Raw genomic sequence first — 536,191 nt, 5'->3', positions numbered from 1 at the left:
CCTGAAAAAATTTCCCGAAGTCCAATAGATGGCGCTTCTTTGGTGTTCCACTAAAATGAAAATAATTTTTAAATTTCAAACAATAATAATTATAATGCGCAAACACCTTTCATTCCTCATAAGGCGTAGACGAGGCCTTTTTAACCCTATTATCTTTTTTTGGAGACTGAATGGGAAGTTCAATCTCTAATAATAATGCTTTACTCCTCACCCTTTTCTGTTGCACAGTCTCTATCATTGCTCTCAGGGCTTTTGCCCCTCGATTAATGTTGCCCTTCAAGTCCTTAGTTCCAGCCATTACTATCATCTCCTCCACATTCTGTTTTCTCGTCATTGCTAAAGTTACCCTGTCCAATGTTCCACCAGGAATGCACTCTTCGTACACGTTATTCTGCACACCCTAAATCATGGAATCACCATAAATTATGTCTCTCATAGCTTCATGGCTACTCGCACTAGCATCCTTCTCTCTATTTTTCCCATACTCTCTCTCTCTCTCTCTCTCTGATTATTCTCGCACATGCATTCCTTCTTATTAACACGTTTTCCCTTCCTTTCACAATTTCATTTCTTCTGATTATCATGCATTCACTTTCTTCCACACTTTCACGGCATCCTCTCATTATCTCTCTTTCTAATGTTCTTTCATTCTCTCGACTTCTGTCCCTTCCAATCTCTCTCTTCCTTGATCTCACATTCACCTGACTCTCTCTCTCTCCGATCCCCATTCTTGTTCTTGTCACATCAACTAAATCATTCTTTAGAGTCCTAATATTTCTATTCATTGTTCTCAATTCAGCTCTCATACATTCCGCTTCCTTTCTGACTACATCCATTTCTCTTTCGAGGGATTATAATTGAGACATTGTAGAGCCAAAAATAAAAGGTAAGCCATTTTCACAGGACTGTAGATTAGCAGCAACATGAGTTTGACATTTAGCACTATCAGTATCAGACGAATGGACTGGAGCAACGTTCTGCTCCAGCCTAGTCAGTAGAACTGAGGCTAGAACTGATTGGCTGTTGAGTGCGGAGGCTTTTTTTCTCTTTACAAGCATTGGATTCCTTCAAAACGCCTTTTAGTGGCATCTCTATCTGAGGTTTCTGTTTAACTAACCAATCATTACTTCAACTAGGAATAGACGCTTCAGATACACCTATATAATTTACGGAAGAGCAACTGTTATCACATGAAAAACAAACAGGTAATAACTAACAGGCTGTCCAAATTATATCAGAGTACCGTACTTTGATGCATTCTATCAAACGATATACCATCTGTTGTCATAATCTGTGATGGAGGTAAATCAATTACCGTATCGTCTCCGAATCGCTGTTCTTCCACCATTATAGAACACTGAACATTGGAAAATGATGTCTAAGTCACACCACTATTTACATATGAATAAGGAAGTGAAAATTGAGTTACCGGAGAGTTAGGTGATGAAAACTGCGTTCTTCCTTCTCTTGTGATCAGCATTGTCCCCCTCATTAATATCCTGGAGCACTTCTGTTGTGATCAGGTCTATGGGTCTTACTTCACCTCTTTCTTTATACATTTACTAATTAAGTCGAGACAAAATCTCTTCCTAGGCCTTCTTCTTTTACGTCTTCCTAATTTTATGTGTTTATAAGCAAATAAACAATAATCCGAGGCACTCGGCATTTTTTCTTCACATCCATTAAAATGTTATGGAACGTTGAATTCATATTAATTTCTCACTATACAATTTCAGTACTTGTCTTCTTAATTTCTGCTTTGATGTATAAAATGTGCTTCTCAACTGAATTGATTTTTGGTTGTTAACTCGCATTAAACGAAAACAAAATGGTTTGATACGGAACGTGGCTGGGTTTTCCCTTCCAGAAACTCGGAATTTTCATCTCGCATATTAAGTAAACCGGCCTAAGAATACACGCAATTTACTAACATAACATGTAGGTTTCGTCCTCCTCCTTTCCTGTATTAGACCTTAGTGGCCCGTTTTCGTATTAGTCATGGCCTATTACGATTTTAAACCACGACTGCTTCGAGGATAAGGTGGTTAGCCCTATGCCTCCCGGTGTGTTATATGTCGCTAGATGCGTGCGTTCACAGGGCCAGTTTGCCTGTTCTGGGGGACGAAAAATCCGAGTTTCAGGATGAAAACCCCCCCACATCCGTATGAGACCGACTAACTCACCTTTAGTTGAAAGAGATTATATTGTATTGTAATTTTCCAAGTAATTTTGTAGTCTAGTGTATATTATTTTTTTAGAAAGGTAAATTGGCAATAGATCTGTAGTTTTGTATGCCATTTTTTACCCCGTTTATGAAGTGCAGTATTTAATTTGCTGGGGTTAATACTCTTATCAAGTATTGCATTGAATAATTTCAAAACTACAGGATGTAGTTAGTCAAAATATGTTATAAAGTTGGTTAACCTGATGTTGTCTATCCCTGGAATAGTTTTAGGGTGTAGTTGAGAGAAGCAACTTCATTTCAAGTTTGGAGACAGATGGACAGAATATAGTTTACTGATGAATTTGATGAGTTGATTTTTTATTGGGTGTGATTCGGCTGATATCTCTCTCTCGAGTAATGTTGTTTACAAAGTTTTGATTGAAAGACTCTGCTACGTGTTGTGATTCTTGGACGAAATTGTTGGCGATGACGTCTTGTGGGGAGGTTTTACGTTTTCTTTTAAGCAATTCGTTGAGTGTCCACCAGGACACTCAACGAATTGCTTAAAATTGCCACTGTCTGCAGAAAATTTCTGGAAGTAGTCATTTCTTTTGAGGAAGTGTATTTTGGCAATTAGTTGATTTCTTTTATGTTTATAAAATGTTTGTAATTGGGTGTCATTAAGTGATTTTTTTAAATATCTTCCAGAGATCATTCTTTAAAGAAATACTGTTTAGTATTTCGCTGTTTATTGAGGGATTTCCGTCTGTTTACTTTCTTTTTTAAACACGTTTTGTTAACTTTTTGTATATTTTAATAAAACGGAAAATAAAGTTTTCATATAAAATTATTTGATCATCCAAACTAAATGAACTGTTCCAATCTGTGTTTTTTATGCGGTTGTTTATGAAATTTTTTATTATGATGGTCGAGTCTGTTTTGCAATGTAGTGTTCAGTTTGCTAGTGTTTATGGAGTTGGCATTTATTCTGTGGAAAGTGGTAATATTATGTAATGATCCACTATTTGTTATTGTTATTAATGATGATGTATATGTGTTTGTAGGCGCTCTTATGTTGATATGATCGATGCATTATTTTGTAAGTATATTTCTAATATTCTTCTCTTTGCTAGAGAACGTGCAGTCATGTTAATGTTAAACTGACAGAGTATATCTAAGTAGGCATTCGTGGCGTAGAGGTAGGATCTAGTGTGTAGATATTTAGAATAAGATGGGCTGCTGTACGAGTGGTGATACCAGGGCTGTCGCCAGATTACATGGCGCCCTGAGAAAAACAATTAAATATCTTCCCTGATGGATTATAAGACAAACATATAAGAAAATCTCCAATTGCTATTTTGTTTTTATTACAAGAGAAACATTGATACAAAACGATTGCACAATAATATTAATTAAATTAAATGTTTGCAATACGGGGATATCGTACAATAAAACTATTTATAAACTCTTCTAAATTTAAATTATAATAATCTATGTCTGCCTCTGTCGATATAGTTGCTAGACCAACCAATCTTTCTTGGGTCATTGCTGTTCGCAAATAATTTTTAATCAGTTTAAGCTTGGGAAAACGGCTTTCCGCACTTGCTACGCTAACAGGAATTGTTAGCGTACCGACGGCGCCTACCGCAATATGGCTGAACGAGCGCCCTTATTAAGCTGTGCCGTGAGGCAGGCTGCCTCTATGCTACACCCTGTACTGGATGATACCGTTTATCTGGGTTTCTAGTTCTTGGAGAAATTTGTAAGGGTTTATGTCCGGAGGTCTATAGTGCGTTAATCATGTATTTGTATTTTGTTTTTCTGTTAGACATGCCGAAACACACTAACAGTGTTTCGGCATGTTTAAAGTTGGTTGGAATTTCGGCAACATTCCAACTTTCCTTAACGAAAGCCATATTGCTACCCCCTGCACCACCTCTTCTGTGTTTTCTACAGCAGGTGTAGCGGTGAAAATTGGTGATAATATAAGCATGCGCCTCTGTATCGTTCAAAAATACAAGATTTCTGTTAGTATTAGTCAGCGTGTTATTAAGCAACGGTATGAGGTTGAGCCAGTGTTTATACTTACGTTGATGTGTAAAATGGCGAGTTCAGGGCTTGGATGTAGATTGTCTTCACAAGAAATAATAATAATAACAATGTTATTACTGAACCAGAATAAACTTTGTTAATAAAACAGGATTTAAAAAAAGAAAAGATTACTAGTCAACCGCTTTCTCTCCTAAAGTCTGAACTTAGCTCGCGATTTTTAGTTTCAGGCTATTTTATATTCAAGATATTCAGATATAGTCTCACTAATGTAAAAATCTTCCGATAGAGGGCACTAGAAACTTGTTTCTAGAATTTAGATGAAACGTTCGATCTATAGTTGAGAGTCAGCAAAAATAAGTTATTAGACAGAATGCGTTATTAGAACATAGTAGAGAATATGTTATTAGAGCACAGTAGAAAAAAAAATGAGAGATTAAATTGTAGCAAAAATTAAATAACTATTTGGAATGCTACAGGAAATAACAAATACAGTCTGCTCCTTCTATATAACAACCAGCGATAGTGGTTTTAGAACATGTAGAAAAAAAGATATTTATTCACTTTTAAAGCTGCAATCGATATCAATACTTATCAATCTAAATTTGAACTTTAAAATACAAAGAGCTGGACAATATTTTAATGACAGTAATCATGATAACAAGCCAATTATTTTATCCCATAATTCGTGTGTGTGTGTGTGTGTGTGTGTGTGTGTGTGTGTGTGTGTGTGTGTGTGTGTGTTGATTTGATACTATTTTTATTTATTGGTTTATATGAAAAACCTTTACACCTGTACTTTATTTTTCCTATATTTATATTTTCCTATATATATGAAAAAATTTCTACTTCTTCCTAATCATATTTAAAAAAAAATTAATTCCGATATAGTAATTGCACAAACTGTATTTTGCAAATGATGACCATTTACTACTACTAATAATAATAATACTACTACTAATAATAATAATCACACATACTTTCTTGTTTTTTTTAAATAATGTTTTTTAGTCTATAATATGTTGTTCACAGTTGATCACTCTTTAAGAAAATATGTATATTTCCCATATCTAAATAAATAAACGTTTCCATTTCGAAAATTTTATGGGTATTAGAAGTTGCACTATTCTAATAATTGCACTCTTCTAATGTATTCTAAAGCTTTTACGCAAAAGGAAATGACCGACATCCGCATTATCATTTCCTTTCAGACACCGGGAAAAATGCTACGGTATATAATAGCTATAACTACCACACTGGGCTTTTTCTTCTTTTTTTATTTTTTTAATATATTGGTACAGAACGTATTAAATGCAGTTCTGTGTTTATATGTTTGCATTGTTGGTTTAGTCTAATATTTTAATAAGAAGTCGAATGGCATGTTCAAATTAATATACTTGGTGTAAGCTTTATTTATTTATTTTATAAAGGATATTTAAAAATAGAATTTGTATATTTCACTTTGATAATATGACTTACATCGATACAGTTTACCATCGTATACATCCGTTCAAAAAAAAAAAAAAAAAAAGTATCTGTGATTGCATAAAGAATAACCGAGGTTTCTTCAAATGTCATTCAATGGCTTTAATCTATGGTTTTAAAATATTTTATAAGAGCTTTCGTTAAAAAAAAAATAATAATAAATAAAAATCGTGGAGACAAATCCAGCCAACAGAGAGATTATTGTGCTTGTAGTATTTCGTTTCTCTCTTAAAAACAATCTAACTCTTAATCCACTATCCCAAACAACTAAGGCTATAGGATTAGTGGATGTCCGTTAGATTTATTCCCTTCTGCCTAGTATGAGAACGGCTAATTAACCTTTATTTGAAAAAATCATTTGAGTTCTTTACCACTCATCTTTTGTGCGTGGAAATGTCGAAATAATGTGGAAATAAACGTGGAAATGCTAATTTTCTTTCTTTTTATTTTATTTTATTTTTTTATTTTAAAGTGTTTTGTTCAGCCCTGAATTAAACTGTTAAATAACTGAACCTTCATTATTGTTGTTGCTTTTGTATGAAGTAACTCAGAGTGTGAAGCTAATCAGGGACGCGCCAGTAGTATCCGGCGCCTGTGTGCAAAACTTTAGTTGGCGCACCTATCCCCTCCCCCTCTAATAAAAAAAAATCACTTTAAAAAAACGTTTTTTTTTTAAGTATTTCCTCCTCTTTGGCGCCTTTACTATCCTGGCGCCTGTGTGCGTCGCACACATTGCACACATTCCACCTCGTCCCACATATACTCAATTGGTTGCGATGCAGTGAATGAGAAGATCAATGAAACATAAGAAAGTCATTCCCGTGCTTCTGTAAGCTTGCTTGAACGATGTATATTTGGGAAATGGTGAACGCATGCTAACTTATTCGTTACCAAATATGGATCAGTTGTGAGCGTGGTCAGCAATAATGCTCAAGTAATGGATCCATTGTGACATGGGTACTTATGATTTTCTTTCTTCCCCCCCCCCTTTTGTTTGAAGAGTCGAACTTGGTGACGTCATCTGTTACTATATCTCATTCATGATGGGGGCCGGTGCATTGTTGCTTCCGATATGTTTATTTCTATCGAACTTCCTTTTGACTGATTGTTGTGGTCCGTCTCTTGGACTGCACGATGCCTGTAATCGTTCCTTGACCTCTCACATGAATAGGCTATTTCCGGACACCGGACTGTCGGTGAATTATTTCCAGCACAGTGTGAATACTTGGTTGCGAACTTGCAGGCAATTCTTTCACCAGTACATCTGGAAAGGATTTTCACACCCTGAAGTCCCTCTCTAAGTCGAGCTACTGGCCAGTTATTGTTGAAGTGCCACACTTCAACAATAACTGGCCACACACACACACGCGTGCACGCACGCACGCACACACACACGGTATAGCTAATAAATTGGGCATTCGCAATTTTCAGTTGGCAATTACGTATAATTCTTGTGACAATCGTACTTAATCACAACAGGAGGAACTGATTTGTTACCCTGTACGTTGTGAGTCATCGTTTATCCTATTATTATACAGGGGAAACGGTGATTTATCAACATCATGAATTTTATGTCCATTAGGTATTGTTGTGCTAATGCATCTGACAAATATTAAAGAAACTCTTTATTTTTAAACTGGCTTTGAATTATTTACACCCATCGCCCTACTATACAAAGAAAATGAAAGAGAAGGTTAAGCCGCGAAATATTCCCCATTTATTTCTATAATCGGATTCTAGGCACATTGGGGGGGGGAGAATCTGGAGAGATTATGATTAAGACAGTTTTGGGTTTTTCTGATCTTCATATGAAACGCGTTTAATAAAGCAAAGCTATCCTATGACAAAATACAACAAAATACAACGGCAAATACCCAATTACACGTCTCAAATATCTTAGCACACAAAAAGGTTTTAGGGAAAAAAAAAAAGAATTAAGTAAATAAAATATGTTTTTAAGAGAAAAGTATCGACCAAATATTAACAAAACATCAGGGAAAACTTGATTCATCGATTTATCAATTTGCCTGGGATGTCTGCACAGTTGTTGACACAATATCATTTTGCGCAATCGGTAGTGACAACGTCTTTCGGGTCGAAGGACTTAAGACCGAATCTCGTCTGGATGCGAGGAATATATGTAAGATTTTTCATAGGGAGGTGGCTTATTTTGACTTGTGAAAATCCATATTTACACCCCCAAAACAGACAACCTAGAAATCATACGCACTTTAGAGATGGGCTTAACCACCTTATTGGTTTATAAAATGGCAAGTTACTTACTTACTTCGTCGTAACATACCATGAGCCTAATACGCAACGGAAAATGAGATAAGATTAGGAATATTGAAGGAGATGGAGCACGAGACCGACAATCTCTTACTGATATCACAGATATATTGTAGCTATACTGTATATCTAGCTAGTAGTAATTTACTTTTTTTTTTTTTAATCGTATCATAACAATCACCCATAAACTTTGGAACATTCAAAGACAATAAAAAATTAAAGAAAATCTTTGTAAAATTATATAATAATAATAAATATTTACTTTTTTAAGGATAAAAAAACTAAAACATAAATAAATAACATTAATTTGCGATATTTCTTTGTTTTTAAACAACTAACAATTTTGCAAGCGCAAATACACGGAGTCGAAGGTTTAATAGTGAAGATTCGTCGAAATAACGTAAAGGATCATCTTGAAAAAGATACTGTGGGTGGAACCTAACTCCTTCGTTCTTGATTTTCTGAGGAAAGAACTTTTTGAACCCTTGATCATTTGAAAGTTTTGGCTTGCTTGCTATTATAGGGTGAGTCTTATCTAAAACTGGAGAAGTCCTCTGTAAGGTATATTGACGAAGTTTCACACTCTGTGAAGTTTTATTTTCTGTTTGGGCAACCTGGACAAGCTCTTCATGATTGAGTGGGTGGCTATACTTACGTACATTAATGTTCTCAGTGGTATGTTCTGAGACTGTACGTGTTCCATATATGATGAGTTCAAAATATTCAAGGATTCCAGGGTCTCCACTCAATCTTGTGTCATTAATCCTCAGAAGCCACCTACCGTGTGGATTTTCTCCCCAAAAATGAACGCTGGTAAACCTCCACATTACAAATCCATCGGTACCGTTATCCGTAAGACGTTTAGTTAACAGCTGTGATTTCGTTCCTGATGGCGATACCAGATATATTTCCAGATATTTACGACTGGGATGCTGCAAGCTTATTATGCTCACAACATGTTCCAAGCAATTTACACGTTTCGATGGCTTCATTCGATTCTTGTCAATCACAGTTGCTCGTACCACTTCACTTCCGGCTTTTATCGGTCTGGAAGGAATAAATAATAAATTAAAGCATTAATCCCGTGAATATAAAACAAATACTGCCTAAAAATGTTCCGACAATTGATAGAAAATCAAAAATTCATTAACAAGATATATTCTATAAGAATTTCTACTTTTTTTCTTTTTTTTTTTTCAGTCAAAATGCGTCTTATTTCAGTGTAAATGAAAATGCTGGATTTACAAAATGCCTTGACTTTTAGCCTCATCCTATAAAAACAAAACTCCTGTTTCATCCCCCCCCCTTGATATTCACTTTAAGAAGTGAAACAACAGATATGATTTGCATTTAAAGATAAAAAATGGGTGATATATAGAATATCGAAAGGCGATGTTCCTAATCCTAACTAGTATTTATTTTACATCCTCACGCGTGTTCTACTTTAGAATCTCTGAGTTGAGAAAGGTAAAAACCTTAGTTCCATCTGGGAAGAAACCTTTAATTACTTATCACGAGGCTACGTAGGCAACTAATTTTATTTTAAAAAGTTCAAAATTTTTTTTTATCCTCGTTGGATAATTGGTATTATTCAGCAGTTGTCCAATGATTTCAAAATATGGTAATATGCATATTATGTAATAACTGAAGTTATAGAAAAATAAATTGTGGAGATTTCAAATGTGTAGTTATGTGTTTCCTTCTTCTTGTTGTTATTTTATTTTATTTTTAATTTGAGATTTGAAAGAAAAATCCACTAACGCCTTTTATTGTCCAAAGGAAGTAGGCGAAGCCGATTAGTCGTAACATTTTTTTTTTTTTTTGAAGCACTGTTATCTGTATATTGATAGGGGTATTAAGAAGGGAGAATCTAGAGCCCCTTTTTCCCAAGTACAATATCATTTAACGATGAAAGTTCCAATGATAGATAAATGGAAATATTAACTTTTATTAGTAGTATATTTGCTCGAAGAATTCTGTTTAGCAGTTGCATAATTCGCTATATCACGATAAAGATTTCTCATCAAGAACGCAGTGCACACATAGTACTACAAATTTATAATCTAAGGGAATTTCGATCAGAAATGCGCGTGTGTGTGGTCACCAGGAAGTGTGTTACTGATAAGCTTTGATGCATATCAAATATTTTTTACATCGCAAATTTGTTAAGATGTAAGGGATGGAATCTATGTAAGAGAAAACAGATTAATCGTTGATATTGACATCTCTTTATCGTACCTTCAAGTTACTTTCATAACACGACAAGGTTATGATCTTTAGTCTACACTACATAAAAAAAAAAACTAAAGTATTTCGTAAGCTGGTCTACAGATAAGGCTAAAAAACGACAAAAAATGTGTCGATTGAACTGTCCTTTTAAAGAATTACAATAATAATAAACGCTTTCTTAAACTAGTCACAAAATTGATAATTTGCTTATGTAATACCTGAGGCTTACCTGGATGTATCGATCTCTGAAACTCGAAACATTATCTGTGGATCGACTAATGTCCAGTTTTGTGCTAGTGCGACCATTAGACTAGCATCGATCACTCCAAAGCCAATTTTAATATGAAAATGTCTCCCAGCTCCATTTATTGACCACCCTTCTTCGTTACTGTTCGAAATACGGGCGGCGTTTACTACAATGTGTTGAACGTCTCTCCAAGTTAGGTGTGGACTGTAAGAACACAGTTGTCATGAACACAATTGTAATGTGGAATTGAAAGGGTTAGAAATGAAAAATTGCAATTTTATGAACATAAAGAGAATTTTTAGACACAGAACATATTTACGTTTGTTAAAATCTCGCCTACTCCCTATAAGGGAATAAAAAGCGTTTTATTATTATTATTATTTATTTTTGAAATCTATGCATAATTTAAAATAGCAGTGCAGTCGATTCTGAATAAATTTTGTCAAAGGAATCGATTTAATCCCGGAAATGTTTAATATTTAAGATAATTCTTAAAATGTTAAATTGCTGTGTTTCTAATATGAAATTTAAAAAAAAAAAAATCAAAATTTTCTAAGAAAAAGTCTCGACTTCGTGAAATGGTTCTAAATATTAAGTTCCTTCTGTCTTCGTTTTCCCAAAACTACCAAGAGTGCGATATGTAATGAAGTATCGACTATAAATTACTATATATATTTCGCAAAGCGTATGAAGCAGCGATTTTCAACTTGTGTGTCGCGAGGTCTTCAGGTGTGCCGCGAGATTTGTGAAAACAAATTAATTGAAAGAAATAATGTTCTAATTTGTGCATTTATTTATTAGTGTTTAGTCTTCCATCCGCACCTGAAGCTCCCTTATTTATATATTACGAAACTTACGGTTGGTGAATCGGTTTAAAATTGTGTATTAATTAGCTTTAATCTTTCGATAAGTATGTTCACAAATAACTGCATTTAATTCTTTTATTTTTAAGGTAACTGGTAAGAGTTCTTTTATTTTTATTTTTTTTTTTTCATTTCGTTAATTTTATTCAATAGTATTCCTTTCTTCTTCTTCATGTAGCTTCCTCAGTGAGAGGGTGCAGCACCATGTCCTTCCAGTTCTCTCTGTTGGCGGCTTTCCTTTTTGTTTCTGCATAGCCATGTGATCCTGTCCATGATCTTATATCTTCAAGCCCTGTCCTTCGTTTTTTGCCTCTTGATCCTTTTCCCATAAATTTTCCTTCTAAAACTGTTAGTATCCTCTGTCTTGCTGAACCTCTCAGTATGTGTCCTGCCAATCTCATCTTTCTGTGGATTATTTCCTGTAATAAAAATCTCTGTGTTCTCATTCTCTGTAGGACATCTGTATTTGTCAGATGTGCTGTCCATGGGATTTTCAGATCTCTCCTATAGCACCACATTTAGGCCATCATCTGTTGCCTTACTCTCTTCTTGAATATCCAGGTCTCACTTCCATATGTGAAAATTGGCCCAAACTAATGTTCTGATCATTCTTTTCTTTGTCTCGATACTCACAGAATGTCTGAGCAGATCTTTATTTTTCCAGAATGCACCTTTAACTATGGCTGCTCTTATTTTTATTTCTTTATTTTGCTTTCCATCTGCAGTAAAGGAGGTGCCTAAATATTTGTATTCTGTTGTATGTTCAATTTTCACATTGTTTATGAATATTTCTAGCTCGGATCTGCTATCTTTTGAGATTTTCATAAATTGTCTTTTTTGCATTTATATCTAATTCAAATTCTTTACCTTCTTTAATTAGTAGCTGCAATAATTTGATTAATTTGTTTCTGTTTTCTGCTATTAGAATGGTATCATCAGCATATCTAAGATTGTTGTATTTTATACCATTGATACTAATTCCTGTTTGGGCACAGGCAGCATGTAAAGTTGGAGTTTGAACTAATCCCATATCTATTACTCTAATCATTTTATTTTTCTCAGTAAGTTAGGCGATGTCTGACAAAACATAATTTTTGGCAGCCAAATTCTTTTCTTAGAAGATGGTGCTTCATGCGCAATTTCATAAATTACTTCAACTTCCTGATATTGAGAATAACGTGTAGTTAAGGAAAGATGCTCAGGTTGCACTTATTCTTAACTACACCTTTAAAGTGCTACGGCTTAGAGTGAAGTAAAAAAAAATACTTTATTATTTTTAATATCAGAAAAATGCAATAATAAAATATCAATATTGAAATAAAAAATTCCTAATAGCATCATCCTAAAATGTTTGGGAATACACTGATGAATCAGTACTTCCCAAATCCTGGGTGGGTCTTGTAATTGTAGCGCAAAATCAAAATAGTCGAACTTCATTTAGGAAACAGCTTGAAAGAAGCATGGCCAAAAAAGGGTTAACTGAGAAACCCATACAGCAGAGTTACACGATCTAACTCCTGAGAGATCTATAAAATATTGGATGTCTAGATTGCATGATACAAAAGGCGTAGTCCAGATAGATTAATCAATATATCCAGGCTTTATAGATTAACCACGAAGAAGCTCTTTGTATGAGGTGATATGGTAATGCCACAAAGATATATAGTGAAGACACAGTCGAGTAGTTTGCTATTAATTAGTGCTAAAACTGAAGTGCTTTTATATTATTTATTGTATATAATATTATCAAATGCTATGCAGGTTTAAGAGGAATAGGAGGCTTTTTCTAAAGATAGTTATGATATTGTTTAATTTGCGTTAGAGAGGTAAAGACGTTGATTAATAGTCCGGATAAATATGCATGAGTAGCAGCTACACTAAACAATTTAAGCAAAGTTTTTCCTGACTTTCGCATTATGTGTATTACTACAGCAGTTGTCCAATACACGAGCTAGAGTAACATAAACATTAACATTTCTGGCTAGATGGGTGAAGCAAAATTGCTTTTCATATTCCCTTGTAATGAAAGAACTTCGAATGAAGTGTTTGAGGGCAGTGAAGTTAGTTATGTTCAGCTGAACTTAAGATAGACTTTGGTGTTTTATATTTGTTGATTACTTCTTCATTATATTCCGAGGCTTCCTTGATTAACGGGTTTGGATGGTTACTTGTCTTGGTAAAGAACTTCTCAGCTAGATTTATGAGAAAGGAAGAGATATAAGGGATATTAACTTCTCTATGGATCTGGGTGTTTCCTATGAACCAAGGGGCATCCAGAATCATCCTCAGGCACTTATTCTGTAATCTCTGAAGTTTTAGAATGTTTGAATTTGCGGTGTGGCTCCATGCTGGGGATGCGTAAGTGATAACTGGTCGAATTACCATTTTGTAAATTGTTAATTTTGTTTGCGTGTCCAGTTTACTTTGTCTGTTGATCATAGGGTAGAGCTGTGCTAAGACGGATATCTTTGAGGTAATGTAACTAATATGTTGGCTGAATAGGAGTTTACTATCAAGAATCACTCCAAGATATTTAACTTCAGTCTGCCATGGAATCTTTACTCCCAATAAATAAATATCATCCATGGTATGGATTTTCTTTCTAGTAAACAATATAGCTGAGTTTTTCTGGGGGTTAACTTGGATCCTCCAGTCTGCATTCCACTTTTCTAAAGTGTGTATGCTAGTTTGTATTCTTTTAGTTGCCAGTTTTGGGCTCAGTGATCTTGCCATCAGTGCAGTATCATCTGCATATAATGCAGTGAATGTTGTTCTTGGGTTTAGAGGGATGTCTGCTACATAGATTGAAAACAGGAGAGGTGCCAAAAGAGATCCCTGAGGTACGCCTGCCGAGATCCTGCGTCTGGTCGAAACCGTTTCGCCGACCCTGACCTCCATATATCTGTCTTTCAGGTAAGAATGTATTATTTTTATTAACTGGACTGGAAAGTTAAATTTTATTAGTTTGTAGAGAAGGACTTGATGCCATACTTTGTCAAACGCCTTCTCTGCGTCGATGAAGATGGCAGCTGTATCGAGTTTCCAGTTGAAACCTTTAGTAATGATTTTTACCAGCCGGTGCACTTGTTGAGCTGTACTATGGGCCTTACGGAAGCCGAACTGTTCATTAGGCAAAATTCCTAACTTATCTGTTTCTGCTTGGAATCTTGAGAGGATCACTTTCTCTGTCACCTTTCCGAGGCTGGACAATAGGCTTATGGGTCTGTAGCTTTCGGGAAGGTGAGCATTTTTTCCTGGCTTCTTCAGTGGCATGATTGTGGCTGTTTTCCATGTAGTAGGGAAATGCTGGAATCTAAAGATGGCATTTGTAATGTTGACGAGATGGACTATGGCCTTTCTTGGAAGCAGTTTTACTATTCTGTTAGTTATGCCATCCGGTCCTGGAGCTTTTTTATTGTTTAGACGGGAGATGATATTTATCTTTCTGCCGGATGGATAGGAGTGATATGTTCGGAGTTAACAGTGTTCTGTCTTAAGGTTGTCCTAACATGACAATGAATCTTGTACATAAGGTTGATATTTAGATTTGTATAAGATGGATTGCACTGAGATTCTAGGTTATCTACTAGTGCTTCGGCTTTCTCTTCATCTTTGTGAACTGTTCCTTTCTTGGTCTGTATAGGGGGAATGAGTTGCTTTTTGGTGCGGATTGCTCTTAAGAATTTCCATACAGAATGATCTTCAGTATTGATGTTAGCCAATTTGGTTTCCCATTGATGGTTTCTGTGTTTTTGAAGAGCTTCTCGGACCTGCCTGTTTAGATTGTTCAATACTGTTTTATCTTGTGGGGCTCTGGTATTGTGGTATCTCTTCCTGGCTATATTTTTTGCTCTGATTAGATCCACGATTTCTTCAGGGACACGGTTGGTTAGGTGGAAGACGGTGGATTGTCTGACTGATTCTATTACTTTCTGAATTTGTATGGTTAAATTATTTATTGCTGTATTAATTACTGATATTGGGCACCGGACCAATATGATCGGGAAAAACCTTGGCTAACTTGTCCTATGGTATGAATGTGTGCAGAGGAGAGAATTGATCTGATACCAATTTTGATACCAATTCAAATTCCAATTTGAATTGGTATCTTAAATTTTTAAAGATGACAATGTCCAGCACATCCGAGCCACCCGAAGGGCTGAAGTGGGTGGGCTCGGTAGGGCCGGCCACAACAACAGAGTTGAGCATTTCATAGTTGAAAAGTGTGTGGCCTTTGGTGTTAGTTGATGAGCTGTACCAAGCTGTGTGTTTTGAGTCGAAATCCTCTGCTATTATTATGGAGTCATTTGGACCAAGTATGGAGTCCAGATCTGTTATCAGCAGAGGAATGCTTGGAGGGTTATAAGCAGCATAGATCTCGAGACTCCCAGCATTGAAGGTATGTATCTCCAGAGTTTTAACCATAGTTTTAATAAATAATATAATTTAGGCAGATTAAGGGTGCCTACATCTTCTAAGAAAAAGAATCTGGCTGCAAAAATTCATCATTATTGTTTTATGCAAAAAAAGTCTGTTTACTTTTAAAACGTATTGGTTTCATTTTTTGGTTATTTATTCCCATGAGTAAAATGCTTAATCATAAGACCTAATGGGCTTAAATTTCCAACAAAGATCCATGCTATAGTGAGAAGGGAACACGTTCGAAGAAGAGCGGAGATCTTATCTACTCGACCAACTAGGCTAACGACAAAATATCTGCTATTATTTTATTGAAACGATACAGAAAAAAAAATAAAATAAAATAAAATAAAATAAAATAAATATATAAAAAAAAGTTGTCTTTTCTACTATTTTTAATTTTTCTTCAGAAAAATGAAGTTAAAAATGTACCAAACTTCGTATGGGACTCAAGAGGATGAAAATTTGGTGGCTTCGGCATGTAGAAAGAATGAAAGATCATGGAAGTGGTGTGAGGATGGTCTTAAATTCTCTTAAGTTGCTTTTACTTTCTGTTGACTTTTTTTATGTTTATTTTGCGCGCGCGCGCACACACACACACACAGCAGCATGAATAGATTAATTCGTTGTCATAATCATATACAAAAGATAAACATAAGTTTGTAGTATTAGATTACACGATTATGCTACGTACGTCAATCATTTTATTACTGTGCTAACTATGATTGTTCGATAATACTTGAAGTACAACTTAAACATCTTCATACTTAAAAAGTCTAAAAAACTGAGAAACTTAAGCTGAATATTACATAACTGTCATTTCATTATCTTCACAAAGAAACTGTATCCAGTGGCTATGGAAGCATTTCAATGTCATGAAGATTTGTGTCTTATTACCATTACAAAGATATACTCAAAGCACAGGCTTTTCTAACCTTGACTTTTTTCCCCGGCTACTTGAATACGCCATATAGGCATATTTGTGAAGAGGCGTATTTCATGCGACAGCAACTTTACATCCTGGACATAAATAGACTAATTTCGTTGCCATAATCATATGTAAAGAGCTAGGTAAACATAAGCTTGTGTTATTATATTATGCGATGTCCTTGAAGATCGTAGTGCATATTACTGATTTGATTACTGTGTTACAACAGCAAATGTGTGCTGAAAGCAGAAGGAATAAAAAGCTGTGCACTGGACCATGCAGACGATCTTGCACAAATTAAAAAGAAATTTAAAAAAAATCCGTAGTCTTAGCAGGTCATCGATGCGTGTACGTTTCTTGTTTACTACGCGAGTATGTGGCAGGAGACAAAGCCGTTATTCTAGAGAGAGTTACCAAGGTTATGCTTCCGAGTATAAATGTCACTGATCGAATGGCTTCTGTAGAAAGTGTCGTCTGGGATAGTAATTATCAAATAACCAGACACAAGTGAGTAATTGCGAATGTTGGGTGAGTGGGTGGGCATTTTTAAGCACTGTACTTCTAATTTTAAATGTAAATGAAAATGCCAAACTATTACTTTTAGGACTTACTGCGGCAAAGTAAAGAAAATAAATTATCTGTTGAAATTCAAGTAAACAGTCTCTTCTTCCACTTACTTGGCTTGTAATACGAGCGCTATCACACCGGCGGCCATCGGTGCTGCTGCTGATGTTCCTTGAAATGATTCGCTACATTTACCATTCGCTTCGGGAACCACCTGCACAGAAAACAAAAATCATTTTCGAAGCATTATTCTTACTTAAGAAATTCTATACGTTCATTATGCATAAATAACAGAAGGTTTATTCGTTAAAGAATTAAAAATCCTTTTTCCTAGATTTAAAAAAAATATTAGAAGCACTTAAATATATCACGCAATACATATAAATGCAATTAAATGAAACATAAGCAGGTTCTATATTGAACGTTTCATACGTTTGGTAATTCAATGCTACAAAAGCGACATCTTTATTTATTAGGTAAATATCAACAATATTATCGTCATAGAGCGAATATGAATTGCAAAGGGCGCACATAATTTTTTTTTCAAGCAAAAATCATTAAATATATTGCACAATACATATTTCAGGATTATAGAAATGTTAAAAATAAGATTAAAATTTCATTTACATTTGCTTGTATCCGTTTTTAAGGATGTTATTATTATTATTATCATCATCATCATCATCATCATCATCATCATTATTATTATAAGAGCACCTTCATAGAATCCGAAGACTCATCGCGGGAAACCCAACCTATCATACCTTGAACACATAGCAGACCAAGCGCTCACGACTGACTCTGGCAACCCATTCCACTCATTCACAACTCTCCAAGCAAAAGATCTAGTCCTCACATCACGATTAACTTCCAGGGATGTCCCCTTGTTCTGGTCCCTCTAGTGCTGAAACATTTTCCCTGCATCAATCCTATAAAACCCTTTAAGCAAACTTAAATGTTTCTATCATATCCCCTCTTTTTCTCCTATCAACCAACTTCTGCAATCCACACACCCTCAAACTATCCTCATAGGGAACATTCCACAGGCCACTCACCAACTTAGTCACTTGCCTCTGAAACCTCTCCACTGCTTCCTCATCCCCAAGAAACCCAGGGGACCAGACTTGAGCACAGTAATCCAGATGTGGACGTATCAAAGCCTTATAAAGAGGAATAACAACTTCCTTATCTCTACTTGTTAATGTGTTCTTCAATAGCCAAGTAATCTTATGTGCCAGCTTAGCAATATGTCCTCTAAACTTTAACTCTCTGTCTACCACCACCCCTAAATCTCTAGCTTCATCTATTTCCTGGAGTATAGTGCCGTTATTTGATACACGGCTTGTAATCTATTTATCCTAAAGCGAATAACTTTACGTTTCTCCACATTAAAACTTTTGCCCATACTGACAACCTATTTAAATCATCCTACAAGCTCTCCACATCGCCTTGATTAACTATTACTCTATCTAATTTCGCATCATCAGCAAACAACTGAATATTTCCCTTCAAGTCATTTCCTATATCATTTATGCACAAATTAAACAGCAATGGTTCCAGAACTGAACCTTGCAGCACACCACTAGTCACCTGTTTTCGCCTGGAATATGTCCCTTCACATACCACTTTTTGATATCTGTCCAGTAGCCACCCTCTTATCCACGTAACCAGTGTCATGTCCATCCCCATTTATTCTAATTTGCGTAGCAATGTTCCATGTGGTATTCTGTCAAATGAATTTGCAAAATCCAGCAGAATCATCGTGTAGCCATTTCCTTTATCCAACTCAGCTGTTACGCTCTTATAAAAAGTTAGTAAATTACTAAGGCATGACCGACCTTTCACAAAGCCACGTTGACCCTCATACAGTATCATATTTTTATCTACTCATTTTAAATGATCTTTTTATCCAATTTTTCTAGTACTTTCACCACCACGCCTGAGATACTGATGTTCTATAATTTGCTACTTGTAGTCTTAGAACCTCCCTTTTGCAAAGGAATCATTTTGCACCCTTGGGGAAAAAAAAAAAAAAAAACTCAGCAGAGCGCGGTTTCGACCCACGGACCTCTGGGTTAAGGTTCCAGTACGCTTTCACTGCGTTACTCTGCTTTGTATCTAACACTCATTAGCAGACCATACGGTGCATGCAATACATAAACATCTAAAACCATATGAACGGTTATCAAGGAGTTCATGGAAGGGATTTTTTTCTCTTCTTTCAAATGATATGAAATAAACTGACACCGCTCAACACAACGCTTAATAAACATCAGGAAACGGATTTTTTTTTTTTTCTATATGACTATTTCTTCCAATGAAATCTCACGTATGATTAACGATTTTCATTCGAAAAGATGAAGACAGCTACAACAAATAATATTCGAAAGAAAACAGCAAAACGAATTCCCAATAATAAATAAATAAAATAAACAAATAATTTAAAATAAAATAAATGAAGCAAAAAACAAATAAGTAAATAATAAAATCAAAATATATAAATACAGTTACTTAATATAACATTCAAGGTCAAGTCGATCGTTACCCATGAGAGAGAGTGTTGCTTATAAATTAGTTTACTATTAACGGAAAACTGGTAAGTTGATTATTATCATTTTCATGTTATTTCTAGCGCAATATTTTCCCGGCTTCAAACACCGTACAGGATATCATTAGAAGGCGCTACTGTTGTTTACAGTCTGTCATTAACAGCTGCGAGATTCTTCTGTTATTGTGACATCAGACTTCTCGTATCTGAAGGAAGTACTTGAAAGAATCATTTAGCTAGTCATAATACCGCTGTGTTGCAATCAAGCTAATGTTTAGTCTCTGTCCGTTGACTTTATCATTTAAATATGAAAGATTGCCTTTGAAGAATGAAATAACATCGGTGCTAGCATTGTTTTTTAATGATGCAGCAAAAGTACGAAATATCGCGATTAAGGGGAGATTTAGTTATCGTACCAAAAAAAAAAAAAACCTGTAATTGAAAGTAATTAGGAAGAATTTCTAAAGTTTTATTAAAGTATAGTTTCTGCATTAAAAAACAAGACAAAAAAAAAGCAGCACACGTTTTCTTATTTGTGTATGAATGGATGCAGTTATATGGTGAATAATGCCAAATTTAACTAATTGGCAACGAACATATCTGGTTTTATTTTATTTTATGTATTTATGTATTTTATTTTCCGCTAAAAAAATCCACTAATACATTTTACTTCCTTTATAGGGAAGTAGGCTAGGCCATTTTAGCCCTATAAAATAAAATAAAATACATAAATAAATAAATAAAATTATTTCATTTATTTTCAGCTGCAGCTATTTTTAATTAAATTACAGTTGAATAGTCTAAGCATTCCAGAATGATTAACTATATTTTACATTCGTTTTAGGTGACAAATTACATTTTCCCCAGGGGGCCAAATAGGATACGTGATTTGCGCAATCACATTTTGCAAATCGTATTTATTAAGGAAATGCGTATTAAATACATCATTATATGAAACTTTCCTCCTTGCTAATAATCCAATATATCATTATCCAATTTCCACACCAAAAAAAAAATCTGGCGACCCTATTCAAACTGTTTGTACTATTCGTAACGTAACGATCTAACGTACGAGTGCCGGCCGAATAGATACGATAATATCTTTATACGGGAGAAATCTGTTTATATTTTATTCTTTGGAGGAGGTAGGACAGGGAAGCTGTCTACAGAAATATATACTGTAAACATCACAAAGAGTAAATTAAATTTAATATAAAATATTTACTCACATAATTATTTAAAGAAAATAGTGTATTTTTCCAGAAGTCATTAAAAAAACGAAGTAGGAACATATGGAAATAAAAAATAAACATCTTCATTTGGTTTTGTAGTAGATACAGGGATCTTCCGCTTTCCTCTATAGCAGCGCTTCCCAAACTGTGGGCCACGGTCCCCTTGAGGGCCGTAGGTTTTGTTGGGGCGGGGGGCGTGAAATAATGAAAAGAAATTTAAAATGTTTTAAGACTAAGTAGATTTTTTTATCTTTAAAGAAACGTATTTAATTTTTATTGTTTATTATTTCTTTTTTGTTGTTTTTTATATTTTATTGGAAAAAAAAATCACACATTGGTGTTGGTTCATAAATTTTGCTTGCTGCGTATTTCGGTGCTTAATGAATATTATTAAATCTATGCTTATTCGTATAAGTTTCATTTCGAAGCAGAAATCTAAGAATTGCAGTTTCAAATATTTCACCTGATATTCGTGTAGCAGTATTGAAACACATCCATCACATTAAATTGTTATTAAACCTCTTTTATGTTTTTAATTCTTTCTTTATTATTAATCGTTTTACGTTTCATGTGCTTGTACTGCAAATGTACAATAACAAGATATCTATCTATATAAAAATATGAGATAATGTGCAATGTCAAATATGTATGTAAGATGCTAAACATGTAATATCTGCATTTGATTTTTGCAATATTCGCTGTGTATATTTTGTATTGAATATAAATACAATAAATATTATAATAATATATGTCTATATTACGATTTTTTTTTTCGAGGGGGGCCGTGAAATATTTGAATTTTTCCAAAGGGTGCTCTGACATCCAGAAGTTTGGGAAGCACTGCTCTACAGTCTTAGGTATATAAAAGAGCGTAATTACCATCGAACGCATTTCAGAGAAATATAGTTATATATATATATATATATATATATATATATATTTTTTTTTTTTTTTTTTATAACGCAAAGACATCAAAGATCATACTGCGCCAGAACACAGGTCACAGCAGCACATATGATAATTGGTTAGTAGGGCAATCACAAACATCCATTCCCTTGGCGGGATTCGAACCCGCAGCCTCTTGAGTGGAGAGCGGACGCCCTAACCACTCAATCAACCAGATCAGCTGAAAGATAGTTGAGGTCTTAGTGGGCCAAAATAAAATATCCAAGGAGCTCAAAGAAAATGTTCAGTCATAAAGGGAAAAAGTAAAAGCTTGAAACAGGACCCTCTCCTAAATTATACTCTACTCATGATGATGGTAACTATACTTAGGTACTGGCCACTGACAATTGCGAAATGGTGATATTAGATGAAAAAAAAAAAAGGGTTCATACCGAAGCGTTAACAATTTACGTGTTCGTACTTCTTCAGAGAGAAAAAAAAAACGATTATTTTATATGCTACTAAGCTAAAATCAACAGCATAAGCATGCATAATTTTAATTATCGTTCCTGTTAATTAAAAAATAATGTTTGGATATCTGTTTTTTTTTTTTTCGCCACCAGGATACATAACTAAACAAATAGTTCAAAAACTATTTGTTTGGTTATGTATCCTCATAACACTCATCATCGTACATTATTCACGATTGAGTGAATACCGTGTGATTTCTCAAGACAAACATTGTTCCGATACGTAAGCGAGGAAAAATAAGAAACACAACTTAAGTGTGCTATTTAATATCGTGATGATTGTTATTATCATCATTTTAAGTACTTTAAATACAAGCTATCATTATGTGTTAAAACTATCCCCCGTTTTATGACAAAGCGAATTATCGTACAACGAAGGAATATATTAATAGTTTTCTTGAATAAGTTGGGGTTGCATTTATTTAGAAAAACAGCATGGGGAAAGCTGTTTCGAAGAACAGAGAGGGAGAAAAAATGAAGAAAGAACAAGATGAGAAGTTGGCTCGATATGTTTGGAGTTGGACGCTGTACGGATGTCGACTAGTGGCTGCTTTTGTATTTACTTGTTTAGAGGAAAACATGGTAGAAAGTGTAGTGGCCAGTTTGATGAAACAACGTCCATGAAAATACCTATATAAAAAAAAAAAAGTCATAATGAAGAAAGAGAGCTCCTATGAGAAACGGACTACAGGAATTCTCTGAGGAGGTTTCTTAGATTGCATCACTCCAAATTTGAGAACGATATTCTTAAGTTTGGACGGATTTCGGATTTATAAAGTGTTAAGAGTCGAGCAAGAGAAATGTTGTGTTTTGAACGAAAATGAATGCTAAGTTTTTTTGCAGGCTAAGGAGGCTGTGGATGTTGTCATATATTTGTGCAAGGATAAGCTAAATGACAAACTGATCCCGGCTGGAAATTTGAATATTATCAAAAAAAAAAAAAAAAAAAGCGAGAAGCAGTATCATTCTGATAGGTAATAAGACAGGACTGTATTTTAATAAAATTGAAATTCACTAGACTATCTTCTCTCCCAGCTTAGCAATGGAAGATTTCGAAGGCTGAATGAAAAAGAAGAATGGAGATTACTGCCATCAGCAAAACTAGGGATAGGATTTGAAGTTAGAAGACCATTGATATATGTTAACATACATCCCACCCATACGCTTCCTCCTATACTGGAGGAAGAACATGGACAGAGCCCTGGGGTAAAGAAATCTGATGAGAGGAAACCAATCATCACAACACTCAACGAACAACCAGAGGTAAATGGCAACCCATGTAATAGTTTAACGACTTATTTTTTAGGAAACATTATTTTGTATGGGTGTATGATGTTTATGCGATAACTTATATATACGAGTATTTAAAACAATCCACTGACATAAGTATAGGCTGAAATATTTCACAGAAAAACAGTTCTTTACCACTTTGATTTTACTGCGTTTATCCTCCGTGCTATCATTACTAGGTGGCGTATGAGAACCTCCAATATAGGTCGCCGCCAGAACTGCAGCACAGGGTTCGGTGTAATAAGTGCTCCAACCAGTTTCTGTAACAGCTCCAAATGTGATTGTATATATGCTAGATGCGTAGCCATCCAAGTTGCAATTGTCATATTTGTTGCCTCCATTTCCTGCTGCCCACACGTAGATAACCCCTTTACCTCCGCGACCCTGGAAGGTTAAATAGGTATTATCATAAATATCTACTACTGTATTAAAATATAAGATAAATATATTCGAATAAAGAGTTTTATCTAAAAATTTATCAACAAAATTTCGTCTATGAATATAAAAACGTACGAATGAAGAGAAAAGAAATATATGAGCTGAACTGCATGCATTCAACAATGGAAAACTGTTTTGTGTAATGCGGATGACTAGGGAACACACACACACACACACACACACACATAAAATCATACTTTTCACACTTTTAAAAAATGATTTTTTTTTGTAGTATTTCTTATGATGTCCATGATGCTTACTTTAGGTGGTAAATGAATTTTATTATTGCCCGGTGTGAGACTACAGCCCTCCTTATTGGAAGCTTGAAGCGGCTTGATAAAGGTTCATGTTTGGTCTCTAGAGCATGATTTTTGGATTTTGGTTTAACCTTTAGTGGGTAAGATGCAAAAAAAAAAAAAATATATAGGATTCTCATTATCACCGGAACTTGCCTTCCTCATAAATAATTTCTACTTTATATACAGTACTATGATTTCGTTTATTGTCATTTGTAACATAGATTTGTATCAGATGTCTGTGTAGCTTTATGGCAACGTTTCTGATACTGTAATGCTAGAAGAACCACTTGAAAAGTTCTTCAAGTATCCGACTAGAGGAACTTTTTTAAACTCTTTTAACAGGTGGTTCCTAAGTTAGTTAATTTCTTCACAAGCAAGTCTATTTTTTTTTTTCCCTCCTGAAAATTTAACACTGCATATTAGAAAAATCGACAGTAGAACTCACAATACACAAGTCCAAACAACCCAAACATTCGTGTTTGGGTTTTCAGATTTAGAATCACGAGACCACAGTTATCTGTTATGCTCTTTGTCCCCATGTGTTGTAAATTTCTGTAACCATAGGCTCAGTTATCGTATTCGGCTAGGGGTGAGGATCGGTTCTACCTATTTTTAAAAGCTCTGCCTACACCCATTGAGAAATAAAAAGGCAGTAGGCAACTTATTCAATTTTTGTTTAATTATATATCGTTTAGAATCATTGACTAATTCTGTATCAAAAATTATGATTTTTAAACCAAAAGTGAGAACTCTTGAGAAATTTTAGTAGAAATTCCACATATCAATTTGAATAAAATCCGTTCGTTCAGGTCAAAGTCGTATACGAATTGGGACAGAAAAAGAAACCTAACAGCTGTTATGATGCGAAAAACATCGACCGAAATCACTATTTGATGATTCCAGAAAATCTTTAAATATCCCTTTATTGTTATTATTTTGTTCATCCTATTTACACGAATTGGTCTGATTTGGCCAGTAGTAACTTTTTTTTTTATTTTAAAAACGTTTGATAGTTTCTAATATGCTTCGAAAAGTTTCTTTATTTACTAGTAATATTTTATGATATATCTATGATGTTTATTTAAGTCGGCAAACAAAGTAGAACAAAAAAAAAAAAAACGAATATTAAACTGAGGAGAAAATTCAATGGATATTTGGGAACGCAAATCAGAATAAAGTGAAATTTTTTTTTTCTAAATAAAAAATAAATTTACCTCGGTAATACCTTTAATGAATGCGTGTTCTGCTAATCTTCCTGGTCCAGCTACATGTTGCCCATCGTCCACAGGACCCCAAGAGGCACTGTAAATATCTACGATATTTAAAGCGTGGGTCAATGCCATTGCTTCCTGAACATCAGTGACTGGACCGTCTAATATTCGAGTACCTGCGATAAAAATCAGAAAGAGATATCAATCGGAAATTAACTAAGATTTATAGATAAATAAGAGAACAAAAATACCTTCCAGAAATGGAACAATGAATATTATTAAAAACAGAATTTTTTAAGCGTTCTAGCGCCTGAGGCAAAAATTACCTAGAAAGATAATTTTGAATATCACCGGTCTCAACATTTCAGACTGCTCGTATTTAATTTATAAAATAGTACCTAAAGGCATTCCAGAAGAGTGACGATCCCCTTAATAAACTGGTTTTTCATTATAATTATGCTGTGGCAGTTATGGCCAGGAATATATTAGAGCTACTAATTAGGTGTATGTTTCGGGATAAGTTTGTCTGTTTTTCCACCGAGGTTCTCAGAGAAAGATTTCCATTAAGACCAGCCAATTAGTATTAGTCGAAAAGGCTTAGGAAAATCTTACCTGTCCTGGCTGGAATCTAACTGCACCGTTGATACATTGAGAAAAAAAATCATTGCAGTTCACACTAACTTTTAAAAAAACCAAAACGTATCAAAATCTGATTTAGAAAACACCACGTGCAAAAAAAAAAAAAAAAAAAAAAAAAAAACCTTCCTGCTGCGTAAGACGAGATGGTCCCTGTGACTTATTTTTCTCTTTTGTCAAGAATTATTTTTACTGTTGCACGCTTTTATAAAACATTTTTATAGTAAAATATTTTTGCTATAGTATTTTTCACTGCAATTTCTAGATGGGAAAATTGTAAAGCTATTAAAAATACAATTTTAAAAAACTACAAAACTCCATAGAACTTACACTTTGCTGTACTGGTGGGGAAAAAAGGAAATAAAATTAGAAAAAGATGAAAAAAGAAAAAAAATATTTTTAAATCATCATAGATAATAAATATGTGGAGGAAGGCGAATGATTCTCAGTTCTATAAATTTCAGGGACTAAAAAAAAAAATTAAAAATTGAAAAATTATGGATAATTTTATTTATAATTTTCTAAAATTTATAATTTTAGAAAATTATTTTTCTAAAATAATTTTAACGTTTTTAAATTATCTTAATGTTATCTACATTTCGTCTATTACTATATTTTATTATTTTCATTCAAAGTTTATTTCCCATTTTAGAAATATTAACATAAAAATCGTAATAAATGAAATCATCGCGGACTCAAGTGGAGCACATCTGTTTAAATTACATGCGTCTTGACAGCTTTAACTATTTCGTATGCTTTCTTTTTTGTTCTGAATACTTACTGCGTAATAGCGAAGTTGTTGGCGTTTGCAAATTTCTGACTGACCATTGAAATAGATGGCTCTTTGATGGCGTTTTTCATTACGAAAACGAATTTGTTTTTAAATTCGAACGAACGACCATTACATTGAAGCATAGTGCTGGTCCAAGTGTTGGACGTTTTTGTTATTTAAATATAAGCTGCGAAGGTTCAAATTAATGAAAACAGTTACTATTATTTACTGTATTAATTTTATGATTGCGTATACAACAAGGATATCAAACTATACATAGTAAAAATTCTCAAATATGTCATATAAAATCAGCATGATTTTTGACAGCTAATTTAACCATGTGACGCTATGGCCTATATACTTATTTAAACATACACCGTATTTCCTATTCTCTGTTTGTATTGACTGATTTCATATATATTTGTAAAATACAAAACACGAACTATCAAAACAACAAAATGATTACACGATATCACTGTACAACTACGCGATCAACAGATGCTTCCAGAAACTTAAAATTTTCTATAAATTGGCAATCACTAGGTCTCCCGTGGTATGCATTCGAATAACTACACATGCAACTACCAAGGACTGCGGAAGTAATAAGACCACACAGTATTACTCATCTCTTGAGCAATACGGCTGTAGTTAAATTCTAGAAATGCATTGTTGCAACCTTCAGCTTCAAATCCTAGTAATACTTATTCAAATAGTTTTGATCGCTGACATTGAACCTGATCTTAATAGGATAAGGTGATCAGGTTTATGTTCACTAGCTGCTATGTTTACTTAATGCAGGTGTTGTTCTCAATGAAGGTGAAACTTACGTTGCCAAGAGAGACAAGTATGGAGATGATTGCAGGCTATCATAAAAACGTTGCCTTCTGTAATAGCATTCTTGTATAGTGAAGGACAACAACTATACTAACATCATTTTGTTTTGCCTAATTTGCTGTAAGAAGATTTTTAATTAAAATTCTGACTAGTGTTTCAAAAGTTATAGAATGTTTATTGCATTCGACCTTTTCTCCTGGTGAAATCAAAATTAAAACTATTCGACAAATTTTAATCTTCTTTTTAGCCTTTTTCATAAAAATTTTTGGATATATGTCGAAGGACTTCCAATGTCATTTTCCAACCACCTCAAGTAGATCCTTTCATCTGTTCTCCAGTCTTTCTTCTACTCGTAAGTATAGCAGCTTGCAGAGTATACTTGAAATGAAGTTTGCGGATGCATATGTGGGAGTTCAGTGCACAAGTTCTTTACCTTCGCTATATGCCCCTGCTTCGTAAGTTTCCTTCACTAATTCAACTGTGAAAGATAAACAAACAAACAAAAGAATACTAGAAGTCACTGCAGTTATAAAAAATCTCCCATAAAAAATAAAATAAAATATATTTTTATATAAAAATATTAAAAAAAAATAACACTATAAATCCCAAAATGCAAAAATAACACCAACATTTCGTAATAAACACCACTTACAAGAATCAGAACCTGACCTGTTCTTCTTAACTGAATCCTAACTGCCATCCTCCACGACTACAGCCCATTTCAGCTTTTCCATACACGTAATGACTGATGGCTTCCGTAGGAAAGGCGAAACATGTGCTATTGTCAGATTAGACATCTCTTACCAAAGGTTATTAGTTTAAACCTGGAATCCCAGCTATATGATCCGCTAGCTCATGATTTCCTTGCTTCGCTTTATTGTTCACTATTGTCCTAATGCTGACTATCTTGATTATACATGTATATATCAGCAGCAGCAGGAGAAGGATAATTCGCCAGTTCATGAAACGAAATGAACAGCGTCCAAGGTTCATTTCGTTTCATGAACCGTGGACACGATCCTGGAAACGAAACATGACAGTATCCACCTTCACGCTTTGATAAGAAGGGCAGTGGTGTTTCACTAGGCGATGAAAGTCATCTACCACCATAGAGGTCTAGTTGGAATTTCCTCCATCTAGGGAAGATATGCTTACGAGTATAAGGAGGCAAAACTAGCCTCGCCAGAGTTTCTTTTTGTAGAAACAAGCCAGACCACAGGAAGGTAAAATTGACTTGACTGGGAGAGGCTATATATTACTCATCGGGAAAAAAAAAAAAAAGTTTCGTAAGGACTAATACCAAATTTTCTTAAAATCCATCCAATCAGAAACTATATATAACTTGCGTACGAACAGACCCAACAATAATAGTTACGTATGTATTTGCAAAAAATATTGCTGCTAAGACCATCAAACTTAGAATTAAAAAAAAAGGAAAAAAACGTAACCCAATTGAAGATCTTCTTGTTACTTGAATTCATATTTCTTTCCCAAGCAAATGTCACGTGAGTTAACCATTTACCACAGAGACATCTTTAGCTGAAATATTTTGAAATATATGTAGATAAATATAAGTATATATGAATAATTCAGTGAAAAATGAACCCAATTTAATCGAAATATGGATAAATAGAAACATTATTTTATTTTACTGAGTGTATGTGCCTGCGTGTGCGAGCACCTGTGAGTAAGCACAATAAATTCCTAAGATCTTCTAGGAATTGAGGAATATTGAGGTATACGATTGGTGTATTCCTCAATACTGAATAAGTGTTGACTTATACGAGATATATGTACTTTACATTAACAGGCAAATTAGATCATAGTATAACTATAAAATGGCACGAAAGGAAATGTAGTGATACTCTAAATTGTAAATGTAGCTTAATCAAAAAAAAAAACAAAAACCGTCAAGTATTTGGGCCTCCATATCGATAGCAATTTGAAGTGGAATTCCCAAACCACTTTCTTAACAAATAAGTTTAGGTTCATAATTAACAGAATATCCTATGTAAGAAAAATTTGTAAATGCAGCATTCTTAAGATGTTTATACTATTCCTGGGTAAATTCTTCACTGCAATATGGCATTACCTGTTGGGGAGGAGACTATTGTAACAATCTGCTTCCATTAATAAGAATACAAAACAGAAGAATTAGAGCCATAACCAGTGGTGAGCTATGGAAATCGCACCGTTGAGCTTTAAAAAAAATAAATAAAAAAAAAGCCGTATTTCACACACAATTTCATAGAAAAACATTTTTTAACTATAAAATATAATAAGAATGGAATCTTTTATAAACTTTTATAAAACATTTGATTGGCTACCAGAAGGGAGAAGGGTAAAAATAGCTCATGCGCTTATTTTATTTTCAAACTATGAACCCATTCGAAATATATTATATTCTACTTGCATATATATGAAAAAACTTTCTATTAACCATAATACAAGTTGAATAGTATAATATGTATAATTTGTATACCTGATGTGTATAATAAAAACTTAAACTGTTAATAAAAAAACTGTTAAATTGTTATTCAATATTTATAGCTTGGTGATACAACAGAAAGAATTAACACTCGTATTATGTACCAGCAATATTTCAATTAATTTGGGAAGGTATTAATTAAGTTAAAAAAAATCCATTTTAGGTGAATTTTTCTATGCTATTTTTTAGAGACATTTCTCAAATTACATAAACACCTCTTGGAGATCAGATTTTCGTCCCTTAAGTAGGAATGCAAGTATTCCTGGACTCTGACTGGACGGTCTTTATTGAAATTCGGAATTTGAAATTCATACGTAAAATTTTGTCGAGCAATCTCAGATTTTATGCCAATGGGACCATTTGGAGGGTAGAAACGTTTCGAAATCATATATATATATATATATATATATATATATATATATATATATATATATATAAAATTTCTCTCTGGTTCAATTTTGGTTTCAAATCATTTTTATTGGCAAAATGATTCGTACTGATATTTAATAAACTTTCCAAAGCTTTTTCTTTTTTTTTTTTGTTTTAATCGAACGATTTATAGTGTCAGAATTGCACAATACAAAATTATGTCTGCATTATGTTAGACAGTGTTAAAATAAATGCATTGTTTATTTGAAATGTATCGCTATTCAACGAAGCTCTGAATACCATATATTTGCTACAAGCGTCAGGAAGAGTTCTATCAATTCGACGAAAATATCGATAATTCGAATTTGTTCTGAAAATTTTGAAATGTACATATGCAAACAATTATAAGAGCTTGGTAATTACCATATACATTTATTAATTTCTAAAAGTGATTCAAGAATGACAATTCATGCTTTGAGTCTTATGAAGCCGCCGAACTTGAACGATTACGAAAATAAAAAATAAAAAATAAAAAATTCTGAAAGCATATTAATGTAACATGCTAATTATTTTATTATTTTATTTGTTCACAAACACCCGAAAAATAACATGTAACGTAATTCCTGAATGTGCTCTTAATAATGTTCCCTAGATTTTCTTTATCGGGTACAATTGTATCATTTTATTTTCTTATCAGTCACGTGAAAAACGATTGTCTGATAATGTAGTGAAGGTAGATCTAACATCATTGTTTAGCTGATTATCGAACTTAAAATGAGATCCGCCGATTCTTACGTAGGTGCGTTCTACAGAATGGCCAGCACTTCCAAGAACACCTTAGATCAGATATCTTCCAAACTGTAAGCCGCGACTTTGTCATAAGCACGTGCAGAGTGCTGTCTACATAAACGACACACTATTTGTGTTCAGTGCAACGTCAGCGATGTATGTGTAAATGTACAAGTTAAGAATGCCGCGATATTGGTAGTTCTACCTTGAAAACCAAGCCCCTCCATTACAATAAATGTTTATATTTTTAAATGTACCATAAAAGCAGAAATTGGATTTATCATACACTTATCTTCTTCTCATCTTTTTCTTACGTGTTAGGCTCACTGATCTGTCCTAGCTAAGTCATTTGATCTCATATATCTATTCTGGTCTCATTTCGCCATTGATTGAACTTCAACATCTTCCTTGATCTGGCTCACACTGATGAGACCTCAATAAATGTTGAAAACGATTTGGATAGTGGCCTTCCCCATAATGTTATATTAAGGCAATAAATATGTCTACATAACAAGTAGACTAGTCATGAAGATATTTTATGCAAACTTTGTTTGCTTACACTTTGACAAAGGATTAAAACATGAATTTAATTTCTTGTCAAGTATAATATAATTCTTATCTGTATAGTTTACTGTGTCTATAGATTGCGCATATTTCTATAGCCCGTTTTTATATGTTTCGGGATAAAAAATTTCCTTCCATCTCCGTTTGAAATAGCAGGCTACCTCATCTTCGTTGAAAAGATGAGGTAGCCTTCATGATAAAGGTTCATTGCGTCCTAGACGGAAGAACCTTTATATTCTTACTCCGGACTTTCCAACCAAAGGCATAGTTGATACCAAATGATCAACGGCAGCTCATTATATTGACAAATTATTAGATTTTTAGATTGTAATAACTGTATTATATTAAATTTTAGTCATAAAATAACATAAAACATATCTATTTGTAAAAATTTACACAAATAAAATACTTATTACGTTAATTATTTGTGACGATTATTGATAAATAAAACCGGATGCGCCACTATATAGTTTCAATTACTTGTACAATATTTGAAAATCACTGTCAAAAACAGTGGTTTTCAAATATTGTACAAGTAATTATTATCATTGTCTGTCCTTAAGACTGGTCAGATTTTGATAAAATTTGGCATTAAGATAAAATGACATTGTGATCATTGATTTACGGATACGCTCGTATAATAACATTTAATTTTTAACCATTCTGCATAGTTCAAGTAGCAAAATCCAATGTAAAATTCAAAGATAAGATGGTTTGACAAATTTTATCTTAATGCCAAATTTTATCAAAATCTGGCCAGGCTTAAGGACAGAACAATGATAATGAGCGTTCATGTATGATTGTTGAATGTATCTCAAAGCTCAAAGCACACAAGGAATTGATCTGAGATAAGCATAAAGGAATTTCGCTTCTGACTTCGGATCTTATTTCTAATCGACTCACACACACATTCCAGCTTTGATCACCAAGGCTTGGTGCTGTGGACTTAAAATAAAACCCGTTAAATAAAAATTCGTAGAAAAAAAAAAAAAACTTTAAATGTTCTAAATTTCACCGACATTTACTCGATCAGAATGACGCTGACGTGTGCAGACGAACAGACCGAATAAAGCAACCTTGTGACAAACGTACATAAAAAAAGGATCTAAGAAAAGAACAAATGAATAATATCTAACAATAATATTTAAATATAGCATAATAAAATTAACTGGATATAGTTAATTACGTCATCTTTATTAACTAATAAATAATTATGGTTTTAGTTAGAGTTCGAATCACGTAATGAATGATTTCAAAAAAATGCAAATTTATTTTCGGGTGTTGATTGTATTAAACATGCAGAATTTAATTTGTCCACTACTTAATACATTTTTTCTTTTCTTTTTTGTCTCCCACTCTTATTTAAGAAACAAGACACGACTCTTTGATCACATTATTTGGTCATTCGCCTCTGGTGGTTTCGCCATTGTAATGTCGAGTAGGAGGTTTGTAGATGTCTGCTGTGGAATGAAGCGAGTTCAATTTCCTTTTAAGGATCGCAAACAGTGGTTTATTGACTTCGAAGTAATTTCCTCGTGTAATTCATTTATTTTATAATTTGTACGTTGCTGTTTTATGTGATCTTTTAATTGGCTGCACTCTTTTTGTAGCTAAGGATATTTATTGATAAATAAATGAGACGCAATTGGCAGTTACATTTTACTCATTTAAGCAGGTGCCTGCATATGCGTGCTTTCCACTTAATGAGGACGAATTCATAATGGGAAAGTTCTGTGACGTTATCCTATATCTGTCTGCGCAATCTAGAAAGCTCGCTTAATGCAATGTCAGGTGCAATAAATAATATGAGATTATTCACGCCAGGGGCGTAGTCCGGATTTATTTTTGGATATCGGATTTTTTATTTTTTATTTTTTTGTATGTGTGTGCGCGAGCGCACGTGTAATACTAGCATATTATATTTTCTACTGCGAAAAAAAAAAAAAATAAAATAAATTATAAAATTTACAAAATATATACGTATGCGAATTCCATCCACGAAACATTACAAACAATCAATAACGCTAATCCTCGCCCAGGATCCGAAAAGTATAAATTAATACAGTATACATTAGAAAAAAAAATTTTTCTATTCTATTTTTTCTTTTCAGAAAACAAGAATTTTCTATTAATGGTAGATTATTCGTTCAGTAGCTGCATCTATGTCATTCTTCACTTCTATCATGTTATCCCACTCTGAAAACTGCTTTCCCCACTTTTATTTTCACTCTCTTCACACCTGGTTCCACCTCTGATAATTCATATGATAAACAATCAGTGAGACAACCTTTGACACTAATCTAATAACCACTGAAAGTTGCTGTTCGCTAGAAACTTAACGCATTGAAGAAATTCCTTTAACGGGCAAAATTTAGCAGTGCATAAGAACGTGCTTAGCACTTCGAAAGCAGCTATGGAAAGTAAATGGTGTCTCACGAACCATAGAAACTACATACTTTGTTGTAATAAGACTCCTTTTATAAGTTATCTGGATTTTGAATACGACTACAAGTAAGATGCAGTTTCTAATTCCAGAGTACAGAACGAGGTCTAAATTCAACATTTCATAGAAATAAAATCTAATACTCGTATGTGTGTGCGCGCGCTCGAGTTTTTTTTTAAGTACAAAAATGATCAGAGAGAATCATAAAAAAGAGTTTTTAAATAGAATTTTTGCATAGTGGCACCATTCCTGGAAATAACAATTAAACTTCGAACTGTTTTTGAGGAGAGTTGGCAAGCAAAATAACATGCGCGTTTGTAATTGCATCATATCTATTTGTCTTTCCGTCTGTCTACGACTCTACATGAAGCGGGTGAACCTTAATATTTAAGGCTTTGAGGGAGGAAAATGTCCAAATTACTTCCGCTGGCGTACTATGATAAATGGTAAATAAAACGAAAACGTTACTTTCTTAATTCGAAATAATTATGTGATCATAGAACAATTACGTTTAATGGGATCACATCAAAATCGTTTTATACAGGATTGAATGATGCGAACATAATAAACAAAATTCACGAATATTATTGTAAAAGTATCTGTTCTCCTTCCAATGGCGTCAGTATCTGCATTCTTTTTTTAAACCACTCAGATCATTTATATTTAACCTCTATGTTTCACATACTATTATCTAGAACTATGTTAAGCTGTAACAACAGGGATACATGTTCTTTATTCGAACAGAGAAATAAATTACCTCCAACTTTTGCCTCGTAAGCTACTCCAACACCGCAGAAACTGTTGTTGGCCACTGCTGCTATAACACCGGCACAGTAAGTTCCGTGGCTGCAATTAAAAAATCGTAAAACTGATATTAACATGAAACAAATAACAGCCTACCTAAAATAAGATAAATATATATAATTACAGAACAAGATGATGACTTCGTGTAGAAATCTGTTTTCTTAATCAGAAAATAGGACTTCTTTGAAGTCCTTGTAATCTTGTCCTCTTGCTTTTCTTGTTAGTATTCTACACTGGGAGTCTCTTTTCTCTCCCGATGTTGCCTCAATACTTGCCACATTTTTGTGGACAATGCAGCAGAAGACTGCCAAGCTAGTCGGTTAAATTATTATTACGTTTTGTGGTATTTTTTCTTCATTATTATGTATATAAACTATTACACTTTTTTTTCTTTTTTTTTTTTTATAAAATAAAAAAAGATAAGAGCCTTATGCCCTATATAGAAGATAACTACCGTTCAAGAACCTTCAAGGAAGCAGCTACAGTCGCCCGCACAACTGAAAACCTAAACAAGAATCAAGGTCTAACCTTACCAGAAATTTGGAAAGCTTTAATTAGATCATTAAACATCAAAGAAATGAACTTTCATGACAATTACATCATGAGTCATAACAAATAAATCACGTTCCCGAGACACGCGCATTGTCTCGCGCAATACTAATTTTTGTATGAATTAGAACCATCAGTTATAACCTAGTCTGTTACCTTCATATAGTTTACTAATTTTGTATTCCCTGAAGATGCCGATAGAAAAATTGGCGAAACACGTAGGACGATAAATTAAAAGCCACTTGACTAACATGATAACAAAAGTGTAATAGTTTATTATTACGTTTGTTCTCCATGAATAGGCACCTCATGAATATCACCGCAGGAAAAGCAACACATTTGAATCAAGTCGACACAGAGTAAGTGAAAAACGTGTCTGAGAATACGCATGCATACGTCTTAACAATCATTAGGAGAACAAAATTGGAAAGCCGAGGCTAATATAGAAGGCAGTAGTTCAGGTGGAATTAATTGGAGATATTAGAGACCAGTAAAATGGGAAAGAATGTATATATATAAACAAATGATTATTTATGCTATGCTACTGGAAGAAGTGATGATATAAATACAGAAACGTAGCAGTAATTGTTATTAGAAATCACATAATAAATAGAAGTTTGTAATAGAGGCTTTATATTTCTGATTTATAGATTTTAAGCATGCATTTGATTCCATAGATAGGAATACATTCATTAAACTCCTCCATGAAAGCAAATAAACTGAAATCAGTGCTAAATAATATACACCAAACATAAACATAAAATAAATATTCGATGCGTGTTTATGTAGCAAATGCAATTATCAAATTAATGTGAAACAAACAAAGACCACGATAATTGAAAGCGATGCCTAAAATTGAAATTTAAAAAAAAAAAATAATAATAATTAGTTACTAGATTAAGTGATTAAATTCAGTTATTCAAGAGAATGAATGTAGTAGCTCAAGGTGAAATTTTGTAATTCTGTGATCATCCTAACATTGTTACGTGGGAATAGAAAACCAGATTCTAACAAAGAGATACTTGAAGAAAATAAATGACACAGACCCCAATTCACATAGGAAGCTGTCAAAGATCTTAATCTCAAATACGAAAAAATAATTACGGAAGAACCAAAATGACGGAGCTTAATCAGTTTGGCCATATGATGAGGATGAACTAACTCAAAAAAGCTAATGTCAGAATAGATGAGGGACACGAAGAAGAAAAGTTGTGAAAGATCACAACAATGAGACAATAATCAACTAACTACAGAGAATTAGACAAGAGTAAATGGAGGAACTTTTTCTTATGGAAAACATAACCATAGGAGCATAGTAAACAATTATGATGATCTGCTGTTCTATTTGATTTTCATTTTCAATTTAAAGTTTAGTTTTAAAATAAACTTCATTTATTTATAGGTGTTGTCACCTGCGAAAGCTCACAGTTTAAAAATAGGCTGAGGAATTTTAGGATGAGAGGACTGTTGCTAAATTATAACCTGAAATTCCAGTTTTTGTCTAAATCTAAGGTTTCATACAGATCTCGTATGTAAGACTATAAAAAAAATTCTTTTAGTTTATTAGTGTGTTTTTGTTAATAAAGTATGAGTGAAATGTACACACTAAGTTTCTATTTTGCAGCTGTGAATACATGTTCACCTATTTTTATTGTATATTATGCAGCTGTGAATACATGTTCACCTATTTTTATCGTATATTATGCATTGGGCTTGTAAGTAGCATCCGTGTCATGCTAGAGACGATCAGAGTTGCAGAATTATGACCATGGTAACCGTGAAAAGTTTAAAAACACGAGCGTGCTTTATTCTGTATACTATTTTGAAAAGTCTTGATTTTCAGAACAGAATATACTTTCAAAGGCTTGTGAAAGAATATTCTATTCTGAAAATGTTATGTAGGAAAATATGCAGTAATTTAAAGTGGAATTTCTGATTATTTCCCTACATAACATAACATAATAAAGAAAACATCTGAAGGTTTTAGAGAGTTTAAAGTTTATAGTGTACGCATATTTATAGTGTAAATAAATATGCGTACATAAAAAAAAATCGAATCCTCACGCTCTTTCTAACTATACTCTTACTTAATTTCCATGGATGACGCCTATTCCCCCCTGCACCAGTCATGAACTGAAAAATGTCCTCTATCAATCCTATGAAACTCTTTTAGTAACGTATGTATCTATCATATCTCCCATTTCCACCTACCAACCGATTTCTGTAACCCACAAATCTCCAATCTTTCCTTATAGTGAGAGTCCTGTAGACGTTCCACCACCTTGCTCACTCTCTTCTGGATGCGGTCAACCGCTTCAGCATCTCCAAGAAAGTCAGATGACTAGAGCTGTGCACATTAGTTGAAGACCTTATCAAGGCCTTACAAAGAGTTATAATAACTTCCTTATTTCTGTTTGATCGAGGTTCGTCGTGCTGCCTACTTCGCATCGCACAACAAGCTACTCTAGCTTAATGTGATGAGTATAAGGATATATTTTTTTTTTAAATCTAAAACATCGCTAATGTAACGATATATTGTAAACATGCATATACTTATACGCATACGTCATTATGCCATTCTTTCATGTTTCTAAAAAAATCAAAATAATGGAATTTCTCTTTAAAATCGCGGGCCCCCTTCAAGATATACTTTCGGACCATCATCTAGCCTTCTGGTCTAGAGTTGTCCATACTCAGGTTTTGGCCGGTCGCATTAAAATTAACTTTTCTACTCCTAATTAATCCAGTGCTACTGTCCACTAATTAAGTTTTATTAATGCGCAATGCATAATTCTATATTATAAACACCATTAATATAGCGTATTTAAGATTTATGTGTATTAAAACTAAGATTGGCGTGGTTGCAACCAAGACTATAAGAAGAAATCCTGCAATCACTGTGGAAGACAGGCTAACTCACCTTCGGTTGAAAAGTCGTTAATGAAATGTACATGGTATTCTTTATAGTATAAAGATTCGAACTTTGGTTCTTCCATGAAGAGCAATATCGCGTCTTTCTCGAAACGGCTAAGGAAGCGCAAAAAATAACAGCAAAAAATATAAAATAATACTGTCATTTGCTAGGCATGTTACACCATAGGAAACGAGTCAACTTCCAAAGAAGTAAACTATTAATTTTTACATCTATTTTAAGAGCAATTTATCTGTTATTTTTTGGCTTAGAAGCTTATATATAAATAAATGCAAGAATAATTTGTATTCATGTAAAGTAACCATCTTGGTGAATTGGCACATTTCTTTGGAATACAGTATACACGATAAATACAGTATACACGAGGTATTATTGTTTTATAACCGAACTTCAACAATTGTGGAAAATTTTTTAAGGTGAGAAGGTGCGTTACAAGCTTCCTTGTCGGAAACTTGTCGGAAACTAACAAATTCTAAAAAGAATATGTTAGTGAAGTTCACGATAAAAAGCATTCGACACAGTTTTTATAATCAAAATGCAGCAGTTCGGCAGTACAGTATTTCTCAAATTGGGCGTGTTCGCACCTTTAGGGAATGACTGTTATTATTTCAAGTGTATTGTGTGAATACCACCCGCAAAAGGTTGATAACCTATGGCACACTTAAGAACCACGAATAGGATAAGAATTACATAATCGGGAATTTCCCTCTTGAGCCTAAAAACTTTTCAAGAATCTTCGGGCCTCGCAAGTGGTTCATGAAAATGTAATCAGTTTTGGTTTAGTTGAGCATTTGCTCGAGGAATGAGTAAAGAGTTTTTTTGGTGGGGACACACACACATATATATATATATATATATATATATATATATATGTTATATATATATATATATATATATATATATATATATATATATATATATATATATATATGTTAAACCTACGTCTAAGCAGAAAAGCTAAAATGCATGTCTGAACTGAAATGATGAGACTTTAGTAGTTACTGGTAACATTCATGAGAATGCTTTCTAGAAAAAAAAATTACTTACTAAATTGTACTGTAACATTTAATTTTAACTGACAAACTAATGATGTACAATTGTACATATTCAACGTTTCAGTAGTTCAGGCTATTATTATCTAGATACTTTAAGAACATATACACTCAACGAAGAACGTAAATGACACTGCCCCAAGAAGTCGTGCTTGATGTTAGAATAAGAACCGCTTTTTTTTCTTTACATTAGAAGCTGCTAAAGCAATGAGGCAAAATTTATTTAAAAGTAAACCATCATTTCTGTTGCAACTAAAAGGATTTTGTAGGGTTGTAGATGATCTACAACCAGTAGATTGTAGATAATCATCACATCACTCCTAGATTGCCATCACCCCATTGAAAACGAATAATGACAATCTAGTCCACCTTTAGTGCATTCAAAATACAACTCTCTTTTTTTTTACAACAACAACAAAAAAGACTTTAGTTCGTTAACCTGTGCCTAGCGTTGATAATGCTCAGCTTATAGTCAAGATAGAATTCTTTACTCATACTGACACTTACCTCTAGCCTTTTCTGGGACAAACATGTTACTTCTATAGCATCGGGATTCCAAAAAATTTGGCATTCTTTCGCACACAAGACTTTACTTTTCATCCGCTTTCATCTTATTCAGATGCCACCTGTGTCAAAAAGAACTTTAAAAAACCTCTGCCTTTGCTGGAAATACTATTCTCGCTTTTGGATGGTGCGCCAAACACCTCTAAAAAATGTTGATGCTGTCCACAAAAGGGGAATTCGCATAATTGATGCGACTTATGTGCATCTCCAGCCACTGTCTCACGGATGGTCAGTTTTCTCATTGTCTCCTCTACCGATATAGAGGAGACATTCACCTCTTCACCTCTACCTTATTATGTCCGCATTTCTGCTAAATCTACAATAACTATAACCTCCAGCTCTTCAAAAAAGAATATCAACAAGTTACTTTTCTCTTCACCCCTTCCTACACACGGCATTTATTGCTATAGGCTTGCGGCCTCTCGTGTTTGGGGATGGGGGGGGGGGAGGGCATTCGGTGGAGAAACACAACCCGTACTGAACAATCGTTATTGCTTTAACAACCCATTCTTCTTTTTTTTTTTTCTTTCTTAAGCAACACAAAAATAACAACAGAAAACGAGCATTCTTCAAGTGAGTATTTGTTCGTCCAAATGTTTATATAATATAACGCAAACGTAAAAATCCTCGAGAAAAAAAAAACACTAACATAAGTATATGCTTCAATTGAATTTAAAGTGTGTGTCAGCTCTCGCGAGCGGTATTAAGTTACAGCAGTAGCAAACATTGCGAATGATAGTTTGGAATGTAAAGCTTTTTATTTATTTATTTTTTATTTTTTTGCGGGAGAGTGAACATGGTTAATGTGAACACCGTGTGTAGTCGGCATACATCCAACTTGTAACTCAGTTTTTTTACTATATGCGCTCCATCATTTCCGGTGTAACTGCAGCTACAGCGTCTGTGATTTTATCTTAACTCTTGCAGTAGTCACACCAATTACGTAACCTCATGGGGGAACAAAATCTAAAAGCAAAGTTTAGACTACGAGATAGCCAAGAAAGTGGCCACCTGGCAGTCTTGAATTCTTCACACGATCGCTTATTTAAGAAATGGATATTCAAAATTTTGTCGCAGTGTTGCTAAAATGAAGAGATGCTCATATAGCTGGAAAATTATAACAGGAGGCCTCAGAGCAAAATCCTTTAACTTTTTTTTTAATGTACACCACGAGTTTAAATGCTCCTAATATCTAGAGACATCTTCAGAGGAATAAATGAAAGTAGCACATCTTCAGTTAATATAAAAATAAACATAGGCTAGTAAAAAAAAAAATCATCATTATATTAATATTCTGAGTAACAATTTTTGCTTTTAAATTTATTTATTTCATGTGCCATTTAAATGCCCATATGAAATTTATAATTTTAAAAATGTTAATAAATCTTTTGAGTTTATGTAAGCTTTGCTTCCTGGAATTCGTGTGCTAGAAAAAGAGAGAGAGAAAGACAAATACCCTTACCTGTTTTCATCAAGTCCAGTATCATCTTGCATTTCAACAAAGTCATAGCTGAGACGTGCATCCTAATAGAAGAGGAAAGACGGCTCGTTAAAATTTGATCTGAATGAAATGATAGACAAAAATCTTAAAATGCAAAGAAATGTCAGTGTTTTATAATTCAGACGTTAAGTGAAGAATTACAGAACTATGAACCCGAGTCTCCTACTATTTCATACAAGTTCGCAGTTCTCTGTGTCATCATTCATACGGCCATTACTTTTAGATTTTTCATACACAGAGAGAAAATAATAAGCGGAATCAATTTCCGCCAGTCAAGTATTTTTTTTAAGCAGAAGTTAATGAATGCATAAATGAGCTTTAAAAATATTTTCCCCACACACACACACACACACACACACGAATTTTCATTTTCCTATTAAAAAATAAAAAGAGTAATTTATTCCAATATGTTTTCATTCTTTTCAATAGTTTTTTGCGAGTTTTATATGACTCTATGTAATGTAATGTACTTCAATGTAATGTGTTTTAAAAATAAAACACATCACATTGAAGAATTCTTAACTCTTTTTAAAGCATTTATTAAATCCTGACACTTTTTTAAAAATAATTTATTCATTTTCACTGAATATCTCATTATGCTTATAATTATATCCTTATAACTGGGTGTATTTGAATATTGTAAAGTATCATTTTAAATTAATTTTATGTCTGAAAAAAAAAAAAGAAACTTACTGCATTCTAATATAATCATACAAAGGAAGGAAGAATTTCAAGTCACAGACCTAGAAACGTTAAGCAATAGCTTGTAAAGGAAATATTGTAGTGCATTTAGGCCGAATTTAAAAGAAATCTTCCTTAAAAGTACTTCCTTGTTACTAAAATACCTTTTCCGGCATGTAGACATTCAATGAAAGGTTCATATTTTAGTCGTAAGTGTCTTTCCCAACTTTTAATATTAAAAACATGATTTTTACCCACGTGTATGGTGGCATCAAAACGTCTTTGATCACTGATATCATGCTCTAGATAGGAACAGGATAAATGTGTGTGTGTGTGTGTGTGTGTGTGTGCAGGAAAACAGACATCTGATATCTTTTTAAGGAAAAGGGAAAAAAGTCAAATCAGAATAAAATGTGACATGGGAGAGTAAAAGGTTCGAAAATCGAAGTTATTTTATTAAGGAACAGTTACATCATGACTACAATGAAATATATAATACGTTTGGAAAGATATGTGTCATTATTTTTTCAAATGAAAGCTGAGGTACCATTCTTAGGTAGTGTTAGACCTCTTTTTTTTTTTATTTTCGAAGCTCCATTTTTTTTCTCAGAAAAACAAACAGAAATTGTACTAAGAACACACAACTGAAAGACAAAGTCTCAATAACGTAATGCTAGCATGGAATATTGCTTATGCGGAATAATTACTTGTCATAAAAGCTAAACGCAATTCATCAGTATGATCAAAATATTTCTGGCAAAGAAAATACTAGAACTGTTCGGCATTTGCAGCCAATATTTCGTCATTCATTCTGTTACCAACAGAAACCTGAAAAGGATATTAGTTTCGGCAAATATCTAAGCAACAGAAACAATATTTAGCATGAATAATAGCAAACTACTAACTACACTGACTCAACTTCCCTTCAGATCTCGAAAAGCGCCAAAACTTTGCTATCTCGACAAGAAAAAAAAAAAAAATAAATAATAAAAAATAGAGGTTGATAACTGATTTTCATTTAAAAGTATCTCACGCAAGATGCTAAGAACTTACGTAATTTTTTCCAATATCTGGATTGTTGCTGTGCACACCATCGTCAAGTACAGAAACACGAATATTATATCCGGTAAATCCCATTCTCCATGCAGGAAGTATGTTGATGTCTTTGTGAGGCGAAAAACCTGTTTGGCCATGATTATGCTTGGAAGACAAAAACGAAATAGTAATACATAAGATAAAGTTTAGTACTAGTAGCAGTTTTATTTTTAAATATTTATTTGGTATTATCTTATTTATTTACATACAATTGTATATAAATAAATATACATTTGTATATTTATTTATATATTTCTTTATTTATTCATGCAGTTTTATATATTTTTAACAATTTTATAAATAAATTTCATTATTATAAGTTGAAGTGATGACTGAATTTAAAAAAAAAATACCCATAAATTTTAAAATAAAAGTATTCAATTTTGCAGTCGTCATTTATTTATCATAAAAATAGAATAGTTAAAATGTATGTTAAAACATTATTAAAAGCATTACCAGATACCATTGGTCTTCATATTGAGGATCATTGAAATGAACTTCAGTTAGGTCAGTTGAAGTAATTCCTTTAGTAGCTAGCATCACGTGATCGTTTTTGGCAGACGAACTTCTTTCAAAATATAAACTTTCTGCATGTTTATGACGTTCTACACTTTTTAAAGGTAATATTCTTCTTCGTTCCCGATAATGAGGGCGCTGTCGAGACACCCAAAGAACCTGCAAATACTTTTTGAGCTATTTTATTTTATATAATTATGCTAAAATATGAAAATATGCTGTATTAACAAATAAAGTATTTAAACTTAAGCAGAAACGTCGCTTGAGAGGGAAAAAAAAAACCTCATCATTTAAACTTCATCTGAACCAGGTTATTATCCAGAAGATAATAACAATCTTCTGGATTCTCTGAACTCCGCGAGAATTTATTTTACTGTTCGTTTAGGAATCGGTAATTATGCCACAGAACTAAATTTAGTTTTACAATCACTATATAAAAATTCATACTATTATATTATCAACATATTTAATATTTTATATACATTTTAAAAACGGATACAGTATATTTGATATTTTATGTCAACAATTCATGAAGCTATATCCAGTCAGAAACTGTCAAATAAACGTACAGTAGGTAAGATCTCAATAAATACGAAAGTGTGCGGTAGTTGAAATGTGGAATTGTATACACAAATATTTATGTCAAAATAGTAAGTTGGAATACTTCCTGAAATAGTTATGTTATTGAGAGAGATAAATTATTTTTCTTTTTCTGTTATTAACTAATGCAATATAGAACTGATATTTAGAAAATATCAATATAGATAGAAATGTATTTATGCTTATAAACATATTTATTCAAATAATATTCATCATTTTTTTGGACATCCACATTATATACAAATAATATTCATTATTCCACTATTAAGTATACCAAATAATTATACTTGAATTGTACGTTAAAAATGTTCAATCCTAGACGAATCTTATCTCAAAATGAGTTTAACTATTTACTAACGTTCTTAACTTTCTACCCAGGAAAGGCCGCCGCTTTAGATTATTTTTTCAAGTCTACACAAAGTAAAAGTAAAGAAACATTTACACTCTTTGATGTGTAAGTACAAGGAAGCCTAAACGCGATTTTATTCTTTCATTTGTAATATAGATTTGTTTTCTTCTGAATGCTAAGAAGATAGACAAAAAAGCAATGGAAAGTAATTTATTATGGAAACATTTGTGTTTGTGCAACATTTCTTCCTCGTATGTTTTTCAAATCTGGGTCCCCCCCCCTCTCCTAAAGACTCCCATCTTTCACTACCTCACCCAGTAATGCCTAAATTGAGCTGTTTCCTAAAAAGTATTATTAGATTGCTGGTTATATAAAATCGCTTACAGCAAATGAACACGCCGTTTGTATATTCTGATGAAAAATAGGTGGATAACTGATGAACGTCTAGTATGGAAAAATATGAATGACAAAAAAATATTCATATGGCAACTAGCAATCCACTGAATTTTACTGGCCTCCAAAATCGTCAAAAGAGTAGCAAATACTTAAACTTCTTTATCATGTGCTCGTGTAATTTGGTTGAAGAAAAAAGTATTGTAACTTGAAAAAAACCTTCGGTTGAAGACCATAAACGTATTACTTTAAAATCTTGAAGTATAATTTCATGATGATAATATTGAAGTAATAACTTGTGATAACATATGTATTTATCTATAATTGGGATAAATGCAGGGGAATAAAAAACGACCACTATCATTTGAAGACAAACTCAATTTGAAGAATAGCAAGGTTATAAGGTGGATAAAAACTACTTAGAGGTAGCGAAAAGAGATGTGGAAGACTGAAGTAAGACTCTAGTCAAAATGAGAAGGTAATAGAGGAAAAGGACACAGAAAGCATTACAGAAAATAGCTGGAATAAGGCTCACCAGAAGAAAAATAAAAATAATTTTGCTGAGTACTGCACACTGTTCTAATAGATTTTTTGATATCCATGTATTACATAACAGGTAATAATAGAGATCTATTTATATTTGTTTAAGGTCCCTAGTTTACGCCATAATACATGATAGAGGCATACTGTACTTTGATGCGGTTTTTATCATATTTTTCTAGGTAAGATTGATAACCAAGTTATCTTTCAAGCTTGTGTTAAGCCTTATCTGAGACTAATACTAACTAGGCTAGTGATAATATATATCTATTGACTATCAAAATGAGTCCTGAAAAGTAAAGGAGCGGAAGGAGACAGAAATATATTTACAGAACAAAAGTTTCAGTGCTTACAGACTAATTGAACAAAATGACACAAAAAAGTTTTTGTCAAAAGCCTAACGCAATAGGAACAATCTGCAATTATTATTATTATTATGATACTTCTGTATAATAACAATAATAATAAGCTTCTTTTTGATGTAACATATTTTAATTTTCATTAAGTTATTATGGGGATTTTAGCAATTAGATGAGACCTTTTCAAAACTGATTGATTCTCAATACACCTCAATACGGTGAAATTCTCAATATAGTGAGAATCAAAATCAAATGAGTCCTTGGTCAGTATCGTGTAGCAGTATTCACGAAGCAGTGGTATAATTAAAAATATTGGACTCCTCTCAAAACCCATATTTCAGTTTTGGTGCAATATAGGAGACAGAAAAAAAAAGTTGCGAAAATTATGTTTTCCTTTTCAGCTTTGTTCTTAAAGACTTATTTAATTTTTTAAAATCACGATTTTTATTAAATTTTATTTCATTCTCATATCGAATGTCCATAATCAGAGAACCTAAAGATATTACGAATCAAGGCAACTTCTCAATAGAGCATGCACTTCTGAAATTTTAACCTCAGATCTCCAGCAAAAATTAGTTTTGAGAATAACATCAGCACTTAATTTCTATGTGTAGTAAATATTTCTCCCTCTTGCATTCTCCAATGAGACCGCTATACCTCCATACTAATGCAGGTGCCTAAAAGGCTTTAACGTTGAATGCGTCATCGCATACTGGATTAGAATAATGATGTCATTGTCTGCAAAACGCAGACATGCATAGAAACTGGATATTAGTATATGGATTGACATGAGTCATACCATAACTACAGATCCTATATGGAAACGCAGACACAAGTGTGTATGTGATAGTGAGGTCTCGCTTTTTTAACATGTCTCACTTTTTTTTTCACTTGAAAACATGAAAAACCAGTGACATCTCAAGTTCTAAAAATTCTGTTGCCCCCCCCCCTCCCCCAAACACCCACACACTTAAATGATAGACAGTTCCATGGGAAATGAAGAATGACGAATTTTATTGTAAGATATGCAGATAAGAGTAACTTATTTATTGTACAAGTAGATGTGCTTGCATCTTCTAGCATTTAAACAAAACTAAAATTTCACGAGAAACGTGAAAAGTTAAAATAAAAGCAAAACTAATTTCATTTAAATTGTGATTGCAAAATAGCATTAAAAAGCTGTTTTAATTTGACCTCTGACAACCATATCTTACTTGCACTTAACTTTATCTATATATTTACTGTTGTATAGTCATCATCATCATCATCATCATCATCATCATCAAATTCCTGCCATGTACCCTCAAGGGGTGTACAGGATATGACAGTACTACATGAAAAAATTACATCATTACTAACTTCCTATCTACAATTTTCCTCCAAATCAGTCTGTTACTTGTCAAGACTCCGACATTATCAGATCTTATATTTCTATCGTCTAAGGCACTTTGTACCGTATCAACCCACCTATATCTTGGTCTTCCTCTGGGTCGTTTTCCTGCCAACCTGGCAGAGAACACTTGTTTTGCTAATCTTTCCTCTCCCATTCTATTTAAGTGACCATACCATCTGAGATTAGCTCTGCTAACGCATTCCTGGATGCTGACAATGTCAAGTTCTTTCCTAATATCCTCATTTTTAATATGATATTGCCATTGATGCCATCTGTTCACGCCTCTAATCTTTCTCAGGACTCTCATATCTGCGGTCTCTAGTCTTTGGTCAAGTGTTTTACTTCTGACCCAGCTCTCAGATCCATAAGTTAAAATTGGTTTGAACACAGTCTTGTATACAGCTAATTTAGTGTTCCGACTAATTTCTTTCTTATTCCATATGAATTTATTCAATTGACTTCCCACGATACCAGCTTTGCTGATTCTGTTGTCTATTTCTATATTTAGTTTACCATCTTCAGTAAAAATTGTGCCTAAGTAGCTGAAATGTTTTACTTGTTCCACAGGTTCTCCATTCACAACACAGTTGACATTTTCAATGATTCTGCCTATTTTCATTGTCTTTGTCTTTTTATTGCTGACCTTCATACCATATCTATTACAACAGCTATTCAATTTAGTCAGAGAATCTTGCAGACTTGTAGCGGATTTATTTAGAAGTATAACATCATCCGCATAAAGCAAAGAGCTGACATTAACATCTCCAATTTTGATATCAGGTTTAATACCACATTCCTTCATAATGTGATCCATATAGATAATGAATAACAGAGGGGATAATGTACATCCTTGTCTCACACCAGATTTAACATTAAACCATCTTCCTGTACTTCCTTCAATTCTAACTGCTGACTCACAACTCAAATAAAGACTAAGTATTGCTTGATATAATGTCCCATTGACACCATATAACTGCAGCGTATTGAATAGCTTCTCTCTTGGCACCTTGTCATATGCCTTTTCCAAATCGACAAAAGTTAAATACAGATCTTTGTTATATTCCCATGCTTTCTCGACTATTTGTCGTAAAGTGAAGATCTGATCCTGACAGCCTCTATTTGGCCTGAATCCAGCTTGTTCTTCACCAAGCTTTTCTTCCACAATTCTTCTCAACCGTTTCTCAAGTATACTTGCATAGATATTGCCAGGAACACTCAGTAGGGAAATACCTCTGTAATTCTCACATTCAGTTTTATTTCCCTTTTTATATATGGGTACTATGAGAGCTCTACTCCAATCATCGGGAATTCGTCCCTCTGTCCAGGCTTTCTGAACTATGCAGTGCCGCCACTGCAAGACTTTTATACCACCATACTTCAGCATTTCTGGTCGAATATCATCTACTTCTGCTGCCTTTCCACATTTCAAGCCTTTGATGGCTTTTTCTACTTCAAGTATGGATATGTATTCCTGACTGCATGCCTGGTCAGTGTTTTTTATCACTGTGCTGTCATCACTGCTTGTTTCATTTAGCAGTTTTTCAAAGTAATTACTCCATACTTCAAGGATATCTTTTTCTCCTGTTTTCATTTCACCTTTATCATCTCTAATTCCTTTTACAGCACTCTTTCCTCCATTCCTAAGCTTCTTCAACAACCTCCAGAATATTTTGCCACCTTCTTGATATTTATTTTCTATATTCTTGCCAAAGTCCTCCCATGACTTTTGTTTAGCTAGTTTTACACAGTGTTTAGCTTTCTTACATTTGTCTCTGTATTCTGTAAGAGTAAAAGCTGACTTATTTGCCAGGAACTTTTGATATGCTTTCTTCTTTTCCTTCACTGCCTCTTTAACTTCCTGTGTCCACCACGGAGTTCTGATTTTTTTATCCTTGCACACAACCTCACCACATGCCTCTCTGGTAGAATCAATCAATGTTTCCTTCAGAGTTTGCCACTGAATCTCCAAGGTTTGATTCCTGTTCTCAAACTCTTTCATTTTCTTTTCAATAATATTTCTGTATTTTAGTCTACAGTTCACATCTGAGAGCTGCTCAACTTTTATTCGCTTTAAAACTTTCTTACATGTTATTCTCTTCAATATGAAATTCAATTTTATCCTGCTCAAGACTAAATAGTGATCACTTCCAATTTCAAATCCTCTGTACACTCTGGTGTCCTGCACCAGGGAGAAAACATCACTATCAACAATAACATAGTCAATGAGACTTTTCTTATTCCTAGCCTCTTCTCTCCATGTGAATTTGTGCACATTTTTATGTTGGAACATGGTGTTAGTAATAACCAGTCCATGTCCTGAGCAGAAATCCAACAGATATTTGCCATTATTATTAGCTTTGCTCTTTTCTCCAAATTTTCCCAAAATATTTTTGTATGTCTCACAATCATTTCCTACTCTACTATTTAGATCCCCAACAAGGACCAACTTTTCCTTTTTCATTGTGTCAGTTGCTTTTTCTAAAGCCTCAAAAAATTCCTCCACTTCTACCTTAGTAGAACCTTCTGTGGGACCATAGGCACAAATAAGTCTCATTGTCCAGTTCCCCATTCTCATATTTGCCCACATTACTCTACTTGAGACTGACTGCCATTCAAGAAGATTAGCCTCGTATTTTGTGTTGAATACTATGGCTACTCCTTCTTTTCCTTGATTGTCATTGCCTGAATATAACATTTTGTATTTATTGCTCAGAAAGATCTCACCAGTTTTGGTCTTTTTTGTTTCAGTCACCCCTATTATGTCGATCTGGTACTTATCTAATTCCTCAGCTAGTTCCATATCTTTGCCATTCAGGCTTCTTACGTTGATAGTACCGATCTTTAACTCTGGTGATGTTGAGTTGGGGTTTGTTTTCAGATTTGTTCCAGTAGCTGACTTTTCGCTGTTCGCCCTGGTTCCCTGGCGAAAACAACGGGGGCCTTGTTTAACCGGGCGACGCCCCAGCCGGCATGAAATTTTGTCATGTTGTACCATCATTTTTTATTTTGGTTTAACCAATAAGAATACAATTTGGTCGGCTAAATCCCAAATTGCCAGCCCATCCTCGTTCGTTCAGTATCAAAGTAGATACCCAACAGGGTGCACCACGAGAAGGTGAGGATTGGACATTAGGTCAGAAGCCCTGGTCGGTTCTCCGCATTCCTTTAAAGGCTATGTGGAGGTCTCCTCTCAGTTATACAGCTTTGACCCTTAAGCTATGGACTGTGTTGTATAGTCCATAGCAAATATGTTTACAAAGCATATTTTTAATTTAAAAAGGTAATAAATCATGCTCTGGCAAGTGAAGTAGTTATAGTAGCTAGTAAAGCACTTTTTACATTATCAGGTTGACATTAGAGTTACAGTTTGCGTAAACAACATATAATTCAAAAACAGTGCCGTAACGAGGGCTTGGAGAAAGAGGCGCCCGCCACGGGCGCAACTAGGTTTGGGGCGCAAAACGTAAAAAATGTAAAAATAAAAATAAATAAATAAATAGATATAAAAGTCCGCTATTTTATGTTGTATTTTTAAATTTTGACAATACGCCGCTTTAGACACACAAATTCTGCAACACACTGCAACTTATTTTGATGGGGTTAATAGTAGGTATTTAACATATTGCATTTAGTAAAATTTAACTTGTTACATTTAAATTTTTCAAAATTTTTGTCATTTTTGGGTTAGGCAGGCGCAAGTTAAACACTTGCCACAGGCACTTCATACCCTCGTTACTGTACTGGTCAAAAAGTGTTTGCCGCTGGTAAGCTGTATTAATCTAAATTGGAATCAGCAAAATTTTGTTAATGTTTCTGTTTCTTTCCGATATTTTTTAAACCTTATCCATATTTATTAGAAGAAATGTAACTCATATGTGCTATAAGAGATTTTAAGTTTTTTTTTTTTTTTTTTTCCGGTATATATCTATCATTTCTAGTTTCGACTTTTTCTCATTTACAAATATAAAAATATGCGTAATTTAGACATAATATTTCATTAAATTTATTGTTTTAACTTTTATTATATATTAATTAATATTAACCAGACTATACGCTATTAAAAAAACTGAATTATTTATTTTATTTATTATTTAATAATAACAATAATGAGATATTACACTGACATATGTAAAGTTATCTAAATATGTGTCCGTTTAAGAAAATTGAAAATATTTTACCCCACGTGTGTGCACTTGTTATTATAATAATACTTGTATCTGTTTGAACTAAAGTGCCCACAATTCTTTGAATTATTATGCCAGTGCATGTGCAACTATTCGAATGGACATGAATATTTAAAATAGTAATGTATGAAAATTTAAAAAATCTACAGTGTGTGTGTGTGTGTGTGTGTGTGTGTGTGTGTGTGTGTGTGTGTGTGTGTGTGTGTGTGTGTGTGTGTGTGTGTGTGTGTGTAAAAAATAAAAAACAACAACAACAAAAGAATGAGTTTCCAAGGAGCAATATTCATATAAAATATAATCCAGTGGACAAAATGAAACATAATAGTAATAAATTCAAATTTCAGGAAAATTAATTCTTGGAAACAATAAATGCGATGTCATTATTCTGACGGAGTGAGTGGGTGTAAGAGAGTGATCATTCCCCTCTTTGACTTTTTTATAATGTTAATTAATAAGTTTGCGCCTGAAATATCTTCAGGACTGAGGCAAGGTGGTACATCTGTTGGCAACTCGTAGCAAAGGTGGACCAAGCTCTCATCACTCCTTGTCTTAATATCTCCGCAAGGAGATGTGCTTTGCGTTATGGGAAGATGCTAAGACAAGGAGTGATGAGAGCTTGGTCCACCTTTGCTACGAGTTGCCAACAGATGTACCACCTTGCCTCAGAATAAACTTTCAAAAACTTGGACATGTTTCATTACAAGTCTACCCTCTCTTCCAATTACTGCGTTTCTGTGCTTTTCTTGCTCTTTCTCTGACAAATCAATGTCCTATAATGGGGTCTCCATACTTAGGCAATATTTCATTGCAGTCGTATTACCGAGAGCTTTATCCAATGGAACCACTATAAAGATGCAAACTTTGTGCAACTTTTTATTTTTATTTTTTTTGCTGATTTCCGCATTTCAAATTTGATGTTTGTATTAATTAGATATTGCAAAAACTTCTCATTTTAAAGTAATCAAATTTAATATATAAACATTTATATTTATATGGCAAGCGATGTGTTCAATTTAATCAACTACTTTAAAAACTGTGATATCAACTCGCCCAAGCCTTTTTGAAGAATAATTCTATTTCTGTGACTTACTACCCCCACCATAATGTACATCACATCATGAGGATTTTATATGCACTATAAAAGTAACGAACATGACTAATTTAATGTTTTGAATGAAAATAGACGTTTTATTTTATCTGATATTCTCAAGAACTAAACTTCAATACTTTCTATTGAAATACACTTTAATTTGAATTTTAACTGGATAATCATTATTCTCTATTACTGGACTGTTGCCAACAAATTTGTTTTTCTCAAGTTCAGCACGATCGGATTCTCTACCCACATGAGTCATTGAAGGAATGAATATGTAATACATCATATATACAGAAATATGATCACCTGATAGAAGTTTCTATTTCAATAAGAGAAAGAGAGATACATGTACCTAGCACATTCATTCAATGATCACAGTAATCTTAATACAGAATATTAATAATACATCGTGTGTGTGTGTGTGTGTGTGTGTGTGTGTGTGTGTGTGTGTGTGTGTGTGTGTGTGTGTGTGTACACGTTGTCCAAGTTAAAATTTACATGCATTTTTAATTATTTTCATCGACAAAAGTTCCAGAATAGAACAAAAATGTCCAGAATTGTAAATTCTTTATATTTTTGGTTACTTTATTCAGTCTTTTTGTAATTAAATATGAACATTACCCGTTTATCCTCGCGTAGCTTTCCTTCGCATTCTTCAACAGTTCGAAAACAACGATGACACATTTTTCTATGAATTAACAGGTAATAATCTTCCCCAGAGAATATCTAAATGAAGAAAAGTAAAAGAAAACTGTTCAGTTATGAATGAATAATACATGTATTTTTATTGGCATTAGTACTGTACTGATAAAAGTCATCCAAACACAACCAAAAGCAATAGCAAATTACAAAAATACAATTATGATCCTTTCCCCCCCCCCACACACACAGAAATAAAATATTATAGATGAATTTGAAAGTAACAGACTTAACCACACGTACACTGCAATTACTTATCGTCATAGCTACAAGTATCCATCAGAAATGTTGAACTAAATTAGCCAGTGTTCTTTTTTTAGCAATTCAAGTGTTGCTAAAATAAGATCATGCTTCGCTACTAGCAGTACAAGAAATTTCCATTTGGGATTTGAAAACAAACAAAACAACAAAATGTTAACACTTTTTTGTTGGCTTTTATTAAACGAACTCAGAAAGAAAAAAAAAAGAAGAAAAAAAAAAGAAAAAAAATCATGATTCCACCCTGATCAGGATAAAACATACTTATAAATTGATCGCTGAATACCTCAACAATGTCTTCTGCAGCAGTTACCATTCCACTACTTTCATCACTTAACTTCATCTTTCTATGATCATTCTTCCTTCTAATTGCCACACATCTTAAAAACTCTCTAGGGTTTTTCTTAGCCTGATTTGCCAATTTCTGATCATATTCTAGTTTTGTTTTTCTTATTAACTACACTCTCTTGGCTTGTTCTTTATATTCTTTATGTGACTGATTACCATTATTCATCTTGTACTCCCCCCAAAGTACTTTCTTTTTCCAGATTTCATGTTTAAGCTTCACATTCATCCATTTTACACCTACCTTATTCAGCCTTTTGGCCTTCGGAATACATCCGTACATTGATGCTGTTATGTATTTCTTTGTAAGTTCCCATGCAGCATTTATTTCCTTACCGCTCAACTCCTCGTTCCAAGTTATAGCTCGAAGTTGTCTCCTAAGCTTATGATAATCACCAGCCTTATAATTCCACATATATCCTTTCCTTGTAAAAGCCTGCATACGACTAGCCACAACACAGGTGATTAGTTCAACTGGAGGAAAATGTGAAACCCCCTCTAACAATTACATCCTCTGATGAAATAATCAGATCTAAAACTCTTGATCCTCGCGTGCCTTCCTTTACGTGCTGCCTGAGATAGTTATCTCTCAGAAATTTACTTTCCTTATTCCCAAATGCTATCTCTTCATTCCAATCTATACCGCCATAATTAAAATCACCCATAATAATTACCCTTCCTTTGTTCACTAATCCCAGTTGTTTATGCATTTCTTCATCACCACCTTCCACATTCCCAGGCCTATAAGCAACATCCAACTAAATATGTCTTCCTCTTAACCTCACAATTGCTGTAAGTGTTGCTAGTTGTGAGAGGAGTTTTTCTAAATTAAAATTGATTAAGAATTACCTACATTACTATGAAATATACTTCGCCAATGTCATCGACGATTTTGCTAACAGAAAAACAAGAAAAATAATATTTTAGAATGTTGAAATTAAAGTTTTACTTCAAAAATAAACATAGTGCTTTAATTTATTTCCCTATACGTCGTTTTGACTTTTTGTAGTATTTTTTGGTGGGTATTGAGAGGGGAGGCAAACTCAGGGATCGCCCCGGACAAAAGGTGGGTGGGGGAGAATCAGCAACAGCGCAGTGTCCACTATAGCATTTAGAATAGGCTACTTGATAAACAATTAGGAAAAGTAAAACCAATGTAATTTGCAAGGAAAAAATACAAAATCATTAATAGTAAAGAACATATCAAAGAGAAATGTATGAATATTAATTTTTAAATATTTCATTTTTTTTTTTAAATTTTTTCCCTTTAAGGAAATTTATAAATATTATTTTGTTCTATTTGTTGAGATCATACATTCCAGGTGTGAAATATTCCATAAAAAAATAAAATATAATATGTATAATAGAAAACATAATGAGATAAAACCTAGTTTCAATATTTTTGTTTTATTTTATTATATTATTCTGTTGGTGACGTTTTTGGCTTTCATTTGGATATAATAAATAATAGTAATAATAGCTGTGCAGGAATCTGATTACAGGCATATCCGATATCAACTTTTACGTTAATTTCTAGACTACACGATCAGTTCATAAAGAATATTTTATTTACTCAAATAATAATTCGGAAATAATTTATTCATAAGGTATTAATTCATCCTTACATTTGTTGGAACGTTTTAGTTTTTTAACCATCCATTAATGTCTCTTTGGGGCTTCCCATTTATCAACAACTTTAGCAGAAGATATGTTTGGCTGGTGAGTTGGAAGACTGCCAAGTTATGTAGTAGTTCTGTTCAAGGGCATTTTATTCACTAGGAAAAATAGAGCAACTAGCCTAACATGTCAAAAGCAGAACAAAATCATCATATAGAAGTTACGAAGCAGTATCTTATTCTCATGTTTGTTCGTAATGGATAACAATTGATTTGATCCTCCTGTGAAGAGTGTTTGAGAGATATCTGGCATACAATTTTAAGAATACACGTACTCTTCTTGCTCATGACTCATACAATTTTGGAATTTTTTTCTTTCTTTTTTCACATTTGAAAAAAGTATACACTAATACTCTTTTGAAGTAAAATTCATAGAATAACAAAATGAAAAAGTCAAAATTTAAAAACATTCCGACGAGAAATTTTACACATTTTTCGCATTTATTTTATTACTGTTGAGAATATACACGAAAGTTTTCGCCCTTAAATATATCAAAAACTGAAGCATTTTTTCTATAGAATACTTTTAAAACATTTTTATCTATAAAACAAAACTGTTTTCTCTATAAAAATACGCCAAGCTTATAATAGAAGTATTTTTTAATTATATTTTAGAGAAAAGTAGTTTATTCTTTAATCATCTCTCTTCCGGAAAAAAAAAAAAATTATTGTTATTATTATAATCCAAGTCTCTTGACGGAGCTTTCTTTTTTGCCATCATGCTATCCTCGACTACTTGTATTCTTTTTTTTTTCTTCAAAAAAGAAGATAAAACAGTTCTTTGCACCGTTTATTTTATTTTTTCAAGATTCGAGACTGACTGACAGAATGTGTATCGTTAATTTCTCTAGCTTCTAGCGTCTATCGTTAATTTCTGTAGCTTCTCTGAAAGCTTATAAAATATTATTTTTAATTCAGTTTATTTAAAAATTTAAATTATATTTTACAGATCTTAAAACGTGATGAAAGTCACTCGGAAAATTTAATAGCCACAGTATCGTTTCATGTTTTTATGTTTTCAGAAGAAGCGCTTTGGTTTGCACAACTACCAATGCTAATTCCCTTATAGACTGAAGTGTGTTAAAGAGTCATTTTAAAATCATTCGCTTAAAAAATAACATTTTAAAATCGTTAAAACATATTTTAAAATAAGATAACTCAAACAAGAAAACATAATTCTTTCGAAAAAAATTAAAGGAAGCAATTTACAATTTAACTAGGATAATGAACGAAACGATTTGTGATAAAATATAGAAATCGAATAAAGACTACTTATTTTCAAACGTCATCTATTGAGGTTATTTATTTCTACGATTTAATTGATTTTCTTTTTGAGGACTTTTCAATCTGTTTTATTAACGTCTTACTTTGTATGCATTAGATTCATCAGAATTTGCATTAGTCAGGAGATTTCCGTAGTTATTTATTTATTTTATAACAATACACTCTATAGTATTTAGTACTATAAGTAACTTGAAGGATTAAAATAATTCGGAAATCCTGTTCAAGAGATCAAACAACGAACTTTTTTAAGCCACTTTAAAAGCAGGATGATGGTCTTACATCGGCGAGGAAAAATCAAAAAATCATCCATCACATAAGACATTCACAATCCATATCCCTGTGGGATTTGAACCCACAGCCTGTTGAAGAGATGAGAACCAAGTCACTGAGCAAACCAGGCTGCGTTTAAATGGATTTTAAATCTATCAATCCCATCTGATCTTTTATAAATGGATAAATCCGTCTCTTCTTCCTTTATGTTAGAACTAAAGGCTTGCTACAGTTAAGTAAACTTGTCTTTCATACACCTACTTTCTGCTTGATAGAGCAGTTAATCCTATCTCCATAGCTTGCTGTGTCTGTGTATTTTTATGGCCTGTTTGGTGGTTTTGTAGGATAAGTTCGAGATTCTCGTAGTAGCACTCACCTTTGTATGAACATTTTTGCAAAAACTTGACGTTGCATCTCTTATCTTGCTATACGATATGTAAAGCAAATATACAAGTCAGCTTATACTCGGAGTGGCGAATCTCACGACAACGCGTATCAGTTTGGCCCTGGTCATGATTACTTAGTAAGCGATTCACCTGTTCGATTTTTTTTTCTCCAGCACTGAGTTAGTTGATCACGGATTATGCGTGCAGTATTGTTTATGACTGTGGTGTTGGTTTGTGAATGAAATTATCGAATTTAACACATTTAGGATTTTATATGTATTGTAAATAAAGTATGAATTTGGATAATTCATGGGTTTATGTTGTCCTCACCCAAGATTGGCTTAAGTTTCTTGATGAAAAGCCGACAATAACAGTAAATTCCACAAGGAGAAGAACCAGAAAAATATATTTTGCGAAGGAATTTAAGTTTTTTTTTTTTTTTTTTTTTTTTTTTTTTGAGAAAGAGATTCAAAGTCAGCACTAAGTGCGAATTAAATAGTATACGTTTCAGGCATCAAATTAAACACGCATCCATTTATAATATTTTAATAATAATAATAAAGGCTTAATGACTTTCTTTTCTTCCAAAATACCAGGAAACTAAGCATGATACTTGAAGATAGTTTCTAATATAGTTGGCGATAACATTTAGAAGAGACAGAGTAAACGGCACAATATCTACAATCTAAACATACTGAAATCAAATATTAAATCCATTTCTTCTCTTCCTCATAATTTTTGCTGATGCTTAATTTTCTGAATCATACTGAGCACATATAGTGAAAATGTTGAGCTTATTGCTGTTTGCATTTAGTATCTACCAAGTACTAAAGGTGTCTGATTTTACGAATAGTAGCATTCCACTACATTCTTAATTGACATTACTTTCTGAACTTCGGCTTATTTCTGTGATAAAGTGCCCATAACTTCAAAACCAACTCTGTTAGCTGTCAGGTACTACTGATATCATATCTACTGTCACAGTTACTGATATATGTATCATATGTTAACCTCTCTCTCTCTCTCTCTCTCTCTCTGAATAGTTAATTCAGATTTTAATAATTTTATAGTTCTTAACAGCCTTTACTTTACAATTTGAATAGCTTCAATACATATTCTTCAAACATATTCAAGGTTTTTTTTAATATTTTCGTCGTGGTTCCATTATTGAGAAAGATAGTAGCTTACGGAACATTCTTGAAGTTTATTTTACTGTTTTTAAATCTTTTAGTCTGCATGTTTATCAGCTAGTATTCATATGACCTGATTACTTATTGCTATTGGAAAAAATTTCAATATTAAAATAGAGATTCTATTTTCCGAATCTTTCATTTATCCTTTCTAATAAATATCCCTTCTTCTTCGTTTTCCTTTCTTGTATCATGTAAACAGTAGCATTTATCTCTTTATTGATTTGTTTTATAACAAAAATAACAGAGTTTAATTCGTCATTATGCCAGAGGGAGTGAAGAGAGTCTTCGAGAGAGAGAAGATAGAATTGTTATTAACTATCCAAACTGTTCACTAAGCGTGAACGATTTCCAAGAAGTTTTTTGGAGGAGCGAGAATTCTTGAAAGTCCAATAAAATAACAAACTGTCGTGACAGCAGTACTCTACCAGAGCTCTCTCTCTCTCTCTCTCTCTCTCTCTCTCTCTCTCACTCTCTCTCTCTCTTCTTCTTCTTCTTCTTCTTCTTCTTCATTGGAGATCGGTTCAAGTTATGTTTAAAGTAGTTTGGCTATATATAAGAATTTTGTCTTTAAAGTCTGTATTAGTTCTCTCTAACTGTGAACGAGTAATTTCTTGTCGATAAAACTTAGCATTTCTTTCCACAAGATTGTTCTCCTTCTTCTATTTACATCTAAACACGATTCATTTACTTCTATGTTGGGTTACGTATCTCCTATAATCACAGAAGCAACTCGAAACGATTATATGCAACGTTTGACATGCTGCAATCTTAATGACTGACGCCTACGATCGGAAGTCGTACAGACAGGAGAAAAGTGCGTTTTATTTGTCTCAACGACTTCCGATTTTTCAACAGGAATCATTTTTTACTTTTATTTTAAGAAGAAATAAACCATAATGGTTTTCTTTTTTCTGTTTTTTTTTAAACATTTTTTTAACTTTCAAAGTGTATGTTGATCCATTATATAGTAACGGGACCTGACGACTTTTTGAATATATATGTAGCACATGGTTGTCATCAAAGAAGAAACGTTAATGGGTGTTATTAGCCTTGAAGATTAAACACTGTGTGTGTGTGTGTGTGTGTGTGTGTGTGTGTGTGTGTTTAATCTTCTGAGGGTCATTACCAGGTCTTGGCCACAAGTCAGACTGTCTGGATGTGACAACAGAACAAAAAATACTCGCATTTCGAGTGGTGTATTTTAGTTGTGGTTTCGAGTAGCTATTTTTGAGATTATTTTGGTTTGGCTTTAATTTTTATTTATTTATTTTCAAGAAAGGATTATTCTTAACGTTTTGGCACTCTTGGGGGAGGGGAGGATCTGAAAAATGTAATATTGTGACACGGGAGGGGAGGGGGGGGGATATGCCAAAATTGACGTTTACAAAGTCGGGAATTTGTTCCGAAAATTTTGCATTTTTGAGATTAGAATGATTTAAAAGAATGCTAAAATATTCAGAAACTGCTGACTACAAACAGAATGGAATTATCGATTTATTTCATAATTTCAAAATAATGAAATAATGTTTTAAGGATCAACTCACACCATGATTATTTACTCACTCAGGGAAAGGTCCAGACTGCGGGATCGATGTGAAAGAATGCTAGATTTGAATCCTTTGTTCCGCTGTGAATAAAAGATTCAGTTTCCTTTTCAATTACTCGTACACTTTTTTTTTTTTTACTTATATATATTTCCCCAATACTATACTAACATTCTTTGGTCAATATCGAATGATTTTACTCCCGAACACAAAAATCCGCTCAGAACGTTGTTCACTGCTAAAAGTGCAATCAGAAAGAGAGAAGCTGATGTGTTTACTCTTCGACAGTTACTACAACGAGCACTGGCAACTAAAGACGCGTTTTTGACAATATGTATGATGATCTTGAAAGCGCATGTTGAAATATTGAAAGTTTGAACATGATGTGTAATTCTTGCGCATTGTTCTGTTTTTGATTTTCTCTCTCAGATGTTCTTTTAGTCAATTCAGAATGCGATGAGTATTTATAAGGCCCTTTTCCAGTGAAAACGAGTTAATGGTCAGCTGATGAGTTTTTCCTACCAGAAATTTCGGATCCACTCCTCCTTCCCTCTTGTAAAATGGACTAGTCTTCTTATTTGAAAGATATAACATACTGTCTTATGGCCTTTGATTTTCGACTTAATTCTGAATTCCAACATAGATAAAATTATTTAGATGAACAAACGAACAAAAAGAGATTTTTTTTTACTATAATTTAGGCAAAACGTCGATTTTTTGAGTTTTTCACTCATTAAATCACCATAAAAATAAAAAATCCTGTCCTTGGTCAGGATTTTTTACGTAGATCAAAATATCCTAATTTTTGAAGATGTGGTTTGACTTGGTTTGAATTTCGTCTGAAGAAAACACTTAGGCTATTCATGTCTGGTTTGGGTGTGTGTGTGTTCTTTTGACAGGTGAAAGTGTTTTCCGAAAATCTCGAAAGGTTTTTCGATGGAATACGAACAGAGATCTTTTCAGTCGAAGGGCAATGCATCAAAAATATTCGAAAAATTCCATTTTTTTTAGAAAAAAAAATTGATAAATAGTACTATAGTCAACCCTCTCAAAGTGTCGGATTGATTCAATTTTTATACTCGGCTCAAATGTTGATCCAAGCATCAAAATTTAGCACAATGCAGCTCCTCTCTCTTGTGTTTATTAAGTTTTTGTCCTTGGAATATTGCATTACATTTTGCTTTTATCAATAACAAATAATAACAACCAGAAATATATAATAATTACAATACAAATTCTGGAATAACTTATTAATTGTCCTTACCTTTCGGACATACTGAAGTCCTGTTTTAGAAGCCAGAGATCGTGCTTCATCTTCTCCATCAGGAACGTTTACAACGAGGTAATGTGATGATGATCGTCCATTCAAAACATTGTCGTCATGAGAATTTTGAAATACAGAATGAGAAGCCGATTCCAGATAATCACTTTCTGAAATTTGTTGGAAATCATGAAGATTAGACTCTTGAGAACCATCTTTGTACTCCTCAAAAACACCTTTGTTGCTGCAATCAAGAGTATTGTATTTATTTTGAACGTTTTCATTATTGACATCATCCCGAAAGTTCCTATTACGATTTCTAACTTGATTTAAAAGCTCAACAACTTCTTTGGTAATTTTGTCATTCCTGTAACGATTTGGTGAAATATTAGCGTCATTATCCATCATTAATCTCCAGTTATCACGGACATCGTTTCTGTCTAATTTAATTCTAGTATAAAAATCGCTAACATACTTATTGCAATTTTCTTCTTCATCACCTAAATGGTCTTTATCTAAGGTCATCACACGATGGCGTGTTCTGTGCATTTTGCCATTTTTTTTATTACACAGTTTTGATACCTTGCCAGTATTGGAATTACCGGTCGATGACTTCTTTTGCAGTTTCAGAAGAAAATGTATTATACTGTCGTGCAAAATATGGGAATTAAGTAGATATTTTTTTCTTTCGTTATCTATTTTTTTATCTTTTGTTAACACTGACAATATTGCTTTGAGTAACATTTTTTTCCTTAACTGCATGATGTAATTTTTTAATTTTCCGTATTTTGGAAAATGACGTTCCTGTTGATCTGAATAATTTATCCATGAGAAATTCAGTAAAAATGCAATAAACAACACAATAGGAATTCTCATTTCACCTTCCACTTCTTCCTAATAATGTAAAAAATTAATAACTGTAAAATGAATATGTAAAATATAATTTTGTGTATGAAATTACAATTGCCTTACTTCAATTGAAAAGTGCTAAATATCGGAAAACATTATACAGAGAGGAGAATATTTGTGATGTACTGTATATAAAATAATATTATTAAGATTATTATTAACTGAATCTACTTACAGCTAAACACTGTTTTACTATATGATTTTTAGTTCTGGGTAGAATTTCTTTGTCAATAATTGAACAACAAAGTCTGTTCGTTGTATAAATCTGTGGATAGATTTTTCAAAGCAACTTGATATTGTTAGGTTTTTAGTGTCTCTGCAGCTGTTGTTATTACTGTTTAGAATTAGAAGAAACCAAAGCTGTGAAGACTAGTATATTATGTCTATAGTTTTTCTACAGGAAGCCTATCGCAAGTAGATAGGCTTCCTGTACCGACCATACAGACTTGTGAATCTTGTAGGACTCCACTGGGTAACCGTCCTCCTCAGAGACTTGGCTGCTCTATACACTACCGTTTGATATCGATTAGAAAATCAATTTCTTATCCAATCAATTAACTGATTTTCTAATCCTGTTTGCCATAACTTATACACCAATTTATTATGTGGTAGACTGTCAAATGCCTTTTCAAGATCCAGAATATCACCATATATGAATCATCCCTCTAGAACTGGTGTCACCTTATTATAAAATGTAAGTAAATTAGTAAAACAAGACCTCTCTTTAATAAGTCCATGTTGACCTCTATACAGAATCTTTTCCTTATCTATCCAATCTTGTATTCTACTCCTAACTAGTCTCTCCAAAACCTTAACAACTATTCAAAAAATGCGAACAGGTTTGAAATATCTGTTTCAAAAGCAATGACAAAAATAATGATAAAAACAATGAAATAATAATGATTAATTGGTTATAGTTAAAATTTTGGAATCGCAGTCGATTAACCACACGTTTTGTAACATGAAAAACCTACTAACTTTGTGTTAGATTGGTTAACTATTTTCATTTGAAAAACCTTTATAAAGGTTTCCCTTCGTCCTAGAGGGGATTTGACCCTAGGTCTTTTCCAAGAGCAAACTTCGCATTGTCCTCGCGACTGCCCTATGGAGGTGCTATAACGAGGTACTGTTCTTAAAGAATACAAAGAATACACATAACAACAACATCCAATGATCTATGACATGACATAGATGCGAATGTCATTGGCATACCGAACATCAAGCTATTGATAACCTATGAAATACTTCTGGAACCACAAAACTTATTTTTTGTAATCACTTTTTTTAATCCTAAAACATCCTCCTACATATTTTAATTCATAAAATAATTTTATAAATATAATATAATTGGACTGCATTTTCTTTTTTTTTTTTTGGAGTTAAGAATACCAATATAAACTTCCAACAGAAGGGCCGTTGACCTTTATTCCTTTGGTTGTCCAAAGAAACATTAATTTTTATCTTGTTGGCTGATCGCCCACGAGTTGCTATCAGACATTATTACATTATTTACCATATTATATCCCACATGTTTTTTTTTTTTTTTTTTGGTGCTAAACCTCCAACTCTTTGTAACTTATTCGAAAAATAAAATTAATGAAATCTTTCCGAATCCATTAAACTCTGAAAATATCATTTATTCTGAATTTGGATAAAAGAAAAAACAAGTCAGATCACGTCAGCTGAAAAAACAAACGAACAAAACTAACAGATATTCCTTGTATGGTATATCACCACTGATGCTGTACATGTTCATTATGTACGAGTACATTAACGGAATCTATTTGCACAGATGTCAGTTGAACGTGTTTAAATACGCGCATTTAAACAACGCAATGCTTATCCATTTTCTCTGAATTAAAAAAAAAAAAAAAAGAAAAAGGCAGGCAATTTTAATTCGAAGAAATTCTATGAATAAATAGTTTAGAAATTTTTTTTGTTGTTGGAATACTCTATACAGAATGTTCACTACCGAAAGAAAATTATATGTTGGCTGCTAAACATTTAACGAAGTACTTCATTTAACGAAATCGTCTACTGGTACTTAATTATCACTGATAAAATATTCGCTTGGCAATTCCTGTGTATCATAAAAGTATTTTAAAAGCTATAAAATATGTAGGTAGCATATTGCATCAGATTAAATTCCACGATATTGTGTAAATATGCAGTGGATGATCAAAGGGATTGCGGCCACACATACAAATGATAAGAAAAAATAATAATGATGATTTACGTTTTAAATGTTATTACCCTGTTTAAATGAATGGAATTATTTTTAACGTTTTACCCACGAACTTTCCAAACATAAGTGGCTATATGATTAATCGATTTCAGGTATTTCTTCATTTTTAAATATGCTATGAAGTTGACACAGAAGAAGAGTAAATCAATGGAATGTTAGATTACGTGCATTTTTTAATATGGCTAAATTGAATGTCTCCAGCAACCAAAAATTGCGTAATTACCTCTTTACCGAAAACAGTAATTATGCAACATCTGTTTATATTACATTATTTTTATTTTGCAATTTAAATCTATTTAAAAATATACATTTTTTTTCACTATGGGTGATGTGTTTTATCGTATTTGAAGATATTTTTACTGTAATTCTCGAATACAGGTTAGAATTATCATGTTAGAATTATTACAGTGATTGGGTTTGATTTAAAAAAGAAAAGAAAAGATTTCGTTGGTTTTTGTTGGGTTGCCGTGCAGCTATTAGGAATAAAAGATGATTTCCAGTAAATACTTAGTAACGGATCCATTATAACTTTGAGTTGGTGATGGTTTATTATGACGTATGGACCATCGTTCCTAAAATTGTCTTCCCTTTCTCAAGTAATTCCTAAGGCCACTCGTATAAATAATTACTGCTTATTCCTTTCTGGAAGCAAAGATCTTTTCTCCTAAATCTGTTAACTAACGTATCACAGAATTAAGACTCGTATCCCAGAATGAGACTTCCGACTTCGCCGGAGGTCTGATGATGATGATAATGATAATAATAGTAAATTTATTATGCAAAGGTTAGCTATTTATGCTATATATTAAATAATCAACTTGTCAGTAATGATCAGTCTCAAATTATCAAACATAATAATAATAATAAAATATTTCAATAGTTTCAAGATAAACAGAATAGCATTGGTACAATCCAATATTTTTAAAAGTAAGGTCGCAGTTAAATTTATAAGTTTTAAGCCATATTGTTCATAAATATTTATATTACTTTTTTAGCTTAAAAACTAATAAAAAACATAAAACGCCTTTTTTTTTTTGTTACAGCCAATCGTTATTCTTTTTGTGCAAATATCTATTTCCTGTGAGTCCACAGTAGGAAACACAAAAATCAGTCGATTTCTAAATTAGACTTGTCCAGACCAGAGCAGTCTTGACCAAATATTTACGTTTGCTCGCAGTTATAGCAATAATAAATAATAATTATATTAAGCTTTTCATAATCAACAAATGTGCATATTTGCAATCATTATTTTTCTAATTTACATTTATCTGTTAATTAAATAATGATTGGGAATTATATAATGTATTAGTGATTCAATACAATTGCTTTTTAGTCATATTTTAATAGGGGGAATTTATAATGAAAAATGTATGAATAAAGCTTACCCATCATTGATCACAGTATAGAATGTACAGACAATGCCCATCATTTATTAACTTCTGGCTTTTTAAGTTACATCCTTCCTGTTTTATTTTATTTTATTTCATTTTTGTCAGGAAGTTGTGTTATCTGCTTCCTGTTCAGCTCCACAGCAGCTACTCATATATAAGAAAAGGCGCAGTTAATAGACAATTTCGGAAAATTCTACCATTCCAATTTTACGAAATCGAAATCGTAATCACTGCTGATAGGAACGCAATTCGATGTAATTAAAGCATGCTTTGTCCATCTCCTAACACCATTTATTTTATTTGCCACACAAATTTTACGTATTCGTGATTTTTCATCCTGCCAACTTCACTCTTTTAACCTCAGAAAGTAATCAAGAACACATGCCAATTCCCAGTAACCAGTTCTTAAAACTAAATGTCAAGGCAATCTGATATTGGTATTAATACTCTTACTGCATGTCACTGTTTACTGTTATTCAGAAGATATCTCTTTCCGCTGGACCTTATGTAAGGTTTTGTGTTCACATAAAGAAATCTCTCAAGAGAAACTTCTACATATCACAGAAATTTCTCCCTCTGAACTTCTCCTGAATATCAAGAAAATATTATTCGCTGTTTAAATTCATCTTTTTTGTTTCTTCTTTATTACTCGTATTGTTTCATTTTAAGGGATTTTTTTTGTCCTATTTTTGTTATATATTTTTTTGTTATTCTCGAATTATTCACTATCGCTATTTCGTTTTTTATTTATCATGTTCTTTTCCTAGCGTATAGTGAGTGAATGGAATAACCTGTCAGTGGACATTGCGAATGAATCATCGGTGAATGTTTTTAACGAGAGATATAATAGGTATCGAGGATTTACATCTTCCACGGCCCTCCCTTGATGAGTATCCGACTACCTGGGTGCCTGGGTTAATATAATCCAAGAGCTTTTTCCCTACTGCAGTGAGTATTCCTTATGATCATCGTCTGGATCATAGGGAATATATGCTAGTAAACAATATTAAAAATTAAATATATTTACTGCTTATATTTTTACAAAACTAATTATAAAGAAATTTTTTCTTGTTTATCAAAATCTTCAAAAATTTTATCCCATTATAAATTTCTGTCTTTATCACATACCTCAGTGATCCAATTGGTCCAATCTGGTTAAAGATTGGACCAATTGGACCCCTTGTATGATGAAGTGATTAATAAAATGGTTTTTGTCGTTTCGACTTACGGCAGAAGTAAGTAAGGCTTACGAAGCCAGTGTATTAGGTCTGTAAATTGCGAGTGTCCCTCTAACTGGTTTGCCTGTTTTTTTTTTCGGGATGAAAAATTCGCGTTCTAGGGAGGAAAACTCTACCCCCCACCATGACATCAGCTAATGCAACTTCAGCTGATTTATACTATGAGAGAGAGAGAGAGAGAGAGAGAGAGAGAGAGAGAGAGAGAGAGAGAGAGAGAGAGAGAGTATTAATTACTCTATCATAACCAAAATTAGGTTTGTAAGATGACAAGTCACTTGGACACAGCCATTAGAACCTATCAATAAAACAAAAGACTGGTTAAGTCTTAACACTCGACTATTAAGTAATAATGGTTTTGGCTATGTATATGGTAAATTCAAGTATCTAAGAATTTGATGATAAAGCTTTCGGTTACTACTATTATTACTACTACTACTACTACTAATAATAATAAAAGATTGCTTATTAACAAAATATCAGAAATGTTTAAGATGGTTCTTTATTTTCTCCTCACTTTCTCTTTCTGTTTTTAGATGTTGAGAATTGCTATTTTTCCGAATTTTCACATCACTCCATTATCATAAATTCTTTCTGATAATCAAGCCCTCGAAAGTTTCAAAAATAAAATATAATAATAATAATAATGTTATGTTTTGGTCTTAGTTGATAAAGCATATAATTATAATAATACATTCTTTTAATATAATTTTTTTATTTTTTTTATACCTTATTCATGTTTTTAAAGAACACTTAATTGATCATCGAATAAAAACACTAGAAAACATATAACTTGGTTCATCAGCGTGTTCAGATATCGCTATTCTACATTTAGTTTTTCTAACGTTTCTGTTTCTGTTTTAATTTTACCAAAAAAAAAAAAACCTACTTAAATAAAGAGCCAATAGGCTTCGTTTCGGCGATATAACATTATTTAAATTATTAAGGGGATATTAAATCCCACATTGTTTCAAAATCGAATAAGAAACTCAAAGATCGGAATCAAAGAGTTTCATGCCGAATATAGTAAACTATAATAGTATCGGGGGATACTAGTGTAAGCCAAAGCACGTAGTACAAACTAGGGCAACTCGTAGCAAAGGTGGTTAAAGCTACGATCACTATTCTTAGTATTTCCCATAATGTAAAAACACATCTCCTAGGAGATGTATGATGTTATACATTATGGTGGGAGGTCACTACCCAGACCGGTTTCGACCTGAAACAATGTGGGATTTAATATCCCCTTAATTTAAATAATAAAAAAACAAACTTATGCAAAGTTTAAGAAGTACATGCGTGAAATGAAATGTATCTGATCTTTTCCTACTTTTACTGATATGTAAAGATGCGTTTCTGTGCAAGTATTTATATATCTTTTATTTGCTATTATATATTTTGTTTTAATTGATTTTAGCATTCTATTACAAATGAAAATTACTTTTGCTTAATTCTCGTTGTTATTATATTTTCAGAAAGTCTAGCTTTTTGCAGACTGAAATACGCTTGTCGGATCGCGTGATTCCAGTGCATATCCGTTCGAATACCGAATCACGAACGAGTGGAGGACCAAATTGACGAAACTAGTCCTCTTGTTTATATTTTCTCAAGTGGCAGTTTGTGGTTGGTTTCCAACAATAGGTGGAATAAAACTGCTTTGAAGATAGTGGCAAGTTTCAGCCTGCGATCTATTTTTCCTTAGTCTGAGATTAGAAAAAGGAAAAAAGTAGAAATTTGTGTAAAAATCGAAATATGAAATAAAATATTTGCATTTGGTGAGATTTATTTATTATACATTCAACGTTCTGCATTAAATGTAGAACACTTGAAATGTGGTTGGAAGTATTGATTTCAAATCATACGAACATTTATAATGCGATTTAAACTAGCGGTAAGATTAGCCAGTTTTATATGGGACTTTCTATCCGGACACTCGTGGTTTAATCCCAATATAAAAGAGACGAAGTGAAAGAAAAAAAAAAAAAAAACACAACAACAACAACAAAAAAAAAGTTCGGATTTACTGACATATGCTGAACACAAAACTTGCGCTACAAGGTTTACTTCTAACACCTTTTAACTTCTTGGAAACTAACCTATATAACAGCCCGTACATATAAGGGGGAAATAAATATTCGCAGTTGACATTTCTTCCTATTGTGTTCACTTTAATTCTTTCAGCGATAAAGGAGAATTCCTTAAATAGGCATTTCTACCCTACCCATGAATCATTCTTGATTCACTCTTGATTGAGAGAGAGAGAGAGAGAGGTGTACGGGCTTATTATTGTTGCTTAGTTCTATTCTGAACGTTTAAGGATTACATATTAAATCCTAAATGCGTCGTTAGAACAGGCAGTTACTGAATTTCTGCGGTAGGTTGTCTCTATTGCCAAAACTTACACACCCACTTCTACCGTCTATCTATCCGTTTAATGAAAATGATTTATTGAAATTCTTGCTTAATAAACTCGTTTTGCAAGTTAACCTTATAATGTGGTTAACTATGATTATCGGTTACTTTATCTAGTAAGTGATAATCATATTTTTAAAAATTCCGAATAGCATTTGGTGGAACAGAATACACTTTTTTATATATTTTGAAATGAATCAGTAATGCTTCCATCATGATGAAGTTATGAATAAAAATAAGGGTAAGCCTTTAATGATATAGTAGACCTTGCTTTAAAATCGTTCGCTTTGCAAACCCCGCTTAACAGAAATAAGGTATCTGAAATGCGTATACGCTACTTGGAATGAAGTCAACGTATACCACAGTGTGAGGAACAAACAGCCATGCCGCTCAACTTTATGATGTAGGACATCTTTTCGCTGCATTGATTACAGCAATCCTACGGAGCAAACCTTCCTTAAGCATAAGATAGCGATCAATGGGAATTTAAGACAATGCTTTCTGTAGGCATTTAATGAGGCCTGGACTGTTGTGGGACGGACGTCTCTTGAACTTATCCGATGCTCCAGTTCATTTCACAGGTATTCAATAGGATTGAGATCAAGGCTCTGTGAAGGCCAGTCAAGTGTGGTGACGTTCATGTCCACAAACTATGCAGCTCAGCAACAGCCTTATGACACAGTGAATTGTCTTGCTGAAAGTGACAATACTCAGTTTTGTAGAAACGCCACAAAGTAGGGGAAGCATTGCATTATCCAGAAAGTTCAGATACCTCTCAAAGTTCAATGTTCGTGGTCAGGGCCGCGCTAAGCTGTACGTCGCTCGCCTGCAAAGCTGAAATGGGCGCTCCCAAACAAATAGCAATTTATTTATTTATTTTTATTTTTGTCATAATCATGTGGAAAGAATTTACAAGAATTTTTTGTAAATTTGTACCTTTTTCTAACTGTAAATTTGCAGCAATTATATTGACTTACCTAATTATTACTTAATTCGTTTACAAAAATTTAAAGAAAGAATGAAACTTCATATTACCACTTCGAAACGACGCCCACCTTGTAGTGGCGCCCGCCTCTTGCAGGCCCGCTTCCGTCGGCCCTGTTCGTGGCACAACGTTAAGTCCGAGACCAAACCAGGAAAAACAAGACCATACCATCCTAGCGTCACCTCCGAATTTCATGGCTGGGATTACGTACTTTGGTAAGACATTCAGCGAGCATTTTTCCCACACCCACACCCGTCCATCTGTTGAGGGTGTCGGTTGATTCATCACTCCATGACACAGCTTTCCAAGCTTTCATGTCCCACTGTACATGCTCTTTGCACTACTGAAGACGACACTGCATGTTAGTTCGGGTAATGTGGGGCTTGCATATTGAGGTCCTACCATGGAAACCCGTGTTGTGAGGCTTGGTTTTGAATGTTTTTGTGCAGATTCGTTTTCCAGTCGATTCCTGGAATTCCGCATTCAACGTGTCGGTAGACAAATGACGGTTTGTAAATATTATCCTTCGTAGCAGTCTATGGTCACATTCAGTGAGTGTGGTTGGTCGTCCACTGCGGGTGGCACTTGCAGTTGACTCCCTGTGCTTCCATCAGTATGGTGTCACTGACTGTTGACCTGGAATGGTCCAATCCGCCAACGATTTATCGAACAGATAGGCCTGCAACATGGCATCCTATTACACGCCTCTTTCACGCTCTGTCAGTTCCCTTCTCGCAGATATTTCAGCCGGACACAGTCGCTTTGGCGTGGTTAGCATACCCAGCCTCCAACCGCGACCAAAAGGTCGCAGGTTCAAATTCTGCCTTGGGCATGAATCGTTGTAATTGTCTTTAGGTAGGAGATGAATTTTATCGCTTGGTGTGAGTCCACCTCCCCGCTTATTGAAGTCCTGAAGTGGCTTGAAAAAGTTCCATGTTTGGTATTCTAGAACAGGGTTTCCGGACTATGTAAAAATAAATAAAAAAAAATTACAATATATATATATATATAATTGATACATGGCAAAAAAAAATCTTAGCCTACCCACGGTACAAAATATACTATAGGTTTATAATAGCCTTTCGTAGGTGGGAACCATATATATATATATAAAGGCGCACTGACTTGGCAGCATCATATCACTCCAATTTAAACCGGTTAGAAACACGTGACTCGTTACATTGCGCGATACATCTTGTCCATGAGGGTGTCCGTTTATGGAAAGAAGTAAACTTCTTTCCAACCAGTGTACTTCAACAGCAAGGTGTCACTTGACTAAGAACCAGCGTACGTTTTAACTACTATGAATAATTTCTAGTGGCGTAATCATCATGGTTGATTTTTATCGAATAACTGAATTTTGCGTCACAAAATACTATATACATATTTGCCTTAAAGAAAGAAAGAAAGAGGGGGGAGGGTAATGTGAATCCGAGAATACAAAATCCATAAAGAAGTGAAAAATATGAAATTTTTAGGCCTTCACGAACTTGCCTCAAAATTTTAGTTGTCTCATTCCACGATAAGAACCATATTAGAAGAATAAAGAAAAATTTTATATTATGTTCAAGTTATGGTTCAAATTGTATTTCCAAGAATATAACCCTAATTCACGACACGGCACCTATGAGAAATTCGGGTTCGATTCGCCCTGGCTGACTTAATGAACCAATTATTTCGTAAAATCAGGGATCTACTGTAACACATTTTGAAAAGTATAAATGAAATGTGGCACTGCTAATATTCAATGGGTTTAATGGAAGGGAAAGAAATTCGGAAAAATGTGAATTTTTGTGAAGAAGAGAGAGAATATGTATATTAGACATGCGGAATGTATCAAAGAAGGTAAAACAGCTTCTTAGCAAAAAGAAGAAGAAGAAAAAGATTTGTTACATTAATAATGTCGTATCATAACATGTTAGAAATAAATCATTAGAAATCGAAAATTTTGGTTGCAAATGAAATTTAAGAAACAAAAAGGTGCGAATTTACATAATGAAAGAATGATAGTTTCTATTGCGGCAATTCCTGACAGAGGCTGAAACTGTCTCGAACAGACAGTAGTATTGCAATGTAGAACGGGAAAATAAATAAATAAAAGAATAAACTTCAAGACAATCCTCAAATAAACAAATTAATAATTGATTAATGATTTAATCAATGTGATTATTCAACTGATAATCAATATGATAAATTAAGTGGTTTATTAGGTCATCACAACTTAGATAAAAATGATGTCGGTTGAAGTAGGTAAACTGTAATTTCATGCTTTTGTAAACTGGTTATATAGCTTCATGCTAGCGTGGAAGAGCTGATAAAAGAGAATTATTAAAAATTAATCGTAAAAAATGATTTCTAATAATTAATATCTTTTATAATTTATAATTTTATAATTAATCATTAATTGTAATAATACGGCATCGTAATAATTAATTATTATGATGCCATAAAATATGATAATGCCAAATATGATGCCGTAACCATTATATTTTGAATGCTAAACTACTTTCAAAGGCATTCGATACAAATAAATCTATATTAGTAACATTAACTGTTTAAACAGAACAAGATTTCACACAAGTGGCATATTTTACGCACAAAGACAAAAATAAAAAATAAATAAATAAAATAATAATAAATATATAAATAATAAATAAATTACTTGTAGCTCAGAAAAGAACAGTACGCAATTAACAAATTTTTGCAAAATGATCTTATTGCTAGAACTTAGCTATAAAATCGGAACGATAACTACATTAAATACACGTTCATTTATTAAATCGTATGCATACTAATGGCTCGTAAAAAGTTAAGCAAGTTTGATTGCAGTTAGTAGCTGCAAGGGCTCGTAAAAAGTTAAGCGAGTTTGATTGCAGTTAGTAGCTGCAAGGGGTACAATCGTTTGATGCTATTGGTACACTCTCCCTTGATGAGTCTTTGGACTCCCTGGAGGTGTCACATAATAATAATAATAATAATAATAATAATAATAATAATAATAATAATATTCTGTAACCGGTGTGATATTCATCTACAGTTTTACCCAACATTATTTGACCTACTCTTATAGCAGTCCAAAAATAGTAGTCCATACAGCATGGAAAATTATTACATAAGTTGGAGCAAATGGGAATGAATATGAGGTTGGTGACATCGATGCGTGTGTGTGTTGTGTGTGTGTGTGTGTGTGTGTGTGTGTGTGTGTGTGTGTGTGTGTGTGTGTGTGTGTGTGTGTGTTTTGGGGGAAGGGGGTCTCGGAGCTCTGTACTAGGACCACTAGTCTTTAATTTGTACGCGAATGATATAGCGGAATATTTCAAGCGGGGGTTATTCAGTTGTTTGTTGATGATGCAAAGCTGGGGAGGCCAATTGTTGTAAAGGTGATATAGATATCTTGCAGGTTGATTTAAATAAATTGGCAGTGTGGACAATGTACTTTGGGATGAAAGGATTAGTAATCTAGTACCATCTTAATGATGGTACTAGATTACAGGAAATTGATGAGCTAGGGATTTGGGTATGACGATGGATAGGAATTTGAAATTCAGACATATTGAAACAATTGGCAAAATAGCTCAGAGGATTACTTGGTTGTTGAAGAACATTGACCAGTAAAGATAGAAAGGTTATTATCCCTCTGCAGAAGGCTATGATTCGGTCCACATCTTGACTGCTCTGCACAAATTTTGTCACCTGCGTTTCTAGGGGGACTTGGAGGTGGTGGGGAGGATTCAGAAACGATTGACCAAGTTGGTGACAGGTCTGTGGAAAGTTCCCTATGAGAAAAGACTAAGGTGTGTAGGTTGCAGAGTTTAGCTGACAGGCAGAGAAGAGGAGATATGATAGAAACTTATAAGTTACTAAAGGGATTCTATAAGATCGACACAGAAGAAAATTTTCAATATGTGGGGAATATGGAGAAACACAAGGTTACATTTGGAACTTTTCTAAGAGTATGGTTAGTAAAGGTATGCGAACTAGGTTCTTTGCTTGGAGAGTAGTGAATGAGCGGAACAGATTGCCAGAGATAGTTGTGAGCATTCCAACAGTGAATAGGTTTAAGGAGTTGTAAGATAGGTATTGTGGTAATGATGTCATTTGACTGCATGGATGGAGTACTCATATCAATAATATTGATTTTGTTTTTAAATTTTAAAGCTTATAAAAGACATTAAAAGCATACAAAGACGTCAAGATTTGGATACAAGTCACGTCAAAATGACGATTAATTAACACTAAAATAATTTAATTTATTTTATTTATTTTTAATTAAAAAAATTAATTTGTTTAAAAAATTAAAATAAAAATTTAAAATAAAAATTTAAAATAAAAATTAAAATAAAAATTTAAACTTTTTAAGATTTAAAATAATAATAATTGCTACTTCAAATACTACAAATAAATCTAGACAGAATGCAAGGTAAATATCTTATTTAAATTGCATAAATATTAACAATGTGTTTTTACATATTTTTTCACTTACATATTTACAATGATCCATTTAAATTTATAATGATTCACCTTTTATTAAATCGATTATAATATTGACTTGTTTCTTTAGGTGAAATTTCTGATTTCTTCCTCGAAGCTTTGCTATCTGAGGAAGATAATAGATGGCGGTGGTTTCGTGCTTTTGTTTCTATTGTTTCTATTCTTTTGTTTCTATACTTGGAAGCTTATATATATATATATGCTTTTCCCATTTAATAATAATAATAATAATAGTGACCCCATATGACCTACAAAAAACAACATTACTTGGAACAGTCCATATTTTACGACGCTACCTGACGGACTATTCTTAGATTCTTGGGTAGAATTCGAATTGTTCTGAATCACCAGTCAAATTTTTATTTATATGATATCCTGTTTTTACTGTGTATCAATTATGTGAATAAAATAATAATAATAACAGTAATTAATAGTTAATACATACCAAGAGAATTGAAATGGAGGACAGGAAAAGGAAAACATGTCAAATCGGTATTTCTATCAATAAATGTAAAAAACCTACATGGAACTTACAGCTTTCGCCCATCAGTTTAAAACAGAAAGCATGTGGCTTAGTGTTGGCTTGAGTTCCATACTTACACATTGCCATAAGGTCTATATCTTAGATTGGCTGTCTTTAGTAAATATATTTTACTAATTAATAAATAATAGACAGATTGCAGTTGGACAACTTTCAGAGTTATAATTTTCAAATCTGACACACACACACACACACACACACACACACACACACACACACACACACACACACACACACACACACACACACACATATATATATATACAGTATGTCAGCTTAATTTACATTTCTAGTCCCGAGTTGGAACACCTTTGGCCTGAATGACAACAACTACCCTTCGAAGCATACCTTCAACCAATTTCTGATACGTTGCAACAGGAATATTCTTCTATTCCTTGCACAAAGCTGTGCGAGAAATAGAATTCGGAATCTGGAGCGAATTCGTCGTTCTAACTCGTCCAAAGATGTTCTAGACACTGAGCCTGTCAGTCCAACATTTCAACGTTGTTTTGTGGAATTTGATCTCGTACATGCAGTGCAGTGCAATATGGGATGGAGTACTGTTGCTGACACATGCAAGGGTCACTGCCAAAGTACTTCCACAGCATTGGAAGCAAGAAATTGTTCAGGATGTTGAGGTAGCCTTCAGACCTCATGGTTTTTGGGCACGTCCATCAATGAACAAAGCCACATTCAACTGAAACACCCCATACCATTACCAAGCCTTCACTAAACTTGACAGTTAGAATGATGCAGTCCTGCCAGAACCGGTCCACAAAAATCTCTAGATCCATCAGAATGAAAGATTTGGAAGCTTGATTCGTCGCTCTATAGAAAACCCCTTTTCCAGTCATCTACAGTCCAGGAACAGTGAACAAGCCACACATCACTGGTGTGATGTGTGGCTTGTTCACAACAGCCCTGCATGTTAACCTAAGGTATGGAACTCTCTGCAGACAGTTCTAGGGTTGACAGTATCCTGCAACATTTTCCAGGTTGATTGTGAGGTCTGCCATTGATGGCATGCGGGATGTTCGAACATTCCGAGAAGAGCACGTCGATCTCGGTCAGTGAGTGTATGTGGCCTCTCAGGGCGTTTTCCTGCTGTGGTAGTACTATCAACTTTGCATCAAAGAATGACATAAGCAACTGTGGATTTTGATATACTGAGACAGGTAGCAATGTCATGGACAGAAAGACCACTGATGTGACTCCTAATTACCATCCAACGCTGGAAGTCTGTAAGTTCAGTTGTACATAGCATCTTGATATCGAGTACAGACGCCAAACATGCAGCAAATTCCATCTTTTATTACCAGACTTGTGCAGACACTTCTTGAATATTGCATTGGTAGGATCCGAAATTTGCTTGCACTTAAGGTGTCCAAAATTTTCTTTCAACATGATTTATTGATTGAGCCTCTATTGCTCAGTGGATAGAAGAAGCCCTTCAGTTGGAAACACCCAGGTTCGAAACCCGTCTAGGACGTGAAGAACCTTTATAAGGACTTCTAAACTGGAGGTAAGTTATTATTATTATTATTATTATTATTATTATTATTATTATTATTATTATTATTATTATTATTATTATTATATACGGGTATATCCATGGTGTCAGAAGACTCAATGTGGCAGATCCTATATTGATACAATAGCCATTATTCATACACATCGACTTAAACTCATTCAGAGATGAAGCATTCAGAGAAGTTGTCACTTCTGACAACGCATTTCACCCATTCACTACACTCCAACTAAAAAAAAATCTGTTCCTAACACCCTTGTTAACCACTCTTACACAATTTCCAGGGGGTGGCCACTTGCTTTCTCTCCTCCTGCACTGTACTGAAAAAGGCATTAGTGTCAATCTTGTAAAATCCCTTTAATAACATATATGCTTCTATCCTATTTCCTCTCTTACATTTATCAGCCAGTTTCTGGAGTCTGTAGACCTTCAATCTATTCTCATCTGAAGCATTCCACACACCTGCTACAATCTTTCACTCGCCTCTCAATCCTCTCCATCACTTCATCATCAAGGAATCCAGCGACCAGATCTGTCTGCAGTAGTCCAGATGTGACCTTATTAATGCCTTATAAAGTGGAACAATTACTTCCCTATCGATGGTTGTCAGTGTGATTTTCAACAACTATATAATTTAATATGCTACTGTGGCCACCTTATGGCCTCTACACTTCAATTCTCTGTCCACAATAATCCTAAATTCATAATAACATATTAATAATGGAATCACTTACGTTAATTTAAATGTCTTTATTTGTAAACTTTTCGGGTAAATTTCATAGCCATTGTCAATACAATTATAGGAAAACACAGACAAAAAAAAAAGAGAACAATAATTCTATTGACATCACGTGATATTATGTGCACTATTCGCTGCAGGAACAAGAGCCCTATTTGCATTAATAGATATACAAAATAAATTCTTCTTCGTCTTCGTCATCCGTCAGATGACGGGTTGAGTCCCCTAAGAACAAATCTTTGCCATCTGGTTCTATCTCTAGCCATTTATGTTCATCTCTCTGAAGCTTGATAATTGTGACCTTTTCTTCAAAGAACTGTAATCAAGTTCTTTTGGTCTGCCTCTTCAAGTTGATCGTCTTCCTCCAATGATTTCATTGAACAGTATATTTGGTAATCTTTGAAAGGACATTCTTTGGAGGTGTCCAGACCATCTTAATTGTTGTTTAAGAATTACAGCTATGATATCTTCTCTACAGTTAAATTCGCGTTTGTCTTGCTCATTTGTTTTGACAATTTGTTGATGGTACAGAAGAGACCCTCGTGTTTCCACCAGGGGTTCTTCTGCACCATTATTACTAGAGCTATGCAGGCTCTAGTAGTAACTGCTAGTGTTATTATCATTAGTAATGGTGGTAGTATTAATAGAATTTGGGCATCTCTATGGAAGCCCTAAGATTCATCGTAGAGGTCCAAGCTATTATCCAATTAGCGTGACCAATTTCTATTATACCTCTCTTTTAACTCCTTCCACATCTTGCAATAAATTTCTATTAATGTAAAAACACAGCTGGATCAAATGTGTATATCTCCCCCCCCCACACACACACTAACTTAGCCACTACATTGAACCGTTAACCATTATCCATTGTCGTCCATATCAGTCTATTAAATCATCCTGCAGGATCTTACCTTTATCTTCCAGGGATTATCATGAAGAATTTCTTTGGAAACTTCCTGTATTTCCTTCCAGAAGAATACACCCAGTTGCCGCATAATACACAGACATCATAGCCTTTGTTGACTTAAAGATATCCTTTCATAATCTCCTATAATCATCCTTCTTCTTCCTATATAGCAAAGTAACTCTGGGATATTCTTCATTTTGCTTTTTCATAATCTGTAATTTTGTCCTCTTTATCATGCTGGTTGCCCTTCATATTTTAGCTTCCTATTGAAACTGTGATTTTGATGAAGTCCTTTCGCTGCAAAAAATCTGGATTCGAATCCTATTTAGGAAGTAAAACACTTTAAGGATTTTCAACTGAAAGTGAGTTAATCGGTTTCTTATGGAGTAGGGATTTTTCTTGTGGACTAAGTTTTATATTCCATAACCAGACAAATTGGCATCGCGCACATGCACATCGAAATGGAACGCACTCAATTTACACACAGAGAAATATACACTGTACTTAGACAAAAGACTAACCACCTTAGCCTAATGTTATGAGTTTACAAAAGACAATCTAGGCAGTATTGAGCAATACTGACAATATTGGGCAGTATTACCTGCCCAGTATTAGTAGCAATAATAAATATTATTACTACTATTTTACTACTATTATTAATAATAATAATTATTATTATTACTACTAATACTAATATTAATACTGATATTGTTAATACTAACTACATTTCTCTTTATATTCTCTTCATAACATTTTTTGGCTTTTTTTTTTTTTTTGCAGCTTCAACTTAATGATAACTCATCCATTTAGCTCCTGTCTTATTTATCTTCACATTCTTGGATATACATCTGACACTACTTTCCTCAAACGTCCTTCAATTGTACGGAACCATTGGCATCAAAACCGTTGCAAACCGATTTCTAAGTTTGTCATAATCGCTCTGAAGTTCCACACATATATACTGTTCTTAACTGAAAAATCTCCATGTTTAGCTATTTCAAAGGTCAAATTTGCGTGATCAAACTTCCAAATTGAGAAAAAGTGGCTGCCTTGGTTGACAGATCCTCTAATGCGTTCACCCAAAAGAAACATGCTCAAACCATGAGTTTGCGCACGCATGCTTCTTTAGGGAATTATTTCTTAAGAGCCACATAAACCCATTTCCTTTTGTCATTCCCTTTTATGTTCTTAATAATTGAAATCTTCCATAATAATTACTTGCCTTGTGCATACGGAACTAATTTGACATTGCATAGCATCTTTTAATCTATTTTTTAAATGTGAATCTCGCTGGCGAAAGGTTGTAAATCTTTAGTTTATTAATTAGTATTAATACGTGGGTAGACTAAGGGGGTAGATAAGGATTATGCTTAATTCTATATCTTATACTACAATAATGTGGTGGTTTACTAGTGGTGGTGATCGGCGATAGATGACGTTGGTGTAGCCAGTTGGTTGATTGAGTTGGTGGAGACAGAGCTGTATAGCAGGTGCCCTCCCTCAATGAGTCTTTAGACTCCCTGGAGATGTCAAATAATAATAATAATAATAATAATAATAATAATAATAATAATAATAATATACGTAAACGTAATATTAGAATAACGCTCATCTTATACTACAATAATACCATATCTACTTTACCTCCCAGAATCTGGTTTATCGTTCCTCAAACCAGATGCAGAAAAACACATGCATTTAACATACAAAATACAATGACCTCGTTGCCGTAATTGATTCTACAGTAATTTCAAACATCATCAACCATGACATGAATTAATGCTTTAGTTCTTTCAGCCGTATATTAATTCAAATATTTTCTGCTTTTTTGATGACAAAATCGGCTTAATTTAAGAAGATGGAAAGATAACTTAGGACATCACATTATCTGCCATGACCCAAGCCTTTCTTAGGTGCTGAAAGATCTCAAAATCGTCTCAAGTTAATTAAAACAAAAATAGTAAAGTTTGATAGTTACTTCTGCAATGGAATAATCGGAGGAAACCGTATTAGATACATCCAGCAATACTGCATCCTATATTCTTATGTAAGTAATGAGAGTATACAATGGTGACACAGGAAAAGAGAAAACATTGTTCAGGGTTCTGAGCTTGGTAAAGACCTGACCTATCAGAATCACTTTTAGCAGCATAGAATTCCTCAGAGAGCAAAATTGCATGTCTTAATAATACTTGCAATTCTTCATCACTTTAAAATTTAAGAAAACAGAAACACGAATCACAAAAAAAAAAAAAAAAAAATCAACTAACAATGTTAGATTTCGGATCTTTCCCCATCTCAGGTAATCACCTGAGTTGCCTTTAATTAAGTGAGGAATGAATTTCATCTCTTGGTGCGTCCCAGCACAGCGCTATTTCAAGCATTTTTTCAAGCCAACACAGTGGCTTGAAAAAGTTCTCTGTTTGTTCGCTAGAGCTGATTATGTAAGAAATCTGAATAAAAATATACAAATAAAATAAATCCCTATCACACCCACAGTAGTAATGTACTGTAGATTTACAACCTTTTGTGGGTGTCAGTCAACAAGGTTATGACCATTCTCGAGCTAAAAAATTATTCCCCTGAGTTTTTGAGTTACAAAATCGTTATAAAGGTTATTGACATCATACACCGGATTTAAAACCTAGGTCTTTCCAGACAAAGTTGTAAAGTTGTCGATAGTTAGTGAGGCTTCCTCCAGTAATTAGTTAGATGGGCGTACACCAAGTAATGAAATTTATCTACCACCTAAAGGCAATCACACACATCCATATTGATACTTGGATTCGAACCCACAGCTATTTGGAGATCGAATAGACCATCCATTCTGCCAACAAGCAGGCAAATATTACCAGTTTGAAATGGAACAGCTGTAATACTGCATTTCATATTGTTTTGCGATAATTTGTGCGTGTGTCTGTGTGTCAAGTTTTAAGTGTTGCGGGTTTTATTTTTATAATACTGAACTTTGCTGTCCTAATGGTATCCGTCGTGCTATCATATCTGTAGCGATAAATATTAAAATTTTCATTACTTGCTAGTTTTAATGCTTGATAGTCAATCACTTAATGAAGCTAGTCATTAAAGGAACTGAAAGAGAAATAATACGTTTTCTACGCCAGGACGGTATTTTGCATCGATTATGTGAAATAGAGTGAATCACGCAGTTGAATAATACATCGACTGTTACTAAATAGATAACAAAGCATAACAGTTAGGGAAAAGCGAAGCATAAACACCAAACTTTAATAGCTAAGCAAAACATAAATCAACAGTTTTTCGAAATTGGCGGCCTCTAGAAATTAGCAGTCCTAAGTGGATGCTTAGCTGACCTATGTCTAAAACACCGGCTTTGATCCCACAAGACCAAGCCCACATTCATTTATATTAAGTTACCTAAACGAAGCAGAATCATTTTACGTGTAAAATATACAAGCAAACTTGAATTTCTTTCCGTTTCTGGCTTATTCAGGGTTACGAAAATTATTTATTTATAGATATATAACGAAATATTTCTTTATGGAAACTTCGTTTCTATGCATATATTTTAATCATGCATTTAAAAATACATGAAACTGGTATTTTAGCTATACACAGTCTGTTTCATATATTTTTTGACAGGTCAAAAAAAAAAGGAAAGAAAAGCATGATATTTTGCTTCACTTTATGCTAAGATTTGAATCTTTGTTAAAAAAAAAAAGTTTCAGTATTCTCTGACGTCACTGGTACACACTTCCGCTGTGTCGGATGGGGAGGGTAATAAGACTTCAGCAGCTGCCGGTGTGTTGTTTGATGTGAGTGCTGCATTGATTGTGTATAAATTGAGGAGGTGAGGGGGGGGATTTAGAATACAGATGTATGACTAATGAAAGAATTTACAACCTGTAATATAGCAACTGGTAAAATATGGCTGGACAAACGTTGAACGATAGACTAACAGCAGCAAGATATGCTTTGGTTGGGCAAAGCTTGGCACGCGTTGTTTGTAAGGCAACGACAGAAGAAGCGATCGGGCCAAAAAAGAAGCACTTGGATTGTAAGTAGGCTTAACTACAAACCCCGATAAAATAATTTTATTATATAGGATTAAGGTTATCCCGTCTTGAAGACTGTAGTAAAACCGAGCGACTACCTACAAATAAATTTTACAGCCGTATGTAGTTTGAATACTGGTCGGTGAATACCATGCTTATATCGGCTCCGCATACGAGCTCTCGCCGGAAAGAAAAACGAGAGCAGGACCTAGATACACACACACACAGTTAATGTCTAGTATTATTAAGTTTTAGGAGGAAAAAAAAATAAAGAATATAACAGAAAGTATACCTACTTTTACTATATTCTCATTTCTGTTTAAATGAATCTGCAGTGCTGACCCATCTCTTGTCAATGAATTAAATAATTATTTCTTGTTTATGTCGGTTGGTTTCAAAATAAATAAATAAATATATGATCACACTTATGCCATGCACCCCTTTTTTTTCTCTCCCAGTTCAAAACGAATGAAATAAAATTGCTATGAACGGTTTTACCTATGCGGCTTATTTTAACTCCCCTACTGTTATTTTGTCTCATCCATAGCGGCTGTAAGAAATGAAGTGGAAAATTTCAACTACAGGCATAATTACAGGCGTCATCAGTGTTGTGTTAAATCCACTTTAACCTTTAAGTGTGTGAGGATTAGATCCCTTCCCTTGTAAAAAAAAAAAAAAAAAAAAAAAAAAAGTTCTGTGCTGTTAATATTTTGATGCTTTAGCCTATAGAGTTAGTTCATGTGTGTGCTATATAACAGCAGATAGATTTGAACATCTAATCACAGTAGAATAATAATTAAAGACAGTCCCCTTAATTATTGATCTTAGTTTTATCTTGATTATCTACTTCATGCTTGACTAAAGTAGATAATCAAGTAGGTAACCACAAATCCTTGTGGTTACATTCTGAGGAGATTGCTTCAGTAATAAAACTAAAATTACTCTTGTAGCATACTCTGCTGAAACTCTAATAAGGATTAGCCAAAAGAAGTTTAACTTTTTTCATTCCTACAGCCATTAGTGAAAGTGGGTTAGTCATTTCTCCTATTTGTTAGGTTTGTCGTTATTTCAGATACCTTGTATGAATCTACAGTATCTGGAGTCTTTTGTGATATAAATATATATCTAATAATAGATATTTACTATGGAGATATCACGAATCTTGTATAAAGATCTTTTTATAAGAAATTTTAAAATGAAGGCGTAAGCTGGTCTTTTACAGACGTGGAAGGGCTTATCTTCCTGAAAATGTTTTTTTCAACCTGAAATTTAAACCATTTAAACATTCAACCTTTTCAGATATTTTTTGCAGGTTGAATGTTTAAATGGTTTAAATTTTTAATTATTATTTTTATGGCTCCCACATGAAAGATTGCAAACTTATATGGGATTTTTTTTTTTTTTTAATTTTTGTAATTTCAAAACAGATAAACCTGCCAAAAGAACACAGTTCACAGACATAAAATACACTGGCCTCATAGTCTTAGTTGCTTTGGCTGTAATTTCAAGTAACTAACCTGGTCTGAGATGTTGATGATGTCCATAGATAGATGCATACAATCATTATCTTTGTTTCATTTTGGTATACTTACTCAATTTATATGAACTTTTTAAAGTGAAATGGATATTGTTTGTATGTATGGCACTTTAAACGTATATGGATTCTTGGTAAACATTTCTATGTAACCTTATGTCAAATTTTGTATCTGCAATTTCAAAAGGAATAATCACTCTCAGGATTCATTTGCATCGGAGGTACTTTTATTGAAATGCAAGCATTGAAAAAACTCGAGATTGAAATGAGCTGATTTGGACTAACATAGTAAGACGGTCTAAGCTGTGTAGTTGTAGAAATCGTCTAGTTTTCAGTCATTTATGTATGTGAATAACATGTAGAAGCTTATATTAGTTAGAATAATGTCTTAGAGAGTGACATAAGTCATATCAAGTAAAAAAAAAATGGGAAAAAAAAGTTGCAAACAAGCTGAAAAGTAGAGAAATAACTAAAGTGATTGATCATTTTAATTTCAGGATAAAACAACATATGGATTGTGAAATGTCTTGACTTTCAGATGGTTTTTGAAATGTCAGATGTGAAGACACATGAATAGTCTTCATCTGAATGCAGATGTGAAGACATCTTGGAGACTTCATGTAAAATAAAAATCACATTTTTATCTGTTCTTTTTTGAGAGTGACAAGGAATGACAGGTTTTTACTGCCGTTTTTTTTTATAAATTACATGCATTCTATTCTTGAGAGACACTTGTGACATTAAATTAAGAAGATGGAATACACACAATTGATCATTCATCAATTCAGTCGTTCATTCATTGATCAATTCCTTACATCCTCGTATTAAGTTTACCATGGAAATTGAAAAAGAGTAGTCATCCTCCTCATCCACTCACTTTCAGGTATTCTGACAACAACAGGTTACAGAAAACCCACTTTTACTGGATAATACATTTTCAAACAATCTGCCCATCATCCTTATCAAAAAACAGGAATCATAAAATGTTTAATTCGAGCTAGAACTAATTGCTCAACTCCCCATGAATTGCAGAAAGAACTTTTGACTATCAAACATCACATGAAATTAAATGGCTTCTCCGGAAGAAAACTACACATCTGTTCGATTCCTACAATCCAATCCAGAACAACAAAGAATCAATACAGAGTTCCAATTCCATATATTTTTGGGATTTCAGAACCAGTTTCAAGAATTCTGAAGAAATATGATTTAACAGCCACTTATATCTCTATTAACAAAATATCCACCTATTTCCCTCTCTTCTAAAGATAAACGCTCAACTATGTCTCTGCTTGGTTCCTTGTAACTGCAATCTGTTGTATTTTGGACAAACTGGATGCTCTATAGAAAAAAGAATATAAGAACTATTATACATTCTTAACAACAAATCCGATGCAAGTCTGGATTGGTGCAGCACGGGATAGAGACAAGCCACAACATTCTCTGGTCCAAGACTCGCCTTCTACACAGATGTTGCTATAAATTCGAATGCCTATTCAAAGAGAGTACTGAGGCCTTATTTCAGTGCCCTAATTTGAATCGAAATGACTATATATCCTTGTCAAAAATATGGGAAAGTTTAATCCAGATAACACACTAAAATTATTTTTTATTTTTTAATTGAGACCTTTAATTCTTACATTAGTCTAATGTTATCTGTAATTGAATTTATAAATTAAGATTGTTATATGAAACTGTGAATTAATACCTATAATTTATTCATCACCCTGATGAAATTTACCTGTCTTTAATGCTTAGCAATGTAATATCACGCGGGCTCATTCTGCTTTTGAATGATCAATTGTTTGTATTCCACCTTGTAAAATCTTTTCCTATCAAGCCACTGAAGATAGTGGATGAGGATAGACTGAAATATCTGGCAAACATTAAAATATTCTTGTGTTAACGTGTTTATTCTTAAATTACATGCATATGCACTTCATCGGCTAAGAGTATATACAGTTCATGTAGGGGGGGGTAAGAGGAAATTACTATTGGTGGTGGATGGTGTTGTATATTGATTGTAGTAGGTGTAATTGAAGGATTAAGTAGGAGAGACTGAATTGTGCTTAATGGAGTAGTGTGTTCTCCCATGAGGAGTCCTTGGAGACTTCACATAATAATAAAAATCACATTTTTACTTGTTCTTTTTTGAGATGACAAGGAATGTTTAGGAGTATATTGTTAGCATGGTGCATGATGGTTTAAATTTTTATTATTTTTATGTGGCTACCACATGAAAGATTGCAAACTTATAGTGGGATTTTTTTTTATTTTTGTAATTCTTTATTCATACCAGACATGGAACTTTTTCAAGCCACTGCAGTCATCCAATAAGTAGGGACAGTGGTCTTGCACTGTGTGATGGAATTAATTTCCTGCAATTGCAAACATCCATGTCCATGGCAAAGTTTGAACAACAGCTTGATGGTTGGAGAGTGGATATACTAACTACTCAGCCAACCATGCTGGCAGTTTCATGTTGGTGAGGGAAGTTCTACAGTATTTCAAGCAATTCAAATTTTTTTGAATTGCTTGAAATACTTTTTTTTTTGCTTCCTCCTTTCTGATGTTGATTTTTGTGCCTTTTTGATTAAGAGGTAATAAGAGTACTCGAAAGAAATTTTTAGATATTACATATAATTTCAGTGAATTTCTTAATCGCACTTGCACTATACTTATGTGCTTGATATTCTCATGTGCATGATTTTTTTTTTTTGCACATGCTGTGAGAATGTGACTATCACATCCATAAAATATTAGCAGAATTTACTACTAATAAAACAGTATCTTTTCTGATTGTGGTTAACTCTAATGAAAATTGACTGGTAAAAAAAAAAAGGTTGAAAGATAAACAATGCAGACTTCACAAATTCAAAGCTTTTTTCTCCTTGAAAAAAAAAAAATCAGTATATATTTTGACAGGGAGGGAATTGAGTAGTTGAGTTGTTGTTAAAGGGAGTGAACTTGGAGAGGGATACTTAGCCAAGTCTGTGTTGCATAATTTACCAGCTCGTGTTGTACATGAAGCGGCTAAAGAATTGTTAGTACCCTTGACCATTTTGTTTAATTTGAGTCTTGGGTCTGGGTTAGTCCCGAGGGGGTGGAAAGAGGGGAAAATAGTTCCACTGCCTAAAGAAGGTTCCAAGACTGCTGTTGTAAATTACCGACCGATTAGCATATCAGGAATCGTTGTTAAGGTCTTGGAGAAATTAGTCAAGAAAAGAATACAGGATTGGATAGATGAAAATGGAATATTGTATGGAGGACAACATGGTTTTGTGAAGGGTAGATCATGCCTCAGTAATTTGCTCACGTTTTATAACACAGTGATGGCTGAACTGGATAAGGGTAATGGGTTTACAGTGATTCTACTGGACCTTGCCAAGGCCTTTGACAGGATACCACATGGAACTCTAATCAGTAAACTGGAGCAGATGGGAATGGATATAGGGTTGGTGAGATGGATAGGAGGGTGGTTGAAGGAGAGATACCAGAGAGTGGTTTATTCAGGAGTTGAGTCCAAAAGACGGCTTGTGACTAGTGGTGTGTGTGTGCTGCAGGGCTCTGTTCTTGGACCACTACTTTTCAATTTGTTGATCAATGATATAGGAAAGGATCTGAGAGGAAGTGTTCACTTGTTTGCTGATGATGCAAAGTTGGGTAGAGCAATTGTGAGTGCGCAGGATGTCAAAATTTTACAGGATGATTTGGATAGTTTGGAGGACTGGGCTAGGGAAAATGGATGTCAATTTAATGTGGCAAAGTGTGAGGTTATGCATTTTGGGGCAAAAAGAATAGCAGCAGTATATCACATTGGTGGAACTGTACTCTGGGAAATTGAGGCCAGGGATTTGGGAGTGTTGGTGGATAGGGAGTTGAAGTTTAGGGGGGGGGGACACATTGCAAAAGTGGCTAAATCAGCTCATCAAATCACTTGGCTTCTGAAAAATACTTTAACAAGCGGAGACAAACAAGTTATTGTTCCTGTATCGAGCCTTGATAAGACCCCATCTAGACTACTGTGCCTAGATATGGGTGACAGGGTTTCTTTTTGATGGGGGGAGGTGGAGAGGATCCAGAGACGAGTGACCAAGATGATAGCAGGTCTGTGGAATGAACCTTATGAGAACAGGTTGAAGATTTGTGGGTTGCAAAAATTGGTTGATAGGCAGAAAAGGGGTGATATGATTGAGACATTCAAATTACTGAAGGGTTTCTATAAGATTAATCCAGAAGATATTTTTGAGAATAGGACTGGTGGTGGGAGGACTAGGGACCATACATGGAAGCTGGGCAAGAATGTGGTTAGCAGGGGGTGTTAGAGCTAGGTTTTTTACTTGGAGAGTGGTGAATGAGTGGAATAAGCTGCCAGAGTCTGTTGTGGGTGCTACGACCGTGAATGAGTTCAAGGCGAGGTATGATAGATACTGTGTGAATGTCGAATAGTTGTTCTTGACATGATGTTAGGGCCTCCCTCGATGAGTCTGTCGACTCCTTGGAGTTGCCCGGAATAATAATAATAATTTTTATTTTGAGGTATTTCAGTATATTAAAGGGTTTCATATTATAATTGAGTGTATGTATAATATTCTAATTTCATTTCATCAACTACATATTCCAAAAAGCCTGTATAAAGGTTCTTTCACATCCTCTTTATAAGAGGATGTGAAAGAACCTTTATACAGGCTTTTTTTTGGTGGAAAGCAAGTTAGCTTGTCTCATATAGAGGTAGTGGCTAGGTTTTTCATCCTGAAAAACAGGCAGACCAGCCAGAGAAACATATAATTTATAGACATAAGAAACTTGCCTCATAGCATGGGCTGCTTCAGCCATAATTTCAGCCACCCAATCTCAAGCAACCTACCCAAAGAACATGTAAACTCTGTACCTTAATAGTTTTTCTTGCAGTTGTAACTTTAACCAGTCCATTTTTGATTGTTCTGGTTTTTTTGATTTGAAAGTCCATATAAGGATTCTTCCTCGTCACGACGAGAATTGAACCCAGGTCTTTTCCAATCAAAGGGCGCAATGTTCCATTCTTCTTCCAATTGCCCTATGTTGGCTACTTTTTTTTTTTTGGAATTTAATGTGAATATTATCCACAATTTTTTATCTACAAATAGTTAAAAATTTTAAATCATATTAATGGTTTTTAAATATAAAATATTGTCATGCTGCATTTCCAGTCTGAGATGTTCAAATTTTATAGAAACTCCTTTGATCCTTCTATTAATGTCATTTAATCATTGTTGGATGACCTCTTCCAGTGTGTTGTTGACTAAATAATTGTTCACTGTTATATCACTAGTTTCACAGATAGTGATCTTCACTTGTATAACATTTGAATATGATATTGACAGCTGCTAATTAAACTTCTAAATTCTTACATGACACCCAATTTATCATTTAAGATTCTTCAAAGTATGGTCATTAATATCTACTTATAATTGAAAAAGTAAATTTTTCAAAATTATAATTTTCAGTATATTAAACTTCTGATGATAATTAACACCAGACCTCCATAGTCAAGACTCATCACAGGAAGCAAACACTGTTACACACAAAGCCCTTCAAAACATGCTTTAAACTCATTCAATGTATCTGCATTCACCACAATCTCAGGCAAAGCATTCCACTGATCAACCACTCTCCACATGCATCCCAAAGGCCAGTTATGACCTTAGAACATACCTGGATATCTTGGAGATAGGGATGATTGATGATTTTAGTATATAATACTGAGTTTAAAATGGTGCCAACAATTGAATGTGATTTAAAAAAAAAAATATAGCAGATAAGGATCAATAAGTGTGCATGTAAATATGTGATATAATGGCACAAATAAATGAAAAGAATTAAGAGACAAAGAATCAGAACTATGAATTATGACAAAAAGTAAAAACTAAAAAACAAGTAATATATGTGAAAAGCAGCAGTATGAATGTGTGATGGCCATTTTGAAGAAATGGTCATCAGTTAGAAGGTGAAACCTCATTAAAACAAAGCCCATATAAAGCCTCTCATTTGAGAATCATCTGTGATCATTTGAGAATCAAATGATCACAGAATTGAGTTCAATTCTCATCATAAGAGAAACTTATGGGCTTTGAGTTTTGATCCTCTGTCAGATGATTTCACTGATGAAATAGCTGGCATTCTCACAGTGCTGGTTTTTCAATGTTTTTATTTCTTACTTTTCCATAATTCATAACTTTTGATTCTTTCTTTTAATTCATGTCATTTATTTATCATTACTGCCATTTCATATTTCCTTGCACACTTATTGATCCTTATCTACCACGTTTTTTCGAGTTATGTATTTTTGGCACAATTTTTATATATCTAGGTATGTTCAAATTTCTACTCTTTGTAATACATTTAAGATTTTCATTTAATTTTCACTTCTTCAGCATATCCTCTTTTCAGCTGTATGTTTTCTGTATTGCATTAGTGACTTTATATTAAGTTTTTTTTTTTTTATCAGTGTTTATTTAACACAGTTGACAGTGGATTGCATAAGTTTATAGAAATGAAGATGCATTTGTTACATTTATAAAGTCACCTCAGATTATATACAAGAGAGCAGAAATTAAAATGCCTATAAAAATAATAATGCAGAAACTACATTGAGAAAGTGATTGGATTGAGTTGTTGAAAGAGGGCTAATTAATTGGAAAGCTCCTTTGGATAGCATTGTGCATTCTTAGGAGATTTTGATGCATCATTCAAAATGTGAGAAAAGTATTCTAAGGACAGATGGATTTGGAATTTATAGTATTAGGAGTTGTGCAGGCAAAACACGGCATTTTTGAATAAAAGAGAATGCCTAGTTATTGGTGTCCTCTTTGATATGATTGGCTAGGAGATCTGGTATGAAATGAAAGTGAGATCCATATTAGCAATCATTAATTAACTGGTGGAGACTTCTCCAGATGGAGAAGAAGTTGGTTGTTAATGACTTTCTTGATATTTTTGAAAGATTTAAGTTTTATTTATTTTGGAAGTTTATTTTCCACTTGGTTAGACTATAATAAATTTAGTTTTAATCCTTTATCCAAGTGTAAGCAAACAAAGTTTGTGCCTGAAGTATTTTCAGGACTGAGGCAACTCGTAGCAAAGGTGGACCAAGCTCTCATCACTCCCTGTCTCAGTATCTCCCATAATGCAAAGCACATCTCCTTGCAGAAATGTATAATGCTATGCATTAAGGGAAGGGCCACTACCCAAACCAGTTTCCATCTTTATTGAGGTCTCGTCAGTGGGAGCCAGACCCAGAAGTGATACTAAGGCAGAAGCAATGGAGAGGTCATATTTACTTATACAAGTTGCCAAAAGGTGTACCACCTTATTATTAAATTACTCTGGATTTAGAGAAAGATGTTGGAAGTTTATTTTCCACTTGGTTAGACTATAATAAATTTAGTTTAATCCTTTATCCAAATATTAACAAACAAAGTTTGCACCTGAAGTATCTTCAGGACTGAGGCAACTCGTAGTAATGGTGAACCAAGCTTTCATCACTCCTTGTCTAACCAAGTGGAAAATAAACCTCCAACATCTTTCTCTAAATCCAGAGTAATTTAATAATAAGGTGGTACACCTTTTGGCAACTCGTATAAGTAAATATGACCTCTCCATTGCTTCTGCCTTAGTATCACCGGGGAAGGATAATACGAATACCCTTGGAGGGTAATGGATGGCAATGCTGTAGCCAATGAAGTTCTAACTGAGGCTCGGCTATTGCTGTTACCCTCTTGCCATGATCAGAGCTTTAATAGCTCAATAACACCTTATCCCTACACTGTCCTCTACAGATAACGAGGAAGATGAAAAGCATTCTTGCTTTGCCCCTTTAAGCCAGTCCTTATAAGGACTTAGTATCACCACTTCTGGGTCTGGCTCTCACTGATGAGACCTCAATAAAGGTGGAAACCGGTTTGGGTAGTGGCCCTTCCTTTAATGCATAGCATTATACGTCTGCAAGGAGATGTGCTTTGCATTATGGGAGATACTGAGACAAGGAGTGATGAGAGAGCTTGGTCCACCTTTACTACAAGTTGCCTCAGTCCTGAAGATATTTCAGGTTCAAACTTTGTTTGCTTACACTTGGATAAAGGATTAAACTAAATTTATTTATTTTGTATGAGGGTTTCCCCCTTTCCTCCCTCTTTACTTAGGAATGGGTTGAGCCCTCCTAATGTGGGGTTAAATATTTTATGACTGTAGATTCGTGTGTGTTTATGGGGCTGGTTTGCCTGTTTTGAGGGATGAAAAACCAGAGTTTCTGGTTGAAAAAAACCCTCTACCTCCATATGAGACCAGCTAACTCACTTTTAGTCGAAAGAGACCAGAAAAAGGTTCTCATATCATGTATGGGAAATCAAACCCAGGTCTTTCTGACCATAGGGATTCATCTATACCGATTGAGCTATGGAGGTTCTAGGATTTAGGTGAAGCTAAGACATCTTTTGGTGGTTGAAAATTTGATGGCTTTTTGTGTGTGTGTGTGGCAGAGGGAGAAACAGTGGGAAAATTAGGTAATGACTTGTTTCTGTATTGTTGGTGAGTACCAGAGGTATGGCTGTTTATATAGGTGATAGAGGATATGTGCAGGGAGCAAGTGTTTTGCATTTGATGCTTTCAAAGCCAGACTTGGATTTTTATTTTTATTTTTTTGAACTGGGATTTTTGACTTGAGCTATTTTTACAGGCTGAATTTTTATCTTGGATAGCCTAGCATACTTGTTGGAGAACCAAAAGTTGAATAGTTCTTGGTTTTGTGTGGAGTAGGGAATGAAAGCTCTTGTTCCACAAGGATTATTTCAGTTTCGGAAGGAAGTGTTTAGTTTGAGAGAGAGAGAGAAAGTAGAAACCATAATCAGACCATAGAAGAAATATGCAGAAATTCCATAGCGCATCGCTCTAGAATTTCTAGCACTGTTGTGCCAGAGGACATGAGGCTGGGATTGGCTGGCATACAGTAAGTCTATGGAAAAGGAAACATGGACAAGTTTACTTGTGGTTGAAGTTGACAGGAAAAGAGAGAGAGATAACATTTGTATATAGAAGGAGAATTGGTTAAGAAAGGCACATGGTGTTATATCTGGTATTCTAGTTGGTAGGTGAACCATTGGTCAGGTCTCATTCTCTAGTAATAGATAATAATTCACCCTCTTTTCTAGCTGCATCTGTAAAAGTTAAAGAAGGACGCTAGTTTCAGTTATGAACGTTGAATTCTACAAGGAAGATATCCTTCTCCCCTAGGATGTTGGTCTCATATGTAATTCATCTACTGCCTACATACATTCAGATGCACATTCAAATCCAGTCTTGGTGGGATGATATCCACTTGACTGACCATGTTGACATACATCAGAAAATTACTGGACAAACTATTCTGATGAAATAGCTAATCTAAAAATACTTTTTGAGAGTCGTTTGAAACCTTAATTAGGAAATTAACACAAAATGAATTTTTAGAAATATACAGATTTAATGTATTTTAATTTGAGAATAAGTTATTATTATAATAACTTATAATAATAAGTTATTATTATAAGTTATTATTATAAGTTAGTAAGTGGTTATTACCAAATTAATGAGGAAGAGATTTTTCATAAAGTGGAGCAACGAAGACAGGAGGATAGCAAGAGGCTATTCTTGAAAGCCATATAAGAAAGGTGTGAGTAGGATTTTTGCATAGGGAAATTTGGATGATTGGAATGTATATTTACTGATAGTGTGAATGCTAAGATGATGAATGCGTTTAAGGCACAATTTGAGGCTTTATAGATGACGGTGAGATCTCCCACAATGAATCTTGATTTCATGGATGTCTGAACATTGTTATTTTTTTTTTATTTTTGTAGATCTTTTGCATTGCACCAATGAGCCTAATGTGTCCATACCTGAACTAGCAAATTTGTTAATAGAAAGGACTCAGCATTCTTCATGGGTTGTTGTGTTTAAAACTCTGATAACTATACACCATCTAATGTGTTATGGAAGTGAGGTAAGATATAGTGATTTTCCTTTTGTTATAGTATTTATGAATTGTTTTCATATGAAGTATTATACTTAAAATATTAACTTTATAGTTAAATTTTCATAATAAAATAATATCTACAGATTAAAAACTTAGTAATATTCATGGGGAAGATACCAGAAAATTAGAAAAATGCTACTCTTATACTGTTATTTAAAAAAGGGGACAAAGAAGTAAAGAACTATAGACTAATTCTCTCTACTCTGTACAAAATTCTCACAAAAGTAATAACAAATAGGTTAACACCTCTTCTAGACTCAAATCTACCAGTAGAACAAGCAGGATTCTGTAAAGGCTTTAACCACAATTGATCATATTCATGCAGTAAAACAAATAATCAGAAAAAGCAGAATAAATCCAATTGCCTCTCTGTTTAGCCTTCATTGATTATGAAAAAAAGCATTTAATTCCATCAAAACTAACGCAATAATCAAAGCACTCCAGAATCAGGGAGTTCCTAGAGAATATATAGACCTCCTTCAGGCAATATACCTCACTGCAACAGCAACAATTCAACTTCGCATGAGTAGCAATAAAATATCAATGGAGAAAGGTGTCCGACAAGGGGAGACTATCACCCAAAATCTTTACAGCAGTCCTTCAAGAAATATTTAAGTATATAAACTGGACAAACCTTGGTATAAAAATTAATAACAGAAACTTAACACACCTAAGATATTCAGATGATATCATAATTTTTGCAAATACTCCAAAAGACCTTAATATAATGATAGAAGACCTGTATCATGAAAGCAGAAAAGTTGGTCTAAAGATAAACAGAGAAAAAAATAAAATCATGTTTAATCATTTTGTAACACCAAAAAGAGTCTCTTCATATACATACTTAGGTCATCTCATTGATCTAAGCTGTGGACTCCAAAAGGAAATAAATAAGAGAGTTCAACTTGCCTGGAAATTTGAAAAGCATTTTTCAAAACAATGATGTCCCACTCTGTTTAAAAAGGGAGACATTTAACCAATGTATACTTCCAGTCATCTGAATTGGTTGTGAAACAAAAGCACTGGCAAATAAATTAACAAAAACTCAAAGAAAAATGGAGAGGTTGATGCTAGGCATCACATTAAAAGATAAGAAGCGAAACAACCTGGATAAGAAGCCAGTCTCGCATCACTGACATAATTTTTCACCACAAGCGGCTAAAATGGAAATGGGCCAGACATCTATCCAGAAGAGAAGATGAACGATGGAACCATACTAACGAATTGGATTCCTAAAGAAGGGAAACGAGGATGTCCTAAAAGAAGGTGGAATGATGAATTGTCAAATTTTGTTGGGGAAAATTGGTCAACCATTGCCAAGAACAGAGAAAGGTGGAAAGAACTGGAGGAGCCTTTATGGCAACTTGTTAATCTTTTTTTAAATTTTTTTTACCATGCATTATAGTAAAGATACTCATTGAAAATTGTTCGTTTTAACTGTTTTTTGGAAAATATCAAAACATGTCTATTTCTAAATGAGTAGATGATGAAATAGAGCTTCTGTAGCTTTGGTTTTGATGCTGACCTTTTGTTTGAAAAGACTTAGGTTTTGAATCCATCTTGTCCAGTGGTATGGTTTTCTTCCCAGATACCTAAATTTTTCATTCTATAATATTATGCAGAGAGGATTTAACCACCCTGTTAGACCATTAGTTTTCACAAAGCCAGTTACTTGGTTGTGACAGGCTGTTGAACCTAACATGCAAAAATAAAATGGGAATGTTTTTATTGAAAAATTTATGAACCCAAGCAGCTATATAAGTTTGTCAAATTATGAGCATCCATGTCTTACATGGGATTTGAGCCATTTGATAGTGTTTGTGGTATACTGGCAGTGCCATTTTTTAACTGAGCTCCTGAGGCAAGTCTAAACATATAGTCTTATTTAATATTTGTGAAAATAATTAATGCTTGCTGTACAGCATTAGGAGAGTTGCCTAAAACTTAAAGAAGTAAGAACGTATATTTTTATTAGGCACATTCATGAGTGTGCAGTACCTATTAGCTTCATTTTGCATTCTATGTGAAACAGCTTAAGAACAGAAACTGAATTTTAATGAAACCTACTAATTTATAATTCCACAGGATCAAGAAATAAGTTGCCAAGCTGGGTGACAAGTCTGTGGAATGCTTTATATTGAGGATAGATTGAAGGTGTGTGGGTTGCAGTTTAGTTGACAAGCAGAAGAGATGGGGGAACATGATAGAACCTTGCATTTTGAAAGAGGTTTTATGAGATCAACACAAAAAAAAATTAATACATGACAGAGAAAGAGAACTAGAGGTCATCCTTGGAAGTTGTGTAAGAGTGTGGTTAGTAAGGCTGCTCATACTAGATTTTTTTGCACAGAGTGGTAAATGAGTAGAATGGATCACCAGAATTATTTGTGACTGCCCTGAAAGTGAATGAGTTTAAGGAGAAGTTTAATAGATATTGTGTATAAAGATTAGTGTGGGTCTCCTATGATAGGTCTTTGACTGCACAGAGATATCTCAAATAATAATAAAGCATGCTAGTTCTTTGCTTGTTACTCGTGTTTGTATCTTCTTTTATAATAATCTGACAAATTTTGTTTATCTTGTCAGATTTAACAGCTAGTTTTTTTCTCATCTACAATAATTAGATGGTGTGAAATTGAAAGAAACCATTCTAACATTCATCTTTTTAATAAAATAAAATAAAATTTACTTGTTGATAAACCTAATGTTTTAATTTTTCTAAACTGTAATCCTTCAAATTTACACATTGTCAATCTTCTTTGTTAATGATTTTTTTTATATAACCAGTTGGCATAATTTCATTTTTAAGTTGTTTGAGAAATTTTAACATAAAAGGATAGTAAATACTTAAGTTACTGGGTTTTAACTGTTTCTGTAAATAGTAATGATCAATAGAAAAAAAACCAAGGTTTGATTTTAAATCAAGTTTGGTCATCATTCTGGTTTTGTGGCCACATATTTATTAGAGAACTGTTTTTTAAAATGCTAAACGAGTACTAAAAATAACCCGACAAGTTTCGTTAGTCGTAAGACTAACATCTACAAGGGTAAAGAGAACTAACAGTTTAAAGCACAAACTATAAGAAATTACGAAAAAACAAGTTCATTTGTTGGTATTATGAACATCAAAAAAGTTTGTTAAAAAAATCGAATAACAGATCTAATGAACTGGATACAACCGTTAATGCATGTTAGTTGGAGACAATGCTATTTGTTATCGCGTTCTGTGGTTCACGCTCACTCTGTCCGAGGTCTGAAGTGGATAAATTTTTAATAAATGATGATCAAACCTTGGTTTTTGTTGCATTGCGTAGGAATTTTAATCATATTTGCTGCCTCTTTTGAATTTTCTTGTGAAACAATTCTTATCAATATAGGACATGTTTGTTCTATCCCAGAGTACATCATGACAGGTAGAAGCTGTGTGATATGCTAAGCCAGATTTATGTTCTCTCTTCTTTTGTATGTCCTTTTTGATGTTCACTCATGTGGATTTACTCCGATCTCCCTGTCTGGCCTACGTAGCAGATGCCACAGGAAAAATGAATATTATAAACCCCTGGTTTTTTTAATTGGGTGATGTGGAGGTTTTGGAGGATGAATAGATCTTGATATTTTTTCAAGTGGCAGGAAAGTCACTTTTATGTTGTACCTTCAGACCTTGGACAGAGTGAGCATGAACCCCAGAATGCGATTCATTGTCTCCAACTAACATGCATTAACAGTTGCATAGATCTGTTATTCCAAACCAAAGGAAACATTTAGATCAATCCAAAGTAGTTATTAATCTTTCCTCAAGAGTTCTAACAAGAGACGAAACAAATCTTATGAAAGGCTTTAATTTTGCTGTAACGCCTCGACAATTCCGAAAATCGATATCATATCCCAGATTGAAAAAGGAATAAGAAATGTATCAGGAGATATAACAGACCTGATTTGCATTCAAAGTACAGTACTACTATTAAATTGCAAATTACCACCAAAAAACCTACAAAAAAATAGAATTCGCAGCCCTGAATAAACTCAAATCAGATAAAAATAGTCATAATAAAAGCAGACAAAGGCAAAGCAAAAGTGATTTTGAACTCAGAAGATTATAACAACAAAATGAAAAGCCTCCTTGAAGATTCCTACACAGCATTAGACAGAGACTCCACTTGGCGAACTCGCAACAAAACTGATGAACTAATCAAGAATATATCAAACTGGTCTGAGGAACTAAGTGATTGAATTTACAATCAATCACTAGTGCCTAGGATATATGGAGTTCCCAAAATTCATAAAAAAAGATATACCACTAAGACCGATAGTAGACAGAAGGGAGTCTCCAACCTCAAATCTGGCAAAACACCTTACAAACTTGATTTTACTACATGTAGGAAAAACATCATTCATTAAGAACAGCACAGACTTCATAGAAAAAGTAAAAGATATATACTAGATCCTTCAGACATATTAGCGAGTTTAGATGTTGTCAATCTTTTCACAAAGATTCCAAGAAATGAAACAGTAAACATCCTGGAGAATCTTTTTCCACTGGATATTGTACAGCTCTATAAACATTGCATAAAAAAACACGTTCTTCCTTTACCAAGACAGACTCTGGGAACAAAAAGGACTAGCAATGGGTTCACCCCTCTCGCCAATTCTAGCGAACATGGAAAATTTTGAAAATAATGCTTTGCAAAACTGGCACATAAAACCAAAAATATTGCTCACTATGTGAATGATATCATCATCATCTGGCCAGGAACAGCACTAGAATTGACTACATTTTAAATACTACCTTAATAACTTACATCCAAAGGTAAAATTCACTCTGAAACTTGAAGAAAATAAAAAACTCTTTCTTAGATATCTTTATCAAAATAAATGAAAGAAAAAACAGGTTATCATTCTCCATCTATAGAAAACCAACAAACACAGGAAGATTTCTTCATATCACCACCACCACCCCAAGCAAAAAATAGACCTAATAAAAACCTTAAGGGATAAAGCATACAACATCCCCCAGTACAGAAGAAAAGCGGAAAGAAGAAATATAATATTTAACACAGATCCTACAACTGAATGGTTACACAACTAAGAAAATTCTCAACACAGCACCTACAAAAAACTTAAACAAGACTTCAAGAATGCAGTCACCCTTATATCAAGAATTCAACAGATGAATTCGCCAACTTACTCTACAGGTACAACATAAAAGTGACTTTCCTGCCACTTGAAAAATATCAAGATCTTTACATCATCCAATGAAAAAACCAGGGGTTTATAATATTCATTGTTGCTGTGGCATCTGCTACGTAGGCCAGACAGGGAGATGGGGGAAATTCGCATGAGCGAACATCAAAAGGACATACAAAAGAAGAGAGAACAAAAATCTGGCTTAGCATATCGCACAGTTTCTACTGGTCATGATGTACTCTGGGATAGAACAAAATGTCCTATATTGATGAGAATTATTTCACAAGAAAATTCAAAGAGGCAGCAAATATGATTAAAATTCCTATGCAATGCAACAAAAAAAAAACCAAGGTTTGATTTTAAATCAAGTTTGGTCATCGTTTATTAAAAATTTACCCACTTTAGACCTTGGATAGAGTGACCGTGAACCACAGAACGTGCCAACAAATAACATTGTCTCCAACTAACATGCATTAACGGCTGTATCCAGTTTGTTAGATCTGTTATCAATTTTTTTAACGAACTTTTTTGATGTTCATAATACCAACAAATGAACTTATTTTTTCATAATTTCTTATAGTTTGTGCTTTAAACTGTTCGTGGGGTGCTTAAGGGTCAAAGCTGTATAACTGAGAGGAGACCTCCACATAGCCTTTAAAGGAATGCGGAGAACCTACCAGGGCTTCTGACCTAATGTCCAATCCTCACCTTCTCGTGGTGCACCCTGTTGGGTATCTACTTTGATACTGAACGAACGAGGATGGGCTGACAATTTGGGATTTAGCCGACCAAATTGTATTCTTATTGGTTAAACCAAAATAAAAAAATTATGGTACAACATGACAAAATTTCATGCCGGCTGGGGCGTCGCCCGGTTAAACAAGGCCCCCGTTGTTTTCGCCAGGGAACCAGGGCGAACAGCGAAAAGTCAGCTACTGGAACAAATCTGAAAACAAACCCCAACTCAACATCACCAGAGTTAAAGATCGGTACTATCAACATAAGAAGCCTGAATGGCAAAGAAATGGAGCTAGCTGAGGAATTAGATAAGTACCAGATCGACATAATAGGGGTGACTGAAACAAAAAAGACCAAAACTGGTGAGATCTTTCTGAGCAATAAATACAAAATGTTATATTCAGGCAATGACAATCAAGGAAAAGAAGGAGTAGCCATAGTATTCAACACAAAATACGAGGCTGATCTTCTTGAATGGCAGTCAGTCTCAAGTAGAGTAATGTGGGCAAATATGAGAATGGGGAACTGGACAATGAGACTTATTTGTGCCTATGGTCCCACAGAAGGTTCTACTAAGGTAGAAGTGGAGGAATTTTTTGAGGCTTTAGAAAAAGCAACTGACACAATGAAAAAGGAAAAGTTGGTCCTTGTTGGGGATCTAAATAGTAGAGTAGGAAATGATTGTGAGACATACAAAAATATTTTGGGAAAATTTGGAGAAAAGAGCAAAGCTAATAATAATGGCAAATATCTGTTGGATTTCTGCTCAGGACATGCACGGGTTATTACTAACACCATGTTTCAACATAAAAATGTGCACAAATTCACATGGAGAGAAGAGGCTAGGAATAAGAAAAGTCTCATTGACTATGTTATTGTTGATAGTGATATTTTCTCCCTGGTGCAGGACACCAGAGTGTACAGAGGATTTGAAATTGGAAGTGATCACTATTTAGTCTTGAGCAGGATAAAATTGAATTTCATATTGAAAAGAATAACATGTAAGAAAGTTTTAAAGCGAATAAAAGTTGAGCAGCTCTCAGATGTGAACTGTAGACTAAAATACAGAAATATTATTGAAAAGAAAATGAAAGAGTTTGAGAACAGGAATCAAACCTTGGAGATTCAGTGGCAAACTCTGAAGGAAACATTAATTGATTCTGCCAGAGAGGCATGTGGTGAGGTTGTGTGCAAGGATAAAAAAATCAGAACTCCCTGGTGGACACAGGAAGTTAAAGAGGCAGTGAAGGAAAAGAAGAAAGCATATCAAAAGTTCCTGGCAAATAAGTCAGCTTTTACTCTTACAGAATACAGAGACAAATGTAAGAAAGCTAAACAATGTGTAAAACTAGCTAAACAAAAGTCATGGGAGGACTTTGGCAAGAATATAGAAAATAAATATCAAGAAGGTGGCAAAATATTCTGGAGGTTGTTGAAGAAGCTTAGGAATGGAGGAAAGAGTGCTGTAAAAGGAATTAGAGATGATAAAGGTGAAATGAAAACAGGAGAAAAAGATATCCTTGAAGTATGGAGTAATTACTTTGAAAAACTGCTAAATGAAACAAGCAGTGATGATAGCACAGTGATAAAAAAAACACTGACCAGGCATGCAGTGAGGAATACATATCCATACTTGAAGTAGAAAAAGCCATCAAAGGCTTGAAATGTGGAAAGGCAGCAGGAGTAGATGATATTCGACCAGAAATGCTGAAGTATGGTGGTATAAGAGTCTTACAGTGGCTGCACTGCATAGTTCAGAAAGCCTGGACAGAGGGACGAATTCCCGATGATTGGAGTAGAGCTCTCATAGTACCCATATATAAAAAGGGAAATAAAACTGAATGTGAGAATTACAGAGGTATTTCCCTACTGAGTGTTCCTGGCAAGATCTATGCAAGTATTCTTGAGAAACGGTTGAGAAGAATTGTGGAAGAAAAGCTTGGTGAAGAACAAGCTGGATTCAGGCCAAATAGAGGCTGTCAGGATCAGATCTTCACTTTACGACAAATAGTCGAGAAAGCATGGGAATATAACAAAGATCTGTATTTAAGTTTTGTCGATTTGGAAAAGGCATATGACAAGGTGCCAAGAGAGAAGCTATTCAAAATGCTGCAGTTATATGGTGTCAATGGGGCATTATATCAAGCAATACTTAGTCTTTATTTGAGTTGTGAGTCAGCAGTTAGAATTGAAGGAAGTACAGGAAGATGGTTTAATGTTAAATCTGGTGTGAGACAAGGATGTACATTATCCCCTCTGTTATTCATTATCTATATGGATCACATTATGAAGGAATGTGGTATTAAACCTGATATCAAAATTGGAGATGTTAATGTCAGCTCTTTGCTTTATGCGGATGATGTTATACTTCTAAATAAATCCGCTACAAGTCTGCAAGATTCTCTGACTAAATTGAATAGCTGTTGTAATAGATATGGTATGAATGTCAGCAATAAAAAGACAAAGACAATGAAAATAGGCAGAATCATTGAAAATGTTAACTGTGTTGTGAATGGAGAACCTGTGGAACAAGTAAAACATTTCAGTTACTTAGGCACAATTTTTACTGAAGATGGTAAACTAAATATAGAAATAGACAACAGAATCAGCAAAGCTGGTATCGTGGGAAGTCAATTGAATAAATTCATATGGAATAAGAAAGAAATTAGTCGGAACACTAAATTAGCTGTATACAAGACTGTGTTCAAACCAGTTTTAACTTATGGATCTGAGAGCTGGGTCAGAAGTAAAACACTTGACCAAAGACTAGAGACAGCAGATATGAGAGTCCTGAGAAAGATTAGAGGCGTGAACAGATGGCATTAATGGCAATATCATATTAAAAATGAGGATATTAGGAAAGAACTTGACATTGTCAGCATCCAGGAATGCGTTAGCAGAGCTAATCTCAGATGGTATGGTCACTTAAATAGAATGGGCGAATAAAGATTAGCAAAACAAGTGTTCTCTGCCAGGTTGGCAGGAAAACGACCCAGAGGAAGACCAAGATATAGGTGGATTGATACGGTACAAAGTACCTTAGACGATAGAAATATAAGATCTGATAATGTTGGAGTTTTGACAAGTAACAGACTGATTTGGAGGAAAATTGTAGATAGGAAGTTAGTAATGATGTAATTTTTTCATGTAGTACTGTCATATCCTGTACACCCCTTGAGGGTATATGGCAGGAATTTGATGATGATGATGAACTGTTAGTTCTCTTTACCTCTGAAGATGTTAGTCTTATGACTAACGAAACTTGTCAGGTTATTTTTAGTACTTGTTTAGTATTTAAAAAAAAAAAACAAGTTTTTTTTTAGTATTTAAAAAAAAGGTCTCTAATAAACATGTGGTCACAAAATCAGAATATTTCTATTGAACTTCTTAACCACAGAAACCTATGCATGAGTGATGAACAATTTCTGACAGGTAAGTTTTGCTAACATATTCACACTATCATCAAATACCTGATACCAGGGTGGTCTGAAAAGTTATTGGCCTCGACCATAGATGGCAACACTATTTTCAAGATTTTTTTTTCTAAGTTAGTACATCTGTCATAAGTACCCATGTGAAATTGCAAGTCATTCTATCAAGTAGTTTGTTTTATACAGCTGGCTGACTCAAAAGTGTTTGTCTGAATCCCTTGAAAATTGAGTATCGTGTGGTTACCTTATTCTTTGTAAAATAAGGTTTAACGTCAAAAGAAATTCATTCAAAGTTCATAAAAGTTTATGTGCACTCTTCTCCTTCATTTTCAACAATTAAGAAATGGGCTGCCGAGTTTAAACATGGCCATACCAGCCTTGGAGATGATCCACATGTCCAAAAAGTAAACAAATCATTGATCAAGTGCACGATATGGTATTGGATGACCGGTGAGTCAAAGTGCGTGATATTGCTGAGACTATAGACATTTCAAAAGAACGTGTAGGGTATATTTTGCGTGAAGAATTGCAAATGAAAAAGCTTTGCACAAGATCAGTGGCGTGCTAACTCACAGCAGATCAAAAACACACTCGCATGAAAATCTCTGAACAGTGCTTGGAGCATTTTAACAAGAATAAAACTGATTTTGTGTGTCGATTTATTATTATGGATGAGATTTGGATTCACCATTACACACCAGAATCCAAACAGCAGTCAAAAGTGGATAGAAGCCAGTTTCAGCGCCAAAGAAAAAGTCGGTTCTATCAGCAGGAAAGGTCACGATATCGGCATTTTGTGATGCCGTTTATTAATTATCTTGAAAAGGGTAAAACAATAACCGGGGAATATCATTCGGATCTTTTAACCAGACTAGACGAAAAAAATTCGTTAAGAAAGACCCGGTTTGCAGAAGAAAAAAAAAATCATCTTTCATGAGGACAATGCATTTGCCCATAAAGGTGTTTTGGCAATAGGAAAATTAAGGGATCTGCCCTATGAATTGTCAGAACATCCACCCTATTTCCCCAGATATGGTTCCCTCTGACTTCTGTCACTTCCCAAAACTAAAACTCTTCCTCACTGATCACCATTTTTCTTCGAATCAAGAGGAGATTGCAACTGTAGAGGGGGTATTTTGCAGATCTTGCTGAGAACCACTACAGGAACGTGATAATGGCACTGGAGCATTGCTGGAATAAATGTATTGGTCTTAAGGGAGATTATGTTGAAAAATAAAAATAATTTTGCAATTATAAATTCATTTTTTTTTTCATTGTTAGGCCGAGAACTTTTCAGACCACCCTCAAGGAGTGAACAGGATACTATGACAGTCCTACATTAATCTACCAGCAGTTTCACTTTTAATTAGTCTGTTACTTGTCAGTACTTAATCTTCTAGGACACCTGACTGCATTAATCCCTAGATCTTAATATTATTATTATTAATAGAGACCTCCAGAGAGAGTCAGGGACTTATTGAAGGAGGAGGCCACATAAACTTTTATGAAATTCATCCACACTACTTGCACACAACAATGTCCAATTGCGATCCATTCTATGAGAGAGAAATCTAGGTCTAACCCTTTCTTGATGGCATTTATTCACAACTTCAAAGAATGCCCTCTCATCTTTTTCCCACCCTCCATAAAATGAAAAATTCCATCTACTGAAATCCTGTATGATCCTTTCAGAAGTTTGTAAGTCTTAATCATATCACCCCATTTTCTTCTGTTTTGCTAGTGTCTGCAGACTATAAATTCGCTCTCTCTCTCTCTACTGTATCATAATTGCCATTGAAAGCAGACCAGACCTGTTCACAGTAGTTCAAGCTCTGTAAAGAGGTAGAATGACTTCCTTATCTTTACATGTCAAAGTTTGTTTTAGAATTGCAGTTATCTCTGAATTGTATTTGCAATCTTTGCTATATGGATCTTGAATCCAACTTTCTATCTATTGAAACTCCAAGATCCCTAGCTGATAGATTAGTTTCTTTTAGCATAATCCTACCATAATATGACATTGGATATCTAATCGCACTGAAATGCATTACTTTTCTAACGAACTGACAGCAATTTTTATATGACCAAAATTCCAGCCTATTTAAATCATTCTACAAGTACTAAGAGAAAAGAAACAGCTGTATGTCACCTGTCAAATCATTTCCAATGTCATTGTCAGGTTGAATAACAGTGACCAAGGGCTGGTCATTGTGATACACCACTGGTTATCTTAAATCTTGCAGACTTGCATCCCCCTGTATACCACTTTTTTTGATATGTCACTCAGCCATTCTCTTATCCACACTAATATTTTATAATACAATAGTATATTCTCCAATTTATGTAACAGTCTTTTATGCTGTATTCTGTGAAAAGTCTTAGCAAAATCCAAAAGTTTCATGGTGCATCTATTCTCTTTGTCTAACTCAATGGTAACATTATTATAGATTGTGAAGAAGTTATTCAAACATCACTTCCTTAGTAAAGCCATTTCTGAATGCGAGTCCTTACCAACTTTTCCAAAATCTTCACCACCACTCCAGAGATACCGATAGGTCAAATAGTTGAATACATCAGTCTTTGCACGACCCTTGTGCAATGGGATTACCATACATTCTTTCCACTCCAGTAGAAAGAATTTCCTGTTCTGAAACTCAAATTATATGGCCTGATCAAAGGAATACCCAGCTCAGCTGAAGATTCTTTTAGCATCTGTACTGATAGCCCATCAGTCCCTATTGATTTCTTATTCCATGACCCAGAAATAGAGCCTGTGTAGCTCAGTGGATGTGGCGTTTGCACACCACAGCACTTGGCCGCACGAAGGAAGATTTGGTTTTGAGTCTAGTCGGCGACTAGAGGAAATTTTTCTAAGCCTTTTTTTGACTGGTTCCCGAGTTAATCGATCTCTGGCATGGGCAGGCGGGTTTTTCCTCCCAGAAACTCGGGTTTTTCGTCCTGTAAACTCAAGAAAATCGACTAGAACCCACATTATTTCAGACATTAAATATATTGTGTTAGGGTTAGGGACCACGAGATGACGGCACATTTGAGCCGTCTCTCTTCACTGCGTACTGCTTAATTAGTGATAGCCTTGGGCTATCTCTCTCTCTCATTGGGTACCAGTGGAGATTGAACTGCCCACTCGGTCTCCAAAAGTTAGATAGGGCTAAATGGCCTTGCCTACTCCCGTATACGGGAATAAAAAGGCGTTAGCTGATTTTTTTTTTTTTTTTTTTTTGACCCAGAAATGGGCACTCATTAGTTGAACAACCTTTCCTGCATTGGTCACCCTCACACCATATTCATTCTTTCTTTTACTTGCACCATAACAACAGCATTCCTTTTTGTTGTTTTAGCCTTGCAGAGCCAGTTTCTTTTCATTCCCAGTTTTAGCTTTCTCTACAACAGTTGACTCTTCTGGCCTGCTCCTTGTAATTTTCATAATTGACATCATCCTTATGCACACACATTCCTTCCACATCATCCTTTTCTTATGAATCTCTTACTTAAAATGATTATACATTCATTTCACTCCTATGCCATTTATTCTTCAAACTCTAGAGATCCATTCTGATATTGCATCATTTAGGTAGGTTTTTTAAATGCTTCCCACACACACTATATTCTTCTCATCCAACAACTGATACCCATGGCCCAGAATACTGCATACTCCTCAGTTAGTCATCTTCTGCTTTGTAGTTCAGCAGTTAACCATTTCTGAATGAAACATTCATAAACTTATTCACTTCCCAAGTGAATACCTCATGATCACTGTTACTAACTGGAGGCAGAATAGTTAAGTTTTTAACAAATCCCCTCTGACACTATAGTCAAATCTAATACTCTTTGAGCTCGAGTTCCTTCTGTCACATGTTACGAGAGGAAGTTGTCTCACAACAGCTCAATAAATTCAGTTTTATTCATCTCATGACATTTTACTGCTACTCAGTCAATTTGCTCTCCTAATACTTCTCAGAACTCTCATATCTGTTGTATCTAGTCTCTGATCCAACTTTTTTTATACCCAACTCAGATCAATAAGTTAAAAACGGTTCCTAAATATCTGAAGTATCTTGTTTTATAGATTCTCCATTGAGAATGCAGTTGAAGTTTTCCATTTTTCTGCCAGTATTCATAGTTTTGGTTTTATTGCTGATTTTCATACCAAATTAGTTAAAGCTAGAGACTGAGACTTGTACTGCATGCATTTTAGGAGCATAACATATGCATAAAGTAAAGAGGCAAGTTTGATCTCGGATTTTGTTATCAAGTTTAATATCACATTTTTCATAATCTCCATATAGATAATGAATAAGAAATGGAAATAGTGTGCACATTTGATTTTATAGCAAACCAGCTTCCTATACTTCTATTCTAACTGCTGAACTTGCAGCTTAAATATTAGCTGTGTATTGCTCTTATAATGTTTAATTTATACCATATAATTGTTTTGAAAAGCATTCTTCTTTATGCCTTGTTTTATGCTTTTTTTTTTTTTTCTTCTAGATCTATAAAACTGAAGTACAAATGCTAGTGATGTTCATGTGATTTCTCACAAAGATCTGTCCTAGCATTTTGTACATTGTAAAAAAACAAAGCTAGATCAGATTCTGAAAATCTGATCTGATTCTGACATTCCCTAAGAGTGTATAGGTTAAAGTGATGGTTTAAACCCATTCTTTGTTTAATGGAATGAAAACATCAAAATTAAATCAACGCAGGTTTAATAGTTGTAATATTTCTTCTGTTACAGATATCTGGGATACATCATAAAAACTATAATAACATATACAAATAATAAGTGGAAGATACTACATTAGAAGCCTGAAGTCCTAAAGAGAAGCACCTTCTATAGATGTTGGTAGCCAGCGCCGGTTGTTGGATGGGAGGTCTAAGAATCTTTGTCCTAAATCTTGAAGTTTCATACAATCATATTTATTTAGATTGGTTTTGCAGCAGATTTGCTGCAAAAAAATGTAGCAAATTGGAAAGCTGCTTATCTGAACAGATTTTTCTTCATTTGATTGAAGGTGTCTAGAATATAGTTGGCTATATTCTAGACACTTATATTCTAGAGCAAGGTGTTTAGAATTTAGTTGACTAGCCTGACTGACTATTTTTATGGCAGCAGATATTGTGTTTTTTCAAGACAGATGTTAGCAGATCTCCCAGGTTAACCATAATATAAGTTGCAAGAACAAGGGACCCTGTACGCACCTAAACAGAGAGCATAGGTAATACATAAGGACAATCAGCTTCCTATGTGCTTTGAAAGCAGAACAATTTTAAGGTGCTTTAGATATAAAGAATAGTAATAGCATTACTATAATATGCATGTTGAGAGGAATGTGAAGTGGTGGGAGGCACATTTTTGTTACTTTTAGCAGTGTAGCCATTGGATGGGAAGGTATGGCAAATGAAGGAAAATTCAGCTGTGAGGGAAAACTAGTTTGAATAATGGAATAGAAGTTGGAGGCTCTATGAAGGGCTTTTAGGATTCTATATTGTTACGTTAAAGTTTGTATGTAATATACATGTAGGATTGACATGGGCTATTCTTTTGTGAACTAGATTTTGGGGTGTTTAACTGTTAATGTAGAGAAGGAAAGAGTAATGTGTATGAGTTATGGCCAAAGGGAGAACACATCTATGTATTGTATTTTAACCAGATAGGTTTGAGAGCAGCAGCAGCATCAAGAGCAGGTATTTTAAGATGCTCCTTTTGAAAAACATGCTGTATTTGAATGAAGTAACCAGTATGGATGGCAGAGTTGAACATATCAATGATGTTGGGGTGGGGGGTGGGGGTGGAGAACACTTAAGTAAAGTGAAGGCCTCAGAAAGGAGGATATTTGTAAATAAAGAAGTTATGTCAAAACTAACCACAATTTAGTTTTAAGTAGGACTGATATCGCTGTTAATTATGACCCCACCCCTTTTTTTTATCTTACCATATTTTTCAGACCATAAGAAGCACCTTTTTATGTAGAGAAATTGATTTAGAATTGGGATGTGTCTTATAGTCTGAAGGTAGTGATACCTGATGAGTCTTGGATTCCCACGTTTTTGATGCAAGTCAAACACGTGTCTCGCTGCATATGTGGGAATCCCCGATTTTTATACGAAAACTTTACTGGCATTAATAGTAGGCGAGCATATGTGGTTTTGAATGGTTCATTTGGATTATTTTTATAATTCGTTGAATTTTTTATTGTCATAAAATTATAAACATAAGTGTAAAACAAAAGACATTTTGTATAATGTGAGTTATAAATTGATTGTGATAAATTATGCAAAACAACATGGAAACAGAGCAGCAGCAGAATTTTATGGAAATTTAATGAAATTTAAGGTTTGTGAATATTTTTATAACATATTTTTTCTAAAAATTGTCTCATAAATTTGGGGTGCATCTTATCGTCTGAAAAATATGGTACTTAAAATTAAGTGATGATCCAGTTGAAGGTTTATTCACTTGACTATAAATTAAATTAAAGATGCCAAGAAATTCTTGTTTAATCCTTTATCTAAGTATAAGCAAAGAAAAGGGGTTTGGTGGTTCTATTCCATTTCCCACTGCATAATAACCCGTCTAATGAGGTTATCATGCAGCAGTTTTAATCCTTTATCCAGCCTAAACAAACAAAGTTTGCATGTGAGGTATCTTCATGACTAGACTACTTGTATATAGAGACTAATCACTTCATTAATTGCTTAATGCAAAGCATACTTCCTTTCAGGTGTGTACAATGCTATGCATTATGGTAAGGGCTACTACCCAGACTAGTTTCGATTTTTATTGAAATCTCATCAGTGGGAGACAAACTCAGAAGAGATACCATGGTTGAATTAATTGACTCCAACTGATGAGACCTCAATAAAAGTTGAAACTGGTCTAGGTAGTGGTCCTTACCATAATGAATAACATTATATACACCTGAAAGGATGTGTCCTTTCATTATGCAATTAATGTGAAGTCATTAGCCTCTGTATACAGGTAGCCTAGTCTTGAAGATACTTCACGTGCAAACTTTGTTTGTTTAGACTGGATAAAGGATTAAAAGTTTCCATGATAACCTGTCATTAGACAGGTTATTATGCAGGGGGAAATGGGATAGAACCACCAAACCCCTCCCCCCCCCCAAACTGGTAGGTTCAAGAAGCGAACAAAGCAAAAGCCCTGGCTACGTGGTTTGAAGACATGGAGGTGGAAGAACTAAAGAGACCAGCCCATGGCCCAGACCTCAACCCTAGTGAATATCTTTTGAGATGAGCTGAAGCATATTTGCGTTGCATGCTAGACCTACTCGCCCACCAAACACTCGTCAGCTGTTTGCCATACTACAGGAGGAAACGAAACAATTTCCGACAGCCCCAAAGGGTTATGGCTGGAGGCCTGACCTCATATTGACAGCAATGCTGTAATGATGGAAATACAAACAGTTACTGTCTGGACTCTTTTGGCAACATAGTTGAAAGTTTATTTTTCACTTGGTCAGACTATAATAAATTTAGTTTAATCCTTTATCCAAGTGTGAGCAAACAAAGTTTGCGCCTGAAAATATCTTCAGGACTGGAGTAAGGTGGTACAACACCGGGAAACTCGTTGCAAAGGTGGAGCAAGCTAACATCACTCCTATCTCAGTATTTCCCATAATGCAAAACCCATCTCCTTGCGGATATGTCTAATGTTATGCATAGGGCCACTACCCAGACTAGTTTCGACCTTTATTGAGGTCTCATCAGTGGGAGCCAGGCCCAAGCGGAGATACCGGGCAGAAGCATTAGCAAGGTTATCTCTACATATAGGAGTTGCCAAACGGTGTGTCACCTTTTTAATAAATTACTCTGGATTTAGAGAAAGATGTTGAAAGTTTATTTTTCACTTGGTTAGACTATAATAAATTTAGTTTAATCCTTTATCCAAGTGTGAGCAAACAAAGTTTGCACCTGAAAGTATCTTCAGGACTGGGGTAAGGTGGTACAACACCAGATAACTCGTTGCAAAGGTGGAGCAAGCTAACATCACTCCTATCTCAGTATCTCCCATAATGCAAAACCCATATCCTTGCGGATATGTCTAATGTTATGCATTAAGGGAAGAGACCTCAATAAAGGTCGAAAGTAGTCTGGGTAGTGGACCTTCCCTTAATGCATAACATTAGACATATATGCAAGGAGATGGGGTTTACATTATGGGAGATACTGAGATAGGAGTGGTGTTAGCTTGCTCCACCTTTGCAATGAGTTGCCCGGTGTTGTACCACCTTACCCCAGTCCTAAAGATACTTTCAGGTGCAAACTTTGTTTGCTCACACTTGGATAAAGGATTAAACTAAATTTATTATAGTCTGACCAAGTGAAAAATAAACTTTCAACATCTTTCTCTAAATCCAGAGTAATTTATTAAAAAGGTGGCACACCATTTGGCAACTACTATAGGTAGAGATGACCTTGCTAATGCTTCTGCCTGGTATCACCACTTGTGCCTAGCTCACACTGAAGAGACCTCAATAAAGGTTGAAAGTAGTCTGGGTAGTGGCCCTTCCCTTAATGCATAACATAGTTGCCTGGTGTTGTACCACCTTACTCCAGTTCTGAAGATACTTTCAGGCACAAACTTTGTTTGTTCACACTTGGATAAAGGATTAAACTAAATTTATTATTGGCAACATAGTGTACAGACAATATCACTAACAAAAACACATCTTAGATATTTCTTGTATGGACATCTTGTAATTTCATAAAGGAACAGCCAAAGCTTCTAGAAGAAATTCAGTCATCTAAAAATATGACAAAGATAAGGGTGAATGTTCCTGGACTATCTGCTCAACAAAGGTTTGTGTAATTTGATAATGTGAGACTAACACTGCAATAAATATGTAATCAAGTAAAACTGTTATAGCTAGTTAGCAGGAAACAAGTACAAGATGATCATTTTAACTGGTTTGACAGTTGATTCATGTCAGTTTGCCTGAATGTTCCATTTTTATCAATCTAGTCATCCTGCAGTAGAAGTAAAGAAATTTTTAGTTATTAGAGAGGTCAGCTGACATAAAATGTATCTTGTTGGAGACCTAAACAGAGTGGGAATGAATCCCAGAAATATAGATGCGTTCTGGAAAATTTTGAAAAAGAGTAAATCTAATAATCATGGTAATTATCTGTCAGGTTTCTATTCAGGTTCAGGACATAAATTAGTGATTACTAACACTGTTCAAACATATACATTATGTTGACAAAAGTATTTGGAAACCTTGTATGCCATGCACATTTTAGATCCTACCACATGCAAATATTCAGGTAGTGTCTGCATAAGTCTGGTAATTAATAAAGGTTTGATGTGCCGCAAAACATGATGTACATGATGTTAGGATACCACGTTCAGCTGAACTGACAGACTTCCAACATGTCATTGTAGTTGGGTATCCTTTCTTCTGTCTGTGACATTGTTACCCATCTCTGTATACCGAAATCCACCATTACTTATGTCATTCGTAGATGGAAAGTTGGTGATTCTACACCATGAAAGACTGACACTCACTGACCATGATCAATGAGCTCTGTCTCTGAATGTTTGAGTATCCTTCATGTCATCAGTGGCAGACCTCGCATCAAATGGAAAATGCTGTAGGGACATCGGTCGGCAGCACTAGAACTGTCTTCAGAGAGTTGCATGCCTTAAGTTACGATGACAGAACTGCTGCAAACAAGCCACAGAGGGCCATTCTAATGCCAAACAACGTTTGGACTGACATCTGACATCTTTCGCACTCTTTCTGGGCAGTAGATGATTGGAAAAGGGTTCTGTGGAGTGACAAATCACGCTTCCAAATGTTTTACTCTGTTTGGATCTGGAGATTACCTAGGGAACAGTTCCATCAGGACTGCATTATTCTAAACTGTCAAGTTTGGAGGCTTGGTAATAGTATGGCATTGTTTCATTTGGATGTGGCATGGTCCATTGTGGATGTATCAAAAATCTTGATGTCTGATGGCTACCTGGACAATTTCATGCTTCCAATGCTGTGGATGTACTTCAGCAGTGATCCTTGCATGTTTCAGCACACCAATGCTCCATGCTATATTGCATTGGGTGTCCAAGATAAGTTTCCACAAAAAAACTTGAAGTGTTGGACTGACTGGCTGGCTTAGAGTCCATGCCTCAACCCCATTGAACATGTTTGGTACAAATAGGAACACTGAATTTCCTCTAGACATCAGCAATGGTGGTAGCTTTGTACGAGGAAGGGAAAAATATTCTTGTTGCACCATATCAGAAATTGGTTGAAAGTATGCCCTGAAGGGTAGTTGCTGTCATTCAGGCCAAAGGTGGTCCCACTTTCTACTAGAAATGTAATTAAAACACTTTTTACCACAACTAGGTGTCCAAATACATTTTTGTCAGTATAGTGTACATGTTCATAAATTCAAGTGGAGAGAACATAAAATAAATTAAGAAAAGTTTTATCGACCTTGTTGTTATCACATCAACCTCCATGAAGCCAGTTGACTCATTGCGGGCGGAACATATTGAAAGAATGAAAACAGTTTACTAAAACAAGTTTTAAATTACAAACCATTAGGAAAAAGAAAACCAGGACATCCTCTAAAGAGATTCAACGATGACTTTTAAGGCCAGTAAAGGCCACTCTAGGCCTAAATCTTTGAAAAGCCTGATGATGACTTATCAGATTGAACCTTAAACTCTGTAACATTTTCAGATCATATCAAGGACCATTCTAGTAATAAAAATTAATGTAAGAAAAATCGTTTTCTAAAAAAAAAAATGTTTCTTTGCTATTATTATTTTATTTTTTCCCTTCTTTAAATGGTTTGGCTTAGTGGTTAGCATATCTGCTCTTCAGAAGAGGCTGTGGGTTTGCATCCCACCATGGGCATGGATGTTTGATTGTCCTAACTCTGCATGGAAAGGTGATCTGCAACCCTACCACTTTTAGCAGATATATAACAAAGATCTGTATTTAAGTTTTGTAGATCTGGAAAAGACATATCATACATTTTTTCTGAGAGAAAAAAAGTTCAAAAATTTACTACCAGAGCATTAACACCAAATGCATGGAATTTGTATTAGGATTTATAATGCAACTCAGCAGGTGGCAGGAGAGTTTAAAATGATTGATGCAGGATTCTTCCCTTTCATTCTAGTTATTAATACTGTCTACAGTAATGGCACTAATCTTGCCCCAATGTGCTTTACCCATGAAGCTGTACCATCTAAACAATTATAAAGCTGTTGCTGCACCCCATGAATTTCATCACCTGAGCAAATGTCACTGAGGTCCACCTATCTCTATGTTCTCTGTGATGAATGATAGTCATTTTGAAGAAACAGATCATTGGGAGTTAGACCTGGCAGAGGTGGCAAACCAATCGGTTCGTATCAAGTGAATGATGTTGCTACTGCTGTTATAGAGCAGGCCACGAACAACAGTATTGGTTCCTGCAGTGCATGTGCTATATCAAGACACATGGTTGTGTCTTACATAACTGTCTAGAAAATTCTACAGAAGATTCTGCATTTGTCCATTCAAGATAACCCTGACACAGGAGTTGCACCTGAAAGGCTACTGACAATTTTCCTTAAATGGAATTGGTTACTGCATGGCTGTGGATGATTTTGTGGGAAGATGAAGCTTAATTTCCTGAACAGAGCTGTGAATACTCATAATTGCTAGGTATGGGCTATGCAAAACCTGCATGAAATCCAACAAATTCTTCTGCATTCGCTCAAAGTTCCTGCTTTGTTTATCATTGGACCATTCTTCTTTGAGAACATTTGCCAGTTGGATCCTGCAACCTCGGTTACTACTGAGAGGTATCACAATATGATAAACAATTTTGTTGTGCCACAGCAGTTCCCAAGCATGGATTCAGTTATTTTCATGGAAGATAGTTCCTTTACACATAAGTTGATCTGTACAGGAGCTTCTTTGAGAACATTTAATGTTTAACAGCTGTGGGGGCATATATATCATGAGCATATCTAGCTTTACTTTGGTCTTTAGCCCTGCTGAATCTAGGGCTCATTGCTTGAAGTCTTTCATGAAGTCTTTCATGCTTGGGGGGGGGGATATTTTGTGTGGCAAGATAATTTCTATCTATAAAACACAAAGGTATGGATGTGGGCTCACTACTTTCTCCTTACCATAGCTAATTTTTCCAAAAATATAATTTCATGTTTTTTATTTATTTATTTTTATTTAATTTCAAGAAAAATGTCCTTTTTATTAATTCGATTCAGTTTTCCATTCATGATTTTGATTTGATAATCATAAGCTGCTGGTCATTTTAAATTTCAGTTGCATGTAGTATTTGGTATATTGACATGTTGATTTGTCACTGTTATCAGACACAGTCATTGATGTTAAGTAGTTGTAGTTATAAGATCAAATATTTTGCTCTTGTAACATTACTTTTCAGTTATCCTTTATATACAATATGCAAACTACTAAATGACTTTGATCAGTCAGCTTTTTTATATATATAAACTTTTATTAGTTTTAATAAAATTTGCTGGATGTTGAATATGTAACATTTCAAAAATAAAGTTACTGACAAAAAAAATATTTTTTTTCTCTCCCTCAGAAATTTATTCAGTGCTTGGCAACATCAAGTTGTGCACTTAATCTTAACAACTTTGTTGACAAAAGTGGTTCCCAAGGTAAAGTAGCATCAGGCTTATTGCTGTAATAAAATTGGTTAATATTTAAATGTATGCTACATTCAGCATCTCATAACATATATGACCAGATAAATTATATATGATGGAATTATTTTTTTCTTTATTCTTTGCTTCTTGCTATGGTTATTTGGTCATCTGCAAACAAAAGGGTATTAAGCATTGTTTGCAATCTGGTTTAAATGGGGATTTATATTTTTCTTCCATTTCTTTACTATTTCATTTACGCTGCTTGGAAAGAAGTCAACGGACCCCCCCCCCCCCCCATGGGCAACGTGTATCATGCCATGTAACAAGTCACGTGTTTATAGCCAGTATAAATTGGAGGAATATGATGTGCCCAAGTCGGTCAACTTTGTCTGAGGGAAATGACTGTGAGAAGGAATTGACAGTTTGAAAGAGGCATTGTGATAGGATGCCATGTTGCAGGCCTGTCTCTTTGGCACTTGTCAAACATGACTAAGGTGCTATGAAGGATAATATGTAAAAACCATAGTTTGTCAGCTGACACATTGGATGCAGACTTTGGGCATTGACCAGAACATGAATCTGCACAAAAACATTCAGAATGGAGACTCATAACATGGGTTTCCATGGTAGGACTGCAACATGCAAGCCCCACATTACTTGAACCAACATCCAGTGTTGTCTCCAGTGGTGCAAAGAGCATGTACAGTAGGATACAGATGCCTTGGAAAGCTGTGTTATTGAGCAATAAATCAAGCTGTAGCTGGATGGATGTGGGTCTGGCAGATGCCTGATGAACCAGAGTGCGTAGCACCAACTATGAAATTCAGAGGTAGCGGTGTGATGGTATGGTCCTGCTTTTTCTGGTTTGGCCTTGACCTCTGTTTGTGGTGCTACAGACATTGAATTCTGAGAAGTATCTTAACATTCTGGACAATGCTTTTTATTTTGTGTCATTTCTGGAACTGACCATTACAGTCTGCCGCACTACAGTCCAGGACCTCATTACATGCCTATATGAAAAAGGGCCCAAAATTCCCATTGATGCTATCGTACACTTTTGGAAAATATGCCTTTTAGGATTGTTGTAGTCATTGCATTGAAAGGATTTCTTACATCTTTTTGATGTGGATGATATTGCTGTTTGTTAATGCACTGTGGTATTTGTTGACTTCTTTCCAAGCAATATATAGTTTTTTATTGTAGTAATGTTGCAACAACAAAAAACAAAAAAAAATCTAGTTTAGTGATATCAGTTAAAATACTAATATATCACATATCATGTACATTAACTATTTTTATGGCAATTTTACACATAAACAGTGTTTGTGTAACTGGTGGCAACTTGAAGAGTGCTAGATTGGTGGAAGAAAGAGTTATAGGTTCAATTTAAGTCCTCGCCAAGAACTTTTTTCTAGGACTCTTTTTTTTTTCTTCAACTAGTTCCCATGATAAATGATCTTTAGCATAGGCAATATAAATTTTCTCTTGGATACTCCAGTTTTTAACCCTGTAATGCAAAAAAAATCGCATAAAATTACTGCTATTTCAGAAATTACTATCTCTTAGTGTTAAGTACATATGATGGAAGAAATGGTCTGCCATAATTTCGTCACTCGTATGTCTACAAATCATCTGTAAGACAAATGCAGTTACTGGTAAGACTAAGGGTAGAGGACAAGGCTGAATACTGATTTCTAGATAAATTATGACTAAGAGTTCTGCCTATATCCACTGAGGAATGAAAGGACAGCAGAGGACTTATTGCATTTCATAAAAGGTTCTAAAATATTCATTTGTACCTTGTATGAATCAGGTAAATAACAATAAACAAACTTATTAGAACTGAAAACTTAGTTTGGAATCCATGAGTAAAACTAAATGAGGAAGTAAGGCTGTTTCCAAAGAAAGAGGCAGAGAGGATGAAAAGATGTTGACTGAAGTTGGGATATGCATGGGTGTTATTCATCGCTCTTTATGGTTTTATAGGTTCAGTGAAAAGTTACAGAATTCTGGATGACAGTTCAGTTAAAAGGCAAAATGAGAACCAGATGTCTTTTTCTGCAAATCAAGAATGATTCACAGAAAAAGGGTAGATGTGTCTGTTCAAGGAATTCTCTGTTACCTTTTGAATTAAAGTGAACACAATAGGAAGAAAAGCAAAAGAAAAAGGTACTGTGGCTTGGAAGCTTGAAAAGCTGTTACGAGCAATGAATCACACTACATCCTCCACCAAGCAGATGGGTGTGGGTGTAGTGGATGCCTGGTCAACATCTTGCCAAAGTTTATGATCCCAACTATGAAATTGGAGGTTATGGTGAGATGGTATGGTCTTGTTTTTTGTAGTTGTCTTTGGTCATGGATCTCTGTTGTGGTGCCAAACATTCTGGACAATGCAATGTTTCCTACTTAGTGGCCTTTCTACAGAACTGACCATTATCTTTTAGCAAGACTGGGCACCGTGTCATAAGATGGGTGCTGTAACTGATTGGTTTATGGATATGAATGTCGCCACACTTGACTGGCCTCCACTGTTTCCTGATCTCAACCATATTCAACAACTGTGGAAGGAACTGGAGTGTCTGATGAGGTCCTGGTATGTCTGTCCCCACAACAGTCTAGGACCTCATTACATGTCTGTAAGAAAAAGGATTCAAAATTCCCATTGATTGCAATCGTATGCTTGTGGAAAGTATGCCCGTAGATTGCTGCAGTTGTCACAGCAAAAGGTGCTACATTTTAAGGTGGGTGCCATCACTGTTCCTCACACTATGGTGTCAGTTGACTTCTTTTCAAGTAGTGTATATAGATAATATTAAAAAGAGTGCTGACATTAAGCATCCTTGATGGACTCCTCTGTTTATTGATATCCATTGTGCAAACTTTTTATTGATTTTTACAGCTATTTGGCTGTTTTGATGTTAGTTATTGCTGCACATAATGATTTGGAATGTTTAATTTCTTGAGTATCATCTACATATGTTTTTATGTTGAATCCACAATGCGTTTCTTTTGAGATTTTTTAGTTTAAAAGCTATCAATACATGATTGTTCTTTCAACAAACCATTTTGTTCTTCACAAAGTGTATCTTCTATATATATGATTTGAGTTTTCGAAGTTAATGTTCATGCATATAATTTAGCCATTCTTTAGAAGACTTATTTCTCTATAGTTGCACTATTTGCCTTTTTTTTTTATATATATATTGGAATGATAACGGCCTTATTATAGCTCTCTGGTAAGAGTTGGATTTGTTAGTCCGCTTTGACATTGTTTCCCTGTTTACCAACATTCCATTATCTGACACTGTTAATTTACTATATGATATTACAATCCTGATATTGCAAAGATTTTTGAATTTGTTATACAATCAGGATATTTCAGCTGGAAAAATCAAGATCTATAGACAAGTTGAAGGTGCTGCCATGGGTAGCCCTCTGTCTCCATCTTTGGTAAACTATTTTTTGAACCATCTGGAAAATACCTTGTTCTCATCCATTCATCCCCCAACCCTCTCATTGGTTTCATTATGTTGATGATGTCTTTACTATTTGGCCTCATTCTGAAAATGAACTTGCCGCTTTCCTACAGTAGATCAATAGCCTTCACCCACACATTCAGTCCACCATGGAAAAAGAAAAGGCTGGTAGGTGTCCACGCACAGCCTCCAGTAATTTGTCAACCAGTGTTTATCGAAAACCCACCTTTACTGGCAGATACATTCATCAAAGTCTACTCTGACACCTTTCAAAAAATTGGTGTTATCAAGTCCTTAATTAATAGAGCATATAAGGTGTGCTTCTCTACCTTAAGCTTACAACAAGAACTTCTCACTATCAAAACATTAATGGAATTTAGTGGTTACAACCCTAATCAAATCCAGCAGATAATTGACTCCCATGTATCTACACCTTAGGATTCTTCAACAGACTGCAGGATTCCAATCTCTTATATTTCTTGCATCTCAGAACCAATTGGTAGAATTTTGAAGAAGTATCATTTCATTCCCATATATTTTCTGATCAACAAAATTTCTCATCTGTTGCCATCTACAGAAGACAAACTGGCACCTCTGGCATTAACCAGATACCATGTGAATATAATCTAACATGAATTCAAAAACATAATAATGGAATAACTTGCATAAAATATTATTTAATAGTATAATTTTTGTCTGTGTATCGTAGACATCTTCAGTACATTTATAAAGCTAATTGAACAATAACTGACAATTCCAAAGCATGCTACCTAAGTTGCTAATGTAAGATAACTAAAACGAAATGTACTGAAGATGTCTGCAATACACAAGTGAAAATTATACTATTAAATAACATTTTATGCGAGTTATTCCGTTGTTATATTTTTGACATATGTCTGCTCATGGTATTTCCTTATTAAAACATAATCTAACATATTTTGGACAAACAGGCTGCTCTTTGGAAAAAAAAAAAATTAATGAACATCAGTAATATATCGAATACATGAAACCTCAAAAGTCTGGTCTTGCACAACATAGTATTGACATTAAACACGGTATCCAGTGGGATGAAGCTCGTCTTCTCTATGGAAGCAGTTTTAAATATGAACGCCTTTTCAAAGAAAGTTGCGGAGCCCATTTACATTGGCCAAATCTGAATTGGAATGAAATGATTGTCTCTCTCTCCCAAAAGTTTGGGAGATTCTTATCTTATGTAAACATCAAAAATAGTTTTTAATAGTATTATTTATTAATTTATAGCACGAGGCAACAGTTTTTAATTGGTAAACTACTGACTGCTGTTTGTGATCAGCTTTCTGGTATTTTCTTTGTTGCCATATTGTTAAATAAATAAATTTTAAAGATTGGTTTGACAAACAGGATGCCTACATATTTAATAAGTTCTATATTTATTCCATCTTCTCCAGTGGATTTTCCTGATTTACCTTGATGTATTGCTGGTTGGATCGCTTGTAATATTATTTCTTCCACTGTATCTTTCATAATGAAACTAAATCTAATATAAGCAACATAGTGATAAGTTCAGTGTGAGAGGATATGAAAGGGTTGTTGAAAGAAATGAGAGTGGAGAGGGAGAAAGTGAAAATCTATCATATCTAGATAAATATATTATCTAGATATAATAGAAATGAATTTAGAAGGGTTATAATGGCAAATGATTCAATGCATAGGCTGTGTAGAAGGAATGGATGCCAGGTTTTGGATATGTGTGGAGTGAGTTTCAGGAAAGAATGTATAAGGGGAATGACCTACACTTGAATGTGTTTGGTATCAGGAGTCTTGAAAATATTATTAATTAGTATGAGACCTAACAGAGTCAGGGAAACTAAATTATATGGTGAGAATCTGTGTGTAAGAGTGACAATATTATGTAACTGTTCAATGATGGGAATGGGGATTATCATGGAAATGATTGAGGAGAGAACAATTTTGTGTCTGTCTGGTTTGGACTTATCAAGCACGTGCAAAGATTATTATTGAAACTGCTATACCATGGAGTCAAAAGATTCATCGTGGGAGACCCCCACTCTATCCATTAACCACCTTCACCTCTGGCAATCCATTCCACTCATTTACCACTCTCCAAGTAAGGAACCTAGTTCACATATTCTTATTAACCACACTCTTAGACAATTTCTAAGTGTGACTTCTTGTTTTTCCCTATTCCCCATGTATTGAAAATTTTCTTCTGTGTCAATCTTATAGAATCCCTTTAAGAGAGAGGGGATATGATAGAAACTAAACTCTGCAACCTGTCAGCTAAACTCTGCAACCTATACACCCTCAATTTCTCCTCATAGGGAACATTCCACAGACCTGTCACTAGCTTGGTTACTTGTTTCTGAATCTTCTCTACCAACTCCTGATCCCAAGATATGTAGGTGTTCAAATCTGGTACAGTAGTCAACATGTGGCCAAATAGCATTATTTGAGAGAATGTGCAAGGGAATTGGCAGTGCCTCTGACAAGGCTCTTTAAGTCTCAACTCTGGTAGAGATCCAAGGGAGTATTATTACTGGTATCTCCATGGAGTCAGTAGACTCATCGCGGAAGACCCAAGCTAGCAAAACAACATCTGTCATATCGCTTCTCGAATTCATTTACAGATGAAGAGCTCACAACTAAGTTAGGCAATGAATTCCACTCATTCACCACCCTCCAGGCAAAACGCCTTGTTCTCACACCCTTGTTAACCACACTCTTCTTTAATTTCCAGGGATGACCTCTTGTTCTTCCATCACTCTCACACAGCTGAAACATTTCCCCTGCATCAATCCTATAAAAACCTTTCAGTAATTGAAATGTTTCTATATCATATCCCCTCTTCTTCACCTATCAACCAACCTCTGCAGTTCACAAGCTCTCAATCTATCAATGTAGGAAGCAATTTTTACATCGCTCACCAACTTAGTCACTCTTCTCTGAACCCTCTCCACAGCCTCCTCATCTCCATGGAATCCAGGTGACCAGACCTGAGCACAGTAATCCAAATATGAAAGTATCAACGCTTTATAAAGGGGAATAATAACCTCTTTATCTCTGGATGTCAGTGTGTTCCTCAACAACCAAGTAATCCTATGTGCAATCTTGGACACCTTAGCAATGTGTCCCCCTGAACTTCATCTCCCTATCTACCAACACCCCTAAGTCCCTAGCCTCATCAATCTCTTGGAGTACTGTTCCATCAATGTATTACACAGCTGGTAATCTTTCAATCCCAAAATGCATGACTTTACACTTTTCCACATTGAACTGACATCGATTACCTTTTGCCCATTCTACCAGCTTATTTAAATCATCCTGCAAACTTTCAACATCGGCTTGATTTTTTATTGTGCTACCCAACTTTGCATCATCAGTAAACAACTGAATATTTCCCTTTAAGCCATTTCCTATATCATTTATATATAAATTAAACAACAATGGCCCAAGCACAGAGCCCAGAGGCACACCACTGGTCACCTCCCTCATCCTGGACTCGGCTTCTCCATATACCACCTTCTGGTATCTCTCCCTGAGCCATTCTCCTATCCATATCACCAATTTAGTATCCATTCCCATCTGCTCCAATTTGCGTAACAGTGTTCCATGCAGTATCCTGTCAAAAGCCTTAGCAAAATCCAGAAGTACCACTGTGTAGCCAGTTCCTTTGTCCAACTCAGATGTCATTCTATTATGAAAAGTTAATAGATTGCTAAGGCAGGATCTACCTTTTAACAAAACCATGTTGGACTCTATAGAGTATCATATCCTGATCCACCCATTCTTGAATTTTGTCTTTAACCAACTTTTCCAATACTTTTACCACTACTCCTGAGATGGTGATTGGTCTGTAATTAACTACTGCAGTTTTAGAGCCACCCTTATGCAAAGGAACCACTTTGCCTTATTTCCACTCCCTAGGGACCATACCAGAGTTCAAACTTAAGTTAAATATCCAAGTAAGAGGGGTTGACAATTTCTTTGCACATTCACACAACACCCGAGCTGATATTCCATCTAAACCTACAGCAGTGTTTGCATTTAAATTTTGCAATATATTAAATACCTCTGATTTCTTAGCTTCAATTCTCACATTAGTTATTGCTACAGGTACAGAGATATCCTCACTTGGGTGATAGACTTTTGAAAAGTGATCACTCAGTAACTCAACTATTAATCTGATTTTGTCACCTCAATACCATCAGCACCCACTAAAGTTATCCTTCCGAAGTCATTCTTCCTTTTACTTGCCACATAGCAGAGGAACTCTTTGGGATTACCCTTGATCTCATTGGCTAAGGTCTCTCATAATCTGATTTAGCTTTTCTTACTATGCTGGTAACCTTCCTAGCTAGACTTGTACTGCTCATGGATGTACTGATTGCATTTCTCCTTGTACATTCTCCATAACATTTTATTTTTTTGCAGATCAAGCTTGATATTACTGGTCATCCATCTAATGCCTACCTTGTTTGTCTTCCTGACCATGGGGACACGATCTGATATTGCTTTCCTCAGATACCTGCTGATTTTATTCCATGCACTGCTAACATCTTTCCCCTGCAACATGTTCTGCCATGGGATGACTGTAAGCTCACTCATGCACTTATTCGCCGGTCATGCAATACCATATCGTGCACTTGACCAATAATATTGGGTATCCATTTTTTTGATGTTCTTCATGTGGATGATCTTCAAAGGCTGGTATGGCCACGTTTAAACTCGATAACCCAGTTCTTAATTGTCGAAAACGATGGAGAAGAGTACCCAAAAACTTTTACGAATGAATTTCTTTTGGCGTTAAACCTTCTTTTACAAAGAATTTTATAACTGCAAGATGCTCAATTTTATCCATTTCAAGGGATACAGACAACACTCTTGCTTCAGACAGTTGTATAAAACAAACTGTTTGATAGAATGACTTGCAATTTCATTTGGATGTTTATGACAGATGTACCAACCTAGAAAAAAAAAAATCATGCCGATATTATTGCAATCTATGGTTGAGGCCGAGAATGTTTCAGACCACCCTCGTAAATGGTATGATATCAGAATGGGTCTCTAGATGTTCGAAGAATAAATGGGGTAGGAGTGAAATGGATGTGTAATCTTATTAAGAAATTCTTCTGGAGTGGAAAGAATGTATGGTAATGCCATTGCACAAGGGTCGTTCAAAGACTGATATATCCAACTATTGACCTATCAGTATCTCTGGAGAGTTGATGAAGATTTTGGTAGAGTTGGTAAGGCCTCACATTCAGAAATGGATTTGACAGAGAATCTCCAGAGAAGCAATGAACAGCATGGGTATACTAAAGAAAAATGATGTTTGAACAACTTGCTCACATTCTATAATACTGTTACCATAGAGTTAGACAAGGGGAATGGATATACCATAATACTTTTTTGGATTTTGCTAAGGTTTTTTTTACAGAAAACAGCATGAAAGGCTATTGCATAAATTGGAGAATATAGGATTAAATTATAAAATATTATCTTGGATAGGAGGATGGCTGAATGACATATCAAAAAAAAAAAAAAGTGGTATGTGGGGGATGTGTGTCTGTAAGATTTAAGGCAACGATTGGTGTACCACAAGGATATCAGTCCTTGGTCATTGTTATTCATTCTGTACATTACTGACATTGGAAACTATTTGACAGTGGCATACAGCTGTTTGCTGATGATGCAAAGATAGGCAAGGTGATCAGGAATGCGGTTGATATGCAGTACTTGCAGAATGATTTGAATAGGCTGGAATTGTAGTTATATGAAATTGGCTGTAAGTTCAATGTTAGTTAATGTGAAGTGATGCATTTTAGATATCCAATGTCATATTATGGAGGGATTATGCTAGAAGAAACTAATTGACTAAGGATACTTCAGTTTTAATAGATAAGAAGTTGAAGGTCAAGAGCCATATTGCAAATAAAACTTAGAGGATAACTGCATTCTGAAATGATCTTTCACATGTAAAGATAAGGAAGTCATAATGAAGGTTTATTTTTTTGATTCTGAGAATTTTTTAGTAATAATATTTTTGGTTTACAGATCAAGTGTTGATCAAGTTTATTAATCAATTTGTTTTTATTTCTAGTCAGTTTTTTGCAGTTATTCTTGTCAGTTTTATAGTTACACATAATGGTGAGATTGTTTCAGCCTATATGTAAGTGCCCTGAGGATGCCAACAGTTAAAGTTTGGTGAAACTAGTTGGTTAAGTTATAAAATTGATCAACACTTGATCTGTAAACCAAAAATGTTATTACTAATAAAGAAGTCATTTTGCCTCTTTACAAGGCTTTGATAAGATCTCACTTGGACTATTGTGCATAAGTCTGGTTTCCTGGTGATTCTGATATGGTGGAGAGAGAGTGTCAATAATTATATCAGAATTGTGGAATACTGATTAGGAAGACAGATTGGGAATTCATAGTCTGCAAACAGAAGAAACTGTGGTGATATGATTGAGACTTACAAACTTCTGAAAGGATCATACAGGATTTCAATAGATAGAATTTTTCATTCTATGGAGGGTGGGAAAGGATTAGAGGACATCCTTAGAAGTTGAGAATGAAGGTTTCTACAAGTGAATGTGACATAGGTTTTTCTCTGAGTGGTGTGGGATTTAAAAACAAGTTTGACAGCTGGTGTGAGTAGTATATGGCCTCCCTTGATGAGTGCCTGACATCCTGGAGGTCTTTCTTAATAAAATAATGCCACCTTGCCATAAGAAACCCTTGTTAGGCTTCTGCCTAACCAATGGTTCTTTGATTATTTCAAGTTTAATTTAACTTTTCTGTAACTTCCTCCATGTTTCTTAGAATTTTTATATTTGGTGTTTTTGCTTTAATATTTTTCCAATTTTGCTATTTATTTATTCGTATGGAGTTTCCTCCCTTTTTCTCCCCCGTCCCTATTGGGGCGAGTTGAGCCCCCCCTCATGGGGGTTAAGTATTTATTTTATGGCTGTAGATCCGTGTGTTCACGGGGCTGGTTTGCCTGCTTACGGGATGAAAAACGCGAGATAAACTGGCAAAAAAAAGCCCTACTGCCCACGCCCAAGACCGACTAACTTAGCTATGGCTGAGGAAGATCCTCAAATTCCTCACGTCTTCGATGGGAATCGAACCTGAGACACTCCTTCTCCAGTCATCTGGTTGCGAAGCGCAAAGCCACTAGGCTAACCATGCAGACAATTTTGCTATGAAGTGATCTTATGTTGCTTCACCATTTGTTCTTATGTTTGTACTAATGGAATGTTCTCTATCCTTGTATTGACATCTCCCATTATTAAGTCATTTGTGTTTATTTTATTTTTTTTAATCTGAATAGAAGGCATTGGTACCTTCCTCTGGGACATAGACATCAGTAACAGTCGTGAGGCCACGAATTATTTGTAATCTTAGTTGTAGAATTCTCTTTTTCCAGAGTATTTATAATGAATTTTTTAATTGATTTATGAATAAAAATCATTACCCCTGCTTTTTGTACTTTCTTCCTTTTTTGATTACTGTAGATACAATGTTATCTGTTTCGTCTGAACTTTTCTATTTTTGTTTTTCTACATTTATGTTATTACTATTAATTTAATATTTCTTTATATAAATTAAGTGGATTAAATCCAACATCATTTTAAAGCCGAATACAGAAACTATAAAAGTTTCGTGCGAAATTGACCAGAGAGCTTGCAGGAATACACTACTGCCATACTACGAGTTGCCCTAGCTGAACCAAATAGGAAAAGCACAAATGCTAAAAGTGCCCATATATTGCCTTCTATTGGTCCATTTTGATAGGTTTCACTAGTCTGACAGCTGTTTCAAACTCATTGGTTTTTGTCAGAGGCTAGGCAGAAATCTAAGATTGCAAAAACTCTCAGTACTAGGGAACTTGCTTTCAGACTAGGGAAACCTATCAAAATGGACCAATAGAAGGCAATATATGGGCGCTTTTAGCATTCATGCTTTTCCTATTAGGTTTGGTTAGGGCAACTTATAGTATGGTGGCGGTGTATTCCACAAGCTGTCTGGTCAATTTTTGCCCAAAACTTTTATAGTTTCTGTATTCGGCTTTGAAATGATGTTGGATTTAATATCCACTTAATTTATATAATTTTGCATTGCTGAAATGAAGCCTTGGGCTCTTTATTTTAGTTAATATTTCTTCGTTTTGGCTAGATCTTTGTATTTGTGATGAATACTTCTGGCATTTGAAGTAACAACATTCCAGATATTCTTGTTTATTTTCATTCTTTTTCTTTCCTTGTCCTGCTCATATCCATTAACCTGTCAGTCATTTTCCAGAGTGACAGTTTGGTTTCTTCTATCCTGAGACTTTGGGAGTAAGAAGAAAAAAATCAGCTGAGTTGGTTACCAGGAATCCTCGACTGATTTTGGTGGTGGTGGGATTATTACCTTAGAGCGCATATGGGCAACCCACGGGCCGGATCCAGCCCTCTACTTCTTTTGATCCGGCCCTAATCTATTTCAGCGAAGTTTGTCTGATTCATTGTGGGAGAAAACATGGTGTGTTCTACTAACTCGCATTAAGCTGACGTCATATGACTTACGCAAAACATACTAAGTTTTCTCCAACCAGGGTCTCTTTCTCACTTTGACTAGTGGCGTGTGTGAATGTGTTACAGTGTGTCAGTCCGGTACTTGCGTTGGTGTTGTGTTTTGTTCAGTGCCTGCATTGGTGTTATGCTCTGTTTGGTTCCTGTGTTGATGTTGTGTTCTATTCTGTGCCTGCGGTGTAGAAGACAGTTTTGTTTGACAGTTCTGAATATCACTTATAAATTTGGGACAATGTCAGGGGTTATTGCAAAAAAAAAAAGAAAAGTAAATGCAGAGAATCGTCAATTTCAAGACAACTGGACGGAGGATTATTATTTTATTCTGAATAAAGGTTTGCCTGTATCTTTGCTGTGTAACGAATCCATATCTGTCAACAAAGAATACAACTTGAGGAGACGCTTTACTTTGAGACATGCGGATCACCCAAAAATTGATGGACAACTATGAAAAGATGAAATACAGAAGTTGAAGAAGAACTTGGATACGCAGAAGCAAATGTTCAACAAGCAAAGAATGCAGCACCACAACATTGTCAAAGCCAGCTTTGTGGTAAGCGAAAAAATCGCTAAGTCATTTGGTGAAGGAGAATTTATCAAAGAATGTCTGCTGGATGTTGCAAGTATAATATGTCCTGAAAAGAAAAAAAAGACTTCGAGAATATTCATTTGTCGAGACGTACTGTTGTCCGACGGATAGAAAGTATGGCTGATGATATCACACCGATGCCTCCGATACAGCACAACTAGCAATATTTATTCGAGGAGTCGATGCGGATTTCAACATCACAGAAGAATTATTGGCGCTTCGGCCATTAAAAGGAACAACTACCGGTGAAGATATATTTGAACCAGTCAACACAGTCTTCGAGAGATTTGGGCTTAAATGGAGTTCCTATCTGGCATATGCACTGATGGAGCCCCTGCAATGGTTGGTGCACAGAAGGGATTTATTGGAATAGTTCATGAAAGAGCAATAGAACTACAGATCCATCTGGAAAATTTATCAAATTTTCACTGCATTATCCACCAACAAAATCTGTGTGCAAAATCGATTAAATTTACAAATGTTATGGAAGTTGTAGTAGCCAGTATTAACTTTATTAAGTCACGTGCACTTAATCGCCGCCAATTTAAGGAGTTTGGCAGACCTATTTTCTGATTATGAAGATATGTCTTATTATTGTGAAGTGAGGTGGTTGAGTAAAGGTAAAATGTTAAAACAATTTTGTGATCTGATACAAGACATTGCAGATTTTGTGGACATAAAAGGAAACACTGTTAACCAAGTGAAAGGTGATGAGTGGGTGTGTGATTTAGCATTCCTTGTAGATGTCACCGGATACCTAAATGAACTGAATCTTAAATTACAAAAACAAGGACAGTTGGTTCATGAACTGCATGGACATGTCAAAGCTTTTTTGTAATAAACTAAGATTGTTGGAAAGTCAGATAAGAGCTAAAAATTGTTATCATTTTCCTACTCTAGCAACTCATAAAAATATAATTGTTATGGAGATGAACCGAAGGCACTAATAGAGCAATTTGATACAAAGTTTGCCGACTTCAAAAACACATTTGCTATATTTGCTCGTCCAATGGATGCTGATGTAAATAATGTGCCAGAAAACTTACAGATGGAAGATTCAGGCAGATTTAGTGCTAAAATCACAATTTAACAACATTGCTTTGGCAGATTTTTATAAATTTTATTTGGTGGAAGAAAAATATACAAATTTACACACCTTTTCAAGAAAAATTATTTGTCTTTTCGGCAGCACGTATGTGTGAACAGTTTTTTTCAAGGATGAAATGCAATAAATCAAAAATTCAGACAAGAATAATGGACGAAAGCCTCTAAAATTCTATGTGATTATCCTTAAGTAATATTAACATCAATATTGATAGTCTTGTAGTTGAAGTACAAGGCCAATCTTCACATTAAATTGTTATGTCGTTCGTTATATTATAAAATTTATGTAGAGCTTTATACAAAAGCATTATATTATAAATAAATGAAATATGAAGTAGCAACTTGTTTTAATTCATTTAATATTAATTTATTTTATTTAATAATTTGGTCCGGCCCTTGACTTGGAGACAGAATGATAATTTGGCCCCCGAACTAGGAAAGGTTGCCCCATACCTGCCTTAGAGCCTCCAGACTTGAACTCCAAAGAGAATACATCAGAAACTTAAAATGTGGAAAGGTAGATGATCAGAGCTCCATCCTTTCAAGGATGGAGCTCTGATTGTATCAAATTACATATTTAAAAATTAACTGCATACAAGGATTATAAAGAAAATTACTTATCAAGTGGTTTGAGAAAAGAAAGATTTATGCAAGTCTGATTTTCCCTTTCATTTTTGTTTCCGACCATAGGTGACTTTGTAGGCATTGCCCACAAAGTATTCCTGGTGAGATTTTTACAGGGTAGTTCCATTGCTTTCCCCAACCCCCCAATTTTGTCCGGGCTTGGGACAGCATACGGCTGGTACGTATTCATGACTGTAATCCATGTGTGTTCACAGGGCCGGTTTGCCTGTTCTGGGGGACAAAAAACCAGAGTTTCTGGGTGAAAAACCCCCTACCTCCGTATGAGACCTGCTAACTCACCTTAGGTCAAAAGAGACCAGATAAAGATTCCTCAAGTCACTGACCGGAATCAAATCTAGGTCTTTCCGACCAAAGGGCTTAGTCTATACTGACTGAGCTACGAAAGCTCTATGCAAGTATACTTGATATTAAAAAAAAAAAAAAAAATTAATAAGGTACCAAGGGAATACATTTTAAATGAACTTTATACAGAGATATTCATAGCTTATGTGTGAGTTGTAAAGTTGAAATTCAAAGATATATTTGTTAATTTGGGTGAGTGTAAGGCAAAGTTATGCACTGTCGCCACTGTTATTTATATGAGCTACGTTATTTACGAAAGTGGTATTAAGCCTAATATTCAGATAGGTGATATAAATTGCTTAGTTCACATCTGTACTATTGATTCCATAGGTCATTGGTTCAAATCCCATCAGCAAGATTTGTGCCTGTCTTTAGGTGAGAAATTAATTTTATTGCTTATTTGCCTGAAGTAGCTTGAAACAAGTTCTATTTGCTTTTAGAGTACGGTTTCTGGTGTATATATTAAAAAAAAAAAAAAAAAAAAAAAGAGAGCATAGATTCTTTATTCTATGCAGATGATATATCCTCAGAAATAAATTGATTGAGTCTTCACATTCTAACTTAAATGTTGTCACCAAGCAAAAGACATACTATGAAAATATATAAGGAAACAGAAAACTACAATCTTAGTATTATTATTACAACACTTCTGGAGTCTGCAGAGACTTGTCATGAAAGGTCCACTTAATTAGCAACATGTTTATTATATTGAACCTTGCTTGTTAATGCTCCCAGCATTCACAATTAATTCTAGTAATGTATTCTCACTCACCCACCACTCTTCATGCAAAAAAAATCTGCTCATTACGCTTCACACCTTCACGTAATTTCCAGGGATTGTCTCTTGTTCTTTTCCTCTCACCTTCTATTCCTTTTATAATCCATCTCGGTGTTAATCTGATAAAATCTCCTCACTAACTGAAACATCTATCATATCACTTCTTTTCTATCTATCTACCAAACTCTGCAATTTACATTCTCTCAACCTCTCCCCCATAACTAAAATTCCAAAAAACACCTTAATATTGCAATTGTCTTTAGACTCTATGTGATGGGTCTAGAGAAGTACAATATTTTGCTTCCTAAACAGAATTGGAAAGTGTCTTTGAAGCAAAATAGCAATGGAAAAAGTATACTCTGGAGAAACCCAAGATATGTTAATTTATGGGTTAAAAATGCTTTAAAAGATTGAAATGTAAGAGTTGATAAATAATAAACAATTTGGAAAAATTTATCAGAAGTTTCATGTAGCCCTATGTTAGATTGCTATAATAATAATTGATTCACCTTTTGCAGTGTATGCATTCAGTTTTTTGGAATGAATATAACATGCATAAGAATACTAAATTATATATATATATGTATGTATTTTGCCAGCAAAGGTTGGTCAATTGATAGTCTGTTACTAATGTCGCATGCAAAAAAACTTAAGCAAGTCTGAGCTTGGTTAGTAGTTGGAAAGGATCAATCGTTTAATGCTGTTGGCACTCTGCTGAGTACTGGCCATTCTCACAGGATTAATTTCAGCCTGTAAACTGACGTATGTCAGACCTCTGTGCCCTCGGGACACATGGGGATATGACAATATATGTATTTTATGACAAATCTTGATCTCAAAAAAGTTTGAGACCTAGGGCATATTAGTACCATGGAATATCAAATTAGTATATACATTGGGAGCCTTGTTCTAGAGACCAACATGGTCTTGTTTCAGGTTTATTGAAGCAGTCTAACACAAGATTTTCGTAAATATCCATTTCACAGTGGTATTCAGTCTGTATCCTAACATCCAGGTCTGACAGTTAGTACTTTGATATTATCTGGAAACTTTTTAAATTCCTTAACTCCATTATGAAAGTCGCAAACTAACAATTCTTTTATTACTTCTCATTTGTGATCACATTATCTACTTGAGAATTCTTTTTACCATATTTTGTAATATGCAGAGCTGAATATGTATTTTTTTTTCATTGAGATTATGTAATTGCACACATTGGCTACTGTATAATACCAAAAATACTTTCTTTGGAATCTAATTATTTTAAATGCTTTTCAGGTTATGACATGTCAACTTTTATACGTCGCTATTCAAAGTACTTAAATGCAAAGGCACTTTCTTATAGATCCCTTGGTTTTGATTTTTGTAAGATGAAAAGGGGGTAAGTACATTTTCCTTGGCTCATTAATATTTATATTATTCACTTATTAATTAATTTATATTTGGAATCATTTGTTTTGATGGAGAATAATTTTTTAAAGTTAAATTAAAATTGTTTTTCTTATAAGCATGTATTTTTTTTTTAATATTAAGAGTAAATGGGGAACAGAACTGAATTTTCCTGAGAGAGGAAAAAAATAAATTAATTTATTGAACTTAATAATATTTCACTGATTTTCTACCAAACATCTTCAGAGCATAAATTATAACTGGCAAGCATATAGGCACTCCACTAAATTATTACAAACAATTCAAATTTTAACTGAAACAGCACTAATATTCTAAATGATAACTAATATTCTCTAGGGACTAGATTTTATCCGTTTTCAGATAAAATTTGTAAATATTAACAGAAAACTAACACATTTGCATAAGCAATCAAACCACCACCCATCCCAACAGGATGACTACCTCTCGTCAAGCCAGGGCTAGTTGTTTAAATGATATAGCCCTTGAAACTTGAGCTTAGAGACATTCACAACTTTTTTTTTTTGCTAATGATTATAACCCAGATGGTATTTTATCTGGGTTATAATCATTGCATTCCCCATCCCTTCTGCAACCAACATACAGGATCACAACAAAACTGTCCCATCCTATGTATTAAGGCTACATCAGAAAAGATAAAGTTCTCTGTGAATGTGATCTCTATGCCACTTTCAAACCAGTTATTCAGCTACTTATCTTCTTCCATTTCCTCTATAGCTTAATCCTCTTGCACATCTAATAACTAAGTTCCTTGTGCTTAGTTTGTCCTACTTTGGACAGACTAGTAGAGCAGTTAACTTTTACCTCGAAGAACACAAATTACATCTGTGATCATCTGTATGGCAAGTTGGAAGACTGGCAGACCATGCTCTGAATGCTCTATCAGATAGGATCAAATGGAAGAAGACATTCACAAATTATGAATATTTTACAGGTTTCTCTATGTTCATATTTTCATATTTTGAATATTTAATATTTGAATGTCATTTTGTTTTTATCTAAATGAGCTGTTAAGAAACCAAGATATAAAAACTATGCATTTCTAATACATAGCAATGTTATTTTCTATTTTGCTTCAGATTTCTATAAAATTTATGCATTAAACTTTTGGAGTAATAAAAGCATGTAGTATTGATGCTGTACTGCTTTGTATTGAGATTTTGTTTTATATATTTCAGAAAAAAAGTCCTTATATTGGCTGAGTTTTAGTTTAGATATATTTTAACAGATTGTAATTTATATTTTTATTTATTTATTATTATTTTTTAATCTGCTTATGTTCAGTGTTCCTACTAGACATATCTTTTTATTTATGGGAAAGGGTAGAGTGATTTTAGTGGTTTTTCTTATTTGAAAACCTTTTTGGAAAGTTTCTAAAACTGATTTAGCCATTTTGCATTTCATGTATTTTGCACTAGTAATGCTGGTATTTATCATATTTTGATTCATTAAATGAAGTGCCATCATTATGGGTCCAAATGGAAAACAGCAGTTTATGTATACTGATGCCAGAAAGTGCTTAAAATTGATTGTAAGGAGAATAGTATTTTCAGAGAGGACAAGATGGGAGAGGTTTTGCTAATGATAAAAGAATTGAAGCCAAAATGAATAACACTTTAGGAGAAGAGGGACATGGAAGACAATGTATTTGAGGCTCTGTGTGTGTGAGAGAGACATTAGCAGGGCAATGTATAGTCAATTACTGTTATAAGCCAGGGGATATGGAAGACTTCAACATATAAATGGGAAGGAGGAATGGTCACATGGAGGAAAGGAAATGGAATTTATACAACTGCTAAGGGATAATTACCTGAGATGGCAGAGGGGACTCTGGGTTTGAACATGCTTGTGTTTTCTGAGCATCAGAGAACTTCTCACTAACTGAAGTAACCACATTGCTTCTGATTGAGAAGAGGGATCATGCAGTCTTTAACTAGGATCATCAGATATGTGGAACTTTCAATTAAGAAGGGATATGTGGAATTACAGATTACATGATTAACAAGCTGAGGAGCCAACTTGGAACAGTGCCATGTCATAAGAATCTGGAAGGGAAAGTTATTACCAGTGCATGAAAGATGGTCAAGGGATGTTTGAAAGAAGTAGTATTCGACTGTAGACCCAGTATCAAGGGTATAAATCGAGTAGGATGAGTAGTAGTAGTAATCATTTAAGCAGGAGCTGAAAAAAGTTGTAGAGAATATATAAGAAAGATGATTAACAAACACATTGGTAGTACAAAGCACATGCAAGAAAGGTAATCAGTATAGTAAGGAAGGCAAAATGACACAAAGGAGAAGAAACTGAACAGGCCAAAGAAAATACCAAGATTTCTTTTGCAATATCCAGTTGGATTTATTATTATTATTTATATATAGTAATAATCTAAATATAATAATAATAATCTATTTGGAGATATTGCAGTATTGATTGTGAAAGTGAGTGATGAGAACAGATTTATGTGCTTAGGATATTATAGAATCTTAATGCAAATATGACCATGGGTATTACTAAGAAATAGCAAATTATAGACCAACTTAGTATCTCAGGAGTAGTGGTTATAGTATTGGAGAAGTTGGTAAAGAGAATTCTTGAATGGGTGCATTGGAATATGATACACGATTGGAGGTAGCACAGTTTCGTAACAGTTCGTTTGAATAGTAGAATACCACCATTTAATAGGATAGAATACTACCTACTATTTCTGTTTTATAAATTGGAAAAAATGGAGATGGATGTCAAGCGGATGGTAAGGTGGCTGAAGGACAGACATCATAGTAATATATGGGGGAATTGAATGCAGGAGAGTGTCACTAGTGGTGCATTGCTGAGCTCTGCAGTTTAATTTGTACATCAGTGGTAGGAACTATCTGGTTATTTACTAATGATTCAAAACTGGGAGAGCATTATTAATATGATATTATTGTTGCTCTCATAAGATGGTATAAGAGATCCTGGAGGAAGATTTAAATAAGCTAGCAATATTGTCATATGATGACAGCGGTCAGCTTAATATGACAAAGTGTAAGGTTATGCACTTTGGGATAAAGAGATCACAAACTTTGTAGTACATTGTTGAGCTTGGACTGCATAAAATTGAAGCTACGGATTTGTGTGGTGAGGTGGAGAGGGAGTTGAAGTTTAGAGGTTGTTTCAAAAATGGCTAAAATAGCTTATCAGATTACCTGCATGTTGAACATACAAGAAAAAGTATAAAGATTATGATTACTATCCCTCTTTATAAGGTCACAGCTAGACTGCTGTGCAGAAATCTAATCACTTAGTTTTTGGAGGGGCTGAGAAGTGGAGTTAATCAGCAGGTTACCAAAATAGTGACAGGTGTATGGAATCTTCCTATTATGAGGATAGACTGAAGTTTTGTGAGTGACAGTTGGCAAAAAAGAGGGGGGATATATTAGAAACATTAGGTTATTAAATGACTTATAGGATTAATTTTTTTCATTATATGATAGTAAGGAAGAGAACAAGGCATCCCTTTAAATTGTGTAAGAGTGATTAGCAGCAGGTGTGAGGGCTAGATATTTTTCTTAGTGTTTTGTCAATGCAAGACTTCAAGGAGAAGTGTGATAGTTATTGTGTGAATAACTGTTAAGCAGGTTTCCCATGATGAGTCACTTAACATGATGCTTCAGCAAATATCATCTGGTGTAAACTTATGAGAAGTAGTATCTGTAGGAATTAAACCATTAGAAAATGTTTAAAACAAGATTTTATACTAAATTTGATCTAATACATTAATGGAAAAATATACATGCGCACATCTTTTTAGTATGAACATTTTTAGGAACAAGACCTCTGCAGAGAATTATCAAATCATTTAGCAACTTGGTTATGAAAAGGCATGGATCTCTTTTTTATGTACTTTTATTGAGGGTTGAAACAATAGTGATTTGAGTAGTAAATCTGGGATCAGTTATAATTATAGTATGAGAAGAATCTTTAAGGACTTTTTCAACTAACGGTTACAAATCCTTATAAATGTGTCATATGAATGTGGCAGTTTTTTATCTGATATATATTTAAATATATAAACTTTTTTAAATATAAAGAGCCAACAGGCTTCATTTCAGCAATATAAACATTATTTAAATTAAGGGGATATTAGATCCCACATTGTTTTAAAACCGAATAAGAAACTCAAAGATTGGAATCAGAGAGTTTCATGCTGAATATAATATAAACTATAAAAGTATCGGCAAATACTAGCGTGAGCTAATGCAAGTAGTCCTAGAACATAGTACAAACACAGGCAACTCGTTGCAAAGGTGGGTAATTATTCGGTTTTAAAACAATGTGGGATCTAATATCCCCTTAATTTAAATAAACTTTTTTTAAATTCTGCATAATATGTAAGCTGCTCATTTCACCCGCATCATTTATAGATATTACAGCTTTCTTTACAACCATAGTTGCTTTGGATTAGTTTAAACAGTCAGTCAGCTGAATGGTCTAGGCCTCGTATTTCATAATTTTATATTATTGTCTTAAACAAGCCTGAGATTGTATTGTCCTTAAAGTTATTAACATTGGTTTTGGGCTGTGAATTCCTTGAAACATGTGCAGTAAAATTGTTTCATTGAACAGGATGTTTAATGAAACATCCCTCCCTCCATCATCCTTGTGTATTTTTGGAAGCTTGACTTCTGTGCTTTTTTAGTGGACATCCAGTTCTGAAGATTCTGGGTTTAGCTTTAATTTTATATCAATATTTCAAAAACATTGTTTTGTTACAAGCCACTGTTTGATATTCATTTCGCTTTTGTTGTTTTTAATATCTAAAATATCAGTGTAATATCAACCAAATATTAATTTATATTCAACTTAAAAATTGAAGTAAATCGTGCCATATATTTAGTTATAAAATATCTAAAAATTTTCCTTTTCAGAAAGGAAGAAGGGGTATTCAAAAATATGAGTACAGATACAGTAAGTTTATTTGACAATTTTTTATTATTATGAAATGTTGCAGATACACACTTTTTTGTGTGTATACTTGGGATTGGGAGTGTTTTGGTGTATCATTAATTTCAGAAGGAAGATTGAATACGATGGACTTTTATTAATATGAGATGATTAATAAAATTTTGAATATGCACAATGAAAAGAAATTGGAATTTGGGCTTTATTACTATTTTTTTTACTTTTTAATACTCTAAAGAACCACTTTAATGTGTCTAAAAGATCTTTAATATATCTGGTTAAAGATAATCAAAAAAAATATTTAATATGAAGACTACTGGGCAAAATTGAACAGAAGGAATAAGAAATTAGAAACAGACGAAATTTTCTAAGAACTAAATCTCATTAAAGATGACAGCTTCATTTTGATAATTTGGATACTATTTCTTAGTTACCTCATTACATAATTCATCTGATAACTTTCAAATTTAAAGGCACTAAGCAAAGTGATATGCAATGCTGATATATGTATCCATGTATTGAACAAATTTTTTTCAGTAATGTAGCATTTTATAAGACAAGTGAATGAATAGCTTTGTTAAACATAATTTGTTAATCAGTACTCCATTATGGACTCAAGATGTTAGAGGCAATCAAGGAAAAGAAGCATATCAAAAGTTCCTGGCAAGTAAGTCAGCTTGTGCTCTTAGGGAATACAGAGAAAAATGTAAGAAAACAAAGCTTTGTGTAAAATTAGGTAAACAAAAGTCATGGGAAGACTTTGGTAAGAACAAAATATTGTGGACGCTATTAAAAAAAAAAAAGAAAAAAAAAAGAAATGGAGGAAAGAGTACTGTAAAAAGAAACTTAGAGATAATAAAGCAGACATGAAAGTGGAGGATAAAGATATTCTTGATGTATGGAGTAATTACTTTGAAAGATTGCCAAATGAAATGAGCAGTGACATCATGGTGGTAGAAAACATTCAACAGGAATGCCATCTGGAATATATCTGTACTTGAAGTAGAAAAAGCTGTCACAAACCTGAAATGTGTAAATGCAGCTGATATTAGACCAGAAATGCTAAAATATGGAGGTATAAAAGTTTCATAGTGGCTACGCTGCATAATTCAGAAGTCGTGGTCAGAGGATTGAATTCTAGATGATTGAAGTAGAGTGCTCATATGGGAATTAAGCTGAATGTTAGAATTACAGAGGAATTTCTCTACCGAGTGTTTCTGGCAAAATTTATCCAAGTATTCTTGAGAAACGGTTAAGAAAAATTTTGGAGGACAAGCTTGGAGAAGAACAACTAGATTCAGGCCAGGCAGATGTATTCAGGATTAAGACAGACAAGTGAGAAATTGTAGGAATATAACGAGGATCTGTATTTAAGTGGCAGAGACATATACCTATACCTGGAAAGGGCATATGACAAGAGGAAAACTGTTCAAACGCTCCAGTTATATGGTGTAAACGGGACATTATATCAAGCAATACATATTCTATTTGAGTTGTAAATCAGCAGTTAGAATTGAAGGAGGTAAAGATGGTTCGATGTTAAGTCAGGTGTGTGACAAGGGTGTACATTGTCTCTACTGTTATTCACCATCTATATGGATCACATTATGAAGGACAGAGGTAGTATTAAACCTGATATCAAGATTCGATATGTTGGTCTCAGAGCACTTTACTTTATGCAGATGATGTTATATTCCTAAATAAATCCAGAACAAGTCTACAGGATTCTCTGACCAAATTTGAATAACTGCTGTAATAAATTTTGGTATGAAAATCAGCATTAAAAAGATAAAGACAATGAATATAGACAGAAATATTGAAAATATCAACTGCATCATGAATGGAGAACCTATAGAACAAGTAAAACATTTCGGCTATTTAGGCACAATTTTTAGTGAAGATAGTAAATAAAACTTGGAAATAGACAGCTGAATTAGCAAAGCTGGTATAGTAGGAAGTCAACTCCATAAATTTATATGGAATAAGAGAGAAACTAGTCAACACACTAATCTAGCTGTATACAAAACAGTTTTTGACCAATTTTCACTTATGGGTCTGAGAACTTGGTTAGAAATAAGTCTTGATCCAAGACTGGAGACCATAGATATGAGAGTCCTGAGAAAGATTAGGGGACTGAACAGATGGCATCAATGATAGTATCATATTAAAATGAGTATTAAGGAAGAACTTGACATTGTTAGCATCCAGGAATGTGTTAGCAGAACTAATATCAGGTGGTATGGTCACTTAAATAGAATGGGCGAGGAAAGATTAGCAAAACAAGTGTTCTCTAGCAGATTGGCAAGAAAAAGACCCAAAGGAAGACCAAGATATAGGTGGATTGATACGGTAAAAACCGCCTTAGGAGATAGAAATACAAGATCTGATAATGTTGGAGTTTTGGCAGGTAACAGATTTCTTTTTCTGGGAAAATTGTTGATAGGAAGATAGTAATGATGTAACTTTTCATGTAGTACAATAAGATCCTGCACACCACCTGAGGGTATATGTTAGGAATTTGATGAGTTCGGTATTGCGAATGCAGGAGAGATTTTTCCATTTCAGGTTTTCTTTTTATTGCTCTTTATATCAAATATATATATTTCATATATTTGGCTATCGTGTATCATGCAGTGAAACAAATAATAGAAAAAGCAGAAGAAAACAAATTGCCTCTCTGTTTATCCTTTATTGATTATGAAAAAGCATTTGATTCCATCAAAACTAATACAATAATCAAAGCACCCCAGAATCAGGGAGTTACTGAAGAATATATGGACCTCTTCCAGGAAATATACCACACTGCAACAATCCAACACTTCACACAAGTAGCAATAAAATATCAATTGAAAAGGTGTCCAACAAGGAGACTCCCTATCACCCAAAATCTTTACAGCAGTCCTTCAAGAAATATTTAATAATATAAACTGGACAAACCTTGGTATAAAAATTAATAACAGAAACTTAAGATATGCAGATGATGTCATAATTTTTACAAACACTCCAGAAGACATATCATGAAAGCAGAAAAGTCGACCTTAAAATAAACAGGACAAAAAATAAAATCATGTTTAATCATTTTGTAACACCAAAAAACATAATAGAAAACAATTCTTGGAAAGAGTTTTTATACATACTTAGGTCATCTCATTGATCTAAACTGTGGATTCTATAAGGAAATAGAGTTCAGTTTGCCTGGAGTGCATTCAGAAAATTGAAAAGCATTTTTCAAAACAATGATATCCCACTCTGTTTAAAAAAGGAAGACATTTAACCAGTGTATATGTCTAGTCATCACATGGTTGTGAAACTTGGCCTCTAGCAAAAGCACTGGTAAATAAACTAGCAACAACTTAAAGGAAAATGTAGAGGTTGATTCTAGGCATCATATTAAAAGATAAGTAGCCAGACTCACATCACTAACATTCTTCACCATAAGCAACTGAAATGGTTGGGCATCTATCCTGAAGAGAAGATGAGCGATAGATCATCATACTAACAAACTGGATTCCAAAAGAACAGAAACGAGGCGGAGGATGCCTTAAAAGAAGGTGGAGTGATGAGTTGTCAAATTTTGTTGAGGAAAATTGGTCAACCATTGCCAAGAACAGAGAAAGGTGGAAAGAACTGGAGGAGGCCTTCGTCCAGCAGTGGACAGAAAATGGCTGAAAAGAAGAAGATATCTGGTTCAGTACATTTACTGATATATCTAATATACTGATAAAGAGCTAACTTGAACATATCAAATTTTGATATGTCTAATGCTGCTCCTTCCTTTATAATATCTACATAGATGATGAGTAACTATGGAGTTGTTCTATGCCTCACACCTAATTTCCCGTTAAATGATCTTTCAGTTCTGACTGCTGTCTTGCAGCTTAAGCGTATGACTAGTCTATACTTATTTTATTACACAGTAGGCTCCTGCTTTTATGACCTAATTGGATCATGAAACAGTTAAGTGAGCCAAATCAAACTCTAATTTCTGATAGGCTTCTTGTTATGAATTTGGATTCTGTTTCTGGAAATACTGTTTCAACTAAGATAAATTTTTTGTTTATTCTTTAAGATGGTGCTTGTCATAGAATGAGACAACTGAAACTTACTTGGAGGCAAGTTTCATCACTTTGGTTTCGGATTTGTACAAGCATAAAATTTCATGTTTTTCATTTAATGTTATTGCTTTCTGCCTCTTTAAGGATTTTGTATTCTCAAATTCACTTTTCCTGTTTCTCAATATTTTTGAGAACATAAATATAATTTACTGTAGCTAATCTTAAATTAAAGTGATAGTAAATGAAGCAGTCCACTCCACTTACATCTGTAGAATTCCCTCTGTATCTGTGAGGCAAGCTGGGTAGATTAATTTTTAAAAAAATATTTTTATTAATAGTTATATATAATATTTTGTGATGTAAAACTTAGGTGTTATATAAAATATAGATTTTGCTAATTCAGTTATTAGAAGTCATTTATACTAGTTAAAATGTTAGTTTTATTTTCAGTTGTATGCTGTAATCTGTGAAATGACCAGTAGTTTAACAAAGTTTTTTGGCACTATTGGCAAATTCATAGCTCCTGCAGTTGTTAACCTGCTATTGAAGTATGTGCATCCTAGTCACTTCATTTCTGTGAGCTGGCATTTTACACAGTGATAATAGAAAATTTATTCCAACATTAAAAGCAGATGAATGGTTGCATAGGTAGTGCTCATAAAGGAGAGGATCTTGTTTATTTATTTATTTTTTTAATGAATGCAACAATCTTTAAAATTTTAAAATCTTTCTTATGCCATCATTCCTGGTATGTATCCTCAAGTGGTGTACAGAATGTTATGTGGTACCTCCTGATTAAGTTTGCATTATTACTAACTTAATGACAGTTTTTTTCCAAAATATTCTTGAAAGTTATTCAATTTAAAAAATCCTGAACACTTGTGCTGGATTTCTTGAGGTAACATCTGCATAAAAAAAAATAGAGCTGAATTTGAATATCTTCAGTTTTGATATCAGGTCTAATGCTACTTTCCTTCATGATGTTATATTCCTAAAAATGAATTTAAGAAGCCTTCAAAAATCTCCTAAATTGAATGACCACCATCCTGGTTGGTTGGTGGTTAGCATGGCCTCATTACAAAAACAGATTGTAGATTCAAATCCTGCATGAATTTGGATCTTTGTGGATGCCTTTTGGTGGGAGATGAATTTCACCGCTTCGTGTGAGACCACGGTTCTGCTTATTGGAGGCCTAAAGTGGCTTGAAAAAGCTCCACTTTTGGTCTTTAGAGCAAAGGTTCTAGACTGTATAAAAAATACAGATATATAATATGAAATTGATGAAAATAAAAATCTCTAGCCCACCCACAGTACAGATGAAGATGAGCTTCATCCCACACAGGATATACTGTGCTTATTTTCAGTATCATGCTGTGCCATATTAGACTTTTGACCTGGAAGTGTGTTGGGAAAATTTGGAGAAAAAGGTAAAGCTAACAAGTACTATCTGCTGCATTTCTTCAGGTCATAAGCTACTCATTACTATCACTATGTTTCAACATAAAGATGGGCACAAACTATGATGGAGAAATGATACAAGGAATAAGAAAAGTCTCATTGACTGTTATTATAGGTAATAATATTTTTATGCAGGTTCAGTGCATGAGTATCCAACAGGTTTAAAATAAGAAGTGAATACTATTTAGTTTTGAGCAGAATCAAATTGATACAATGAAAAAGATCTATTTAATCTTTTAAAAGTACTTGTATCATAACTATAAAACTGCAAAAATAACACAATAACCACAGTAATAAACTAATTAAAAACAGATATTTTGTACTTAAAATAACAGTTCATCAGTATAGAAATAACAAGCAATTTAAAGAACTGGAAATATAAGGTAAATACAATAATTGGTTTACCAAGTAAAATGGTTACTGCATGCTAAAATAATATTTATGAAAATATTTTTTACATAAGATGAGAATCTCTCAAACGTTTTTTTTTTTTGTGTGTATGGGGAGGAAAGATGATCATCCTGATTCATAGGCCATTGTAAAAGGACTTTGCAACTTTCTTTGAAAATGCATTTATAGTTAAAGCTGCTTGTATGGAGAAGATGAGCTTCATCCCACACAGGATATACTGTGCTTATTATCAGTACCATGCTGTGCAAGGTCCGACTTTTGAGGGTTCAGGTATTTAATTTAATATTGATGTTCATTAATTCTTTTTTTTTTACAGAACAGCATGTCTATTCAAAGTATGAAATTACATTCACAAGGGATATGGTAAACAACCACTAAAGATAAGGTGGCAGCTTATTTTTATAGATAGTAACAGATGAGAAATTTTGTTGATAGGAAATTTGTAGGATTGAGGTGAAAATTCTTTGAAATTCTACCAATAGGTTCACAGATACCAGAAATATAAGTGATTAGACTCATGCAGTCTGACTCTTTAGATGCCAGAACGTAGGAGTTAATTAAAGTAAATCCATTAAAGTTTTGACAGTGAGAAGAGCACTTGTTGTTGTAAGCTTGAGGGAGAAGAGTAAACATTATTAATGACTTGAGAGTACTGATTTTTGGCAAGTATGATGAGCAGCCTTTTGTTGAATATATCTGTCAGTAAAGATTAGGTTTCTGATAAGCACCGGTGACAGAATACCGGAGGCTGTGCAAATAAGAAGGCTGCTTTTTAGCATTTTCTTTTTCAGTGGTGAATTGAATGTCGGTGAAGACTATTGATCCAATGTAGGAAGGTGATAAGTTCGTTTTTCAGAATGAGGCCAGACAGCAAAAATGTCATTGACATAATGAAACCAAAGAGAGGATTTGGGATGAATGGATGAAAACAAGGTATCTTCCAGTTGGTTCCAAAGATAGTTCACCAAGGATGCAGACAGGGAGAGCTACTCATGGCTGTGCCTTCAGAATCTGTTTATAGATCTGTGCCTTTAAATTCTTCATAATCAGGCAGGAAATCGTCATATATTTGTTTGTCTATCATATAGAAAATTAAAAGAATTATTGAGCATCAGTACTACATTGAATACCTGAAACCTCAAAGTCTGGTCCACACTGCATAATATTGGTACTAAACATGGCTAAGCATAGTATTGTTTAGAGTGAAGCTTGTCTTCATAGAAGTGGTACTGGTTGTAAATAGGAATTTCAAATAAAGTTGTCAAGCCCTTTTATACTGGTCTAATCTGAATCAGTGATTGTGTTCCCCCCCCCTCCTCCAGAAAAAAGTGGGAGATTCCTAACTTATATAAATATAATTTTTTTTTTCTTTAAACATTTCTCTAGTCGAATCAATCAATGCTTTCTTTAGAGTTTACCATTGATTGATTTGACTAGAGGCATGTGAATGAAGTTGTCTGTAAGGATAGAAAAATCAGAATTCCATAATGGACACAAGAAGTGAAAGAGATGTTCCTGACAAAAAAAACAGGAAGCATAGGAAGTTCCTAGCAAGAAAGTTGGCAGATACCTTATAAGAATACAGAGAAAAATGTAAGAAAGTAAAACATTATATAAAAGTAGTTAAACAGAAGTCTTGGGAAGGCTAGTAAGAATATAGGCTATCATATATTTCTACCAAATGTATTGGTATCCATAAAGTTCACCAAAAACAATTTACTGGAAGGCAATTTATCAAAAAACACAATCAAATAAACCATAAATTGAAAGACAGTTCATTGAACAACAGTTAATCGAAAAAGCAGTTCATTCAACGACAATTAATCAAAAACACAATTCATCGAAAACCAGCAGTTCATCAAAAAATCTTAATAGATAAATCACTATGAACACAACGAAGCAGTATATATACTTACAGAAAACTTGTTCTAAAATACAACAAAATTATTGTCTCAATGACTGCTTACATTATGTTATCTGTAAGTAGTCATTGAGACAATTGTTTCAATTGTTGCTGAATTGTTTATTCGACGAATCTCTTTTTTGATGAATTGCCATTTGATAAACCATCTTTCGATTAACTGTTTTTGGTGAATTTTCATGAAACCAAATCTCAATATCTACAAATCGTCGAATGAACAGTTCATCTAAAAATGAATTAAGACATGAAGTGTATTTTATCAAAAAGAACTGCAGTTTTTATTGGATTAACTTGTGATGCAATTGAAGCTTAGCATGATACCCCCCTTTATTTATATTAGATGTGTGGTAATTTTTTTTTTCTTTTTTTTTTTTTAGAAATATTCCTTTCAGTCAGTATATGCGTTTAGTGTGTTTTGCAGAATCTGGAAATGATTATGTAAAAAAATCTTTATCAACATGGATACTTCATCACATGGATTCCTTATGTTACTAATTAAAGGCACCTATTACTAATTATTATTAATAGCAGGTGCATTATTGTTAGTAGTAATAATAATAGTTATTATTATTCCCTCTGTTATCAACCTAATGGTTGGTGGGATAGCAATGCTACATTACTAGGGAATAATTATAGAACAAATGGTTTCCTGTTCTTTCTTGCCCTATAAGTGTTTCCTGTCTGTAAATGTGTGTTTGTGAGACTGGTTTCCTGTTTCCTAGAGGATGTTAGTAATTCCACTCAGGCTGGATGAAATTTGACAAATTTTAATATAAATCTTAACTATATAAAATTTCATTAGTTTTGATTTCAATCTGACTATTGTTGTTGTGAAAAAAATTTGATAGAACGAAATTTGTTGTCTAGAGATAAATCACTGAATACAACCAAGTAGTATGTATACTTACAGAAAACTTGTTCTAAAATACAATAAAATTGTCTCAATGACTACTTATACTATGTTATCTGTAAGTGGTCATTGAGACAATTGTCTCAATTGTTGCTGAATTGTTTATTCGATGAATTGCCATTCAATAAACCATCTTTCAATTAACTGTTCTTGGTGAATTTTCATGAAACCAAATCTATTTATCATATATAGAAGGTAAATATCAGGAAGGTGGGAAAATGTTCTTCTGAAGGCTACTGAAAAAAGGAATCAGGTGATGTAAACACTTTAAGATAAAGATATCTTAGATGGTCGAAGTAATTATTTGTGAAGGACTTCAAAAGAAAGAAATGACAAAACATTCAAGAATGCAATCAGAAGTAGGAAGAAAAACCTGAAATTTTATACCTTGACTGCTAACACAAATTATGGAAGTATAAAAATTTGGCTACATCTGCATAATTCAGATGACCTGAACAGGTTTGAACTCCAGATGATTGGAGGAGTTCTTATTATACTTATCTTTTTTTTAAATGTATACATATTTTCTTTTCACTATATATATATTTTTATCCTACTCAAAAATAAATGATCACCTCTTATTTATTATTGTATTTTTACAGTGTAAAAATACAATAAGTCAATATGACTTTTTGTATTCTCTTCCTGTAAATTTGTGATTTTTGTGTTTAGCAATTCTAGTCCATGTTCTGAACAGAAAGAAGGCAGGTGCTTAACACTTATTAGTTTTTCTATTTTCTAAAAATATTCCAGAGCACTTCTCTGTCTTTCTATGATAGCATTCATTTACTATCCTGTTTAGACCTCAAACAAGAATGCTTTTCATTCAGCTTTTCCATTTTCTTTGTTAGCTTCCATTACTAATGATGGAAATTCCTCTGTCACTTCCTCGGTGGAGCCTGCTGTGGGACCACAGGTGCCAATAAGTCTCTTGTCTGTTTCCTATTCTGAAATTTGCATGTTTCACTCTACTTGCAGTTCACTGTGGGCCATTCAAGAAGCTTATTTTTGTTTAGCGTTGAATATTATTGCTACTGCTGCCTTTCTGTGATCACTGTTGCCTGATTATTATAATAATATAATAATTCCAGAGCATTTCCCTATGCTTAGTATTCATCTACTATCCTGTTTAGACCTCAAACAATAATGCTTTTCATTCTTTTATTCAGCTTTTGCATTTTCTTTATTAGCCTCCATTCTTAATGACTAGTCCGAAGACATTGATGGAGACCCAAACTATCCACGTAATTTATCATACCTCTCCTTGAACCCATTAACAGACAACACCCACAACTGACTCTGGATTCAAAGATGATGGAAGATGTTTTATCATCTTATAATGGATGTCTTTGATTCAGTTAATAGAAATAAATTGATAACTATTTTAAAAAGTGTAAGAATGGATTCTGATATTTTAACATTTACAGGGTGTTCAGGATAAATTTGACAGTTTCGTAAGGAAAAAGAAAATCTTCTTTGTATCTATTAAATTTAATGAATTGACAAAAAAACATTACAGGCAGAGTTAATTACAATACTATCAACAAGATTTACTCAAAATAACCACCATTAGCATCGATCACAGCTTCAATTCTGCTTCGGAACCTCGAACAAGCTGATGCTACAGTCTCCCTGGGAAGGGCCGCAAAAACTGTTTTAATTTTATCCATTAACTGGGCTTTTGTATTACTGGAAGTGCGATTGGTGTCTTTTTCAACTGCGCCCCATACAAAATAATCCATGGGGTTAAGGTCTGGGGAGTTTGGAGGCCAAACATTTGGACTGGTGAAGTCGTAGAAATTTTCAGACAACCATTTTTGACTTTTCCCAGAGGTGTGGCAAGGGGCCGAATCCTGCTGCCATACATACGGCCTACCATTGCCTACCCTTGTTATCCAGGGCTTGACTACAGTTAGCAACTCCACGAACAAAGCCCGAATTCCAATGCCAGGGTTCTTCAACACCTGTTCCTGCAGATTTGCGAGGAATTCTGCTGTACGAACGCAATCAGATCGTCTGCTAGGGATCTTTCTTCTTGCTACATCCTCGTAGTCACCATTGCAAGTCTCTAGTTCATGCCTGATTGTTTTTACTGTATTCAGGGAGCATTGGGCAGCAGTCGTAATATCCTTATTTTGATGGCGGGCACGAATCATCATGATACAAGTTATTCTCTTCCATGATTCAGGTGGGTTCCAGCTATCCATCCTTTCTGACATCTTGTATGTGAATGAAGAAGGGTCCAAACTTTTAAATGAAGAGAAGTGTGTTAATACATGTAACTTACGGAAAAATATAATTAATTATAAATATGTCAAATTTATCCCGAACACCCTGTATTACAAATTATTATGGAGATACTGAAGCTTTTGTTAAAACGAACAACATTAAAACCAAGGATTTCAGAGTTGAGAAAGGTGTAATGCAGGGTTGCCGTCTTTCACCTCAACTCTTTATCTTCCTAGAAGAAGTCTGTAAAACCATAGCTGATGAACTAAAAATTAATGGCACCAACATTAATCACATCAAATATGCTTATGATATCATTATCCTAGCAGACTCTAAATCACAGTTAGAAAAAACTATTAATATCTTAAATAATTCCTGTAAAATCTATAGTATGAAAATAAATCTTCATAAAACAAAAAATAATGAAGATAGGTAGAGAAGAAGAAAATGTTTCTATAAATCTCGAAAATCATCCTTTGGAACAAGTTAATAAATATGTCTATCTTGGCAGTCTCATTTCTAGTAACATTAACAAACATGGAAACAGTAAAACACAGACTAAATCTTGGTTGGACTAGCATGAATAAACTAAATAAAATATGGAAAAATAAAAAAATCCCAAGTTTAAAGCTAAAATTATATAAAACAATTATCATCCCCATGGCTATCTATGCTTCAGAAGCCTGGAGATTAACTCAACAACCAATCAAGAAACTTCAAGCATTGAAATGAAATCATCATCATGCGTATCAAGGATTTAGACCTAGCGTGGCCTGTTCCAGCCTTAGAAGTCATCGTTGAATCTTTTAAGAGGACTTCCTGATTTTCTTTTTCCTAATGGCGTGTACTTTAAGGCTTGTTTTGGTAATCTTTCTATTTTCATTCTTTGAACATGTTCCATTCATTTATGTTGTTTATATTTTTTAATTTTTTCCATTACTGATTCTTGGTTTAATTCTTTCATAATTTCTTCGTTTCTTTTGTGATCAAATAGAGTATACTTTGCAGTTTTTCTCATAAACTTCATTTCTGCTGTTATTAATCTTAGTTTGTCTTTTTGTTTTATTGTTCAGATTTCACTTCCATACAATAAGACTGGTAGGGGCTAATGTATTGTATACTTGTAGTCTGGTTTGGTTTAAATATAGCGTTAATTACACCTATTATTTTTAAATATTTTGCAATTTTTACATTTATATCTTTTTCATTTTCATAAGTGATCATACATCCTAGGTAGTTAAATGAATTCGCCTGTTCTAAGATCTTGTTATCTATTACTGTCTTAGTTCTTGCTGGATCTTGTCCTTTAAAGGCCATAGTTTTTGATTTTTCTGTTGATATTATCATACCATAATCTTGGGTTATCTCATTTAGATCCAAAATAGCTTTCTGTAATTATTTTCAGAATTTGTAATTATTATTTGGTCGTTGGCAAAAAGGAGAGTGTTTAAGTTCACAATAAAAGAAAGTTTAATACCTTGATGGAAATTTTTATTCCATTTTATTATTTCATTTAGGTAAATATTAGAAAGAGTTGCTGAGAGGGGGACATCCCTGTCGGACCCCTTGGTTTATCTCTCTCGTATATGATTACTCATGATTTAATCTTATTTGTATTTGATTATTTTCATATATACTTATGATAGCTTTTAAGATATTATTTGGTATTTGTCTTTCATTTAATATGTTAAATAAATTGCTTCTTTTAACTTTGTCAAATGCATTTTTCAAAGTCAATAAATGCAGTATGTGTTTCTAAATTGTATTCTCTTCTTTTCTCTATTATTAATTTTAGGGAAAAGGCTGGGTCTATACATGATCGTCCTTTTCTAAACCCGTTCTGTACTTCTAAAATAAAGTTTTCGGAATATTTCATTAGTTTGCTATTTAAAATTCTGCTATATATTTTGTAACAGGAATTTAGTATGCTTATACCTCTATAGTTTTTAGGGTCATCTCTATTACCTTTTTTAAAGATAGGAATCACAATTGCCTTTGTGATTTGAAATGAAATGCCTCAGAAAAATCAATAACACCCACTGGATGTAACACAAGACCAATGATCAAGTCAGAATAGATTTAAACTTCCCAGATGATATAATAGATACAATCATTAAACATCAGCTGAGATGGTTTGGATACATCCAGAGAATGGCCCCTCATAGATTGCCATATTTAGCTCTGAATGGATGTATAGGAGGTAGAAGACCTAGAGGCAGACCAAGAAGTACTTGGATAAAATTGCTGAAAGAACATTCTCATCTGCCCAGCTATGGAGTTGTGACTGAGATAGCCGAAGATCGCGATAAGTGGAGAACCTTTCTTCTTAGTGGACTCAACCCATTACCAAGCGGATGAGATGATGGTGAATGGATGTCACTGGGACCCAATGCAGTGGCATGAGACAGTAGAGCAGCTCTCTAGTTCCTTCCCAAAGAATGGTTCATTGTACTTCTCGAGTCCATTTGTAGAAAAGTTTAGCTGCTGTTTCTCTTGTTCATTTCTCAACATACAAAGCTTTTGCTGGAATCTTAGCAACAGCTGAGATTCAAGCAAAACATTTCTGCAATAGCTTCAGAATGCAATGGTGTCATTATTTTGCAAGGTAGACAAATAGTGCATCCTATATATACTTTTTGTTTTTCTAGATTTTATCCTACTCAATTTTTGCAGTGGTTGTTCAGTTAATCGATAATGTAAATTCAATCCAAGACTGTTTTTAGCTCTGACATCCCACATAACATGCTTTGGCCTGAGCTCTTTTAAAAGCTAATAGATTTAATGTGGCAGGGTATCTACAAAATATACTCCTTGTTCCATCTTGATCCTTACTTTGCACTCAGCACTCTACCAAGGCTTTGAACAGAGTGGAAATCAAGATGATTTTTGAATTATTGCTGCCTATATCATAGAATCTATTACTTACTTCACTGCTTCATTGATTGGTGTATCAGCTCGTGTCGAAGTCTCTCAAATAGAAAACTATGGAGACACTAGAATGAAAACAAAAAATTCACTGACCAAAATCAATTATTTACAAGCTGAGTTTTTTTTGCTAACTCAAGTTGCATCATGAAAGGCACCCCAAATATCTCACCTGTTTTAGTTTTTCTTCAATTCAGTTACCAATTATGTCAACATGGTAGTTTTTTGTTTCTTCTGTGAGCTCCACTTTTCCATTTAATGCTTCTTATGTTGATGCCTATCTTCAGTTCTGCTATGGTTTCCTTAAAAAAAAAAAAAAAAAAAAAAAAAAAAATCTTTATCCAAGACACATGGCTGAGTAGTTAGTGTATCTCTCCCACCAACAGACTGCCACTTCAAATCTTCCTGCAAGCATGGATGTTTGTGGTTGTTTTTAATGGAATCTTCATTTTTCAAAATGCAATTTATAGAAAAAATTTTGGAAGTCTAACTCCATCCAGTAAGATATTAACTTGTCATTTGAGGTATATCTGTATGGTGGAATTCTTTGAATTTATATAAATAAATATTTTGGACTTGCATACCTGATTGTGGAGAATTTGGTTAAAATCAAGAAAATATTGTTTGGTGACCTAGCACAGAATCAAAATGTTGATTTGCTTAGTTTCCTTTGTGGAAATTTATATAATTTGAGTTTGTTCTTTTCATCTGACTGTTTTCATTACTTGATTGAATAAGCAGAGATTCACAGCTATTATCAAGATTGTTGCAGTGACAGAATTATTTAAATTTGTTTCATTCCAGATTTTTTTTATTTCTATTAAAACTTAAGTTCAAAGAATTTGAGTTAATTGTTCATAAATGGATCTTTCACTTATCCACTTGGGAGGTTCTAGGTTACTGTTTTTTTTTTTCTTTTTCTTGCTACACAAGCCACTGTGTTGTCCTCCTTTTTGAATGTTGCTCACTACCTGTTTATATATCACCTATTATTGCAAAAAATAAAATTTCACAAATTAATTTAGCAGTATGTTTACAAAAATAATTACTTAATGATTTGAATGCAGTGCTTGTAGATAATTAAATAAGAAGCTTTACTGCTGCTAGTTAGCAGCAGTAAAGCTTCTTATTTAATTATCCTAATCTTTTGTTTTTGTTATTATTTTTATTAATATTTGCCTGCTTTTAATGTGTTCATGGTAGTTTTTTATTCACTTGGGGGAAATCATGTTAGGTTATATGTAACTGAAATGATTTAGATTTTCATAGGTTATGTTATATTAGGGATATATCATTTTTATAGTAGTTTTTTTATCGCTAATTACAGTATTTGTTACTATCATAAAAAGTACCTGCTTGGAATGATTTGTGGCATTTCTAAGGATAACACTACTAATTATTCTTCTAACTATTGAACCTTCACATGCTTATTCAGTGCACTTAGAATATTGTGCAAAGTTGTAAAACAAATACTATTGTTTTACATTTTTTCATAACATTTCAGGTTACCATTAAGTATGACATGCATTGCTTAACTTCTTTCTTTTATTGAAAAAAGTTAAACAAAAATTATTGAACATTATGAAATTTTTTGTTTGTTTTGGTATTAATATACTGGTGTATAATGCTTTCATGTCATCAAAAAACATAAAAATTGAGGAGCTATATATCATTGAAGGATATCTTAAGAGGAATAACAAAATTTATTCACAAATATTTATAATTTATATTTCTTATTTAATGGTCTAACTTTTACTTTATACATTCTTTAGCTTTTAAAGACACTTCCTATGCTTCAAGAATTAATAGATTCCCTTCTCTGTTTTGATGTAAGTACATTTCATGTATGCAATTTCTTAATCAATATATTTCATTAATTTTTGCAGCATTGTTGCTAAAATGACATTAGAAAAGAAATAAAGGAGGAATAATAACAAGTATACAAAGTCAACACACAAAAAAAATGAGACTAACCCTATAGCTTGGGGAGGGAGAGACAAAGAGATGGTTATAGAGCATGTTCTAATCTGTCACCGTGAGACAAGGCTCAACTCCATCTGTTTACTCAGTGCAAGTGGACGCATGTTCAAAGATAGACTCGGTTGGAAAATCTTGGAAATGCAAGAGTGGAACAGAGAGTTAACATCAAGTTTCTTGACTAAAGAAATCTGCAACAGAAACTCTTCAATTATTGACTGAGGCTTATGGTGAAGAGTGCATGTCTTGTGCATGTGTTTTTGAATGGCACAAATGATTTTAAGAAAGCCTGAAAGATGGTGATTGCCCAGGCTGCCCATGCACAGCAGTTACCAATGACAACATTAATAAAGTGTGAAATGTGATTTGAAAAGACAAAAGGTTGGGTGTTGAGCTGTAGCTGAGAAAGTTCATTTGGACATTGAAAGAGTGTTCAATGCATTTTAACAGAAGAATTGAACATGAAAAAGGTTTGTGCAAAAATGATTCCAAAAATGTTGTCAGATGAAGAAAAAGAATGTTGCAAGGAACTGTTTGAGCATTTTGCAATGCATTAAGGATGAACCAGATTTGCTGAATTCTGTAATTACTTGTGATGAAACATTGGATATTTATGTATGATCTGGAAACCAAGCAACAATCAATCCAGTGGAAGTTAGCAACATCTCCAAGACCAAAAAAAAGCACGCATGAGTCGTTTAAAGTTCAAGGCCATGCTGATTGTTTTCTTTGATATCCAGGGTATTGTAATGGCAGAGCGGGTTCCCAGCGGTCAGATGGTAAATCAGCAATATTACCTTGAAGTTTTGATGAAATTGTGTAAATGCATGAGAAGGAAATGACCAGAATTGTGGAGAAACGGTTGGATTTTGCACCAAGACAACACACTAGCCCACAACGCTTTGTCTGTGAAGCAGTTTTTAGCTAATCACATCATCACTGTGCTTGAGCACCCACCACCCAGAGAGCCAGACATGGCTGGCTCCCTGTGACTTCTACCTCTTCCCAAAGATCAAGTCAGTGCTCAAAGGAATCCATTTTTTGTCAGTAGAAGATGTGAAAGCAAAAAAAAAAAAAAAAAAAAAGAAGATCCAACAGCCTTTCAGAAAATGATCTGCAGAATTGCTTTGAACTTTGGTAGCATCGTATAGCTCAGAAGGGAACTATTTTGAAGGAGATCATAATTGATTTTCTCAATTTGTTAAATAAAAAGAAATGAAATACAGGCACAGTCTCGTTTTTTCTGTGTCAGACTTTTTAGAATTTAGATTAGACAATTTTGATTCTAATTGTATTAGAGGTAAGGAACAACAACAAGCAAAAGCTTCTAAAGAGTTGGAAACTGAATGGGAAAGAACAGTAACATGCTACAGTTGCCACAGGAGAAGATGTGAATGAAGAAAAAGATTAGGCTTCAAGCAGTGTGTGTGTGTGTGTGTGTGGCACCTGTAGAACTAAAACAGTAGTACAGATCAAATTAATAAATACTGTATTTTTCCGTGTATAAGACGATATTTTTTTCTAAAATTTTTAGACCAAAAATTGGGGGGTCATCTTATACATGGGGGAGGGGGGTAACCGGTTGAGAGATCAGTTGCCATGTCAAAACTGCCAGTACCTTGTCTCTGCGAACAGACTTCTGCCAATCACTAGCCTTTAACTCTGTTGATTGATGTCATTAACAGCTGATTCTAAATAAACCACTCAGAACTTTGAAAGCATTCATATATCTACAACTCGTTGGCAGGGTGAGTTAATGCATTAACAATATTTTGAGCACTAGCCCATAAAAATGTCCGAAAATAAGAAAATGATATGCCCGGAACTGAGTGATGCATAATTTCTTAGGTAATATTATTAAGATAAATACAAATTACTAAATATACTTTGAATATTTAAAAAAATATCAAATGTATTCTGTTTTATGTTTAAAATATTGATTTCTTAATTTTGGGTTCGAAAAAGTAGTTTGTCTTATACATGGGCATCTTATGCATGGAAAAATATGGTAATTTAGTGTAGACATTCTGATTAAAATCATTAAGTGATGAAGCTAGTGAAACTGGATATGTTAATTAGTTTTATTAGTTGATGGTGACATAGTAGAAGAAAATTATTCAGAAATGGAAGGTTTTAATTGGGAGAAATCAACAGTGTCACCTACAATCAACTCTTGCTGTAGCAAATATGTAGAGCAAATATATATTGGCTTGCTACAGAGAATTTCCTTTAGAATATCATTGTACTATTAAATTTACTGAGTTGGTTAGTTGTTTTGGGGAGTATGGCCAAAGCTGAAGATGTGAGGCCAGTGTATTGTCTGTAAATTGCATTCTTCTGGCTGATTTTCCTGTTTTTCTAGTTGAAAAAGCAGAGGTTTCAGGAGGGTAAACCTTGCCATCTCCATATATCAGCATTTGCATTTAGTTGAAACACTCTGATAAAGGTTCTTTGCATCCTTTATCAGATTTGACAAGATTTGAGCCGAGGTTTTTCCAACCAAATAGCATCATCAATACCATCTGAACTGAAGAGGCTCTCCTATATTGAATAAATTACATTTCTATAGCTAGAGTTGACTATAATAAGACTTGAATTTAACATGCGAGGGTGGTCTGAAAAGTTCTCAGCCCAACAATGAAAAAACGAATTTATAATTTCAAAATTATTATTTTTTTTATTTTACAACATAATATCCCTTAAGACTAATACATTTATTCCAGGGATGCTCCAGAACCATTATCCTGTCCCTGTAGTAGTTCTCAGTAAGAACTGTAAAATAGTCCTTTACAGCTGCAATCACTTCTTGATTCGAAGAAAAACGCTGATCAGCGAGGAAGTTTTTTAGTTTTGGGAAGAGATAGAAGTTAGAGGGAGCCAAATCTGGTGAATAGGGTGGATGCTCCAACAATTCATAGTGCAGATCCCTTAATTTTCCCATTTCCAAAACACCTTTGTGGGCAGGTGCATTATTATTATTATTATGTGATACCTCCAGGGAGTCCAAAGACTCGTCGAGGGAGAGTGTGCCAACAGCATCGAACGATTGATCCCCTTCCTTACCATCCATAAGATTAGAGATACCATACTTTTTAAATGATTTTATTACAGTCTCTATTTTTACTTTATTCCATGCTTTGATCACAAAATTGCACAACATATCATGTGATGCAGCGTGCATAGATCCACCATTTGTAAATGATTTTTCACCAGTCAACTTCCAATTATTCCACTCTTCTCGCATGTGATCTTTAAATGGTTTGTTCAAGCAGATGTCTAGTGGTTGCAATATAGAAGTTAAACCACCTGGTATAACAGCAATTTTTGTGTTATTTTTTCCTAGAAGACTTTTAGTATTCTCAGTTAAATGACTACGAAACATATCCCATAATAATAAACTGCATTTCCTAACATTATACCACCAGGTCGCATGTTCCAGACATTATGTATCCATAATTTCACACCATTTTCATCCATCCATCCTTTTTCATGAAAATGTACAAAAACACCTGACGGAAATTTTATCTTAGGTTTAGTTTTGCATTTGAAGATGATCATTGGTTTTAACTTGGTTCCATCAGCCAAACATGACAACACAACCGTAAACTTGTTTTTTCATGACTGTACTTCGAATAGCACAATCTTACTACCTTTAGACTCCACTGTTTTATTGCTTATCATATCAAACCTCATAGGAGTTTTATCTATATTTCCAATATTTGACAATAGAAATTTATGTTCTTGTCTCAACTGAATAATAAACTTATGGAAACTGGTAAGTTTGTGGTCAAGATCTGCTGATAGTTTTTGAGCAATTTTCGTTTTTTGTCTTATTACCAGTTTTTGTCTGTTCATAAAACAATTACACCATTCTGAAGTGCTTGAAATTCTATACTTTCATTTGGATTCAATCTTGACCATTTTAGTGCATATGCTCTAATCATATTTCTTGTAACAAGATTTTCAAGTTGTGGCCATCGGGTGATCCCTGTTCTCATTGCGCATCTTTTCTTTGGCAATTTTTTTTAAATATCTTCTTTCTTCCTCCATTCTCTTACATCTTTTCGGTCATGTCAACCTTTCTTGTAGCAGCACAGTTATTAGTTTGCTTTGCCATTTCAATTACCCTTATTTTAAATCAAGCTTCATACTTTCTTCGTTTTGTTGCTGGTTCCATGATTTTAAATGAAAACAATTTTAATAATGAAAAATTAATAATTAAAATTGGGGCTAATCATTGCTCATTAGGATAATTTGCATAAATACTAAACCTATACTATGCAAAAAAATAACTGATATGCATAGATATAAAAATAACGGATATAACAACAGTACCTAACATTGCATTAACACGAAGAAATTGGGGGGGGGGGTCGTCTTATACAACCGACATAAGCTTAAAACCTGAAAATAGCCTAAAATTTAGGCCTCGTCTTATATGTGCCGACATATACAGTACATCATGTATATTTGTGTGATAGTCGGACTGGACATAATTGTTGTACTCTGGTATTGTGTTTCTAAGTGTTCACTTTGATTGTTATTTTGATTAATGTGGAGGTGCCATTAATGTTATAAATATGGTGGCTACAAAGAAGCTTAAACCAGCAGCACAGAAGATTTCAACTTGGTGATCAAGTTTTTCCCTTGACTTTTTCATAGTTGATAAGATGCGACAATTGTTTTATGTATGCATACAAAAACATTAAAGATTTATGGAGTGTTAGATCAAATGGTAAAAAGAAACATATTATGATATATGAGAAGTGTGATGAAACGCTAGGATGTTCCAAAAATGAGAATGGTGTTACCAAGAATTATCAGAAAGTGGATGGGATCGCTTGTGATGGTAATAATAGAAATGACATGGAAGAACTTAGGCAAGAGTTAACGAAAATGAAATCAGGTTAAATATACGGAGGAAGAAATTGAACAGTTAAAGAAGAGCATAACTGATGTAAATGATGAGGTTAAGAAGAAGCAAGTATCTAAAGATAAGGTTGCTTTATGTGGTGATTTAATCATTAAAGGTGTGGTAAAAAAAAAAAAAATAAAGGGAATAAATACCTGTTTTACAGGTGGTACAATAAAGCAAATATTAACTGCTTTACATAGAAGGAAAGAACATATGTCACAATTAGTGGGTGTGATTGGCACAAACAACTTCAATAGAGAGACAAAGAATTGTTAAAAGGGACTTGAAGTTGTTGCAGGAAGTGAAGGATAATAGCGTCATTGGGAAAGTGGTTAGTTTGCTGCCGAGATATGATAGTAATGAACTGAGGAGAGCAATGATGCTAAATGACAAGATGGCTGAATTATGTCTTGCAGAGTATTCAATTTGTGAATGTATGGAATGAATTTGAAGACAAGTTAGAATAGTTCAAAGCTGATGGGGTGCATTTGAATGGGTTTGATGTTGGTCATTTGGAGCGATTTTCTGTTTAATAAGAGTGCACAGGATTCATATGAAATTAGTACCACTAAGAGTCAGAAAGTTTGAGAAGCAGGTTACTGAAGGATGGGAAAAGGATGGATAAAAAGGTGAAGAAGTGATCATAGCAGAGCGTAGTGTTACAAAAGAAGTTATGGAGGAAGTACAAGACAGTTTGCAGTGAACAGATGCATGAAGAATATAAAGTGCAGGCCAGAAAAGTGACAAACATGGTTAAAAAAAGAAAGAGTAGACTATGAGAGGAGGTTGGCCACTGAGGTCAGAGCTAATCCAAGGGAATTTTTCTGCTATGCAACAAGCAAGAGGAAAAATAATTATGGCAGGTTGATACTGGTGATAGTTATGGTAGCAGAGTAACCATAGCAAATGATGTAGTGGAATTGTTTAATGAACACTTCATCAGTATATATCAGAATGATGCTGTGTAATATGTAGAAGGGAGGCAAGAATTAGGAGAATTAAAAGTCAAAGAATTGGAGGTGTATCAAGTGTTGCTTGGGTTAGATGTTAAGGCTGTAGGAATAGATGACATATCACCACATGTTTTTAAATAATGTGCAAAAGATTTAATGAAAGTCTTGCAGTGGAGAAGGTTCCTAAGGAGTGGAAAGCAGGCAAAATAATACCTCTCCACAAGCATGGTTTGAGAACAGATGTTTCTGATTATAGACTGGTTTGTATATATATGAAAAGCTTAATGAGACAAATGAAGTTGTTTGTTAGGAGGCAGTTAGGTTCTATATTTTTAGCGATGTTGAAAAGATGGGGGCGCTTCATGTCAAGGAAACAACTTGTGACACACACATGATTAAACATGTATAGATGCATGAGTGGTGAAATAATTGCTGAAGCATTACAATTAAATATGAATAATTATAAAATGTAGCTGAGAGTTCTAATTGCATGGTTTTAACTATTTGAATTTAAACTTTTAATGCTATTATGCTGCAACCAGACATAACCCTAACAAGGTGAGTTGACATGCCAGAATACATTTTATTATATCTGAACTTATCTGTGACAATATGGGATCAAAAATGTCAGAGTGGAAAACAAGTGATCAAAATTTAGCAACAGAAAAAAAGGTTTTTGTATCCCCTAAAGACCTTTCATGTATCCTTGGGAAATTGTGCCTGCTCTAGAAGACTGATATTTTAAATTAAAGAAGCTTCACTTGTAAATGGAAAGAAATTATGATGTCCGTCATAAAAGTTGCTTGTCATGTCAATATTGAATTATGGCTCTTGACTTTGGTCTCCCATATTTTTAATGAATGTTAAGAGAATCAAAGGTATTCAGAGACAAAATTTGCTTATCTATGGAGGAATTATCATGATGATAATTTTAAGATTCAATTAAGTCCAATTTAATTTGGACTTAATAAGAGAGAATACTATTTGAATGAAGTTTACAAGCTAGTGCATGAATTTACATTTGCTGATAACAAGATTCTGTTGAACTTGGATGAGTTTGAACTAATATAAGGAGTTCACTCTTTACGGAGAATGAGTTGATAGAGAATTTAATAGAGACTTATGGATTATATCATTTACAATTTATAATTGTAATACAGTAGCATGAATGTAGCATGTTGCTATTCCACCTAATTGCTATTGATAATTACTATAAATTAAGTGAATTAATATATAAATAATTAACTAGATGATTATTATGCAGTTGATATTGTACATGTTGCTGCTATTAATTATTACTCAATTTATGGTATTAACATTGGACATTACGATCTTGTTGTTAATACTAATTATTAACTGTTATTAATAAAACAGCCATTTATTGCTGATTATTGAATTTAATACTGTTTAAGAGATTAGCTAGTTTTATAAGGAATTAGTTTTTTGAACATGTTGGTATTGTTTTTGGTTCCATATGTGAATTTAAAAAAGGAAAGGAATGGGAGTAAAAGGAAGAGTATAAATAGTTTGACCCATATGTAAATGGTGTGGGGAGCTATTAGTTTCAAATAGCAACTTCTGAATGCTGTGATTTTCTTTCCAAAAACATAAAGCTATCCTTAAGCTTGTTTTTATAGCATTATGTATAATTCACACATTAAGAATTGAGTTCATACCACTCTCATTCAAAATGATTGTCATTCAGCAGAAAGTTGAATAATACTATGCATTTAAAAGCATAATATAGTTATTAAAATATTAATCTTCTTCTTCTACGTGTTATTCCCGCTTCCCATGCAGGGTCCGCGTGTTACTTTAGATGCGACTTCTTGTTAGTACTATTCCCAACCGACCTGTCGCCTGGTCTGCCGCTGGGGGAGGATATATTTTTGACTGTAGAGGCATATGTTCATGGGGCCTGTTTGCGGGATGAAAAACGCCAGATAAACTGATGGAAAAAACCCTACTGACCGCGCCCAAGACCGGCTAACTTGGCTATGCCTGAGGAAGATCCTCAAATTCCTCACGTCTACAACGGGAATCGAACCTGGGACACTCCTTCCCCAGGCATATGGTTGCGAAGCGCAAAGCCACTAGGCTAACCGCGCGAAGTTATTAAAATATTCATGATAACCAAAAATAGGTTATTAAGTATTGGTGCTATTCCATATCACCAACCAGAGGCTAAGCTAAATAACTAATATAAAATGTTTTAATTTATACTGAAAGAATAATTTAAGACATGCTTGGTTGTATATTTTTAGAAGATAGAGATGACAAGCCATACTTCATTGAGCTGAGAACATGTGATAAGAAGATGGTGTTAATGAAGAATTTTTTTAAATTTTATTATCCCATGATATTATTACACCAGATCATAGAGGTCAAGTTCATGTATTTTATACAGCACCTTTTCTGGGTTGTTATAGAGTTCACATTTGGAAATATTCATACAGTTTAGCAAATGCATTGGTGATGCTTCCTCGATGTTACAGATTTTGCAGGTGGGGAAGACTTTTATGCCATTGCTAAACTTGATTGGTCCTGTGTGGCCGGTCTTGAGGCGAGAGATCATGGTTGTGGCACTGCCATTAAACTTGGAGTTGATGGTAGCTCCTGGATTTTCTGCTGAGTACCAGTGGTGAGTCATGTCCTGAAGAATTGTTCTTTTTATGTTTTCTTTTTGGGTGGTTTTAAAAAGATCAAAATCTGTGGTATCACTTGATGTTGTGGCCATTTTTGCTACTTCATCTACAGTTTCGTTTCCCTTTAATCCCACATGGAATGGGATCCCTTGGAAGATTATTTCGGAACCCTTATGTAGTTTGTTTATGTTTTTTGCTACGTCTCTAAGTATTTCTTGATGGCTACTGTAGCAGTTTTAATAGCTTGAAGGACTGCTAAGGAATCTGTGAAAAATATAAACTCCTTCAGGTTTTGTTTGTCCAAATATTGCAGTGCTGTGTTAATGGCTATTAATTCTGCATGGCATGAGTTGCATCCAATACTGTTATTTTTTTTTAGTTCTATATTATGAGAGCCATAGATGAGTATGCCACTCCCAGAATTGCCATTTGGATTTTTGGAGCCATCTGTGTAGATCTTTATTGAGTCAGGTCCATATTCCATTATTTTTGAAATGGCTAATGATCTCAAGATTTCAGGGTTTTCTAGGCTTTTTTCCTCATGTTTCCCTATTTTAGAGTTGATAACTATATTTTTCCTGTCTTGATTTGGTGGAAATGCTGGGTAGTTGGCTATTTTATTTGGACAATCCAAGGAAATTTTATTTTCTATGATTTCATGCATTGTTGATTTTTTCTTTATTCTTTTTGTTGGTTTCCAGTTTTTTAAAAGTTCACTTGTTCTGTGATGTGCAAGGTTGGCTCTTTTTTTCCTACAAATTTGGTAAGATTTTCTTGCCACCTAATTTTTAAAGGAACAAGGTTGGATTCGAATTCTGCTATTTTTCCAGGAGTTGTATTCCTTAGTCCACATGTGATTTTAGCTGCATTTTTCTGAATTTTTATAAGCTTGTCTAAACTGGTTTGTGATGTTTGCATCCAGATTGGTGAAGCATATTCCATTATGGGACGGATAATAGAAGTATATGTGACTTTTAAGGTTTTAGCATCGGCTCCCCACTCTTTATCTGAGATACTTTTCATGATATTTAGTCTTCTTTTTGCTCTGACTGCAACATTGTTGATATGTTTATTGAAGCTTAGCGATGGATCCAGAGCAACTCCAAGGTATTTGGGGGTTTCATTAAATGTAATTAGTCGACTGTTTAGCTTAATCTTTGGTCTCCACTTTCTGAGGTGGTTATTAATAGTAAAAACACAGATTTCTGATTTAGTAGGGTTAATTTTGATTTTTTGGTTTTCACAGTATGTAGTTAAACTTTCAATGGCTTTGTTTAAGTAAGAATTTAATTAAGCATAAATACAACTAATAAATAAGAAAAATTATGGGTCAAATGGACTATAGATTTAAAAAAAAAATTGGAAAGAAAAAATTTGAAAACTAAAATTTAACACCAAAAAGGAACAAAATCTAGTAAAATATATATAGGACCAACAACATGACAGTAGTGCTGACAATTTGTGAGAATCATCATCAGATGATTAACACCCCAAAACTGAGTTTCTGCATGGTTTCTGTATAGAGAGGAATTTGGTTGGTTTGATGGTAACCAGGAGTTTGGGCGGCTCGAGATTAATGGGGAGTAAGTTTTGTTTAATTGTCATGATGGCAAAATTAGTAGGGGCTTTTTTATGTTTATAGCATCCTGATTGCTCTGAACCTCTAGCAGTAAGAACCAATGTAATTTGGTTTCATTATCTTTGAAATCAATGATCGTAACTTTATCAATTTCATGGGGTTATTTTGATTGTATTGTGTGCACCGATATTTCAATAACGGGATGTTATTGGTGTGTTATTTTGCATTTCTCTCTTGTGGTGGGATTTAAGTGTTCTGGTATGTGGACATTGCTATCTCAGTAATGTTCCATTAAGCAAGAATTTAAAGAATGAATTGTTGATCCAGTGTAGTAGGTATTTGCATCCTGATTGGCATTTAAACTGCATTATGCCATAGGAATATATTAAATCTTTAAATGCTTTTTTAGTCATAGACTAAAATTCTCTTAAATACAAGGAAGATGAATTCACGAACTTTCTAAATTTGGCTCTCACCAGATCTGACCATTATACTAGTATACCTTAGTACTAATACAGTGGTCAGATCTGGCATGAGTTGAATTAAAAAAAAAAAATCATGGATTTATATTTTTTGTATTCAATAGAGAATTTTAGTGGCCTCTGAGTCTTCAAACTCTATTAAGGTGCCATATAATATTGTTTCAGTAAAACCAAAAAAAATATTACTAATCTTCTATAATAAATTTAGTTTAATCCTTTATCCAAGTGTAAGCAAACAAAGTTTGCTCCTGAAGTTACTGAAGCAAAGTTTGCTTCAGTAACTTCCAACATTACTAATCTTTGTTTCATTGTATTGACAGAAGTGTAAATCAGATTTATTTTGTGAAATTAATTTAAAGACCTGAATGGGTGGGGATTCATGTAAGGGGGGGGGGGTAAATATAAACAAATAATAATAAAGACAGAAAACTTGCATAGAAAATCTTGGTTATTTAATTAAAACATTTTTGTATTTGTTTCACAGGCATCTTTGTTTTTTATAATCTTTTATTTGCTGTTCTATTTCTGCACTTAAGAGGCCTATGAAACAGAAGTGAAAATTTTACAATTAAATATCAAGATTTTCTGAGTTTTCCATCTTTATTAGAAGTATATTAACTCATGGTGCTTCAATTTTAAAAACAGATAATTATAACCAGTCACTGTTGATCACTTTAAAATATCTGCAAGTGTGGTCAGATAGTATCATAACCTTATTTAAAAAAAAAAAAAAATGCAAGGAATTTAACTGTGAAATTCAACAGTTTTCAGATGGGTTATTAGTTATATAAATTAACTGCGAGAATTGCATTGTATGTTAACTTTTAATTTTTATATTAGTGCAAGTGTCAAAATTTTGAAGATTAATACACAATTTGTTGTGAATTGCAGTACATAGTTGTTGTTTTTTTCCAGTGTAATCCTGATGACTTATCTAATGGTGTGATGAATTCTTGCTTTATGTTACTATACAGAGATCTCATCCAGCTCTTTGCTGCCTATAATGATGGAATAATTAATCTTTTTGGTTAGTACATCTAAGTTTAAATTGTTAATTTTTCTTAATTTAAAGCTAATTGTTTGTGTTCTGTTTTAAATTAACTTTGCCAGTAGGTAGATATTACACACAAAGAAGAGCTTCTCATTTGAGAGAGGCAAATTTTGCTACCTGCGGATTTTTATGTAGAAAAGTCTTATTTAGAACATAAAAGTAGACCTTAACTTTGACCATGATTATGTCAGGGTAAATATATAGAAATAAATTTAGCATTTTAAAAGGAATATTTGCTAAATGCTTCAAGCAAGCATTTGGAATTATAGATGCTTGCTTGAAGCATTTAGCAAATATTCCTTGTAAAATGCTAAATTTTACAAGGAATATTTGGGGGAGCACTTTCTAAATTTTACAGGGGAAGCACTTTCTAGCCATTTAACACCATGGTAATGTTTTTAAATGGCTAGAAAGTGCTCCCCCCCTTTCCCCCACTACAGGAAAGACAGTAGCACAAGATTGATAGTGGTGTCACCTTGTTTAAATTTTTTTTTGGTAATAAAGTTGCCTTGAAAACAATATTAGTGGGTCAGGAACAATATTGTTTTTGAGATACTTTCACATGGTTCTAAGCTTTTGTTGCAATAAACATTTTATTGCAACAGATTGAAATGCAAAAATATTTAATGCTTTTAATTATGTTGAAATCAGATTTAGCATAATTCTTAATTTTATTTGAATTTATTAATGGTTTCAGTGAGCATTGTTGTAAATCTTTAATAAATTTAGTTTTTTAATTCATTTGTATTTTAGTCCAGTACAATTCATTGCATCAAGATTTTGACATACTTGCAAAGAAAAAAAAACGTTTAAGACAGAATCAGATTTGTAGAAAAATCTGAGGGGCAACTGATTCTGGAATTCTTAAAATGCTAAACTGTTTGTGGAGATCATACAATGCTGAGACATTGCTTTTAAATAAGTAAATGCTTATATATATATATATATATATATATATATATATATATATATATATATATATATAGAATGTTGATGAAAACAAGCAATTAATCTCCATTGTCATCATAGTATGAAGGAAAAAATATTGAAAAAATATTTAATATGAAATGACATTTTAACCTTTCAAATGACAACTGAGGAACCAAATAGTATGAATGAGAATGTAAGATTAATTTAATGAAATTTGAGAACAAAAGGTTTCTTTGAAACAAAGCTAGATAACTTATGTGATTCCTATCATCAAAAGGCTGTAAACCTGTATGGCACATTAGTATCAGGGGGCTTAAAAAGCTTTTAGTTTTATATATATAATTTTACATAATCTGGACATCCTGCTCTAGAGACCAAACATAGATATTTTTTCTAATCACTTCAGGAACTCCTATAAGCAGGGCAGTGGTCTCACACTGGATGATGAAATTAGTCTCCTGTCTAAAGAAATTAGCAAACATCTATGTTCATGGTAGGATTTAAACTCCCAACCTGTTGTTGGTTAGAAAGGGTATACTACCACTCATCAAGTCAGGCAGAGTGGTAGTATGATGTCAATAAGGAAGCTTCCATATAGTCTATAAAAAGTGTAGGTATTTTAATGACATCTATAAATTCTTGGTTTAATCCTTTATCCAAGTGTAAGCAAACAAGTTTGCACCTGATTAAACGAAGAATATAATTTCATGGTATCTTTTAATTTATAGTATAACCAAGTGGAAAAACTTACAACTCTCTCTAATCCAGAGTATTTTAATAATGAGTTGTGACACCTTTTGGATACTCATATATGAAAATATGACTTCTGCATTATTTCAACTTTAGTATCAAGGGATTCCATTACAATCATGGCTAAGCAGAGAGCATTTCGAGTTGAGGTGAAAAAAGATGACTGATTTGAGTGGTGAGTTGTAGAAGTTAAACTGTTTTTGGATGAATTGATTGAAAGAAAGGAGTTTGATATTTGAATTAAGAATTGATGGCTAAGTCATGTAAAGGTAAAGGAGGAAATCAAGATATTTAGAGTAAGCTTTCTTCGTTTGTGACTATTTTGCGATTATATATTGTTTTGCTGATAGACTCGCGCGTGAGACTACGGGATTTGTCAGTGGACTCTCCAAAGTCTACAGGATCATCTAAAGACGCAGGAATATTCCTTGATTATATACGGTGTGCAAGGATGGAGAACGTAAAAGACATTAAGGACGACATTCAAATTTAAACAAAGATCTTACACTTGACATTCTGAAATTCACCTTAAAGAAATTTGAAACAGATTATCCTGGTTGTCTGAATCTCTTCACTCAGGTTAATGACACGGAAGAAGATGATGTGGACACTGAAGGGGACTTCACACCTGTTCCACCTCCAAAGACTCCCTGACAGGTCGATTGTTCGCAAGAGGAACAATCTAATAAAAGACGTAGAACATCTGAAGATGACATGGAAGAGGATGTAACAACACATGACACCCAAGATAGAAAAGAAAAGGTCCCTCCAGTCATCCTTCAAGATAAAGAAAAATGAACCTCAGTCTCAAGGTCCCTTGGAGAACAGAACATCAATTTCTCCTGGGCAAGAAATACTGAAGAGGGTATAAAGATTCATCCTACTACTGTTACAGATTATCATAAGATGAGGAATGCTGGACAACTCCAAATTGCCCTTCCACAACTTCGCGCTAGCAAGCGAGAAAAATCTAAAAGTGGTTCTCAGAGGGGTTGCTGAGTGCATCACAACTGACCTCATCAGTCAAGGAATGACCCCAATCAAAGTCAGCAGGATACTGAGGTCAGATAAAAGGCCAATGCTGCTGGTGTTAGTCGAAATCAGCAATACACAGAAAAGGATTTATGAAGTAACTGACATTTGTAGGCTCAAAATTACAACTGAGCCTCTTAGGAAGAAAGCATCGGCAGGACAATGTCGCAGATGCCAAAGATTCGACATGCCAAAAAGCTGTGCAGAGCTGCCTACAGATGCCTGAAATGTGGTGAGGGTCACCAGACCAACTCCTGCATCAAGCCCAGATCCACACCTGCCTGTTGTGCCAACTGTAGAGGACCACATCCCGCAAATTACAAGGGACCTTTTCCACCCAAAAAATTGTGGGTCAACAAGAATGAACCTATGCTCCTCCATGCAGTGACACCATAAACAAACAAGTTGGTCACCCTCCTGATCATAATACCTCACATTCAGAAGCACAGGAAGGCACTCAACCTTCATCCATGTCCAAATCATATGTGGAGGCAGTATGAACTCAGATTCCTTCACCTCAAGAGCAAACAAGCTCCAAACCAACATCAGCTCTTCACTTGCAACAATGCTGCATGAATTCAGCAAAACAAGCACCTCACCATCTTCCAGAAAGTGATTCCATTTAGAAACCCAATCCATATTAACAGCCCTCTATAATGTTTAAAAAATTCAAACCAAATTCCCTCATGATAATAGCATGGAATGCAAATGGCTTGAAAAATAAAATTCTTGAATTGCAAGAATTCGCAAAGAGATACAATCCAGACAATCTTGATCAGTGAATCCCACCTCAGACCATCAAACAACCCAAGACTAAGAGGTTATATTCTATATAGGACAGACAGACTTAACTCTAGTGGTAGCGGCACAGTCATTTTTATTAAACGTTACTTGAGCCACAATGTGTTGACCAACCCCCGAACTTTAAACCTTGAAGTGACAGGTGTAGAGGTGCACACAAACAATGCAGGCAAACTTAAAATCTATGCAGCATACAATCCTCCCAGCATTCCACTATTGACAGCAGACTTAGACTCCATCCTCAACTCCAAGGATTCCATAATTATAGCAGGTGACCTATTCCAAACATACAGCTTGGTTCGGTTTGTCAATCAACTCAAAAGGCCGTACTTTATTTAACTACACGTCGCTCAACTCATCGAAAGTAGCTGGACCTACTAGCCCACCCACTACAGCCCATCAGGAAGTTCTGACGTACTAGACATAGTTATCCTCAGGAAGATCAGATATCAATACCAGCTGGAGACACTAGAAGAGCTTAACTCAGATCATAATCCCATCCAGCTCAAGCTAGGAATCCCGGATCAGCTCTCTCCTCAACATTCTTTCTTAGCACGATACAAGCTCTCTAAGGTTCTCCCAGTCCACATCAGCCCATCTCCTGTCATTTGCAAAAAAATAAGATATAGACATAGCTGTAAGCAACTAACTAGGCAAATCAGCACAGCAATTGCATCAGTCACTTAAACCACTGTCTGCTATGCATCCAATCGGATCCCAGAAGAGATAATAGACCTGATTAGGGCTAAAAACAAAGCCAGAAAGCGATATCACAACATTAGCACCCACAGGACAAAACAACCTTAAACAACCTGAACAGACAGGTTCGAGAAGCTCTCCAGAATCACAGGAATTCAAATTGGGAATCTAAACTCGCAGATATCAACCCAGAAGATAACTCCATGTGGAAATTTCTAAAATCTCTTCGTAACCAAAGACAACCCCTTCCCCCCCTATAAAGATAAAACTTGGAATTGCACACTCAGATGATGAAAAAGTAGAAGCTCTTATTGACAATCTGGAAAATCAATGCAGCCTATCTTACGAAAACTTAACTATTAATCTCATTTATAAAGTTCATCGTCAAGTCAGAAAAGCCTTAAGTCAGCTTATGGATGATTCAGAATAAAAAGGCTCCTGATCCCGATGGTATCACCAATAGAATAATAAAATTACTCCCAAGGAAGGCCATAAAAACTGCTGACATCATCCCTCTGAAAAAGCCTGGTAACAACCCACAACTCCACCAAAAATACAGTTCCATTAGTCTTCTTTCCTGCCTCAGTAAAGTAACAGAAACAGTCATCCTAGCAAGGCTTCAATTAGCAGTTGACAAACATAAAATAATCCCTAATGAGCAATTTGGGTTCCATAAAGCTCACAGCACAGCAAATTCGCCGATTAACAGAACACATCACCCATGGTTTTAACTGGCACCTTCACGCTGCTGCTGTATTTTTGGATGTAGCCAAGGCCTTTGATAAGGTCTGGCATCAAGGCCTTATCTTCAAACTTATTGTAAACAACATCCCAATTAAGCTAGTGAACCTTATTTACCCATACCTCAAAGACAGATACATGCAAGTAAAGATTAATGGAATCATCTCATCAAGATACAAAAATCCTGGCTGGTGTACTTCAAGGTTCCTTCCTGGCCCCCACTACTGTTCACAACTTGCGTATCAGACATCCCTCTTAACTCAAGAACAACCATTACAGCCCTTTATGCCGATGACACCGCTATTCTAGCAAGATCTCTCAGCCCTCACCTGGCAATCTCTAGACTCCAAGGAAGTATCAACGTGCTGGAAAAATGGTTCAGCAACTGGAGAATTCAAGTAAATCCCCCCCCCCCCCCCAAAAAAAAGCTCAGCCATGCTGTTCTCTAGAAAAAAAGGTCTGCATCAAAGAGGACATCTTGTTTTCTGGTCAAAAGATCCCATGGCAATCAGAGACCAAATATCTCAGGGTAATACTGGACAAGAAACTCCTTTTTAATAAGTACATCAATCTCATTTGCTCCAAGACTTCCAAAGTAACAGCTCAGCTGTACCCAATGATCAGCCGTAAGAGCAAATTGAACTTACAAAATAAATTACTACTTTACTGAATGGTTCATACGTCCAGTTATAACCTACGCCTCACCAGCATGGGGTCACACGTCACGATCAAACATTTTAAGACTACAAAGAATCCAAAATAAATGCCTAAGGATGATTCTAGATGCCCCATTGTTCATCAGAAATTCACAGATTCATCGAGAAACTGGCATTTCATACATCTCCACCTTTCTTCGTTATCTCGCAGAAAAATTCTTCGGCAAGTCAAGTTCGCATTCAAACCTGCTGATCGTACAAGCTGTCAATTACAATGAAACAGACTACTACAAATACAAAAGACTGAAGGCTATCCTACTTCCAACTGTTCATAGCTAACACAACCGCCCCCAGTGGGCCAGCTTAATTGCTCACAAAACTCCTTTTCCCAAACAACTTCCAGCACAGACAAAGGAGAATATGAAAAGCACATGTGCTTCACCCATCCTGACAGTAGCATTATGCTTTAGTATCAAGGTAGAAGTAATGCAGAAGTTATCTCTGGGTCTAGCTCCCATTGATGAGACCTCAATAAATGATAAAACCAGTCTGGGTAGTGACCCTTCCAATAATGCATAGACATTATTGGAAGCACATAATGCAAAGCACATCCTCACATGTCTGTGAGGATGTGCTTTGCATTATGGGATACTAAGGATGTGATGTGTAGTCATTAGTTTCTTTATACAAGTTGATCCAGTCCTGAAAATAGTTCAAGTGCAAACTTGTATGCTTACACTTGGATAAAGGATTAAACCAAGAATATAATTTCTTGGTATGTTTAGTTTGTAGTATAACCAAGTGGGAAAACTTACTACAATTAATGACATCTAATCCTCACTTTCTAAGATGTGCTGTGACCTGTTAATAGATATCTGCACAGATACTGAATGAACAATAATACATGGGAAATTGAGATTTAGTTGACTAAATTGTTCTGTAAGTCCTTAGTGTTTTTGTCAGGTAATGAGGACAAATGGTGAGTCTGCCTATGTACAACTTCTTGTGACTGTTACAGTAGCAGACTCGCAGTTTGTCCTGATTACCTGACGCAAATACTAAGGACTTACAGAACTGGTCAATGCCAGCCAGCATGACATATCATAAGCAGGACTGATTTAAATTTATTTCGTTATTCTCTTGCTTATAAAATGTTATTCATGTAATTCCTTTTGATTTTTGTTAGTTAATTTTAGAATGTATCATAGACATGAAAAGGCTCTGTATTAAAGTGTCATTTATTTTATTTGCTTTATTCCTTTAATAATAATATAAGAAACTGTGATATATGTAATTTTAATATATCCAGAAGATTCCTTATGATATCATTTGATTGGTTGTTGTGAGAAATCATGCAAATTTCTCCTAGTGCGTGTTGGAGCGTGAACTACTATATACCAAGGGAAAAACAAGTTCGATGGGAGCTAAACTGGTGAGAACCAGTTACTAGTGGGAAAAAGGAACGAGTGGACACAAAAATGAAAAAAAAAAAAAAAAAAAAAAGAAAGAAAAAACGAGTGGAGGAGTAAGGAGAACAGTAGCTAGAGATTGAAGGGGGATTTCGGCGGGCCGAAAATGGAACAGAAAGGACCGGGAATCGCTTGGCATTTTATCTTACCTTTTTTTGGAGTTGGATTTCTACCAAAACTTCCTAACGCCTAGCAGTGGAATAGTACAGGACATAGGATAATACGTATAAGAAAAGGAAGAAATGGGTAGATAATTTAAAAGTGCATAAAGGTTATATTCTCCCGAGTCTATAAATCAATCGCGGAAATAGAAGATTCTTTTAAGTTTGTGTTACTACAAAATAAAAGTTATCAAGGACTGTAAAAATGTTGTTCGTTCTCCTTATGATGTGATGAAGCTATATCCTGGTAAGATTACCTTTACTATACTTAGTGAGAAGTAACGAAAATTAATTCCCCCGAAAGTAATTTATTCCTAGTTGCTGTATTCAGCAAGTCAAGATTTAATGTGTGATGTGCTAAGACTTTTCCCTCTTCAAGTGACAAATGCTATATTATTTAATTAGGTGTTCGATTGACTGAACGATAATACTGTGAAGCCTATTTGATGTAATTTAGGAATCTCGAACTTACACAAACTAAAATTGATTGACTGAGCTTAGAGAATGACAAATGAATATCTGATGGTTCATGAGTTGTATTCTTTGTGAATATCTTGAACTGATTTGATATTTAAAATGTTTTGAAATATAACCTTGATCAGAGTAAAGTTATGATAGAAGTGCTTCGTAACAAGAACGGTTAAGATCTGTTAAATGTAATCTTTAATTATAAAGTTTAAGCTCAGCTGAGTAGTATACCAGAATCTTAATGAGAGCTTTGTATTTGTTTAATTGTAATGTCCCTGTTGGAATACTGTGTTATAACGTAATTTATGTGACACTGCATTGAATAATTTTGTTTGAATTGAATCTTGTATTTGCCTGATTGTTTCATTCCACCGCTCATTAAAATAATTCGAATCTCAGCGGGAACCCTATGTAGTAAAAATAGAGAACCTCGGCCTAAAATCAGTTTTATAATAACCTGATATAGTTGAAGGTTGATTTATCAAAATTGCTCATATAATTCAGAACATGGAGTGGCACAGTATAGTATAAATTTTCTTTATGTTTGGATGATATATCAGCCTACAACTAGTTAAATGCTAATGAGAGAGAACTATAAGACCATAAAATGATTGGGCAGATACTACGATCCAACAAAATGGTGCAGTTGACAGGATTGCTGATTCACGAATATTAATTCAGAGATTAAGCTTTTTTTTTATATTTAACTAGAGGAACTAATTCCTAAAACTTAGTGGTAAAGTTAAGTGAATCACAGTGAGTTGGTTGTGAAACAAATCAGGCAAAGAATTATATTTTGAATAGTTTTAAACTTAAGTTGTGAGAATTAAAATAGTAAATGATAATTCTATATGGCTCTTGCATCTAGCACAGAAATGGAAGACAGTGAATTCTTCAGAACTGTGAACCCCCAACAGGTCTTTCCTCAATTTTCAGGAGAGGAATCAGATGATGTATTGTCATTTTTTACCTTTATTGAAAAACTCAGAGACAGCAAATTGGACTGATTTTCAGTTGCTGATTTTACTCAGAACCAAACTAACAGGCAAAGCAAAAAAGCTTCCTACATTCCTCCCCAATTCTAAAAGAAACTTTAGATTACACAAAATTTAAAGAATTGCTAATCTTAGAGTTTTCCTATAAAGAGGGTCCCATCCAAACTTTGAGGCAGTTTTAGACATGTGTGCAGGGTGATAAGGAGAATGTAACTAACTACTTTAATAGTTTGTTGACCATTGCTCAATCCATCAGAACCTCCCCTGAGGAAAAACATCTGGAATGGATCACCTTCCAACAGTTTAGATTGGGGTTACATGACAAATTAAGGGAAGTAATCTATAAAAAGCAAGCTGAAAACTTGGAAGGGTGTTATAATTTAGCCAGGGAAAGTGAAAGGATATTAGAAGAAATGACCCAGGTTTCTTCCATGAAACAATTATCATTGCAAGACTGCAATGCTGTAGTCCCCTCCTCTTCAATTCTCAAGTGCAATTTAGAATGCTCTCATGACAGAGATACTGATTGTCAAGAGCTCCTCAACGGCAATCAAGTCTTACTGAATAAAAAGGCAAGGATAGAGAATCACTAGGGGTACAGAGAGAAGGGAAGGGAAACCCTTATGTCAGATATAAAACAGACAACAGATCCTGATTTGATAAAATATGCCAATCATTATAAAGGAATAGATACCCTTCTACAAGATATCCCACAAAAAAAAAGGAAATGGGCCAGATTCACTGAGTCACAATACCTACAAAATGCAAAATGTAGCAACAGCAGAAGTGAAGGGAAGACTACCCTTGTCACTTGTATGAGGATTAGTTGAGGAAATCCCGTGTGACATATTGCTCGACACTGGAGCTCATGTATCCGTCATTCCTTATCCTTGGCAAAAAGGTTCATTGATAAGTTCCCTGATAACATCACCCGGTTACAAAGTCTCATGAAGATAACTGGAATTAGCAATTTTGAGAGTGAATGCAAGACTCTCCATACCCTGCTTTCCAGTGGATTTCTCATATGATCTCCTTGTTCTCCCAGAGGAAATCAAGACCCAAATCATTTTGGGTCTTGATTTCCTGGAGAAACACCAATTCATGTGCGATTTTACCACAGGAACTATATCACTGTGTGGAAAGAAGTATCAACCAAAATTTAAGACAAGCAATGAAAGGAGAGCGTGTGAAGCACTAGAAATAGAAGTAATAAATTCAGAAGAGGAACTAAGTGTTAGAAAAGGGAAGTTGTTACTCGATGCCATCAGCTCATCGAGGTCTGAACAAGATAAGATAGAGATCGGAGAGTTTGTTCATTTGATGTTCCAGCATTATCCTAGTGTTTTTACTGAGGATATTAGTTCATTGTCCTGGACTAACAAGGTAGAACATGCTATCCAGATCACAACAGAGTCACCTGTGTATGTTAAACAATATCAGACCCCCCCCCCTCTTAAATACCTGGATAAACTTCAGATACTGCTACAAGACTATGAGAAGGCCGGCATCATTGAAAAATCAAATTCCCGATGGAACAGCCCCTTCATATTGGTGGAGAAACCGAATGGAAGTCTGAGATTTATACTGGATTTACGTGAGGTTAACAAGGTCACCAAGCCCATTGATTTCCCTCTATGCAACATTGAAGAATTGTTAATAGGTCTGGAGGGAGCACGATACTTCTCAAAATTAGACTTGAACTCTGGCTATTTTCAGATTCCCCTTAGACAGGAAATACTTTGCCTTCACCACATGATGGCAAAAGTATCAACTCTGTCGACTTCCTCAGGGAGTCAGAAACTCAGCCATGAGTTTTCAGTGTCTAATGAACTCTGTTCTCTCGGACATGTTAGGGAGGGGAGTCATGTGCTTCCAAGATGACTTGTTAATCTACTCTCCAGACTTAAAAACACACAAAGAAATCCTACTGGGTGTTCTAAACAGGATGAGTAAGGCACAATTCTCTTTGAAATGCTCAAAATGTCGGTTCTTCATGAAGGAAGTTATCTGGGGGCATGTTGTAAGTGAGGCTGGGATAGTCCCTACTCAAGAAAACATCACTGCCATATTAAAGGCGAGAATCCCCACATCTGTAAGACTGGTTCGAAGGTACTTAGGAATGATAAATTTCTACAGAAAATTCATTCTTGAGTGCTCAAAATTGATGGAACCTATTGTGAATTAACCAAAAAAGGGAGTGAAGTTTTCTTGGGGAGAGGAACAAAGGTATGCCTACCTATCCTTGAACCTGGCCCTGACTAAATCGCCTGTACTCACTTACCCTAAACTTGGAAAACCATTCTACTTTTCAGCGGATGCCTCAAATGACACCATTGCATCCATCGTAGAACAAGGGGACGGGGAAGAATTTAGGCCTATTGCTTTCCTCAGCAGGAAACTCTCATCCTCCGAAAAGAATTATTCAGTCATTGAGAAAAAAACACAGCAATTGTGTATGCCCTCAGAAAGTTTATATGTTGTTGGGACAGAAAGTCATCCTAAAGTCCGATCACAAACCTTTATCTTTCCTGTCCTCCATGAAAGATAAGAATCAAAGGATTATTCGATGGGCTCTGGAGATGCAAGAGTTTCAAGTCGAAATAAATTGCATCCTGGGAAAAAACAATGTAGTTGCAGATTACCTATCCAGATTATTAGACACCGAGCCAGAGGAGAACGACTGTTCAGATAGTGGGATAATCAACTCAATACACAAAATCGAAGGGATGGAAGAAAACAAGAACAAACCTCCACGTCTTCAAAATTGGGAAAAATCCATCATCGTAGAGGCCCAAAAAACAAGGCCCAGTATGGAAAGGAGTATATCAAAAGGCTTTGAAATGTGAGAAACTCACAGGAGAACAGGAAAGATAAAGGTTTGTGATCGGACCTTTATCTTTCTCCATACATTGCACATAGACAGTGATGGTCTTCTATTATCTGCTCAATCACATTTTATCGTCTTATAGTTCTCTCTCATTAGTATTTAACTAGTTGTAGGCTGATATATCATCTGAACATAAAGAAAATTTATATTATACTGCGCCACTCCATGTTCTGAATTGCATGAGCAATTTTGATAAATCAACCTTCAACTGTATCAGGTTATTATAAAACTGATTTTAGGCCGAGGTTCTCTATTTTTACTACATAGGGTTCCCGCTGAGATTCGAATTATTTTAATGAGCGGTGCAATGAAACAATCAGGCAAATACAAGATTCAATTCAAACAAAATTATTTAATGCAGTGTCACATAAATTACATTATAACACAGTATTCCGATAGGGACATTACAATTAAACAAATACAAAGCTCTCATTAAGATTCTAGTATACTACTCAGCTGAGCTAAAACTTTATAATTAAAGATTACGGTATATTTAACAGATCTTATCCTTCTTGTTACAAAGGACTTCTATCATAACTTGACTCTGATCAAGGTTACATTTCAAAACATTTTAAATATCAAATCAGTTCAAGATATTCACAAAGAATACAACTCACGAACCATCAGACATTCATTTGTAATTCTCTAAGCTCAGTCAATCAATTTTAGTTCGTGTAAGTTCGAGATTCCTAAATTACATCAAATAGGCTTCACAGTATTCTCATTCAGTCAATTAAGAAATCCACCTAATTCAATAATATAGCATTCGTCACTTGAAGAGGGAAAAGTCATAGCACATCGCACACTAAATCTTGACTTGCTGAATACAGCAACTAGGAATGAATTACTTTCGGGGGAATTAATTTTCATTACTTCTAAGTATAGTAAAGGTAATCTTACCAGGATATAGCTTCATCACATCATAAGGAGAACGAACAATTGATGACTTTTATTTTGTAGTAACTCAAACTTAAAAGACTCTTCTATTTCCGCAATTGATTTATAGACTCTGGAGAATATAACCTTTATGCACTTGGTTTAAATTATCTACCCATTTCTTCCTTTTCTTATACGTATTATCCTATGTCCTGCACTATTCCACTGCTAGGCGTTAGGAAGTTTTGGTAGAAATCCAACTCCAAAAAAAGGTAAGTTAAAATGCCAAGCGATTCCCAGTCCTTTCTGTTCCATTTTTGACACGTCAAAATTCCTTCAATTTCTAGCTACTGTTCTCCTTACTCCCCCACTCGTTTTTTCTTTCTTTTTTTTTCGTTTTTGTGTCCACTCGTTCCTTTTTCCCACTAGTAACTGGTTCTCACCGGTTTAGCTCCCATCAAACTTGCTTTTTCCTTGGTATATAGTAGTTCACGCTCCAACATGCACTAGGAGAAATTTGCATGATTTCTCACAACAACCAATCAAATGATATTCTGGATATATTAAAATTACATACATCACAGTTTCTTATATTATTATTATTAAAGGAATAAAGCAAATAAAATAAATGACACTTTAATACAGAGCCTTTTCATGTCTATGATACATTCTAAAATTACATAAATAAAATTAACTAACAAAACTCAAAAGGAATTACATCGATAACATTTTATAAGCAAGAGACTAGCAAAATAAATTTAAATAAGTCCTGCTTATGATATGGTAGGTCATGTTAATTATGAATGAAGTATTATTATTTATAAATATCTTCATTCACAATTTAATACTACAAACTAAACATACCAAGAAATTATATTCTTGGTTTAATCCTTTATTCAAATATAAGAAAACAAGTTTGCACCTGAACTATTTTCAGGACTGGATCAACTTGTATAAAGAGGCTAATGACTGCACATCACATCCTTAGTATCCCATAATGCAAAGTACATCCTTACAGACATGTATAATGTCTATGTATTATTGGAAGGCTCACTACCCAGACTGGTTTTGACCTTTATTGAGGTCTCATCAGTGGGAGCCAGACCCAGAGATGACTTCTGCATTACTTCTACCTTGATACTAAAGTATAATGCTACTGTCAGGATGGGTGCAGCACATGTGCTTTTCATATTCTCCTTTGTCTGTGCTGGAAGTTGTTTGGGAAAGGGAGTTTTGTGAGCAATTAAGCTCTCCCACTGCAAAGCATAAATAGAAAAGAAGTAGAACTAGCAGAAAAATAACATAGGGAACATCCTTGTCCTTATCCAGACCATGTAGTCATGCAAATGTTTTCAACATTTGCCCTTTGATTGGAAGGCTAGTTTGTGTACATAGATGTGAGGAATTTTTATAAGGACTTTCTCACCGAAGGTGAATTGTATATGGAATGGTAGTGTTTTCCTTCCAGAAACTCTGGTTTTTCTCTTATAAAATAGACAAACTGACTGTACATGATTGGCATCTATTAATTACCATTCCAGAAAATTCTGGCAACTCATTTCACTTATTTACTATCATCCTAGGAAAAAAATTTAGTCCTAATATTCTTGCTAACCATGCTCTTATACAGTTTCCAGGGGATGAACCCTTGTTCTCCTCTCTCTTCTTTTCATATACTGACAATTGTCTTCTACATTAATCCTATAAAACCCTTTTAATTACTTGTATACTTCTTCCTCTTATTTGTCTATTAGCTAGTGTTGAAGCCCACAGACCTTCAGTCTATTTTTATAAGGAGCATTTCATATACTTGCCGAACCTTAATCACTTGCTTCTGGATTCTCTTTACCACTGTATCCCCACAGATCTGTCTCAGTAGTCCTGTGGTCTTATTAAAGCTTTATAAAGAGGAGATAATAACGTCTTTTGTATTTTCAACAGTCATTTAATCTGATATGCAGTTTTGGCCATCTTTGCAACATGTCCTTTAAATTTCAACTTCCTGTTTACAATAATCCCTAGATCTCTGGCCTTAATTTCCTGCTGTTCATTTCCAGCAATATAGTATATAAGTGTGATATCTTCATCCCAAAGTGCACTTAACTGGTAGCTATTTACTTTTGCCCACACTTCCAGTCTGTCATCCTGCAAGATCTCTGCATCTTCTTCATTAACTATTGTTCTTCCTAACATTGCATCATCAACAAATAACTGAATATTTCCTCTTAAATCATCTTATAATATCATTGAATTAAACAGCGTGTGTGTGTAATAGGAGAGAAAATGGCATTTCAGTGTACAGTAGCAGGAGGACTCATTATTCCTTTGACATGAAGACTTGGCTAAAGCCTTCTACAGTCATAATGACCTTTATTGCCTCAGAGTAACACAAGTCACATTTGCAAGCTATTAACATCCCTTTTATTAATGAAATTGATTAAATAGTCTGCACTGGGATTATATGCTATTGCCACCTTCCCTGTGTTGTTTCTTAAAAAGAAAATAAATTTACTTAATGATATTGAATAATAATGCAACTTTCAAGATAATACTGTTGCCTTTTGAAATTGATAAGGCAGTTTTATTTTGAAATTATAAGTGCTTATTTACCACATTATAGTTTGCAAATGAAGCTACACACACTCGCAAAGTAGCATTCTAAGTTATTCATCACTGAGTTCTAATGAAAATGCATTAATTATGAATTTATTTTAGTGTTAGATTTCTAAAATCAATGATTTCATTATTTCCCTAGAAATATGCCAGAAAAAAACCTGAGATGATGCATAATACATTATGTTGTACATAATGTTATCTCAGGGTTTTTTTCTTTACAAATTTTTTAACTAATCATTTTACTCTTGTTAACAGAAAGTAGGATAATTGATGTAACTAATATAGATGAATAGTGCAAGGTAATGTTTTCATCTGAAAATTATATTACAGAGAAGTACTTCACAATGAACAAAAAACACTGTCGTGAAGCCTTGGATTCTTATAAAAAATTTATTATTGTCATGGATAAGGTGTCAGAGTTCTTAAAAGTTGTTGAGGTAAGAAATGTGTTATATAGCCTTCTTTTATATAGATAGAATAAATTTAGAAATAGAAAAATGGAGGAAAATTGTAGATAAGAAGTTAGTAATGATGTAAATTTTTCATATAGTATTATCATATCCTGTACACCCCTTGAGGGTACATGGCAGGAATTTGATGATGATGAATAAATTTAGTTAAATTTTATCTGGTTTGAGCCTTACATGGTCAAAAAAGGAAAACATAACTCAAATTTCACTATTAAAAAAAAGTAACAGTACATTATACTGGACAAGAAATTATGTTCTTGTTTAATCCTTTACCCATGTGTAAGTAAATGTTTGTGTGTGAAGTATCTTCAAGTAGACTACTTGAATATAAAGGCTGTTGGCATTGCATCATTTCCCTCAGTATCATCACATAATGCACAGCACAGTTCCTTTCAGATGAGTATATTGTTATACATTGTAAAGAGGGTTGCTAGTTTCTGCTTTTATTTAGGTCTCATCAGTGGGTACTGGACCCTGGAAGATACTGAGATTGAATCAATGCACAAATCACATTTTCCATGTGCAAATAGTAAAATTGGGTGTCACATATTAAAATACTCTGGATAAGAGTATGTTCATATAGTTTCAAAGTTAGTTATACTTAAAGCAAAAAAAAATAGAAATTCAATAAGAATTTCTTGTCAAAAGTGTGATTCACTTTTGTAACTAAGAGAAACTCTTTTTATAACTAAAAAGAGTAACAGTAATTAGAATGATAATTTTCTCATGAGATATTTCACATTCATTTAATTTTAAAATATACATCTTTTTTATTATTTATAAAATATATTTTATTTTAATGTATATGGTAGTGCAAAATATTGATATGAAAGTGGCCAAGAATTAAGAAAAAGATGCAAGAAAATACTGAAATGTGAATAACATTTTGGCGAACTTCTAAGAAGCCCTTAACCTTTTAGATAAAGCATAGGCAAGAAGGATGTTGACAGTGATATTGGAAGACATGAGTGAAATTTATATGTGAACCGTGTAGTTTTTATTATGTCATGTGGTGTATATAATGGAGGAATACAAGAAAAATAACTGTGAGTAGACAGTGTAGAGAGAGGTGGTGGAATTTAACTTATTGAATGATATGGATTCAGGCTGTGTAAAATTAATAAGAAATAAAACAGAAGTCTATGCAGTTATTATGCACTGCATGGACTTAGCCTGTTAATGGCAATTGATGTGCCAATATTTTCTGAGTATAAGTATTTTCAGAATACTTTTATTTGAGGATTTCTTTAATTGAGAAAGCAAAATAACAGTTGATAATTCATCTAATTACTGATTTGAAAGAAAAGCAATTATTTTGATATGTGCATCTGTTATTCCATGTAAGACCTGTCATTTCTTCATATTGCATGGAAGTAATAAATGTCTGTTCACAAACATTCTATCTACTAATTATAATGAAGAGCCAAAGGCTTCAAAGTGATCGGAGCTTGCTCCACCCTTTCTATGAGTTACCTCAGCTACACTACCTTCAAGGGTCAGTTGCTGCTCTATCCAGGTATTTGCTTACGCTTGGAATTGCCGAACTTTATATAGTTTCTATATTCGGCTAAGAAACAATATGGGATATAATATCCCTTAATTTAAATAAATTTTACTGGGAAGGTACGACTGTTTTGTTTCTTCAGTTACTTTTTTTTGTTGCAAGTGGAATGGATGACTAATAATAAACTTCAGAAATATACACATTTGCTCAAGAATAATGTTTAATTTGCCAAATATTTCGGTCTGAATATTACACATCATCTTCTGTGGCTACATAGGAATAGTTTTAAAAAAACAAAATGGAATACGAACAATTGATCATTTGATCAATTAGTGGAATACGAACAATTGATCATATTCCACTTTGTTTTTTTTAAAACTATTCCTATGTAGCCACAGAAGATGGTGTGTAATATTCAGACTGAAATATTTGGCAAATTAAACATTATTCTTGTGCAAATGTGTATATATTTCTAATCATTATGTCAGAAGTATCATTTAAAAATCAAATAATAAACTTCGAACTGAGAATGCAGTACAAGGATTTGATATCACTTATTACATTGGTATCTCCATGTAGTTAAAAGACTCTTTGCAGGGGACCCATTCTTCACACACACACCAGCCATTATTCACACAATACCTATCATGCCTCTCCTTCCACTCGTTCACTGACAAAACGCTCTCACAACTACCTCTGGCAACCCATTCGCCACCCTCCAGGCAAAAAATCTACTCCTAACCCCCCCTTGCTAATCATACTCTTATGCCATTTCTAGGGATGATCCTTATTCTTTCCCTTTCTGCCATGTTCTAAGTCTTCAGTGTCAAGCCTATAAAATCCCTTTAACAATGTATATATTTCTATCATGTCTCCTCTTTTTCACCTATTAGCTAGTTTTTCAAGCCTGCAGAACTTCAGTGTATTCTCATAGAACTCTAAACCTGTCATAATCTTTGTCACTTGCCTCTGGATGTTGTCCGCCACTTCATTCCCACAGAATCTAAGTGACTGGACCTGCACATAGTAGTCCAGATGCAGCCTTATTAAAGCCTTATAAAGGGGAAAAAATAAACTACCTATCCTTGCTTGTCAGTGTGCTCAGGTCACAGTAATTTGCTGTATACAAGGATTGTAAACTCCTTTTAGCTTGCACCCTTAAATCACTGGCCTCATCAGTTTCCTGCAGATCAGTTCCATCAATATATTACAAAACTTGTGATCTCTTCTTCTCAAAGTGCATCATCTTGCACTTGACCATGTTAAACTGGGTCATTTTCCTTTGCCCATACTACCAGTTTTTGTCATCCTGCAGGATCTCTACATCATCTTCATTGACTGTTGATATTCCCAGCTTTGTATCATCAGCAAACAACTCAGTATTTCCCATCAAATTATATCCTACATCATAGTCTACTTTTTGATTTGTAAACAAAGTACTGAGTTCTGCAGTAGATCACTAGTCACCTACCTTCTCCTAAACTCATCTCCTCCGTAAACCATCCTTTAATATTAGTCCATCAGTGACCCTTTAATACAAATCAGCAACTTTATATCCATTTCCATTGGCTCCAATTTATTCAGATGCCTTTGCAAAGTGCAACAGTATAACTGTTTCCATATCCTTTATCCAACTCCATTGTCACTTCATTATAAAACAGTAAGCAGATTACTAAGGCACAACCTACCCTTCCCAAAACCATGTTGTTTCCTATAATGTATTATGCTCTTGTTCAGTCTTTTACCAACTTCTTCAATACCTTAACCACCACTCCTGAGATATTGATTGCCTATAATTTGCTACTTCTGGCTTAGGACATTGTTACACCTGATATCTTAGGAATATAGTATTCTCAGCCATCATGGTGTAACATGAAGAATAAATATCATAAATTAAAACCCCTGCATAAAAAAATGAATTATTTAATGGAAAATTTCTTGCATCCAGTAATATGTATAAAACGTAAGGGTTGTTGTTAAAGTAGCTGATAAAGGAAGGAATGTATTAATATTGTAATATGACTTAAAATAAGGAATTCTAACTAAATAAGTAGCTAACAAAGGAAAGTATAGATTAATATTGTAATAAGATTAAAAATGAGAGAGTTAAGTAAATAAGTAGAAAGGGGTGAGTCATAAAATACGTTATGTGAGAGATTAAGTTATTAAGTAGAATTCATAGAAAAAGTTTGAAAGGGGATTAAGTCAGGCTAGCACAAAAAAAGCAAAGCTATCGCTTAGGGCCGATCCCCAGATTGAAACATTGAGAACGGGCTTGCCGATGAAATGACGTTTGGCGAGAAAACGCCACCCTAATTGGTCGATGATTAAAAAACAAGTAGAAGGAGGAGAAAGGAAGTAAGAAAAGGTGCTGTTAGGGGAGCAGCTATAAAAGGATTGGTAACCCCCCCCCTGGGGAGGACTTTTTTTGGATAGTCGCTTTTGGCCTTGGAGTTTGGTTTTGGTTCCGGTGGAGTTCACGGGGTTTTCCTGAGTGGCGACAGGGTGATATCTCCTCGTCACAACACAGAAACGAAAATGAGCGGGATTTCGATTCCCGTTTTCCCGAGTAGGAAGCAAAGGAAAAATTGCCATAGAGTCCTAGAAAAGGAGGGATCTTCTTCGTTTCGACGCTAGTGATAACTACGCAAAGCAGAAAGCTGTAAAGAGATCGATGTCCTCGTTGCTGATAGTAGAGCAAATATATATGTGTTAACGTATTCCAGAGTTACGAGAAGTTATACCAGAGGTTCGTTTGGAAAAGAATAAAGGCCCATACGAAGAGCTCAAGAAAGGTACTGTAAATCATAACCTATGTTAGCTAGAAATTTGTCTGTGAAAAGTATCGTGATTCCAATACAGAACTGTTGAAGTTATACTAGGACTTTAGTATATGATAGAATGTGTTATGTGTAGATTGACTAGTGTTAAAGATTTGTGAATGCTTAAGAGTCCTAAGGTATTTTTGCATGTCTATTATATTGCACAAGATATTTAGATGACATAATTGTGTGTTAGTGCAAATAACGGTATAACGGAATAGTGTGAATTAAGTAATTACGTATCCTAAGAATTGAATGCCTAATGTAATGTATAAAATAATTGAAATGTCACAAGTATGTGTTAGCAGTGAATGATTTGTTAATCTACTTCAGTATGAATAATCAGATAGTGTGAATTGATCTAATTTGTTCACATCAGGTGAATTTATGAATTAATGTGTATGGCGGCATAATCACAAATAGCCATATTGCTTGTAATGATTTAATGTTAGTCTATAAGTATTTTAGTTTAGTATTTGAATTGTACCATGTTTAGAAACTTAATACTCCTTTTGTTCAATGATAAAGGAGTTGTCTGATGTTGCTAATCCAATGCACCGCTTAAAATCATCGTACCTAATCACGCGGGAAATTTAATGTTGAGGAAAGAGATTAAGAGTCACAACTGCAATAATATTTAAATACTAAGAGATATATATATATATATTCGAGATTGACTTTCTCCCTATTCATGACAACATAAATGGTGCAGTTGATAACCACTTGAAAATATTGTACTCAGTCACGTGGAAAATTTAAGTTGAGAATCGAGTTAAGTGTCACGACTGCATATATTTGAGTTCTTTCTCCTTGTTTATGTATGTAATATCCTAAACTAAATATCCCAAAAGGCACAGTATAAATACAAATATTAGGGGTACTATGGGGAGCAGTAACTTAGATATTGGTATAAGTTTTGGTAAAATCTCGGGCATAGAAGTTAGAAGAATATAGATAAAAGGAATTTGTAAGATTAGAGTAGAAATCGTAAATTGGGACACAACAACATTCTTGTAGTGGGACTATTTTACTCTATTTGTACTCCATTGGCACCTTCCCAGAAAACTAAAGCTTAAATTAAACAGCTTGGTCAGAATAGCTGATAACTCCCTTGCACATTCTCTTAACATACTGGCCATCTAATCCCATGGCCACGTTCACATTAAGGTTCTGCAATATCCTAAGCACCTACAATTCTTTAACCTCTATTCTTCTGTCAGTCATTGTCACATCTAGCATTTATTATCCTCCTTTTACTTGCCACATAACAAAAGAATTAGGATTTCTTTTGGCCTCATCAGCTAAACTCTTAAATAGCTTTTGCCTTCCTTACCATACAGGTCATCCTTCTTGCCTATGCCTTGTACTGCATATGATTATTTTGACTGATTTATTCTCCTGATTTAAGATGCTGCCATCTCTCCCCCTCCAAATTCTTACGCCATGGCACTATTGAAAGTTGGTTCCTCAACTTGTCATAATAACCTTTGAAATTCTGCATATATGCCTTCTGAACAGAAAATTCTGCATATCTGGCAATTCTCCCAAGTCAAGACCATATGATCACCTTCCTTAACCAGGGGAAGTTTAGCTAGATTTAGTTATTGTTAAGTCTCTTATGCTGAGACCAGATCCAGCACTCTCCAACCTTCTATATCCTCTGCAAAATGCTGTCTCAGGTAACTGTCTCTTAGCAACTATATAAATTGCATTTCCTTCTCTCCTTGTAATCATTTCTCCTGTCAGTCTATGTCCATCAGATGAAATTCCCCATAATTACTTGACCTGCACTCATTATGCTAATTTGCCAATAATACATGCCATTCACATTCTCCCTTTATATCCTCTGGGTTATAGTAGCAACCAATCATATATTTTGTCCTACTGGTTCCTATCTCATACCAGACAGCCTTAAATGAACTGCCCTCTGCATTCCTGTTTATTGATATATCATTTTTTTTGTTTCATTTCTTCTGCTTTTTCATTAGCAGAACCATTCTTCCCCTTCTGTTCTCTTTGAAGATGCCATATCCTTTGCATTCTATCTCTGTGACTATATTATTCTTAGTCAACTAAGTCTCACTGTAATTTTTGTACCCCTTTTATCCCTCAGCTTCTCTTACACCTTGTTTTGATTAGCCCACCAAAGGTTAAGAACCTGGGAGTTACATTCAGCATCATGTGATGACTCTCCCACTTACTAACCTCTAGGTTGTCTGGACTCATAACTCACCTGGATCCCCCCCAAACATTCTAGTTTCCCTTACTTTCACTTACTAACCTCTATGTTGCCTGGACTCATAACTCACCTGGATCCTCCCCCTAAACATTCTAGTTTCCCTTACTATACACTTTGAACTCTCACTGAATAATACTTTCTCAAGACACCTGACTACAAATCTGTTCAAATGCTAAACCATTTTCCTTCTATCAAATTCATTCTGCACCTCCACAAACTCTACACCATTCTTAATGCACACTATGAGCTTGACTCATTTGCAATTATAGCTCTTTGTCTTGTCTTGCCTTAATCATGTCATGGCAGCTAGAAACTCTTGCATACCACACTCATCACTTGCTAGATCATTCACACCAGCCAACATCGACAGCTCTTTCGCCTTCACTCTCTGCATCTTTATGACATTGTCCTTAGCATTTGCTCCAGGGAAATGCAGTTTCAGTGCACTCTCCACAAGCACTCCTTTTATCATTGAATCATCGTATAAAATGTGTTCATTATTCCCCCCCCCACACACACACTTTCATGCTCTTTCTCTTCCCTTGCATCTCACCTTCTTGCTTATGTGTTCTTGCTTCTTGCTGATCGCAGGAAACTGACTGTTCAATTTACTTCAAGTTTTACTTTAAGAGTGCAGTGTGATGTAGATTAATGTGATATTAATGCTTTTCTTGGGACTATTTTTCTCATGAGTTTGTTAAATTTAGTTGGGCTCAGTGCAGAAATATCTTTATTTATTGTACAGTTTAAATTGAAAGATGTGTAAGGGTGATTTGATATGATTAATTTGCAGTTTTAATGACCTGCATATACATGATTTATGAAATTATTTATTTTGAATATGCTTGTCATTTCTAACTACAGTTGGAATAATTAAGGTTCTTTGTATTGAGATGAATACTTGAGTCTGTAATCAGTAATAGCATTTCTTAAGGATGAACCTAATTAGTATTTTATTATGTAAAAAGATTAATACCAAAATGAAGAATAATCATATCTTTAAAGTTGTCTTACTGTTGCTGACAGTAACAGTTTAAGAAAAGAAAGTTTGCTTTAGATATGACAGCTTTTCTATAATGAATTATTTTTTACTAAATAATTTAAGGAAATTACAATGTCAACTGGGATATACTAAAATAAATTTTAATATACTTCAATATTTTGGCAACGTCACGTTGCCATTTTCAAGAAACTTAAGAACAAGACGTGCACACAGGCACAACAGAACAGTAAGTGAGGAAGAAGTAGGAAGCTATTATTTCTCCTAAGATCGACACATCAAAAAATTTGAAAATTAAAAAAAGAACTTGATCTCGAAACCACAACTTCCTACTGAAACGGTAGTCAACCTTTCGTCATTTAGTGTGAAACCTGAAGCACTCGATGCCCTTGCACGTGGCCACAACTTCGCCGTTGTGCCCAGAAGAATACCTGCTGAAGATATTATGATACGAATTGAACGATGTAGCTTGTGTTCTGACCAAAGCTAAATCACCAAAAGCCAACATGCCCAGTAAAGAAATTAAATCTCTACTAGAATTAAAGAAAAACAAGAAAATAAATAATAATCACCAAAGCTGATAAAGGGAATGCCACAGTATTGCATAACCAAAAGGATTACACTGGTAAGCTGAAAGCTCTATTGTTAGATCGGGCTACTTACTTCCCTATTGAGTATCCCACCAACTCACAAATTAGAAAACTCCACAGGCTCCTTAAGAAGGTCACTTCTTGGCCTGTGGAAGTCACTAACAAATTAAAACCATTTAACTCCATACCCCCCCCCTGTATTTATGGACTCTCAAAAATACATAAGGAAAATGTGCCATTATGTCCCATAGTGGATGGCATTGATTTCCCCCACATACAAACTAGCTAAACATTTGGCCAAAGCTCTCTCACACTATACTGGCAACACACCTTCACACATGAAAAATCTCAGCCCACTTCAAAGCCAGCATAGAAAAACCTTGCAATCAAACACACTGACATAATGGTGAGTTTTGATGTCTCCTCCTTATTCACAAATGTTCCACTCAAAGAATCCTTAGAGCTAATCCAAGCTAAATTTCCTTCTGATGTCACAGCCCTATTTCAGTTCACAATGAACTCAGGCTATTTTGTTTGGCAAGGAAAATTCTACAAACAAATAGGGGACAGCCATGGGTTCTCTATTCTCCCCACCCTTGGCCAACTTTTATATGGAGACTTTTGAAGAGAAAGTTAGACTCTGCCCCACAAAAACCAACCATTTGGCTTCGCTATGTTGATGATGTGTTCGCTATTTGGCCACATGGCTCCGATGCACTCCTCTCCTTCCTAACACACTTAAACAACCAACACACCAGAATCAAATTCACCTTGGAAGAAGAAAAAAAAACTGCCTTCCTTTCTTAGATACACTAGTCACCTGCCAGCCTGATGGAACCTTGATTTTCTCGGTCTATAGAAAACCCACCCATACAGACAGATACATACATTCACCAACAATCCCACCACCCCTCCTCTCAACAATATGGAGTCATTAAGACACTACAACAGGGCTAAACTTATCTGTTCAAATGACAATGCCTTAACCACAGAACTAAACCACATTCTCAACATTTTCTCAGCCAATGGCTACCCCCCCCTCTTCCCCCCCAAAAAATCCAAAAAATATTGAAACCAGTAAACCACAACCCCCACTCCTCACAACAAGGATTTCTCTAAATCCATCACCATACCCTATATCCGAGGCACCTCGGAAAAAATTACAAAAAATCCTAAAAAAACATGACTTAACTTGTTATAGACCATATAAAAATTGGCATCCCTTATCTGCTCTGCTGAAGACCAACCTCCCCTCCTAGACCTACCTGGTGTATACCAGGTCCCTTGCAGCTGTATGCTGTCCTACTTTGGCCAAACAGGCAGGACAGTAAATATCAGAATTTCAGAACACGACTACATCCGGTTTCACCAATACAGCCACTCTGGTCTTGCTGACCATGCACTGGATACCTGCCATAGAATACGGTGGAAGAAAGCCACGATAATACACCATAGTAAATACAAATATGAAAGGCTTTTCATGGAATCAGCTTCAGTCATAAGAAACAATCCAGACCTCAACAAATTTGGCTGCATGAGACTGCCTCAAATTTGGGAAACCTACATCAGAAGACCTTCAGCCCATTCGCCCAAGAATACCAACATTGCCTGCTAGGGGGCACCATCAGGACTTTAGGAGAAATAATAGCTTCCTGCTTCTTCCTCACTTACTGTTTTGTTGTGCCTGCGTGCACATGTCTTGTTCTTAGGTTTCTTGAAAATGGCAATGTGACGTTGCTGAAATATTGAAGTATATTAAAATTTATTTTAGTATATCCCAGTTGACGTTGTAATTTCCTTAAATTATTTAGTAAAAAATGCATAACCAACGTTCTAAGCCTTTCCATGAGAATTATAATGAAGTGATTTGAGGACATTTCAGGGTCACTTTCATAATGTGTGCATAAATTTCAAAATGTTGAAAATTTTTTTTTCTGAACAGGTTGTCACTTATAATATGCATTATAAAAAAAAAAAAATACAGGGTCAAAAGGGAATATACAACTTTGAATGACAATAGAAGGTAAATAGCTATAGATGAACAACTTTATTGCTTTGCAAATGTAGTGTAACACTGGAAGTTTCAATGCAGACAGTTAGTTTGATATGACTGCTTCCAGTCTCTGCAGATGTCCAATCTGTAATCAGTTTGCTGCCACATGCAGCAGAACATATCTGGCATAATTTCTGGATCACAGCTCATCTAAATTGTCTGGTAGTGGTACAAACACTCAATCCTTTGCAAAGCCCCACAAAAATTCTAACAGTGTAAGGTTAGGGGAATGCAGAGGCCATGCTACAGGCACCCCTCTACCAATTCATCTGCCTGGAAAACAGGTCTCGAGGTATGACCTTACCTCTGTCAGGTAATGAGAAGGTGCTCCATCTCGCTGGAAATATAAGCATCCGTCATGGTCATCATCGTCTAATTGGGATATTAGATACCCTTGTAGCATTTCCAGATACACACCCCAGTAATGGTAGACTCCAAAAAAAAAAAAGGGTCCACACACTTGCTTATAGCACAATAAAAGTTGGCCTTTGTTGTGCTGCTGTGAACATGTTCTACTATGACATGTGGATTTTTGCTTCCCCAAATTCTGCAGTTCTGAATGTTTACTTGTCACGCAAGTGAAAAGCGCATTCATCACTGAAAATGATCTTGTCCAAAAATTTCTCATTTTGTTCTATGCTACTGATCATTTACATACAGAAATCCTGGCATATCTTCTTATCATCTTTCTTCAAATGTTGTATGAGGGTAAATTTGTAGAGCTTTAAATGTAGATGCTGTTGTAAAGCATGCCACACGGTCACACGTGGAATTCTAATTTGACAAATGCCCATCTGGTTGACTTTCCAGAGCTTCTCTGGAAATTTTCTCAAACTTCTTCCACAACAGCATCAGTAGCTCACAGCCTTCCCGTTGACTTTGGATGATGCACAGAACAGCTTGTTTCCACAAAATTTTTGTGCCGTGTATAGATCATGTGCATACTAGGAGGTTCTTTACTATATTGCATGTGGAAATTCCTCTGAACTCATGCAGACTTTCTCTAACCAAAACATGCAATGTGCTTGCTTGGCACCATCGAAAGTCATCATTTTTCAGATGGTGTGATGTATGTTGTCATTTGGTATTAAAGTTACATGACCAAAAACTGATGTTTCGCTACATTATGACACTCATTCAGCTTTTGTACGTCTTCTGAGTGTTCTCCTTCAAAGTTGTATACTCCCTTTTGAAACACCATATATATATATGTATGCATGTATGTATATGTTATAAACTTAATGGTATTCTTCAATTAATAAATAATCAAAATATAGCAATTAACGTTATTTATTAATTCTGTTAGAGCAACAACATATATGAAAATTTCTTTTGATTATATTATTCTACCAAAAGTCACGTGGCACCTGCAGAGAGATGAAAAATGTATTGACAGAAATTAAGAGGTTGTCGTACCATTTGGTTATAACTGCTTCAGTACATTGTGGAAGACTTTCTTCTAATATCTCTTAGAAAGATGGTGATATTGTTCTCTGCCAGATTTAATTCTGGATCATTTCTAGTTAATCCCTGCAGGTGTTCTGTCATGTTCAAATCCAGCTCCATGCTAGCTTGAGTTTCTGATATTCTCTTCAAATCACATGCTTAGAAGCATTGCTTTGTGAAATGGAGCTTCCTTATGTTTGTAGGTGTAAAGGCTGGTATCATCAAATTGCCACAATGTGGGGTCATTCATAGTTATCCAGAACAGCAGTGTATTTTACAGAAGTTTATAACAGTTTACAGCATCTTCCCAGATGTCATCATTGGGACAACATACTCTAGTAAACCCACATTCTTAAGGTATATCCAAGCACGTGCATCACTTTGGAAGAATGTAGCATGGCTTACTGCTACATGGTCCTGATTCTCTGTATCTTGGCCCATGCCACTCAATGGTGAATATTCATTATTAACAAAGGTTTGTGGACTGCAACTATTTCTTAAATTCATGTCATACAGTACAGTTCTATGTGTTGTAACATAGTCATAACATAAGTCATATGTCTGTCATAACATACAGTTCTATATGTTTGAAATGTTTGTGGGATTGCTTGTGGCTGATTGCATCTCCAGTTAACTGTTGGTTGGTATTTTATGCCTACCTGCTTATATCTTAGGATTGTCAGCTGCAGACCTGGACTTGAATGCTAGATTGCTGCACAGTTGCATATACCCACAGTTTTTCCAAATAATATCATTCATCATCTCTCTCTCTGAAATACTCTCAACTCTTTGTGTGTTCATGGTTTTGCACACAAAAAATACTTTTGAGCAAACTGATCTTTACAAATCAAAAAATTTGCAGATTGAATACCAGCATGTAGAGGGTACCTCATAACTTTTGGTAGTACTTGATGTAAAAAAAAAAATGCTTGTTAACACTGTAATATAAATTCTTAGCATATGTTATAATTTATACTTAAATTGATTAATGTGTATGTTTTGCATTATAAAATTTTTTTTAATTTTCTTAGAGAGTTGGCATTGACAGAGGTAATATACCAGACCTAACAAAGGTAAATCTTATTTCTTTATCCTGTTTTAAGGAAGAAATAGCAATACTTTAATAGTGATGATAAGTTATTTTACTAAATTATTTTTAAAACAACATATCGGAACATTCAACAGAATTTGAATAACTAGCATAAAGTATATAGGATTATTCAGAAGTCTTGGAAACATTTTTAACATTCACTATTAATAAATTACACTGAAATAAAGATAAACTGTCCATTTTTTTTTTTTTTCATCTCTCACAAATGCTTAGTGTGTCTACTTTGCTGATATGGCAGATATCAAGTCAATAATCTATTTTGTCATGTGTGTGAGCATGTCACGGTCGATCAGTGTCACAGCTGCAGTGATATGGTTATGAAGTTCCATGAGATTAGGGGAGGAGTTGGGGCACAAAGACGGTGTCCTTCATGAAAATTCCCACAAGAAAAAGTTGCATGGTGTTAAATCTGGTGACCTGGGTAGCCACTGCATTAACGTGTCATCTTGACCCTGTGCATCCTATCCAATGTTATGGCAAGTTTTCGTTGAGATTTCACACTTCAGTGTGGTAATGAGTGAGACAGCCATCTTATTGATTGATGTAATCATCACGCTTTTCATTGAGCTGTGGCATCAGCCAGTTCTCCAATATGTCCATGTACACCATCCCTATGATAGTGAGCTCTGAGAAGAAAAATGGCCCATACACCTTCACCATCGGAATTGCGCAAAAGACATTTATCTTTGGCGAGTCTTGCACATGCTCATGACTGCGTTAGAATTTTTGGTATCCCAAATTCACACATTGTACCGATTCACCTTCCCACACACACATGAAAAGTTGCTTAGTCACTAAAGATAGTGATTTTGCAAACTATCATCTTCAAAATGGACCTTATCAAAATGGACTAATAGATAATGAATATATATCATTAGAATCATCAATGGAATTGTTGAACTGTTGCATGAACTGAATGTGAATTCACCAATAGGGACTAATTGGATATCAACACAGATGCTAAAATAGTGTTCAGCTGAATTGGTTGTTCCTTTGACCTGATTGTATAATTTGAGTTTCAGCACAGGAGTGGAAAGAATGTCTGATAATCCCATCACACAAGGGTGATGCAAAGACTGATGTGATTAACTATTGGCTCATCAGATTTCTGGAGTGGTGGTGAAGATTTTGGAAAAGTTGGTAAAGAGGGCTTGCATGCAGAAATGGGTTGACAGAGAATATTCTTTGCAATGAACTGTATGGATTTACTAAGGAAACATCTTGTTTGAGTTACATTACATTACATTGAGCATCATTTTGTAATAATGTCATGGTTCAGTTAGACCATTTCAGTTAGACTGTGATACTTTTGGACTTGCTAAAGTTTTGAATAAGTATGGAAGGCTGTTGCATGAGTTTGAGAATATGGGATTGGATTATAAATTATTAGATTGGATAAAACTGACTGAAACTGGGTGACTGACAAATATGAAAAAGTGATATATGGGGATGTGAGTCTGCAAGACCTACAGTGACCATTGGTGTACCCCATGGATCAGTCTTTGGTCAAAGATTGTTATTCAGCCTTTACATTAATGATGTTGGGAAGGATTTATTAGGTGACAACTATTTACTGATGATGCAAAGATAGGAAGGTAATTAGAAATGCATATGACATACAGTACTTGTAGAATGATTTTAATAATCTGGAATTGTGGGCATGCGAAAACAATTGTCATTTCAATGTTAGTAAATGTACTTTGGTGTAATTAGATATCTAATAATGTATTATATTGGCAGGATTATGCTAGAAGGATCTTGTAGTTTTGGTTGATAAGAAGTTGAAGTTCATGGGTCATATAGCAAAAATTTGCAAATATAACTCAAAGGAAATGGACATTGATGTGTTAAGCATAAGGAACTCATTTTGCAAGTCTTTGATACAACTTCATATTGATTGTTGTATGCAGATCTGGTCTTGTTTTTGAGGAAATGCTGATACAGTGGAGAGAGAACAGAGGAGAGTGTTAAAGATGATTTTGGGACTGTGAAATGTAGATTATGAGGACAGAGAATTTGTGGATTGCAGAAACCAGCTAACAGGAGGAAGAGGAGTTATGTGATAGACACCCACAAACTTTTGAAAGGGGTCATACAGGATACAAGTAGATGGAATTTTTCATTTTTTGGAGAGAACATGAGGGCATTAATGGAAGTTGAGAGCTGAATTTTTCTCTCAGAGCAGTGTGTGATTGGAATGGCTTGCCTTTTGGAGGTGGTGAGTGCAGATAGTGTGGATGAATTCAAGAGATGGTATGACAAGCAGTGTGAGTGATATGTGGCTTCCCTCGATGAGTCATACTCCCTGGTGTTAAAATGTCGTCGTATTGTTGTATCCTTGTTAAATCGATGTTACTCAATAAGTTGTTTTATTTTTATCTATCCTTTCTTACCTAAAGCTTCTAATATCAAAATCCTACCCTCTGTCTGTGAGCCATTGTTATATCTGCTGCCACGTGGTGTGTGGTTCACTGGCATTGTTATGTATCGCTGTGAGCGCCATTTTAAATATTGTTGCTCTTCCATTATTTTACTTCCCTCATTCTTTTAACCTCCCTACTTTAACTACAAGACTTACAAAAATTTCTTGGCTCTAATATCTGTATCACTTCTTACATGTTCATTCTATAAGGAAAGCAAATTCTGTATCTCTGGCTGATTCCTAAATTTACTCATGTGCATACCCTGACTGTTAAAGGTTATTTCTTGCTATAAGAAACGAATCCTCATATTTCTGCCTAGGGCCATCTCCTCTTCAGATATTGACAAATTTATTTGTTTATGCTGTGCCAGCCAATATCTTAGAATAGAGGGGACTCTTATTCAGGGAGACTTTTCCAGACCTTTGGTGCACATAGGAGAATAAATTTAGTATTAAATTTATACTTATACTCATATATCAAATGCTCTACTATGGCTAAGTAAATTCAGGTTTGCAGTTGTAGCCTCTATAACAACATGTTATACCTTTCTTTCAATTCCTCCCCCTCCCGTTATGGTTCGAATTAATGAATGGTAGTTTTGGTTCATATCACAGGCGAAACTCAGGTATAAAAGAAAAAACATATTTATTGGAATCTAAAGACATAATATACACTTTCAATTAGTTCAATGACACGCTAAATCAAACTTATTAATACTCTAACGTACGAACAATAAATCCTTCTCTTGAGTTAGGGATTTAACACACATAATATACACATTATACTCTTCTAATCAATATTCTACCTACTGTGTTAATCTTGCTTATTGAACTAGTCACAATCATCTATAATTATTCCTAACAATTTGTCTTATGGGCATTAACCACTGCTAAATCACTTAAAGTCCTTAAGTACTGCCCACATTCGATTAATACACTGCAATAATTCTTCCCTTTTACCGACTGGGTAATTATACAACAAAATCTGTACTTTACCATTTCTTGGGGCAGGGTCTCCAGGTCCGTCTGAACTGTCCTTTTTTGTTTGAATTCTCTTTCGATACCTCCATAAGCCTATGTCCACGTGGTGGGTCACTATGGTCATCAGATTAAGCTATGCTCTGCACCTGGCATTTTCCCTTGTCTATTCTTGATCTGTTTCGGATCATCGTCATTTCTACTGTCGGTTCTAGTATACGTTCGCGATATTATTCCGTCGAAACTTTCAGCGAAGACAACGTAAGCCGACATCTCGCGCTTTAGTACCGGCAGAAGTTCAGACATCGAAGGGAAAGGTGCACCCTCTGATATCGAACTATCGCCACGAAGCACCATCAGGAACCACTGGTCCACGAGAGAAATCAAATCATCATCCAGGAAAGCAGGCGAAAAAAGCCTTGAGAAAGGGGTGCAAACCCTTCTTATTTTTTCTTCCTTCCCCCCTTTTTAGCACCCTCTTACAAGCTGCGATAGCACCCTCTCACTTTTTTTTCTGCGATCTTTTCCCGCCCACTACTTTCATCGACCACGGCAACTTCGGCACATCGCAAGATCATAGCAGCGTCTTCCGGGAACCGAATGTGCATCACTTTCTGAGATTACAATTGCCTCAGGCCCACCCCGTGACCTTTGGACTAATGTTTGCATCTAATTTACCCTTTCATTGTGTGCATGATGCATTTCGCATAATACTAATTTATATACGAAGTTCTTTACCTGGTATTACAAATCTACTGCAATAAAGTAATTCTATTTCCATTTATTACTTTATTTCTTCTGCTCGAGTACAAGTTTTTTTCTCTCAGCTAAATTTTCTGACTTGTTAAATCCCGAACGAATCATTTCTTTAATAAAGTACTTCATTCAGGATGTAACACTGGTGGTTTCTTGTAATAATAATTGCTTTACTGTTGGAATGCTTTTGTAATGTGTAACTTTTTTTTTATATTTTGCTATTTGTTATTCGAAATGCAATGGGAAAATTATTTAACTCTTCTAGTAAAGTTTTAGGAGTTGTTGGTGGTTTCATCATTGTTGCTTTCATCAAAATTCCTTGCTACTTCTTTTTTAGCTATATTTATTCAGCTTACTTTTCATTACTCCTCCATATCTTAAACTATTCATTTGTCAATTATCAACATATTAAAGCTTTATTTTTAACACTAAATTATGTATTGTTATGAAATGGTATGCACAAAGCAGGTTTTAGCAACCAATTTTTTTTTTTTTTCCAGCGTTATAAAAATTACCTCCACCAACCAATGGTAATTGCATACAAAATAAAATAATAAAAAACAAACTTAGCAAATTTCTAACAAAGACTTATTTTCTATGAAACTTAGTGGTGCTAAAACTGGTTTCTCAGACAAGTGCAGGTACTACGTTAACATAAGCTCAAGCTGTTTGCTAGCTAGTTTACATTGTAAAAGTAATTAATTACTAAAATATAATATAGCTACGTCATTAATTTTACATTTTACAAGAATGCTCCAGAAGAAGGTGGACATATGGAGATCTTCAAATGGAGTAACAATAAATTAAATTGACTGTATTATAACAAATTGTAAAAGAATTGTAAAAAAAAACGTTGGAATAAGTGATAAAAACATACTGTAAACATACACTCGGATCACAGACCATTAAGAGCCATTCTTTATGTAGATAAGACAGAATACAAAAAATACGAGCAATATCAAACCATCAATAACAAACGTTTTGATAGGACACAGTTTGATAAATTAGTAAAACAGATTGATTGGAGCTTAGGAGAAGACAAAGACTTGGCCAAATTCTGCCAACAAATAAAAATTCCACATACCTCAATGTACTGTAAGTTTACTAAGAACCTTTTGTGGGTGGGAACCACATTAAAAAAAAAAGCCAAGTCACGAAACATAACTGTTATCTAAAAGAAGAGAATTATGATTCAGGTCATGCTCATTTAGAATATATAATGATTAGCAAGTTACTGAGAATAAAGATACAAGATTACATCAAATTTAGAATAAATAAACTATGAGAGGTAGCATAAAAAAAATATCCTTAATAATTCAAAAACATCCTTAATAATTCAATTTCTACCTAAAAAGGTAGAAATTGAATTATTAAGGATGAAGCAGTAATACCAACTCTCCTAGATGAAGAGAATATCAGAAAAACAAACTAAAGAGAAATGGAATAAATTGTCCATAATTAACTACCATAAGCTCTACTCATCCACACAAAATGTTGCTCCGGTAAAGTTGAATGTAAAGGACCAAAAATACTGTTCGATGAGGTACTATATGCATTCACTCAAATGAAGGTAGAACATTAGGGATATTTTCTATTCTTAAATAAGAATAGAAAATATCAAGATGGGAAGAAACATGCTTTATAATGCTCTAGCAACAAGGTCTAAGTGCATACCTAAATGAAGGTAGAATACCTGAGAAATGGAAATCTAAAACCATCCTCATTTGTATAGAGAGAGAGAGAGTATTGGCCAATGTGTCTGTCCCACCTCTCTAAAATATTCACAAGCTCTATACTAAATAGAATCAAGCACTGTATGAAAATAGCAGCAAACAGCAAGTAGGATTGAAGGGATATTTCCACAATAGGAAATATGCACTAAGGGCTTAAGGGTCAAAGCTGTATAACTGAGAGGAGACCTCCACATAGCCTTTAAAGGAATGCGGAGAACCGACCAGGGCTTCTGACCTAATGTCCAATCCTCACCTTCTCGTGGTGCACCCTGTTGGGTATCTACTTGGATACTGAACGAATGAGGATGGGCTGGCAATTTGGGAATTAGCCGACCAAATTGTATTCTTATTGGTTAAACCAAAATAAAAAATGATGGTACAACATGACAAAATTTCATGATGGCTAGGGCGTCGCTGGTTAAACAAGGCCCCCATTGTTTTCGCCAGGGAACCAGGGTGAACAGTGAAAAGTCAACTACTGGAACAAATCTAAAAACACACCCCCAACTCAACATCACCAGAGATAAAGATCGGTACTATCAACATAAGAAGCCTGAATGGCAAAGAAATGGAGCTAGCTGAGGAATTAGATAAGTACCAGATCGACATAATAAGGGTTAAGGAAAGAAAAAAGGCAAACACTGGTGAGATTTTTCTGAGCAATAAATACAAAATACAGGCAATAACAATCAAGGAAAAGGAGTAGCCATAGTATTGAACACTAAATATGAAGCTAATCTTCTTGAATGGCAGTTAGTCTCAAGTAGAGTAATGTGGGCAAATATGAGAATGGGGAACTGGACAAATTATTTGCGAGACTTATTTGTGCTTATGGTCCCACAGAAGGTTCTACTAAGGTAGAAGTGGAGGAATTTTTTGAGGCTTTAGAAAAAGCAACTGACACAATGAAAAAGGAAAAGTTGGTCCTTGTTGGGGATCTAAATAGCAGATATGTTTGTGAGACATAGAAAAATATTTTGGGAAAATTTGGAGAAAAGAGCAAAGCTAATTGGATTTCTGCTCAGGACAAGGACTGGTTATTACTAACACCATGTTCCAACATAAAAATGTGCACAAATTCACATGGAGAGAAGAGGCAAGGAATAAGAAAAGTCTCATTGACTATGTTATTGTTGACAGTGATGTTTTCTCCCTGGTGCAGGACACCAGAGTGTACAGAGGATTTGAAATTGGAAGTGATCACTATTTAATCTTGAGCAGGATAAAATTGAATTTCATATTGAAAAGAATAACATGTAAGAAAGTTTTAAAGCGAATCAAATTTGAGCAGCTCTTAGATGCGAACTGTAGACTAAAATACACAAAGATTATTGAAGAAAAAAATGAAAGTGTTTGAGAACAGCAACCAAACCTTGGGGATTCAGTGGCAAGCCTTGAAGAAAACCCTGATTGATTCAGCCAGAGAGGCATGTGGTGAGGTTGTCTGCAAGGATAGAAAAATCGGAACTCCCTGGTGGACACAGGAAGTTAAAGAGGCAGTGAAGGAAAAGAAGAAAGCATATCAAATGTTCCTGGCGAATAAGTCAGCTTGTTCTCTTAGAGAATACAGAGACAAATGCAAGAATGCTAAACACTGTGTAAAACTAGCTAAACAAAAGTCAGGAGGACTTTGCAAGAATATAGAAAATAAATATAAAGGAGGTGGCAAAATATTCTGGAGGTTGTTGAAGAAGCTTAGGAATGGAGGAAAGAGTGCTGTAAAAGGAGTTAGATATGATAAAGGTGACATGAAAATGGAAGAAAAAGATATCCTTGAAGTATGGAGTAATTACTTTGAAAATTTGCTAAATGAAACAAGCAGTGATGACAGCACAGTGATTTTAAAAAAAAAAAAAAAACACTGACCAGGCATGCAGTCAGGAATACATATCCATACTTGAATTAGAAAAAGCCACCAGAGGCTTGAAATGTGGAAAGGCAGTGGGAGTAGATGATATTTGATCAGAAATGCTGAAGTATGGTGGTATAAAAGTCTTACAGTGGCTGCATTGCATAGTTCAGAAGGCCTGGACAGAGGGACAAATTCCTGATGATTGGAGTAGAGTTCTCATAGTACCCATATATAAAAAGGGAAATAAAACTGAATGTGAGAATTACAGAGGTATTTCCCTACTAAGTGTTCCTGGTAAGATTTATGCAAGTATATTTGAGAAACGGTTGAGAATAATTGTGTAAGAAAAGCTTGGTGAAGAACAATCTGATTCAGGCCAAATAGAGGCTGTCAGGATCAGATCTTCACTTTACGACAAATAGTCGAGAAAGCATGGGAACATAACAAAGATCAGTGTTTAAGTTTTGTCGATTTGGAAAAGGCATATGACAAGGTGCCAAGAGAGAAGCTATTCAATACACTACAGTTATATGGTGTCAATGGGGCATTATATCAAGCAATACTTAGTCTTTATTTGAGTTTTATGTCAGCACTTAGAAATGAAGTACAGGAAGATGGTTTCATGTTAAATCTGGTGTGAGACAAGGATGTACATTATCCCCTCTGTTATTCATTATCTATGTAGATCACATTATGAAGGAAAGCGGTATTAAACATGATATCAAAATTGGAGATGTTAATATCAGCTCTTTGCGTTATGCAGACGATGTTATACTTCTAAATAAATCTGCTACAAGTCTGCAAGATTCTCTGATTAAATTGAATAACTGTTGTAATAGATATGGTATGAAGGTCAGCAATAAAAAGACAAAGACAATGAAAATAGGCAGAATCATTGAAAATGTCAACTGTGTTGTGAATGGAGATCCTGTGGAACAAGTGAAACATTTCAGCTACTTAGGCATGATTTTTACTGAAGATGGTAAATTAAATATAGAAATAGACAACAGAATCAGCAAAGCTGGTATGGTGGGAAGTCAATTGAATAAATTCATATGGAATAAGAGAGAAATTAGTCGGAACACTAAATTAGCTGTATACAAGACCATGTTCAAAAGTGTTCAAGAGAAAAGTTGGCATCTTTGTGACTGACTGAAGTAATAGGGAAACCAAGGCTAAGAACACCTATCCATCATGGAATTAATTTTACATACTAATTGCATTTCTGATGCATACTAATGATCAACTTAATTAATATTGAAAAAAATATGAAATTTTATGGAATATTAAGAAATGTCTAGGAATATTAATGTATAAAATAATATTATAAAATGTCTGATAGAATGTGTATTATTCAAGAAATAATATTTGAAATAAATTCATGACTAATGTTTTCTCATCGCTACGTGGATATTGTAGTAGACTTCAAGAAAGAAGTTAAAATGCTGTTTTAATTTCTTTTGGTAAATTGATGTTTTCAATAAGTTTTTTTGTGAAGCAGAAGTTTTTTTGTGAGGCAATCTGCAACATCAGCCGATGTTGCAGATTGCTTGTTTCTCGGAGTAAATTTTTATAAACAGCATAATATTGCTTCATAATAAGCAGTAAACTGTAAACAAAGGTATTTGAAATATTTCATGTACTAGCAATGTTCTTATCTATATTTATCCATTATAAATAGTTTAATTTATGGAATCCATATATTTTGAGCTGCAGTTTTTTTAGGCATAAATATTGAAGAGCCTTTTAATAAACTTAAAATTTATTTTTAGTTGGATTGTCTTTACGTTTCTTGGGTAAGAAGGTTAGACATTTGACTATATAAGAAATGTTATTTTTGCCATAGTTAGTTGCAGTACTTATGAGTATGTACTCCATAAATAAGAAATTCTTTGTGTTAAGTGGTGTGCCACTACCCTTTAGAAATCTGTGAAATCAGTGCCATGTTGCAAGTGATTTGCTTACTGATAATGCAGTGCTAGATTCCTTAAGCTTTTAATGTTTAATTCATTCTTTTAATGTTAATGAAATTTTCTTATGTAAAGTTGCTTTAGGTTGAAATTTCTGATATATATAATATATTAATATTAACTGACTTAAAACACGAGAATTATAACAAAATGAAATTTATTTGAAAACGCAACATGTTTCGTTGAGATTGACTTCATCAGGCATTAAGAACATAGAAAGATATTAAAAGACACTGAAAATAGCATTGAGACACTCTAAAGCTATACAATTATATTATGACTTTATAATTGTATAGCTTTAGAGTGTCTCAATGTTATTTTCAGTGTCTTTTAATATCTTTCTATGTTCTTAATGCCTGATGAAGTCAATCTCGACGAAACATGTTGCGTTTTCAAATAAATCTCATTTTGTTATAATTCTCGGGATTTAAGTCAGTTAATATTAAAAATGAATATATATAAGCAATTTCAGCATATAGAAAAGTTAACTGTTCATGTAAAATGTTTTTTCTTTACGTAGTCAAAGTGGATACTAGATGGGAGACTGAATGAGAGTTTTTGCTCTCTTAAGGGTTCTGCCTGGTCTCTAAAGAGAACCAACCAGTTTGAAACAACTGTCAGGCCAGTGAAACCTTTAGCAGATGCACTTGTGGGCAGTGCCCATGTCTTTTAAGAGTGTAATCTAAGGCAACTCGGGAATGCCGAAGATTGTATTCTCGTAAGCTCTTGGGTCAACTTATGAAACTTTCATAGTTTCTACAAACATTTGGCTTTGAAATAATGTTGGATCTAGTATCCACTTTGCCTATGTAATTTTACATCACTTATGCCTCTTTCTTTTAGTAATTGTTTCTTTCTTTTTTTTTGAGAGGAATTTTACTGTTGCAATCATAAATGGCAAAAATAGATAGCGAATATTTTAAAGTTTGAAACTTTTTTTTTTTTTTTTTTAGGCTCCTAGTAGTCTTCTAGAAGAAATGGAAAATCATCTTACTTTTCTTGAGGGCAAGAAAGGAACTGCCACAACTGTATCTTCTAGGTATGTGTAGATTGAATTTAGAAACTGATTGTAGAAAAGCTTAGTAAGCTTTTTTAATTTTATAGGTAGATTGTGGCTTTTATATTATATTTTTGCATCCCCCCCCCTCCCGGATATTCTCCTGATGTATAAAGATGGCTATTGCACTATTGTAATCTTTTTCATCTTTGGTATTCTCATGAAGAACTCTGTTAATTATTCTGTTGTAGCTGTTTCTTATCGCATATATTTTGATACTCATTTTTCAGAGCAAAGGGAAAATGAGATTTACAGTAGAACACAGATGATACACTAAATTTTCAGGCCTTCCTGAAAATTTAGTGTATCAGGCTTGAGAAATCAGGCCTTCCTGATCATGCACTTTATATATGCAATCATTGTTAAATCACATAATTAATGTGATTTAATAAATCACATTAAATATGACAAAACAAATATGAAAAAATCTAAGTTAAGAATTAACAGTTTTAATTATTAAAAAAAATAAAGAAACCTTTCTAGCCTTAATTTTGGCAAAAGACTTTACTACTACTTCTAGATCTAATTTTTCTGCTATGTCACTTTCAATAGATAAAGTGGCTAAGCCATCTAATCTCTCTTGGAACATTGTGGACCTCAAATAATTTTCAATAAGTCTTAATTTAGAAAAACTGCACTTGCAACTGTAGTTGGGATTGTTAAAAGAATTCATAGTGATGTGTACACATTAGGAAAAAGACTTATGCAGTTATTTGTGCAAATATAATTTGATACTTCTTTGGGAGAATAATTATTTGATATCCTCAGAGACAATATTTTTAATTCATCTAATAAATCTATTGCTGAAATATCTTTTTGATCACCATCAGACAGAACAATTTCTAAGTCGAAACAAGCTTTTTTTTTTTTTTTTTACTGTATCATTATCAAAGTTTAAGTTGCCATTGTTAAAGAGAAACCCAAAAATGGAATCATATTTATTTAGCTATTCAAATCTCTCAGTAATTGATGTTATTGCTGAATCAAGAATTACATTAAAAAAATTAATTTGTAACTGTCGCTCAAAATTAGTAATTGATTCATCAGGACATTCATAATTGAATTGAGTTTTTACATCTAGTTCGTGTGCTGTCGTTAGTTGGGAAATCGGCATTTAACCCAATATTTAGAGCAAAGTTATGGGCTTGGCGCTTAACTTTCAAAAAATTATTTTCGTTTCTGTATATGACATCAAGAATTTTTTCGTAACATCTAATGATTTCAAGGCTTCCATAATATTGCAAGAGATATTTTGCAATTGTCTGCTAGATGCATTGACTTCACTTAGAATGTCATACCAAACAAATGTGCGATATATAAACTTGAAAGAATTTATTTTTTTTGCTAATGAACTAGCTTCCAATTTTGTTTTAATGCCTTGCTGCCCAATTAAGCTGTCATCTTCTGTGATGAAAATTAAAGCTTCATGTATTTCTTTTACTTGATTTCATATTGCTTTTACAGCTTCAACACGACTTTGCATAAAGGTTTCAAAGTAAAATTTTGGATGTGGGTTAGAACTTCCCATCGATGACGAAAAGAAATTATAGATTGACTGAATAATGTCAATTAAAACCGTATCTACTTTGCAGCTTGCTGTATCGCTCAATACCAAGTTCAAGGAATGCATACAACACAGAACAAAAAAAAATCTCTAGGATTTTTGTTCCTTAAAAGTGCTTGTACCCTGCATTCTTCCCCTTCATATTTGACCCGTTGTCATATCCCCAACCACGGATATTTTGAATATTTAAGTTTTTTTCTTCTAATAATTTTAAAATTACTTCAGCCATACACTTCCTGTTGTATTATTAATTTTAATAAAATCTAGAAATCTTTCTTCTATTTGTATAATGTCTTGGGATTCTTCATTTTTTTTTCTTTTATAGAAACATGTCTTACAATTAAGGACATTTGCTCCTGCTGCGAAATATCAGTGGTGCAATCAACAATTATTGAAAATTACTTAGCATTCATTATTTTAGATACAATTTTTTTTAAATTTCATTATTCAATATATTAATGATTTCGTTTTGTATACATTTCTCGAAATAATGAACGTGAATTTCATTGTTTTTTATGCGCTCTACATGTTTTTGTAATACGCTGTCAAATTCGGCGAATAATTCAATCAGTTTCAAAAATTTTTCATTATTATTTGAATATAGAGTATCTGAACTTCCTCTGAATGCTATGTTTTCTTTTGCAAGAAATTTAATAACCAGTATTATAAGTTTTAAAACATGCATCCAGTATTCTTGTTCTTTTTTGATAATTTTAGCTGATGTTGATCAATTGTAGTTTCATTTTTTAAACGCTTTTCCAAATCAATTCATTTTTCAAAATTATTAAAATGTTATTGAGATTTTTCGTGGCGCTGAAGAACTTGGGACATATGTTTTCAATCATTATTTCCTTCCGAAATTAAGTTCATAATTTGAATATTAGAAAATAATTTGCAGCAGAAACAAAATGCTACATTTTTTGAACTTGAGTAAATTAACCAAGATCTTTTAATGGTTTCTCCATTACTCAAAATCCTATTATAATGTGTTACATGAAAACTTCTGTTATGTTCATTGTGTGGGAAAAAAGTCTCTTTTGATTCAGCAGGAGGACCTTGTTTCACTAATATATCAATTATTGAATTGGATAAGTTTTGCCATAAAGCAGGATTATCTAAAAGCTCGTAATTTAGTGTTGAGGTATTTGAAGTCGAAGCTATTGGATGTTTCTCAAGAGCCTGATTATCATCTAAACACAAATTTGAATTTTCAGACTCATTGCCAGTGGGGGACTCCACAGGAACATCGCTTTCACTGACTCTTGTTTTTGATAATTTTAAAAATTTCTGCAATTGATTTTCTTGCTGAGCTCGAATAACTTCTTCTCATTCTGCTCGTCTTTTTCTGTATTGATGACCAGAAAGGGTTTTCATTTTGTTTCTCTGGTCTGCCATTTTTTCTGTTTCTGAAATCATAAAACTTTTTTTTTTTCATAAAGTATGGGCCCAAAACAAATTAAAAAATTTAGAATTGAATCGTCATTTGCAAGTCTCGCCCCTTTATACAATCATTTTTATCTTACTTTACTGCATTAAGAAATCAAACAAATTAGCAAAATAAAATTAAAAATTACCTTGTTTAATATTAATGTAAAACTCCGTATAGTAGTCAATGGGCACAATTTTAAATATATGCAAGAGTTCGTAAAATAAAAAAAATTAAAAACAACACGGCTATAGCTACAAAGAAAATGAAATAAATAATTTATTTAAAAAATCATTACTAAGATAAATCACATATTTAACTATAAATTTACCTTCATAAATACGAGGTAACAAAATTCATTCAGCAAACTAATATAATACACATTAATACTGGGATTGTAACTAGCATGTAAGAAAATTTTGTGGACATGTGAGCGATTTATAATAATAATTTTTATTATTATAAAAACCTCCATGGAGTCAAAGACTCAGCGGGGGAGGTCCACTATTCTACACATAGGTTATCATACTGCGCCTTAAATATATTTGCTGTCTCTGCACTCACCACGCTCTCGGGCAATGCATTCCAATCACTCACCACTCTCCATGCAAAAAACCTGCTCTCCTCACTCCCTCGCTCACAAAAATTCCAAATCTCCTTATATCACTTGTTGCTTTCTTTACTTGTTCCTCCTTTTCTCTTTTCCTTTTGAGAAAAGCAGCTCCCAATAACTTTTTTTTCTCTTTCAAATTGCTGATCTAAATGACAAATTTCGTATTTGATAAATTATTCTTTTTTTAATAATTATTAATTTCGAGTTTATTTATTATTTTTAAGAGTTTTAAAATAATTAAATCTTATATATTTTAAAAAATCGAGATAAAACAGTTGCCTTCTATGGAATTTTACTATAAATAGTTAATTTATGCAATAATTTGAAAATTTGATAATTAAAGGTAAACTATAATTATCGAGGGCAATGTAAGACGTAAAGTATGCTGCCCAATGAACGATTTTGGCATTTTAGCAAAATGTGCCTCTGATTAATGTTTATAACTCAAACTATTGTCTTTAAAATTTTATTTGTCTATCAAAAATAAGTACAATGTTATATCGATGTTTCTATATGATTTATGCTTAATTAGTTGTTTACTTAAATCTATCCTTTCTTACCTAAAACCTTATACAATCAAAATCCTACTGGCTGCTCTATTGTTAAATATTTTTCTTTTGTGATTTATTCTCTTTATTCACTTACTTTAATCTTATTCTTATATCTAGGATTGTTTCCTCTTCGGATACTGGCGAATTTATATTTTGCTGTGCCAGCCAGTATCCTATAGTAGAAAAGATCCTTATTCAGGGAGACAATAATACTAGATTCTTAGCTTTCTTACACAATATCTTATTTAAACTGCCGTATAGATTCAGATTATTGCAGTCGTGACCTAAATCTATTATTATATTCACTCTCTAAATCCTTCCCGCCAAAATAGGTTCTATTTTTATAAGTGGTAAGTTGGAATCGTAATCAGGCATGACTCAGGTTCAGGTAATATGACATGTTTATTGGAATATCTAAAACACAATACAAAATTCATACACTCAATTATGCTCAATACTAAATAAAACTCAAATTAAGAGGTTAACACTTTCTAAATTAATTAAATCTTATGAAGCATGCTAAACACAGTAACTGCATATTGGGATTGATAGCAAATGATATGAAGTGAAGCTAAATACCTTTCAGTAGTATTACTCGCAAGAGAAAACTAACAAACATTCTAATGTTACTGAGATACTGAATTCTACTATTCTTATCGCATCAAGTTAATCCTATCACATACAAAATTACAAAAGATCTCTTCCAAACAATTCTTACTCTCAAAGGAGGTTAACTTTCTAATTTGAGACTGTCCACAGAGTTCTTTAGAATACAGTTCTTAATTTCACATTCGTAAACAATCTTCTCTCTTCTAATGAACTTTCACATGAAATGAGAGTAATTGCACCTTACTGAGCTTTTTCCGCATCGTTCTGCACCACGTGTATGTCTGGATACTTCTCATCTATTGGCTGTCCATACGCCAACATAGGTGTTATAGTACCTTCATTCCTTCTGCAGAAAACGGACTCAAATCTTTGTTTTTCAGGAACAACTCAATGGGACTTTTCAGCGATGGCTTGATTCTGCTAGGACTGGAATTTTTACCTTCAGCTTTGCATAGAATCCTACTTCATTTTTAGAACGCTCGCAGTCTGGCATCTTAGCACACCCTTCACCCCCCTACGCAAAACTGCCCGCTAACTTCCGAACCACCAAAACAAGAAAACGTTATGACCAGAGAGATTGTTCCTATACGGGCTCAACACCTTTTATTCTTCTATAGAGCGCTGTTAGATCCTGAGTGAAAGAATCTTGAAAAGAAATCATTCATTCAGAATCTAATATGCTAAACTTACTAACAAAGAGAAATACCTGCACATCAGCTAAAATTAAAAGAAACTTCTTCACTTTATGTATAAAATTTGCATTCCTTATTTCAAGTGCCTTATATTTAAGCTGATGTGATTATATTAAGATTTCATTTTTAAGTATGTCTAAAAAGAGAGATAATCGATTTAAATTTAAGCCTCACTTAAGCTACGTAAAATTTACTGTGGGTCATCTAAAAAGTTGCTAAGTAATAATTCCTGGAAGGCATAAAGCTACACGTGTATGGCGTAACGCTAGCAGGTTTAGCTTACTTGGAAAATTACGTTGCCATGTATTCTGTGAATCCAAGTATAACAGCGTCATAAAAGCGAAGGATGAACCCAAAGGGGTGAAAAGATAAGGGTCGTGCGCAAAAAAGGGAACTGAGAAAAGAGGGTGCTCTATAAAAGAATATAAAGGGTTGAGCCCATATCAGAGCACACTCTCTCTGGTTGTAACGTTTTCCTGTTTTGGTGGTTCGGAAGTTAACAGGCAGTTTCGCATAAGGGGGGTAGTGAAATGTGTGATAAGATGTCGGACTGCGAGCGTTCCTAAAATGAAGTAGGATTCTATTCAAAAGTGAAGGTAAAAATTCCAGTCCTAGCAGAATCAAGCCTTCGCTGAAAAGTCCCATCGAGTTGTTCCTGAAACGCAAAGATTTGAGTCCTTTTTCGGCAGAAGGAATGAAGATAGCATAACCCCTACATTGCCGTATGGACAGCCAATAGATGAGAAGTATCCAGACATACACGTGGTGCAGAATGACGCGGAAAAACTCGGTAAGGTGCAATTACTCTAATTTTGTGTGAAAGTTCATTAGAAGAGAGAAGATCATATACAAATGTGAAATTAGAACTATTCTAAAGAACTCTGTGGACAGTCTCTATTTAGAAAGTTAACCTCCTTAGAGAATAAGAAGAATTGTTTGGAAGAGATCTTTTGTAATTTTGTATGGTAGGATTTTGATAGGATTAACTCGATGAGATAAGAATAGTAGAATTTAGTATCTCAGTAACATTAGAATGTTTGTTAGTTTTCTCTTGCGAGTAATACTACAGAAAGGTATTTAGCTTAACTTCATATCATTTGCTATCTATCCAAATATGCAGTTACTGTGTTTAGCATGCTTTATAAGATTTAATTAATTTAGAAAGTATTATCCTCTTAATTAGTTTTATTTAGTATTGAGCATAATTGAGTATGAATTTTGTATTGTGTTTTAGATATTCCAATAAACATGTCATATTACCTGAACCTGAGTCATGCCTGATTACGATCCCAACTTACCACTTATAAAAATAGAACCTATTTTGGCGGGAAGGATTTAGAGAGTGAATATAATAATAGATTTAGGTCATGACTACAATAATCTAAATCTATACGGCAGTTAAAGTAAGATATTGTGTAAGTAATCTTCAGACTGTTAGATCCTGAATGCAGAGCTTTACAAGCAAATTCTTCATTCAGGATTTAACATAATAAACTACTACTAATTAAGGAGATATCTGCACATCAGCTAATAATTATAAAGTGTTGTTTTATGTTTTGTAATAATGTATAGTCCATTTGTGTGATATAGTGAGAGTTATTGTTAGGTTATTTGTAATTCCCAAGTAAGCTGTCTAGTACTTTGCGAAATTCTGAGAAAAGTTTATAATAGTAATCTGGAATAATCACGTATAATCGGTATGAGTCGAGCGTAGCGATGGAGGCTATACCTACACGGAAATATGACGTCAGAGCGCATTCCTAGAATAATGTAACCGGACAGGTTAGCGAGAGTGTAGGATCACCCAAGGGGCATGAACGATGGGGTTCGTGGGTGAAAACCGCATTGAATAGAGGGCACCCGAATAGGGCGAATAAAAGACGAAGCATGCCATTTTAGGGGGCTTTTTGACCTTTTGATCTTGGAGTGCCGGATTCGAGTTTTAGGGGGAGTTTGTCGGAGGATTCGTGAGAGAGCGGTGGGTCGGCTACGGTAATGACGGACGGCAGATTCTTTTCTTGAGAATGCTTGAAGATTTTCAAGCGGAGCTGATCGCGATATGATGGCCTATGTGGAATCGAGCCTTAGCAGAATGTCCCATTGGAGAAAGTTTCCTGCAGAGCGGTAGACAGCACGGAGCAGTCAGAAACGATTAGAAGAAAAAGCGTAGTACATCGCCAATCGCAAAGACAGCCGAAGAATATGCAGTACGATAATCCAGACCTACATGAGATGGTGGCATGAAATCTGAAAGGATCCGGTAATGTAAGAGTTTTCGTTCTATGTTTAAATTTGTTTAGAAGAAAAGGAAATTTGTGTGTGTTGTAACTAAAGGACACTAGTAGAGAACTTTTAGTGAGAATTTGACTGAATTAATTAAGCCCTTGTGGAGCAAAGAAGAGTTGTTAAATAGGCAGTGATTTGTGAATGGCTAGACTTGCTTTGATAAAATTTATAATTAACGTAATCATTGGAGTATTAATGAAAGTGTTAAATAAGTATTCTGTGAGTAACTTGTGAAGGGAATTATATAGTAGTAGTACTTTGCTTAAAGCTAATCTAATCCTTTCATAATTGAAGGATTTAATTTGCTCTGATTCATTGTGATTTAGTAAAACCCTAACTTTGAGTGAATTTTGATCCATTGAGTATTTAAACTTAAATAACTGTAAAATGTTTTATGTTTTTCCAATAAACATGCTTTGTACCTTATACCTGAGTTATGCCTGATTACGAATTCAAACCACCACTTATGAAATTGAACCTTTTGGCGGGAAGGAATTTAGATATAATTGTTTAAGTGAGATTCAGTCTACGACCGCTAACTGAATCTGCACAGCGCTAGCGTGAGATAAATTATTGTGTGTATCCTTTTAAGGTTTGAATTATTTCCCTGAACAAGAGTCTCTTCTGTTATAGGATATTGGCTGGCACAGCGAAATATGAATTTTGCCAATATCCGAAGAGGAAATAAATCTGAATTAGTATTTTAGGAGCACGACAATAGATTAAAAGGAGAGTTATTATAGAGGTAGAATAAGATATAATATAGAGAGATAGCGACATAACAATAGAGTAGCCGGTAGGACTTTGATTATACACAGTTTTGAGTAAGCAAAAGGATAGATTCTAGAGACAGTAAATTAATGTATAATAAGATTCGACTTACGAAATAACATTATATGAACGTAAGGATATAACAATAACACGTGACGAATTACAGATATAACAAGACTCTAGTATGCTCTCCCTGAGCAAGGATCTTTTCTGCTATAGGATACTGGCTGGCACAGCAAAATATAAATTCACCAGTATCCGAAGAGGAAACAATCCTAGATATAAGAATAAGATTAAAGTAAGTGAATAAAGAGAATAAATCGCAAAACATAGATATAACAAAAGAGCAGCCGGTAGGATTAATTGAATAAGGTTTTTAAATGAGAAACAAAACTAATCAAGTAACGAATAAATTAAGCAACAAAATAAAATAAGTAAAACATCGAATTAACAGCGCCCTCTTTTCTCAGTTCCTTTTTTGCACATGGCCCTTATCTTTTCACCCCTTTGGATTCATCCTTCAATTTTACGACGCTGTTATACTTGGATTCCCAGAATACATGGCAACGTAATTTTCCGAGTAAGCTATACCTGCTAGCGTTACGCTGTACACGTGTAGCTTTATGCCTTCCAGGAATTATTACTTAGCAACTTTTTAGATGATTCACAGTAAATTTTACATAGCTTAAGTGAGGCTTAAATTTAAATCAGATTATCTCTCTTTTTAGACATACTTAAAAATGAAATCTTAATATAATCACATCAGCTTAAATATAAGGCACTTGAAATAAAGAATACAAATTTTACATAAAGTGAAGAAGTTTCACTTTTAATTACAGCTGATGTGCAGGTATTTCTCTTTGTCAGCAAGTTTTATATGTTAGATTCCAAATGAATGATTTCTTTCCAAGATTCCTTCATTTAGGATCTAACACAATTAAAAACAAAGTCAAAAATTGTCCAAAGTCACTTAAACACAGGATACACATTCAAAATTGAAATGACGCTGAAAAAAACGTAAGTGCATAATCACGCTGTTTTGTCTATCCAAGTTCGAAGTGGAATTTAAGTATTATCTAAATATTTGGATAGATAAGTGTTTCTGAAATTTCAGATATCCGTGTACCCCATCTTTAATTTTCGTTATTACCAAGTACCTTATCGAAATACCATTATCAAAATAATAATAAATAAAAATATATTTCATTGTAAATGTCTGTTTTATTTGAATTTAGATGTACATTTAAACAAAAAAAGATTTATTTTTAATAGAACAAAATTTATAAAGATACTATACATTTTTTACTTAATATAAATAATTTATCATCAATGAGAGGAGTGAAATTGCTTATTTCTATATCTGCTATATTGCACTCTTTTGTGTATTTTATAAATTCAGCGAAAGCTAAAAAAATTACCGTATTTACTCGAATATAACTCGCACTCTTTTCCCAAAATTAAAGCTAAAAAATCGTGTTGCGAGATACGTGCGGGGATTTTCGGAAACTAACGTTTGCAGAAAAAAAAAACTGAAAATATGACTTACCAAGAAGCTTCTATTCTCAATCACTTATGCCCTCGAGAACAGTTTCCTTGCGTGCAACGTCAAAATTATCTACCCAAATAGTCATTTTCTTTCCCATTATATCAAGCAAAAATTACCAGTAATTTAAGATTCGAGATACGTAATGAACAATCCTTGACAAATTACTAATGAGAAGTGAATGATGTGTACGATTGTAGGCCAGTAGAGAAAAAGCAGCTATTAAGAAGTGCATATGATTGGTGCGGTATTAACAAAAGATCGTGCGCCCCAAACAAAAAGCAACAATTGAATGGAAATGATAAATTTAGTTTAATCCTTTATCCCAGTGAGAGCAAACAAAATTTGCGCCTGAAAATATCTTGAGGACTGAATATAGTGTTGTACTATCTTACCTGGGTAAGTAGTACAACACCAGGCAACTCATAGCAAAGGTGGAGTAAGGTACCAACACTGCTATCCCAGTATCTCCCATAATGCAAAACGCATCTCCCTGCGGATATGTATACTGTTATGCATTAAGGGATTGGCCACTACCCAGACTAGTTTCGACCTTTTTTTGAGGTCTCTTCAGTGGAAGCCAGGCCCAGAGTTGGAGATACCAGGCAGAAGCAGTAGCAAGGTCATCTTAACCTATAGGAGTTGCCAAAAGGTTTGCCACCTTTTTTTATTAAATTACTCTGGATTTAGAGAAAGATGTTGAAAGTTTATTTTTCACTAGGTTAGACTATGATAAATTTAGTTTAATCCTTTATCCCAGTGAGAGCAAACAAAGTTTGCGCCTGAAAATATCTTCAGGACTGAATATAGTGTTGTACTAGCTTACAGTACTATCTACACAAAGGTGGTAGCTTGCTCCACCTTTGCTCGAGTTGCCTGGTGTTGTACTACTTACCCAGGTAAGATAGTACAACACTATATTCAGTCCTGAAGATATTTTCAGGGACAAACTTTGTTTGCTCTCACTGGGATAAAGGATTAAACTAAATTTATCATAGTCTAATCTAGTGAAAAATAAACTTTCAACATGAATGGAAATGCTAATTCTCTTAAACTGATTTCCATAATATCTGAAATACATTCACTATATATTTCTTAGTTTTAACATGTTCATGACGGGGGGTAGTGTCAAGCAAAACCTTATGTTGCACAGGCAACATGTGGTTTTCCTTGAGTCTATATAGCAGTTTCTTTTGGAGGGGAGAGGTAATTCATTAGTTAGTGTTTATATTCCCAGTTGTCTGTAATTGCACTATTTGTTGAGAAATATATTACCCAGTCTGCAAATGTCTGTGAATCTTATTCAGTGACGTGATAAAACTAATTGTTTTTCGTGTTTCTGCAGTATAGCTGCTGTTGTGGAGAGCGTATTGTTTACTGCAGGGAGCGAATTATCGTTTCAATGTGAAAGTCGGGGCATTAGTGACTCGCAATTTGAGTAGGAGAATTCATGCTTAATATAATTTAATATACAGGTATCCCTTGCTTAACAGGATTTTGCTTAACGTGGAATTTGATTAACGTGGCGAAATTAATTGCGGCAATCCCATGATATACGCGGGAAGAGTTTTGATTAACACACCTTTAACCCTGCGGAGCTTGCAGCTGATCTGACAGATACATGCAAAATGTTTAATATAAATATTCTTACACAATTCAGTGTATAGCTTGGAGGTCATGCATAGCTGTGCATTTATATGTTATGAGTGATATTCCGCACTGTTCTTTGCTGTCAGTTTGGTTTAACACTTGTTATATAAAGGTTTGTGATATTTGACAGTAAATTGTATCTGAGAGAGATACTGTGACCTCTGATGTCAGCATAATGTTTTTTCTTCAATAATTTCTAGATTATAATGGAAAATAAATAAATCATCATGTATTACGTATTACTTAAATAGAGAGCCAAAATACTAAGGAAAGTGATATGGAACTTACTCCACCTTTACTACAATTGCCCATAAGGTTGCTTATGCTTACATCTGCCGAAACTTTTAGTTTCTATATATTCGGCATGAAACTCTTGTAGTTTCTATATTCGGCTACGAAATAATGTTGGATTCAATATCCACTTAATTTGTACCATCATGTATTATATTTGCAGTGTTTTTTCTTTGTTTTATTGCTTGTTTGCCAAGGTTTGGAGAGTCATTTTGCTTGTTATCATAGAATTTATGCCGATAAGAAAAAAACTAAAACTGTTCAAACAATTCTTGATAAACTTCTTTTGGTAAAAAAATTGCAGTAAATAATGAAGGTACAAGTATTTATTAAACATTTACTTTGCATTCATTTTTTATCTTTCCTGAAAGAGTACCATATAAAAAGAATTATTAATACAGCAATCGATCATGGACGAATTGTAATTTTTACCATTGATTATTAGATTTCATTAACGCAATTTTGATATATGCGGTAACATCGAAGGATTAATTAACTACATTAATCAAGGGATACCTGTACAGTGTGTGTGTATGTATGTATGTATATATGTATGTATATATATATATATTTTTTTTTTTTTTAAAAATAGATTTAATGACTTAAAAACCGAGATTACTTATAAAGATTTAATAAGAGTAATACAACTAATTTTGGCTTATAATAGCCTTCATCAGGTATTCTTAAAGGAAGAGAATAGTAATAAACATTGAAGTATCTAAAAACTTGAAAATACAGGTAAAAAATCGCCACACATAATTGATACATAAAAAACGTATTTTTTCAAGTTGTTCTAACAGGCGTGCCATTGTTTATTGCAAGTATGCGTGCAGACTCACGTGAACGCCAATACTGAATAACTGCAGCATGGCTATCTGGGATGTTATAACTCAAATTGTTGTTTAAGTGGACAGGATTCAGAAGGATTTCCCTTGATTCTATAATTTTTCTCTCAAACTCATCATCAGAGCAAAAAATATTTTCTGATCTATCCCAGCAAAAGGAGTGGCTTTGTTGATCATCATTAGGATTATTTGAAAAAAGAACATGACTGGATAACGCAGTTGCATGAGATCTTTTGTAAGAGATGTCTCTTTTATGCTCTTCTATACGTTGCTCAACAGATTTGTTAGTTTGTCCGAAATAAGGGATATTGCAATCGCACCATAATTTATATACACCTGGATATTTTAGGTTGTGATGAGGAGGCTTTGGATGGCTGATTAGAGAACGAATTTTTGGAAGGGTGGTGAAGAACGTCTTGATGTTATATTTTTTAAGGACTTTTGCTAATTTGTTAGAGACTGTGCTAATATATGGGATGGAGATGCTGCCTTTAAAATTACTAGTTTCTGTGGTGCACTGTCTAGGAGGATCCAGAAGAAATTTCTTAATTGTTTTTTCAGAGTATCCATTTAGTTTAAAGATAAGAGAGAGTTGATTTATTTCTTTTTGTAGTTCATCTTGTTCATTCAAGAGAGAGCGTGCTCTGTGTCCTAAGGTAGATATAGTTCCAAGTTTTTGTGGTGGAAAATGATGAGAAAGATTATGCAGATATCTATTGGTATGAGTAGGTTTTCTGTATATAGAGATTTTTAATCTTTCAAGAGAGAGCGTGCTCTGTGTCCTAAGGTAGATATAGTTCCAAGAACTATATCTTTTCCACCGCAAGTTTTTGTGGTGGAAAATGATGAGAAAGATTATGCAGATATCTATTGGTATGAGTAGGTTTTCTGTATATAGAGATTTTTAATCTTTCAGAGCAACATGTAAGCATTACATCCAGGAAAGGCAAGGAGTTATTATTTTCTAGATCAGCAGTAAATTTTATATTAGGATGTTGGATGTTAAGATAATTAAGAAAAGCTATGAGAGATGTGTGCCCATGATTCCAAACAATGAAAATATCATCAACATATCTTTTCCAAACTTTCGGTTTAAATGAGAAGGAAGATATGACTTTTGCTTCAAAATCTTCAAAGAAGATGTTAGTTATAACTGGAGACAAAGGATTGCCCATTGCCAGGCCTTGTTTTTGTTGGTAAATGGAGTCCTGATATTTGAAGTAACCAGAATGAATGCAATGTTTTAATAAAGCAAACATTTTTATAATTTGTCCTTTAGTAATGTAAGTACCTCATCTGTAGGAACGTTAGTAAACAAAGATATGTCAAAACTTGCTAGAATGTCATTTTCATTGATGGGAATATCTTTTATATGCGAAACAAAATCTGTGGTGTTTAGCACAGTCTCTAACAAATTAGCAAAAGTCCTTAAAAAATATAACATCAAGACGTTCTTCACCACCCTTCCAAAAATTCGTTGGAAGGGTGGTGAAGAACGCATCTATGGAGTTCCCAAAATTCATAAAGAAAACATCCCTCTTTGCCCAATTGTGGAAGGAATTGATTCACCTACATATAAACTTTCAAAATATCTAGCAAGGTACCTAAAGTGTTTCTCCAATAAATCTTCATCTTTCATCAAAAACACCACAGATTTTGTTTCGCATATAAAAAATATTCCCATCAATGAAAATGACATTCTAGCAAGTTTTGACATATCTCTGTTTACTAACGTTCCTACAGATGAGGTACTTACATTACTAAAGGACAAATTATAAAAATGTTTGCTTTATTAAAACATTGCATTCATTCTGGTTACTTCAAATATCAGGACTCCATTTACCAACAAAAACAAGGCCTGGCAATGGGCAATCCTTTGTCCCCAGTTCTAGCTAACATCTTCCTTGAAGATTTTGAAGCAAAAGCCATATCTTCCTTCTCATTTAAACCGAAAGTTTGGAAAAGATATGTTGATGATATTTTCATTGTTTGGAATCACGGGCACACATCTCTCATAGATTTTCTTAATCTTAACATCCAACATCCTAATATAAAATTTACTGCTGATCTAGAAAATAATAACTCCTTGCCTTTCCTGGATGTCATGCTTACACGTTGCTCTGAAAGATTAAAAATCTCTATATACAGAAAACCTACTCATACCAATAGATATCTGCATAATCTTTCTCATCATTTTCCACCACAAAAACTTGGAACTATATCTACCTTAGGACACAAAGCACACTCTCTCTTGAATGAACAAGATGAATTACAAAAAGAAATAAATCAACTCTCTCTTATCTTTAAACAAAATGGATACTCTGAAAAAACGATTAAGAAATTTCTTCTGGATCCTCCTAGACAGTGCACCACAGAAACTAGTAATTTTAAAGGCAGCATCTCCATCCCATATATTAGCACAGTCTCTAACAAATTAGCAAAAGTCCTTAAAAAATATAACATCAAGACGTTTTTCACCACCCTTCCAAAAATTCGTTCTCTAATCAGCCATCCAAAGCCTCCTCATCACAACCTAAAATATCCAGGTGTATATAAATTATGGTGCGATTGCAATATCCCTTATTTCGGACAAACTAACAAATCTGTTGAGCAACGTATAGAAGAGCATAAAAGAGACATCTCTTACAAAAGATCTCATGCAACTGCGTTATCCAGTCATGTTCTTTTTTCAAATAATCCTAATGATGATCAACAAAGCCACTCCTTTTGCTGGGATAGATCAGAAAATATTTTTCGCTCTGATGATGAGTTTGAGAGAAAAATTATAGAATCAAGGGAAATCCTTCTGAATCCTGTCCACTTTAACAACAATTTGAGTTATAACATCCCAGATAGCCATGCTGCAGTTATTCAGTATTAGCGTTCACGTGAGTCTGCACGCATACTTGCAATAAACAATGGCACGCCTGTTAGAACAACTTGAAAAAATAAGTTTTTTATGTGTCAATTATGTGTGGCGATTTTTTACCTGTATTTTCAAGTTTTTAGATACTTCAATGTTTATTACTATTCTCTTCCTTTAAGAATACCTGATGAAGGCTATCATAAGCCGAAATTAGTTGTATTACTCTTATTAAATCTTTATAAGTAATCTCCGTTTTTAAGTCATTAAATCTATTTTTAAAAATGTATCACAACAACAGAGTTGAAGCATATAATTACATCTATAGCCTAAATGACGAGGCATCTCTAATTAACATAAAAAGGAATTTTAAAAAAACATTGAAGAAAATAGGCCTGAAAATAAACTGGTTAGTATTTCTCAAACGTTGTAAGTTCCATTCAGTTTTTCCTAAATTCATCTCTTTTCAAGAAAAAATAACAACGGAACGCACTAAAAGAATTTATCGTAAAGCTAAGATGGATCTCCTCAGCAAAAGAATTTCAGACACAAAACGTTGTTTAGCTTTTTTGTTCACCACTAAAAGATCTTTAGCTCAAAAACTTGAAGAAATGATGGATAATGAACTTAATGATTTTATCATTAACAGTGAAGCACAAGCCACTCGAATACATACAAAACAATAAGTATACTCTTATCCGGAAATTTAATAATTACAAAGGATACAAAACAGATCTAGTCATAGTGAAGCCCGTATTAATCCTGAAAAAGTTGTAGTGAACAAATCTTCTCATATTTTAACGGATGCGGAAACGTATATTCTTAGCAAAGGTCTCAATTTCATTCCCTCACCAAAATTTATCCCTAAAGAATCTCTCCTTACAAAAATAGAAAAGGCAAGTTCACTCATTCCTAATCATTTGGCGAAACTTCTTCCTATTGAATCGATTTTCATTATAAATAATGCTAAACCTCCAACAGATAATATTCCTCTGGCTGAAAGACAATCCCTAAAAAATCTAAAACAGAACAGTAACATTATTATTTTACCTGCTGATAAAGGCAATTCCACAGTCATCCTCAACTTCGAAGATTACCACAACAAAATGCTTCAATTACTTGGAGATAGTTCGACATATTCAATTCTTCAGGAAGATCCTACAAGAGAATTACAAAATCGTACAAACAACTTGTTAAAGACTACGAGTGAACTTCCTCATAATGTTCGCCTCTCTTTACGCTCTCTACATCCTCTTATCCCACGCATCTATGGAGTTCCCAAAATTCATAAAGAAAACACCCCTCTTCGCCCAATTGTGGAAGGAATTGATTCACCTACATATAAACTTTCAAAATATCTAGCAGAGTACCTCAAGTGTTTCTCCAATAAATCTTCATCTTTCATCGAAAACACCACAGAATGGCAGGAACCCTCCACACAAAATGACATGAAAAAGTAGAAACAGTAATGAGAGACGAAGGAAACAACTAGAAGAGTATGAAACTATAAAAATTAAAATCCGTAATTGTTTAAATTTTGAAATGTTACGAGCTCAGTGTTTCTTATCTGAAATCTTTATAAACAAAACTAAATACAGTAAAACCCCGAAGTTACGCGGTAGTTGGGATCAACAAAAAGCGCGTAAATCGAATTCGCATAACTCGGGGTATAATTTGGCATGTAATTTATATATACAAACATACAATTGGGACCAAAGGTTTACAAAAACACTTATATTTTTTTTAAGAAATATAATCATAATTTTAGTTTTTTGTACATAAAAAAAAAGTTATTTCGATGTTGATGGTTTCATAAAATCTAATAGATTCGTCTGATAGCATAATGTCTTTTTCTTGTCATGCAAAATTTCTTCATAGCAAGCTAATGATTTTTTTATTCCTTTCCTTGTGGCTACAATTCTTTCCTCGTTAGAATCTATGTCCTCTAAAATCTGTAAACCTTTCTTTTATGATTGTTCTTACTGTGGATTCCTATAGATCGAACTTCTTTGCTAGCTCACAAATTTTCATTCCGCCTTCAAAATCCTTGATAATGTTGAGTTTTTGTTTCCAAAGTCAATGTTTTTCTTTTCTTGCTAGCTGTAGAAGAATTGGACTTGCTTCATTTGGATGACATTATTATTTTTTATGTGATAAAATTTTTATCAAGAACATAACATTAAACAATTGCAAGGTTTGTAGGCTATAAAAAATCGTGTATGAACGACCATGCGAAACACGTCAGTGCTTGTTCACAGCATGTGCGACACTGGCAAATGCGGCCGTCGCCTGAAAGAAATGACTAGTGATGAAGCGGGATGGGAATACGTACATATAAGAAACCACGTAACTACGGATTCGCGTAAGTCAGGGTATGACTGTATATGTACAGTCTGTATCATTAAAGTACAAAATAAAACTTCAGTAGTTAGTTGACTTTGTCACCTTAGTTACAAAGAGGAAGGGAACACTAGTGGTGAACTAGTCAGCCTGAGGGTAGGGGAAAAGTGACGCACACACAGCTTTTGTGAATAGGCTTTTTGAATGGACAGACCCAACTGGCATAAATTGATACTGTTCTCTTAGAACTGAAAATTAAAGAAATATTGCACAATGTATAACATTTCTTTAATTCTAAGTTTTAAGTAAAAGTTATAAAATTTGTTTCGGTAACATCTTTTGTGTTTGAAAGATTCTTTATAAGGTAAAAATCATGAAAAAACTGTACTGTTTCTAAATTTCTGATTTAAAATTTTTGAATTTTGATCTGAATTTTCCACTTTAGTTGTAAAAACCTAAATTTTTGCAGTCTGCACATTTACAATAGTTCATTGTTGAAGATTTCAGGTATCATTAAAGCTAATGTAATCAACCTTCAAAATTTAAACATTAATTCTATATGTCTTATAATTTCATGATTTAGTTCTTTCTTATGTCTCCTGTTATTGTTGCATTTGTACCTTTTTTGATATCACTTTATGTGCTTTTCCATGCATTCTTTTCTCGGTGTACGATTCCCCATTTCCTTTGTTCTGTTTCTCACAAATTTAACTTTTTCTGTTATATTTCCTGTGATTTTCTTTGTCTCCTGATTGTGACATCATTTGCTAAGACATTCAGTTCACTCTATTGAAAATTTTGTGCTTTTACTTAAAAGTTTTTATAGTGAGCTTAAATTGACATTAGTCTTGTGGGACTTACCCTATAACGAACTTTCCCTAGTTCGTTATAGGGTATCATTTTGTTATAGTTTTCACTATAACAAAATGATTCATCTTATTTCTTGCTTGGAGCTTTGCTACTCATTAACCCAACATCCCAATCATTAGTCATCTCCCCCCTTTCTCTCTCTCTCTCTCTTTTGCCTTGTTCAAGTTTGCCTATTCTCATTTCTCTCTCTTGTTTACAGATCTTTAATATGGTGACTGAGTTAGTTCATTAATAGACCACAGCATATTAGCAATGTCCAATATGCTGATGCAGCATATTGGACATTGTTAAAACAATTAATATTTCACTTCATCCTTGAAACTATATTCTTAATGAACATTAAACAGCATCAGTGAACATGCAACACTGATATGTTCCTTTCTTATTTTAGTTTCCTCTGAGTTCTGCTGATCAGTGTTGTGTAGTCATTGAAACATGCAGTCACTTCCTTATGCATATTAGTACTGGTACATTGAGAATGTTGGTGGAATTGGTAGTGATAGACAGCAAATGAATTTAATAGAACAGAGTAGAGAGAGAAAGATTTATTTCTTTTTTTTATTCTTCTAAAAATTGCTTCTTTATTCTTCTCTGAAGTACAAACTGATATTGAATGAAGTCTTAAGACTTCATTCAATATCAGTTTGTACTTCAGAGAAGAATCCTTCTACTGTAATTATGCACTTGTGCTGCATTCTTTTTTTTTTCTTTACTCTTAATATAAATATAATCTTTTAATGCCAGCTGTTTTTGTTAATTTGCTTATAGATAGATAATTTTATATTCAGTAATTCTTTCTGCTGATATTGCTTACCTTATATCACTTTCAAGGAATACATCTGTACAAAATGCTGTAACAGCATTTTCCACTACAAGTAATGCATTTTCCAGCCACATTAACAATTCATATGAAGTAAATGGATTAACAGTGGATGAAAGCTTAAGAAGAGCTGTGGAAGAAGAAGCTGCTGTAATGAATCAACTAAAGGTAGCTTTGCATTATTAACTAGTAGAATTGTGGATCAATAACCTCATACCAGTGTTATTTTCAATAGAAGTTTAAATATAATAGTAAAAAATGCAAACAATATTCAAATTCATAATTCTGATCAAAACAATTATCCCTTTAATAAAATGGATGCTTCTAACGAGAATAATTTAAATGCATTTAATTTCAAAGGGAAAAGAAAGTGAATTAAAATATCTCATAAGCTTATACTTTATTAAGCTAGATTTCTTAACAGTTAAATATGAAGTTTGAACAAATCTAAATTACACACAAAAAAATGTTTAAAAATCATACTGAATTTTCTTTCATTACTTTCCATTTACCAGTTTTAACCAAAAATTATCCATTTATTACTAGCAGTATTATACATGTGTACAAAATTTCTAGGAAAACCCAAAGTGACATCCATGCATGCAAAATGTACCTGGACTCGAACAATAAACCTTGCTAGTACTCATCAATAAAAGTAAACATTATAATAAAATTTTTGAAGATAAACATAGCTACTGAAAAGTTCTCATTTTGAGATTTGTAATTTGAATGAAATTGACTAACTCATTGTGTGGAGGTTATTAATAAGTTAGAGTTGTTAGTTCTTTAAGTTGCTGTACTTTTCATCATACTTGCTATTCACTGTTCTCATGATGCCTGAATCTAATTTCATTATTGTTTACTGAGTTCCTTAAGCATTTTTAATACTAAACGATATCGTTTATATATTGTAATGTGTTCAGATGTTTCATAAAAAATTTTTTTCTTATTTAATGTATATCATGATAGTCAGAATTTTGGAATTTGACACATCAGTGTTTAAAAAAAAAGTAGTGGGTAAGTAGTAGACTTATGTTGACACTTATAGTATAAGAAATGCCATAACAGAAGTTAACATTAATTTGATGCACAGTATTTTTTAAACTGTAAACTATAGGCTGACATTTTGACAAACGGACATGAGGTACAGTACAAGATGCTGCTTTTAACTTTAAAGTAGTTAAGATTACTGCAATACACGAAACTACTTTGTGCTTAAACAAGCTAATCCATTACACTAAATATGAATTCATTATAATTTAATTATTTTTCTTTGTAGAATTTTTGGTTATGTTTCATAGCCATTATCAATATAATTATAGAAAAACAATCGCAAATAAAGAGAACATCAGTTAAATCGAAAGTGTGTGATATTATATGCATTATTGGCTTCAGGAGAATAGCTCCATCTACATTAATAGATATCCGAAAATAAATTACAATAAAAATAAACTCTTTTCTACTTCTTTTTCTCTTCCGTCTAAGACGGGTTGAGTCTTCTCTTGAGCAGGATCTTCCAGTCTTCTCTATTCCTTGCTGTTCGAAAAAGTTCCTTATATGTTCTGCATCCTGAGATGTTCTTTATTAATTTCAGCCAGGTAATTCTTGGTCTCCCGGGTCTTCTTTTTTTCAGTTGGAAAAGTATTGATTAGGACATTAGGAAGTCTGTCTGCGTCCATGCGTACAGTGTGTCCAAACCATCTCAGTTGTTGTTTTCTAATTTTTTCTATTGTCTTTTTATACAATAGTTCTTGTCTGACTGTGATGTTTGTTTTCTTTTCTATCCAGCTTGTTCTATTTATTTTTCTTAAGCATTTCATTTCAAATGCCCGCAGTTTTTTCTCCTCTCTTTTTTTAACTGTCCACACTTCTGCTCCATAGATGACTGTTGGTATAATTATTGCTTCATATAATTTGATTTTGGCTTGCTTAGATATCTTGTTTGTTTTCCAGATTTTGCTGTAATTTTGCCATGATGGTCCATCCTATTGCTATTCGGTGTTTGATTGTTTTGAGTTCATATATTGTTTCTGTTAGTTTTGATCCAAGGTATATGAAGTTGTCTACTTGTTCTATTTGTTCTCCGTTTAGGGTGGCTGAGATGGTAGTTCTGTTCCTCCCTATTTTCATCACTTTTGTCTTTTGTATATTTATTGTCATGTCATGTTTTACAGGTTTCGTTTAGCTTGTGGATCAACTTTTGTAGTTCATTTGGGGTTCTTACAAGAAGGACGAGATCATCTGCATATTTCATATTATTTATGTTTAAAATTGACATTGATTCCAGGCTCATTGTCTATTGCCTTCTTTACAACTCCTTCTAGATATATGTTGAATAGGCATGGGGATAATGGGCATCCTTGCATTACTCCTTTTTGGATCTCTATGGGTTCTGTTGTGAGTGTGTCCTTTTTAATTGTTGCATTTGTCTTAGAGTAATATTTTATCAGAAACCGTATTATATATTTGTCTATTGCTTTTTCTTGTAGAATTTTAAGGATTTCTCTGTTGATGTTATCGAAAGCTTATTTAAAGTCCACAAAACAACAATATAGTTCTTTATGGTCTTCCCAGCTGAGCTCTGCTAGTTGGTGCAATGTGAAAATTTGGTCTATTGTTGAATAGTTTCCTCGGAAACCCGCTTGTTCTATGCCTATCATTTCTTCATAGGTGTTTTTTAATCTATTTTGTATAATTCTTATGAATATTTTATAGGTGTGAGGGAGTAAATTGATTGGTCTGTAATTTCTGCAGTCTCTTTAGTCTCCTTTCTTGTATATTCTCCAGTCATCTGGGATCTCTCCTGTTTGTAGTATTTTATTGAATAGGGTTGTTAAATATTCCATTGATATGCTACCTCCATATGACCACAGTTCAGTAGGGATAGTATCAATGCATGGTGCTTTATTGTTTTTCATCTGTTTTATTGCGTATCTAACTTCTTCTTGTAAAAATTTTGGGTGATCATTATTTTCTTCTATTGTTGGCATTGTAGTTTTGTTTGATGGTGGAAGATAGTCTTAAAATGGTTTGACCAGATTTTTCTTGTATATTCAATATTCCCGGTTTCAGTCATCTTATTGTTTACTGCTTTTGCTGAGAATTCCTTTGTAACGTAATTTCTCTTACAGTATCATGGAAGACTTTTAGGTTGTTTTTGTTGGCATTTCTTAGCTTTTTCTTCTAACCATTTTTCTTTGGCTTTTTTGCATAGGTTATCAACTTTATTTTTTAGTGCTCTGTATTTTTCTCTATTCTCTTCATTGTTTTGTTGGTTTACAAGTATCTTGGCCTCTTTTCTCTTCTATGGTAGCTATGATTTCTTGGGTTATCCACTGTTTGTTTATTTTGGGTTTGGAACCTAGAGTGTCTTTTGCAATTGATAACACTGTTTCTTTTCCTTCTTCCTAGTATTTTCTGCTGTTCTGGAAGATGAAGGGTTTTAATTTCAAGCACATCTGTTCTAAAAATTGACTTCTGCTTGAGCTATCTTTTAGTTTTGATAAGTTGATGTTTTCTTCTTTTCTGATATTATTTTTTCTGTTGAATTTTATCTTCACTTTGGCAGTTAATATTTTGTGGTCAGTGTCAAAATCAAAACTTCTTAATGTTCGTGCATTATTTACTGATCTTTTCCATTGTTTGTTTATGATGATATAGTCTATGCAGTTCTTTATATTACCATCTAGGGATGTCCATGTATATTTATTATTAGGGCGTTGATAGAACAATGTGTTTGTAATCATTAGATCATTTCCTTTACAGAAGTGGAGTAATTGTTCTCCTCTGTCGTTAAGCTCTCTGTATCCAAATTTCCCCATCGTATCTTTTTTGTCTGCTGTGAACTGTCCTATTTTAGCATTAAAATTTCCCATCACTATCATGAGTTCTCTATTTTTGGGATTATCTATTTCCTGTTGTAGTTCTTCATAGAAATTTTCTATTTCTTCCTCCGAATAGTTACTGTCTGGTGTATATATATTTGGATTATTTTAATTGTTTGACCTTTTTCTTTTGCTTGAAGTTTGGCTGCGATTATTCTAGGAGACACTGGGTTTATTTCAATTACTGAGTGTGTAAGTTTCTTTTCGATTAATAATGCAACTCCTTCTCTGTGTATGTTATCTTTTCTTCCTGAGAAGTACAGTCTTCCTTCTGGTAAATCCATGAATCCATCTCCGCACCAATGTGTCTCTGATAAACCTAAAATACTCCATTTCATTACTTGGTAATGAAATGGATTACATTACATTATTTGGTAATAAAATATTTTATTACCAAAAATAAATTAGGTAATAAAATATTTTTAAATGTAAAATTAATTAATTTACAGAACACATGAATGTGAGTGTTAGTATAACTTTCCACACTGAGAAAGTTTAAGGCAATTATTTTTGTTCAGGTTTGGATTGTGCATGTGTACTTCATAGCTTTTCTTTTTTTGTACAGTCTTTCCAGAAGAAAATAACTTGTATAATACTTTGGTCTTGTTCCAATGAATCCCATGTTTTGTAGATAATGCATGGCTGGATTGCTAAACCAGACTTACTTGGTTCTTTAAGTAAAATACGTTCTTGATGTTCTTCCAGATGAATTTCTGCAGAAAAACCAGTCTGTCCATAATAACATAAGTTGTAAGAGCAGGGGATTCTGTAAACTCTAGGATAAGAAAGAGGAGGATATCTATCTTTAGGAGAGATAAGGAAGGTGTTAAATTCATGAACTGGATTGAAAGAGACTCGTAAGTCAATCTGTCGAAGTAGTCTTTCTATTTTTTCGGAAAGTCCTTTAACATATGGAATACAAATTCTGGTAATCTCTTCTTGAGGTGAGCTAAGATGATGGTTATAATTATTGATGATTTTATCGATAGTTTTTGTATAATAACCATGAGAAACAAAGGTAGCTCTGATAATAGATAGTTCTTTGTTTAGAGGAGGATCTGTAGAATATATTTTGTGAGCTCTGTCTACTAAAGATTTGACTACACCATATTTCTGACAAGGGTGATAATGTCAGTTAGAATCAATGAATAGATGATAGAATCATATTTACCAGTATGAGTTGATTTTCTTTATACTGAGAACTGTAGTTTCCATTTGGTTGACAGAATGGGAACATCTAGAAAAGGAAGACAATTGTTATCTTATACTTCCAAGGTAAATTTGATTCTTGGGTTCATTGAATGAATTTTTCAAGAAATTGATGAAGATGAGAAAAGGAGAAGTTCCATACAGCAAAAACATCAACATATCTATACCAAATTGATAGTTTAGGTGAAAAAAAAAACAACCACCCAGAATATTTTCAAAATGTTCCAGAAAGTAATTAGCTAAAGTTGTAAATTGGAGACCCCATGACTCTTCCTTCTATCTGTTTGTACAGTTTGTTCTGGCAGTTGAAATATCCTGAATTAATAAAGTGAAATAATTTTACAATATCAGGAGGAAAGTCATTGCAAAGTAATTCAATCATATCTGCAGAGGGATATTTGCAAAGAGAGGTTGGAGTTTTTTTAGCTTGATTGAGCCATTGAGGTATTCTGCATTTTTAGCTTGGCACGTTTGTTGGAAAACCAGGGCTTGGATAAGAGTGGGTTTTGAGTGGAATGGAGAATAAAGGCATTCATCCCAACAAGAATAATTTCATTTATTAAATCAGATCAAGTACTTGGATCAGGAGAGGGAGAGCTATAATCAGATCATTGGAAAGAGGCATAGAAGTCCCAAAGGTAATTCCTATTTGCACAACAGTGCAAATAGGAATTACCTTCGGGACTTGGTACCATAGGATATGAAGCCAAGATTGGCTGGGAGAAGGATGATCTGTAGAAAAAGAGCATCAGAGTTTCAAACAGGGATGGCTGGTTATTAAAACATTCAGGTTGTTGGGATAATGAGAGTTATCTCAAATTCTTGTAGAGAGGTTAACAATTTGCATTAGATTATTACTGACAGACCAATCAGTTCTGCTTCTCTTCCAGATTGGTCTGTAAAGTAAGAAGAGTTGCCAGTGAGAATAGTCTCCTCCACACCCATAATTCAAATAATCAATTTGCTTTCTGTCTTTCTTCTTAATAATCCAGCTTTTACATCAATACATCACTACTGGAAATACCATTGCTTCAACAATTCTAACTTTTGTAGCCTTACTCGCACCTCCTATCTTTCATAATTTTTGTCAGGTTTAACATTGCTTTTTTTCCCATGACTATCCTTTTAATTTCATCTTCATATTTACCATCATTTCTGATTCTGGACCCCCAGTAAATCATAACTTTCAACAATTTCTATTTTATCTTCCTCTATTATAAATTCATTTAAATTTGATTCCAATAAAATTGGAGTCCAAAAGAAGGCCTGTGACTAGTGGTGTGCCATAAGGTTCTGCTCTCGGACCACTGCTGTTTAATTTGTTCATTAACGATATAGGAAAGAATCTGAGATGAAGTGTTCATTTGTTTGCTGATGATGCAAAGTTGGGTAGAGCAATAGTGATTGCACAGGATGTCAAAATTTTGCAAGATGATTTGGATAGTTTGGAGGACTGGGCTAAGGAGAATGGATGTCAATTTAATGTGGCAAAGTGTAAGGTTATGCATTTTGGGGTGAAAAGATTAGCAGCAGTATATCACATTGGTGGAAGCCTACTCCAGGTGATTGATGAGGCCAAGGATTTGGGAGTGTTGTTGGATAGGGAGTTGAAGTTTAGGGGGCACATTGCAAAAGTGGCTAAATCAGCTCATCAAATCACTTAGTTGCTGAAAAATACTTTAACAAGCAGAGACAAAAGGTTATTGTTCTGCTGTATTGAGCCTTGATAAGACCCCATCTAGACTACTGTGCCCAAATTTGGGTGGCAGGGTTTTTTCTTGATGGGGAGGAAGTATAGAGGATCCAGAGGTGAGGGACCATGATGATAGCTGGTTTATGGAATGAATCTTATGAGAACAGGTTGAAGATCTGTCTGTTGCAGAAATTGGTTGATAGGCAGTAGAGGGGTGATATGATTGAGACATTCAAATTACTGAAGGATTTTTACAAGATTAATTCAGAGGAAATTTTTCAGAACAGGTTTGGTGGTGAGAGAACTAGGGGCCATCCATGGAAACTGGGCAAGAGTGTGGTTAGCAAGGGTGTTAGAACTAGGTTTTTTTGCTTGGAGAGTGGTAAATGATTGGAATAAGCTGCCAGTGTCTGTTGTGGGTGCCATGACTGTGAGTGAGTTCAAAGCAAAGTATGATAGATACTGTGTGGATGCTGAATAGTTGTTCTGGACATGATGTTTAGGGCCTCCCTCGATGAGTGAGGACTCCTTGGAGTTGCCCATAATAATAAAATTGCCAGAAGCCATCATTTTTGTTTTGCTGATGTTTAAATTAAGCCAGACTTGGTTACTTTCCCTCTTAACCAATAGAATCAACTGCTCCAGATCTTCCCTAGTTTCTGTTATGAGGGTGGTATCATCTGCATATCTTAAATTATTTTTCTGCAACCAATCTTAATTCCAGCTGGATCTTTGTCTAAATCAGCGATTCTCATATTCACTTATAAACATTAGAAAGGTAGGATAACAATATACAACCCTGCTGCACCCCTTTTTTCCATTGTACTGTCTGTTTCTCCAAAGACTGTTTTTACTGATTCTTCTTTGTTGTCATACAGCTCTTATCAAGAGAATTAGATGTTCAGATATTTCCATTGATCTCATTACAGTCCAGTCTGTTGTGATCCACACAATCAAAAGCTTTCTTATAATCAATAAAACAGATGAATACTTCCTTCTGAAATTCTCTTGTTTCCATAATTCCTCATGTTTGCTATTTGGTGTCTAATTCCTCTACCTCTCCTAAAGCCTTTGTTGGATCACTTTCAACATAACTTGACTTGCATGTGAAATTATAGTGATGGTTCTATAATTCTCACAATCTCTGGGATTTGATTTTTTTGGAATTGGAATGAATATTGATCTTTTCCAATATATTTTCTTCCAAATCTGTTGACAAATTTCAGTCAATATATTCACTACTTCATCTCCAGTCACTCTCAATAATTCCACTGACACACTATCAGCTCCAGGAGCTTTTCCTTTTGGCAACTGTTTCATTGCTGATATCACTTCCCTTTTCATTATCATGGGTTCCTCAACAAATTCTCCTTTAATATTTTTCTTGTACAAATCCTCTACATACCCTTGACTCCCCTATCTGTCTTGTTTTGCTCTTTCCTTTTGCTCATACCATTCATCTTTCATTTTAGATAAATTATGGACTTTACAACCGTGTTATAATTATTTTAATTTCCCAATGTTTTGACCTTCATATTAAGGTCATCTGGAGTACACACACAGAAGCTAAATTACATTTCACACATTATGCTAAAGATGCAATGATTTGATCGATAGTTAGTTTATTGGCATGACCTCTAGTGAAAATAAAATAAAATTAAAATAACTACATCAAGCATTTTACATGGAATATTTTGAGCAACGTGCTCTTGATTCCTCTCCTTTAAAACCCAAAGTCTGGCTTAGATAAGTTGATGATGTTTTCGCTATCTGACCCCATGGCTGCCAGACATTAGGCACTTTCCTCAGCCACCTAAACAAACAACACAAATGCATACAATTCACAGCTGAGATTGAAAAGCAGAACACATTTAGATTTCTAGATTCACGTTGCACATCTTCCTTCTGGCAGTCTTTCCTTCACTGTTTACTGAAAACTGACACGTACTGGCCAATATATACACATAATCTCCTGCCACCACCCAACATAAAAACTAGGTGTTGTTTAATACACTAAAAAACAGGGCTTTGAAGATTTGCTCCAATGAACAAGCATTTAAAATTAAAAGTTATCAGCAATACCTTCCTTAAAAAAAAAAAAAAAAAAAAAAAGGTCAGCCAAAATACCATCAACAAAATTCTGTACAAGACCTCACTTAAAAACAAAAATAAACTAGACTACAATAAAACTGCAACCATTCCATACATTAAAGGGATATCAGATAAAATAAACAGAATACTACAGAAATACAACTTTAAAGCCACATTTAAACCTCCTGCAAAATTAAAGAGCTTACTCAACTCATCCAAGGGATGAGTTCAGTAAGCTCTTTCCCTCTGCTGGCCCACCCTGGAGTATGCCGTATTCATTGCACCTGTAATTTGCCCTATGTAGGGGAAACAGGTTGCTCAATTCCTCTCAGAAGAAAAGAACATGAACAACACGTTAAATATAATAACTGTGGTCAAGCTGGCCTTTCTGATCACCCTGAACACTTTACATAGAATTGATTGGAAAAGCACCTGTTGTTTATATCACACCAAAACATAGTATGAGTGTAAATTTAAGGTGACCTATAAGATTCTTATCAACCACCCTAATCTTAACAATAATGATGGTATAAAAATCCCAAGAATATGGACGGCACATATTCTCCTCACTTAACCTTTCTCCCTAAGAATTAATTATAAATAGGACATTGGTAATCCAGGATCTTAAATTAGGACATAATTTTTACTCTATTAAAACTATCTATATGAAAGAATGTTTCTCTGATGTTGTCTTAAATAGAATATAGCTTTGTAGTTATTTTATTTTATATTTCATTCTATTTTATTTTATTTTTGCTAGAGGTCATGCCAGTAGAATAACCATTGATCAAATCATTTTATCTTTAGCATACTGTGCTTAATGTAATTTAGCTTGTCTCTGTATATATATGTGTATACTCCAGATCATGACCTTAATATGAAGGTCAAAATGTCAGGAAATAAAAATAATTATTTTCCAGAGACGAGTGACCAAGATGATAGAAGATCTGTGGAATGAACCTTATGAGAATAGGTTGCAGAGATTGGACGATAGGCGAAGGAGGGGTGATATGATTGAGACATTCAAATTACTGAAGGGTTTCTATAAGATTGATCCAGAAGATATTTTTGAAAATATGACTGGTGGTGGGAGGACTAGGAGCCATGCATGGAAGCTGGGCAAGAGCGTGGTTAACAAGGGTGTTAGAGCTAGGTTTTTTACTTGGAGAGTGGTGAATGAGTGGAATAAGCTTCCAGAGTCTGTTGTGTTTGCTACGACCGTAAATGAGTTCAAGGCAAGGTATGATAGATACTGTGTCAATGTCGAATAGTTGTTCTTGACATGATGTTAGGGCCTCCCTCGATGAGTCTGTCGACTCCTTGGAGTTTCCCGGAACAATAATAATAATAATAATTATTATTATTTATAACATTTGTTAAAATGAATGCTGATCACCCTGTAACACTAAAGGAAAGGATACCATCATCATCAAATTCCTGCCATGTACCCTCAAGGGGTGTACAGGATATGATAGTACTACATGAAAAAAAATTACATCATTATTAACTTCCTATCTACAATTTTCCTCCAAATCAGTCTGTTACTTGTCAAGACTCCAACATTATCAGATCTTATATTTCTATCGTCTAAGGCACTTTGTACCGTATCAATCCACCTATATCTTGGTCTTCCTCTCGGTCGTTTTGCTGCCAACCTGGCAGCGAACACTTGTTTTGCTAATCTTTCCTCGCCCATTCTGTTTAAGTGACCATACCACCTGAGATTAGCTCTGCTAATGCATTCCTGGACGCTGACAATGTCAAGTTCCTTCCTAATATCCTCGTTTTTAATATGATGTTACCATTGATGCCATCTGTTCACGCCTATAATCTTTCTCAGGACTCTCATATCTCCAGTCTCTAGTCTTTGGTCAAGTGTTTTACTTCTGACCCAGCTCTCAGATCCATAAGTTCAAGCTGGTTTGAACGCTGTCTTGTATACAGCCAATTTAGTGTTCCGACTAATTCTCTCTTATTCCATATGAATTTATTCAATTGACTTCCCACCATACCAGCTTTGCTGATTCTGTTGTCTATTTCTATATTTAATTTACCATCTTCAGTAAAAATCATGCCTAAGTAGCTGAAATGTTTTACTTGTTCCACAGGTTCTCCATTCACAACACAGTTGACATTTTCAATGATTCTGCCTATTTTCATTGTCTTTGTCTTTTTATTGCTGACATTCATACCATATCTATTACAATGGCTATTCAATTTAGTCAGAGAATCTTGCAGACTTGTAGCGGATTTATTTAGAAGTATAACATCATCTGCATAAAGCAAAGAGCTGACATTGATACCATTCATCTCTCTATTCAGAAGCTCTTACCTTACATTTCTTTTCTTCCACATCACCCTTACTTTAGTTCTAATCACTGCAATCATTATGTTCCCTTCCATCAAGTCTCTAGGTAACCAGTTTACTCTCACGAAAATGATTTAAATGCAATCTAATCTTTAAAGCTAGTATCTGTGGCAATGGATAGCACACTGTCTCTACCTTTCGACTATTTTTTCATCCATTCCTCCTCAACCCTCTGTTTGGCTTTGTTACATTGATGTTTTACTATTTGGCCTCATTCTGAAAACAAACTTACTACCTCCCTACATTGGATCAATAGCCTTCACCCACGTATTCAATTCACCATAGAAAAAGAAAATGCTGGTAGTTTACCATTTTTAGACATCCTTCTTACTTGCACAGTATTTTGTATTTTGTCAACCAGTGTTTACTGGAACTGCTCATCACACCTCCTAAAAAATCTGTCAAGTCATTGATTAATAATGCACAATGTTTGCTCTTCTCCTTCAGGGGCTTACAACAAGAACTTCTCGCTATTAAAACTTTAATGGGATTAAATGGTTACAATCCTCATCAAATCCATGGATATGATGGACTTATGTCTCAACACCTAGAGATTCTTTGGTAGACAACAGGTCCCAATTCTTCATATTCTGGTAACTGTGACCCTATTGGTAGAATTTTGAAGAAGTTTCTCCTTAATTCTGTATATTTTCTTAACAAAATTTCTCATCTGTTACCATCTATAAAAAACAAACTGTTGCCTCTATCTTTAGCTGGTGTTTACCAGCTCCCTTGTGAATATAATTTGACATACTTTGAACAGACAGGCCATTCTGTGTGTGTGGGGGGGGGGATTAATTAACCTCAGTACTACATTGAATACCTGCAACCTCAGATGTCTGGTCTGGCATAGCATAGTACTGGTACTAAACACAATATCCTATGGAATGAAGCTCATATTCTCCATAGAAGCAGTTTTAAATATGAACACCTTGTCAAAGAAAGTTGTGAAGCCCCTTTTACACCTGTCTAACCTGAATCAGAATAACTGTTTTTTCTCCCTCTCTCTCCCAAAAGCTTGGAAAATTCTCATCTAATGTAAATATTAAAAATATTTTTAGCACACAACAGTTTTTAATTGTTCCATCTGTCCCCTAAATTCATCCCACATGTTCACAAAATGCACTTCTTTCTCCTCATGCTAGCATACCAGCATGAGGAGAAAGAAGTGATGAGTTGAGATAGCAAATAAAGGCCACATACCACAACTTATCACTATCATATTTGGGCAATACAATGATTACCTTTCCTACCACACTGTTATCTTTAATTTTCCTTGACAGCCTTATGATATAGATTCTCCTTGTTCCCAATAGTCATTTTTTCCTACTACCACCACCACAAATTTTTGCTCACTTACTCTTGATCCAATGCCTCATTCACTATGTACATTCTACCTCCAGACAAAAAAAACCTTGTGCACATTCTCATTCACCATACTTCTAATAACTGAGAGGTATGGTAAATGATCTAGATCATTTATTACTTCTTTCATGTGGTTATCTTTCACTCCACTCTTCCGTTTATATTGTAATTCTCATTTCAATCTGTATATGCTTCTTCTTATCTTCAACTCCTCTTTTATGTCTTGAATCACTTTTTCACTGTCATTCACCCTTGTTACCTTGTCAGTTTCATTTTTTCTTGCTCCCTTTCATGCCAACTATCTTACCACCAGTTCTACATGTTATCTTAATACCAGTTGTATTCTCTTTCTCACTATCATTCTTGCATGCTATCTTACTACCACTTTGATCAGCTTCTGTAGCTACACTTATGATCTCTGACTTTGCATTTTGCCTACTATCTTGCAATCAAAGATGTCTCATCCATGAGCATGTTAAATTTTCTACATACTGACACTTGCTTACTCACTCACTTCTCTTATTCAAACTTTTCACGTATACATCCTGAAGATCTCCCCATGCATATATATTGCATTCATGACACCTTATTTTCAGAAAATTCACTCCAGCTAAGTTATATTTTGTGCCAATCTATTTACTGACTTCATTCTCATTGCTATTTGTCTCATATATCAATGAACACAAAGAAACAAATTAATTCATACTCTAAAACTCAACACAGCACATCAATCTATTATCACCCAACAAAGTTTTATTTATGCATTGTGCATAAGTAAAATTTTGTAAGTAAAAATTATATAGTGCTATTAAACTAAAAAAAAATTTCAGTAACAGTCATTTGTTGCTTAATCAGTTACTAGTTCAACAGTTTATTTTTATCATATGCTTTTTTTGTGAAATTTTTTGGGGAAAGTTTTTCTGACATTTTTTTCTGTTTGTATAATTATTCTAAAAGTAGATGATATATCATTAATTTCAGATTTTACATAGATATTAATTTAAAAGTTGAATCAAGAGTTATTTTTAGACTTATTTTGATGATTCCATTTACAAGTGCTCCAGTTAAAGAAAAATATAAATGCCATTGCATGTTTTAGAATCAGACTCTTGCTGTAAAATTTATATTATCAATATGAGATTTTAAAACTCTAACTCTTTTTCTACAAAGTTACATAGTAGTGAACTGTTTACGCCAAGTTAATTCTCATCATGCACTCACTAAGCTTCAAAAATGTGTACATATTCATAATTTTCTGTCTTTGTATGATGAAGGATATATTATATGAGTGCTGTAATATTCCCATTTTTTGTTTAAATTCTTATTTCAAGAATGATTGCTATATAAATATAATTTGCAAATGAATACATTTTAAGTTACTGATGTCTATTTCATATGTTTTTTTGAACAATCCATTCAAAAAATGTAAGCCAGCATATTAGAATCGCAAGCGGGCTGAAAATTAGATAATTTGGGAGACTACATATGATACTTTTTTAAAGTTTTAGGTTTCCAATAAGCATTGGTCTAACATCAAGTGATAAATCATCATTCCCACCTTGTGTGTGTGTACACTGATTTTTAGTTATTTAATGTGAAGCAATTCCTCTTTACCGTAAGAGGGAAAAAATAGAGCACACCAGTACATATTACAAAGGATTAGATTTGTTGGACATTTTCTGGAGGATGAGTATTTTTAATGCTGATATGCTACTGTTATAAATGAAGCAGTAGTATCATAACAGATGAAAATTGTCAGCTTATTTCAAATTAATTGAACTTAAATCCTAATTGCTGAGCTAATTTATCCCTGAAATTTGTCCTAAATGTTGAACATTTCATTGAACATGTGCTTTTATTTCTCTTAAAATTAAGTAATTAAGTAATATATCTACAAATATTTACAACAAAATGAATTTTCATTTTCTGTAATTAGCAAGAGCTTATGTGCTCTTACCAATGAATCAAAGAATTACTGATTTTTAGATCTCCTGAGACACTTTTGACTTTCTCCGCTTAATGTTATAATTCATTAGATAATATATCATTTATTGTAATTAGTTGATAATATATTACAGTATATGTTATCTGTATCGTATTATATCATATCAGTATTATTATACACATATCGGCCACTTCACCGAAATCATTGGCTTCTGTATAGGCATGCGATTGCCGATACCGATTCTTTTCAATTCCCTGTACATACTTTGGGGAGATGTGGGTCAGGAATAGCCTTCATTAAATGTTTTGGTCAATTGCTGCACAAAGAAGTTCTGTTTATTTGTACAGGCCTTCTCTGACAACGGAGATCTGATTCCTGACAAATTCTTAGGACTACAGTTATGCCTCTTAGACAAGCAATGTGGGTTATTTTTCCACTGATTAAACACAACAGGATATCTCACCTTTTGAGAAACCAGTCGCCCACAATAAGCCCTTTATCAAACTCCAAAAGATCCTTTGTTTTTTCCATTGTGATCAACACTATTGACTATTACTGACCAGCAGCATTCTTAAAGTTACCTAGAACATGTGGTGACACATGTGATCGAGTATTTTGCATATATGCTGTGTAAGTGATTACATGCATCTGCATAAAGGTTTCTAATTCAGTGGCCAGTATGTGTATTATCAGCATGCTAACCTGATTGGCCGAGTGATTAATGTAACTACCCCAACTGGCAGGCTGCAAGTTTTATCTTGCCATGGGTGTGGATGGGATTGTCCTCAGGTAGGAGCTGAATTTCATTGCCCAACATAAGGCAAACTGCCCTGTTTATTGAAAGCCTGAAGGGGTTTGAAAAAGTTACATGTTTTGTTTCTAGAGTAGGTTTCTTGACTATTTGCAGAATATATATTTTTTTTAAAAAAATCCTTAGCCCACTCACAGTAATAAGGCACTATAGGTATTGCATATTAATGATATCATTGATATATGTCATAACTTATGCAGTTTTATTTTATTTGTTCTTCTAGAGCAGAGTCTCATTCCTGACTTTCATATTCATCCATGTTATAATATATGCTATAGGTTTGCAGCCTTTTATAAATGGGATTGTCATTTAAAAAAATATTGAATATTGTTTATTCATAATTATTTAGTTATGCTACCTAAAAATTCTTGCAGACACCCCCCCACACACACACACCATGTTATTAACTCTTATCTTTTGCATTAATCAGCTTATTGCATGCTTTGTACTCATATTCATCAGGTTGTATGAGTTGTTACTTATCTGTTTCATCATTCTCAAGTTCATATATTAATATCATGTAATCTAATATTCAGTTAACAACCTTCCATATAATGCTTTATCTTTCACTTATTTAACTACAGCCAAACCCATTTTTCATTAAGAGAGCAGATAAAGAATTGATATTCTAGGACTGTAAAATTGATGTCATCCATCTGTTTTGTAAAATACAACAACTATATAAAGTATTTTCATATCACCAGATGTTTGGCATCTTCATTGGGCATGTTAAATGTCCAGAAAATGAGAAATGAAAGGTAATGATTGATTAGATTACTGGCCCAGGTTGCTTGCTAAAGTCCTTTGCATGCTTCCTTTATTCTTACATTTCATGCATTAGAATTACTGCACTGTCATCTTTTGTGCATATATTCTGTATTATAGATATGTTTGCACTTATGCATGCATGCACGCACCCACAGGATGCATTTCCTTTACAATTAATTTGTGGTAAAATTGACTTGAATAGGAAAATTTAATATATATCATTAAATTGCTAGCATTATGTGGTGAAGTCTTCGCTCTGCCACCAACAGCGTTTGGGTTCAAATTAAATCATGGCATGGGTAAAAAAAAAAGAAAAAAAAAAGATTTCTTTGTAAATTTATTAGGGCTTTTTTAATTTAAATATTAACAGAATGATTGATTTAAAGACTCAATTTTAATCAATATTTTTTAATTGCTTAATCCGTTTCTATCTGTTTAGTTAGTTTTAGCTTTTGTTACTTTCTGTAGTAGTGACATTTGTGTATTGTATTGACAACTTTTTTTCTATTTTGTTTTAATTAAAATGAGGTTAAATAGTTCATTCATTTATTTTTAATATATGCTTATAAATAGAGAAACATAGCACATCAACAGAAATAATAGTGAGAGAATAGGACAAGGATATGCATTGTCTCCTTACTTATTATAATATTCAACTATGTTTAGAAAATTATGCTGAACAGCCTGTTAGGTTGAATAACAGTGACATCCTTCTATGAGACAATATCGATGAAATATTATATCTTCTCAGTTTTTTTTTTAACTTGTTGTCATAGCTAGAAACTGGTCAAATGGCCCCAACCTGCCAGAAATGAATAGATGAATAACCTCCAGTATCTGGATTCACTCGTGCTAGATAACATATCAGTGCACATAATAAACTTGTTTTAATGTTTTAAAATGTTTCATAATTGCTATATAAGATACTAAAATTAGACTAACTATATCAAAACACTAGCCAAGTAATTTTTCTCTTTTGGAGTTCAAACTGTCAATGTGGAATATCTCAAAAATGCATGTGCTATTAGAATAATTAACAGCTTTAATATTATATACCCAAAATATATTCTTGGATATTTTATGTAAAACTATAAAACGAATCAAGCAGGTATCAAGGAGAATTATTTAATTTATTTTATGATAAAAATTAACAGATAATCCATAGACATCCCAATTAAGATAAAGATCATCTTCAAGGCAGCCACTCACTAGAACATAATTCTGGCAATACATTATTAAAATTCTCAACATTGTAGAACACTCAAAAAATATCTAATGTGCATGGGACAAGGTAGTATATGGTCAGGAATCCTGAAATTATAATTATATCCTTGTATATTTGCACATCTTTCACCAGTGTAAATAACTAATAAAAATTAAAATCAATTCTAAGTGTGTAATTTACATGTTGATTTTTGTTATATTTTTGTTCGGCATGCAATTGCATTTTAACCTTTTTCATATTCTTTATTGCTTTGCTGTATTAACTGCTTTGCTTATGTTTAAAAATAGTGTAGTTTATCCCTTTTATCATTTAGAGAATCTGGTTTCTTGGTGGTGATGCCAGTGAAAGCGCATGTTAATTTCACTTGATGCAAATGAATGTTACATTATTTCTGACATATATAAAATACGGTAACGTGGTTTCTAAGTATTGCTTTTCTTAGCTACATTTACTGACAGATATTTATTATAATATGCAGAGCTCAATTTGGCCGTAAGACAAACAAGCCATTGTAAGTAACTGATTTGGGTTTAAGAGGCCACAAGATTGAGATAATGAGTATACTTTTTTGCATAGCTTTTATGCTAATGAGCAGCAGGATTTTCCAGTGAGATACATTCTGATGTGTTTTTAATTTGCACCAGACAATATTCCTGTTAGTTTGGCACACAGTTAATTTTTATTTAAAGAAAAGCATTAAATTCCATGTTGAGGTTATTATGAACAAGCTCAAAAATCTAATGTTATGGGCAATAGGCCAAAAAAGTGTTAAAAATACCGAAAAGATATCAATGAAGATGACAAAAATTTAGTACCAATGAAAAGGGTATGAGAAATTGTTTAATTCGTTCAGATCTGTGCTTAACTGTATGATTAATAATCAAATAATTGCAAAAGTGGCCAAATCAGCTCATCAGATCACTTGGTTGCTGAAGAATACGTTGACAAGCAGAGACAAGCAGGTTATTGTTCCTCTGTATCGAGCCTTGATAAGACCCCATCTCGACTACTGTGCCCAGATTTGGTCACCTAGGTTTCTTCTTGATGGGGAGGAGGTGGAGAGGATTCAGAGGCGAGTGACCAAGATGATAGCAGGTCTGTGGAATGAACCTTATGAGAACAGGTTGAGGATTTGTGGGTTGCAAAAATTGGTTGATAGGTGGAGATATGATTGAGACATTCAAATTACTGAAGGGTTTCTATAAAATTAATTCAGAAGATATTTTTGAGAACAGGGCTGGTTGTGGGAGGACTAGGGGACATCCATGGAAACTGGGCAAAAATGTGGTTAGTAAAGGTGTTAGAGCTGGGTTCTTTACTTTTAGAGTAGTGAATGAGTGGAATGCACTCCCTGAGTCTGTGGTGGATGCTGTGACAGTGAATGAGTTTAAGGCGAGGTATGATAGATACTGTATGAATGTTGAATAGTTGTGATGAATATGATTTGGGGCCTCCCTCGATGAGTCTAATGACTCCCTGGAGTTGCCCGTAATAATAGTAATAATTAAATATAAATGAAGAAAAAGGTGCATTTGCCATAGAATCTGGACTGGAAAAAAGTTTCTGCAAAGATGCTCTGAATTTTGAGTAATGACAAAAAATTAAAAACTAATGCATATTTCCATGCAAGCTGAAAACATTTTTTGTAAAAAAAATTATCATAGAATAAAACATACAGATTTTATTAATGAACATTCTTGACATATTCTGTCAAAATGACTTCATAATAACTTAACTAGCAGTATGATAGCTTATTGCCCAACAGAATTTAGTTACTGATATAAAGATCTGATTTATTGAAAAAAAATTATATATCAGTATCTGGAATTCTCGATAGAACTGCACCATTGGGTGCATATTATATGTATGAACTTCAGTTTTGTCTTCAACTTTGGATTTAAATTAGGCATGTATATTATATAAGCATGTATTATACTTGGTATTTTATGGTAGTAATCAATAAGACTGTTTCTCGTGGAAATTTATATACATCTTTGTTGAAACAAGATGTTAATAACAAATTGCTCATACAGAAGTCCAGCAAGTGCTTTTTTATTAGCCCTGCCTTTTCTCCAAATTTTCTCAGAATATTTCTGTAATTTCTTACTATTCTATATAGTTCTCCAATAAGATTTTTTTTTTTTTTTATCAGCTGCTCAAAGAATTTCAATAATTTTTCATTGTAAATTATTTATCCAAGTTGCATCATCCAATTTTGAAATGTTCTCGCATCACTCTACTAGAAATTGGCTTCCATTTGTATTCAACACTAAATGTGAAGATGTATTTAATTTTGTTTTCAGTTCAACATCAAATTACGCCCTTCATTCCATGACCACTATTGCATGAATAAATTAACTTTTTTTGATGATTATTTAGAAGTATCTTGCCTGGTTGTCTTCGTCTCAGTAGCATAATTGATCATAACAGATATCTCAATAAATGATCCCATTTATTGAGATATCTGTCCTTATTTATTTTATGTCATAAAATGAATCAAATTTTAGCCCTGGCAACTAGTTTACAAGTTAAGACAATTTTTGTCTTGCCAAAAATTGTATTTTAAATATAGAATAAACATCACTTTTAAAACTAACTTAACTTGCACTTACAAATTAAATTCTTCTTAACAACTCAAAGATATAACTTATGTCAAGTGAGCTTCCAGTCATGGTCAAGTATTACTACCTTTAACTCAAATCTCAAACTTTTATTACTTGATACACATTTGCAGTCACAAACTTAGAAAATTCAATTATCCGTTTGTTGTTGTATTGATATGCACATTACACTGAGCAACAAATTGAAAAATTGACATAAAATTTCCATTGTATCACCTTTCAATTTTTCAAAATTATCATGGTTGCATGTAAATTATCTTTTTTTGCCATATTTTCCTAAAACATTCCTTATAGGGCTGGGATTCATTTCCTACTCTACTGTCCTTCTTTCCAGCTATGGACTAGGCATTAATAAGTCTCATAATCTTAATTATTTGGAAGATTATCTGTTTTAGTCTTAGTAGGTCTTGGTAACTCTGTGTGGTATTTTTGTACTTTCTCTGCTAACTTCATCTGTTTTTGTGTTGCTCCTTATTGCTAGGTAAATGAATATAGATAGCATTATTTTCATTTCTGTTAATGGCAATTTCTTATAGCCAACTTTTTTACTGCTTGTCCTGATTCTCCTGACAAAAACAAAATTCAACTGGTTGATGCCTTACTGGCATCTATATTGCAGATGTAGAAAAAATTATGTAGAAAAAACTTTCTATATAATATAACTTCCTTGTTTAATTGACCCAAGCTGCAATTGTTAAAAAGAAAAGCACAGACTCTTGACTTTCCAGTATCTGATGTGAGAACAAACACCTCTTTTGTTGATGGTTAATAAGTTTTTAATCCACAAATAGAACAGATTTAAATATTTGGAAGTGGTTGGACAACAAGGCTTTCAAGTGATGTTTGCAAACAATACTTTTCAATTTTGAGAGATAATTGCTGTCTGGTTTTTTTGAGATTTTTTTTTTTTTTTTCAGTTAATTGCTATTAGTTTTGTATAGAATTTTTTTTGTGGCTGCTTCTGATGTATTCTTAGGCAATATGCGCTGCTAATGGAACCAACTTCACAATCAAAAACAGATTTATTGAAATAGTAGTATTCTTTTCATCATAATAGAAGAAATCTGCTAATACCCTTTATTTTCCCATAGGGAGTAGGCCAGGCTCTTTTAGCCATATTTAACTTTTGTAGACTGGGGGGGGGGGGAGAAACAGGTTCAGTCTCCACCAGTAGTTGATCAGAGAGAGCTGGATTGACTATTGGAGATTGAATCTTATGACTAAATTATAAATGGCATCTAGTGAAGAGATCGCTGACAAGTGTTACCATCTCATAATGGAAATGACCAATATTAAAGGTGTGAGGAGAAAAATTGAATTTTTGCTGTTTGTAAGTTGTTTACAAGATTTATATGGATTAAAAGCTGAATATAGCTCTTGCATAATATAACATTGCTTACATTTTTAAAAAACTGTCCAGAATTTGTTTTTGTCATGTAGTTCACTGCTTTCAAAATTATATGTCAAAACTTTATCAAATGAAGATAGGGGAGAAACCAGGTTCTCTTCTCTTAATGCACATGAAATCACTTTCTTGAATGCTTATGTTAATTGACTGTGTGCATGCTAATACCTATTCAGTAAGCATATTTTCTTAATTATGCATGAAATGAGTTTTGTTGTATAACATTTTTTTTTTTTTGACAAATGGGCCAGTATTCTGAGCTCCAATGAACTTTTGTTTTAACAATGTTTAAATGCATCTTTCTGCTTTAGTATGAGTCCCTAACACTGGAAGTTCCTGACTGGAACAACATGGTTAGTATGAGTTTTTATTTCTTTCATAATTTTAAATATGAAACATTGTATTCAAACATAATCGTTTACAATCTCTTTCATACCTATAAAATAAAAGCTTTATATAACTGATAATTAATTTCGCATTATGCTAAAGAATCAGGAAAATATATTATAAAATATTTCTTTTCATTATGGAAACATGGAGTGAGAGTATCAATTATTTGACGCACCTCTGTAATATATTAGGTTTGAATCCTATCTAGGATACCAGGAACATTTATAAAGCTTTTCAAATGCAGTTGAGTTAGCTAATCTGGGATACAGAGATGGATTTTCCTTTTGGAAAATTTTTGTGTATTTGAAGGCCTGACATGGCTTGAAACCTAAGTTTGGTCTGTGAGCACGAATTTTGGGGCTGTCTTAATCCTCCATGAAAGATTGAAAACATGTAACTAATAGACATAATCTTTGCTCTTTTCATGTTATAATCTGGCTTAGTTTTAATCCTAAATAAACATCACTACAGTCTTGCATTATCATGCATTCTGGACATCTTTTGTAGCTGAAAAGACTTGGATTCACATATCATCAATGAAACAATAAATATTTTCTAATCCTTTTCAACCAAAGCTGAGATAGCCTGTCTCAGATGAGGATAGTAAGATTTTTTCCCCAAAAAACTTTGGATTTTCCTCTTACAAAACAAAGGTACATTATTAAAAGGTATGGCAAAATAAGCCTTAAATGAATACTTTACTTTAAATCAAGAAACAAGAAATTTCAGATAAGTGAATCTGTGTTCTTAACGGGGAAAAAAAAAAAAAAAGTGGAATTCCTAAGTTTTTGTATGTTTGTATGTTGTTATTCATTGAGACCCTCCAGGGATCATTGAAAGAGGCCACATGCTACCCACACCAGCTGTCATACTTATTCTTGAATTCATATTCATCCACACTATTTGCACGCACACACACACAACATCCAATTGCAATCCATTCCAATCATGCATCATTCTATGAGAGAAAAATCTAGCTCTCACTCCCTTCTTGACAGCATTCATTCTCATCTTCCAAGGATGCTCTCTCATCCTTTCCCCACCTTCCATAAAATGAAAAATTTGATCCACTGAAATCTTATATGACCCTTTCAGAAATTTGTAAGTCTCAACCATGTCACCTTTCTCCTGTTTGCTAGTTCTCAGACTGTCTTAATAAGTATTCCACAATCCTGATGCAATTCTTAACTCTCCTTTGTGCTTTCTCCATGTATCAGAATCACACAAAAACCAGGAGACCAGTGCACAATAGTCCAAGTGAGGTTTTATTAAGACCCTCTAAAGAAACAAAATGATTTCCTTTTCTTTACATGTTGAGGTTTGTTTCAGCATTGCAATTATTCTCAGTTGTATTTGCAATCTTTACTATATGGCTTTTGAACTACTAAAATTTCAAGATCAGTTTCTTTCAGCATAATCCCATCAATATACAGTAATGACATTAGATATCTAATCATGCCAAAATGCATGACTTTACATTTACTAACATTGAACTGATAGCTATTTTCATATGACCACAATTCCAGCCTATTCAGATCATTCTGTAAGTACTGCCTATCAGCTACATTTCTGATTATCCTGCCTATCATCAGCAAACAACTACATGTTGCCTGTCAAATCGCTTCTGCTGTCATTAATGTACAGATTGAATAACAAGGGACCAAGGATTGACTGATCCTTGTGGTACACCACTGGTTATCTTAAATTTTGTAGACTTGCATGTGCCATATACAATTTTTTGATATGTCAGTCAACCATCCTCTTATTCATGCCAATATTTCATAATCTAATTCCATATTCTCCAATTTATGCAACAGTCTTCCATGGTGTATCCATCCCCCTTGTCTAACTCAGTGGTCATATTATTATAGAATTTGAGCAAGTTGCTTAAACATGACCTTTAGTAAACCCATTCCATTCATTGCAAAATATATTTTTGTCAACTGATTTCTGAATGCAAGCTCTAACCAACTTTTTCTAAAATCTTGACTGCCATTTCCTAAAATCTTCACTTCAGAGATACTAATAGTCTTTGCACCACACATGTGCAATGGGATTATCATACATTCCTTCCACTCCAGTGAGATCTTCCCTGTTCTGAGGGCTCAAATTATATACTTTGGTTAAAGAAATCCATTCAGCTAAACACTCTTTTAGCATCTGTGCTGACATCCCATCAGTCACAATTGCCGAATTCTTATTCAGTTTGTGCAAGAGCTTTAGTGCAATACCTCTTCATAACATGATCTCTTCTGCATCTGTCACCTTCACCATCTGTTTTAAGTAGTTATTCTTACATTTTTTTTTGTTTTTTTAAAAATTGATTTACTTTCAGCATAACAATAGATTCTTTTGGGTTGTCTTTAGCTTGCAGAGCCAGTGTCTTTTCATACTCGGATTTAGCTTTCCATATAACATGTTGTATGGAAAGCATCAGACTAAACAGTAATTGCCACTGGATTTTGGTAATGTGCAACACAACCTGTCCGGGGCAGTCGTCACCCCACAAATCCATGTGATGTAGCCTGCCGAAAATAAACAGGGCTCTGACGAGTAATATTGGCATTATAACCATAGCATCTGGATTGGAGGAAATGCCATTTCTAGTGCCAGTCGTATAGGCCAAGGTGGCAACCCCACCATCAGATTTCTCATTTTGGTTGGTAGCTATCATGAGGGAAATCATATTATTTGAAAATCTAAAAAAATTTCACCAGATAGCCCTTTTGGGTAAAAATCCAGGACTAGATAATGGTTGCTAAAAACAGGTAAATGGAAAAATTTGAATTGCCACTTGGAATGTTCAGAGTATAATACACTAGATGCAGAACTAAAAAAGGCAAAAGTTGATCTGGCAGTAATCACTTAAACAAAAAAAATAAAATAAAATAAATTGAAGAACAAAATATGTAGATATATTTCAGGGTTGAAAGAAAAGAGAGAGCCAGAGTAAAATTAATATATTAATATTATTATATATAATCTTAATATATTATATATATTAATAATTATTATTACGTGACACCTCCAGGGAGTCCATAGACTCATCGAGGGAGGGCACCTACTCTACAGCTCTGTCTCCACCACTCAGTCAACTACACCAATGCCATCTACAGCCCACTACTAATACTGGTATTTCCACAGACAATCACAAACATCCATGCCGATTCAAACCCGCAGCCTTTTGGCTGGAGTGCAGACATGCTAACCACTCAGCCAGCCAGGCTGGCTATTGTTATATTATTGATATTAATAATTAATCTTAAAATATAATTATATTAATATAATATTATTTCCAATAAAAATCTATTGAACAAAATATTTTATAAGACATAAAAAATAAATACTTAAAAAATGCATAAATTTTTCTTTGATTTGTAAAGACTTAGGTTAAATTTTGAATCTATTTACCTTAGTGTGAATACATTCACTGTGTGTTTAGCAATCAACAATTTGATGATTTACAAACAACACGTGAGGTCTTATTCACAAAAAACTCCCAAATGTCATTTGCATGTTTTTTGCGTAACGTTTCACGTCCTAACTGGCAAATGCATGCTGAATGTAAAAGAAAAGTTGGTAGTGTAAGGCTCCCCCTGTAACATAACGTCCTGGGTGAGCAATTGGCTTGTCTAGTGCTTATGCCAGCTCCATACTACATAGTGAAAAATAACTTGCAAGTTTTTCTAAATGTTATTAAAAGTTACAGTTTATCACTATGTATAGTGCATATCCACATTTAACAAACACTAATATTAAAATGTTTTTATTTTATTTTGATGTGAATACGTCTTTAAATTCAGAACAGTACTAGGAGGTACGGGACGAAAAGTTGAGTGTAACGAAATCATTCAATAAGGTTTGGCTTAATAATTTCTAAAGTATTAAAGGAAGCCAAACCAAACTTATATCATTCGATAGCTGAGGGAATAAAGATTCGGCAGTGACCTTCAGATAGTGTGCTGCAGGTGGCAGTGGGTGCTTCGCCTTTTGTGTATGATCCGCTGTTCCTCGGAAACTTTCACTCAGCTCGTTTTAGTGTCAATCAACAGCTTTCATTGAGATCTATTGATTTAATGCATAATTCTTGAATTTCAATACGGTGTTGGTGAAGAAAATATGGACTCAAGTTGAAAAATTTTAGAAATTTCACAATGTCTGCCTATACTCGCTGGAAAGCCAGCCAGAAATATGGCGAACACATATGACGGGAAAGAGCAGCTCATCAGCTTTCGAATAATATTCTAATGTCTGGGTAGGAACGAATAAGGAAGTATCGGGAGCGAAAGAAATTGGAAGCGGCGCATCTGACGGCAGCAGCACACGAACTCATGGATGTAAATAACATAAGCGACTATGCCACCACTTCAGAAGATGGATTGAACGAAATGGATGTGTATTTCAGAAGATTGGTGAGCCCGCATGTTCCATAACGAATCGCAAGGAGGCACTTTCGATCGAGTCGTCTTTCAGTATGACAAGTCTGAACAAAATCAACTGGTCAACAAAGTCACTTCTATCGACAGGCTGTATTTGACTAACGAGAGAGACTATTATAAATTTTATCACGGTTACAGAAATTCAGCACCCACTGCCAGGGAGATACACGATGAATATGAGAGAATGAAGAAACGCCACTTACTGACGCTGGTAAAGCAAGTTGACGGTTTCTCTTGTCGACGATCGTCAACTGCTGCAATCACAGAGGAGGATAGTCCAGATATTAAACATAGATGATGATTATGACAATGGCGAAAACTCATGGTGGGGAGGCTTACTTGTCTCGGCAATCAATGCACAGAGTTTGGTGGAGCACGCTGAAGATATCGGAACTGAGTCCATTATGAACAGATCTGACTATTTGGTCATTGGTGAAACCTGGATGGATGATGCCACATTTGTGAATGTATCTGGTTTTGAACTTAAAGCATGTAAGAATACAGCCATAGAAAGGCAACACAATCAACCATAAATGATAACTAATATTTAAGGAATTGACAGCGTATACTAGAAATATAGATTAAATAAACTTTAATATATACTTTCCGATATTTCGGCGAACGTCACGTTGCCATCTTCTTGGGAACTTACTACAAAGACACATGCACACAAGTACTAATAACAGCAAATGAGACTGAAGCTAGCGTTTTCCTAAAGTCCTGATGGTGCCACCTGGCGGGCTATATTGGTAGTTCTTGGCCTTTGGGCTGAAGTTCTTCTGATCAAAGTTTCCCAAATTTGGGGCAGTTTCATGCATCCAAATTTGTTGAGGTTTGGCATGTTCCTAAGGGCCGAGGCTGATTCCATGAATAGTCTTTCATACTTGAACTTGCTGCGGTGTATTACTGTGGCTTTCTTCCATCTTATTCTGTGGCGAGTATCCAGAGTGTGGTCTGCAAGCCCAGAGTGGCTGTACCGGTGAAATTTATGGTGAATCAACCATAAACTTTGTCGTCATCGTCCAAACGCACCGCCGGTGGAGTCGCCATATACAGAAACCTCAACAGCTTCACCAATTGTCAACGTATCTTTACCATTGATGTCAGTCGTAAGCTTAGGGTCGAAGAACCATCAGTGAGAGATATATGCCTGGATGATGCAATGATCAACGGTGTATCTAAATTTGTCCTCTGAGCTGCATGCATTCATCCAAATGCTTCGTCAGCAATGGAATGTTATATCTATCGATCCCTGCTGCAATACTTGAAAAGCATAAAGAAAATAATCCCTAGTATTGAGTCAGACCTGCATACGCCCATCATCGCCGCTGACTTCAATGTCGATGTGTCACAAAACCGATCACTGCAGGACTTTTTGGAACGTGATTTTAATCTTACTTATGTTCAGACCACGGCGACAATGCTAGGTAACACTTGTATTGATTTAACTTTTGCCAGAAACTTGGATGTATCTTGTCTACTATTTGTATCTTACTTCTCTTACCATAGAGCTATGATAAATAAAATTTTAATAGATTATTAAATTTGTTTTCATTTATTTACACTTCCCAACACATATATAATCTGCTGGCATGATGTATATCATGTAAAACCCCTGTGGCCGTGCTCTGACACAGCCGCACCCAATTTTTTTTCTACTCACCTCAGCACCCCTTGAAGAAGGCACCCCATTACAATGTAGTTTGCTTACTGTGTTAAGCTGGCATTGGTCTCCAGAATATTTTGCCACCTTCCTGATATTCATTTTCTGTGTTCTTACCAAAGTCCTCCCATGACTTTTGTTTAGCGGTTTTTTACATAGTGCTTTGCTTTCTTACATTTTTCTCGGTATTCGTTAAGAACACAAGTTGACTTACTTCTGAGAACTTTCTATTTGCTTTCTTCTTTTCCTTGACTGCCTCTCTAACTTTCTGAGTCCACCATGGAATTATGATTTTTTTTTCTATTCTTACAGACAACCTCGCCATGTGCCTCTGGCTAAATCAATTAATGTTTTCTTCAGGATTTGCCATTGAGTCAAATACAGTTCATCTCTGAAAGCTGCTTGACCTTGATTCATTTTAAAACTTTCTTGCACTTCTTTTCAATATGAAATTCAATTTTTTTCTGCTCAAAACTAAATAGTGATCACTTCCTATTTCAAATTCTCTGTATACGCTTGTGTCCTGAACCAGTGGGAAAACATTGCTATCAACAATAACATAGTCAATGATTTTTCTTATTTCTTGCATCTTCTCTCCATGTGAATTTGTGCACATTTTTATGTTGGAACATGGTGTTAGTAATAACTTGAAAAGAAATCCAGCAAGCATTTACCATTATTATTTTGCACCTTTCTTCAAATTTTCCCCAAACATTTCTATATGTCTAGTGATAATTTCTTACTCTGCTGTTTAGATCTCCAACAAGGACCAACTTTTCCTTTTTGCAGTTTTCTGGATGTGTGGTGTAGCTTTAAATATGCAAATAATGCTGGAAGAAAAGTAACTGAGATAACAAAAACCAAACTCTAGAGACAGTGAAAAATCTGAAGAAAACCGGCTTCTCATCAGATTGTTACAGAGCAATATCCCATAATACATACCACACTTCCTTTTGGATATACATATATAATAATTACTAATACTCAAAATGTTATCAATTTATTCCAGTGCTCTGCCTTATAAACTTTAATCACACACATTATGAGAAAGGTCACTTTCCAGACTGGTTTTGACCTTTTAATAATTTGTTCCAAGTGTTAAAGGTTCCAGAAATTATTAGTGAACTCAAAAGATCATTCTCAATACCTCTAAATTCAGATCATTTCAGGATCTAGTCTCTAGGCGTTTTTGTTAGTTTCACCAGTTTGCACCATGCCAAGCACCAGTTTTATCAGCAACAAGCAAAAACCCACCATGTATCAAATCTATACTCCACTCAGTAGCAGGCCAAGTATGTCACTGACCAACTTGGAGAAACCAGCTGTACTCTTGGGGTGTAGGTGTCCTCTGAATGACCTTTAAAAACACTGCATCAGTGGAATACTGAGAACTAAATAATTTTCTGAAATCATTTGCTATATGCATACCAATATACCAAACCAGTAGGTATATAATTTTCCTGGGTAAAACATTTGTATCAAAGATTTTAGTTAGAAAGTAAATTATACTTGACAAGAAATTATATTCTTGATTTTTATCCTTTCCCAAGCATGAGGAACAAAAGTTTGCACATGAATTATCTTTACAACTTGGCTACCTATATGTATGTACAGTTTTTTTTTTTTTTATGTTGCTCCCATCCATGAGGTTATTTGCAAACCTATAGTACATTTTGTACTGTGGGTAGGTTAAGGATTTTTTATATTTTTATCAAATATGTATATATATATATATATATATGTGTGTGTGTGTGTGTGTATGTATGTATATATATATATATATATATTTTTTTTTATTTTATTTTATTTATTTTTTTACATAGTCTAGAAGCCCTGCTCTAGAGACCAAACACAGAACTTTTTCAAGCCACTTCAGGTCTCCAATAAGCAGGGCAGTGGTCTCACACTGCCCTGCTTATTGTCTTTAGGTGAAAGATGAAATTTATCTTTCACCTAAAGACAATTACAAACATCCATGCTCACGATGGGCGAACCCAGCCTGTTTGGAGAGTTGATACACTAATTATTTGGTCATCCACTTGACATCTAAGGCAATTTGCTTACACTTGGGCAAAGGGTAGAATCAAGTATAATTTATTTCCATTCACCATACTTACCTGGTATGGAGCTTTGAGATAAGGACTTGATTGAGAGCCTGTTTATAAATGCCAAAATTAAAATTGTCATAAAGGGATTGCTAGTAGTCCAAGCTTAGCTACCAAGAAGCTCCTATCTATTGTTCTTGAATTAAAAGACAGGTTCAAAAAATGGCACAACAGTATTAATCCTGAAAAACAAAAAGCTTTCTTCATTAAAAGATGTAATTTCAGGAGGAGTTAAACATCTTTTGCCACTTTGTCCACAAGGTATATTGTTCATGTTCAGGCTAAATACAGCTTCAGACTAAATACTTAGGAGTTCAACTGGATACAGGTCTCAGTTTCAAAGCACAGAATATGTTTGCAGAAAAGCTAACAGAACAGTTGTGCTCCTAAACACACACACTTGAACACAGAAACTAGCTATTGATGTACAAAGCTGTGATAAGACAGATTCTCATCTACACTTCACCAGCCTGGGGATAGTTGTATTATAACATAAAAAATAGTACAGAACAAATGCATTTGTCAGAAATGACTACTTCACCATGATGCAGATCTCTCACATATACAAATATATATAAAAGCCTCTGCTAAGAAATTCTTCATAACTGTCAGATGCTTATCTGAATCAGTTAATCTGCCAAGCAGTCCATTACAACCCTTGAGACGTGTGGAAATTAGTTGTCTGTGATCCAACATCATCTGCTTTTCTAAGCTCACAAAGAGTAGGCTATGTATCCGCTAACTTCTCCCTTTTGTTACCAGCACACAGTTAAAGGGATAAAAATTCTATGACTCAGCCCATTACTTATAGCAGTTAAATGTCCCATCATTAATATCAGTTGTAATGAATAATTTCCATACATTCTTAGAATATGTGGGAATATAATTCCAGAATAGATCACTGTTACTGTTTTAAATCGCATTTTTCCTAACCTTTCATATTAGCTGTAAATGCTATTGAATTCACATCTCATGTGATAGTGAGATAAACTTAGAGAGTAATCTTACCATTCTACTGTTTAAAATAGATAACTGGTATTTTTTATGATTTTTGTTAGACTTTAAAATTTAATTTAGGCTTCTTTGGGAAGTTACTGTTGAGTATCCGAACCTTCTGTCATGTATGGAAATCATTTTTCACCTTTATAGAAGACTCTGAAAACTGTTTTAATTAATGTAATAATTTATTAACCTATCAGGCTTACTTTTTATTTTTCCACATGAAAAAAGTTTACAAATCTGGAGAAATAATGTTATGATACAGATGTGCACTCTATGATTAAAAAAAAAAATTCCTGATCATCCTTATGATCCAGAATAATAATTAGATGATAATCCAGTGATCCTGACAATCATTGATATTCTACACTTAGTCCTTTATTTTATTTATTTTTTTAATTTAGTGGTACAGTGTGTTTTGAATATTCTCCCACAGTCCAGCAATGAATTGCATTTCTAAATTTGAAAAACACCAAATATTGTGAAAGGCAGCATAACTCTTGTTTAAACACAAGTATAATTTAAAAATAAGAGTAAACAAATTACTCCTTCATAATATCAGCAACTGGTGGGATATGAATTTCATTGCTTGTTGTGAGACCACTGTCGTGCATATTTGGATATCTGAAGTGACTTAGTTTTTTGGTCTGGATGATATAAAAAAAATAAGAAATAGATAAAAATAATCCTTGGCTCATCCATGTGTCTGTTGTACTATAGGTTCTCAACCTTTCTTAAGGAGGAGTCGCATAAAAGGAGGGCAGTGCCTTTGGAGCCTTGCTAATTTCCATAATGCTAAATTAGCAGAAAAAAGACCATTATAGGTTCAGTTCTACTAGAGTAGCTTTTCAAGGCTTTGTCAGCTGTTTCCCAAGTTAGTCTATCTTTATCACAATAGGAGTTTTTAACTCTGCAACTTAAAAAAATTGACACTGTAGAATTCATATTATTTCAGACATTGTTTTTAACCCTGGCTAGTTAAGATTAAAAATGCAAGATGGTGACATTTGTCTGCTTCACTCCCATCATCTTTCAAGTCCCACATCTCACCATAGAGAAGTTAACCACTTAATGACAAAAGGTGAAAGCTGGCTACCTACTAATTTTAGTTCATCTGCTGACTAAAATAGATTCCTTTTGAGGAATGAAAAGCCATCTGAGGATTTATTTTTGACAGCAAAGATTCATTCTGTTTGAATCATTGTGCACATTATTTATGGAATTTTAGCTGTATTATGGAAACACATTTAAGGTAAATGTCATTCATTTTGCTGAGACTTTATCAGCCTTGTTTGGATGGAAATGATATATCATTTCCTTCAGAGTAACTAGTTTTTATTTTTGGAAGGCTTAAGGACACAAGATTCATCATGACTTGAATACTAATAACCATGTCAGCTAAGGATTTTTATCTTGCTAGAAGGAACATTTAAAAAAAATAATTTCTTTTTTCCTGACCAAGCAAAGGTAAACTGAATTCTTCAGACTGTAATAAACTATAATTTGCAATAAGGATGCATGTGTTCATTGAATGCATTTTTGTAAATAGCTGCATTTGTAAATTAAGAGATGAACTAGATTGTTTTTCAAGAATATTGTAAGATATGTTTTTTTTATTAGGAACGCCGTATGCGAGAATTGGCCACCCATCAAAAACCTAGTGAAGCAGTTTCCTCACCTACAAACAAAAAGACACAGCCAGCAAGTTCACAAGTTGCTGTACCTTCACCACCTCCTTTGCCACCTCCATCTGTGACAACAGCAACAACTCTCAGCAGTCCGGCAACAAAACTGAAACCCACAGCTGATCCATTTAATCAAGTTGTCACACCTAGTAAAGCAAGTGATGATTTACTTCTTTTAAATAATCCTTTTGCTGAAACTACATTTTCTGGTAGTTCATCACAGCCACCACAATCACTTAGGATCCCACAAGTATCAAATAGTAAGGAGGATTTTAAATTCTAATGTCTGTAGCGATGATATTCATAAATAGGAATTTTTTTTTTTTGATGAAAGAAATTTATGATTACAACCTTTTTAATAACCTGAATCCAGAGAAATATATCATTGTTTATATTTTTTGAGAATTCATATGTTTATATTTTAAGGAAAAGAGGGACATTTTTAAATGTTAAGACTGTTACATAGCCTATCGCTGTGTCAGATACTCTTTTGATTAGTCTACAAATCTGAATCGAAATAATGATCAGCATCGATAATTTCTATTAGCAAAAGATTATATTGTAGAAGGGGTGCTTAAGGGTCAAAGCTGTATAACTGAGAGAAGACCTCCACATAGCCTTTAAAGGAATGCGGAGAACCAACCAGAGCTTCTGACCTAATGCCCAATCCTCGCCTTCACATGGTGCAACCTGTTGGGTATCTACATGGATACTGAACGAATCAGTATGGGCTAGAAATTTGGGATTTAGCCGACCAAATTGTATTCCTATTGGCTTAAACCAATATACAAAATGATGGTACAACATGACAAAATTTCATGCTGGCTGGGGCGTCACCCAGTTAAACAAGGCTCCCGTTATTTTCGCCAGGGAACCAGGGCGAATGGCGAAAAGTCAGCTATCGGAACAAATCTGAAAGCACACCCCCAACTCAACATCACCAGAGTTAAAGATCGGTACTATTCAACATAAGAAGCCTGAATGGCAAAGAAATGGATCTAGCTGAGGAATTAGATAAGTACCAGATCGACATAATAGGGGTGACTGAAACAAAAAAGACAAAAACTGGTGAGATCTTTCTGAGCAATAAATACAAAACGTTATATTCAGGCAATGACACTCAAGGAAAAGGAGTAGCCATAGTATTCAACACTAAATATGAAACTAATCTTCTTGAATGGCAGGCAGTCTCAAGTAGAGTGATGTGGGCAAATATCAGAATGGGGAACTGGACGACAAGACTTATTTGTGCCTATGGTCCCACAGAAGGCTCTACTAAGGTAGAAGTGGACGAATTTTTTCAGGCTCTAGAGAAAGCTACTGACACAATGAAAAAAAAAGTTTGTCCTTATTGGGGGATCTAAATAGCAGAGTAGGAAGTGACTGTCAGACATACAAAAATGTTTTGGGAAAATTTGGAGAAAAGAGCAAAGCTAATAATAATGACAAATACCTGTTCGATTTCTGCTCAGGACATGGACTGGTTATTACTAACACCATGTTCCAACATAAAAATATGCACAAATTCACATGGAGAGAAGAGGCAAGGAATAAGAAAAGTCTCATTGACTATGTTATTGTTGATAGTAATGTTTTCTCCCTCGGCAGGACACCAGAGTGTACAGAGGATTTGAAATCGGAAGTGATCACTATTTAGTCTTGAGCAGGATAAAATTGAATTTCATTTTGAAAAGCAGAACATTTAAGACAGTTTTAAAGAAAATAAAAGTTGAGCAGCTCTCAGATGTAAACTATAGACTAAAATACAGAAATATTATTGAAAAGAAAATGAAAGAGTTTGAGAACAGGAACCAAATCTTGGGGATTCAGTGGCAAGCCTTGAAGAAAACACTGATTGATTTAACCAGAGAGGCATGTGGTGAGTTGTCTGTAAGGATAGAAAAATCAGAACTCCATCATGGACGCAGGAAGTTAAAGAGGCAGTGAAGGAAAAGAAGAAAGCATGTCAAAAGTTCTTGGGAAATAAATCAGCTTGTGCTGTTGGAGAATACAGAGACAAATGTAAGAAAGCTAAACAAAAGTCATGGGAGGACCTTGGCAAGAACATAGAAAATAAATATCAAGAAGGTGGTAAGATAATCTGGAGGTTGTTGAAGAAGCTTAGGAATGGAGGAAAGAGTGCTGTAAAAGGAGTTAGAGATGACATGAAAACAGGAGAAAAAGATCTCCTTGGAGTATGGAGTAATTACTTCGAAAAATTGCTAAATGAAACAAGCAGTGATAGTACAGTTGTAAAAAAAACACTCAACAGGCATACAGTCAGGAATACATATCCATACTTGAATTAGAAAAAGCCACCAAAGGCTTGAAATGTGGAAAGGCAGTGGGAGTAGATGATATTCGACCAGAAATGCTGAAGTATGGTGGTATAAAAGTCTTACAGCGGCTGCACTGCATAGTTCAGAAGGCCTGGACACGGGGACAAATTCCTGATGATTGGAGTAGAGCTCTAGTACCCATAAGAAGGGAAATAAAACTGAATGCGAGAATTACAAAGGTATATTCCTACTGAGTGTTCCAGGCAAGATTTATGCCAGTATGCTTGAGAAGAATTGTGGAAGAAAAGTTAGGTGAAGAACAAGCTGGATTCAGGCCAAATAGAGGCTGTCAGGATCAGACCTTCACTTTACGACAAATAGTTAAGAAAGCATGGAAATATAAGATCTGTATTTAAGTTTTGTCGATCTGGAAAAGGCATATGACAAAGTGACAAGAGAGAAGCTATTCAATATGCTACAGTTATATACTGTCAATGGGGCATTATATCAAGCAATACTTAGTCTTTATTTGAGTTGTAAGTCAGCAGTTAGAATTGAAGGAAGTACAGGAAGATGGTTTAATGTTAACTCTGGTGTGAGACAAGGATATACATTATCCCCTCTGTTATTCATTATCTATATGGATCACATTATGAAGGAAAGTGGTATTAAACATGATATCAGAATTGGAGATGTTAATGTCAGCTCTTTGCTTTATGCGGATGATGTTATACTTCTAAATAAATCCGCTACAAGTTTGCAAGATTCCCTGACTAAATTGAATAACTGTTGTAATAGATATGGTATGAAGGTCAGCAATAAAAAGACAAAGACAATGAAAATAGGTAGAATTGTTGAAAATGTCAACTGTTTTGAACGGAGAACCTGTGGAACAAGTAAAACATTTCAGCTACTTAGGCACTATTTTTAGTGAAGATGGTAAATTAAATATGGAAATAGACAACACAATCAACAAAGCTGGTATGGTAGGAAGTCAATGAATAAATTCCTATGGAATAAGAGAGAAATTAGTCGGAACACTAAATTAGCTGTATACAAGACAGTGTTCAAACTTTTAACTTATGGATCTGAGAGCTGGGTCAGAAATAAAACACTTCACCAAAGACTAGAGACTGCAGATATGAGTCCTGAGAAAGATTAGAGGCATGAACAGATGGCATCAATGGCAATACCATATTAAAAACAAGGTTATTAGGAAAGAACTTGACATTGTCAGCATCCAGGAATGCGTTAGCAGAGCTAATCTCAGATTGTATGGTCACTTAAACAGAATGGGCGAGGAAAGATTAGCAAAACAAATGTTCTCTGCCAGGTTGGCAGGAAAACGACCCAGAGGAAGACCAAGATATAGGTGGATTGATACGGTACAAAGTTCCTTAGATCAGTGCTTCTCAAACTTCTGGATGTCAGGGCCCCCTTTGGAAAAATTAAAATAATTCACGGCCCCCTTTGAAAAAAATCGTAATATAGACATATTATAATATTTATTGTATTTATATTCAATACACAACATGCACAGCGAATATTGCAAAAATCAAATGCAAATATTACATTTTTAGCATCTTACATACACATTTGAACATTATCTCATATTTTTATATAGATAGATATATTGTTATTTTACGTTTGCAGTACAAGCTCATGAAATGTAAAACTATTAGTAATAAAGAAAGAAAGAAAGAATTAAAAACATAAAAGAAGTTTAATAACAATTTAATGTGATGGATGTGTTTCAATACTGCTGCACAAAAAGTCAATATCAGGTGAAATTTGAAACTGCAATTCTTAGATTTTCTGGTTTGAAATGACTTATTTTGCGTATTTATTAACTGAAATATGCAGGAAGCAAAATTTGTGAACCTGTACCAATGTATGATTATATTCCATTAAAATATAAAAAATAACAAAAACAAATAATAAATAAAAATTAAATACGTTTCTTTTAAGATAAAAAATCTACTTAGTCTTAAAACATTTTAAATTTGTTTTCATTATTTCACGGTCCCCCTCAACTAAACCTATGCCCCCCCCCCAAGGGGGCCACGGCCCACAGTTTGGGAAACACTGCCTTAGGTGATAGAAATATGAGAAATGATAATGTTGGAGTCTTGATAAGTAACAGACTGATTTGCAGGAAAATTATAGATAGGAAGTTAGTAATGATGTAAATTTTTCATTCCTGACATGTACCCCTTGAAGGTACATGTTAGGAATTTGATGATGATGATTATATTATAGAATAATACTTATTTACATATGGATAAGGCATATTAAAGTAACAATTCAGGGGTGTTTATGAGTCAAAGTTGTATAATTGAGGGGAGACCTCCACATAGCCTTTAATGGAATGTGGAGAACCAACCAGGGCTATCCTCACCCTTCTCGTGGTGCACTGTGTTAGGTATCAACCTGGATACTGAACGAAGATGGGCTTCGTTCAGTATCCAGGGATTTGGGATTTAGCTGACCAAATGGTATTCTTATTGGCTTAAACCATGAGTAAAATGATGGTACAGTGTCGTGACGTTCTATTTTCATGTTGTGTTCTAATTTGCCATCTTGTTTCAAGTCACTCTTATTAATAAAACAACTAATTGCAAATTGATCACCGATCCAAAAGTAGGGAAATTTATAATTATACTGCGCCACCCTATTTTCAGATTAGTCTATGTAAAACAGTAGGATCAATTCTTAATTAAGTTAGCAGTCTTCTCATTTAGGCCAAATTATTTACTATTCTACTTGGGGCACCCGCAAGATTCGAATTTTTTATGAACGGTGCAATAAAAGGGAGTTCAGGCAAACACAATATTTGGATTAACAAAATAAAACGTTTAATATATGATATATAGCAAATACAAGAATTCTACTTTTAAATGAAACAATGCAAATAACTTAATACATCTTGCTAAGTCACTCATTCTGATTCAATGTTCTAAACTTTAACATACAATTCACAGCTTCAAGATTAGAAGTTTTCTTAACTCAAGTTAATAAAACAAAACTTCTCATTTGATCAGTCTGCACACATCTATCAGTTGTACTTAATGTTTAAATTCACAGCAGGCACTGATCAAGGTAGACAATATTCCAAGCAATCTTATTTCGGACCTTGAACTTCGAAGATACGTTATAGTTAATGTTAGAATAAATAAACATGTATGACTACTCTTACCAGATACAATTTTCAATACATCAATTTGTTGCGAGCACACTTATGAATTAACTTATTTGAGCTAGCGGAACACATTAAATAAAATTCTCCAACGCTTTAACTGAACTACTGTTAATCGCGCTTCACTACTCAAAACAACAGCAATAAGGTACTGATATCCTTCCTTGTTTACTTTTCTGCAACTTGTTAAATTCATTATAATTCTTCTCAGGGCTACATAGAATTAAGACGTAATCCTAGACTGACTGGAACTAATCAGAATTTCCCATTGAATGTCCGGTTCTTTATTTATCCGATTACGACATCAATTTTCCTCTATAACAACAGCTGATTTCACTTGCAGCTGAGTATAAGATTTACTACGTTTTTTGCTCACTTCTAAACACTATTCTCTTGAATTTCTGCCCTAAAGAATTTATAATTTTCTTTCACTTCCTTGCTTGTATCCTACCTTCCTTCAGGCTCTGCAAAACTCCCCTTTCTCTCATTCAAAATTCTTATATCTTCTTTCTCCTTTTTGGTTCCAAGGTCACGCACTCTTCGACTCGTGCTTGTTTATTTCATGCGTCTCCATGACAACGCATGAACGCAAACATTTCGCTAATGTAATACAATGCTCTACTACTACATGAGTGATTACATAACGTTAAATTTTCACAAATAAGAATAAACAGAATATTTGAGCTACTTAATCAGCTTTTTCATTACGTATAGAATTAATTATAATAATACTTTTCGTTACATCTTATATATTTTAGTTATTATAAATTCTGCACATATTATTGCTTAATAAATTAATAGTAGGTTAAGTTTAGAATAAATATTTAAATAGTAATCCTAAATTAAGAAATAATAAATAATTTTTATACAAGTCATGATTAATACATAATAAGCAATGTTAAATGTTCATGCCAACTGGGTTGTTGCCCTGTTAAACAAGGCTGCTAGGGAACCATTGTGAACAGCAAAAAGTCAGCTACTGAAACAAATCCTGAAACACACCCAAACTTAACATCGCCAGAGTTCAAGATTGGTATTATCAACATAAGAAGTTTGAATGGCAAAGAAATCGAGCTAGCTGAGAAATTGGATAAGTACCAGATCGACATAATAAGGGTGACCGAAAGAAAAAAGGCAAACACTGGTGAGATTTTTCTGTGCAATAAATACAAAATACAGGCAATGACAATCAAGGAAAAGAAGGAGTAGCCATAGTATTCAACACTAAATATGAAGCTAATATTCTTGAATGGCAGGCAATATCAAGTAGAGTGGTGTGGGCAAATATCAGAATGGGGAACTGGACAAAGACTTATTTGTGCCTATGGTCCCACAAAAGGTTCTACTAAAGTAAAAGTGGAAGAATTTTTTGAGGCTTTAGAGAAAGCAACTGATCCAATGAAAAATGAAAAGTTGGTTCTTGTTTTGGATCTAATTAGCAGATTAGGAAATGATTGTCAGCCATACAAAAATATTTTGGGAAAATTTGGAGAAAAGAGCAAAGCTAATAATAATAGCAAATACCTCGTTGGATTTCTGTTGAACTTTATTTTTTAGTTCCACTGTATGAAACTTAAAATAAAAATAAGTCCTGTATATAAAAAAAAAAAAAATATATATATATATATATAGAGAGAGAGAGAGAATTATTTTCTCATTAAGTTTATTACGTTTAACTTATCATTAAAGAAAAACTATTTACATTATTGATGTTCAGGCATTAATGTTTTATGAATCTGTTTAATGTATTGCTAAATAAATATTAAATACAATACAATTTTTCTTCAGAATTTAGAAACTCGGTAAATATTTTGAATTTATTATTAGAAAGATAAAATAGGAATATAAAGAAGTTCAAAAGAAATTACACATACTTTTAAAGGAACCTATGCAGAATTTAAAAGATTTAAAGGAACCTAGGTAGAGATTTAAAACACTGTAATACGTGCCTAGATTATAGAAGTGATTTTAACCATGAACCTTTCTTCTGAGAGAGAGAGAGATCCATGAAGTCTTATTACATTATTCTAATAAATTGGAATGATTCCCTATCTTCCTAAAGTTTGAAAGATACTCATCCTTAGTAAGATGTTTAAATATTTTTATGATTATTCAATTATGATATCATCCTAATGTTTGGCACTTGTCTTTATCAGTAAACCGATTGTTGTATTCTATCTTGTTTGATTTTTTTTTAAACTATACTAATGATGATGTACTCTTATTTTCGGTATAAAATATTTCTTGCTTACTTGCACTGAATCTATATTTATTGTTTACATGTTTTGAACCTCTATTAAGACAGTGCATAGTGAAGTACATTCCCTCCTGAAATTCTTTCCATGTAAGAAAAGTTTATTGACTAATTGTTTGGAAAAAATGATTCATTGACCTTGAGATATTGGCATTCACAATTTTGAGACCTCATAGACTTGTTGATTACACAAGATCGAACTTTTTAATCTTGAAAGAGGAATGCTTGCTATGGCTGGGTTGGGTTTGTTGTGTGCCCTTGCTTAGTATTGGCGAAAGAAATGCAGTCATGGCTTAACTGGCAAAAACTTATTAAACCATTGTGTTAATATCATTGTTACCACTGCTGATATGTATATACTGCTAACCATTCTTTCTCTTACCAGTATATTTCATTCATTCATTATAAAAGCATGAATAGGTGGAACATGTGAATGTTTTTGTAAATTAAATGGATGAGTCAGAAGAATGAGCAAGAACTGGAGGTCTGCAGTAGTCAGTACTTAGTACAAAAAAGCCTATTTATATAAACTGCTACAATTATCATGAAATGAAATTCGAGATTATTTCAGGTTACCGGACGATGACAACAACACTAACATTATTGCACAGTAAATGTAAACTCGTCCATAGTACTGACATTACGGGTTGACCAACCAACCTCTTGTGTATATGATCAACATAAATAAAAAAAATTACATAATATATATAGTTATTACTCAGATTTTGCTATCTTCATTTGATATTGTTAGATCTAAAATAGGCGACCTCATTTTTTACATGACTTCACCATTCCAGAATCTAACAATAAACATAAAATAAATATGCATACTTATCTTTTAACACAGTATAACTATGTTTTTTTTGTAAACAACATCTTGTATATTAAACTTTGAATTATGTGAATTAAACTTAATGTATCTGTGTGTCAAGTATAAATGTAAGTCAGCAAAAAGGGGCAGTTATAAGAGAAATTATTAGTGATTTTCTACAAGTGAAAGAATGCAAGTTATTCAGCAACATAGGGCAAAGATCGCCCCAACGCTACAAGAGCAGCGTAAGCACCCGCGAGCATCACATCTGAGAAGATATTGTGATGCATACATTCTCGGAAATAGAAAGTCCCGTATGTTGATCGGTGAAGTCACCCAGTCGGAGACCAATAGGCGGAACGATAAGAGAAATTCAAACTCGGAAAGGTGGCGCTCTTGGGGAGCGTATAAAACCCGCGACACAGAATTGAACCCCCTCGTTTTGTTTGTTCCTGCATTCTCTCCATGTGCTACAAGTGTTCATCGCAGTTCAGCTCTTATTTTTAAGAGCTGACTTTCGAGAAGTTCCGGCATGGCACCGCAGCAGAGTTCGGCAAGATCGAACGTAGGCCATCAATGAGAAGGATCGTTGATGTAAACCCTTAGCAGAGAAATAGTGCCTGGCTCAGGAGAGCACGTGTATCCCACGTGGCGAAAAAATCAAGACAGCCAAAATCGTAACAAAGAAGGAAGGACGGAAAGAAACTGATAAAGAATAGATAAGTACTTTCAAATGTTCTAGCCTCTTTTTGAGAATTGACTAACAGTGCGAAAACAGTGTATCTTAAACTTGTAATAGAAGGAAGTGTGAAGAACTGAGATTTATGTAAATGACTCTATGCCTTTTGAAATGAATTTTAAGAACTTTCAGTTAGATGGAGGTGTTGTCGTGATCCATTCGAGAGAGATTATCGATGTGCTAAATGGCCTAAATGACCAATTGAGTTGTAGATAAGAATGTAAAATATGTTGAAATATTTAATTTGCTAACATTTAGAAATCAATGCTTAATTATTTTAAGAACGAGAGAGTGAGAGAAAAGTAGAAGTTTAAATTAGAATTAATAATTGTTTTATTATTGTATTGCATTGCATAATGAATTCATTAAATTTATTTGATACTATACATGTCTGTATTTCTGATCATGTTGACTGACCCTTCATAAAATACGAACCTGTGATTGTATGTGTGTGCGGGGATATCCCAATTAACAGTAGTAGGGCACAACTGCAATAAACTAGAAAACCTAAGGCTTCTGAATTTTAGCTAAGATTATTAGTAGTACCTGATATCCTATGACTATTCTTAGGCTGAGTTTAACTCTACCCTTAAGGCCCAGGCTGGTGCAGTAAATAAATTTGCCTGAGTGAATAGGATAGCTCATAGTATTCAGGGAACAGGTAATTCTGGTGGCCCTTAGAAAGTTAAATTATGTAAGGAATAAAATGGATAAAGAATAGTATGATAGAACAAAGGCTCAGACCTGACGATAAGTATTGAATAAAAGACGGATTGTAAAGATTTGATAACATCAACACTAAGATGTGATAAAAGTTAAAATAAGAATAAAAGAATAAATAGGAAACATAACGATAAAAATTAAAACAAAGAGAAGGCCATATAACAATGGCTCAGCCGACATAACAAATGGCGTAAGCAGTAGGATTTTGATAGAAGAGGTTGATATAGAGCATCAATATAATAATAACAAATATATACAACATAACAATATTACTTAGGTGTATTAAAATTATATCATTTAGATACTGTCAGCTTTAACCTAAAATTGAAGTGGTTCGACAAAATGTTTTAGTTGGTTTGAAAGTAAATTATTTTTTCAAGCACGAAAAAAATTTGCACGTGCAGTAACACCTGACAACTAGACTACTGCTATATAGAGGCAGAAAACTTTACATAAAATTGTCTAGTATCCTATTAGCACAGCACACTTCCTGAGAAATGTGGAAGTGTGCTGTGCTAATAGGATATGGGACAATTTTATGTAAAGTTGTCTGCCTCTATATAGGAGTAGCCTAGTCAAACTTTTGATTGCTCACGCTCGAGTTAGGGTCAAATAAATAAGGTCAGTATATGGAATGACATTAAAATTCATGGGACCAGAGCAGCTCTTTTACAGAGGATGGCAAACTAATAGAGAATCTGAATTTATTCAAAAAATTAGTATAAAGAAATAATGATCATGGTCTGTCCATATGTTAGAGACCATGTAAATGTTCATAAATAAATGAATCCAGGAGAGAAAAAAAGTACAATATCATTGTTTTGCTGATTTTCAGTCTTTGATATCACTTTTTCATTAAAATATATTAATTCAGTTTTTATTAAAGTCTATATATCATATATTGATCACAAAATAGTAACAAAGCAAAAATGCTTAATGTTTTCTAGGCTAAAATTAAGTTTAAAGATCTTAGACCAAGTTTAGAAATTCTTTAATAGAAATAAAAATAAATTAAAAGTGATTTTTTAATTATACATTTATATTTTTTTCCCTGTTCTTTCCTTCTGCCCACATTGAGTTTGCTGTGACAGTATTCACAAAAATTTGTGGTAATTGCAGTCAGTGGTCTTTCTTGAACATTTCAAAGTGTATTTGACTTTTCACTTTTCATTTCACTTCTCAAAGCAGTTTCACACTAGATATGTTTCTTGCTATAAACTTCTATTTATCCTAAAATTTTTGTTACCACTTAATGTATTGTCTTAATTAGTGCATCTTTGTCATGATATACATTGTTGAATTCTTCACAGTAGCAAATTATTTCAGTCTGAAGTAATGTTTCAGCATGTTCAAGTTCTGCTTATGAATATGTGTTTGCACCTGGAGAAGGTAGGGTGCAGGGATATTTCATTTTATTTCTGTACCATATTTTTCTTTAGTAACATTTTAAATAACACCCTATTTAATTCAGTGACATATAGCAAAGACTGTACAAAGAACCTGATTACACATTAATTCTTATGGAGATAGATCTGCTTGATGTACATTTTCAGTAATGCAAACAGATGGAATTTAATTATTATTATTATTGTGCGACACCTCCAAGGAGAGTCCAAAGACTCATCGAGGGAGAGCACTCTCCATCTGTCATCATCTACACCAGTGCCATCTACTGCCTATCACCACCAGTAGTATTTTCACAGACAATCACAAACATCCATGCCCATGGTGGGATTCAAACCCACAGCCTTTTGGCTGGAGAGAGGATATGCTAACCACTCAACCAACCAAGCCAGCTATATTGTTGGAATAGAAAAATTAGAAATCTCAGATTGTTGCTACTAAAATATAATTATGCATTTATAATAAGAATTTAAAATTAATTTATGTATAATACCTGTATATAATTTTAGTGCTGTTGAACACATTAGTATTGTGATATTTATGCATGCTTAAAAATAAAAGAATATAAGAATAAATTTTTATACTAATTTTTATAAATTTCATAGTAAATAAAAAAAATTATATTAAGAAAAACGAGGAAGAAATAGATAAGCTGAGTATCAATGTACATAAGCCAATCTCCACAAGTAGGAATTTCTATTAGAATTATTCATTTGATGGTAGTGTTTATTTTTTTTTTTATATGTGGATCCCACTTACAAAAGGTAAGCCTATCATACAGTTTAGTATTGTGGTTGATTGATGGGTTAGGTAATCTAGGAACTCTGCTTTAGAGACTAAACATGGGTTAAGCTGTTTGCTAAACAATCATTTTTTGTTTACAATTCAAAATGTTTACACGTCTTGTGTTTTGTTCATGAAAGTTTTGGTCATGCAATAGAGTTATACAGTAATGTATTAAATTTTGTACAAACTTCAAAATTACGGTTGTACAAACAGATTCAGGAAAAGGAACCAACAACATCAAACAATTCTGATTTTTTTGCAAAGCACAGGTTGACTTACAAAATTTCTCAAAAGATGTGCACATCATAATGTAAAAATGAAAGCAGAAGCTGCATCTGCAGATGAGCCAGCAGTTAGGGAATTTCTTTCAAAACTGTCCAAAATTATTGAACATGGTGGCTACACTCCTGATCAAGTTTGCAACGTGAGACTAGCCTAGCCTTTTTTCGGAAAAAAATGCTAAGTGGAACTTATAAAAGTTCTACTTAGCAACTAAGGATTGTGTGACTATTATTTTGCAGCAATGCTTCAGGAGATGGTATATTAAAACCATTACTCATTAATCGATTCCTAAGACCATGGGCAATGAAAGGTGTGGATTTTAACACGTTAATGCACTGGAAGGCAAACAAAGAAAGGTTGGGTTACCAAAGAAATTTTTAATGAATGGTTCCATTAATGTTTTTTTCCAGAAGTAAAACACTATTTGATGGAAAAAAATCTGGACTTGAAAGTTTTATTGATTATAGACAATGCGCCTTGCCATCCTATTTTAGAACACCTGAATGTGGCATTGTGTTTTCTGCCACCTAATCAATATCCTTAATACAACCACTAGATCAGGGTGTGATCACTACCTTCAAAACTTACCACATAAGAACATTCCAGTACATTTTGGATAAACTAAGATAAACAAGTTATTGATGTGTGGAAGAAATTTTCTATTTTGGATTATATCAAACTTGCTAAGTTGGCATTATCAGAATTGAAACCATCAACTTTAAATGCATGCTGGAAAGCTACTTGGCCAGAATGTGTGAAAAAGAAAAACTCTCTAACTTTGCATACAACTGAATATCCCAATATCATGAGATTAGCACATGCAGTTGGCAGGGAAGGATTTGATGATTTTTCATCTGCAGATATTGAAGAATTGATCGTTGACAAGACTGTCAGTGATGAGGAAATAATAGAAGCTGTCCTTGAGAATCTTGATGAAAAAAAGTGATGGAGATTCCGCTCACTACAGGATTAATTCAAGAAGAGCTTCAAATGGCTAGTCATTTTTAAATTAAATTATAAATTGCAAAGTCATTTTCTTATACATGATCCAAATATTGAACGAGCTGAACAGTTTAAATGTGAACTGAACTGATCTATGGTGCGATATGAAGAATTATACAAAGATCTAGACAAAACAGGATCTCAACAATTAGAGTTCGTGGTAAAAAAAAAAAACCCTTCAGAATTATTGGAAATTAGTGCTAATTTAGTTCCTTTTTACTGAAGGAAACATTTCGCTATTGCAGTATGAACAGGATGGCCAAAGTGATGGAAGGGATTTAATTCCGGTCTCACACAAAATAATGCGGCTACTGTCAGAAAGTGATGGCAAATAAAATTTAACTAATAACAATATGTGCAGGTGTATTTGGGCCCCGTACGAATTTCTGTTTTATTATTAGTGACATGCTATTTTCTTTAAAAGATACATGTAAAAATACTTTAAATAAGTATTTAAAAGAAAAAATATTCCATAAAATTAAATAGTTTTATTCAATAATTTTCATATGTTTTGTTTGAAAATAACTTATTGTTTGTATTGGGTTTTCACATCTGGAACCATTCTATTTTTTCATAAAAGAATATGCACTATATTCTTTTTTAGACGTTTTTTTTCTGGAACCAATGTACTGTATAAATGGAGAATTGTGTGTGTATTAATGTATAGCCACCTATGGTAGTATTTATATTTATCTTTTCTCTCAGTGCATTCTGGCAATGCCAATTTGAAAAGATCAAGCTTTAACTCAAATTTAGATGGCATGGATTGAAAAATCAACAGAATTTTTTTGTTATTTTTTTTAAAGCAAAATTCAAGGATTATATCCAGTTTTAGCAAAAACATTTCATTTAAATAATGCTTCATTTAGAAAACAGTACTTTCACCCCTCTTGCTTTATTCCTTAAGTTTTTCTTATTAATGTGCAAAGATTAATTTAAAGATAATTTTAATAATTATGAAAATTATCTTTTAAATTTTAACTATAAGAAATTTATTATTTCATTTGCTAGGTCAAAATCCAGTTCAACCTTTTGTATCTGAAAGTTCTTTTGCTGCTGTTTTTCATACCACTTCAACACCTGTCAGTGGTAAGCTTCCTTCTTCCTTTTTTGAAAAATTTTATATTAGCATTAATAATCATTAATAATACAGATAATGGAAATTGTTTAGTACTCTGATTATTGATTTGATATTATACTGATAGTCAGTCAGTTCTGTAATTTGATTCTATTAAGTGCTTTTATTACTGCAGTAAATTAATATTTTAATAAAGTGGCATTCTTTAACATGATAAAAGCATATTGCCATGTTCTTTGGTGTGTGTGGAGGGGAATTATGTGACTTTCTCAATTTTTAGTTTTTCTATTTGGCAGTACAGGAATACCTTGTATAGTGCGGTTAATTGGTTCCAGGAAGCATCCGCGCTATGCAAAATCGCATTGTTCGAGGTCTATTTATAAAAGTTTTCAATTTAATTTGTTTATTATAAAAATTTAGAATAATAAAAATGCAATAAATAACTTTTATTATTAAAAGACTAGAAGATAAATGATAAAATATATATACAAAGAGCCAACAAGTTTCACTAGCCACTGTCTAGCATTTTCAAGGCTGAACTGGTGTGAAAACAAATGCATTGAGTTACATTTCAAAAACATACACTTTAGTAACTGTTAGGCCGTTACATTTTGTTCCTTCTGTTTGAAGACGTGCATGTGTTCGAAAGCTTCAGTCAGATACCGGTACATGACCACGTGTTTTGTAGTTGTTTGCATATTGTAATTCTGTTGAACTGAGAGAGCTGATGAGATTTTTCCATATGTCTTTAAGAACAATGCCCTGATTTCTATTTAAATTATTGCCTGTGCGTAATACCACAGCTGCTTCTTTTAAAGTTCTGTATCTGTAGTCATTCTCGATGTAAGGCATAGAACTGTTTTTCCAATCTATAACGTGATTTGATGATTGGAAATCACGTTATAGAAGCACGCCTTCAAACAGAAGGAACAAAATGTAACGGCCTAACAGTTACTAAAGTGTATGTTTTTGAAATGTAACTCAATGCATTTGTTTTCACACCAGTTCAGCCTTGAAAATGCTAGACAGTGGCTAGTGAAACTTGTTGGCTCTTTGTATATATATTTTATCATTTATCTTCTGGTCTTTTAATAATAAAAGTTATTTATTGTAATACATCAGACCAAATATGTACAAGTTAAGTTCAAAAAAATAATAAAAATGTTTAAAAATGAAAAAAAAAAATTATTTTTATTAACTAAATAACAAATAAAATCCTTTTAAATTGATATAAAAGTTGTAGAAAACAAAACAAATATTGCTTCAATTTTAGCATACAGTAATTTACTTTTTACTAAAGTAGTCTTTTAGTGTTGGTTGAACCATCCTTGTCTTCTTTGTCTCTTCAAGTACTAGATCTCTGTAGTATTTGATGGCATTACTGAGACTTTGTCTCACTTTGATGCTTCTTTCCAAATTCGGGTCGGCATTTATGAGAAAGTCGGAAGCTTCGTCGATTTTTCTCACAAAAGTTGAAAGGTCAGCAAAGGAAAATTCTTCAACCATGACATCAGTGGGGTCATTTTCATCTTCTTCATAGGCTCATTGTTGTTCCAACTCCAAAAGGGTTTCATCATCCAGATCATTTGAATGAGAATCAATACATTCGTTCACATTATTACAATCTAAACTTGTAAAACCAAGATCTTTGCCCATCTGCACAATTTCTGTTGAGATTTCCTCTTTCTGTGTTGCAAAGGCAACAAAGTCCTTTGAACAATGCGGCAAGATATTATGCCATACGGCTCTCATGTTGCTTTGAGTCACTTCTTGCCAAGATTCATAAATATTTTGAATGGCATCTTTTATGTTAAATTTCTTCCAACATTCACTCAAGGTCCAAGAATCTTCTTCTGCTGCAGCTTTAATGGCTTGAGCAAAAGTTTGTCTTAAATAGCAAGCCTTGAAAGTGGAGATAATGCCTTGATCCATCGGCTGCAGAATTGAAGTTGTGTTTGGAGGGAAAAAATCTTGACATTTTCATCTAAGTCAGTCAAGAGTTGGATGGCATGGTGCATTGTCTAATAAAAGCAAAATTTTGAAAGGAATATCATTCTTTTTACAATTGCTTTTTAATTTCAGGGCAAAAAACAAGTTTTAAACCAGTCTTCGAAAATTGAACAAGTAAATTGAACAGATAAATTGTTCTTTGTAAAGCCCTTAAGAGCTCTTGGGGTTTCCTCTCTGTACACTAACAGTGGCTTCAATTTTAAATCACCTGATGCATTACCTCCTAGTAAAAGTGTCAATCGGTCTTTTGACACTTTATACCCAGCTTGTGTTTTTTCCTTCTCTGCTAGAAATGTGTGCGATGGCATTCTTTTCCAGAACAAGCCAGTCTCATCAGCGTTAAAAATTTGATCATCTGTATAGCCTTCCTTCTCAATAAGCTCCTTCAATTAATTTTGAAATAATTCTGCAGTTTTAGTGTCAGCACTTGCGCTTTCACCTCGATTCTTACGTTATGGAGTCCCATAAGCTTTCTGAAATTGTAGAACCAGCCGCGACTTGTTATAAAAGTTTCATTGGTTGTACCTCCTTCATTTTCACTTTCATTTTATGTCATTTTATTTCATGTTGCCTGGATTATCATTTGACTCAAAGGAATCTTTTTCTGATTACAATCTTCAATCCAGATCATTAGAAGGTGTTCATTATTTTCCATTGTAGAAGATCGATTTCTCGTGATCACTTTTGACACATAAGATGCGGTGCTCATTCCATGTTGTTTAATCTTTTCTTTGCTCTGAATAATTGTTCGTACAGATGACTCATTCATTGAATTCTCACGTGCCATATTCTCTCTAATGGCGCAAACGAAGCACCATTCTCGTGACATTTTATAATTTCAAGTTTCTTCTCTAATGTCAACCACTTGCGTTTTTTTGTTACTCCAACAGTTTCTTCTTTGTTTTGTCCCTTTTCGCTCATACTTAAATAATAAAAAAAATATTAAATACCAATATTAACATCAATAATAAAATGGCATGGGGAGGGGGGGACGTGTCTACGTGAGAGCCAATCGAATAACTACTGCATAAGCGTGGCTCTCGGCTGTCACTTGCCGCGCCTGGAGTCTCCAGTCAGTGTTGACAATGTTAGTGTAATAATAAAAACCACGTTAGACTAAAACCTGCGTTGTTCAAAGCCGCGCTATACAAGGTATTCCTGTATATTTATTAATCCTGTTAAGAAACAGTGTGTGAATGGCATCAGGATTGGAGGACATTTGCCACTTGAAACAAAGGTAATGAAATGTCTAGTAAAAAAAAAAAAAAATGCCAATCTTTTGGTGCGATTTATTGACATTTTATTAATTGACACTGGTTTCCATGAACTTGCAATAAAGAGAAAAAAATGTCATAACTCGGGGGATGGAACATGAAATTCAGGGAAATTATGTAAAAAGCAACGCTGAGCTGTACTGTATATAAACAAGCAGCAGTATATATAAATGATCGATCACAGAAAAATGGGCATTTTTGAGTATTTTTTGCCGTTTTGTGCCTGGAGGAATACAACATTTTGTGGATTCTTGGGCAAGACATCATTTAATCGATGAATTCAGGTGGCAAGTCATCGTAAGACTAGAAGCCAGCCAAAGTTATGGAGAGGTATTCAGATAGTTGCATTGAGTTGTTCCTTGAGTTACAAGTTGGGGAACCAATTCCAACAGTAACAAACAGCGTCCTGGAGATACAATGAAGGAAGGCCATGAGCACTGAAGTGGATGACTCTCTGATTATTCTGCTAGGTGAAACAGGAGTACTACTGCCAAATCAGCTGTGATCTGACCTTGCTTCAGTTGAAAGAACATTGTTATCTGCTTCCACTATATGCAGAAAGCTTCATGAGAGTGCAGTCTGTAGGTTAGGCAAACCAATAGTCTGCATGCCCCTATTCCAATACCAGAGGATAGTGTATTTCAAATGAGTCAGGCTCAATGTCAAATGCACTATTTTGTGGCATTGGAATAGACCAATGGGGAGGGTTGGTGTTGTTTACAGAAGAGTTCCAAATTACTATACAAAGAAATACCAGTGTGCTTTAATCTGGAGAGAACCAGGGACATTTTATACATTAAAGATGCCAAGAAATTATATTCTTGGTTTAATCCTTTATCCAAGCATAAGCAAAGAAAGTTTGCGCATGAAATAACTTCATGACTGGGCAACTCATATAGAGGCTAATGACTTCACATCACTTGCCTTAGTAGTATTTTTAATTTTAATTAGTATCTTTAATTTATAGTCTAACCAAGTGGAAAAACTTTAAACATCTCTCTAATCCAGAGTATTTTAGTAATAAGGTGTGACACCTTTTGGCTACTTGTATATTGAAATATGACTTTTGCATTACTTCAACCTTAGTATCATTGCTGGGCCTGGTGCCCACTGATTCGACCTCAATAAAGGTCAAAACTGGTCTGTCTAGTGACCTTTCCCATAATGCATAGCATTATACATGTTCATAAGGATATGTGCTTTGTATTACAGGATACTAAGGCAAATGATGAGAAATCATTAGCCTCTACATAAGAGTTGTCAAGGTGTGAAGTTACTTCTGTGCGAACTGTTTGCACTTGTATAAAGGATTAAACCAAGAATATAATTTCTTGGTATCTTTAATTTACAGTATAACCAAGTGGGAACTTTCAACAGGGGCATGTTATCATGGACGCTTACGGTGGAGGTAGCGTGATTTTGGGATGCATCTCATCGGGTAGATGCACCAACCTTTATATATATGTGCTTCCTAGCAGAACCATGAATGCTGCAACTTAGAGAGATAAGGCCCTGGACTCAAGTCTGTATGCAGGTGCAATAGGGGAGACATTTATCCTACACCCTCTGTCCAAAAAGAAACCGAATTTTTGATAGAAAATAAAGCATAGGGCAATTATAATTATTCAAATCATTTATTGCAATCAATATACTCTCCCTCAGATTCTATACAGCATTTGGCACGGTCAATTAATTCGTTAAATGAGTTTTTTATATCGGTTTTTGGGATACTGTTAAGGATCATGATTACAGCCACTTGAACGTTTTCAGTGATGTCGTATCTCTTTCCTTTCATCAGCAAATGAAGTCGTGGGAAGAGAAAGAAGTCACAGGGTGCTAAATCAGGTGAATACAGTGAGTGATCCAACACACAAACTTGGTTTTTTGCTCAAAAACTGTTTCATAATGTTTGAACGATGAGATGGTGCATTATCGTTCAAAAGTGACCAGCTGCCTGCATCATAATATTCATACCATATGCAACGAATTTTCGCTATCAATCGCTTCAAAACTTAGATAAAACTCACCATTGAGCGTTTGGCCAGGCATAACGAATTCTTTGTGGATAATGCCCTTGGAATCATAGAAACAAATCAGCATTGTCTTTACTTTTGACTTCTCCAGGAGACTTTTTTTTGGATGCCCCTCTTCTGATTGTTATTCTGATATTTTCCAGAGTGCTGAGTGCTCCCACTCAGCACTCTGGCACTTTGTTTCTGGCTCATACTCAAAACACCACGTTTTGTCATCAGTAACGATTGTTTCAAGGAAGTTTGAGTTCTTACTAGCGGTTTTAATGAGGTCCTTGCGGTGTTCAATTCGATACAGCTTTTGGTCGTCAACTTGTGGGGAACAAATCGCGAATTCATTTACGAAGGCCCAAACTCTCGGTTAAAATGTTATGCACAGTTAATTTTGGAATCCCCAATTCATCTTCAATCTCACGGACGATTTCGTTTCTTTGATGAAATCACGCACTTTTTGGATGTTAACTTTGCTCAGCCCAGTTTTTGGACGGCCCTGCTTTTCGTCGTTCTCAAGCATCTCACAACCACTTTGAAATCGCTTAAATCACTCGTAGACTTGAGTATGGGATAAGCATTCATCACCACCATACTTTTTGAAGCATTTGATGCGTTTCGGTAAAACTTTTACCAAGTTTAACACAAAAGTCGATCCTGTGGCATCAATCGCGGCTCTCTGTTTTGAAACTCATTTTCCAACCGTTCGTCAAAACACACTGTCACTCTTGGTGCTATAACTCTGCTTCTAATGAAACAGATGTCATAAACAGTTGACACAACACTAATAAAGGTTGCCGCTTTCGACAACAAAAAGATACAACAGGTGGTGCCACTAGTTTCTTCTATTTTCGAAAAGTTCGGTTTCTTTTTGGACAGAGGGTGTACAAGACAGTAATACTCATTCTCATTGACTGAAGCTCAGACCAGTATCTTCAACAAGAGACTATCATACATATGGACTGGCCAGCCAGGTCTCCCGAACCTTAATCCTATTGAGCATGTGTTTGGGATGATCTGGTAATGTTGCTGCTTTCAACCCCCCCCCCTCTCCAAAACCTTGAATGACTTTGGAGAGCTTTATAGGAGCAGTAGTTATTACAAATTACAATTGATCTCTTGAATACACTATAAATAGTATGAAACATTGTTGTGAGGGGTTGACAACATACCATTTTGAGACACTTTTGACAGTGTCATTTTAGCCTCTTGTCTTTGTATATCCATTTGTTATTGACTTAAACTGTTTATTTACAATTTTTTGTGGGTGTTTTTCACATCTGATATCTTACTGGTTTTGACCAAATTGTATAAAAATTCAGCATAGTTATTGTGATTTTCCTTGGGTAATGTATGAATACCTTGTGGAAAGATAAACATTTTTCTAATCTAGATATAGCTTTCATCTAAAAAGAACAGAACCTCTCAAAGTTGGTATATAACCAAGGAAATAAGATTACTGTCTTATCTATCTTAGCAAGAATTCTTGTGCTTATAATAAGTTTTGAAATTTCCTAGATAATTTCAAGGATAACTTACAATAGTTCACAAAAGAAGGCCACTATTTTTAGTACAGATACAATTCAAACCAAACTGTTCATGATTATTCAGAATAGTTATTTACTCAGAGTATGGTGTAACAGTTATTATTATTGCACAGGCACCTGCACACAGTCCCCGAGACTCATTGTGGGGGACCCAAACTATCAACATAGCATCTGTTGTACCTATCTTTGAAACTATTAACAGACAAAGTACTCGCAACTAACTCAAGCCATTCCATTCATTCACCACTCTCAGAGTGAAAAATTTAATCCTCACACCCTTGCTAACCACACTTACACAACTTCCAATGATAACTGCTAGTTCTGCTCCCGCTAGCCATGTGCTGAAACTCCCCCCCCCCTGCATCAATCCTGTAAAATCCTTTAAGTAACTTAAATGTTTCTATCACTCCCACCCCACCTTTTTTTCGTTTATCAATCAACTTTTGCAATCCACAAACCCTCAGTCTATCCTCATGGTGAGCATTTGACAGACCACTCACCATCTTGGTCACTTGCCTCTGGATCCTCTCCACCATTTCATACTCCAAGAAACTCACTTATCTCTGCTTGTGTGTTCTTCTATAACCAGGATTAATCTTGTAAGCTACCCTGGTGACTAGCAATATGCCCTCTAAACTTCAACTCTATCTACTACTACTACTGTTTCCCCAAATCTCTGGCTTCATCCGTTTCCTGGAGTACAGTTCCCTCATTGTGACACACAACTTGTAATCTCATCTCATCTTCCTTTCTCTCTTTTACCTTGCAGTGTCGAGGATTGATTAATCATCGGACCTCAAACTGTTCACAGGATAAGGTGGTCAGCCCTACACCCTGGTGTATTCTATGTCTGTAGTGTTGAATTCTCAAGGCCGGTTTGCCTGCTTTGCGGGATGAAAAAAACCCCAGGATAAACTGGGGAAAAAACCCTACTGTCCATGCCCAAGACCGGCTAACTTGGCTATGGACGAGGAAGATCCTTTAGCTCTTCATGTCAATGACAGGAATTGAACCTAGGACACCTTCCCCAGGCAAATGCATAGCCACTAGGCTAACCGCGTGGACGTGTGTGTGTGTGTGTGTGTGTAAAAACAACTACAGGGTGTTCGGGATAAATTTGACAGTTTCGTAAGGAAAAAGAAAATCTTCTTTGTATCTATTAAATTTAATGAATTGACAAAAAAACATTACAGGCAGAGTTAATTACAATACTATCAACAAGATTTACTCAAAATAACCACCATTAGCATCGATCACAGCTTCAATTCTGCTTCGGAACCTCGAACAAGCTGATGCTACAGTCTCCCTGGGAAGGGCCGCAAAAACTGTTTTAATTTTATCCATTAACTGGGCTTTTGTATTACTGGAAGTGCGATTGGTGTCTTTTTCAACTGCGCCCCATACAAAATAATCCATGGGGTTAAGGTCTGGGGAGTTTGGAGGCCAAACATTTGGACTGGTGAAGTCGTAGAAATTTTCAGACAACCATTTTTGACTTTTCCCAGAGGTGTGGCAAGGGGTCGAATCCTGCTGCCATACATACGGCCTACCATTGGCTACCCTTGTTATCCAGGGCTTGACTACAGTTAGCAACTCCACGAACAAAGCCCGAATTCCAATGCCAGGGTTCTTCAACACCTGTTCCTGCAGATTTGCGAGGAATTCTGCTGTACGAACGCAATTAGATCGTCTGCTAGGGGTCTTTCTTCTTGCTACATCCTCGTAGTCACCATTGCAAGTCTCTAGTTCATGCCTGATTGTTTTTACTGTATTCAGGGAGCATTGGGCAGCAGTCGTAATATCCTTATTTTGATGGCGGGCACGAATCATCATGATACAAGTTATTCTCTTCCATGATTCAGGTGGGTTCCAGCTATCCATCCTTTCTGACATCTTGTATATGAATGAAGAAGGGTCCAAACTTTTAAATGAAGAGAAGTGTGTGTTAATACATGTAACTTACGGAAAAATATAATTAATTATAAATATGTCAAATTTATCCCGAACACCCTGTATATTCCCTAAGGAAAAATTTGTACTAGAGCTTGAAGATAAAGAATGACTTGCAGATTTAGTATTTTTGGTGGATTTAACTCATTTAGATGAGTTAAACATGCATCTTCAAGGTGAAAATGAACTTATCTGTGCTATGTTTCAAATCATAAAAGTGTTTGAAATGAAATTTAAATTATGGCAAATAATTTTATGCATTTCAATATGTTGGCTAAACGCGATCCTGTGAACAGCGAAAAATATGCTGCTTTTTTTTTTTTTTTCCCATTTTGATACAGGAATTTGAGAATAGGTTTAGATTTCAGAAAATTTTTTGTACATTTGCGACTTCATTTTCTGTCGACATAAATACATTACCTTTGAATTTCTAAATGGAAAGTATAGAGTTGCAGTCAGATATTCAATTCAAAGCCATGTCTCTTTGCTAGATTTTTATAAGACTTATTTTCCCAGAGAAAAATATCCTTCACTTCACAATTATACTTTATTCATGTCATGTCATTTTTTGGTAGTATGTACATTTGTGAACAACTATTTTCAAGAATGAAATATATGAAGAGTAAAGTTAGATCAAAAGTTTCTGACAAAAATCTTGAGAGTTCGTGATGAATTGCAACTATTTCCATCAAACCAGACATTGATATATTCGTTTCACATAAACAAGGTCAAATATCTCACTAGTTTTTGTGTTTATGCTGACCTCTTTTTTTAATGTTATAATAAAAAATTTAAAAAAAAAAAGGAAGTTTTGTTACTTATATCATCATCGTCATCAAATTCCTGCCATGTACCCTCAAGGGGGTGTACAGGATATGACAGTACTACATGAAAAATTTACATCATTACTAACTTCCTATCTGCAATTTTCCTCCAAATCAGTCTGTTACTTGTCAAGACTCCAACATTATCAGATCTTATATTTCTATCGTCTAAGGCACTTTGTACCGTATCAATCCACCTATATCTTGGTCTTGGTCTTCCTCTGGGTCGTTTTCATGCCAACCTGGCAGAGAACACTTGTTTTGCTAATCTTTCCTCTCCCATTCTATTTAAGTGACCATACCACCTGAGATTAGCTCTACTAACGCATTCCTGGATGCTGACAATGTCAAGTTCTTTCCTAATATCCTCATTTTTAGTATGATATTGCCATAGATGCCATCTATTCACACCTCTAATCTTTCTCAGGACTCTCATATCTGCAGTCTCTAGTCTTTGGTCAAGTGTTTTACTTTTGACCCAGCTCTCAGATCCACAAGTTAAAACTGGTTTGAAAACTGTCTTGTATATAGCTAATTTAGTGTTTTAACTAATTTCTTTCTTATTCCATATAAATTTATTCAGTTGACTGCCTACCATACCACCTTCATTGATTCTATTGTCTATTTCCATAATTAATTTACCATCATCACTAAAAATCATGCCTAAATAGCTGAAATGTTTTAGTTGTTCTATAGGTTCTTCATTCACAATGCAGTTGACATTTTCAATGCTTCTGCCTATTTTCATTGTCTTTATCTTGTTATTGCTGACCTTCATACCATATCTGTTGCAACAGCTATTCAATTTAGTCAGAGAATCTTGCAGACTTGTAGCAGATTTATTTAAAAGTATAACATCATCTGCATAAAGCAAAGAGCTGACATTAACATCTCCAATTTTGATATCAGGTTTAATACCACTTTCCTTCATAATATGATCCATATAGATAATGAATAACAGAGGGGATAATGTACATCCTTGTCTCACACCAGATTTAACATTAAACCATCTTCCTGTACTTTCTTCAATTCTAACTGCTGACTTACAACTCAAATAATGACTAAGTATTGCTTGATATAATGCCCCATTGACACCATATAACTGCAGCATATTGAATAGCTTCTCTCTTGGCACCTTGTTATATGCCTTTTCCAAATCGATGTTACTTATTTACATTAACTATATTATACATTTTATATGCGGCCCAAGACAATTCCTCTTCACTCAATGTGGCCCAGGCAAGCTAAAAGGTTGGACATCCATGTACTACTACATCAGATATCTTCCTTCATCAATTGCCTGGAGTATAGTTCCCTCAATATGGTACATAGCTTGTAATCTTTGTATCCCAAAATGCATAACTTTATACTTTTCCACATTAAATTGACATCCATTATGTTCTGCTCATACTATCAGCCTTTTCAATCGTCCTACAAGCTCTCCACATCACTTTGATTAACTATTACCTTACACAGTTTTGCATCATCAGCAGCAAACAGTGGAATATCTCCCTTCAGATTATTTCCTGTATCATTTATATATAAATTTAAAGAGTAGTGGTTTAAGCATAAAAACCTGCGTCACACCACTAGTCACCTGATGTTTCGTGGATTCTGCTCCTCTATATACTACTTTTTGGTATCTATCCATCACCAGTTTCAGATGAATCCATCCCCATTTGTTGCAGTTTGTATAACAGAGTTTCATGTGGTATCCTGTCAAATGCCTTTGCAAAATCCAGCAGTATCATCATATAGACATTCCTCTTTATTCAACTCAACTGTCACTCTATTATAAAAAGTTAAATTACTAAGGCATGACTTACCCTTCACAATGCCATGCTGCCCCTCATAGAGTATCATATTCTTAACCACCCATTCCTGAATTCTCTTTTTGACCAACTTTTCCAGTACTTTTGAAACCACTCCTGAGATATTAATTGGTCTATTATTAGATTCCACAGACTTGATCCTCCTTTATGCAAAGGAATTATTTTGTGTAAAAGGAGAATCCTTTATGCAAAATAATTCCAATCCTCCTTCCAATCTCTTGGGACTTTGCCATAGCTGAGAGTTAAATTAAGCCTAGTTAAAGGCATAGCCAGTCCCCCTGCACATTCTCTTAAAATGTGAGCTGATGCCTTAATCTCACACTGTATTTGCATTCACATTTTCTTTAATATCCTAAGTACCTCCAATTCTTCAACCTCTGTTCTCACATCAGACTGTCACCTCTGTCATAACGATATTTTCACTTGGATGATATGCCATTGTAAAATGATTCCTCAGTTGCTCAACAATTTCATCTGCTTGCATTACCTCTCTACCATCTGCACTCGCACTCATTAAAGTGATCCTTCCATATTCGCTTTCCTCTTATTTGCTACATAAAAAATAAATTAAAAAAAAAAACACTGAGATTTCTCATTGTGTGGCTTCTGTGGAGAAAGGAGATATTAGAACTAATTATTTCTGGTATTGAATCTCACACAAAGATGTCAAACTGAAACTGTTTTAATTTGACTAGTTTTATAAAATATTAACTGTTATTACTTCTAATTTTTTTAATTTATTCCTACTATTTCATGATGAAGTGAAATAGTTTTTTATACAACTAGTCGAATTAAAACATAGTTTCAATTTGACATCTTTGTGTGGTTCAATACAGGAAATAATTAATTCTAATTAATAAATAAATTCTAATAAATTCTAAATAATTATTTTTTTTTAGTTATTTATCTTATATAAATTCTTTATATTAACTTGTAAATGTATCCTAAGCGAACTGTAATATATGCATTTTATTTGTTGTTACTGAAAGTGAAAGTATTTCTAAAGGACTCTGCTAATGTGATTTGATTGGCTGCTGTCAGAAAACTATGTTATTTTGAGATAGCCTGTGCCTTAGCGTTGGGAACTGTACAACGATCACGTGGGAATTTCATTGTAAACTGAAAGAGCGAGGAAAAATAAGTTTGGGCAGGAAAAAGATATAGGATTTATGAGATATAAGAAGAAGGAACCAGAAGGAAATTGGAGTAAGTGTGGGTAGGTCATGAGATGTGATCTAACCTGGGATCATATGACGTAACAAAGATTTGGAAACTTGTTCCGATTTTAATGAATCTTACTTTGAACTCATATTTATTTATAGTTTCCTGTCACCTTGTAAAGGAATTTACCCGAGTGAAAGGATAATATGATCGAGATTTATCGTAAGATAAGTTATTACGAGCAAGAAAATACATTTTCCAGTCTTAACAAATGAGTTATTTAACTCAGGGATACTATAAGTTTTGTGTTGCCTATAGTGGAAGATTATCGAGTGCCTAGAAGTGTTGTAAGAGTTTTCCATAATGTGCAAGCTATGATGATCATACCGGTAAGAATATCTATTCTGTAACTAATGTGTGATAGTGTTGCTTGTGCCCGGAGAACTTGGTCAAATTTCGTGTTGCTGGAGCCAGCTAGTCAAGCTTGAATGAGTGATATATTATAAAACATTTTCCTTGTGAAACTAATGTGAGAAACTTCATTGAAGAATTATTATTATTAAACAAGACCTCTGGAGTCAAAGACTCATCTGGGAGGTCCTTTTATCACACACACATCTCATCATACCGTGTCTTAAACACACTCAAACTCCTTGCAGACACACACACACTCTCAGGCAAGACATTCCAATCATTCACAACTCTACACGAAAAAAACCTGCCTCTCACTCCCATACTCACACCTTCTTTATACAGTTTCCAGGGATGACCTCTGGTTCTCCCCTGATCTTCCACTATTCTCTGTAGAACTTCTCCACCATTGATCTTATAACAACCCCTTACCAACTTGTAGGTCTTTATCATATCTCCCCTCTTCCTTCTCTCCACCAGACTGTAAATGACATCTTCTCAATCTTTCCTCATACTCAACATTCCAGAGGTCAGAAACTACTTTAGTCAGTCGCCTTTGGACCCTTTCCAGCATCTCTTCATCCTTCTGAAAACCCGGTGACCAAATCTGGGCACAATAGTCCATGTGTGGCCTAATCAAAGCCTTATACAATGGAACAAGAACCTCCCTACTTCTACACGTCAGTGTCCTCCGCATCATTCCTAGAAGTCTTTGTGTTGTCTTCACAATTTTGGCGATGTGTCCCCCTAAATTTTAGATCCTTATCCACTATCACCCCCAGATCTCTTATTTCCTCCACTTCCAACAGCATACTCTCACCAAGCATAAATTCTGCATCCCATCTTTGTTTTCCAATTTTAAAACCTTACATTTTGCAACATTGAACTCGCATCCCCATCTGCTTGCCCAATCAATCTATTCAAGTCCTCTTGCAAGGCCACAACATCTTCACTACTCTTTATGGTTCGTCCCAACTTTGCATCATCTGCAAACAACTGAATATCTCCATCCAAACCCTCGCCAATATCATTAATATACAAGTTAAATAGTAATGGCCCTAAAACAGACCCCTGAGGCACTCCACTAGTGACTTTCCTTTTCCTGGATATCGCACCCCCATACACAACTTGTTGATACCTATCAGATAGCCAGTCTCCAATCCAATGCACTAATCTAATATCCAACCCCATCTGCTCTCGTTTGACTGTCAACTTATCATGAGGTACTCTATCAAAAGCTTTTGCGAAATCCAAGTATATTACTGTGTATCCTTCTCCTCTGTCCAAGGAAGCAGTCATTGTAATAAGTAAGTAGATTACTAAAACATGACCTCCCTTTAGCAAATCCATGCTGTCCATCAAAGATTATACCATTGTTGTCAACCCAACTCTGGATCCTAGTTCTCACAAGCTTCTCCAACAACTTAACCACAACACCTGACACAGAGATAGGCCTATAGTTTGATGCTTGAGTTTGATCACCTCCTTTATGAAGTGGCACAATCTTGCCCTCCTTCCACTCTTTAGGAACTTGACCAAGTGCAAGACTCGTATTAAAAAAATATGCCAAGGCAGGTGTCAACTCTCTGGCACATTCCTTCAGAATGCGTGGTGATATATTATCAAGTCCCACAGCCTTATTTATATCTAGTTTACTCAACTCCTCAAACACCTTTTGCTCACTTACAGTCAGTCTCTCCTCCCCATCATCAACTGCTCTCAATCTCTCCATGAAGTCACATTCACAAGATTGAAAGATCTTTATGAACTGCTCATTAAGTATCTCCACCACACATTCTGCATCAGCTGTCTTTATACCATTTCCTCCAATCAATGTCATCCTTCCATAATCATTCTTTCTTTTACTGGCTACATACCGAAAGAATTCCTTAGGATTCTTTTTGGCTTCATTAGCTAACTGCTGTTCATACCTCTCTTTAGCTACTCTCACCAACCAAGTCACCCTCCTTGCCTGGTCTTTGTAGACCTCATGAAATTGGTTACTTCCACTTCTCTTATGCTGCCTCCACAATGCCCTTTTTCTCTGTATCGCATGCTTAATCTCTTTATTCATCCATCTCACACCTACCTTATTTAACCTTCTCACCCATGGTATACATTTAGACATTACATCTACTAAATAGTTCTTGAAAATCCCCCAAGCTGCATTGATCTCTTTTCCAGCTAACTCCTCATTCCATGCTACACCTGCAAGCTGTCTCCTGAGCTCTTCATAATCACCCCCCCCCCCTTGTAGTTCCACATATGCCCTTTTTTATGAATTATATACCCATGAATTAGTTCATGTTTGAATGTGTTATCTCACAATGTATATGTAAATGCAAGACTAAGCCTTTTAAGAACTATTTTAATCCTCTGATAGATATTCAAACATAAGAAATATAGAAACAAGAACTCAGTTCAAAAATAGAGTTCTTGTTTCTTATGTAAAAATAATTTTGTGAGAGAATTAAATATCTTGTTAAATTTGATTCTTGTGCTTGCCTAATTTCAGTTTCATTGCACCGCTCATTAAAATACGAATCTTGCAGGAAACCTTATGTATTAGTAAGAAAATTTCAGGCTGTAGTAAGTTCACGTTGCTGTTGTGCTATTTGATGCTTGACTCCTTCACAATAATTGTGTGATTTCAAACATAGAGTGGCACAGTATAATAAAAATTTTCTTTATGTTTGAATGTGGGGTCAATCAACAACTAGCAAATATAAAGTTGGATGAAAGACCAATGGCCACCATTGTTCTGCTACATATTGGTGCCATACTGATTTAATATATGGTTTAAGGAAATATACACGATTTACTTAAGTCTAAATAACTCAGTATATCTCACACTCATATAAATCAGATAAATGCATTAAATTAGCTCAGTATTATTAGCAACATTTAAAAAAATTTCTCATCTTTCCACAGCATTAAGAATCGGTGATGTTCACCAAATATCCTCGGAACCTGAACCAGTTACTCAGAATATTGTGCAGCCTGGCCATTCTGTAATTTTAAACTCTTTATGTAATGTGTAATAAATTTAGTTTAATCCTTTATCCAAGTGTGAGCAAACAAAGTTTGTGTCTGAAAGTGTCTTCAGGACTGGGATCAAGTAGTACGACACCAGGCAACTTGTAGCAAAGGTGGACCAAGCTAACATCATTCCTATCTCAGTATCTCCCATAATGCAAAACGCATCTCCTTGCGGATATGTATAATGTTATGCATTAAAGGAAGGACCACTACCCAGACTAGTTTCGACCTTTATTGAGGTCTCTTCGGTGGGAGCCAGACGTGGAGATACCAGGCAGAAGCAATAGCAAGGTCAGGTCATCTTTACCTATAGGAGTTGCCAAAAGGTGTGCCACCGTTTTATTAAATTACTCTGGATTTAGAGAAAGATGTTGAAAGTTTATTTTTCACTTGGTTAGATTATAATAAATTTAGTTTAATCCTTTATCCAAGTGTGAGCAACGTTGCTACGAGTTGCCCGGTGTTGTACTACCTGACCCCAGTCCTGAAGATACTTTCAGGTGCAAACTTTGTTTGCTCACACTTGGATAAAGGATTAAACTAAATTTATTATAGTCTAACCAAGTGGAAAATAAACTTTCACCATCTTTATGTAATGTGTTTGCACTGTGGCGTTACATAAAGGTTAAAGTATACTAATTTAAAGTCATCTCATTCTATATAACTTCAGAAACAAAATTAGAAATGTAAATATATGTTGTATATGTTCATAGCAACATATTAGGATCATATTGTTCACCAAAAATAAAAAGCTTGGTACTCTTGAAACTGTAATTCACAATGTTTGTTTATCATCAAAAAAAAATTAGTCTTATCTATCAGGTATTGTCGGATGTTATGTTTTGATCTTCCAGGACACTTGGCTATCAATCCACCTAGATCTTGGTCTTCTTCTGGATCTTTTTCTACCATCATGGAATTTTTTTTCTTTCCTATCCTGGCCTCTCCCATTCTATTTACCTGACCATATTACCTGAGATCAACTCTAGTCACACATTCTGGAATGTTAACAATATTAACTTTTTTCCTAACAATGAGCTCTGTTATCCATACATGGTACTAATGTACTCCAGGTTGATTACCCAACTTCTTTTAAATGAGCTCAACATAAAAGAAAACCTAAACCTCAATTGACCAGGTACATTGTATAACTGAACTTTTCATTTTTCAGGAAATGACAATATATACTAGAATATTAATTATAAAAAAATTTAATTAATACTTTCCTATATTTCAGCAATGTTACATTGCCATCATCAGGGATCACAAAAAACAATGTTCATGCAGGCACTAACACTGAGTAAATGAGGTTAAATGAAGGCAAATGAAGTCTGGTCTAGAATCCTAAACAATACCCCCTAGTGGGCTAAATTGGGCTGTCTTAGCCGTTGGACTGATGTTCTTAAAATGTATGCTTCCAGATTTGGGGCAGTCTCATGCACCCAAATTTGTTGAGGTTTGGAAAGTTTTTTAAAGCTGAGGCAGATTCGATAAATAGTCTTTCATACTTGTATTTGCTGTGGTATAATAGAGTGGCTTTCTTCCAGCATATCCTGTGGTGGATGTCCAAAGCCTGGTGAGCAAGTCCTGAGTGGCTGTATTAGTGGAACCAGATGTAGTCCTTCTGTTCAGATATCCTGATATTATGTCCTGTGTGGCCATAGTAGGACAGTTTACAACTGCAAGTGACCTGATATAGACCTGGTAGGTCTAAGGGATGTGGCTGGTCTTTGGTGGATCAGATAAGAGATGCTAATTTCTTATGTGGTCTGTAACTGATTGTAAGGTTATATTTCCTTAGAATTTGTGTTAATTTTTGGAATGTGCCCCAGATATATGGATTGGTGATAGATTTTGAGTAATCTCTGCTTTTGAACGAGAAGGGGAGGAGGGATTGCTGTTACATGGTTTTATTATTTTTTGGATTGTAGCCATTGGTTAAGAAAGTGTTATGATCAAGGATATGATCAAGCTCATTAGTTAGGATTCTGTTTTCTGAACAGATTAATTTTTCCTTGTTATATAGGGTTTTTATAATCCCATATTGTTAGGAGGATGGGGGGGGGGGAACGTCTGCTGGTGAATGAGTCTACCTGTATGTGTAAATTTTCTGCAAACAGAGAATGCTAGGGATCTTTCAGGCTGGCATGTAATCAGAGTACTTAGGAATGGGAGATTGTTGATTGTTCAGGTGTGTTAAGAAATTGTGGAGTGTATCCAGACCATCCGACCAAATGGCGAACACATCATCCAAGTAGCATAGACAGACAGGTTTTTGTCGGGCAGAGTTTAAGGCTTTTTCTTCAAAGTTCTCCATAAAGAAGTTGGCCAGGGGTGGAGAGAGTAGAGAACCCATGGCAGTCCCTTCTATCTGTTTATAGAATTTTCCTTGCCAAACGAAATAGCCCAAGTTCATGGTGAACTGAAATAGGGCTGACATATCAAGAGGAAATATGGCTTGGATGAGGTCTAAGGTATCTTTGAGTGGGACATTGGTGAATAAGGAGGAGACATTAAAACTGACCATTATGTCAGTGTGTTGGAGTGTGAGGTTTTCTATACTGGCTTTAAAGTGGGCTGAGTTTTTTTGTGTGTGAAGGTGTGTTGCCAGTATTTTGTGTGAGCAGTTTGGCTAATTTGTATGTGGGTGAATCGATACCATTTACAATGGATGTAATGGCACATTCTGTTTATGGATTTTTGGTAGGCCATATATTTGGGGGGGGGGAATCTAGAGTTATAAAGTTTTAATCTACTTAGCTAAAGATGCATTTTTTCTGTTTATGAAAAATTTTATTCCAGATAACCATGAAACAATTACCTGTTTGGTCCAAATTAAATTGCATGTGTCTAAGTTTTGAAAAGTTTGCTGTTTGTTCTAATTGTTTGGTTCATTGTTTATTTGTAATCCTAGTTTAAAATTATATGATGGAATGCATGTTTAGATTCCGTACTTATGCATTTTTTTTCCTCAATTAAATCTTTATATATCATGACGTGATATTCATAATAATTTAGAATGCTAGAATTTTTATGATCTTCTGATTTTTTTTTCACTTTATCCTTTAAAGCCAAGGCTTACATTTATAATCATGGCAGGCATTAAACTAGAGTAAAATGAATGTTTCTTGCTGTGCACAAATGACAGTTATTGCTGGCAACTCTGTATTTGTCACTTTATTTTCACAAATTAAATTATTTAAATTGTGCAGTAGAGTAAAGTTTGTAAAAGAAGAATATATTTCTTTACCAAATTGAGTGAACAACAGTTTTGTTTGTATGTGCATATTTATTTGATGTTCTAGGCCTTCTGTATTAATTATAAGAAGCTAATATTTCATCATCATCATGCTTGTCAAGGATTTAGGCATAGAGTGGTCTGTTCCAGCTTTAGAAGTCATCATTAAATCTCTTAAGAAGATGTCCTGGTTCTCTTTTTCCTAATGGTTTGTAATTTAAGGCTTGTTTTGGTAATCTTTGTTTTCATTCTTTCAACACGTTCCATCCATTTATGTTTATATTTTTTAATTTTTTCTATTACTGATTCCTGGTTTAATTCCTTCATAATTTCTTTTGTGATGAATAAGTATACTTTGCAGTTTTTCTCAAACTTCATTTCAGCTGTTAAATTTTTATTTATCTTTGTGTTTTATTGTCCAGATTTCACTTCCCTACAATAGGATTGGTAGGGCTAATGTATTGTGTACTTTTAGTCTGGTTTGGTTTAAATATAGAGTTAATTGCACCTGTTATTTTTAAATATTTTTCAATTTTTAGGTTTATATCTTTTTCATTTTCATATGTAATCATTCATCCTAGGTAGTTAATGTTCTAAAATCTTGTTATTTATTACTATTAGTTCTTACTGGATCTTGTCCTTTAAGGGCCTTTGTTTTTGATTTTTCTGTTGATATTATCATTCCATAATCTTTGGCTATCTCATTTAAATTTAAAATATCTTCTGTAAGTTCTCTTCAGAATTTGTAATTATTTGGTCATTGGCAAAAAGGAGCAGTAGGAGAAAGTTGAATACCTTGATGGAAAGTTTTATTCCATTTTATTATTATTTCATTTAGATAAATATTAAAAAGAGTTGCTGAAAGGGGACACCCCTTGTCAGACTCCTTGGTTTATCTCTCTCGTATATGTTCATATGTATACGTTCATATTCATAGGAAGAAGCTTAAATCTGCCACGGCATAAAAACACTGCAGGGTAAGAATATTAGTAGTGCATGGGAGGATAGTTAAGGGTCATCTAGAGGATGCAATATTAAACTGTATACCTAAGGTAAGGGGGGTTAATCAGGTAGGAGTTAGATGGATGAGTAATATCATGACTTATGCATTTTTTTATGATGAGTAATATCATGACTTCTGCACAATCTGCAGAACAAGAAAATGCTGTGGAGGGTATAACAGTATAAGACTCAGGCAAGAAAAGTGACCAGCATGGCAAGGAAGGCAAAATCAGATTATGAGAAGAATCTAGTTGAGCTGATCAAAGGAAATCCCAAAGAGTTCTTTTGTTATGTGACAAGTAAGGGGAAGAATGACTATGTAAGATTAACCTTAATGAGTGATAGTCACGAGATGAAAACAGATAATAAAATAGTTGAGTTACTGAGTGACCACTTTGCAAGGGTATATCATCCTAGTGAGGTTACTGCTTTAACCAATGTGACATACTAATGTGGGAACAGAGGTGGATGAATTGGAGATTAAGATATTGCAGAATCTCAGTGTAAATACAGCTGTGGAATTAGATGGGATATCAGCTAGAGTTTTGTGAGAATGTGCAAGGGAACTGGTAATGCCTTTGACTAGGCTCTTTAATTTAAGTCTTAGCTCTGGTAGAGTTCCAAGGGAGTGGAAAGAGGGTAAAATACCCCTTACATAAGGGGAATTCTAAGACTGCAGTAGCAAATTATAGACCAATCAGTATCTCATGCGTGGTGGTAAAATTGGTCAAAAAGAAAATTCAGGAATGGGTGGATAAGAATGTGATACCGTATGAGAGTCAACATGACTTTTGCGAAAGGGTTGGTCATGCCCTTTAGTAATTTACTATCTTTTTATAATAGAGTAACAGCAGTGTTGGATAAAGGAAATGGCTACACAGTGATTCTACTGGATTTTGAAAAGGCATTTAACAGAATACCACATGAAATTCTGTTATGCAAATTAGAACAAATTGGGATGGATATGACACTGGTTAAATGAATAAGAGGGTGGCTGCTGGACAGATATCAAAACATGTATGGAGGGGATGCAGAATTAAGACGAAACAGGTGACTAGTGTTGTGCCACAAAGCTCAGTGCTTGGACCATTGCTGTTGAATTTGTACATAAATAATATAGGAAAAACCTGAAAGGAAATATTCAGTCGTTTGCTGATGATGCAAAATTAGATAGAGTAATGGTAAATCAAGGCAATGTGGAGAGTTTGCAGGATGATTTAAATAGGCTGTTATGTGGGCAAAAGATAAGTGTCAGTTCATTATGGAGAAAAGTAAAGTTATGCATTTTGGAATAAATAAATTATAAGATGTGTATCACATTGATGGCACTCTACTTCAGGAAATAGATGAAGCTAGAGATTTAGGGGGTGGTGGTAGACAGAGTTAAAGTTTAGAGGAAATATTGCTAAGGTTGCTAAAGTATTCCATAAGATTACTTGGCTATTGAAGAACACATTAACAGTAGAGATAAGGAAATTATTCCTCTTTATAAAGCCTTGATACATCCACATCTGAATTACTGTGCTGAAGTCTGGTCTCCTGGGTTTCTTTGGGACGAGGAAGTGGCAGAGAAGATTCAGAGGCAAATGATTAAGATGGTGAGTGGTCTGTGGAATGTTTCCTGAAGATAGATTGAGGGTGTGTGGATTGCAGAAATTGGTTTATAGGATTAAAGGAGGAAATAGGATAAAATCGTTTATGTTGCTTAAAGGGTGTTATAGGATTGCAGGGGAAATGATTCAGTACTTGGCTGTAGTGGGGTGCCAGAACAAGGGGGGGGGGGGAAATCATCAAGGGAAGTTGAATAAAGTTGTGGTTAGTAGGGGTGTGAGGACTAGATTCTTTGCTTGGAGAGTTGTGAATGAATGAATGGAATGGGTTGCCAGAGTCAATTGTGAGTGCTTTGTCTGTTAATTGGTTCAAGAAGATGTATGATAGATTGTGTGGATAGTTTGGGTCTCCTGCGATGAGTCTTCAGACTCCATGGATGTGCCCATATGGAATGATGATGATGATAATATTCCAAGCAAAAGAACTCTCATCTGCATCTTTCTGTTGTGAGTTTCGGGCTTCTCTGGTTTTGGAGTTCTTTGTATAGTTTTGGTAATAATGACTACTATTTTTACATAGTCCAGAAACCCTGCTCTAGAGACCAAACATTGAACTTTTTCAAGCCACTTCAGTCCTCGAGAGTGCATGGTAGTGGTCTCACAACAAGCAATTAAATTCATCTCTTGCCTAAAGACAATTGCAAACATCCATGCCTCTGCTGGGATTTGAACCTGCAGCCTATTGTTGGAGAGCAGTTATGCTAACCACTTAGCCTGGCAATACAAATAACATTTCAAGGCAATACAGAAATTTTGAGTTTGTTGTTCATTGCAATTTATTGGTATTTTTCTAACATGGTTTAGATATTTTTCAAATTTTTTTTCCCTTTACATTAATTTTTATGCTCTTTGATGTAGATTTTTATTTTAAGGATATTTAAAATTTTTGAATTCATAATTCAGAATGTTCATTTTGTATATTTAAGTTATAACTGTCATATTGCTTCTATCCTTATTAGTATTTGATGCATATGGAGAGGTGTTACAGCCTACCTCATCATCACCTCCACCACCATCAATCTCTGACATAGGAGCTTCAACAAAAACAGAATCTCTGGTAACACAGAGTACAACTAAGCTCATAACAAGTGACCTGGACTCGAGTTTGGCTACTTTAGTTGATAATTTGGATATTAATGGTCCAAAGTTACCACTGAAGTAAGAATATAGATAAAATATAATTGAGTATTATCATCATGTCATCTTTTATCATAAATATTTTCTTTTGTATGCAGTTGATGGTTTGAAAATGTATTTTCTGTTTTCTAATAATCATTGTGAGGTGCAGTTAATAAAGGGTATTTGTTTTATTTAGAGTTCCTTTTGACAATATTTTCAGAATATAAATATGAATAAGATTGGCTAAAATTCCTTTCTCTTTACAACAAAAAAAAAAAAAAAAAAAAAAAAAATTACAGGGAGGCTGTGTATTTAGCTACAGTTTTTTTCCCCCTTTTAATTATTCACTCCACAGAATGATATACATTCCCCCCCCCCCAAAAAAAGCTGCTATTTTAAATGTAAATATTTTTCAAATCAAACTGTTATAAAATCTTATATATAATAATAGTATCTCTATGTACAGATGGAGGAGTGTAGAATCACTATCATGCTATCTGTAATCTGCCTAAAATAACCAAACTAGCAATGACTACATCAGTGTAGACTGAAGTAGTCAGTCCTATGGTTATTTTAGGAAGATTACTTTTTTCATTCACCTGATCCAAATGCTTGTTCTGATATTCCTCTCATTCTGTAAAACTTCTGCCTAATTTTAAACTTCAAGGTTCTCCAATCACATTTGATAGATAATATTCTACATAATCTGGCAGGCCTTTTGCTGAAGCTTGCATATTAGAAGTGGCTCAAAATATCTAGTTTCACTCTCAAGCTTACACTGAAGTCATATTGCAAAAAAAATAAAAATAAAATTTGACTTGTAAAAGGCAAAATGCAGAAAACGCATCCTTAATTGGGTGAGGGAGCAGAAAGCAATTGTTTTCTGGTTATTGAGCACAAACTCTGCCTTTCCCTTTCAGCTTTTATTATCCATATGATATCATTGGATGATACCATCATCCAATGATAAAAAGCCGACCATCTGGCATCATTCTTCTTCAGTTTTTGCATGATTGGTTAAGGGAAATCACCTCTCGCTAGACCAAAAACAGCTTGCTGCATGTCTCCTTTCTGATGAAAGACCAAAAAAAGACGCAAGAATCCTGAATAGCTTAGATACAAGTCTTCTTGACTTGGGTGACCAGTTTCCTCTACAGTCATGCAATGATAAGCAGTATTTTCTTTAGATTTCCTTACAGAGTTCTGCATTTTCACACATGCACCATCTTTCTTCCTCCTGTTCATAAATGATTTTGCTAACCTTGACAAACTCTGCAGTGCTGAGATCATCCATAAACACATGACCTGAATTCTATCTTCCTGTCAATTTCAGTACTACTGAAACCAGCTTGTTTTCTGTAAGAATCAAATATCTCTTCTTGGCTGTTATGCACCTTTAGTCTTTTCTGATGCTAAAATATTATACCCATAGCCTTCTCAGTCTGCAGAAAGCTTGGTGTTCTTTCTACTCAAGCATTCTTCTCACCTGTACAATTCTACCCTATGCCAATTTTGCTTTATTTGTTTTCTTTTATTTGGGGTGGTGCACCATACATCTTTCTTGATGCTGTCTAGAAGAGGGCAGTTTAATTAACTGATATCTCTCTCGCTCTAGTCACTTTTTCATATGTTTTCTTTCTCGCTTATGCCTTTTCTGTAAGTACTTCCATGAGTGCTTTTCCACTGAACTACATTTTGTCTTTCCTCTGCTCTTTTCTACTAAAGCTTAAAGGGGAGAAGTTTCTGATCATTTAGAGTCAGCTTCAAATCCACCAAACTAATCTTTTTATCCTCCACTTTCATTCTGTTTACCTTTACTTCTGTCATATGGAACAGCTTTCTTCATAGTGTGTAAGGTTTTCCCCCAAAGGATTAGAACCTACAGCTGTTCAAAAAGAAAACTATTAGTGTTTTTCCTCTTTTTAACATCTTGTCATAGATATACTAATTTGCTATATATTCTTCATCCTCTTGTGTGTAGGGCTAATATTTAAAACAAAAAACATAGTCCCTCATGACTATATTAATTTTGTGTGTTATTCTTTGCATGCATGTTGGTTAGCTTTAAAGGAACAGTTATTGATCCATTTTAATTTGGGATGGGGTTGGTTATAAGAGCATGTGACATTGAACTGTAGCAATATTGAAACGGGGTAGTTAATAGGTTATTGTAGAAAACATTCAGCATACACATAATGATTAAAGAAACATGTTACATACATTTCCAAATCACTAAATTTAAAATTAATAGTTCCAAATTTCATTGAATTGCATATAGTTCAGAATTATTACTGTCAGTTTAAATTGTTTTGCCAGTTTCTAAAACTGACCCGATTGAAATCGATATCCTTATGACAGATGTGATATTCCATAATGTTGGACTACCTTTTAAAGAGCCTGTTATAGTTGGTTTCTAATCAGACACTAGAAACATTTTTCTAGACCTCTTCTCAGCAAGTTTCTGAATTAGTAAAAACTTTGACAGACAAGTTTTTTAATCACCTCTATAGTGCAGCTGGAAAAACGGTGAGACATTGCATGCACTCTTCAATTGGAATATACTTGAGTTGGAGTCTTTGTATGTCAATTCCATCAGAATTTAAAGCACTTAATTCTCTAAAAAAAAAAAAAATAATAATAATATTATTATCACCCAGGCTGACAAAGGCAAAGCAGTAGTCATACAAAATAAGAGAATATTTTAGGAAGATTTCCTTATTACATCATGATTTCTCTACTTATTGTCCCCTCTCATATGATCTGATTTAGAGCCAATAATGTAAATGTAATATGTAACATGGTGCACAGTACTGCTGCTACATTGGATGAAAAGTTAGAGGTGTGCACAGAAATGAAGTTTAAGAGCTGTTGCATAACTTGGATAAGAATTTGTCAATAGGGACAGATGGAATAGCAGCACATTAGCTAAAGGAATGTTCAACCAAATTGGCTAGGCCTTTCACATGTTTATATAACTTAAGCAGTTCCATAACTAGCTTTCCATGGGCCTTGTGCAAGATTTTATTTTTGTTCCTTATTTAAAAAAAAAACAATAGAAGTAGATTGGTTAATTTTTAACTTTAACCAAAATCATTATGGAATTGGCCCCCATGGCAGCAAAATTTGAAAATGAAAATATAATATTGATTATTTTTTGATACCCCATTTCAGGCCATCTTAGTCCTGGACCCTATGCCTGTGCACCCACCTAGTTACGGCACTGAACTTGAGTCTCAGCTCAGGAATGGAAGGAATGTATGGTGCAAAATCCGATGTATCTAACTACCGACCTATCAGTGCATCTGGTGTGGTAGTGAAGATTTTAAAGAAGTTGATAACTCACATACAGAAGTGGATAGACAAACAAGCTATACTTTGCAAGGAGCAGCATGGGTTTACTAAAGGAAGGTCATGTTTTAGCAATTTGCTCATATTTTATAACAATTTTATGGCTGAATTGGATAAAGGGACAGATACACTATGATGATGTTGGATTTTGCTAAGGCATCTGATAGGATATCACACAATAGGCTGTTGTATAAACTGGAGAATATGGAATTGGAATATAAACTCTTGACTTCGATCAGTGGATGGTTCACAGATATCAAAAAGTTGTATACTGTGGGTGCGAATCTGTCAGATTTAAGGTGACCAGTGGGGTACCTCCGAGTTTAGTCTTTGTGCTATTGTTGTTCAATCTATACATTAATGACATTAGGAAGGGTCTAACAGGAAATATGCAATTTTTTGCCAATAATGCGAAAATAGGTGGGGTAATTGCAGATGCTACTGATATCCAGCACTTACAAAAATTTGAATAGACTGGAAATTTGGGCAAACGAAAATGGTTCAGTTTAATGTTAGTAAGTGTAAAGTTATGCACTTTGGCATGATTAGAGTTCCAGCAGCATATTATATTAGCGGGGTTATGCTACAAGAAACTGAAGAGTCGAGGGATCTTGTCAAAGGTCACATAGCAAAAGTTGCAAATACAGCTGAGAATAATTGTGATGTTGAAGCGAAACTTGACATGTAAGGATAAGGAAGTCATTTTGCTTCTTTATAAGGCTTTGATAAGACTACACCTGGATTATTGTTCACAGATTTGGTCTATAAATTTTTGAATGGGTGCTATAAGATATCAAATTTTCATTATATGGAAAGTGGGGAGAGAACATGGGGCATCCATGGAAGTTAAGTTTGTACACTGTCAAGAAAGGGGTAAGAGCTAGGTTTTTTTCATGCAGAGCAGTGAGTGAGTGGAATCATTTGCCTGTAGGGGATAGTGAATGAATTTAAGGGAAGATATGACAGCTGGTTTGATGAGTTCTTGACTTCCTGGGGGTCTCAGATAATAATAATAATAAATTAATTGATAATATCTCCAGTTGGGATGAAGAATTAAAGGAAAAATATAAAATTTTATGCTTATCTACCTAGATTATATGGTCTTTCTAAGATATATAAAACCAGCTGTTCCATTAAGACCAGTAGATTGTATCGGCTGCTCCACATTTAAAGTTTCTAAATACAGTAACCCCCCCCCGAGTTACATAAGTAATGCATTCCGTAAACCTTTATAACTTGAATTTTACGTAAGTCGAATTTGTAAATTGCTTAAGTGTAACTTCGTAAGAAACTGCAATATTTATTATTATTATATGTATGTATATATACAGATATGTACAGTATATTATTTACACAGTATTATTTTATAAATGAACCATCATGCAGCAGTATTTACTCAGATATAAACTATAAAAGTATGAAAAATATATAAAAGAATATAAAAACAAAGTGAAATAATACTTTTCAAATAACAAAAAATGTCTTGTGACAACTAATTTAGCTCTGTAGTGGGAGAGTCGGTGGTGGATGGTTGTGAAGAGAAATGCTGTTCTCTGGCAACTTCTGCCCCTCTCGATGTTGAAGGCTGAGCATAGTCGTGGTCGTCTGAGTTGTCATCTTGACGTTATTGTGAATGGCATCTCGCAAACATGTCTAGAGTAGATTGTGTAGTCACACGCTTTTTGTCATCGTAGATGGTCTTGTAGCTAGACATATTGGAATGGATATGGCAGCTAAAATTTTCAAACCGCTCTTGTTCGGATCCATCAATTCTAATTTTGCTAGCCTCATGTCTGTCAGGTTAAAAGCCTCGGCTAGTCCCTTTGTTGTAAATTTCTTAACGTCTGGAGTTGGCGGTTCAATCGGCATAGTATTTTCTTCCGAATTTCGGAATGCCTCTAACTGAATAAGGTCATCATTAGTAAGCTCTTCATCGTGACTCAAAAGAAGCTCATTAACGTCAACATTATCCACTTCCAGCTCTAATTGCTCTACCAGTTGCACACACATCTCCGTCGCTTGCTGTAATTCTTGTGTCAACTCAACAACCGTATCAGTCATTGTCTGCTCTCCTTCCTTTAAACGATTTTGCACCATTTCTGGGCAGAGTTTCTTTAACACAGCGTTCATTGTTGTCCACTTGACTTCATCCCAAGCCATCCCGATGTTTTTGATAGTGTCAAGGATGTTATAATTCTTCCAGAAATCATGTAGAGTAATGCCCTCACCACTATCAATGGCCTTGATTGCTTGGGAAAACATACGGTGCAGATAGTAGCTTTTGAAAGTCGCAATAGTGCTTTGATCTATAGGTTGCAACAGTGCGGTGGTTCTAGGAGGCAGGTAAACAACTTTTATGTCAGAATGAAAGTCGTCCAACTCTTTCGGGTGGCTGGAGGCATTGTCCAGGAGGAGAAGCACTTTAAACGTGATTCCTTTCTTGGCACAATATTCCTTCACCTGGGAATGAAGTTGTTATTGAACCAGTCTGCGAACAGCACACATGTAACCCAAGCCTTGGTATTGGATTTCCAGATTACAGGCAGCCTACTCGGGTCAATGTTCTTAAAGGCCCGTGGTCTCTGGGAATAGTACACTGTAAGCGGTTTAAGTTTCAAGTTCCCTGAAGTATTGCCGCCAATCATAACAGTGATCCGATCTGTTGCGACCTTGAATCCAGGCATAGATTTTTCCTCTTTTGCAATAAATGTCCATGTTGGCATCCTCTTCCAAAACAGAGCCGTTTCATCAACATTAAATATTTGCTCAGGCAAATATTCCCCCTCCTCAATTATTTCTGCTAGAAATTCAGGAAATTTACTTGCCGCATCTGTATCTGCACTTACTGCCTCACCCGCGACTTTGATGCTGTGTAGATTTATATGCTTCTTGAATCGTTCAAACCATCCAGCACTAGCTTTAAATGCACTCCGTGTCCGTGATGCTGGCCTTCTCTTGTAAATCTTTATGTAAAGACCTAGCCTTCTCCTGGATAATCGTAAAACTCCATGGTATCTGCTTCTGTGTCAGATCCTTGATCCAGTGAGACAACAATTTCTCCATTTCTGAAATCGGGCTCAGCCTCTTCTTGATAATGATTGTGCCCTTCAACGTTACCGCACCTTTCATGCTTTCAACAATGCGAACTTTATCCTTCGCTATCGTATTCACTGTTGAAATAGGTCAATTTATATCCCAAGCTATTGTTGACATATTTCCGTCTTCATACATACGAATTATTTTCAACTTTTCTTCTAAAGTAATTGCAGACCTTTTTTTTTTTTTTTTTAGATCTATTACCAGTGCATTCAGTTTTGTGTTTTGAATCCATTTTAAGGGTAAATAAACAATGAATACTAATGGTGATAAACAAGTGACTAAGCTAACTGTGCGAGGCATGGACTACTGACGGGTTGGGGAAAGGAGGAATTTTTTACGGAGTCCTTATTTCTAATTGGTAGGTTTCAGTTTGAATGTTACAGCTTTTGCACACTTGCCCTCTGCTGTTCTCGGTGTTTACCGGTGACCTGTCACTGCCTGTTCCTATTCGTTACATTTGCTGTGAATGCTGAATCTAGTTAACATTATGTCGTTGCATACTGCAATGGATGTCAAAGACGTAAAAGCCACAAACATGTTCATACGCGCTAGTAGTTGTAATTTTCGAGATTTATTACGTAACTGCGAATTTATGTAAATCGCGGGGTTACTGTACTTGTCTTATTATCTTCATTTACTGAGAAATCTACTTCCCACATCGAGAAGTCTGTAAATTTTAAAACAAAAGTTTGTAATATACATTTAGAACCTTCTGATATTATGTGTAGTTTTGATGTAGTAATATAGCCTACTTTTGTTTAGGAGTGCCTCTTTGTTTACAATGTCATTGGCTCATTACCCAAATTTTAGGACATTACTGAAGTGTTATAAAACTAATATATGAAGAATAAAATAGGAGGAAAATTTCGACATACCTTTTTAGATGTTAAACAACATCCAAAAAGGATGTTTAACATATAAAACCAGCTATTCCATTAAGACCAGTAAATACATCCAAAATGGATGTTTAACATCCATTTTGGATGTTTGGATCCAAAAAAGTATGTCCAAATTTTCCTCCTATTTTATTCTTCATATATTAGTTTTATAACACTTCAGTAATGCCCTAAAATTTGGGTAAAGAGCCAATGACATTGTAAAGAAAGAGACACTCCTAAACAAAAGTAGGCTATATTAGCCATTAAAATAATACCTTATTTTAGAGGAGTAACATGGGAATTTTCCCAGAAATAATACCTATAGTAGTTTATAGTTTTCAGTGGTGAGAAAAGAAACTCATACTGATAGTTACTATCCATGCTAGTTATCATCTTAATCAAAAATTTGGTACCATTAAGGTACCATCATGCTCATAATGTGTTCTACTAAAGACCTTTTACAACAAGAACTAATTTATATCAAATCTGCTTTTATAAAAAAAATGGCTTTAATGAATCTTTTATCTAAAAAGCCTTGAACAGCTTTAGGCCACCAGTCTCTAGATCTACTGATGATATCACTCAGATTCCACTTCTGTATGTTAAAGAAATTTCTGAATGTATTGCTAAAGTTCTAAAACCTCTTAACATTGCCATATCTGTTTGTACTGTTAGGAAGATTTCTACCTTCTTCACAGTCTGACAGATTTGCAGCTTATCCATCATGAAGAACACATCTTATATCCAATATTTTGGATCTGAGCAGTCTAGCCGAGCAGAACATACCATCTCAACTAAACAGTCTTTTGGAAGAAAACTAAACTTTTACATAAAAGTACATTTTGTATAGAACAGTTATCTAAGGAGAGTTGTGAGGTCTTTTTACACAGACTAACTTAAACAGATCTGATGGCCTTTGGTTTTCCTAAATATGGGGAAAATATTATATCATTTTTATGCAAATTCCTGATTATTATCTTATTGTAATTTTCCTACTGATGTTATAGTGGCATTTTTTGAAATTGATTCTTTTATTGTAATTTTTTTGTGTGTTCCATTGTTGCTATTGTACTGAAGATATCTATGATACATTTTAGAAATTATGGACTTTACAACCGTGTTATAAATAACGCTTTTAATATCCCGACATTTCGATCTTCATATTAAGATCATCATCTGGAGCATATAAAAATATACAGGACAAGCTAAGTTACATTACATACAGTAAGCTAGAGAAACAATGAATTGATCTCATCAATTCATTGTATATTTGTATATGCTCCAGATGATGACCTTAATATGAAGATCGAAATGTCGAGATATTAAAAGAGTTATTTATAACACGGTTGTAAAGTCCATAATTTCTAAATTGAATGCTGATTACCGTGTAACACTAAAAGAAAGGAATATCCATGATACTTACGTAAAAATTTTACAGCTAATAAATTTATTTCATGTAAATTTATCTTTATTTTTTCTAAGCTTTTGTTATTGGGTACTTATAAATTTATTAAAATTTTGACAGTACTGAGTTAAGAAGGAGGGCACGATGATAGCAAATGATTTCATGCGTAGGCTGTGTAGAAGATATGGATGTGAATTTTTAGATGTGTTGAGTGTGTTTGATGGCAGAAAGACTTGTATAAGAAGGATGGCCTGCACTTTAATTCATTTGGCATCAGAACCCTAAAGAAATTACTTCTTAGTATGAGACCTAATGCAGAGAGTCAGGGAAACTAGATTATCAAGGGAGGAATGGGAAAAATGTGTGGATATCATATTCAATAAAGTTACTTTATTGAATACGATGTGGCCTAAAATTATTGGCATTAGTAAAACTTGGCTATCAGAATGGGGTGCTTAAGGGTCAAAGCTGTATAACTGAGAGGAGACCTCCACATAGCCTTTAAAGGAATGTGGAGAACCGACCAGGGCTTCTGACCTAATATCCACTCCTCACCTTCTCGTGGTGCACTTTTCTGGTATCTACCTGGATAGTGAATGAACAAGGATGAGCTGGCAGTTTGGGATTTAGCCGACCAAATTGTATTCTTATTGGCTCAAACCAAAATACAAAATGATGGTACAACATGACAAAATTCCATGTCTGGGCCTTGTTTAACCAGACGTCACGTTTTTGCCAGGGAGCCAGGGCAAACAGCGAAAAGTCAGCTACTTGAACAAATCTGAAAACACACCCCAACTCAACATAACCAGAGTTAAAGATTGGTACTATCAACATAAGCTTGAATGGTAAAGAAATGGAGATAGCTGAGGAATTAGATAAGTACCAGATCAACATAATAGGGGTGACCGAAACATAAAAGACAAACTAATGAGAACTTTCTGAGCAATAAATACAAAATGTTATATTCAGGCAATAATAATCAAGGAAAAGAAGGAGTAACCATAGTATTCAACACAAAATAGAAGGCTAATCTTCTTGAATGGCAGGCAGTCTCAGGTAGAGTGATGTGGGTAAATATGAGAATGGGAAACTGGAGACTTATTTGTGCCTATGGTCCTACAGAAGATTTTACTAAGGTAGAAGTGGAGGAATTTTTTGAGCTTTTAGAGAAAGCAACTGACACAACGAAAAGGAAAAGTTGGGATCTAAATGGCAGAGTAGGAAATGATTGTCAGGCATACAAAAATATTTTGGGAAAATTTGGATTAAAGAGCAAAGCTAATAATAATAGCAAATACCTTTTGGATTTCTGCTCAGGACATGGACTGGTTATTACTAACACCATGTTCTAACATAAAAATGTGCACAAATTCACATGGAGAAAAGAGGCGAGAAATAAAAGTCACATTGACTATGTCATTGTCGATGTGATATTTTCTCTCTTTTGCAGGACACCAGAGTGTACAGAGGATTTGAAATTGGAAGTGATCACTATTTAGTCTTGAGCAGGATAAAATTGAATTTCATTTTGAAAAGCAGAACATTTAAGAAAGTTTTGAAGAAAATAAAAGTTGAGTAGCTATCAGATGTGAACTGTAGACTAAAACACAAAGATTATTCAAGAAAAAAATGAAAGTATTTGAGAACGGGAACCAAACCTTGGAGATTCAGTGGCAAGCCTTGAAGAAAACATCGATTGATTCAACCAAAGAGTCATGTGGTGAGGTTGTCTGCAAGGATAGAAAAATCAGAACTCCATGATGGACACAGGAAGTTAAAGAGGCAGTGAAGGAAAAGAAGAAAGCATATCAAAAGTTCCTGGCAAGTCAGCTTGTGCTCTTAGAGAATACAGAGACAAATGGAAGAAAGCTAAATACTGTGTAAAACTAGCTAAACAAAAGTCATGGGAAGACTTTGGTAAAAATATAGAAAATAAATATCAAGAGGTGGCAAGATATTCTGGAGGTTGTTGAAGCTCAGAAATGGAGGAAAGGGTGTTATAAAAGGAATTAGAGATGATAAAGGTGACATGAAAACTGGAGAAAAAGATATCCTTGAAGTATGGAGTAATTACTTTGAAAAATTGCTAAACGAAACAAGAGTGATAGCACTGTAGTAAAAGAACACTCAGCAGGCATACATTCAGGAATTCGTATCCATACTTGAAGTAGAAAAAGCCATGAAAGACTTGAAATGTGGAAAGGTAGGAAGAATAGATAACAGACCAGAAATACTGAAGTAAGGAGGTATAAAAGTCTTACAGTGGCTACACTCCATAGTTCAGAAAGCCTGGACGAATTCCCGATGATTGGAGTAGAGCTCTCATAGTACCCATATATAAAAAGGGAAATAAAACTGAATGTGAGAATTACAGAAGTATTTACCTACTGAGCATTCCTGGTAAGATTTATGCAAGTATACTTGAGAAACGGTTGAGAAGGATTGTGGAAGAAAAGCTTGGTGAAGAACAAGCTGGATTCAGGCCAGATAGTGGCTGTCAGGATCAGATCTTCACTTTACGACAAATAGTCGAGAAAGCATGGGAATATAACAAAGATCTGTATTTAAGTTTTGTAGATCTGGAAAAGACATATGACAAGGTGCCAAGAAAGAAGCTATTCAATATGCTACTGTTATATAATGTCAATGGGGCATTATATCAAGCAATACTTAGTCTTTATTTGAGTTGTAAGTCAGCAGTTAGAATTGAAGGAAGTACAGGAAGATGGTTTATTGTTAAATCTGGTGTGAGACAAGGATCTACATTATCTCCTCTGTTATTCATATCTATGTGGATCACGTTATGAAGGAAAGTGGTATTAAACCTGATATCAAAATTGGAGATGTTAATGTGAGCTCTTTGCTTTATGCAGACAATGTTATACTTCTAAATAAATCCACTACAAGATTCCCTGATTAAATTCAATAATGTAATAGATATGGTATGAAGGTCAGCAATAACAAGACAAAGATAATGAAAATAATCAGAATCATTGAAAATATCAGCTGCATTGTGAATGGAGAACCTATAGAACAAGTGAAACATTTCAGCTACTTAGGCATGATTTTTAGTGAAGATGGTAAATTAAATCTGGAAATAGACAACATAATCAACAAAGCTGTTATGGTAGGAAGTCAATTGAATAAATTCATATGGAACAAGAGAGAAATTAGTTGGAACACTATATTACCTGTATACAAGAGTGTTCAAACCAGTTTTAACTTATGAATCTGAGAGCTGGGTCAGAAGTAAAACACTTGATCAAAGACTAGAGACTGCAGATATGAGAGTCCTGAGAAAGATTAGTGTCATGAACAGATGCCATCAATAGCAATATCATATTAAAAACGAGGATATCAGGAAAGAACTAGACAATGTCAGCATCCAGGAATGAGTTAGCAGAGCTAATCTCAGGTGGTATGTCACTTAAACAGAATGAGCAAGGAAAGATTAGCAAAACAAGTGTTCTCTGCCAGGTTGGCAGGAAAACGACCCAGAGGATGACCAAGATATAGGTGGATTTATATGGTAAAAAGTGCCTTAGATGTTAGAAATATAAGATCTGGTAATGTTAGTCTTGACAAGTAACAGACTGATTTGGAGGAAAATTGTAGATAGGAAGTTAGTAATGATGTAAATTTTTCTGTAGTACTATCATATCGTATACACCCCTTGAGGATACATGGCAGGAATTTGATGATGGCCTATCAGAATCAGATATGGTAAGTGGAATGTGTAATGGGTATATTATTTTTGGGAATGACGGAAGAGAGATAGGAGAAGAGGAGGAGTGCTACTAATGATATCAGATGACGTAACTCTAGCTTGGATAGAAATAGAAGAAAACAATGATGGTAACAATGTCCCATATAGCGGTGAGTTTGAGTATCTGGTGTGAAGTGGATGTTAACAGAATGAAATATATGGTGTGGTGTTGCTACAGACCTGGTAGCTCAGTTGCAGGGGACGAAGAAATGCATCGCCAATTTAGCCTTATGGATACAAATGAATGATCATTATGGATAACTTTAATTTTCCAAACATTGATTGGGTAGAAGAGAAAGCTCATGATAAGAAAGAAGAGGAATTTATCAAATTGTTGTGAGACAACTTTCTCAAGCAGCATTTGAAAGAAAGAACTTGAGGTCAAAGAGTGTTGGATATGCTCATAGCTTCAGAAGGGATCTCTGTCAAGAATATGACTATTTTACCACCAATTGGTGACAGTGATCATGCTGTAATTTCTTGGTAAGTATCTAATTGTATTGATGCTCTGTTAAAGCAGGTTTACTTGCTGAACTACAAAGCTGGAAATTATGATCAACTTAGGAGAATACTATCTTTGGTATCATGCTGAATGGGGAAAAATGTCGGCAATGCATGGGAATCTTTGAAGAAGCTCTTAAATGAGGCGGTATCTGAATGTATCCCTAATGTTCAAAGAATAAATAGGTTGTGAGTGAAATGGATGTCTAATCTTATTAAGTAAGAAATCCACAAGATGATGTGGAAAGAATATCGTGAGAATAAGAGTGAGAAGGATCAAATATATAAAGCTCAGGCCAGAAAAGTAACAAGTATTGTGAGGAAAGCTAAATCGGAGTATGAAAAGAAATTGGTCATGCAAGCTAAAGGCAATCTAAAAGAATTTTATCATTATGCCGCAAGTAAAAGAAAGAATGAACATGGAAGAATAACTTAATTGAATGCAGATGGTATTCAAGTGTCGGACGCTAATGAGATTGTTCAGTTAATGAGTGCTCACTTTGCTAAGATGTATCAACCAGATGTATGTAACATGGTGCACAATGTTACTGCTATATTGGATGAAGAGTGAAAAGAGCTGTTGCATAACTTGGATAAGAATTTGTCTATAGGGACAGACAGATGGAAGATCAGCCTGTTTGCTAAAGGAATGTTCAGCCGAATTGGCTACACCTTTCTCATGTTTGCATAACTTGAGTCTCAGCTCAGGAATCAAAGGAATGTATGATAGTTGAACTAATCACTGGTATGAGACCTAACACAGAGAGTCAGGGAAACCAAATTATAAAGGGAGGGATGATATGAGTGTAAGAGTGACAATGGTATATAACTGTGTTAATGATGGAAATGTTGACGAGGCGAGAACAATTTCAGATTTGTGTTCGTCCAGTTCAGACCCGTCATATGTGTGCAAAGATGTCTACATGTGTAAGGCATTAGAGAAGAATAGAGATCTGAAAATTGTCCAACTGTGTCAGGCAGACTGCTAACAAGAGTATTCAAAAGAACATGCAGGTAGATTATGTCTGTACACAAATGCTAGGAGTATCAGAAACAAAGGGATAGAGTGTGTTACCTTAGTCAATACGTTTCAGCCTCAGATTGTAGGAATTAGTGAGACCTGGCTATCAGAATCAGACCTAACTGGTATCGAGTATCATGGCTATAGTATTTTTAGGAAGGATAGAGTGGATAGGAGAGGAGGAGGGCGTGCTGCTAATGATATTGGATGACTTAAATCCAGTTAGAGTTGACACCTATGAATGTAATAATACTACTAATAATATTTCATGTGCCAGTGAGTTTGAAGCCATCTGGTGTGAGGTGGAATCTAACAAGACAAATTACATAGTGGGGTGTTGTTACAGACTTGGTAGATCGGTTGCTGGTGATGAAGAAATGCATCACCAAATAGAAAAGATGAGTGCGAAAAGAATAATCATAATGGGAGACTTTAATCAAAAGGTCAGAGTGTTAGATTTCATTATAGTGTCAGAGAGCATTTCAGTTAAGGATGTAGCTATTCTGCCTCCAGTTGGTGACAGTAATCATGCTGTACTCACTTGGGAAGTGAATAAGTTTATGAATGTTCCATTCAGAAAAGGTTACATGCTGACCTACGAAGCAGGAAATTATGACCAACTGAGGAGTATACTGAGTTCAGTGAAATGAGATCGGTTGCTGGATGGAAAGAGTATTGACAGTGTATGGGAAGCGTTTAAACAATACTTAAATGATGGGATATCAGAATGTGTCCTGAGAGAGTTCAAAGAATAAATAGAGTAGGAGTCGAATGGATGTGTAATCTTATTAATCAAGTGATTTGTAAGAAAAGGACGATGTGGAAGGAATACTGTTTGCATAAGGATGATGAACATTATAAACAGCAAGCTAGAATAGTCACAACTGTTGTATGGAAAGCAAAGTGATTATGAAAAGAAACTTGCTCTGCGTGCTAAAGACAACCCACAAGAATTCTATCGATATGCTGTGAGTAAAAGAAAGAATGAATATGAAAGAATAACTCTTCTAAATCCAGATGCCGTGAGGTTACAGAAGCAGAAGTGGTTAATCAGTTAATGAGTGCCCATTTCGTTAAAAGCTATCAACCTGGTGAATGCAACATTGAGCTCACTGTTACCTCTTCACTAGATGAAGAAACGCAGGTGTGTGAGGCCAAGGTATTAGAGCTGTTGCACAAACTGAATAAGTATTCAGCAATAGGGACTGATGGAATATCAGCACATGTGCTTAAAGAGTATTCAGCTGAACAGGCTGTTCCTTTGACCAGGATGTTTAATGAGTGTCAGAACAGGGAAGATTCTGCAGGAATAGAAGGAATGTATGATAATTCCATTGCACAAGGGTGATGCAAAGACCGATGTATCCAACTATTGGCCAATTAGTATCTCAGGAGTGGTGGTGAAGATTTTGGAAAAATTGGTTAGGGCCTGCAGTCAGAAATGGGTTGACAGTGAATCTGTACTTTGCAATGAGCAAAATGGGTTTACTAAGGGGAAGGTCATGTTTTAGAAACTTGTTCACATTCTATAACAATGTTACCATTGAACTAGACAAGGGGAATGGATACACTATGATACTTTTGGATTTTGTTAAAGCTTTTGACAGAATACAGCATGGCAGAGTGCTGCATAAATTGGAGAAAATGGGTTTGGGTTATACAATATTAGCATGGATATGAGGATGGCTGACTGACAGATATCAAAACGTGGCATAGGGGGGGATCTGAGTCTGCAAGATTTAAGGTAACAAGTGGTGTACCATGAGGATCAGTGCTTGGTCCGCTGTTATTCAATCTGTACATTAATGATATTGGGAAGGATTTGACAAGTGACATAGTTATTTGCTGATGATGCAAAGTTAGGTAGGGTAATCAGGAATGCTGCTGATATGCAGTCTTTGCAGAATGATTTGAATAGGCTCGAATTGTGGGCATGGAAAAATGGGTGTCAGTTCAATGTCAGTAAATGTAAAGTCATTCACTTCAGCATGATTAGATATCTAATGTCATATTATATTGGTAGGAATTGGCTAGAAGAAACTGATCAGGCTAGGGTTCTGGAGTATTAATAGATAGGAAGTTGAAGTTTAGGGGCCATGTGGCAAAGATTGCAAATACAACTCAAAAGATAATTGCAATGCAGAAACGAACGTTCATGTAAAGATAAGGATGCTATTTTGCCTATTTACAAGGCCTTGATAAGACCTCACTTGGACTGTTGTGTGCAGGTCTGGTCTCCTGGTTTCTGTTGTGATTCTGATATATTGGAGAGAGTACAAAGAGTATTAAAAATTATATCAGGATTGTGGAATACTGATTATTCCACAATCTAACATAACCTAACTCATTCCAAAGATTTCACTGAAAGCACTTTGAGATGCATGCATCCGCACGCACATATGCATGAAATTTAATAGAAATGTTTGAATGTTACTGAAATGAGGATATCCATACCCATTTTTAATTAAAATTGGTCCACAAAAAAAAAAAAAAAAAAAACAGTGATGATAATAAATCATTTTGCAAGTAAACTTCAGATTTAAATTTGATTTTTGTGGTACATTGAAGAATTATGGATAAAATAATGATAACCTCCCTATTCTTTGTCAGTAAGTGGTGTCTGTATTTCTTAAAATTCTCCTGATCTAATATTTGTTTTCATGTATTGTAGAACAAGTACTCACCAGTGGGGTTCTCCAAAATCCTCAGTAAAAACAGGAGGAGCAAACTGGACTCCTTTGTCTTCAGTTGCCCCAAATCCGTTGGGTTGGGGAACATATGGTGCCTATGTCCCTGTGGTATGCTATTTTTATATCCTATTTTCTTAAATATTTTGTATATGAAGTGGAGAAAGAAACATTTAATGCTTTAAATGCATCTGCATGATACTAGTTATAATATCCACAACTGCATAATTAACTGCATAATCATAAAAAGGTGATTTCCAGGTCGTTATGGTCAAGTTTTATTTATTAATTATTATTTTTTTTTATTAAAAACCTGCCCACAAAAAGGTGGTAGATCTGTAGCACATTAGTGAGTATCAAGATTTGTATAATCTGGAGCCCAGCTCCACAAGCTAAATATGGTACATTTTGAATCCTGAAATGAAATTTTGAAATGGTTGCTGCCTGCTTTGTATCTGCTCTCCAACTATAAATCTTGATTTCAAATCACTGCCCTGCTTACTTTGGAAGCCTGTAGTGGCCTGAAAAAAACTATTTGGTTTCTAGAGCAGGGGAAACCCTTCTCTAGTGATTTTTTTTCATAGTCTGGTATCTGGACTATGTAAAAAATTAAAAAAAAAATAATTAAAAATAAATAAAAAATAAATAAAATAAATAAAAATAGAAGCAGATCATAATAATCCTTAGTTTACCCATGGTACCAATGTGCTATAGGTTTACAAAAATCTTTCATGGATGAGAGAAACATTAAAAAAATGTATGAACATTCAACATTTTACATGATGAAAAGGCTTTTTTAATACTATTTAAAAAAATAGTTATCTTGTAAAGGCCAAATCTTGTAAAGGCCAAATCCAGTATTACATCATCAAAAGTCTTGCTCCATAATAAGTTTTAACTACTTCCTTATGTTTTTATAAATTTTATTATATTATTTGTCATTCCTGTTGAGTTATTGTTTATGGACAAGTTAAATAAATTCTCTTCATTTATTAACAATAAATGGAAGTAAATGCATATACTGCATTTCATTTTGTGTGAAACAGTGCAAAACTAAAGGTGAAGTTAGTGGACAAGAAAGTGTAAAAAAAAAAAACACTGGAAAAAAGTGTGTTGTTGGTCATCAAGTAAGACATGATTTTCGAAACAAATGGTTAAGATTTCAAGGTTATGCTATGAACACAAAATTTCATTTTATAATATATGTAAAAAATATTCTGGAACCGAGGGTAACTAGATTACTACAAGGTTCTTTCAAAGAGGATACCTTTTTATTTTTCAAGTTTTTTGAGACATCTACTTAATACAAAAAAAAAAAAAAAAAAAAAAAAAAAAGCCATAAGATTGACTTGACCAGAAATCGCCCAAAAACTTAATAGCCCTGTTAAATAAACCTGATATAAATACAGGTTCAAGCCCAGTAATAAAACAGTAACCAAAATAATGTAAAAAAAAAGTAAAGAATTTGTCAGGTATTGCTGATATCGTTAAATGAGTTAAAGGAAATCAGTAACTCCAGTAGAGAGAGTCATTTTTTTTAGATCCAAATGAGAAATTCCTCTCTAAAACAGCTGCAAAATATTTTTATTTGCAAAATGTTAGAATGTGAAATAACTAAGTTATTCTTGCCATAGAAGACTGTCAGTTGGTTATTAGGCATTGGAACAAATAGAGGAAGTTGCATGTTTCATTTTTTCTAATACCTACTAACAGTGGGGGGAAAATGAGCCAGTGGCAAAATTTAGAGACATTCCAGATTGTATATAAAAACACACTGTATTGCACATAATGGGAATCTTGCTGTTTTAAATTCTGTTAGCGATGTACCCTTTGTTGCTGAAATTGAAATGGTGGTAAAAAAATAATATACCTTTTACCAGAATTCGCCAAAAAATTAGGAAAGTAGCAGTCATGTTACAAAAAATCTCCTTAAGTTCAAGTATTCATTATCATATTCAAATTTCTGATATGGACCCTCAGGGAATGTACAGGATACTATGATTAGCACTACATGAAAACTACTTTTACATGTAGTTCAAGTGTCTGCATTCAGTAAATTGGGGGAGAACTGACTACACTTGTTAGCAACAACTGCAGTAGTGATTCATTTGGAAGAAATAAACAGTGGAAAAGAGGATGATGAAAGAGGAAAATCAAAAGTCTTATTAAAGAAAATGAAGACATTCCTCTGCATTAAGAATCCATGTTCTCTTAGATTTTTAACTTGATTCAAGCAACTGTCACTGATTTTTCAAAAGGAAAACTTGCTACTCTTTAGTCACACATGGAGAAACTTGTATATCAACTTGAATTGCTGTAAATAGTCAAGGTGTATACAATGGCATTTGGTTAATGAATGCAGAGAGCTATTTAAATATCAAACACATTATTCCCTCATCCATGTGCTTTTTCATTCATTTGAATAAAAAAAGCTACTAAATGAAGGAATAATGTATTTGATAAAAACATTTGGTGAAAATGAATCGGAAATTGTTAAAGCTGTCTGTATTTGATACATTTACCTGATTGAAGATTTGAAAGCTTATGAAAAATAGGAAATTGTTATTTTGAGTAAATGTTTTAGGAAATTAAGATTTTGGATAAGTGTTTCAGCAAATTCATAATAATGAAGAAACAATTTTAATACATTTGTTGAGAGTGGTAAGAATCCATAGTCATGGGGAAATAATTAAACATACAATCTTTTTGAAACAACAATGAGCACTATGGATAGGTCTCTATTTCTCTCAAATCTGCATGAATGCATGAGGTTTCAGTTAAATGAATATAACAAATGAGGTCATCAATGAATTCCTCTGGTCTTGGATGATTATGATAAGTATAAATAGTGTTTTGTAACCAAGAAAAGACATGCTGGAGACTGTAAATGAACAGCTAGTGGCATACATCTTAAAACCCACGTTAAGGGAAAAAAATACTTGTATAATCGTAGGGAGCGTAATAAGAATTAAGTAAAGAATTGTAAAGTGAAGTAAGAATTAAAGAATGCATCACTTTTGCATTGTCATCATAACATTTAACATCTAGTTTTTTAAAGCTACTTATAAAAATATTTATATAAATTAAATGGTACTATAGACATTTTTGCTAGTAGATTCAAATTGTATTACTGAATCTCTTGTGTGTGTGTGTATTGCTTGGAAAGAAGTCAACAAACACCATAGTGTGAGAACAAACAGCCATGGTACCCACCTTAAGATGTAGGACCTCTTTTTTGCTGCAATGATTGCAGCAATTCTATAGGGCATACTTTCCACAAGTGTATGATAGTGATGAATGGGAATTTTGGACCATTCTTCCTGTAGGCATGTAAATGAGGTCCTGGACTATTGTGGGGCAGATGTACAGTAGGATTGAGATCAGGGCTCTGTGGAGGCCAGTCAAGTGTGGTGATGTTCGTGTCCACAAACCATGCATTTACACCAGCAGCCTTATGAGGTGTGTTGTCTTGCTGAAAGAGGATGATCAGTTCCGTAGAAACAACACAAAGTAGGAAGCACTGCATTGCCCAGAATATCCAGATACCTCTTGGAGATCAGTGTTTGTGACACCACAGACAGAAGCTTGATACCAAACCAGGAAAAACGGGATCATACCATCACACTGCCACTTCCGAATTTCATAGTTGGGTTTACGTGCTGTGGTAAGAGATGTTCACCGGCATCCACCACACCCATCCATCTGCTTGGTGCATAATGTGATTCATCACTCTATAACACATTTTTCCAAGCTTTCATATCCCACTCTACATGCTCTTTGCACCAATGAAAACCATGCTGCATGTTGGTATGGTAATGTGGGGGCTTGCATATTGCAGTCCTACCATGGAAACCTATGTTATGAACTTCGGTTCTTAATGTTTTTGTACAGATTCATTTTCCAGTAAATGCCTGGAACTCCGCATTCAATGTGTTGACCGATGAATGGTGTAGCACCCTACAGTCAAGTATGGTGAGTTGTCTACTGTTAGTAGTAGCACTTGAGGCATTGTGATAGGATGTCATGCTGGATGGATCACAATGACTCTTTCAAACAGAGTTTGAAAGAAGCATTATGATCTATCCTAATTTACGCTTGTGCATAGACCTACACATTTTACCATGTAAATATTTGGAACCGAAATCCTACAAAATAGGACACCTCCAGGAATAAGGAGTAACCTGCCTATGTCTGTAGAAGAGCATGTGTTCAAGGGACTGGTTTCGCTGTTCTGGGGGACAAAAAACCAGAGTATCCTGGTGAAAAAACCTACCTCTGTATGAGACCGGCTAACTCACTTTTAGTTGAAAGAGACCAAATAAAGGTTCCTCATGTCACTGACAGGAATTGAGCCCAGGTCTTTCCGACCAAAGGGCTTAGTCTATACTGAGTTAGCTATGAAGGCTCTGGCATTGTGATATAGTCCATTGTGTCTTTCTCTTTTTGGTAATATATTCTTATAATTCAACACATTTACTGCATTATGGATTATTCTTTTGGTTATAAGTATATTTTTCATAGTTTTGCTAAAGGTAATTTTACTTTCAAAAATATTTTGATCATTGAATAGCAGAGTTCATTAGACTATACAGGTGTTTATGGCTGTTTTAGAATGCAACCTTCTATATTTAATGTCTACATGCCGTTTTTCAACTTTTAATTCTTCATTTTTTTTTAAAGAGATTTTTCTTTCAGGAAATCTTTATACATCATGATACTATGTACTATTCATTGTTTGCTCTTAACAGAAGTTTCAGTTGGATGCATTTCTTTGAAGGTGTATTATTTTTCTAAACCTGTGTTTACTTGGAATACAACCTGATTGTTTACAAGAGCTTGGCCATAAATGGTTTAATGATTTTGCAGGGTGAAAGAAGAGATTCTACTTTGTGATAACGAATGAGAAAGGTCTTACTACAGATGGATCTTTAGTTGTATTTAAATATGTATTATTAAATGAATATTGCTTTATTATTCATTAATTAGTTTAACATGTCTTGAATATTCAAGACTAGGCTTTCAGATCCTCCATTCTAAATGATAGTATAAAGATTGGTGTTTTTAGTATAAACAGCATGCTCTGACATTAAACAAAAATTGGATTATAATTTCAATAAAGAAACAAAGGATAAATTTCCAGTAAACAATAAAGAGAGAGCTGCTCCAAGCCATCTTTCTAAAATCAAATCTAAAAATTAAAAGGTCAAGAAATGATACCAGTTATTGTCATAAGGAAAATGAAGTACGACTAGAAAATTACTATAGTGAATCCCTAGGGACCAGAGACAGTTTATTATAATGCATGGTTTGTTATGGTGAATTTAGAATAAAAATACTAACCCTGTTCTCTATATTCTCATGAAAAAATAAATTATGAGAAATGGAACAAAGGAAATTGAAAGAAATAAATCACAAAACAAAGGAAATTGGGAAGGGGGGGGTTGTGAGAAATAAAAGAAAAATCACAGGAAAAAACAGAACAAAGAAAATTATGGGAAATTATACATTAAAAATGACATGAAAAGTAAAAAAATGCAAATAAGTAATGAGACAACAAAAACGACTAGAGTGTGAAATGATAAATTGAAAATCCTCAATGTTTAAATTTCAAAATGTTATATTAGCTTAATGTCACTCACCTGAAATCTCATAAACTAAGTATGTTTAATCAGTACCATTAAAAAAAAAAAAAAAAAAAAAATCTGAAAAGTGAATATTAGTCTCCATTAGTCAGCATGAAGGGAAGGGGAAAAAGTGATAGACACAGCTATTGTAAATATCAACTTCTTGATTGGACAAAGATTCAGTGATATATACTGGCATAAATTGATACTGTTCTCTTACAACTGTAAATTAAAGAAATATTGCATGATGCAATCGTGTATGGTTCCTGCTAATCCTTTGTGTTCTGGCCTCAATGTAAGATTTCTTGTCATTTCCTTTATTCTGTTTTCTATTTCCCACAATTTTCTTTTGTTTTATTTTTCATGATTTTTCCATTTTATTTCCTCTGATTTTCTTTTGTTACATTTCCCACAATTGTTCTTTATTATATTTCCATAATTTTCTTTTGCTATATTTCCTGCCATTCCCTTTTGTCTTCTGATTGTGCATCATTTGCTAGGAAATTCAATTCACTATAGTGAAGGTTTTAGATTTTTTTTGTGATAGTGAGCTTAAAATAGCATTAGTTCTGTGGCACATAGGCTAGGACTTTTCGTGTTGTTCATTATAGTGGTGTTTGCTGTAGTGTGTATTAGCTGGAGATTGACATCACATAAACATGCAGCTCTTTGATTTGTATGATGAACCTGATATTGTCTTACAGTTCATTATTTACAAAGGTTTCCATGAGGTTTACAAAAACCAGGCAAGGCGAGTGACTTGGTTGGTGAGGGTAGCTAAAGTGAGGTATGAACAGCAGTTAGCTAATGAAGCCAAAAAGAATCCTAAGGAGTTCTTTCGATATGTAGCCAGCAAAAGAAAGAATGATTATAGAAGGATGATGTTCATTGGAGAAAATGATATAAAGACTGCTGTTGCAGAATGTGTGGTGGAGATACTTGATGAGCAGCTCATAAAGGTCTTTCAATCTTGTTTATATGACTTCATGGAGAGATTGAGATGGGGAAGAGAGAGACTGACTGTAAGTGAACAAGAGGTGTATGAGGAGTTGAGCAAACTAGATGTTAATAAGGCTGTGGGACTTGATAATATATCACCATGTATTCTGAAGGAATGTGCCAGGGAGTTGACACCTGCCTTGACATATTTTTTTAATACGAGTCTTGCACTCAGTTAAGTTCCGAAGGAGGGCAAGATTTTGCCACTTCATAAAGGAGGTGATCGAAATCAAGCATCAAACTGTAGGCCTATCTGTGTGTCAGAGGTTATGGTTAAGTTGTTGGAGAAGCTTGTGAGAACTAGGATCCAGAATTGGGTTGACAACAATGGTATTATCTTTGATAGACAGCATGGATTTGCTAAAGGGAGGTCATGTTTTAGTAATCTACTTATCGTATTTGCTGGCATATTGAGATGCACTTTTTTTCTTTGAAAATAGGTCTGAAAAACAGGGTGCATCTTATATGCCAATACTCAGTTTTTTATTTCTCTGTTCTGAGTTACGTGATTTCTTTCTTGCTTCCTTGTGGTGTGTGAGAGCATTCCAGTTACGTTAGTTATTTATTTCAGTAACTGAAATAAATTATATTATGGTAGTTATGGATAGATAACATTTGGTCTAGGCTCTCTGGCAGACTGTTGAAGAAGCCTGCTAGTATGGGATCAGTTTCGTTCTCACAGAATAGAAGATGTTAAAAATAAACTCAAGGAATTGAAAATTCAGTTAGCTGTAATTCCAGGAGATCTAACTAGTCAGCTTCAACCTTTAGATGTCTGTATTAATAAACCATTTAAGGAATTTATGAAGGAGAAGTGGAGCACTGCATCCAGAAGACTGCTGGATGCAGTCTTCAGATTTTGAGGTTACGCCATCAGGAAGAAGGAAGAGCATAGCCTAGCATTTCGCAAGTTTATGAGTGGGTCAAAGCTTCGTGGGATGCTGTGAAAACTGAGACAGTGGTTAAATCATTTAAGAAGTGTGGCATTAGTAATGCACTGGATGGTACAGAGGACAATTTGTTGTGTGAGGACTCAGATTCTGATTTAGAAGAGGTTTCAAGTGTCTCTTATTTAGCTCTGGAGATGAATTTCTGGGTTTTGACGAAGAAGATTAAAAGGTGGGTACTCTTTCCTAGTTAGATTAGGTATTTGTTGAAAGTAAACCTGCTTATTACTTTATATTCGAGATACTGTAAATTCATTATAATATTCAGTGATAAAGTTTTTTGTTCCTAAAAAATGTGTACAAAAAAGGGGGGTGTCTTATACGCCAGCAAATACGGTACTTATTACAATAAAGTAACTGCTTCCTTGGACAGAAGAGAAGGATACACAGTAATTTGCAAAGGCTTTTGATAGATTACCTCATGATAAGTTGACAGTCAAACTAGAGCAGATGGGGTTGGATATTAGATTAGTGCATTGGATTGGAGACTGTCTATCTGATAAGTATCAACAAGTTGTGATATCCAGGAAAAGGAAAGTCACTAGTGGAGTGCCTCAGGGGTCTGTTTTAGGTCCATTACTGTTTAACTTGTATATAAATGATATTGGTGAAGATTTGGATGGAGATATTCAGTTGTTTGCAGATGATGGAAAGTTGGGATGAACCATGAAGAGTAGAGAAGATCTTGTGGCCTTACAAGAAGATTTGAATAAATTGAGTGATTGAGCACGGAAATGGGGATGCGAGTTCAATGTTGCAAAATGTAAGGTTTTAAAATTTGGAAAACAAAGATGGGATGCAGAATTTATGCTTGGTGAGGATATATTGTTGGAGGTGAAGGAAATAAGAGATCTGGGGGTGATGAAATTTAGGGGATACATAGCCAAAATTGTGAAGACAACACAAAGGCATTCTGGGAATGATGCAGAGGACATTGACTTATAGAAGTAGGGAGATTCTTGTTCCATTGTATAAGGCTTTGATTAGGCCACACATGGACTATTGTGCCCAGATTTGGTCACCTAGTTTTCAGATGGAAGAAGAGATGTTGGAAAGGATCCAAAGGCGATTGACTAAGGTAGTTTCTAATCTCTGGAATGTCAAGTATGAGGAAAGATTAAGATGTAAATTGCAGAGTCTGGTGGACTGGAGGAAGAGGAGGGGGGGGGATATGATAGAGACCTACAAGTTAGTAAGGGGTTGTTATAGGATCAATGCTGGAGAATTTCTACAGAAAATAGTGGGAGATCAGCAGAGAACCTGAGGTCAGTAGGGGAGTGAGAAGCAGTTTTTTTTTCGTGCAGAGTTGTAAATGATTGGAATGCCTTGCCTGAGAGTGTGGTGTCTGCAAGAAGTTTGAGTGTGTTTTAGACACAGTATGATGAGCTGTGTGTGTGTGATAAAAGGATCTCCCAGATGAGTCTTTGACTCCATGAGGTCTTGGAGTAATAATAATAAAAAAAAATAATTTATATTGATCTGATGACTACTAATATTCTGACTTTATATGAGGATTGGGGGGGGGGAATGCTGAGGTAATGGAATATTAGTATTATATTGCTTGAAATCTCTACTAAGAAAAAAAAAATTAATTGTATGTCTCAGTTCTTAAAATATGCCTCAGGTGGCTTTTACAAGTAGTGATTAAATAAAAGAACATAAGGTTTTTAATAATTTCATCTTGTCTTATCTTCCTTTTCATGTTAAGCTCAATGGCCTGCCACAACCAAGTAACTTGGCATCTTAGAAAGTGAATTACTGCTTCTGATAAGATGGTTAGTCCTCTCTGCATTCTGTGCCTGTAAATTGTGTGTATTCTTCTGATGGGTTTGCCTATTTGCTTAAGGAAAAACCTGCCACCTCCATATGAGATTGGCTAACTCACTTGAAAAGCTCTGATAAAGGATGCAAAGAACTTTTATCAGAGTTTTTCACGTGAAAGTGAGTAAACTGGTCTCATATGGAGACTGCAGATTTTTCCTTCCTGGAAACTTTAAATTTTTCATCCAAAATAAATCAATTTCATATATAAATTCACTGTTTTCAAAATAAATTTAAATGTCTTATAGAAATGTTCAGCATGGCTGTTGGTGAACCTGATATAAATATGGCATATCATCTCACCTCTGGATCCAGTAATATAAGGGAAAAAGTAATCTTATTATTATATCAAACTTTAAGGGAATCATAAAAATACTGATTTGTAATTTATCACACCCCACTCTGGGACCTGACTTTTGACTGTTAAATTTGAACAGTCCTTATCTGAAATCTAAAGAAAGCAGCGTAAAACATTTTTTAATAGTTTTTTGTTCATCTACAAATAGTTTGTTGTTAATTTTAATATGTTTCTTTCTTTAGAAAATTGGTAAAACATAGTTATTTTGATATTTATACAATCGGTTTTAAACACTTGCATTTTTCATGACTAGTAGTAGTTTTATTTTTGACTAAAGTGAAAATAAGTGGATGCTTATTCACTATTTTTATTTATTTTATATCGCTCTCATACACAGGACTGCAAAGCCTGTAAGCAGAGCATTGCTATAGGTGGCTTGAGATCAGGAGAAAAGTAATCTGGTATTCTTGAAATGCTGAAGGTTGTCTTTGGTGAATATTTTATTGGGAAGAATTTTCCCAAGAACTAAGGTAGATGAGTTGAGAGATGAATGGGAGAAGCAGGCTCAGTGAATCAGCAATTCAACTATAAAAGAATTTTGGGGAGCTGTTGTTAGTGTAGGTTTAACAGAAATGGGAGACATTAGGGGGAGGGGCATAGCAGATGCTAGCTCTGTTGAACACCACCCATGAAAATATCTCTAGAAGAGACGGTGCAGAAACCGATCCACTATGTGACAGTGGCTTGGACAATCTGTTAAAGAGTGGTTATTGATTAGCTGAACGTTCTCTTTAGGACAGTATCAAGAATTTTTAGAGACTTTTGGTGCACCACTCCAAATGTGAGAGTATGTATTCCAAAGAAAGGCTAATTTGGGATGTGAACAAAGTCAATAGTTGGAATTGATGAAAAGTAACATCTCTTCTTCTCAACCTGTTTGTTGGTGGGTAGCATGGGCTATTGATAGTGGTCTTCTGTTTTGTGCTGTTAGTTTGACTGTTTGGTAGCTTTGTCCATTTTTGATGTTACTCATGTATTGGGTTCTTGGTCTTCCTCTAACTGGTCTTCCTTCAATTCCCTTAATCAGATTTTTAATCCAGTTGAGTGTCTTAACTAGACCACAAATAATGTTATTTCTCCTTTTTTCTAACATACACTGTCTTTTTTCTTCTGCTTTTTTTAATACTTCATTTGTAACTCTTTCTGTTCATGTGATCCTCGGCATTTGGTACCAACACCACATTTCAAATGCCAGCAGTCTTGATTTGTCTCTTTTTTGGAGAGTCCATGTCTCTGATCTGTAGAGGGCCACATTCCTAACAAAGCTTTTAATACAGAATAATAATAATAAAGAAAAGCAACTTATTATTGGTTTATTCCTTTTATCCAAGTTAAGCAAACAAAGTTTGCACATGAAGTATTTTCACAACTATTGTATGCCCACAGTTCATAGAACTGGGGCTGGCAGATTGCCAAGAATAGTCAATTCATGTTGAAAGGGAGAAAGAAATAAAGGATATATGAATTAGTCACCAACACGTGAAATCACATGCTTTATACATAAAATTTTCCAACTGTTGTACAAGCAAAATAGTTACCACTTTAAAAACTAGAATGTTCATAAAAGAAAAGCTAATTTTCTGACCTGTATTAACAAATGAACTCATCCCGCAAGACGGACCGATTACCCTATTATCGGTTATTGGAATGGATTCTTCTCCTTTTGCCGTGTGTAGAAGTGTTGTAGAGTTTTGCATCTCTGGGCATATATTAGGATATTTCTATATAGAGGCTAATGACTTCAGATCAATTGCCTTAGTATCTCATCTTGCAAAGCACTCCCTTATGGACATGCATAATGCTATTCATTATGGGAAGGGCCACTACCCAAATCAGTTTTGACCAGTTTATTGAGGTGAATTAAAGGGCCTACAATAGTTAGTATAGGGGTGCAAGAGAGCCTGTATTAGGAGAAAGAAAAGACAGATGGATAGACAGACAGAAAGAAGTTTAGATAGGGCTAAAATGGCCTCACCTACTCTCTATACGGAAAGAAAATGTTAGCTGAAAGACATGGACAGAATGAGAGAGAGAGAAAAAAAAAATTTAAAAAAAGGCCTCAGCTCTTCTATATCATCATATAGCCAAAAGCTGTCATTTCTTTCTTTTCACCAGTCTCATGCAGCTGAAAAGCCAGATGACCAATTGAAACTAAAGTGATGACTGATACCTAGATGGTTAGCCTTATTTAAGGCTTGAGTTGGCCCTCTCTGCCTGAGATTGCTCTCCAGTCATCCCTACAAATGACCATAAGACCACAGTGAACTAAGAGGATGGAACCACTTAAAAAAAAACCTCTCATAGTAAAAAAATAGACAATTTTATCTCCCCTTGGTAAATGTCGTATAATGTGGCTGGTCTACACCATCTCAAAAATTTGCTATTATTTAGAATGCTTCTTTCTAAATATAAAAATTGTCTGACTGAACAATAAAATTTCCACAATACAATATTGTAAAGCATTTGAATGTCATATTGCTAGTTTTCGGATTCGTGTTTTTTCCTAATTTTCCATAAATGGTATTTTAATTCATTAATTATAAAAATCAAAATTCTCTTCCCATTGCTCTCTGGTGGAGATACTATAAAAAAACAGAACAGTTTTATTTATTTATTATTATTTTTTTAATAATTGGTCCACACATGAAAAGCCACAAGACCTATAGCAGACTAGTGCCATGTGTGGAAAAGAGGAATGGAAAAAAGGAGGAAGAGTCTGTTCACATTTTGCTTGAACATCTGAGGGTTGTAATCTTTTGGGAAGGCAGAGTGGGAGAGACCTGTTCCAAAGGACAAAAGTGGATGGAATAAAAGAACAGGCAGTGAAGTTAATTCAGTAAGTTTTAAGATGGACTGTAAAAGAGTGTTGGTTAGCATTAGCTCTTGTTTTAATGATTTTGCAGGAGAGTGGAGGAATAATAGTGGCCAATTCAGCAGAGTGCTGTTCATGAAGGTATCTGTAGAAGAGGCACAAGGCAGAAACTTAACGTCTGAGAGGGATCATCAATTAGCCAGATTGCCCTCTTCTGGATAGAATCGAGCAATTTTAGAGGATTTGAGCTTTGTATAAAGTTAGCAGCTGTAAAGGTGTGAGGTAGTGTCTTGCATGAAAAAATACAAGTTTTTTGGCAGTTGCAGAAGCTATGGTTGAAATATGGTTGTGCCAGGAAAGATGGCAGGTGCAATTCAGTCCAAGAAGAGAAATCTGCACACGCTTGGATATTATTGTGTTACTGAAGGTAAAGGGAGAGATGCAAGCTCTTTCTTGAGCGAGATCAGACAGAACTGAGTTTTCATAGCCTTGAAGTTTACATGGTTGTCCTTGCCCCACTGGGATATAGCTAGGGGATCTAAGTTCAGGTCCCTGGTCATGGTAGATCTTGAAAATTCTTATATTTGAGCACTAACAGGTTTGTCAAATGAAAAGGAGGAATGGAGTGTACTGTCTTCAGCAAAAGTTATGGATAGGATTGGAAGCCTATCCATAACTTTTGGATTGTATATAAAGCAGGTCATTTATATACAAGAGGAAGAGAGTGGGTGAAAGAACATAACCCTGGGGTACTGCACCCTCATAATTACAGAGGACAGTCATTCTTGGAGGCAGACCATAGGATGGTAGTTTGAGTAGGCCCCTTTGCCAAACCCAATCAAATGCCTTTTGAAATGTTGAGGGCAACCATGTGAGTTTCTCTAAATTTCTCCATGGCTTGAGTCCATAGGTGGGTGGGTGGTGGAAGCAAGAAGACCAGCTGTAGATTGTGAGTGGTGGAATCCAAATTGCTGGTCACTGATCAGATGGTATGTCTCTAGATGGTTCAAGAGTTAGTTGTTGATGACATTCTCCATAAAAGTGAGAGCAATTGGATGGTATCTTGTTGGTTGACTTTTATCACCCTTCTTTGGGATGGGCTGGATGTGGACCTGTTTCCATGTTGTTGGGTAGATGCCAGTTGAAGAGGCGATACAAGATAGGTGTTAGTTCTGGGGGACAATTTTTTAACACAATAGGTGGGATACATCAGGACCACATGCTTTGTGTTCAGTTTAAGGATTTTTGGATTTCTTTTTGTCTGAAGGCTATGGGAGACATGAAAGGAGTCATTCTTGGTGGAGTGGAAGGAACTTTGACTAGGTCATCAATGCAAGAATTGGAAGAGATGAGTGATGCAAGTAAGTTAGCCCTTGTCTTTTGATGAGATGACTACAGTACCATCTGGATGTGAGAACAGTGGAAACCTTGGTGGGAAGAAGTTGCACCCGGTGACCTTGACAAGGGACCAGAAGGAGTGACTGCCATTTTGACAGGAGGTGAGTTTGCTGCATTTGGACCTGGTGATGATTATTTTAAACTGTTGTGGGTGCAGTATAGGCAGAGCGGGTAACTGGAGTTTTGGTTTTAAGCCAATTGTGGTAAGCAGAGTTTTTCTTTTACAGCATTGGCACACTTTTTTGAGAACCAAGACTTGGATGGTGGCTGAGAGCTTGGACTGGAATAGTGGATGAAAGCCTTCATTCCTATGGGGATGATTTCTGTTATTCAGTCTGAGCAGATGTTTGGATCAGAAGAATTGAAGTAGTCAGACCATGGGAAGGAGGCAAAGAATTCCCAGAGGTCCTCCCAGTTGGCACCCTTGCAGTGTCAAAGGACACGAGACTGAACTGGTGGGTGTAGATTGTTCTGTTGTAAGTAATGGAATGCCCAACACATTACATAATCTGTTCCAAATATGCAGGGCAAGAGGGCAGGTATAGAATGCACATTCTACTGTTTCCAATTGGTAACAGATGTCACAGATTGGATTTCTGATGTTCAAGTATCTCCATTTGATGGCATTTGCTGGAAGGTGACCATATGCAATTCTCCAAGCAAGATTGCTCTTGTTAGGATATCCTTGGAACTTCAGTAAGTTATGAAACAAAGATTATTGTCATTACTCTACTGTCGGGATTTGTGGCAAAAAGATGTTAAAGATTTCTAGGTTTTACATTTATTAATTGAAAGAATGCCATAGCATTCTTAGAGTTAAGCATTCAGGAACAATCTCAGCTTTTGGACCTTTATAATAATTTACTTCAAATAGGGAGAGATGAAAACTTAGGTAATACTGGAAAAGGTTTGCATATGTGCAATTAGTCTGCAACATTTTATGGATTTTTGATGCTGTATTGCTTAAATTGCAGAATTTTAACACTGGAATCCTAAAGCCTTTATACTTCTTTAATAGTTAAAGAAATTCCTTATTAACTTCTTGGTATTGGCTGGAACAAAAAAAAAAAAAAAAAAAATTGCACAGATTTACTGTATACTTGCATTTCTTTAGCTTCTGTAATGTCTGTGATATTTATTATGTACATGAGGTCTCATCAGTGGGAGCCAGACTCAGAAGAGATACCACTGTTGAAGCAATGCAAAAATCATAATTTCCCATATAAACAAAGTGAAAAAAACTTTCAACATCTCTGATCCAGAGTGTTTTAATACTCTGAATCAGAAATGGAAGAAGTCTTTCTTCCCTCCTGCTCTACTCGAAAGTGCATGATATCAGGGTTGCTTACAAACCTATCCAAACTGTCCATAGCCTTGCCTTGCCTTTTAAATCTCTGAAAGATGGCAACCTCTTCTACTGACTTCTGGATATTTATAGAATTTCATGTTTTTGGGGATTTAAATTACATAATCAGATAAGCAGAAGTTTTGAAATAAGGTGTCGTTGTCGATTCCGTTGAAGAGCTTCTAGATATGATTGTGAGCCTGTAGAACTGCTTTGGCAATCTGAACTTTGATGGAATAGAGCTTTTCTATAGGGTTATTGTCAATTTTCTGTAGAGCAGCAAAAATTGCTGGACAAGAATAGATATGGACAGGTGGTAGTTAGACTCCTGGACAGATATTTCATAGCTTCTAGTACTATCCTGCTGAATTTTTCATGCCATTAAAATGTTCTATCCTAAGATGATTGTGGTTATTTCTCTATTTTCGTTAATTTCACTGATTTCATACTTCTTGATAGTTTGTTTTAACAATCTTACTTTTGTGACAGAATTACCATCAGTTAGTGATAGTAATTTTTGAGGTGAGTATCTTGCATCTCTGCTCTCATTACCTTCAATATTTACATGGGCTGGTATCCATTGCAGTGTACAATTTTTATTTTTCAAATTTAAAGTTGTTGGATGTTCATGAATTTCCTGTGTGAGTTTTGTTTTTCCATTTTTTTAATGCTTCAAGTGCAAATTTTTGAGGCACTGAAGATGGTTATTCCTTCTGTAATGTTTAATACTGGATTAGAAAGAGAGAATTTTAGAGCTGCAGGTATGGCTGTTAATTCACAAGTGAAGTTTGAAGCTATTTTTCCAGCTGTTGATTTGATTTGTTTCCTTGCCTCCAGGTAGAATTAATAAAACTCCTGCTTCTCCTTCATTAAGTGCTTCATCAGATGATCCATCAATGTAGGCGATGACATGGTTTAGTTTATTTCAGTGATGTATAGTGTCAAGTCCTTTTCTTTTATTTTCATGCTGTGGATCCTTTTTTAAACAAGGTTCTAGAAGATTTAAGTTGATCATTGCATTTTTTTTTGATAGTATAATGGGAAAGAATGCCTCCTTACTTCCTTCGATAGACAAGTGCTCTAAGTCAGTCTGTTTTCTAATTTCACGATCATATTGCAAAGTAGATGATCTCTTTAGTCTAGATTTTCATGTCCAGGCATGAGAAGTCCTGAGTGAGATGTGGTTCTGTTGTTGGCTCCTGATTCTGTTAGTTAATTTAACTGTGGAGAGTTTTTTTTCTTTCTTCTAGTATGTGAAGTCCATGCTCTTGTTGAGCTTTTAAATTATTTGTGGATGAGACTGCACCTATAATAACTTTTGCTGCTCTTGATTGTACTCTATCAAGTTTTTCTTTTAAGCTAGTAGAAGCTGGAGCCCAGATGGATGAGGCATATTCCATAGTGGGCCATATGAGTGCTGTATATGTAGTTTTGAGTGCCTTTGGTTTTGCACCCCACATTGTTCCACAAAGGCTTTTGATGATATTAAGCTTTTTAAGAGCTTTATTAGATATATTTGTAATATGAGTTGTAAATCTCAGTTCAGTGTCTAGAGTTAGGCCTAAGTATTTTGGAGACTATTTTTTTTTTTTTTAAATTTTGGTATTATATATATTTTAATTTGGGGGTTATGTCTATTTTTTCTATCAGTTAAGAAGATACTCAATTTTGTATCTTCCAGATTTATCTAATTTAAGTTCCATTGCCTATCTTTCTGAGCCTTGCATTGATTTATTTAGGACTTTTTTCAGATTGTTGAAGATTACTGCTTGTGTGTCAGATTGCTATATCATCTGCAAAGCATGCTATTTTTGTATCATTTATGAATGTGAGGATGAATATTGTTCATATAAATGAGAAATAAGGGTGGACTTAAAACAACCCTGTAAGACTCCAGCCCAAGTTTGGTACGTGTTGGAATAAATTCCATTGACTTTATTTATCTTCCTTTCATGAAGTCTGAAATCCAAATTAATGTGTTTTCTCCCTTATTCAGATATTGTATGCAATTTTTATTAACTTTTTTCTCCATATATGATCGAAGGCAGCTGTAAAGAACCAAGAAGATGGCTATTGTTTTCTTTGGTGTTTTTTCTTGGAAGCCATCTATGATTGATTGGCCGAGAAAAAATAATTGCTCTTCTGTGCTGTGATGAGACCTGCATGAAGTTTGGTAGAAGTTGATCTTCTTATTTTCTAAGAGCCAATTCATAAGTGTAGTATGTATTATTCTTTTGTTTAGTTTACAGAGAATACTATAGTCAGAGCTATTGGTCTAGCTTTTACAGTCACTTGAGTTTTTGTTTAGATTTTAGAATGGTATTATGACTGATGTTTTTCAGATTTTTGGCTCTTTACCTATATTCCAGGAAGTATTAAATATCTTCAGAAGGCAGTTTTGTCTTTTTATCCCATGTTTTTAATCATATGTCCAAAGATAAGATCAATTCCAGGCGATTTGTCGAGGTCAATTTGACTAATTGCTGTTTCTAATTTTGTCGTGAAGTGCTGGGAAAATGTCTTTTTTCGAAGGATAGTTCTGGATTGTATTAGCAGATGTTTTGCAATTTTCATGTTCCTTTTGCCTTTTTTGTTATATTTCAGTTTGCTTACTTTGGAGTAATGTTTGGCTAGCATATCTGCCATCTGTTTGTTTGTTTCTGCTGTATTAATTCCTGAGGAGATTGTGTTTAAAGAGTGATCAGTATCTGGAAGTGTTGGTTTAAATATTTAATAATCTGATATTCCAGTGTTGAGTCTTTTCTTGAATGTAGTCTATTGCAAAATTCTTCCCACTTTTCTTGTTTACAGTTTGAAATTTCATCTTCAATTTTTTTTGAGTAAATGCTATTATCTTCTTTCTGTTTTTTCTGTATTATTTTGTTTTAACCGTTCATTGATAATATCTCTTTTGGTGATCATAGCATTTGATATTATGATCTTTCCAAAATGGAACCCAATTATTTTTCCTGAGTGGTAGCATATTTCTCATAGAGATCCCGGACTGCAGTTCTCGACATGTTAGCTACCCTAGATGCAGTAGTATGTTTCTGATCAAAACAGATGCTCTTCATGGAATTGGGTGTGCTAGAGCTTCCGTTAGCCAGCAATTTTCAGGGTTCTCTACAGGCTTTCACAGCTACCATATAGGCTCGGGCCCTCAAAGTTCCCACTTTGCTTCGCCCTGCAGAGCCTCCTCCCCCTCTACTTCTTGCCATTTCTGCCTTGCACATGAGCTAATACCTCAGATGTGGGGGCTGGACTTCTGCAAGGCGAAATAAGGTGTTAAAATGCAGAAAAGAAAAATCTGGGCTGGCACATCTGCCACATATCACACTGTCAATTGGGATATAACCACAGTGCCCTATCTGCAGGACAACTTTCCTTTATGGTGAACCAAGGAATCTACTGTGGTCATTCACCTACAAGACTCCCTCGGCATCTCATTTTAAATGACATCTGGAAATCATTTAATTAGATCTCTCAGTATACTAGAATTCAATTTTTTCCAACAATTTTTCATGTGGGAGACCACCACCCTTCTTGTTGGAGGCCTGACGTGGCTCTTTAGAAGTTCAATGTTTATCTCTAAAGCAGGGTTTCCAAATTATGTACAAAAATAAATAAATACAAAAAATATAAAATTAATAAAAATAAGGGAGAAAAAATTTTTTACCTGTCCACAGTACAGTATACTATAAGTTTATAACCTTTCGTGTGTAGGTGTTGCATAAAAAAATAAATAAAAAACTTCCCAAGAGACAACTAGTATATGCTATGCATCTCTGATACCTTGCTTTGTTTCTGTTTTGACATTTTATCAAGTTTTCATTTTTAGTCCTTTCATAATCTACCCTCTGAAGAAGGCACTGGTTCTCAGTGCACAAAACCAGTGTACATAATCTAGTTTGTACATAACACTAATGACTATTAAATTCAGATAGTTTATCAATCTTCTTTAAATTACCATTTTATTCTTTTGTTAAACATAATTAGGAGTATGATTAAAATATACTTTTAATTGGTAAGATAACAAATTTAATAAATATGCTATAAAATAAAGACCAAAAGGCTTCATTCTGGCAAAAAAAAATAAATATATATATGTAGAGGATATTATATATTCATTTAGATCTTAAAGTTCAGATAAAATTTTCCTGAGAGCGTTTGACTCGCAAACCTTTGGTATGCGGTCATCTTGGTTTTTACTAATGAGCTCAGCCCATGAGTCCATATATTTGCCTTTTATTATCATTTAGATTTCACTGCTCTGACAGCTGTTTTGAATCGTTCGGTTCTGGTCAAAGTTTAGTCATAGAGGGGAAAAAATCCCTCTGTGACTAACCATAGGCTTTAAGATCTAAATGGATATATAACATCCTTTACATAGTTAATAAGTACAGTTTGTTGCAATCTTCAAAATGACTTTGAGAAGTACCAAAATTTGTTGTTTGCATTTTGGTCTACAACTTTGCTGATGACAGTACTAAGAGCAAACGGATCAAATTACCTTAAGTAATTTGATCTAAAAATAGAGGAATCTCTTCTTCTGGCCTTTAAGATTAAAATCATGACTTTTGAATCTTTGCCAGCTGAATTTAGGAAATAGTTTGTCCAAACTGGATCTCTTGCCAAAGTGCAAAAGAGTCAAGTATTTAATAAAAAAAAAAAAAAAAAAGGAGAAAAAAGTATACATTTTTGAGAAATATATTTATCATAAAATAATTATTTCTAATGCTTTTCAGAAAGTCTATGAAAAATTTTTTGTTAATGTTATCCTATGTGAACTTTTGTCTGTTTTGTTGGTGTCCATCCAAATACACATTGGAGCACAGCTCTCAATATTGAACTGTACATGTAATATCATATAGGAAAGGCTAAAAATTATTAACCAAATTCACTTTTGTTTTTAAACTTGAACAGTTTAGACTAAATAAACAAAAGTTTTATACATGCATAATGTTAGAGGAAATGAAATTCATCAATGACATTTATATTTTGTATTGTAGCTTATTAACAGTACAGCTCAGAGTGAACAGTATCATTTAAAAAGAGAGAGAGATCATCTTTTAAAGTTGGAAGATCAGATAGTTTCAAAGTCTGTCTGAAAGCATAAGTAGTTAAAACTTCTTTTAAGCTTGATCACTATAGATGTGTGGGAAACAAAATAGTTAAGGACTCTTAGAGGGAGGCTATACATCTCACACCAGTTGTAACATCATCCCTTAAACTCATTCACACTAGATGCATAGAACTACAAGAGGTAAGTGGTTCCACTCACTCAGTACTCTATGAGAGAAAAATCTAACTCTGACTCCTTTCTTCATAACTTAACTTTCTTCCACATAACATTACTTCCATGAATGCCCCCTTGTTCTTATCTCCACCTTCATCATCAAATTCCTGCCATACCCCTCAAGGGGTGTACAGGATATGATAGTACTACATGAAAAATTTACATCATTACTAACTCCCTATCTACAATTTTCCTCCAAATCAGTCTGTTACTTGTCAAGACTCCACCATTATCACATCTTATATTTCTATCATCTAAGGCACTTTGTACCATATCAATCTGCTAACCTGGCAGAGAACACTTGTTTTGCTAATCTTTCATCGCCCATTCTGTTTAAGTGACCATACCACCTCAGATTAGCTCTGCTAATGCATTCCTGGATGCTGACAATGTCAAGTTCTTTCCTAATATCCTTGTTTTTAATATGATATTGACATTGATGCCATCTGTTCACGCCTTTAATCTTTCTCAGGACTTGCATATCTGTGGTCTCTAGTTTTTGGTCAAGTGTTTTACTTCTGACCCAGCTCTCAGATCCATGAGTTAAAACTGGTTTGAACACTGTCTTGTATACAGCTAATTTAATGTTCCGACTAATTTCTTTCTTATTCCATATGAATTTATTCAATTGACTTCCTACCATACCCGTTTTGTTGATTCTGTTGTCTATTTCTATATTTAATTTACCATCTTCACTAAAAATTGTGCCTAAGTAGCTGAAATGTTTTACTTGTTCCACAAGTTCTCCGTTCACAATTCAGTTGACATTTTCAACTATTCTGCCTATTTTCATTGTCTTTGTCTTTTTATTGCTGACCTTCATACCATATCTATTACAACAGTTATTCAATTTAGTCAAGGAATCTTGCAGACTTGTAGCAGATTTATTTAGAAGTATAACATTGTCTGCATAAAGCAAAGAGCTGACATTAACATCTCCAATTTTGATATCAGGTCCAGTACCACTTTCTTTCATAATATGATCCATATATTTAATGAATAAAAGAGGGGATAATGTACATCCTTGTCTATCACCAGATTTAACATTAAACCATCTTCCTTCAATCCTAACTGCTGATTTACAACTCGAATAAAGACTAAGTATTGCTTGATATAATGCCCCATTGACACCATATAACTGTAGCTTGAATAGCTACAGTTATATGGTGTTCAGTTATATGGTATTACCTGTTCACATGCCTTTTCCAAATCAACAAAACTTAAACACAGTTCTTTGTTATATTGCCATGATTTCTCCACTATTTGTAGTAAAGTGAAAATCTGATCCTGACAGCCTCTATTTGGCCTGAATCCAGCTTGTTCTTTACCAAGCTTTTTTTTCCACAATTCTTCTCAACAGTTTCTCAAGTGTACTTACATAAATCTTACCAGGAACACTCAGTATGGAAATACCTCTGTAATTCTCACATTCAGTTTATTTCCCTTTTTATATATGGGTACTATGAGAGCTCTACTCCAATCATCGGTAATTCGTCCCTCTGAACTATGCAGTGCAGCCACTGTAAGACTTTTATACCACCATACTTAAGCATTTCTGGTCGAATATCGTCTACTCCCGCTGCCTTTCCACATTTTAAGCCTTTGATGGCTTTTTCTGCTTCAAGTATGGATATGTATTCCTGGCTGTATGCCTGTTGAGTGTTTGTTACCACTGTGCTATCACTGCTTGTTTCATTTAGCAGTTTTTCAAAGTAATTACTCCATACTTCAAGGATATCTTTTTCTCCTGTTTTCATTTCACCTTTATCATCTCTAATTCCTTTTACAGCACTCTTTCCTCCATTCCTAAGCTTCTTCAACAACCTCCAGAATATTTTGCCACCTTCTTGATATTTATTTTCTATGTTCTTGCCAAAGTCCTCCCATGACTTTTGTTTAGCTAGTTTTACACAGTATTTAGCTATCTTACATTTGTCTCTGTATTCTCTAAGAGCAACAGTTGACTTATTTGCTAGGAACTTTTGATATGCTTTCTTCTTTTCCTTCACTGCCTCTTTTACTTCTTGTATCCACCATGGAGTCCTGATTTTTCTATCCTTGCAGACAACCTCACCACATGCCTCTTTGGCTGAATCAATCAGTGTTTTCTTCAAGTTTTGCCACTCAATCTCCAAGGTTTGGTTGCTGTTTTCAAACTCTTTCATTTTTTCTTCAATAATCTTTATGTATTTTAGTCTACAGTTCACATCTGAGAGCTGCTCAACTTTTATTCGCTTTAAAACTTTCTTACATGTTATTCTTTTCAATATGAAATTCAATTTTATCCTGCTCAAGACTAAATAGTGATCACTTCCAATTTCAAATCCTCTGTATACTCTAGTGTCCTGCACCAGGGAGAAAACATCACTATCAACAATAACATAGTCAATGAGACTTTTCTTATTCCTAGCCTCTTCTCTCCATGTGAATTTGTGCACATTTTTATGTTGGAACATGGTGTTAGTAATAACCAGTCCATGTCCTGAGCAGAAATCCAACAAATATTTGCCATTATTATTAGCTTTGCTCTTTTCTCCAAATTTCCTAAAATATTTTTGTATGTCTCATAATCACTTCGTACTCTGCTATTTAGATCCCCAACAAGGAACAACTTTTCCTTTTTCATTGTGTCAGTAGCTTTCTCTAGAGCCTCTCAAAAAATTCTTCCACTTCTACTTTAGTAGAGCCTTCTATGGAACCATAGGCACAAATAAGTCTCATTGTCCAGTTCCCCATTCTGATATTTGTCCATATCACTACTCGAGACTGCTTGCCATTCAAGAAGATTAGCCTTGTATTTAGTGTTGAATACTACGGCTACTCCTTTTCCTTTCATACTATTTTTTTATTTATTTTTATTTTTTTTGAATAATGGCTTCACACATGTAAAAGAAAACTAAATATACTTTTACTCCTATATATTTTGCTCAATATTTTGCTCCTTTTCCTTTCATACTATTTTTTTATTTATTTTTATTTTTTTTGAATAATGGCTTCACACATGTAAAAGAAAACTAAATATACTTTTACTCCTATATATTTTGCTCAATATGGCATGAGCTTCTTTCAGGGAGAAAACAGAAAAACTAACACTTAAATTCTGAATACAAGAACAAGTTGTTCAGCATGCGTATAATATGTCTCGGTTGCAGCTGTCCAGTAGAAGGAAACACTATTAGAGTTCAGAAACATTGGAATAGATGTTGGTATCATTAATTAATTTAAAAATAAATAAAAATATAAAAAATTATAAACAAGTTAACAGCAATCACTTCTCAAAACCAAAAAAAAAGGCATATAATCTGTCTGATTAAGATTAGGACATCATAGCATCACCCTTATATCTTTGGTGATGATGATGTTCTAGTTTCGGTGTAGTTTTTGAGTGTGGTTAGTTTAGCATAGGGCAAATTTCCTTTTGGAAGCTTTGCAGATTTTAAAATGTTGGGTACATATAACCAGATATTATAGGGGATGCAGATGCTTGGTTCTGTTTTGGCCATAATGTGCAGGCTTGGTATTTCCTTTGGAGTTATGGCCAAGACTGAGGATGTTAACTTCTTTCTTAAGCTGAAATGATGACTGGTTAATTTCAACATGTTCTGGAAGTAAGTTATCAAGGAAAATGCCTCAATTACCTCTGGAACATGCATAATTAACCAGTCATTTCACCTCAGAAGCAGATTTAAATCAGATTAACGTATCTGACGGTGCATATAAGACGCATCCCTTTTTTGTACACATTTTTAGGGAAAAAAAAATTATCACTGAATATTATAATGAATTTACCGTATTTCAAATATAAAGTAATAAGTAGGTCTACTTTCAACAAATACCTAATCTAACTAGGAAAGAGTACCCACCTTTTAATCTTCTTCGTCAAAACCTAGAAATTCATCTCCAGAGCTAAATAAAGAGACACTTGAAACCTCTTCTACATCATATTCTCAGTTGAGGTGGCTTGAAATGCCTCTCTACAGCCCTGTTTCCATGTTCTTTAGCATACACAATCACACGTAGCTTGTATGCAATATTATAGCAATGCTGACATTTTTCAGCCATAATTTGCCAAGAAATTTGGAGAAAATTTAACGACAGAAATTTATCATTGTTCACAACAACTGCGACAACAACTGGAAAGTTTAAGCAAACAGGAACACAGCTGTGATCATCAATGACAGTGCATGCGCATCCACTGAACTCTACATAATTGGAATGCTCTCACACACCGCAAGGAAGCAAGAAAGAAATCCTGTAACTCGGAACAGAGAACATTTCCAGAAATGAAAGTAATAAAAAACTGAGAATCGGCATATAAGACGTACCCTGTTTTTCAGACCTATTTTCAAAGAAAAAAAAGTGCATCTTATACACCGGCAAATACAGCCTTTCTGGAATCTGCAACAGTAATGCACATTCTCCAAACTAAATTTGGCTGCATCACATTGCAAAAATCTGGGAGACCATCATTTTGAGACTTTCAGCAAAATTCCATCACCATGCCCATAGAGGGCCAGTTAGGACTGTAGGAGCCAGCCTTTTATGGTTGATCTGCATTTTCCTTCCTACTGGTGTGCTGGCATGTACATGCTTAGTATATTTTTTTTTGCTCCTGAAGATGCCTTGGCAAACGAGCCAAAATATTGGGTTAGTAATCTAATTAGCTAAATAAGTTTAGTCTCTTATTAGTTTTAAACATGTTTTCTCCAGTTTGGGTAAAAAATTCATTAAACAATAATGCTCAATGTAGCCATGGATTTGAGGTTATCTGGTGTAAAACGGAGGCTTAACAGGATGAAATATATGGTGTGGTGTTGCTACAGATCTAACAGTTCAGTTGCTGTGGGCAATGAAATGCATTGCAAAATTGCCCTAATTTGTAATCATTATGGGTGAGTTAAATTATCTGAACATTGATTGAGGCTGCATCACATTGCTAAGAATGTGGAAGACCTTTAGTGAGATTCCATCATCACACCCATACAGGGCACCAGTTAGGACTATAGAAAAAACCTGCCTTTTACAATCAAATTATGTGCCCTGTGTGCACATAATTAGTATATTAGTCATAAAAAAGCTTTGTGACTAAGAAAAATGTCAGCTTAGTAATCTAATAAGGTAAATAAATTTAGTTAGGTAATTATTAATTTTGGGCATATTTTCTCCACTAAACATCAACATGAGTGATAATGAACGTTTCAAACATCTATACCAGATTATCCTAACGATGCAATCACCTGATTAATTAGTACTAGCCCCTCCCCCACTCAGCCTCTTTGTTCATGATGCTCCTGTATAGACAGTTACTTACTGGCTTTTTCTTATAATTACATGCACAGTCTGCTTGGCTCAGTTGGACAATTTTCTCTTTTCCATCCTCACCTATATTGAAAAAAAGTCTAGGCCCCCTTCACCATATTCATAACTATGCTTATTTTGACATTCAAATCATTATCATATTTGCATACCGTAGCTCTCCCATCATGATTTAATTTCCCTGAGTTTTTGCATCAGGTCTCACCCAGTAAATAACTTCTCTAGGCTCCTGAATTCATGTCATTTAAGTGCAGGCCATCCCTTTTATACAAGTCTTTCCTGCCATCATATCCAATCTACACATCCAAAACTTGCCCATTTCTTCTACACAGCTTGTATATAATCATTTGTCATAGCTCTGTTTCTTAACTCAGTACTATCATATCTCAGCAACAGACTACACATTCTGTTGCTCTTCTTTCTTTCTTCTTCCAGCAATCCTTTCATATCTTCTCATATATTGTATTTATCACTATTTAACCATTTGTTCCAATGAGCACTACCATATTTTATTAGCATTTGACCTCCATGGAGTCAAAAGACTCATTGTGGGAGATCCATCCCATACTTTATCAAACAAAAAAGATTATCGAACTATGTCTCAAACCGATTCAGTTTCCACACTCACCACAATTCATTCTGCTCACCAATTACTCTCCATATAAAGAATTCACTTCTCACTTCCCTGCTCTCACCCTCTTTATACAGCTTTTAGGGATGGCCTCTTGTTCTACCTTTGTCTCTCTCTCTCTACTCTATGAAAAATCTCTGCATAATCTGGTAACAACCCCTCACCAGCTTATATCTCAGTCATATTCCCTCTCCTATTCACAAGGTTTTGCAAGTTGTATTCTCTCATTCTCCTCATATCTGACATTCCATAGACCTGATGCAGACTAAGTAAACCTTCTCTGGACCCTCTCCAGTATTTCCTCATCCTCTTGAAATCCAGGCAACCAGCTGGATTCCAGTGGAATGAGCCAATCGGCCAATCCTGATCAAAGCCTTATATAAGAGAACCATAACATCTTTGCTTTCTGCATGTAAATGTCCTCCGCATTATCGCCATAATCCTTTATGATCATCTTAAAATTTTAGCAGCGTGACCCTTAAACAGCTGTCCACCATTACTCTCAGATCTTTCATCTCTTCCACCTCTTTCAAAATTTTCCCATTAATTTTATACTCTGCATCCCAACCTTGTCTACTAAATTTCAGTACTTTGCAACATTGAACTGACAGCTCCATTATTATTATTATTCAGGCCTCCAAGGAGTCAAAAGACTCATCGAGGGAGGTCCTTCCTAAGACGTAGTCTGTCAAGACTCATCAAGGGGAGGTCCCCCCCTGAGAAACACAAAGTCTATCATACAACTCTTTAAACTCACTGACCGTTCTCGCTTCCACCACTCCATCAGGCAATGCATTCCACAGCTCAACCACCCTCCACACAAAGAAACCACTCCTTACCCTCTTGCTCACAGTTTCCTTTCGTAACTTCCAGGGATGGCCTCTTGTCATCACTCCTTCCCACTGTTCAACCAAGCGAAAGAACTCCCCAGTGTCAACCCTGTAACCACCTCTCAACAGTTTAAAAGTCTCATTCATATCACCTCTCCTTCTTCTATCCACCAAACTCTGCAGTCCACATTCTCTCAGCCGATCCTCATAACTATCCTTGTACAGTCCTGAAACCATCTTTGTCATCCGTCTTTGTATCCTTTCCACAGTTAATTTATCCCCTTCAAATCCTGGGGACCAAATCTGAGAACAATAGTCCAAGTGTGGTCTGATCAGGGAATTATACAACGGAATGATAACCCTCTTATCTCTGCAGGTCAGTGTCCTTCTCATAATAGCAGCAATCCTCTGTGTTACCTTCACCACCTTTGCAATATGTCCCCTTAACTTCTGGTTTCTATCAATCATCAACCCCAGATCTCTTGTCTCCCCTACTTCCTCCAGTATAACTCCTCCCATAGAGTATGCAGCATCCCATCGATGTTTCCCAAACCTCAAGACCTTACATTTTGCTGCATTAAACTGAAATCCCCATTCATTTGCCCATCTATCTAGCTTATTTAAATCCTCTTGCAGGGCTACCACATCTGCACTATTACTAATAATTCTTCCCAGCTTCGCATCATCTGCAAACAACTGAATATTCCCCTGCAATCCACTGGCTATGTCATTGATATAAAGGTTAAACAATATAGGTCCTAGTACTGGTCCTGTGGGACCCCACTTGTAACCCTCTGCCTCCTGGAAACTACTCCACCATACACAACTCTCTGATACCTATCAGACAGCCAATCCTGAATCCAGTTGACCAATTTGACATCCAGACCCATGTGCTGCAACTTAAATATCAGCTTATCATGTGGCACCCTGTCAAATGCCTTCGCCAAGTCTAAGAAAATTGCAGTATATGCCTTTCCCTCATCTAATGCTCTTGTAACTTTATCATGAAAGGCTAGCATATTGCTAAAACAAGAGCACCCCTTCAGAAACCCATGTTGACTCTAACAGATAACATTACCCTCATCTGCCCAATGCTATATACGGTCCTTCACTACTTTCTCCAAGATCTTACTAACTATTGATGACACACAAAGCGGTCTATAATTAGACACTTCCAGTCTGCTACCACTCTTGTGCAATGGCACTATCTCACCTTCCTTCCATTCCATGGGCACCTTTCCAGCAGCCAGACTTTCATTGAAAAGCCAGGTCAAAGGCACTGTCAGTTCCCTAGCACATTCTCTCAAAACTCATGGTGAAATACCATCCAGTCCCACAGCTTTACTGACATCCAGAGTACTCAGTATTTTAAACACACTCTCTCTCCTCCTGTACCTCTAAACCTTGAACCTGCCCTATCCCTCTAGCATTAAAACTGACTCCTCCAGGATGAAATACTCCAATAAAGTGTTCATTGAACAATTCTACTATGTCCGCTGCATCAGTTACTCTATTCCCATTTTTATCCCACAATATCATTTTTCCACAGTCATTTCTCCTCCTACTGGTCACATATCTGAAAAATTCCCTAGGATTTTCTTTGGATCTTAGGGCTAATCTCCTCTCATATTCCAGTTTCGTCTTCCTTAACATACTAGTCACTCTTCCGGCCTGTGTCTTATATTCTTCATGCATCTTCTCTTCTCCTGTCTCCTTATATCTCTTCCACAGCCTCTTTTTTGCATGCAATTCCTGTTTAATATTGTTTGTCATCCACTTTACTCCAAATTGCGTCCTCTTCTTCACTCGTGGTATACAACTTATTGCTGATAACAAATATTCTTTCACAATTTCCCATGCACTAGTGATATCCCGGCCTTCCAATTCCTCCCTCCATGAAACTTCCCAAAGTTGACGTCTAAGACAATTATAATCACCTGCCTTATAATTCCACATAAGTTCCCGTCTCTTTGATACTCCTGCATGTCTATTCATTTTCCAAGTCAACACCATATGGTCACTCTCTCCAACTGGTGGGAGAGACGTCAACTCAGTTATTATCAACTCTTCTGATGCTATAACCAAATCCAAAACTTTTGAACCTCTTGTTCCCTCTGTTACATGTTGCCAAGACATTTGTCCCTCAAGAATTCTAGAAATTCCATTCCCCTATTGCTACATGCATCTTCCTCTCTCCAATTTATACTACTACTGAAGTTAAAATCTCCCATAACAATCATTCTTCTTACACTTGCCAAACTTAGCTGTCTAAATATCTCCTGGTCCCCGTCCTCTGTGCTCCTGGGTCTGTAGCAACACCCCACTAAATATCCTGTCTTGCCTACCTCTACCTCACACCATACGCTCTCAAAATCATTTGTCTCACTTCCTTCCAAATTCTCCACTCTTAGAGGACATAGGTCATCACTTATCATAAGCAGTACCCCACCACCACCACCACCACGCTTTCCCCTCCTATCCTGACGAAAAATGCTATACCCAGCGACTTCTATTCCTGTTGTTATATCCCCTTCTGTCAACCACGTCTCAGTGATCACAATTTTTGGCCAGGCTGATGCTATCTGCGCCACCAATTCCTCTCCCTTATTCCGGATACTCCTGGCATTAGTATAAAGCATATAAATGCCATTGTTTCTATATCCAGCATTATCCCTTCTAGACTCCACTGAGCTTAGTGTTACCTGACATTGTCTCCCTTCTCCCAAGTATCCATTCCCACAAGAGGCCACCCCTGGTATCATCCTCCCTGGAAAAGATATAATCAGCACTACTCCCATGATCAAACTGAGATCCATTCTGCTAAGATTCTTCTGAAAGGCCACATCTACTCTACTCTTCATAGTTCTTCCCAAATTTACATCGTCAACAATCCATTCTGCTAAGATTCTTCTGAAAGGCCACATCTACTCTACTCTTCATAGTGCTTCCCAAATTTACATCGTCAGCAAATAGCTGCACATCTCCAGATAAGCCAGTCTCAATGTTGTTAACATAAGAGTTAAATAATAATGGTCTCAAAACAAATCCCTGTGGCACTTCACTAGTAACCTTTCTCTTTGTGGATACCACTCCTCTATACACAACCTGCTCTGACAGCCAATCAGCTGTCGAACTCACTAGTGTTATCTAATCTCATCTGTTTCAGTTTAGCTACTAGCTTGTCATGTGGTAGTCTCTCAAAGGCCTTTGAAAAATCCAAGTATACCACTTTATGTGCATCTCCTTTATCCAGTGAATTTTGTCACCTTTTAATATGTAAGCAGATTGCTATAGCATGACCCCCCCCCCCTTAACAAACCCATGCTGGAAAAAAAAAAAAAAATACTGCTATTATCAATCCACTTCTGAATCATAGTTTTCACTTTTCACTTTTCTCACTTTTTTCACTTTTCTATTTCATGAAATGTATTGTTACATCCTTAATTTTTGGACCCAGAAAGCTTGAAGTAGTGACTGTTATCAAATAAAAATCTAATGACAATATCACTACAATGAACTTTACTGACTCTAGTAGCAAGACTTATACGTTGGTTAGACATAACTGGTAATTAGTTTACGGAATTAACCGCATATAAAGTATATTAATTAAAGGTAACTTTAATGAATAACTTCTATATTTCGGCAACGTCACATTGCCATCTTCAGGAACATAAAGATATGGTATGTACACTCAGGAACTAACACAAAGCAAATGAGGAAGAAAGCAAGAAACTAATATTGTTCCTAAAGTCCTAATGGTGCCCTCTTGCGAGCTAATTTGGTAGTCTTGGCAGTTGGGCTGAAGTTCTCATAATGAAAGTCTCCCAAATTTGGGGCAGTTTCACGCACCCGAATTTGTTGAGGTTAGGAACGTTTTTTAGAGCTGCTGAAGATTCTTTGAATAATCTTTCGTATTTAAACTTGCTGCGATGAATTATTTTTGTTTTCTTCCAACGAATTTTAAAGTGGGTATCTAAGGCATGGTCTGCTAGCCCAGAGCGGCTGTACTGGTGAAACCGGATGTAGTCTTGGTGTTCTGAAATCCTGATATTTGTTGTTCTGCCTGTTTGGCCAAAGTAGGACAATTTGCAGCTGCAAGGGACCTGGTATACACCAGGTAGGTCTAGGGGAAGTGGTTGGTCTTTGGTAGAGCGGATAAGGGATGCCAACTTTTTATATGGTCTGTAACAGGAAGTAAGGTCATATTTTTTTGAGGATATTGGTTATTTTCTCAGAGGTGCCCTGGATGTAGGGGATGTTGATAGACTTGGTGTAATCTTTATTGGGGAGGGGGGGGTTGTGGTTTACAGGTTTTAGTATTTTTTGGATTTTTTGGGGGTTATAGCCATTGGCTAAGAAAGTGTTGAGGATGTGGTTTAGTTCAATAGTCAGAGCCTTGTCATCTGAGCAGATTAATTTTGCCCTGTTATATAGTGTTTTTATCACCCCATATTGTTGTGAGGGGGGGGGGGTGATTGCTGGTGAATGTATCTGCCAGTGTGGGTGGGTTTTCTGTAAACAGAGAAAACCAAAGATCCATCAAGCTGGTGGGTGATTAAAGTGTCTAGGAAGGGTAGGGTGTTGTTTTCCTCTTTTTCTAAGGTGAACTGGACTCTGGGGTGTTGGATGTTTAAGTGTGTTAGAAAGGAGTGGAGTGTGTCTGAGCCATGTGGCCAAATAGCAAACACATCATCCACATAACGAAGCCAAATAGTGGGTTTTTGTGGGACGGAGTTTAAGGCTTTCTCTTCAAATGTCTCCATAAAGAAATTAGCCAAGGGTGGGGAAAGTGGTGAACCCATGGCTGTCCCCTCTATCTGTTTGTAGAACTTTCCTTACCAAACGAAATAGCCTGAGTTCATTGTGGACTGAAATAGGGCTGAGATATCGGGAGGAAACTTGGCTTGGATGAGCTCAAGGGTTTCTTTGAGTGGGACATTAGTGAATAGGGAGGAGATGTCAAAACTGACCATTATGTCAGTGTGTTTGAGTGTGAGGTTTTCTATACTAGCTTTAAAGTGGGCTGAGTTTTTTATGTGTGATGGTGTGTTGCCAGTGTAGTGTGTGAGCGTTTTGGCTAAATGTTTGGCTAATTTATATGTGGGGGAATCAATGCCATCCACTATGGGATGCAATGGCACATTTTGTTTATGTATTTTTGGGAGTCCATATAATCGGGGGGTCTAGAGTTATAAGGTTTAAGTTTGTTGGTGACTTCCACAGGCCAAGAAGTGACTTTCTTAAGGAGTCTGTGGATAGTTCTAATCTGAGAGCTGGTCGGATTATATTCAATGGGGAGGTAAGTAGTACGGTCTAGTACTAAAGAATTTAGCTTACCTTTGTAGTCTTTTTGATTGAGTACCACAGTGACGCTTCCCTTGTCAGCTTTGGTGATTACTATTTTTTTGTTGTTTTTCAATTCTTGTAGGGCTGTATATTCGTTTTTGGATAAGTTGGATTTTGGAGGTTTGGCTTTAGTGAGAACATAGACTACATCCAATTTTACGTTGTTGGCGATATGGTTAGACAGGTTGCCTGTTTGGCCAAACAGGCAGAACACCAAGACTACATTCGGTTTCACCAGTACAGCCGCTCTGGGCTGGCAGACCATGCCTTAGATACCCACCATAAAATTCGTTGGAAGAAAACAAAAATAATTCATCGCAGACAGTTTAAATACGAAAGATTATTCAAAGAATCTTCAGCAGCTCTAAAAAAACGTTCCTAACCTCAACAAATTTGGGTGCACGAAACTGCCCCAAATTTGGGAGACTTTCATTATGAGAACTTCAGCCCAACTGCCAAGACTACCAAATTAGCCCGCAAGAGGGCACCATTAGGACTTTAGGAACAATATTAGTTTCTTGCTTTCTTCCTCATTTGCTTTGTGTTAGTTCCTGAGTGCACATACCATATCTTTATGTTCCTGAAGATGGCAATGTGACGTTGCCGAAATATAGAAGTTATTCATTAAAGTTACCTTTAATTAATATACTTTATATGCGTTGTTAATTCCGTAAACTAACCAGTTAGAACTTTACTGACATAGACATATTCTTACCTGAGGTATGATATGCAGATACAGTCTCATTTGAAGATAGTCTTCATATATAGTACTTAACATATTCATTTCATTTATTTGACAGTTATACTTTGTGATATTAATATTCAAGAATGTGAAAGCAGAACTAATCCAAGTTGTTTTTAATTTGAGATTAAACTAGATAAGATTAATTTTAGTTTATTTATGAACTGGAGACAAAAAGATTTTAAAAAAAAAAAAAAAAGCAAAAACAAATCTGACAACGAAAAGGACAGAGCTTATTTTTACTACTACTTGTAAATTTATTTGCTTTCTGATAGTTCTCAGAGTAGCTTTGAGGTTATATATATTCTGCATTAATGTTTGCAATTATTATTGATAGCTTGAAAGTTTTTTGCATCTTTAAAAATATGACTTCTTATAATAAGTAGTGAAGAAAAGAGCCTACAAGGTATCATCACTTGGCATTAAACATTATAAGGGAGGGAATAATAAATATTTATTTTTAAGTGAAGTGTTTGTAATATGAAACTTTAAGTCTTAAGTGATAACTTAGAAGTTACATACTCCTCAAAATTAGTTTCTTTGATAATTTTCTCTTCTGTGTATGTGTGTGTGGTATATATGCTTTTTATGCATAACTATTGATTAAGGATATTCCATTGGCTTGAGAGCACTCTTTTGACTATCATTTATCTCTAAAGACAGGCAACGAACTCAAAACATTTGAAACAGCTTAATTCATTAATAAGTTTTAATGACTCTGAAGACTTTTAGCTAGCCCTTTTCTTCATTATAAACATTTTACACATTTATTAATAGTCTCATATTTCACTTATGAAATATGAGCTTTCAGAACTATTGAAATTTCATGTTAAGTGAAAATATCAAGCCAACTTCTCAAGAAGATTATCAATCACTTCTAAGTGATTGATAGTGCATTCTTTGTAAACAAAAGAATGTTTACAAAGTTTCCCATTGTAAACATTCTTTGCTTGCATTATATATAAAATAAATGGATATTTCTTATCCTCCCTTTTAATAATGGCTTAAAATTTTAAGTAAGGATAGCCTAGAGTAGGTTTTCAATACATCATGCTATGTGGTTCTTCGTTTTTGTGCTTACAAATTTTATTTAGTTTTACTATATATTTAAACTGCTCTTATCAGAATCATGCTGATTTATTAGTGCTTTCATTTACTGACAAGATTTTTTTTTTTAAATTTATACACACTAAAAAAAAATACATTGTAACAGAATCACTATAATAGTTACTACAGCTATAAGGATTTTGTATTCATTATGTAGGGAATTGGAGCTAGTCAGTGGGCACCTGGGGTTGTAGGAGCACCACCATATGGATACAGTCCTGTAGTTCCCGGAATGGTTTCCCAGTCTCAACATGGGGTAAGAAATATTCTATATTTCTAATACCTTATCATGTTGCAAAGCTGGTATATCTGCATAACATTAAAAAATAATAATAATAAAAAAACCTTATTAACATTTAAGCACTTGAAGATTTATACAAGGTACAGCTCAAAAGTTTTGACAATTAAAACAATAAATATACCATGCTAATTTTAGATTAAACTTCAAAGTAAACTCTTCCTTGATTGATGCACTTGTTTACATATTCAGACAATTTGCTGAGGCCATCCAGAAACTCTTTGAAATGCTATTTGGCTCCCTTGTAACTGCACTCTGAATCTTGTTTAGTGTTTGGAAATTACTGCCTTTTAACAAACATTTCAATTTTGGAAAAAGAAAATAATCAGCTGGAGCAAAATTTGATGGGTGGTGAAGGGCAGTGACTTTCCTGCTTGTCATAATTTGCTTCACAACTGAATTGTTGTGTGAAGATTCATTGTCATGAAGCACTAACCAATAATTGGATTGGTGCAATGCTGATCTCACTCAATTCATTCTTTGTAGCAATGGAAAACATCTTTATAAAATTCCACAATTTACCTTTTGACCATCAGGGACAAGCTTGGGATGAATAATTCCTTCTCTGTGTTGAAAAACTATGAGCATCATTTTCACTTGAGATTTTTGAAAACACTGTTTCTTAGGTTTTGGTGAATTTTTCCCTCACTTCATCGCAGAATCACATGAAAATATGGCAAACACATTTCGCCACCAGTAACAATTTTGTTCCAAAAAGGCTCATCTTCTGCCATTTTTAAGAGGTCTTGATGCAAAGCAACCTGATCCTGTTTCTGCTCTATCATCAGGGAGTGAGGAAAATTTTGCACACACCTTTCTTTTTCCTAAATCATCTACTATTCAGCATGCAGTCTCTTTACTGATATTTAACATTTGTGCAATCATTTTAAGAGACATGTTGTGGTCCTCATCTTATAGGCAATGAACAGATTCAGCATCTTCATCTGTACATGCTGTTGAAGGATAACTGCTTCTGGCATCATCTTTCATAGCCTCCCTTCTCTCATGGAAGTGACTGCACCATCTGTACACATTAGTACAACCCAATGCTTTACTTTCATATGCATTTTATATCATTTTGAGTGTTTCTACAGCAATTTTATTGGCCTTTACACCGAACTTTAATTTGACTCTCTGCTGCTCCATTGTGTCAGTTACAACACAAAAACTTTTGCTCACGAAACATGCATTAACAACTGCTGAACACAGGCTACTGATACTTGGTCATATGATAGTTGAAGGTTCACTACAGATATTTCAAGTGTCAGCCAACAGATGTGGCCTGCTGAATGCAATGGTAATATTGGTCTTAAAACTTCAGCTGTGCTTTGTATAAGAAAAAAAATTACCCAACAGGTAGCAATGATTTGTCACGCTTCATCATTTACATTTGATTGACTTATGTAACTCGATGTTACTGTTTTTTTTTTTTTTGTGGGCGGTAAATGTAAAAAGGGAGGAACCCTAAAACAAATATTTTAATGAGAAAATTTTATCAATAACTTATTTAATAGATGCCATCCATGAAAGGTTCAAGTCTGGAGAACAATTAGCCATCAGTGGAATAAGTATTAGATAATCAAGGAATCATACTCTGGACCAGATAATGGTATTTTTGCAGGCCATTTCAGACTTCCAGTAAGTGATGGTAGCTCATGAGATAGTGAAAAATCTACTGTCTAAAGACTCACAAATATCTATGCCACATTAGTATTTGCACTCTGTTATAAAACAGATGTTTAACTAAGCTGGCAATTAAAGTGAATCTGCAGAAAAAATTTCATTGGTCAACTATAGCTACAGTATTACAATGTACTAAAAAATAAATAAATAATAATGGCATAAATGGCAAAAACATTACTACAGTTATGTTAATTAAAAACTTAGTTTTAATAAGTTGATAAAGTTAGACATTTCACTTTAAGCCTAAGTAAAATAAAAAATTGTATTATATTATAATTATTATTATATGGAAATAAAGAATTATACAAAAATGTCATTTGATGATTGATATAAATGCTTGTAGTGAAATTAGTTTTTTTTTTTGTTGGTGCTGGATTAACATTTGATAGTCTTGGTCTCATTCCGTGAGCTAACAGATGTAGTTGCCAATTGCAAATGCTATTCAGTCTGTTTATGTATTAGGATTGGGGGGGGGGGGGGGTTAAAAAAAATCTTCCGAACATTTAGGAGACTAATTCTGTATTAAAAAAAAAAAAAAAAAAAGTCTGTATTTGACTGTGCTCAGGAGATATAATCTAAATAACTGAATGCTTGCTTGATGTTCGGTGTTTTTACTCAAATTACTTTGTCTTCCATATTATTTTCCATAACAATGCCTCATTTACTGTTAGGTGAAATACTGAAATAAAATGATTCGGTTTTTTTTTACTTCTGTATTGTGAATAACCATTAAATTTCTTTGGTATCATGTCTAACCAACACAAGTTTAAACAAGTTTATGCATGGGTAATAGTATATATAAAAATTTCTTTTGGAAGCACTGTATATATATGAGGGGGTACCCAGAAATAACTGGAATTATTTTTAAAAAAAATTTTATTAAAGTTTATAATACCATATTCTAGTCTCCTTCAAAGTACTCTGCATGTGAGTCAATGCACTTGTCCCAATGTGTTTTCCACTGCTGGAAACAATTCTGGAACTGTTCAACTGGAATACTGTTTATGACACCCTGTAACTTTCTTTCACTTTTCCACATCAACAAATCATACCCTTTCATGGTTTTTTTATCCATGGGAATAAAAAAAATTCACATGGAGAGAGAGAGATCAGGCAAATAGGGAGGGTGGGAAACAACTGCCATGTTGTTTTTCATCAAGAATCGTTGGGCAGACAAGGCAGTGTGGGTTGGGGCATTGTTGTGGTGCAGCAACCAATCTCATACTCCACATTTCTGGCCATTTTCATTGCACACTATCATGCAGTTTTACCCAAAAGAAAACAAAATTTCATGCACACTCTCTGTTCCATGTGATCAGAAAACAGCCAGAACAATAAACCAGTTCGCACAGGATGATGCTACTTGCCAGATTGGTGCAGAAAACTGCATGCTCACAATGCCTAGTGGCATCATCCATAACTAGAAAATGCATGCATCAAGTTAAGACCCCCCTCCTCGTACATTTGTAGAATAATGCAACAAAATCTTGATACAAATAAATTACAATTAAAAATATTAAGCCACAATGAAATTAACACTTCATATGACTAGTCCTTTTCTTTTCTTTATCACTAGTATATTTTTATATTGATTAGACTGGATTGCAACAAACTTGGCTTTAAAATCAAATCTAATGAGATAATTCATACCCCACCCCTTTTCAGCATATAAGAATCATATACAAACCACAATGATCTTTTAAAATTAGTCCCTCCTTGAGGGTGCACTGTACACATTTTGAAAGCAGTGGCCTGAACATGAAAAGTTCTCTATCAAAAATCCTTTCTCGCTAGAATAAAAGTTTTCCTTTCATTAGTGAATTTACTTTACCAACTTTAAATACAATAGACTTGTCCATTAAGACAATAACAAAGAACAAATTCTACATATATCTTAAACATAATTGTACTTTATATGGGAAAAGCTATTTGGCTCCTTTTTTTCTGTCTTTTTTCTCTTTGACTGAAGTCCTGGTTTTAAAGGCTGTTCTCCTAGACTGATTCTGTTTACATCAATGTTTTCATTCACTCAATACTACTGATCCTTTATTTTTTAGAACTCTGACTTTTTGCAGGCACACTTGATATCACAAAGCAACATGTTGGGGAAATTTTGCAATATTAAACTGACGCTCGTTAACATTTTCCTTATGGAAAATGTTAACGAGTCGGTTCAAATCAGCCTACAAGGATTCTTTATCAGATTTGTTCTTTATAATGTCTAATTAAATGCATCATGAGCATTTAATTGGACATTCCTCTCCAGTGCATCCTAATGTCATTAATCTGCAAGTTTAACTTGCTGTTTACAGCAGTTATCCAAGAGCAGAACCCTGTGATAGACCACTGGTCTTCCTCATTGATTCAGCACATCTGTACATCACTTTACAATACCTGTCAATCAGCCAAATGCCTATTCATGTCGAAAGTTTATTTTCCACTTCGAAACTAGTCTGGGTGGTGGCCCTTCCCTTAATGCATAACATTATACATATCTGCAAGGAGATGTGTTTTGCATTATGGGAGATACTGAGATAGGAGTGATGTTTGGCTTGCTCCACCTTTGCTGCGAGTTGCCTGGTGTTGTACTACCTTACCCCAGTCCTGAAGATATTTTCAGGTGCAAACTTTCTTTGCTCACACTTGGATAAAGGATTAAACTAAATTTATTATGGCCTATTCATGTCACAAGCTATATTGCATGCTCCCATTCTTTTAAGTTGATAATATAATCTCCCTGTGAAATCCAATAAAATGCCTTGGCATAGTCAATCTTTTATGTGCATCCTCCATATCCAATTCTGCTGTCACTATTGTAAAAAGTGAGCAGATTGTTAAAGCAAGGGATCAAAGTGCTATCTACCCACATCTGGATGCAGGTCGTAATCAACCTCTCCAATATTTTAATCACTACTCCAGGTATAAAAATTATGTATAATTGGCTGCATGCATCGATTTTAGTTCCACTCTTATATAATGGAATTATCTTGCCTCTTTCCATGCATTTAAGAATCGTGCCTTGTTGACTCAAATTGAACAACCAGGTTAGATGCCTTGCTAATATTTTTGCATATTCCTTTAGTACTTACATTAATTTCTTATCCAGTCATCTCACTGCTGTGTTTGCATCAAGCTCTTGCAATATCTTTATCTTCACCTCCATCTTTCTGTGCAGTTCCACCTTGACTTCCAGAGAACTAATGAATATCTGGAAGGTATACCTTACCAAAGGTACAGTGAATACAGATTGCATTCTTCCACTATCATTCTTCCTTTTACTTGCCACACAGTGAAAAAAAAATTCACTCAGATTTCCTTTGGCATGTTCAGCTGACTTCTTGCTGTGGTCTGATTTTGTCTCCCTTGACATGCTGTCACCCCCCCCCCCTTTCAGTCATTTGTGGATTGTTCAGACATGATTCTTTAATTTACTGTGTATATTTGATTCATAAAATTTTACATTATACTCATAAATATTATACATAGAATATTTAATTTATACAAGCAAATACTTTCCAGCATGATTTCTCTTGGCTTGTGAATACAGTAGTCCCCCTTATCCTCAGTGGATACCTGAAGTTGTGGATAGTATTGAACCCTATATGTACTATGTTTTTTCCTATATATACATATCTATGATAAAATTTAATTTATAAATTAGGCACAGTAAGAGATTAACAACAACAATAGAAAAAAATATTATAACAATATACTATAATGAAAGGTGAATGTGAATGGAATTTTAGCAACCTCAGCATACGATTTTTTTTTTCTTTCCTTAGAAGTCGAGAACATTCACCATTTCACTCAAAGGAAGCACTTTACGGCTTCTCTTTGGCATATCTGGATTGCCAACATCGCTACTCTTGCACTTTTAGAGCCATTATTAAGTAAAATAAGGATTACATGAACACAAGCACTGCTATACTGCGACAGTCGATCTTATAACTGAGATGACTACTAAAGTGACTAGCAGGCAGATAGTCTATACAGTGCAGCACAGATACACTGTACAAAGGGATGATTCATGTGTCGGGTGGGATGGTGTGAGGTTTAATCACACTGCTCAGAACAACATGCAATTTAAAACTTATGAATTGTTTATTTCTGGAATTTTCTATTTAATATTTTCGGACCAAGGTTGACCGCAGGTAACTGAAATTGCAGAAAGAGAACCCACAAATATGGGAGAACTACTGTATACACAAGGTAGGAAGTGTGTGAGAATAGCATATTTTTCATTCTGTGTCTAGCTAAGGAGCAGTGGTGTACTCCATAGTGCAGAAGTTTAGTAGCATAATTTTTTGTATAGTGTCTCCACCTTGTCATGGTAGAAGAAATGCTTGCACATTCCAATGGCCTAAAACTCTGCCAGAAGTAGCAGTTATCAGTAGGCCTCCTATGCTAGACTGGTCAAAAAGTAGAGAGCAGACTGTTCACAATGGCATCCAGTTGGAATTGGCTAATGGACTTTGAGTTCTAAACGTGAACATAAAAACTTTACTGCATTGAAGAGATACAGGTTTATTGATGCAATTACATTACAATATTCAGATCTTAGCTACACAAGATGACCAAGTTGAGGAAACCTAGAGAAAGACAGAACATTATTCTGCAGTGGAACATATGGTGATATGTAAATAATATGGATTTATGTAAAAACTTTTACACCAGTAGATGACCAGCTCTGCTATATCTATATTTCTGATAATCTTTTTGATGTAATTTTTAAGTGGTTATGCATCAAGGATAATGATGTCAGACAAATTTTGGAAAATATATAAGATATAGACAAACAATTGCCCAGACAGTCTTCATGACATTAGCAATGACAATGGGAATAAAGCTATTAATTTTGCATCCTTTAGAAGGGCTTAATGGTACATACTTTCCCATAAGAAATATCCATAAATTTGTTTCTTCCAAGATGATACAGTAAGCAACCTCATAGACCATGGAATGATAAACCATAGGCACAGGATATGTATAGAAGAAATGCATACCTACAAAAGAGCTGATGATGCAGATACTGAGCATTACCTGGCAGTAGCATATTTCAAGTTAAGACGCTGTCAGATTGAAAACTGTTAACAAAAATAGAAATTCTAATCAATGTGTTTCAGTGTGAGGATGTACACATATGAATGCAGTATATAGTAAAATGAACAAAAAATAAAACATTCATTTTCTCCTATAATCAAAAGAAACATAGAAAAACCAAACAGACTCAGATCAGAAATATTACTTGTTATGCAGAAGCTCTTCAGTTCATAAAGAAAAACAAATATATATATAGCATTTGTTTATTTTAAAAAAACAAATAACCATCTCATACTGAAATGAGGTTAAAAAATGCTCCAAGAAATTTAACTAGTGAAATGCTGCATCAAGGAAAAGGCTAGCTGAGAAAAAAAAAACTGTGGGAAGAAATTGAGGTTTTGGTTAACTTTGTGTTTCTCAATGTTTTGGGGCATGATCCACACCTCAACATCTCAAAGATCTTGATGCCCCACCTCAACGTCTCAGAGATTTTGATGCTCCCCCCCTCTAGCATAATAGTCAGCCAAGTTCTGAAAAAGTATAATTTTCAGAACTTGGCTGACTATTATGCCCCCCCCCCCCCCCCAAATATTCAAATTGCCACCTTGTGGGGCGTATGCCCCCCCCCCCCCCCCCCCCGTTGAGAAACACTGGGTGTTAACTGAATGTTGTTGTATGGTACGGTACCAAAAATGAGCTGACACAAATCATTGAAGGTTTGGTTGATTAAGGATTTAAAGGTTGGATAATTGAGGAATCTGTGTATATATAACCCAACATAAATTAAGTCATTTAGCCAAAAAAACATTCAAATGTTTTTGAATGAAGAACTTTCTAATACACTATTATGAAAACTTTGCAGCAAAATTATCAAGTAGATAGGAAACAACTGTTCCAAGCCAATAATGGAGTAATGCAAGGCTTCCCATTATTTCCTTCTCTTTAATATATATACAAAGTGAAAAGGAATAATAGTTAATGTTGAGTAAGATATGCAGATGGTTTAGTTCTGATAGCAGATTCAAAGAAATTAAAGAAGAAAGCCAGAAATTCAAAATCAATAAAGATTTGAGTAGTGACTATGTGAAGGAAGTCCATAAAATTTAGAAATCTACCTTAACGAACAACAAAATTCAACTGAAATTAGGAACAGAGCTATAAAGTGAAAATGATCATCTCGTACTGCAGAATTGTAGAGTAGCAAGGTATACAAATTATAGTAATTAAACAGGAGAAATGCAAGAGATATCAGAAACTGAAAGTTAAACTATGTAGTACAATAATAATTCTGCCAGTTCTCTGGGACTCAAATATGCATCATCAGTAAGAAGAAGAAAAAAAACTTGCAACCATTTACAATGAATCATTTCAGAAATATAAAATACATTGGTTAGTATTTGAGGTTAATTTTTAGAGGTTCAAAGATTTACGTTATGTGATTAAAATGACCGGGTAGAATACCCAGCATAAATTTAAACAAAACTGTATATTATAATGATCCACAAGAGGCCCCCACAAATAGATTCATGCTTGATAATGTTCTTTATTTCTGTTCAATCTATCATATTTTGTGGGTAGTGAGAAAGAGAAAAATGCAAAAACTGAATTCTAAAGGATATAGCCCTACTTAACCTCACCAGTGCAAAAGTACTTTTAATGAGAAGTCTTTATTTTTATCATATGAGAAAGGCTGTCATAAGCAGCACATAGCTTAAGGGCCCTGTTATCTAAACCTGGTCCTATATATTCTACACCTAGTAACATTTGATATTAAATTTAATGTCAGATTAGTGTTATTAAAATTTTTGGTTATAAATAATCCAATTCATTTCCTTTTATTTTCTTTTGTTATTGTTTGCTAGCCAACAACAGGAATTTGGCCTACAGGTACAGCTCATGCCACTGTCTCAGCTGTGGGATCTCAGCCCATACAGCAGTCATCTGTAGGTGCAATGAGTGGGATAGCCACACAGCCATACTCATCAGTAACAAATTCATCTGTAGTCAGTCAGAGTCATACCTCATCTGCCAATGATCCATTTGGTGCTCTTTGATTGATAGGTAAAGTACTGTTTTTACTCCTTAACTGCATTATGAAATTTTTACTGAGCATGTACATTTTGTGAAAGTACTGTTTTCAATTGTATAAGCTGTTTCATTATCAAACCACATAGAAAACTGAAATCTTAATATCCCGGAGGTGGATTAATAATTGTTGATGTATTTGAGTCGCACATTCACCTCCAGTTCAAATTTCATAAGATTAGTAGGTTACAAAAAAAAGTCATCTGATAAATTGTTACATACAAGTGTATGTATTTATTAAATATTAAGTTTTTTTCTTAAGTTGAAAATAATTCCAGAGTAATAATGAAATTGTTTTATGCTTAAACTATGCAACAGCTTTGAAATAAATATAAAAATACTGATATTAAAATTACTAAAACAAAAGGATGTGCTTAAAGCATGATTTTGTTAGTTAAATGAATATTGAATATTTGGTTTCCAATTGGGCTGAAGCACACTGAATTAAATTTTACAAAAAAAAAAAAAGTATTGAACAAAAAATGAACTCATTCAATGATTTTATAATAGATTGCATATATTTTTAAATATATATATATTTTAATAATACCTGAGATAACAACATAACCACATGAACCTGCGAAGGTGAAATTTTACTTTCTTTAAATTTAATGTAATTTAATTTTATAAGGAAGATTGATTTAAAAAAACAAAACAGCATGATGAGGGGAGAAAAAACATTTCACATATTTCCATAAATATCAAAATACAAATATTAATGCAACTTTAATTTTTGAAGTGCTATAGAAATAATTATGGATTTAATCATCAAAATGAAATTGTGATAAATTGTGGTGTAGGAAATGTTTTGGCATTTTTTTGAAGTCTATTACTGGTTTCTTCATAAATATTTCCTTCTTGCAAAAACTTTTTGCAACATGTGCTGGTAGCTGATGATGAAAAAAATTTATTACCATTATTATTTGCTATTATTACGTGTCACCTCCAAGGACTCATCGTAGAAGGGCACATTGTTTCACTACACACATCCCACTGTCTTCTCTACTATTTAATACTTCAACTACACACAACTCACTCTCTCCACTACTTAATTCTCCAGCTATAGATGACACTACTTCTATCAACTGCCCACCACCAACAATAGTATTTTTTTGTCTGTAAAATTGTGTATGTTCTCATGACCAATTTTCCCTGTATGCAGGATGAAAAACCTGAGTTTCCAGGAGCAAAAACTTTATTTCTTCCATATGAAATTGGCCAACTCACCTTCAGTTGAAAAATCTTGCATAAAGATTCCTTTCATTAAGAATCAAACTCAGATCTTTTCTAATTTGAAGGGTGCAATGTCACATTGTTTTCCCAATTGTGTTACAGAGGTGCTTCTCACATATATCATTATTTCACTCAAAATGGGCAATGTGATTTCCCGTTCTTGCCACCACACTAATGGGTCATCAGTTCTTTTTAACAGTGGTTTATTAAAATATATAATCATCCCATCACTGATGTTTTACTGCAGCTGATGACATTGCGCATAGTTGGAGGATTAAGTCCTAGATGGTGAGTAGTTGCATGGAGTTGAGTGCCCTCCCACGATGAGCCCTTGGACTTCTTGTCCAAGAAGTCCAAGGGCTCATCGTGGGAGGGCACTCAACTTAGCTGTTGTTTTTCTTGTTCTGAGATTATCCTATATAATGTAGAAGGAAAATTCATTTGTGTGTTAAATATTGGTTGCTTGTATAGAACTATTTAATGTTACTGTTTTTAGCTCACACCATAACAAATTACTGAAAAAACTATGATCACAGCCCATAGGCATAATGTTATTCTAATGCAAATTCATTATTAGCAAAGTACTATGAAGATTCCTATTAGTTACTGTAGCAAGTGCCAATTGCATTAAGTTTAAGGAAGAAAACATACTTCAGTTTGCAAAAGCAAAATTACATTGCATTACATGTATCTGAAAGATTATTTTATGAATATTCTAAAAGTATCTATCCATTTTTATGTATTCTTAATCAAATCATAATTTTTCTAATCTTGTTTTACCTTGGACAATACTTGAATGTCCAGGAAAGATCAAATCTCTCTTTGGACTGACTTATACAGTATATTTGGCCTTTCCTGCCAGAAACACATCTCATCCATAACTCCTCTGTCTCCAAAAACTAGTTTCCTTTTCCATTCAAAACATTATTATTCACCTATACACCATATAAATCTCAGATCTTCCTAACTTTGGAAAACTTATCTCACGTTGAGGATGGTCCATCAAAAACGTTTTTAAAAATTCTTGCTGCTATCCAAACAAGGTCATTCTGATTATCTCTCATTTCAATCATTGAAATGAGAGAGATAAATGTTTCTACTGTATTCCTTTTCTGCTGCTATTTTAATGGTTTGTATCAGGTGACTACCATCATTCTTCCACCTTTATCTAAGCCTATAAAAACACAAACAGTTGGTATTTATTTGTTCTACTTCTGTTCATTGAAGCAGCCTTCCTTATGCTACTTTCCCTGAGAACTTCAAGAAAGAAATCAGTTCTTTCTAACCCATTGCACAACACTGTACTGTGCATTTTAAAATGTGTGGAATTTATAATTAGAGTTTAGAAGTATTTTGTGAGGGAGGAGGAGAAGGTGAAAGAGTTGTTGGAAGAAGAAGTGAAAAAGAAGAGTGAGAAGGTGAAGTTTGTGAGTCTGCTGCCATGCTATGATAGAAGCGAACTGAAAAGGTGATGATAGCTACTGAATTAATTCACAGATTGGGCAGAAGAAATGGTGTAGTTTGTGGACCTATGGCCTGAGTTTGATGTATGGAAAGATTTTATATAATGCTGATGGACTGTACTTAAATGGATTTGGAGTTAGGTGTCCAGAGAGAGTTTTGTTCATTGAGGGTGTTGAAGTGCAAAGTCAAACCTGAAGCAATCAGAGCAGATGCAGACGAGTGTGGGTGAAGGCACCCATGAAGCAAATGAGTGTGTGTGTGTGTGTGTGTGTGTGTGTGTGTGTGTGTGTGTGTGTGTGTGTGTGAATGAATGAATGAACGAAATATGCAGAATCTAGTCTCTCAGGCCACAATATCAAATGGTGTAGTCAGTTCAGGATGTAAAGGTGGTTGGGGCCTAAGAGGATCGTACAGTTTCTATGTACTAATGCTAGAAGCATTAGGAATAAGAGGGAAGAGTTTTGGGCATTGGTAAGGGCAATCTTGCCAAAAGTTATAGGCATCAGTGAGACTTGGCTAACAGCAGATAATGTAGTTACAGAAATGGAATGTGATAAATTTAATATTTTCAGGGAGGATAGAATAGACAGAACAGGGGGTGGGGCCTGATGATAGCAGAGAACTGCAGCCAATAAGATTGGGAGTCAATCTGGTGTGAGATTAAGGCCAATTGGACCAAACATAAATTTGGTTGCTGCCATAGGCCAGGGGTGATGTGGAAGATGTGCATCAACAGATAAGTACAATGAGTGCAAGTCAAGTAATTATTATTATATTCAACTTCAGAGACATAGATTAGAAGAAGGAAAGATCGCATGGAAGGAAGGAAGGAAATGAAATTTATACACTTATTGAGAGATGATTACTTGAAGCAGAATGTGACAGAGGGGACTCGGTACGAGAATGTTGGATCTTATTATGGACAGGTCTTCATACATAGTTTCCCCAACTGGAGACAATGTTGCCTCCAGTTGGGGGAAAGTGATCACATGGTCCTGACCTGGGAGGTAGCAAAACATGGAAATTCCAGTTAAGAAAGAGTATATGTGGAATATGTGGAACTATAAGACAAGTGATTATTATACACTTAAGAGGCAGCTTGAAGCAGTACAATGATATAAAGTTCTGCAAGGGAAGAATGTTCACAGTGCATGGGGAATAGTCAACGGATATCTGGAGGAGGCAATATCGCACTGTATACCGAAGGTCATGAGAGTAAATGGGGTAGGAGTTAGATGGATGAGTAATATTATTAAGCATAAAAAGAAATGTTGTAGAGAGGTATATAAGGAGAAAGGTATAGTACAAGAACCAAAAAAAGTAACCAACATGGCAAGGAAGGTAAAATCAGATTACACAGTGTGCCCGTTAAGTAATGAGATTGTATTTTTATTTTTTACAGTACACCCCTTTGTTACTTTTATTCAAATGTGTTTATAGTTTTGACCACTAGTGTGTTGTAATTGCAGGTGCAACTTTCGAGTCGGGTGACACAGCAGTTTTCGAGTGGCAACCATTGAAATAAGAGTGTGTGAGTGGAGCATGTTAGAAGTTATCACCTGAGCAAAGAGCCATGATAAAAGAAACATACCAAGACCAAAAGAAAACTTTACAGCGATGACTGTCTGAGCCGTGTACAGGTGTTCCACTGGTTTTCATTGTTTAAAGAGGAGGGAGTCCCTGGAGGATGAACCGCATTGTGGATGGCCAGTTTCTGCATAGACAATGAAAATGTGGTGAAAGCTAGGATAATTGTTGTCCATGACAGGCAAATAACCACTAGACTACTTGCCTTACAGCTTCGTGTCAGTAAGAAAATGGCAAATTAATCTTAGAAAGAGATTTGAACAAGAGGAAGGTTTGTACTGCACACGTTGACACATGAACAGAGAGAGAGAGAGCACTGGGTTGCATGCTGTCAAACGTTCATCCATGCAAGATCGTGATGTGTTGCAAAGAATTGTCACCAGTGACGAAAGTTGGTGTTTTCAGTTTGATCCCAAAATGAAATGTCAGAGCATGGAATGGCATGGAACATTTTCTCCCCAGTAGAAGGTCTGTTTGCAAAATCACGTGTCAAGATAGTGGTCTTTTTTGATGCTGCTGGACTTGTCCATATTTGTTCCTGAGGGCACCACAGTGAATGGTCAGTATTATTTAGGAGTAATGCAATGTCTGTATATCCACATGCGACATGTCAGGAAGAACTGTTCCACAAAATTGGTTTCTGTTGCACGACAATTCACTTGCACATGTGCACCTGCCTGTGAAACAGTTTCTGTCTTCGAAGTCAATCTTTGTGATAGACTATTTGCCAGATTTGGCTGGTGCAGAGACTTTTTCCTCATCCCAAAGATGAAGTGTGCCTTGAAAGCAGACCACTTCAGCTACATTGAGGACATCCAACATGGTGTGACCCAGAGACTGAAGGAGGTTCCTGTTCAGGACTTTCACCATGCCTTCAAACATTTGTGTGGAGTTGGAGGGAGATTATTTTGAATCTGTGTAATTGACAATTCCAAATATAGTTCTTTGTTTTGATATAATTGTTGTCTCATTACTTAATGAACACACTGTGTATGAGAAGAAATTAACCAAGCAGGCGAAAAGAAATCCCAAAGAGTTTTTTCTTATGTGGCAAATAGGAAGAAGAATAACTATGGAAGGATAACTTTAATGAGTGCAAATGGTAGAGAGGTAACAGAGGCAGAACAAAATTGTTCAGCTGCTGCATGATCATTTTGCAATGGTGTATCATTCAAGTGAAGATATTATGACAGAGTGATGTGAGAACAGAGATTTGTGAATTTGAGATACTTGGATATTTCAGAATCTGAATGCTGTGGGATTGGAAGGAATATCGGCTCATGTTTTAAGAAAATGTGCAGGGGAACTAGCAATGCCTTTGATGAGGCTGTTTAAGTCTCAGCTCTGGCAATCCCAAAAGAGCAGAAGGAGACAAAATAATTCCTTTGCATAAAGGAGGATCTAAGTCTGTGGTAGAAATTATAGACCACTCATCTTCTCAGGAATGGTGGTAAAAGTACAGGAAAAGTTGATCAAAAAGAGAATTGAAGAATGGGTGGATAAGAATATAATGGCTTTGTGAGGGGTTAATCATGTCTTAGTAATCAATTAACCTTTTTTATTTATAAAAAGGTGACAACTGAGTTGGATAAAGTTAAGGGCTACACAATAATACTCTGGATTTTGCCAAGGCATTTGACAGGATTTTTACCTACCACCTGGAACTCTATTGAAACTACAACAAATGAGGATGGATGTGAAACTGGTGATATGAATTAAAGTAGTATATGGAGAAGCAGAATCCAGGAGAAGGCAGGTGACTAGTGGTGTGCTGCAGGGCCTTTTGCTTGGACCACTGCTGACCACTGACTCTCATTTGTGCATAAATGATATAGGAAATAATTTCAAGGGAAATATTCAGTTTGCTGATGATGCAAAGTTGAATAGGGCAATAGTCAAGGTGATGTAGAGAACTTGCAAGATGATTTAAATAGGCTTGACAAAACATCTTCTCTCTTCCATCTATGTGGATGATGATAAGGCCGAATGAACTCTTTACACTTCTGTGTGTTCCGGGAGAGTCCAAACAATTCTGTCCAGTTTTGGTTTTCAGGTCCTCTTTTATTTTATCTATCCATCTTATTCTGGGCTGTCCTTTGGATCTTTTACCTTCCATCGTTGTATTCAGGGCTTTAGATGGTAGTCTTTCTGTTCTCATTCTGGTCATATGGCCAAACCATCGCAGTCTTCTTTCTTGGGTTTTGTCTATTATTGTTATTTCTTGTTTTAGTCGTTTCCTTATGTCTTCGTTTCTTAGTCGATCCAGCAGAGATACTTCAAGTAATCTTCTTAGCCAACCCATTTCAGTAACTAATAATTTTTTCTCTTCAGCCTTTTTTTTTTGAGATTCCCGCATTCACTTCCATAGAGGAGTATTGGGAGGACCATTGTTTCATAGATTCTTACTTTTGTTACTTGTTTGATGTCTCTTGACTTCCATATTTTATTAAGTCGTCCAAAAGTTTGGGATGCTTGACTGATTCGTCTGTTTATATCTTTTATAATTTCACCATTGTACTCAATAACTCCTCCAAGGTAGGTGAAGTTTTCTACCTGCTCTAGATTCTTTCTATCAATTTCAATTTTCAGATTGGTACTTCTTTTTCCTATTTGCATAATTTTTGTTTCGTCTATGTTTAATCCAGATTTTATACACTCCTCCTTTATTTTATCAGAAATTCGCTGTAGATTTTCTTCTGTGCTTGCAAGTAATGCAATCTCGTCTGCAAATTTTAAATTTGTCACATTTTTCCCATATATCTTGATTCCAGAGTCTTTATTGTTTAAGGCCTTATTGGTTGCTTCTTCCAGTGTAAGATTGAACAGGTCTGGTGACAGATTGCATCCCTGTCTTACTCCGTTCTCTGTGTGGAACCAGTTGGTTAAGGTGTCCTCCATTCGTACTGCACTTTCAGATTTCTCATACAGATTCTTTATTATTCTTATGGTTTTGTTGGGAATTCCAAATTCTTCCATAGTTCTCTTCTACGGATTAAATCAAATGCCTCACGAAAGTCTATGAAATTTATGTAGCAACTTTGGTTTTACTCTAGTGTCTTTTCTATTAGCTGTCTTAAGGTGAATAGTTGATCAATTGCGCTTTGCCCTGGTCTAAAACCGGCTTGTTCTTCTCCTAGTGCCAGTTCTATTTATGGCTTGATTTGTTTTTGGAGTACTTTTGTAAAAACTTTATTGGAATACTGAGGAGGCTAATGCCTCTGTAATTATTGCATTCTGTTTTATCTCCTTTTTTGTATATAGGAGCTATGACTGATTTGGTCCAATCAGTAGGCACTGCTTCGTTTTTGTAGATCCTTTAAAATAATGTTTTTAATGGTTCCAAAATTTGTTCCTTTCCTGCTTTTAAGAATTCTGCATGTATTTGATCAATGTCAGGTGTTTTCCTAGTTTTGAGTTTTTCTATGCTGTGTGCTATTATTTCTTTGGTAAAGATATTTGTTTCCTCTTCCATTTTAGTGGCTGGAATCGTAATATCCTGGGAGCTGTTTTTATTATATAAAGCTTTTGAAGTAGTCTTCCCATCTGGCCATTCTTTTTGTTTTTTCATTCTTTCAATTAGTTGTCCCTCTTTGTTTTTGATCATTATAATTTTTGTTGTCCGTGTCTTACTAATTTGGTCTATATTTGTTTATATAATCCATGAAGGTTATTTTCTTTTGATAGCTTTTCTGCCATTTTGCATTTTTCTTCTAACCAGTTATTCTTGTCTCTTTTAACTAGTTTTCTAATTTCTCTGGTTAATCTATTATATTCATTTCTGTTATAGTTCTGTTTTAGTTTTATGCTTTTCCTTTGATCACTTAACCTTTTTACTTCATTCGAGATCCAATCCTTTTTATTTCCTCTTTCTGTGTAACCTATTGTTTTTTCTGCCAAATTTAATATTATTTCCTTTAATTTGCACTAGTGTTCTTAGATGTTTATATTCGTTTTGGTAGTTCCTTCAGATTTTTATCTAGTTCTAGTTGATATTTTCTTAGAATATTGTTGTCTTGTAGTTTTTTTTACATTCAGTATCCTTTTGACTCTAAAAGTGCTTCAGATTTTAACTTTATTCTTAGGTTTGCTAATACTAGCTTATGGTCTGATGTCTGATCCACAATCTGCAGTTTAGGATACCTGATTTCCATCTTTGGTTTACAATAATATAATCTATCATATTCTTGGTTTGTCTGTCTGGGGATATCCATGTCCATTTTCTTTGGGGTTTTGGATGTTTAAAGAGAGTGTTGGTTATTGTTAGTCTATTATTTGATCAGAAGTTTAGCAGTCTTTTGGCACATTCATTGCTTTCTCCATACCCAAACTTTCCGATTACTCTTTGCCTACTTTTGCATTTAAGTTCCCCATTACAATTAGGAGATCTTGACTTGATGTCTGCTGTACTGCTTTTTGCAAATCTATATGGAACGCCTCAATGTCTTCTTCTGATGATGTTGAAGTTGGTGAGTATACTTGAATAATAGTTAGTGATCCGACTGATATTTTACATCTTGCTTTAATTATCCTAGGTGAGATAGGATTGTAGGACAATAGAGAGTTTTTAGCCTTTGGTTTTAATATAAGTGCTACTCCGTATTCTTGGTTTTGGTTGTCCTCCCTGCCTGAAGTTAAGATTTTGTACTGTCCATGGTGGAATTCTCCTTTCCAGTCTGCTCTTTGCTTTATGCGGACGATGTTATACTTCTAAATAAATCTGCTACAAATCTGCAAGATTCTCTGACTAAATTGAATAACTGTTGTAATAGATATGGTATGAAAGTCAGCAATAAAAAGACAAAGACAATGAAAATAGGCAGAATCATTGAAAATGTCAACTGTATTGTGAATGGAGAACCTGTGGAACAAGTAAAACATTTCAGCTACTTAGGCACGATTTTTAGTGAAGATAGTAAATTAAATATGGAAATAGACAACAGAATCAACAAAGCTGGTATGGTAGGAAGTCAATTGAATAAATTCATATGGAATAAGAGAGAAATTAGTCGGAACACTAAATTAGCTGTATACAAGACAGTGTTCAAACCAGTTTTAACTTATGGATCTGAGAGCTGGGTCAGAAGTAAAACACTTGACCAAAGACTAGAGACCGCAGATATGAGAGTCCTGAGAAAGATTAGAAGCGTGAACAGATGGCATCAATGGCAATATCATATTAAAAACGTGAATATTAGAAAAGAACTTGACATTGTCAGCATCCAGGAATGCATTAGCAGAGCTAATCTCAGGTGGTATGGTCACTTAAACAGAATGAGCGAGGAAAGATTAGCAAAACAAGTGTTCTCTGCCAGGTTGGCAGCAAAATGACCCAGAGGAAGACCAAGATATAGGTGGATTGATACGGTACAAAGTGCCTTAGACGATAGAAATATAAGATCTGGTAATGTTGGAGTCTTGACAAGTAACAGACTGATTTGGAGGAAAATTGTAGATAGGAAGTTAGTAATGATGTAAATTTTTCATGTAGTACTATCATATCCTGTACACCCCTTGAGAGTACATGGCAGGAATTTAATAATGATGATGAGTCCATCTGGTTTTGCAGAGTCCAATCACTTCCCATCAGTAGTTGTCTAATTAATGTAGTATTTGCAATGCTCCTTCCTGGTGAAGCGTTCTTACATTCCATGTTCCTATGCTTGTTATGTTTTTCCTGTCTGTTAGGTGATGTTTTGTTCCAATAGCATATTTTTCGCCTTCACTATGTTGGTTTCCTAATAGTGGGCGCAACCCTTGTTTGACCGGGCGACGGTCGAGCTGGCATGTATCTTTAGGTTGGTTAGAGTTCATTCGGTTTCACTCGTTAAGTTTTCGTCAAGTGTCAACCACTACTCCTTGACTTGAATTCAGCCACTTTTTTTTAGTAAATAGTGGAAACTACAGTTTGAGAGGAAAGAGTCACCCCCCTCGAGTCACTCTAATAGCACTGGTGGGGGGGGAGTAAGAAGTAAGAGTGAGAGTAGAGGGAAAGAAGAGTAGACCAGTCTCCAGATATGGTATACCAAGTATATATTGTATGAAGTAAGATCAGGTCTAGCTTGGGTATCTCGGGTTTGCCATGGGCAAAAAAAACATAATGGATGTCAATTAATGTGTGAAATTGTAAAGTTATGCATTTTGAGATACAAAGATTACAAGCTGTGTACCACATTGAGGGAACTGTACTCTAGGCAATTGATGAAGCAAGGGATCTGGATGTAGTAGTACACGGCTGTCGAACCTTTTAGCTTGCCTGGGCCACATTGATTGAAGAGGAATTGTCTTGGGCTGCATATAAAATGTATAATATAGTTAATTTATATAAGTAACAAAACTTCCTTTATTTTTTTAAATTTTTTATTATAACATTAAAAAAAGAGGGCAGTATAAGCACTAAACTAGTGAAATATTTGACCTTGTTTATGTGAAACGAATACATCAATGTCTGGTTTGATGGAAGTAGTTGCAATTCATTGTGAGCTCTCAAGATTTTTGTCAGAAACTCCTAACTTTACTCTTCGTATGCTTCATTCTTGACAATAATTGTTCACAAATGTACATATTACCAAAAAATGACATGAATAAAGTATGATTGTGAAGTGAAGGATTATTTTTCTCTGGGAAGATAGGTCTTATAAAAATTTAGCAAAGAGACATGGCTTTGAATTGAATATCTGACTGCAACTCTATACTTTCCATTTGAAAATTCGAAGGTAATGTATTTATGCCGATTGAAAATGGAGTTGCAAATATACAAAAACTTTTTTCTGAAATCTAAACCTATTCTCAAATTCCTGTATCAAAATGGAAAAAAGCAGCATATTTTTTGCTGTTCACAGGGTGTTTAACCAACATATTGAAATGCATAAAATTATTTATAACTTGAGCTTGTCATAATTTAAATTTCATTTCAAACGCTGTTATGGTTTGAAACATAGCACAGATAAGTTCATTTTCACCAAAATACTAAATCTGCAAGTCATTCTTTATCTTAAAGTTCTGGTACAAATTTTTCTTTTGATTATATAAATAATTTGATTTCATTTCTCAAATCATAAAATCTCTTAAGCATTTTACCCCGACTTAGCCACCTTACTTCAGAAAAGTGAATGATGTCCCCATAATCAGCATCCATACTCTTAAGGAACTCTTGGAATTGATGCTGATTCAATTTCTTGGACCTTATGAAATTCACAACTTTGACGATTTTCTTGATGATGAAAGTTTATTTTTCACTTGGTTAGACTATAATAAATTTAGTTTAATCCTTTATCCAAGTATGAGCAAACAAAGTTTGCACCTGAAAATATCTTCAGGACTGGGGTAAGATAGTACAACACCGGGCAACTCATAGCAAAGGTGGACCAAGCTAACATCACTCCTATCTCAGTATCTCCCATAATGCAAAACACATCTCCTTGCTGATATGTATAATGTTATGCATTATGGGAAGGGCCACCACTCAGACTACTTTCGACCTTTATTGAGATCTCTTCAGTGAGAGCCAGGCCCAGAAGTGGAGATACCAGGCAGAAGCAATGGCAAGGTTATCTCCACTTCTGGGCCTGGCTCCCACTGAAGAGACCTCAATAAAAGTCAAAACTAGTTTGGGTAGTGGCCCTTCCCTTAATGCATAACATTATACATATTCGCAAGGAGATGTGTTTTGCATTATGGGAGATACTGAGATAGGAGTGATGTTAGCTTGGTCCACCTTTGCTACGAGTTGTTCGGCGTTGTGTATTACCTTAACCCAGTCCTCAAGATATTTTCAGGCGTAAACTTTGTTTGCTCACACTTGGATAAAGGATTAAACTAAATTTATTAAAATTTTCTTGATGTGTACGATGCAGTGATATTTCATCAAATGTGAGTTGCTAGCAGTAATTTCTATTAACTTTATACGTGCTGCTTTTTTACCAGCAATCGCTGGGTGCCATCAGTAGCTATACCAGATATGTTGGCAAAGGTTAATGAAAATCGCTTCAATGTAATTTTTACTGCTTTATACAAATCAAGAGATTTAGTTGTATTTTAATGGTACCAAAGAAGCCAATTTCTTCAGTAACATTATATTTGTTATCAATACCTCTAATAAAAATGGCAAGTTGAGCCGTATCTGTAGCATCGGTACTTTCATCGCCAAAGCATAAAATTTGAAAATTGCAGCTTTACTCTCCAAATCTCTTTTGATAGATTCCCCTATTTCTTCAATTTGCCTAGCTGTAGTTTGATGAGACAAGCTGATTTTAGAAAAATCCATTTTTTTATCAGGATAAATTATATCTGTGACACTTTCCATACATTGTTTAATAACTCGCCATCAGTAAATGGTTTTGATTTTTTTGCCAGTCAGACTTGCTACCATATAACTAGCCTTTATAAATAGTCTGAGTGGGAACTTCCTTGAAAAAACTTTGTTGAGATGAAAGACTTTCTTTCAGTTTCTCTATTTTGTCTTTACAAAGCATTCCTTATATACATTGAATTTGGAAGCATGTCTTTGCATATAATGTCTTTTCAAATTATAATCTTTGAAAACTGACTTGATTTCCAAACAAATCAAGCATAGGGCCTTTTTATTTTTTTCAACAAAAAAAAGAACTCATTTGTCCATTTTTTATTGAATACTTCCTTTATCCACGATTTTTTTTTTTTTTTTTTGGTTCTACTTTCTTTTGAGATGACGTTTAATGCATGCTGGGGTTAAAAAAATTAATAATTAAATACTGCATGCACACAGATGCAAGACCCTTCAACACTTCTGCATGTCAGAAGAAGGAGAATCCATTCCGATAATAGGGTAATCAGTCCATCTTGTGAGATGGGTTGTTTATTATTACACGTTGGAAAATTAACTTTTCTTTTATGAACATCGTAGTTTTTGAAGTAACTATTTTACTTGTATAACAGTTGGAAAATTTTACGTGTGAAGCATGTGATTTCACGAGTTGGTGACCAATTCATAAATCCTTTATTTCTTTCTCCCCTTCCACATGAATTGACTATTCTTGGCAATCTGCCAGGCCCGGTTCTATGAACTGTGAGCATACAATAAACATTACTAATACTAATTTTATAGTATTAGTGATGTTGAATGTAATTATAATAATATCATGAGCAAAAAACTATAAGATAAATTTTTGTACTTCTATATCATAGCTGCTAAAAAATTATTTTATTAAATAACACAAGAAGCTCAAGTTTAATAATTTAAAAAAGAATATCTATATATCTCTTTAATGACAAAAATGCCCATCTTCATTGGAACATGCACATATAAGTAGGTTGAAATATTATTATTGGTAATCGCTGCATCTTATTAGCCAAGTCACTCAGGTGCATGTAATGTCTGATACACGCAGGTTTCGATTTGGCTGTGTGGTAGGCGCAGGAGGAGAAATTATCACCGCACTGTACCACTGTGGACTGTGCAATAGTCATAAAAAATATTGCTAAATATTGCATAATAATAAAAGTTTAAGATCTTATGGATTCACATTACTAACAGTCCAGGGCCGCAGGCAGGCTGTGGGTTGTACACCTCTATAGTAGTAGATAAAGAGCTGAAGTTTAGAGGCATATTGCAAAAATTGCTAGGTTAGCTCACAGGATTACTTGGTTATTGAAGAACACACCAACAAGCACAGATAAGTGGGTTATCATTCCTCTTTATAAGGCCTTGATACAACCACATCTGGATATCTGGGTTTCTTAGGGATGAGTAAGTTGTGGAGAGGATCCAGAGGCGAGTGACCAAAATGGTGAGTGGTCTGTGGAATGTTCCCCATGAGGATAGGTTGAGGATTTTTGGATTGTAAAAGTTGGTTAATAGGTGAAAAAGGATGATAAGATAGAAACATTTAAGTTACTTAAAGGATTGAGGCAGGGGAAATGTTTCTGCACTTGGTTAGTGCAGGCAGAACAACAGGTCATCCTTATAAATTGGATGAGAGTGTGGTTAGAAAGGGCATGAAGGCTAGATTTTTCACTTGGCGAGTTTGAATGAATGGAATGGGTTGCCTGAGTTCGTTGTGAGTGGGGGTTCAAGGAGAGGTACGATAAATATTGTGTTGATAGTTTGGATCTCCCAATATAAGTTTTAGGACCCCATGGAGGTGCCTGTGCAATAATAAAAAGAATACTTCCTTTTCATACAAAACAGATTTTTAATTGTTTCTGTTTAATTTCATCTTTGCAAATTGGATTAGAACCTGTGAAGCTTATGCCAAAATTAATTTACTAAAATTTATTGAAACATCACAACAGCACAAAATCAATTAGAACACATTCTGATTGATTCTGTCCCCTTCGAAATAGCTGCTTTAGAAAGCTGTACATTTAAATTAATGATGCTGCCATTGCTCAAAACATTTATAGAACTTTTTTCTTAATGTGCTTAGATGACCATTTATGCATCCTCACTTGTGTTACTTCCAGCTTTCTTTAAACTTTTTATACCTGCCAAATTCTGTTTCTATGATAATACTTGATCATGGTCAGATTTGGGACTTATAAAGCATTGGAAGTTGAGCAGAAAAGAAGTGCTGAATGAAAAAATACCAAACGAGTACACTAGTTTCCACAAATTAAGGAACAAAGAAAACTTGCAATAATTTGGGGGGGGGGAAGCATAGTCAGCCTCTTTAACATTTTAAGTATCTTGTTTATAAACTTCACACAAAATAAGATCACTCATCTTTTAACACTCCTTTTCACTGTGTTTTGTTCTTAATTGGCAAAAATGAAAACCTCTTTCAGTATAATACTCCTACTCACCATTTATAAGCCTCTCAGTAAAATTATTGAACTATTGAAGATGCATGCATGAATGGAATGGATAGTGAAGTAATTTTTTCTATAATAATTATTGTAATAGATGTGGGTAAAGAGAATTCCAGGCAGCCCAGATATTGTTATTCTAATCCTTTTAAACAAAATTAGTGATATAATTTTAAATTGGCTTCAGTTATATTTCATATATTAACAATTTATATATTTTTGGTTGTGTATGTAGGAAAATTTTTTTGGATCCCGGAATAGTCTACCAGTTGTGTATTTTGCACATTTCTTCAGTACCAAAATATGAGAAGAAAACTTGAACAACTAAAGAAAGTGTACAACAAGGAAGAAAGGCCATCACTGATTACCGGTGCCATGACATCAGTCCAAAAAAGCTGAAAGAATCAGCAGTGTGTTCCTAATATATCTTTTAATTTAAATGGGTTTATTGATTTTTCTGCTTACAAGTCCATATAGCATAATGGCTTTTTCATCCTAAACTAATTATATGCATATGTACATCGTCGAATGCAATGAAATGGATATTAAAATTTTGGTGTAAATTAAATCCAGAAAAATAAAACCGTTTCTGGTTTTGTGCCATTTGTTTGTGGAAAAAAGGAGAGAATGAAATTATCTCTAACTCCATGTGGTGCTAGTTAAGCTAGAATGTATAGAATTGTAAAGAAATTGTTTGTGTGAATAATCATGTAAACATTTTTTTCTTCTAAATTATGAAGATCTGTATGCTTAATATTTAGTCAGAAGAATGCAGATGTTAAAATTTAATGATTTTATATTATTTGTATAATGAAGAATATAGCACATTCCAGGTTTCTGTTATAGCTCCTGTTGTTGTTGCGCTTCTGTTATATTTATATGCGTATGGACTCCTGATGCACAAACAGTAGGTTGACTTGAACTGTTATGTTTTATGATATTAATATATCAGCGGTCAGTTTTGATGGTGTATATATGTATGTATGTGTGCATTTTGGGTCCTAATAAAGGGTCATATTGTTGCAGATGTGGTGCGTTCACTAATTCTAACAGAATTATATCTACCTTACTTCTCCTGCCCCTATTATTTGTTCTTGCAACTTATTGATGTATTAGCATCTTTAATTTGCTTATTAAAATTGGTTAATTTTCATTTGTTTTACAGTATTAAATATTTGTTCTTGCCAGCAATCTGATGTACTTTTTCTAAATTATACTTCTGCTATTCATAGTGAAGATATTAAGGCTGACTGGATTTAAACTTATGATTTACAAAATTGCAGTATTTTTCTCCTGTCATTTCTAAATGAGAAATATGTACACTTGGTTTGCAGACTTTTTTTGTTACATTTGCTAAAAACATGGATACCTGTTGATAACTTATTAATTTTTTTCTGTTGTTAATAACAGTATATGTGAATGAATTATAAAGAGTTATGAGCAAAAATCTTATCTTTTAAGAACAATTTATATCAATATTCAATACTGAGAAAACACAGATCAAGCTTATTGAAAAGAAATTTGCCTTCTTTCCATTTACTACTGTCAGTAGTTTTTTTTTTTAATTCAGAAAAGAAAGTAATTGTCAGCAGAGAAAAGTAATTGGAGTTAACAAACATTGTATATAGTGAATTCTTTGAATAATTTGAAGCAAGTATGACTGTGATAAAAAAGCAAAAAATTTCAAAAAACTTGCTTTCTAGTGATTTTTAAGACCGCAACCACTGTCATTTTTTTTTTCATGACTTGATTCATGATAATGCTGCCAACTTGATTTCAAGACATAGACTGTTTAAACTAAAATAACTGTAAATAAGCAAAATTCCATCAGATATTTTTCTGAGATAGTAAAACTGAATCTTGTGTACCAATGATCTAGGATATGTTTTCCAACACAGGTATAAATATACAAGGACAGTACTTATATGTATATTATAAGATATCCTATGTTCTTTACACTGTATAATCAAATTTTACTTTAATAAAGTTTTAGTTTCTGCTTAATGTGAACTATAGATAAATTACTACTGTAACATACTGCTATATTTTTATATTAACCGAACACATGAAAAGTCACAAAACGTATGGAAATAGTGCCATGTGTGGGGGTGGTGTAATAAAAGAGAGAATCTTTTAACAAGTTTTTGAAGAGCTAGAGATTGTACTCATTGGAAAAAACAGTACAGGGAATTCTAATTTCAAAGAATACAAGTAGATGAATGTGATGAAAAGTTGGTTTGATATGCTTGTGGTTGAACTGTGTATGAATGTTGACCAGTGGCTGTTAGCATTCTTACATGATTAGAGGAAAGCAGAGCAACACCCATGAAAGTACCTATTTTAAAAAAATAAAATAACTAATAGGCAACCCGTATACATGAGAATTTTTGGAAAGCTTTTGAGTGCACCAAGCCAAATGTGAAAACAGTATTCTAAGGCTGGCTGGTCAGATTTGGGACTTATAAAGCATTGGAAGTTGAGCAGAAAAGAAGTGCTGAATGAAAAAATACCAAACAAGTACACTAGTTTCCACAAATTAAGGAACAAAGAAAACTTGCAATAATTTGGGGGGGGGGGGGGGGGGAAGCATAGTCAGGTACACTATGTAAAAGCAATGCTGAGTAGTTATTGTATACAAATTACTGGTGCAATCAGCTGTATATGCAAATAAACTAGGGCATATAGGTGAGTGTTTTGGAGTGGTATTTTTATTTTGTGTCTGGAATGGGAACAAGACATCTCGTGATAACGAAATTCTTGGATATAGATGGCTGCAAGACATTATTTAACAGATGAATTCAGCTGATCATAAGACGAGGCTGGCCAAAGTCAGAAGGAGGTTGCCAATAGTTGCATGTGAGTTATGTGGATCACAGACTGTGAAACCAATTCCAACAATCACGAACAGCATCCTGGAAATGCAGTGAAGAAAAGCCATAGACTACAGCTGCAGCAGGTGACTGATGTCTCAGATTATTTGCTCACAGAAACAAGTTCCACCCTGAATCAGCTGATATAACTTCGTGTTAGCTACAGGAACATTGGTATCTGCATAGAAGGCTTCATGTGTCTGTATGCTAGGCAATCAGTAGTTTATCTGTCCCCCTGCCACAGGAGGTGAACATTTGAAATGAGACAGGCTCCATGTCAATTTGACACAAGAAGACCATTGTGGGTCAGTATTGTTTACAGATGAGTCTCAATTTGCTCTTCAAAGCGATACCAAGTGTACTCTGATCTGGAGAGAACCAGAGATACGTGATCATTTCTATATATCATCTGAAAGGGACACTTATGGTGGGGAGTAGAGTGTGATGGTTTGGGGAGCCATCTCATTGGATGGACACACAACCTGTATATGCTTATTAGCAAAACCATGAATGCTGCAACTTATCGAGACAAGGCCCTGGACCCCTATGTTTGTATGTGGGTGCAATAATATACTACAACACACACTAATGCTGTGCTCAAGCAAAGCTCGCAGACCAATATTTTCAACATATTGTGCATATGGACTGACCAGCCAGGTCTCCTATTATCTTATTAAGCATGTCTGGGATGCTCTAGGTTGATGTTTTCTGCTCTCACACTTCTCCCCCCCCACCACCACCCTCCCTAAAACATTGAGGGATTTAGAAGAGTTTTGCATGAGTAATGATTATTACCAACTGAGCCCTTGGACATATTATAAACAGTATGAAACATCATTGAGTGCTGTATTGCTTGTGAGGGATGACCACGTTCCTTATTGAAGCACTTTAGATATCTCATTTTGACCTTGTTTTAGCCATTGTTTTGATGTACCCATTTGTTACTGAATTAAACTATTTATATACAATTTTTGTGGGTATTATTTTTCACATCTCAGATCATACTGCTTTTCACTGAGTTGCCTAAAAAAAATCATCAGTTTTTGAGTTGTGATTTTTCTCTTTGTTCCTTAATTTATGGAAACCAGTATTTTGAAGATTGAGGAAGCTTCAGATTATATGTAACTTTTGGAAAATTTTTATTATGTGACACCTCCAAGGAGTCAAAAGACTTATTGAGAAAAGGCACCTACTCTATAACTCTGTCTCTACCACTTAATCCACCAACTACAGCAAACTGCATCATCTATACCAACGCCCTCTATTGCCCACCAACACCACTAGTATTTTTACAGACGATCACAAACATCTATGTCCACTGCAGGATTCGAACCTGCAACCTTTTGGTTGGAGAGCAGATATTGAAGTATGTGTGTATGCACGTGTGTGTATACATATATACACACACACACACACACACACACACACATCAGGGAAAACAAAGCTCTTAATTGGATTTTATAATATCTTGAATATTTCAAAAGTCAGTTGGAATATTTTTTTTATTTGAAATTTTATTTTCTTAGGAATACGTATAACTGTGCTGTTATTAAGCATATTCATTAAATACAATGTTGCAATTAGTCTTTAAATGACCAAACCCTCAATTAACTGGTCCTTAAATAAGTTATTGGACTTGTATATGTTATTATGTAACCATACATTCAGTTAACCATATCCTCAACTAACTGATCAAATCACTTTCCCAATGTGGATAATTGAGAGATCATATTATTCATCTGATCAATGTTTTAATATCTCTATTCTACATTTATTTATATTCTCTTCCTAACAGAGGAAACATTGCACTTAAACACATTTTAAACTCCTTCAAAAGAAAGCAGAAATTATTACTGCAGTAGAAAAAGGAACTAAGAGGGAATTACAAGAATATATATATATATAGTCGTTCCACTCTTCTCTCTACTTAAAAACAAATTGGATGTTGAAATACATGTTAAAGCTTATGGAATTTTGGATCAAATGGCAGAAACAAGACAGAACTCATGGTAGCTAATTACCTTTTGAGTCAGTGAGTGTGTTAAATTGGTTTTCACAGAGGGCAACATTCTATTCATTGGATTTCTGATAAAAGCCAAGGAAGACTGTTAACGTAGTTAAGGATGGGTGATTTTAAAACTGACTCAGGATGTAATGGAATTTTCTCTACGTTGAAGCTGACAGTTTAAGCTGTGAATACCTTAGTGAATAAAGAAGCAAGCATGAAGAAATCATTTTCATCTGCTATCATAACTGATGGGAATAAAACTAAAATGTTTCATTCCATTTCTCTATCAGTTCTGAACATGGTGGCTTCAGATCAAAAATAGTTTCAAGTTTGAGATGCATGAAAGAAAGTGAACAAGTGTGATATTGTGTAAAACTAATATCTACACACTTGTAATATTTTTTACTTATATTTATATAATTTTTTATGTAGGGGAGAGTGATTATTTTACTTGAATGAAATTAGATTTTTTCTATATAAGAAGAAATAAAAAAGGAAATAGACAATCACCAATTCTTTAAATTGTAAAATTTGCATATTTATTTTATTGATTTATTTCTTCATTGAATGAATTGCCTTGTTCATTTTGAGCTTATGTTACTATCTTTAGTGTTTTTTGAAATGATAATTTGAATCTTTAATTTAAAGCAGCTTATCCAGATTTTATTATAACTTAAACCTCACATATAAGAAATTAGACTTTTTACTGAGATAAGTACGTTTTCCCACTTTCTCAAATTAAATCCAAAAAATGGGAATCTTGGGAAAACGAGAGAAATGTTGAACAAAATTTTAAAGAGAAACCACAAAGATACATCTGTATATTTTGCAATATAAATATATGCTGCCTGCAGTTAGTTATTTCTTCATACAGTAAATATATTGGTTTACACGTATATCTCTGCCAATTCCATGTACCTATGGAATAGAATACTAGGAATAACATATGGATGAATCTCAAAAAAAAAAAAAGGAACGGCATAATATGCAATTAACAAAGATTCCAAAAAGTAGCACTTTTTTTCAGTCTGTTAATTTTTCTATTCCATAATAATGGAGATAAATATGAAAAAGGCAGATCTTCTGGATTGTCTGAAATAAGCCAAGAATCTGAAAGATATCTTATATTAAGTATCTGGAGACTGGAACAATCTTGCATTGCTGAACATGTCATCTCATAGTACTAAACAGCTTTCTGCAACTGCAATAAGAATAAAATCCTACATAAGAGCATTCATAGGGAAGAATTTATGGAGACAAAACACGTGTATTAGAATAATTACTTTACTCAAACTTTAGAAAGTAGCATTCGATGTTTTGACCTCTGTATTGAGGTCATTATCAGGAAAAATACATATAAGATACAAGCTACATGACACTGCACTGTACAAGATTTGAATCTAAATGCTTGTTAATTATTTAACCTAGCCTGACCTCTTGTGGTCAGGCTAGGTTAAAATAAAACAAAATAAAATTTAAAAAATATAAACAGTATTACATTAAACATTTCTAAAGTCCTCTTGTATTGAAGTCTTCTGTTTGGGCTTTGTTCTTGTTGCTATACAGATTGCAGATGGGTCCTCCATGTTCTTGGAATGATTAATGCATCATTTTTGTTCAGGTTTGGCAATGTTGACAGTGTAATGTTTTAGCATTTCACAAGCTGCTTTGAATTTTCTTTCAAACCAGGTTTTGGTGTGGTGTAGGGACTTGGTGCCTTTCCAGTCAATTCTGTGGCATGCTTGGAGTGCATGGTCTGATAGGCGTATGTTGTCATAGTAGTAGTATTTAATGTATCTATAATCTATGTGAGGTAGATTATAGATGCATTGAATTTTGTAAACTCCTGGGTGGGCCAGGTATGGAAGAAGATTTTTGTAAGGAAGAAGATTGTGTGAATGATGTGACTGAATTTATGCAATTTATGAAAGCATAAAATGTGAAGGCCATTTTGACTACTGATGGATGGAAATGTCGAGGGACAAATTGTTGTCTGAGAGAGAAAGAGAGCGATGTAGCACCACCTGGAGTACCAATCAGATGGAAAGACCTAATGACCAAAGTAATAAGAAAATTATGGAAACAAAAGGCTCAAGATCAGAAATACTAGAAACTGTGGCTTTTTTTTTTTTCTTAGATTCCTGGAGAAATGCACAAAATTAAATGACTATTCCAAGTGGGCTGTATGCTGTTGTCCCTCACAGATGATCTAAAATAACTGCCATGTTAAAACAAGTCTTCTTACCGTCTCATCATAATCCCGATACATCATCTGTCCAATCTAGCAATACTATGTATATATATATATCAGGGGCAAATATTCTGGGTGTGCAGTGCTCATCCATGAAATATCAGTATCATTGATATTATATTTTTGCATTTATTCATGTTAAAGACTCCCCCCCCAATTGTTTGAAGATTTCACGATTCCTAAAATTGAACACAATATACTAATACTTCATTGTCCTCTTCATGAGCAGTGGCAGCTTGTGCATAGGCACTGCTGAACTATAGCACCCCCAATTTTTCTTGATATATAAATATATTTATTAATTTATTTATATTTATATGTGCTTGTAATATTTAATTTTATCATCAACAACCCTACACAATTCTCTTATTTTGTATAAATAATAAAAATCTATCCTGTAGCACCTAGGAGGGTGAAGGACGCTAGCAGCACTGTTTACCGCTGTGTCATTGCCATGCGCACAAGCATATGCACGTGATAGTGAGATGCGACCTATTAGCATAATGCGGCACTGTCCATCACGCAGTTCCCCTGTTGTTTATAAGCAGTTTGGCCAGTAGTAGAGTGTTCGTAAAGCTTATCGTGTTTACTCCGTCTCTTTAAATATTTGGACATTACAATTAAATCCTTTAATTGTAATGTCCAAAAATTGTAAATCCATTCCTTTAATTACAATTAAAGGAATGGATTTTATTTTTAAGTAATTTTGAATTATTCTAAACTATAATTTTATTGATAATAAACAATATTTTTTCATGAAACAAAACAAGAAGAATATAGTTTATTTTTAAGTAATTTTGAATTATATCAAACTATAACTTTATCGATAATAAATAATATTTTTTCATGTTTAATTTTTTTTAATTTTTACCATAATTTTGATATTTTTTCAGCCAAACACGTATACAAATATACATACAGTGTGCCCTCTTCATAAAGCTTTAGTGCTTTATGAAGAGGGCACTTTTCAGCATGTAAACATTGCACGTGTTAATAGTCCGGGTGTGCTTTCGCAATGCATACATCTTTGAGCCCTTCGAAAAGATGTAAAGAGGGCGCAGTGGGTGAAATTCTTAGCGTTTTAGTATTTTTAAACCGCTGAGAAGGCGAGGCTGGGTGAGCTAACATTTTGAGCTCACCCAGCACCTAGTGGCTGCGATTGGTTATTGTGTCAACCAATCCAATTGAATGTTGTCACATGTCGTGAGTTGAGAGTTTCTGTATCTGATGGTTGTTATACATGTTTTCTGGAACTGAAAATTTGAAAATGGATGTTAGGATAAAAATGCTAATTGTTTTTTCTTTTGCTTGTGCAGTATAACATCTGTTAAGGTTGCAAAGTTTTTTTTAACGGTATAGAGACATTTTTATTCTAGTCTTCGGAAACAACAGACAGTAAAAATATCCATTTCTGAATAAAAATGAATATTCTGTGTATAGGACGTTGTTGATCTACAACAAAATACCGGCATATGTGAGATTGATAAGACAAAAGAACCGCTGATACTAAAAAAAAAAAATAAAAAAAAACGAATGTAGGATTCCCGAAAGTCCGATAATGATCGGATGTTATGTATACTGAGTCTCAGTAAACAAAATAAAATTCTTCGAAAATGGAGCGAAATATACACAAACCAGAGAAATACACATAACATATGCAACAAATTTTACGAGATGATTTGCTGCTCCATCAAACCATATTTATTCCTGCAATACTCTCTCTCTCTCTTCATAAGTTTTTTTTTTAATTATGCCATCATAAATTCACTTATTCATGTTTAGAATTTATAGGATCGCGCCCAGCAACTTATAGGACACATATATCATAAATGATAATTATTAATAATTCGTTTACAATTAATGAAAGTGTTTCTACTCACACTTATTCTTTTCTATTCTTACATGTCTTATAAATGATGGTTCACATATTTTCATCTTTGAGTATTTCAAATATACAAACCAAACATAGCATTCACCTTCATTGTTGTTTTCTAATAAATCCTACAACAAAGATTGTTCCCCGCACTCTACGCAAAAATATTCAAAGTTATCCTGCAATTAATTGCATTGGACCAATTAAGATGAGCGCTGATGCGCTATGCCCTCTCAAAACTTTCATACATCGATAAAAATGCAATCACACGGTCATGGGCGTCCGCAGAGGGGGGGGGGGGGGCAATTTCCCCCGCGTTCCAGTAAAAAATTCCACAAATTATAAACGTAAAAGTGATTGAGATATGTGAGAATGAGATAATCTTACACCCTCGACCCTGGGACGCTTTGTCTGTCTTAAAATATTATTATGGGTTGGCCTGTTTCGGCCCATGGCAGGGTAGCCATAGAACACGTGTTTTATTGCAGCAATAAAACTTGTTTCTGTTTTTGGTTCATCTTTTTCTGATTTATGAAAAAAATGTTCATTACTATTGTGAGCAGAGACCAGTTCATTGCCCTCTGTGTCTAGTGAGTCACTGAGTGAAGTGTGAATTGTGAATTGTAAACAAATTTAAACAGAAAAATACATTTTTAAAAGGCAAGTGTATGTAATTTAATATTATTTTACTTGTTAGTTTTATGATTTTTTGCTTTAAAATTGAAATAATTTAATTTAGGATTTTGGGATTAATTAATTAGTTGATTTTTAATAAAATATGCCAGTCATTTTTTTTTTTATATATGAAATTGTGCTAAAAACTGTATTAATTCCGAATACTTTTTCCCCAGGAATTAAAGATCATTAAAATCGATGTAAAATGAAAATAATGTATTTATAGTTTACATCGACAAATAATTACATCAAAAAATGCTAAAAGACGTTTATTGATGTAATTATTTAATTAAATCAAGAATTATAAAAATTTATTAATGTAATTATTTGTCTCCAAGCTTTGTCCCTCCCCCGGAAAATTTTCTGCAGACGCAAGCCCATGCATATGGTCAAATTGAAGTGAAATTGTAGTGCAGGTTGCATAACCCACACGACAGCACACCCAGCCAAAATGGGCACACGACAACACGCAGGACATATATGGTGCAGAGGATGAAGCTTGACGCTTTTCATATTCCATGTTGTCTGTTTCAGGAACAGTGATGGGAGAGATTTGTGAGCTATTTTAGCTTGCCCTGAGTGGGCAGAAGTGGTTATTCGTCTTTGAGTGTTAGGATGGCTTTCGGTCTTTTATGTTTCCAGTGGTCATTACCGTCATAGTTTCTGGCTTGCTGTATTAGTTGGTTTGGATGCGTAGATGTCTTCATAAAGAATCTTTCTGTTAGGGAGCATAGTAGTGGAGAGATGTAGGGGATATTTATGTCCCGGTGGATCTGGGCATTCCTGATGAACCAAGGGGCATCCAGTATCATTTGCAGGCACTTGTTCTGTAGTCTTTGTAGCTTGAGGATGTTTGTCTTGGAGGTATGGCTCCAGGCTGGGGAGGCGTATATGACTGTGGGACAGATCACTGTCTTGTACAGTAGTATTTTATTTGTTGAGCTTAGTTTGCTGTGTCTGTTGATCAAGGGGTATAGCTGGGCGATAACTTTTGAAGCTTTGGTGCATGTGCTCTTGATATGGCTGTTGAAGCATAATCGCTTATCGAGAATTATTATGAGGTATTTTGCTTTTGTTTTTCGGGGTATTTTAGATTTGAACAGGGTGATGTCCCTTTTGGGGGATGCTCGTCTTCTTGTGAAGAGTATCGTTTTGCTTTTCTGGGGGTTTAATTATAGTCGCCAGTCTTTAAACCATTTTTATAGATTCAGGATGGTGTTTTGTAGTTTTTTTTGGTAACGAGATGTGGTTGGCAAGATTTGGATAGAATAGGCGTGTCATCTGCATAAAGGGCAATGGTAGATGTGAGAGGATTTTGAGGGGTTTGCCATATAGATGTTGAACAGGATCGGGGCTAGTAGTGATCCTTGAGGAACTCCAGCAAGGATTTTCCGTTGGGTTGAGACTGTTTTATTGATTTTGACTTGCATGCTCCTGTTGGAGAGGTATGATTTGATCAGGTGTATCATGTTTAGTGGAAGGTTAGCGATGATAAGTTTGTAGGGAGGCCTTGGTGCCAGATCTTATTGAAAGCCTTTGAGATGTCTAGGAAGATGGCTCCAGTGTGTTGATTCCAATTAAACCCTGTGGTGATGTATTCTACCAGTCTGTGGATCTGTTGGGTGGTGCTGTGATTTTGATGGAAGCCAAATTGTTCTTGTGAAATGATATTTAGTTGGTTGACATAATCTTGGAGTCTGATGAGGATGATTTTCTCAGCTATTTTCCCTTAGTTGGATAGCAGACTGATGGGATGGTAATTTTCAGGTAGGTGTGGGTCTTTGCCTGATTTGTGAATTGGGATGATGTCAGCTATTTTCCATGACTGGGGGAAGTGCTGCCATTTGAGGATGGAGTTTATGATGTTTGCCAGATGTGCTATGGCTTTGCGTGGTAGTGCCTTGATGACTTGGTTAGTGATGCCGTCAGGACCTGCGACTTTTTTGATCTTGAGATGGTTGATGATGCCGATTATTTCGTAGGATACCGTATATATAGTCCGCGCGGTTAGTCTAGTGGCTGTACGCTTCGCAACCGTATGCTTCGGGAAATATTCCCATCGATGACGTGAGAAGCTTAAAGATCTTCCTTAGCCATAGCCAAGTTAGTCGGTCTTGGCCGTCAGGACAGCAGGGTTTTTCCACCAGTTTATCTGGAGTTTTTTTATCTCGCAAGAAGGCAAAACGACCCCGTGAATATATATATATATATATATATATATATATTATACAACTATTCAGTATAATTGATAAGTAAAATATATTGAGGTGTCACGTCTAGGTATTTTTCCGAACATTTATATTAGCAGGATTATTTCATGAGTTGGCGATTGGACCTAGTTTATAATACTTTCAGTAACTTCCTTCGATCGGATCTGTCTTAAATAACTATGAAGAATCAACTTACAGTTGCCTTTTTACACACACACACACACAAAGATTTTTCCTTTTGTGCAAAGAAAAAGCTTGAAAGGATGACCGGCTCTGGTTATTTTAAAATATAATCTTTATTTGTTCTTGTTTATTTTCTGAATATGTTTTTCGACTTTTTCCTCATATTGAAATATAATTATAAATCGTTTGTGAATGTATTTCTTATAATCGCATTTCGAATAACTTCTGGCGCCTCGCCCAAAAAAAAAAAAAAAAAAAAAAAAAAAAAAAAAAAAAAAAATTCATTTTCGAATGCTCAAAAAATATATGTAAAGTAAAACATTTAGATACTGCAAAATAACACATTCGGAATGTAAATAATATAAAATAATATATATATATATATATATATATATATATATATATATGTGTATATATATATATATTAAAAATATGTTTAAAATTTGTGTTCTGTCATGTATCTCAACTTCAAATATTAATACCCGAAAACAGGTTACTTTTTTTTATGTGACTTGTAACCATGAGCAGTTTATATAAAAATTCAATATTTCTTAAAAAATAATTTAATATATAAAAATTCCTTTATTTATTTATTATTATTATTATTATTATTATTACATCTCGAGACATGGCGTATGAAGACTCACGACTGAAGGCCCTACTAATAATTTTTTTACACAATGCCTATCATCAAGGCCATTGCCAGATTAGATCGCGCCCTGAGGCAAACAATTAAATATCGCCCCTGATGGATTATAAGCCAAAAATATAAGAAAATCTCCAATTGCTATTTTGCTTTTATTACAACAGAAACATTAATGCAAAACAATTACATAATAATATTAATTAAAGGTTTGCTCTACGGGGATATCGCACAATAAAACTGCTTATAAACTCTTCTAAATTTAAATTATAAGCTATGTCCGCCTCTGCCGTATAGTTGCTAGACCAAGCAATCTTTCTTGGATCATTGCTGTTCGCAAATAATTTTTAATCAGTTTAAACTTGGAAAAACTTCTTTTTGCACTTGCTATGCTAACAGGAATTCTTAACAATATCCTTAGGGCAGTGGTTACGTTGGGATAAATTTCTACAAGATTTTGGTTATATATATATATATATAAATATAAATATGATATATAAATATGATAAAATTTGGTGAGGACTAATTTTCTCTTGTATTATTTTTGAGAGAATTTTTAATTCTTTAAATAAATCTATTGTATCTACATCAGATGTTGTAAAATATCTTGTTGCCTTAATACGGTGCCTACCGCAATATGGCTGAACAAGCGCACTTAATTAGGTGGCGCCGTTAGGCAGGCTACCTCTCTGCTACACCCTGTCGACGGCGCTGCCTATCATAATTCTAAACTCATTCACCAACTTATTAATCTGAGTGAAGGAGACTATATTACAACGTTATATTTTGCAATAATGTACCAACAGTAATCGCTACTATTGACCTGAAATAATATTTATTTTAATATTATTATTATTAATATAATCACTTATACGTGTGTTTAAAAGAATTTTTAAATTTTATTTCCGATAGGAGTACTAAACAAGCTGGGTGTCTTAACTAACCCCTGAGCACGTATGTATTTGTAAATATCTCGATCCTTTTTTAAATTTCCTGAACTGGTTACCTAAATTGCTAATTCCTGTTAGTTTATGCATATTAAAAAAAAAAAAATCATTCGTTTTTCATTTTGCTTTCTTTACTGGAACAACTTGAAAAGAAAAATCTACTTTTCGAAATTGCAACTTATATGTTTCATCAAGCCAAAAAAAAAAACTCACCATCTAAATAACTTTATTGAATTCATATATGAATTTATGAAATGCGTTAATGAGAAACTATCCATATATAGGTGGCGCTAGTATATGTTTTCACTGCCTTGCTCTCTGCGGAACTTGCTGTAGCCATGGTCGCATTCGATTCGACACACCCTAGCGGCAGAATAAAGTACGTACGCTGAAACGAATACAGGCCGATGTTTGTGTAGGAAGCTTGCGAACTGTTCTGCTCTTGTTTTCTGCCCTTGCTTGCTGTTACGAAAGAAGAAAAAAAAAATAAGTTCCGATTCATTTGTTCTCTTTATTCTTATGCTATCAGCGCATAAGTGCACCTGCTTTTTTTAGCAGCACTCTACCTTTTTAAATCCGATATTTTCAGGGGACCAAGTGTGCTACTTTCTAGCCTACAATATCAAGAACCCCAAAGGTTGGCTTTACGGTAAGGCAATATTTTCCTATGACCTGTAGCGTAAAATTTGTACATAATGGTATCGGTTTTTCATTATCCCGACCTTTATCAGCGAAGTCGATATGCGATACTGGAAAAGGATACTCTTTCAGACCTTAGCGGGACAAGTAATATGAGTCAGAGGTTTCATTATTTATCTGAATTATATATGCCCTTTACGTTACCTAAATTACATCCAGCATCGTTTTAAGTTGGGGTCGCTAACCTATACACTGCAAACTTATTCGCGAACTTTCGCATAATTTATGTGAGGATTACTTAAAAGTACCGAAACTTTTATTTAACTCAAAGTTATCAGAAAACGAAAACCCATTTTAATCCCTTAATAAAAAATAATAATAAATAAATAAAAAAAGGTCGATAACTATGATTGGCTCTGGGTTTAAGGGTGTTCAAAATCATGTTTAATAATGTTTTTTTTTTTGGCTTTTAAAACTAAATTTTGAATTAAAATGCTTAAGAGCATGTAAAATTTTTTATTAATAAATATTTTAGGAAAATATAACAAAATATCGTCATTTATTCATTAAGTATGTTTAAACCAATAGTTTTATTCGCAAAGAACTAGATGACTCACCAGACGACAGGTGGTGCATAGTAACTCTATAGTGTTGATCAATGGTCATTTGTGCTGCAAAAGGTCGTAATTTACAAAAATGGTCACGAGATATTGTACTTGTTTATGTGTTTGCTTCCCTAATTAATTTTCCCTCAATAATTTTTGATTAGTCGACTAGTGCGATGGTTACTTAGTCTTAGATTGCAATGTTCCGTTTTTCCCTGTTTCCTTATTTTTGTCGTGTTTTATACAGTGGCAGTTTAACATTTGTACAATCTGACTAGAAATACATTGGGGGGGGGACACAAATATAGCAGTTAAATATATTATTATTATTATTATTATTACGTGGAAACCTCCATGATATAATATGGTAAAAGCATGCTTATAGCCGTAATACCGATGTAAATATGTTGTAACCCAAATATGTTCAAAAGATAATAAGATAACCAGCAGCGTTCTCTGAAGGATTATAATCCTCTCTTCCTTTGAACGTGACATTGTAATGTTTCATTCTTCCGAGGAGGATAAAATGCAATCGGCTTCATTTAAGTGAAGCCGATTACATTTTATCCTCCTATTCTAGAAGGAAAAGATGTTTAGCACAATAATTTACTATTTATAACGACAAATTTCTTTTTTTTAGCTCGTTTTGGTTCATGTTGTTGTCACCATCTGAAGTTTAATGTAATAATGATGATGATAAATTGCACAAATAATAAGATAAGAATAAAATTCAAGTACGTAAAGGAATATAAATAAAATAAATCTTTAAAAAATGCTGACTACTTAATATCAGCTTCTTTGCAGAAACATCGATAAATTATAATAATCTTTCTTGTTATATTTTTTATATATTTTGAAACCCACAATTAACAAATTTACCCTCATGCCTCAAATTGGATGTTATTTAAAAAAATAAATAAATAAATAACACTTTAATGCATTCTTTTTTCATTCGCTTCAAATTGATTCATTTTCCTGCTAGTTTATTTTTAACAAGTATTATGGCACGTTTATTTTCGTATGTGCATTTAAAAGGTAGCGCGTCGTCTGCTCACTTTTAAATTACAGATTTCTAAATGGCGATCATACTTTTTGAAAATATTAATCTTTTCAGATATTCTTACAGACACACCACTGGAAACGTAACGTTTAAAATCCTACGATCACATCCGTGCACCTTTTGGAGAACTCACGTATCATTACATTCTATGCTCTACAGCTTAGCGGAACGGAACACCAAATGGCATCATATGTAACTGTAAACATAAAAGTGAAGGTCACGGGCCTCGTAATAACTATGGAAGCTGCCCGTTGTTGTTTTTAACGCTTTCATCTTGAAGATATTTTTTTATCACCTTGGAAAAAAAAATACGTTAAAACATGATTTATCAACTGCAGTCGTTTGTATTCAGATGAATATGTACATTTCAAGATTGATATGCTTTTACTGATTTTTTTCTCCTTTTTCTATGCAATTATAAGCATTTAATGTATGTGTAGAATAGAATATAACATACGCACATTTGATTTATGCAAGTCATTTATTTCTGTGTTGGTATTATCAAGAGAATGCATTCTAGGTGTAATTAGAGTATTTATTTATATGCATACTATATATATATATATATATATATATATACACGAGGGTGGTCTGAAAAGTTCTCAGCCTAACAATGAAAAAAACGAATTTATAATTTCAAAATTATTTTTATTTTTCAACATAATCTCTCTTAAGACTAATACATTTATTCCAGCGCCATTATCCAGTGCCTGTAGTGGTTCTCAGTAAGATCTACAAAATACCCCTCAACAGCTGCAATCACCTCTTGATTCGGAGAAAAACGCTGACCAGCGAGGAAGAATTTTAGTTTTGAAAAGAGATAGAAGTCAGAGGGAGCCAAATCTGGGGAATAGGGTGGATGTTCCAACAATTCATAGTGCAGATTCCTTAATTTTCCCATTGCCAAAACAGGTGCATTGTCCTGATGAAAGATGATTTTTTTTCTTCCTCAAACCGGGTATTTTCTCACGAATTTTTTCGTCTAGTCTGGTCAAAAGATCGGAATAATATTCCGCGGTTATTATTTTACTCTTTTCAAGATAATTAAATAAAGAAAATGCATCCCAAAACAAGTCCACGTCTCATCCAGAGTAAGAGATCGACGCACAAAATCAGTTTTATTCTTGTTAAAATGCTCCAAGCATTGCTCAGAGATTTTCATGCGAGTGTGTTTTTGATCTGCTGTGAGCAAGCGCGGTACCCCATCTCTGCGCATAAATTGCGTAAAGCTTTTTCATTTGTAATTCTTCATCCAAAATATATCCTACACCTTCTTTTGAAATGCCTATAGTCTCAGCAATTTCACGCACTCGCTAGTCATCCAATACCACATCGTGCACTTGATCACTGATTTCTGGTGTTGTTACACTTTTTGGACGTCCTTCACGTGAATCATCTTCAACGCTGGTACGGCCACGTTTAAACTCGGCAGTCCATTTCGTAATTGTCGAAAACGAAGGAGAAGAGTGTCCATAAAATTTCTTTTGGCGTTAAACCTTCTTTTACAAAGAATTTTATAACCGCACGATATTCAATTTTTATCAATTTCAAGGAATACAGACAACGCTTCAGATAGTTGTATAAAACAAACTACTTGATAGAATGACTTGCAATTTCACATGTGTGTGTATATATATATATATATATATATATATATATATATATATATATATATATATATATATATATATATATATATATATATATATATATATATGTGTGTGTGTTTTCATACTATTAGTAAGAGAGTTTCCAAATGAAATTAGACTTAGTTCAGACATTGGGCTCCGTAGAACTCTGACAATGGATCAATCTCCGAATATATATAATACAAAATGGAAAATAATTTAAATTTGTTATAATTTATTATCATTATAATATAATACCTTGATGGGTATTCCCAGAACCCATTGCGGAAGGTGGCAATTAAATGTGTTCTGTCTGCTAAAATGCGTGTGTTTTCTGGTCTGGATATTTTATGCAAAAAAAAAAACACACGAAGATTTCTCACGTAACGAGGATAACCAAACAAAGATCTTTTCCAAGCAAAAAGTGCATGAATCGTTCATTTGATTTTGCTACGGAGATACTAATTTGGTTTTGAATTAACCATCAAAGCAACTAAAGCAATGAGACCAGGGTCTGTTAATATTTTTTCTGACAGGTTTATACCTTTTTTTTTTTTTTTTTTCCAATTGAAGGGCGTCGTTATTAACTTAGCTATAGGATTCTCGCAATGCTAATGATTATTTTAATGAATGATTACTTGCGTGTCTAAGGATCTGCACCAAATTTATGCAGTAGTAGTAATATTCGTATTATTGTACTATTCTTCTTCAATTTCCTTCCTCCCTTCTCGAATACACACACATTTGGCACCCTACTACTATTTCTTCATGACGTCATGCTACCGCGTCTTTCGCTCTACTGTTTTTTTTTTTTTCCCAGACCAGACCGCAACAGCATTTTAGAAGACGCTTTGTCGGTGATGTGGTAGACATTTTACTTGCATTGACGTAGAATGCTGAAAATGTGATCGGCATTTTAAATAGTTCGAAACGGCGGAAAAGTTTCATAATTTCATGCTACCTTCCAATCGCCGTGATGTAGCGGGGTCTAATTCTAAGCTAACAAACTGCAACCTGAAAAAAAAAAGAATTTTTTAACATTCTTTATATTTTAATATTTACTGTTTATAGTGTTGCAGCGTAGCTCACCAGAAAGCGGAAGGCAGCATAAAAACAAGGAATTAAAATTCAACTTCCTGCATTGAACAATCATTAAAACTACGCTAACAATTCTCACTTCATTTATTCGAAGTGAGTTCCATCGAATATAGCTTAAGGAAAGAAATACCGCGAATAACTTAGTGATCGTGTGCTGCATACGATTAAATATTCTTCCAGTTGAAACTGATTCGTCTGGAAACATTTTTTTAAACGCTTAGCTTATTTGTTCGTCGACATAATCGTTTGGTTATTGTTAGAGTAGCCATGTAGTCTGATGAATAAAATTCCTTTCATATATATATATATAGTTAATGTTTCTCGTTTTTTTTTTTACTTACAGGCAGTGATTATTTTAAAAAAATACCACATATGGTGCTTTATTTCCAATTCATTCGGAGAATTTCTTACACTCGTGCACATCCCCCCCCCCCAAACTTAGTGGCTCTATCTGTCACTATGGGAATCGTGAAGAAGGTATATCTTGGAGAAGCTAAGGAGAGGGGGGGAGGGAACTTCTCAGACGCACGGAAATGATCACAGTCTGCTCCAAACGAACACATCTCGTTCTGGTCTGAACCATTGTTCCAGTGATGGTGAAACTAAAATTAACTGTCTCGAGGTGTAGCGGTTCTGGCGCCTTTCATCGGTTTGTCACGGAGAGGTCGCTACTACATGACGTGTTCCACTTCTGTCATTTAATTATTTTTCTTTTGTCACTTGTAGGTAATTTACCGAGGGATCAAAGTATTATCTCATTAGGCTACTTTGTAGGAAATCGGTGGAACCTTGAACGTAGCTATTTCAGTGTCAAATATCTGGAGATAAGAACGAAACCATTCCTTTTCCTACCCCCCCCCCTCCCTGCCAGGAAGGGTGTATACTACTAGTAAACAGGGATGAATGACCTACAGTTTATATTTATTTCGGATTAAGAATAATAAAAATCCCTAAAAAAAAAAAAAAGACAAGCCAGCCTTTTGAACACACGCAATTAACAGACAACCTCATGGCCTTAGTTACTTCCGGCTTAATTAAAAACAATTCAAAAATAAATAATAAAAAAAAGCCGGCATTAATCTGAGTTTAGTTTGGTTACTTTAATGTTATTTATTTCATCTACTTGAGGAAATAGAATTTTGCGAAAAACGTTCATTTCTTTCTAAGAAAAAAATTCTACTGCTAAAGGTGAACGAATTCTATTTTTAATCAGTTTGAACCGTCGTCTCTTGCATTTGTTTTTAATGTAGCAGTCCTTCCTGTCGCCAAGCGAGTCTGTACAGAGCGGAACATGGCTTAGCATTAGTTACTATTAATATATCTTTGTTCTTCCTTAATTGTTGCTTGGCTTCTGAGAAATCACAATTTGCACATTTGCTCATTAAGAATATTAATTGAATCACGACTGTGTATTCGAGGAGATGGCCTGAATTCGATTTATAAGCAAATAACACGCTGATAACGTGTCCAATTTTCTTCCTCTACACTTGACTTCGATTGAACTGTATTGTTGGTTTATATAACGATGGTCGAAGGAAAAAACTTTATTGAATCATGACTCAAAAATAAATAAAAAAAAAACTTTCTCTCTTAAAATATATTAAGAAAAGAGTGCGAAGAAAACGAACAAAAGAGCATGATATGATTTTGGATGATAACGAGGATTGTTATATTTGTATCGTTTTAGTAGGCATTACAGATGCTTCTATAATCCAGTATTATGAATAAAAGCTGAGAGGTTACGAGCATTCGTTAATAGATGAAAGGAGAGAAACAAGTTGCTAGTATACTGCTAATAAGACCTTGAACGTGAAAATGCGAAGGAAACATTGTACAACCTTTCACTAATTGATATCGTTGCCAGATACCTGCCTTACAACACACACACCTTGGTTGTGTGGCAGGCTTCCAAGGGTATAGAGAGTCAAGGCCGAAGATATTGTGCTCTGTTACAGAGAGAGAGAGAGAGAGAGAGCAATTTTCTTCCCCACAGGCTCAAAAAAGTTCAAAATAACTGGAAAAGAAGATAAATTCTATACATTGGAAACGATATAACACTGAATGCACTCTTGTAATAGTCATAATAGTCTTTTTGGAAAGTGGCCAGTTTCTTACAAGGCAAATAATACTGGCCACTTTCCAAAGGGAAAAAAAAAAAAAAAAAAAAAAAAGTCGAGTTTGTGATCGACATCACAAATGTAAACAATCGATTGATGTGTCAAAGTGCATTATATATATATATATGAGGGGATGCATCCCCCTCCCCTTGTTTTATGTTTCAAGGCCAATGGATGTCATAGTGGGGGACCACATTTGTCATCCCTCTCCTCTCTACCCATTCTGGAGATGGCAGCGTGTTTCACGTGCTACTACTCTACACTGATGGAACGTTTGTGAAAACTTTCACACATGGTTTACATCACAAATGGCCGCAGGGAGAGGGGGAAAAAAAGAGGGTGAGATGGGGTGGAGAGCGTTAGCGGTTTTAAATAGGCCAAACACAAGGTATGCGGTAGATAGACAGCATTAGGGGATTTTAAATGGACTCATAAAGAATGGCTCCCTAACATAATTGTCCTTGGGAATTACCAAAGGAAAACACACCATAAGAATGCTATTTTCGACGGTGCTGGTGTTGATAAGGTGACTACGACTCACGGTCATCGATAACCAAGCTTAGTTATTCCTTTACAAGGCGGATTTAAATTAGCTGCCATCGAATTTGCATATAATATCGGTTTCGGTTTTATTTCTTTCTGTTTATTCAGCTCGTCTTCGTCGAGTTATTGTTATTCCTCGCACGCAGTACTATCTGTTAATTATTTTTCCATCTCTTTCTGTATTAAGCGTCTACCAGTTTTAAGGACGAGGCTTGCTTTTCATATAGATTTCTGTAATTTCTGTAACTATATTTTGAAATAAAAATCACGGGAAATTTCAGATAGAATGACTAGAAAATATACCATAATTCGAGAAGAAAATATGTGCATCCATTTCAATTATCTCTCTTTCTCTCTCTCTCTACTTTTATGACATTTTATCTTTCCTTGTTTTGCGTCACCATGCTTCTTTCTCAGCAACTTTCATAGCGTGCAGAATCCTCTTTTCTCTCTCCCCCCCCCCCTTTTTTTTTTTTTGTACCCATTCTTCTTCTTCTTCTTGTTACACGTCATTTTTTTTCTATTTCCCATTACTTGGTCTACTTTTAGAGATTTTGAAAGACACTGAAAAACAGGCTGCTCCGGTGCTCGCGACTGCCCATCACGCTCTAATTCTCACATCAACGAAAATCGTATTATTCGTTCGGCATGCTGTAATTTGTTCATCTTATCTGGTTCCCCACTCTGTTCTTCAAAGGATTTAGCGAGTAAGGACAGCGCAAACTCCATAATCGATACGGGCTTTTGAAAATGTCCTTTAAGGGCTTCGATCAAGATGACGCAAATATTTGCTATTAGGATTTATTATCCCTGTACTGAGAGTATTTTTTTTTCTGCAATCCAGAATAAAACGTCTGAGAGGATTTTGTCGTTAAATTCATAGATTATGTAAGTTAAGTAAAATCTGAGGTACTATTTTAAATCTTGATTGACCTTATTGTTTTCAGTCAAGAGAAGATTATAATGAGTGATAGATTAAAACGATACTTTTGCTAATTTACAAAACTTCTACAACCTCTCCTATATTTTTTTAATGCATACAAGTAAAAAAACATGTGGCCTGCAGGTATAAAGGCAAATGATACACGCTAAATGACTGCTGTTTCTTCACATACCATTTGAAGTTAACCGACTTATGTAATAGTCATTGACCAGTTTATACGACTGCATCGTATTAACTGGATTAGCTGACTGACGTCATTAAGGGAAAAAAGTAAACCTGGAAGATCTCATAAACTAAATGGAGAAAAGGACAGAAGAGTTCTGAAAGAGATTCGTTGTGCTTTCCTCTCAACGTTCATTAGTGGATTTTCTCAACCAGATATCTAGGACGTCCACAGATGAAAGAGTTTGGTAGAGAATATTAATTGCTGAACTCTGTAACTCCAGTTTCCATAAAAAGGTTATCGTTCACATGCCAACTAATACACTAAATGCCCGGATTTTGTTTTCATTGGTGCAGAGTTTGTCGTGATTGGACAGTAGGTTGTTTGGAAAGTTATAGTATGAAGTGATGGATCACTTTACAATCAGGCGAAAATGTTTGGATATGATGGTTTTCAGGAAAATGCCATTTACCAGTGTATTATATGTGAAGCTACTTTTCCTACTATGGCTTTGGGATAGTGGTGACCGCCATCACGATCAGTTCCGAAATTTTCACACTGTCACATCGATTCTGTGATGCAGTAATGATTCTATGGCAATGACCGACTTCGTAATGCACCATGTCATTCTGCAAGAGCTCTAGAAACATGACTGGATGAAAAGGCAGTACAGGTTACAACGGCCAGCACATTCTTCATCTGAACTCTCTAGAGAATCTTTAGAAGCGTTAACGTCGTTCGAAGACGAGACCAATATATTCAAGTTAACTACAGCACCAATGAAAACAAAATCAGGGCATTTAGTGTATTAGGAGATCTAATGTATGCCAAGAAAATACTTCCGCGCCATCACCATCTGTAGGATTGTCACCTGGCGTGATGGGTCTATTCATCTTACTTGAATATGATCATTGTTGATGTTCCGGTGTCCACTTTATCTGTAGCTACTTGTTTTTAGACTGGAGTGGAACTTGATAAGGTCATCTGCTGGGTCATTGGCCAACGGCAGTTCTGTTTCGCTGTTGAACCATTCTTGATATTGGTATTGGTAGATTCCAGATAGTGCTATGAGTGAACATCCTCCAGGGGAAGCAGTTCATGTTATACTTTCATCTGCATGCCCAAAATCAATTCTGCTGTTAGCCCAATATCACGTCAACAAATCCCATAGTAGATTACTGTCTGCTTTATACAGTTTGGAAATGACACGTAATTGCTTCTGACTAAAGGGTGGATTCCACACATGGTGGGGCTAGTACACGAGTATACTAGCCGTGCGTGTGTATGCTCTGTATACATACACGCACGGCTGACTCAACTACCCATATTAGGCCCAAACGACAACTTCGAGCATTGATTTATAAGAAATATTTCAGAAATAAATTCAGTTTATTTTACAAATTCGATTTATTTAATTTAATAATCTAATTTTGCTCCCGGATTTAATTCTACTATTTAACTAAATTACTGGCTTTTGTTTTAAAATGATTTTGTTAAAGAATTGCAAACAATAATGTGTTTGATGCTAAGATGAATGAAATCATTATTTATCGTGTCTCACTGGGATATTTTTATTCATGCTATTTTATTCATGCAATACATGATATTATACGCCTATTATTTAGCATTTTAAAGCCTGAAAAAAAAAAAAAAAGACACGCATAAGCACAAAGAAGCCTGCTGTAACATTCTTCTTCGCTCACTTTGCACTATTATTATTATTATTATTATTATTATTTTGGATAATCAAAATGCATTCAACATGAAGATTATTCAAACCTCGTTAAATAATAATAAAAAAATTAGGTTCTTAAAAGAGTGTAACGTGTATGCTTTGTGTTTTCCACCCCTTAAGTTTCTTTATATTTCTCTTTAAGATATCAATAAAATATCAGATGAACATTTGATATTTTACGCTAAATAACTATATTCGTCAAATGAACATTCTCATTTAGAGGATAACGATACTGTTGTTATCCTTGTCCAATCAAAAAGCTTGCAGCTGCATGTAAACGTTTTAATAATGAGATGTCGTAATAGGTCAGCAATGCGGAAACCAATAATAGGAAGTCCAGAGTATAAGCATGTACGTTTTGTTTGGTATTTATTTAAATATCATTTTACATTTAATAACTTTCAATCTGAGATGATATTTAAATAAATAGTATATGGTCTGTCGAGACATTGCTTAAAAAGGAGTTTGTTATAATCCTGAGATTTAGGATAGCAATGAATTACTATTGAAGCAAATTAACTTACTGAGTATACATGGGTAGGTTTAACTACGAAACATACGCGTTGTTACTCTCCTGGATAAGCTTTTCGCTAAATACTGATAAACCGACACGGAAATTATATATATATATATATATATATATATATATATATATATATATATATATATATATATATATATTTAAAAAAAACATAGATTTAATGACTAAAAACCGAGATAACTTATAAAGATTTTAATAAGAATAATACAACTAGTTTCGGCATAATTATAACAGCCTTCCTCAGGTATTCTTAAAGGAAAAGAATAGTAATAAACATTGAAGTATCTAAACAAACTGGAAATTACAGGTAAAAATTGCCACACATAATTGATACATAAAAAAACGTTTATTTTTTCAAGTTGTTCTAACAGGCGTGCCATTGTTTATTGCAATTGTGCGTGCAGGTTCACGTGAACGCCAATATTGAATAACTGCAGCATGACTATCTGGGATGTTATAACTCAAATTGTTGTTTAAGTGGACAGGGTTCAGCAGGATTTCCCTTGATTCTGCAATTTTCCTCTCAAACTCATCATCACAGCGAAAGATATTTTCTGATCTATTCCAGCAAACGGAGTGGCTTTGTTTATCATCATTAGGATTATTTGAAAAAAAGAACATGACTGGATAATGCAGTTGCATGAGATCTTTTGTAAGAGATGTCTCTCTTATGCTCTTCTATACGTTGTTCAATAGATTTGTTAGTTTGTCCAAAATAAGGGATATTGCAATCGCACCATAATTTATATACACCTGGATATTTTAGGTTGCGATGGGTAGGTTTTGGATGGCTGATTAGAGAACGGATTTTAGGAAGTGTGGTGAAGAACGTCCTGATATTATATTTTGTAAGGACTTTAGCTAATTTTTTAGAGACTGTGCTAATGTATGGAATGGAGATGCTACCTTTAAAATTAATAGTTTCTGTTGTGCACTATCTAGGAGGATTCAGAAGAAATTTCTTAATCGTTTTTTTAGAGTATCCAATTTGTTTAAAGATAAGAGAGGTGATTTATTTCTTTTTGTAGTTCATCTGGTTCAGTCAAGAGAGAGCGTGCTCTGTGTCCTAAGATATGACACAGAGCACGCTCTCTCTTGACTGAACCAGATGAACTACAAAAAGAAATAAATCACCTCACTCTTATCTTTATATATATTTTGCTTTCCACTGTCTGTCCAAATGAAAGAACTATTATGGAAATTCAACGCTTGGGTTAGAAACAGGAGGTGCATTGAATCTGTGCATGCACCTCAACCCTGGCAAAATGCTGACATCCCCATATGCTTTCGCACAGATCTCGCCAGCAGTCCGCATTCCGACTACTCTTAAACTGGATTTTCATGATGAGCGTAGTTCCTCCTTCGTAAGCATAATTTAAAGCTCCCGTTAGACTCTTGACCACTTCACTGCATCACGTCTGACCTTACATCACTTGTTTTTCTTTCTGAGACAATGACATTCTCCTGGGCACAGAGGCTCTCTAGTAACTTTTCTACCTGGCCACCACAGCTACCATCATTTTCTGTTCACTCTTTCATCTTAAGTGATGGAAATGAATAACGTTTTTACCACGTGCTTTTAGAAAGTATGTAAAGGAATTAGCAACGTCCTTGACTCGGTTGTTTAATTGACTCTTACAGTTGGAAGAGTCCCAAAGGAGTCGAAAGAGGGACAAGAGATCGTCATAACGATAACGTCAAGGTAGAAGCATCAGCTTACGAGACTGACAGCTGGATTCTATTTAGGTCAGCATGGATTCGTAAAGGAAGATCTTGTGTTACTAACATGATAAGGTGAATACGAGAGATGCATATGCTCTGACAGTTCCGAAATTTTGCGAAGGTATATACAGGGTGTCCCAAAATTCACGCAAGAAGTAATTTTGATAGAAAACACAGGTTTTTAATTAAAAATTGTAATTTCTTATTGATTCGTCAAGTATACAGTATAGGGTTATGCATGGAATAGCATATCGGGTAAATGGCCTCCACGGCTTTGCTGGCACATACGCACTCTTTTGTTGAAATTTTCCATGACCGTTTTGCATAAATGTGGCTGAATTTCGTTGATACAGCGCTCAATTTCCTCCTTCAAGGCGTGGGTGGTCGTGGGCTTGTTGGCATAAACCTTAGACTTCAAAAAACCCCAAAGAAAAAAATCCAACGGCGTTAAGTCACATGATCTGGGCGGCCAATTCTGATCACCAAAACGGGAAATTACACGACCAGGAAATGACTCATGGTAATTGAATTGTTTCTCGGGCTGTATGGCATGTGGCACCGTCTTGTTGCAACCACATGTCGTCCACATCCGTATCTTGCAATTTAGGCACAAAAAACTGGATTGTCATGTCGCGATACGAGCACCATTAACTGTTACTTACCAGCCGCATTTTCGAAGAAGAATGGACCGATGATGCCTCCAGCCCAAAATCCGCACCAAACAGTGACACGTTGTGGATGCATTTGTTTCTCAACAATCACTCGTGGATTTTCTGAACCCCAAATGCGACAATTTTGTCGATTAACGAAGCCATCAAGATGAAAATGAGCCTCATCGTTGAAGATGATTTTGTTCGAAAAATAAGCATCCACTTGTTGTTGTTCCATAATCCATTCAACGAACTCTCTTCGCTGTGTGTGGTCAGTAGGCTTCAGTTCTTGAGTCAATTGAACTTTGTAAGCATAAAGATGCAAATCTTTCGTGAGAATACGCTGTAAAGAGCTTCTCGAAATACCCAATTCAAGACCACGGTGCCGAATTGATGTTCCTGGACTCTCAGCAACATTCTCACGAACTGCTTCGATGTTTTCTGTTGAACGACTTGTTGAAGGACGGCCAGAGTGTATAAGATCACTAATTGATCCAATTTCCTTGAATTTTTTAATTAATCTTTTTACAGTTGATGAAGTTAAAAATCACTATTCCGACCATATTTTGTACGAAAATTGCGAACTGTAGCTGCCAAACCTTCATGATTTTTAAAATATTGCTCAACAATGAAAATGCGTTGTTCTTTCATGTAGTGCTCCATTTTTAATAACCCTGAACTGTCAGCTGTCACGCTGTCTTTTTTTTTTCTCGTTGGCAACACTTTACCGCACAAATGGCGCTAAATTTAAATCTTGCGTGAATTTTGGGACACCCTGTAGAAATTACTATTTAAACTGAGATAAATACAGTTGGATAATCGACTAGTAGATTGAATAACAGATTAACCGGCATGAAAGAGTTATAAATAGAGGAGGAAAGTCTTCAGAATAGGAATATAACAAGTGGCAATCCTGTGTAATCAATATCATGAACACATAGTGTTCATGATATTGGGAATGGTTTGAAAAGAGATTTTCAAGTTTTCGACTATTTGGCGATACAATGGCGGAGAGTTATTAGGCCTGATGCTGATGTGGCTTTTCAGCAAGGTGTGAAGTTTCATCATGTGGGAAGAGTGGGAATACCATTTAATAATAACTAATAAGATATATTTTGAAATTCAGAAATTTAAGTTGTATAACGTAACGAGAGGATTGCACTATTAGAAGTGCCTAATCTGAAGGGGGAAAAGACCAGAGCATAGTTAGTTTCGTATGATGATACAACGGCCGTGAGTCCCTTTTACGGGAAGGTGCGCACCATCTTAATCCCCCAAATTTTTTCCGGGCTCGGGACCGGCACAGCTGATGAAGCTGACCTATGGTTAGGTCAGTATTCCTGACTGTAATCCGTGTGTGTTCATGGGGCTGGTTTTCCTGCTTGCGGGATAAAAAAACCCCGATAAACTGGGGAAAAAAACTTGCTGTCCACGCCCGGCTAACTTGGCTATGACTGAAGAAGCCCTTAAGCTCCTCACATCGTCGACGGGAATCGAACCTAGGACACTCCTTGCCCAGGCATATGGTTGCAAAGCGCATAGCCACTAGACTAACCGCGCGGACAGACCAGAGCATAATAAATAAATAAATAAACAGAGGTGATAAGATGACATTTTAATTATTTTAATTATCTAGTTTGATAATCAAACTATCGCAATGAAACAAAATATAAATAAATAATAAAACCCACGAACAAAAAAATCAATACGATTATCCTTAGGAATGCTTGTGAATATTTTGAAAGAAAGTTTCTATTAATTTAAAACCAGTACCTTCAAAACCTCATTGTGAGACACTATAAATTACGCATGAACACCTGAATTTACGAGGAACATTTTTAAATCCTTGGGACTCTATAAACGAAAGTAACACTTTTAGATAGTGTCAACACAGTAAAAACTGATAAGCAAAGAAAGAAAAACCATTGTTTTAACGTAGTTTTTGGTTTTGGTTCGTAGGATACCTGGACTACTGTATATTTATATTTGATTACCTGAATTTCGCGGGAGACATGGAGAATCGACAAAAGGGTCTGCGGTAGGTAATACAAGATTGTGGAATGTCAGCCATCATGATAACTGAAGAGAATGCAATCTACAAAAGCAGAAATAGGAGAATATCGATCTGACTGATGAATGCTCCTTTCAACAACCAAAAATGAGGCCTCTTGTAGCAAGCTTTTGATTAGACATCGAGAATTTTTATTAGGCCTATCTAAATTCTTAGGATTCCAGCATTAGTGTGAGCTAATGTGAGCTGTTAGTGCGTTTATTGTGTTTCGTATACACATATTATGACCACTGTAAAGTTTTACCGTAGAGAACTTTGATTCCGAATAAATTGGTAATAATCTAAATTGAAAATAAAATTTAACTTACCACTAAATCGCCATTGCCATTAGCACAAATACTGGTACATTGCCTTCTTATTAAATAATTTATTTACATCTAGTTTCGTGCTCCGTGGGGAGTCTGGAGCGTGTTTCTGAGAATAGAGAATGAGTTTTTGAACTGGAAAAAAAATTATATCCACATGTATATTAAGTATTTTTCCTTCCCCCAAAAAATAAAGTAAGTTTCAGTTAATGTATTACGATATGCAAGAGAAAATTACGTAAGAACAAAAAATGTTGGAACAGTAGATAGATTTAGATGGGGAGAAAAAAAATTCGAAAAAATGCACGCAATAATTTTTTTTCCCCTTTTGCATTGTTTCAAGAAGTTTAGAATCAGGCGATTTCAAATGATTTCTGGATGTAATATTATGCCTTGTAGCAAACATTTTATCATGAAAAAACAAGCCTCGGAATTCTATTAAAGCTCTTTCAGCATTGTACGGCATTGTAATTTTATTACTTTCAGTAATACATCTTTACGATAAATTTTTATAAGTTTTGAGATTAAAAATCCGCGTTTCTGGCCCAGGATGTAAAATCTTACTTGTTTTTACAAAGATGAACTAATTCGGAATCCTTCTGAAAAAAGCCTAGTAAAAATGACTGCTGTCAGTGACTACAATCGAACCTATAACGGTATTTCTTCTGATAGGTCTAGCATTATGGAATCAGGAACACTGAAGAATAAAATTGAAGTTTTATATTAATTAAATTATTAATTTCAACGGATATAGTTTTAATAATTATTAAAAGAAGAAGAAGGCGTCGCGGGAATTCACACAACTTATTCGGAGGGAGGGGGATATTTCAATTTGATAGAGTTTATTTCATTTTATATTAAAAATGTAGCGCGCGCGCGCGCGCGCGCGCACGCACACACACACACACACACACACACACACACACACACACACACACACACACACACACTCTCTCGAATGTGAAAATACTTCGCTCATTACACAAATCAGATTATTCAAAAGCAACTCGGACTATGAGGTGGTGAATTATATCGGTTTAACTGTGTGTTTATCGGTTTAAACCTGATTTAATAGATCTGTGGTATACCACATATCTATTAAAAAAGTGGTAGAATCTGGCTAACTCTTCCACAGTTAAAAAAAACCTTCATAAAGATAAACTTTTCTCGCGGAGTTTATTCACTGTTGATTATGCTACCGTAAATCAATGTATTTTGATATGTTCGTTTAGGATGGAAAAAAGAAGAAAAAATCAGGTCTGCCGAGGAAACTGTAAATGTGTAAGCAGGAAGGAAGGAAACTTATGTAGAACGTGATTTTTTTTTTTTTTTGAGCATAATAGCCCCATTAATCCCTAAGCAAACTTTCCAAATTTTTGCATTCTACATCATAGATATTCTTCAGTATATATCAATGATGTATGAATAAAAATATGTTCGTATATTCACTGTTGAAGATATTTGTGAAACTGTAATTATATAAAAAAGTATATGCAAGTGACCTCGATAGATCTTTTCCTGTTATGACTCACCATGCCAAAACTAAAGGATTATAATAATAACAAAACTTTGTCGCTCTGATACAGAATAACTATGTGTGTGTGTACTCTGGTAGCATTCGAAAATCTACAGCATTTGAAAAGCATACGATGCGATCAAACATTAGGGAAGTAATAACTTCCTCGTGTGTTCACTGTCCTATGCATTTTGCAGCATAAAAATTCTTAAAGAATTATCACAAAGCAATTAAGTCATATTTCAATTAAATGTTCTACATCAGTGATTTTCAAAGAGTTTTGGTCACAAACAACCACCTAGCTGGTGAGCCCAGCCAAGTCTGTCAGTTAGATGGTGAATATTTTGCCACGCCCAAGAGAGAAGAAATTCTGCGTGCTCCCGTTCTTAACCGAGTGTCTCCAAAAATATGTACTTTAATGAGAGTTGACGATTACACTCCCCCCCTCCCTTTCCTCTCATGTTTTAAGACAGTTGATATTTCTTACAGCTTACGATAAATATTACAATGCGTTTATATAGCCGAATGGGGACGAGTCTGCCGTGGTACGGTGGGAAGAATGACGCGAAGCAGTCTGTTTTTCAGTTTGAAAAGACCCGGGTTCGAATCCGGTCCCGGAAAGAGCTTTTCAATTGAAGATGAATTAGTCAATCTCATACGAAGATGAAGAGTTTTTCATTATATAAACCGAATGGATTATACATGAAGTTAATGGAGATGAGCAAATTTTCATTCAAGATTATTTTAACATATAAGAAATAGTCTCGTTCCGAATTATGTCAATATTTCTGGATATAATATAATAACTTAGCTATTCATATTCAAAATCACTACGCAGTATTAGCAATATGCCCTTCCATCAAGGAAATCGTACGTTATCATCGGAAACCTCAATTTGCCTGTTTCGCGGAAAGGAAATACCGAGTTTTCAGGGGGGGGGGAGAAGAAGATAAAAGCTGCTATATTAGTATGAGATGCCACCTGGTTAAGGTTTTATAAACACGCATAGCTATTACTAATATTATAGTTTTCATTTGTGACGTCATGTTAAGACGCCTTTTCACAGTTCCATAGTTCTTTACTAAAAAAAAAAAACTTCCGGAACTTCTAAATCTAATGGTCCAAGTGGCTGCATCGATAATCGGCACCGAGTCAAATGATAATCACTGGAGGAAAAGAAAAAAAAAAAAGGGAAAAGATATTGAGGAAAAAAGAAAAAGCAAGTTGTCTAGTAGCAGGAATAGATGGCTGATTAGGGCAGTGAATCTGTCATCGTCTTTAGATGATATGCCATTAAAAACTTATTACCTTTTGCATCAACAACTAATATCACCCTTATCATCTAGTCCCTTATTTTTATTTATTTTTATTTTTTTTGTACAACAGGTGATCTGTAATACTCTGATCTGATATTACAAGATCTTCTGAAAGGTTTCTTGCTTAAATGAAGAAAAACAAATCTTCAGTTTGTGAGCATTTTGCCACCAGTAAACTTGATTAGTCATGGCCGCAAAGTTACTGACTTAGATTTTTGATGGAATTCGGTTTTCTGTAATTTTAAGACTGTCAGGGATCCACTCACGGTTGTCCTTCTTTCCTACATATTTCACAGTGGGGATTCTGCTTATTACTGCTTCGCACTAGAGAGGAATGACTGTGTATTGAAATTCTGCTGTATCATCTGTTGGTTTACAGCAGACGAATTCTTCTCCCGGCGTTTTCTTATGACCCCTGCTAAAATTGTTATCTTTTAACCTCAGAATGATTCGAGTGAGGAATGAATTGCAATATGGTAAACCAAGTTAAAACCTTGGACATCTCATATTTAAAAATATCCGATAAACTATTGTAGCCTTATCTTGTGTATTAGAACAAAAGCTATTTAAAAGAGATTCAAACATCATCAAACACTGAAAAGCCAAATGAAATATTTTACAATTAAATTGGAATGAGTTCTAAATTAAACCAACCGAAATCTTTTTAAAAACTTTTATGAATAATAATCGGTCTTCATGTTCCAATATCACTAATGAGCAGTATAAGTAAGTATATATATATATATATATACACTGATCATTTATGTAAGCATCCTGTGATCATTCAACGTACCACCTTGATTTCCTTTACTTCTCAACCCACTTCAAATTCTTTCCAGTCCTGGTTGGAAAACTGAGTTTCGAATACGTCTAAGATGCGAATAATCTTTAAGGACTTTTCATCTAAAGGTGAGTTAGCCTGTCTCATATGGTGGTGCAAGGATTTGGATTTTTCCTACCTGTAATTCGGATTTTTCAATCGGCAACGTAGGCAAACCGGCCAGACGAACATATAGTTAATATGTTCAACAAGACCCCGGTTCGAATTTGATGAAGGTTCTATGATACAAAGAACCTTCATCAGATATTTTCAATTAAATGGTGAGTTAACCGGTCTCATACGGTGGTCGAGGGGGTTTTTCCCCTCCGGAGACTCGGGTTTTTCGTCCTCAAACAGGCAAATCGGCCCCGTGAGCACACACTTCTACAGACATAATACTTGCCCTTTGGGAATGCAACACAGAAGTGACGTACCGGCTGCATTAATTCGTGGTGACCCCTAATCAGAGGACTCCCCATCCTAAGGAACGGATGGGTTGAAGAAGAAGAGGTAACCAGCTCCACCTGTCATCATTGCATGTAGATCATGCATTTATGCAGCATGTTAGACGAAAAGCGATGTTCCTGATCCTTGATTTTTGAACAGTTTAAACTCAGTATATTAAGAACCAGCCCTAATGCAAAGTGAAGCACTCAGAATTAGGAAGTTACACAAATGATGCGTTACATAGTTCGATAATGGGGTCGTTTCAGTAGCGCAGGTGGGTTTAAAGTTATCAGCTTAAAAGTAAAAATCATAAAAATGGTTTCGAATTATATATTCATTAATTGCTCAACGAGACAATTTATTTTTATTATAATTCGAATAAAACTGATTATTTTATTTCTGAATGATTCATTTAAAAAATGCGCATTCTTGGTTTGAATTGTTTTAAATATTTTATAAATCAAGGGTTGTTCAATGAATACAAATTTCTATAGATTGAAACCTTCTTGACTATTATTATTTGCCTTTTGTAAAACGATGATTTTAATTATATTCTTTGCTTTTTAAAAGAATGGAAACACTATTTCTGAGGTTCTGTTGGATGCATATTTTATTCATATAACGAATTGTCAAATTTCTCTGTTTATTCAATGAGTGCTATGCTACATAAGTTTCAATTTTTTTTTTCTTCTGGTTCTACTACATCACCACTAATTCCAAGAATGTAAAGTTTAAATGATAGGCACAATCATTTATTATGTGAGGCTTTAAATATCACATGTCATTTTAATTAATTATGCTGTTAGAAATGCAACAGCGACATAGCCAGAGAGAAAAGATTGGTGCCAAATCTTTGTCTTCCTATTTCACACCAATAAACTAGTGAATGAGCAGACAAAAACTGAAGTAAATATCATAAGTGAATGAAAGTGTCTAAAATTTTCTTTCATGTCAGTAAAAGATATTTACTTATTGTATAGTACAATGGAACAAATTTATCAGCGGAAATAATGGGTAACACTCAGTCGTATTAAATTATCGTCCATAACCTGACACTCAATGCTCTTGTTAAGTTTCTAGTTTTAGGCTGAAGTCCAGGAAACGCCAACGTTCTCTGCCTACAACCCATTGAACCTTGGCATTGAAAACATATACTTCACAGCCCATTAATTTCTTTCTATTTTAATTTATGAAGTGGATTGTAGGGTATTATTTAGTTTGTTTTCTATCTGCAACATTTTTTTTCTTTTGCTCAAAAGTTTTTGTACCCATAATTGCTTGGTTGTTTAATAATAATTGTGTAATTTTTATCATAATTACACAGGGTGATTTTCAGCCTCGATCTTTTAGGACTTTGTATTTATACAATTTATTTTATGGTTTCTATCGGTTTCTTAATTACGGTATTTTATTCAAATAGCACTTTAGAACATAAAATAGGCTGATAAATTATCTCTAAAATATTATCTGTTAACAAATTAAATATATAAAATATTGTAGCACGTTTATAATTGCTCAGATTTTATATTTTCAGTATTTGTGTTCGTTTTATTAAATTGTGATAAAATTTAAAAGGGGGCGCTTTAGATCATGTTAGGTGTTTAACCAAAGTGTTCGAATTTAATTTACTTTTTTTTTGCTTGTAATTCTTTCTTCGTCTGCATATTATCAGGAATTTTGTTCATTTCAATTGCGTGTCGCTATACACTTTGATTCGTCATAATAAAAATCAACTAACGCCTTTTTATTTCCGTATACGGGGAGTAGGCGAGGCCATTTAGCCCTATCTAACTTTTGGAGACTGAGTGGGCAGTTCAATCTCCACTGGTACCAATCAGAGATAGATGGCCCAAGGCTATCACTAATTAAGCGGTACTCAGTGAAGAGAGACGGCTCAAATGTGCCGCCATCTCGTGGTCCCTAACCCTGACACAATATATTTAATGTCTGAAATAATGTGGGTTCTACGGTCGATTTTCTTGAGTTTACAGGACGAAAAACCCGAGTTTCCGGGAGGAAAAACCTGCTTGCCCGTGCCAGAGATCGACTAACTCGGGAACCGGTCGAAAAAAGGTTTAGAAAAATTTCCTCTAGTCGCCGACTAGACTCGAAACCAAGTCTTCCTTCGTGCGGCCAAGCGCCGTGGTTGGCAAACGCCACATCCACTGAGCTACACAGGCTCTACTTTGATTCGTTTATATTAGAAACAACATCATCATGCTATAGTCATAGGTTACGTTTCGCTACTTTGTGTTGCTTGCGATAATTCAAACATTACTTGCAATAACTTAACATTTCGTAGCAATAATCAGGAGTCATCATGATTTAGAAATTCAAAGTCCTTAAGCTAATTTTTTGTACCTGTGATTTATTTATGAACAATGCTGCATCATAGTGACTTTGATATAAATGCTGGAAGACTATGTTGCATTCTTGTTTACTGTGACATACATTGCAGTAAATCTTTATTATTCACTTCTACACAACTTTCTATTCTTAGTACAACATAAGAATATATAAGTTTTAATTTATTAAGGTTTACTATTGGTATTATATTTTCATTTGTTGTTCCTTATTATTAAAATGATGAGAAAATTGTGTTTTAATTTATGAAAATTCTACTCGTATGCAACATTTTCGGGTCCACTCCCTATCTTAGTAGCTTTAGCAAACTATTTTAAATGACACTAAAGCTGACATTGTTCTACATAATAACACCAGCTATGATTAGGACACGAGAGGGCAGCACTTATTTGTCTTAACATGGAATGTTTTCTTCTACGTGCGCTGGCTAGTCGCTACTAATATTCCTAAGATTGAAGAAGGTGAATAATAGTTTCCATCCAATAGATTTCAAAAAAAAAAAAAGAAAAATGTTACGGTTAGAGAGCGGAATGTACTTTCTTGGAGATAAAGACATAAAGGATTTTTTTATTATTATTAGTTACAAACATGGGCATATGCATATATAACATTGCACAAATTAGTATCGATGTTTAAAACTTATCAATAACTATGACAAACAAAAGAAATGCTTTTCGGTTATAACCAGAATAAAACTGTACAATCTTGAAACCAATTCAAATATTTTATTTGAATTTGTTTTTATTTTATTGTTGATTGACAATTAAATTAAACACGAAATTACGTATTATATCGCTACAGATGTCACCTCTTCTTCATTGGCGCTCCCGTTCAATAAACTGCAGTTTTTTTTCGACAATTTATTCTTTGCATTTGTTCATCCTGCGCTAATGAATCAATGTTCGGTAACATTTTCCATTTCCCAATAGTAGGGAATAAAATAAATTTTTGGTATAATTGCCAATATTATCAGAATTATGCTACCGAAATACATTGTTGAGTGCATAATTTTTCGTTCAGCTATTGAAGGGAATATCAAATCCCTTTTCTTACAGATTTCCATTTCTTCGTTATATCAGGAAGTACTGAGCGTTTCCTTGACAACGTTAATGTTCATCCTGTTTGCTGCGAAACGAAAATGAAAATTTATCCTTCTGGTACATTGGGTAAGGGAAGATTCTCGAGTTCTTTATAGCTGTAGGCTATCGGCTTAATAATGGGCCGCCTTCCGAACTATGTTTAATGGCCTTGATATTTGACGTTAATAGGCATGTTAAGATGCAATTTAAAAGAGACTGTATTGACAAACGAGGAAAATCTGATACCCACAGAAAAAGGGGAAAGGGAATAATGTTGGAAAAGATGATTCTCAGGCTTGATAAATTTAAAGTTTGGAATTTCTAATTATTGGTAGAACCGTATGATAATCAAATTTAAGCATATCTGCAATGACTGTTTAAATAACCTAAAAAAAAGCAATCAAACAAAACTATATGAATTTATTGTTTCTTAATACAGTTATAAACCATACTTAAAATGGCTGCATTTTGTGCAAAACGGTAAAGACCGACCTCTTTTCTGGAAATTTGCCAAAAAAATCCATCTATTTGCGTGCTACGTTCATTCACCAAATGCGATACTACGTGTACTTAACGAAACACGATTAGATAAGTGATCTGAAAGAACCTAAAACAGTTCCCAAATCAATTAAGCCGGTGTAGTTTAGATTCGGTTACGTGCTGTACTTCAGTCCTATTGAACTCTTTTATTTTTCGCTTATTAAGAAGGATGTTATATTTTAGGACAAGTGTTCTAAAAATAACTGTAATGAATTATTTAGATTCTATAGTAAATAGTCAATCACAGTCTCCTTTGAATTGCCTCTTAGCATTTACCTATTAACATCGATCAAGCATGCATGGTTCGGTAGTTAGCCCATCACTACGCAAGTGTTTTCCTAAATTAAAAAAAAAAAAAAAACCTTACCATTTCTCAAAAGAAGCAAGTTGCAATCTTTTAGTCTTATTTTAGTTTACTTTTATAATAATAATAATAATAATTATTATTATTATTATTTGGTATGAGTAGGCGGGTAGTCTTCATCTCTCATCATTGCCAAGGTTGAGTACATATACTCCCAAATTCCCAATATTTTAATTGCTTGCGAATATATAAATGAATTGATTTTCATCAATTCATTTATTTCAATACATAAATTCCATCGATGACTTGCATATGAAAATGTTATGCATGGTAACTTGTTGATTGCACCTTCAAGTTCATGTAGATATCACTTACGTCAATGTTGAACATTATTTCTGCTAAATTACCTCTAATATAACGTTTCGAATATCGAAATATGTAAATCTAATTATACTCAGAAATCGAAACATTCGTACACAGAAATACCATTATTCTATTTTTAGCTGAAAAGAAATTTTGAGTTGGATTATCTGTCATAATAGCAGGATATTTAATAGGAATTTGGTGAATATTCCTTGTGTTCTGCGTATAAGGGAAACAAGTAGTGAGCTATCATATATTTTTGTAACTTATTGAACACAAAATGTAAACGTCTCAGAACCAAAAATAAGAATGCCATCTTTGAGGAAAGTAAAGTTCCTACATTTTTGTTTAGTTCATTTCATAGAATTGTTCGGTCTGTCGCCAGGTTTATACCTCAAAATATTTCGAAACTGGATGCTATTCTTTGTGACCACGAAGATATAAAGAGACTTTTGATTATAAAGTTTCAGTGCCAATAACGTTCTTTGAAATTTCCTATTGAAATTCAAAGAATTCTGGAATTGATACATAGTTAAAAAATGAGAATAGCGCATGAAACTATCAAAACTTTTCGATAAAGAGTTATTTCGATATATATTTTTCATCATTTGCGAAAATAGTTTCATCAACTGAAGAACAAAAGTTTTTCCTTTAAATATGTTTGTTAGAGAGACAGCTCGAGAAAACTATTTGGGATATACGGACTGGCACCTGAATGAACGAACTGTGTTTGCTTAAAGACTATTTCTAAGTTGGGTTGACGTGTTTCGGTATTATTATTATTATCACAAAGTTCGTCTGAGGGGAAAATGGGTCACCTGAGGGCGATAGCTCGTCTAGTCAAGGACATTACGCAGAGGCTGCCAATTCATCGAGTCATGCAGACGCTATTAGTGGCGTAGCGGATGAAAGGTTGCAAGATTGAGGGAGGGGGAATATATATATATATATATATATATATATATATATATATATATATATATATATATATATATATATATATATATATATATATTAAAAATAAATAAATAAATAAACCTTTCTACATATATATAAAGCATTGTTTTTGAGTTAGTGTCCTCCTTATTACACGGGATTAACGAACAACAGAGAACGGAAAATTCTAACACAAACGTGTGTGTGTGTGTGTGTGTTTCGCGAAGTGCTTGTTAGTCAAGCACTTCGCGAAACACACAAGAATAAAATTTTCATGTATATACAACACCAATTATACACTATAAATAATTAACGACGTCCATGATCGAGAACTCTGTTGAAACAAATGTCAGATAGGACATGACCACGGATGGCACTTGGTCATAATAACAATGATAATAATGAACAGTGTGCAGATGTGTTATATCAGTTCTAGTGTCTAATATGTGCGATATAATTCAAGGTGGGACTGTTCACATACTCTATAGGAAAAAAAAAGTTTCTTTTCACTTTTATAAATGCTGTAGTATTTTTGAATATAAGAAAATTGTATTTGCAATTCAACTTCATGGTTGAAACTATTGTTTTTACTAAACAGCAAAAATAAAATGGGAACAGGCAAGCAAAAGAATAGAAAAAAAGAAAGAAAGAAAAGAAAAACATCCCAAATCGGAAAATCAGTTTTTTGTGTTTCTGAATTAGTTTGTTTACATACATGGTACTACTACATTAACTATTATAAGACTACATTGAAAAAAACTGAATAATCTCAGAAAAAAGTTATCATAATTCACAAAAAATAAAAAAGGGGGGACATTTCAATCCTTCGCTTCCAATGTTCTCATATATATATATATATATATATATATATGAGAACATTGGAAGCGAAGGATTGAAATGTACCCTTCATGATGATGATGATCATATGTATATATATATATCATCATCATCATGAAGGCCTTTCCAAGATTACTCCAGAACTGTCTGTCCATGGCTCTCCTTTCCCATGTCGCTCCTACAAATCTGATGATATCATCAATCCACCGTGATTTAGGTCGGCGTCGTGGTCGTTTTTCCTCTCTTGGAATCTAATTCGGTATTTCTTTTGTCCATCGTTGATCTTGTCTTCGAGTAATATGCCCAGCCCATTCCCACTTCAGATGTTTCGCCCTTTCAATGATGGTAGACACTTTGGTTTGATTTCTTATCCACGTATTCCTTTTGTGATCCAGTCTTGTGATACCAAGCATACTTCTTTCCATACTAAATTCTGTTGTTCTTAATTTTTGAATTTCCTTTGCATTTAGTGTCCATGTTTCAATATATATATATATATATATATATATATATATATATATATATATATATATATATATTGTTTACTAATCTCTTGCTGCAGGTGTTCAAAAGTTCTCCCGGTGAAGTTTTATAAATTATTTCACAAAGAATGAATCCGAATCCCAGTTTTCGGAACGCGTAATATTATGTAATATCTTCTCCAGAATTCGACGTCATTTCCAATAAGTTCGGAGAAAATTAAGATCTAAATTTTATATGTTGTCAAAGATTCTGAAAGTTGTTAGGCATAAATTTCGCTTGGCTACCTCTATTGTGCAAATAGAGCTTACTGGTATTTATTGCGCGTATCAAAAGAAGCAAGCTATCTTTTCTGTACGGTTATTATTTCAACGTAAATGTAGTGAACGTCGAGTCTAATAACGACACTGTCACATATAAGGTACGATCAGTGGATGGATGCGTCTATCGTAACAGGAAGATATTAGTTGCTACATCTAGCTTGCCTTGTTTACTTGGGAGGAAGCAAAATTAAATTTTTGAGGTCGGATATTTGCACTGATGAAAACAGATCTGATAGGTCGGAAGGAAAAAAAAAACACAGCAAAGATGGGAACTATCTATGTTATTAAATTCATATGCGAATATATTTTTTTTTTGTTTATAGACTCCAGCAACTTAACTGTTTTTGCATTAAGTGGCAGGAATTTCTCTTTTATGGATTTGCTATTTAGATTTTAAGTTTGATGTTTCTATAACAATGCAATAATGAATCGATCTTATTCCTATTCATCAAGTAGGTGGTGTACCCCAGGAAAAATGTTCATGTGTAAGAACTAGTTTAACCTCACACCGCAAGGCTCCTGTTAAAGTGAGACTTCTGAGAGAAAGATTCATAAACGTGACCTCGACTTTCAATACATGACGTCAATTTTCTCCTAAAGAGATATACTATTACATTATTGCATGCAGAGTGTAATCTTAGAATACTGGCAATAAATGGATGACAGGCGATTGCGACTATTGTTTTGACTACAGAATTCGGATTAAATTTCACCTGTTTATTATTTTATTCGTTTCATTCGCATTAATAGTGTCGGAACAGACAGCATTCCAATACTATTATTATTATTATTATTTTCAGGGAAAAATGATCGCTCCTTATTTCGTACTAGAATTTCACTTTAATTCTAGCCTTTGCAGTTGGAGTTCCATCATATGACCCCCCCCCCCCTCACACACACACACAATTTATTATTAGTGTAACAAGTCGGAATCGGGATCGGCTAATTGAACTCAATTGGATCTGGATGTAAGAAGTTTGAAATTTGATAAAAATTTCGAAAGATTTTGCTGAATAAAAAGCAAATAAAATTTTATTTGTAGCAAATGCGAGTTCCAAATGATCCCAATCGGAACCCACATTTGCTACAGCTAGACTTGGTTGCAGTAAGCGTTAATGTTGGGTACGTTTCTCAACTGATTGATCTCACCCTGTGTTAAGTTAGCTCTGAAGGTGAGTCGGTCGTATACTGTGGTGGAAGAGTTTCAATCCCGAATTTCGGAATTTTCATCCCACAATACAGCAAACATAGCTTTAACTACTTCAGCTGTAATTGCACCCAATTGGCACGATTTTTTACGTGCCAATTGAGGGGATCCACTGCACTTCTTTTGATTAATCCTCATTTGGCACTACATCACATGACTGGTTTAATTTTAGAAGAGTTCATGTCAGTAGGTCAATTAAAGAACAAGAGATGGTCTTTCATATACACTTCGCTTGTCGCATTTTTAACAGGGAAAGATATCCAAAAATTAGCAAATGCAACAGTTTATTTAGAATAAAAATTCTGTGGGCAAATGAAATTCAGACGACTGCAAATGAGAAATAGGTCATTCGCCTATATATCTGTCTCGGTCAGGCAGTCTGGATCTGTCGACTATACAGCCAGTCATTGCAAATCCCCAAATATACTAACGTTAAGTAGAACTGTCACTGGAAGTAGATCATGTCTGGAATTCGAATACCACAGCACCTTATATCAGGTATCGGCTAAGTGAAAACGGATCCTCAAGGTATTGAACTGTCTTAATACGCTCTGGAATTTAAGTTTTTCGTTTGTTACAAAGTATTCATTCTCTACGTTTCCGCTGAGGTTATGCTTGGAAAGGATCCTGTGGCATTGGTCCAAGTTGGCGTTCTTATGGAGAACAGCCAAGAATTTCGAAGGTTAAAAAAATTATAAACGGAAATAACTTCCAATATCACAAGAAGAATACGAAACGTAACGAAATGTGTCAATGAAACTAAGAACACAACACACGCAAAATTATTACTTAGCAGTATTCTTATGTAACGGGTACGAAGTCATTTTTGCATTCAAAACTGTAATAAAACAGTAAGATTCGTCGTAATTTTATTATTAAAAGGATACGATATTAAGAAGTAACATTATTTCCAGTTAATTTGTTATAATTACCTGAAAATTTTAATTTTAATATTGACGCATTTTACACCTTCCTATACGAATAAAAATTCAATAAAACATTTATTCTGACAACAAGAATGGATGAAAATTGCAGATTACATTCAATAATAAATTAATGCATAGTGATCAACATTCTAAAGATGGTTTAATAATAATAATAATAATAATAATAATAAATGAATCTATGGCTACTGATCTCATCGAATCGCACTAAATAAAAGTAACAAAAAATGGAAATTCGCTTATTCTTACAACCTAATTTAAAATGTTACTAAAGGAATGTTAAGTAGAGATCGTGCTGATTTCTTTTCTTTTTTTTTTTTTTGCTTAAATTTGATGAGTTGCCAAAAATCTAAAATCCAAAATAGTCAGACATGGGGTTACTGATTTCTTAGCGGGAGCCAAACGACAACAGTAAAGCTTTGTAAGCGATCTTACAAAACTATTATTATCTATTTACAAAAACATTAAGTGCTATTGTTACAGCATAATTATTTAAAAAAAAAATTATGTGGCTGGCACCCACGAAAGGTTTTTGTAAACCTATAGTACATTCGTATCGTGGGTACGCTAAGGACTGTCTTCTATTTTATTACATTTATGTATATATATTTTGTATTTGGTATTTACATAGTCCGGAAACGCTGCTCTAAAGACCAAATATGGAACTATGAAACTGGTTAACTCGAGTTTAGTTGCAAAGCCTTGAAAAAAGTTCTTTGCTTCCTATGCGAGATTTGAAGAGAGGCATAAGAAATAACCTCTTTTCTGAATAACTAAAATTTGAATTTTTTTTTTGCACGAACTATTTGAAAATAATTTATGTGTTAGTTGTCCATCATGTCACATTAGTTTAATTTCTGTTTTTATTATGTCAGTTCTACTGTACGTAGCTTTATAGCAACGCTTCTGGTTAATGACAGACTGCTAGAAAAAAAAAATGTTACAAGTTAGATTCTGGTCGCTGACTAGAGGAACTTTTTTTTGTAGGCTTTTTTTTTTTTTTTTTTTTCAAAACCAGTATCTAAGTCAGTTGATCTTTGGAGCAAGCAAGTAAGGTTCTTTCTTCTGACAACTTGCATTTCAACACCCCAATTAAGACGTTAAAAAGTCACTGAACTAGCCGCAACCATTCCTCCATTATCTTCTAATTATACACCCTCCAAAAAGAAACCGAACTTTTCGAAAATAGAAGAAACTAGTGGCGCCACCTGTTGTATCTTTTTGTTGTCGAAAGCGGCAACCTTCATTAGTGTTGTGTTAACTGTTTATGACATTTGTTTCATTAGAAGCCGAGTTATAGTGCCAAGAGTGGCAGCGTGTTTTGACGAACGGTCGGAAAATGAGTTTCAAACAGACAGCTGCGATTGGCTTTTCTGTTAAACTTGGTAAACGTTTTACCGAAACGCATCAAATGCTTCAAAAAGCATATGGTGATGAATGTTTATCCCGTACTCAAGTTTGCTAATAGTTTAATTTAAGCGATTTCAAAGTGGTCGTGAGAGGCTTGAGGATGACGAGAAGCCGGGCCGTCCAAAATTACCATTGACCGTTTGGCACCAAACGATCAATGGTGGACCGAGCGAAGTTAACATCCAAAAAGTGCGTGATTTCATCAAAGAAAACCCGAACTCGTCCGTGAGATTGATTGAAGATGAATTGGTGATTCCAAAATCAACTATGCACAACATTTTGACTGAGAGTTTGGGCCTCCGTAAACTGAATTCGCGATTTGTTCCCCAAAAGTTAACGACGACCAAAAAATGTATCGAATTGAACACTGCAAGAACCTCATTAAAACCGCTCGTAAGGACTCAAACTTCCTTGAAACGATCATTACTGGTGACGAAACGTGGTGTTTTGAGTATGAGCCCGAAACAAACCACCAGAAGAAGGGCATCCGAAAAAACACTCGCTTGGAGAAGTCAAAAGTAAAGACAATGCTGATTTGTTTCTACGATTCCAAGGGCATTATCCACAAAGAATTCGTTCCGCCTGGCCAAACGGTCAATGATGAGTTAATCTCAAAGTTTTGAAGCGATTGATAGCGAGAATTCGTCGCGTACGGCATGAATATCGTGACGACCGACCGTTCGTCAAAACACACTGTCACTCTTGGAACTATAACTCGGCTTCTAATTAAACAAATGTCATAAACAGTTGACACACCACTAATGAAGGTTGCCGCTTTCGACAACAAAAAGATACAACAGGTGGCACCACTAATTTCTTCTATTTTCGAAAAGTTCGGTTTCTTTTTGGACAGAGGGTGTATAAGAATTAGAACAATCATTCGTCTACATCCACACTGCAAGCATGCCGACGACTGTCTCATCATCTTCCTTCATTATATCAGCCTCTGTTCTTTGGAACAATCCCCTCAATATTATATTCCCAATGAATGCAATCCTCCTACTTTTTTTAAGAAACATTAATAGATTACTTCTTTCTCCTTAATCATTTGTGCACTCTTGTGTTATATTATGTAACCTTTCATGTATGGGACATTATAAAAAAAAAAGTAAAATCGACTGTAGAACTCACAGGACGAATTAGGGTTTAGGATCATAAGATGGCGGTAGTTGTCTGGAGTACATTCTCGTTACGATTCTTTTGAAAATGATTGGTGGCCGTGAGCTCCGCTATCATTGACGACTATGGGTGGAGACCCTCTTGGAGAATAGAAAGCCTTAGATGTATTATTTATTCTGTACTGTCAATAGGCTAAGAGTGGGGGTCAGACAATCCCAGAACACTTCTCAAGATATAGGACCATGTCTATTTCTAGAGAAGGGTAATCTCACATCGGGCGATGAAAATTATCTGCCAATGAATAGAATTGAGCAGCTAGTTTCGTGTAAAAGTAGGAGTTTCTTGAGAATGAAACCCCCTACTTTGTGATATATTTCTAAACAACGAAAACAGCACAATTAAATATCTATCACAAAAACACCATGTCAAACCAGCAAGCGTTTGTAGCCGATAACATCCAATTATCTTCGCTACTTGGTGTAGCAATTTCCTAACTTTCCTAAATGATCCTGAAGTTGTCGAATGTTTGATATTGATTTTCTGCACTTTTACTGGTTATATTTACTCCAGCGTAGATGGATCTAATTGCGAGATTTTGTTGACAATGATGGATCTCGGCGGGTGTTTCAAGCCGTAGTCTTTTCCTTAAATTGCTTTCAGTGGTTCAGTTGCGAAAGTGGAATACAAACACGGCTTTAACATCCGCTAGAACGGATGACATCGTGCTTGTTGAAAAATCGATAAAACTCGGTGGGCGGACGAACACGTGACCAACTTGGCGTTGTGGAACACGTTCCTATAATGAAAGGTGACGAAGACACTGTTACAATGTAAGAAAGAAAAAAAAAAAACTAGAAATGCAAACTTATAAGCTTCTTATCGTGCGCACAGCGAATAATTCTCCAGTGATGGTTTGAAATCGATTGTAGCATTTTGAATCCTATTCTTGTTCGTATTTGAATTTTAAATAATTTAAATATCATTGGATAGATTTCTTAGATAAACATGATATGAATATTTATCAGATTTCTGGTCAACTGATTTCGATCTCTCTCTCTATCTCTCTTTCTTTCACGCGAGCGCGCGCGCGCACACACACACACACACACACACACACACACACACACACACACACACACACACACACACACACACACACACACGCGTTATATATATATATATATAATGCTAAAATCGTAAAATTTATTGAATATTATTGTATAAATAACCTATTAGACATCAAGATGAGTAGGAGGTGATTAAATATTAATACTCAGTCATCAAAAACTTAGATCGCGATATTAGGTTAACGTTCCAAATTGCACTCGGGTTTTGCTTAATTATATGCATACGCTAAAACATATGGGAGTTATGAGTAAATATTAAGATTGGAATCTTAGATAGAATGAAGTTAAGGGTACCAGTGGCCATATGGTCTTTATATTCTTGCAGCTATTTCAGGAGTTTGGTTTGAATGTGTAGTAATAGCCATTAAACACCTTATTATGAGCAGTAAATGGGAAATGTTATAAACGCAAGTAATAAAAATATGCCATATGCGGTAAGAAGCTGTTTATAATGATATATAATAAAAAAAAGAGTATAAGAAGGGTTAAGTAATATGGAGAAAATGATTCAAAGCTCGGATGATCGGATTAATATTTTGTGTTGACTAGTAAGCAGAATGCTCAGAGTTAATAATCCTAAAGCACTGTAAAGGCAAGATGACTTTGTCAAATAAATGTTATTGAACAGGTGTGACAAGATATAAAAAATAAGTTTATTATTATAACACTGGCAGTTCATTGAGTGCAAGACGTATGGTGGAAAATCCACTGGACACAACATCAGCGAATGTATTCCTCCTCCTTTCACGTATTAGGCCTAGTGGCCCGTTACGTTCGTATTAGGCATGGCCTATTACGATTTGAAACCGCGACCGGTTCGAGGATAAGGTGGTTAGCCTCCTATGACTTTCGGTGTGTCCTATGTCTGTAGATGCGTGTTCACAGGGCCGGTTTGCCTGTTCTGGAGGACGAAAAACCTGAGTTACGGGTTAATAAATAAAATAAATTATAAAAATAAAAAATAAAAAAAAAACCCTATCTGCGTATGAGACCGGCTAACTCATATTTAATCGAAAGAGACCAGATAACGGTTCCTCACGTCTTGGACGGGAATATCGAACCCAGGTCTTTCCAACCAAAGGGCTTCGTCTATACCGACTGAGCTGTGAATGTACTAATTGCCCTTAAAATCTAAAACAACAAAAACAACTCTCAGGGATAATAAATCACGCTCACACAATGCCGGTCAAAAATCTGCTCCTCACTCCGCCGTTCGCCAAACTCTTGTTCATTAATGACTTCGTGTTCTTTTCCATCTTACCTTGTTTTGAAAATGTTCTTCTTTATCTATCCTATTAAACCCCTTCGCCAATTTATAAGTCTATCCTATCACCCTTCCTGTGCCTATATGATAGACGCCTTAACTCAAGTGACTCATTGGGGTCTCGTAGTCAACATCCCACAGTTCTGAAATCATCTTAGTTATTCGCCTTTGAACTATTTCTAACGTTCCTTCATCGCCTTTAAAGCTAGGAGACCAGAACGGTTCACAGTAATCCAAATAGGATCAAATCAATGTCATATAATGGTATAACACCTTCTTTATCACGACTTACGGATGTCCTTTTCATTCTTGCTACAATTCTTTATATCGTCTTCGCTATGTTCTCTAAATTTCTATCCTCAAACCGTAATTATCTTCAAATCCTTTACTGACTTACTCCATCCTCTTGCAGTGCATTTCTACTAAGCATATTGCATCTCATCTCCTTGGTCCGAAATGCAACTCTTACACTTGTCGACATTGATGACAAATCCTCACTCTTCTACCCACAAGGTCAGCCTATCCAAATCCTCGTGAAGTAATCTAAGATTAAAGTTATCTTTCATAACTCTTTCCAAATTTGGGTCATCTGCCAAAAAATTGAATATGTCTCTTTAAGGCGTACGTTATGTCATTAGTATATATGTAAATTAAATAGCAGTGCTCCCCCAACACAGAACCCAGTGGATTCCCACGTGTCACTTTTTTCTTTCTGAGACATCACTCCCATACCTAACACTTTCTATTACTTAGCCAGTCTTCAATCCATGTCAACAGTCTATCAATCCCCCATTCCCTGCAGTTTCAAACCAAGTGCGATGTTTTGACTGGGAGGATGGTAATAATGTACTCGAATTTATAAAGAGTCATAAGGCATTTCGAAAGGCAATGACTCTTCAAACCAAGTACTGTAGCAAGTTACTGGAATATTCGTATTACAAGAAGCATCAAGGTCAAAATTTGACCTGCTGTAACTTCAGTTCTAAGTTGAACGTCATCTATCCATCACTTTTATTTCATAATGGGTATTCAATAGGGCACACCATGCAAAATTTTACTCGTTAAATCACCCAATAATGAAACAAAACTAGAGTACTTTGAAAATTAGCGAAAAGTCCAAAAAAGTGTCTCCGAAAACCTCTTTATTGTATGGTTCAACCAATTTTATTGAAACTGGTATATAATAGTTTCTAGCAATTTTTAAAGTTCTTTGAAAACTTCGGTCCAGGTCTGAATAAAATAAAGAAGAGATTGTGCTGAAAGGAAAGGGGATCACTTTCTCCTCCTCATATATCTGTGAAGATTGCATCGTTCTTCAACCACTTCAGCTCTTGTGATATTCTCGACAAAGTCTGATCAAAATAGATGAGTTTAAAGGAAGAAAAAAAAAGTCAAATGCCACACGCAGATCGTATCGCTACAGGCCGAGTTCGACTAGTTATTCCTCAACTAATACAAAATTATCTGATCTCTTCAAAACATAACATAATAACATTATTATTAATTATTTAAATTAGTTTCAAAAGTATCCACTTCCAAATTGCCTACCTTAGTCTTAGGCTTACTTTTTTCTTCTTTATTCACCAATGAATAATCTAAAAATATTTAAAGATTAAATAACCCTTCCTGTCGTGATTAAATGGGTATTACTTCTAGTTGATTAACCCTCATTTTGAGAAAACAAAGTGATTATCCTTATCTGACATAGTCGAACCAAAACAGATTGCGTATGTTTCAAGAAATATGACATCAGAATCGAACTTAATTATAAATTTTTTCACGTAATAGAAGCGGAATAAAGTAAACTCCACTTGTACTACTAAATTTGTTTTATTATTTGATGGTTTTTCAAAGGCTGGATATTTCATATAAATAATATAAAATTCACTGGAACACTTCGAGCGAGTATTAATGATAGTAAGCCATAAAAAGATTTTAAGTACTAGGGAAGGGGGTGGATCTCCATGGCAACTTCTAGTTTGTTCATTTAAATTGTCATTAATAAACTACTTTCTTCGAGTCTGTGCAGTATTATGCAGGCTTTTGAACCAGATCCGACGGAACATGGTAGTTAATTCTTATTCCTGTAGTCTTCTATGGCTGTACATTTTTTTTTTTTTTTTGACTGGTTTGCCTGTTTTATGGAATGAAAAATCTGTGTTTCTCGAATAAAAAAAACCCTTCCTTCATGTGAAAATCTTGATAAAGATTCTTGGCTTCCTAGAGAATATTCAACCCAGGTCTTTTAAACCGATGGTAATCGACTGAGCTACAGAGGCTTCTTCTACTGGGTTCAAATATTCCATGACGTAAAGAATTACCACGATGATCCTACACTTCCTTTTTCTCCCATCACATGCGCACTTTATGACATTCGCTTCATGAAAAAGTTGTTGTTGGCATCAGAATGGAATCAGCACAAAACGAATCAGAGCACAAAATTGTTAACTACTTCTATTTTCTCCCTATGTTCCATCGAGTCGTTTTCGACTCCTGGTGATTCTATGAACATACACTCTCCATTCAGTTCTCTCCCTGGTCATATCTTTCAGAATTTCCAAGCGCGTTCCAGTTGCTTCTTTAACTCCATCCACCCATCTAATTCTTGGTTTTCCTCTTCTCTTGCTTCCATCAACTTTAGCAAGCATCATCATATTCTCCAGACTGTCATTTGCTCGTATATGTCCAAAGTATGACAATTTTTGCTTGATGATCAGCTTCGAGGGAGAAATCTGGCTTTATTCTGTCTATCACTGATTTATTGCTTTGCTTTGCAGTCCATGATATTCTTAGTAAGCGTCTCCAAACTCATAATTCAAATGCATCTAATCTATCTTCCTTCTTTCACTCTTTCTGAGGATCCAACTTTCACATCCATACAGTACCACAGGGAATACCATTGCTTTTACGATTCTGATTTTTGTTGCGAGGCTAATATCTTTATCTTTAAAGATCTTGCTTAAATTTGTCATTGCTTTCTTTCCGAGTAATAATCTTCTTCCGTACAATACCCATCTTTATCAATTCGGGATCCTAGGAGCACAATTGTTAACTGCTTCCATTTTCTCCCCATCTATTTCAAAATCATTAAGTTCATGAAAAGAACCGTCTGCTAAACACTGGCAGAATCATCACTCTTGCGTCCCTTCTCGCAATTAGAATTACCTGTGCCGTTCACCAAATCACAGCAGGCCTACCCATAAACAAAGCGATTTTGATGTTCACCAGGAATATGATATCTCTCATTTCCCAATATAAAGTGTGAATTTTTTAATGGTTGAAGTGTTTTCTTAATAAGCGGAAACCAGTTTTATTAGATATTTAACGCGATAATAGGCTGTAGAATCACAACAATTCAATGAGACCATTCAGTTGTCACTTAATGGCCCAAGAAAAATATGCTGGCCGTGGTTTATTGAAGACCTCTTAGTCGATCATTCAGCTTAAGACCTTAAGATATTTTGTATCCTTTCTCATCATCAAATAAAACCTTCAACCAAGTTTAGACTGGTCACTGTAAGTAACGATATGCTGCTTATCTTAATAAATAAAATAAAATAAAAATTAAAATAAATAAATAACAAAACGATTAATACATTTTATAGCTGTTTTTCCTTATAAAATTATCGAACAAAAAATAATAAAATAAATTCATATAAAATATATGAATTTTTATTTTATGAGAGTAAAAACAAACCACTTGCATTAAACAGCGACTAATTCCAGAATCGGATGATAAAAAAGGCTTTAAAATAATCGATGATTGGAAACGAAGCATCATGGGAGTTTTTACGAGATTACACAGTCCTCTTGCCTTCTTAGTGGTAAAATTTTCATTGGTGTATTTTAGGTTTAATCGGATTTTTATATTTTCTGTACTTAGGAAGAGAAAACTCCCTAAGTCTGAAAGGATATCCCCAAAATCGAATGCAAACAAAGTTCATTAATGTAAACAGTACCTTATTTAATTTCATGTTTTTATGCAGACAAAAAAAAAAAAAAGTTCCGACTTTCGTCAGTTAATGTACACACATTTATCCGCGCAAATTAATTTTGTCTTGGCATCAGGATTATCGTGGCGGAATTAGTAGAGCACGAAAATTAGAATATATTAACAAAAAATTCTGGCTATGAAGAATTCAACTCTATTTTTCTGTACGAGTACCTCGGAATACTGGTCTGTTATCAAGAGTATCGAAAATAATATTTATTAACCATTTTTGTATACATATTGTTTACAACAACGTCTTTGAACTTATCACGAGGATTTCAACTTGGAATAAGTCACTTAAAATCGCTTTCTGGTAGCTCCCTTTTGCTAATGTCCTATTTAAATAAATTCCTATGAAACACATTTAGAAATACAGAAGAACGGAAGTCTGTCTCAGTCTAGTGACGCAAGACAAAACCGAAACTATCGAGACGTCAAAAAATTAAATAAAATAAATAAAAGAAAAAAGGAAAAGAAAGAAAAAATAAAATGACATATGCGTGTGGTTTATACGGGATGTCTAAAGACGATTTCTTGAGTGATCTTCAGATGCGATATTTTGAGAAAATAGTGAAAACAACGCAAGTGTTTTCACTATTTTATTGAATTATTTTCAATAAAATAGTGAAATTTTATTGAAAATTTCAATATTTTATTTCACTTTTGTATTGAACTGGAGACGGGTTCGACTCTATAAGGGTCTTTCTTCTGCAAACTTGTTTATGGAAGTGACCCTGAATCTTTCTTTTTTTTTTTTTTTTTTTTTTTCCCCAAAATTCCAGTTGCCCAAGAGAAGTTAAAATGACATTGTAACGATGTCAAAAATTCTCTTACTATATTTACCGATTTCAAAACGCAGGGTGTCTGCAAATGTTTTCAACAATAGTGTCCATACTGGGTTCGCTGTATCAAGTCCAAGGCAACAGCTTAGAATATAGGTAAATGCCATTATCTTAAACACACACGAAACGAGCGGGAAATTTTTTTGATTGCCCTTCGAACATATCAAAGTTCCCAAACTACCTTCCGAAATTTTCCTCTTAGACAGAACTAGTTTTAAGTGGGAGAAAAACCATTCTCAGAGATTGTGCAACATAAGATCATTGAAAATGGACACTCTAGTTGAAGATGCGAATATTAAAATGAAGTATTTCACTTACAGTAATTAATTTGGTGTCCGTCATAGAACAGCAAACCTTGGAAGTTTATTACCTCTGATTACTAGTTTATTATCGAAGTTTATCACCCATTACAATGTAACCCCCCCCCCTCGGAGCTGTGAGCAGCTGTGATCAAGATGCAATACACAATTAAGCAGGGGATGCTTTGTGAAAGAGCTTTACCCACTTGGTGGTGTTACTTGAAGTTTTCGAATACGATTTGACTGCGGGACATCCAGACAGTTTAGCACTTTAACAGATTAGTGAAAAACTTCAAAAGTAGTTGGCAGTGAGCTAATGTGTGTGTGTGTGTGTGTGTGTGTGTGTGTGCGCGCGCGGTCAGTCTTCTTCGGCAAAAAACAAACTGGTCGGAGAAAACACACGATCAACAGACATCTCTTATCATTTTAAGAAATAATTTTTAAATAAAATCTTTATTTAGAATAGATACAATAATTTCACCATTTGGGTATCAAAAAACTGCCCGTTTTCTGACCGTGCAAGTCGTAATCTACTTCTCGAAAATGATCTCGGTGCTTGTAAATAGTGCTCCGTTGCGTATAATTGACGGTGGCTAACTTGTGCCTTTGCTGAAAATATGCCGGCTATGTTTCAAACGGAGAAGTATGCTAACATCTTCATTTGCAGTTTTTGTAAATTTTACTTTTCATTTATGATAAAAAAATATCCAAAAAATAAATGTCGAACTGTTTGCTTATACACAGGGGCGGCTCGTGCATAGGTACTGAGGAACTGCAGCACTTCCAATTTTTCTCGGTATATAAATATATTTATTAATTTATTTATATTTGCTTGTAATATTTAATTTTATCGTCAACAATCCTATACAATTCTCTTATTTTGTATAAAAAATAATAAAAATCCATCTTGTAGCATTTAGGAGGGCGAAGGGCGCTAGCAGCACAGTGTCATATTGCTACTCGCGCAAGGCATATGCACGTCATAGTGAAATGCGAGCTATTAGCGTAATGCGGCACTGTCCGTCGCGCAGTTCCACTGTTGTTTATATGCAGTTTGCGCCAGTAGTAGAGTGTTCGTAGTGCTTATCGTGTTTATTCCGCCTCTTTAAATATTTGGACATTACAATTAAAGGATTTAATTGTAATGTCCAAAAATTGTAAATCCATTCCTTTAATTACAATTAAAGGAGTGGATTTTATTTTTAAGTAATTTTGAATTATACTGAACTGTATAATTTTATCGATAATAAACAATATTTTTTCATGTTTAATTTTTTTTGAATTTTTACCATAATTTTGATATTTTATCCAAACACGTATACACTGTACTTACATACGTATGTATATTTCGAAAGTTGCAGCACCCCCGCGATTTCAAGCCACTACCTATATATGTCGTAAACTGATGAAGGTTTGAACTAGAGGAGACTTTCTCAGGAATGTTACTTTACTTTGCCATATAATATGTTTGTAAATCGGTGGTACTCAACCTTTTTTATCGCATTCGCCACTTATAATCAAAACTTCTCCAAAAAATAATTTTTCTTACGGTTTTTTAATTTTTATTCAGAATTTTCTTATATATACTTACATAAGGACATTTGCAACACCAGAAGTACCAATTCACCACAAAACCTAGCCTTTTCGTTCACATTTGCTAGTGGGGTTGGACACTAGTGTAATAAATAAAAGAAAAGGTTCGTCAAGCAAGGTCACTGAATATTCTTCGTGAACCGGGAGAATATTTTGGAAGCCAAAGCTTCATTTTTAGACATATAAAATACTTTCGTTTTTTAAACAAGTTAATATGCACCATTAAATAGGCTAATCTTTTCAGTTTAGAATAATGGCTGTTCATGCTTATAACGAGCATGCAGTTGCATATTTTTGACACTCTTTTTCTCATTTAAAAATGCATTAATCATATGATACTTCGACAATGCACATTCATTAGAATTTATTATTTTATCTTGTATTGTATGTGTCTTATAATTTAAAATCACATTTTCTTACACTAAAAATAGTTTAGCGCCGCCGTTATTTGCCTACAGGACAATATTTTGAGACTGTGCATGTGCACGTTATCAAACACTTTGAGGTCATACCATGCATAACTTGGCATTTGGTAGTCGTTGCTTTTACTTCTCCTTATAAAGACATATATTCTACATTCTACAAAGACATAAAAATTGAAAAACACAATATTTGTCATTCACTTTATATTTTTAGTGTCCAAATATATTTGCGTAAAAAGAGTCTCTACATGTTTATGAATGACTGCTAAAAATGCACGTAAAAGACATTTACTTAGGTCTGTCAGACAAAAGAACTTTTTTTAGGAAATGAGAGACTCAAGAAATATTATTGAGGAGATAAATGAATTTTCGTTGTAAAGTCAGTAACTAAATGCTTTTGAATAGTAACAATATAAATATAGAATAAATATGTAATTTAGCTGCATTAAAGGGTTATATCTTTATATTTTTACTTTCCTTATTCCCGTATTATTCTTGCGAGCGAAGTTTTTTTTTTTTTTTCACTAGAAATACATTATCAGCGCCAGCATGTCAGTAAAATAAATCCTGTGTGGTTTCGTTTGGTGAAACATTTCTGTTTATAATAAAGAACTTTTTTTGCTGTACATTTCCAGTGGTTGCAATAAATAAAAAAAAAAAAACAGCTTGTTTATTCACCGAATCTGCAATCGGTTCGTACAACCGACATATTATGAAGGCTAATGATGTCATTATAAATTCATGAAGCCGTACCATTTTTCTCTGCCGCTAGTCAGACATATTGACATTTACTCAGTCATAAGTCCACCGGGAGTACTTAATTACCTTTATATTGGTATAAATGAAGGTAATCAATTCTGCATAAAACCAAATTCATAACTTAAACTCGATAAGAACCATGACTATTGTTTCCCACAATCGAATTAATTATTCAGATAAAATGGATTATACAAATGATTAATTTGATGTCCTAACATCACAAAGGGTTTTCGGACTATTTTCAGCTTTATCTATATATTTGTGCTGAATCCTTCGGCGAGATTGGATAAATATTTGCCGTATGGATGATATTAGATTCTGAAAACAACCGCATTGTACTGTTGGCTAACAGCTTATATAAAATAATTCTCTAATTCTTTTGAAGTATACCATAAAATTGAATCAGATCTTGAAATATGGTAGTACAGCCTAGTGCATACTGTGATCAGTACAGTAACGAGGGTATGAAGCGCCTGTGGCAGGTGCCTAACTTGCACCCCCCCCAACCCAAAAATGACAAAAATTTTAAAGGTAACAAGTTAAATTTTACTAAATACAATATGCTAAATACTTACTATTAATCCCATCAAAATGAGTTGCAGTGTGTGGCAGAATTTGTGTCTAAAGCGGCGTATTGCCGAAATTTAAAAATACAATATAAAATAGCGGACTTTTATATCTATTTATTTATTTTTATTTTTTACATTTTGCGCCCGTGCCGGGCGCCTTTTTCGCCACGCCTCGTTACGGCACTGACTGTGATGACAATTAGAAATTTTCAATATTATATTTTATTGAATTTCGATTATTTTATGTCCTTAGATATATTATTTTCTCTCTTTATTGGAAGTGAAAGTTATAAGGTTCAAGAATAGTGTTGATTAATAATTGTTTTTCTGTGACATGGGAAAATGTAGCCAAGAGGCATAAAAAATGGAAAATATTCTAAACGAGAATCAAGAGATATCTTTCTTATTACTGCCCAACTGATTTATTTTGTGGTAGCAGGATGTTCTTGCTTTGGTAAAATATAAATGAGAGAGAGAGAGAGAGAGAGAGAACCTTTAGTTTCATAGTGAAAAATTACCTGGTTTCATCCCCAATCATTGGCAAAAAAAAAAAAAAAAATGGCTGTCACCATATGTCTGTATATATATGGAGTGTTTTAATATGTTATCCAACTGATTTATTTTGTGGGAAAAAAAACACATCTTCGTTACTACTTTCCTCTTCCTGAGACCGGTTCATTCAGCCTCGCTTTAAATGGACTAGAAAATTCTCCATTTCATATCCAGTATTTCAACCAAGAATTTTCCTCTAATCAAATGACGCTTGTCAAACCAATTATGTCGCTGATGGGACATATAAAACGTGTGATGATTCAGTCAGTAAATTGATGACAGTTCACAATAATTCCTTTAATCGTACTGTTTATTTCTAGTTTAAAATCACCGAGTACAAATTCTGAAGTCCAGTTATATAGGGAAACTTGCGCCACTTTATTTTGACGTAGCATTTTTATTTTCGTCACTGATAAAGGTTTTGATTAGACGAAGACCTTGCCAATAACCTATCAACATAACACGTTGTTCATCCAGTGTTCTGAGCACGTGCGTAGGCTGTTTAAAATCAAACATCAGCACATGGTACAGAGTAAACATTAAAGAATAGAAACAGGGATGGAAGCACACGTGCATCTAGTTCTTAAGCATTTCTTACATGGCTGTATTCCGAATGATGGTTAAAATATATGAAAAATACTAATGGTTTAACGTTTGAAAATAACCGGCAATTCATTATTTTTATGATAGGGGACTTCAAATTGGTTTATAACTTAATATTTTCTGAGGTATCCAGATTACGACAAGAGATCAGACAATTGCTGTGTTATTTTTAATTTAATAAGATATTTCTCAGTATTTTTTATTTATTTTTTTCATACTTACACTTTTCCATTTTCTTTATCTCGAGCGCGGCAGCCCTTTTCTTTTGGTCATCTTGTCTTTCCATTGTCCAAATAAAGAAATATCCTCGTAAGCTTTAAGTAACAAAAATGTTAAAATGATTTTATGACTTAAAACTGTTTATTTGTGAATGAGAATGAAGATTTCTTATATAATTCGTTTATAACTTAACAAAACTACTGTATACGGAAAAGCAGTAGTTATACTGAGTATAAATAACAATAATTTGTTTACATTTGTAAGAATTCATATACAGGTAACCCTCGTATAACGCGGATGTTAGGTTCCATAGAAATGCCGCGTTATGCGAGACTCGGATCACATAGAAAAAGTAGGGCTAGGTTCCGAAATCGTTTTTTTTTTTTTTTAATTATATAAACAACAATGACATATCCAACAAAAATATATTTTTATTTAATTCAGGTAATTCATGCAAGTTATGAAAATATATAAATTATGAAACAAATACATAGCATAAAATTATAAATTTACAAATTGTACATAAACTTCATTGCACATAATGCATGAATGTTTTAGGCAAAATAAAATAGTGCATATTTTAATCTATCATAGCACGAGGAATTGAGGATCGGTTAATAAACACTGGTTTTTCATGTAATCACCTGATGCATTACTACAAAACAGTAGAGTAATTCTATCTTTGGAAATTTTGAATCCAGGAGCTGATCTTTCATTTTTCGAAATATAAGTGCGTTTTTGCACTTTTTTTCCAATATAACCCGGATTCATCCGCATTGAACACCTGGTCTGCACTATAAATGTTTATAAACTTTGAGAGTTTTTTGTTTAATAAAATTTCCATCCATAGGAATTTTCTTTTGAGGTGCAATCTTCTATCGAAATCATTAGAGATTTCTCCATTTTTCCATTAGAATATCGCGTACACGAGCAACGCTCTTTGCACTTACCATTGACCCAGCAATAAACACTTTCTCCGATTTTATGTTCATTTTGTTTGTTCGGATTGTTAATTCGTTTAAATTCAAAGTCCTTGCAACAGCTCTTGGTTTTTCTACATTTTTAAACCGATCCAAGATTTTAATTTTTTCTTCGAGAGAAATAAATTTTCTTTTCAATGTTGCTTTTTCCCTTTCGTTGCCGTTTGTGGTCATTACTATAAAAAAATATTTTTTTTTGCATAAAAAAGCATTACATATTAATTATGTATGTAACTCACCAGAGAATAAAGTAGTGCTGAGCTTGAGATTAAAACACTTATGATTTTTGATGCGCTTTCCTGGCAGAAAACGAAGACAATTTTTAACAATAAACACTTTACACAGTAAAAAATTGACGTACATTTGTGCTAAAGGGTATTTCCCCTAATATAAATTCGCTACTTATAACTACATGCGGGATACGGGCAGACACGAATTTAACGAAGATAAAATTTGATTTTTAAGTCGCACGGCGAAAAACATATGAAAAGATAAACGTTTACTACAATTTGTAGACCGCATTATATCGAAACCGCGTTGTCTAAGTACCTCGTTATAAGGGTTACCTGTATTCCCTTATGATATAAAATACTTTTGCTTATTTGGCAACCAAGACAAACAGAACGCTTCCATGTTTCCATGGCAACGAGTTCTTGAGAATGTCACGTCTCTTCTTCTCCTTAGAGATTCGGCAATTTAATGTCCTTGGCAACTTTTTGTTTAACCACTTTCATAAGTAAATGAGTGCGTCAAGAACAAAAAAGGCTACAGACGTTGACATTCTCGTAATTATTTGCAATTGTTCTTGACGACCAATTAACTGAAAATGCGCAGTCTACGTTTTAGGTAAATTAGCTTCCTAATTTACATTATTAGGCAACCGCTGTGGCCTATCGCATCGTTTAAAACCTGTCAACTTTGAATGAGGTAAGATAAGACCAAACGGCATGAATTAAAGATATCGGAATTATACGCGAAAAGGAATAATAATAACAATAATATCATTAGTAAAGCCGCCTCCAATGTAGTTCCAAAATTCATCGCAGTGGCTATTTCACACTATTCTACCACTCTACCCTAATTTACTTTGCAAGAGTATTTTGATCTGTTAAGAAACCAGAAAAATAGTTTCTGGCTGGTTTGCCTGTTTCTGCAGGAGAAAAAACTTTCTGAATTCATATGAGGCCGGCTAAATCACCAGTCTACAACTACATAATGTGTCATAGCAAGTTAAATAATTATTTATAGTTGGAAAAATCCAAAATATTCGAATGCTAGTATTATTTAGGTGCAGATATGCATAAGTGCTTATTACACTCGTTTTGTGTGTCCGCATGTAAGTATATAAAAACTTCCCTCTGTCTGTACGGTATTTGGGATCCTTATAAACAATTTGTCGAAGTACTAATTTCGGTTTAAATCGAACTATCCTCAAGAACCTGAAACAAAATAAGGTGAAACAATAATAACATGCGAGCATTTTAGGTTTAAGTGGAGATATTTAGGAATTTGGTTTGAATATGATTTAATGCAGTTTGGTATTCAGAATCCCCAAAAATTTCTGACGGCATCTCTAGCTTCATTTAAATCGGATCATATTTGGTGTTCGAATATTTACTAAAATTTGTGGAGGCTTCTCAATTTTGGTTGAAGTCGAAATGTTTTTGGTGACAATTAACGCATCTAAAAAATATGACGTGACCCTTTGGTAAGAAAGACCAGGGTTCGATTTGTATCATGACGCTAGGAATCTTTATATGGGTTTTTCAATTAAAACTAGTTAGCTGGTTTCATCGGAGATGTCAAAGGTCTCTCTCTCTCCCCCGACACTTGAGTTTTTCCTCAAGTGTCCAGGGGAGAGAGAGAGATTCCATAATAACTACTATGTAATAATAATAATAATAATAAAACATTTTAAACGAAAACACTGCATAACTAAGTCTGCTTAAAACGTCTCTAAAATTACCTAAAAGTTAACAATCTATCTTTGTTTATATAATTATATAAACGGACATTTATATTCTAAGCCACTATCAGACCTTTTGTAGATTCAGCCGTTTTAAGCTAGGTGGTCTAGTTTCAAGAGGATATAAATTACTCGTCTTTTCTACATTAAAGAAAAACAGGATGTACTTCTGAAACTAAAATTTCTGCAGAGCATTGTCAAGACATGACAATATTGGAGGACATTCATTATTGAGGGTTGTTTCAGCAGGTGGGTTATTACTGCATACTCTTTAATCACGGAAATTGGATTTACATTATCGCACTGCTGAATTCTTGCCTTGCATTATTATTTCTTTTTGTGTCTTCCGGATTCTTCTATCTGACACACGCTCCCATCTAGGCACTGAGACTAATCTCTTGATTAAATGGAGTGGGTGTTTTTATATTAGGAATAAATGGAAAAAGCGCAAAAATTAGTTAAAAACTTGGACGAATACATAATGTGCCGAATTAATTTGTTAACTGATAGTTCTAGAAATTAATCGACTCCCTTTAACAGTTTAAATGCAGACGAAATTATTATAGGCTAAAATTTTCGTACTTGAAAAATTCGTGAGAAGGCTGTTGAAGAATTCCAAGAAAACTTTGGGGTATAGACACTGCGTGTAAGATAGGAAATTCGAATAAGTTCCTAATTCTAATAAGTATTTGTTTCTATTGAATTAGTGTATAATTATACAGTCGATTTTTCTAAGTTCCAGTATGACAAACTGTGTTTCTTCCTAAAAAAACCTACTTGTCAAAGATTAGTGATTTTTAATCTTAAAAATCATAAATATTCAATTATTTCAAACCATTGTATTTTATTCGACTGGATATGAATCGAAAGGCATTCCAATGATCTGAGGATATTCAGTTCAATTTCTTGCTTTTGGACCTATACTAAAATAATTTGGCATTTTATTAGTAATTCTTGACTACAGTAAACAAGAACACGAGGATCAGTTACAGTCTATACGAGAAAAAAACTTCTTGGACTATGAATACCTTCGTGTTAATGTAAGCAATGTCGTACGTCAAAATAATCTATGTGACTGAGAAAGCTGCAAATACTGTCTGATCAATGTCCATGAAGATATTAGACTAATATAAACAAGTATATTTATAGAAATTTATCTGAACTGCCCTTGGGAGAAAAACATCCGAAAAAAAAAATAGTAAAACGATACAGGGAATGTTTCTCGTTTTTCATTTACTTCAATTTATGTTCTACTGTATACATAAAAGTCAGGATACAAATATGGTCACGTGATGAAATGTTAGCGACCGTTAGAAAAGCAGCGTACCATCTGTAGACGCATGGGCGAGTATCGTGTCTCATATCTTTAACCTTTCAAAGAAAACCGAGTAATGACCTGGTCAAATATAGTCGACTAATATTTCAGAAATGAAACAGAACTTGAATATTTTGATCACTTAGTTCATGTTTGGTACGTTAATGAAAGAGACGACTGTTGGATATTAATATTCAGAGTAAAACTACAGTTAGTGGTGACAAACTTGGGCTACAAAAAAGAAATTTTCTAAAAAAAGAAAGGCAACTGCTAAATTAAGCAAGAATAAAAAAAAAAAACGGTATGTATTGATGTCATAAAGAAATTTTGAAATGAAGCTAACTTTTATCTCTTTTCTTTTATTTCATTTCTGTATATGTCATCATCGCTTTGTCAATAGCTGAATAGGCTTCTATCGTTATATATTGCTACCTGTATTTCTTCGAGTATAAATAGAATGTGAGTTTTCGAGTATAAATTTAAAGTAAGTTGTATTGTGATGTTATTTGGAGTACGTTCATTATACAAGGCGAAAACATGAATGAAAGCAAGTATTATTGAAGGTTACGCATGTCTTGAAATGGGAGACAGTGTATCGCTGGTCCTTCGTTTTCTTAATTTAATATAGTTTGATATAGTATTTAATATTTATGTTTAATACAAATCAACCTGGCTTCACACGGTGTCTGTTAGCTATAGGCTCTTCTGCCTTTAGTGTTGCGGGAGAAATATTTAAAATAAAAATGAAAAAAGCTATCATATAAAATATTTAAAACAATGTTCAGTTTCATTTGATTAGATAACGCTAAATTTTGTCGGAATAATAAAATTATTACAATTCACTGCTGTATTTTTTTTCTTATTTTTAAGCTCATTATGGTAATAATGTAATGAATTAGCTGTTACGCGCATTTCCCATATAATTATAAACTTTCGAATTAATTTATGCATGACAATTACCTAGTATTCTTTCCAAAAAAAAAAAAAAACCCAGGTAATAATAACTAATAATGATAAGAATTAATAATATAGTGAATGACATTGAATTCATAATATAGTGCATTCAGTTAATTAGGACTCACGAGTTCCAAATATATCAGCCTAATAGCAATAATAATAATTAAAACACACACACACACACACACACACACACACACATATATATATATATATACATATATATATATATATATATATATATATATATATATATATGTCAAAAGTTTTTTACCTTGGGGATAATATATAATTAAGGATACCAAGTAATTTTATAAACTTGGTTTTTTTACTCCTTCTCCCAAGTAAGCAAAACAGTTAAGTTTGCGCCTGAACGTAGTTCAAGTCTAAAGGTAGTGCAACACCAGGGCAACTCATTGTAAAGGTGGGTAAACTTCTGATCACTATTCTTAGTATTTCCCATAATGTAAAACACATCTCACTAAGGGATGTATACTGTTATACATTATGGGTGGGGGGTCACTACCCAGACCGGTTTCAACCTTTTTTGAGGTCTCCTCAGTGAGTAGTATTTATATATATATATATATATATATATATATATATAGAGAGAGAGAGAGAGAGAGAGAGAGAGAGAGAGAGAGAGAGAGAGGGGGGGGGGAGTTCAGAGACTGACAGCTTTTACGAGTTAGTTTATCCGTTTCCAGGAGTGCAACAGAAGCATCAGCTCTTTGATGGTTCAAAGATAAAAACGTCATAATGGAAAGAAATCCAAGACACAGACAGGCAAATTACAAATTGAAGGGAAAAGTTAGGAGCGCTGAAAACGGTTGTGTGTTCCTTCCTGTCATGCACTGTCTGTGGATTCAGCCAGTTTAAGGTGTCCAAAACTGCAGTAGCGTTTTTGCACCAAAACATTATACTCATTACATGCTCTACTCCATATCCACTGCGTACAAGCCAAGCGCAATGCTTGGTTTTGACTTATGTGTTGCAGAGCTCACAGTGATTGCACAGCAAACCTTTGAAAATAGCTGTTTAATGGCGTGATAAATCACGATACACTTCAAAGCAGACAGACGCGTTTGAATATGGACAGTCAGAGGGAACGTTAATTAGTAAAGTGCATCGTCTAATTTGCTGTTCAGCGCAGTAATTTATGTTCTTGGGAATGCGTCTCTTTCTCTCTCTCTCTCAACCCCCCATCCCTCCCCCCACACACGGACGGATTCTAGTGGTGGTTCTCTGGAAGGAAGTGATTATGCAAAGGTTAAAACTGGCAAGCAGATAGTTCCGTTATAAACCAACTAGAGCACCTTTCGGAAGGGTCAGAGCATCATTTGAGGGAATGAGGATACGTCTAATTTCACTACAGGAAATGACTGCCATTATGGTGAAGGAATGGGCCTGTGTCTACTTATCAACATTTAATAGGAAGTCTATTAAAGGGAGTAGCATCTGTAACCATGGCTAACCGTGTATTGAAATTTTTGACACACTCCTGTGTCCGCATAAGTTTTGCAACTTACTGGGCATAGTTATTTAAAGCTCCCCAATAACTTTAGAAAGTAAAATAGAATCCCTTTTGACATCACTCAAATAAGGCATTCTGAAAATAAAAAAAAAAGATGAAAAATGCTTCAGTTCGAAGCTAGAACGTCAACTGGTTCCATCACTAGTGTTCACGACTTCTGAGGAGACAAGCAGAACTATATATCTCAGCTCAAATAAACATTTTTCATAAAAGCAATGACAGAAAATGCACAGAGAGTATGCGTCTGTATGTTAGGAAGCGGAACGAATAAACCTGAAATCTGTCAAACTTTTACTCTAATACACACTTAGTTACTAGTTAAATTATCCTATCTTAATCATAACTGCTCCATTTAATATTTCAATGCCATTAGTTTCAGTCAGCATGTATTAATTGCATTCGACTATATATTCGACAAAGATGAGTCTTTGACTCCAAGAGAGTTTGATGTAGTAATAATAACAACAGCATCGCATGCTAGCTCTTCAAAATATAGGCTTAACCTTAAAGCGCTATATTTAGTGTTCTTAACTTGAAGTTTTTTAAACTAAGAGCTATGGATATCTACAAAATCTATCAAAATTACATAAACAAGAAAAGATTTATGATTCGAATAATACGTCTGCATGTTTTTCTCTCTCAATCTGTACAATTTAATGTTAAATTCCACTAAACACAACTACTTACCTGAAACACTTCCACAATCACTTGCCATTTTTAATTTAAAATATTCGATTGATATCAGCGCCATCTCACTCATATATTACACCTGAAATTAATATTAAAACATTAATTTCAAATATATTTGTTGTGTAATAGCCCAAAGGAATAGAAATATAATTTTATTAATACAGACCAGTATTTTACAATAAAAACATTTATTCAAACCTACCAGTTTCGCCAGCAAACTGTCTGGCTTTTTCAAGGCATTACGGAGATATGAAAGTTAGTAAATGCAAATTAAAAGGAACATAAAAAACGTTGTAAACCAAACTAGTATCTATGGTTACACGTTTCGCGTGACAGAGATGACTTATTGTTCTTATTCATTATCACGCATGCCCAAAGGAATGTAGAAAATGGACGTGGGGATCAAATGATGGGAAAACCAAGAACATAGTCGATATGATTACGATTAAAAGAAGATAGATAAGTACAGCACTGTCGAACTTTTCAAGGAGCGGATATAGACTCGGATGATAGTTTAGTGTAGTCCGCGCGGTTAGCCTAGTGGACATGCGCTTCGCAACCATATGCCTGGAGAAGGAGTATCCTAGGTTCGATTCCCGTCGACGACGTGAGGAACTTAAGGATCTTCCTCAGCCATAGCCAAGTTAGCGGTCTTGGGCGTGGACAGCAGGTTTTTTTCCGCCAGCTGATCTGGGGCTTTTCATCCCGCAAACAGGCAAACCTGACCCGTGAACACACAGGCTACAGTCATGAATACTTACGCAAGGAAGACAACGGGAAACCACCTTGCGTCACTATCTCCCTAGTAATCAGCTGCAACCCTCTCAAAGAGAGGAAACCACAGGATCAGATCAGATCATAGTTTAGTGATTGCAAACATCAAGTTGAAATTAAAAAGAAAATATAAACCCCATCATCATCAGAAACGAAGAGACACAGCAAGAATAAGTGAAGCAGAAATAGGAAGAAGGCGCAGAACAGTGTTAGAAGAAAAACTTAAAAGTGTGGCCCAAGAAGAAAATTCAAATCTAAGATTGAAAGGGATAATGAAGACAATAGAAGATGCAGTTGAAGAAACAGTACCAGAAGAAGTGAAGATCAAGAAGAAGTGAATTAGACAAGAAACACTGAAGTTAGTACAGGAGCAGAGAATATTGAAGATAAGAAAGGATACATCAGAACAAATAGAGGAGCGGTTTAGATGAAAGTGTAATGAGGTGAAAAAAGTAGTCAGAATAGATAAGATGAAAATGGTTAGAAGCCCAATGCAATAATATAGAACAGCACTATGGAGAACATAAAACTAGGGAGGTGTACAAAAGGATTAGAACCACAAATAGCAAGTGACAACCACAATTAAAGATTAAAAAAAGCAAAATATTGATGAATAAAGATAAAATTTTACAGCGGTGGACACGATACTGTAGTGAGTTATATGAAGAAAAACTAGATTTAGATAGCATTGAGAAACTGATTGAAGAATTAAAGCTCATATCACCACCGTGTAATGAGTATGATGTAAACATTTTAAGAGGAGAGGTAGAAAACGCAATAAGTCCGCTAAAATATAACAAGTGTCCTGGTAATGATAACATCACTGGAGAAATGATTAAATATGATGGCTAAAGTATGGTTACAGAAATGCACCAACTATATGGAAAGAAGAGAAAATGCCAGAGTAGTAGGTGAAATCGATATTAGTGACATTATACAAGAAAGGAAATAATCTACAATGTAAAAATTATAGAACAATTGCCTTAACAAGTCATTTTGGTAAGATGATGATGATATTGGCAGAAAGATTGAGAACACAATTGGAAGCATACCTTGCAGATGAGCAAGCGGTATTTAGGAAAGATAGAAGCACAATTCAACAGATTTTGACAATGCGGTTAATAGCAGAGAAAGCTAGGAGAAAAAACAAAAGCATAAATACTTGCTTTGTTGATTTTCAGAAGGCATTTGACAGTATCGACCAGAAAGTGGCATTAGCAATGTTAGAATTCTATGGAATTGATAGAAAACTAATAGCTATATTAAAAGATGTTTATCAGAATGCAGTTGCAGCAGTTAGAATAGGTGATGATTTGGGGAAATGGTTTAAAACAAGCAGAGGTACTAGACAGGGGACCCAATATCACCAAGTATTTTCATCGCATATTTAAAAAGTGCAATGGATAAAATGAAGGAGGTGCAAAAGGAATATCGGCCCATGGGATGAGAATTAACAGTCTGGAATTTGCAGATGACATTGTTATTATGGAAGAAGAAGAAAGAGAACTACAAAAAAAGACATTGAAACTGTTAAATGAGGAAGGAAAGAGATTTGGACTTATGAACTTGGAAAAAACAAAGACAATGGTATTTGGTGAGAAGAACATGAAACAAAAGAAAATGTAGAACAGTTCACATATTTGGGAAGTAAAATGACACATGATTTGGTCTGTAAAAAGAAATAAAGATCAGGATTGCAAAGGGAAGAACAAATCTGAAGGCCATGGGTAACATCTGGAAAAATAAAGTGATCAGCCTGCAAACAAAACTAAGAGCTGGAAACATGCATCTTTAGTGGTGTACTGTATGGATCTGAAACGTGGGTAATAAATAAGGAATAAAAAAAAAGAATTTTGGCATTTGAAAGAACTTGTTACAGGAAGATTCTAAGAATAGGATGGGTACAGAAAATCCCAAATGAAGAGCTCTATTGGAAGATACAACCAAAGGAGAATCTAACGTAGAAGATTATAAAACGGAAGCTGCAATTATTTGGACACATCTGCAGAATGAGTGATGACTGGAAGTTCAAGACGTTCATGTTTGGTATTATGGATGGTGTAAACAGAAGAGGTAGACCATACAGAGGAATGGATAGACGACATAAAAGACTGTGCTGAATAGATGTGCAGAAACTGCTACTCTGTATACCGGACAAAGAAAGGTTTAAGAAGATAGTGAAGGAGGCATCGGACACCAAAGGCAGTGAGCCCATGGCTCGTGGTGAAGATGAATAGCCCAAACTATTTTCTATATGGTATCTGTAATATAACATTTATTTGAAATCTTCAGGCTTACAATGAAAAAAAGAAACAGAAGAAATAGTTGACAAGCTTGCCGGTGCAGATAATGCAGTTATTGATGTGAGAATAGAGGCAAGTGAACTAAAGGCACTTACAATATAACAAAATCTCAATTCGAAGACAGTCATGGGATTATACGGGATATCAGTTCACTCATGTATTACGATAATGTAAAAGAGTATTAGCAGTACTTTGATCATGCTCTTTATTTTAGGTCTCAGTATCGGTAGAGTCCCAAGGAAGTGAGTAGTATACCAGGCACTAGTGACAAGATCAAGATCAAGATAAGATAAGGAATCGTGACATGATTGGTTGTTGAGATGATGACGTCATTGTGTGTGTGACATCATGAGTTTGGAATGTTAGGAATTTCCCTGCGGGCATATGTGTCAATGGCTTCAGTTCTTGTATTTTGGTTCGCGTATGGAATTATGGGTGATGGTAGAGATAAGGATTGGTATCGTGATTGGTGGGACACTTCTGACAAGATCAAGTTAAGATAAGGAATCGTGACGTGGGTGTGTGTTGTTATGAGATGTAAATAAGTGACGTAATTTGTTAGTTGTAAATAAGTGACGTTATTGTTTGAATGGAAAGGAAGATATATCTTCCTTGTCAAGAGCTCCTGAAAAGATTAGTAGTATTTTGTGTTATCATTGGCAATTTTACTAGAATTTTATGTAGTACTGTTTGCTTTTTGTTTCTTGGTGTGTCTGTGCGATTTTTGTGTATTTTCTGTGTTATTTTAATTATTATTTATAAGATAAGATAGCATACATATGGCACCGATAAAAAAATGGCGGCATGGTCGCCATGTTTGTTTAAGAGTTTTGATGTAAAAGAGTTTATGCAATGTGCTGTCTGTGAGATGTATGCTTTGCAAAGAGTGGTGGGAATCTGATTAGATGGTGATAGTGGAGTTAATATGTGCAGAAAGTGTAAGGAGAATGAGGATCTCAAGCCTGTTTCGGGCGGCGAGAGTGGTATCGTTAACGATAGTCAGAATGAAAAAAATGGCGGTGTGATAGGGAATTGCGAGGTAGTGCCAGATAGGTGAGAGCGTCATTGAAAGTGGTAAATGAAGGTAGAAATACAGAACGAATGGATGATTTGATTGATAATGAAAATGGCGAGATAAATGCGAGTAGTGAAATCGCAAGGTTGAGCGGAGCGATACGTAGAGCAAAAAGTCAACTGGAGCATATGGAAAAATGTGTGCTGAACATACCGACTAATAAACGGCGAAAGTCTATTAGGAAAATAATAGAATGTTCGTAAACGTCAATAAAATGAAGGAGCGAGTGCTGCATGGGGATTCGCTATTAGGAAGTGTGATAGTTGAGAGTTTGACGAAATCGTATCAGCCGGGTGCGAACATAAAGGACGTCAGCGAATCTATTCGAGTGCAAAAACAGAGGGTGAAAGAGATGATAATTGTGGCAGGAACAAATGATTTGAAGGAAGACAAAATGGAAATGATAGAGGATGTGAGGGAATTACTTGAGGTAGCAAAAGAGAAGGGAGAGAGTTAGGATGGTGAGTATTTTACCGTGGTATGACAGTGAAGTGTTTAGAAGGAGGGCCATAATTGCCAATGACTTTATGCGTGGGTTATGCATGGAGAGTGGTGTGGAATATGTGGATGTGTGGAGTGAGTTCGATGGGCTAAAGGATTTATATAAGATGGATGGGTTACATTTGAATGGAGTTGGTGTATGGAGGCTTGAAAATGCTCATGGCAGAATGATTTTAAAAAATGTTGAGGGTAGGGAGGTAACTGAATCAGTCGATATAATGGAATTACTGAGCGAGCACTTTGCAAGAGTATATCATCCAGGTGGTGGTATCGCAGGAATGGAAGAACCAACAGCTTATACTGGAATTGTGATGAATGAAGTAGAAGTAACTAGTCTATTACAGAACCTCAATCTGTGGGATTGGATGGTATACCAGCTTGTGTCGTACGTGAAGTGGCTAAAGAATTGTCAGTGCCCTTGAAGATTTTGTTTAATTTGAGCCTCGGGTCTGGGTCAGTCCCAAGGGGGTGGAAAGAGGGGAAAATAGTTCCACTGCATAAAGGTGGTTCCATGGCTGCTGTTGTAAATTACCGGCCAATCAACATAACAGGAATCATTATCAAGGTCTTGGAGAAAATAGTCAAGTGGAAAATACAAGATTGGATAGATGAAAATGGGATACTGTATCGGGGACAGCATGGTTTTGCGAAAGGTAGGTCATGCCTCAGTAACTTGCTCACGTATTATAACACAGTGAAGGCTGAACTGGATAAGGGTAATGAGTTTCCAGTGATTCTACTGGACCTTGCTAAGGCCTTTGACAGGATACCACATGGAATTCTAATCAGTAAATTGCAGCATATGGGGATGAATATAGGGTTGGTGAGATGGATAGGAGGATGGTTGACAGAGAGATATCAGTGAGTGGTTTATTCAGGAGTAGAATCCACAAGACGGGCTGTGACTAGTGGTGTGCCACAAGGATCTGTTCTTGGAACACTGCTGTTTAATTTGTTCAGAGAGGAACAGTTCATTTGTTTGTGGATGATGCAAAGTTGGGTAGAGCAATAGTGAATGCAGATGATGTCAAAATTTTGCAAGATGATTTGGAGAGATTGGAGGTCTGGGCTAAGGAGAATGGGTGTCAATTTAATGGCAAAATATAAGGTTATGCATTTTGGGGTGAAACGATTAGCAGCAGTTTACTACATTGGTGGAACTGTACTCCAGGAAATTGATGAGGCACGAGATTTAGGAGTGTTGGTGGATAAGGAGTTGAAGTTTAGGGGGGAACATTGCAAAAGTTGCCAAATCAGCCCATCAAATCACTTGGTTGCTGAAGAATACGTTGACAAGCAGAGACAAGCAGGTTATTGTTCCTCTGTATCCAGAATTGATAAGCCCCCATCTCGGCTACTGTGCCCAGATTTGGTCGCCTAGGTTCTTCTTGATGGTGAGGAGGTTGAAAGGATCCAAAGGCGAGTGACCAAGATGATAGCAGGTCTGTGGAATGAACCTTATTAGAACAGGTTGAGGATTTGTGGGTTGCAAAAATTGGTTGATAGGCAGAGGAGGGGAGATATGATTGAGACATTCAAATTACTGAAGGGTTTCTATAAAATTAATTCAGAAGATATTTTTGAGAACAGGGCCGGTTGTGGGAGGACTAGGGGACATCCATGGAAACTGGGCAAAAGTGTAGTTAGTAAGGGTGTTAGAGCTGGGTTCTTTACTTTTAGAGTGGCGAATGAGTGGAATGGGCTGCCAGAGTCTGTGGTGGATGCTGTGACAGTGAATGAGTTTAAGGTGAGGTATGATAGATACTGTATGAATGTCGAATAGTTGTGATGAATATGATTTGGGGCCTCCCTCGATGAGTCTAAGGATTCCCTGGAGTTGCCCGTAATAATAATAATATTAGTGGATAAGGAATCGTGTCGTGATTTTTGGGACACTCCTAACAAGATCAAGATAAGATAAGGAATCATGACGTGAATGTTTGTTGTTTTCAGATGAAGATAAGTGATGTCATTTTTCGTTGTAAATAAGTGACATTATTGTTTTGAATGGAAAAGGGAGATATATTAGTGGATAAGGAATCGTGTCGTTATTGGTGGGACACTTCTGACCAGATCAAGATAAGATAAAGAATCGTGACATGAATGTGTTGTTATCAGATGAATATAAGTGACGTAATTAGTTAGTTGTAAATAAGTGATGTAATTGTTATTTGTAAATAAGTGATGTTATTGTTTTGAATGGAAAAGGAAGATATTAGTGGATAAGGATTCGTGTCGTGATTAGTGGGATACTATGAACAAAATATGGTGAATGTGGGGAAAGCAACGTCAGTGTCTTGGATGTGTATTGTTATGAGTTGTAGATAAGTAAATGGTTTGCGCATGTCATTATGGGTGATGGATAGTGATAAGATAAATTTTGGAATGTTTGGAATTTCGCTTCCCCCCCTCCTTCTGTCAGGAATATCACATGATGTGTTTGGTTCGCTTATTGCATTGTATGTGATGTTTATAGATAAGGAATCGTGATGTTTTGTGTTTGGCAATTTCTGGGGAATATATGTCTCTCTGTGATGTCACATGGTGTTTTGGTTTGCCTATGGACTTGTAGGCAATGTTTTTGAGATATCTTGGAAATTTCTCAGGGTGACACACATGTCATTGTCATGTTTTTTCTTTGGTTGTCTATAGATCATCATGATCATCATCATCAAATTCCTGCCATGTACCCTCAAGGGGTGTACAGGATATGATAGTACTACATGAAAAAAGTACATCATTACTAACTTCCATTCTACAATTTTCCTCCAAATCAGTCTGTTACCTGTCAAGACTCCAACATTATCAGATCTTATATTTCTATCGTCTAAGGCACTTTGTACCGTATCAATCCACCTATATCTTGGTCTTCCTCTGGGTCGCCCAAGATGGCTGTTCTAATTTTTCAATACAGTTTGGGGTATTTCTTTCCTGTTAAAGGGAATTCTTAGAGTAGATTCGTGATGGCGGCAGTGTTTAGGCTTTTCTGAATAATTTAATTATATGCTGGTGCCCCACAAACACACACTTTTTTTTTGCTCCGATGTTATCACTATCAGTTGGAGGTGACATCACTAAATGATTATTGGCAAATAACAACCTCTTTTCGAATTAACGTTATCTTGTTTACTAATGTTTGGGTAATGGTGTTTTTTTAGTTTACATGAAGAGAAAAAACCAAACAGCATTTTAAAAAAAAATAATTAAAAATAAACGGAGACTTAAAAGCTTACAATAACTTTTTTGTAATATTTGATATTTGCATGTTGATTCTATCATCCAATTTCTTAGTTTGTCCAGAGATAGTGAACCAATTTCCCACTTCAGCTGATGGTTATATTTTATTAACCAAGAATTCTGTTTTTTAACTCTTTCAAGTAATTCTTTCCAACTACAAGGTGATTTTTTCAATGCATATCTTAGAATAATTCCATCAGAAATACAAATTTCTTTAGGAAATAAATTTGAAGTCTTATTCAAAACAAATTGACAATCAATTATTCCGATGATAACTGAAAATTCATATTTTTCACCCACTGTCGATTTTTCATATTCGTTTTCCTTCATTCTTCTTCTTCTTAGATTACTTCATATGACACCACAAATAAATAGTTATTTATTATTATTATTTCACTGATTATTAGCTCTGATCTTATATTTTATGTTAACTTTCTGTTACAAAATTCTAAACTATTAGAACTTTTCACAAAGAAACTTTAAAAGAATTTTGTGTCTCACCCATTATTTTTACATTACCAAACACAAAACACCACAACACAAAACAGCAGCTGCAGTGGATGAACGATTACCTTAAGTCCAAAGTCACTTGACTCTATGGTTTTTTCTTATAGTACTGTTTACCCTTACTATGCACTACCCTGACCATTCCTTCAAAAATGAACCTTTTGCACAGATGACTCAACGACATGTTTTCGTATGCTGTTCGATATACTGTTGGTGTGTTTTTATCTTACTTTGTGTGGGGAAAGGTAAAATTTGTATATGTGTTATCTGGAGAGTAAAAATATTTTTTCTATACCAAACTTTAAAGAGTTTAAGTCACTTTTTGGGTTAATTATCTGCTGCCTCTCTGACATACAATGCAATAAGTGAACCAAACACACCACGTGATGTCCCTGACAATTTCGCTGCCCCCCCAGCGAAATTCCAAACATTCCAAAATTTATCTTATCACTATCCATCACCCATAATGACATACGCAAACCATTTACTTATCTACAACTCATAACAATACACATCCAAGACACTGATGTCGCTTCCCCCACATTCACCCTACTCCAATTTTGTTCATAATATCCTACTAATCACGACACGAATCCTTATCCACTAATATCTTCCTTTTCCATTCAAAGCAATAACATCACTTATTTACAAATAACCATTACGTCACTTATTTACAACTAACAAAATACGTCACTTATCTACATCTCATAACACACACCCACGTCACCATTCCTTATCTTATCTTGATCTTGTCAGAAGTGTCCCACCAATCACGACACGAATCCTTATCTCTACCATCACCCATAATTCCATACGCGAACCAAAACACAAGAACTGAAGCCATTGACACATATGCCCACAGGGAAATTCCTAACATTCCAAACTCATGATGCCACACACACACACACACACAATGACGTCATCATCTCAACAACCAATCACGTCACGATTCCTTATCTTATCTTGATCTTGTGACTAGTGCCTGGTATACTACTGAAGTGGAAAGGGAAAGAATGATGATTTCGTTACATAAGGATGAATCCAAGTAGAAAGATAGCAAATTATAGACCTGTTAGTACTTCGGGAATGATAAATAATGGTTTAAAAAAGTTCATGATGATTAGAATAATAACATTATAATAGAGTTCATATTCCATCTATCAAGAATGGATAGATAGGTATATGAACTCTATAAGGCACAACATGGCTTTGTGAATGGATGGCCTTGCTTTAGCAATTTACTCTCTTTCTTTACCTGGAAGGTAGTCGAGTTGGATAAACGAAAATGCTACACTATGGTAAAATATGATTTTGCAGTCATTTGACGTGATACAGTATAGTAAAATGTTAAGTAAACTGGATAAAATGGGGATGGATATGAAGATATTGGAGATTGTATGGATTAAATAAACTGCCAGCATGGGAAAAGAATAATGGTGATTGATTCAACGTAGCAAAGCACAGTTATGTATTTTGGGATGATAAATCTAAAGGCTATGTATTACTTTGATGGAACTGCATTTCAAGAATTTGACAGGGTTATAAATTTAGAGGAATTGTTGGAGAATGTGTTTTTCAACATTCAAATGATCGTCTGTGTTATTTTGTCCACTTTTACAATATGTGCTCTGAACTTCAACTCTCTATCAACTACACTAACAAGTAGGAATGAGAAATCTGTAATTCCTCTTTAGAAGACTGATACTGTCATCATCTGGACTACTGTGCTGAGATATGGTTGTTTGGGTTTCTCGAGTGAAATGAACTTCATGAGAAGAACTGTAAAATACACATTATTAAAAAAAAAAGAGGAAAAGATAGTTTTAAAAGAACTAAAAATAAAATAATAGAAGAAAAACTAGACAATTGCAAGCATAATTGGATAGAACATGTAAACCGAATGGTCAACACCCGAATGGTCAATATCCTAAACAATTAATCAAATATAAACTAACTGGAAAGAGAAGGCCAGGTACACCTCAAGTGAGGATATTAGATGGATAATGAGACTGGAATAGAACTATATCCGTAATTAGCGTTATGATGATGATGATGATGGATTTCTTAGGCATGAGGAAGTAGTGGATGTAATTCAGATGTAGGTGACCAAGATCGCATTAGACTGATGGAACGCTTTTATGAGGACAGATTGAATAATTTTGTGTCACAAAGACTGGCCGTTAGGCGGAAGAGAGAGGGGGTATATGATAGAAATAGATAAATAGTTAAATATATTTTATAAAAATAGATGCAGATAAAAAATTTTCAATACATGGCAGGAGGGAAGAACAAAGAATTACTCTGGAACCTTCAATAAAAATATTTGCTAGCAGTAATGTGAACGGGTGTTTTTTTTGTTTTGTTTTTTGCATGGAGAGTGGTTAATGAGTGGGCTTCTAAAGATGAATCTTGACTCCATAGTGATGCCCAGTTAATAATAATAATAATAACAGCATTGTGTCTAGAAATGGAGCATACGAGAGATTTCTTCCTCTCCCTTCCGGTGTGTATCTGTCTCTGTGCACGTGTCTATAAGTTTTGTTTATTAATAAAGAAGGATATGATGGACATCTTAATTTCAGCATTTTGGGGCTTATGGATAATATCCTGCTTTATTCCCAAACGGTTTACATTATCCAAGTTATTCTGGAAATATACTTTCGAGCTGAAAAAAATTTGAAAAATGAATAAAATTCGAGATATTTTAACGTTTGTTGGGCGTTAAGGATTTTTTGTTAAACTTCCTTGTAATGCTTTACATCTTCTCATTTACATCTTCCTGGTAATGCTTTACATCTTCTCATTTACATCTTCCTGGTAATGCTTTACATCTTCTTGGTAATGCTTTACATCTTCTCATTTACATCTTCCTGGTAATGCTTTACATCTAGAGAATCATGTGAATTTTTCCAACGATTCTCTAGAGCAAGATTATCTGTCTCACTCTTAGCCCACCCACAGTACTAAAATGAATGAGAGATTTGTAATCTTTCATGGGTGGTATTCACGTAAAAATACAGTGGAATACATGATATCTACTATGGAGCAGTGATAGAATTGCGAACTTTTTAAGTGTGGAGTTTGGCTGGCGTCCTGTGATTTTTTTTTTTTTTTTTTTCTGGGAAAACTCACAGACAGCAAAATCTGATTTTAGCGAATAACAAACTATGTTTGTTATTCGCTAAAATGTTCTAAAAATTTCTAGTTAACAAGTCCAACGGGACCAGTAAGGCCGAGATCCAGCTAGTTAGGTGAAATGGCTTGTTCTTTCCACTAAATTTGCAATGAAAAGAACAGAAAAGAGTTTCTAGATGGTTTCAATGGTTCATTCAAACCACTTAAATCAAACACAGCATAGGAAGGCAGACTAATCTCAGAAGATATTCTGCGTTTGTATAGCGTAATTATCTGGAGTAAGAGAGGACATAATGAAACACTCGGATAATGACGACAATCTCATTCAGCTTTAATCGTTTATGGGCCAAGTAGTAACCAGATTAAAAATGTTATAATTCTGTCTGCGTAAGGGATATTATTTGAGGACAAGGCATGATCGAAAAGTTTCTGGACTGTCGTTTTTTGCCTTCCCTATTCGTGACAATGTCATCAGATCTCTTTACTGCCAACTCCCGTTTTGAAAAAATAAAATAATAAAATAAATAAAGTCGAAGGGTAATAGATCTGAGGAGTAAACATTGTAAAAGAAGATTTTGGCCAGAAATGCTTCGTCTAACGGATTGCAAACATATGCAATCCGTGATATTCAAAGCTTGTGTCAAAATGCTTTAACAGCATCCAAATGAGATTTCTAGCTGATTAGCTAAAGCGCGGATGGTGATACATCTGTTTTCATCGACAAGTTCCTTAATTAGCGTCACAATTTTACCCTTCGATGAACGTTTCCGAATTCAGCATCATCGATAGACCTCACTTCACTTTTTTTTTTTTGAACGTGGATAAAACCAATCTAATGTGTGAGCTTTTCTCCTTGTTTGTTTTCTTTACAGAAGCACATTTTGACATTTCTAAGGCTTCGGCTATTTGCACTGCTCTTCGAATTCTGGCAGTTTGGATATGAAAAGGAAATCGCACAAGGCGAGCGTTCTCTCTCTCTCTCTCTCTCTCACACACACACAACGATTTCGAAATAAACGTCAAATGACCCAACTGTTACTCTACCTACACTTAGCTAAGGCATTTGAATTGCTTGCAGGAGTTATTTCGCTGCTCCCAAACGGTTTGTGCATACCTTTTTTTTTTTTTTTTTAATTTAGGTAATGATGTTCACTGCATCAATTATCTTTCTCTCATTTTTGGCTGAAATGTGCTCTTTGTTTACGCGAACATACAAATAAAAAAATATAAATAGCACTCCCACAGATTACACAAACTATTATCAGTAACTCAAAGAGAGATAGGAAGATCCCCACCCTCTAAAAAAAAGTCTTATACCATCCTATTATTAGTAATCATCATTCTCATAAATAGAGTAGGATTATCTTTAATGAATATAAATCTCTTATTCTCTTTTGGTTCATTTTATGCCCGTATAATATATATCGTTTCGAAATGTGTTTGGCTTCATTGGCTTCTATTGAAAATTAAATGTTTTTGGTAAATATTAAACAATCTCAAAATGTCTATGGTAGCTTTAATTCATTACAAAATTTTATTATATTTATGAAAAACGGGTAGTTACAAGTCATTAATACTTTCTAGGCCTTTGTTTTCAATCGGTTCCCGAGTGGGTCGCTTTTTGACTCAGGCAAGTAAGGCTTGCCTCCCGGAAATTCAGGTTTTTAACACGACAACTCAAAATATTAACGTCAAATTCACATTACGTCATACATAATATATACAGTTAGATTTGGGGGATACGAGATGGCGGTAGTTGTTAGAAGCACTTTCTCTTCCCTCATATCTATAAAATTAACAAGAGCTGTGGGCCAGCTATCTGTGACAGCTAAAGGTAGAGGCAACTCTTCAAGACTAAAATGACTTCGCCTACCCTTTAGGAATAAAATACATAGAATTTATTTTACCTATTATAATCTAATTTGATGTCCATCTATGATGTCCATTAAAGCGAAAAAACACAAGAAAATATTATTAGTAGTATATTTTATTGTTTACTTATTATAAACAAACAGTATATATAAGATGTAACAAGTAGCCAATGACCGTATATCTCACTTGAGTTTGTAATATTTATGTGGCATATTTTTATTAAGTTTAAACCATTAATTAAATATTTTACTCAATCTATATTTTATAAATAAAAAGGGAAATTTATTGTCCTTTTTTTATCTAATTTTATTTAAATGATATATTCCTGTCCTTACTGGCAGAGAAACGTCGAATGTTACTTCAAAATCGGACGATATCATTTTCTTAGCTTTATATTTTGAAGGGAGTAAGGGAGACGTATGTGAGGTGTGTGTGGACAACGGGAAAGTGACCTTGGTGTAGTGCAAACGAAGAAAGGCGAGGGGAGTGGGGGTATGTTTTAAGCTGTTTGTGTGTGTGGAGTATACCAGAGAGTGTGATTCAAAAGCGAACGAAGTTTATGTTGTATTTTGATCGCGAACGGAAGGAAATTTTCAAGGGAGTTCTGGATTATAGATTGCTCTCTTTTTTTTTATTTGCTTCGCTGCATGTTCTTTAAATATTCCTAGTGTTTCTCAACACGTAAAATAGTTATTTGTCTTCAAATATACAGATTTTCAACTGGCATCAATTGCGATAGGAAATAGCAATAAAGCTAAACTGCTGGTTTTTGTTTTTACCCATTAAATCTACAGTGAATTCGCTCCACTTATTAATATAAAGAAGGAAAAGCTGTAATCAGGTAAGTGCTCATCTACAAATTGCTTAATGCTATTTTTCGAAGTGTGCGAATCCCTTGTCTGTCACAAAGCGACCTAGAGACTGGCACCTCGTAAAAAATTATATGATTTATGATTTTTGAGGGGAGTGCCAGTCTTTTTAAGTCACTGCTTAAAAAAATTCAAGAGACAAAGCCTCGTCTCTTGAATTTTTAATTTTTTTTTTATGTTCCGTTCGCTTTATTGCATGTAAATTTTTACAAGAATGTGTTTTGTCGATGGACACTTCAATAAAGTTTTTCTATTTAGAAATAACTTGAACGCTAATTTTCATTAAATATTAAAATAAAAAATAAATATATATTCTGCTATATTAAATTGGTTAGTCACGATAGAAGCCTAATTTCTCTTGAGTGTCATTAAGTTTGTAATTTATTAGTTAAAAGTTCTTTTAATTGTCGCTAAATATCATAATTAAGCGTCAAAAGTGTTTGCTTTTCTACGTTTTTACTGCACTCTTACCTTGGATAATACTGCAAAGTCACAATGTCAAACACGCAACCAGCAAGGTCCGCCCACTCTCTTCTCGCCTAACGTATCGATCGTAAAATGTCTATCGTACAATTACGTAGCTTCCCTTAGGAGGACCGAATGGACAGGACGAGCTAAGAGAGAACAGAAAATGAATCTGTCGTTCCGGTGGAAAGATATTGTTATCTCTATTTGTTTGTATACCATGTAGTGAAAAATGAGATTTAAGCGTGTCAAATGTCACAGTAGCTTGAATGATAAAGATAAAAGATGGGATACTTAATATGAAAAAAAAAAAAAACTTCTTTAAACCTATCCACTTTTGAGAAGTTTACATAATATTAAAATCTGCATTACGTTTCATCTTAGGAAGCATCCCATTTTTTTCCCCTCTGGGAAAGTAAATAGAGACTAAATAAAAATCTATCGCTTTTTAAATTTTTGCATAACTTCTTTTCTTTTATAAATCTAATAATTACAGATAATGTTCATATGTTTTAAAATAATAAAATAGATTAATAGCACAAGCTTGTTAATAAACAGATTTTCGAATTTTTAAATGACCAATGTAGCGCATTTTAGAAATTAATAAATAAACTTTTCTAAGAAGTATACATTTCTTTTTGGATATGACAGTTCTACATACCTTAATCTTCATCTATGAATAATTAATTTCCAGAACACCTTCTCTCCACACATTTCAAGTGGGATGCAATTTGACGAAGATTCCCTGCTTGGTTGCGTAATGATGATGATATCATATAAGACAATGAATGGAGATACCAGAATTTTCAAGCGAATCCAAGATATCTGTATGATACACTTAGAGGCAATAATGAAAAGATCTGATATTTTCCCTATTTATTCGTAACATACAACTTGATGGGGGGGGTAATTTAGGCCCCCGACAGTATCAAGATCAACACCAGAGTGGCTCACACTTCTAGGAATGAACTAAAATCTTATTATTTTAATTTCAGAAGTTGTTTTTAAAAATTGGGATTCCAAAATCACATAATTAACAGATGTAATTGTGAATATTTCTTATTACAGTTCTAATATTTCTAATTATATTTTAAAGAGTCAAAGGACTCATCTCGGGAGGACCCTCCACTCCATCTTATATAATTCTTATAACATAACTCTTAATAAGGGAATACCGTGAGTAGACATATAAATACAAAATTAATGACGGAAAATCTCACGTAAAAAGATTTTTTTAATAGTATAATTTTCGCCTGTGTGTTACAGGCATCTTCAGTACATGGTAAGCTGAAAATAAACAATAACTGACAATTCCAAAAAGCGCCACCTAAGTAGCTAGTGTAAGAGAACTAAAAAGGTCAATAAAATTTCGTAACAAAAAAAAAAAAAAACCTATATATATATATATATATATATATATACACACAATAAAAAGTTAGGAAAGATTAGCTGATTTGTAAAGTACTATCTCCCATAAAGGGGACAGACGTATAAAATCAGATCTGTTTAAGTTAGGAGAGTGGAGTAAAGTTTCACATGTTTCTTTATAAAGCCGTTCTATGAGGAACCGACTTTTGTGAAGGACTCTTGTCTTTTTCCAATGGACTCTATGTTTGGTTAAGATGGTATGTTCTGCAAGGCCAGACTGTTCAGGTTTAAGGTACTGAATATAAGACTGGTGTTCTTCTAGTCGAATAGAGGCAGATCTTCCTGTTTGTTCGAAATAAGATAATCCACAAGAGCAAGGAACCTGGTAGACACCTGAATAATTAAGATGTGGAAGCTTGTCCTTAGGAGAAGTAAGAAAGGTGGAGATTTTTCTGAATGGTCGAAAGGCGGCAAAAATATTCAGCGGTTTTAAAACGTTTGCTATACGTTCAGTAATGCCTTGTACATAAGGGATAGGAATGCGTGTTATTTCTTCTGTATTTGAAGAGGAAGACATATTAAAACTACTCAAAGCTCTTTTGATGAAGGAATTCATGTATCCATTAGATAGAAAGGAAGAAGTAATATATTGCAGTTCTTTCTGTAAGAGATCGTCTGAAGAACAAAAGGAGTTGGCCCGATGAACCAGTGTTTTAATAGTTCCTGCCTTTTGACTGGGAAGGTGATGAGATTCCTCATGGATATAATGACCTGTATGAGTCTTCTTTCTATAAACTGAGAAATGTAAATTACCATCTGTTGGTGAAGAATTAGAAGATCTAAAAAGGCTAACTGCTTATTTGATTCTACTTCTAGGCTAAACTGGATCCTAGGATGAAGTGCGTTTAACTTAGTGAGAAATTGCTAAAGTTCATCCGAAGAGCCATTCCATACAGCAAAAATGTCATCGACATATCTGAACCAATGAGTAGCTCTGGGAGAAATTATGTCAAAGATACGTTTTTCGAAATGTTCCATAAAGAAGTTGGAGATAGCAGGAGAAAGAGGATTGCCCATTAGCGAGAATGTATTACAAAATCAAATATTTTTACAATGCCTGAAGGAAATTCCTGTTGCAGTAATTCAATACTTTCAGATAAAGGAACATTTGTAAATAAAGAAACAACATTTAAACTGATCATGATATCAGAAACGTCCAAATGAAGATCTGAAATTTTCTTTTTGAAATCTAAAGTATTTTTTTTATATAAGTATCAGTTCCGAAAGTTCATAAACCAGGCATTCCATTGAGGCTAGTTGTAGATTGTATAGGTTATCCCACTTACAAAATTTCAAAATTTTTATCAAAATTACCCACTTCCTCAACTAGAAGAACTGATACTTATATAAAAAATGCTGTGGATTTCAAAAATAAAATTTCAGATCTTCATTTGGACGTTTCTGATATCATGATCAGTTTAAATGTTGTTTTTTTATTTACAAATGTTCCTTTATCTGAAAGTATTGAATTACTGTAACAGGAATTTCCTTCAGGTATTGTAAAAATATTTGATTTTGTAATGCATTCTGACTATTTTTCCTTTAAAAATAAGTTGTTTCAACAAATTGAAGGAACAGCAATGGGCAATCCTCTTTCTCCTGCTATCTCCAACTTCTTTATGGAACATTTCGAAAAACGTATATTTGATAACATTTCTCCCAGGCCTACTCATTGGTTCAGATATGTCAATAACATTTTTACTCCACTCTCCTAACTTAAACAGATCTGATGGTTTACGTCTATTATTACGTTTATCCCCTTTATGAGAGATAGTACTTTATAAATCAGCTAATCTTTCCTAACTTTTTATTGTATGTATATAGTTTTTTTTTTTTTTTGTTAGGAAATTTTATTGACCTTTTTAGTTATCTTACACTAACTACTTAGGTGGCGCTTTATTGAATTGTCAGTTATTGTTTAATTTGAACTTAAAATGTACTGAAGATGCCTGTGACACACAGGCGAAAATTATATTAAAAAAATCTTTTTGCGTGAGATTTTCCGTCATTAATTTTGTATTTATTCTTATACAGTAACATCATTTCTTAATCACAGTGAGTCTTGTAAATGAATAAACATCGAAATAATGACCTTAAAATCAATTCAACTCAAAATTTAGTAAGTATTATAATTAAAAAATAATTTTATTATTTTTATTTGACACCTCCAGGGAGTCCAAAGACTCATCGAGGGACAGTGTGCCAACAGCATCGAACGATTGGCTACCTTCCAACTACTAACCGCGCTCAAACTTACTTAACTGAGCCATTAGTAGCAGAGGCTCAACCAATCAACCAACCGTAAATGAAAGGAGTACCTTCTATTTATAACTTTACAATTTAGGACTCAGTGTAGTTTTGTGGTAATATGCATGCACTTATGCATCTTACGAGCCGAGGCTTCGATGCAGATTGAAGCTCCCATTGGTTTTATGCTATTTTATATACCATAGATTTACCACTTTTATAAGTTCCATCCCAGAAGGACAGCATAAAAATGGTGAATCTATTCACCACTTTTATGCTGTCCAAATTCAAATAAGACACACGTTTTCATCGAGTGCATTAATGAAAACAGGAAACATAAATGTCTTCCAGTAGAAGACATTTATGATATGTCTGTATGACAGAGAAGAGTTGAGAAGGAGGGCCATAATTGCAAATGATCTTATGCGCAAGTTATGCAGAAGGAGGAGTGTGGAATTTGTGAACGTATGGAGTGAGTTTGATGGGCGAAAGGACTTATATAAGATGGATGGTTTGCATCTGAATGGATTTGGTGTACTGAGACTGGAAAAAGTGTTGCTGAATGAAGTGAAAGTGGATGTTCAGAATCAGGGAAACTAGAGTAGAGCTATTGGGGGGGGGGGGGAAGTGGATATGCAGATATCAGGGAGGCAGTTGAGTGTAAGGATATGTATAATATGCCTGAGCTGGTACGAAGGACAAATCAGAATGGGACAGTTAGTATAAGGCATCAAGATAGGGGTGGGACTAACAGGCTTCTGCACTTCATGTATACTAATGCCAGAGTATTAGGAACAAGAAGGAAGAATTTTTGACTTTGGTTGGCTCTTTCTGGCCACAGGTTATTGGCATTAGTGAGACATGGCTGACAGATGATATAGCTAGTGGGACAGAATGTGAAGGGAATAGTGTGTCTAGGAAGGACAGAGAGAAAAGAATGGGGGAGGAGTGTTATTGATGATAGCTGATGAACTGCAGCCAACGAAAATTGAAGTTGAACTGCAGGATAGTGAAGAGAGCACATTTGAGGCTATTTGGTGAGATTGAGAGTAGTGGAATAAAATATACAGTTGGGTGCTGCTATAGACCAGGTGATGGAATAGATGGTGAAGATAGTATGCATAGATAAATAGACGCGATGAGTGGAAGGAGGGTAATTATTATGGGGGATTTAAACTATGGTAACATTGATTGGAAGGAAGAGAGAACACATGGGAGGAATGAATTGGATTTTATGCAGTTATTAAGGGATGACTACCTGAGACAGCATGTAATGGAATATGCTAGGGGTTCGAAAGTGCTTGACCTAGTAATTCCATCTGAGAATTTGACTGTAATGAATATGACCATGTTGCCACCAATTGGTGAGAGTAATCATAATGTCTTGACCTGGGAGGTGGCTAAATTGTGTGGAATTTTCAATTAAGAAAGGGTACATGTGGAATTACAGGGCTGGTAAGTATAACAAGCTTAGGAGATTGCTTGGTTCAGTGCCATGGCATGTACAACTGCAAGGGCTGGAGGTTCATAGTGCATGGGAAACTGTAAAGGAGCGTTTGAAGGAGGCAATTGCTGACTGTATACCTAGAGTTCGGATAGTAAATCAAATAGGGGTTAAATGGATGAATAACACCATTAAACTTGAGCTGCAAAAAAAAAAAAAAAAAGAAACAACTGTGGAGGGAATTTAAGGAGAAAGGTGACCTGCAGGCCCATGAAGAGTATAAAGCACAGACCAGAAGGGTAACGAGTGTGGTAAGAAAAGCAAAAGCTGGTTATGAAAGGAAATTAGCCATGCAAGCTAAAGAGAATACCAAACAGTTTTTTCGATATGCTGCAAGTAAAAGAAAAAATGTATACGGCAGAATGATTTTAAGGAATGCCGATGGTAGGGAGGTAACTGAATCAGTTGATATAGTGGAATTACTGAGCGAGCATTTTTCAAGAGTATATCATCCAGGTGGTGATATTGCAGGAATGAAGGAACCATTAGTTTATACGGGAATTGAGGTGAATGAAATGGAGGTGAATAGTATATTACTAAACCTTAATGTGAATACATCTGTGGGATTGGATGGTATGCGAGTTCGGGTCTTACGTGAAGCGGTTAAAGAACTGTCAGTGCCCTTGACCGTTTTGTTTAATTTGAGTCTCGGGTCTGGATTAGTCCTGAGGGGGTGAAAAGGGGAAAATAGTTCCACTGCATAAAGGAGGTTCCAAGACTGCTGTTGCAAATTACCGACCGATCAGCATATCAGGAGTCGTTGTAAAGGTTTTGGAGAAAGTAGTCAAGAGAAAAATACAGGAAATTGATAAATGAAAATGGGATACTGTTTGGGGAACAGCATGGTTTTGTGAAGGGTAGATCATGCCTCACTAACTTCCTTACGTTTTATAACACAGTGACGGCTGAACTGGATAAAGGTAATGGGTATACAGTGATACTGCTGGACCTTGCTAAGGCCTTTGACAGGATACCACACGGAATTCTAATCAGTAAACTGCAGTATATGGGGATGGATATAGGGTCAGTGATGTGGATATAGGGTCAGTGAGATGGAGAGATATCAGAGAGTAGTTTATTTAGGAGTAGAGTCCAAAAGACGACCTGTGACTAGTGGTGTGCCGCACGGTTCTGTTCTTGGACCACTACTATTTAATTTGTTCATTAACGATATAGGAAAGGATCTGAGAGGAACTGTTCATTTGTTTGCTGATGATGCGAAGTTGGGTAGAGCAATAGTGAATGCACATGATGTCAAAATTTTGCAGGATGATTTGGAGAGATTGGAGGTCTGGGCTAAGGAGAATGGATGTCAATTTAATGTGGCACAATATAAGGTTATGCATTTTGGGGTGAAACGATTAGCAGCAGTTTACTACATTGGTGGAACTGTACTCCAGGAGATTGACGAGGCCATGGATTTGGGAGTATTGGTGGATAGGGAGTTGAAGTCTAGGGGGGCACATTGCAAAAGTGGCTAAATCAGCTCATCAAGTCACTTGGTTACTGAAGAATACTTTGACGAGCAGAGACAAGCAAGTTATTGTTTCTCTGTATCGCGCCTTGATAAGACTCCATCTTGACTACTGTGTCCAGATATTGGCGCCAAGGTTTCTTCTTGATGGGGAGGAAGTGGAGAGGATCCAGAGGCGAATGACCAAGATGATAGCAGGTCTATGGAATGAACATTATGAGAACAGGTTGAAGATTTGTGGGTTGCAGAAATTGGGTGATAGGCGGAAAAGGGGTGATGTGATTGAGACATTCAAATTACTGAAGGGTTTCTATAAGATTAATTCAGAGGATATTTTTCAGAACAGGACTGGTGGTGGGAGGACTAGGGGCCATCCATGGAAACTGGGCAAGACTATGGTTAGCAAGGGTGTTAGAACCAGGTTTTTTACTTGGGGAGTGGTGAATGAGTGGAATAAGTTGCCAGAGTCTGTTGTGGGGCAAAGTATGATGGATACTGTGTCGATGTTGAGTAGTTGTTTAGGACCTCCCTCGATGAGTCTAAGGACTCCTTGAAGTTGACCGTAATAATAATAATAATAATAATAATATGTCGTCTACTTTATGATATGCAAATATAAACAACGACAAATCGGTTAAATTTAACGCCATTCCTATGCATCAACTACTATAGTGGCTGATTGGGAGAAGATGATGTTATATGACTGTTTTAAATATATATTAAAAGTCAAATAGTCTCGTTTTGAACACGTTGATATTTGTTTTAATTGAAGAAATACTAAGTAAAACTAAAGGAGATAGGGGATGATTTCAAAATGGAATGAATTAAAAAAAAATTTCGACTTATGAACTACTGTATACATTACAGTTTCAATTACAATATGAATTATGCCCCTATATACGAGTATGACATTGCAAAAATTGTTTCTAAATAAGTTTTATTAGTTGAGATAAAGTAGCATTCTCATTACTTTTTACGTCCGTATTATTTATTTCAGAATAGTGAACTATAAATAATCCGTGATATTTGAAAATGCAATTTAATTTTCATTATTTTTTTAAGTTTTGCTAGCAGACGATATGTGTCGCTTACTAGAGTGGCGCCATTAGCGTTATGGAAGAATTAATACAAACAGTAGTAATCACAACTGGCAAAAGTAGTCTAATTTATAGGCATGTGTTAAAAAAAAAATATATATATATATATATATTTTTTTTTAAATCAGTTACAATTTATTAAAACAAAGTATCGAGTGCAGAATAGTACTCGGTAAGTAGCGTATAATTAGCTAGTATACAGTCTTATACTAATTGATAATTTTGTAGTATTTCAAGCCTGTAATTCCGACTTTATTGTCGATGGATATAAATCATTCTGAATAAAAATTACCTGTAAATAAATAAACTTCATTCTGCACCAGTTTAATGAATGTTTACTTCATTACGGAAAGCGATTCTTTCGGAAGCTGCCACGATATCTTATTATTATTTACTATTATTATTATTATTATTTAGTAAAGTAAGCTGCAAATTCTACCGATTAAGATATGTTTTTAAGGAATACATTAAAATTACAACTGCCTTAAGATCCTGACACGTATTCTGTTGTGCTCCTTGTGTTGAGCAGGAAAAAAGGAAAAAAAAAAAAATTCCTAAATAAAATGATTGCACATATATTGGAGGCCTGAAGTGGCTTGCTGAAGTTAAAAACACGGAAATTGGCTCTCAAATATATGGATTTTTCACATTTACGGAGTTCTCGTACATGCTAGATTTAAAAAATTATATAGTAATAATCCAGAAAAAATGAATTGTTCTAATTTGGTGGAAGATGAATTTCATCGCCGTTGTGAGACTATCCCTGTTTATTAGAGGCCTGAAGTGACTTGAAAAAGTTCAATGTTTGGACTCTAGAGTAAGGTTTCCGGACTATATAAAAATAAATTTAAAAAAATATAAAACCGATGAAAATGAAAAAAAAAAATCCGTTTTTTGGCTTTACATACTGAAAGTTTATTGTTACATGTTATGCTTCGAATCGTTTTATCACGTTTTGCTACTAAATAATTTCCAATTTAAACCAAAATTAAGACAACTGAAAAAATTTTAGATGCTAAATTTTAAATTCCATTCAGCTGGATGGTTGTTAGCTTCAATCATTTCGAATTACTCTGCATTAAAATGTCTGATGAGTCTTCGGACTCCTTGGAGGTGTCAGGAATGATAATAATAAAACAAAATTGATACGTATTAATACAGTTTACAAGATTCCGAATATCAAATTTCAATATTATTCTTTCAATCAAAGTTATTACACGCACTTCCAGATAGATGGATGAACATAATTTAATAGGCACTTGTGAATTTTTCAAAACGCATGTAATCAAACGTAAGGAATGAACTAAATATTAATGAAAGCTAGAATGCAATGAAGATCTCGAATCCCTTTTTGAGAAGTGGACCAGATTAACAAGCACTTTCATTTTCTCGGATCGATTACATTGGAATTAGATTTGTCTTCATTTCTGTTATTGATATTTATTGGAAGACATCACAAACACACTAAACTTTCAGTGTTTACCAAATTATGTAGATACTTATTCAAGAAACCTGCTGTGGATCATGCAGCGAGAGAAAAGAATGAATGTTTATGCTTCTAGAACAGTTCCATTTTTTTTTTTTTTTTTTTCTTATCCACGTATTCCATACAGCAGAGATTACGGCACATATCATAATGAAGAATACAGCGGCACAATACGCGTTAGGCGAATGTTTCTAATACATTCCTCTTTTCCAAATAGGTTACGATTATCCTTTATATACTTCTACATCTGGAAAATTTAGATCCATTCCTGTACACCAACTGTGTTAGCAACAAATACTAGAATCGCCACCATTCTTGCAGACGTGTTATTTGTAATTAGTGCAATGCATGCAAATTCCCATAGTACATAACATCAGTATCGATATATCTGCGTATGTATAGACATTCTAATATTGATGGCATTCTGGTTGCGTACTTGCATATTTTAATTTTTATTTATTTCAGATCTCTAGAAATTAGGATCGTGATAAAGTCCTGTATCATACATCTCCTACTCTAAAAAATGGTAGGGAGGGAGAGTAGTGATTGGAATCTACCACCACGAGCTGGTCTTTATGATCCTCAGTACGAGAAGGAGTCCTGTGGAGTTGGATTCATCGTTAGCATTGATGGAATTTCTACGCATAAGGTGAGTACAGTATCAGTTAGAATATTAAAAAAGGGAATTGTACTTATTAAAATTTATTAAAATTAAAATATAAAATTTCGTCCGCAGTATCTGTCGAATGTTGATAATATTTTGTATTGTTGATGGCTGGGCAGTTTCTAGAAAATATAATAAATTTGTTTGGCACACGTGAAGTTTGCACCTCCTCGTTTTGTTAGTCTATCACTTACGAAACGAGGAATTACATCATATGGGGGGGGGGGAATGCAAAGCAGTTTCCCAGAATCTGGAATTGTACACCATCTCATCTAGAACCACTTTTGCTGACTGCAGTATTCTGGAATTCGCTAAAAGTAGTGTAAATGGCTCGGTATACATTGTCTCGTAGCACTCTTCATCATCTCGTAATGTCTCGTCATCGTCGCGTTCAGTTTTGTTTTACAGAATCACACAGCAACACCAGTCCATGTTGTTGCTGTGAGGGTTAAGTAGGATCTCAATTCGAGATCCTAATTAATTATTAATTCGATGTTCAACGAATCTATCTAAAACTTCTTTTGCTATCCCAAAAATGTAATTATGCCAGTACAAATATATAGTTACTTGAGAATGCATATCGAGTGTATACAGAACCGCGTATTCTTGGTAATGAATAAGAATATCATAATATGATCATTGATCATTCAGCAACAAAAGTCACATTATGGAATACAAAATGAATTGACAGTAAGTATGTTCTCCCTTTTGTATTTGGAAAAACGATATGGGACTTAATTGGGAAAAGACAGGTTCGAATTCCATCAAGGCTCAAGCAGTTTCTTGGTGTTTTACAGTTTAGGCTGCCAGTTATATATACTCGCTTTGTTCATCTCGGTCTCACGCAGTGAGACCGAGATGGACAAACCGGACTGGAGAACTTAAACAGGGGCGATTTGGCGAGGTAGGAAAGTTATTGTATGCCCATGCTGCGTATTTGCAAATTTGAAGTCCCTTCTTAATTCGATGTTCACACTCATATGATGAATTTAAGTTTCCAAAATGGCTAGCGTTTATTTATTATTATTTTTTAATTTGATGTCTTCTAGAATGACATATATCGACAATCTGATGTAGATTCAATTTTATTATTTATTGCTTTCAAAAAACTGAAACCTTGGATGCCAAAGCTAAAGGAAATGGTTTTCTTTAAGCTTCGGCGTGGAGGAAATTAAAGGGCATCTTCATCGAGTCAGATCCCAGGACTTATTATTTAACTCCATTATTATTCAGTCCAATACAATACGAAGTTATTAAAATAAGTAATAAATTGTCATTTCTGTGTACTGATCATTGAATAAATCAAGATGTATGCCTTTTTTTAAAATTGGGAAGGGAAGGCATCAACCTCCCCCCCCCTTGCATTTGATCCTGCTTATGTTACTTGTATATGGCAAAATGAATCTATATTTGATGATTTTTACTTTATCATTTTGTTTTTAGTTAATAGCAGATGCAGAAACCATCTCAAGACGGATGGAACACAGGGGTGCCTGCGCTTGTGATAACAGTACAGGAGACGGTGCAGGTGTTATGGCTGCTATCCCTCACACTTTTTATTCGAAGATTCTTAGGTAAGTTTAAGATAATTTACTATATTAGACATGCACTTTTTACAATAATTATTTTTTACGTCTTTTAACGAAATGCGTTTCCTTAATTAGAGCGATCAGCAATGTTTGTAATCAATCCATCTCTTGTTCACAGCAATCGGGGGAGGGGGGAAGGGCGGGAGAAAAGGCACTTCACTGAGTTTAATACCAGAAAAACTGTTTGAAGTCATCCTTCCGTTTCTGAAAGGACAGAAAGATATTTCAGTGACCTATTAATGGTTAGCAAACGATACGGAAGTTACGATGTCGAGTTATAGAAAGGATACATGACAAGCAATAGCTGCGGCCTTTTCCACCATTGGTTGAGCGTGGACCTTTTTTTATCTTTTCTGTTCCTCCGAGATCACCGTTCTAAATATCACTAAATACTGCGTATCAAGAAAACATTTTGCCAGTCTGATAAAAACAAGAGCGCTTAATGCAGTATGTCTTGTTTGATTAAAATCAGTTTATTTGTGCCCAAAACTTGCATCCAAAGAGAATGACGTCAAAGAACAAGCCTGCTGTCGGTCTGGCCAGAAAACTGACGTCTGTGTTAGGGAATCGATTCATTTTTATAAATGATGCTGCAGGCTGCGGAACATGCGGTACAAATACGTCGCTGCTGATTTTGCAGAGCAGACTGTCTGTATTATTTAGGATCATTTTACGATTCGAAGGCTGTTTTCAAATTGCCTTACAGATTTCATTTTAAATTCTAGTTAATTTTTATTTTCGTACCGTACTCTTAAATGGAATGGGTTACTTAATCGGTTCTCGAGGCTTTGCTTTGTCATGTAATTCCATAAAAGCAAGTGGTTGTTTATTCAACACGAAGAAAAGAATTATGCGGTTGTTTTCTTTGTGCTGAATCAAAGGGAAGGGAGATCTTTTGAAGTTAGATCGTCGCGCAGGTTGAGATTATTATAAAGCCATGGTTTTAGGATGTAGCCTATAAATATTTATTAAAAACTTCGCGTAGTTTTCCTAATGTGGCCCGCTTTTCATTTTCCTTAGAGAAGATGCATTATTTTAATGTTTTATGTTTCAAAAAAAAGTAGCCAAACGCTACTTGCAATTACGATAACTTCATGTAAGTTTCTGAGGCTGTAACAGTTTTTGCTGTTGCAGCCTCAAAAATAAAACATGTTTGTTTTAGTGAAAAACGTTGTATTCAGTGGGCAATGAATTAAAAAAAAAAAGATGGCAGCATAGTAGCATCTCGAATTTTTCGGTGACGTGCAACATAATGCTAATAAAACATTATTCATTTTGTTTTGCTGGTCATTAAAGCTGGTGAAATTGTCATTACACAGAATTAGATAAATTACGGGCAAGTGTCGTTAAACGACACTTGCCCGTAACTTATTTTTATTTTTATTTTTTATTTTTTCTGTCAAACGTGCCGATTGCCTGTTATTCACTTGCGTGTTAACTACGAACTTCTAGGTAAGAGGGAAATGCATTTGTGGTGTACGGTAATATATTAAGGATAATACCGAGCTCTAATCCAATAAATTATTTGCCTCCGGCTCGCTTAAAGTGACTGACGGTTCTAAGTCAATTATTACCTTCGAGACCAGGAAGGGATTTAATTATTATTCATTGCACGTGGCAATGGGAAAAGAGAGAGCATTGCAAAGCAAAAGAATAACAATCTTAAACATTGGTTAACGCTTTTCAGAAGTAGATTATTTATTTGTAAGTACATATTTGATAATCTTGGCGGTTATTAGGAATAATGGTTGATTGACACAATGGTGCTGATTCTCAGTTTAAAAGCTTTTCTTTCCTTCTCTCTCCTCAGAAAAAGTAATTACATTGTTTTTGTTTTTGTAATCTATTTCGATAAATGTTTTTACCAATATCTGGCTGGAGAGAGAGAGAGAGATTTCCTTTTGTAGAGCAACTAAGAAGAGTCTAGTGTAGTCTGAAGCATCGCATCAAGCAGCAATTTCTCCGAAAGAAGCTCAGAAAATTGAACGTGGTAGACGCACTTTGATGCGCAGCGTGGTTTGGTTTATGGATTTCTTTGGTCTGATATCGTATCTCAGGCTTGTCCGGCTTTATTATGTTTTACTTGATTCGTTGTAATACAATGGTGAAACGTGTATTACTTGAATGCTGTCTCTCGAAAGGCATTCTCTGAATTATAAATATCTTACCGCCGTGATGCCCAAATGGTGTGTCGCACCATTTGGACATCACGGCCGTAAGATATTTTCATAGAGTGAACATCGTGGATGATTTTTTTTTTTTTTAATTTCATTTATGTTAGTCGTATTTTTTGTTATAACACCAATTTGTTGACCCTATTTTAAATATAGCATCTTTTATATTTATACGATATAAAAAAAATCAGTTTTTAAGAAAATAAATTTTATTTTCGCTTTACAGAGAATCTTTTTCAAGAATTAAATTACTGCAAAATATTTTACCAACAACAACAACAAAAAAAAGGCTTTTTGTATATTTTGTTGTATTTTACACCAAAATACAATGAACAATGATTTGAAAAGCTACTTAGGCGATAGTAAATAGACGATGACCTCACAATTTAGTTCATTAAGTATTCTTGGTGGTGGAGTCGAATGTAAACAGGTTCCTTGATGTAACCTTCCTTTCACACAAAAGGAGCTTAGTGGATTTTCTACAGTCCTGTTTATAGTAGTTCTTAGTGAGGAACGTTCCATGGGTCGAATATACCTTCCATATGTTTGGGATTTTTAGACCACCATTATTGTTTAGATTGGGGTGGTTGATAATAATCTCACATGCTTCCTTAAATTTCCGTACATACCATGTTTTAGTGCGATGTAGACAGCTAGTGCTTTTCGAGTGAATTCTGTGTAAGGAATTCAGGGCATGATCAGAAAGGCCAGCTTCATCATAATTATATTTAATGTGTCGTTTATGTTCTTTTTGTCTGATAGGAATTGTGCGTCCTGTTTCTCCTATATGTTGCAAGTACAATAAATCCGGTATACTCCAGGGTGGGCTAGTGGAGGGAGTGGGTCTTTGGATGAGTTGAGTAAGCTTTTTAATTTTGCAGGAGGTTTAAAGGTGGCTTTGAGGTTGTATTTTCGTAATGCTCTGTTTAGTTTGTCTGATGTTCCTTTAATGTAGGGAATGGTTATAGTTTTACTGTAGTCTAGTTTGTCTTTGTTTTTTATTGAGGTTTATAGAGAATTTTGCATATAATTCACAATTGAAATTGAAAAACACAACATACTTCCGTTTCTGGATAAACTTGTCGCGCGTCTCTTCCCTCTGGCAATCTTTCCTTCACTGTTTACCGGAAACCGACACATACGGGACAATATATACACATAAACTCCTACCACCACCTAACACAAAAACTAGGTGTCATCAACAACGCTAAAAAAACAGGGTGCAGACGATCTGTTCCAACGAACAGGCACTTAAAGACGAATTTAAAATGATCTTTAATACTTTCCAAAAAAAAAAAAAAACGGATACAGCCAAAACACTATGATTTGAAAAGCTACTTAGCGATAGTAAATAGACGATGACCTCACAATTTAGTTCATTAAGTATTCTTGGTGGTGGAGTCGAATGTAAACAGGTTCCTTGATGTAACCTTCCTTTCACACAAAAGGAGTTTAGTGGATTTTCTACAGTCCTGTTTATAGTAGTTCTTAGTGAGGAACGTTCCATGGGTCGAATATACCTTCCATATGTTTGGGATTTTTAGACCACCATTATTGTTTAGATTAACAAAATTCTCTATAAAACCTCAATAAAAAACAAAGACAAACCAGACTGTAAAACTATAACCATTCCCTACATTAAAGGAACATCACACAAAATAAACAGAGTACTATGAAAATACAACCTCAAAGCCACCTTTTAAACCTCCTGCAAAATTAAAAAGCTTACTCAACTCATCCAAAGACCCACTTCCTCCACTAGCCCAACCTGGAGTATACCGGATTTATTGTACTTGCAACATATAGGAGAAACAGGACGCTCAGTTCCTATCAGACAAAAAGAACATAAACGACACATTAAATATAATTATGGTGAGCTGGTCTTTCTGATCATGCCCTGAATTCCTTACACAGAATTGACTCGAAAAGCACTAGCTGTTTACATCGCACTAAAACATGGTATGTACGGAAATTTAAGGAAGCATGTGAGATTATTATCAACCACCCCAATCTGAACAATAATGATGGTCTAAAAATCCGAAACATATGGAAGGTATATATATATATATTCGACCCATGGAACGTTCCTCACTAAGAACAACTATAAACAGGACTGTAGAAAATCCAGTATCTTAAAAGCAAAAATAAGAATTATAATATTAAAAATAGGACATCATTGTTTCTGAAAGAAAACCATCTGAAAGAATGTTTATTCCTGTCATCGTAAATAGAATTTAGCTTGATGTATTTTTTTTCCACTAGAGGTCATACCAGGAGAATAACATGTGATCAAATCATTGTTTCTTTAGCTTACAGTTAATAATGTAACTCAGTTTGTCTTGTATATTGATGTATGCTCCAGATGATGATCGTAATGTGAAGATCGAAACGTCGGGATAATAAAAACGTTTTTTTCAACACGGTTGTAAATTCCATAAATTTTTAAAATGAATGCTGATCACCATGTAACTCTAAAAGGAAAGAGCTTAGTGGAGTAAGGCCAGGAAGGCCTGAGAGCCGAGGAATTTATCTTTTTCTTTAGGAGTAGCCATTTTATTTAAAAGCAGCGGCTTGAAGAAGAACTGATTCTTCTTTTTCTGCAGTAGGACTTTTTTTTACTGTTTCTAAATTAGAATTAGATTAGAATAATTTACTGTTTCTAAATTAGAATCAAGACTCGACCGATCAAAAATGATCGGTCGAGTCTTGAAGAAATATACCCTGTATAATGAATTTGTTTGGGGGTAGCATGACACTATAGAAAAATGTTTCAGTCAACAATATTTCCATGAAATGTAATCTACAGACATCATTCAACAAAAGCATTCTCTGTATAGATGTCAGCTTCAAAGATTTCATTTGTTTTTCTCTCTATTCCTTAATTATTTATCACAATTTCATAATAACTGTTTACTAATTTTTAAAACCGTAGTTTTAATTCTTTATTATTATGTTTTAAGACAATTTGTGTAATTTTGAGGGTTAACATCGTTTCTTATTATCTTTCTTTATAAAGAGAAGAACAAGGAATCGTCCTGCCTCCACCAAAACATTACGCCACAGGAATATTTTTTCTGAATAAATCCAGCGCTCATGATTCTGAAGCGAAGTTTGAGGATTTAGCCACCAAGTTAAATTTACAGGTAATAATTGATAAACTGTTAAAATTGCTATAATTAAAGATCTATTTTTGATGTTGTTTTGACAATCTTTTACATTTACAAAATAAATTAGTTATTCTTACGTATTTTTTTCTGATTGCTGTTTTTTGTATTTTGGTTGAGGTCTTTTATTTTGTTTATAAAATGATCGGCGAAATTTTATATAATCTTAAATCTGTCTTGCAGATTCATGGTTATTTATTTTTAGTTACTCTGATATTCATATTTAGGAATTATACAGGAATCATTTTCATAATTCTGCAAATCATCAGTGCATATATTTCATTTATGTACTGCTGTCCACTTCAGATTTAAAAAGTTAACTTATTCTGCAGAGGACAGCATTAATATTTGTCTGCATAAGTCGAATGTTTGTAAAAATATATTTTTAAGCTCTTTGTAATTGACTTCACATGACTGATCTCTGGTTATTTCTTTACAATAGATTATATGCTGGCGAGATGTGCCTGTTGATGATAGTTCTTTGGGTACGGTCGCACGTGATTCCGAACCTTACATGAGGCAAGTCTTTCTAACCGGAAGTGATATGGATGAGGAAAAGCTGAAAAGAGAGGCGAGTTGCTCACTCACGAAAAATTTTAATTTTAAATTTAGATTTTAAAATTTTTTAAATAAATTTTAACAATTTAAAAATCTAAAAAATTTTTCGAATTCTATTTAACAATTTATCAGAATCGTTCCAGTACGATCCATCTCTTCCCTCTCTTTGGCTATTTTCTGTTAGCAGAACTTTTAAGAAACTAGAGTTGTTCAGTCGATAAATAAAAAGTTATGGCTTCCGGTTCCGGACTTATATTCTCAGTTACTTTTCGCAAGATCAATTGGTTGGCACATCTCCAGCCCGTAACTGATCGATACTTTGCGACGCTGCCTTTTAGGTTGTTATCAATGCATTGCGCTTAAGAACGATCACTTAAATCATCCAACCGTGATGGTCACGGACTAGGTGTGGGCCAATTTCGCAACGATCTGCGTAACCTTGTCTCGTTTCAGGAAGGTTGCAAGCAAGCGAAAATTCATACTGAAACATAGGCGGCACCACGCGTCCACGAACTCGAAGCTTTTCCACTTTTCTATCGGAGCTTTTTAAACTAATCATTGTAATTAAAGCGTCGGAGAATTACCACAAACTGCAGGGCTTATATATTGTGTTGACATTAGCTCCTCCCTTAAATGTCAAATTTAAAGGCTATCAGAATCCGATATTAAAAGTAGAATATATAAGGGCTTGCTTCGTTTTTCATGAAAGCAATGCAGTTAAGTCTATTAAGATTTTTTAAAACTTCTTGCCCATTTTACTGCTAAAAACGGACTGTAATAAAAAAAAAAAAAGTGCAGAGAGGTCATAAAGTTGCGGAAATATTCCTGGTCGACTTTCGAATTTTGAAAATGTATATTGTCAGTATTTAAATTGTGATAGGAAAATAATTTTTCCCTAGTAATATTCCTCTCAAAATTGGCAATGAAAATGGAATTTATCATTCGATGCCAGAGATGGTTCAACAAGATAGCCACATACTCAATTACACACTGTCAGTATACTGGAAACTGGAAAGTCATAGCTAGAATCGAGTCTTAAAATTTACGGTGGCGGCAGTAAATGCACCACTGTTTAAATTGAAGAATATCTCATTCAACACAATTCTAAACGAAAGCTTTACTTGATAAGCAAGTAATTACTTGAAGTGGACGATTTCTTTTTTATTACACAATGACCGTTGGTTACTTGATTTGGGAACTCTGCTCTTGTCGAAGTTAGAATTTTTCAAGGCGCTTCTGGATTGCAATAAGCAAAGAGACGGTCTAATACTAGATGATATATCACGTACCACATAAATACGAACATCTCTCATTGGGATTCTAATCCATCATGTGTTTTTTGTAATGCGGAGATTCTATCCATTTGCTAATCAAGCTCTCTGTATTAAGATCAAGTACATATTTGTGAGGGTTTAGCTAGGTTGTTTGGAATCACAGCCGAAACAACTAACGCAATGAGGCCAGTGTACGAGTGTCTGTTAATTGCTTATTCTTCTAGCCGCTTTGAGACAGGATTCAAATCCTGGATCTTTCCAGCCAGTGTACATTGTTGTTACAGACTCATCTACAGAGGCTCCCACATATTTCTGATGTCCCCTTTTTTTGCAACACTTCTTACATTGTTGCAGATTTACGGAACAAATCTTCTATTATTCCTTCCCTCCTCTTTTACTTTGCAGTGTCGAGGATTTTCTACATTTAACCGCTACCGTATCGAGGATAAGGTGGTTAGCTATATGCCTCCTGGTTTGTCCTATGTCTGTAGATGCGTGTGTTCACGGGCCAGTTTGGCTAACTCACCTTTAGTCGAAAGAGACCTGATAAAGGACTGGAATCAAACCCAGGTCTTTAAAACCAAAGGGCTTCGTCTATACTGACTGAGCTACGGAGGTTCTGCCAGAAAAGCTCAGTGAATTAATTGACTGGTGGCCATGTCGAACGCTGAGACATCCGACGCACAAATTGGTGGATAGTATACTTTGAAGAGTTTGGTATAACCAGATGGCTCATTTGAACAGTTATTATATTACTCAGTATCAAAAGGGGGGAATTTAATGATTCCTACTTCGAATAGTTTGGGTGAAAAAAAAAAATCTGCAAATTAACAGTTCAAAAATTTCAAAATTTCAGAAAACACTGTACTACCAGGTAACATTATCTTGACAATTTTGTTCCACGTGGATAGTTCAACAAGCGCCTACTTGTCTTTGACGGAAATATAATCTGAAGCTTGGTTTTTGGCTTTGCTGTTTTAAAGCAATTTTTCAAACTGCAATTAGTTGTCTCAATCCTCTATAGTTTGAATGCAGTATAATCCATAATACTATTTGAACAATTGTTTTGAAAAAACGTCACTCATTGAGATCTCTCTCTCTCGAGATAAGGAATATAGAAGCAGCACGTTTAATATACAGAAGATAACTTATTAAGTTGTATAACAGACCTATTTGCTCTTCATCATGGAAGCGAAAAATATCCGATGTTTGGGAGGAATCGTGTTTTATGCCAATTGGCTACGGATATCCATCATACACGCATACTTCAGATAAATTACGGGTATGTTCCAAAAGTACCATTGACAGACAATAAACATAAAAATAATATTTACGATGTTCTCGCTTAGGATTCAGAAACTGAATGTTTAAATTTTATGGAACTCTGAGAAGGCTTGTATTTTTTTTTATTTTTATTTTTTATTTTATGTACTATACTTAGTAAACAGAATGAGGAAATGGTACGGGATCGGCAATCAAAATCTTTTCTTCGGACAACGTCAGATTCTCAATAGTGGGCTCCTATTCAAAGACGAACGATGATAAAAGGCGGCGCGAAATCAATTGCCAAGTGACGTGACGTTTTTAGCAGCTAAGTCGATCGATTTCTGCGTGAGCGCTTTAACAGATTTGGTGTAGCTTCGCAGGTCATCCGCAGCGCCAGTAGGTGTCGAAGGCAGACACTCTTTTTGTCTGGTCTATGGCGCGTATCAGCTACCGTAGACGACACCTTGTTCCACTTTTGTCTTTATAGACTGTTCAGTTTGTTCATTCAATAATCAAGTATTTTATTTTGTTCGTTACGGTTAATTTACCAGAATCACTTACTTTGCTGCTGATTTTCTAATGGATGGCAATATAGTATTGTCCCGCTACTTTCCAGTTATTTTAATCCCATTCTTCCAAACCTTTTTATAACTAAATAAATTCCTGTAAGTCACGGAATCCGTCCGTGACTTGCAGGATGCAACATCAGAATTCTAGCGGATCAAAGCTTGTCACCACATTCTGAGATCGCATCGTCCTCACGAAATAACTAACGCTGGGATCTTTATTTGATCCCTCCGTCTTTCGCTGTCTCCGAGGTTCAGTCCATTTCCTCAGCGTGCTAGGCGATATTTTCTAAAGTTAAAAACTTCAGTTTCTTGCCGATGAATAAGCATATTCACATTCAACTAAAAATAAATCGACTCTGAATTTGCTCAGGGAGGATGGGGAAAGGACTCAGAAAAAAGGTTCCCCTAACTTGACAAAAAAAATTTTCCCTTTGAGCTCTGAAGATGACTTTTATGTCGAAACGGCTCAAACGAATTTCTCTGAATTTAATTTCTATACTTGCGACAATGCGACAGGTGGGTAGGGGCAAAGAGCTGAGCTACCCATTTGAATGTTCTTCTGAAATATGGGGGGGGGGGGGGGTTCAAATTTCATTGAGCCCATTGCTGCTACTCCAGCTCTGCATTCAGTTTCTTTTCTGTTTTTTTTTCCTCCTCATTTTGATTGTCAAACAATCATTGCATCTCCTTTTTGTATCCCCTTCTTGAGTTCTAAAATTCTCTGATTTTGATTGCAACTTGCGTGTTTTACAAATAAACTTTGTTATTCATTCGTATTCTTTTAGGGTTCTCTAAATAATTTTCATGGTGCTATATCAGTTGAAGAAAGACCTTGCTCCGATGCTTCATCGACTAAAGGAAATTTTTTCGGGATTTTTGACAAAAAAAAAAAAAATCGCAGACACAAAACATAGAAATAATACTAGTTAGGATTATGAACACGAGATGGTGATCGGTTGCTGCATTTTTATCAATTTCACGTTTGTCACTTCATTTCGCACAAATTACACTCAAGCTACGGATGCTAAAACTGTAAAGTCTGCGGATTTCCAAAAAATGCGGACAAAAAAAAAAAAAGCTCAGAATAGATTTATTTGATATTTCTTTTTAATAAAAGTTTTACAAATTTTTCGTTTAATGTTTTCCCCCCTCCCCTCATTTTCAAGACTAGTGTGTGAAATTGCAAAGTATATAATACTCTGCAATTTGAAATATTCGAAAATTGCTATTCCTTTAATTCATGTTTGACAACTATAATAATTGTAACAGTATCTCAGTAAAGGAGATTACTTAATTACGATTTCGTACAAATTAACCCGAAGATTGTTCCTTGAGAAGTGCATTTGATGATTTGACAATCTGAATTCTGTTTAAACTGTGATAAGTTAAAACAGCTTGAATAGAAACAATTCGTAAGATCTCTCTCTTCTTTTGGCAAACCATAAAATTTTCAGACTAAAGTTTTTATGTTGCTGTGTTAAAAAAAAAAAATTGAACATCAAGGAAGATTGCATTCTGGCTAATAAAACGAATATTTACGGAAATGGTTTTTCTCAGAAGCATGCCCAAGGACATCTGTTATTGTCAATTAAAATGCTTGGAATCAATATGTCTGTCCTATAAGCTTTTAAGGTAATACATATCTAAGGTTTCTAAATATAAAACCCGAAACGCATAGTAGAAAGCATATGCGAAAAGTCCGTGGTTCATTTATGCCTTCTTCAAAAAACGTCCTCGCTTTTCATCCAGTCCACGGAAATAAAATTAAACAATGTAGTTTTAGAATAAAATAAAAACACGCAGTAAAGTGATTCTCTGGTTTAAAAATCGAGGGAAAACGTGATTAGTTAAGCTTGCCACGAATTAGCAATTTTTTTTTTCTCTACTCAGAAAAAAATTCGTGAATTATTTTCGAAATAACAAAATGATAGAATCATACATCGTAACTAAAACAAATATGGAATAATCAAGAACCAGCTGCAAATCACTTATCTGATTCATTCAGTATCATGATAGTCAAAAATAGGGCCGTTGTTGGTATATGTACTGTAAACATAAAAATTATTTCGTAATTTTGTCATTAAAATGCTTCGATTAAAACCGGTCGAAATTTTTGTGGGTCGAAATCCTAACAACAAATTTCATTAAATTCCGATCCAGACAGAGAGGAATTATTATTATAATTTTGAGCATTTTCTGAATTTTTCAGCAAAAGTAGTCCACTTGTAACCAAAATTAAATGAAAAAAAAAATTTACGGTACCTTTTGTTAGATTTTTCCACCGCCAAGGGTCAGAATTGAAAACTACGATCGCTCGTCAAATTTTTGTAAGTATATTCCAGATAACAGAATTCCGATGAATTTCGTTTAGTCAAAAAATCAAATCACTTCATCCAGTTAAAAAAAAAAATATGCGAAATCGAAACCAGTCCATGTTACAAACCCTTCCATGTGGTTGTTTGTTTTAAATGTACTTAAATATCTCCAGCGTTATTCGTTTTGCGTATAAATGAAGTTAATAATTGCTTTTAAATGTTTGACTATTTTATTTAAATACGACGCTTGTCTTCCTTTCCTATTTATCGATTTAACTAATTAAGTATGGATAAACCATTTAATATGATTGTCTAAATTTCGATAATCATGTGCAACCATATTTTTCTGGTTTAAACAGTACACTGAAAAGAGAACTAAAAGAAAACAAACGAGAACAAAATACAAGAAAAGCACGTGATATTATCCTGATCTTATTTGACTCAGATATATGTACTATGCATGACTGTTCTAGAAACATTGCAACCTAATTTAACACTCTGTGATTGCCAAAAGTGATTTCCGTTCTTAATCTTTCCTGATTGATTAGAAAGCATGAATCATATCGTGGTCATAACCATTCGGTAAAAATTCCATTATTAAAAAATAAATGAGGAAGTATTTTGCTGAATAACGGTTCCGCCTTTGTTTTCACGTTCTTTTAGTCTTAGTACCCACAGTGCATGCAGTTATGGCGAAATTCATATTTTGTGTTATGTGCTGAAAAATAAGAATTTTATGGAAATTTCAAACACGAAATTGCTGACAAAACAAGGAAATCACTAATGATTTTCGGATGGATTGGAAGGAAGAAAAAAAAAGACCTCAAGTATTAATATTTTTTTATGCAACTTGTAATTTCAAAGGTTAGTTCGTGAAGGAGAGATCCTCCGTGGATTGAGGAATCCATATTTAACGATCAAAGCGTTGTAATTTGGTGATACCTGATTATTTCTTACGTCATCGGATTTGACCAAACTTAATTTTATAACTAAAAGGGTTGATCCGACATAATCATAGTATCATACGTTTAGGTATCTAATCATAAAGTGACATAAACAGCCTTTTTTTTCATTTAGTAATGAAATGAAAAATAAATCCTTTTTTTTTTAATGAGCTACATACATAGATCGTCTGTATGTTAATTAAGCAGGTCTTTGACACTTCATTCCCGCCTCTGTGGTGCCCTCCGCAACAACGGCACTCTTTGGATTGAAAAAACCTACGTTCAGTTCCGCTGTATTATTATGCAAGGGACGTATTAGGGAGTTTTTGAACGAAAGGTGAGTTACTAGTCTCATACGGAGACAAGGACTCGTAGGATTTCTTCCCTATTGCAAAAAAAAAAAAAAAATTCTAGTTTTTCATTTCGCCAAATAATAAACCGACTGAGTACACTGGCAATTTACAACTATAATAAACACACTTAGCTTTAAAACTTTATTTGTTTTCGCATAATTGGCAAGCTATTAATACCCCCCTCTTGTTTCTTTGGCACTATAGTGAACACTTTAGCGCCCCCCCCCCCAAAAAAAAACACTATAGTGCGTTGCTCCACCGAATCAGCCACTACTGTTCCTCCACTTTTATTTAATAAGAATGCGAGAAGCCACTGGTCAACATCCATACACAATTCAACTCCAAACATATGTTGTTGTTTTATTTCCAATGAATACAACCCTCATCTTTTCAAGGAACATGTTAATAGATTCCTTTACCACTTCTGCCCACACGCATGACACCGTTATGTTATAGGTTTTCTGACTTCTCGTGTGTGTGTGTGTGGTTAATATAAAAAAATGTTTAAGTGCATTTTCATGGAATTTTTAGAGGTGAATTTATCGTTGTTTTGCAAGAATTATATAAAACTCTCCAGCTACTTTACGATATTTTAAGAGATCTAGTGAATGGTTGTACTGGTCTCTAAAGCAGGTTTACGGGATTATCTAACCTTAACTTCGTCCATGATACTAAAACATATGGTAAATTTATAACCTTGCGTGTGTGGGATTCACATAAAATTCCATTCGGCAAATGTATAATTATTAGTGTCTGTTTGAATGATTGACCAATGGAAATGATCAGATTGAAACCAAATATTGAACCAAGTGGACATATTCTAGTGTTCATCTTAAATATCAAAGTTTATTAAATTCCATCCAGCCAGATCAGAGTTATTGCTCTGGGTATCAAAAGATTTTGAGCCATCTGGTTCTTACAAATAATCACCGGTCTCATATAAAGGTGGTAGGATTTCTCTCCCGGAATCTCTGGTTTTTCATTCCGTAAAACAGAAAACCGGTCAAAAGAACACACGCAATTTATAGACATAACACATTGGCCTCATACTCTTAGTTGCTTCTGCCACAAATCCAAAGAAACTGACGCCAACCAATACAAATAAACCGATTGAAACAAAACTTGGGTTGATTTGATGGTCTATTCTAAATACTTAGTTTCAATAAAATTCTCCACCCAAAGTTCAGGAATGACTTGCGTACAGATGGATGAACCAAACGATGTGGTCCATCCAGTGTTAGTCATCACTCGATGGACCACATGACTTCAGATGGTCTTTGTATATCGCTTATCTTCGTTAACAGGAATAATAAGTGACTGAATTTGTGCTGATAAACTCATGTCAATTATAAATATTGGTGTTTTGTTTGTTTTTCAGATATTCGTTTTACGTAAGTTGGCCACCCATCAAATTCCGTCCTCCACAGTTCGGTTTTACATTTGCAGCTTATCTACTGAGACAGTTGTATATAAGGTTAGTTAGTTCTTTCTTTCTTTCGTTTTTTTAAGACTTGAGATAATTCAGTTTTGAAATTCAAGTACTTGTGTATTGTAATTACTTTTCGATGTGTGAAGATATTATGTATGTACTCTTTTAAACTGTACAACCGATAACGGAAACAAATTTTCCTAATCGATCTTGAGTATTATTTATTTCATTTTAGGGACAACTGACATGTACTCAATTATGGACTTACTTCAAGGATCTCCAGCAGTCTGACTTCGAGACGTATTTAGCTCTCGTACATGCTCGATTCTCTACCAATACATTCCCAAGTTGGGAAAGGGCACATCCCTTAAGGTACTTTTGTTTATAGTAATCAATACACGTTGTGCAGTTTTTCTGTTTTTTTTTTTTAATTAAAAGTATTATGTTTCATGAATCATTCATACATCTCCCATAACCTCAAGCCTACGAAGATGCTAAGTTTGTCTACTTGGATTGCTACAGCCTCCGCGCTGTTTGATAATTTTACATGTTAAGGCAATAAAATCTAATATGTTAGGCTAATGAGTTACCATAATTATATTCGAACGCAAAGCTCTCTTGAATTCGGAACTGATGGAATCTTTCTCCAATTTCATCCGAAACCTTGTTACCCATTTCATTTGGAAATTCTTAATACAACAGTTTGCGATGTTTTGAATTATTTATTTCAGTTGGAAAATCAACAGTGATTCAGGCTCTAGAAACAATCAGATCGAACAAGAATCTAACAATACAAATCGACATATGGATACATCAGGACTAATTTTTCTGTAAAAATACGGAAGTGAAAGCCCAAGCAATATAATTGATCATAAGAGTTTGTCATTTTTTAAGAACGTATAAGAGGTTGAAGAAATGTATCATAACACATGTTTTTGAGTGTATTGAGGATTATATCCCTTTTGTAAATATAACGTGAGGAAAAACTGTTTCGCAAGACAGAGGTAAGGGGAATGAAAGAGGAAGAAGCGGTTGACATGGAACTTGACTAGCAGCATAGCCTGCGTTTTTAAAGGGCTTATAAGAAAATGTAGGAATGTTTACGACGATGCCCATGTGGGTTATGTTTACTTTTTTAAATATATATATAAACTCTATTCTGGTCGCCATCTAGAGGAATTTTCGGCCGGTTTTTGAATTAGTCGATTTGCAAATAATGTTTACCCTCTCGGGTTTTTAACCTCGCAGCTCAAAACCATTGAACTCACAGTTTCAGATATAACATTTACTTGTTAAGATTTAGGACTACGAGATAGTGCCATTGTCCACCGTAATCTGTTCCTTCAGAGGTTTGATTTATTGATAGCCTCGAGTTCAACTGTTAGTAATGGATGAAGACCGGCTGTCACGATTCAAAATGTTAATTATGCTTAAAAGAGCTCAGCCTACCTCCTGCAGAAAAAAATGAGGATTTATTTATTTTTATCAGAATTATTTTTAAGTATATACTTTGTGATGAATGATACATAACGTTTTTTATTTATTTTTTCATGGTTGTAGAATACTGGCTCACAATGGAGAGATTAACACTCTTAGAGGAAACGTTAACCTTATGAGAGCTCGAGAAGGTGTGATGTACAGTCATCTCTTTGGGGAAGATCTGAAGAAGCTCTATCCTGTGGTAGAGCCCAACTTGTCAGATTCAGGCTGCGTTGATAATGTCCTGGAATTTTTGATGATGGCCGGACAGCGGACTCTTCCCGAGGTAATTTTAGTAAATGTTAATTCCTTATTCTTGGCAGCTAATATTAAATTTCTTTTTCATAGGCTTCACGTAATAAAATGGGAACACGAAACTTATTCGTATTGTATCCGCTGATGTCTTAACAATTAGCCATTATTTAACCAGTAAAGTGTCTTACGGGTCTTAATATTACTACTGTAAAAGGATCGCATAAGTGAATAATTTCGTGTATGTTCATGAAATAATTTGGAATATGCAAGTCAATGATTTTTCATGTAATAATTTTTATTAAGTAGTTATACTGCAACATTTGAAATATATAATTAAGATATCACATGCATAGCTCACTCTAATATTGTCTATTTCTTGCTATTTTCTTTATTCCCTTCCAGTTCAAAATACATGTAATTGAAAGTTTCCATGGATTCTGCATGTTCTTTCCTCCATTTCAGTCCTATAATACACTTACGCCCATCAATCGAAATCCTTGTCCACATGTATTAGTGCAAGGTGGACTCGAATGCACAACGTTTCAAAACGATGACGAACATCGGAGCATTAGGGAGCGACCTACGTGATAACGCTTTAAAAAGCTGCTATTAGACATTGTTGGAAATTCGTACTCTATTTCTGACATATCTTAGCACAGTCTTTTTGAACGGGTGTAGCACATTTGTTTAAATAGGTAGATTATTCAAGGTCAATTTGGTCATTTATTTATATTTTTATTTTTATGTTGGGCATTGCAGCGTTTTACAAACTTTTCCTACGACGGAACACATCACAAATCCTGAAATTTTCACTGAACACCTTGGTTATTTTATAATATATTAATTAATAATCAATTGTTAAATTAGCTGATTTTTATTATTTATTAATAATTGATAATTAATTAATAATTAATTAAACATCAATTAAACATAATCATTAAATTAATTTGTGCTGATTTTCATCGACATATCCCATTCTGATCACCAAAAATTTATAATATTATTATAAGTACTTACGAGTGAATGCAGACTTTTTCTCCTGTGTGCTGGGAGCTTTCCCCTTCTTTTGTACATCCTGGAGATCGCTTTGTAGGCTGGTGGTGGATGACTCACTATCTGTTGCATCACAAACACCTTATAAGAGATTTCTTAATACCAAAATTAAACAAAGTCCCTTGTCCCTTATTCATATTAAAATTTAAATCTGCAGGCCTATTACTTTCAAAAAAATCACGGCACTACCGTTTCGAAACTTTCACCCTACAATACGAACTTGCGAAGAAAGTATTCAGTATTACTAGATTTGAGAACCGGATATAGACTACCTTGATCTTCAATTTTAGTGGAAAAAGTTTCTTTATACCTCCTTGTTGATTGGTCACTAACATTTGCAACACAGATGCGATTTCTTTCAGTTTTGAGAACAGAGAATACGCCGCCTATTCTTGTAATCGGCTTGCAGACAATTTTTATGATCGGTCATAAACAGCGGTATTCTCTTTCCCGATTGTTGAAAGAGAAAATTAATGATAATTCATGAATATTTCCATGTTTAAAAATATGCCACTTGGTCACTGACATTTGCTGCACAGATGTCATTTCCTTCAGTTTTGAGAACAGAGGATACGCAGCCCATTGTTATAATCCACTTGCGTGCAATTTTTATGACCGGTCATAAGCAGCGGTATTCCTTTTTCCAAATGTTGAAAGGTTTCGATGTGTGAAAATTAACGATACACAGATGTTATTAGGCGTTCTGGGTCTGAGCTTTTCGGCATATTCGCGAATATTATTCTCCTCAGAATATTTCCACTATAAAATATTTATTCATGAAAAATGCTTAGAAAACTAAAATGACAAATTCCAGGAAAACTTCTTACTGAAAACAGTTATTCACCTTCTGCGGAACACAGTTTGGGAAACCTTACATTAGAGGTTGGTTGATGAACCTATAGTACGTTAGTACCTTATACGGGTTGGGAAAAGAGAAACTTGTTGACATTCGATTTGAAAGCCTGCATATTGTATTCTTTGAGAAAGACGTCAGGGTGAAGACTCTTCCACAGTACAGCAGTAGCAGGGATGGAGGAGGAGGGAAAAGAAACTTGTTGTGTGGGTTTCAAGGTGTACTGTGAAAGGATGTTGGGCGGCAGCCGCACGTGTTCCAATGGGCTTAGTACAGAGTGGGGAAATTATTGATGCTGTTTCAGATGAACATTTTCCCTGGAAATATTTATAGAATATACAAATTGCGGAGACCAAACGTCTATATGAAAGTGAGGGGAGTGAGTTGGTAAAAGATGGATCATTAATAAGTCTGATTGCTCTCCTTTGTATTGAGTCAAGCATTTTGAGGGAGCTTTTGGGAGCCCACTCCAAATGTAAGAGCAGTATTCGATAGCTGGGCGGATTTGTGATTTGTATAGTGTTAACAGCTATTTAGAGGTGAGGTAACGTCTTAAGCGAAAGAGAAATCCTAGTTTTTTTTGAAGCTGGGGATGCAATGGTTGTGATGTGTTTATGCCTGGAGAGGCCTGAAGTCAGGGTGATTCCAAGATGAGAAATCTCATCTTGTCTGGGAATTTGAGTGTTATCAAAAATAATAATGGGGAAAAATGGTTCTTTTTTGTGAGAAATAAGACAGAACTATGTTTTACTCGAATTGAAGTCGATGAGGTTGTCGAGCCCCATTGGAGGATGGCTTGGTGGCCGGAATTAAGCGAAGCTGTGATTGATGTTCTGTGGGTTGAAGTAAGTTGTGTAGAGTAGGGTTTGTCAAATGAAAGGGAGGAGTCCAATGTGCTGTCACCTGCAAAACTGTGGATTGGGCTGGAGGTCAACTGAAGTAGGTCGTTGATATACAGAAGGAAGAGGGTCGGTGAGAGAACTGAACCTTGTGGGACTCCAGCGTTAGTTGGATGATGAGAAGATAAGGAACCGCCTACCATCACAGATAGTGTGCGTCCAAGCAGAAAGCTGACAATCCATCTGTAGAATTCCTGAGTTGGATTGCCAGCTTGATATCTCTAAAGCCTTTGACCGAGTCTGGCATAAAGGCTTAAGAGATATCAAGTACATCCACTTGGGATTCGCCAAATTTCTCCATGGCATTTGTCCAGAGATGGGTGATATATGAGAGCATATCGCCTGTTGATCGGCATCGATGGAATCCGTACTGGTAGTCGCTTAATAGCTGGGTACCTTCAAGGTAGAATAGAATTCAATTCGAATAGCAAGAAAGTTACGTGGGCCTACTGTCTTGGGTAAGTTGATCCTACATAACACAAGTCGAAAAGAGTTTTATATAAATCCCGCTCGCTGAAGATTGTAAACCTATCGTACGTTAGTACAGTGATTGAGGAAGGGTTAAATAATCTGGATCAAATATAAAACTTTTTGAGCCACTTCAAGACATGCAATAAACTGGGCAATAGTCTCACATCGGCAGATGAAGATCATCTACCACCTAAAGACATTCATGTCATAGCGAGTGTACTCAGTATTCAGGCATAGAAAATATTAAGAAAGGGAAGTATATTGGCTCTTAGAATCTTTTGTGGCTATATGTCCTAACGGGGGGGGGTAAATAAAACACTCAAACCAAAGGCACTTTGCCACATCTCTGAATTGAACAAACGTATGCTAATAGCCTCTATTCCTTGATCGAGTTCTACTTTCAGCCTGAATTCAAATAGAAATTCCTTTTCATAACAAACTGTATTACACACTGAAGAAAACGAGCATTTTAATTTTTTTTTTGCATCAGATTTAATTAACAAAAAATAATCATTTTTGGTTAGTTCTTTCAGAACATATACGTATACACTGGGATATTGCAGTATAATAATCTGTTTATTAAGTTGTATGCACTCTCACGGTTATAAATATATTTTTTTTTTCACACAGTCAAGTCGTACGTAGTTATACGAGCAGATTTTATGCGATAAATGTTTATGCTCTGTAATAATAATATTATTAATTGGTTACTTGTAGGCAATAATGACCATGGTTCCTGAAGCGTGGCAGAATGATGACCAGATGCACGTAGACAAGAAGCATTTTTATCAGTGGAGTGGTTGCGCTATGGAACCATGGGATGGACCCGGTAAGTACTCACCAACTCACATTTTCTTTCATACTATTAATGATAATTATAACCAGAATATATGTGCGCGTGTGTTTTCTTTCATATTAAACAGGGTCTTTATAAGGTAACTGAATCTGGAACTTTTGTCCTCGAACACAAAGTGGTACAGAACTCTTCCCTTCTCAAGATATGACGTCTGAAGTTTCTCTTACAAGATCCCGTATGGAACGTCGGTGTTTGATCTCAATCCTGGACCACTTTCCGAACAGAAACGTTTTCTGTACCACACTCCGAGTTCAACGTCATTACAATAGGAATGCACATGGGAATTCTGAAAAAAAAAAAAAAATTAGGAATTGTGTTCCAGGAAAATTCCCAGTTCTTTTATAACGACCCGTGTTATTTGAATATCTTTAATTTTCTCAATTTCCCCTGAAGATCAACCTATATCGAGGGATAATAGGTGTTATTTCTATTTGTAGCACTCCTGACTTTTAGTGACGGGCGACATATTGGAGCCATTCTAGATCGGAATGGACTTCGGCCCTCCCGATACTATCTGACAAGTGATAACTATGTAATAATGGCCAGTGAAGTTGGAGTTCTAGATATTCCGTATGAGAAAATAGTGCAAAAGGTAAACTAACTTTATTCTGCTTTGAACATTTTTATTTAATACAAAAGGCCAGCCTAGAGAAGTATATGAAGAAATGTGTTGGCCTATTCGGCATCTGAGGACGAGATTTTTACATCTTAGATCGACCACTTGTCAAGGTTTCCATAACCTGAAGATCATATTTTTTTATCCCTCAGATCTACGATGTCAAGATTTCCATGATATCATTTTTGCTTGTGGCCAACCATTCTAGATTTGAGTATTAAGCAAGTAGAAGTGTGTGAGCTGTTTGCAAAGTAAATTGACAATTTATTTTGCCAAGCGACTACCCAAGGATGGCTTCTTTGTTGTTGGATTAATTTCTTACAAGTTTGGAGTTTATAGTGTGTCTTCTGTTGTTTTTGTTACCATTATAATAAGCTGACAATTTAAAAAAAAAACTATAACTTTTAAAATATTGAAGGTTTTGCATTACAGGGCCGCCTCCGTCCGGGTAGAATGCTGCTGGTGGATACTAAAGAAAAGATTCTAACAAGTGATGAAGAATTGAAGCTCAGCATTGCTCGCCAGCGCCCTCTTGCGGAGTGGTTGACAGAACTGGTAGGTTTTTATTATTCAAATAGTTTAGTTTCTTTTAGTATATTTTATAAATTCATTTTACCAAGTATAATAGTTGCAAATATTTTTATATCACAAATTCTCCATTTTTATCGTTCAAATAATGATATATGATTTTTGCTAAAATAGTTTTATACAATATTAATCATATTTGCTTCCAACTTTTTCAGATCACACTTAAAGATTTGCATGCCGCTCATTGTCCAAAACCTTCTAAAACCAAGAAGAGCAAACTTATTAGCGGACAGCATCCTAGTATAGTGGACGACAGAAGATTGGCGCTGTTTGGATACAGCACGGAAACAATCAACTTACTGGTGCTACCGATGGTTAAGACCAAGTAAGTACAATGTACTCTATGCTGTCCTTTAACCGAATGTGCAAATTTTTAACTATATGAAGACTTAATGATTCACTTGTGAAATGATCATAGAGACAGTTAAAAAAAAACGAATTTAAGAAGTAATTGAATAAAGAACATTAAATCTGTAAAGTGTAAGGGGAAAAAAGAGGGGGGGGAAACGCATGTTAAAAAAAAGATATAGACGGATCTTATTTGCATAATTCAGAGTTTTTCTTCTCGGGAAGACAAACTATCCGATTAGCAAAGAATATTGATGGATATCCCCATTTGTATGCTAACATTTTGCGATCTCAAGCTAGCATTGTCTAACCCAGTGACTCCCAGACTTTTTACTATGGCGGAATCCCTAATATTTTATGAAATATTTTTCCATATGTATGAACATATATATGTTCACAATAATATATATATATATATATATATTTCTCTACGCTCCCAAAACTTCGCTCCATACTTAGTAAACCTAAAGAGAAACATCTTCCTACTCAGTTTCCAGGAGTCTACAAGATTTTATATGATTGTGGAAAGCCATACTACGGCCAGACTGCTAAATCCATCCTTTTACGTATGGAAGAACACCGTAGAGATATCTCCTACAACAGGAATGGATCCAGCGCTCTCTGTAGCCACGTTCTTTTCTCTGTTAACTCAGATGAAGGCCGCCAACACATTGTGGACTGGACACAAACTTCTAATATCCATGTGTGCTATGATGAACTTGAAAGAAAAATTGTCGAATCTAGAGAAATTGCCTTAGATGCTTCCCATATCAACAACAGCCTCAAAAAGTTTCAATCTATCTGACACACACATTGTCTCTGTTCAATACTGGCGCACTCGTGACAGCACGTAGTCAACTTTTATTTGGAACTCAAGCTCGCATTACTGTTTTCAAAATGTACAAAAAAAAACATGTACAAAAAATGTACAAAAAAACAGCACTAGTACAAAAGACTACTGTCTTTTGTACTAGTACTGTTAATGCAATTTTTAAGTCTGTTATTTTTTGTATATTTCTTTGATTGTGATATCTGAAGAAGTTGATCCATTCAACGAAACTAGTAGTATCTTTTTTAAATAAACCATGTCACCTCTTTATCTCTCGGTATTTTGAACTAATTAATATATATATATATATATATATATATATATATATATGCGGAATTCATTTTGAACATAAAATCTTATCTATTTTACCAAGGAAAGAAGCCCTGGGATCCATGGGAAACGATGCTCCATTAGCCTGCCTCTCTCAGTACCAGCCACTTATCTACGATTACTTCAAGCAACTTTTTGCTCAAGTGACGAATCCACCCATCGATCCTTTCCGAGAACGAATTGTCATGTCACTTGTAAGTGTATCATTTGTTTTAAAGGATACTCTAGTATAATTTTATGTTAGTAATCATGAAACATTAAGTCAGATGTACTAGTTAACAGATTCGCTTCTACTCTAACATATTTTCCATCCGTTTTTTCCTGCAGGCCTGTCCAGTTGGTCCCGAGGCAAACATTCTTGAGCCCAGTCCAGCCCAGTGTCGTCGTCTATGGCTCGAACAGCCGATTCTATCTTTAAAGGACATTGACGTTATTAAGAATACAAGTGTTAAAGGATGGAAGGTGAGTTTATCTATTTACTATTTTACGTACGACTTACACTTTACCCTAACATATAGGTACACACGACAGCATATAGATACGACATATGTTAAAAAGCAGAGTTATATTTTGTTTGGTTGGTTTGTATTAGGACCGGATCAACTAAGACTGACCATCAGTGTTTTATGTCCGTTAGTTGCATGTGTTATCCAGCCGATTTTCCTGTTTTTCCGCAGAAAAACCGGATCTCTTTACCTCCTTTAGAGCCCCGCTTTAGAGATTGCTGAATGCAAAGTAGACCGGCCAAACACAAGCGATTAATACACTGGCTCATATCTTTAGTTGCTTCAGTCGTAATATGTAATTCAGTTTAACCCGGTTTGAAAATAAATCCACCGAGCCAATTAAAGTGAATATTTTGAATGGAATATTAATTCGTTCGCCATTTGAGAGATAATATGGACGTAAGTAATGTGGGAGTGCGCGAACACACAGGAGAAAGAGTGTTATTGCAGTTCTCCGAAATAAAATCTTCCGTAGGAAATAAATAATAATTATTGCAAAGCAATTATTTTCTTTTTCCTTGATTTATCATCCGTATAGATCATATATCGATTTTCTCGTTGACTTTGGATTATAAATTTACAAAGTTTCTACTCTTTCAGAAAGTACGGAAAATATTTAGTATTCATGAATATTGATTTAATTCAATATTTTAAATTAACTGAAGTGTTTTGTATTAATATTTTTATGAAATAATTCACCAGTGATATAAATTATTAGATAAGTTTTTTCTTTTTTTTTTTTTTTTTTTTTAGACGAAAGTGATTAACATCGTTTATCCAGACCACGAGGATGGGGATGGTCTTTTGCCTGCACTGGACCGGATCTGCAATGACGCATGTCGTGCTGCAATGGATGGTTACAATTTAGTGGTGCTGTCTGATAAAAGAGCAGACCGAAACTACATTCCTGTCAGGTAAATATTACATCGTTTTCGAAGATGTATAATACTTTGAAAAAGCAGCGCTTCGCTACAAACCCAATGAAACTTGGAGCGGAGACGCCGTCTACTCGACAGTCAGGACGGCATTTAATTAAATTATCCAGATGTTGGGAGTCATGCCCACATCTCTGTAAAACAGGTACCAAACATGGTACCTGTTTTACGCAGAAGTTTGTGCGTTTAGGTTAATAATGATTTTATGTAATTTTCTTATGGTAGAAATTGCACTCGGGTTTCTTTAGTATGAATATAATAGCAGTTGTTTATTTTACTTTTAAAATTTTTTTCACAGAGTTATGTTTAAATTGCAGTTTTGGGGGCGGAGGATCAGTTATTTCTGCATTTGGACACACAAAAAAGATTGGTGGTAAGGCTTTGATTGCCGCTCACTTTTAAAACTGTTTCTATAGGTATATTTCAGCTAGCAGGCACTGGGATTATTGTCCTAATAGTACATTCTTGCAAATGAGAAGTTCATGCTGTCTTTTACGCCAATGTGGAATGTGTTCGATAGGATATTGTGATAATCATGATATTCCTCGAAACTCATTTGTGAGTTCTGACGTGCATTCATGAAGTTTTGTGTCTTGATGATGGTGCTATCTGCAGGTGATAAATGAAGTTCATTGTCTGGAATAAGATCACTACCGCCTACTTATTGGAGGATGTGAAATAGCTTTTAAAAACGTCCATGTTTAGTTTCTAGAGTAGAGTTTCCATGTTATCCAACGAATAGCCCTCCTGCGGTACTAAAGTATGCAAAGTTTGCAACCTTTCAAGAGTGGTGCTGGCATAACAAAAGTCTTACTAGAAAATTCTGTTCATCTATGTATAGAGTGTTCATATCATAACTTGTATATAGTGTAATAAAATCTCTGGTGTGCTTGCAGGGTTACATAGATATTACTGACTTATCCAAATAGGAAACAATTGTGAATATCCTTTTTATGCATATCCTTGAAATGGACATTAGGAATAACTTCAGTCGTAATCTTAGCAACAGTTTGTCTCAGACATCGATGATACCTGTCTTTAAGCAAGAGTTACGCTTTCTGTTGAAGGGTTTCACTGTTATTTATGGGCGAAAAGCTTCAGAACAGTGTTTCTTGCAATGTGAAAAAGAGTTCCTTGAAAATATATTTTCCCCCTCCCAAATGTTAGACATAAAATTTAGGTACATACCAACATACTTATTTTAATATTATTTATATTGCATGCTATTAATTATAACGCATTCATATGAATTGCAAGTTGTTCAAATCTTTACCATATGGGAAAGTCTATGACATTGATTCTTTTTGCACGACTCATGATCCGCGAAACCGCGTGATGGTCCATCGCATGAATAGAGTACATACGATAAGGGTTACGGTATACTCCATTGATTTTAGATTTGTACATTCATATATTAAATGAAATTTCAAGTAACATATAATTATACAGTAGCTGGATCCTCTGGTGTTATTTTATATGTCCTCCGTATAAAAGAAGAAAAAATAAAGCATTCTAGTAGGATGGTTCAAATCTCTCATTTTAATGAGGATCTTGTATATTGAGTTGAAGATAGTGAGATTGTTCTCTTTCTTTCAGTGCAATCCTTGCCTTGGGAGCCGTGCATCACCACCTCATCAACGAAAGGCAGAGGATGAAAGTTGGCTTGATTTTGGAAACGGGAGAAGCAAGGTAAAGGGAATGTGCTTTATTGAAATAGCAACTGTGTTATTACATAACTCTGTTAATCAAACTCGATTTCATTTCTATTTATATACAGAGTCCGTCAAAAAATGTATTCACACTTTAACAGATGTCATCTATGGTCTTTTTTCGAAGTTGGATCGAATTGCAGTAGCAGTGTGTAGTGTGATGTTCTCTCAAAAGATGTCGTTTCCTCACATGAATACTAGCATCAACACGTGACCGGTAGGACGGTCAAATAAAAATGGCCGAGTCACGATTGTCGTTCGAGGAACGCAAGACCATTTTAAAGTGGTAATTCAAATTTGAGAATGTTGTTGAAGTTCAACGACAAACGAAAAGCCATCAGTGTAGCTGGTTTTCGTAGAAAACCAGCTACACTGATGGCCCTTCGGAAAGAAATTGAAACGGCATGCGTATCAATCGCACTGGACAATTTGGAATCAGCGTTGCCCAAAACAGTAATTCGCCGTAATAATAGGTGTCTGGACGCTAATGGTAACCACTTTGAGCACATCGTGTAATTGTAGAAGTCAAAGGTAACTTGTATTTGTTACCTTTCTTGATGTCTTGTTACATCTCTTGATGTCTGTATAAATTTAGAGTATTACAATTTTTATACAGGTTTTTCTTTTGCTGAAGTGTATACTTTTTTTGACGGACTCTGTATTTTTGAAAGTTTGGATTTCAGTTTATTTTATGTAACTCTTTATTTATTAAGAGTTACAAAAGCTTCCATTTATCATTTTATGAAGATAAGCTTTCATTTATGATTTTATTATTATTTTTTATCTTATTTATTATTATTATTATTATCATTCTTATTTTATCAGAATTGGGCAGGTTACTATTATCTTTTACCTTGTGGCGTTAATATGTCACCATATTAACGCAAGCAGCCCTCAGACCTAGGAGGTCTGCTATAGACCATATTTTTGCAGTCAATAGCATGCAACTTACCTACATACTGCAGTTTTATTGACTTCAAACAAGCATTTAATTCCATTGACAGGAACAAAATGATAAACAAAGTCAAATCTATGACATTAGATTCAGAAATACAAACTTTTATTATGAATTATTATAAAGATACCAAAGCAACTGTCAAATTTAATAAAATAAAAACAGGCAAATTCAAAGTAGAAAAAAGAGACATGCAGGGTTACTTGCTCTCCCCAAATTTATTTGCTATCTATCTCGAAGAAATATGTAGGCCTATTAATAAATGTCATGAATATCAACCACATTAAATATGCAGACGATATTATTATTCTTACAGAATTTAGAGTACAATTGGAAATAAAAATTTTACATGAAGAGTGCAAAATTTGGGATAAAAATCAGTCAAAGCAAAAGTACAACAATGAAAATAAGTAAAGATGGAAACATTTCAAAAAACTTAGAAAATCATATATTTGAACATGTAAAGCAATTTACATATCTTATCATTCTCAATACTCATAATCTCGACAACATCGAAACAGTAAAGTACAGACTTAACAAAGGATGGGCTAATATTAAATTAAACAAAATATGGAAACTGACAGCATTTCAAAAAGACTCAAACTAAAACTCTATAAAATTCATTATCTTCATTATTATACCTACACAACATAATGGAGCCGAGACATGGGGACTTAATCAGAAAGAAATACGGAAAATTATAGCATTCGAGATGAAATGCTTAAGAAAAATAAACAAGACTCACTGGTCAGAACATGAATTGAAGGAAAGGTCACAATTATCGAACCTCAGCGAGATGACAGATATGGCCAGAGATAGAGCCAGATGACAAAAATTTCGCATTCATAGGGGACTCAACCCATCATCTGACAGATGAGAAAGAAGAAGATATTTTCTTCACTGAGAATTGATGTCAAATCCTTAGCTGGATTTGGAGAATGGTTGCCTTCATTGATGAACTATTGTCTACTTCTGCATTGCGCACCGCTGTTTTCTTTGACATCCACCAACCACCTTTATAAAGCAGTAAACATTGCCGGCGTTGTTTCTTTTGCTACTCCCAATTAGCTCTCTCAACTTTTAATGCTTTTAAATAAAACCGTTTACGAGTTTTAAATGGAATATTCATTGACCATGCGAAATATTAATGTGTGTGCCAATGATTCTATTGTATTGCAAAATCATTCTCTTAATTGAATAATAATAAAAACATTTATTTGTTTTTCTTTCCGTTACCAGAGAGGTCCATCACATGTGCGTCCTTTTGGGATATGGTGCCGATGCCATTTGTCCTTATTTAGTATTTGAAACTGTTGCCAAGCTCAGAGTGGAAGGTTTGCTTGACCCGCCACTCACTGATGAGGAGATCTATAAGAGTTATGTGGAAGCTATGGAGAGAGGAATTTCCAAGGTAAAGTAGCCGAAATTTGTTTTTGCGATGTTTATCTCTTAGATAAGTGGTATAAACAAGCATTAGATGCTGTAATTCTAATATAACAAATATGCATGCTGAAAGGATGTCTGGTATATTCACGCTCAAGACCGACTCGTCACTTATTTGGTGCAAATTCGAATTTTACATTAAATCAATATTCAGTACATATTTTTTACTTAAAATAGAATGAAATAATTAAACATATATATTTATTTATATGTATATATTACATATACGTATATATTTATCCTGTTTTTCATTCAGTCGTTTCCGACCTAGGTGACTTTGTAGGCATTGTCCACAAAATATTAGGAACACACATGAATGTTATCCACGTGTGTTCACGGGGCCGGTTTGCCTGTTCCTGGGGTCGAAAAACCCGAGTTTCCAGCTGAAGAAACCCCTACCTCCGTATCAGACCTGCTAACTCACCTTTTGTCGAAAGAGACCAGATAAGGATTCCTCACTTCACTGACGGGAATCGAACCCAGCTCTTTCCGACCAAAGGCCTTCGTCTATACTGACCGAGCTACGGAGGCTCTATATACTGTACATATCGGCAACTTAATTACATGTTTAACTGCAATTTATACCGAGGTACTGTATTCACATAATAATGTTAGAAAAGACGAACTTATGCTTAAGTATATTAAATATATATGCTCGTTCTTTTCAAAATGGATATGACAGAAATGGCCAGAGAGCCATTTCTGTAATATCCATTTTTCTGTGTCCACTATACAACCCAACATGGAGTCATATCCGGGTTGTATGGCGGACACAGCTTTCATTACTAGTCATACTTTTGTGAAGAAAATTTTACACATCGCTTTCTCTTTGGTCATGTTGAAGCAATCGGCGACAAATTTCGGGTCTCGTTGGTTTCATTCTAATGAGGTGGTACCAGACTTACTCACACTTCATTGTAGCCAACTTTTGTAAGAATTTGGTCAACACATGCTTATCCAGTATTCACTTCCCGTGCAAGTGATTCATGGCCGTCGTAACCTACTAAGCAACTAAGGTAAAATGCCTAGGAGCAGGGGAAAAAAATGGCAAAATTGTTATTTACACATTTTTTGATTTTAGAAACATTCTATATACTATAGCAATGGTCCTGCAAAGATCTCTGACTTTAATTAGAGTAAAAACTGTACCGGAAGGACGAAGAAACAAAACAAGACTAGACACTTTTCAAGGCCATTCTGCACACGCAAAATTACTTTCGGAACTATCCTCGTAAAAAGTACGATGAAGAAATAAAGTAATAATATTCAGTTTTAATATTAATAATGAAAATATTCGTGTTGAAACCTTTACATTAGTTTTTTTTTTTTTCAATAGGTAATGGCAAAAATGGGTATTTCTACACTTCACAGCTACAAAGGAGCCCAAATATTTGAGGCAGTGGGACTACACAAGGAGGTGATCAATAAATGTTTTAAAGTAAGTTCAAAATGGAATATGGAAATAATCATTTATTAACATTACCCTGGTAGATGCACTACAGCTTCTATTTATTTTGATTTTCATTTTAATGGCCTTTTTAGCTGCTTTTCGTTCAAAATAAACGTATATGGTTTCTCATCAAGTGGGGCAATGTAAACTAATTGTAGTTAAATATTTCAGGATTATTTGAAATTACCTATTTAATATTTGCCGTTGTCTTGAGTGAAAAAATGAAAAAGAAAAGTGAAATGTAATAAAAACATTGTAAACATGAAATTCAGTTTTTTATTTATGTTTTCGTTTTAAGAATCCCTTGAAATCTGGAACTAGCACCTTTTCCTAGAGGGAAAAAATATTAAATGCAATCAAATATCATTTTCGGTGTATAAAACAACAGATTTTTTCTTTCAAAGTTAGTATCTTAACATAAGATCAACATCTAGTTATCTACGAATTATTTATTGAAATTTATTAATACTAATTAAGACTTTTCTGATTTTTACAATTTTTTTTATTTTTTATTTAGAACACTGCCTCTAGAATTGGAGGGATCACATTTACTGTGTTAGCAGATGAAATTGTTGAGCGCCATCAACTAGCATTCGGTTCACGTGACTGTGATAATCTTGTCCTTCAAAATCCTGGCTTCTACCATTGGAGAGCCGGTGGCGAAAAGCACTTGAACGATCCCATGAGCATTGCCAACTTGCAGGTAAGAATTAGCTTTAAAATTTTCATTGCTGAGCTCATTTGAATTAACGTCACTTTGTCTGCTGATTTCAAACATGTAATCCAGTGAGTCATGAAAGTGCTTAGTTTATATAAGTCTGCATTGCAATGTTTATTATAATTTTAGGAAGCTGCCAGTAATAACAGTAAAGACGCCTACCAAAAATTCGTGGAGAGTACCATGGCCAGTGTTAGAGCTTGTACAATTAGAGGTCAATTGGATCTGGCGTTTTCTAATCATTCGATAGACATATCTGAAGTAGAACCAGCTAAGGAAATTGTAAAGAGGTTTGCTACAGGTATTACATAAACTCTTACTTAATTTCGGATGAATTTATGAATTGTTACTGATGGCCTATCCCAACCAAAATTATGGTTGGAACGTAAAATTTAAAAGGTCTTTTTTTTCCCCCCTCTATAGACTTTATTTTGTTGTCGGATACATGTTTTTACCACATTTTCTTTAATTTCTCCTTAATGTTTAATACCCGAGAGACTCTGAAAACACTACTAAGTTTTACATTTCAGTTTTTTACATTTATCCATCTCTTGACATTTCCTTTGTTTTTGTTTTTGCAGGAGCTATGAGTTTTGGTAGTATTTCCATCGAAACCCACACGACGTTAGCAATAGCCATGAATCGGGTCGGTGGCAAGTCGAACACTGGAGAAGGGGGTGAAGATTCCAATCGCTTTCGAATAACGGATCCGAACTACAATATGAGATCTGCAATAAAGCAAGTATGTTATCTTACATTTTACAGTTAACATAATTGATTTATATAGTACACTCGCTTAGTTGCAGAATACTGCAAAATTGTTTTGCTAGATAATTCAAGCTCTGAGAGTTGAAACAATGTCGTTGCACCTTGAAGGGGTAAGATGTGAAGAGATTCTTGGATAGACGTGGACAGACGGATGATATCGGCTAGAATTATGACCCGAGTAATTACAGCTATGAGACCAGTGTATTGTTCGATTTGCCTGTTTTTTAGGAAAGCAAAAAGCTGTCGCCGCCAGTTTTAAGTTCCCTTAACAAAGATTATTCGCGTCGTAGATGACGCTTTTAGGTCTTTGCTACCCAATAGGAAAATGCCGCGCCGGTCTTGCGATTTAAATTTGGCTCCCCCTAATATGTAGAGCATTTTTAAATGCCCTACATATTAAATTTCTATATTTGATTTTTTTTCAATGTAGGTTGCCTCAGGAAGATTTGGAGTTACGAGCACCTATTTGGCCAATGCGGACGAGCTGCAGATTAAGATGGCTCAGGGCGCTAAGCCTGGAGAAGGAGGAGAACTTCCAGGTCATAAGGTAAGAACCACGTGAACTTAGTTTTAATACGCAGCAAATTAGTCTCTTCAAATGTGATAAGATAATTATACATTCAGACTAAGCCAGGCGCGCTGACAAAATAAATAAATAATAAAATCCATTACCTCTCGTTCAGAAATCTTAGAACATTAATTTATAAGAATTATTATCTTCTTTTATTGAATGATTAAAATTACTTAAATGATATAATATTAATTATTAGAAATAAGTTAAAATTTTATTTAAATTGATTTATCTTTGTTTACAATTTAAGATATTACAACAGTATTAATGTGTAGTTTGTTTCCCTTGACCGCTCTTTAATGTTAATAATTTCACAGTTTTTCCTACTTGCCTGCCTAATTTTTAAGTAATTTTTTTAAAAAAAAATTGCTCGCCTTCAAGCATGCTATTCTGTATATCAGCTACTATTCGCATAATGAATTATATTGAAATGTGGGGGTATTTAAAAATTATGTTAGATGAGTAATTCTCGTAACTTATTCAACCCCTCACATTGGATAAACTTGATATATCAAAAGTTTTGATTATTTCAAACTGTGAATACTTACTTATTTGGTATGTGTTTGATACAGATAATTCTAAATTCAAAGTGGGTATCAGTGCAATGAGTTAAATTCTAATTATTTTCCGTTATTTTATACACGTTCTCATTCATTTGCTACGACAAAATCTAGACTTTTCTGTAAGTTTCTGCTGGTCTGGTTGTTGGTTCGATTTCCCAGCAACGAGCATGGGTGTTTTGTGAATGTCTTTAGACGGAGATGAATTTTCTCTCTTTGTGGAAGATCACTGGTGAGAACCAGTGACAAATTCACATAATAGAGAAATTGTTGACGAAGAATTTTCATCGTGGTACTATTTCGAAATCTTTTTTTAGCCTTCTGAAGTGAATAATTAATGATGTTTATTGAAATGTAAATACTTGCATGTGTGGTATGCAAATGTCACACACTAACGTTTGTAGTGTTTTGGTCCTGAAGGTTCATAGTTCTCGTTTGTTTTCTTCCAGTGAGCGTATGCAAATCGAATTTTTTGCTTATTTTTTTTGGCCAATGGACTTGGATAACACGTCCATTTTTAAATATAAATTTTGTTACACTTGGGAAATTCTGGAAGAAATTTTACGAAATTTAGGGATTCGTCTAATTTGCGCAGCTGTTTTCAAGTGAGGTATCTTTTAAAAATAAACCCAAATCACTTGGGTTTGTGCTGCCACGTAACACATCTTCCATGGCCCATCATCACTATTCACGGACTTCTATGGACGTTATTGATCCCTACTAACCGACTTTGTAACGATCTCTGTACTTTGATGCTCATTCAAGTCATTATTTGTGTTATCATACGCAAAACACGGCGCTAAATGTTACTAAAATTCCTTCGCTGGCTAAATCTTATTCTCCTCTGTTCCTGATCCCTAGAAATTAACTTTTTCCTTAAAAGTTTAAAGACTTTTATCCGCGTATCAAGTGGCCATTTCAGAAGATTCGAAAAATTGGCCTCGGAAATCATATTTTCAGTCTTTCGTTCTTTCTTTACCAAAATACAGGCAGCCCCTCGATTTACGCCTTACTTCCGTTCCTGAAAAAACGTGCGTAAACCGAATCGGCGTAAAACGAACCCAATTTTAACGGGAGGTATGAAGTTATGTTCCGCGCAGTCAAAAAATATGCACATGAATTATGTGTAACATTATTATATTTAAAGCTTTGATAATACATACATATATATTTGTTAAAATTAAAATTATTAATAACGAAAACAAAACAAAATTATATAGAAAAAATATGAAACTTGGAAAAGATATTATATATTTCTGTGTTGAAGTTCCTGGTTTTGGATCGCCTGTATTTTTTTTTTTTTCTGAAAAACGTATCCAGTGTTAACTGCCTAGATTTTCTTTTTCTTTCTTTAAGGAGTTCAGTGTAAGGTCGAATAGATGCGATTACACTTCTTTTTACGTTTACACTCCGTTCCCAATCGTGGTCCATTTCGCAGAGTTCATCAGTCAATGTCTCTATGCCTGCAAGGATATGCTGCAAATCGGTCGTTTTTATATCTCTCAGAGGATCTTCTTCGTTTTCTTTCTCCTCCTTTGGATGTTGACTTAATTGTTCGGCTAATTCTTTTAAGTTTTCATTGGAAAACGGTTTATCATGTCTCTCTAAGGCTTCTGTCACATCTTCAGCTGTAATATCGTCCAATCCCACCTCTCGCGCAAGCTTGGTAACGTCTTCAATAACATTCTCCTCTTGTTCTAATTCCTCGAAGTCGTGCATAAATGCTGGAAGAAGTTTTCGCCATGCTCCTTTTAAACGCTTTGCTGACACTTCGTTCCAAGCTGCCTTGATGTTGTTAATGCCTTCAAAATATCGAATGACCGCCAATAGTCTTTAGTAGTTTTTCTTGAAGTGTCCAAGACTCTTACCATTTCCATAAATGTTATACGGAGGTAATAGGCGTTGAAGATTGATATAATCCCCTGATCCATCGGTTGTAAAAGCGATGTTGTGTTTGGGAGCATGTAAACAACCTTGACATCCAATGGTGTTCTTACTTTAGCAAGGTTTTGAGGATGTCCAGGGGCATTATCCAAGAGAAGCAAGGCCTTGGCTGGCAAATCATTTTCTTTATAGAAGAGAAGCGCGGTAGGACAAAAATAATTTGTGTACCAATCTATAAAAATGTCTTGTGTAACCCAAGCTTTCTTGTTCCATTTCCAATAGACTGGCAGCATGGCTTTTAGACCCTTGAAGGCGCGTGGTGTCTGTGAATGGTGCACCAACATTGGTTTAAGCTTCAAAGTTCCGGAGACATTTGCACTCAACAAAAGCGTAAGTCTATCTTTTGCAGCTATAAAACCTGGAGCAGAACATTCTTCATAGGAAATGAAGGTGCGCGATGACAATTTTTTCCAGTAGAGCCCAGTCTCATCAACATTAAAAATGAGATCAGGAGGATGACTTCCTTGTTCTACACAGTCTTGAAATTCTTTAGGAAAAGCAGCCGCTGCCGCAACATCTGCACTTGCCGCCGAACCACATAATTTGACACTATGGCACTTACTTCGAGACTTAAATCTCATGAACCAACCTTTGCTTCCTAAAAATGTTTCTTCGCCTCCATCTGTCTTTTTAAGATCATCAAAAATTGTTTTGCTTTCTCAGTTATAACAGCCTGCGTCAGAGGAATGTTTTTCTGTTTCAAGTCATCCACCCATAATGATAATAATTTTTCCATTTTTTCATGAAGTTTACCCCTACTATAACTTACATGTTTTGCATTTAGTATTGCCGTAGATTGTTGCGCAGACTGTTTTATTCTATCTGCATTTTTCATAATTGTAGTAACAGTCGATGGAGGCAAGTTTATACTTCTACAGACATCAGCACGTGTCTTCCCATCTTCCATTCTTCGAATCACCTCCATCTTCTTTTCAAGTGCGATTGATTTCCACGCCTTCTTAACACCAAGTTCTGGTAACTTTTCTGCACTTCTTTTATTAGACATGGTATGTAATTACGTACTTTATCAATTTAAATACGTAGGTATGTAAAAAAAAATTAAATAGAACAATTCGGTAGATTCAACAGTAAAATTAGGTTTGATACATATACGTCGTAGTAGCTCGGTAAACTCTCAAACACTAGAGTGCCTGCTAGCGTCGTTTCTCGGTCAGACCCCACTACAGTAAGAAAGAACGCTCAGACATCCGGTGTTATTGTGAATCGGCGTAAATTGAACCGTCGTAAACCGAGAGCTGCCTGTATAGTCTTATGCACGTATATTTAGGCATAAGGCCAACAGCCTTATTCAAAAATTTGGTCACGAGCGTTAAAGGTCTGGAACTACTGTGGATGAGATCGTTATTATAGGTGGTCATACGTTGGATTTCCCTTAGGCAGCGGAGATTCTAAGTTTTTTTTTTAAATTCATTAACTTTTTTGCTCTGTTATACGAGTATATATATGATATCAGCAAGTAGCAAATTCAATGCAGCGATGAAACATACTTCGAAATGACACTGCATCGTTTATCATCTTGAAACTGCTTTCAGAGAAATTTTTGCTCACCACCTGTCGATGCAAACCACAGCCAAGTACAGTTGGTCTGGATAGGAGATTCGAACCCACCGCTTGTTGCTTCGAAACCACAGGCTACGGGTTCGATTCCTCCTTGGGCATGGATGTTTGTGAATATCTCTAGTGTGAATGTTTGGTCTTTTAGAAAAGAGTTGATCCTTAACCTTTCGTGAGTGGGATTTGCATAAAATAACTGCACACTCTCATTTTTTTTTTTTTTTTTTACTTTTTTATTTTAATTTGCATTCGTTATATGTACGGTTATTAAACCTGACCTTTTCTTTGAATTATTAAAATATATTTAAATAGGCGAAGTTAATTAAGTTTTCGGTTTCCACTTCGAAAAACACTGCGCTAGCCGTATGTATATTTTTATTTATTTATTTTTTTATTTAATAAAAAAAATCAAAATTCGCAACTAAGGAATATATTTTTATTTATTTTTTATTTCAGGTAAGCAAAGATATTGCTAAGACCAGAAATTCGGTGCCCGGAGTTGGGCTCATAAGTCCCCCTCCTCATCACGACATCTACTCTATCGAGGATTTAGCAGAGGTAAGATGAAATTAATTAAATGATTATTGTTTATACTAGAATTTTTTTTCCCTGAAATTAACATACAGCAAATTTGGGTCAGTCGTTTTCTGTGAATGATCCATGAATTGCAACGTCTAGATTAAAATAAATAAATAAAAACACGAAATGTCACTTTCGTAAAAACAGTTACTCTACAATTCAGAGTGCAGTGACTGGATAATTTACATATCATCACTCTAGAACAGTGGTTCTTAACTGGTGTTCCGCTAGAAGTTCTGGAATTTGTCATTTTTAAATTAATTCGTCAGCACAAATTAATTTAATGATGTTTAATTGATACTTAATTATCATTTATTGATTAATAATAAAAAATCAGCTAAATTACCGATTAATTATTAATTTATACATTACAAAATAACCAAGGTGTTCCGTGAAAATTTCAGGATTTGTGAAGTGTTCCGAGTCGGGAAAAAGTTTGAGAAACACTGCTCTAGAATATAAAAGCACTCGCACAGAAGCAATCAGCTGACGTATGGTACGCTCACACTTTGTACAGCTCCGCTTGGCTTTCTGCCATGAATTAGTCAATTCATACTGAAGGGGAGAAAGAAATGAAGGATGTACGATTTGGTCGCCATCACGTGCGAAATCACGCGCGTTCTTGTCTGTCGCTGTACTAGTTTAAAAACTACAATGTTCGTAAAAGAAAAGTTAAATTTTCCGACCTGTAATAATAAACAAACTCATCCCAGAAGACGGATTGATTATCCTATTATCGGAATGGATTCTCCTTTTTGGGATTCTCCTTTTTTTTATTTACATGCGCAGAAGTGTCGAAGGATCTCGAATCTGTCTGTGGGCGTACTATATCATCTTTCTATTCTGTTTAACTATGATTGTTTTAAATGTACTGAATATGGACGTTATTTTTTAAAACTTTCCATAGATTCACATTCCTTATTAACTAGTTTTACGTATTACGGTTTTTAATAGTTTACAGTATATAATTAATTACCAATGTTAGCTACAGTTTCAGCGTTTCTAGTTCATTTATCTATTTTTACATGAATTTTCTTTTTCCCCCCTGAAGCTCATCTATGACTTAAAATGTTCAAATCCAAAAGCTCGTATTTCTGTGAAACTGGTTTCTGAAGTTGGTGTTGGAGTCGTGGCATCTGGTGTTGCAAAGGTGAGTTCAATTGTAATAGATTGATAGGAAGCAAATTTGGGGTTTTTCTTTTTCTAAGTCAGATTATTTGTCGCATCAAGTTTATTTCTTCAGGTTTTTAAGCCACTATCCATATCAAGCGTCGATTAATTTTTATTTACTATTTTCGTTTGTTTAATTCAGGGTAAAGCCGAGCACATAACCATCTCTGGACACGATGGTGGCACCGGAGCAAGCAGCTGGACCGGAATCAAAGGAGCTGGCCTTCCATGGGAGTTGGGTTTAGCTGAAACCCACCAAACGTTAGTCCAGAATGATCTTAGATCAAGAGTAGTTCTTCAAGCAGACGGCCAGATTCGAACTGGTAAGCAAGCAGTGGATTTATTATAAATTTTCGAATGCCATTGAAGATGACATTATATTCCTAGCATAATCACTTCGTTCTTAGAGAGAATTTTAGTGAATTCTAGCCAACGAGTATGACTCCAACACTGGAAACTCATCTACAAAAGTAAACTGTTTCATTTAGCCAATTTCAAAAATTTTAAATATAGTATTTTCAGAGGGTACTCTGGTATATTGGCTTCTCAGCATAGTCTTTATAATAACATCTAATATCTCTGTTCCTACACACAAATGACTTATGCATTAAATGGAATAGCATCATACCGCGAGGCTTGTCACAATCCTTATACTTCGCGTTTGAGTTCTCGAAATACCTAGACACTTAAATTATGTAATATGTAATCGTGTTAATATAAGTATTCAAATATATGCTGATGCGTTACGTTTTTTAAAGTGTTGGTATATTTGCAGGTTTTGACGTTGTTGTGGCTGCCATTCTTGGAGCGGATGAAGTTGGATTTTCTACTGCCCCTCTCATCGTTTTGGGCTGCATTATGATGAGAAAATGTCACTTAAACACGTGCCCTGTTGGGATCGCCACGCAGGTAAATTTTTATTTATTTATTTTTCGTTTGCTGTTTTAATATTGGATTAAGATCGTTATTTATCTCCCTATCCAAGAAATTCGCTGATTTTATTTTTGACCCAATAGTAGTTTGCCTTATCTTAAACGAGCCAAACATTTTTGTGATTCGTATGTTTATACAAACCTAGCGCGAAACATTTATTATTTATTGTGGACAATGTTTATATAGTTGTTACTCTTTATATTAATAGAGAATTGTTACTTTTGCTTCTCTGTTTAATATCTGACGAACAGGTCAGTTTCTTTTTCAACTGAAAGAGAATTAGACGATCTCATACTGTATGAAAGGTTTAGCTGCGTAGTCAAAACAAGGTGAGGGCATTATATATGAAATTTAGCTGCGTAGTCAAAACAACAAGGTGAGGGTATTATATATATTAATTAGGTATGTTCTTCTAAATGGTTTGCCAGTTTTGCTAAAAAAAAACATTCTACCTCCGTATGAGATCGGCTAAATCACCTTCAGTTGAAAAGTCGTTATTAAGATGAGATTCTGCAGATGATTCTCTGCGGAAACTTTCGAGAGTACTGTAGCAGCATTTTTCGCTACCGACGTGGTTTTCTGAGCGAATCTCAAAACATGCAACTCCTGAGCCTAAAATAGTAGACTAAGGAGGAAATTTGCTGTGAAAATTATTATCTACCAAATTCACGACTTCGATATACGAGATTGCTGTGAATAAAATACGCTCATTTCCAGTATACTTTAAAAATAATTAAAAAGTTTGTAACTCCATTTATGCGCTAAAAATCATACTGCAATCAGTGTTGTCAACTTGTAATGTTTTTTTCTGCTAAGTTTTCCAAACAGTATTTAAAAGAAAGTGATTTTTCAATATATATATATATATATATATATATATATATATATATATATATATATATTCAATAAAAATATATATATATTCAATATATATATATATATATATATATATATATATATATATCTTAGGTTCACTTCACCTCGAAATGAACCCTAATTTTTTCAACGAGGGAATTTTATGTAGACTAAGCTTAATCTTTGCCTCAAACTTCGTAGATTGTCTTTCACAATGATTTTACCAACCGACTTGAATTGTGACTCTAGGATGAAACACTCTAACTTGATTTATGTATCATACTATACTATCTGAATGAATTAGCCTGCATAAGTCTTTATCCCAAAAATGTTTGATGGATAGCATTACGGAAGAAAATTTATTCCCGAAGAAGACAATCTAAGTTAATAAATGACACTCACAGATTCACTCCATTCCCTCTCTCAAAGGCATTGTTTCTGCCCAGTTGGTCACATCATTCTTCAATTAAACCTATGAAAACAGGCGCAGAGATGCTGGCCTACATCAATACACAGTTCAGCTTCAAACTTATCAAACCAACGTTTCTTTCTCCTCATTCATTACACGTACCTCTGTTCTTTGGAACAGCCTTCCTCGCACCCAAGAACTACGATCTCCGGCTATTCATATCAACAAGTTACTTCTTTAAGATGAAACCACGTGTATGCAAGTAGTTTCATCTTAACCATTTCGCTACGAGTCGTTGTAATGCATTATAGTTTTTGCACTCTCTTATGTGTGGGAGTGCGGACATTGAATGATGTATTGATATTAAACAAAGATAGTATAATACTGTACTCGGAAGTTCTACATTTTGTTGCATGCTAGCTAGAACGTAACTTTCTTAGAAACATATAACTTTGATTTCAAATGATTTTAAAACTCATTAATAAATTTCAATAATTTTAGGATCCAGAATTAAGGAAGAAATTCGAAGGTAAACCGGAGCATGTGGTGAATTATTTGTTTTTTCTGGCAGAAGAGGTGAGTGTTTTAAGCATCTTATAAGATTCAGTTTTCCAGCTTTGTTGATTATTTATCATAATTTTTGTAGTTGTTTATATTACCATTATTTTCTGTATGTTTTCTATATGATTAACTGATCTAATACTGGAAATATAATAAGATGTACTTTGACTGCTATGATTTAAATAAGCATTTCGCAGTCTGTTTTGAATATTTTCTATTTGTGCTAAATATGCGATGTCTGTGTTTATTACAACCAACTGTATTCATCTAATTATGGTTTTCTTGCTTCACCTTAGGTTCGACAGCACATGGCTAAACTTGGAGTCCGCCGATTCCAGGATTTGATTGGAAAAACTGAACTCCTTCAGCGTCATAGAAATCCAGAGAATGAAAAATCTCTGTACCTTGACTTCACTGAAATTTTAACGAATGCCCTCACTCTTCGACCGGGGGCAGGAACGATAGGAGGCAGTCTGAAGCAAGATTTCGAACTAGAAAAGCGCCTCGTAAGTATAAACGGTCGTATTAGAAAGCAAAGAAGGATGCTGTGAGATTAAATTTGGGATAAAACGTCCACTAAAAATACTATAAGCTGATTAGTTGATTACGCTTCCGAATTGTTCAAGGCATCGTTAAATTGCGATAAGTTCTTAATCGGACTAAATCCAAAAAAATGCAGATTTACCATAATAAAAAATAACGGTAAACGTATGCTAAATTTGCATCTTTTTTTTTTTTTGGTCTGATTTTGGATAATATAAAAAAATGAACGTGAATGTAATTCACTAGATGATAGTGAAATATTTTCTACCTTTTTGAGGTATTTATTTCTATTTTGTATCAAGGGATGGTTAAATTGACATTTCTAATTTCACCATCTAAATGTGGAATTAAATTAAATTTTTCCTACGCATTGACGGTGAATTTTTGTCATTTTAACATCTTTTTCCTTATTTAATTTTTCTTTTGAGATAGTAACTAAAATATACTTTTTTTTTTGTCTCATGAATTACTCTCACATCACACGTAATTAATTATCTGAGAACAAAATAAATACTCCCATAGTTTAGCTCAATAGCTTTTATTTTACTTGTTAACAAATATAGCAGCATTGCTTTAATAGCACCACAAAAGGTTGGAATATCCTATGGCTTATTAATCCACCACTAGTCTTCAGATTAAGATTCGTAATCTGAAGATTCTGGGGTGAGACAGTTCTTCTTCTTCAGCCATTTGAACCTCTGAGATTCTTTGCTGTATGCACCAATTTCTTACATTCCTTTCTGTCTTCAGCTCTTTCATTCCAGTCCTGGATTCCCATCACAGCTAAGTCTTCTTGGATATTATTCTACCAACGGATATACTGTCTGCCTCTGGATCGTTTTTCCATCAGACTTCATCTTGAATGCTTCTTTAGCCATTCTTTCCACATGTCCAAGCCATCTCAATCTGCATGCTCTAATCTCTTCAACTAGAAATGGGAATCTATTCAGCTCATAGAGTTCTTGATTATGTTTTCTTTTCTATTCACTTGTTGTGTTATCTCCTAGAGATCAATAGACTTTTCGGAGGATTTTTTTTCAAAGTTCTGTTCTATTGTTCTATATGGAGCAGAAACCAAAATGCAAAACGCTTTTGCATTTTGGTTTCTGCTCCATATAGAACAATAGGTCTAAAGACAATCATTACACCTATAGAAAAATAGGTCTTTTTGATGCAGTGAATGATAATATCTATTGTATACATATATTCCAGCTTTTATTTCTGTACCAATTTTATTATCTCGAGTAATTAGTGTTCCAAGATATTTGAAAGGGTACAAAAAATATGGACCTGCAGGTTATATTCCCAATTTTTTCTAGTATCTAAGTGTAACCATTTGATCTACTGCTGGATATTCACCAATATTTTCTTCAGCATGAGGTAAGATTCTTTTTAGTATAATATTAAAAAAAAATTTTTTTAGACTGCTGACAACAGCGATATCCCCTTGTAATTTTCGCATTCATTTTTGTTTCCCCTTTTTATAAACTGGAATGATTAGCAATTCTTTCCATTCTGTGGGTATCTTTTCTTTTTCCCATATTACATTTACCAGCTTATGTATGAGTGGCTAATTCACTATCCCCATATTTTAATGAGTTTAGCTACTATTTCATCAGTACTTAATGACTTGTTGTTTTTGAGCAGCTTTATACTTTCCTCTACTTCAGCTAGTGGAGGTTTAAATATTTCTGAGTGACATGTATGATGAGTATTCTGTTTGAAAGACAGCAGATTTATCACAATTTAGGAGATTGTTGAAGTACTCTCTCCACCTGTTTGCTATTTCATCTCCAGAGGCCAGTATTTGTCCATTGCTGTTGTTGATTACTGTTGTATTCCTATGTGGGTCTTTCTGCTGTTTAATTTCATAGGAATATTTTCTACGATTATTTACTGTAAAGCATTTCTAGATTTCTTCAATCTGTTCACGAAAAAATTTACTTTTCTATTGTGTTAGTATTTTATTGGCTTCCTTGCTTCTTTCTCTTTCTACTGTCTTTGAGCGGCGTAAATATCAGTTGAGTTATTAAGCCAAGAGCGTCCATCTCTTTTTTTCTTTTTCTTTACGGCCCATTCACATTCTTCATTGAATCATTTAAAGCTGTATTTTACTTTGAATTCCAATCGAGTTTTCTGCTGCTACTTTTATGCTATCCTGATACGATTCCAGATGTTTTCAACATTTTCTTTCTCTTCCGGTTGTATATTTTCCATTTCTGTTTTAATTCACATTCATATTTTCTTCTCTCTTCTGTTTTATCTAGTTTCTTGATTATTATATCTCAGTTCATTTACGTGTGCTAAAATTTGCTGTTTATTTTTATCTTAAGAATGTACCAATTACAAAATGGTCACTATCACACTCAGCTCCTCTGATTCCAAATATTCTTAATGCAGTTCTTACTGCTTTACTTATTTACTGATTATGATATTGTCTATTTGATTGAATGTATGACTATCAGGAGATTCTCCTGCTGCTTATTATTAAATTTCTGGATGTGCAAAATTAATTGATTTTTCTCCAATAATATTTGTTTCTTCATGAAGGCTTTGGTTTCCAATAATTTTTTATTATAAATTTCTTCTTTTCCAATTTTTACATTAAAATCACCTAATAAAATTATTATATTCTGCCAGAAAATATTTTCTAGGATTAATTCCAGTTTTTCATAGAATTCATCTTTTGTTGACTCTTTTGCAGCTTCGTTAGGTGCGTGTGCATCAATAAAGTTTATCTCGAACCATTTTACTTGTACTCTTAGCGTGCTTATTCTTTCATTAAAAACTTTAAATTCGATCAGTGATTTTCTTGAAATGTTCCAACTCTGTACAAGCTTCTGAATTCCATGAACCTGTTCGTAAACCATTATTCCAAGGCTTGGGTCGATATCCATTTAAGTCCATCCAGTGAAGATGACTTGGTACATGTTTCGTGACTAGTTGAATTTTTACGAGATGGCGTTGTCGGTCCCCATGCTCACCTGAAGGACCAGAGTGAGACTGTACTACTTCCGAAAATAATCATTAAATTGAGATTGAGACTAAGCGAACCAACAAACTGAAGTACAATCATTATCACATGCTTCTTATAATCCCGGACATTATCCCGTAGAAACTCCCATCACATGCAGGATAAACGGTCAACATGAATGAGTGTATTTGGTGTGCGGCGATAATCAGCACCGTTCTGTCCCTACAGAACGTTCTGTCTGCTGATATTAAGGGGGGGGGGAGCGGAGAATCTTGGGATTCATGACTCAGATCATCGCTTCCTTCGTCGCAGTCTTTCCTTGCATTCTCGTAACTCAGTACATGGGCTTGATGCTGTTGTTGCTATATCTTCGTACGAAGGAAGATTAAAAAAAACAGGATTCATCACTCTATTCCACTTTTCTTCCCTTTTTTTTTCCTGGTGTCAAGCCTGATTGTTATGATTTCGTTTTCCACTGTTAAATGCTTTTTTTTTTTTTTTTTTTTTGTTATGGCACCTTTAATAGCCCTCTACTGTTATACTCCATTTGGGAACATGGCCAACGTATGGTGATGTCGGGGCTCTACCGCTCAGTCGTTTCATCATTTTTGCAATATGCTACTGGACTGCAATCCTGTTGATCTTTCGTCTATTTCTTGTTTCCGACTGCATGTCAAAATGACTTGATGTTTTCTGTATTGCATACCAAAAATGGTATGATGGTCAGTGTTGTTGCACGTGACTATCCTAGCAAGGCAATGAACTCTTACTAACTCTGTCTCCCACTATTATTCTTCATTCAAAGTCCTAGGCGCGATACCTGTTGCCTTTTTATCACGCATATTTGAATGCAGGCCTTCGGTGCCTGTTGTGACGTTAGTAGTGTTTTGCCGCTTGATTCAATATGGCATGCGATATCCCTAATATTTCGGCTACTGAATCACTGTTGTAATGTTAATAACACTAAACATAAAGTTTTTCTTACAGTCGAAGTCCCTTCACAAATAATGCAGGAATAGTTTTTCTTTTAGGACAATTTGCTGATCAAACAAGCTAAGGACGTCATTTATGGTAACAAAAAGAACGTCACCATCCACATGGACATTTCGAACGTAGACAGAGCTTTCGGCTCGAGTCTCAGCTACTATATCGCAATGTAAGTAAGTTGCATTTTATAAGAGTTTAGTAATTAAAATTGCTCTTAAGGATTGATCTGTTATGCGTTTTCTCAAGAGTCGCAAAGGGAATTATTTGACAACACATGTTCAGTTAATAAATATTTCTCTATCTCTCCCTATCTATGGTTTCATCGATATAGAGTTTCCAGGTTTTCAAGCGTGAGTATTTAAATTCGTCCTCGTTTTATGTTTGTTGTGACGATGTAGGATGATCACCCACATTGATTTTTTCATTTAGTTGGTTTGCTACCGCCTCCTGTTTTGCCTGCAATAGCCCAATGTTCATATCACATTTCCTATATGCACTTCCGACCAATTTCACTCTTCATATTAGCTGATATTGCTTTTAAAATCGTTCGCGATACGTTAGCTCTGTCTCTTATTGGAGTCACTTGCCAAGGGCGCACCATCCATCACTTAGTTAAAACTGACTGAGATCGTAGTCATGTTTGAATGTTATATCACCCTGGGAACAGTCGGCAGTGGAGATTTGCATATTTTACATGCGTGTCATATATTTATAGAAAGTGTTTTTCGCTTGGCAACCAAATATAATAAACAAGAAATTATATTCTTGTTTTAACCCTTTGCCTAAGCGTGAGCAAACAGCTGGCGCGTGAAGTATCTTTATGCCTTGGTTACTTGTATACAGAGGCCGTTCACTTCATGTTAAATGCTTCGGTATCTCATAATGCAAATCACATATCCTTACGGACATATATGATGCTAGGAATTATGGGAAACGGTAGCTCATTCAGATAGATTTCTACCTTTCGAGGCCTCATCAGTGGGAGCTAGACCTGGGAAAATGCTGAGGTTAAATCAATGCAGAAGTAATATTTTATATGTCGCACATTTTAATGTGAAGCCAATAGCCTGGGAAGATACTTTACGCGTAACTTGGTAAAAGAGATAATTTGTCTATTGTAATTTAGTCATATATTTGCATAGGCTCCATATTATGCAAATGTTGTTTGCCGGTATTGCTCAGTAGTTTCTTATTTTCTGAAGGGGCACAGCTTTTATAAGAAATACAAAAAGAGAGAGACGGAAAAAAATTCCTGCCAAAGGATCCATTATCTTGTGGAGCTCCGCAGAGTTACTGCTCTATTAGAATTTCTTAGAATAGTGGATTACGTTCTAACTGCAGGTGGTTCATCGCATATTGAAGAAATGAAGCTAGCAGATTATTCAGTATAATTATCTTTGGCTTAGAAAATCCAGCAAAATTTTATAAACTCAGGATTCTGTGTGTTTCTCTTGCCACTTATTCATATTGCCAATCTAGCTTAAGTTTCTAATCAGTGAAAGAAATGTATGTCATGAGTTGCGCAAAAAAGACGTGTACATCTATTAGTAACCAACAAAAAGCCTTGTTTTCTGTCCATTCCTCTAGATTTTGAGAACCATCACTGTATCTTTCGATAGACGAAATTTGCAACTTCAAGAAGTCCTAACAGGGTACAGAAATGGTATTCATATTAAAAAAAATTGGTCAACAGTAAGGCTACTAAATGGTCTTCTTAGAATTGCCAGTTAAAATTTTTTTAAATTCTCTCTCTCTCTCTCTCAACCCCCCCCCCCTCAGACCTTTCCCAACTCTACGGCTAGTAATATTAAGCTTACCGAACTCTTCCAGGTCGTCTTCTTCGGCATATTGCGGAAACTCGTGTTTTTCATTCGAAAAACAGTTAAACCGGCTGAAGCTTTAACCTAATTCCAACACAATTCTTTGTGTTGGAGTTGGAATTAGGTTAAAGTTGAAGTTTTTCACAAAGAATTGTACATTGATTTCTTAAAATGCCAACACCTTGTTCTACTTGTATAGAAAAGAGTATAGTTTCCAACAGTGTACGTCTTAATCCCTAAGACAAGCATTTCATAAGAATCCATCTGTGATTTAATTTGGTTCCCAGAGTTTCTTTTTTTTTTTTTTCGAAATAAAAGGGCTTCGCTTGTTGAGATTACATTACACCCTGCTTATTTGGATGCCCAAAGGTTGTCATAAAGTCCTAAGTTTGGCCTCCTCTGCAACTGGATCACAGGACTATGTAAGCGTCTGCCTATGACACTAAAATCTATATAGAAAAAAATTTTAAGCAAGATATCACTCTTAACAGCATGCAGTTTCCTTAAAAACAAGAATATACCATAAAACTATTTAAATATTAATCCTAATTCGCAGCTTTATATTCACTCGCATGGATCCAACTTAATTCTAATTTTTTTTTTTTTTCATTTATAAATTAATCTTTACCTTGCACTTGAATTTCTTTCCATGTTATAACTTGCATTACGTATAATCATGTTCGAATACCAAGTTGACAAGAGATTTCCATTTCTTTCTTCAGCCATTACCTTCTATGCAAGCACATACGTTTTTATTATTATTTTTTTCACTCAGTAACAACAATTCAATGAGAGTATTACTCTAAACACATGTTTACATTAGTTCTTACAACAAAAGGTTCCTGGCGAAAGTTTTAGCAGTGAGGATCAAATAATCCTTGACCCTTTCTGTAGGAGATCAAACAGGAAACTTTTCATTTGAATTCATTTTCATTTGAAGAGGAGAATTAGCCGATCTCATACGGTGGTATAGCGTTCCCCACTTCGGAAACTTTGGTTTTTTATCCCGCATACTGGCAAATCGACCAGAGAGCACATTTAATACATAAAAATACAATTAGTGGGATGCAAATAGCGCATTTAAAGATGGAGGATTGAGTAGTGCACATGGTGGGTTGTGAGGTATTCATATGAGGTATTCATTATTTATTGAGTGTTTATACATCGGAAAATGAGCTTTTCTTTTATGAAAATTCTAGTTTTTAAAGCGGTAAATATTTTGCTTATACAACAGTTGGAAAATTTTATGTGTAAAGCACGTGATTTCGCGTGTTGGTGACGACTTCGTACATTGCCTTATTCCTTTCTCTCCTTCAACACGAATTGACTCTTCTTGGCACATTGCCAGCCGTGGGTCTCGCATCTGTGGTCGGACAATATATACTTTTTATTGTATTTAGGTGTGTATGGAACTATTCTAGAAGTTAAAAGACTGTTGTTAACAATTTACTTGTGAAACTTAATATACATGATTTGCTTTTATTATGGCCTTTTTTTAACAGGAAATACGGTGAAAAGGGTTTACCTGAAGGATCCATAAACATCAAATTAGAAGGTTCAGCAGGACAAAGTTTTTGCGCTTTCCTCGCCCTCGGTGTGGATGTGGAGCTAGAAGGAGATGCAAATGATTACGTCGGAAAGGTAAAAAAAAATCCTCTCAGTAAACGTAACTTTTTTTTTTTTTTTTGCTAAATTATTCCATCTTTATTTTCGCAATTTTTATATTATGATTTCTGTGTATGTACGCACACTCGCTTGCCCATGCATTCTTTTATTAAATCTGATATTTACGCGATGTTGATATTTGGATTGCGCTATTCAATTGCTTTTAAGATTGAGTTTTAATAATCTTGGAATAATCAAAGATTATTCCAAGATTATTAAAACTCAATCTTAAAAGATTATTATTAAAATCAAAGTGATGTTTCCACAGTAATTTGGGGAATCAGATTGGCTCCTATATTTATGGCATTCCCATAGCGTAGAGTTGATCGATATTACGGCCGAAGCAACTGAGGCCTGTCTGTTGTCTTAACTGTGAGTGTTCTGCTGGTGTCTAGGAAGGATAACAAAACCCTACCACTTTCAATTGAAAAGCCTATCGACAATTATCCTGGTAAGACCAAGGTTTGTGTTCCATCTTCGATTCGAAAAACCTTTGTCATATCTTTAGTTGCTTCGATCGTAATTCAAAACTCAACACCTCACCAAACGCATATTTGGAAGTTTCTTTTACTTTACTTTTTAGTCTCAAAGTAATCTAGTAATATTTATTTCTCTATGTCAGGTTACTAGCATGACAATAGGTATTTTAGTGGTGGGCTGCCACTTTAGGATCACTAGGCTTATCACTCTTTTTTTAAGTAGTGGAAACTTACTTATGGCAGAGAAGAAACAAAAATATTTCTGATTAGAATTCTCTTAATGTAATTGTTATGTGCTATTAACCAAGTCAGGATTTCTTTCTTCGGTTTTTCCTACAAGAATACTTGCAGTTACAGATAATATACTCGCCTCTGCCCTTAATCGCTTTCGTCTTAATCACAACCAAAATGTTTTGCAAACAGTGTTATTACTTATTTTAACATTTGAGCTAACTCAGTGACATATTCATTTATTCAAAAGTTGTACTGTAAGTGGAATATTTCTTTCGTGTTTGAGATTTTCACAAACATGCACTAAGTGATTAAGAAGTAATGTTCAAATTAATGAAATTGGTGATTGTGACATTTAAATAACCGCGATTTTTTAAAAAAAATATCGAAATTGTTACGAAATCGTCATTGAAGTGGGAGAGAGCGACATTGTAACTTGAAACAATTCCATAATGCACTTGCATGTGTGCGTATGTGGAATGTAGCTGCAATAATACAAAGGGCAAATATTAAATGCACACACACTGATGCTCTAGACAAAGCAGTCATTGGAAATATGCGATCAAAGTAGGTCATAAATATTCCATTTGAAAGCTAGCATAATGTCGGAAGTAGGTTGGAGTACAAAGCAGCTCAGGCGTATAATACGTATGTGTCGAAATAATTGTCATTTTGACATTTACTGCATAGGAATGCGATGCACGTTCGCAGCCTGCAGAAGAAAATAATAATTGCGAATATTTGTTCTGGATTAGGCATACGCATAGCGAAACCTACTCCGGATCTTCAAATGAGAAAACACGAACTCTACATACCTTATCGAAGAGCATTTTCAATTTTCCGAGAATTACACGAAATATTTTTGTTAAATATTTAATACAAACTTTAACAAAATATTCTGTTATATATTTAATGAAATTAAAGTTAAAAAATAAATAAAAACACATAAAATTTCTGCTATGTTCAATCTTCATGTACAATCCAGGCAAATTTTACATTCATTTTTTAAATTTTTCGATTTTTTTTTTTTTTTTTTTTTTTTCTGCCTGCTAGGGTCTTTCTGGTGGAACTCTAACAGTATATCCACCTCGTGATTTACCTGCAGAGTTCAAGTCGGAAGAGAATATTATCGTTGGAAATGTGTGTCTATACGGAGCTACCTCAGGAAAAGCCTTCTTTAGAGGCATAGCAGCAGAAAGATTCTGTGTGCGAAATTCAGGAGCGATAGCAGTGACTGAGGTGAGCAGAAAAATCACTTCGTTATTTGAATATTAATAGTTTATATGATCTCTTTCAAGAATTTTTGTAGAGTTAGATTTTAAATATACTAAATGAAATTTTTTATTGTGTTATTAAGATATATAATATTATTACATGAGTTTCATGCTATTTTTTGAAAAAATCTCTGCAGTACATTTCATGTTGTCGTACTTACAATGAAACATCTCTGCAGTACATTTCATATGTTGTCATGGTTACAATGAATGAATTTTGTTTTCAGGGTGTTGGAGATCATGGATGTGAATACATGACAGGAGGACGGGTGTTGATTCTTGGACCTACCGGAAGAAATTTTGCTGCTGGCATGTCTGGTGGAATTGCTTATGTTTACGACAGGTAAAGAAGTGTTGGTGTTCGAATTCATATTTTCAAAGGGGGGGGGGGTAAAATGGTACGTTTTCATAATAATCCGAACGCAGTACATTGAGTTGTAAAACACTGATTCCTTCTATAAATTCCTTATTTAAATGTAATTATTACTATCATGAATGCAAATAATTATAATAATTAGTTGGCGTTTAGAATTTTAGAATTTGAGAACGTTTAGAATGTTTTTTTTTCCATAGGATTTATTTTATTATAGAATTCTTTTAATGATTTTATAGTTTATCCTTGGATTGGAAACCGATATATTTTGTTTCATTTCTTTTCTCTCTTCCAACAGGGACAAAACGTTTGAATCTCGATGCAACAAACTGATGGTCGAGCTTCTCCCCGTAGAATTGGAAGACGATTTAGAATTCATTCAGAAACTTCTTCAGGAATTTCAGACAAAAACAGGATCGGCTGTGGCCTCTTACATACTAGCAGAGTGGCCACTATCTGCTAAACATTTTGTTAAGGTAACTGCAAATGAAATGTTCAGCAATTGGCATGCCATTATTATATATCTCTAACTTTTAAAGTTAAACAAGTATACTTTAAACTCAACGATGAATTTCGTTTTGAAAGCAAACCTTGCGGAGATTGTCTTATAGGATATTTCTGGTATTGTAGGTGTTTCCTTTCGAATATCAGAGAGCACTGAAACAGCTGGAAGAAGAGAAACCGGCCACTGCTGTAATCACGAACAACGTAGAGACAGAGCAGCAGCCTATCGCCAATGGAATCCCTATTGCCAATCATGTTCCAACAGTAAACGATCAGAAAGTGTCAGACATCGAAGATCTTGTGCCAAATTCTTTAAAAGCCAAACCATCAGAAAAATTGGACAAATTAAGGTATGGATGTTTGAGATGAACATTGATGAGTTGAATCGCTATAAAAATTTAAGAGATGTCGAAATCTTAAGAATGTATTTTCTACTATTCAATAAGAGTCCAATTCCAGATTAATAACTTTCAAAGATTATCAGTCTTACCTAAAGTCGTTTTCTTACACAGTGACAGAATGGTATTTTCCATTGCGAAAATAATATAACATTTTTTTTTTTGCTTTTTTTTCTTGACAAGAGCCAGTCATTTCTTTCTCGAAGCTAAAGGTATTGTCGGACTCCACTTTGGATTAATATATGCATTTGTACTTACGTCTGTTTCTTTTTCTTCCCTCAAGATTCTTAATACTTGTAATGATTCTATAATGAAAACATCCTATGTTTCTTTGGGAATGATTGGTATGATTTTTCATCTTGTGAATATTAATTGAAACGAGATTCGAACCCAGGTCTTTCCATTCAAAAGGTTTCGTCTAAACTGACTTAGTAACGGAGACTCTAGACTCGCGTATACCACTTTCTAATATAGCCCATAGATTTTACGTTAGTTTACGAAGTAATGATTTTATTATTATGACTTTATTATTCGTCTTCTTCGAAGCAGCTCTTCATCGCCTTTATGGTCAAAATGAAACATCGTAGCGTAAGTTTGAAATGTTTGATGCATTATAACATTTTTATTGTTGTAATCCAATTCATGCCATGTGGGAGCTCCTCACACTGTTCTCCTACGTTTTTGTAGTGTATATGAATGTTCGACATCGAAAGGCACATCGCTTCATGTAGTTATCTTTATACTTTATTCTTATCATGTGTTTAAAACAATGTAAATTTGTGCATCTGCATTTTGGCCGTAGTACCCTTTTTGGATTCACGATGTCGATCGTTAGTTTGTTATTTGAGACGTATTTAAGACCACAAGGATGATAACATGCGATCATCCGAAATTATGTGAGATGTCAAAATACAATCATTTGAAATAACCCTGTAATCTGCTTAATTTCTTTGAATTACGTGAATATCGAAGTGATATTCCTCCACAATAATTCTATCTGTGGTGTATAAAAAAATTTAAAAAAAAAAACACTTGAATCGCCAATATTTATTGACATTTGCTGTTGGTTAATGCTGTTCCTTTAGCATCTACTTCTTTTCTCTTCCATCATCTATGTGGATGATGATGGAATGAATTCTTTCCACTTCTGTCTGTCCCGGGATAGTCCGACCAATTCTGTCCAGTTTGATGTCGCTTGTTGCGATTTGGTTTTCAGGTCCTCTTTTATTTTGTCTATCCATCTAATTCTGGGCCGTCCTTTGGATCTTTTACCTTTCATCGTTGTATTCAGGGCTTTCTGTTCCCATTCTGGTCACATGGTCAAACCATCGTAGTCTTCTTTCTTGGATTTTGTCTATTATTGTTATTTCTTGTTTTAGTCGTTTCCTTATGTCTTCGTTTCTTAGTCATGCATCATGATGTGCTGCAAACCCTCCAAGTTCAGTATCCATTTTTTACCTGCCACTTTTTTACTTAATAATTTTCTTCTTACATTTTTTTTTCTCTGAAGAAAACCATTGGTCGTCAGGTCAGTGAAATCATAAAAATTTCTCTGTCATAAAAACGTAAAGGTTCCACTGCTCACGTACGTACATAGCTCCGCGAACTATGAGTTAAAGAGAGCTAAGTGAGTCGAAGAGTATCGGGGTTGGAACTAACAAAAGATAGATGTTCGGAGTTTGTTATAAATTCCAATACCAAGGCAACTCGTGTCGAAGGTCGCAAATGGTTCTTGATCGCCATTCAGTGTAAATAAAAGCTCAACGTGTGCATAGAAGGTTGTTTTGCTATAAAAACGGTTTGTCTGAATCCGGTCGTGTTATTAAGGTGTAATTTAAAATAAAATTTGAATGTCAGAGAATGTCAAAGAAGATTTAGTGAAAAGGTTGAGGTAGATTACTTCTGAGACTATATAATTTTTAGATGCATTGAGTTATATAATGACTGTTTTCAGATTTAAAAAGAAAATGGTATTTCATTGATATAATAATATTAGGACTAATGCCTCAAACGAAATATTTAACTAAATTCATATAGTTCCAACTAGAACATCACTTTTTGATAACTTTTTTTATATTATTTTATATATTTTATCGTTTTGCTATTCCTTTCAGAGGATTCATGAAGTACCAGAGATACACCGAACCATATCGTCCTTCAAAAGAAAGATTACAAGATTGGGACGAAATTCATAACTACCAAGCAGTACGGAAGACTATTGCGGTTCAGGCAGCGAGGTAATGGAGTGATGTCACTCTCCACGTGTTTGACTATTTTCAAAGCCGTGTGGTATTAAGAGAAGTCATTTTGGTTAGCTTTAAAATTTCTTAAAGATAACTCAAAAAGGGTTAAAAAATATAACTTATTTCCTTTTGATTATTTTTCTGCACCATTAAAACGCTTACCAAATTAACATTTACCTTGCCTGAACATTTTGTCAGATCAGTGGCGGCTCGTACATCGGCACTGCAGCACCCCGAAGGGGAAAAAAATGAAAAAATTAAATTTTGTTTGAATAATAAATATTATTCAAACAAAAATAAAAGCATTGTTGTAAGCATTGTTATTATTTATTCAAACATAAATAATAACAATGCTTACAACATTATATAAATGCAATACAACATGTTAAAGGTTACAGCTTATGTTTTGACATTGATTGAATAGTTAATAATTGGAATTGTTCGATTAACGCATTTAAATTACGAAACAAATGCACTGCGATCTAACGCAGTGTCGGAATTATCGCGTTCTGCCAATTGCATCTAGACTCGCCGATATTAGTTTGCGCTTGTCATTGCACGTTACAAGCGATTCCGACACTGCTCGTTTGGGCAGTGTATCGTATGCTTGCGCGAGTTATTTCTGTGAGATAAACTTTTATTATTGGTGCGTGTTGGTAGTGAGGGTGAACTATTATTTTTGTAAATCTTATTTTATTTTGTTAAAATGACATATAATTATTTATTTATTATAGATTCAAGGCTGAATTATGACGAGTATCACTGTTGAAAATATGATTTTTCAATTATCGTTACACGAAACAAATGCACTGCGATCTAACCCCGATATTCGTTTTCGCTTGTCATTGCACGTTACAAATGATTCCGACACTGCTCGTTTGGGCAGTGTCGCTTACAAATAAATTGTATGCATGTGCGCGTTATTTTATTAATAAATTCGTTACTGATTAGGAAGTTTTTTTTTTTTTTTTTTGCATATGCAGCACCCCTAGTTAAAATTTTCACCGGCTGCCACTGGTTCAGATGTATTCACTTAAATATCTTAAATTCAACCATGAAAAGATCCCGTTTCAAGTTTATTTATGTACTTCATATGCAGTACTGTACTTCAAACCTACGCATGTAACGTAAACTTCAACAACGTATCCATTTATGCTGTGTGTGTGTGCGCGCGCGCTTTAGTATATACATGTGACCAACGAATATATCCTATTTTGTTTTTTCTTTTTCTAATTAGATGCATGGAATGCGGGGTTCCATTCTGCCAGTCTGCTCATGGTTGTCCTCTGGGAAATATCATTCCAAAATGGAATGATCTAGTCTATCAGGTAATTCTTCGTGAATCTGTATTTTGTTACTGTATTTCATAGGAAAGTCATGACAGGTGGCGCGACGAGATTAGATTAGATTTAATCAGTTTTGTGTTATCGGATATCGAGTGCCATTTACTTGGATGTTATCTTGTTTAGCCTCCTGTCAATATTGTAATATTTAAGCATAATGTTTGAAGTGTTTCTCTGCTATATTCCGTGAAAGAGACTGAAAAAAAAAAAAAAGTTTTAAGCCCTTTATTTGGAAGTTAGTTTAACCCATATGAGGGCCATTACAAGTACTGTATTAGATAATGTCTCCATAAGCATTGAGACATACATCCTACTCAGTTTTTATAATAATTTATCGAAAGAATTTATCCAGCATTGAATACCATCCTGGGGTGATAGCAAAACTAATGGTTTCCGGCCTTCTTACTTCAGCGCCTTATTGGAAATGCCATCGCCTGATCCTACAGGAAAAGATAAGTTTCACATCACCACACACACCATTAATGGAAAGAACAGATTTTCTTAAAACTCAGCAGCACTTGTTAAAAAAGATTGTACTTATGGTTTTGTAAATGGTAGGTGGCCATCTGTTCGCCGTTGTGTTCGACAATTTTTCGATGTCTTTGATTTGTCTAGAGAGCATCATGTCGAGCTTTTAAAATGTTTCAGCCAATGATATAATTTCAGCTAATGCCATAACATTACAATGCCTTGAAAAAATTCTCAATATTCTTTCTTTTGTCGCAGGGGAACTGGCAGGAAGCTCTGGATCAACTGCTGCAAACCAATAACTTCCCAGAATTCACAGGTCGTGTGTGTCCTGCTCCATGCGAGGTAAAGTAGAATTAACTTTCTTTTCCTAAATGTATTTTCTCTCTCTTTTTTTCTTTCTTTCTCTCTCCGTTTATTTTTCTTCTCGCCACCATTTAGAATTCCCCCTTCTATTTCAGGGTGCTTGTGTGCTGGGAATAAATAGTGCTCCAGTCAATATTAAAAACATTGAATGTGCGATCATTGAACATGCTTTTGAGAAGGGATGGATGACACCAAAAGTCCCTACGTTCCGAACAACAAAGAGAATCGCAGTTATTGGGAGTGGACCATCGGGACTTGCTGCAGCTGTGCAACTTAATAAAGTAAGTAGTGAAACAGAAATATATTTTGGATGCATTTTTTCGTGAGATTTATTAATAACGGATTCCCTTTATTAAGTGGAAACTTTCAGATTTTTCTGTTTTTTTTTTTTTTTTTATTTTTTATTTTTTATTTTTATTTTTATAGGCAGGCCATTTGGTAACAGTATATGAAAGGAACGATGCGTTAGGCGGTCTCCTGCAGTACGGAATCCCCACTATGAAGCTGAATAAAGACGTTAGTAATCTTATTTGGTTAATTTAATAAAAACATATATTGTATTACAGTTTTTTTGGCTGTAACCATTTCGTGAAGGAATTTTTTATTGATAAATATATTGAAGTTGCCTGGAACTACAACCAAATTTTGGGCTTAATCTTTCATATATTTTTTTAAAATTACCATTAATGTTGGCATTCTTGAAAATAAATTTAACTATCGTACTTTTGTTGCTATAAACAGGTACGGTGACTAAATTTATGATTCGTCATATTTCAAATTGGCGAAGTATGTCTGAGGATGGAAAGGACTCATAGAAAATACCATCAGAAAACATACTGGCTACTTTCTGCAACTTCATTTACACAAGCCGAACTATTATTGCCATAGAATTATAATGTTATTATCTTAGATAAATAAACAGTGCTTTTTTATTTATTGACGTATCTTCGAACGACTTACGTCCGTTCGAAGATACGTCAATGATCCCATAAAGTGGGGGGGGGTCTTCAACGCATGGCCCGTGGGCCACCTGTGGCCCGGAGTGCTCTTTGCCGTGGCCAGCCGGCCATTTTGAAAATATAACTACTTAACATTAAAACGCGATGAAATAAAAAATAATTTCAATGAAGCCCGCGGGACACTAAGCTATAGTATAGTATAGCTATACTATACAATTGTAAGATGCTTTCCAGATTCACAAGAAACGCTGTGCATTTGATACTTTACATAAAATCCTATAAAAATAAATATTGAATAGACATGCTTCTTCAGCCATTACAGGGGAAAATTATTTGCCACAGCAAATATTTAATATGGGTGAGACCTCCTTGTTTTGAAAAAAAAAAAAAAAAGCCTGATCGGACATTCATCCACAAAAAAAAAAAAAAAGCTAAAATCTCTGCCTGGTTTCAAAGCCCTTAAAGACCGTATTACGATTTTGTTACTGGGTAATGTGGCTGGATATAAACTGAAACCATTTGTGATATGGTATAGTGAGAATTCACGAGCCTTTAAAACCATTAGGAAGCATACTCTTCCAGTTCATTATCGGTGCAATAAGAAGTCCTGGATGACTCAAAAATTGTTCGCGGATGCCTTCACTGTTATGCGGGTGAAATGGAAAGCTACTGTGTGAAAGAAAATGTAGCATTTAAAATTTTATTAATTCTAGATAATGTTCCAGGTCATCCACCTTACATCGGTGATCTTGACCCCAAGATCAAGGTCATGTTTCTCCCTCCAAATACTACTTCATTGATCCAACCGATGGGTCAGGTTTTCTTTCTTATTATGTACGGAGAACTTTTTCACAAGCCATTTCTGCTAATGAAGGAAACGACCAGACTCTCATGAAATTCTGGAAAGCATTCAATATTTATCATGCTATTAAAAATATTGCTTGGGATGAAGTGCCCTCTCAATATATGAGAGGCTTATGGAAAAAGACATTAAAAAGGTTTATGTATGATTTTGGAAGTTTTAAAAAATGAAGTGCAGAAATAGTGAGTATAAAAAAAATGGATCTCGAAGTGAATGATGACGACATAGTTCTACTCAAAGAAAGTGCCCCTGAAGAGTTGACCAACGAAGAATTGGTCGAACTGGGGGAACAACGTGTTGCAGAAGAGGAAGAACGAGAAAAGGAAGCGGGAAAAGAGAAATAAGAAGATAGTTAAATAATTCACAATAAAAGGTCTTGCAGAAATGTTCTTTGCAGTTAGCGATGTTCTCAAAATGGCTGAAAACATGGGCCCCAATGCTGAACGCTACTTATTAGTAGAAAGGAAAGAAGATGATGCGTTTGATTGCTATAAACAAATTTATGATGAAAAGAAGATGAATAAGCAAAGCACATTGGACATCTTCATCAAAAAAAAAAAAAAAAAAAAGGTTACACAAGAGGAGCTGCATCCTGGTCCTTCACATAGGTAAGGTAATGAAGCGGTGATTGTGGAGGAAGATTTGGGTGATTATCCTCCTGTTTTATAGTGGCAGTAACGCACGGCAGTTTTATAAAGTTTAAAAAGTAAAATTACAGCATACTTGTTACAGTTTAGTCCCTAACTCCCATAACTCTGTTTATTGAATGTCCACTTACGTCCTACGGAGAACGGAAAAACTACTTGATAACACATTTAACACGTGCACTTAAAGATGGTTTAATTTATAATATTTTGTCTTAACGTTACGTTTCATTTTCAGGTTATCGAACGTCGTATTAAGGTGATGAGAGAAGAAGGCGTGAAATTCCGTACGAATGCCAACGTGGGAAGGAACATCTCTGTGAAAGACGTGATGCAACAACATCAAGCCATTCTTCTTACCATTGGATCCACATGGCCACGCGATCTTCCCATCCCAGGTAAGCAGAAGTATCTCAGGATGATTTGATTTTCAAAAGCAACCTTTTGGGATTAGGCCAATATCTTATGCATTGTAATTTAGACGAGTTTGGCTTTCTTTTCTTGTGTTCGATATTTGTATTTTGGTGCAATTTTCATTCTGTTTGGTAGCCTCACGATTCTAAAGATACATAATTATACAGAAATTTTGTGGCCATGACAAATATGCTCGCTCACTAGATTCTGCCAGCTGGCGAGTAGCTACAAATAGAACAAAAGAGAATATTTTTTATGAAGTAAAAATAACTAAACAAAATATTTTTAACTTTAAACAAAACACAGAAGAATGTGCGTAATATAAAGAACCATTCCAATAACAAAAGTTAATGTAATAAATTATATTTTAAAAAAATCAATGTTGTTTTTATTGTTCTTCCTGTTCTTATTATTTACCGAATTCTCCTTCTTGGATGTGTCTCATACAAAGGAATTGTTCTTCTCCTAACACGATGTAGCATCAATGACCACTTTATGGAACTACTGACTTATTGGGACATGTCATTAAAAAAATAGTAGTTAGTAGGGGGAAGCCTTGGACGAATACATTTTTTTTTCTTAGCGAGTAGGATTTTGCATAATTTGTCGAGCCTTTCCTTGATCTGAACGTTTGCAACCTTCCCTACTTGCTAATTGGACGTTATCGATTCCATTTTTGTCAAATTAATACATGTTATTCTTCCGCTAAGGCTATATGGATATTTTTTGTATTACATTCGCTTACGGACTGCCTTTCTTGAATATTCCGGGTTGTACTTTGGGGATAATGTCCACAAATTAGTATGGTTCTGTTATTCTCTGGAATACTAGCACATCTACGTAGAGCCAGTGGTGGATTACTCAATAGACGCACTTAGGCGCGCGTCTAGGGCCTCGTCGTCTCGAGGAACCTCAAAAATTACACAAAGATAATATGCCTCTAAAAATTTAGTGAACGTTTATATATATTATTTATTTATTTCCGCCTAGGACTTCAAAGGAACATAATCCGCTACTGGGAAGAGCAGATACGAAAGGCAACAAATTGTTTTTATTATACTTAAATAGTATGAATTTGCAATATGAAGATGCTATCTTGCGTCCCGCAGATAAGAATCGGAAGCCCTCATAAGTGCGGCATCGCCTTAAAAGTTGACGATCGGATTAGAAAAAAAAAATACTGGAATAGCCTTAAAATACTTCGTTCGAAAATATAGCATTGTAACGCCAAACGCTTTGATTTAGTTCTTTTAGTTTCCCATTTAATTTTAGCTCCAAGGTAGATTATAAAACTCTTTCACATGCCCCCCCCCCCTCTTCTAGAATGCAACAACAAAATGTAAGTACGTGGAGGAAGAATAGACACTTCAAATCTAATTTCCCTTATTCTCCATATCCATAAAGGCGATAGCAATGAACCCTAAACTAGACCTTTGCAGAAATGAAAAATTGACACATAAATTTACTTATTCGTTATTATTAATGATTATTATTATTTAATCATTATTCTTTTAATACAGATACTGATATAAGTAGTAAATGAGATAAATTTAAATGCCATCGTAATAAAACAATGACACTCAAATTAAGTGGATATTGAATCCAACATTATTTCTTAGCCGAATAAGAAACTCAAAGATTGATTTTCTATTTAAGAGTTTCACGTCGAATATAGAAAACTATAAAAGTTCGGCGAGTCCAAGCGTAAGCCAACAGGTGATACATGCTGGGGCAACTCGTAGTAAAGGTGGAGTAAGATCCGATCACTGTCTTTAGTATTTTCCCATAATGTAAAACACAACTAGAAGATGTATGCTGTTATACATTATGGGAGAAGGTCACTATCCAGACCGGTTTCGACCTTTCTTGAGGTCTCGTCAGTGAGTAGGTAGACCTAGATGTAAATATTGAGGTTGCAGTAATACAAAGCTTATTTCTTTACTGTACGAATCGCCAAAAGGCATACATCTCCTAGGAGTTGGGTTTTACATTATGGGAAAATACTAAGGACAGTGATCGGAACTTACTCCACCTTTACCACGAGTTGCCCCAGCACGTACTACCTGTTGGCTTACGCTTGGACTTGCCGAACTTTTATATTTTTCTATATTCGACATGAAACTCTTAGATCAGATTGTCTATCTTTAAGTTTCTTATTCGGCTAAGAAATAATGTTGGATTCAATATCCACTTAATTTGAATTAATTTACTTCGCCGAAGTGAAGCTTATTTGGCTCTTTATCTCAGTAAAACAATGACATTTATTTAAATTTATATAACTTCCAATTACATCAGTATTTTATTAGGGATCTTGTGCATAGCATTTCATATATACTGTATATATATATATATATATACATACACACACACATTATATATATAATGTTATTTTTGACAGGGCGCAATTTGGTAGGAATCTATTTTGCCATGAATTTCTTAGAGTCTTGGCAGAAGAAGCAGCGACTAAGCGCTATTAGGCACAAACAGATCCAGGTTACTGCCGAAGGGAAAGACGTAATAGTGATTGGAGGAGGAGATACGGGAGTTGACTGTATTGCTACTGCTCTGAGACAGGTAAACGTTTCTCTTCTACTGTCATTCTTTCTTTCCTTTTTTATTTAGTTCAGAACTTGCTAAACACGTTAGGGACCCATGTTCTTATTTAAAAGGGGAACAATTTTTGAAGTTATTATTGCGAACTTTAAATAGGATTTAAAAAGAAAGGAGATCAGATTGGATTGATCACCACTATCTAGCCAAGCAAATAGCCTTGCGTTCGTAGAATACACAATACTTCTGATTAGCTCTGTTCCACCCCTTTTTTCCACCTAGTTATTAATTTTAAATTGATAACCTTCAATTCTAAAGTTTGGTAGTCTCAATAATTTATCCTCCTTACGACATTTTTTGGCTGAATTAATAGTTTAGGTAAAAGCACAGTTGAGCGCGATTAAAACCCTAGTTTACAGCATAATCCTTACGATGTAGTCGTTTTGAAATCCCTGGAAGTGTTAGAAACGTTTTTATATCAATCCCACACACAAGAGGTAGGAAAACCTACAGGACATCAGTGCATGTTTGGGAAAGAGGTTAAAGAGAAAGTAGAAATCTGTTGATGTGCTTATTAAACAGCCGGAGGTTGTAGTCCTTGAGCACTGTTCCAAAGATGGAATGAAAGAGGAGGAAGAAAAGTTGGTTCGTTAGATTTTTGAAGCTGGACAGTCACTGGATTTTGAACCAGTAACTGATCGTATTCTTATAGTCTTGGAAGAATAATGGTGGCCAATTCATTGGAACATTACTCATAAAAATATCCATACTGAAGGGTATTTTTATGAGTAATGTTCCAATGAATGTAATGTTCGATTAATTGATTACCTCTTTTACAAACTCACTGCAACGTCTATGAGAAAACGATTGCAGCGAGTTTGTAAAAGAGTGGTAATCAATTAACCGAATTGTTGCTCTTTTGGATCCTTCGTCGTATCAATAATGACGATGCCCTTTGGTTGAAAAGACCTGGGTTCGAATCCCGTCTAGGACGTGAAGGACCTTTATAAAGGCCTTTCTTTTGGAAGAGTTTTTTTCATGAAGAACATGAAAACTCAAGTTCTTCATCCCGAAAGACAAACAAACTGGCTAGAGAATATAAGTAATTTACAGGCAAAATGGCCTGGTTGGCCGAGTGGTCAGCATATCCGCTCTCCAGCTAAAAGTCTGCGGGTTCAAATCTCGCGTAGGCATGGATGTTTGCAATTGTCAGTGGAAATACTAGTACTGGTGGACGGTAGATGTGACGTTGGTGTAGTTGGCGGATTGAGTAGTAGAGAAAGAGAGCTGTAGAGTAGGTGCACACCCTCGATGAGTCTGTAGACTACCTGGAGGTGTCATGTACTACTACTACTAATAATAATAAATAGACTGTGTCCAGAACCATTAACCTTTTTAGTGCATCAGCTGAGTTTCTATGAAGACATTTACTTGACCAGTGACCTTAACATGTAAGAGAAGATGAGTCCTTCTGGACAGTACCAAGCATTATATGGATGCTTTTTGTGCAGGAACAGTAATGTCTTGAGCAGAAAAAGGAAATAGTTGTTTGTAGGCACAAGAAGCTACTGATATGCTGTGTTTGCATCAAGAAAGGTTAAGGTGTAAGTCAGATGGAGACAAGAAATGCTTTAAATGAAATTGAATTAGTAGTAGAAGCATTTCGTTTCTGAGAAATTCCACTCATGGTTTAAGTTATTTCTCCATTAATCTAACTGACATTGATCTTCCCCCATTGTATACTACTACTGATATATGCGCTGACCATAATTGTTAGTATCAGCAACTACAACAGTCTTAACTGTTTGATCACACACAACATTATGGAAATACAAGTTATCTCGTACTTCTTAAAGAGATATGTCAGTCTGGTTTCGCTTGCGCAGGAAAATCATGTGGCTAAAGCTTCGGACTCAGACTACTTCAGTATCAATTTTTTTTTTTTTTTTTTTGATTCGTTAAGAAACCAATTTTAGCCGGCCACTCAACTGCTGAAAAGATACATTATAAACGTATCTTTTCAGCAGTTTAGTCAAGGCTAGAGCTTAACCTGTAAATAAATAATTCTGATAATTCATCTATCACCTGAATACATTTCAGAAACATCCATACCCCATGTGATGCAGCAATATTTTTCATGATAATTATAGGTTCTAGTTTTGTCTACCAGGTGGTAGAGTAGTTAATATATGTATTAGTAGTCATCAGAAAAATATCGTCAATAAATATTCGGTTTTTAATTTAGTTGGTAATGAAGGAAGCCTACAATGGTTTAACAGTGGGCCGTGGACCCTGAAACCTTCGTGTGTGATATAAAAACAGTCTGAGGAAGAATATAACGAGTTCACAGCAGTGGCTGACAAATAATATAATGAATGAATGCTTGTATAACCAGTTCAAATTCTAAAACGGTAAATAATTGTTCCAGAATCAGCAGTAATCAAATTCATATTTCAGCAGTAATCAAGTTCTTACTGTTATTTCAAATTTATTTCAAGTATCATTCAAACTTTAACTCTGTTCCATTCAATCAATTATTATTATGTTATCAATTTGGACATGTTTATGCGAAGACTTAAAGTGATTCGCCAATCACCTAGCACGTTTACAGTAGTAAGAATGGAAAACCAATCCTTGAAAGACATTAATTGTGTAGCGCAGGATGAGCAAGATGACCAGTCTAAAATTCGTAATTTGCTGGAACGTGATTAGTTATGAATGCAGTTAAAGAGGGGTTTCGGAGCAATAAGTATACTCTAATTTGTATGAATTTTAAGTTAAAATATTCCTATATTTCACTTATTACATTTTCGGTGTATACAATTTCTGCCGTGCTGTACATAGGCTGTATATGAAGAAGGCTATTATAATTTCAAACCAAGCGAAATGCAAAAAGATGTGGCTAGGGTACAATAACTCCTTCAAGCACTGACATACAACACACACATCCAGAACCCTTCTTTCTGTTTTTTTTTGTTTTTTTTTTACCGAGATTAATAGGGGCATTAAAGCCTCCAAAAATTAAAATCCTAGATATTTACTTTTATGTAAGCAATATTTGAGTCCGGGATTCGTGTGAATCCCGGACTCAAATAATATTGTATTGGCAATGTTGGGAAACGCAAAACTCTAGAATGTAACGAGAATTTTACATGCTTATTTCCTTACTTGGTGGTAGTGGGGGGGGGGGGGGAAGGACATCTAAAGTGAGTGAGAGAGAGAGAGAGAATCCATTATGGTTAATTTCATTTTTTTTTAACGTCACGCTAATGTCCCAGCTCCGTTTCCTAGGCAACGGATTGTATCTAGTTTACTACAGTGTGCATACCAAAGTATTATATTTGCAAAGCAACGTTGCCGGTACTAAAATAGCCTACCTTGATTTCGCACTGCTTGGACTATTAAGTTGGCAGACAAATAAAAGCTAAATTATTTATTTGGCTGCCAGTATATACTGAAATCGCCAATAACGTGCAAGTTCCGATGAAATTCTTTACTAAACTGTACTCAAAGAGGAACGCCGAATATTTCAAATGTTTTAGACGATCGCATTCTCTTCCACTTCTAAAAAGAAGACTGGTATTCAATATAATTCTGCTGAACCTGTTGCACTCAAAAGCCGCTAAAGCTATTTCAGGTTTTATTACACCATAAAAGTTATAGGAATCAAGTTTTTTACATAATAAAAGGTTTGGACCATTAACGAACTTGCAGCTGCTATCCACTCAGCCAATGAGATTGTGCCAGACGAATGTTCTTTGTGTCAATGGTAAATATGATTGATGAGGATATATGAAAACCGATGGTGTACAATACGATCAAAAGCGAATATAAGTTCTGCTCTTAGCAATTTATTCGAAGTCATTTCTATCGAACATTTGCCAGTCTGGTTAGCTGAAATGTTAACTCTGCTCACCACCGACAGGCTGCTGGTTCGAATTCTGTAGTTACGGATGTTTGCGATTGTCTTTCGGTGGGAGTCAATTTCATCGTCCGGTATAAGACCACCGCCCGGCTTATTGGAGGACAGAAATGTAGTAAGAAAGTTCCATATTTGGCCTCTAGAGCAGGATTTTCATCTTTCTCCGTATGTGCATCATTTATCATTTCCATCTGTATATAAACAAAAGTGGCCATTTTTGCACTGGATAATGAACAAAGTATCATATTTTCATATGATACTTTGTAGATGGTCAATTAGTAAATTGGTTATACTGGACTACTCCGGAAACAAACAAGGCCAAAAATATCGGTAACATTCATTCACCGACAGTTGAACTAGATGGGAAGAAGTATGCTAAGTTTCAGTGCTATTTGAGTGACTACATGACTTTCGTTTTTGTAGGCTTTTTTGCAATGTTGTGGAATGGTCAGAACAGAATAATTGTAAGAGTAAAACAAGATGAGAAATATTCTTGCTCTAGAACAACGACAAACAAAAAGCTGCAGTCTTTGAAAGAAATCAGGTGAAAAAATGCATTGATCACGTATGATATCAATGAAATGTAATATGAGATGAGGTCCTCCAATGAACACCACTCTGTTCATTGGAGGACTGAATCGGTTTTAAAAACTTCTGAGAGGATGACTTCCACATTGCCTAGCCCTTAGCCCACTCGCAGTATTAAATAGTTTAACAGCTTTTCATGGATAAGATTCGCATGAAAAATATAGGGAAGTGCAATGAAAGATTGTATTAATCTTTCATTGCATACCAAATAAATAAATATCACGGAATGGTACATCACCACCAAGGATATGCACAAATATAGAACTCCCCGATATGAAGAAACTGCGCATAATTAGTAAAATCCCATTGTTTCGTGGAAGATTATTTCTTCATAGCAACTTGGAAGCGATAGCTCGTAGTTGCTATGGCCATGAGCCTTTTCAAGTTTCTTGTTGCATTCTTGCACGAGCAAATAGTATCTCACATCTCAGCAATTGGATGGAAATGCCGAAAGTTTGAAGAGCTTTAAGTAATCACTGTGTGTGTGTGTGTGTGTGTGTGTGTGTGTGTGTGTGTGTGTGTGTGTGTGTGTGTGTGTGTGTGTGCGTGCGTGCGTGCGTGTGTGTGCGTGCGTGCGTGCGTGAGGACGTCAGTATTCATAACTGATTCTCATCTCGATTATGAACCCTCATCCATACAATTTGCTGATGTATTTTTCATAAAAAATATTTCATTTTTGTCATTATTTTCACAGGGAGCTCGAAGTGTTGTGACATTCGAGATCTTGCCGGAGCCTCCGACATCACGGGCCGATTCCAATCCCTGGCCGCAGTGGCCCAAAGTGTTTCGAGTCGACTACGGGCACGAGGAAGTTAGACTGAAATATGGTCAGGATCCACGTCACTTCTCCATTCTCAGCAAGGTAATGCACTCGTAAAAACTTCAATGATTCGTTTGGCCATCACTGGCAAAATCCATAACCGTAGTCAATTATGAATATCAATTACAGCACTGTAGTAATGTAATGAATCCGACTGTAAATCCCAATGGGATTTATCACATTATAGCAACCTGCACAAATTTCAGAATTAACGTCTTCTTTAATGTGTATAATTTTCTTTATATTGTTGCAATTTATAAAATGTAAAAATTTTTCGTGCTAAAAAAATGGTAGCATTGAGAAGAGAAGGCATTCAAAATTATTTTTTCGATATTTTCTGATATCCCATGCACTTTTGTTTTAAGCGGGACTTTCATTCTTAGGAATTCCTGGGTGATGACAAAGGCCACGTATCAGGGATACGAACAGTGAGAGTGCAATGGACCAAGGATTCAACTGGTCGGTGGGTGATGAACGAAGTTCCGGATTCTAGCCAGGTTTTTAAAGTAAGCCTCACCACAATTTCTATTTTTATATCAAGGATTGGAATTGTGTATTCTCATTGGTCTGCGGATCAATGAACTTGCCACTTGACTAGTATACTGTTTGGTATATCTGACATTGTAAAATGCTGTCTATTTAGATACGGTATCGTTATCTAACTTTATTTTATTAATATTAGCTACCGTCCTGCGTGTGTGTGTGGGTGTGTGTGAGAGAGAATGATATTTCTCTTTCTGTACAAGTCTAACCTTTGAATTTTCTTTGCAGACGGATCTCGTCCTTCTAGCAATGGGTTTCATTAGTCCAGAAAACTATTTGCTGACCAACCTAGGTGTAAATCAGGACGCTCGTTCAAATATTGACACTCCAGAAGGAAAATTCTGCACTTCCGTTCCAAAAATTTATGCAGCTGGAGGTATAAATATTCACTTCATTTTATTTCAATTTTATTGATGTATTGTAATAAGAAAGTTAGTTCAGAAAGTGTCAATTCTAATCTTTATCTTGTGAGATAACTATTAAAATCGTCACTTTCTGACATAAAGTTCCCGGAGCATCATTCCCGGAATATCAGGATTATTCATGACCTTCGAACTATGAAATTCATCAGCTAGTAATGTAGAAGCAACACAAAACCGCTGAACTCGACTAGAATATTCATTACCTCAAAATAATTACAATTAATATCTGGATATTTTCCTTTTTATAATGGAGAACATGAGCTTTCGACTCTGATATTTTAAAGAACAAGTGTTGCGAAGCTGTACTTGGATTAGCTTCTTAAGAAGAACAAAAATTGTTTTGCGTTGAAGTGTTAAAATAAATGTCACCGTACTTTAAAAGTTATCGATGATGTCATCTTGAAACCATTATAACTTAAAGTACTCGTATATTCGATCAAGAACAAAACAGGAGCATTGCTTGGCTAGATGATTTCACTCTTGTCCGATATGAAATTTTCTGTTCGGTGGATCGCTACAAAATAATAAACCACGGTTGAAACTAGCAGGGATGGAAATTACTCCTGAACAATAAGAAGACGCTTAGTCAGGAAAGAAAGAAAAAAATTAGTGATAATAAGTCCTGTTTTTAATATTTCTATGAATATATCATAACTGAAATAAGTCAGTTGTACAGCATATACTAAAATCCATTTTATATTTTCCCTTGCAGACTGCAGAAGGGGACAGTCTCTGGTTGTGCACGCCATCAATGAAGGAAGACAAGCGGCCCGAGAAATAGATCGAGACCTCATGGGCTTTTCTTCTCTTGCTGGACCAGGAGGAGTCATTCCTAGCATCATTGAACAGGAATCGGATCTGGAAACTTAAAGATTCTGCCTTCGTCCCATCTGCTGGTCGGCAGGAATGACCCCTTGTCGCAATCGAAATAGAACCGAGCTGCCTTGGCAATCTAATGGGTTGCAGACGGGATGACCAGAGCGTAATTTACACTCGTCTATTTCGGCTAGACCTTTAGCATTAGGTGTATGTGTGCGTGTGTGTATGAGTGTGTGTGAATATATGATTGTAAAGATCTCCACTAGGTGTCCTGTGGTAGTTGAAGTGCATATCTTCATTCCATATACTATTAAACGTGGCCTTAGATTTCTTTTTTTAGAGATGCTAAAGAGAGAGAGAGGGAAGGAACTCTCCCTGAAAAGATGACATGATACTGTTTTCCAATGTCTGGTTGTGGCCTCCGTAGACGTAAACGGCCATCAGTGCCTTGGATTTGCACTGCTGAAGTTTGAAACAAAATGGACGTTGGTCTAGTGATGCGTATTTCTTGGACCAGTCTCTGTAACGGGAAGATATTTCGAATCTTTTTAAGAACTAGTCTTACTGCAAGTAATATATAGAAATAAATACGTTAGGTAAACTTTTAGAAGTCAGAGAGATATCTCTTTTTGGTGCACGCAAAATATCTAGTACATTCTCTCTCTGTGTGTTGTGGAAATGGTGCAATTTCTCTGCATTTACTATTTTCAAGTCTTCCTTAATCGAATCTCGCTTTGGTGATACTTGAAGTATAACTCGAGTTCATATATAGAGCAGTGATATTGGCAACCAGTTTCATGTCATTGTTTTTCAAATTTTAGTGATTCAAGTTGATGAAGAAGTATCCACTTTTGTGTGCTAAAGAGAAAAAGAAGAAAAAACTCAATGAATGTTACTAAGCAAGACGGAGGCTATTGAGAAGACAACCTCAGCTACGATCTCAATGACTTCATCTAAAGAATGAAGATTGGCCACCACCATGTTAATACTTGTATAGTTTATTGTTTCTAGTTGCTTGATAAGTGAGACCATTTATGGACATCTTCGCTAGGAAAAGGACATGCTTGGAACTACCACAGTAGATATTTTAGTGTTATTCCTCTTTGTAAGATATTTTATCCAAATTATCTTAACTAAGTCCAGTCATTCAGAAACTATTCGACAAAGGCTGTTCCCTCGAACGAAAAAAAGTTTATTTTTGATAGGAATTGAAAAAAAAACAACAACAGATAATTATTTTTATGACAGGAACATCATGTTTTTTGCCAAATCGTTAAAAAATGTTCTGCGAGGGATATGTCTTCAAAAAGATGCATTCCAAACATTATAAGATTTAATATTTTGGTGAGAGATTTGTAGGTATTTTAATATAGATGTAAGTGCGAACAAATATTCTTGTATTTCACTTTAGATTTCTGAATCACTGGACTTATATAATTAACAAAGAAACAGCTGAGGACCAGCTATGAAGGTCCTCCTCTTTCAGTCTTCCATTCATGGTGCCGATTGTCCAATACTCATTTTTTTCTTTTCTTTTTCTTTTAATACGGCTTGACCAAGATGGTACACTTAAGACGAAAGAGAAAAGCCCTTGAGCGCGAGTGATTTGATTCCAACAGTATGTTTAATTGTGGTGAAGCAAACGATGTTACATTGCATCTAGGATTTGTTGTTGTATATTTTTGAACGTTTATTGATATTCACGTAATCAAGGTCACTTCGACCAAATGTGACAGGCTAAATCCTGCTGGTACCTTTTGAAAATCTTAGAAGCGAATGATCTGTGCAATCAAGTATTTTTGGATGTGGTCACGTGGTTTTCTTCACAGCACTGCCAAAAACGTATCCTAAAGAAAGGTTTCATTTTTTATAAAAAAAAATTTTAAACTTTTAGTAATCTAATCTACGGGACATGTTGGATGACGTATTTATTTTAAAATAGAATGTCAAATATTCTTTTCCGAATCCACATATTTATTAGACATATCCCTAAGGTTTACACCAAAAGAAATCAATTCATTATATATTCTTGAAAACAAAATTGAGGAAAGAAATCTTTCAGATGACTTGAGATACCGATCTGATTTTTACTATTCTCATTTCTTCTGTTGGTGGTTTACTTTTTAAGGAAAAATTCTGGTTAGAAACTTATGGAATTGGAGTGCGTTTTCTTAGAAATATTTTTTCATACTGTTCACTGATTTCAAAGATAACTCTTGCCACTTCATTCTGAAAAAAAAAAATAACCTCTTTAAAATAAGAAAAATCGAAATCAATAGAATGATTTTGGCCCTGTGCTCAATTGTTTACATGGTGAGTATTGGGCCACTGTCCATTCTGCCTTTCCTTTTTTTTTCACCAATATATATACAAATTTTGCTCACTTTTCTAGTCGTTTTATTTTGCGAAATGTAAATCTTTATTCGCAACCTTCATCCATTCATGCCAGATTGGAAATATGCATCAAGCGATATTAAATCTACACACACGTGAATAATTTTAAGATCAGATTTATTAATAAGTTGTTCGATTTTTTTTTTTTTTTTGTTTTGTCTCCGTTAAACTAGCTCAGGGAATTTAAGACATATCATAGGCGTTTTGTGACTCCCGGGCTAGTCGTTCGTTTCTTTTCCTTACTGTATAAGATTGGTCTAGGTGCTCTTGTTGAATTATGTATCTTATTGATGCTTTGTCGATGTGTAATTTTGTGTTGTGGCAGCCCTTACAAACAAACAAAAAAAAAATTATTTTTTATGCAGCTTGTAGATAGAAAATTGATTTTTTTTTTTCCATTTTTCAAAGTGAAAACTCAGGAGAAATAAGCACACACTTTTTGTGAATCAAGAGCTTTATTTCTCTTTGCGAACAATAGTATTAAACACTAGACAAGAACAACAAAGAATTATGAGTTTGGTGTTGTGTCACCAATGGTTGCACCACTGTTGACAAAAGCCGATTCATGAGTTAAAAAAAAAACAAAATTCTTCAATAGAGAACTGGCTGGCTGTGCCACCAAGAAAATCATTTGCCGGAAGTTATTTGTAACCAGCTGTATGTAAAACGCACTGCTGTCGTTAGGGCCAGCATAAATTAATGTATTTCTTGTTCTGAATAAAACTGTTGCACACACACACATAATCTGATGTCTGATACTTTCACTCGATCCAAGATTGATAACTTAGTAAAAAAAACCAAAAAAGAAAAAAGAAAAAAAATCTTCGAATATTTTATTTTCAATTTTTGAAACACCGGTTTCAGAATCTTGCAAACGTTGTAAATTCAGCTAAACGTTGCAAAAGTGGCAGTAAAACATTAATCTTTTGAAAAATACTCACGATCAACAGGTCATCTTGCAACCTTTAGCGTAACTGTACTTTATTCAGAATAAATACTCAAACATTGGCGATAAAAGGATCCTTACTTCACTAGGTTTACTTGGAAGACATGCGAAAAAAGACGCACCAACACTTGCACGCGATTTTGACACCAAATAAGCCAAACACAAAGAAATATATGTACGCATTCACTTCGAAGGATGAATTACAGAAATAAAAAAAAAAAAGGAATATTCTCCAGGAGATAACTCTCGAGAAATAGATTAAAAGATTAGAATAAAATATTCAAGGGACCTTAAAGCCACAAAACGACTGTACATCTTTAATATTCGCTTTAGTAAATACATACGAGACGTAAATACAAGTTCTTTTTTATTTTAAATATTATTTATTTTAAATTAAGCTTTGTTTCTTTATATTCTTAATCTGCTACATATAAGAATGTATATAAACAATCATGTAAGCTTGTTACACAACTGAAAACTTAACTAAAAAGAGTAAATATATAATTATTCATACGAAAATTTAAAAAGAACTCTGAAAAAATAAACTTAAAGACAATGGCTTGTAACAAATTAGTTTCCTAGTGAGGGGTTCGCGCGGTTAGCCTAGTGGCTTTGCGCTTTGCACCCATATGCCTGGGGAAGGAGTGTCCTGGGTTCGATTCCCGTCGTCGACGTGAGGAGCTTAAGGATTTGCCATAGCCAAGTTAGCCGGTCTTGGGCGTGGACAGCAGCGTTTTTCCTCAGTTTATCTGGGGTTTTTTATCCCGCTAGCAGGCAAAACTGGCCCCGTGAACACACACGGATCTACAGCCATAAATACCTAACCCCTCAATGAGGGGGCTCAACTCGCCCCAATAGGGATAGGGGAGAAAAGGGAGGAAACTCCAAATGAATATTAAAAAAAGTAATCAAGGAGATTCATTTTAAAAATTTTATATATTTAATGACAACTGTCCCCAAAGGGATAAAAAATTGTCATTGAAACAATTCTTTGTTTCTTTCAAGTGGAATCACTCGGTTAGAATCCCCCCTCCCGATATATATTATTGTCTTAATTCGTCCGGAAACTGCAAGGTAATATTTCGAATAATGATCTAATTCAACTATGACTAAGCAACAAAAAGTGGTCAGAAGATATCACCATCTTTCCGAATTCTCATTCTTGTTCTTCCATTCATTCTTACTATAAAAATACAATGATCAAAACAGTAAACCAAGGATCCATGTCCTGCTAGTTATCGAGGTTTTGCAAATTTTATTACCAAAAATCTTCGAAATAGTAAAATTGCCCTTTATAAAGGAGACCAAAAAAATAATCCTTATTCAATAAATGTAGATCGCAATTTTAAATATCGAATAGGATAGTTTTAATGTAATACATAAGCGTTAAAAAATCTTCAGAAAATGTAATTCATAGCAAAACCCAGCCACCTCTTTTAAAAGTTGTCAGTTATAAATCTGGTGGGATTTTCAAAAGATGTAGAAACTTCAGTGATCTTCAATGGAGATGGGTACAAGTTTTGTAATGCGTTAATAGAAATATTAATTTCCATTATTTGACACAAAAACGGTTTCTTCAAAGAGCAGTAATAAGATGTGTCACACAACAATACATGAACAGTTTTCTATTAAATTGAGGATCTGAACTGTACCACCTGCTTATAATAGGTGTCGAACACATTGAATCATGAATAGTTAATACATACAGTTTTGCTTAATTTTTTTTTAATTTCTTTAATTAGTATTTGAAACACAACAGTTTTTTTTTTCATAATGGCCTTATGATATTGATCTGTTTTTCTCAGCTCAGTCATATTTCGTACATTACACGGATCTTTTATGGACAATAAATACATGGATACGTAGTTCAGATGTTGCTGGAATCGGAGGAATAATAATGGCAGACTTACAAAACTTGAACACTGCATAATTTGAATAGTCCATATT

General features: G+C 34.6%; 3 protein-coding genes and 1 long non-coding RNA gene across 10 annotated transcripts; 2 read left to right on the top strand and 2 right to left on the bottom strand.

Annotated features, from left to right (window-relative positions):
• Window positions 1–8,276: 8,276 nt before the first annotated feature.
• LOC150099382 (proprotein convertase subtilisin/kexin type 4-like) lies at window positions 8,277–66,753 on the bottom strand. Its single transcript, XM_090403615.1, has 12 exons — window positions 66,629–66,753; window positions 62,093–62,983; window positions 53,795–53,899; window positions 44,200–44,418; window positions 43,702–43,848; window positions 41,929–41,990; window positions 35,323–35,411; window positions 25,674–25,846; window positions 23,858–24,106; window positions 17,351–17,451; window positions 10,446–10,667; window positions 8,277–9,034 (listed from the first exon to the last, which is right to left on the bottom strand). The coding sequence occupies exons 2-12, from the start codon at window positions 62,963–62,965 to the stop codon at window positions 8,314–8,316; spliced, it is 2,961 nt and encodes a 986-aa protein (XP_090259741.1). The 5' UTR covers window positions 62,966–62,983; window positions 66,629–66,753; the 3' UTR covers window positions 8,277–8,313.
• Window positions 66,754–83,252: 16,499 nt separating this feature from the next.
• Window positions 83,253–373,039, top strand: LOC150099381 (phosphatidylinositol-binding clathrin assembly protein LAP-like). Of its 3 annotated transcripts, XM_090404458.1 has the most exons (19): window positions 83,253–83,508; window positions 94,913–95,055; window positions 117,054–117,129; window positions 133,906–134,008; window positions 138,963–139,002; window positions 154,678–154,734; window positions 166,372–166,483; window positions 181,919–182,025; window positions 194,744–194,785; window positions 205,488–205,573; window positions 225,337–225,493; window positions 247,022–247,063; window positions 257,927–258,251; window positions 272,479–272,556; window positions 295,424–295,622; window positions 312,276–312,402; window positions 347,021–347,119; window positions 355,747–355,945; window positions 371,271–373,039. In XM_090404458.1, exons 1-18 carry the CDS (start codon window positions 83,379–83,381, stop codon window positions 355,936–355,938), a joined length of 2,115 nt encoding a protein of 704 aa, XP_090260584.1. In that variant the 5' UTR covers window positions 83,253–83,378; the 3' UTR covers window positions 355,939–355,945; window positions 371,271–373,039. The 3 variants fall into 3 exon arrangements, with proteins under 3 accessions (XP_090260584.1, XP_090260585.1, XP_090260586.1); XM_090404459.1 differs by lacking the exon at window positions 247,022–247,063; XM_090404460.1 differs by lacking the exon at window positions 347,021–347,119.
• On the bottom strand, window positions 353,370–428,955 carry LOC150099380 (uncharacterized). Of its 4 annotated transcripts, XR_016549413.1 has the most exons (4): window positions 428,764–428,955; window positions 400,519–400,650; window positions 366,421–366,541; window positions 353,370–353,433 (listed from the first exon to the last, which is right to left on the bottom strand). It is a non-coding gene; the product is annotated as an uncharacterized LOC150099380 (long non-coding RNA). The 4 variants fall into 4 exon arrangements; XR_016549414.1 differs by lacking the exons at window positions 353,370–353,433; window positions 366,421–366,541 and adding an exon at window positions 376,853–377,114; XR_016549412.1 differs by lacking the exons at window positions 353,370–353,433; window positions 366,421–366,541 and adding an exon at window positions 385,042–385,157.
• Window positions 385,152–534,042, top strand: LOC150099379 (uncharacterized). 2 transcript variants are annotated; one of them, XM_090404456.1, is made up of 45 exons: window positions 385,152–385,344; window positions 460,642–460,825; window positions 462,284–462,414; window positions 467,620–467,746; window positions 468,210–468,338; window positions 476,425–476,520; window positions 476,711–476,847; window positions 478,036–478,240; window positions 482,203–482,314; window positions 482,779–482,933; window positions 483,390–483,512; window positions 483,701–483,870; window positions 485,096–485,246; window positions 485,380–485,514; window positions 486,312–486,472; window positions 488,090–488,182; window positions 490,397–490,568; window positions 491,937–492,038; window positions 492,568–492,753; window positions 492,898–493,069; window positions 493,350–493,510; window positions 493,967–494,083; window positions 498,643–498,744; window positions 499,817–499,915; window positions 500,078–500,258; window positions 500,711–500,844; window positions 502,634–502,708; window positions 502,990–503,199; window positions 507,242–507,366; window positions 510,520–510,658; window positions 512,446–512,631; window positions 512,894–513,009; window positions 513,338–513,515; window positions 513,670–513,893; window positions 516,056–516,178; window positions 517,422–517,512; window positions 518,254–518,340; window positions 518,457–518,642; window positions 518,788–518,877; window positions 521,065–521,224; window positions 523,639–523,814; window positions 528,995–529,162; window positions 529,504–529,626; window positions 529,892–530,039; window positions 530,798–534,042. In XM_090404456.1, the coding sequence occupies exons 2-45, from the start codon at window positions 460,700–460,702 to the stop codon at window positions 530,953–530,955; spliced, it is 6,240 nt and encodes a 2,079-aa protein (XP_090260582.1). In that variant the 5' UTR covers window positions 385,152–385,344; window positions 460,642–460,699; the 3' UTR covers window positions 530,956–534,042. The 2 variants fall into 2 exon arrangements, with proteins under 2 accessions (XP_090260582.1, XP_090260583.1); XM_090404457.1 differs by lacking the exons at window positions 385,152–385,344; window positions 460,642–460,825; window positions 462,284–462,414; ... (4 more) ...; window positions 478,036–478,240; window positions 482,779–482,933 and having other exon boundaries at window positions 482,244–482,314.
• The last annotated feature ends 2,149 nt before the right edge of the window (window positions 534,043–536,191 follow it).

The sequence above is a fragment of the Typopeltis vanoorti genome, chromosome 14, assembly GCF_054136105.1.
Source record: "Typopeltis vanoorti isolate ZY-2024b chromosome 14, IOZ_Tvanoo_1.0, whole genome shotgun sequence".
In the NCBI taxonomy this organism is placed as follows: domain Eukaryota; kingdom Metazoa; phylum Arthropoda; class Arachnida; order Uropygi; family Thelyphonidae; genus Typopeltis; species Typopeltis vanoorti.
Note: the sequence above shows the minus strand (reverse complement) of the source record. Positions and strands in the feature narration are given on the sequence as shown.

Bases quoted from the DNA above. Each gene is read 5' to 3' on its own strand.
- LOC150099382 (XM_090403615.1), bottom strand. From the start codon at position 62,965: ATGAGAATTCCTATTGTGTTGTTTATTGCATTTTTACTGAATTTCTCA. The intron at 44,419-53,794 runs GTAATGTTCATA...AAGTATTTGCAG, and splicing joins AGCTACGCGAGGATAAACGG to GTTCTTTGGGTGTCTCGACA. The intron at 25,847-35,322 runs GTAATTTATTTC...TTTTTATCGCAG, and splicing joins TTACGAGGCAAAAGTTGGAG to GTACTCGAATATTAGACGGT.
- LOC150099381 (XM_090404458.1), top strand. From the start codon at position 83,379: ATGGCTGGACAAACGTTGAACGATAGACTAACAGCAGCAAGATATGCT. The intron at 95,056-117,053 runs GTAAGATATAGT...TCTCTCCCTCAG, and splicing joins TAATGTGTTATGGAAGTGAG to AAATTTATTCAGTGCTTGGC. The intron at 154,735-166,371 runs GTAAGTACATTT...GTTTTTTTCCAG, and splicing joins ATTCCCTTCTCTGTTTTGAT to TGTAATCCTGATGACTTATC.
- LOC150099379 (XM_090404456.1), top strand. From the start codon at position 460,700: ATGGTAGGGAGGGAGAGTAGTGATTGGAATCTACCACCACGAGCTGGT. The intron at 468,339-476,424 runs GCGAGTTGCTCA...TTTGTTTTTCAG, and splicing joins AGGAAAAGCTGAAAAGAGAG to ATATTCGTTTTACGTAAGTT. The intron at 482,934-483,389 runs GTAAACTAACTT...TTTGCATTACAG, and splicing joins ATGAGAAAATAGTGCAAAAG to GGCCGCCTCCGTCCGGGTAG.